The sequence below is a fragment of the Cricetulus griseus genome (assembly GCF_003668045.3).
Source record: "Cricetulus griseus strain 17A/GY chromosome 1 unlocalized genomic scaffold, alternate assembly CriGri-PICRH-1.0 chr1_1, whole genome shotgun sequence".
Taxonomy (NCBI): Eukaryota; Metazoa; Chordata; class Mammalia; order Rodentia; family Cricetidae; genus Cricetulus; species Cricetulus griseus.
In genome coordinates, this window is record NW_023276807.1 from 103,455,168 (window position 1) to 103,940,333 (window position 485,166).

Below are 485,166 nucleotides of genomic sequence, written 5' to 3' on the forward strand. Positions count from 1 at the left end.
CTTGGAATTGCTTTATAGACCAGACTGGCCTCAAACTCACAGCGATCCACTTGTGTTGGGATAAGACATGCACCACCACCACCACGAACTTTCTTTTCATTTCTAAATTTTACTAATTTGTGTCTTTTCTCAGGTTGGCCTAAGAGATTTGCCTGCCTCTGCCTTCCCTCCTGAGTGGTAGAATTAAAGGCATACATGACCATGTCAAGCTTGATTTTAATTTTTTATGTGTATGGATGCTTTGCATGCATACATACATACATACAATGTACCATGTGCATGCTTGGTACCTGTGGAGGCCAGAGGAATGTCAGGTTTCCCTGAAACTAGAATTCAGGATGGTAATGACCTGTTTGTGTGGGTGATCGGAATCAAACCTAGAATGGAAGAGCAGCCAAATGCTTCTAACCACTTAACTATATCCAGCCTTTGGGGTTCTTGTTTGTTGTGTTGGGGGGAGGGGGTTGTTTCTTTTCTTGTTTGTATGAGACTAGGTCTCATTATGTAGCTTTGGCTAACCTAGAGGTCTGCCTGCTTTGTGATACCCAGCACTAATTAAAGGTGTGCACCATGACACAAAGCCTCTCTTCCAAGTCTTCCACCTATAAGGTTTAGATATTCCACCTAATGCTAGGACAGAAGCCAGTGACTCTTACATTTCTTGAATGTTTTTAAGAAGTAATTATGATTTTTCTCCTCTGGCCTATTCATAATAGTGTTAGTGTTCTAGTTTCCTAACATTAAGCAAACCTTAAATTGTTGTAGTAATTACCACTTGCCTGTGATAATTATATTCTTTGGTTGAGATTCTATTTGTTGTTACTTTATTGTCTTGATATTCATGGGTCTGTTGCCATTTTTAATTACTTTTCTGTATTTGCACAGGGTAGGGTGAGAGTGTCAATCAGTATACTTTCTTCATAAAGGAAATAGCTTGCTGAGTTTTCTTATTTCAGTTCTAGAATACCTTCAGGCTGCCTTGGAACTGTTAAGGCTTTAGAAGTTTCACAACATTCTGTCTGTCCCCGTGGAAATCTTACATTTCTTCATGTGATGAGGTTAATTTTACAAAACTGCTTTTCTTTAGTAAATTTCCCTTTTCAGATAAAATTTAAAATTTTGTATACATTGTCTGCAAAGTATATTAACATTTGTTTACTTGCTCAGGACAGGTTCTTATGTGGCCCATACTGTTGTACAGCCAAGACTGAACTTGCAGTTCTGATCTGTGGCCAGAGCACTTACTATTTTCTCCTTGCCGTTTCTCACTTTGTGTTTTGATTTTGCTTATGTTAGTGATCTGTGCCTTTTAAGTTTTGTTGTTGCTTTAACTCAGTATTTCCCTTTTTTCTTCTATAGTTTGCTGCTTTTACCTTTATTTTTTTCCATGTGATTTTGTTTTGTTGTTCATTGTCTAACTTTTTAATTTGGAAATTTAGTTTGGGGCTGGGTATAGTATTGTTAATCCCAGCACTCTGAAGGAAAAAAAAAAGTCTATCTCTGTGAGTTCGAGAACAGCTAAGACTATGTAGAGGGAATGTCTAAAAAGAAAAGAAAGAAATTTCCATCTTTATTGATAAAAAAGTGGAGTTTTTTGCTGAGCATTACTTTAATTGTATCCTGAAAAATCTTTTTTTTTATACTTTTTTTTCCAACTTTTTTATTTGAATTAGAAACAGGATTGTTTTACATGACAATCCCATTTCCCTTCTCCCACCCGTCCTCCCCTACCCCCCCCCCAACTAAAACCTTATCTGTCACATATCTTTTCTGCTCCCCCTGGATGGTGAGGCCTTCCATAGGGTGTCATCAGAGTCTTTCATTTCCTTTGGGGTAGGGCCTAGGCCCACCCCACCCCTGTGTTCCTTGGCTCAGGGAGTATTCCTCTATATGGACTGGGCTCCCAAAGTCCACACCTATGCTAGGGATAAATACTGGGCTTCTACAAGGTCTTATGAAGGAGCTCAGGCTTGGTACACACTTGTTTGTATGTTGCCCAGCCAGTTTTATCTCTGCTGTCACCACCTCCTCCTGAGTGCTGGGATCACAGGCTAGTGTTACCACACTTGGCACTGTGGTCTTAAAGATACTTTTTCACTGGGTTGTTTAGAAATTCTATGGATGGGTGGGTGGGTGGGTGGGTGGGGTGGGTGGGTGGGTGGGGGTGGGTGGGTGGGTGGGGGGTGGGTGGGTGTGGGTGTGTGTTTCTCCTTTCACCTGGTAGCATATTGACAGCTTGAGTTTCTAGGTGGGAGGGTCTATTTATTGGTCATTTCTAGGTGTTCTTTTCCCCTACCCCATCATGGTTACAGTGTTTGCATGTTTCTCTTTCCTGAAATGTACAGATCACTCCATTTGCAACCTAATGTATAGCTTTCTATTATTAGAACAGAATACTTGAGATACTCAACTTCTTAAAAGGGAAGGCTTATTTTGCTCTCTAGTCAATTAGCCCCATTGCTTTGTGGCCTGTGGTGGGGCAGCACATGATGGCAGATAAAATCAGTTCAACTTAGAATGACTAGGAGGCAAAGACATGGGGGAAGAAGTAAAGAGCTGCTGTCCCCTTCAAAAATGTGTTCCCCCCAATGACCTAATTTCTTTCTTGTAGTCTCTAGCTCCATAGTTTCCATTACCTCCCAATATCTTCATGGCCTTTGTGGGACTCCTTCAGTCCTAACTAGGGCAGAGCTGGTATGTGTCAGCTGTTTTCAGTTCCCCATGTGAAATTGAGATACAGATGTATTTCTGCCTTATGGTGTTTGTGATACATACATTAGTTACTTATACTGGAAGCACTCTGCCACTAAGATGCATCTCCAGTTTTGAGGGGGCAGGATCTTGCTAAGTTGTTCAGATTAACATCAAATTTGAAAGTCCTGCCTTAACCCCCTGACTAACTGGAATTACAACGGCACACTACAGCACAACTCCCAAGGTTAGCCCAGGCTATATAATGGGACCCTGTCAGGGCTTGGGGTTGGGGAGAAAAGAATTTTCTTTGGTGAATTAGTTCCATTCACATTTGTTACACTAACTTTATAGTGCCTCAATCTTTCATATCCTACCTTGTTTCTATCTTGTTATTACTTTGAGTATCTTGTATGTACTGTTTTCTTCTCTATGATATTTTCCTCAACACTTATTTCTAAACATATTTGGCATTTAGGGAAAATTGAGGATTTGTATTCATGTTTACCTGAATCTTTTTTTCTGTTGCTATAACAAAACATCTGGGTCAGTCAGTATAAAAAGGATGTAGTTTCACTCAGTATGAGAGCCTGAGAAATGCAGATCCAGCAGCCATATGTATGACGGGCCTTGTGCTACTCCCAGGGAGAGCAGGAAAGTCCTAAGAAAAGGTAGGTTCTTGGGCAGATAGAGGGATGACCTGCTTTAGAACATACATGCTTTTTTTTTTTTTTCTTAATTTGGGGTGTGTCTATGTGTGTGTCTGTCGGTCGGTCGGTTGGTCGGTGTCACCAGTGGGGCAGAGGAGGGCTTTGAATCCTCTAAAGCTGGAGTTACAGACAGCTGTGAGCAGCCTGACATGGATACTGGGATTTGAACTGGCATCTCCTGGGAAAAAAACAAGAGCCATTTCTCCAGCCCCCAGAACATGTACTCTGGGTCCCTTAGGGAAAGAGCTGACTCCTATGAGAGTCATTTATGAGGCCTCCTAGCTCTTCTATACAAGGAGCAAAGCCTCAGTGTGGATTTGTGGAATCAAACGATATCCTAACTGTGGTAGACTCTTTGTATTTACTATTTCATGTCCCAGTGCCTAGTCCCCTTCATCCCCTTTCATATCCTACCTTGTTTTTCTTCAAGGCATTCACCACCTTCTCCTTCTTCTATAGCTATTGTAAGCCAGTTCCACTCTTTCTACTTTGGTGTTCCCATTCCTTCTCTTCATCTTGCTCATTTTCATTGCTTCTGCTTTGTCAGAATATAGCATCTTCAGGTAATTCTTGGGACAAACCTTCTTCCAAGTGCCCTGGTCCTCTGATAAGTGGAAGACAGCCTCAACATGTCCCCTCCCATCTGAATTTCTCCTCATTGACATTGAATGTAGGGATCCATTAGATTTAAAGTTCTTAAGTCACATCTGCATTTTTAATATGCTGTTCTCAGTATTAAGTACCGCTTCTTTTACTAAGGTTTTATAAGTACTCACTTATTTTATATTTTTGAGACAGGGTCTCATGTATTCTAAGCAGACCCTCCTTTCTATGTTTCTGACAATGACTTTGAATTTCTCATCCTCCTGCCTACACCTCCTGAGTCCTGGGATTTCAGGGATGTACCATGTCCAATTTATATGTAGTACTGGAGATTAAGCCCAGAGTTTCATGCACACTGTGCAAACACTCCTAAACCAAGCTACTTTTTCAGCCTGAGATTGCTAATTCTGCTTAGGAAAGCATATGCTAGACACACCAATGTACCTGTACTTGTGTGCTCAGTGTGTGATATGATTGCCCCTGTCCTGAGACTCAGAAAGGCTGCTGAGCTTCACTCCTCACACACCTGCAACATGTCTTCCCCAGATAGGGCCAGCATTCTGTTGACTCTTCATGGTTTGTGTGTGTATGGTTTGTCTTTGCTTTCGCGTCATTATTATTATTATTATTATTATTATTATTATTATTACATTTATTTACTTGTTTCAGGGGCACATTAACATGCTACAGTGCAAGGATGGAGGTCAGTAGGCACCTCACAGGAGTTGGTTCTCACCTACAGCATTTTGCAGGAATCCAGCTAAGGCAGTCGGAACTTTGTAATAAGTGCTTTTTCTCAATAAGTCATCTCATCCATTTTTTGTTTTTGTTTTTTGTTTTTGTTTTTGTTTTTCAAGACAGGGTTTCTCTGTGGCTTTGGAGGCTGTCCTGGATCTAGCTCTTGTAGACCAGGCTGGCCTCAAACTCACAGAGATCTGCCTGCCTCTGCCTCCGTAGTGCTGGGATTAAAGGCATGCGCCACCACCGCACGGCTCATTAGCCGTTTTTGCCTCTTTTTTCTTTTTCTTTTCTTAAGATAGGTTTTTATGTAGCCCATGCTATAATGACTTAGAAAAACAGGTCTTCACTTCCATGCCAACTTCTTTCTGTGCTTTTCATTCCTACTGCTTGAATCCTTAGGGTCTGGTCTGGAGTGCAGTCCTGTGCAGATGTTCACAACCTGGTGTGAATCCCTGGCTACCTTTCATTGTCTTTACCTTCCTTCTGAGTTTAGAGATACCCAGAGGCCCTCTTCCGGACCTTGTCACTTTTCATAATGGACACTCCTGTCCTCAGTACTCTAATTGTGTAAGTTGCCACAATGACAGCTGCTATTAGGCAAGTAAGATGTGCCTTAATTATAACACTGTGGAAATGTCCTGCGATGGAAGTAACTAGGGTAATGGTTTGTGGAGACTGAGGCTCACTTTTTGTTTTGTTTTGTTTTTGTTTGTGGGGTTTTTTTTGTGTTTTTTTTTTTCTTTTTCTTTTTCGAGACAGGGTTTCTCTCTGTAGCTTTGGAGCCTATCCTGGCACTCTCTCTGGAGCCCAGGCTGGCCTCGAACTCACAGAGATCCGCCTGCCTCTGCCTCCCGAGTGCTGGGATTAAAGGCATGCGCCACCAACGCCAGGCCTGAGGCTCACTTTTAACAAAGAAGCATGAACTGCCTCTACCTTTACATTTGCATTGATAACTGCATACTTGGAACTTTGAGCCAAAATTGGGGAAGGGACTCAATGTCCAGTCAGATCTAGGCTCAAGAGGGGAGAAAATCTGAAATTCTCTGACTTGGCCGAGATTATGATAAGTAGAATGTCCCTCAGCTAATGACTTGCAAAGTAAAGTAGAGCTAGACTTTTGATTTGGGAAGCCCTAAGTTGTGAATCTGGGTTCCCTCCAGTAGATCTTTTTGATGGGTCCTTGAAGCATTAATGACTTAGTTTGGCAGATGGAGTGGCTCTGGGGATTCACAAGAGCATTCTGCCCTCGTAGCCTTTAGGGCAGTCTTTCCATAAACTTTGTGGGATGTTTATTCTGGTGAGGTAACCACTCTGATAATATGATGTGTCTCCTTTCCTTCACTTTACAGATGATGTTTTCCTGCCTAAAGATATCGACCTGGACAGTGTGGATATGGATGAGACTGAGCGGGAGGTGGAGTATTTCAAAAGGTAACATGAAGCTTGCATGTCAGGACATTGTTGGGTTTCTGGTTTGCTGTGACGTTTCTGTCACCCTGGATGAATATCATGAGCAAGCCAAATAGCAGATAGCACCCACTCTATCCCTGACCCAATGTCACTCAGACATTCTCACTCACTCCTTTAATTTTCTCTATGTTGATAGTGGTGGTTCCTCTGATGGGCCTGAATCAGCAGACTCACTTAACCTAGCCCTTCCCAAGTCTACTGCTTCTGATTCTGCCACCTGTGTTCTTCGATGCTTCATAGATGACTCTCATGGACATGTGGCATTTGAGCATACTAACTTAGCCTTCTTCCCCCGCCCCTTTAATTTATTTACATTTTATGTGCATTGATATTTTGCCTGCATATATGTCTGTATGAGGATGCCAGATCCCCTGGAACTAGAGTTGCAGACAGTTATGAGCTGTCATGTGAGTGCTGGGATTGAACCTGGGTCCTCTGGAAGAGCAACCAGTGCTTTTAACTGCTAAGCCATCTCTCCAGCCCCCAAATACAGCTTTCTCAAGTAGAAGAGTAACATTGAAGATACTGTCAGCTTTTCTGGTGGCAAACCTGATTGGGATCATATTCAAAGATGCTTCATTTACTATATGAATGTGTCAAGAAAAGAAATTACTTTTTGCTGTTGTTTTTTGTTTGTTTGTTTGTTTTTGTTTTTTCTCAAGACAGGGTTTTTCTGTAATAGCTCTGGCTGTCCTGGAACTCACCCTGTAGACCAGGCTGGCCTTGAATTTACAGAGTTCCACCTGCCCCTGCCTCTCGAGTACTGGGATTAAAGGCATGTGACACCACTGCCTGGTGTTAAATATATTTATATAAAGTCCAAAAGCGCTTGTTAGTGAATTAGTTGAATTTTTTTTATTTTTTCTGTGTTTGTTTGTTTGTTTGTTTTTAAAGACAGGGTCTCCTGTAGTCCAGGCTAGCATCATCAAACTCACTGTGTAGCCTCCTGCTTCTACCTCCTTAGTGGTAGAATTATAGGTATACATCACTGTATCCCACTTGTCTGGGCAAGGTTGTTGGATACAAAATCAATACAGGGGATTGCACTTTGATGTCATGGAATGTAAGGAACTCCAGAGGGGGCCACATACCTGATCTGCATTCTGAAACTTTCAACTTTAGCACTCCTGCTCGATTTGATCCCTAGCATGGGGAAGGGCTGCTAACGTTAAAAATGTCTTGCTGTCCTGGCATCTGTTCACACGTATTTGTGGCTAGGAATGTAGGCTGATGTGAGACTGATTACCAAACAAATGCCCTGATGGTAAGCTGCTTCCTTAGCCCCACATTTGAGGCAGGGTCTTACTAAGTTTCTCAGGCAGGTCTTGAACTCGTGATCTTCCTGCCTCCTGCATGTCTTAGTGTATAGGTGCTCAGCTACCAGTCCCATAGCTGCCTGCATTCCTGGCTCCAAGTATCTGGGAACAGATGACAGGAGAGAAAGGAACTAAAGCCAAGGCTGAAGCTGAGCATTATGATGCAGTCCTGTAGTTCTAGCTACTTGGGAAGCTGAGATAAGGCAGTAACAGATTTGAGGCTAGCCTTGAATACACAATGAAAACCCTTTCTCCAAAAATAGAAGTAGGGGCTAGAGGGTCAGATGACTCATCAGTTAAGAGCTCATACTGCTCTAGTCCAAAGATCAAGTACAATTCTCAACATTCATGTCAGTAGCTCACAGCTGATCCAGGAGATCGAATGTCCTCTTCTCACCTCTTTGGGCATCTGTACTCATATGTATATACCCTGACACAGACACATAGACCTATATATAATTAAAAATAAGTAGGTCTTTAAAAAAATAGAAATAGGGCTGGAGAGATGGCTCAGCAGTCAAAAATACTTCCTCCTTAGAAAAGGACCAGAATTGCAATTCCCCACGTCCATAAGAGCAGCTCATATCTGTTAAGTATAGATCCAGATATGACGTCTGCCCTACACACAGCATGCACATACACAGACACACATGTGCATAAATAATAATTTTTTTGTAAAAAGTAGAAGATGGTAAACAAACATGTCAGTAACCATCAAATAAAAAGAAAATTTGTTCCAGGTGCAATATCTCATAGTTGTATTCCCAGCACTTAGGAGGCTGAGGTAGGATCATTCATTGTAAGTTCAAAACCAATCTAGGCTACATAGTGACTTGCAGGTCAGCGTAGGCTAGAGTGAAACTCTGCCTCAAAAAACAAAAATTAAATGAAAATAAGATGGAGCACCCGGGCATTGGTGGCGCACGCCTTTAATCCCAGCACTCGGGAGGCAGAGGCAGGCAGATCTCTGTGAGTTCGAGGACAGCCTGGTCTCCAGAGTGAGTGCCAGGATAGGCTCCAAAAGCTACACAGAGAAACCCTGTCTCGAAAAAACAAACAAAAAAAAAAAAAAAAAAAAAAAAAAAGAAGAAGAAGAAGAAGAAGAAGAAGAAGAAGAAGAAGAAGAAGAAGAAAAAGAAAAAGAAAAGAAGGTGGAACACATTATTTACATCAAAATAAAAATATCGGTTAGAGCAGTGGATCTCAACCTTCTTAATTCTACGACCCTTTAATAATAGTTCTTCATGTTGTGATGGCCCCAACCATAAAATTGTTTTATTACTACTTTATAACTGTAATTTTGCTACTGATATGCAGAATATTTGCTAAGCAACGACTGTGAAAGGGTTTAGAACCTCCCGCCTCAAGAGGTTGTGACCCACCATGGAATGAGAACCAGTGTATTAAACGTGACAATAAAAAGCTTGAATGCAGCCAAGTAGTGGTGGTGCCCTCCTTCACTCAGGAGGCAGAGGCAGGTGGATCTCAATGATTTTGAGCTAGGGCTGTTACACAGAAAAACCCTGTCTCACAAAACAAAACCAAAGCTTGAATGTACATTTATATACATACTACTTTTTAAAAAATTGTTGTGTGTGTTGGTGTTTTACCTGCACATATGTCTGTACAAGGGAATTGGATGCACTAAAACAAGAGTTACAGACAGCTGTGAGCTGCTGGTAATTGAACCTGGGTCCTCTGGAATGGCCACTAGTGCTCTTTAACTGCTGAGTGATCTCTCCAGCCCATGCATACTATTTATAAGGCCATACTTGAAACAGCCAGATATGTTGTTGCACATCTGGAAAATGAATTAAAGACCAGCCTGATCTACAAAGCGAAATTGTCTCAAATAAAAACTACAGAAGAAAAAGGGAAGAGACAGACAAGCAAAAGGACTACAGTATTGCTGGGCATTGTGGCACATACCATTTAATCCCATCATTCAGGAAGCAGAGGCAGGCAGATCTCAATGATTTAGAGACCAGCCAGTGCTATGTAGTTAGACACTTGTCTCAAAAACAAAACAAAAGAAAACCCAAATAGAACTGCAGTATTGAACATTGAATAAAGATCCAACTGGTAAAGTGATGTACTAGAAGAGTGTGCTGGCTATTGTTGGTTGTCAGCTTGACTACATCTGGAATTAACTAAAACCCAAGTATATGGGTACATCTGTGAGGGATCGTTTTCTTAATTGAATCATTTAAAGTGGGAGGACCCACTTCTAATCTGGATATTCTTCTTTTTTTTTTTTGGTTTTTTTTTTTTTTTTTTTTTTGTTTTTTTTTTTTTTTTTTGTTTTTTTTTTGGTTTTTCGAGACAGGGTTTCTCTGTGGCTTTGGAGGCTGTCCTGGAACTAGCTCTTGTAGACCAGGCTGGTCTCGAACTCACAGAGATCCACCTGCCTCTGCCTCCCAAGTGCTGGGATTAAAGGCATACACCACCATCGCCCGGCTTTTTGTGTTTTGTTGTTGTTGTTATTGTTGTTTGTTTTTTTTAAAGATTTATTTATTTTTATGTTCATTTGGGTTTTGGCCTGCATGTATGTCTGTGTGAGGATGCCAGATCCACTGGAACTGGAGTTACAGACAGTTGTGAACTACCATGTGGGTGCTGGGAATTGAACACAGGTCCTTTGGAAGAATAGCCAGGGCTCTTAACCACTGATCCATCACTCTAATCTGGATATTCTGAAGTGGCTAGATCCACCTTTAATCTGGGCCACACCTTCTGCTGCAGCCTATATAAGGACATGGAAGAAGGAAACTCTCTTTGCCTGTTTCCTCTCCCTCTCACTGGCAAATAGGTGCCTTCACTAGCATTAGAGTCTACTTCTTCAGGATTCTGGTGGATACTAAAGACCAGCTCAGACACCCAGCCTCATGGACTGAACTGGATTCTTGGACTTTCCATTGGTATACAGCCATTGTTGAACTAGCTGGACCCACAGCCTGTATATCACTCTGATAAGTAACAAACATAAATACACATATACAGACACGCATTCTATCAGTTCTGTTCCTCTAGAAAACCCTGACTAATACAAAGGAGAAAAACATTCTGTAGAAAACAGTTCCCTACTTGGGAAGAAAGAAGCATGTATAAAATAAAGTTACTGTGTTTTTCCACATTGTTCTCAGCCTTCAGTTGTGATTCCTAGGCAGTACAGAAAAAGAAACTGGAAGGTTAAACAATTTGAGGAAGTAAAACTATTTTATAGATTATCTTTTGACTACATAGTAAATGGGAAAGATCATATCACAAGGGCTAGCTATGTGGGTCATTATAGAAGTTAACTTTTTTTCTCTACACAATCAATAATTTGAAATTGTTTAAATAGATCTAGCATTTATGGGCTGGAGATTTATCTCATTGGTAGGGAACCTACTTAGCTGTGTGAGGTCCTAGATTCCCTCCAAAAGACAAAAACAGGACAGATGGGGACGGGTGATGTGGATAGCATTTAACATACTATCCAGATCACTCCAGTACCCATGGTTGTAGCTATTCGAGGCTATATAAGAAATATACATAGAAATTTAGGGGGCTTTTTAAAAAAATAGGACTATAAAGGGGGCCAGCTAGATGGCTAAACAGGTAAAGGCACCTGCTGCCAAGCCTGATAACCTAAATTCAATCCCTAGAACCTACATGGAAGAAATAGAAAACCATCTCCTGTAAGTCTTCCTCTATTCCACACTTGTACCTTGACACACATACATAGTAAGGAAGGAAAAAAAATGTCTAAAAAGGGAAACAAACAAAAACCTCACTGGAACTGGAGAGACTGCTCAGCCGTTAAAAGCATGAATACTCTTGGAGAGGACCTGAGTTCATTTCCCAGTCCTCGTTTGGTGGTTCACAACCATCTATATCTCCAGTTCCAGGGGATCCAGTACCTTCTTCTGGCCTACTTGGGCACTAGGCATGTATGTAGTGCACATTAAAAATATACAGGCAAAACATGCAAACACATAAAATTAAAAAAAAAAAAAACTGAACGCCTTACCCACAGATTCTGTTCAAAGACAGGAAGAGTTAACATCATAAAGCTATTGAATTTCCTAGATTTTGTCTGTAGAGTTAAACTTCAAGAATGGTCCTGTATTAAGGTTCTTTAGAGGAACAGAACTGATAGGATAAATATGGACATAAAGAGAGGATTTATAAGAGTGGCTTATAGACTGTGGTGCTGCTAGTCCAACAATGACTGTCTTCCAATAGAAAAGCTACAAAACTGGAGGTCTCAGCAGTCCCAATTTGGTACTGGCCTCTCAGAGGATTCCTAGAGAGCTGCTAGTCTTCAATCTATGTTGGAATCCTGAAGAATTGAGTTCTGTTACCAGAAAAGCAATGTTTCGGTAACAGGATAGATGGACTTGCCAGCTAGAGTGAGAGCAAGCAGGCACAAAAGCAGTTTTCTTCCTCTTATGTCCACTAAAAAGTGTAGCCCAGGCTTAACATCAATCTCCCTACCTCAAATGAGCCAATCAAGAAAATCTCTCTCAGGAGTGCCCAGCTGCTTGGGTTTTAGTTGATTATAGATATAGTCAACCAAAGCACTGCAGTCATGAAATTTGTATTCCTAAAGCATATTAGAGTAAGTTGTGATTGAGTCATGGAGAGGAGGCTGTTCGGTAGCACCAAGGAGCAGAATTCAGTCGCTCCTGGTAGAGACAGACACAGATGGATATATGTGAAATGCTATTTAAAGTTTAAGAGCAAGCAGAATGGGAGTGCTTAGTATAACATGCCCACCAGAAGCAGTATAACATGCTTCTGGGCAGCTGCCTGAGAAATGGTTGCCAGCCTGTGTGGCTTCATATACATGCCTTCCTATCTTGTTTGTAATCACCAGAAACTTTATGTCCCTCCAGTAGAATTCCATTCCACATTAAGAACAGCTGTCTTCTGTGCAGCACCAAGGAAGATTTTCCACAGCAGCTGATGGAGTGTGTGCCTGACTTTTCAGTTGTGAGGACAGCCGGGGGTTGCATTGGGGCTGTCCATAGGGCTTCTGCATCCTAGTTTCATTATGTGTTTTCAGTTGTTGGTGTATGCAACATTTTACAAAAGGGATAGTTATGGTTTGCTTATACTTTCCCAGAAGAATAAGAACAAGGGAGCCTACTTTCCCTATCAAATGTAAAGTTGTAGAAGCCATTCATTAAGACATTTGATGGCCACACAGAAGAAAAAGCCCAGAAACAGCTTCATTGAAAGCTCTGGCCTTGGTATGTGACAGAAGATGGATTGGAAGATTGCTTTAGAAATGAAGGTTTTCATAGATGGGGCTGTGAAGTTGTTCATCTAAAAGGAAAAACTGAAATTGGATACCCATTCCACACCATTCTGTTGTTGGGTCTTTTTTGAATGAGACAGAATTTCTCTGTGTATCCCTGGATGTCCTGGAACTAACTCTGTTGACCAGGCTGGCTTTGAATTCTCAGAGATCCTTTTGTTTCTGCCTCCTGAGTGCTGAGATTAAAAGCATGTGCTACCACCACCCTTCCACACCCATTTGTTGAAAGGGTTAATATATATAATTTATCTTATGTGCATTGGTATAAGGTGTCAGATCAATGGAACTGGAGTTACAGACAGTTGTGAGCTGCCATGTGGGTGCTGGGAATTGAACTTGTGTCCTCTGGAAGAGTAGCAAGTGCTCCTAGCCTAGGGGTGAAGATTTTAAATGTCAAAAGCAAACTTTTGGCTGGGTTATAGGTATAATGCAGAGAAAACAGGGTTTGTTTCTTAGCACTACCTCCCTGCAAAATAAAACCTTTTATCTGAAGGGGAAAAAAATGTTTCTGAAGTCAGAATAGGGAAACTTTTCCTATATTTGAGCCATAACCTGGGCGCAGAGGTACATACCTGCATTTTTTCTTCTACAAGTAGGCTAAAACAAGGGGCTCATTTGACTTAAGTCTGGGCAGCAAAGCTTGATCCCATCTCAAAATAAGATAAAATAAGAGCCTGGTAAATGATACTACTTCAGTAGCAAGGATTTGTCTTCAAGAAAGTGAGGGAAAATATTTTCCAGAACATTATACAGGACAGAGTCAGGAATGATGAAGAGGAATAAAACAATGTCATTTGGAGGAAGACAGACAAAACTAAGTATGAGCAAAGTGATTAATACAACTGGGAAGATTTCATACTAAAACCATTTGTATGCTGAATTAAAACAAATTTTAAAGGAAGATTATAGAATATTGGAAAACAAACCAATTAGAAGCCAGCACAATCCCGCAGTGTATGTGTGGGCAGTAAACACAAGGCAGGCTCTACATGAGGTTTGAGGGAGTGATGCAGGGCCAAGCAGCTCTTAACAGTTCCCAGGAGGAGTTTGACAGGGCCTAGTATGAGTAAAGTACCTTTCACATAGCACAGAAGGTAGCAAGAACTACTTCTATAGTACCATCTACCTATCCTCTATAAAACTTGGCAGTCAACTGAACAGACTTGCCTTGTGGAGGAAGTTCAGCTATAACATTGAATAGTAGAAACAATAAGGTTAACAACAAACAAACCAAAACATACTCAGTATAATTCAGTATGCAGATGCTCAGACAGTACAGCCAGTCCACTGCTGAGTATGCACACAGAAGTCCTAGAGCTGCCAAGTATGATGAGGCCTCACTCTCAAATACCAGGACAGCAAGGGCCTGATTGGGATGTTCACTGGGGCTTCTGCAACCTGGTATCCTGTATGTACATGAGTATGGTGCATGCAGGATGGGGTCCAGTAACAGCAAACCTGATTGATCTGGATCTTGGGTGTGGATGGCCTATTCACTTGCTGGGCCCGGGTTCTTTTGGGGAACAGCGTGTGTTGTATGCTCTTAAGCCTCTGATAACCTTTGCCTTGGAAAGGATTGAGCTTGTTCTCTGAATGGCTTTGGGCATCCTTTTTTTTTTAAGATTTATTTTTATTTTATGTGCATTGGTGCTTGCCTCCATGTGTCTGTGGAAAGGCATCAGATCACTTAAAACTGGAGTTACACGCAGCTGTGGATTGCCATGCAGGTGCTAGAAATTGAACCTGGGTCCTTTGGAAGGTCAGCCGGTGCTCTTAATCGCTGAGCCATCTCTCCAGCCCATTTAAGGAGTAAGATATTTCTTTTTCCCCCCTTTCTTTTTGTTTTTTGTTTTTTGTTTTTTTTTTTTTTTCTTTCAGACAGGGTTTCTTTGTGTAGCCTTGGTTGTCCTAGAACTAGCTCTGTAGACCAGGCTGGTCTCAAACTCACAGAGATCTGCCTGCCTCTGCCTCCCGAGTGCTGGGATTAAAGGCGTGTGCTGCCGTCACTTGTCTTTGGTTATTCTTACTGCTAAGTAAGGAAAGGGGCCTAGGACAGAGCCCATACATGTGGGAGACAATTGGAAAGGAGATAGTAGAGGTGTAGAAGGTTAGCTCCAGGGAAAAGGAGTTTGGATTCTGGAGCTGAGATAGCACAGCCCTTCCCTAGCAGAGACTTGTTCTTTCCCCATCTGAATATAGGCCACAAGATTTTTAGCTTGTAGCTGGGCAGCCACAGGTTGAATGATTGGACCACAGTTTAAACACAATTATTTAAAACACCTGAAAACCATCATTTTATGTTTCATTATAATTTCTGCTTCCTAAATCAGAGCTGGAATGGTGAAAATGAAAAATTATGCAAGTCTTCAAACCAAGAAAATACCCTTTCTGTCATTAATATACAAATTGGCTGTCATTGCCTGAAAAACAGGGAAAAGAGTAGTCCCGGGTTTTGTTTTGTTTTGTTTTGAGATTTATTTTAACGTTTTGGGTGTGTATGTGTACACATGTGGGAATGCTCTCAGAGGATAGAAGATCTATTAGATGCCCTGGAACTGGAGTTACAGGAAGTTGTGAACCACCCAAAATGGGTATTGGGAACCAAAAGTGGATACTCTGGAAGAACAGTTATGCATTTGTCACTGGGCTGTCCCCATCCCCAAAGGGTGATCTTTTTCAGAAACTATTTAACTTCCAGTGTTTATGGCTCAGAGCACAGAGCTTGCAGATGGTTCAAGCCTGAAGACCTTCACATACAGAGGACATGTCTTTTTGGATGAAGTGGAGGGCCAGAGTATTGTAATCTGTCCCATTGTAGTAAGTTCTTTTGTGAATAGGTTTAAGACAGGCCAAAATCTCAACTTTACACATGGGCTTAGCTGTTGCCTTTGATTCAATCCACTTGATGCAGGCTATGGGCCATACCCAGCCAGCCCTTGGTTCTGTGTGACTGCTGAGCTAAGAGAATGTGCACATTGAATCAGTTGGGGAACAAATATTTTTGGATGTACAAAAATTATACAGACTTTGGATTTCATTCTTTAGATGTTGTTTCACATGAACACCAGAGATACCAGCTGAGTCTGTGTGACCACGGCTCCCTGTGTGTCATTTAAGCTTGGTGCCAAATTGCCACAGACTATTATGTCTACGAAGCTTGTCACACTTTCTGGTCAGTTACAGAAGTTTTGGTTTGGCTCCTGGCAACGTTATCCTTAAACTTAGTAGCCTGCTCTTCTAGCGTCTCTTGTGGCACATCCTGGTCAAGTGGGCATCTGCCATTGACCCTAGTTGTGACTCTCCTGCCCAACCACAGTGACCACAAGTGCCTTCCTTTCTGAGACTCACAGCTGCTGTGGAGGCTGAGCTAGCTGGTAGCTTCTTACCCTGAACATATTTGTTGTTTTGAGTGAGTTCATGCTATTGAACAAGACTTTATCACAGGAAGACCTATTGTAGGGCTGCCCTGGAGTCCTACTTCTTGTGTAGTGACTTCTGGCCTGATGCTGCCCAGCAGTTCCAAACTCCTATGGGTCATCAGGGTATGACTTAGGTAGTAGCTTAGACAGAGTATCAGAATTTACATCAGTCCCTAGGAGCCTCTGAAATAGGGAAGTGGCAACCCCCTAGCCCCTTTTTTCTGGCAGAGTAACGACTGAATGTCAGCTGCTCTCAGATGGTCACATGAGAAGAGCTTTCCTTGAACCCTTCAGTGATGCTTGGTACATTTTGTCCTATACTAAGTGCTGGGGGGGGGGTTGTTTTTGTTTTTTTTTAATACTGTCTTGATCCTCCCCTAAACACAGTATCAAATGTCAGAAAGCACCAGAAGATGCACAAGCCACTTGGGCAGGGTGGTACCACTCCTCCAAGCATGGAGACTTTTGACCTTAAACCTCATTGAGTCTCTCCAGTGAATTGCTAGCAAGAATAAGAGGTTGGCATAATGGTTACCAGACTGGGTATAGTCTCTGTCCTGTGACAATTTGCCATTTTGTTTTGCCAGATTCTGCTTGGACTCTGCTAGACAGAACCGACAAAGACTGTCCATCAACTGGTCCAACTTTAGCTTGAAGAAAGCCACCTTTGCTGCCCACTGAATGAGGACTGCCTGAAGAGGGATATGTGGGAGGCAGCTGGGCTGCGCCACTCAAGAGCCAAGCCCTTCAGTGGCTCCACAGAGCTTCGGTACCCACCCAGGGTGTGTAGGGCGGGATGCCGTGGACTGATAACCCCCAGACCGAGAACTTGCTGCTCGACCTGCGTTGTTAGCTTGTGTGCGTGTAGTCTGTGAGTGAGACTTCTTTGATTGTAGCTCTGTGCTGTTGGAATGGAACAGTAGTTCCCGCCAATTCCTCCACTACCACGGCCTCAGAGGCCTGGGCCGTGGCCAGAGACGAGTTTGCATCATCCATGTGACTCTGTCGCCTCTGCATCTTGCCCTGTTCTGTCATCTGTCCCCGCCAGGGTGTCAGCCATCCCTCAGCTCCCATGTGCCCTGTGTCCCACCCAAGGCGGGCTGGGCGGGCAGGCCTCCTTTGTACTCTTTCACAATCTACTGTTTCCGAGTGTACACGTTGCGCTGTTTGTGTTTGACCCCCTGACTTGTAGCCAGCTTGTGTAAGACCCTTTGCAGAATGAGAATGTTAAAAACAAGAAACCCACCCAGTACTCACACCATCAAGTCTGTTCTAGAGCGTACAACCGTATTAACACGGAGGCCTGCCTGGCTACTTTTTTAACATATTGTTAAGTAATATTAAAATCATGTCTTTCTTTTTGAAAGATGGAATACATTAGTACAGCAGGAGACCCAGTCTGGTTGCTTTCTGCTGGGGATGATGGGTGTGGTGGGAGGTAACAATTGGGTGATATTTGTTCCCAGAGAGCCAAGGCCACCACCCCTAATGTCATTTTCTAATGTTCCTAGGTCTCAGGGTTCCTGGTACCCTCAGTTGTCTTTTGAACACAAAGTTGGCACAGGTACCAGAACAGAGCAGTCAGCAGGTCACAGTCAACCAAATGATTAGCCTTCACATGTTCATTCCATGAAGTACCAAGAAGGTCAAGATGGGGTGGTGGGTCATATCCTGGTCACTGGGACATGGAGTGGAGACAGCCTTTGTAGCATGGAACAAGGGGTTGCCTATGGCCTTGTATGCTGGTTCCTGTCCACATTTTGTGGAGGAAAGGCTTTGTGGTCTGTAGTAAAAATGATAAATTAGGGATGCTTAATTGGGTTTAAATTAGGAACAAAGTAAATGGTATTGAAAAGTGAAAAAGGACTCCTGGCTTGGTTAGTCCCATCTTTGTCCCTTCAGGCAGTTAACAGCTCACACTGTTGCCTCTGGGTTGTCATCTAGTTTACACTCACCTCAGCAAACTACATGGCTCATACTTTTCCAGCATTGAAACATCCAGTGCCCAGGAGAAGGATAGCTGAGACTTGAGGCGGGAAGATATCAGGCCTAGGATGACAGTGACAAGCCAGTGGAAGCCAGTTGTGGGAGGGAGGGGACAGTGAGTCCTAACCTTCTGGAGATTTGCACCAGAGAAAAGTAAGATAATCAGTACCCAGAGGAGGTGTGGAATAGGGTGCCTTCTTTTCTTTTGTTTTCCAGGTGAGAAAGCAGCACATCCCTGTGTTCCTGGGATAGTTCAACAAAGAAAAACAGGCAGGGCTGTGACCTTGCAATGAACAGTGTTCTTGAAAGGGCAAAGATTCTGGTTCTGTCCCCAGGGATACTGGAATTATCTCCTCGTTGAGGAAGTGGCTAGAGAGGCCTAGCATTGGGCTTGCCTCCCAGGGGAGACCCCAGACACTACCTCGCTGGCCCTCCACTTCTTCCATTGGAGCCAAGCCATCTACCAAAAGGAACCCAGGGTCTACAGCTATAGCATCAGCAGGAACTGTTAGCAGTATAATGGTGATGGGAAAACCTGGGTATCCCAACAGGAAGTACCATGTTGGGACACTCAGAACCCATCCTTCAGATCTTGAGCACTTATAGATCCACAGTGGTATGTTGTAGGCCAGTTCCTCACACTTCCTAGCCATATGCCATTTACCGCCAGGAATGAGCTTTCTGTTTCCCTGGAAACTCCAAGTTTCTTTAGCTCTGTCATCAAGGGTTCATAACTTGACAGTTTGAGGAACAAAAAGAAGAAGATAGAAGCCTGTGGGCCCAGTAGATGGAGAGGGGAGAATAGGTGGTGAGGAAATCCTGAGGACAACTCTTTCAGTGCTACAGAGGCTGCTAGGATGCCTGCAACTCAGGAGAGTGGTCATTCCACTTCTAGATGGGGAACCAAAGCTCAAAGTGTGCATTGGCCAAGGGAGGCTGAAGACTTCCTGCCAGAGCCTGTGGGCAAGCTCCAGGGGAGTTTTGTGTTTCACTATTTCCTTTACTCAATATAAATCTGAAATGAAATAAGTTAAAAGCTGGAAAAACATTAGCTGGAAATCTTTTCATTGAACTTTATATACTGTCTTACCTACTTTTCTACTGTTATGATATGACACCATGAACAAAGTAACTTACAGAGAAATATGTTTAATTTGGGGCTCACAGTTTCAGAAGGTTAGAGTCTATGAAATGGCAGGGAATGTGGTAGCAAGCAGATGGGGAATGGTGCTATACTTTTGAAGCCTCAAAGCCCTCTCCTGTGATACCTATCTAGCAAGGCCTTACCCCCTAATCCTCCTGGAAGAGTTCCACCAACTGGGAACCAAGTATTCAAACATGAACCAATTTGTGAACCATTCTCATTGAAACCACCATATATACCCATGCTACTAAAGAGAATCAAACACCAAAATATGAAGTGAAAAGGCATGAATCATTTCCTTTACCCATTAAGTCTATCTTGCTTTTGTATCTGTTGAGGAAATATGAATAAGGCTTGTATTTAGATGGCAAGTGTTAGTATCTGCACTTCATGGCTTGAGGGGGATACATTCTGAATGCATCTCTGAGTAACAGTGTTACTGCTAACTTGGCATCTTTTGGAATAAGTAGTTTTGGAAGATACCTGCTCTATAAGACAAGGATTCTCTATGGTGAGTATGTGACAAACCTCAAATCTAAGTAGCAACAAGCTCTTCAGTGGCCCCCTCATTCCACAAGACATGACAGCAAAGTTGTTTTCTAAAAGGACTTTTGTTTGTTTCAGAGAGAGAGAGAGAGAGAGAGAGAGAGAGAGAGAGAGCGAGCGCCCTGGGTGTCCTGGAACTCACTCTGTAGACCAGACTGGCCTCTAACTCACAGAGATTCTCCTGCCTCTGCCTCCCAAGGACAGCTCATTTTTTAAAACTTATTGAGGGGGGGCACATGACACACAATAAAATTAGCAGCAACATCTACCATGCTATTGCAGCCTACAAGGGTTTTTATTGTTCTTTGTCTAAGACTGGGCTGATCTGAATAGCTCCTGGGTTGGCACTATAACAGGTTTTGACAGCATGCCTGGCTGTATATCTGTGGCAGTGAGGAGGAGTAGTCATGTTTTCTGTCTGTGTTTTAAACACAAAGCCTTATAAGTTGTCCCAGATGTCAACTGAATATGCCTTGGTTCCATTGTAGTCCCATAATAGCATTGTTCTGGATCTACCTCATGGTGAATGTGGTATTAGTTCAGAGATGAATGAGAAATTTGGCTACTTGCTGTCTCTGTCACATGCTCATATATACACTGAACAGGGACCCTAGGAGGGACCAGCTTGCAGAGATTCCTCCTGCCATAGTGTTTTGATATGGGTAGCACATGACTGACAGGAGACAGGAAACCTGAAGAGCCCTTGGAGGGCATAGTTTCTGTCTGAAGGCAGTGTCCATATCTCAGCACCGAAGAAAAACCAACAAAGAGTCCATGAATGGATAGAGGAAGAGAGGCTGCTGTGGCTGAGGTTCTGGAGCTAAGACAAGCTAAAGAGCCACCAAGGCTTTCACCTGAATCATTCGCACAAGTTACAAGAATCCAGGCAGCAGGTCAACTGAAGATAGCAAGACTTTTTCATCATTTCTCTTAAATAGGAGGGGAAGACACTGTAATGTGAAGTCTCGTGCAAAATGGTATATGGAAGACTGGTGACAAACGGTAAAACATTTTTCAAAGGTATGTACAGACAAAAAGGGGAAAAAAATGTAAAGAGAAGTCCCTAGTCACACCACTGGGAGGAAGTAGATGTTCTATAAAGAGCTGCTGAGCAGGAAGTTTACTTGGTCTTACCTCACAGGCTGTTTGAATGGGGTACATATTTGGGTGCACAGGCAACCATCCCATAGTAAATACAACGAATTGTTTTCTAGGATTGGCCATTTGTTTGGTTTTGGTTTTTGGAGATAAGGTTTCTCTGTGTGGTCCTGGCTATTCTGGAACTCACTCCGTAGACCAGGCTAGCCTCGAACTTAGAAAACTGCTTACCTGTGCCTCCCAAATGCTGGGATTAAAGGCATTCACCACCACATCTAGCTTTTAGAGACTGGCTGGCCATTTGTGAAAGGCACCATGGTTCATTACAGATGAAAGCTCCAAATGAGGCCTGGTTGTTGAAGTGCAGGAATTTTGCTATTGTTTTTGCCTGGGTACCAGTATGTCCTCAGAAGGGCATCATCCAATAGAGGGATGACACTAGGAGAATAAATTCTGAAACAACAAAACACCTTAGGATCAAATTAGCCTTACTGCTTACCCCCAAACATTTTCCGTCTTAGTCAAGTAAAATTCAGTGTTGGCACCCAGTTGGATTTTCTCAGTCTATGCCAAAAGCAAAAAAGATGCAGACTTAGGAGAAATTCCTATTTGAAGAAACCCAAAAGGGATAGATGAGTTTACAGCCAGGAAGTTTAAGATGTCAATTATAAATTAGGCAGAGTGACTCACACCTTTCATCCAGCACTCAAAGGCAGAGGCAGGCAGATCGTGTTCGAGGCCAGCTTGGTCTACAGAGCAAGTTCCAGGACAGGCTCCAAAGCTACACAGAGAAACCTGTCTTGAAAAACAACAAATCATTGTGAAGGAAGAAAAAGATTAAAAATTAAACTTCTAAAAAAAAAAATACATGAAAAAATACCCTAGGTGGAGCTACCCACAGAAGAAATTGATGAATTTATGGCTTGTGTATAAACAGTTTAAAAGTGGATGGCTGAGAGGAAAACTGAAGTGTAAAAGAAGTGGCCTGCAGTCTACTGCACTAATTGTGGTACTAGAGTTCTGGAAAAGGTAGAGGATAAAAAGCACCTGAATTGGTAGTCAAAATGGTTCACGCATGCATACATACACACGTGCACTGGGAATGGAAGCCAAGATCTCATGAATGTAGACAAGAATGCAGTCAGAGTGGCATCACCAGTCCTGAAGATAATACAAATTTGTTGGAAGCTCTTCAGTTCCACAGGCCATTTGTTTCACTGAGTTTTTGTTTTTAATGCTTAGCGTTTTTTTTTTTTTTAAAAAAAAATCTTATTTAAAGTTTGTGGCTTTGTTTTTTAGTTCTGGCTCCCCTGGAACTTAATATGTAGACCAGGCTGGCCTTAGACTCAGACATCTGTCTCCTAAGGGCTGGGGTTAAAAGCAAGTTCTGGATTAAAAGCTTGTGCCACCAAACCCACCATGTTTAGCTTTTTTTAGTTCTTCATATATTCTACACACTAATCCTTTTCTGGATGTATAGCTGACAGCGATTTTTTTCCCATTCTGTAGGCCATCGAGTTACTTCAGTTTCTTTAGTTTTATGAGATTTCATTTGTTGGTTGTTGGTCTTATTTCCCATGAGATAGGAGTCTTATTGAGAAAGCCCATTCATGTTCACATAAATTGAAGCATGTACTCTATCTACTTTTCCCTCTAGCACTTTCAGACCATCAGGTCTTATGTTGAAGTTTTTGATCTGTTTGAGTTGAGTTTTGTGCATGGTGAAAGAGTAGGCTCTAGTTGGTATCTTTGTAAAAATTCGGGTCGACTGTACTTGCTTGGACTTATATCTGGGTCCTCAACTCTATTCCATTGATCTGTGTGTTCCATGGTGAGAGAGTAGGCTCTAGTTGGTATCTTTGTAAAAATTCGGGTCAACTGTACTTGCTTGGACTTATATCTGGGTCCTCAACTCTATTCCATTGATCTGTGTGTTCGTTTTTGTGCCAGTATCATGCTTTTTTTAATTAATATTCTCTAGTATAACTTGAAGTCAGGTGTGATACATTCTATACTGTTTTCATTCAGGATTGTTTTGGCTATCTTGGTTTGTGCTGCCATATAAATTTTTGGATCTTTAAGTGGGGTGGTCATTTTTCATAGTATTCTTCTGATCAATGAGTATAAGAGTATCTTTCTATCTTCTAATGTATTTCTTAATATTTCTTCGATGTCTTAAAACTTTCATTACAGAGGTCTTTAATTTCCTTAAATGTATTCCCAGGTTGTGTGTGTCACTTTGCTGAACATAATCAACTCAAGGAGGTTTTTTGGTGGATTCTTCAGGACCTCTTCTGTATAGAATCATATCATCTGCAAAAGGAGATACTTCTCCTTTTCCTATTAATATCCCTTCTCTTTATATATTATTCTGTCTTTAAGCACTGAATGAAATAGAAGTGAAAGGAATGGGAACTCTTGTTCCTGATGCTTTTTCTCTATTTAGTATGACGTTGCCTGTAAGTTTGGGATATATAGTCTTTATTATATTGAGGTATGTTCCCTCTATGTCTAGCCTTTGCATGACTCTGATCTTTAAAGGATGTTGGATATTGTCAAAGGCTTTTTTCTGTTTATCATGTGATTTCTGGTGGGTTTTTTTTTTTCCTTTTGGTCCATTTATGTTACAAATTACATTTATGTATGTTGAATCAACCCTACATGGTTGAAACAGTCAAAATGGTCATGATAAATGCTCTTCAATGTGATGGTAAATTCAGTTTGTATTTTATTGATGATTTTGTATTTATATTTGTTAGGGAGATCAGTCTAATTTTCCTATGGTAGTTACCTGATTTTAGTATCAAAATAATACTGGCTTCATAATTGGAAGGTACCAGGCATGTTGGCACAATCCCACTCAGAAAGCAGAGGCAGACAGATCTCTGTGAGTTTGAAGCTAGCCAGAACTACATAAAGAGATCCTATCTCAAAAAAAAAAAAAAAAGTATATGTTCTTAGGGTATGTTCCATGGTTTTGTGAATTTCATTGGTATTTGTTCTAATACCTTCCTTTCATTTTTATTAGTTTGGATCTTTTTAAAAGATCCAATTTAGGATTTGTCAATTCTGTTTATTTTCTCAAAGGATCCCCTCTTCATTTCATTGATTCTTTGTAGTTTTTTAAATTGTTTCTGCCTACTTTTGATTATTTCTCCCCCTCTATTCTTGTGGTTTGGTTTCTTCTTTTTTTCCTAAGGCTTTAAGGTGTATCAATTTACTTTAAGAGTTCTCAAAATATTTTGATAAAGACATTTACCATATAAGTCTCTCCCCTCCCCGTCTCCCTCTCCCTCTCTTCCCTCTTCTCTCTCCCCACCCTTTTCTTGGATTTTCAAGACAGGGTTTCTTTGTGTAGCCCTGGCTGTCTCTGAACTAGCTCTGTGGACCAGGCTGGCCTCAAACTCACAGAGATCTGCCTGTCTCTGCCTCCCAAGAACTGGAATTAAAGATGTACGACACCACCACCTGGCAGGACTCTTTTTATTTGTCCCATAGATTTTGGTTTTAATTTTCTGCTCAGGGAACTTCTTTTAAATTTCCTTCTTGATCAGTGACCCATCATCATTTAATAGTATATTATTTAATTTCCATGAGTTTGTGTGCTTTCTATTGCTGTTGATACCTAGCTTTATTCCATTTTGGTCAGATAAAATATAGGATGTTATTTCAATTTTCATGCACTTATTGAGACGTGCTTTGTGTCATAATAAGTGATCAGTTTTGGGGAATGTTCTATAAACATCTGTTATATCCACTATATTTATGATGGCACTTAACTTGTGTTTCTCTTTAGTTTTTGTCAAGATGACCTGTCTGCTGGTGAGAGTGATGTATTGAGGTCATCCACTATCACTGTATTAAGATTACTCTGTGGCTTTACATCTAGTTGTGTTTTATGAAAGTATGTTTGCAATATTTGCCGTATATATGTACATACATACACACACATATAGGCATACATACACGGGGAGGGGGCAGAATTATAATGTTCTCTCTTTTGTGACACAGGGCCTTTCTGTGTAGACCAGGGTAGCCTCCAACTCATACAGATCTGCTTGCCTCTGCCTCCTGAATGAGGATTAAAGGGATGTGCCACTATGCCCAGCTATAATGTCCTCTTGATAGACTGTACTATTGATCAGTATAAAGTGCCCTTCCAATCTCTTCTACTTTTGGTTTGAAGTCTGTTTTTGTCAGCTATTAGGATAGCTATGCCTACTTGTTTCTTAGTTCCATTTGCTTGGAATACCTTTTCCCACCCTTTACATTAAGGTGGTGTGTGTCTTATGTATTTGTTAGCAGCAGCATAAAGATGAATCCTGTCTTGTAATCAAGCCTTAATTCAATCTTTTTATTGAAAAATTAAGACTACTAGCATTCAATTATTATTGAAAGTGTATTGACTTGTCAGTCTGTTGATTTTGTGTTTTTACCTCTTGTGATTATATATTTTGTCCTATGACACCTTTCATTTTACACTTCTCGAGACCAAAATATTCCTTCCATTCTCTTCAACAGAACTGACTTTAGTGGTCATAAATTTCTTTAGATTGTTTGTAACATGGGAAGTTTTTAAAATCTCCTTCAGTTTTAATAGACAGTTTTGCTGGATATAATAATCCCGTTTTATAGTTGTGTTCTGTATTTCAGAATACATTTGTAGGTCCTTCTGTCTTTAAAATATCTGCAAAATAATTGTGTTATTCTGGTGGGCCTGCCTTATAGGTCATTTGACCCTCGTCTTTTGCATATGTTTTTGTGTTCTAACTAAAATATGCTGTCGGGAACTTATTTTCATTCCTACCTATTTGATTTTTGCTTTGTTTTCTCTTTAGCTTTGGAACCTGTCCTGTAACTCCATCTGTAGACAAGGTTGGTCTCGAACTCACAGAGATGCTCCTGTCTCTACTTCCCATGTGCTGGAATTAAAGGCATGTGCCACCAGTGCCCAGCTTGGTTTTTCATGTTGTTTTTGTTTCTATGCTGGGACTTGCCCATCTGGAATTAATATGTTGGTTCAATTTTTCTTTCTTTTGTATTTTTGTTGTTGTTTTTATATTCAAATCCCCTTTATTCTTAAGTGATGGATGACATTTACAATGCTCGGGAGAGAATTAAGTTATAGTAAAGTTGAGGTGACATTTCCCTTTGTGGGGTTGGTTTTGGCGCCAGAGGCTCTATCTCAAGTCTTTCTATTTGGTTCACGTATTGTCCTTTGTCAGCTGGTGCCTGCTGCATGGGTCTTCAGTTTTTCTGTGAGTTCTGGAACTCCCCAAGTGCCAGTGGGCCTTACTCCAGATCAGCACCCTACTCTGGGTCTGCATCTTTTACTGAAGCTGTTGTAAGATAAGGAACTTGTGGGCCCAGTCCCAACACTGTTACAAAGTCCAGGGTCTCTTCTGAGACTCGAGGTACTCTATGAACCCCTATAAATCAAGACAGATTATACACTTCCAATATATAATGACACAATGTAAACATTCCATAACAAGAAAATACCATTCCAAAGCAAAACCAATTCTATTACTATCTGGCATCTGGAAATCTAGGTGGCATCAACTGGGCACCTTGGGCATCCCTACCCCTCCAGCTCTGCTATGTTTAGCACATATAGACACAATCTTGGGCCAACTCTACTCCATGCCTGGTCTCTAATATGAGTCCTGCCATTTAATCCTGTGGTCTTGGTGGAGTGACTTAGCCCCTTGGTGCCTCATCTTCACCTGTGATGAGAATGATACTACCTTCTAAAACTGTTACAAGAATGGAATTAATACATGGCAAACTCTTAGTACATTACAATCTTCTTTTAGCAAAGAGCTCCCTCTTGTCCCGTCACTTGACATACCATAACACAATCACATGCTACCATGGCTTAGTATTTCTAAAACATTCTCAGTATGGCCTGCCTCCTACTTCATACCTGCCCCTTTCCTTTATTACCTAGCCAGGACTGAAGAGGCCCAATGCAAAGCACTAAAGTGGTTCATACAGTCACTATCCAATGGCCTCTTGCCTGAATACTGTGCACTCAAAAAAAAAAAAAAATGTGAGCATCAATAGATTTCCAAACTCAGCTTCTTGCTCCTGTCAAAGGATGATCTGTTCCTTGTTCCTCACTTCCATCAAACATCAGGTTTCCATCCACATACCTAAGAGTTTCTCTTAAGTAGTATGGAATATAGGTCAGGGATTACAGTATTTTTACCTAGCTCTCTGGAATTCCTCAGGTAAAAAGACTAAATTGGTAGACTTCATTCCTCAAATCTTAAGGCAGCCTCTGCCCATTCAGGCAGGGCTGTCCTTGAGACCTCTGAATTGGGGGAAGACAGCAGGCATGTTTCTCCTTACTAGTCTTTCCTAAGCAGCTAGAAAACACCAATCGTCCCTGTATACATCTCAGCCCAATTCTCAGAGCAACACAGTAGTCAGTCCATTTGTTTATTTTGTTTTTTTGAGACAAGGTTTCTCTGTGTAGCTTTGGAGCCTATCCTGGAACTCACTCTGTAGCCCAGGCTGACCTCTAACTTAGAGATCCACCTGCCTCTGCTTCCCAAGTGCTGGGATGTGTGCCACCACTGCCCAGCAACTAAGTCCATTTATTATAAAAATAAAGGATTAGGAAACAAAGGTGCTTCACTTCTGGAAATACAGGTGTTATTGCAAGGTGATGATAATGGGTGCATCTATGTGACTGTTCCGTCTAGGAAGGCCCTAGTATACTGGCAACAAGTGCAGCACAGACCAGTCTAGAGGTGAGACACCTCACAAGAGGACTGAGCTCCCACCTTGGGGAAGACACCTGCTCCCACAGCAGCTTCTCCTTCCAGCAAGCAACACAACTCTAGGTGCAAGCAGGCCTTTGGATACGCCCACACCAGATAGTTTGCAGCTTTGAATTGACAGCTGGGTTACAAACTCCACATGAGAGAAGACTGATACCCACATGATGCCTCTGATCCATGCATGGCCAAGCAAAACAAAAAATGACCTATCAGTGCCCCTGCCTATCTGTGTATCTTAGATCCCGTAGAATGCAACATACTGTGTTGAGAACTGAGTCTAAGGACACCAACCCAATCCCTTAGAGCAGCTATGCTGGTCAGGGGCCACAATGGGCTCTGACTCATTGGCAGCACTCGGACAGGTGCCTGAGGAATGCCTCGCCTTGTTCATCGCTGAAGCACCGCAGGCAGTGAGGGCACTGAAGATCACCCTGACCTCTGTGGGCAGTGTGAACATGCCCACCCTCTGCAGGAAGTTCCACCTGTTGGGACCCAAGAGCAGTCCTCCAGCTACCAGGTGCCACATGCTCCAGTGCATCCATCTCTAAGTACTTGGCAGTTTTTTTCGCCGAATGAATCCAACAGGGTCCTGGCTCCTGGAAGTCCTGCTGAGAAGTCAAAGGTCAGTTTACTATGGGCTATTCTAGAAGTCACCAAGCCTAGAGACACACTATATCTCAGAGTAGAACTTAAATCCCATCGCCTCGCTTCTGTACCTCCCTTCCATCAAACATCAGGTCTCAGTCCACATACTACAGGAATTTCTCCAAAAAGTGTGGAACAAAGGTCAAGCATCAAGGTATTAGCTGGGCAATGGTGGTGCACACCTTTAATCCCAGCACTCAAGAGGCAGAGGCAGAGAGGCAGCTGGCCAGCATGGTCTACAGAGCGAGTTCCAGGACAAGCAGGGCAACACACAGAATCCCTGTCTCAGGGAAAAAAATAATAAAAGAATAAGAGTATTTTACTTTATTCTCTGGAGTTTCTAAAAGCTTAAATTGGAAGACCTCATTCCTCAAATCCTACTGCTTCTTGCTGTCTAGACAAAGGTACTGAGTGAGTGACTGAAAAGATCCTACAGGTACTTGGTCATTTAATGAAAGAACAGGCTTGAGTGGAGTTATCTCCCCATCCATTAAGTGAAAGCCTGATTAGAGCTCTCAGCCTTCGGATATTCACTGAAGGAAGTGACACTGACGCCATGTCCCATTACCATCAGAGTGAGAAAAACAGCAGGCAAACTAAGTCCCACTGTACCTCAATGTAATTTGATGTACTAGACATTGAGACCTACAGTGGCAGCCGTGAGTGCACACTTTGCACAGCCTGGTCCATGTACTCTATAAACAAATGCCACAAAGCACTGGGCAGTAGTGCCCGTTGCTATGTGTATGGGAGCCTTACTCCAGCACCCAGTCTTGTTTTTACTTTTCATTTGAATTTGGATTTTTCTCAGAGGGACAGTGTCTTATCACTCATACTTAAGCTCCACTGTCATATGGTTGTCCCCCTTGGGTAAAGCAACAATGGGTGCTTGAGGGGCCACAACTAATGCAAAGGCCCTGGTCCCCACCAGAAATCTAGCCCTTGGGTCTGAACAGAAATCCCTCAGAGAACCTGGCTCGGCAGGCCTAGAACTGGTATGGTCACTCCCCTGGCACATCCCTGGAAGGCTGCCTGACAGGCCACCATGACTGCACCTTTAATGACCTTGCAATCTAAAACACAAAGGAGCCAGTAAACCTACAGTCATGTTAGAAAATATCCCATTCCTGCCATGGGACAGAGGATTCTGTCTTATCCCTACAGTCCTGGTGCTTTAGGAGAAAAGCCTCATATGGCCCTACCACCCTGAAAAAGCTGGATCTAGAACAGGGAATGGGGAAACACCCACATTCCATTATATGACATCAAAAGGACAGCAAAGGCTCTAGGAAGGGTCTTCTATGACTACTGAAGCCCACTGGCACCACCCTGTTGGCCTTGGACTTAGGGAAGGGCACACACAGGTTCCAAACAAAACCCCTGTATTCACCAGAAGTGGTGCTTGTATCCAGCCCCATGATGTGAATTTAGCTCAAGGGAACTGAAGAAAGGTATCTGCCAGGATCTTGTGCCCCTGGTGTAGAGGAAGGGAGGCAGAGGCTGATGAGGTCCAGCAGCTGCGGTCCAGCAGCTGCCCATAACAGAACAGTGTGGGCAGCCTTCAGAGTCCCAGTTCCTCTCACATCTTAAAACGAAGAAGTTTCAAAGTCAGTTCTGTCTTCTCAGCCTACTGATTTCCAGAGGTGTCTCTCTTATCCAAGCTATGGCAGGACAGGAAGTTCTCTGAGGGGAGCCAAGTGTTATTCCCAGAACAGATGTATGAACACTAAGGTAACAAACCTTCCCTGGGAATTTGCAGAGCATGAGTCTATCCAGGGAGAAGAGGTAAAAGGCACACATGTCTGCTTTCATGCCTGAGAGACTTCCACTGACAACACCAGCAATAAAAACAAAGGTGGCTACAAGTCCACTGGCTATCCTGGAAGACCTGCCTCATTTAGTGCTCGGGGCCTGTGTCACACCTCAGCAACACAGTAACTAGAGTTTCTACCTCACAAGAAGACCGACAAAGATCTGCCCATAAAGTATCTGGGGCCTGGGATATACTTAGGATGCATGGCAACAATAAGCAGGGAGACCGAAAGGCCCTGTATACAACTAGCCCTAGATAACACAGGCCACCATGGAAACCTCCACAGCTAAATATAAGTACCACAGAGAGGCTTTGTAAAATGTTTTCTATGGCCATACCCTATACCCAGGAGAGGTTACTCTACACAGAGTGCAGAAGGGCCTATCAGTATTGTTATATTGTTAGCCAGTACAGCTTTGCAGACAAAGTGATTCAAAATTCATAATAAAAGATACTAATTCTAAAAAAAAAAAATACTAATTATAATGAAAGAAAGTCTCTTGTGCTCTTACCTGTCTCTGGGATGCTTGGGACATCAAAGAAAAGACCTTTTCTTCCAGTTCTTGAATCCTACTATGAGCTCGTTCCCGATCTGCCCTTTCTGATTTGAAGTCATCCTTGTAAGCAAGAATCTGAGAAAAGACAGAATGCTCATTTCTATTCAAGGAAGGAGAAAATCCTTACCTTGATTCTCCCACTACTCCATGAGGTATCCCACCCAGGATTACCAAGCCTTTAGCCTAGGCTGTCCCAAGACTATGGCCATCTGTGTTGTAGGCAAACATCCCTTTCAGCCCTGCCCAGAGCCTGAGGACACCTGCTGCTCTAGCATCTGCACTCGCTCCAGCGCAGTGTCCCGGGCCATCTTCACAGTTGCCAGTTCCTGTTTTGCTTCGGCACAGTCATTTATTTTCTCCTCCAACTGTCTATTAAGCCTGGAAATCTCCTTCTTCATCAGCTCAGGCTCATGAGGGACCTGCCGCCTCTTTAGCTGTGCATGTAACCCCTTCACATATTCATCCCTACTGGCATCGTAACGCTGCCACTTAGCATTGAGGTCTTCTACCTGAAAAGACAGAACCAGGAGACACGCTTGCTCAAGCCAATATGGAACTGTGATTATCAGCAATAATTTACGAAACTGCCTCCCTTTCCCTTTCCTTTGTGTAAAGAGAGTTCTAAGCCTCCAAAACTACAGAGAAAAACCCTGTCTCAAAAAACGGGAGGGGGGGTGGAGGGGAGTATCAACTTGTAGCCTCCACATGCAAGTACAAACATATTCATACACAACACACACACTCAAAAATTACTACCTGATGGTAATTCTTGCACTTCCTTTATTGACTAGTTAATCTGGGAGGACAGAGAAAGTCAGGATCTATACATCCTCTGTTAAAACAGCCAGGGAGCAGATGCCACCTCTATGCACCAGCTAAAGGAAAATCTTTTGCCATTTGTCAGGGTTAATTTTCCTCCTCAATGGGATGTTAGATACTCACATGAGTCACCTTTTGTTTTAATAGTCGATTTTCTTCCTGTAACTTCTCAATAACACTCTTGCCAGAAGCATTCCTGCTTGTATGTCGTAGCTACATAAGAGACAAAGAGAAGCCTTGTTACTGTGTATCACACACAGAAAAGGAGAAGTTAGAGCCATAGGCTGAGGTCACAGACCGTCACTGCAGCTGCAGCGTAGGAGGTGGTGACTCTTCACTTGATGGAGAAGTAATACAGATACAAAAAAGGACTTTGCAAGTCCAGCTCCTCCTAGACCCACTGCTGACTGAGGGAGGCCAGGAGATGGCCTTGGCAGAGTCTCTAGATCTATCGCTCTTGATACTGCCCTTGTTCCTACCTACCAACATGAGCTATTTGTATTTTAAATATTCTGGACCTAAACATTCTGTTGTCATCAAGTCTAAAGGAATAGGTATACCAGCTGTAACAAAACCTTCACAGTGCCAGAGCTTATTTAACATCACAGGCAATAGAGTAGATGGGAACATAATTTTACTCTCTAACAGAGACATACCACACCCCAGCATCCAGGAGGCTTTCCAGGTCCCTAGGTTGGGTCTGGCCACAGATCAGTCTTACCTCCTTCAGAGTCATCAAAACAGAAATCCTGCCTGTAGATGAGCAAACCAGTCTAGATGAGGCAACCTAACTTGTGCTTCACACAGGGTTAGAATCAGGGCCATTCACTCACAGAAGCCACACCCCAAACCAACCCCTAATAGCAGCTGGCTGACCCAGCTGTAAAATCTCATAAAACTTTTCTGGGGCATACTCTATACCCCAGAAATTCCAGCTCTGAACAGTACAGAGGACTGTAAATCACTGACATTAGTTTTAAGAATTCCCCTTGAATGACAGGAAGTGCATGTCCTAACCCAGTCTACTGGGAAGCCCCAGATGACTCAGCCAAGTCCAGGGCTGAGAAGTGATACTGACTTAAGAGACATGAGGTGCCCATCTGCCATAATTCAGCACCCACCTCAGGCTGATCACAGTGTGAGGCTTCTTCAAGATCTTGAAAGAGAATGTTACAGTGATACAAACTTGGACAAGAGCACCCACCTCTTCCTATCCAGCAATGAATACAACTGTATTCCTTTTTGGGTGATCTTTTTGTGACATCCAACTGAGACATGATTCTTGACTAAGTTTTTCTATACATTAGAGAAGCTCCTGGTATCTGTATGTCCCCTTTCCTCGGAACACATACAGTCTCATGAATACTGCTGCAATCTCAGAGAATTTCCTAGAAAGGGAGTGAACTAGAGGCTCTGTGTGGCACAGTATACATGAGATGTAGACTCAGCCTGGTCCACTGTTATATTCTGAATCAGAAATGTTCTCCACAGGCTCATAATTTGAAAGCTTGATCCCCAGCTGATAGTGCCATTTGTAGAGGCTATAGAAGCTTAGTAAGTGTAGCCTAGCAGTCAGAAGAAGTCATTAGGACAAGCCTTTGAAGCTGATACCCTTCCCCTAGTTCCAGTGTCTCATTGTCTCTCTATCTCTGTCTCTTTGTCTCTCTCTCTGTGTGTCTGTCTCTGTCTCTCTGTGTGGCTCCTGGTCTGCTATGATGTGAGGATTCTCTGTCACAAGTCCCCATTAGCATGAATTTGGCCATGCCATCCCCACCATGTTATACTGAAACCCTCCCTGAAGTTATATCTGTTGATACTGTAGTCACAGTAACACAAAAATCACAAATACACCCACTGATAACTAAGGCAAGGTATGCCATATGTACCTGTTTCCCTGTCAGCTACATACAGATCAGTACCACCTGGAAGCAGGAAATAAAGTACCATGCCCAGTACCTGACCTACATTGAGTCTTGGTTCCATCTATTCCACCTGCTATTCCTGTCCAGAAGTCCTCTGGTTTTCAAGATGCATCTCTTCCCATGACCACCTTATGATGCCCAATGCCAAAACCTTGTGCTTCACACAAGGTCAGAATCAGGGCCATTCTCCACCAAACTATCCTGGCTTGGAGGCACAGAGGGTTCTTCTTGGGTCCCTATTGCAACCTGGCCCTTCTGGCGCCTCTGTCACCATCTGCTGTCCACCTCACATAGTGTCTACATGGGGCTCATACTTTTGAGGCATGAAGATGTTCTATGTCATGTGATAAGAAGTTGTAGCCCTGAGGGTGACAGGTTTCCTAGCATATGGCAGGCCATGTTTCTGGCAACAGAAGTTCTGGCTCTCCATGAGGCTTGTGGCTGGATCAACTCTTACCACTCAGTCTACATGGAGTCTACAAAAGGCTGGCGCTTATGGATCTTCAGCAGCTTTAGGCCTGGACTCTGCATATGTGGCATGTGGAGGCATTGCTCCTCCTCAGCAATATCACCTAGATCTGCCTCAGTTTCTTTGTTTGCTAAATATACATGTAACAACACTTCCTGTGGGCAGTCCCTCTGTCCCCAGCTCTTCCTTCCTATCCTCAGTGGCAGAAAAGACCAAAGTGTGATCCCCACATGCATGCAGGATCAGCTACAGACAATGCTGGGAGTTGGGGAGGCAAGCCACTCAACTTTCCTGTCATATTTAAGCAAGCTTATTCTCCTCACTGAGAACAGAATGGGTTCTGTGGCACCCCTAGACCTTAGTGAGCACAGGAGTCTTAGATCATGACAGGCAATGACTTAGCACACCAGAAGTCTTCACTTGACTTAGTTACACTGCCTACCTCATTGGGGCTTCCCTCCCCAACGTCTCCCTGTGCATGCTGTCGTTCATCCAGACATCTGGCCAGATGCTGGCACATGTGGGCAGTGGCAGCCAATGTTCTGCGCAGTTGGTGGGTCTCATCAGCCAAGGAGCGGCACAGAATGTCACTGGCAGCCCTGGCTTGTTCCTTCTCTGCCACACTTCTCCGAAGCAAGACAACTTCCTTCTCTCGCTCATGCTGAGGCTGGCTCATCAGCTGCTGCATCTCCCTCTCTTTTTCTTCTAGTCGCTCAGTAAGTCTCTCAACTTCCTAAACGGAAAATAATTTCAAAGCACGGTTTAGATTGGTGTGGTTACACATGCCTACAATTTCAGCAGTGGGGAGGCTGGGTCAGGAGGATCAAGAATTTGAGGCCAGCCAGAGAGACCCTATCTAAAAATGGTAAAGGAAGACAGGCAGGTTCAAAATAGTTGTAAAAATTAAAGCACAGCTTGATTAAATAAAAAAAATGCTAAAAAGCAAATGTTCAAAGCCAGACACGATAAGACACTTGTAATTCCAGTGCTTAGGAAGTACAGGTAGGAATAGAAGTTCAAGGCCATTCTCAACTATATAACAACTTTGAGGCTAGTCTGGGCTACATGAAGGGGGAGAGGATGTAAATGTGATAAAACAAATGAAAATCTGGCAGGGATAATGTATCACTAGATAACACCCTGAAGACAGGCTTTTGAGACAATATAGTTAACTGTTGTAGAATATTGCTTTAACTATGTAAAGACGGGTCATATTTATGTTGCATTTGTTTAATGATGTAAAGATGTGTTGCTTTGCCTGCCTAAGGCACCTGATTGGTCTAATAAAAAGGTGAATGGCCAGTAGTTAAGTAGTAGAGGATAGGCAGGGCTGGTGTTGAGAGAGAATTAGTAGGAGAAGGAATCTAGGCTCAATAGAGAAAAGAGAGAATGAGGGAGAAAGAAAGGGAGATGCCAGGGGCCAGCCAGCCAGGCTGCTGCCAGCCTACAAGACACAGAATAAGACATACACAGGGAAAGAAAGGTAAAAAGCCCTGAGGGGAAGCATAGATGGCGAGAAACAGGTTAATTTAAGTTATAAGACCTAGTGGTAACAAGCATTCATAACTAATAAATTCCTGTGTCATAATTTGGGAGCTGGTTGGTGGCCCAATAGAAAGCCTGCTACAGTTAACTTTGAAGTTTTTCATCTTAAAATATTTTCAAACTTCATTTAAAATTAGTCTCATCTAGGTGTGGCAGTACACACCTTTAATCCCAACACTTGAGAGGCAGGGTCAAGTACATCTCTGTGAGTCTGAGGCCAGTCTGGTCTACATAACAAGTTCCAGACCAACCAGGGCTACATAGTGAGATCATGTCTCAAAACAACAAAAAATTAACTAATACAAATAGAATATTTGTAGCCAGGCAGTGGTGGCACATGCTTTAATCCCAGCACTTAGAAGGCAGAGACAGGTGGATCTCTAAGAGTTCTACAGAGTGAATTCCAAGTCAACTAAGACTACACAGAGAAACACTATCTCAGAAAAAAACAAAACAAAAAGAAAAAGGAAGAGAGTATTGCAGATATCATTAGTTCAAGTGAGGTCATACTGAATTAGGATTATCCCTACTCTAACCACTGATACCCATCTAAGAAGGAATTTCAGACAAATGTACTTAGAAGGCAACATGAAGACAAAGACTGGAGTGTAGCACCTGTAAGCCACAGAACACCAAGGACTGGCAGCCATTACCAGAAACAGAAGAGATAAAGAAGGACCTTTTCCCAGAACCTTCAGAGAGCAGAGACCTTGATCTGGAGCTTCTAACTTCTAGGACTGTGAAAAAAATTACATTTCTGTTGTTTAAGTTCACCATTTATTGTGCTTTGTTTAGAAAACCAGTATGGCTTGAAATCCTAATTACTATTAAAAAAAAAAAAAGGAAAAACAGCTGGATGTGAATCCTAGCATTTGGAAAGCTGAGGCAGGAGGACTGTTTAAGCCAGCCTGTTCTACCTAATGAGTTCCAGGCCAGCCTAAAATAATCATACTTTTGTTTTTTGTTTTGTTTTTTTTTGACAATTAGATCTCTCTATATAGTTCAGGATAGCCTCAAACCCATGGCAATCCTACTGCCTTGGGCTTCCAATGTGCTGGGACTACAGATCCTTAAATAGCAATTTTGTTTTACTTTGTTTTGTGGTTAAGACTTTTTCTGGGGCTGGAGAGGCAGCTCAGTGGTTAAACGTATTGAATGATCTTCTAGAAGACCCTGGTTCAATTCCCAGCACCCATATTGCCCCTCACTATGGTCTGTAACTCCAGCTCAGACCTTTGTAGACACCAGACATGATATGATGTACAGACATCCATTCAGACAACCGTTTTTTGGTTTGGTTTGGTTTGGTTTTGGTTTTTTGAGACAGGGTTTCTCTGTGTAGCTTTGGAGCCTATCCTGGCACTCGCTCTGGAGACCAGGTTGGCCTCGAACTCACAGAGATCTGCCTGCCTCTGCCTCTGCCTCTGCCCCCCCCCCCCCCGAGTGCTGGGATGCACTTTAGGCATTCGCCACCAACACCCGGCAAGACAACCATTTTTAAATTTAGCCTAAGTTTTAACTGGCCTTAAATTTGTGCTTTCCCATTTTCTTTCTTTCTTTCTCTTTTTTTTTTTTTTTTTTTTTTTTTTTTTTTTTTTTTTTTTTTTTTTTTTGGTTTTTCGAGACAGGGTTTCTCTGGGGCTTTTGGAGGTTGTCCTGGTACTAGCTCTTGTAGACCAGGCTGGTCTTGAACTCACAGAGATCCGCCTGCCTCTGCCTCCGGAGTGCTGGGATTAAAGGCGTGCACCACCAACGCCTGGCGTGCTTTCCCATTTTCAAAGAATCCTCTAACAAACAGTACACGATGGAGGTGAAACAGTCTCAACCAGTCCACTCTACATATGAAGAAACAGATTCACAAAACCCAAGGATAAGCCTGAGCCATTTCCATCAGGAGGATGCAGTCTCTCTCTTGTATCCTAGGACCTTGTCAACATAATAAATGTGACACCAACCATGGTATAAAGACAAACTTCAGTTATTACTCTCTCTTTATAATTTTGTTATTATTCTGCATGTATGTGTATATAGTGTGTGAAGTATATACGTGCCATGGCACACACATAGAAATCAGAGGACAACTTTCAGGAGTTGTTTCTTTCCTGTCACCTTGGGTTCCAGGGGTCAAATAGGTTGTCAGGCTTGCACAGAAAGTTCTTTTGCCCACAGAGCTGTCTCACCAGCCCCTGGATTTTTTAAATCATAAAAACATGTACTGTTTGGTATTTTGTTGTTGCTGTTTGCTGATTATTTTGAGACAAAGTCTTGCACCCTATACCAATGGTTCTCAACATTCCTAATGCCAAGACCCTTTAATAAAGTTCCTCATGCTATGGTGACCCCAATCATAAAATTATTTTCATTGCTTCTTCAAAACTATAATTTTGCTACTGTTATGAGTCGTAATGTAAATATTTTTGGAAATAAAGGTTTGACAAAGGGGTTATGACCCGTGGGTTGAGAACTGCTGCTCTATACAGTAACAAAACAGGTAGAGGAAAATTGAAAGGAAAGAAAATCTGATGTGCCAGGATCAGGCAAGGCCTGTGAGGCCAGTCTCCAGGATAACAACACACAGTTATATTGTGACAGGCCACGTGGTAAATAGCACCATTAACCAGAAAATCTTATCTGAAAGAAGTGTGAAGTCATTCACCCAGGCCTCAAGTTGCAGATGGGGTAAAGTCCCAGGTCCCACTCCAGATATTGTGAGGACAAACTACAGCCTCATCCAGACACACTGGCTACTGTCAGTTCCTCCACACCCCCCAATCTTCGGTATTCTCTGTGGAAGCCCTCAGTGCCTTCTGGTCTAGCATCCCTGTTTCTAGAGATGGTTGATTTGGCCATAATGAAAGCAGTCTAACAGACTATTTGCTTTCTACTGTAGTTGTTTGTGTGTTTGTTTAGACAGGGTCTCACCATGTAGACCAGCCTGGCCTAGAACTCACAGAGATCCATCTGCCTCTGCCTTTCAGGGGATGGGGATAAAAGGTGTGCCCTTTAATGTCCAGCTGCTTCTGTGGTTTTAAACCTGCCTTGTTACTTCAATGAACAAAGGCCTCTGGGGGGTCTGGTGACAGAAGTAATACACCTCTCTGTTCTCCCACAATCTGTGACTGGAACACCCTTCCCTCACAAAACTGACTGATGGGGAAGCAAAAAACATTCACTTTCAAGAACTACTAAGTCATCAAAATGATCCTTAAACATTAAAAATTACAGGAGCTGGAGAAATGGCTCTGCAGTTAAAAGCACATACTGCTCTTACAGAAGATGAGTTCAGTTCCCACCATCCACATGATATAGCTCTCAACAACCTGTAACTCCAGCTCCATGCAATCTGAACGCTACTCTGAACTTCACCAGCACTGACACTCACATGACACACAGAACCAATAATAGTCTTAGATGTTACAGGACATTTGAAACAGCTTCATAGTTGCTTATGGTCTAATACTTCCCATTGGCACATTCCAGTCATTCAAGGTGCAGTTTTTACATATGGACTATGTACATTCTAGGACACATCTGGAATGTTTAAAAAAGTTTTCTGTCATATATAATAGAAAGGGGGACCAGGAAAGCCAACCTTTGGACTGAGTGAAGAAATCCCAGATATACAAGAAAAGAAATTCCTTTTTCATTGCATTTTAACTGCTAAAGGATGCAGCTAAACAACTGCATGGTTTTCTTTGATGTTAGCATTTTTAGGAAGAGAACTTTGTGCTAATTCCCTCTTGAAGAATTTATCATGGCTTTTTATCATTGGATTTTTTTCTTTTTTTAAGTTTGTATATATTTTAACTGTTTTAAAAATACAAAGTCTTGCTATGTAATCCAAGCTAACCTCAAAATTGTGATCCTCCTGCCTCAGCCTCCTGAGTGGCTGGGACTTTTAGCATACTGTATATTACCCTGCTTCTCCACTGGAATTTTTCTGGATCAAAACTCAAGGGAACTATTATAGAAGCTGTATGTTGTTTGATGTTGCTAATGCTGTACAGATTTGATTACCTGTGGTCTCTTGTCCCTTGCCATTTGCCTGGGAGATTTTTTTTTTTTTTTTTTTTTTGCCACTGTCTTTGCTTTCTAGGAAGAATAACGCATGCTCCCTTGGAAATCTAAATTCCTATACAATCTTGTTAAATCAGTTGCCTATAATCACAATATATTTTACTACACATGGATAAATAATTATGTTTACCATTTCTTTAGTGAAAGATACAAGTAACTAATCATTTGTTTCACGTTACTATTTCTTTTTTTTTCTTTAAGAATTGTGTTTATGCCTGGTGGTGGTGGTGGTGGTGGAGGAGGAGGAGGAGGAGCACTCCTTTAATCCCAGCACTCGAGAGGCAGAGGCAGGTGGATCTCTGTGGGTTCGAGGCCAGCCTGGTCTACAGAGCGAGTGCCAGGACAGCCAGGGCTACACAGAGAAAACCTGTCTCAAAAAAACAAAAAGTAAAAAATAAAAGAATTGTGTTTATTTGTTAATTTGTTTGTGTGTGTGTGTGTGTGTGTGTGTGTGTGTGTGTGTGTGAGAGAGAGAGAGAGAGAGAGAGAGAGAGAGAGAGAGAGTGCAGAAAAGCCTGAATGACTTAGCATGAATGTGGAGGTCAACTTGCAGGACTCTGTTCTCTCCTGCCACACAAGTTCTGGGATCAAGCTCAGGTCATCAGGCTTGGTGGTGATGGCAACTGCCTTTACCCATTGGGTCATCTTGTCAACCCTATTTCCTTCTTTTAGACTTTATTTATTCATTTATTTTGGCTTTTTTGGGGGGGTAATTTTTCAAGACTGAGGGTTTCACTGTGTAGCCCTGGCTGTTCTGGAACTCTACTTTGGCTTTTTGAGACAGTACCTCACTATGTAGCTCTAGCTAGAACTCACTATGTAGATCAGGCTTGCCTCAAACTCATAGAGATCCACCTGCCTCTGCTGTGGGGGTTCTAGATTAAAGACATACACCACCATGCCCAGCATTTTATATTTACTTATTTGTTTGTTTGTTTTTCAAGTAGACCTAGCCTCAAACTCAGAGAGATCCACTTGCCTCTCCCAAGTGCTGGGATCAAAGGTGTGTGCCACCATTGCCCAGAACAGCTTTTTATTTTAATTTATGTATCTGTATGTGAGTATGTATATGTGCATTCAAGTTACTATGGAGGCCAGAGAGGATGAAAAAAACAAAAACAAAACAAAACCTTGAAGCTTGAGTTACAGGCACTTGTGAGCCTCTTGATGCTGTGATCCAATCTTGGGTTCTCTACAAGAGCAGTATGTACTCTTAATTGCTGAGCTTCTTTCTAGACCCACATTATTAGATTTTAAAATTAAGGCCAGCTGCAGTTATTTTCCTTTGTTACAGATGAAGAACAAATGATTTAAAGCATAACCATGTTGCATTTACTAGTAGAATATAATGCCATTAAGAGGTAAGAAAAAGATGGTAAGAAATTTAAAAGTGCTACTGCATTTGCATTGATATGACAAGCACATAGTCTCTTTGACATTTGCCAAAACTGTGCTCACACATATTTGTCATCATAGAATGTATTACATTAGTTACTGTGGTTTGAATGAGAATGGCCCCCATAGGCTCAGATATTTGAATACTTGGTCCCTCGTTGGGTGAAATTGTTTTGGGAAGGAATGGGAGGCGTGGCCTTGTTGGAAAAGGTATGCCAGTCACTTGGGATGCGGGCCTTCACCAAGCCCAGTCTCTTCCTCTGTCACCTGCCTGTGGATCAGATGCAGGTCTCAGCTACTGCTCAGCACCATGCCTGCCTGCTGCCTCTCTTCCTATCTGATGGTTATGGATTCATCCTTGAAACTGTAAGCAAAACCCCAATTAAATTCTTTCTTTTACAAGTTGCCTTGGTCATGGTATCTCTTCACAGAAAAGTAACTAAGACAGTTACTAGTATATAGTCATAGAATGTATTCCATTAATAACTAATGTATTATATTAGTTACATTAGCCTTATCTTGTGCATACCTCTGCAAACCACATGACCAAAGAAGCTATATCATAGAAAAAAACAACTCTGAAATGAAAATGAACAGGATTGTTTTGTTTTGGTTGTTTTGTTGTTGTTTGTTATGTTTGTTTTTTGAGACAAGTTTCTCTGTGTGACTGTCCTGGAACTCACTTTGTAGACCATTCCAGCATCGAACTCACCTGCCTCTGCCTCCTGAGCACTGGGATTAAAGGTATGTGCCACCATTGCCCAGATTGTTCAGAGTTATTTTGACAGGGTAATTTTTGATACATATGTCTACTGCTAATACATTTAGTCAATTTGTTTTGGCAAACTAAGAAGCCATGCAATAGTTTTGTAACATTTAAAGTCACCACAATGTTAACAAAATTTCCTAAATAAAATTGCAAATAAGTCTTAAAATCCCTGAACAAAACCCATATGTCAGAGGACGAAGGACCAGTAGTACTGGAACCACAGACTGGTTCTGTCTGGGCCTCTAGAGAGCTTCCTGTGGATGCATCTGCACTGAACACCAATGGCTGCCAGGCTGCAAATTCAGTTCTGTTATGATTATGGGGAGCTCTTTTACCCCAACTGTTCCCACTGATATTCTGATAACACATTCTGGGGTGTCTTCAGAGCTCCACTCTGTACTCATCTGTGGCTTCTGATGTGCACAACACTAAGTTAGTGGCACAGACGAGGTAAACTCTACATTTCCCTTCTGCTCTATTTTACAACTCTCCTTCCAGAAAGAGGGAGAAGTGGAGTGGAAGACATCTGGATGCTCTTGGTGCTTTAAATAATACATATAGAAAACAATGACAATGTAATAGAAAGTAAATCTGTATAATAAGGGTCAACTCAACAATACCAAGAATATATGTCTTTGCAAAGGAAAAACAGGCAAGCCATGTGCAAAAAGCATGTGGGATTATTTTATTCTTGCCTTTATTTTTCAGATGTTCTGAATTTTACCATCAGAAAAAAAAATGCATTTTTTCCCTCTTAAATTTTGATGTGGCCAGAACTGGTGGCAAAGTCCTGTAATACCATCTACTTGGGAGACTAAGGCAGGAGGATCCAAAGTCAAGGCCTTCCTGGGATTCACAGTGAGTTTAAGGTCAGATTGTGTAACTTAGTGAGACCAGGTCTCAAACTAAAAAGTAAAAAGAGAACTGGAGATGCAGCTAAATGGTAGAGTACTTGCCTAGAATGTGTGAGGCTCTAAGTCAATCCCTAACACCAAAGGGAGTAGGAATAGGAGAAAGAAAGAAAAATCTAGCTGTGGTGGTGAAATCTTGGAAACAAACATTCTCCTTACAGGCAGGCTTACTTTCTTTGCTGGGAAAACCAGGATAGCTATGGACCAAATGCAGTAACATGCCAGTATGAATCCAAATGTGGGGGGAGGGTGTCTGATTTACAAATAACATTTATAAGAAAAACATTTCCCTTGGTTCAGTTTTGTATGCTTATGGTATCTCACAGAAGCCAAATAACACCAAATGACAAGGAGAACCAAAGAATTTACAAATTATCACATACTTGACAGGCTCTTCCTGTCACTTCTTGCAATATAATACTAAAAGCCACCAATCAAAGGCATGGGTCTTCTCTCTCAGAGCTCCATCCCTTGAACCCTTGCATCTCCCAGGTCCCTGGCGCCCCAAACAAGGTTCAGAAACCCACATTCTACAGAAGACCTCCCTAAGACAGAACACAATACACAAAACCTGCATTCCCACAACTCAACACACATACACACTGGAACCTACACACATTGTCAAAAAGCAATGCCTGTATGTCCTTGAGACGCTCTAGGCTCCATGCCTCAGAACCTATAGTGTCCCTTTAAACCCTGCACCCTCTGAACCCTGAACATTAGCCCTGCTCAGAACTCCATCTCCTTCAAACCAAGTGCCCTGATGTGTGAATAAGAACGGCCCCCATGGACTCATATATTTGAATGCTTAGTTGGGGGGATGGCACTATTTGAGAAGGATTAGGAGGTGTGGCTTTGTTGGAGGAACTGTGTCACTGGGGCTGGGCTTTCAGGTTTCAAAAGTCCACACCAAGCCCATTGTCTCTCTCTGCCTAGGGATCAGAATGTAGCTCTCAGCTACTACTCCAGCACCATGCCTGCTTTCGAGCAGCCATACTCCCCACCATGATAATAACCCCTCTAAATCTGTAATCAACCCCCTCCCATTGAAATGCTTTCTTTTATAAGAGTTGCTTTGGTCATGATATCTCTTGAAAGCAACAGAGCTGTGATGAAAACAGCTACACACCCCTTTGGGGTCTGGAGCACAGATTGGAGAAGCTAACTACCAACAGAACCATGTGTTCAAGACTACCTCAGTACCTCAAGCTCCACAGATCCCTGCATTCCAGGATAACCTCCTGCTCCTCAGATCTGCCACACAGAACTTCATGAGCAAGTTTACCTCAACAGTGCCCCTCAAAGTCGACAGACCCAGGGGGTCTCTCCCAAACTTACCTCCATTATATGTCCCTCGGAACTGTTCATAACCTGAGCCCCTGAGGACCGGGTACTTCTCAAATGTCCGCATCCCTAACACCCTGGTGCTCACCAGAAACCTGTGTCCCAGAGACACCTGCTCACCTCTGTGCGTTAAATGAATCTCCAACCGCTCAGGACCCTGGACTCCACATACTCTCGCCCTTCAGACCCCCCCTCAGGGTTCCCTGTGTCTCAGACCCCCGCGCCCTTCAGACCCTTTGAGTCTCAGGACCTCGTGCCCCCTCACAACCCTGCTCCCTTCAGACCCCCGCGTTCCCCCTAGACGCCCATGCCTCTGGACCTCACGCTCTTCAGACCCGCACCACACGCCTCATATCCTCGCACCCTCATATCATCAGCGCGACCATCAGGACCGGACTCGGGCTACACTCCAACAAGCTCCCGAGGCCTCCCGGGGCAGCAGCGCCCGCTCCGAACCTGGCGCAGCTGAGTCTCGGTGGCTCCTTCCTCCTGCCGCCGCAGCTGCTCACGGAAGCGCTCCACCTGATCCAGAAGCGCGTCCACGAGCGACGGCGCCGTGTCCCCTTCCAGAGCCTCTAGGCGGGTGCGGAGGCTCGCGATAAGGGCGTCGCGCGCGGCCAGCTGATCTTGCAGGCGCTGCAGCTGCTGGCCGGCCTCGTGGTACAGGCTACAGAGCGCGGCGGCCGCGCGCGGGGCACCGTCCTGTCTGCCAGTCCTTGCATCCCCAGACGACATGGCTGTGGACCTTCTCGGGGACCCCGGATCCTCGAACTTCTGCGCCTAGCGGGAGCAACAACCGACCTTCCCGGAACTTTTCCCGCCTCGCCCCGCCCACTCCCCCGGAGCCTAATCCGCCCCCACCCACAGTTGGCTCCGCCTCACTCACTGCCCGGAGTCTGACTCCGCCCCCTCCCACTCATCGGTCCTACCCTGTCTTGAGGCTTCCTTCTGGGGGCTATCCTAGGCCTACAGTCGCGGCGACCCTATTCCCTCCGTCTGTGAAATTTTCCCGGAGTCAGACCCAGTCTGCGACCAGGGTTTGGGGTTCGGTTTCCTCTGCCACAGCTGCTGAAGGAAAGCAAATAAATCAAATTACTTCAAACATTGGACGTGGGGTGTAGTTAAGGTTTCATTGGCTGGGCTCCTTCCTCTCCAGGGACTTGGCTTGCGTTTCGTCACGTAGGGACACTGAGCTCAGAGAGGACTTCCCATCCAGAATGCTTGCTGGGTCCCAGAGCCAGCCACCAGACCCCAGAGTACCCCTAAATTCGAGTTAGAACTGCCTTAGTGCTAGAAGCTGTTCTTAGAACAGAAGACAGGAGGGCACTATCGCTTTCCTTCCCACAGCTTCCATACAAACGCTGTCTTCCCTCTGGGAAGTGCTTCCTCCCCCAACCCCACCCCACCCCCACCCCCCCGCAGTGAGGATCTTCCAAAGGGCCTTGCTAAGGTCTCATGGGGGTCCCTTCATGTGAGGATGTGTTTCTCCTTCTTTGCTCAGTCTCCTGTGCTCAGCATCCTGTCTGTTCCCCTGGTGTGGTCCACAGACAAGGTCTGGCTGAGCCTGTAGAAACTCACCCACTTGCAGTATCAAACTATAAGCAAAGCTAGACCCTCCCTGCCAAGTATTTATGGGATGAACACTGGGAGTGGCACACCTGGCTTACCTATGGTCAGCTCCTTTTTAGTCCTCAGAGCCAAGACTCCTGTTCAGAAAAGATACTGTCTTCCCTACGTGGTAGGGGTGTTGTGGCACTAGAGAATGGGTGTGTCTGTTTCTTTTCTATTGCTGAGACAAAAATGCCACCACCAAGGCAGCTTAAAAGAGAAAGCATTTTAGCAGGGCAGTGGTAGCACATGCCTTTAATCTTAGCACTCAGGAGGCAGAGGCAGGTGGATCTATGTGAGAAACCCTGTCTCAAAAAAACAAAACAAATAAGCAAAACAACATTTAATTGGCCATGAAGAGTACATCTTGACTGACTGAGGCAGCAGCAGGATAAAGAGGAAGGGGCAGGGGAGGGCACCACACAAAAGAACCCTAGCCCAGAGCTGATTTGTGCTTTTAAGTCTTCACTGTTAGTGCCATATGTAGCCTGGGGTAAGTGCTTTTGATCCCAATTGTGAACTACAAAAATAAACACCAAACAACCCAGAAACTTCCAACACACTCTGGGTCATATGTGTTTGGAGTTCAAAAGCTTTGGTTTTAGGTAGGTACGTATGACTGAGGTAACCACCCTCTAAAATGGAGGTCTCTTCCCAGTATCCATGCATACAGCCCCCATACAAAAAGTAGTAGTACTTGATGTCTGTAACTGAGAGGCCGCTGGGGGAAATGGTGGTGGGAGACCGCTGTAGCAAAGCCATGAGACACATTTTGTCTATTGACTCAGCCAGTTTGTCCACTTCAGTGAAGGAACCAGTTTAGAACTAAATCATCTGGCCCCGGTGAGGTCTCTGAGAGATTGCAGGCCCAGCTCATATGTTGGCTTCCATCTCAGAGAAGTTCCTGTACCTTATTTCCCAGGTATACTGCTCCAAGGCGCCTAACAAACTGCAAAGTAACAAATGTAATGTTTCAAGCTGCTAGCATGGGGGGTGTCTTTTAAAAATGTGTGTAAGGGGGCTGGAGAGATGGCTCACAGGTTAAGAGCACTGACTGCTCTTCCAGAGGAACTGAGTTCAATTCCCAGCACCCACTTGCAGCTCACAACTGTCTGTAACTCCAGTTCAGGGGACCTGACACCCATAGTAAAACACTAATGCACATAAAATAAAAATAAGTGTGAATATGTGTGTGATATGTGTGTGTATATGTGAAGATGGAGATTAACATATCTTCTTGTGAATTATTTTAGCAACTATTAGCTATAGACAACTTACATTGTTACCGATTCTTATATGTTAAAACTTATGTAAAATTAACTTTGTATTCCTGTTTTGGATAATTGTATATTATATTTGTCATACTATGTAGACTTCTTCTTTCTGTTTATGATGTTTTGTGCACAAATATAAAACTTTCTTTACCATATTCTATGTATGTATGCTTCTACATATGCTTGAGATATTTTGTATATTGATATAATTTAGGATATTTTTATTATGTTGCACTATACAGTTCTACCTCTAGCCAAGACATTTCAGTTCTACCTCTATTTTAGAAATTTACATATATATGTTTAAATTTACAAATTTGAGGTCATTGTCCTAATGCTACACACATATATGTTTAAATTTACAAATTTGAGGTCATTGTCCTAATGCTACACACCAGTTTTAAGATTGTTTAAATTATTTTGGGAAGCTTCAGTCACTGAGCAATTATGTTTCTGAAAATTACAGATTATAGTTACCCATGCTTCTTATACCTAATGATGTTAGTGAGGTTCTATATGTGTTCAAAGATGTACCCAACATAGATATTTGATCTTCAGACACTTCAAAGACCTACAGAATATGGCATTTAAATGTTTTAATAATTTAAAACTCCGTTGACATGAGACATAATTGCTCCTGACAGCACCAACTTATTCCCGAGAGTATGATAGACACCAATGACACTCCATTTGGAGTTTGTTCTCTTCTTGGCTACTGGCCTCTTGGGCAAAGAACTGCCCCCACTGCAACAACTGACTTTGGACACGCTGTCCTAACTGGGCTAGCAGGAGATAAACTTAAACTGCTAAACCTTGCCAAGTCAGGGTAAGACAGTCTTTCAATTTCCCTCCTTCTGAGATGGTCTGTCTGATACTCTAGGCCTTAGCCAAAGTTGGTTGTCTGGACATTACTGTGAGACCTTGGGTGACTGTCCAGGTAGCCTGCTGTTTCTGTCTTCTCTTGCACCTTTAGGAAGTCACACACTTGCACTTCCTGCCTACCCTAGTAATGTTCTTGTCCTTCTCAGGTCTTTAATGAGGTTGAAGGCTAGACAGTCACAGATAATATCCTCTCTTATCTTAGATAGAAAATACTAGGTACAAGACTTAGACTTTCCAGATTAGGACAGCTATTAGAGTAATCTTTGTTATATGCCATTACCCTGAAACTGCACATGTAGAATGTGTCTATTGCTCAATATTGCTCTTGCTGGTTGTGGGTCTTAATTTGTGTATGTTTTTACCTTTCCTTCTCCTGGAATATACTTGACATTTGTTATCATTGTATATAGTTTTTGTATCAGGCTTAAACCTTCTTCTTTAGACAAAAAGGGGAATTATAGTGGCATCTTGCCAGTGAATGTGTAATAGTGGCCACACCATTTGGGCATGGTTTCAGGTGACCCCTTTAAGGTAGAGGAGCTGTGGGCACACACTCTCTTGGGTCTTGGAAATCATCGGAAGGGCAGAGACTGCATCTCCTGGAGCAGGAAGGCCACAGAGGTTATTACTCTTATCTGTGTAAGTTCTTCCCTAATAAAACACCTACTTATCATTTATCTTTTGTCTGGTGAACTCATTTCAACCCTGCCTTCACATATGTATACATAACGTGTGTGTGTGTGTGTGTGTGTGTGTGTGTGTGTGTGTGTGTGTGTGTTGGTGTTGAGTGTCTTAAATTCTGTTCACCCTATCAATCTTCTGAGACAAGGTGTATCAGTGTGTCACTGAACCTAAAATTCACAGATTGGCCAGCAAATTTCAGGGATCCACCTATCTCCAACCCTCAACCCCCATGCTAGAGTCATAGATGTGTGATCGTGCTTGGCTTTTACATTGGTGCTGTGAATCCAAAATCAGATTCTCAGGCTATCTGTTTCACTGGGCTCCCTTGAAGATCTTTCTGTTGTTTTGTTTTGTTTTCCTCTTTCCTCTTTTGGTTTTGAGACAGAGTCTCATATTGTAGCCCTTGCTGGCCTGGAATTCTATGTAGACCAGACTGGCCTGGAACTCATAGAGATCCACCTGCCTCTGTCTCCCTAGTGCTGGGATTAAAGGCACATGCCACCAGCACCCATAATTTTTTCTTGTCCTTTATTTTGACATAAGGTCCCACTCTGTATTCCAAACTGGAACTCACTTTATAAACCAGTCTAGCCTCAAACTCTTGGCAATCTTCCTGCCTTAGCTTCCTGAGTTTGGATTATACATAAAGCTACCGTCCCCATAGTAACAGAACATTAGCAATTGGCATACAATTTAGGACTCCTCTGGGGGCATCTTTCAGCCCACAGAACAAGTCAGTTTCTGAAAATACAAAGGGAATGGCCATTCAAGTTAAGTATGAGAATGTTCTTGTCAGCTTTATTACCAACTTTAAGGAAACACTTTGGGTTTCTGAGCTCTTGGGGACTGTAGAACTGTAGATGGAGTTTGCAGACTTCTAAGAACACTTACCTTCCATGGCATGGTTAAGAGTCTTCAAGTTAACACAGAAAGTTCCCGGCACACACACACATCTTTAACTGAAATTCAGCTACAGGACCTAGGCCCTAGAGATTTATATTTAGAGATTTGTTGTTGCTGTTGTTTGGTTTTTGTAATTGTTTTGTTTGGTTTTTTATTTGTTTGTTTGTTTGTTTGACAGGGATTCTCTATGTAATAGCCCTAGCTGTCCTGGAACTTGTACACCAGACTGGCCTCAAACTCACAGAGATCCAACTGCCTCTGCTCCCCAAGCCCCCATCAAATGCTGGGATTAAAGGCATTCTACACCACTACTGGGCATTATAGGTAAATGTTCTAATACTGCAGACAGAAGCCCAGTCCAAGAAGTAGGGGAAGTTTGTATACATATATTGGTTAATAATCACCACCAGATTAACTGGAACATACTTGGGAGCGTGGGAGGTTTCCAGGAAGGATTAATTGAGTAAAGAAGATCCCTTCTAAATGTAGGCAGAACCATCCCTTGCACCAGGATCTGGGCTGAATAAAAAGGAGAAAGTGAGCTGAGTACCATGTTTGTCTCCTTTGGCTTCCTGGGATGTGGCCTCATGCTCCAGCTGCCATACCTTCCCCTTATGATGGATTGTGTACCCTCAAACCAGGAGCCAAAGTAAGCCTTTTCTCCCTTAAGTTGCTTGTCATTGGGTATTTTGACTCAACAACAAGAAAAGTAACTAATGCAGTAAGGAAAAAAAGGGGGAAATATGTGGGGACCATGAGGGGGTGGGGAAACCCACCTTAAAGAGGGTGATTAGATGAGCCAGAGCACAGACCTAGGATCCCAGCATCCAAGAGGCTGAGGCAGGAGGATCATAAGTTTTAGACCAGCTTGGTTCCAAAGTGAGCATTTGTGTTGGGGAGGGGGTGACGATTAAAGAGGAGGTGGTATATCTATTTTAATGTGAAAGATGAAGAGAAGCCTGGCACTTGTGTTCCCAAGAAAGGGAAACAAGCAAAAGGGAGGGTTCTCAGGGTACCCAAGTGTAGGATAGGAGAAGACTGAAGCTCTCCAGGCCCTCAGAGAGACTGCATTTCATTCCAGGTCCTGATGGGCCATGGGTTTCAGGTGATCCCAGTGGAGCAGGTGGACAGGCCACTCAGCTAACTCTAGCTTAATTTGCTGATGGACTCACACACAGGTCCCTTTGGGATCTGCAAGGTTTCCTAATTCTCCCCTGCTTCATCTTAAAAGCTGGGAGTTCAGCCCTGTCCTTGTGCCCAGAAGGAGGCTGTGTAGGGAAAAAAGACCTCCCAGGACCAGGCTCATACGTGGGTTTGTGACCAGTAAGGTTGGTGACTGGCCTAACTGATGCCAACACACCTCAACACTCATGCACACACACTGCTCTAACGGAATGTTGTATGTGGGAATCACCAACATACACAGAAGTCAAGCCCCCAGACCTTAGCCTTCACAGGTGCAAGAGGCCGTCCATGTAAGTGTCCACAAGGGGGCAGTATGATCACAAAGGCTTGAGGACAAGAGCCTCAGACAACTCTAGGCCTGAGCAACAATTGATTGAGCCTAGATGGCTGGGGTGTCTCTTCCCTGAAACCTAGGTGCCTGAGTCCCTGGTCACTGAATGATAGATACCTGTGCATCCCGGTGCCTGGTTATTTCTGGGATAAGCTGTGGCTGCTGTTGTCCCAGAGGGCCTCATGTAATCACTCAACAATCTCCTCAGAGGTAGAGACCCAGGTTCTTCTCCCAAATGGGCTCCTAAGCATTAAGGGGAGGCTTATTTCAGTCTTGTGGGTGGGAAGTGTAGGATGTATAAGAACATTTTTCGTTTTACCTACAAGTGTACACATCGTGAACAGTTCAGCACATACGCACTGCTAACAGTTGCTTTGTTCTGAGTTAATCTTCAGTCTAGAGGTCATCCAAATGGGGGAAATGTGTAACTCAGTGGGGTTGATGTATATGAACCCTTCTTTTCTGCTGTGCAGGAAGACAGTTAACAAAGAAAACAGAGAGAAAAAGTCTCCCTGACCAGAGGAACAACACTGAACTCCAGATTGCCTTTGTTCTGGTTCCGAATAAAATATGCTAAGAAAAAGGGCTTGGAGACAACAGATCTATTCTCCTTTTCCCAGGTTGCATTGAATATGACATAGTCTAAAAATTCAATTCTGTGTTTGGGGGTGGTTTTTTTTCTTCTGTTGTGACTAGCAGCGTGGACTATTTTTCAGGTTCACCTCCCTACACGCAGCCTTGCTCCCCTACTCATACATGGAAACAGGACAGGTGCTGCTCCTGGGTCCCCAGCTGCAGCACCATCCTTGGTAGCTCTGCCCTCTACCTCCTCAGAGAGGAATACACACACACACACATTCACACACACACACATATACACACACACATCATACACACACACATACACACTCACAGACACATATACACACTCACTCATTCTAGCAGTAGAGGTGTGTACACCCAGAGGCTTGCCCAACTTCTAGACCACTCTTTAGAGGTGAGGTCTGCATCTGTATCCCACTGAGGGCAGGCAACAATGCCGTGTGTGCAGCCCTGCTGTGGAGCAGTAAGCTGGGGCAGATTCCTGTATTCAGGGCCTCAGGTTGGTAACAGAGACCAGAGCTGAGTTTCAGTCATGTTCTACTCGAGGCAAAGGGCTCAGGGGAGTTTAAGACTAAAAGAAGTCATGCGGGCCTTCCTGGGGCCACAAACGTCAAAACATCACATTTTGTTTGTATTTACCATGCAAACAGGGGCCCTGGCATATTCAGACACAATACTGTGTTATAATCGTCTTCTTTCAGAGGGACTGGAACGTGCTTGTCCAGGCAAAGCACAACTCTCACTTCAAAGGACAGAAGAGATAGTTCATTCTAGATCCAAGTATGAATAACAATGGCCCAGAAACATGAATTGCTCCAGAAAACACATTCCACCATGAAAGCAGCTACATGCTACATGGGATTTTGTTATAGAACAGAGGAAGTCATATGCCAAGATGCTTACCAAATACATTGGTGGAGATAGTGGGTAAGTGGGTTACAGTGAAGGTCCTTGAAGAACACCTCTTAAAAGTTGTGTCTGGGGTCAGTGAAACGGGTCTAAGCAATCCTTTCACCTCAGCCTCCTGATTAGCAGGATACAGGTGTGTGCTGCTACACCTGGCTTAGAAAATGTGATTAATAACTTCAAGAAGCAAAGAGAAAAATTTGAGCATACTCATGAAAAATAGAACTAGATGCTAGGAAGAAAGAATATTTGCAAAATATGAAGAGCTCTGGAAAATTTTAAATATGATCAGGGAGGTTTCAGATATAGCTCAGCTAGCAGAGTGGTTGCCTGGCATGCAAGAAGGCCTGGGTTCGATCCTTAATGCTACATAAACTGGTGTGGTGACATGTGACATGTGAGGGCAAGACAATCCGGAGTTCAAGATCATCCTTGGCTATACTGTGAGTTCCAGGTCAGCCTGGGATACGTGAGACCTACTCTCCCTCTGTCTCTGTCTCTGTCTCTGTCTCTGTCTCTCTAGATACTCTAGAGACTCTAGAGACTCTCTAGAGAGAGACAGAGACAGAGACAGATGGGGATACACACATGTGATCATAGAAGTTCAATCTTTTATGGGTGTGTGTGTATATATATATATATATGTATATATTTCTTGAAATCTACATATATGATCCTAGAAAATATATGTGTATATATGTACTTGAGCTTAGAAACTCAATAGAAGAGCCAGAAGATAAGATTAAGGCAATCTTTAATTAATTAATTATTGAGAGAGTTCGGGGAGGGGCATGCATGTGGAGCTCAGAGGACAACTGCAGGAATTGATTCGTCCTTCCTCCATATGGGTCCTGGGCCTGTCAGGTTTGACACAAAAACTTTTATCTCCCAATACCATCCCAGAATACAGGGACTCTTATAGTAAAGCTAAACACTGAAGAAAAAAATGGGTATGTGAGAGAAAAAGAAATGAGTCTATGAGTTCTAACATTAAATAAAAGGTCTAGAAAGAAAGGAGGGAAGAAAATCGAGTTTCCAGGTCATGCTAGTCTGCACTAGTTGGCTTGTTTTCTTTTGTTTAGTTTTGGTTAATTTGACACAACTTGGAGCTATCTGGGAAGAGAGAAGGAACCTCCATTGAGAAAATGTCTCCATCAATTAGCCTGGGGGACTTTCTTGATTGATGACTGATGTGGGAGCCAGTACACTGTGAGCAGGGCCACCCCTGAGCTGGTTCTGCGATATATATGAAAGCAGGCTGAGCAAGCATGGGAAACAGGGCAGTAAACAGAGTTTCCCCATTGCCTCTTCAGTTTTTGTCTCCAGGTTCCTGACTTGAGTTCCTGCTCTGGCTTCTTTTCATGATGGACTATAAACTGTAAGATGAAATAAACTATCTTCTCTCCAAGTCGCTTTTAGTTATGGTGTTTAATCACAGAAATAGAAGGCAAACTAAGATCCAGGTTAAAAGGATGGGATGAATGTTCAGATACAAGAAGAGAAATAGCTGGGCGTTGGTGGCGCACGACTTTAGTCCCAGCACTCGGGAGGCAGAGGCAGGCGGATCTCTGTGAGTTAGAGGCCAGCCTGGTCTCCAGAGTGAGTGCCAGGATAGGCTCCAAAGCTACACAGAGAAACCCTGTCTCAAAAAAAGAAGAGGAGGAGGAGGAAGAGGAGGAGGAGGAGGAGGAGGAGGAGGAGGAGGAGGAGAGATAGGTGTGTGCTTCAGGAATGTCTACAGGACTTTCAGCATCTTGAGTTGGAGATCTTGTAAGTGTAGAGAGAGAAGGGACCAGGATTAGAACTATGACAATAAGCAAAGCTCAGAGATCAGAGACACTTGACTGGACTCAGCCAAAGCACAAATCCTCGGTGACAGAATAAACCTTAGAAAATGTGCTCCTTCCTCAGGAGCCACATGAGGGTGTGCTTCTGGAAAAAGATGGGGGAAATCGAGAAAGACCAAGTGGGAACTCCACAGTAGGGGGATTCCACAGAAACAAAGATAGTGACAGGACACTGGTGAAGGGACATGAAGGCCATGCCAGACTTAGAAGAGTCCATTAGGGGCTAATGGAATGTCTAATAAATTGGAACACCTTTGGGGGAAATTTGGGCATTGGGAAGGATTTAAATTTCTTATTTCAAAAAGGCGAACAAAACTGATAACATTTGTTAGCTCCAGGAGAAGCAAGCTGAGGAGAGGAAACTGATTGCTTCGAGGCTTTGTGTGAAGGGTGGTCACTTAGCATCAACAGGCAAGTGCTGACAGTGATGTTGGGGATAGGAAGTAGCAACAAGAGTGTCCCTTAGGAATAGGGAAGTGAAACCAAAAAAAGGGGGGCAGAGTGGAACTGTGGTTTCTGGAGAAGGGGAAGGAGGGCAATTACTGCGTTTTGTGAGCCTTAACTATGGGGCTTCTCGAATCCTGGCTCAGACTGTTCCGGAACTCACTGTGTAGCCCAGGGTGGCCTCAAACTTGTGGCAATCCTCCTGCCTCAGCATCCTAGGCATTGTGATTACACCATCAGATTTAGCTGAAAGATGGAACTTGATATGAACCTTTGCCTCAGGCTCTATTCATTTTTGTGCATCTGCAGAGGGTGTCCCCAAAAATCACAGTGGCCACCTCTTAAGAGGGTAAAATAAGGAAAATAGATTTTAGTAGTTTAAGCCTATGTACACTGGAGGAGGAGCATCATGCGGCCTCCTTCTCTCTCACCTGGGAACTCATTGTCACAGGACAGGTTCAGCACCACCTTCAGTGAACCCCTTCTCACTCTTCTTTTGACCTCTCTCTCTCTCTCTCTCTCTCTCTCTCTCTTCTTCTCTCTCTCTCTCTCCCTCTCTCCCTCTCTCTTCCTCTCTCTGTCTCTCTCTCTCTTTCTGTCTCTCTCTCTCTCTCTTTCTCTCTCTCTCTCTCTCTCTCTCTCTCTCTCTCTCCCTCTCTCTGTGTGTGTGTATGTGTGTGAGCTTTCTTTTGAGATGGGAAAGCCCCCACAGCCTGGGGCAGGGGGTCCTTTTCAGGCAAATGTCAAGGCAGAGCCTTAATCTGGGGGCCCTTTTCAGGCTGACTCCAAGGCAGAGCCTGAGTCTGGCTACTTGCCACAGCTGCCACTTTTCCTTGAGTGGTGGACTGGAGACCGAGATCTAAGGATAAGAACAGAAGGTGAAACGGAATAGTCCTCCAGCAGCCCAGGCTGGGCAGGTGCTGAAAATTGGGCGGGACCCATCCAAAACCCTTGCCAGACTTGGAGGGGCAGGTGGTTCTGGGACTTTGTAGGAGAGCCCCATATTCATTTCTACTAGACAGCCCTACCTTGGCAGGGCCTGGGAGGCAGGTCTGGAGAGAGACAGAAGCCAGTCCTCAAGTCTCCTAGGCCAGTCTCATCTCTTTCCCCTTTCCTTCTACCTCCAGTCCTGGAGGACTTTATAGTCACATGTACCACTCATGTCTCAGTGCCCAGTGTTGCTGGAGAAGGCTGGCCTACCCCTCCTGATACAGCCTTAGGTGACTGGTGAGCCTTTCTGGGGATGATGGGGAACCACAGTGTTGAAAGCCACAACTTCCCTACCCAAGCCCATGCGTGGTCTTCCCCTTCCATACCCCTTCGCTTATTTTCCTGGAGGTCATGTGGATAAAAGAGGGCAGGGGGAGACTGGAGATGGGCAGCTGGGGAGCTGGGGAGGGCAGAGGGCAGGGGAAGACTGGAGATGAGGCAGCTGGGGAGGGCAGAGGGCAGAGCAGTATCTGTGTGTACAAACACCGCCTCCATCACACCACCAGGGCCGGAAGTGGAACCCAAAATAGAACAGGCTGCTTTCAAGTTCCAAATCGGGCTCTGGGGGCTGAGAGCATGTTTGGGTATAAAAATAGAAATATCAGTACGTATGAGGCCAGGGTCTGCCACCCACGGGTTTTGTGTTTTTAAATAGAATTTTCTACTAAGATTGGTTTGATGTGTTCTGGATCGAAATTGATCCAAATAAACTTTTCAGAGGACAAAGCCAGAGCCAAGCTGGGCTTGGTCACCCAAAGCAGGTCCATGGAAGGAAAGGAATCTCTGGGATGCTCACAGGCTCTTGGACCTGGCTGTGTTCTAGCCCCATCCTCCCTCTGTCCAACACTGCATCTTCACCAAGAAAGCCCTCCCAGGTCTGGTCCAGCTTGGTCCTGCTATCTTCAGGAAGCCTCTTTGAATGTCATCAGCCCACATCTGTTCTTTCTGGCTGACCAAGAATCCTGGCCTGACCTGCGTTGACACAAGAGGTAGCAGATGCTTGGCCAGACACTCACAGGCCGGAGCCAGGTGAGCAGGACCCTGTGCTGACTGGTAGAGCCCTAACCTGCAGGGTGTGGTGTACAGGGATACTTAGCTGGCTCTCCCAGGATGCCTGCAGGGCTGGCACAATAGAAGAAAGTAAGCCTATAAGAACCATAGGTTGGGGGCTGGAGAGATGTCTCAGTGGTTAAGAGCACTGATTGTTCTTCCAGTGGACCTGGGTTCAATTCCCAGCACCCACATGGTAGCTCATAGCTGTCTGTAACTCCAAGATCTGACACCCCCTCACAGACACACATACAGGAAAAATACCAAAGCAAATAAAATAAAAATAAATAAATTGCTAAAAAGAAAAAAGAAGAAGAAGAACCATAGCTTGGAATATGGCCCAGACCTGTATCAGGGCACTGAGTGTACCCCATCTATAGCTTGACATGTGCAAGTCCCTTCAGCCACTCTCCACTGTTACCTTCAGCCCCTACACCTGCCTTGATGCTTTCTCATGTCAGCAAAGGAGAAAGCATCCTGCCTCTCTTGAGCAAGATCAATGTGAGAGCCACAGGAACTGGCCTGGGATAAGGTGAAACCCAGAACCCAAGAAGGCAGCTTCTACCCTGCCTGCTTTCCTGCCAGGTGCACTGTTAGGCCAGACTCCCAGCAGAGGACCCAGCCTCAGCCTTGTCCTCACAACCTGCCAGATGTCTGCATGTCTGTTTGAGGTCAACTCTCCCTCCCATACACCTCTACCCATTTACATTCTAGCCCGAACTGAATCCTCCCCAAGGTTCCCAGGTCCTTAGAATACCTTCCCTGCCCATCCTCAATGCTTTGATCTATGGATTTCTCTGCCTTCTGATGTCCCTAAGATGAGTGGCCAGTAGACTTCAACTTTGGTCCTACCCAGAACCAGGCCTGCCAAGGGGAAACAGGCTTACTGTGAGGCACTTGTTAAAATCACAGTACCATTCCTGGGAATAAAAACAAGAGAGCAGGCCTAATGTTTCCTCAGACATGGGGACCTGATTGGTCAAGCAGGCCCTTTCCTTGAGAGCTCTCTCTGCTGGCTTTGTCTACTCATTCACCAGACATATTTTTTTTTTTTTAAGATTTATTTATTATGTATACAGTGTTCTGTCAGCATGTGTCCCTGCAGGCCAGAAGAGGGCACCAGATCTCATTACAGATGGTCATGAGGTTGCTGGGAATTGAACTCAGGTCCTCTGGAAGAGCAGCCAGTGCTCTTAACCTCTGAGCCATCTCTCCAGCCCTCACCAGACATTTCTTAAGCATCTACTTTGTCAGGAAGTGGATGAGCAGCAGTGGCCAAGGCACACAAGGTTTCGCTCTAGTAAAATGACATTCTAAAGGGAGTCTTGACCATATCAGATGTTGGGGTTCCAAGGACAAGGGAAGAGAAAGGGCTTGAGGAGGATGGACAAATTTTGGAAGAATCAAGGAGTGCTAGGGAGATGGCCCAGTCCATGAAGTGTTAGCCATACAAGCATGAGGACTTAAGTTCAAATCTTCAGCACCTGTGTGCTGTGTGCAGGGGGATATACCTATAACCCCAGCTTTGGGGAGCAGGCTGAATCAGGGGATCCCTGGAATTTGCTGGCTACCAGACTAACTGAATTGGTGAGCTATATATTTACTGAGAGACCTTGCCTCATTAAATATGGCAAACTTCTGAGGAAGGCACTTGACATTGACCTGTGACCTCTCTAAACATGCGTATGCCCGCATGCACTCGTACACACTCAAATACACACACAGAGGGAAGTAAGGGAAGAACTTTCTTTTTCAACCAAAAATTATTTATTATTACTCTGTGTATATGCACGATGGGGGAGCACACATGCTACAGTGTGCACGCAATATCCAAGGGTGACTTTGTGGAGTTGGTTCTCTCCTTCCACCTTCGAATGGGGTCTAGAGATCTAACTAAAGTTGCCAAGCTTGCATGGTAAATGTCTTTACTCACTGAGATGGCTCTCTAGGCCAGTGGTTCTCAACCTGTGTGTCTCAACCCCTTTTTGGTTTCCTAAGACCATTGGAAAACACACATTATGATCATAACAGTAGCAAAATTACAGTTATGAAGTAGCAACAAAAATGATTTTATGTCTGGGGGTCCCCACAACATGAGGAACTGTACTAAAGGGTTGCAGCATTAGGAAGGTTGAGAATCACTGGTTTGGCCCAAGGAAAGAACTTTCTTTTCTTTTTTTTTCTTTACTTTTCTTTCTTTTTTTTTTTTTCTGAGACAGTGTTTCTCTGTGTAGCTTTGGAACCTGTCCTGGAACTTGCTATGTAGACCAGGCTGGCCTTAAACTCACAGAGATCCACCTGCCTCTGCCTCCTGAGTGCTGGGATTGAAGGTGTGTGCCACCATCACTTGGCAAGAACGTTTTAACAAAGAAGCTGAGAACTGAGGGGAATGAGAGGTAAATCCATGCAAGAAGCAGGAAGAAAAGTAAGCTAGGAGGAAATAGCAGGGTCAAAGGCTCTGAGATGGGAGTATTCCTGGAATGTTGGAAGAACAGCAAGGGGACAGTGTGACCACTCAGAGTGGGGACAGTGAGCCAAGACTCCCAGGAGGGCCAGTGCGTCTGGGAAGCTTGCACTCACCTAAGGACAAGGTCTCTGCTCCAGTGGGATGACAGGCTATGGGAAATTCTGAGGAGAGATCATAGCAGTTTTCCTTAGGGAAGAGCAGGACAGAGGAGAGAGGAAGGTGTAAGCTAAGGGTTAGCCAGGGCCGTGTGCTGGACACAAGCCAGTAAGACCTCCAGATAGACAGAAATATAAACAGGATGTGGGGAGTGAGGCTGGGGAACAAAAGGGACCCTTGAGCTTTGTAAAGGGGGAAATGCCTGGCTGGGGAAAGAGGTTTGGGGATAAGGGGACACACAAAGAGCTGCTAAGATGGCCTCAGTTGGTCAGGAAGAGGATGGCCTGGCAACCTTGCTTTAGACCAGTGGTTCTCAACCTTCCTAACACTGCAACCCTTTAATACAGTTCCTTATGTTGTGGTGAATCCCAACCATAAAATTATTTCATTGCTACTTCATAACTGTAATTTTGCTACTGTTATGAATCATAATGTAAATATCTGATACGAGACCCCGAGCAGTTTTGACCATTATGCTGAGAACCACTGCTTTAGAGGAAAATATATGACCCCACCCTGATCTCCAGCCTGGTCTTGCTCCTTGCGTGATCCTGCACCTATGCCAGACTGCAGCAGCATGGTCCTCAGCAGGCAAGAGATCGGCATGAGGAGGACGGCTCACTACACTTGTCTGCAGAGGCCTGCTTCCCCATCTTCTGCACCCCTCTGCTCATCTGAAGTATGGGGTCTGTCCTGCACATCTTCCCATTTTTCAGCCCCAGTTGGGGGCTTCTTGGGCCTCACCTGAGCTACATTCTCTAGGTATCTGATCTATCTTCTCTGAACATGGTATCTGGAAGCCTGCCCTGCCTCTTCCTTCAGTCAGGTTCCTGCAGGTGGCACCAATGTCTGGCTTTGTTCTACTTCCTTACTGGTTCCTGTGCCTCCTTCAGCTTTGGGGACAAGAGCTGTTCTGTGACCCAATGACATTGATGCCCATTTTCTATTATCCATAAGGGTCAGGATTTGCTTTGAATCACTTCAGGGTCAATCAGGGCCCTTTCTGGATCCATGCATCTGATTAATTGAACTTGACACCAGGGATAGATGATTCTATTCCTGTCCAACCCTGAGCCAAGTCTCAGGAGTAAGGCAACTGTGTGAGATGGGGACAACAGTGGAGATGGGGCTGACAGTGCAGAATTCAGGGCCAAACAGTTTAGTGCTCAGCCTGTGGCCCTCTCCATGGAAGAAGGTGAAGCCCAGGACAGACAGAGGGTCACAGACAACTTCAGCTACACAGAGGTGATACCTGGGCCACCAGAGATGGCGACATGGTGGGTACCCCAGAGGCTGGGCATGTCAGCTGGTCGACACCAGTCTCCTTACCACTGGGATCTATGAGAGCTAAGTTGTGGGCAAGTGGTGTCAGCCCTAGAGCCAAAGACAGGAGTAATGAGTGTGTGTCGACTCTGAGGACCAAAGGGCTAGGATTCTGGGCACACTCTGTGATCTTCTCTCACTTACCATTTATTCGGCAGATGGGTCCCATCCCTTCACCAATGGAGAACTCCATGCCCTATTGGCTGAAGCTTCTCCCGTGTCCTTTACTGCCTCCATTCCCAAGCTCCAGGTTTTCTGGTATTTTCCTAGTGGACACCAGCCTCTCTATATTTGGTCTCAATGCTTGGCCATCTAATTTTCTGGCCTCTGCCACTCCCCCTACACTCAGTTAACCTCTCTCTCTGCCTGCAAGGAGAGATGCCTCACATCAAAGAGCTAAATGGAGGAGCTGAGCATGGTCCCTTTAGACCTGGGCAGCCCTGAACAGGTAGACAGAGATCCGACCCACACTTCTGCAGCTACAAACCGCCCCCCTCAGTCTGGCTGTTCCTGAGTCCCTCAGTCTGGCTGTTCCTGAGTCCCTCTAGTAGCTCAGCATGAATGACTCATACTCAGCCCCTCCAGCCACAGCCTGGTCTGGAGCTACCAGATGAGCCCTTGTTTTTGCAGTTTCTCAACCCCCACATTTCCCTTTGGCCCCCCAACCAGAGCCTGTCCTTCTCTGGTCCATAGCTTCCTGAATCTAGGACCTGGAGTCAGTCCCCATGGAGACTGAACCCCATGGAGAAAGCAGTGAGCCTTCTCTTTGGAAGGTCAAACTTTTCTAAAGTTCTGCTAGACTGGCTCCACTCCAGGCTCACATCCTTGCCTACATCCCTAGGCTTCCTCAGGAAGCCATCGCCTCCCAGGAAGTTATCTTTTATCCCTCTCCAGGCCCTTGCATCTTAAATGGGGTCTTCCAGGTCTACAGATGGGCTTAGTGGCTTAGCCTTTAGTGGCTGTGCACAGGGGATCTTGTGTCCTTGACTTCAGCACTGGAATCCAGCACTGGCCATGAGACTCCAGAGCTTGTCCTAGAGGCAATATTACCTTTGGACGTAGCTGAAAAGTCCCTAATAAGACTCCAGAGGTTCCCAGCAAACCCTCCTTGACTCTGAGGGGTTAGTGACCAGGTGACCGGGTGACCATCTGATGTCCTTACCTAGTTCCTATATTTGAGTCAGATCCACCCAGCAGGAGTGCAGCCAGTAAACAGATGCTGCTCTACGAGAAAGAAGCCAGACATTTCCTCCAAGGAGAGGGAGAGAGAGAGAGAGAGAGAGAGAGAGAGAGAGAGAGAGAGAGAGAGAGAGAGAGAGAGAGAGAGAGAGAGAGAGAGAGAAGTTCATCTGCCTAGATCTAGTGAGCACCTACCATTTTCTGGTTATAAACCCTGCATTTTAGTCCACCAACCAGTCTCCAACCAACGAGAATGGTTAGCCGTGCTGTGGCACATTGCCAGAACAGGGGAGGTAACAAGTGGAGAAGCGAATCCAGAGGTGGGGCGGACTGGAAGGGCGAGGGCGGGTCTTGAACCTGGGAGGCGGGATCAACATGGAGGCGGGGCTTGCCACGGAGCGCCTGGCTCCTGGCCCAGCCCGCCGCAAAGCTGGGCAGCAGAGCAGGGATCCGCCTCCCGGACGCAGGGTCTGTGGGCTGGGAACCGGCAGGTAAGGTACTGCATGAGTCTCGGGACGGGACGGGACGTGGACATGTGCGGCACAGTCGAGTCTCAGAGACCTGCCTGGGTCCTTTGAACCTGTGTCCCGCCGTGGGATGGGAGTGGGGTTCACAGGGCGGAGCGGCGACATCCTGGGCTGAGGTCTGGGCTGTCAGTTCAGAGGTGAAGTAGTATTTCGCGTGTGTCCTGTGTCCCTCTCGGCTGCTCTGGCACCCGCTACAGGGCCCATCTAGAGGAACTCCGAAGACTCAGAAGGTGAATTGTTTCCCATGCACTCCCAGTAATCCAAACTTTCCTTCCTTCAGAGGCTCCTCTGAGAGAAAAGCCACCTGTTAGAGCTGATTCACACTGACTGACGCATGAGTGATTGGGTGTGGGGAATTTTCAGATCTTGAGGAAGAGAGAGCCTCTGAGAGTTGTTGGTTAGCGGACATGTGGGTCTCCACCTCCACCCTGCAGCTCACCCTTTCTGCAGCTCTGGGCCTTGGCTGTTAATAGGTTGAGAGCCCTGTGGGAGCCAATTCCCTCTGCCCCCTCTCATGCCCCTGAGCACCGGCTGGCCCCTCTCTGCTCATCTGTTTGTTCATTCCATGACACTGGTGGTGAAGTGCCTCCTAGACAGATGACCCCAGTAAGCAGTCCTGAGATGCCACCCTGGCCCAGGCACTGTGTGGGTGAGACCATCTGAAGGGGCTCTGGAGATGTCACCTGATGGGTCAGTGGTGAAATGAACAGAATTGTTTCACAACAGAATGGGTCCAGGGGTTAGGTCCTGGGATGGGAGCAGGGACATGGGTACAGGTCAGGCCTGTGCCAACTCTGTGTGACCTAGGTGGGTGCCTGCCCTCACTTGCTTTGGTCCCTTTGGACCAGAGGAAGAGCTGGGCTGTGCTCTTTCCCTGGCAGGGAAGCCCAGTCCAGGGCCCCAGATCCAGCTCTCCTCTCCTGGGTCCCAAGAGTGGCTCCAAGAGGATGAGAGCCACAGGTCTGCCCACCTCCTCTCCCATACCCCCTGCTGGCTCTCTGGGACCTAGCTCTGGGTTCTGGGTGGAGACAGACCCTGGCAGAGGGGATAAACTGAAAGGATAGACAAGAACTGATGGGCAAAGACACCTGGCAGGAGGGGAGTACAAAGGGAGTCTTGCTTTTTCGGGGGGGTGTCCCCCTTCAGAGTTATATAGAAGCCAGCTCAGAAGGCTGGGGCCAAGAGGGACAGAGGGAAGGAAGGCAGACTCCAGAACTGCCTTGGCCCTTCCTTTCCACATGGATAGAGGAAGTGGGGTGCCCCTATAACGATGCATGTGCACATGTAGGCCCATGGATTGGAAGCCCAGGGGGTCCAGAGAGTCAAAATGACCTGCTCTAGTAATAGAGGGCCAGGAGGGAGAGTATAAATCCAGGCTGAGGCCCTGGGTTCAAATCCAGATGTATGATATTGGTCAGGCAGCTGAGCTTCCATTACATCTGTACCAGTATCAGGAACCACTTTCTACCCAAGGGTGGTTATGAGTGCCCACGGTCTGCTCGCGCTGTGTAGCTGATAGTCAGCTACTGGGACTGCTTCCTCTGTGTGTCCTGGTCACCTAGGGACAATGGTCCATTTCTGCTTGTGGTTGAGGTTGGGCTAGGCCATGCCTGGAGAGGCCTGGGGCAAAGGGTAGATTTCCAAGTTCCTGCCTGCATTGGTCTTGTGGGCAAACACCTGTGTCTACAAGGACTGACCAGTGTGGGTTCTGTCCTCAAAGCTCCATTATGAGGGGACCAAGGGTCAGAGATTCTGACAGGCCTTGCCCTCCTGCCATCATCTGGCTGGCTTATGTCCTTGGTATTTCCTGGGCACAGACATGTATGGTTCTTTTCTAACCCTGCTTGGCAGGGGAAGTGGGCAGCCTGGGCAGAAGAGATGGGGAACTTAAGGCCAGGAAAGCAAGGGACTCTCTGGGCTGAGATGTAAGTGTTAGGTAGGGACAGAGAGGCCAGGGAGGGTCATTGACCTAAGTGCCCTGTATATGCCAGGTGTGGTAAAAGCATGGAGGAGAACGAGGAAAAGCATTCTTCAAACCGAAAAGGCCTCCTCTGAGAGTAAAGGACTCCATTGGGCCTCTGCAGTCCTCCAGTGGCACTGTCTGGACATTCAAGGGTGATGGCCCCATATGTGGGGTGCCTGGGAGTTGTGGGAACCTTCCAGGCTCACCTTCCATCTCCCTCACTGCCCCTCAGCCTGTGCCTAGTGGGCAGTGGAGATGAAGCCCAGAGGAATGCTGCTGCCTCCCAGGAAAATTATACTTCTTTTTTTATTTAATGATTTATTTATTTTATGTATTTTGCCTGCATGTATGTCTGTGTGAGGGTATCAGATCCCTTGGAACTGGAGTTACAGACAGGTGTGAGCTGCCACGTGGGGGCTGGGAATTGAACCTGAGTCCTCTGGAAGAGCAGTCAGTCCTCTTAACTGCTGAGCCACCTCTCCAGCCCCAAATATACTTCTTGTCTTTCCCTTTTCTGTTCTGTAAAGCAGTGTACAGGTGCAGAGTCACATGGCTGAAGCTGGACCAGTGCCAGCCCCATCCCCACCCCCACCCCACTCATGAACTCCAGGGACAATAGGAATGAAACAGAAAGCTAGCTGGGCTTCAGGATGATGGATATCATGGTCACCCAGATGCCATCCCATCTACCTTTTTCTTCTTCCCCAACACTCTGACTTCTGAGGTTCCAGCACCAAATGTTTGGACTCCCTGTTGCTCCATGCTGTAACCACTGGTCCTAGAATCCAGAAACGACTCCTTAGTCCACATGAGCAGGCCATGGAGGGTTCCAGGCATACCTGAGCGACTTTTGCTAGCTGGCCTCCAGGAACAGTGTTGGCTTGATCACTTGGGGGCAGTCGCCTAGGAGGTCAGTAGGCCTTAAGGCTAACAGGCACCCTGTGCCATACACTCCCATGCCCTATGGCCAAACTCAGATTCCGAGAACTGCTGCCTGCTTCCCTATGACTCATGTTTACTGTACACCCACTGGGCATGGTAGAGTGGCCCACGACCAGACATGCCTGCTTTAGGTGGCTGAGTTGGGTGCAGGATGTCTGCCTGTTTGAGCCTGCAAAAGGGGGTGTGGTCCTAGACTTGGTATCTGCCAGGTTGGTGGTATTCATGCTATGACCAGAGTGGGCTCCCTCATGACCCAGGGCTGAGCCAGCTCAGGCTGCTTTCCTAGGGTTCTCAGAGCAGAAGCTGGGCACGACGGGCACAGAGCTTGTCACGAGAACCAAGACAGAGTCGTGTTTCTTCCAGGCCTTGTAAGCTTGTGTTTTTAGGCTTCAACACCTTCCCTGTGAAATGGGATCAGACTAGGATTAGTTCATGGATTCACTAGGACATGTAAGTGAGAACGCTCTCAAACTTTAGGTGCTACAGGCCTCTGAGATGCCCTTTCAAAACAATATCCTCAGGTCTGAGCTGGGGGTTCATGCTCTTGACCCTGAACAGACAACAGCCTGGCCCTCAGGGTGTTATAACCTGTTCTATGGTATGTTATAACCTGTCCCCATACCTTAGGCTTCCCCGATGGCCCTACCTACCATGCTGAGGCAGATAAGTAGATGGCCATGCCCTTACAGCTGCCTAGTCCTAGCCGGAATGGGAAGAGGCCAGGGCTGGACAGGGGGCCTAGAATGCTCTGGTGGGTTTTACATTTGCCTCAGCTTTGAAAGCCTAGAGTAGCACTTGCAGTTCATTTGGGACCTGGATGGAGAGCTGAGAATTGCCATCCACCTTGTTCCCAGACTCTGTGACATTGGCAGACTCCATTTCAGAAGTCTGCTTATCTGGACCAGTATCCCTCCCACACATGCCGTGTGCTCTGTGTACCAGGCCCAAAACAAAGCCTGGGCCATGGGAGTGGTCAGGCCCACAGGCGTGAGGACAAGGATTGCTGGTAGATGTAGTAATTCAGTGGCCCCACCACACTCTCTGAGAAGACAATTTTGTTAAAGACATAACTATCCGGATTAGTGATCAGAGAGCCCTCCTTGGCGGCCCTACTCCTGAGCTGTGTGCCTCCTCATAACTGTATACAGCAAGACCTGTCTGTCCACCCCCATCAGGAACTCATGCAACAAAGGGCTCTGATTGTTGGCCTCGAAGTGAGAGGTACAGCGAGGTTCCTGCAGGCTGAGTGGGATGGGCAGCTGTTGGCAGTGGTGGTGGAGTATTCTGCTAGGTTCTTTGAAGTTAATCTGCCACTCTCCTCACCCACATTTAACTCTCCATTGAACACCAGAGACAAACACATCCCTGCCCATCATCCTGGAAGCTGTGCTGCCTGGGCCGGCAGAGTTTCCACTCAGACAGTAGTGGGTTCTTGTGCTGGGGCCTCTCATGAAGTTCTCTAGGTTTCTGTCACAGTCCCTCCCATGGATACTATCTGCCACTCAGTATCAGGGACCCAGCCATTCACTCTGTAGACCAGGCTGCCCTTGAACTCACAGAGGTCCACCTGTCTCTGCCTCCAAGTGCTGGGATTAAAGGTGTGTGCCACCATTGACTGGCTTGACAGGGAATTCTTTTCTGGTAGGAAAAATAGTTGCCAAGCTCTGAGCAACCATGTGACCCTGCCCCAAACTGAAACAGTGCCTTTCTCTGTGACTGCTCCTGTCAAAAAGACACACATTGACATTACCTGGCAGGGGAGACACCATGGTCACAAAGGTGGTTTTCCCAGGGCAAGGTTTACCCATTGCACTTTGGATGTGCTGACCCCTGAGACTTCCTCAAATGCAGGGACTCCATAATTTGTGTTAGTGGGGACATGTTCATGCTCTCTTCTACCCTAAGCTGCCTGCAGGAGGCTTCTTAGGTGCTGACCCCAAGAGCTGGCACCTGTAAGAGGTCCCAGCAGAAGGCAAAATTCACAAGTGGGGGAGTTGGCATCTGGAAAAACTAGCCTGGAGCCCTGAGCTGCAGACGTGGGGAGCACAGCCCTAGGGAGCATAGTGCCAGGCACTGAGCAGGAGGAGGCACAGCAGAAACAGCACTTTGACCCTGTCTGCTTCTTCCCCTCCTGTTTGAATCCAGGAAGGGGGCCCTTTTCTGGAAGAGTTAAGTGGTTGACACTGACCCTTTTTTCACTCTGATGGCTAGGCAAACAGTGTTGGGGGCCTGGGCCTGGCAGGCAGGTGGTCCAAGGCCAACTGTGTGAGTCTGATCCTGGCAGAGCGAGGGATTAAGTTCCCTGTTGCAATTGCCTTCTGTTGTCAGAAATCTTTAGGAACACAGGTATGACCTCCTGGGGGCTGGGTTAGTTCAGATGGCTTCTATCAGACCATGCTGTGTGAGCTGGACGCCTTTCACCCTCTCTGAATAGCACAGACATAAAAGGTCTAGCCTCATAGGGTATGTGATAGGGCTGAGATACATAGTTGTGACCTGTGGCAACTAGATCTATGCAGGGCTTGAGGACCTCCACAGTTGGTGTCAGGCTGTCCAGAGTTCCCCACGAACCAGTGCTAACAGTGCTTGTGACCTGCACCTACTCTATCTCAGGACTTCATGTTGTACTTGTGGCTGGCCACCTTTCCCTGTGGATTCCTACCCAATCTTACTGCTTGCCTGTCCAATTCTACTAGTGGGGTGAGTGTGCAGCTCCAGGGACCCTCATTCCAGCTTTTGAGCCTAACACATGCCAGGGCTGGGACTTCTACAGACGGAGCTGCTCCAGGGTGAAACCCCAGGGCAGGAGCCATTGGTAATAACCTACCTTCCAGGCTTCTCTAGAACTATGTCCTTTCCCTCTCAGATCCAAGGCTATAGCTGCCCAAGGAAGTGGGGCCTGGTTCGCCTGCTGTGGAGTCTGCTGTTGGGTCCACTGGACAGCTTAGCCCAGAGTCCCCCAGCTCACTGCTCGGCTTCGGGAGAGTTCAGTCTCTGACACCAATCTTCCCATTTTCTCAAACATGTCACCAGGAGGGTGAATAGCTGTGGTTGGTGGTGGCTGTGCCCACTCCAGAGACAGGAAGTTGCCTGAGGAGGAAGAGGGTTGAGAAAGGACATCCCCTCCCCCCACCTCTGGGCCTTGCCTCAGACATCGCAGGGCAAGAAGGAAGCAGTCATTCTTGGGCTGGGGTCCAGAGAGACAGGAAGAGATCCACTCCAGGGCCAGGCCTCAGCCCACTCAAGACCCCCAAGAATGGTACACAAGGTACCCTGTGGAGGGGGAGCAGGAAAAGATTGCTGGTCAGAGGCAGGAGAATGGAATGGTACTGGCCAATATGGGTCCTGTGAGCATTAAGGTTGTTTTGTGATTTTTATATGTGTGTATTTTTGTGTGTATGTTTGCATGTGTCTTTGTTTTTGTAGGGGGAAATCATGTGTACATATGTGTACATGCCTGTGGAGGCCCAAGGTTGATGTTGGCTGTCTTCCTCTGTCATTTTCTACCTTAGTTTTTTTGAGACAAGAATCTCTCACTGAACCCAGGACTTGCTGATTTGGCTAAACTGGCTGGTTTACAGGCCCCTGCAATCCTCCTGTCTCTGTTCACCTCCCAGTACGGAATTACAGATGTTTTTTTATGTGGGTGATTGAGGATCTGAACTCATGCCTTCATGCTTGTGTGGAAAATGCTTTACTGACTGGGCCATCTCCTCAGTTCTTTGGTTTGTGTTTTTAATGGTCACTCTGAGCTAGGTAGGATGATACATACCTCTAGTTCCTGAACTTGGAAGGCAGAAGCAGGAGGATGGCTACAAACTTGAGAGCAGTCTGGCTTACATGGCAAGCTGTAGGTTAGCTGAGGCTAAACAGTGAGACCCTGTCTCAGAAGATTGAGGGGATAAAAGCTCACTTTAAGTTCTGGAGACCATCTCAATATCCCCACCGTACAGCAGTATCCCCTGAGAAAAAAATGGTGAGGAGTTTGACTGTTGGGTGAAAAAGCAGGTCTGCGGAGGACTATGGAGGCCTGTGGGAGCCTGTGGGGGCCTGTAGGGGCCTGTGGTGGTCTGTGGGTGCCTTTGGGGGGCCTGTGGGGGCCTGTGAAGGCATGTAGAGGCCCGTGGGGATATGTGGGGACCTTTGGGGACCTGTGGGAGCCCATAGGTGTCTGTGGGGGCCTGTGAAGGCCCATGGGGGGGTCTTTGGGGGCCTATGAAGGCTTGTGGAGCTGTGAGATATCAAGCAAATAGGGAGAGGTAAAGTTCCACAGAGGGACCCTTGGATAGGGAGCAAACCTGGTGAGAACTGGGTCTAGTGGTTCAGGCTCTGCCCAGCCCAGCCCTCTCCCCACACAGCCCAGGCTGGGGTTCTCTTTGCTGATGATAGCAGCTGTCTCTCTAGGGAGGAAGGAGCCAGACTTGACATCCTCAGGCTGTGTTTGCAGCACTGAGAGAGCTGTGCTACAGCCCCTACGGACAGTCTGTAGCCAGGAAGAGAGACTGACACACAGAAGCATAGAGCTGGGCTCTGCTGACCACCAGAAGCCACCTTATTTCTGGGAGCCGGGTGGGGGTGGTCAGGTAACATGGTCAGGCACCGCCACACTGGGGTGGAAACAGAGACTCTGTGTAGCTAGGAGAGCACAGGACTTGGGGTTAACACAGGTTGAGGCTATGGTGGTCAAGGACTTAGACTGGAGAAGTCTCCCTTCTGAAGGAGGGAATGATGGGGAATACCACTAGAGGCCCTCCATCTTCAGAAGCCTCCCCACCCCCTGCTGCCTGAGGACCTCGAGGGCACTGTCACCCAGCCTGAACATGGAGCCTCTGACTTGGGGTGGAAGGCCAGGTATAAGTGTGTGGGGAAGGATGGCACACGGAGGTCAAGGGACAGTGTAAGGGGGGCCAGGATCAGAGTACTGGATGAAGGCCTTGAACCCTGAGGCCAAGCCCAGTCACCTTTAACAGCTGCATTGTGCTTCTCAAGGCAGGAGAGGGTGGGGTGTAGGAGGCCTGGCCTTGTAAGGAGACAGGGTAGGGCCTTTGGGTGGGTAGAGAGAAGGAGATTCTCCCCTCCCTGTGACTGGCCTCTTCTGACTGTCAAAGACTAGACCAAACTGCTGAGAGAGGCCAGGTCTGGGTCCCTTTCCCGCCCACAAAGGCCAGACCCTTGTCCTCACTGGGCCTCCAAACAATGGGGTAGTGTGAGGGTGCCTGGGAATGTCTGGGTCAGCTGGGCCCATGCTGAAGGGTGAGGACAGGAGCCAGCGCTAGGCTGTGAATCATGGTGTCCACCAGGCCTTTGAGGCCCTGGGTTCCTAGCTGAGGAGAAACAAGCAGTTCTCAGTTCCACAAGCCAGGGTCTGGCTTGTGCCTCCTTCTTGCTTTTGGTCCCTTTCCGCAGCTATTCCTGTGTGTCCCCTAGGGCCTTCCCTCTGTCCTGTCCATGGCTCTCTCTGACTGCCCAACCTGAGACCTAGATCTGACTACTGCAGCTCCCCACAGCTTCTTGCCTGCTGGGACCCCAGCAGACAGCCTGAACCTTTGATGTGTGGCTGACCCCAAGAGGAACCCAATGAGAGGACATGGTGTTACTTTAAAAAGAGACCCAAAAATTCACTAAGAGTAGCCTGTGCAGAGGTACATACCTGTTGTCTCAACCACTAGGGAGGATGGAGTTCAGGGCCATCTGGGCACCATAGCAAGACCTTGTACCACGAAAAAGGGGTTTGGAGGTATAGCTGAGTGGTGGAACACTTGCCTAGTGTGTGTGTATGTGTGTGTGTGTGTGTGTGTGTGTGTGTGTGTGTGTGTGTGTGTAACTACACTATCATAGAGAACAAACAGCAAAACCTAAGAAATAAAAAGTGATAAAATCCAAGATACTAAGGAATAAAATAAACTCAGAGGATAAAATATTAAGCAACAGCATCAAACAATTTGGACTAGCTTAAAAATAATAATGTTTGGGGGCGGGGCAGGGGAGAGATGCAATGGATTAAGACAGACCCGAAGGCTACAAGTGGAGAGTGTGCAGAGGGAGGACTGGTCTGCCCACTAAGCCTGAATGGGCCCTCCCTGTGGCAGGGTGGACAGGGGCCAGAATAGCCACAGGAACCCACAGGGTATAGAGAAGCTAAGAGTGAGGGTCAGGCTTGGTGACCCTGGACCCTGGAACTCACTGGGGTAAAGTACTGGAAAGTGTCCAGGCTGAGCAGATCCAGAGAGCTTGTTGATTTTGAGTTGCCCAAGGAGGCCAACATGATGTGAAAAATACCCGAGTGTTGAGTAATAGATGACAGAGCAGGCCAAGGCCACTCACAACCACAGGGATCATGGCCGGTGCCTCTGGAGGCCTATCCTGGGAGACCCCAGCAGATAGCTACAGTGGGAGGTCTGGTACAGTGGCTCCAGACCAGGACACAGATGCTCACTCAGTGTGCCAAGGCTGACCCCTGACCTCTGCCCATGGCTCTGACACGAAGCGATGGGGGTGGATCCCTGATTGCCTTCCTCACTGCATCCCCCTCCCTGCAGGATGAACTTCATGGCCACACACAATATGCCCAGTGTGTTTCCTCATTGTCTCTGTGTCCTGGTGCTGAGAATTGGATCTCAGCAGGGTGCCCTCACCCCAAGGACTCTGGCACCAGTACTGTGCCAAGTGCCTGTGACAGTCTTTGTGAGCCATTTGGTTTGGTCCTCAGAGTACCATTCTCAACAAGCTGGCATCTCAGGAAAAGTGACTTGCATCAGCACAAAGGGACTAACATGTGACTGGAGCATAAGCCTGTTTGGTGCCTAGGTCCCAGTGCTTAGACCCTGTCTGCCTCAGCTGAGTATTGTGCCCAAGCATGGCACTTCTGTCTTGCATGTCTGAAGGTGTATGCACCTTCCCCTGTCCTGGCCCCAAGGCCTTTGCACAAGCTTTCCTCTGTCTGAGACACTGTCTGTGCAACCCTCTTGCTTGGCTAACTCACATGAAAAGTTTCTTCCTGAAGCTGGATGATGTGTCACTGTGTCTGGTGGGGTGGATGTCACAAGGATGTGAGTCAGAGGAGGCCACTTTCATGGATGATTAATAGGCACCCTTAGACAGAGGGTGATGCCAGCTTGGATCCTGGGGTTCAAGGTGTGGGGTTTGCCCATAGACAACGGTGCTCTGAATTCCTCCCTTTGTTCTTAGTACCTGGGAGCCCGAGTAACACTGAGTATGAGAGACGGGGACTTCATCGCTTCAAGATCACCCTTCTTTGCTTCACTGGGACTGTGGTGAAGCCTGCACCCTCTGTGCTTTGTCAGACAGCTCCTAGGACTTCTCAGTTCTTGAGGAGGAAACTGAGGCCTGGAATTCTGCTTCTTTGCCAGAGTCCTCTGGTGTGACCATCAGGCCCCTGACCTCCTACCCAGAGCCCTGACTTATCTACAGAGACTGGAACCCAGCACTGCTGTCCTTGTGGTGGGTGGACTTTCTGCCTAGGGGTGGGCCCTGGGGCTGCTCTAAACAAAGTTTAGCAGAAAATGCCTTCTAGGGCCCTTGGACTGTGAGGCTTTCAGGCTACCTCAGTGTCTCCATGAAGAGGACAGAATATTAACTGTGGCACAGGCAACTGTGAACTATCAAGTTAATAGCCTCCACACACAGAAAGATTCCTGGGTCTCCTTGGTCCAGCTGTATCAGAATCCTCTCTGCATTACTGATCCCATGCCTTGGCCTCATCTTGTGCTATGATGTAGGTGTCCCCAGGATGGGCTGGTGGGTGGGAGCTCTGACCTCTCAGCCACTGGGAGTTGGAGAGGTAGAGGAAGCTGGACCTGGGAAGGCCCTACCTTTGGTTGTATTCTTTGTCTTACTAGCGGTCAGCTTGACTCTGATCTCAGAAGAGATGGTGTTTCGCTCCAGACATGCTGACATGTTATTGTCAGATTTTGTCCCTAGCTCTATTTCTGTGGCTTTCAGAGGACCAGCAGAAAGCTCAGGAGCAAGGTATGAGTGTGTGCTGTCCCAGCAGGGTGCTTGTCCTTGCTTATCAGTACAGTCACTGTGAGGGAAAGCTACCCCGGGAAGAATTAGTGCCTACTCCATAATGCATAGCTTCAAGGACATCTTCATGTAAACAGAGTCCCCTTCCCCCTCCTAGAATGAAGAAGGTGGGCACATGGGTCTAGATCAGTGGTTCCCAACATTCCTAATGCTGCAACCCTTTAATAAAGTTCCTCATGTTATGGTGACCCCCAAACCATAAACATATTTTTGTTGCTACTTAATAACTGTAATTTTGCTACTGTTATGAGTTGCAAAGTAAATATCTGATATGCAATCCCTGTGAAAGGGTTATGTGACCCCCAAAAGGGGTCATAGCCCACAAGTTGAGAACAACTGTGGGTTTCATTTGGCAAGTGAGCACCATGAACTGAGTGTCATGGGGTATTGGGGCAGCAGCTACTGGGACACAGACAAGTCTTATGAGAAAAGTCTGATACCTACATCATACTGGATGTACATCCAACACTGATAACTACATCAGACACTGGACATGCAGGGGATGGACTTTGAGAGGTCCCTGGACCCAAGAGCTGATTCTGGAGGAGAATGTAGGTAACAACATTGAGGGGAGGAATATAAAGGAAGCCAGACTGTGTGAGGAACTGGACAATGCCTTTCAGAAGGGACAGTGATCTGGACATGGAGCCTTGGAAAGCTGGGAGGGTAGATTTCTGTGTGTGGAGACAGAAGGCAATCTGGTGTGTTTGATCAAATTCTGACCCTGCAGGGATGCAGTTCAGCCGAGAGCAGTGGGAATAATGGAGCATCTACCTGACCTAGGAGAATGTGATGGGAAAGTCTCGCCTGATGTTAAGCAAGGGCATTTCCAAAGCATTCCTCTGACACTTCTTGATAAAGATGTTACCAGTGGAAGCCTAGTATCCTGGAGTAAGTTGGTCCATTACCTCCCTACATGGCCCACACAGGAGCTGTGGAGGAACTGAGGCTCAGAGTGAGTTACAAGTCTAGGAGGAAGGGATGGAGCCAGAGCTGTCCACAGTGAATCTGCTGTCTAACCACTGACCCACTCTGTCACTTAGGTGGAGAGATGCTCCTAGTGGTGGGTGTACTCAGAACCAAGTGCCAGTCTCAGGCGGCAGCTCCCAGTGTTTACTACAAGGCCTGGGTCACTGGAGTGCCCAGGCTAGCTGCATTGGGTGTGGGACTAGCGAGTTCCCCTGAGCCAAGCTGGGTGGAACCATGAAAGATGCAGGCTGCAGCTGTGGGTGAGGTGCCAGGAACTCGGGGGTGGACCTGGCCTATACGTCAGCACTCTAGAAAGTTTCTTCTCAAGCAATTAAAAGGTGGAAACTTGTCAGTATTTGTGATGAACTGAAGTGTGAATCCTGAAACGCCTCTGCTGGCTTGCGGTTTGAGGCAGGAGAGCCGGCTCACATCAGGCATCACAACAGCCTGCATTTCCTGGAGACTTTGCCCATCTCTTTCTCCCCAGCCCCACCCACCCCTCACCATATTGGCCCTGGTTGTCCTCATTATGGAACTCTTCCCCAGGGCTCCTCCTTGACAGTTTGCTGACCCCTCCTGGCCAGAGCAAGCTCTGCACCAAGTTTGGGAGTCTCACTTATTAGGAACCATGATCTAGGGCCTGGGGAAGGATGTCTGGTCAGACATTCCAGGACATAGTGAGCTCCCTTTGGTGCTCTGATATGTGGTACCCTGGCCCAGTCTTGCAGCTGGTCTCACCCAGTCAAGGTCCAAGGCATCAGTGAGCCTTGGCTACAGCCAAAATAGACATCAATTCTGTGAAAGACTCTTGTGTCCATCAGTTTAGCTCTGAGTCACACATTCTGGGCTCAAGGATGTGCTAGTTTTAGCTGCACTAGAGATGCGGCCTTGTGTATGGCCTAAGCCCATTTTCTAGCTGTTCAGCATTCATCTCTTGGGCCCCTGGGGATTTAGTGGGACTCAGATCCATGAAGAAAGTTGGAGTCACATTTGTTGACACTGGTGGGTTGGGCTGAGTTACTGATGTGATTCCAGAGAAAAGGCAAGGTCCTAGGTAGTTCTAGCTTCAAAGGAAGTGGCTTTCATTTTCAAAATGTAGCTGTTGGGAATGGCCGGGCAGGAAATGGTGGTCTCACCACATCCCCTTGGCTTAGCCTTTGCTCTGTGGTTAAAACAGCTTGATTGAGCCAAAGAAGAGTCGGTCTGGGAGTGAGAGAAATACCAAGGTTTTTGGTGCATTTGGGCCAGGTATGGTGTTCCATTCACGAGAGATGTGAGAGGCTTCCAAAGGGATGTGGCATCCAGGGAAGCAAGCTTAGGGTCACCCTTTTGAGATATATGCAGCATTGTGAGCTAGCCTCTCCCCGACAGGGCCTATCAGGAAGTGGGTCAGACCAAAGGAGAAAGCATCTGGGCATCCCATGAAGAACCTGGGTGAGGCTCCATTTGGGCCCACTCCCTAGGGCAACACTAATGGAGTCCTATACCCTAGAGAGCTGAAAACAATAGGAGCTTACCCCCTCACAGTTCTGGCAATCACAGGTCCAAAGTCACGGTAGAAGCAGGGTTGCATTTCTTCACCAGGCCGGTAGAGGAAACCTTCCTTGTTGCTTGTTACTGGTGTTGGGAGGTCTCATTTCAGTCCCTTGTGTTTACATGGTCTCCTGTGCCATCCTTTTAAAGACAGGTCTCACTGTGTAACCCTGGCTGTATTCAAACTCTCTATGTATACTAGGCTGGCCTCAAACTCATAGAGACCCACCTGTCTCTGCTTCCCAAATTCTAGGATTAGAGGCACGAGCCATCACACCCAACTCCAGTGTCATCTTAAGGGAGGTTTGCCATTGGTTAATCCAGGATGGGAGCCTTAAACTACATGAAAAACCCTCTTCCAACCTAGGTTATGTTCAAAGGTTACAGGGTATGGCTGTATCCTTTGGGAGCTGCTATTTAGATTGTTGTACCACATGACCCAGCAGAGCGCCTTGTCCTCTAGGCCACCTACTCAACCACCCAGGACAGATTTCCAAGGAATTCTAGAAGCCCTTCCTCATTGTACAGTGGGCAGAACAGGGCTTGGAAACAGGAGAGAGCTCCAGTTCATGGAGGGTTGGGTGGGACTTCAGGGGAGTTGACCTAAGTCCTATAGGAGGGGCTGATATGGAATATCTTCTTTGAGAGGTTGAAGTTGCCCATTGGAGGTGCTCCCAGCCTTCCCTGGACTCAATGCCCATCCCAACCCTGGAAGATTCTCCTCTTTAATGCCTGAGCTGTGCAGACACGTGGTCAGCAGAAACCAGACTGGGTACAAGGTTCTGGGTGTGAGGAGTGGGTTCCAATCCAATACCACATATCCCTGGCTGTGGGCCAAGTTTGTGCCATCCTGTCTGAATCTCAGAAGAGTACCGATGTTGCAGGGTCAGCCTCCTATGAGTCTTGAGGTGCCAGGGCAGGGCCAGCACTTCTGTGCCCTATAGATCCTGTCACTGTGTGTCTTAGTTAAGGTTTTTTTATTGCTTTGAAAAGATACCATGGCAATGGCAACTCCTAAGGAAAACATTTCATTGGGGTGTCTTGCTTACAGTTGCAGAGGTTCAGTCCATTATCATCATGACAGGAAGTGTGACAGCATGCAGGCAGACATGGTACTGGAGAAGTAGAGTCCCAGATCTTGCAGGCAACAGGAAGTTGACTGAAAGTCACACTGAGGGAAGCTTGAGCAAAAGAGGCCTCAAAGCCCGCCCCCACAGTGACACACTTCCACCAACAAGGCCACACCTCCTAATAGAACCACTCCCTTTGGGGGCCATTTTCTTTTAAACCACCATACGCTGTGTTGGAGCTTGCCTCACTCTTGAGCTGGCCTAAATGTGTGTCTGTGTGAGGGTATCAGATCCCATGGAACTGGAGGTACAGATGATTGTAAGCTGCCATAAGGGTGCTGGGAATTGAACTCAGGTTCTCTGGAAGAATAGCCAGTGTGCTTAACTGCTGAGCCATCTGTCCAGCACCCCCCACCCTTCCACCACCACCTTTGCTGGCTAGCTCTTACCTTCTCTGGTAAGTGTCTTGAGTCTGGCTTTGGTGTGGTGGGGATCGCCAAGTTTGGAAACTTAAGGCACCAGTCCAGGGTAGGAGGATAGCGTAGGGTCAAGGCTGCCTGCCTAACCCTGGTAATGGCAGCCTCACCCCTGCCACATGCATCTTCCTGTTTGGGTTCTGGTGTGGAGTTACCTCCATGGTACAGCACAAGGTGAAGGTTATGGAGTGACCCTCATGGGGGGGGGTGTTCTTAAATGTCTTCTTTCTCCAGAACATGACTGGCAGTGTTGTTTACTATCTGGGGAGATGAGAAGGAAGGCACTTGGAGAAACTGACCTAGATCCAAGGGGCCTGCCGAGGTCACATAGCTCAGGACTCCTAGGAGATGGGATTAGGGGAGGGTCTAAAAGTGGCCTGCCTCTTCTGGAGACTCCTTGTTTGTGCTCAGACTCCCCGATAGACTTATGGGGCAGGGCTTTGGGTTGGAGACCTGGCTGGGGTCAGGGTGGGTATGGTTCATCACCCAATTCCACCTCCACTGTATTTAAGAATGTGGGGACAAGAATGGGAGGGGTGGGGGGGGTTATGGGCTTGCTCTATGCCTCCCTACCTTAGGTTATATCCATCCTCCCATTTATATGGTAAGGGGGAACATATCTTTAGAGAGCTGGCTGGCTCCTGCTTTGTCTCCTGTTGGGATTTAAGAATCTCTACCCTCCTCTCCCTGAGTCCCGGCTGCCTTGTTTTTTGTGAAGCTCACCCTGAGTCCTTCCTGCTGTGACTCCCTCAGCCTTTCTCTGTTCTAGCAAACTTCTTCCTCCATCAGACCTAGGGCTCTCCTTCTGGACACTTCCCTGGGCCTGGCATGTCCTCTGGAGCCCACAGCTCCTGGATACCTTCGTGCCCACTGGGAACTGGTGTGTGCTCATTGCTGTGTGTTCCTGGGGCTCCTCACCTGCTCCTTCAGCTCAACCTTGCTGGAAAGGGAAAGGGCATCAAAAAGAGGCTTGTATCCCTATTCACTCCCTGCCCCAGCTTTCTACAGAAGGCAGGGACTGCCTTTGAGCACCTTGGAGGGTAGAGCTTGGTTCAGGCTTGGAGAGGCTGGGGAGCTGTATCTACCCTGAGGAGGCCCAGACAGCCAAGCTGAAGCTTTCTGCTCTCCAGAAGACAGCAATGCTCTTCAGTCAACTGGCCCTGGGTGGCCTGAAGATCTTGGCAGCAGAGATTGGGCTTCAGACATGGGGAAGGCAGGAGCTGCTTCACCAGCAAGCTGCCCTTTTTGAGGGGTTGACACAAAGGTCTGTGCCTATGAATGGGTAGGTACTTGTATAACCAATCCTGGGGTTAGTGTTCAAGGTTATTAGAGTCAGAGCCACAGGCAGAGAGGTAAAAGCTGGGTAGGAGGATGCTCCCATGAAACCTCAAGGGCAAAGTAGAGACTCTACTACTCCTGAAAACCCTGTAGTATGTGGACTCAGTCCCACCATGAGGTTGCCCCCAAGTCCCCCTTTTTCATCCACCTCTTCCTATCCTGAGGTTGGGGCTCAGATGAGGAGAAACAGAGGTACTCAGTGGCTTGGGTTGAAATTCCTGGCAGGGGGTGGGGAGCTAGGGCAGGTCAAGAAGCTGGGTTTAAGCCTGGCAATGGTGGCGCATGCCTTTAATCCCAGCACTCGGGAGGCAGAGACAGGCGGATCTCTGTGAGTTCCAGGCCAGCCTGGTCTACAATCTACAAAACTACACAGAGAAACCCTGTCTCTAAATAAATAAATAAATAAATAAATAAATAAATAAATAAATAAGAAAAGAAGAAGCTGGGCTTGTGGGGCAGAGATGCCTGGGAGGGGCTTATTCTAAGTGGGACACTGGGCAGGAACCCTGGAACAGTAGAATGTGCTTGTCCGGTGAGGCTATTAAGGGCTTTCCAGAAGGCAGACGTTGTGGGGGCCAAAACCCAGCAGGCTGATGGGGTACTGCCCTGGGCCCCAGGTGGACTTTAGGACCTTGGTACGTGGAAGTCATGAAATGCCTTCTCCTTGGGACTGCCCAGTAACAGGAAGTCCCAGACAGGGAGGAAGCCCTTTTGGCCCCAGTTCCCCACCCCCATGCAGCAGACTGAGCTGCTCTGCAGCTGGGCAGTGCTGGGAGCTGCTGGGGGGCCTTGGGGCTCACAAGCTTGGAAGATGCAGGTTGTAGTCCCTCCCCACAGGCCCTGGGATGAATAGCCTTTCTGGACTCAAGGACTCCTGTACCCAGCAGGTCACAGGAAGGAGTAGTGCCATGTGTTGGGTCAGTGCCATGAGGTAAGTTGAACAGCTAGATTTGGGGTTCTGGAGGTGGCATTGCCCTAGCTACTATAAGACTTGGTTTGGGGGAAGGGAAGACCATAGTCTTTATCAGGGTTGAGGTAGGGACTAATGGGACTTGGTTCTGGGAGAAGCAATAATCTCTAAGGAGATAGACCTTTGTGAGCTTAGCCCTTAGATCTGAATGGTCTAAACGGGGGCCCAGAGAGGGAACTGGCCATTAGGACACTCTTAAGACTTTGTCATGTGTCAGCCAACAGCAGCTTTGGCGAGGTGGAAGCCAGCCTGCCAGAGTGGAAGTCCAGGCCTATGAGCCCTTCCCACTGTAAACCCCCTCTGATGTGGCCTTAGTGTTAGGTTCTGTGTCTACACATATTGCATGAATGTGTGTGTGTGTGTGTGTGTGTGTGTGTGTGTGTGTGTGTGTGTGTGTGTGCACTTGAGGGGACAGATGGAGCTGTGTGAGGTCCTGGATGCCTACATGTGAGTGCTGTGCTCAAGGACCTGACATAAAGTAGATAATCCCAAGGCCTCAGGAGACTGAGGAGAGGGAGCTGTTCTGTGACACTGACAGAGGTGCAGCCCCTGTGGCTGCCCCCTGAGTTATCTGGTACAGCTGGTCACTAGACCTTTTAGCATTTTGGTTTTGATTCTCTTACAGAGAAAGATTCTAGGAAGAGGAAGGAAGAAAGGGAAACTAAAAGGGGAGAACTTATGAGCCAGTGTGAGCAGGGGGAGCCACAGGGGTGAGTGTCAAGCTGTGGCAGTGGTCTGGGTGGGTGGGTGGGAGGAGTATAGTAAGAGCCTCTGACCTACCAGACAAACAGCACATGCAGCTTTGGAGGAGTTATTGGCTTTTTCAACCCTTGATATCTTCATTGGTGATATGGGGCAACACTGGTTGGAATACCAAGGTGTTGGGACGATGATGTGCGGTGGTCCCTGGAGAGCACAGAGTCTGGCCCATGGGGAGTGCCCAGTGCAAGTCCTGAGCCCTTCTGTGAAATATAAGTAAAGCACTGAGTTTATGTGTGCTAGGTGAAGGCTGACGAGCTGTCAGGTAGTGGACTGGGCCAGCCTCTAGGGAACACTCATGAAGGGCCTTAGACTGTGAATGTGTCTTTGGGTTTGTTGCTTGCATATATATGAGTGCGAATAAATGGGTGATTTGTATATGTCTATAGTACACATGTATCAGCATACACGTGTGAGCAAGCACATGTCTAAGTATGTGTGAGTGTCAACACATGAGTTTATGCTTTTAAAAAATGCCATTTTTAATTACGTGTACGTGTGTGTCTGTCTATGTGGTAATAAGTGCAAGTGAGTGAGGTTGCCCAAGAGTCTAGAAAAGGACATCAGAGGCCCTGAATCTTGAATTACAGGCAATTTTGTTTTGTTTTGAGACAGAGTTTCTCTGTAGCTTTGGAGTCTGTGCTGGAACTAGCTCTGTAGACCAGGCTGGCCTCGAACTCACAGAGATCCTCCTGCTTCCGTCTCTGGGGTGCTGGGACTAAAGGCGTGTGCCGCCGCCACCACCCTGCCAAGTTACAAGAAATTATGAACCATGTGATGTGGGTCCTGGGACCCAAACTCAGGTCCTCTGCAAGGACAGCGCTGACTCTTAATTTCTGAAGCATCTCTACAGCCTCTAGAGTATAATAAGCTTGAGCATATGAATAAGTGTGCACACATGTGGCTGCTGTGTCTGGATGTGTGGGTCAGCTCCTATGAGAACAAAAGTGTCTTAGTTATATTGAATTTCTGTGATAAAACAGTGTGATCAAGGCAGATTATGACAGAAAGCATTTAATTTGGGGCTCACAGTTCCAGAGGGTTAGATAGAATACAGGACCACCATGGCAGGGAGCGTGGAAGCAGGCAGGCAGGCAGGCAGGCATGGCATTGGAGCAGTAGCTGAGAGCTCAGAGCTGATCTACAAGCACAAGGCAGAGAGGGCTAACTGTGAATGGCATGGGGCTTTTGAAACCTCAAAGCCTACATCCAGTGACATACCTCCAACAAAGCCACACCTCTTAATCCTTCTCAAACAGTTTCACTGACTGGGGACCAAGTGTTCAAATACATGAACCTTGGAGGGCCATTCTCACTCAAACCACCACAATGACTATATGTGTGTGTGTATGTGTAATATGAGGGGTATTTATGAGGTCATGTGCACATGTATATACCTGAGTGAGAACACATGTGTGCACAAGTGCCCCAGTGGTACCTGGTCTCCTTCCCCTTGGGTTGGGAGCCTCCAGTCCTGCCTGGACCTGCAGCTTCACAAAAAGCAGTCGGGTTTGGTCCCAGTTGACAGTAAGTCCTTGATGTTGTGGTCACCAGAGGAATTGGTTCCTTCACACAGACATTTATTGGCAGGTGTCAAGGGCTGTCAGAGCCCACACCTTCACAGGCCACATCCTGAATTCATGTATAGGCTCATACATGCATGTATATAAACACATGTACCAATGTGCACACATATACGTTGTATGAGTACAAAGCCTGTGATGACAACCAGGAATGCAGTACAGGGCCACAGCTTATGTATGGACCCTTATAGGTAATGACCTCTCACCCCTGCAGGCTCACAGAACCCCAGGGCAGGTACAAGCCACAGAATTTACATGTAGTGGAACTTGTTCAGGCTACCTTTGTGGCACAGAGTGGTTTTTTGTTGTCGTTTTGATTTGTTTTGGTTTTTGGTTTTTTGAAACAGGGGGTTTCTCTATATAACAATTCTGGCTGTCCTGGAACTCACTTTGTAAACCAGGCAAGCCCCAGACTCACAGAGATCTGCCTGTCTCTGCTTCCCAAGTCCTGGGATTAAAAGCGTGCACCACAGCTGGGTGGTGGTGGCACACGCCTTTAATCCCGGCACTCGGGGAGGCAGAGGCAGGCGGATCTCTGTGAGTTTGAGGCCAGCCTGGTCTAAAGAGCCAGTGCCAGGATAGGCTCCAAAGCTACACAGGGAAACCCTGTCTCAGAGTGTGCACCACCACCGCCCAGCATGAGTGTTTTTTATTTGCTCGCTCTGTCCATATCCTCCAGCAGCCTCTGGCAGCAGGACCACCTGAATCAAGATCAACTATGAGAGAAGGTAAGAATATGTGTGCAGGAGCAGAGAGACTTGACCTGGAGAATGTGTGCCAGGTGTCCAGCCTTCTTGGTGTTCATACAAGCACATTTGCAGGCTCATATGCATGGCCACGTGTGTACATACAAATAATGATCACACACCTTCTCAGAGACTCTAGCCACAACCACTGACAGTGACCCACACATACCCAAAGCCCTGGTGCAGAGGGAGGCCTGCAGCTACAAGCTAAACTGCCCATGAAGCACAGTGAGTATGGCAAGTGAGTCCTGACCCTGACACCTCAGCTCCCACTTAGGGAGGGGATTTGTTGCTAGACTACCAGAGGACTCTGAGAAGTGGACTCTTCCATGGCTCCTCACCTATGGGGACTCAGCAGAAGATGAGGGCTGGGTGAGATTTGCACTTACATCTCCATTCTCTCTCACAAAGCTCCCATCCACAGTGGCTCAGCCTACTGAGCCTGTTGTTCCTACAGAGAAGGGACTGAGCTCTCCTGCCCCATGAACTGTTAGTTCCTCAGCATGAATGAATTGAATTTAGCTATCAGGTCCCTGGGGCCAGGGTGGTGCTGTAAGTACTGAGGTGGCTAGCCAGGAAGTCAGTCAGTGGTCAACTACGAGCCTTCATTGCATCCACAGGCAAGCCAGGAGCTTCTTGGTTTCCCTTTAGCTTTCCCAGGCACAAGTGGTGCTATAGTCTGCAAGCTGGGCTAAAATTCTCCAAGAACTCTATCACAGCATGATACTCGCCACTGGTACCACATACTCTTTCTGTTCACAGCCTGGTCTGGTGCTGGGCTGCTGAGCAGGTGTCACCCGGGCTTATCTACCCAGTATCAGGCAGGGCTTGTCCTCTGGAAAAGGGGTTGTGATGTCAGTTCTGTCTCTGAAGTGAGGACATACCTAGGAGAGGTAAGGGTGGAATATAACTTGGCATTCCCACAAAGTTAGTCAGTGGCCAACTACAAGCTTTCAACCTGCCCACAGTAGGGTGGTAGCCAGGCCTTCCCTGCTGGCCACTTAGATGAAACAAAATGGGGCTGAAACTGCCCTACTCCTGTACCTAGTCCCACCCAAGCATGGAGCCAGGAGGAGGTAGGTTCATCTTTCCTTGAAGCAGCTCTGGACAGATGAGAGTGGGGCTCTCTGTTCCAGCTTTCTTCAGCAATCCTCAGTCCAACTACCTGGCAGGAGTGGCAGTCTGTCTTAGCTGAGTAATCCTGGGTGCTTGCTCTGGACCTGAACGCTATGTATGGGGGTAATGATGACCTACTATGTCAGTGCCACATAGAGGGAAGGCTGTATCATGTGCCCCTGGCTAGGGACATGGGACCTTCTACTAGTCACGGGTAACTGGTTGGAAGAGGGAATACTGAAACTCTTGACTTGTTTGTTGCTAGTACATGTAACAAAATGCAGTGAAATTTTTATATATTCATCTCACATCCTTCCACCTTGCAAAACTCACTTACTAGTCCTGATAATTTCTCAGTTCCTTGGAATTTATGCTACATAAAGTCATCTAATCATTACTTTGTTTTTCTTCTTATCTAGACCATAGATCTATTTGTGTTTTATTTTGAGTGTGGGTGTTTTGCCTCCACGTGTGTGCAAGGCTTGTGGAGGCCAGAAGAGGGTATCAGATCTCCTGGAACTAGAGTTGTAGACAGATGTGAGCTTCCATGTGGGTCCTGGTAATTGAACCCAAGTACCCTGGAAAAGCAGCCAAGCTATTAATTGCTGAGCCCGACATCTAATTTCTTATTATATAGTTGCCTTGGCCACACTTTCAGTGTAATGTTGAAAAGCAATGGGATCAGATATCCTTTGCCTTGTTCCTGTTCTCAGAGGGAAAATATTCAGCCTTTCACTTCCAGTGATATTAACTGTAGGTTTTTCTTAGATGCCCTTTGTCAGGAATAGAAAATTCTCTTCTGGCATGACTTTAATCCCAGCACTCATGAGGCAGAGGCCGGTGGATCTCTGTGAGGCCAGCCTGGTTTACAGAGCAAGTTCCAGGACATCCAGGGCTACACAGAGAAACTCTGTCTCAAAAAAACCAAAACAAAACAAAAAAAAACAAAGAATAAACCAAACAAAAACAAAATCATCTTTGAGATGATCATGTGGTTTTGTTCTTTATCAATACGGTGTGTTATATTAATTGCCTTCAACTATTAAAGCAACCTTGAATTGCTGAGATAAATCCCTCTTGTTCATGTTATAGAATCTTTTTACATGGTGTTGGATTTGGTTTGCTAGCATCTTGTTGAGAATGTTTATGCCTAAACGTTCTGGGGGATTTAGGCTGGGGATCTAGCTCAGTGGGTAAACTACCTGCCAAGCATGATGAAGCCCTCGGTTCAGTCTCAACACTACACAAACCAGGTGTGGTAATCCTAGCCTGGGGTGGAGGCAGGGAGATCAGAAGTTCAAGGTCATCCTCAGCTACCCAGGTAGATCAAGGCTAGCCTGAGCTATATGAGATTCTGTCATAAAAGAGCAAACCAAACCAAACAAAACAAAACTCAGAGAATTATTGTTTTGTAGTTTTCATGTCTTGTGATATCTTTATCTGGCTTTGGTATTGGGGTGATACTGGCCTCATGGCTTTGCTCTTTGGTTTGATTTTCTGGATCAATTTGCATGTGGTTAGTGTTCTTGGAATATAATATTTAAAAGCTGAATTACTTTGGTTGTAACAACAGGTAGTGGGAACAGCTTGAACTAAGGTGAATTCTTATGAGCTTGGGTTACTGGAGTCTGTGCACAGAGACAGAAAAAGGAGGAGGAAGGCAGAGCGGAGCACACAAGAAAAGTTGAGGGCAGGGGTAGGACTGAATTAGGAAGGGCTTCAGTGTTGTCAGGTGTGATAGTGTACAGCAATAATTCCAGTACTTGGGAGACTGAGGCAGGAGGATCATAAGGTAGAAGACAGCCTGGGCTTCAGAGCAAGACCCTCTCTCAACCTCACAAAATGGCAGAATTTTGTCTATGATGTTTAGAATAAAGAAGTGATGGGAATAGTGTGTTGGCTGGGAGGTAATGAAGGGAAATTGGTGGAGGAGAAGAGAGGCTTGAGAAGAGGAAGGTGAGCCTGCTCAGAGGCAACTGGAGGGGGATCTGCAGGGTGGCTGGAAGAAGGAGGCAGCTTAGTGCTCTGGGTAAAATGGTGGGCACTCCTCTGGAAACCAATGCACTAGGCAGCCAGACCCTTTGAGTGAGAAAGGGACTTCAAGGCTGCATGCAGTGGGAAGTGGCCTGGAGAGCTGGAAACCAGGGGAAAGTGCCTAGTATGGGCAGCTGGGTAGGCATGGAGAAATATATCAGAGCCGCCACTGAAGAGAGTCTTCTGCCCTCTGTCACAGGTGGCCCATCCTGGGGACAGCCTGTATTATGGTGGCAGAGGAGGAGGAACGATGCCTAGGAGGTCAACAAGGACTTTACCAGCTTTGGGCAGCCAGGAAAACACTCTTCTGGGATTAGTACCCAGAGAGCTGCCAAGGGCTGGACCCCTGACTCCTTGGGGGAATTCTGTCCGGAGGGAGACCCATGGAGTGCTATTGGCAAGGTGACATGATGGGATGCTAGCAGAGGAAGTAGGGTACCACTTTACAGAAACTCATATCCAAGGGGTGAGGTGGATGGGGATCCACAGGCGGGAACTTCGGGATCCTCAGGTATTGGGGATGTGAGCGGGACTTCCTCATTGCATCGGTGGCTTCCTTGTTTGTCTCTAGACTCTCATTCTGGACTCTCATTCTCAGGACTCGTAGCCCACTACACTCAGTGCAGTGGGTGGAGAAACTGACGTGCGGAGGGGCGGGTCCGCTTCCTCACCTGGCCCCTAGCCCTTACCCCGCCGCCCACGAGGGGAGGAGCCAGCGGCCGCCCCAGCCTTGGGGCTCCGCTAGCATGGCGGGTCCAGGGTCGCGGCCTCGGAGCTGGGGCTGGAGGGAGACGGGCTCTGGGGACGAGGCTGCGGCCGGTAGGCCCGGCCCGGGACTATGTCGCTGCGCTCAGGGAAGGCGGGCTCTGGCCGCCCCCCGGAAGCCGGCTGTGCCCGCCGCGTGGACACCGTGAGTACTGATCCCGGAGCTCGGGATCTGTGACCCCAGCCCTGGGTGTGAACACCCGCACTCACCTCAGACCTCCAAGTCCATAGACCTGGGCCCCCAGCCTCTGCACCACGACCCGGGACCGCAAGTCCCTGGGGCCCCAGAAGCCACTCCAGCTTCCATCCAGAACAAAGGCAAGCGTGGGCCAGCCACAGTCGGCCGGTCGGGCACTACAAGCCTGACGCTGGGTCTGTCCATCTGCCAGGGAGTGAGTGAGAGAGAGAGAGTGTGAGTGTGTGTTTGTGTGTGTGTGTGTGTGTGTGTGTGTGTGTGTGTGTGTACGCGCGCGCGCGCGTGGGCACCCTCCTAGCACAGCACGGCTGGGCTGGCACCCGCGGTCCCCTCAAGGCTATGCCAGGGGGGTGTGGTCGCGCCATTGTTCCAAACCTCCGCCTCCGTTTCGGTACCATTGGCCCTGATCTTGCCCCTGCTCCTGCTGGCCTGGACCAGGGACCGATGCCGTTGGATGTTTATGGATCTGGGGGCTGGGACGAGGGTGGGTAGCCAACTGACTCTTTCAGAGCCAAGCTGAGGCAGCCTGTGAACTTAATTCCCTAACACACATTTGATGGAATGAGGCTGACAGTTGACAGAGGCTTCATTTCCATCCTTTCCGCTTTCATTTTCTAAAGCTCTGGATCTCCCTGACTCAGCCTTCCGAATGCTGAGCTTACAGGCTTGAGTCACCCTGGGCCTGGAGTGTTTTCTGTGTGTGTGTTTGGGGTTGGCACTGTAGTAGGAGTCCCAGCAGCCTGCCCTTTTGGATCTGTCCCCTAGCCACTCAACTTCTTCAGAACAGGCCACTGACTTTGTCCCCATTGCGGCTGACTCCTCAGGAGTCTCCAGATGGACCTGATGGGGTGAGTGGTGGCACTGACAAAACAATGCCAGTTTAGGGGGCAGGTGTGACTGGTACCTGGGGTTCCTCACAGAAAGGATGTCCTGGGCTGAAGAAGTGGATACTAGCAAACTGGCCAAATGGTCCTCATGGCACCGACAACAAGGGTGTGCTGAGTCCACTCTGTGCTCCCATTTTATAGCTCTAACAACTGAGACTGGAAAGTCAAACTAGGAACCTTAAGTAGCTATGGCCTAAAGCCCGATGTACCCAAGTTAGGATTTTGATAGTTCAGCCATTACTATGGGTCTTTATGGGGCCATGAGCTTGGTGAACTCATGATGCTAAAAGGACAATGCTCAGCATCCTGGAGTTAAGTATGTGGCCATGAGGATTGGGAACTGACTGTGTAGCGCTGTCACCCCCAGAATCTCACTCAGAAGCTTAAGACTTAAGAGTTTCTTCCTCTACTGACCTGACCCTCCACACTGCCTTCTAGATCTTCGAAATGTCCTCCCAAGAACCCCTACCAACCTGTTCCCTCTGTCTACCCCAGCTGAGTCCTGTCTCTTTTGCTTCAATTGCAGCTTCATGGCAGCTGAGGAAATGCATTGGCCTGCCCCCATGAAGGCCATTGGTGCCCAGAATCTGCTGACTATGCCTGGTGGTGTGGCCAAGGCTGGCTACCTGCACAAGAAGGGTGGCACCCAGCTGCAACTGCTCAAATGTGAGTCTCCAAATCATGGGAACCTCCAAGGGAGGACATAGCCCTGCTTCTCTACTGCTCTAATGGGCCTTCAGGGATTTCTTTTCCTTTTCTGGTAGCTGGCACACCTGGTGAACCTGATGTCAATTTCCTTAGCCTGCACCTTGTCACAAGATCCAGCCTAGTATAGCTAGGCAAAGAGATAGGATGAGCATTTGGTGTACAGTTCTGACCATGAGAGCTTCAGTCTGCAGCCAAGGCTGAGGGACCTCAGGGTGGCCTGAGAGATCTGGCCCCTCAACGCTGTTCTTGCCTTGTGTGTTAATTGTGGGTGAGTTGATTGGTCATGTGGCACAGAATGAACCCATGTGCCAGCTCAGGAGCCAGCTGAGTGAGTGTCAGCATGCTGAAGGCAAAAGAGCACTAGAGCCTTGCCCAACTCTCTGATCAGCATGGACACTCCATGCTTTTGCCCCTGCATTGCCCTGTGCCGCAGACTCCCTGCCCCTGTGTGGTCTAGCTGATGTGCTCTAGGCTGGACTGTTGGACTCTGTGCAGGTCAATTGTACTATGTACAGACAGCCTCCAAGGAAGAAACATAACTAACATTCCCTCAAATCTACGTGGGTGCTGTTCTGGGCAGGAACAGTAGAGCTAGAGCACAGCTTCATACCTGGCTCTCATTAGCCAGCTCTGGGTGCTTTAGCCCTGCTCTCCTTGCCTCATGCAGCAGCCCTATTGCTCTAAGCAAGGCTGCCATGGCCTTCTTAGGCCTCTGGTCCAGGCTCCACCCTTTCTTACTGTCTTTTGAAACCTCAATCTACTCCCTTTCTTTGTGTGGCTAGACTTTCCCTGGAGTGATGCCCCAAGACTGGTCAGTGTACCAGTGAACGTGTCTGTATTGACCCCACAGAAAACCCTAGGGAGGGCCATCACACCAGCCCCCGCTTCCTGTTCTACCCCCTGCAGTCTCAGAGGTCTGACCCCAAGTTGTACAGGGCCTCTGAGGAGGGCCCCAGAGTGGAGCTAACTGGTGGCTTTGTGGCTCACCCTGCTGCTGCATTGTCCCCAGGGCCCCTACGCTTTGTGATCATCCACAAGCGCTGCATCTACTACTTCAAGACCAGCACATCTGCCTCTCCGCAGGGTGCCTTCTCCCTGAGTGGCTACAACCGGTGAGTGTCCATCCTGTCTGCTGACCAACCCCATGCCAATTGCTTTTCCTCTCACCCTAGAACACACGGTCCATCCCTTGCTTTCCTGAGATGGTTTTAATCTGCTTGCTGGCTGTCCCCTCATATTCTGGCCTTTCCTAAGGGAAGGGGGTGGGATAATATGTGTGAGGTGAAGCCTTTATTAGGGCTTCTAGACTAATGGGCAGGTATAACCTGAGTTAATGCCTACATATTGGACTGTTGGTCATCCTGATTTTATCCTGTGGCCTTGGAGGCTGTAGGGGCCTAGGTTCTATGCCCTGTAGCATTAGTCTGAGCCTTTCACCACCCCATAAAGGACCCAGCCCTTCTACTTATTCTAAAGTTGCTCTGGGCCCCTGCTTCACCCTGACTATAGCCTTGATGAGACAGCCTTGCCAAAGTAGCCAGACCAGGTCCCTAGTCCAGTCCTAGGCACTAGCTAATCAAAACTCTCCCTAGTCACTTTTCCCAGACTGGTGTGCCAGCCAAGCCATGAACTTAGCCCACTGACAGATGTGACTGGGCCCTAAGGATTGTCCAACCCATTTGATGGACTAGGCCTGAGAGGCCCTGGCTAAGACCTGTGATAGGCCAGGCAGGTACCCTGTCCAAATGCCCAGCCAGCAGGACTCACCCAGGTAGACTGATGTCTGAGAAAGCGTTGTATCGGGAATCAGGCCACAGAGCAGAGAGGCAGTCCAGGAGCTGCATGGGACAGAGTGGGGGAGTAGTATCTCTATGAAATAACACTGAGGAGCAATGAGAGTAATGGGGCCATGTCTCTGAGTTCTGCACACTGCTCTCCTGGGAGGTCTGCACAGACCCTGCACTCATACTCTGCTGTTCCCCTGAAGCATCTAGATAATCTACTGAGAGCATGAGCAGGCAGAGACTGTCCAGATTTGTCGATATTCCCCAGGGCATGATGCTGAGTGCTGAAGTCAATTCATGGGTGGGGTTGATGATCCAATTTCTTGAGAGTGGACAAGCTGGTGACTTTTGGCACTGTGACTTCAGAGTTATGCGGGCAGCCGAGGAGACGACATCCAACAATGTCTTCCCATTCAAGATCATTCACATCAGCAAGAAGCACCGCACGTGGTTCTTCTCAGCCTCCTCTGAGGATGAACGCAAGGTGATCAGCAGGTAGCAGGGCCTCAGGAGCCTGGCAGAACCTGCCTGAAGGGGCGCATTGATCACCAGGATCTGGCCTCCCGTCGCCTCCAGGCTGGAGGCTAGGACCTGGAGGAGAAAGACCTGGTTGGTGTATGGGCATCTGGGTGGATTAGACCCACAGCCTGGTGCCTGTACACACCATGAGACTGTCCCAGCAGGGTATAGCCTGGAAAGGGCTGAGGGGCAGCTTGCAATCTGAGGGGGTGATTTCAACTCTGAGCCACACAGTCTAGGCTGGACCTAGCTAGGTTCCCCTCCCTGGACCTTGGTGGTTACTGCATAGCAGGGAGACCGTGGTCAGAGGAAGGTGAAGTGGGACCCTATTCTGGGCAGCATCATATTTACTATGGCTGTTCCTGAACCACAGAGCTGGATGGCCTTGCTACGCAAGGAAATTGGCCACTTCCATGAGAAGAAGGAGCTACCTCTAGACACCAGGTATGCCAAGGCATGTGATGGGTGAATGGTAGTCCCTAGGGCTTCTTGATTCCTAGGGCTCCCTTCCAGTCCCTGGAGGAGCTTGGCTATAATGACTTCCATAAAGGCTTTTGTGGAGGTACCAGGTAAACTTCATGTATGTGGAAGCATATACTGCTTACATGATCATGCATATGTGTGCTTGCAACATCTTTATTCTTGTCAGTCTTATAGCTCTGACTGTGTGTCATTCTGCTGTACTTATTTGTAACTCTTGTTTGGGGCTCATGTGCTTTTCCCCTCCCCTACTATGGAGGCCCAGCACTTACAGCTCAGGGCTTTCGATTCCCAACTCCCTGTGTCTACTTTGTCCCTTGGGAGCTCAGTCATTCCTGGTCTCTGCATTCTCACTTGTGAGATGATCCAGCAAACAGCAGGGGCACTTTCACTATCATAGTGAAACTGTGATCTAGAGAGGGCTGGGAACCCCCAAGGGTGCCCTGAGGCTCTGGACTGAATTGAGAGCACCTGGCTATTGGTCTAGCCTAGCATCTTGCAATATCTCAGTCCAGGGTTGACTGCGCCTCACTGGACAGGAGGCAGACATGTAGACCCAGCTCTGAGGCATCTAGCCAGTAAGGGCTACAAAAAAACACAGTCAGGCAGAGAGGTGGTACCCATAGATGGTCCCAAGCCTCCAGTCCCTATGTCTGTCCTTCCTTGAACCACGCATATGTCCAACTGTCTTTCTTTATGACATTTTTCTTCTTTTGTCTATATACATGTGTGAGGGGTTGTCCTTGTATCTGTATGTGTTCATATCTCTGTGTGCCCATGGGTCCCCAAGTGGATGTTGACATCTGTGGTGTGGGGAGTGTGTGTGCATGGGTCACTTCCTACATGCAAGGGCACCACTGGTCTAGTGCTCATTGCCTGTTCCCTGCTCTGGGTTTCAGTGACTCTAGCTCAGACACAGACAGCTTCTACGGTGCAGTTGAGCGACCTGTAGATATCAGCCTCTCTCCATACCCCACTGACAATGAAGGTAAGACCTTCTCTGCACCTGCCATATATCCACTTGACTGCTGACAGTGAACCCACTTGGGCTGCCTAGAAGGAGAGAAATGTATGTTTAGCTTTGCTTGTATGTCCTCTGACAGAGTGATGTGGCTTCTCTGCCTCTGACCTCCACCAGTGTGAGTTCAGGTTTCAAATCCTTCCTCCTCGTCTTCAACCCCGTCTCCCGAGTGCCCTGTTCCCAAAGCACAGTGGGTCATGCCATCCGTTTCTGCATGGAGCCGCCCTGGGCTATGTTGTGTCTCATCTTCCATTCATTACATGTAGACTATGAACATGAAGATGACGACGACTCATACTTGGAGCCTGATTCCCCGGGACCTATGAAGCTTGAGGGTAGGTAGGGTAGCTGGGTCTGGGAGTTTCTTGGTGGGTAGGGACTGGGGACTGGGACCAAGAACAGAGCTTCCTCTATGCTGGTGATTCTTTTTGTTTGTTTGGTTTTTGAGAAAGGGTCTCTCTGTAGCTATGGCTGTCCTGACTCTCTCCTGACCAGGCTGACTTCAAACTCAGAGAGCTGCCTGCCTTTGCCTCCTGAGAATGGAATTAAAAACATTTACCACCATGCCTATAAGGCTGTGGTCTTGCTCTGGGTGGTCTCAGTTTCCTTTCTGGGATTGGCTTTGCTTGTCTACTCCTGTCACCTCCCAGGTTAACTTTGTGTGAATGGAGCGTCAGGTGAAGCAAGCCATGGTGGTCCTAGAGGCTGAGGCTGAAAATAAAGGGACATTGAGAAGGGGGTTGGTCTGAGGCAGGTCCATTGCCCATGGCAACAAGTTCTCTGTGGACCATAGATGTAGGCCAGGTTGCCAACTGTGACCTCAGTGTCCACCGCACCACCTGAAGCACAGTCTCTGAGGCAGATGAGTATATGGACAGTCATATGTGTGAGCTACAGGGAAGGCCAGGGCTATGGACAGCCATATGTGTGAGCTACAGGGAAGGCCAGGGCTAGGTAGGAAGGCCAAGTCTCTGTCCTGCCCTCTGACCTTTACCTCTTTATACTTTGTACTTTCCCTGCTTCCTCCTCAGAACACTCCAGCTTTGTCTTGTCTATCATTAAGTCTTGGGAGTGATATTCTGTCTTCTGTTGCCCATCCTCCAGGGCCTTGACCTTTGCCTCCCCATGCCCTCCTTTCACCTTTCTTCCCACCAGTTGTAGGCACCGTGTCCTTACTCCTTTCCTTGGGGTCAGCTCTAGCAACACTCCTTTGGCTACCGGTCTGTGCCTTTTATTTCCTATTCTCACACCTTCTTGCCTCAGGCCTTGCCTTGACCACCCAGCTCCGAAGAGTGGGAAAGTAAAGACGCTCTGCCTTGAGCTGTAGGTAGACACATGGAGAGTGACTTCAGTCTCCACTGAACACTCTCTGCCACTATCCCTCTTCCTCTCTAGACCTCCCCTCCTCATCACTGGTCTCATGCCTCCACTTGCCTGGCACTCTGACCCTTCTTTCTCTTCAGTCTCCTGTGTTTACCTCTTGAGGGACATCCCCACCCCTCCCTGTGACTGAGTGGGCCTCACTCCTATCATTCTCATTGTTCCTGGGCCTGCTCTCCTGCTGGCCCATATGACATCTGGGCTAGGTGTCACTCAGTGCCTTTAGCTTGTTTCAACTCCATCCCACTGGTTCTGGCACTTCCTGCTCACCTCTTTCTTTCAGAATTCACCCTTCCCTTGCTCAGGTGAAGGCCTGGGAATCCTCACTCTGCTTACTTCTATCTGTGGGAGCCTTGATAGCTCTTCATGCGACATCTAGGCTGTAGGAACTTTGTCTGGATTGCCTTCAGGGGGATGAATGGGAAGGGCCAGGTATCACTGGTGGTCTGGGTCCAGGGAAAGCTGGGTGGTGGGCTAGGTATTAGCCATTAGGTAGGGCAAGGGTGAGACCATGAAGGATGCATACTGAATCAGCTGATGCTGGCTCGCTGAAGGGGGACATGAGGAGTACACACCTGGTTTGTTCCTTCTGCCTGTTGCTAGTAGAGGATTGTGGTGCTCCAGCCTCTAGGTGATGCCAACTTGCTTTTTTTGTTGTTGTTCTGCAGATGCCCTGACATATCCACCAGCCTACCCACCACCCCCTGTGCCTGTACCTCGGAAGCCAGCCTTCTCTGATTTGCCTCGTGCCCAATCCTTCACCTCCAAAAGCCCAAGCCCCTTACTTCCACCCCCACCCCCTAAGCGAGGCCTTCCAGATGCTGGTCCTGCTGGCCAGCTGGCCCCTGAGGATGCTAAAAAGGACCCATTGGGCCTGAGGCGAGTAGAGCCTGCCCCCAGGGTGCCTGTTACCCCTCGGAGAATGAGTGACCCTCCACTAGGCAATGTACCCACCATGCCCAGCCTCCGGAAACCTTGCTTCCGAGACAATGTGAACCCCAGCCCAGAGCCCTGGACCCCTAGCCATGGGACTAGCTGTGCCTCCAGCTCTGCCACCATGGCCATTGCCACCTCTAGGAACTGTGACAAACTCAAGTCCTTCCACCTGTCTTCCCGAGGGCCGCCCATATCTGAGCCCCCACCCGTGCCTGCTAATAAGCCCAAATTCCTGAAGATAACTGAAGAAGCCTCCCCAAGGGAGGCAGCCAAGCCTGGACTCTTTGTACCCCCTGTGGCTCCCAGGCCTCCTGTGCAGAAGTTACCTATTCCTGAGGCTACAGCTCGGCCTGCAGTGTTACCTAGACCAGAAAAGACTCCTCTTCCTCACCTCCAGTGAGTCTGGGTGGGGTAGTACCTCCGCCTGCCAGCCAGTAGGTTCTCTCAACCCAGTCTGTTGTCTACCCAGTTCCCTTCACATTGGAACCTTTCTCTAGATAAATCTACCCACCACCATTTTCCTACTAGATTTAAGGCAAGCATTGACTTGAAAAAAGAAAATTACCAATAGAACCATATTCATATCATTAGGAACAGAGTGGGAAAGGTTTCCTCACCACCCCAGCCTCCCCCATTCCTGGCTGATCCAGGGGTACAGGTGATATCCATCTTTGTCCATCTGATGTGGGTTTATATCTCAGGCCATGTGTGCTTCCTTTAATTCTCCCCAAAGGCCTGGAGATTAGGCTCAAGAGTACCACCTGCTGCCTATGCAGTGTGCTGGGCTCTTACCATGGGTGTTCCTTGGGGTCAGATTGCACTGTTCAGCCTCCTATCTGTCCACCCCCTCACAGCTTCAAGAGAACTGTGACTTTGCCAGAATCCCAAAGACAATCAATAGTAGATCTTGGGCCCTGGCAGTTCCTAATGCACTTGTCCACTAAATAACACCTCAGGTGCTCACTGTATTAATGGAAGTCCTGATTTCCTAGTTAGGCTTTCAGATCTATGATAACTCCTGCCTCCTTTGGGTAGTGAGCACGGGTCTCAGAGCTAAGCTGTCCTGAGCAGTTACAGCCACAGGGCCAGAGAAGGCTGGCACCAGGATTCTGATGCTAAGTTGGGTCATGTGTGGAGGGGAGGAAGGGTGACCTATCTGTGTCTGAGGGTGATAATATTCTTGTTTTCCTCCGTATTGCTCCAGGCGATCACCCCCCGATGGACAGAGTTTCAGGAGCTTCTCCTTTGAAAAGTCCCGACAGCCCTCACAGGCTGGCACTGGCGAGGAGGACTCAGATGAGGACTATGAGAAGGCAAGCTGGAGTGGAGGGCCCAGGCCCCACCCAATAGCAAGTGGACAGACATGGGAGAGCAGTAGGCTAGGGGCCTCCATTGGCTATCCTGAACTCCATAACTCTAGGCTTGAGGGAGATGACACCATGCACAGCCCTGGGGGAGCAGTGATATGTGGAGGGTGATGCTTTGACAGTGACCACTGTTGGCCTCTTTCAGGTGCCGCTGCCTAACTCAGTGTTTGTCAACACCACAGAATCCTGTGAGGTAGAAAGGTCAGTGCACAGTGTTTTTTGTCCTTGCTGTGACAGCGTGAGGTCCCTTGTCTCCCTTCCTCACTTTGGTGTTGGGCAAGCCCAGGCTCAAGCTTGTGGCCTGAGCGAGGAAATGCAATAGCAATGGGTCTAAATGGGGCTTTTGTTGTTGTTTTCTTAAGCCCCTCTGCTTTACATCCTCTATTACAACCTGAAACCAAGAGTGGACAGAAAGCCATGTGGTTAGTGGGCCTAGAAGGAACCTATGAAAGCTGTCTAGGGAGGTTCACCCACCAACATGGCTGTTTTATTTTAGGTTGTTCAAAGCTACAAATCCCCGTGGAGAGCCTCAGGATGGGCTGTATTGCATTCGGAACTCCTCCACCAAGTCAGGGAAGGTAGGCTGCTGTTGCAGGACAGCTGTGCCACCAGAGCCTTCTGTCCTCTGAGTTGGCACCTCAACTGAATTCTTTCTTTGGGTTCCATGCCCAGCAGCACCCTCTCTCTGTTCTTAAAACTAAATGATTTCTACAAATTGGAGGTGATTATGGCTACCTTCCACTGGAGCCACAGAGCTTGAATTAGGATGGGGTTTGTACAGGGGAATAGGGAGGCCGTGTGGAGCAGTGGAAAAATAGCAAGAGGTTGAGTGTACAGGTGTTATCACGTACACTCTCACTACCTCAGGCATGTGAGAGATGGTAGCTACTTACATCTCACTAGGGGCTCTGTAGGGGCAGTGGGACCCCCAGGGTGAGGGACTATCTCTGTACTGTAGCCCGTCTCTGACTCATATTAGCCCCCAAGGGCCACGGCAACTAGTCCTATAATTGCTGCTACTCTCTTAGGCTTTGGTGGCCAGTCCTGCAGCTGCCTCTAAGCCTTCTGCTACATATTTCTCTCCCTGTAGGTCTTGGTTGTATGGGATGAATCCTCTAACAAAGTGAGGAATTACCGCATCTTTGAGAAGGTGAGGGACTGGGCCCTGCTCTGAGGGTGGGGTGGGAGACACTGGCCTCCAGGCTTATCAAGAGCCAAGTGAGGCCCCCTTACAGGATGTGGCAGTGGGGAACTGGATTGGTACCTCAATAACATCAGCCCTGCCCCGTCCTTTGCCCTCCGTCTCTTCCCCATGGCCTCAGCCTCCCTCATTTCCTAACCTTGCTTTGTCCTTAGCTTACTCCAGAAGTGTTGGGTAGCTCTCCTCAGCCCTTGGTTTCATTCACAGACCTTTCCCTGAGAGCAGGTTTCACATTGGACCCTTGGGGCTAATGCAGGGGTACTGACAGGAGAGCTCTGGAATACAAGGCCTTTTGTGTGGGCAGACAGGGAGGGGACATGGACAAGCTGGGGGTAAGCCTGACGATCAGTGCCATTCCCTTCTGAGAAAATGGGGTAGGGGGTTGGGGAGGAGGATATAGCTTGAGACAATGGGCTAGTCAGGCCCTGCTGAGCCCTGATACCTTCTTCCCTGCAGGATTCTAAGTTCTACCTGGAAGGTGAGGTTCTATTTGCAAGTGTGGGCAGCATGGTGGAGCACTACCACACTCATGTGCTGCCCAGCCATCAAAGCCTGTTGCTGAGGCACCCGTATGGCTACACTGGACCCAGGTGACATCCATTCCACACAGCTGTTGGGTGGAAGCAGCGATGGGGCCACAGCCCTGCCACATAGATGGAGACTGGCTTGCATGGGAAGATGAGCAGGAGTGAGCTTGACACCAGACGTCATCAACAAGTATCCCAGACTCAGTGAACAGACTGGGTCCCAGGCTGGAGCAGGCCACAAATACGAGAGGACTGGCTGGCTGACTTGGCCCATCTAGCCCCTCCATGTGCCACCCCTCAAGAATCCAGGGCTGATGATGAAGTGCTTCTTGAGCATCGAGGACACAAAATCTGGTTCCCATAGCATACCCACCCTGTAGTGGGCTGGGACCAAGCAAGGCTGGGGCAGTTAGATGGGGTCTAAGACTAGTCCTAGGACCCATAGCAATGATAAGACACAGGCTCAAGGAGGGACCATCCTCTTAATAAATCAGAGATAACTTTTGTCTCAATGGCCAGGGTTTGATTGACACTGAGGGGACAACAGGCTCTACTGAGCATCACCAGTGTCCAGGTAGAGAGCTACTGACAGCAGCCCTACTGGGTGGTCTTTAGTCTTCTAGGGCCCAGGCTGCTAAGTGAACTGACTTGGGGACATAGCTAAATAATAGATCAGGATCCATCTGGATCAGTCAGTCTTGGCTGGAGCCCGAACTCCAAAGCCATAATTAGCAGTTTTGAGTTCCTACTGTGTGACTGGCGTGGTACTAGAGTTGGTTGTTGCCTGTGAGCAGCCTCTAGTCGGGTGTGGCTGAGCCTAGTCTAGAGCAGGTCAGTGAGTATGAGGTGCTGGTGCTGGTGCAGTGTTCTGGGAAGCTGTGCATGAAGGAGCTAGGAGGTTGGAATCCAGTGGGTGGGTCTAGGAATACATCACAGGAAGTGCAGACTAGAGTGAAGTGAGTAAGTGGGGCTTCGATAGGTCAAGGATGGGCGGGGATAATGGCATCCAGGTGTCCAAATAGTTTGGTGGTTTCAATTGGTCCCCTCAGTTTTTGCCATGAAATTCTTTCTGCCAGGTACACCCTTGGTACAGCCATCTAGACTGTAATTTTTTTTGTGACAATAAATGTGTCTGGAGGTCAGGATTGGCAGAGACCTTGGCATTATCTGGCCTTCACTGTACTTTATGTTGGAGAACAAAGTTTTTTTTCAATTTTTATTTCATTCTATGTGTATAAGTGTTTTGCCTGCATGTATGTGTGTATTGTGTGTATGCCCGGTGCCCCGGGGGCCAGAAGAGGGTGTCAGTTCTCCTGGGACTGGAGTTACAAAAATGGCTGTGAGCTGCCACATGGATACTGGGAATTGAAGCAGGGTCCTCTGGAAGAGCAGCCAGAGCTGTTTACTGTTGAGCCATCTCTCCAGCCCGACTGGAGAAGGTTTTTACATAAACCAGATCAAGGACTGTACTTGTGCCCAGTAGCCAGTGACTGCTGTGTAGTGAGAAGGGCTTTTGTTTGGAACCCCAAATTCCTGCTGTGTTTTGGAGGTGTGTAGTTGACTAGGTGAGTTAAATTCGTGGAAGTAGGAGGCTGTGGCCCCAGGGTATCATGGGGTGCAGTGAATGACGAATATTGGATTCCAATGGCCATCTGCTTCCAGGAATCAGAGTCTACCTCCTTCTTGGCAGATGTTTCCTTTCAGTCTGCTAGGTGAGAAGGACCAGGATGCCATGGTCAAGTTTAGGGTACATGGAACAATCCCTAGAGGACCACACATTTTCTCCTCCCTTTCTGTCCTAAACTCAATGAGGAACTGGGGCCATGCACACTATGACTACAGTGACCATTTCTGTAAAATAGAAAACAGGACTGGATGAGAATAGGTTTTGATCCTATGGCTGGGAGTCTGCTGAGTGTATCCTGTGGTGCAGTGCACCTGCTTTGGGGACCGCTTGGTGGCTAACATGCTTTTCAAGCCCTGAGCTAGAGGATCTGGGGGTTCTTTGGCCCAGAGCCAGGTGATAGGTCCTTTTTGGTTTTTTCAAGACAGGGTTTCTCTGTGTAACAGTTCTGGCTGTCCTGGAACTTGCCTTATAGACCAGGCTGGCCTCGAACTCATGGAGATCCTCCTGCTTCTGCTTCTCAAGTGCTGGGATTAAAGGTGTGTGTCACCACCACATGGCTCAGTGATGGATCCTTTAGGCTGACTAAACAGCCGGGGTCTGTGGACATCCAAGGCCCACCTAGGGGTTTTGTACAGCCTTGTCTTATCTCTTGGGACTTTGAACCAGATGGCACAGCTGACTACCTCTTTGAACTACCCCAAGTCCAGGGCTTCATTTGCAAGATTGTATGCAAGGGATGGTGAGAGAGTGAAAGATGAATTCAAAAGGTGGTAGTTACCATATTATTGAACACTTGCAGCATTTGTGGTGCTGAGCTGGAAAAGTAGATCCATTTTTAAGTGCGAGAACTGAGGCTCAGAGAAACCTGAGTTTAAGTCCCAGTTTTGCTACCCACTGTCACGTGAATTCATCACTGCTTTAGTGCTCTGAGTCAAAGCCATGACTCCTGCCTGGCTCCCTGATACTCTTCTTAGCCACCACTAATCATGGGAGTCTGGTCAGCTCTGTTTATCCCCCAACACCCCAGAGCTCTGAAGGTGCTCTCACCCTCCCCAGGAGCCATAGCTCTGGGGGAGCAAATTGCTTTGCCTTCTGGATCCCACTGTGTGAGGCAGGGTTTGGAGGTAAGCAATAGAGTCCTACCCTAGAGACAAATTTATACCTTTCCTTCCTTCCTTCCTTCCTTCCTTCCTTCCTTCCTTCCTTCCTTCCTTCCTTCCTTCCTTTCTGTTTGTTTGTTTGTTTGTTTTGTTTGTTTTTGGAGACAGGGTTTCTTTGTTAGCCTCCGTTGTCCTGAAACTCACTCTGTAGACCAGGCTGGCCTCAAACTCCCAGAGATCCACCTGCCTCTGCCTCCTGAGTGCGCTGGGATTAAAGGTGTGCGCCATAACTGCTAGGATTTACACCTTTCTACAGAGAGAGAAACTGAAGCCCAGAACTGGTTCCCTGTCTCTCCTACCATCAGGATGTGTTCATAGATGGCTTCTGTTTTGGGCTTGAGAAAAGGAGGCAGCATGGGAAGCAACATGAGTCAAGGCCTGGGGAGGAACACAGTTGTATGTTCCCTGTGTTTGATCTGGAAGTGTGGAGAGCCTTTCTGCCCTCTGGGTTTGTTATTTATTTTTATTAATAAAAGGGTTTTCATTTATTTATCATTTATACTGATGGAATCTAGGGTCTTGCTGATGTTAGGCAAGTGCCCTACCTCTGAGCTACATCCCCAGTCCAATAGCAGAGACTTACACAAATACCAGTTGCTCAGACTCTGGGTCATGTTCCTATGACTGTCCCCTGTTGATGAACACCAAGATGCGGCTTCATCCCCAATACAGATGGTCAGGCCAACCTAATAGGGAAGGGGCTTTTGAGAGTGATATAAGCCCTTAGGGGAATGATCTAGACAATGCCAGGGCCTACAGAGTAGATCTAGGACTTGAACCAAATCCATCACAGATCTGACTGGACCCCTTGCATACATCCTGCAAGCATCTTCTGCTCCCTCACCTGGATAAGACTGCCTGACTATAGAGTCCTTGAGAAACCTCCTTTACTTGGAGAAGGGACAGTGACCCCTGGAAGTGCTACAACACCCCACTATGAAAGCATATACAGGTGGTGGTTCCCCTCAAGGTACTTTCCTGTTTCTCCCTAGAGGAAGACTGGAGAGGTAGAGCAGACCTCTGACTCATCTATCCTACACATCCTTTGCGAGTGCCAAAGGAACCTTCACAGGCATTAACTTCCTGACAGCTGCCCCCGCACTGCCTGAGAGCTATATCCCTCACATGCCCTGAGCTGCTCTGAGCTGAGGCAACTCCCTTTTCTTCTTCACTTCCTGTGAAATAAAACACACAGAAATGTAACTATAAATGTGCAGTGTGGCAAATTGTGAAATGTTTCTGTATCCTCTCCAAGAAGCAGTATCTAAGACCCATGACCTTCCTTGTCACAGCCCCTCCCCTCCTTAGCCCTGACTTTGGTGACTATGGTGTTTTGTTTTTCTAAAGAATCTTCACCACCCAGTTCTTCACTCATCCCAGTATTTTCCTGTTTTTGTGTTTTGTAGCAACAGAATTACACAGATGCAATCTTTGGCATCCAGTTCCTTTGGCTCATCATCAGATTTATTCATGATGACACGCATAGCTAACTTTGTTCAAGTTCATTGTTGAAACAGTTCCATTGTATGACTGTATCACTGTTCACAGAGCCATTTCACTGGAGATGAAGCTGAGAGTTTCCAATTTGGGACAATTACAGATAGTGCTGCTAGCAGCCATGATACACACAAGCACAATTTCTCTATGCTTGAGGGTCTTTCACTGCTTCTCAAAAACGCTACTGAGAGAGTCCCTTGGCTCTGTACCCTTGCAGAGCTTTTGTTTCTGCCAGTCTGGGGGTATAAAACCATTTTATTTTGCATTTAGCAATTTAGTAATAAGGCTAACAACAAGTTCATATGCTTATTAGCCACGCTAATCTTTTTAAAAATTATTTTTGTTTTATGTGCTCTGGTGTTTTGCCTGCATGTATGTCTGTTGTGAGGATGTCAGATCCTCTGAAACTGGAGTTACGGACAATCTTGAGCTGCCATGTGGGTGCTGGGAATTGAAGCTGAGTCTTCTGGAAGAGCTCTCAACCACTGAGCCCATCCATGCTAATCTTGACTTCTGTGAAGTACCTACACAAATCTTGCCCTTTGTTTTAAAAAAAAAAAACAAACTTTTTGTTTGTTTTGTTTTTTGTTTTTCGAGACAAGATTTCTCTGTTTAATAGTCCTGGCTGTCCTGGAACTTGATTTGTAGACCAGGCTGGTCTCTAATTCACTGAGATCCGACTGCCTCTGCCTCTCCAAGTGCTAGGACTAAAGGCATGTGCCACCATTGTCCAGTGTGTTTAAGTGTTTTGTGTGAGTATATGTGCACCGTATGTGTGCCTGCAGAGGTCAGAAGAGGGCATTGGATCCCTTGGAACTGGAATTATGGATAGTTGTACGATGGGAACTGAGCCAGGTCCTCAGCAAGAGCAACTAACTATTGTACTTAACAACTGAACCATCTCTCCAACCCCTCGTCTCCCCTTTTTTTGAGACAAGATCTCGATTAATCAAGTCTTGGATTTACCCACTTCTTCCTCTCAAGTGCTAAGATTAAAGATAGGCACCACTACACCCCACTTGATATTAATAGCCTTGACATTATCTGTAACATGATATAAATATCTTCTCCAGCTCTGGCTTATCTAGACTAACTGTGGCATCTTCTGATACTCAGTTCTTTTTTTTTTTAAGATTTATTTATTCATTATGTATACAGTGTTCTGTCTGTCTGTAGGCCTGCAGGCCAGAAGAGAGCACCAGATTTCATTACAGATGTTTGTGAGCCACCATGTGGTTGCTGGGAATTGAACTCAGGACCTCTGGAAGAGCAGCTAGTGCTCTTATCCTCTGAGCTATCTCTCCAGCCCTCAGTTCTTATTTTTATTGTTTCATTTTTTTTAACTTTTGTTTTTCTTTCCTGAAGAAAAAAGCCTAGAGCTTTTTGAATGCCAGGCAAGCACTTTACCATTGGTTTGTAGTGATATTTTGTTTATTCTCTAACAAATACAGCATTTCTGAAGATTAGAGTGCAAAGCTAGCCATACTAGCTAGCCATAGAGGCCAGGCAGTGGTGATATACACCTTTAATCCCAGCACTTGGGAGATAGAGGCAAATGGATCTCTGTGAGTTCAAGGCCATCCTGGGATACATGAAATTGAATCTGTCTAAAAGAGAAACAGAGCCTCACACAAAGGTTTTCTTAACACTTGGAGTGACATGCCTTTAATCCCAGCACTAAGGAGTTGGAGACAGGAGTGATAGGACTGAGTGGAGAGAGGAATATAAGGCAGGAGGAGACAAGAGAGAGATACAGTCTGAGGACAGGATTGCCCCTTTGGTCAGAGCATGGGTAAGAACTTTAGTGGCTGGCCACTTTGCTTCTCTGATCCTTCAGCTTTACCCCCTGATAGCTTACTCTGAGTTTTTATTATTAAGACCTATTCGAATTTGTAAAACAACTGGTGCCCAACTTTTGGGGCACAAATTCATGAAAAAGGCATTTGCCTGTGGCTTTGCAGCCACAGGCACAGACCAGAGCTACAAGAGGTCAGAGTCACCACCCCACCAGCTAGGTTTTCCTTTCTTCTCTCCTGGTGGGCTTTCCCTGGACCCCCTTCTCAGGCTGCTACCAAGCTTTGAAGTTGAGTCAGCCTTTTACTGTTCTACACAGCAGCAATCAGCTTCTTATCTTCATCATCATCAGAGGTAGATTTGGTGAAACAATTGGGTATTCTTAAAGGGAGGGAATTAGTTAAAATCGAGTTTTTTTTCCCACATTACAAAAATGGGAAAAAGCTGATCAGTGTTGGTGCATACCTTTAATACCAGCACTTAGGAGGCAGAGGCAGGCAGATCTCTGTGAGTTCCAGGCCAGCCTGGTGTACAGAGCAAATTCTAGCACAGCTTTCAAAGCTACAGAGAAATCCTGTCTCAAAAACCTAAAAAAAAAAAAGTGTGCGTGTGTGTGTGTGTGTGGGGGGGGGGACTATTAAAATGGAGAGAGTTAGGTCTCTGTATGATTACACAATAGATGGTTTAAAATTGGAATAATTAAATGAAGGAATAATCAACTGGGATTGACATACTGTTAATTATCTTAATAATTCTTGTTGTCATTTCAATATTTCTTGATTTATCTCTTAAAAAGTTGTTTGATACAGATCCGGCAGTGGTGGCACACACCTTTAGTCCCAGCACTCGGGAGGCAGAGGCAGGTGGATCTGTGAGTTCAAGACCAGACTGGTCTATAAGAGCTATTTCCAGGACAACCTCCAAAGCCACAGAGAAACCCTGTCTCTGAAAACAAAATAAAAGAACCTCTGTCTTTTGAAAATGCAAAAGGATAATTAGGCCTTTAAAGCAAAGATCTGCCCCTTTGGAGGAATGGATCCCAGATACAATCAATGTTGAATCTCACGACCATGATGATGCATGGATACGAAAGGTCATTTCCAGAGATTTGAAGAAAAATCAAAATGTCAAGTGTTTTAATTGCGGCAAATCAGGTCACCTTAAAAGGGTTTGTAAACAGGGTGCTCCTAGAAACAGTGTTTCTTCTAAGCATAATTCAAACAGAACACCTCTCCCTTCTGGATTATGCAGAAGGTGAGGCAAAGGCAGGCATTGGACTAATGAATGTAGTTTAACAAGGGACATTCCAGGTAACCTTTATCATTGGGAAATTCCTTAAGGGGACTCTCGAAAGACCCTATGCCAAATTCAGTCAGTTGTTTCCTGTCATACTAGGGGAAACTCCTCCCCAGAGTAATCAAAACCTAATGCCTATTGTAAGAAACCATACTGCTATGGATGATAGAACAGCAATAGAAGAGAGAACAAAAAATTCAGGAAAAACCATAAAGTGAGTATTTTGGCAATCTTCTATAAATGAACAAAAACCAAAATTAAAAATACGAATAAATGAAATTGTCATTAAAGGTCTAGTAGACACAGGTGCAGGTTAGCAGTAATTTCACCAGAATCTTGGCATCCAAATTGGCTCTTCAGGAGGTAAATGTTCAACTTTTTTGGAATTGGAACTTTATCTCAGGTAAAACAGTGCAAGATGGGTCAAATGCATAGGGCCAGAAGGACAGAGAGAAAAATTAAAGTCATATGTGGCTAACATAGCAATGAATTTGTGGGGATGTGATTTGTTACAGCAATAAAATATTCATATTAACATTTCCCCAATATTAGAAACAAACCATTAATTAACGTATGTTTTGGGGAAAAGTATTACAAGGTATTTTAAAGAACAGTCATTGGCCATTCAGGTTGTACAAGGACAGGACACAACAGCAGCTGATCTTTCAGAGGCACCAAAGCCCTACCTTTAAAATAGTTGACAGACAAACCTATATGGGTTGTGCAATGGTCTTTAACAATAGAGAAACTGCTGGTCTTAGAACAGCTGGTACAGGAGCAGCTAAATGGTCATCATATTGAAGAGTAAACCAGTCCTTGGAATTCTCCTATATTTGTTATTAAAAAGAAATCTGGAAAATGGAGAATGGTAACAGTTCTAAGAGCTGTTAATAAGGTGATTCAGCCATGGGTTCTCTACATTCTGGAATTCCTTTACCTTCTCTATTGCCTAAAGGATGACCTCTTATAGTTATGAATTTAAAAGATTGTTTCCCCACTATATCTTTTTGTTTTTGTTTTTCAAGCCAGGGTTTCTATGTGTAGCTTTGGAGCCTATCTTAGTACTCACTCTGTAGATCAGACTGGCCTCGAACTCACAGAGATCCACCTGCCTCTGCTTCCCGAGTGCTGGGATTAAAGGCATGTGCCACCAACACCTGGCTTCCTGCTGTATCTTCACAAGAAAAAGACAGAGAAAAATTTGACCTCACAGTGTCTACTTACAAGAATTCTCAGCCTGCTAAGAGATATCAATGGAAGGTTCTCCCACAGGGAATGTTAAATAACCCCACCCTGTGTCAATATTTTGTATGGCAGCCACTGGAAATGATATGTAAGCCATTTCCTGAATCTATAGTTTACATTACATGGATGACATCTTATTAGCTGATTCAAATATAGAGACTTTAAAAAGAATGTTTGAAGAGATAAAGACAATTTTGCTTTGTTGGAGATTACAAATTGCTCCTGAAAAAATACAAAGAGTAGATATATTATTAATTATTTAGGTTCTAAGATAGGTTTACAAAAAATTAGACCCCAAAAGGTGCAAATTAAGAGAGATTGATTGCAGACTTTAAATGAAATTTAAAGATTTCTAGGAGACATTTTCTATCTATGTCCAACTATTGGATACACTGTGATGAACTGAGTAATTTGTTCAAAACTTTAGAGGTTGACAAGGACTTAAATAGTGCCAGGAAATTATCAGGTGACGCTGAAAGAGAATTGTTTTTGGTGAAAAAGAAATTACAGATTGCATATGTGGATTGTGTGGATCCAAAGCTTAACTGCATTCTGGTCATATTAACCTCTAAGCATTCCCCTACAGGAAATGTAATGCAGAGGGAAGGTATTACCTTAGAATGGGTCTTTTTAACCACATAAACTGAGTAAAAAGTTAAAAAACTTATGTGAAAAATGTTTCTGAGTTAATTCCAAAAGGAAAATTGAGACTTCATCAATTAGTAGGAATAGACCCAGCAGAAATTATAATATCTTTTAATAATGATAAGATTTGAAACTGCTGAATTTATACCAGATGATACAGAATTGACTTTAGTATTTATTCACTTACAAGAAATAATCAGGCGGTTGGGTGTTGGTGGTACACACCTTTAAACCCTGCACGAGGCAGAGGCAGGTGGATCTCTGTGAGTTCGAGGCCAGCCTGGTCTACAGAGTGAGTGCTGGAATAGGTTCCAAAACTACACAGAGAAACCCTGGTTTGAAAAACAAAAGCAACAACAACAAAACAAACAAACAAAAGAAATAATCAGGAATAGGAATCACCAATCTATATATAACACATCTGATCCCCTATGTATCTGCCAGGCCCACTAGCAGAAGGGAATGAAGAAACTGATCAACTACTGATTAGAAATGTGCTGGAGGTCTCAGAATTTCATTAAAAATGTCATGTCAATAGGAAAGGTTTAAAAAAAGGCTTTTCCATCAGTTAGAAACAAGTCAAGGAAATGCCTATTTGTTTTTTATACAACCAAACTCCACTACCTGCAGGAAGTAACCCAGAGGGTACTCAAAGAAATGAAATCTGGCAGATGGATGTGTTCCATTTTGGAGAATTTAGAAAATTAAAATAAGTACACCACACAATCGATACCTATTTAGGTTGTCAATGGGCAACTAATTTGCATTCAGAAAAGGCTGATTCAGTAACCACACATTTGCTAGAAGTTATGGTCATTGTGGGTATACCTGCATAAATAAAGGCAGACTATGCTCAATATATGTCTCTAAAAAATTAAACAGTTTTTTGCTTATTATAATATAAAGCCCATTATAACTATAGCACACAATCCTACAGGGCAGGCAGTCAGAAAGATCAGATCAAACTCCAAAGGATACACTAAATAAACAGAAAGGGGTAATAAAGACCCCAAGAAATAGATTGCATAATGCTTTATTAACTTTGAATTTTCTAAAATGCTAATGAGAAAGGAATGACAGCTGCAGAAAGACATTGGATAATAGAAAAAAACTACAGAATTAAATTAGTCTATATACTTTCAAAGATGTGTTGACCTCAGTGAAAGCCAGGACATGTATTACATTGGGGAAGGGGTTTTGATTTTGTTTCCACAGAAGAACAAAAGCTATGGATACCAACAAAACTGATAAAGATTCAATTGGAACAAGAGAGACCGCTTAATTAGAAGAGGTGATAGTTTACCAAGAAGCATGGCCATTTAATCTAAACTAACCTATACAACTAGAAAATGCTTTTCATTTGGTCAGATATAACTTGCCAAAAGGGAACCTCCCCAAAATTAGGGTTGAAGAAGTGTTTTAGTTTCTTTCTTTTCAGGAGACTAAATGTATCCAGCTAAGAATCCAAAGACCACTGGACAAATGAGACATCTGAAGAAAAATGACAAATGATCCAGAAAAAATGGTCCAAGAAAAAGAGTAAATTGGCCTATTAGTATATCATATTTTCAACAGGATAAAATTTCATTAATTTCCCCAAATGTTTGTTTCTGCTGTTCTCAACAAACATATAATGCAAATGGTCTTTTTGTAGTCCCAATCCAGTTAAAAATTAAAGCTGGCTTTGGAGTTGGAGTGTGACTCTCTCCTTCTCTAAACCCAAGCATGTTTGTTAAAGTAAAACCCAAAATCTCTGTCTCATGTCAGAAGAGCCAGCTGTTATTCGACAGAAGAAAAACCAAAATTATACGACTATTTTATTGCCACTAATCTTATAATACTCTGGTTTTATTTTGACTCTTTAATCTTAAAATTCATTATATATATATATATATATATATATATATATATATATATGTGCTTTTGTCATGATATTAATCGATATATAGAGTACTAACTAATTCTAGAGAAGGCTTCATCTAGCTTCCTGTACATGATTTGGGGTTTGAGTCTTTATGCAGTGAACCATGACCACACCTTTGAAGTCTCTGAAAGGAGGATGAGCCCCATAATGACAATTCCACCAGGACTATGATAACATCACTAAGCTGAAAAACACCACCTAAAGATCATCTTTGAACTACAAACTGCTCAGGACGCTGTCCTGGCACTTGCTCTGTAGATCAGGCTGACCTTGGAATCCACCTGCCTCTGCCTCCCGAATGCTGGGATTAAAGGCATATGCCACTGCCACCACCACCCATCTATAATTTTAAAAAGCAACTACTAGTTTTAAATATTTTACATTTGATTGGATTTTTATACAGTGAATGCAAATTTTGTATACTGATACAAATTTGAGATTAATTTTGTTAAACATACTGTACATATATTTCTAATCTTGTTCAAGGTATTGTACTTATACAGATCATATAACAATGTAACACAAATTTCTAGTCCTTGGAAATTATTATTACAAACTAGGATAATAAAGAAATGCAGGTTAGTAGTAGGTCAGCTATTACAATCAAACTTGTAGTCATATTAGGTATGTTTTCAAGGCCAAACAGATATATTTTAGATAGATAGATCATCTTCAAACATTTCAGAGAGCTATAAAATGTGATATTTAAGATGTTTTAATAACATAGGTTTTTTTTATGACAATGAGACATGTCTGTTCCTGGCAGCACCAATCTAGTTCAGAGAAAATAATGGGCATTGGAGAAACTCCACATGGAGTTTACTTTCTTTGTGGCAAAAGTAAGCCATTGGGAAAGAAAGCGCTCTTGCTTTGGCTGCTGACAGTATGCAGGACACAAAAGAAAGGACTGCCAAGCATTGTCAAGATGAGGTGGGACAGTCCTTCAAAAATCCTGCTTCACAGAAAAGTCTGTCAAATATTCTAGGACTGTAGGCTGAAGATGGATGCCCCAGCGTTGCAGAAGAACCTTGGGTGACTGACCAGGCAGCCAGCTGTTTCTGTCATTTCTCACATTTTTTGGAAGTCACCTGCTCACACTTCCTGCTTACTTAGTTAATATGAGTTCCTTCTCAGGTCTCTGAGGGAGTTGAAGACTAGATAGTTATAGTTACAGTTTTCCTTGTTTACCAGAAGCAGAAACGATTCTCACTAAAGAAGTGTAAGTGTATGAGGTTGAGAGATATCAAAAGACAGTTTTGGATTGGTAATGCAAATTAGGATAGAGAGTGAATTAGGTACAAGACTTTGGACTCACCAAGACAGGATACATAATTGAGTATTTTCTCTGAATTTGTCAAATGCAAATGGACTAGACTTTGTTGATGTTTTTATTGCCTGTATACATTATATATTGTTATTGTACTCATTGTATATAGTTTTTCTTATATTAGTTATAACCTTTTTATTTTAGACATAAAAGGGAAAATGTGGTGATATTTGGTTCATGATCTAAGAAATACAGCATTCCTGAAGATCAGAGTGCAAAGCTTGCCACACTAGTTAAACATAGAGGCCAGGCAGAGGTGATACATACCTTTAATCCTAGCACTTAGGAGACAGGCAGATGGATCTTTGTGAGTTCAAGGCCATCCTGGGACACATGAGATTGAATCTGTCTAAAAGAGAAACAGAGCTCACACAAAGGTGATCCCAGCACTTGGGATCACTTGCTTTTAATCCCAGCACTAGGGAATTGGAGTCAGGAGTGATATGGCTGAGTGGAGAGAGGAATATAAGGCAGGAGGAGACAAGAGAGAGATACAGTCTGGGGATTCATAGAGATGGAAGCAGTCTGAAGCAGGCAGTCTGAGGAGCAGTGCAGTCTGAGGAACAGTGCAGTCTGAGCAGTCTTAGGAGGTAGTCTGAGGACACGATGGCCCCTTTGGTCTGAGCATGGGTAGGTAAGAACTCTAGTGGCTGGCCACTTTGCCTCTCTGAGCCTTCAGCTTTTACCCCCTGCTAGCTGACTCCGAGTTTTTATTATTAAGACCTATTAGAATTCCTGCAACGCTGGGTTACGTTTCCAACCTAATCCTTAGCCTTAGCTACCTTCTCCCCCTCCCCAGTTCTGGTATTATAAGTGAATACCACCATGCCTGGTTTCTTGGGATTATATTGAGGTCCACATATATGTGTACAAATATTTTACCAATTAAGCTGTCTTTACAGCCCCCAGTTTTTATTTTTAAAACAGTTGAGGGCCAGTGAGATGACTCAGTGGAATGCTTTCCACCAAGTCTGAGGATCTCAGTTTATTCTCTCACCCTCCCCCAGCCACCATTAATTTTGCATACATCCTCAGAGAGGGAGAGCCTTGTGGGTCCCTCCCCTAAGATGAATTTATTTGTTAGTTAAATTATTTATGTATTTATTTTGAGATAGCCTCTGGAATTTGCTTCCAGGCTGGCATCAGACTCACAGAGGTCTGCCTGCCTCTGCTACCTTAGTGTTGGAATTAAATAAACATGCACCACCATGCCCAGTTTATTTTTTTAAAAATGTGTTTTGAATGATGAGGTCTTATATATGTTACCCAGTGTTAGTATTCAGGCATCTGTACTGGCCTGCCTTTGGGGTCCTGTAAGGATACATCCTCAGCCACTAAGAGCATCTCTTGTGCACGTTTGCTATTCTCTTATAAAAGGTGTGTCTTGCTCATCTCCCATCTCTCTCCCTCTCTTTCTCTGCACCTCCTCTCTCTCTCTCTCTCTCTCTCTCTCTCTCTCTCTCTCTCTCTCTCTGTCTCTGTCTCTCTCTCTCTTCTGATACTCTTGTCCCCAGGGACAGTCACTATCCACCCCTGCACCCCCTCCATGCCCCTTTCTCAGTCCCCTTTTCTGCCTTCTCTCTCCTCTCCCAATAAAACTCCTATGTGAGCCATGTTGTATTGCATGACTCCTTCCTGCCTTTTTTTAAAAAAAACAATAACCAGGCTGTTATCAAAATCATGGGCTTAAATGAGTCTCCTACCTTAGCTTTCTAAGTAACTGGGAATATAGATGTTTGTCACTGCACACACCTCTACATATCAATTTATTACCATACTTAGTATTTTTGACTATTTTGAGATAGAGTCTCCTATATCCTAGGCTGACCTTAAACTTGTGTGTCTAAGGATGACTTTGAACTCCCGATGCTGTTGCCACTCTTTACCTCTCAACTGCTGGGCTTACTGGTGTATGGCCCATGGCTAGCTTCCATATATAGTTTAAAACCAACTTATCAGTTCTAATAACAACTTTTTGTTACTTTGATTGGAATTCATTACAGCTATGAACTGGCTTGGGAAAATTGACCTAGTGTGAAAATTCCTAATATTTTGTCTCCTGATTCATAAAAATGATCCTACCTCTCTGTTCATTAGGGTCTTCTGCTAGATTTGGAAATGAGATGTAATTTTATCATTATGGTTTTACTTAGCATTTTTGTTAAGTTTGATCTGTTAGTACTTCTATTTCTTTTAGACTTTTGTAAAATGCTTTATTTTTATTAGTAAGTTATATCTTGTCTTTAAAAAATTACTTTTACGTCTGGGAGTATATTTATGCTTGTGCACCATGTGCATGCAATGCCTATGGAGAATACAAGAGGGGACAGATCCTCTGGAACTGGAGTTACAGATTGTGAGCTGCCTTGTGGGTACTGGCAACCCACCTCCTGTTCTCTGCAAGAACAACAACTCTCTTAAACCACACAGCCATCTCTCCAGCCCAACATATCATGTATTTTTAACTTCATCCATTTGCATTTGATCCCACAGTTCATTTTATTGTTGTTTTCTTTTTTGAGACAAGGTTTCTTTGTGTAGCTTTGGCTGTCTGGAACTCTGTAGACCAGGCTGGTCTCAACCCACAGAGATCTTCCTGGCCCTGCCTCCTGAGTGCTGGGATTAAAGGTGTGCATCACCACCACCCACCAGGCTCTATTTATTTTTGAACTTATTTTATCTTTAATGAAATTTTTTGTGGTTCTGAGACTTGAACCCAAGGCTTTGTCATTGCTAGTTAAACACCCTACCCCATTTCATATGTTTTTAACTGTTCTGTTTGTGGTTTTTCTATTTTTTTTTTCCTGAGTCAGGGTTTCTCTGTGTAGCCCTGGCTGTCCTGGAACTTGCTCTGTAGACCAGGCTGGCCTTGAACTAAGAGATGCCTGCCTTTGCCTCCTGAGTGCCAGGGTTACAGGAGTGCACCACCACAGCCCAGCTTGTGTTTTTCCTTTCTTACTCCTCTTTCCCCACAGGGTCTTCTTTCATGTTGTCCTAGCTCCTCTTGAACTATTGGGATCAAGAGATTCTCAGCTGGGCATGGTGGCACACGCCTTTTATCCCAGCACTTGAGAAGCAGAGGTTCTAGGATCTCTTGTGAGTTTGAGCCTGGTCTACAAAGCAAGTTCCAGGACAGCCAGGGCTGTTACACAAAGAAACCTTGTCACAAAACAAAACAACAAACAAAACAAAAAACAAATAAAAAAGAAATTCTCATATTTCCATCTGTAGCTGGGACTATGGACACCTACTAATGTGTATGGCTTCTTTCTTTCACTGGGTAGGAAGGACAATTCTTTAAAAAATATAGCTTAATTTATGTGTGCGGATGTTTTGCCTGCATGTATTATGTCTGTGTATCATGTGTATGCCTGGTGCTCACAGAGCCAGAAGAGGGCAGTGGATCTACTGGAACTGGATTTTAAATGGTTGTAAGTCACCATCTAGATTGTGAGAATCAAACCTAAGTCCTCAGGGTAGTCAGGCTCTTATTGCTGAGCCATCTAAACCCTATGTTTTTGGTTTTAGAGATAGTGTCTTGCTATATAACCTAAGCTGGCCTCTGACTTACTGTGCAGACAAAGCTGGCATTGAACTGGTTGGTCATCCTCCTTCCCATGCCTCACAAGTATTGGGATTATATGTGTGCACCACAACACCTGGCTGGTCGTTTCCTATTCTTCTAGACTGAGTAACTTAAAATAATCATTCTATTTCCCCCTTCTCCTAATTAGAAAGTCTCTTACCTAATTCTAGAGTTAATGTTCTTTTCTTCTTCCTAGAGGTTACAAAAGTAAATTAATAATCCCTGAGAACAGTAACCAAATTGGCTGGAATACTGACCCTCATAGTTGTTTTTTTAATGTACATTTAATTATTGTATATACATACACACTGGTAGTAGCCAATTTCAACTTTACTGGATCCCCTAGTAGACATGACATCTTTGGTGACCAGTACCTAAGGGAACTTAATGGAACAGAACTTCCTAAGTGGACCACTAGGAATTATGTTTACTGGGGAGAGAGCCTCATAAATTGTTTTTTGGTCCAGAGTGTACTAGTTCCTGGAGAAAAGTATGTTGTGTCTCCATGTCAATGCCTCATCTGAGTCTTGATACAGTTATTCTTTTTCTTCTTTTTGAGGGGTGGGGTGGTTTGAGACAGGGTTTCTCTGTGTAGCCCTTGCTGTTGTGGAACTCTGTAGTCCAGGCTGGTTTCAAACTCAGAAACCTGCTGCCTCTGCATCCCGAGTGCTGGGATTACAGGTGTCACCACCACTCCCTGGCTTGATGCAGCTATTCTATTTCATCAATAGAATGATTCTGGATGGTGCAGTTTGTGGCATGAACAAAGTGTGTCAATCTATTGCCACAACTCATTTGCATAAAATCTTTGATACTAGATAGGTATGTCCTGATTCCATTTCAGAAAATCAGACATTGTGTAAATTCTTTCAAAGATTTATTATGATTTTAAAGTTTTGTTTTGTTTTGACATGAGGTCTCGCTGTGTTGCTTTGGCTGGCCTGGAATTCACTATGTAGACCAGGCTGACCTTAAACTTAGAGAGATCTAGCCTGCCTCTGCTTCCTGAGTTCTGGGATTGAAGGCCTGTGCCACCACATCCAGTAGGAATTATTTTTAAAGTATGGGTATATAAATATGTCTGTCTTCATGTGAGTTTCTGCACATTCGAGTGCAGGTGCCATGGAGTCCAGAGGAGTGTGTGGGATCTCCTGCCGCTGGACTCACAGGCAGCTCTAAACTGTCTGACATGGGTGCTTGGACTCAAATTCTGGTCCTCTGCAAGAGCATTATGTTCTCCTAGCTGCCGAGGCATCTCTTTAGCCCCTATTTTATACGTTTTTTGAATCATAGTTCTTGCTTAATTACTGAAGGAAGAAAAGGATTACCACCAAATATGTGGTAATCCTTGTCAGCTCAGCGTTGCCTTCTAGGACAGAAGGACTCCAGTGTAATCATCTTGTCCCCAAGGGTTTGTTGGTTTGCCAAGGGGTTCAGATATACCTTTTGATGATTACCTGTTGGAAATCTGGCAGTATCAACAGCTGGGTCAGCCTCTGTTAAAAGGAGTGCCTAGGGCAATGGAGAGATGGCTCAGCAGTTAGGAGCTCTTTTTCCAGCACTCATGTTGGCTGGCTCATAACTGCCCCAACTCCAGCTCCATTCGATCTGACAGTTTCTTCTGTTGCTTCCACTGGCATCAGTACAGGTGTGGCACACAAATGGATACAAACACATACATATAAATGAAAATACTAAAAACGTAAATCTTGGGGATGGTGAGATGGCTCAGAGATTACAAGCACTTGTTGCACTTGCAGGGGACCCAGTCTGGTTCTCAAATCCACACGGTGGCTCACAACTACATGTAACTCCAGTTTCAGAGGATCTGATGCCTTTTGGTCTCTAAGGGCACTAGCCATATCCGTGGTGCACATATACACATGTAGAAAAAGCAATCTCATACAATAAATAATTTTTTCCCCCCGAGACACAGTTTCTCTGTGTAGCTTTGGAGCCTATCCTGGCACTTACTCTGTAGACCAGGCTGGCCTCAAACTCACAGAGATCCACCTGCCTCTGCCTCCCATGTGCTGGGATTAAAGGCGTGCGCCACCAATGCCCAGATAAACTGTTTTTTTTTTGTTGTTGTTGTTGTTTTTTTTAATGGAGCACCTAATGTTGGTTTGTGCCATCTTCACCCTGCTTCTATGGCTGCTTTTACTCCTGAGACCGTTGTGTGATTGCCACAGCTGTGAAGGGTTGTTGGAGGGTTGTTCATGCCTGTTGCTTGTTTAGAGCCTTGGTGTGGATGCTGTCTAGTCAATGTGTAATACACAGATCTTCACCCAGTTTGGTACTTGGAAGGCAAAGGCAGGTAGATTTCTGTGAGTTTGAGGCCAGCGTGTTCTATATAGTGAGTTCCCAAGGACAGCCAGGGCTATATAGTGAGACCCTGTCTCAAAACAAACAAAAATAAAAAAAAAACAAAAAAAATCTTCATTCTTTGTGACAGTTCCCATAAATCCATCCACAAGCCTCAGATCAATCCATCCTCTCTCTTCTAGATAACCACTTTCAGGCTCCTGACCAATTAGTTAAGCTATTTACTACTGTCCCTGCGTCCAAGCCACATTCTCTTCATACTGTGGCAATGGCCAAGTTTACTACCTGAAACTTGTTTACTGGGCTATCTCCTCATTGTTTTTCAGTGGAACTCCTGAATGGGGACATGGCGGTTCTAGACGCATTTCAGCTTACACCAACATGCCAAGACAAGCTCCTTTCCTTCCTCTGTCATTGTGACATGCAGAATCCTTACTAGTACACACTTATATGGAATAGGAGACATTGGAATATAGTAGTGAGTGACATGGTGTCTGGATCAGGTACCTCTGGATCTGGTTGAACCCACTTCAGGGCTCAGTAGCTTTTAGAAGCTATTTAGGCTTTTTCTTTTGTGTGTATGTGTGTATGATTGTGATATCTGTGTGTAGAATGTGTGTGTGTATGTGTGCAAGTGTGGAAAGGCCAGATATCAGGTGTTTCTCTGTCACTCTCTGCCTTTATTCCCTTGAGGTAGGGTCTCTCACTGAACCTAGAGCTGGTCTGGCAGCCAGCAAGCTCTAGAAATCACCCTGTCTCTGCTCTCAATACCGGGGTTACAAGGGTATATGGTCATGTCCTGCTTTTAACACGAGTGCTGGGGATTCAAACTCAGATCTCATGCTTGAGCAACAAGCACCCTTAGCTACTGAGCCATCTCCCTAGACTCCAACTTCAGCTCTTTGGATTTCTGAGTTTGAATCTTCAAGTATTTCTGCCCTTCCAGCCCTCACCTCCTTTTTTCAGGACTCCAGTGGCACATATACGAGACCTATGAAGTTGTCCTATAGCTCCCCAGTGCGCTCATTCTTTCCCAGTTTCTTCTCCGTGTTCATTTCCCCTAGTTTCCTCAAGTTCAGAAATAATTGACTCCTAACCCCATCCAACGTTTTGACATCTCAGACATTGTGCACTTTCACCTTTACATGTCTGACTTATGTTTTATTTTTATATCTACATGTATCAGCATATTTCAACCATCCACCCCTCTCTCTTTCAGGAAGTCTTAACTGACATCTCTTATGGGTCAGATTTGTTTCTGGGTGCTGAGGGAATTGAAGTGATGGAAGAGAAGTCATGTCAACATCTAGGGGCAATGTTCCTAGAACAGAGCCTACTGACTGGAATCACAATCTCCCGACCCTTCTGGCGTCAAAAGTCAGAGCTCCTGCTGTGAGGAGAGGCCTGGATACCACACTGTTCTACCACTTGCCAGGCTCCAGGCTTGAACCTTCAATGATATGAGGGCGACAAGAAGCTGTGCCCCTTTGTTTCCGTTGGATCTTTTAGAAATATTAGGAGGGACAGGGCTGGTCTGGTCCCTTAGAAAAGTTTCCAGGCCACTGCCAGGTGGACTAGTTCTGCCAAGGCCTCGCCTAGCCCCATTCCCTGATTCTGAAGAGGCCTGGGTGTTTGTTAGTCCACTCTCATCCGGCGGGCCCTTCCTGTCAGTGGAGCCTTATCAGAGCCCACAGACATCGCAGTCCTGACTCCACCCTGATTGACAGCACAGTTCCCAAACAGTCTAAGGACCCTCTCGCCTGCAGCGCACCCAGACCAGGTCCATTTGCTATGGGAGTGCACGAAGGCCCGGTGTGACAGTCTCAGTGGGAGAACCAACGGTTGCGGTGAGCAGGTGCAGCAGGCCGCCAGCCTGTTGCCTGAGGCGGCCCAGGCAGCCACTAACCCTACAGTGACGCGGCCTTCAACCTGAGGAGAGAGAGACCAACCCTCTCTCCACCTCCCAGGACCCGGCCCTTCCCCGGCCCAACCCCTTGCTCAAAATTGACCAATAACAGAGAGTAATGCTGGACGGCGGCGGGGCGTTCAGACCAATGGAGCTTTTCGTTGTTTGACTGCAGCGCCGCAGGCCGCACCCAGCTGGGCGGCGGGGGCGAGCTGAAGGCTGTGGGCTGAGGGCGGGAGAGGCCGAGGGCTGCGGCAGGCGGCGGGTGTGCGCGGCGGCCAGGGGGCGGAGCCCAGCGCGAGCCGCAGGCGAGGCGCGGGCCGCACTCGGACCCGGGAAGCTGCGCGCTGCCCCCGATTCTCCGCGGAGGTGAGGCCCGCGAGCGCGGCGAGGTCTCCGGGCCCGCAGCAGGCGTAGGGCCGGGGCGGCGGTGCTGGGCGGGCAGGGCATGGCAGGGCATGGCAGGGCCCGGGGCCTCCGGGGCGCCCTGCCTGTACTGAGGAGGGCGCGGCGAGGTCGCTGCGGCGCGGGCGCCCGGGGTCTCTGCGCTTGCCGCCGAGTGCGGGGGTGAGGACACTGCAGCGTCGCTTCCCGGGATAGCCCCCCGGCGGACGTGGGCTTGCTTCTGTGGAAGTGGCAGCTCGTCTCTGAGCTGACTGGTGGGCCTCAGGGGTCCTCCCGGGTCAGCATTGTGTTAGTGGTGGCCCCATGCGCTGGACACTGCAGAGATTGTGTTTAGGGGCTTCTGGGTCCCGTTTGTCGGCTCTTTTTAAAAATGACACCTTCTGTCCTAAGAGAAAAAGCCAGCACTGTCCAAGGATGGTAGTAATGAGTTGGTTATGGAACTTCCTGGAGATGGGGCTTGCTTTTCCTCCCTGTTGTTTCGTTTAGACCTCTCCCTAAAACACTTTCTTTTCTCTTTCTTTCTTTCTTTCTTTTTTTGTAATTCAGTTCCTGGTTCAAAGTATTTGGTAGGTGATTTGTGTTTGTTTTATGCACCCCCATCTTGAAATAAATATTTCGGCTCACCTGAAACTGCTGTTGGTTTGACCATATCATTTTCGGCCTAAAATTGTTAATCCCCAAAGACCAAGAACAGAGCTAATAGCTGTATGCATTACCGCTCAGTTGTAATAACTGAGATTTTGTGTTTGTCAAAAGTGGACTGAAATCTTAATCGAAATAGGAACTAGAATGCTGACAGATCGGCTGAGTCCAGCCGGGAGAGCCAGGAGATTCAACAGGCTCCAGAAAGGGAAGGAAATTTCAGATCGGGGGTGAATTTTATAAGGGTGGGATTCTAAAAATTGCAGTCTTTAATGTATAAACTGCAGTCAGTGATGTATAAATCACACTTTTATTCTATGATTAAAGGGCCTGGAACTGAAATTTTCCGCCTCTGCCCGCCTAGTTCAAGGATTAAGGTGAGGATTTACGCCACACCCTGCTAGAAAGTTGTTTTTTGAGGAAGTGAATGGTTTTGACATTCAAAACGGCTTTTCGGGGTTTAGATGTGGTTTACAGCGATGCAGGTGGTGTGATTTGTTAGTTTACTAATGTGGTGTGTAGGTTAGTGAGATTCAGTAAATGAAATGAGTCTAAATCCTAAACCAGCCTCCAAAGTCTTCCCTTCTAAAGTTTGTTTTATACAAACTATTTAGATTTTCACTTAACACTTGATATTATCTGGTACTGTTATTTAATTTTGTTGATTTGCCACAAAAAACCCTGTTCCTTTCATGTTATCACATTGAGTCGGGAAATTAAATATGGAAATGCTTCAGAAGATGCTGTGCTGGCTAGGTTTTGATGTCAACTTGACACAGGCTAGACTTATTTGAGAAGAAGGAACCTAAATTGAGAAAAAGTCCCCACTAGACTGGCTGGTGGGCAAGCCTATAGTGCATTTTCTTGATTGATGATTGATGTGGGAGCTCACTGTGTGGGCGCTGCCACCGCTGGGCAGGGGCCCTGGGTGCTGTAGGAAAGCAGGCTGAACAAGCCTTTGGAGCAGCCCAGTAATAAGCAGTACCCCTCCATAACCTCTGCAGCAATCAGCTCCTGTCTCCAGGTTCCTGCCTTGAGTTCCTGCCCTGACTTCCCTGGATAATGGACTACAAGCTGTAAGATGAAATAAACCCTTTCTTCCCCACGTTGATTTTGTGTTTTATTATAGCAATAGAAACCCTAACTAAGACAGGTCCCCAGGTGTTTTTACTATAGGAGGCTTAGTTTGTATTGATTGTCCTTTTTTTATTTCCTCTCTCCCACATTGAACTCTTACATATACACACATTCACATTTGAGAGAGTATCATTAAACAAGTCGTTATTTACTCACTCAGCTTCTCAACAGTTAATAGCTGAATATCTACAAAATGTGTTATTCTACTTTTAATATACATTGTGTACTTCTAAACATCTGGAAAGAAATTAACTGTCTTTTTTTTTTTTTTTTTTTTTTTTTTTGAGACCAGGGCTCTTTAACAGGGCCCGGAACTCACTGTGTAGACTAGGCTGGTCTTGAACTCACAGAGATCCTCCTGTCTCTGTCTCATGTGTTCTGTTTTGCTGCTGCTTTTTATTATTTTATTTTTTGGTGACAGTCTAATGTAGCCCTAAGTGCCCTTGAATTTTCGAGAAGAGAAGGCTAGGCTTAAACTTCTTTAAACATTTAATTTAAAATTTTTATTTTACAAGTGTTCTGTCTGCATGCATGCATGTCTGTGGACCACTTGCCTGCCTGGTGGGAGTGGAAGCCAGAAAGGGTGTCAGATCCCCTGAAACTAGAGTTACAAGATTGAGAGCAGCATGTGGGTATTGGGATTTGAACTCAGATTTTCTTTAAAAGTAGTATTTGTATTCAAACCACTGAGCCATATCCAACCCCAGGAAATCAAAGTACTTAAGAGTTCTCGTTAGAAATTAACAAATGCTCTTAATTGCTGATCTGTTTCTCTCCAGCCCCAAACTTTAATCGATGGTCCTGTTTCCTGCCTGTACCCCTGGAAGTGCTGGGATTACAGTAGGGTGTGTGGGTGGGGGTGGGGACAGAACCCAGGACATTGTGAATGTTAGGCAAGTACTCTATCAACTGAGTTCATCCCTGTCTTGAAATTGTTTTCTAATAGCATCTAATTTCAGTATTGGGGCTTTGAAGTGCTGTTTAATGAAAAATAGGAGTTGTGCATCCCTAATTAAAAATCTAAAATCCAAATTGCTCTAAAGTCCAAGACAACATGGACTTTGGAGTTTTTAGGCTTATTTGTTTTATGAACATGCATGTTTGGTTGCATGTATGTCTGTGTAGCACGTATATGCCTGGTGCTGGAACATATCAGATGGTGTCCGATCTCCTGAAACTGGAGTTATAGGTGGTTGTGGTCCAACATGTGGGTGCTAGGAACTGAACCTCAGTATTCTATAAAAGAAAGAGTTGTCTTAACCACTGAACCATTTCTATATCCCTGAATTTTTGGAGTTTTATTGTGACTTTGATGTGTTGGGTTGTCATAAATGCAGGCCTGAACACATAGTTTACTAATCATCCCCAAAGCAAAAAGACCCTCTCAGTCTGTGATACACAAACTTTGTTTCATGCACAAAATTATTTAAAATATTTTGTAGGGCTGGATGGTAAACTCACTATAAGAGTACTGATGTAGCACATATGAAATCCTGGGTTTGATTTCTAGCACTGAAATGAAAAAATGTACACTATTGCATACAGGCTATGTTTGTAAGGTGTATTGTTTAGATTATTGTCCTGTTTCTGACATATAACTCATGGCAAAATTCCAATCTGAAATCAATTTTTTTTTAATCCCATACATCTTAGAACACTTAAACTGTGTTTAGAAACTGCAATTTGAACATTTGGGTTGTTCCTTGCTGTACCAGTTTAATCATTGAACTAAAACTCACTAAGGCCAAAAAACAAGCCAACAGGGCTGGAATTGTACCTTAGCTGCTAGAATGCTTGCCTAGCATGCATAAAAACATTATAATTAAAAAAAGAAAAAGAAAAAAGGCCGGGTGTTGGTGTTGCATGCCTTTAATCCCAGCACTTGGGAGGCAGAGGCAGGCGGATCTCTGTGAGTTCAAAGCCAGCCTGGTCTCCAGAGCGAGTGCCAGGATAGGCTCCAAAGCTACAGAGAAACCCTGTCTCGAAAAACCAAAAAAAAAAAAAAAAAAAAAGAGAGACACAAATAGAATAAAAAACAAAAATGTAACAATAATAACTGAGTCTTATTTAACATACACGTAAATATTCCAATGCTTTTTTAGTTTGGTCAGAAACATGTTTTTTAAAATAGGAATTTAGCATGATTTAAACTGCAATAGAACTGTTTATATATTATGTGCACTTGTGTTTTGTCTGTATGTATGTCTGTGTGAGAGTGTCAGATCTTGGAGCTACAGACAGTTGTTAGCTGCCATACGGGTGCTGGGAATTGAATCCAGGTCCTCTGGAAGAGCAGTCAGTGTTCTTAACCACTGAGCCAATCTCTCCAGCTCTCCAGCACTGTTTTATAGTTAATGTTTGTTCTGACTTTTCACAGTTAGGAAATGTGGAAAGAGTAAAAGGAAACAGGTTTAGCTCGGTTTGCCTTTGATCTTTTTTTTTTTCAGAAATACAGTTTAAAACAGTTGGTATGAGTGACCTGGGATGTATTGATAACTTATTCCTCTCTGGTCTGAAGGAAAAAACAAAACAAAACACAACATCAACATTGTCACTGAACTTGTTCTTTAAAAGTGTTGGACATGTTCAGATCTAGCTTCATATGAATATGTGTTCCTTAGGGATCGGGAAATCTATATCTTGAACATAGGATTGGAGTCTGTAGGCCAGTCATTTTGTGTTTTTAAAAATGACGCTGGGGCTGGAGAGGTGTCTCAGTGGTTAAGAAAAGCACTTACTGGTCTTTTAGAGGACCTAGCATCATTCCCATCACCCATATGGTGGCTCAAAACCATCTAACTCCTGTTCCAGAGGATCCAGAGCCCTCTTTGAACACCCACAGGCACCAGGCATACATGTAACACACATACATACATCAAGCAAAACATTCACATAAATAAATCTAAAAAAAAAATAAAGTACTAAAAGGGGGTTCTAGGAGCTGGAGAGATGATGATTCAGCAGTGAAGAGCACGTGTTGCTTTTATAGAGGACCCAGGTTGGATTCCAAGCATCTGCATTGGGTGTCTGAATTTTTAATGCCATGGTAAAACACCATGACCATAAGCAACATGGAGAGGAAAGGGATGCTTACACCTCCACTTCACAGTCCATCAAAAGAAGTCAGGGCAGGAACTCAGAAGTAAGGACTGATGCAAAGTGATCCACATCAATCATATCCATCAAGAAAATGCATCTCGGGCTAGTCTGGTGGGAACATTTTCTCAATTGAGGTTCCTTCTTCCCAAATGACTCTATCCTCTGTCAAATTGGCATAAAACTAGCCATGACAATGAGTGAATCCTATTAAATCCAGTCCCAGAAGTTATAACACAGGTTTTGGTTTTGGTTTTGTCTCATTAGGCATTTGCACACATCACACACACACACACACACACACACACACACACACACACACATGAGTAATCTTAGGTCAGATCTGGTGGCACATGTATTTTAGCACTTAGGAGGCAGAGACAAACAGATCTCTCTCTCTCTCTCTCTCTCTCTCTCTCTCTCTCTCTCTCTCTCTGGGTCTTTCAAGACAGGGTTTCTCTGTGGCTTTTCCTGAGCGATGGGATTAAAGGCATGCGCCACCAACGCCCGTCAGTCATGGTGTTTTATCACAGCAATAGAAAAGTAACTAATATAAGCCCAGGTGTGGTAGTGTACTCCTTTAATCCCAGCACTTAGAGGCAGAGGCAGGTGGATTGCTGTGAGTTCGAGGCCAGCCTGGTCTACAGAGCAAGTTCCAGGACAGCCAGGGCTACACAGAGAAAGCCTGCCTCAAAAAACAAAACAACCACCCCCCCCCCAAAAAAAAAAAGAAAAGTAACGCTTAGGTAAACTGGGATCATAACACCGGTGGTCTGACTCCAGGGCCTAAACACTAGACATGAATCCAACACATTTTAAAATCAGTATTGGTATGGTAATAAAAATTTAAAAATTTTTAAATGACTTTTTAAAACAAATTTTTTCATACACTGTATTTTGATCATGTTCTTTCCCCTCCCCCAACAGAACGGAATTTTGACAGAATCCCAAGCCAGATTCTTTTCTGTACAATGACAAAAATCCAGCAATTTTGGAAACATAAACAAGCTAGGGTGCAGTAGAGTTCACTTAAATTTGTCCACTTACAGATGGGTGGCTTCTCTCTAGTTGCCTCACCCATTGTTGTTTTCAAAACCACACCCTTTGAATGCTGTTCATTTAGAGGTTGAGTTGAAGTGAGAATCTTATGAAATCTTGGTGCTACATGTGTTGATTCGAACAGAATACAGTAGTTTATTTACCATAAAATACAGAAAAGGAGAAATAGCATGAGTATACAATAGAAAGTTGTTTCTAAGGGCTGGGCATGTAGCTCAGCTTACCTAGTATGTAGAAAGCCTTGTGTTCAGTCCCCAGTACTGTCTCCCTACAAACAACAGCAGCAAAAACAACTTACAATATTTTGAAGAGAGTTTCATATAGCCTAGGCTGACCTCAGATTTTCAGTATAGCAATAGATGAACTTGAACTTTTCTGATCTTCCTGCCTTCACCTTCAGAGTGCTGGGATTACAGTTGTGTGCTACCGAAGCTGGTTTTAAGAATGGCTTTTGGTGATGAGAACTGAACCCTAACCCCTAAATGAAATATTTATCATGCTGCTTTTACATTATTATCAGTGCTAGAATAAAGAAAACATTTACCACTTACAGGTTATGCACTATATATACACCAGATACTGCTATTTTATACTTACTGTTTATTATTATTACTCTTCTTGTTATTACTTTTTCATTTTAAAGAAGAGATTTTGGCTAACAGTTCTGATTCAGGCTTGAGAAATCATACCTGGTGATGGTCTTTTTGCTGGCAAAGCCCCAAGACAGGGCAGAGCAGAGGCAATTTGAGGTGGGAGACACCCTAGAAATGTGTCTTGAGAGCAGTTGGTATCTGTGTTGGGTTTCTCAGCAGGAAGCCAGATATGCCTCCACAGCAGCTAACATACCAGGGAATAATCCATGGCTGCTAAAGAACAGGCCTGGGCTTTGTTTTTGACAAGTGCCCGGGAATGGTGTTGCTGTTGAAGGAGTGAAGAATGATTCAACAGTTCTGATCCAAGGTCAAGAGGCCACATCTGGTGGTGGGGTTCTTGTTGATACAGTCCCAAAACCGCCTGAGGAAAGAGAAGGAAGCCTCTGTGTGTGTCTGCCTACCTGCCTGTCTGTTTTTGAACATGATTTCAGTTTGTAGCTCAGGCTGTCCTTGAACTCCTAATCCTCTTGCTTACCTATGCTGGTATTGTGGGCATGAGCCACCATGTTCAGCTACAACTGCTATTTCTAAAATCCCCAATAATCCTGGAACACTGCCAAGTTTATTGCAAATTAAACTGGGCACAAAAGATGATAGACTTTCCAAGGTCTGACTGCTGAGGATGATGATTCAGTTAAGGGCACACTGCTGGTAGTACAAGGTCAAGATGTGCTTCATGCAGCCCTGCAGGGGAGAGAAGAAACTAATCACCTCTATAGGAAGGAGGGACCATTGGCATTTAACTGGTGTACACATTCATCAAAATAAATCTGTGGATTAAAGGAGAAGGTTTAAAATTAGAGACATTGGAGAAAAGGCTGATAAAATGTTTAATAATGTTTTAAACCTTTGACGGAGCCTATAAAGAAAAGGTAATCTTCTTTATTTCTTTGTTTTGATACCATGTTTCACTATGTAGTTCATATTGGCTTGAAACTCAGTAGGTTGCCCTGGCCAGCCTCAGTCTAACCATTCTTCTTTAGCTTCCTCAGTGATGGGATTACATGTGTGCAAAACCCTGCCTGGCAATTTCTTTCTTTTAAAAATATTTTTATTATTAATTATTTATGTGGGGGAGTGTATGCTTGTGGGGGGTCAGAGGACATTTTTGGGAGTTGGATATCTTCTGTTTTTATGTGGGCTCTGGGGGTCAAACTCAGGTCACCAGGCTTTCATGACAAGTGCTTTGCCTGTTGAACTATTTTGCTGGTCTAGTAACTTACTTTTTAAAAGATCATTATGGGAAAAACATACAAAAGTTGGGTCTGATGGTGTAGGCGTCATCTCAGCTAGTCTGGAAGCTGAGGCAGGAGAATCAAAAATTCAAAACCTGGCCGTGGGCAAGTTGGTGAGACCCTGTTTCAGAAAAAGTGCAAAAAGAATTGTAGATAATGATGAGTAAGGCCCCGGGTTTAATCTCCAGTCAAGGAAAAGAATAGTTTGCTGATGTGAATAAGTAAAATGTTAAACTATTTGCTTATTGAAAAAGTGAAATTATAGATGATATTCTGGGGTAGTGGCTGTATTTAGTGATCCTACCCCCACCCTACCCCAAGACAGGGTTTCTCTATGTAGCCTTAGCTGTCCTGGAACTTTCTCTGTATACCAGGCTGGCCTGGAACTCAGAGATGAACCTCCCTCCCAAGTGCTGGGATTAAAGGTGTGCACCTCCATACCCAGTCGTCATCCCCCCCACCCCCCCGCCAGGGTTTCTCTGTGTAGCTTTGGAGTCTGTCCTAGAACTTGCTTTGTAGACCAGGTTGGCCTCGAATTCACAGAGATCTGCCTGCCTCTGCCTCCTGAGCTCTGGGATTAAAGATGTGCGCCACCAACGCCCGGTTTAAAGACAGAACTTTGGCTAGCCTGGTACTTGCAGACTGGTCTAGAATTTACAGAGATCCACCTGGATTGGTTATAAATGTACACTGCTCCTGGCTTTTACCTGGGTGCTATGCACCCAGATTCAGGACCTCATGCTTGAATGACATGCAAGTTACTGACTAAACTGTCTCACCAGCCTTCTGGTATAGTTTTGTATATGCTATTTTAACAACACATTATTGGCTATTCCCTGTATAAGATCATTTATTTTATTTTTGAGGTAGAATCTTAGTCTGTAGCCTAAGCAAGCCTAGAACTATTTGAATTTCCCCTACTTAGACTCCCAAGAGCAACATCATCTGGGTTTAATGTCACTTTTATTGTTGGGGAAAGTGGTGCATGCCTTTAATCCCAGCACTCTGGAGGCAGAGGCAGGCAGATGTCTGAGTTTGAGGCTAACCTGGTCTACAGAGCTAGTTCCAGGACAGCTAGGGCTACACAAAGAAATCCTGTCTGGAAAACAAAAATCACTTTTATCTTTATTTATTTATTTACATTTATGTTTTTGTTTTCCAAGATAGGATTTCTCTGTATAGCCCCAGATGTCCTGAACTCACTCCATAGGCCAGGCTGACCTCAAACTCAGATCTGCCTGCCTTTGCCTTCCAAGTGCTGGGATTAAAGGCTTCCACCACCACCACTGACTACAAAAAGATCCCTTTTATTATGTAATGTTTTCAACTTGTTCTATAGTTATCAAATCATCCTGATATGCTCCTTCTATATAGAACCAAATATATTGATTATTAACTGCACACTTATATGTAATGGGAATGTGTAGGTATATCCTGTGTATATATTATTTGTGGTTCTGGGGACATGCTAGGCAAGTTACCACATTCATAGTCTTTTTATCCCCACCCCCCAAACATTCTCCCCTTAGGCTAGTTCTGTTGTCCCTCCTAATGTTTTTAATTGGATTGCAGAATGGTTCCTCTCATCAAATCTATTTAGACTTCTTTATGATAATGTGTGTGGTCAGCCCCTGCTTTCTGGATTAACTGGGTTTTCTGCAGTCTTTGTGGGTTTATTGTAGTGCCCTGCAAACTTAGTTGTGGTGCCTGTGAGGTCTAGAAATCTTTTTTTTTCTCTTCCTCTGGCCTCTGGGAGTTATACTTACTCTTGTCTCCAAATCTAGTCAGCTAGAAACAGATAAAGCTGCTTTTGTTGTACATATTGACTTTGAGAATTGACGTAACTCTTTGAAACAGAAAACCCAGTTACAGAGATATACAAACCCAGTTTTATACATAGACTGTCCACTTGCAGTCTGGAATTCCTTTGTGGATAGTAAACTGAAATTTGGAACCTGTTTGTTAGTGTATTATTGTATCTGTTCCCAGTGTCTTTGAGTTATATGTCAAGTTGTGGTTGAATGAATTGAAACAGTGACTCTTCTCACAGTCAGATGCCCTTGGAATCCAAACAGAATTTGAATGACATTGTCATCAAGAATGCTAGACAAGGAGGTGTACTTGTCCTTAATGTGTATTTATTAAGTAAGGCCTTGTTATTTTGAGAGTCCTATGAAGAAGGCGGGGATGAGGTGGGTGAGATGCACAAGTTTCTTGCCCTGTGGGGATTGCATTCTAGTGAGGGAGATAATGCATTTCTGATCTGTTACTAATAGTTACTCTCCCCCTCAGTACTACTACAGATTGAATTTAGGGTTTTGTTTTACCATTGAGCTTTTAACCCCACTCTCATATTTATTTATTTATTTATTTATTTATTTATTTATTTATTTTTGAGACAATGTCTTGTGATATTGCTGGAGCTGGTCTTAAAGTCTTCATCCTCCTGTGTCAGTCTTCCAAGTGATGGGGTTATAGACCTGAACTATTGCAACCCAGCCTAAAACAGCTATTTTAAAGATACTTAATGAGGAGATGGCCTCGTATCTAAAGATGCTTGCCTTATTAAGACAAATAAGTTCAGTGCTTGGAACCCATGGTGGAACTGACTCCTAAAAGTTGTTCCCTTCTCCACATTTGTGTTCACACATGAAGAAAGTCAAGAAAATAGGGCATGTATAGAACTGGGGAGATGGCTAATTGGTTAAGGGCATGGTTTGCTATTGGAGAGGATTCTAGTTTGAATCCCAGCGTCTGTGATATGAAGTTCACAACCATCTGTCACTCTAGCTCAGTGGTTCTCAACCTTCCTAATGCTTCAACCCTTTAATACAGTTCCTTATCTTGTGGTAACCCCTAATCATATAATTATTTTTGTTGCTACTTTATAAGTGTAATTTTGCTACTGTAGGAATTGTCATGTAAATATCTGTGTTTTCTGATGGTCTTAGGAGATCCCTGTGAAAGGGTCTTTGAACCCCAGAGGAATCAAGACCTAAGGTTGAGAATGACTGTGTCAAGCTCCAAGAGATCTGGTATCTTTAGGCAAGTGTACATATCCCTGCCCCTCATGGAATTTTTTGGGTTTTTTTATTTGTTTGTTTGTTTGTTTGTTGTTTTTTAGAGACAGAGTCTTACTATGTAGCTCTTGCTGTCCTGGAACTCACTCTGTAGACCAGGTCGGCCTTGAACTGTCTTTGCCTCCTAAGTGCGGGATCAAAGGTGTGCACCTCGACTGCCTGGCTGGGTCAGGTATAGTGACAAATCCATGTAATGCCAGTACTCAGTCTGAGACAGAGGGATCTGGAGTTTGATGCAAGCCTTGGCTGTTGAGTGAGACTGTCTATAAAACAATCATGACAGGGTAGAAAAGGAAGCAGACAGGACACAGCGGCACAAACCTGTTATCCTAGTACTAGAAAAGTTGAGGCAGGTTGTCAAAAGTTTGAAGCCAGGCTTGGCTACATAGAGCCTTATCTAAAAGTTGTAAAACACTTGGGCTTGGTGGTGAGGCTTAGGAGAGGTTTCTGTGAGTTACAGGCCATCCTGGTCTGGTCTGGTTTACATAGTGAGTTCAAACTAGGACTGTATAGTCACACCGTGCTTCAAATAAAATAAGATATTATACCATGTATTACTGTGTTACACCATAGAATAGGTATGATACAATAAAATAAAATGTGGGGAGACAAGATGGGGGGAAATGTAGAGTTCTGTTTTGAGTAAGTTAGGTGTGAGTAGACATCTAAGTACATTATTTTTATTATTATTATTATTACTACATACATGAATTAGATTGATGGTTAAAAGTTTAGTAGTCCATTGGTACACATAAATCAGTGATTTTTAAAATTTTTTTTTTTTTTTAAATTTTCGAAACACTTGAATGGCTTGCTAATACTTAACATGTTGATAATTGGGTCCTTCTCCCAGAGATTTGCATTCCTTGGATCTTGGCTAGTTTGTTTTTTTAGAGCTCTTTGGGGACCCCCTCCCCATTTTCAAGATTTAGCACTGGAGTGCTGGAGTGCATTGGAGAGAGAGAGAGTTTGTGAGTGTGTATGAGTGTGTAAGTTGTGTGTGTGAGAGTGTGTGTGTGTGTGTGTGTGTGTGAGAGAGAGAGAGAGAGAGAGAGAGAGAGAGAGAGAGAGAGAGAGAGAATCGGTATGCAGGCATATGGTGATGGAGCAATAACTGAGAGCTTACATCTCAATCCACAAGCAGGTGGGCAAAGAGAGAAAAAAAAGTTAACGGGGAATGCATGCCATGGGCTTTTGAAACCTCAAGGCTCACCACCCCCCACACACTCCAACCCTCAGAGCCATACTTCCTCCAACAAGGCCATGCCTCCTAATCTTTCCCAGGCAGTTCTACCAACTGGGGACCAAGTGTTCAAATATGAGCCTGTGGAGGCCATTTTCATTCAAACCACCAAAACCCAAATGGAGGTATACCCTGTGTGTGATTCTTACATGGAACAATCCTTATAGGCCGGAACTCCACTGCTTTTGCCAAGTGGGTCAAATATAGAGTCAGAAAATACTTAGTTTTAGGTCAGGTTTAGTGGCACACATCTTTAATCTCAACGCTTGGGTAGTGGATGCAGGGGATCTCTTGTGAGTTCAAGGCCAGCCTGTTGTACATAGCAAGATCCAGGACAGTCATGGCATACTGTGAGGCTGTCTCAAAACAAATACACTCCCCCCAAAGAAAAATACCAAACCAAACCAAAACATAGCCAAATACTCAGTTTTAATCAAGTAGTGTAGATTTAGAGAGAGAACTCATTAACTGTTGTTCAGATACAAATGGAGCCATTTTGAACAGAGACCAGAAAGGGCCATCTTTTGTTTGGTATATTCTCAATTTAATGGAAAATTTTGCCAGGTGGTGGTGGCACACAACTTTTTTTTTTTTTTTTTTTTTTTTTGAGACAGGGTTTCTCTGTATTGTTTTAGCACCTGTCCTGGAACTTGCTTGGTAGACCAGGCTGGCCTCGAACTCACAGAGATCCGCCTGCCACTGCCTCCCGAGTGCTGGGATTTAAGGTGTGCGCCACTAATGCTTGGCTTGGCCCATGGCTTTAATCCCAGCACCTGGAAGGCAGAGGCAGGCAGATCTGTAAATTCAAGGCCAGGTCTACAGAGTGAGTTCCAGGACAAATTCCAAAACTACAGAGAAACCCTGTCTCAAAACAAAACAAAATAAAATTTGGCTAATTTAGTATATTTACTTTAATATAAGACACAGTCTTTTGTTTTTTATTTTATTTTATTTTTTTGAGACCGGGTTTCTCTGTGTAGCCCTGGCTGTCCTGGTACTACATCTGTAGACCAGGCTGGCCTCAAACTTGGAGGTCCACTGTTTCTTGGCCTCCTGAGTACTAGAATTAAAGATATGCACCACCACTGCCCTGCTAAGACACAGTCTCTTACAAGCTACATTTTATTACCTGTGAGATTAGGTCAAGGCCACACTACTAAAAACCCTCAATCGCAGAATGTATTTTTAATGTCTGTATAGACTGTAAAACCTGAAACAAGTGGGGATGGCGAATGACTGTGCAGGAAAGTTGCTTGCAGTGTTCTCTGGGTAGCTCCGTCTGTCCTGGAACTGTTCAGGCTGTGTCTCACAAGTGCTGAGATTAACAGGTATGGGCCACCACTGCCTGGCTTATTTTAAAATTATTTTTATAAATTAACTTTAAAATATATGTATAGTATAGTCATTACTGCCCAATTCCTTACTCTTCTATTGCTCTTCCATTTTAAATTTCTTGTGTTTTAAATTTCTTTATGCACATATAATTGAGTTTTTACTCCCCCACATACATCATTTATGTACCATTTTATGTATTTTCCTTTTTTTACTTAACAGTATATCCTTATTTTGTGAAAATGCCTGTACACTTAAAATCACTTGATAGTATAAATACTTAAATCTCTAATAGCTAATGTGGTGACGTTTCAGAGAGCATACTTTTGGCAGAGTGTTACTTAAACTTGTGTTTGAGGCTCTGAATGCTTCCTGCCTCCATCAAGAGAGGAAACCTGGCTCTGTCTTCAGACGTTTCAGAGCCAACAAAGCAGCACATGTAGCCTTTGCGTGTACAGAATAGAGACTTAGTCACACACACTCAGCCTTGTGCTGTTCTCATCCTTCAAGTCCTAGCTATTTCTTCAGGGCTTTCTTTTGTTCTTTGTTCCTAGTATTCACAGAACCAATTACTTCACAAGTAGGAACATTCAGACCATTGATTCTGGGGGAAAATGCTTTTTTGTTGTGGCCAGTTTTTTACACTTATTTACCTGTAATCTTGCCAGACTTCTCCACTTAGCCCTCTCCTCAGAAAAATAACTAAAAAGGCAGACCAAATTATTACTTAGCAACTATCCCTCATGGAATGATTTTCAGAAAGAATTTGCGTCCAGGGAGTAGTCCAGTGGCAGAGTATTGGTTTAGTACCTCTGAAGACCTGTGTTTGATCCCCAGCACCAAAAAGGGAGGGGAAAAAAAACTTACAGAAGCAGATCTCTGTGAGTTTGAGGTCAAGCCTGATTTACACAGTGTGTTTCAGGCCAGATGGAGATAAATGGTGAAATCATTTCTTTTTTTACAAAAAACAAAAACAAAAACAAAAACAAAAACAAAAACAAAAACACCCAAGCAAACAAAACAAAACAGAAAAACCCAGTAGTTGAACAGTAATTTAGTAAAGAAGCAAAAATAGAGAAAGCAGTTGGCATTATTGACAGGTTTGAGTTGTGTTATTTTCTTTTTCCTCTAAGATTTAAAAAAGAAAGTGTGTGTGTCTGTGCCTGAGTGCTCCCATTTGCAAGGGTGGAAAAGGTATCTTTACCTTAGTATGCATGGGCTTTTAGCATCATCCTGACTCTGTGGACTGAGTGTCCTGTGTCAGCTACTAGAAGGCAAGATAGTAAGTAAGAGGCCCAAGAGTGCTGACTTCCATACCTGTTTTGAATGTCCAGTTCTCAGTTCTCATTTCTTTACTTAACTGCCTTTTCTTTCTCTCTTCCTTCCTGCCTTTTATTTCTTTCTCTCTCTTCTTTTCTTCCTCCCTTCCTTTTTTTTTTTTTTTTCTTCTCAAGACAGGATTTCTTTATGTGACGCTCCTGGCTGTCCTGAAACTCACAATATAGACCAGGTTGACCTTGAACTCAGAGATCCGCCTGCCTCTGTTTCCCTAGTCCTGGGATTAAAGGCATGCGCTATCACCGCCTCATTGGGAAAACAACTCTTTATGAAAGATTCTACTCGTGTTTTATAAGCAACTGATGGTAAGAGTCTCTACTGCACCACAAGTCTCTGTTTAGCTGCCTCTACTCACCCACAGGGGCACTGCATTTCTATGCAGCACTGCAGAATGGGTCTGTCTGTCTTAATGTCCTGTGGTTCCTTCCCCTGGAGGAGAAAGAAAAGGAGGAGGGCAGGGTGTTCTAATATAATGCCAATGAAGAACCTGAAAGCATCTACCAAGAGAATAAGAGATTCTTGTGTTTGGAAAAAGAGCCATGGAATATATATATATATATATATATATATATATATATATATTTTTCTTTTTTTAATTGAAAAAGAAAACTCCCATTAGAAACTATACAAAATCCACATTTCAACAGGACAGTCAAAAGAATGGCTGGAATTTAAAAAAATTCTATGTGTTTTTCACATCATGTATCTTTTGGGGGAGGGGGGCGGGTTTCGAGACAGGTTTCTCTGTGGCTTTGGAGGCTGTCCTGGAGCTAGCTCTTGTAGACCAGGCTGGTCTCGAACTCACAGAGATCTGCCTGCTTCTGCCTCCCTAGTGCTGGGATTAAATAAAGGCTTGCGCCACCACCACCCCCTATATCATGTATCTTGATTTCATTCATTCCCCATCCCTTTGCATCTGCCCTCTGCCCCTGCACCTCCCCCCATTCCAAATAAAACAAAATTCAGAAGAAAATAAAATGAGAAAAATAAAAAAAAGGGAAGGAATGAAAAATCTCATCATGGAAGCTACAGTGCAACCCAACAAGTCACGCCATACACTCCTTTGTCCATACATCTCCTTGCAAGTGTTCCTTGCAGACTCATTGGTCTGGTTTGAGGCTCCTGGTCTCCACTACTTGTTCAATGCTGGGCTCCCATTATTACTCTTCCTGGATATTCCGATGCCATCCTGTGTAATGGAGATCCTGCAGCTTTGGGTCTATGGGTCAGGTTCTTTTATGTGCTCCAGCAGATCATAGATGGGGTGGATGTTGGGGGAAGGCCAAGTCATAAACCTGGATCTGGGCCTGCGAAGCTGTAGGGTTCGAATGTTTTTGTTGCAGACATTTATTATTTGACTTTAAAGTTATACCTACTTTTGCCAGGTGGTGGTGGCCCACACCTTTAATCCCCAGCACTTGGGAGACAGAAGCAGGCGTATCTCTGAGTTTGAGGCCAGCTTGGTCCACAGAGTTAGTTCCAGTACAGTCAAAGCTATGCAGAGACACCCTATTTTGAAAACAAACAAAAAGCAATCAAAGGGCTAGGGAGGTGGCTTAGTTGGTTGAGTGTTTGCTCAGCATACATGAAGCCCTAGGTTCAAACCCCTTGCTCCTCTCACCTAAAGTGGGTCTGGTGGCACAGACCTGTAATCCATAGCACTTGGGAGGTAGTGGCAAGAGCATTAGTTGAAGGTTATCTTTCATACATGCATTTGAGGTTAGTAGCCGGGACTATATAGACCCTGTCTGATAAACAACAACAGGTTTAGGAGAGGTGGCTGAATGCTTAACAACACTTGTGGTCTTAAAGAGAACCTGCCTGCGTCTAGTTCTCAGTTCCCATTTCCTGGCTCACAACCATCTGTAAACAAATTTCAGTGGTTTTGACTTCCTTTTCTGACCTCTGGTCAGAAAGGCATGCACATGGTATGCATACATACATGTAGGCATCACAATCATACATATAAAATAAATCTGAAACAGAACAACAACCAAAGCAAGCTACTGGGTATGATCCTGACACCTGTAATCTCAGCACCTCAGAGGCAGAGGCAGCAGGATTGCTTCAAATTTTTGGTTACACTGAATTATAGAGTGGGACCTGGTCTTTAAAAACGAAAAGATGGGGTCCAAAAATGGCTTAGCAGGTAAAGGTGACTGCCATGAAATATGGAGGATCTGAAATATTGGTGATCTGGAACCTTTGATAGAAAGAGAAAAATGACTTCTAAAAGTTGTCCTCTTCCATATGTGCTCCATTTGTGACTATGTACAAGCACACTCACTCACCTAGTATCAATAATAAAGGCCAGTACCAGATCATAGCAAGTTCAAGGCCAGTCTTTTCATCTGTGCCCTTCCCATCTCTCTCAAAATTTATTTAAGTGTGAGGATGAGTGTGAATGTGTTTGGATGCTGAGGAGATCAGAAGAAGGTGTTGGATCACTTGGCACGGGAGTAACAGTGGTTTTTGGCTGCACAGTGTGAGAGCTGGGAGCAAATCTTGGGCACTCTGGAAGAACCACACAAGTTCCCTTAACTCAGAGCTGTTTCTCTAGCCTCACCCTCCTGTTTCTTTAAGGGCATTGCTACCTGTGTTTCATGGGTTTTGCCACTGCTGTACTTGGCATCTTTATCATCTATAGTATAGATCAGAGAGTTTAAGAACAACAGCCCTGAGATGAATCAAATTCCTTACATGTTGTTTGTTTGTTTGCTTTGAGACAGGGTCTCATGTAGTCTAGACTGGCCTGGAACTCACTAGATAGCCAATGATGACCTTGACTTCCTGATTTCTCCTGGATGATGACCTTGATTTCCTGATCCTCCTGTTTGAACATCTCAAATTCTAGAATTAGCCAGGCCATGGTGGCACCTTTAATTTCAGCACTTGGGAAACAGAAGCAGGTGGATTTCTGTGAATTCCAGGCCAGCCTGGTCTACAGAGCAAGTTCCAGGACAGCTATGGTTACAAAGAAAAACCCTGTCTTCAAAAACAAAAACAATCATACAAACAAAAGGTGCTGGGACCATAGGTATGAGCTAACATAGCCAGCTGGCTTTTTTTGTTTGTTTGCTTGCTTTTATTTTATCTTTAAAATGAAGTGTGGGGCTGAAGGGCTGGCTCAGTGATTAAGAACACTGGCTGCTCTTCTAGAGGTCCAGAGTTCAATTCCCAGCACCCACATGGCAGCTCACAACCATCCCGTGAGATCTGATGCCTTCTGGTGTACAAATGTACAGACAAAATACCCATATACATAAATACATAAGTAAATAAATCTTAAGAAAAAGTGAGGAGGTGTGCTGGTGTGGGTGTGGTGACACACAGTTTGAGCTTTGATCCCAGCACTCGGAAGGCAGAGGCAGATGGATCTCTGAGTTTGAAGCCAACCTGGTCTACAGAGTGAGTTCCACGACATCAGAGCTGTGTAGAAAGACCCTATCTAAAAAAAAAAAAAAAAAAAAAAAAAAAAAAAAAAAAAAAAAAAAACACTAAAAATCAGTTAAAAAAAAAAGTTTGGCTTAACACTTCCAAAAAACCTGCCTGTCAGTATGATAGATCTAAGTGTTAGTTATGGTCAAGTTCAAATTTCTAATCCCTTTTGGATTTGTCAGAGGGCATAATTGCTTTGTTAGGTTGTTTTCCTATGCTCTAATAAACAGTGGCCAGAACAAAACACAGCATTGATTAGTGGAGGGAGGGGAATGGTTGAGCAGTCATGTGCTTCTGAACTATAAAGGAGCCAGCATACCCCCACATAGAAGAATGTGTTTCTGAGGTTGATGTACTCATCATGAAATCTTAATGAGCATTGATTTGAACACAAAAATGTCTTTTATTTTCATTCTGTAGGTCCCTAGAAAAATTGTGCAATGAATGGTGATACCCGGGCTGCAGTGGTGACCTCACCACCCCCAACCACAGCCCCTCACAAGGAGAGGTACTTTGACAGAGTTGATGAGAACAATCCAGAATATTTGCGGGAGAGGAACATGGCACCAGACCTTCGTCAGGACTTCAATATGATGGAGCAGAAGAAGAGAGTGTCCATGATTCTACAAAGTCCTGTAAGAACAAAGTTTGCTCAAAACAACTTTGGCCAGCTCCTTCTGATTCCTGTGCTCTTAGGCCTGTTGTGCTAATGGCATAGTCAGTCCTTCATCACACAACACATTGATGCTTCATGCTTATAGATCCTTGTTGTAAGAATTCTGTTTGGTTCATGCTGTCAGACATAATGAAAGGACTTTAGAATGGTAAAAGATAGATGTTTATTTCTACTTTGAACTGTCTTTACTGTCTGTCCAAAGGGTTTTTATCAACAAAGGACAATGTGTAACCTACTGTTTTCTAGAAAATACACATCAAGCATCCCTCTTCCAAAAATTCAAGACAAATATTTTAAGCTTACCATATTGGTTAAAACATTTGGATTTGGGAGCATTTCAGTTGTTTGAATTAGGCATGATCAACTGATAAAACCTGTGCAAATATTCTAAAATCTAAGTACTTTGAAGAAGTCTGCTCAGTGCGGCCTTTACCTGATTTGTTAATGTCAGCATTGTGAGCCACAGTCATACCTACCTGAGTGTCTGCTGGACATTATGTAATTAAAGCAGCCCTGTTTTCATGTGATGCTGCTATCCTTATCTGTGCTGCACATTCTTCTCCCCCTTTCTTCCTTCTAGTCTGGTTTTGCTCTGTCCCTTTAATATTTTTGGGAGGTGTCTTTGGCCTTTTAAAAATGTTATTGTCTCATATGCTGTGAGGACATATAGTTTTGAACTGGAGACGTAGCAATAAGCAGACTTGTGGGGCCTTTAGTAGATTGAGTTTGATTGTATTGTTATTATCAAGGTATAATGAGGAGTACTCAGATCTGTGCAGAACTTGATGAATTTTGACATATGCAGTCACCTAGGTCAGGGTACAGATGACATTCCAGTTGATGGTGATAAAGAATAAAAACAGTCAAGTGCTATGCTGAAAGCAGTGGTGTTCTGAAAGTGAGTGTGACAGGTCAGAAGAGGCCTCTCTGAGGAGGGTTGGTTAACAGAGTCTGTAGCATGGAGGAGCTGGTTGTGTAGGTATCAAGATGAGAAGCATTCCAGCTTGAGAGATGGGTTCAGGTGAATTCTTGGAGTAGGGATGTGTGTGAGGGGACTTGAAGAGACAAAAGTTAGTGTATTCGGTGCTTCCAAGGTGGATTCTAGAGTTAGAGAGATTCTGGAAGGCTGTGTAGGTTGAGATAGGAACTTGAATTGTGTTCTAAGCGTTGTGAAGGTACTCGAGGGTTGGTGACAGGGACAGATAGAATTCAGGTTTAAGAAAGTCATTCTGGCTTTAGTAGACAGTTGCCATCTTCCAAAAGAAAACCAGTGAGAGCTGTAATTAGGTCCAGGGTGGAAAGGCACAGGCTTGTTTGAGACTCACTTAGAAATTAGAATGCAGAGAATTTGCCAATGAGGAGTAGAGGAAGTGAGAAGGGGAAGAAGCCAGAACACCTCCACTCTTGGCTCCAGTAATCCCTAATAAAAGCAATAAGAAAGTAAGTGAACATGACTAGAGGTCGAGTGAGAAATTTGAATTCAGCACAACTAGTACGCACCAGGACTGTGCCAGGCTCCGAGGGTGTAAGGGGCAGGGAGTGAGGTCCTGTCTCACAAGATGTTTAGTCTGTAGAGAGCATTGGAGCATCGCTAGTCTCAGAGCAAGGAGGAGAACCTGGCTCCATTAAGGGTGGGTGCACCTTGTTGGTTCCTTCATTTTGACAGCTGTGCTCTGATGGTGTGATTTGAGTGAGAATGTTCCCCACAGCTCCAGGGTTCAAACACTTGCTCTGTAGTTAGTGGCTCTGTTTGGGGAGGTTGTAGAACCTCGCTTGGGGTGGAGTGGGGTGGAGTAGCCTTCCTGGAGGCGGGCTGTGTGTGTTTTATAGTCTTGTACCACTTCCAGGTTGTTCTCTCTGCTTGATGCTTGTGGTTGAAGATGTGAGATTTCAGCTTCTTGCTCCTGCTACCAGGCCTTCCTGCCATGATGGACCTCTGGAGCCATAGGCCAAAATAATAATAATAAAAAACCCCAAAACCCAAAAAAATTCTCTTCTATAAGTCCCTTTTGGTCATGGTGTTTTATCACAGCAATAGAAGAGTAACTAATGTAGTAACTAATAATAACGGATGTTAACAGTGAGGGAAACAGGGTTCTCGGTAATGTCTTTTTAACTTTTTTGTACATCTGGAACTATCCAGTCTCTAAATGTTGTTTGTTTGTTTGTTTGTTTGTTTTAAAACATAGGCTTGGGATGTGAGGGGAGTATGTACTGACATGATTTAGGTGTGTTCTTTGAAGTGTTGGTGGCCAGAGTAGTCCCATAGCTGTGGCATAGAGCAAGGTCTGCTAGGGAACTAGATTGGTAATAGGAATGTTACTGTATTATGTTTCTTGTTGCTGTGACTAAGTACCTGGAAAATAAAAATTCACAGAAGAAAGGGGATTTATTTCAACTCTTCATTTCAGTCCTGCTTTACTTGGCTCTGTCCTTAGAACATTGTGGTGGCAAGAATGTGATAAAGGCAGGTCTTAACTTTTTAATGAATAGAAAACTTAGAGAAAGTGGGGAAGAAGGGGAGGAGAAGAGAGGAAAAGAGGGATAGGAGAGAAGAGAGACTGCCCCACCCCTTAGCATGGCATCTAATGCCTTTAATCCTAGCATTCAGAGGCAGAGTCAGGAAGATCTCTGTGAGTTCAGGCCAGCCAGGGATACACAGTGAAATCTATCTCAGAGAAAGCCAAGAGAGATTACTGCTGGAGAAGGAACGGCAGGAGTTCTTCCAGCTGTTTGACTGAATAGGTCTACAGCCAATGTGGGGATGTGATGAGGGTCCCTGGTCCAGAATCCTACTAATGCTGAGGTACTCAAGGTCCTGGGGAGCCCCATAGTGATGAACGGATGTGGAAGTGCTGGGCTTTGAGCATGTCCTAACCATGCTGCAGACTGTGGCCAAGAGCAAGGACCAGGGGCCTATGAGGGTGACATTGAAGGCCTTTGGTGTTTGGCAAGGAAAGGAATGGTACTGTCAGGGTTGTGGAAATGTTATTGATATACTGAATGAGAAGATGACAGAGGAAGAAGTGGAGACGTGGTGGCAGGGCATGAGGACAGCAGTGTTTGTATCAAGTATAAAGAGCCTGTCTGGAATATGTTGAATGGCTGAGGATGTTTCCATATACTGAGCCTGTGCCTTGCACTGTGTGAGTTTTGTATGTGACACAAGAAGCTTCCTAGTGTTATGGTGTTTGTGACCCCCAGGAAAAGACCATAGACTCAATCCAATTATAATTAAAGGATTTATTGGTTAGCTGCTAGCAGGATGAACAGTCTCTGAGGCAAATTTAAAGTTGCCATGTAGGAGGGGTATTGGGAAGGACTTTGAAAGGGGAAAACTACATGAAGGCCTTCAATAGCTATTTAACCAAATAAAAACTGTTCTGCCAAGTTAAGTGGTTAAGGCAACTCAAAACAATCTTTTGGGTATCTGTGTAAGCAAAAAAAAGCAGTCATATCATAACAAGAAGATAGTCATTTTTGAGTGGGGGTCACTGAGTTAGGGTTATTGGGAACTCCAAGGACTGGAGTCTGAGACAAATGCCTGGTGGGTACAAAGATGGATACCTAGCATAAGATGGAGCTTCTTTAGCCATAACACTAGGCAGCAGCTGCTGCTTCTTCCTTCTTCCTCCTCCCCGCCCCCCCCCTTTTTTTTGAGACAATGTTTCTCTGTATAGACTTGACTGTCCTGGAACTTGCTTTGTAGACCAGGCTGGCTTCTAACTCAGAGATCCTCTAACCTCTGCCTCCTGAGTGCTGGGATAAATGGCGTGTGCCACTGGCACCAGGCGCTAGACTTCTTATTATAACACCTTGCCTGTCTGGTCTCTTTGGGTGGTGTTTGCTATTAACCTTCACCAAATAAAAAAGAATAAGTTAATCAGGTTAATCTGAGAGGGAACTTGAGGTCAGAGGTCATGAATTTGTAGTGAGACAGGGTAGGATGTTGATGTGGGCTGGTCTTCATTTCTCCTTTTACTTTTGTAAAACACTATCAGAAGAGAAGAAAAGTAGTTTTTAAGTTCTCTAGAGTTTTGCCACATGAAATAATAGCAAGTTGGAGAAATGATTCCTGTGGGTCTAATCTGGGTGAAAGACAAGGATCTAGAGAATGTGAGGAGTGTTAGAATCACAATGGGGTAGAAGAATGGGTGGTTTGGTACTTGAAAGGGCCAGTTGGAGAGTCCATTTGTGGCTCTGAGATGAAAGAGGAATGAGCAGGTCTAGAGTGTGAATGCAGAAGTGAGAGAGGTGAATTGGAGAGTAGAGTCATCACAGGAGAACAGTCTAGCTGGGAGAGTGTAGATGTGGAACCATAAGGATTTGTTACTACTGTAGCGCATAAGATCCTTGGGTAGAGACGGCAGGCTAGAGGCAAATCCAGGTAACCATGTTGCCTCTCCAGGCCCTCCCTCATCACTAAAGCCAAGTCTGTGCCAACCATTCATATTGCATATAAATGTCACCTGAAATGCTGATAATGTAGAAGACCCTCTTAACCTGCTTTTTCCTTCCTTAAGGCATTGAGTTCCTTGATGGTGTGCATTGTCTTACATATCTTAGCGTCTTTGAGTTGGATTTCCCATAGATGTCTATGTAGGTTTGGAAAGCATTGAAATGGATTGTTTTAGTTTTTAGACCTAAGGTTCATGAGGACAGGAGCCCTTTCAATTGAGATATAAGCATATCACCAGGCTCAGTTTTTTTTCCCCCCTTTTTTCTTTTTTTTTAAAAAGTAGTTCCAGGCTGGGTTGGAGCTTGCAACCCCTGGTGACCAGTAGCCTGTGATGCTCAGTGAAGGACAACTTACTTAGTCTTTGTGCATGTGTATTTATGTGTATTCCCATTCAGTATGCATTGATAACAAAGACAGATCAGTAGCTTTGTTTTTGTTTACTTATTTTACTGCTTAAATTTTTGTTTTCCTTCCATTGTTGACCAATATAAGTTGTGAGCACTGACTTTATCATGAGATGGTCCATCTTGTCCGACACTTCTTGATACCAGGCAACTAGCAGTCATACATGTGCTTGTTGTGCACTTCCCCTGAGTGATAGATGTACTAGATTGCCCTTTGTATTCTTTCAATACATTTTCATATTAAACAATGAAAAACTACAAATAAATGTAATTTGGAATCACTGAGTACTTACAGCTACATGGATCATCCAGTAAATTTGTGTTTTCATCTGAGATATCATTTATAATTATTGGAAAAATGTTTATTTCTTGTGATAAGTTATAACAGTCTGAGGGAAGTTAGAGATACCTGAGCTAGGTATGCTAGCATACACATATCATCTCAGTAGTCAGAAAACCAAGGCAGGATGATCACTAAGTTCAAGGCCTGGCCTACATAGAGAGTTTTAGGCCAGTTATGGCCAAGTACCTGCTAGACACTGTTCCAACAAAACAAAACCACAGCAACATAGACAGACCTGTCTTATTACAATAACAACTTCATGTAAACATCATTACCAATCTATTGCATCTTTTTGCCTAATTTAGGATTATTTAATAAAAAATATAAATATTTGGTTTCTATTGGTGCTTTAGTTGACAGAGTCTCACTATGTAGCTCAAGAAGGCCTTGAACTTGCAGTCTTCCTGCTTCAGCCTCCCAGATGCTGAGATTACAGGTGTGATACCATGCCCCTTCTACTTAAAGAAAATTGTTTTGAGATAGGGTCTTATGTGTCTGAGGCTGTTTTTGAACTTGTTATGTAGTGCAGGATGACCTTGAGCTGATCTCCTGCTTCCACCTCTCTGAGGATAACAGGCATGCACTACCATGCCAGTTCTTTTTCCACTTTAACAAAACTGTTTGCTACTTTGAAGAAAATACTAGAAAGTACAAAGTGGAATATAAAAATTATCAATAATCCTGTTACTGAGAATTATAATTATTGTTTGATATATTTTAATCTTTTTCTACTATAGATTCCCATTTTATTTTATAAAATGGATTGTAATTCCTTTTTACTCAAAAATATATAAAGAGCAATTTCAAAAAAATATTTATTTATTTATTTGTTTATTTTATGTCTATGAGTATTCTATCTGCATGTGAAACTTTATGCCAGAATGAGAGGGCACCAGATCCTATTACAGATGGTTATGGTCCTCTGGAAGAGCAAGCAGCACTCTTAACCTCTGAGCCATCTCTCCAGCCCCTATCAAGAGCAATTTTATGTCATTTAATTTTTAAGATTTTCCTGTTGAGTGCATCTGTAAAATTCCCAGTGTGTCGAGTCAGTTTTTTTAATTTCTGAAATGCTACCTACTTTTTAAAATCTGTCATGCTGAGATTAAATACATTCTGATTATTTCCTTAAAGTAGATTTCCATGAATTGAATCCTGTTCTAACTTTTAAGCTTCTATTTTGTTAAATGACTTAACCCAAAAGACTATACCAGGTCATAGTCTCAGAAGTGAAACTTGAGTCCCTCTATGTGCTGTTCTAGCACTAAATGAAGACAAGCATTTATATGATAGTTATGCATGTGCCCTGACTTTTTAATATGCATTGTAGGCCTTCTGTGAAGAACTGGAATCTATGATACAAGAACAGTTTAAGAAGGGGAAGAATCCCACAGGCCTGTTGGCATTACAGCAGATTGCAGACTTTATGACAGCGAATGTACCAAATGTCTACCCAGCAGCTCCACAAGGAGGAATGGCTGCCTTGAACATGAGTGAGTAGTTCTTGGCTTTGTATGTGATCTGTAACTTTCCAGATAAAATCCCAAAGCTTTCTTGTGTGAGCCACATGAGTATATAACTGTCAATATACAGTATTGAGGTTTTGCTTGTTTGTTTTTGTGGGAGTGCTGGGATTAAAGGTATATACCATTATCACCTGACTATATTGAGTATTTGAAAATCCATATGTTAATCATAGTAAAAGACAGGTTGTAAACTTGAAGGGTCTTGAGTGTAGAGGACTCATTTCCTGTAAGCCAGTTAGATTGTGTTATTACTCTTCCATTTACTTTATTTTCAGTTAAAACTAAATTCTTTCTGCATCATTACCATTTTTAACTAACATGGCTGATAATAAGGCATTTCTTTGATTAGTTAATTTTTGTTTTATGTGCATTGGTGTTTTGCCATGGTTGTCTGGTTCCCTGAACTGGAGTTACATACAGTTGCCAGCTGCCATGTAGGTGTTGGGAATTGAACTTAGGTCCTCTGGAAGAGCAGCCACTACTCTTAATCGCTGAGCTATCTCTCCAGCCCCTAAATTCTGTTATTCCAAATGACTTAAACATTCTATAATTATGTTTATGTGTATCAGTGTTTTGCTTGCATGCATGACTGTGTACCTCTAGGGCAACATCCTTCCCTCCCTTCTTCCCTTCCTCTCTCCAGAGATGGTGGTAGTGCAAGCCTTTAATCCAAGTCCTTGGAGGTGAAGGTAGGCGGATCTCAGTGAGTTTGAGGCCAGCCTGGTTTGTTTTGCATAGTGAGTTTGAGGACAGCCAGGGCTACATAGAGATAAACTGTTCTTGAAAAATAAAATAAAAACAAACAAAAAAGACTATTTTGGGGGCCTGAAGTGATGGCTTAGTGGCTAAGAGTGGCAGCTCTTCCAGAGGCCCTGGGTTCAATTCCCACAACCACATGACAGCTCACAGCTGTCTGTAACTCCTGTTCTAGTGGATCTGACACCCTTACACAGATATACCTGCAGGTAAAACACCAGTGCACATAAAACAAAAATAAATAAATTATATATATATAAAAATGTTCTCATTAGAGTTGTTCATTCTGTTTTATGTGTGTGCATATACCTCAGAGGCCAAAAGAGGCCATTGGACTTCCCGAAACTGGAGTTGTAGAAGGATATGGGTGTGGAAATTGAACCCCAGTCCTCAGCCAGAGCAACAAGCACTCTTAACTGCTAAGCTAGTCCTAGGGCAGCATTTCTTTTCTTTTTTTTCTTTTTTGGTTTTTCGAGACAGGGTTTCTCTGTGTAGCTTTGGAGCCTATCCTGGCACTCGCTCTGGAGACCAGGCTGGCTGGCTTCAAACTCATAGAGATCTGCCTGCCTCTGCCTCCCGAGTGCTGGGATTAAAGGTGTACGCCACCAACGCCCGGCCTAGGGCAGCATTTCTTGTCTATCATTTTTACCTTCATTGTCAGTGCTGCTTAGAAAAACTGAGAAACCAGAGCCGTTTGCAAACATGGGTGAATGTCAGCAAACTTCAGTGTGTCTTGCTCAGGTGGAACATCACCTTAGCTATTGACTTTGTAAACATAACCTTACAAGGTAGATCCTAGGGCCACTGCTATTACCAGCTGATCTGATCTATAGCACAAGGGTGTCCTGGGTGGTCTCTGATGAGTCTGGTTGAATGATCAGATCTGATTGAGAATACAAGGTACTGGTTTCCATAGGCCCCCTGACATTTGCTACTTACTTGTCTGTTTATTGTGTTCTTAGAACTTGACTGACACCAGATGGTGATTGATTGTTAACGAGTACAGAGTATGAAGAATCATTTAACTTACTAGCATGAAATCTAGTGGCCACTAGCAATGCATTTATGTTTCCCATGGACTTCTGATGGATTAGATGACACTGGTATGAGTTAGATGATAGAAGAATACATTTCACCCACACATTGTCTCCTCATCATAAATACATAAAAACATTTAGTAATAACTCACTGAACAACAAATAAGAAGGAAAAGTTGAAGGAAAGACTTGTCTCCTTCCAATATTCTTCTTTTCTCCCTTTCCCCTTCCTTTCATTGGTTAGAGCATTTAGAAATAGTACAGAAATGTATATCCTTAATTGTTTTCAATCCTAAGAAGAATATGTTCAGTCTCATCATCATATTTGATAATAGTGGTAGTTTTTATAGATACCCTTTTAATGAGAGTGTTCCTTCTGTTTCTAATTTGCTTAGAGCATTTATCCTGAAGGATGTTGAGTTTCATAAAATGCTTCTCTATTGAAACACTCACATCAGTTTTCTTTATTTTGATATTGCATACTTGACTTTTATTTGTTTGTTTTGTTTTGTTTTTCAAGACAGAGTTTTCCTATGCAGTCCTGGCTGTCCTGGAACTCACTCTGTAGACCAGGCTGGCCTCGAACTCACAGAGATCCACTTGCCTCTGCCTCCTGAGTGCTGGGATTAAAGGCGTGCACCATTACAGCCTGGCCTGATTTTGTTTTTCTTATGCTGAGAATTTAACTTAGCGTTTTGTAGTTGGTAGACTAGTATTCTCCCACTGACCTACACCTCTAGGTTGTTAGGCCCTTTTAAAAAAATTAACTAAAATTTTTATCTATTTATTTTGTGTGTATGTGTGAGCAAATGTCTGTCAGGGTACCTGTGTGGATATCAGAGGACAGCCTGGGAGAGTTGTTTCTCCACTTTTATCATGTCGTTGTAGGAATGGAACTGAGGTTTCAGTCCTAATGGCTTGAATGATGCACCAGTTCTACTCTACTTCACATTACTGGTTGTGATTTTGATTTTTTTTTTTTTTTGAGACAGGGTTTTTCTTTGGATCCCTGGTTGTCCTGGAACTCACTCTGTAGACCAGGCTGACCTTCAACTCAGAAATCTTCCTGCCTCTGCCTCCCAAGTGCTGGGATGAAAGGTGTGTACCACCACCACCTGGCTTTAATTTTGTAATTTAAAGAGCCAACTTTTGCTGAAATCAGGATTTATTTTTTTCTCCATAAATTTCCTTTTTTAAAAAATAAAATTTTTGTTTTGTGTTTTTTGAGACAGGCTTGTACTGTGTAGTCCTAGAACTCCCTCTGTTAAGACTGGCCTTGAACTCACAGAGATCCTCCTGCCTCTGCCTCCTGAGTTATGGGAATAAGGGTGTACACCCCCCATCCTCCCCACCCCAAATTATATAAAAATTTTAACCTTTAGCTTTAAACTATAGATTTTGCATGGAAAGGAGACTGTACCAAACAATGATTAAAGAAGAATTGTCCCTTCTATGCCTTTCCTTTTATCTGGCCACTCAGAAAAGCTATGTTTGTTGTTGCTTGCTGCCTCATATTATTTTTAGCCATGCATTCACCATAATCCGCTTCCCTTCCACAAATATTTGAGTCCCTTTTCACATACTGATACACCACATTTCTGATGCCTGATCTAAACAGTGATATTCTGTGCCATGTTGTCTTTTGACAAATGTCACCCATTTGGTCTACTTCACCATATCTCATTTGTTGCTAGATTAAATATCATTACTGGGTTTTTTTTTCTTTCTGCCTATTTCATGACTTGATCCTGACCTACTCAATGAAGTAACTAAACATGGTTCAGAGATCTTTCAAGAACCAAACTGCTGGCTCTTTTGGACTCACATCTTACAAACTGATAAATTACCTTTAAGACAGTCTTTGAAATATTGCTTTGCTTTTTCTTACAGTCTAGTCTTTAGGCTTTTCCTGACGTGAGCCCCCAGCAGGCACCCCCACACACACATAAGCCATAAATTTTGTTTTAATCTATTTTTTGTTGCATCTCACAAATTTGGCTACATTTTTGTTATATATTTCTCAATTATATATTAATGCCAGAGAGAACATTGTCATTTTGTCATTGAAGTTTTTGAAATTTTATGGTCTAATATGGACAATAAATAGGACTGTGGTAATTGATTTCCACTTGACAAATGCAGAAAATAAAATACCAATAAAAAAGTTTTACTTTTGTTTTTCTTTATCTTAGGTCTTGGTATGGTTACTCCTGTGAATGACCTTAGAGGATCTGATTCTATTGCGTATGACAAAGGGGAGAAGTTATTGCGATGTAAACTGGCAGCATTTTACAGACTAGCAGATCTCTTTGGGTGGTCTCAGCTTATCTACAATCACATCACAGTGAGTACTCCAGACTTATAACTGAGTGATCTCACAGAAGCCACTTGGTGATGTAGCATGTAGCTCATTAACTGTCTAGCACCATCTTTTCTGACAGCTTTAGTAACGCTTAGAACAGAGTCCTTACTACAGAACACAAGAATTGGCAAGTGTAGATTAAAAGTTAAGAGAGTAGTTTTGTTTGTTTTGTTTTGTTTTGTTTGTTGAGACAGGGTTTCTCTGTAGCTTTGGAGCCTGTCCTGGAACTCGCTCTGTAGACCAGGCTAGACTCACAAAGATCCTAGACTCAGAAAGATCCGCCTACCTCTGCCTCCAGAGGGCTGGAACTAAAGGTGTGTGCCACCATCGCCTGGTGAGAGTAGTTCTTAAAAACATCTTTCTTGCATGCTAACCTAATAAATGAATGTTTAACAAATTATAAGTGGTTCCTAAAATTCATCTATGACTTACAAATCTAACAATGGTGTATTTTCTTCATGACTCTGGCCAAAGCTTCTCTGTATTATACTTTTTTTTTTTTTTTTTTATCTACTCTTGTTTTATGCCATTTACCAGCATTATCAGGGTCTGTCTGTTCCTCAGTTTAGTTTTGTAACAAATGTTACTAGCTGTCTGCTCTCTCTGTACTAACCATTGTTCCAACTCAGATTGTATCAGGGAGCCGCCCTTGTGCACGGTTCCTTCTATTTTCTAACCAATCAGCCCATCCTTCACTCTGTTTTTTGTTCAGCTTGTTTTCATGGCCCATCATTTCAGTAATGCTCTATGCTGGTTTTATTCTGCTGGAATTCAGTCCCTGGGACCCACATGGAAGGAAGGGAGGGAGGACAAACTCCTTCAAGTTGATTTCTAGCCTTCACACAGGAGCTGTGGCACATGCCCACCACCCCCCATAAATAAATAAATAAATAAATAAATAAATAAATAAATAAATAAATGTAAAAAAATGAAATTCAAGATTGTGTTTGTGTTTCAAGGCTAGTTTGAGCTGCATGTGACCCTGTCTCAGTAACCAAATACATCAATCCAGAGAAACCACCTGCTGCCCTTCTTTGGGTGACTGCCTTGATTATGTCATAGAAAATAAGGGAACTCTTACTGTCTCTGTCCACACTTCCTCCTACTTATGATTCCCATTGCCTCCTTCCTTCTAGACTCCTGAGGGACCTCAGCCTGCTTTCTCTTTCCTCATTCTTTTATAATTTTTCCAGCTTGTTTCAATTTCTTGTTTTTTTTTTCATTTAGTTTCTTTCACTGGATATTAAAAACTTTACCTTTTTGTTTTATTTTTTTCTTTTTTAAAAAAGATATACTTATGCCAGGCATTGGTGGCGCATGCCTTTAATTCCAGCACTCAGGAGGCAGAGGCAGGCAGATCTCTGTGAGTTCGAGGCCAGCCTGGTCTCCAGAGTGAGTGCCAGGATAGGCTCCAAAGCTACACAGAGAAACCCTGTCTCAATAAACAAAAAACCAAAAAAGATATATTTATTTATTATGTAGACAGTATTCTGCCTGTGTGTATGCCTGCAGGAGAAATAGGGCACCAGATCTCATTATGGACAGTTGTAAGCCACCATGAGGGTGCTGGGAATTGAAATCAAGACCATAGGATAGCCAGTGTTCTTACATCTCTTTAGCCATTGTTTTGTTTTTCTAGATAGGATTTATCTGTGTAGTCTGGCTGTCCTAGAACTCACTATGTAGACCAGACTGGCCTTGAGCTCACAGAGATCCACCTACTTCTGCCTCTGGAGTGCTGGGATTAAAAGCGAGTGTTACCACTGCCTGACTAAAATTTTACTATTTTTAAAAGTTTATTTTAATGTGTGTGTGCACGTGCTTGTGTGCATATGCACATGCGTGCCTGCCTATCAACCTACCTAGGTACATGTCTGTTTGATGCCAGAGGGATGTGTATGATCCGTTGAAACTAGAGTTGCAGGTGGTTGTGAGCTACCAGGTGTGGGTGCTCAGTGCTCATATTAAACTTGGGTCCTTTGGAAGAGCAGAAAGCACTCTTAATCACTGAGTGATCTCTCTAGTACCCACATTTACTTTTTTTTTTTTTTTTGAGTCTGGCCTTAACTCAGTTTGTGACCCAGACAGACCCCCAACTTGCAATATTGAGTTTTAAAAATTATTATTATAATGCTTGCTTATTATAACAATTATATAATATAATAATATATAAATATATAATATATTATGTAATATATAAATATTTATATAATATATAAAAATATAATAATTATATAGGTGTTGGAGATGTCTAAATAAAAACTCATAATCCTGCCAAATTCTATTTGCTTGAGGTAGCCAGTACTAGCAGCTATTTAGATTGTTTGAGCTTTTTCTCCATATACATCTGTGGAGGTTTTCCACGAGTGAACTCATATCTGGAGCTTAGTTTAGTTCCCTTTTGGACTCAGAGGAATGTTAAACCTCCTGAAGTTGAGGCCTGGTGCCTTCCTTGTTAGTAGTGTGCTGTGCTAGTGTCTCTTAGCATTAATCTGTGCTGCAGATGCTGAGTTGCCTCCCTTTATCTGCTTGATATATTGCTGTTAAAATGAACTTTTTTCAAAATGCAAGCCGTGTGCTTGTTACTGTGTGCTGCGCTCTTGTGTGGTGTAGAGTGTTATCCTTGTCTATTCTTGTGTAGCAGTGTCTGTGCCCATTCTTTTTATTTTTTATGTTTTTTTGTTTTTCTAGATAGGGTCTCTCTTCTGGCTGTCCTGGAACTTGCTCTGTAGACCAGGCTGGCCTTGAACTCATGAAGATCCACCTACCTCAGCCTCCCAAGTGCATTTGTGCACGTTCTTATGGCCTAGTTGTCCACAGGAGTATCAGCTCTCTAAGCAGAGCTGCTGTTGTGCTTCCTGTTGTAGGTCTGGCACAGTTTAGGTGTGCCCTAAAACATTGAATGGTGACCAGCCTTGGCCAAAATAAAACTTCTTTAGCAAAAACTGTGAAAAAGAATTCACTAGGAACTTTTGATAGCTGGACAGTAGTCCAGTTAGCTTAATTCATATGCCATTGCACATCCTGGCATGCTGGAAAGTTGCTGGTCTTTCCGCTAATTATACTGGATAGAAAGCTCAGATGGAGATTTAATGCTGATTGCTTCCATGCAGATGTTACAGCTGTAACAGGAATAGGAAATGTGGTCCCTGGTTTTAACACTAGCTTCATTATTTGCATGTGTTTAAAATGCTGTGTATAACTCACCCTGTTATACATGCTATTTTAGTGCCTTTGACTCAGATTGTAGGCTTTTCCCCTCTCCCTTGTAATTGTTTGGCATTGACAGAATTAAAATGCCAGTTAAATGTTTACTGTTCTGTCTTAAGTGATCTGCTTGGTTATTAATGCATAGTTAAAAAAATCCAAGTTACCAAAAAGATTTTCTATATTGCATGAACTAGAACCAGAGTCTTTGAAGAAGAAAGCACCCCATCAACACCTCCGGCTTGGCTTTTTAAATTTTAGAGTGTTTTGTTGTTGAAATTTATGGCATTCATTTGTTTTGCCACTAGACACCCATCTTACCATCTAGATATTATTATGTAGATACTTAACAGGAAAGAGATATTAACAGTATCAGTGCAAAAGTAAGTGCTAAGAGGTCACTCTGTCCCTTCTCTAAAAGAGGGTCAGGGATTTTCTGCTAAGGGGATTTTAAAGTGCTGACAGGTGTTGGAGGCTTGGAGAGGATCATCTGACTTAGATCTTTAACATTGTGTCAGATTTAGAGAAGCCTTGGAGATGGGGAAGGACAAGCCTGGGTGGCCCATCTGGGATTCTGGCCTGAGGGCCTTTCTTGGAGACCCTCGGCTGGTGTGCCCTCTTCCTGTCCTGTGTTAAGTTTTGGCACTTGTAGAAGCTCATAGATAATTGGTTCAGCTCTAGTCTGAAGTTCATCTTTGGGCCAGTGCACTGGGTGTGGGGAATATAGTATTGATCTCTGCAGCAATACAGCCCACCTCTTCCTGAGTGCTGGGTGTGCTTGGATTTTAGGGATGGCTAAGGGGCTGAGGCTGTCCATCTCATTTACAGAGGAGTGCTGGTAGACAAGGGCACAGGCTCAGAGAGACCACTGTTGAAGAAATCTACCCTGAAATGCTTTACTTTCATTTGATGTGTAAATTTTGTGTGTAATCCCTTTTGCTTTAGACTAAGAATTTCATATTTTGAGTGTTTTCTATTAAAACATGTAAATTTGTTAAGCTTACAATTGGAATTGTGTCTTTTGAGCAAGGGTCTCACTGTATAGCTCTGGCTGACTTGGAACTTGCTGTATAGACCATGCTAGCCTCAGGGGGAAAAAAAAAAGAAAGGAGAAATCAGAATAAAATGAACAAAATACAAGAAAATAACTTTATAGAAAAAAGTAAAATATTTTATCATATGAAAAATTCTCCAATTCATTAATAACTAGGAAATTAATTCTTCTTCCCTCCTCTCCCTCTATAAATACTGTACCTAAGAGTAGCTAGTATTGCAGAGTTTGTTAACCAGTAGTAGTTGTGTACATGCTTCTGTTTAGTCTTTAAGAACTTTTTTTTTTTTTTGAGATTAAAGTCTTACCTAGAAGCTCTTGAGAACTCAGGATCATTATAATTTAGCTTCCTTCCCAAGTGCTAGAATCACAGGGATGCTTCACCATGCCTGCCTTGTAGAGAAGCACTTAAGTCTATCCAAAAATCATTGCTTATGAAATGAGATTTCTTTTACTGTGGGAAGAGCTCTTCTTTTTCATTGCTATATTCTGATTGTCTGGTATATGCTGGATATATAGTGCCCTTTTGTGCTGAATGAATTGTTGTAGAGAGAGACATACATTGTGGAAGATGCAGAAAAACCAGAGGGTGATACTGTTTTGGTATAGAGATTTTCAAAACTGCATCAAACATTGAGAAAAATGTGTTCATTTGTGCTCACCTTTCCATCATCCTACAGGTTTATGTGTTATCAAAATCTAGCTTGGAACTTTTAGTTATTAGGTATTTTATGTGTGCCTGCTTTTCTGTATGGAAACCGCATGTGTGCAGGTATCTGTAGCAGGCTTTTTCTTTTGGGTCACCAACTAGCTCCCAATGCATGATGCAGAAACTTCTTATTACTTATGAATGCTCGACCTTATCTTATGCTTGTCCCACTAGCTCGTATAACTTAACCTGTTTTTCTTCATCTATGTTTTGCCTTGGGATTTTTTAACCTTTCTTTCCATATATATCTCACTTTCCTGCTTCTCATATCTGGCTGGCTGGCCGCTGCCTGGCTTCTGGCCTTGGGCATGTCCTTCTTTCTTCCTCATTCTCTTCTCTCCAGAGCCTACTTATTCTCTCTGGCCATGAGCCCTGCCAATCCCTCTCCTGCCTAGCTACTGGCTATTTTGCATTTTATTAGACAAATCAGATTCCTTAGGCAGACAATGTGAAACACACACAACAGGTCTTTAGTAATTAAACAAATGCAGCATAACCAAATGTAACACATCCTCACATTGTTAAACAAATACAGCATGAACAAATGCAACACATCATTACTCAGTTAAACAAATATGCCACAACAGGTATTCACAGAGTCCAGAAATAGGGTTGGATCCCCTGGAACTGGACTTATAGGCTGTTGTGAACTGCCTGATATGCATTATGAGAACCACACCTGGGTCCTCTGCAAGAGCAGCAAGTGTTCTTAATTGTTGAGCCATGTTTCTAGCCCCTTGAAAAACTTTAAATAGGGTTTTGTTTTTCATTATTCTACTTCTGAGGATTGGCACCATTTTTCCATGAGACTGATGGCCACAGAATAAGTTTACAATGACTACTTTACATATCAGAGGGTGAGTGTTGAACTGGGTTGTTTGGCTTGTTCCCTGTAAAGTCAGTTTTTATTGGCATGACCAGTACGTATTTGATAAGTTAAATTGCTGTACAGTACAGTAAGTGTTCAGTACATCTTAGCTTTGTGATAGACTGTATGCTTTAGTTCCTCCATAATTTATTCACCTGTGAGTTTGTATCCTGTAAGTGACACAGTTAATTTTAGTTGAACTTCTGTGCTAACTCAGGCATCTTCCCACAGACCAGAGTGAACTCTGAGCAGGAACACTTCCTCATTGTACCTTTTGGACTTCTCTACAGTGAAGTGACTGCATCTAGCTTGGTGAGAATGCCCTTCTCTTTGCCATCATGGTTATAAAGATTATATTAGACCTTGTAAGTGCTCTTATGTCTAGTTGCAGAGCCTAATTGAATATATAAAACTGTGGTTTGTTCAGAGAGGAACCTTTGAAAGAAGCCATGGACACTTTGAATTTGACTTTCAGAGTTTACTAATAAGGGTACCTTGAAGTCATCTTGAAATTTAAAGGTTTGCCTCTTTGTTTGCAGGTTAAGGTCAATCTACAAGGAGACATAGTGGATCGTGGAAGTACTAACCTAGGAGTAAATCAGGCTGGCTTCACATTGCATTCTGCAATTTATGCTGCTCGACCAGATGCTAAATGTATTGTGCACATTCACACACCAGCAGGGGCTGCGGTGAGTATGCCACAGTGGGAGCTTCATATGTTTTATTTATTTGTTTGTTTGTTTTTCAAAACAGGGTCTCTCTATGTATCTCTGGATGTCCTGGAACTCATTGTGTAGACCAGGCTGGCTTCAAATTCACAGAGATCTGCTTGCCTCTGCCTCCCAAATGTTGGGGCTGCAAGCATGCACCACTATGCCCAGCTTTCTTTGTAGATTTTAAAGCTCTGACTTGCTTTTACTTGTTGTAGGAAGTAAATGATTCTAAATTGTTACATATTTTATGCACACATACATACATAATGCTTGGAGCTGGGGAGAGGGTCAGCAAGTAAGAATGTTTACTTCTTGAACAAAGGACCTCAGTTCAAGTACCTAGGATCCACATAAAAAACTGTGTGTGGTTGCATGAATACATGTAAATTCATCACTGTGAGGGGGCAGAGAAAGGAAGATTACTGGGTCTTGATGGCTACCAGCCCAGCTCTAGGTTTAGAGAGAGGCACTCTCTCAAAGGTAATAAGGTGGACGGCAATGGAGCAGAATAATTGCTGTCTTTCTCTGGTGTATATGCTTGTACAGGTATTTACCCACATCTACACTTTTCCTGTATATCTCAGTCACACACAGGAATAAAAACTTTCCAATGGTTTGATTTTTCCTTTTAAAAATCTCTCTTTCTGTGTGTATATGTTGCTGGGGATAAAACTAAGCCTACATATAACATTGAGCTATACCTTCAGCCTCTAGTTTGACTTCCTTCCCTCCCTCCCTCCCTCCTCTCTTCCTTTCCTCCCTTCTTCCCTTTCTTCTTAAAAGATAGACTCTTGCTATGTAGCCCTGGTGACCTGGAACTGTATAGCTACTTGTAGCAATTCTTTTGCCCCAGGCTACTGAGATGGGGTCTCCTTATGTAGTCTAAGTTGGCCTTGAACATATGATTCTCCTGCCTTAGCCTCTCAGTCTGAGGACTATAGCTCTTTACCATTGCAGCTGAACATATGTTTTCTTTATTTCTATTTTTTTCTTCTGTTTTTTGAGATAGGGTCTCTCTGTGTAGCTCTGGCTATCTTGGAACTTTCTCTATAGACCAGGATGGTCTTGAACTCACAGATTTACCTGCCTCTGCCTCCAGAGTGTTAGGATTAAAGGCTTATACCACCAGGCTTATACCACCATGACCAGCTTAAATAAATGTTAAAAACTAGCATATTTTTGGACACATTTGGGGGAATTTTAGGAAGCATAAAGGCTGTGTAAATTTTTGTTTGTTTGTTTATAGTACTGAGGATTGAAGCAAAGGCCTTATGAATACTAGGGCATGTGCTCTACACTGAGATATTCCTTAATTTTCTTTTTACTTATTATTTTGAGTCAAAGTTTTATCCTGTAGCCCAGGCTGCTTTTGAAATTAAGATCATTCTGCCCCAGTCTGTGAGTAGCTGGACTGACAGACCCCGCCATGCCTGGCTGCTTATTTTTTATTTGTGACTCTACTTTAAAAGTGTCTGTGATTTCTAGGCCACCTGGTCTATAGAGCTAGTTGCAGGGCTGCCAAAACTAGCAGCCCTTGGAAACAAACAAATAAACAAAAAATAAAAACAAACAAAAAACCCTTTACTATATTGCCGGGTGTAGTGGTACATGCCAATGGTATAGGCAGATCTCTGTGAGTTTGAGGCCAGCTTGGTCTACATAGTGAGCTCCAAAGCTGCATATTAAGACCCAGTTTTGGGCTGGAGAGATGGCTCAGAGGTTCTGAGTTCAAGTCTCAGCAGCCACATGGTGGCTCACAACCATCTACAATGAGACCTGCTGCCCTCTTCTGGTGTGCAATCATACATGCAGATGCAGACAGAAAACTGTATAAGTAATAAATAAAATAAAATAAAATAAAAGATCCTATGTCCTTAAAAAAAAAAAGACCCAGTTTCAAAAAAATAAACCCAAAACCAAAAAACTCACTTTACTATATTATTTAGATACCTATAAGAGGAATTATCGTTATGTAATTGTCTGTTTGGTATAATTTTTATCTAATTTTCAGATTTTTTTCTCTTATCTACAGCCTAAATTAAAATGTGAACAAAACCTTGAAGCACTTGGAAGTTTTCCCTTTGAGACACAACTCCTCATAGGGCCTATTGTGTGCTCCTTTCATGAAGACTCACTGTGTTAATAAGAACTGACTGGCATAGTATTTGTAATCACTGGGAAATTCCAGGCATGGGTTTTCTCCCAAGTTCTCCCAGATAATGTCAGGGGCCCTACAAGTAAAGTTTATATTGAAGTTTATGGGTTCATTTATTTCCAACAAGAGAATGAAATTAAATATATGTAACTGTCATTTTATTTCTATGAGGAAAGCATTTGTGTGTCATGAATTCTGTTTAACTGTGACTTTTCTTTGTCATGGTGGCCACTTGGTGTGTAGGTCTCTGCAATGAAATGTGGGCTCTTGCCTATCTCCCCGGAGGCACTTTCCCTTGGAGATGTTGCTTATCATGACTATCATGGCATTTTGGTTGATGAAGAGGAAAAAATTTTGATTCAGAAAAATCTTGGTCCTAAAAGCAAGGTCAGTAACATCTCATGGTATTTCAGCTGTAGAGTCCAGAATGGTCAGTCTTGATGCCTTGTTCTACAGGTCTCCCTGACTTTCTCTTAGGTTCTCATTCTCCGGAATCATGGGCTTGTGTCAGTTGGAGAGAGTGTGGAGGAAGCCTTTTATTACATCCATAACCTTGTGGTTGCATGTGAGATCCAGGTAGGCCATTGTATTTAGCTTATAGTTTATTTGGATGTTTCTGGGGTTCATGTGGATTTGCTGGTACTTGACTTGCAAGAATGAACGTTTGATCAATTGATCAATCCCTTAGCCATGATGAACTCATGATTTGGAACTTACAAAAGATTGCTGGGATTTTTATTTCTAGTTTTTTATACATATACATGCATGCATCACTTTTGGAGTACACACACACACACACACACACACACACACACACACACACACACACAAATATGCTATGCCCTGCCTCCACCTCCTGCTGTCCCTACTACTCATTATGACATCTTCCAGGTAATGAGGAATAATTTCCATTTTCCTATGAATGTCCATATTTTGTCACTGTAAAGAAAAATCCCCGAAAATGGCCTTATAATCAGCTGTCCCACATGTTTTTTATAAAGATTTATTTATTATGTATATAACATTCTGCCTGCATGTATGCTTGCATACTAGAAGAGGCACCAGATCTCATTAGAGATGGCTGTGAGCCACCATGTGATTGCTGGGAATTGAACTCAGGACCTCTGAAAGAACAGCCAGTGCTCTTAATCTCTGAGCCATCTCTCCAGCCCTGTCCCATATGTTTTATTGCTTTCATTGGAGAGCTGTGTGTGTTACAGTATCTCTTTGTGGGTCATCTGGTTCTCTTGATCTCCATTTGGAACCAAGTCATAATGTTTACTTGTTTTTGAAAAGGTTCGAACTCTGGCCAGTGCTGGAGGACCAGACAACTTAGTCCTACTGGATCCTGGGAAGTACAAAGCCAAGTCCCGTTCTCCAGGGACTCCAGCAGAGGAGAGCACTGGATCACCTCCCACATGGCAGATTGGGGAGCAGGAATTTGAAGCTCTTATGCGGATGCTCGATAATCTGGTGAGAATGGTGCTTCCATTTGACAACAACCTCATTGTTCTAAAGCTCAAATTTTATTTGTGTAGCAGTTGAAATGGCTGTCTCCATGTGTATTTGAATGTTGTCACACTGCCATCTTGAGGAATTATCAGCTGATTCTTCAAACCCAGTTGATTAAACATCCATAGTCAATGTAGTACTTGTGTCTTGTTAATCACAGATGGGTCTTCAGCCCCAGCTAACCAGCAATTATAGGTTCTTAATTCAAATATATCTTCTCTGAAGCCTCACAAGCCAGGCCTGCATTTTTCTCAACATTGTTTCAAGCAGCCATAGAACAATCCACTTCAAAAAACTTCACAGTCCTCCCCAAAAAGACATGGTAAAGGTACATTACAACCTACTATTCTGGTACCAATTACTATCTTGGTTTGCTTTGTATTTTTATGATAAAACACTAACCAAAGGCAACTAGGGAAGGAAAGATTTTATTTCATCCTGCACAATTTATTATTGTTGAATGTCAGGACATGACAGCAACTCAAGGCAACAACTAAAGCAAAATTCAAAATTCATGAAGGAATTCTGCTTACTGGCTTTCTCCGTCTGTCTTGCTCAGCTACTTTTCTTATACAATGTAAGGCCCGGCTACTTAGAAATGGCACCTCCCACAATGGGCTGGGCCTTCCTACATCAATTAATAATTATTAAATAACTCAGACGTGGCCATGGGTCAGTCTGATTGAAGGTATTCTTCAGATGAGGTTCTATTATCCAAGCTGACTTTAGGTTTTTGCCAAGTTGACAGATGAAGCTGTAACACGATAAATAAATGAACCCAGAGACTGATATTGGGGTTCAATATCAGGGAAGCCAAGTAGATGAGCTAGTAGAGAGCTCTTACCTCTAAAAGGACTGGGGTGCTCCTTTTCTCAAGGTGGTTGGAGAGTGAATGGTTGCTCCTATCCTCAATGTGACTGGAGAGTGAATGCTCCTATCCTCAGTGTGGCTGGAGAATGAATGCTCCTATCTTCAGAGTGGCTGGAGAGTGAATGCTCCTATCCTCAGTGTGACTGGAGAGTGAATGCTCCTATCTTCAGAGTGGCTGGAGAGTGAATGCTCCTATCCCCAGAGTGGCTGGAGAGTGAATGCTCCTATCCCCAGAGTGGCTGGAGAGTGAATGCCTGATACTGAGACCTTGTTCCTGTCTTATATACCTCTAATGAGTTCTGGGATTAAAGGTGTGAGCTATAATTCTCTTTTAGCCTGATTAACTCTTGGGTAGATCTGAGTGGCCTTGATCTTACAGAGATCTGTCTACCTCTTAATCCTGAGTCCTAGGATTAAAGGGGTGTACCACCATCTCTAGCTTCTGACTGTTGGGATTAAAGGTGTGTATATGGCTTTTATGGCTTATGGCTGACTTTGCTTTCTGAATCTTCAGGCAAGCTTTAATAAATCATAAGTGATATATCACCATATGAAGCCAATGACACCACCTTCCAAAGTAGCCTCCTATTATGCTGCCTATGGGGATAGTTCTAAAGTACTCCTGTCACAGGTGTAGCCTCTTGAATGTGTGGATGTGGCCTCCATAGTCTCATGTGTCTTGCATTATGAACTTCAGTGAGGGACTCATTTTGAGTTTGAACCCATTAAATAATTTAGTAAACATTTGTCTGACACATAGTGTTACCTCTCTGTTTCCTAAGATAACTTTTTTTGTGTTTGTGTGTGGAGTACATGCAGTGGTACACATGTGGAAGTCAAAGGACAGTTTGCAAGAGTCAGTTTTCCCTTTCTAACATATGGGTTCCAGGACTGAAATCAGATTGTCAAGTTCATTAGCAAAGCACCCTTCATCTGCCGAGTCATCTTGGTGACCCTTTCTCTATGTTATATAGCAAAAATAGTTTCAGCTTAGTGATTTGAGACAGCATATCATTAGTATTTCACCACTTCCTGGGTCAGCAATCCAGGCACCAATGAACTCTGAAGGCTTGAGGGACGATTCACTTCCAGAGAATATTTCTGTTTCTTTGTGGCTGCAGTATCCATGGTAGCTTTTTTTTTTTTTTTTTTTTTTTTTTTTCCCAGAGCTAGCAATGTGGAGGGAGACCCATAAAACAGGCACTGTTGTTCTGTGTAATCCATGTCTGTTATCTCCAGTGATTGTCAAGGCATAGAAGCAGATTTGGAAGTTCCACCTAGGCCCAGAGGGGAGGGAGTGACAGAGACCTGGGGTCTCCTGTGCAATTTGTTTGTCTCAACTATTGGGTGCTAAATATTGGATATTTGAGATGAGGAAGTCTCCAGCTATTTGTGAGGAAGTTAGCAAACAAGTTGACCCAATAGAAGTGTGGATTAGGTGGGGTGCATCCTTCAAAGCCTCACAGATAATCATAAACTCAAGCTAAGACTGAACTCAAACGTTGTGCTCAAACATCTGAGCACCAGTTCTTGAGATTCTTTGGGATATGTGTGCATGTGCTATGCAAGCCAAAGGATACTTTTGGCTCTCTCTCTCTCTCTCTCCCCCTCCCTCCCTCTCTTCCTCCCTCCTCCCTTCCTTCTTACTTTCTTATTTTTTTTTTTTGAGGCGCTTTCTCATAAGATATCTAAAGTAAAACCTTGTTTTGAGATTTGGAGTGTTTCTCTCTGCTTGGATTCTAGGGCTACAGAACTGGCTACCCTTATCGATACCCTGCTCTGAGGGAGAGGTCTAAAAAGTACAGTGATGTGGAAGTCCCTGCCAGTGTCACAGGCCACTCCTTTGCTAGTGACGGCGATTCGGGCACTTGTTCGCCTCTCAGACACAGTTTTCAGAAGCAGCAGCGAGAGAAGACAAGATGGCTGAACTCTGGCCGGGGTGATGAAGCTTCTGAGGAGGGGCAGAATGGAAGCAGTCCCAAGTCGAAGACTAAGGTGTGGACGAACATTACACACGATCACGTGAAACCCTTGCTGCAGTCTCTCTCGTCCGGTGTCTGCGTGCCAAGCTGTATTACCAACTGCTTGGTCTGTGCCTACCTTACTGTTCATAGTTAGATGATGTAGAGCAAGTTGGGCAGCTGGGGCTTCGGAGGCTTTGGGAACTTCCCTTTCTGACCTCACTAGTGAGCACTGCCTATGTGACTTGCTTCCTTCTGAGCTAAAATCTACTTTATGTCTTAGCTAAAATCCCAGTTAATACTATCTTCTTGAAACTGCTTAAGATACAGTGTGCCTCTTCAGTAATTCTGGCTAACCCAACCTCACACATAGCAAAAGTACTAAAGAACTTACGTGAGTTAATCGAAAAGCAGGAGCTCTCCTTTAACTCAGTGTGTGTCTGAGGCACCTTACAACTTCATTTATAAAAAGGTACTTATGGCATAAACCTTACTCTTCAGTTCGTCATGTTATCAAAACCTCTTTGCCTCTGGTGTCTTCTTAAGCAGTTTTTTTCTTGTGGCCAGTTCTTTACTGACCCTTGTCCTCTTTCAGCATTGTTGCCTCCCTTTATCCCACAGCCTCCGAATGCTCACACCCGCTGCCCTCTGCATGGACTGTTGCATGTGAGTAGACAGCCATGGTGGTGAGTCTTTTGACTCCTGCTGGGTGTGGCATGACCCAAGTGCAGCGCAGGCCATCTACAGGCACCAGCAACAGGACACGGCCAGGGGTACTGGTTTAAGTATGATTGCTGCTCAGGGTTCTCATTTGCCTTGAGAGTTGCTTGGTGCCCCACTGCCGAAATATCCCTCCAAGGATGAGTCATAATTTTGTATAGGCTAGCTTGGACAATCTGCCCAGATACTAAGCTGATATGTAGCAAAAGCCCATAGCCACAGTCCCTCGTGCAGGGATGCTGTCCATGCATGACAAGCTCAGCTAGCCCAGCTTGTCCTGAGGCAGGGACAAGCAGACAGGAAAGTATTCTCCATTTAAACATGCTTTTACTTTAAACACTTAAAAGAAAAAGAAGGTTTTCTCTTCTCTAGGTGGCTCTGGTGTGGTGAGGAGCCTCCAGGCTCCTGAGCAGCTGTGTCATGTGGGCAGGAACCCTGCTTGACTGCAGCTGGCCTCAGGGCTTGAATGTGTGGCTCTCCTCTTCCTTCCCCCTGCCCTTGTTTTCTTCATTTGATTTACTTGTAAAAAGAAATGTACCTTACAAACAAACCCCTGTCTGCTGATGCTGTGAGCGCTCTGCATTGCTGGAGGCTTTGCAGAGCACATCTGCAGCAGAAGCTTCAAGCACTGGAACTTAGCTTGAAAAGTCAAGTTATTTGAGGCATTTAGTCGATGTGTGCTTCAAAGGGCCTGGTCAGCATATCTGTGTTTATTACTGTTCTGGAGTAACACAAGTTCAGTGCAGTGTGCCCAGGTTGGTATATTTTAATTTATAATAATTGCTATTTTCAAATGTGTTCAAGCTTCTGAGTGGCTGTTTTAATGTTTTTACTGAAATTATTTTTAATAAAAAGCTGGAGTTATTTTTGTCTCAGAAGATAAGCATCAGTGAGTACCCATGGCTCCATGCCCATTCCACACTCCTTCACAGTGGCTAAGCATTTGATGGTTTTGTTGCTTCCTTTAAAGTCCTTTATGGTTTATGGCTCTTTTATTGCCTCTCAAAAATATTCTGAAAGGCATAACTCTCGCAAGATGGCTTGTTTTACTGTTCAGTGCCCACTCGTACTTAAGTATTAGAATTTGGCTAAAAATCTCTTGTTTTATTGGAGAGCCAAAAAAATGAGAAATAATTAATAAAAAGTGCAGCTTGTGAACAATGTGCACTGATACCTAAAACAGCCTTCGAGGACTCATGAAGCGCTTTAAGTTTGTTTGGGATATTTTTGTAACACTTAAAAGTATTAAGTTATATAAAATATTTGACATCACCAAAATCTTCTACTAGGTAGCTACTGTATTGGTGCTAATACAGTACTTTTCTTGGGTTGAATAGTGTATAATTGGTACATTCTGATGTTTTCATTTATTTTAATGCAAAACTTTGGTGATGCCCACTCTCGCCTCACGTGCAGTCTCTGCCTACCCCTGGGGTAGGAGCATCACATTGCTTCTCATGACTGTCATCCCACGCTTCCAGTTGGCTTTGGTGTTGGGTGACTCTCAGGGCGGTGAACCAATGGTCTCTGGGGGTCCTCCTCTGGCAGGTCCACGGGTTATGATGCTCAGCTGTGTAGTTGCCTTTGCGTGCCAGATTTTGAGCTTTGTTCATGCCCCTTTTTCTATCAGTTAGGACTTTGAGTCCCATCACTTGCTAGTTTTTTTTTTTTTTTTTTTTTTTTTGTGGCCACATCCCACTCCTATAGTGACTCTACTGGGTGACCCAGGAAATGTGGTCATTGGTTCCGTCCTGTGATGTTCAGTGCATGATCAGACGTGATATTATTTGGACAAATTGGATGCTATGGTGTCATTTACTGTTGTCATAATTCTGACTTTTCACCTATTCTTGATATTACAGTGGACTAAAGAGGATGGACATAGAACTTCCACCTCTGCTGTCCCTAACCTGTTTGTTCCATTGAACACTAACCCAAAAGAGGTCCAGGAGATGAGGAACAAGGTGTGTATTACTGTCTACATTTGGTGGGAGTGTGAGTGTAGAGTTGGGAGGGGTGCCATATGCTATGGGGTAAAGAGTGTGCGTTTTCTCGCAGAGTTATCTTTCTGCAGTGTTGCTTCTGCTCATAGGTTGGGGTTCCACTGTTTTTTAAACTGATGCTTGCTCAATAGTAGTTCTGAAGTGGAAACTGCAGAGCCTGATCCTAATAGGAACACACAGTTGCCCCCGTCTTTTAGGATTCATTCAGAGAGCCGTGAATAGTGTTTGGTGTGTTAGACCATGAGAGCCATCAGCATTTGCAGTGTTACTAAAAGACGGATGCATAGCAAGAATTTCCCACTGACTTACTAAGTACCTTGGAAGGTACTTAGTGGAAGATCTGTATCTTGCCAGAGCCACGTGGAGGGTGTGAACAGACAAGAGTAGCCCAGCCCTTCATGCCTGTAGTTCATCACTCCTGTGTGCAGTTCGGCCAGTACCCAAAATTAGGTGTGTCCTAGCCATCCTGCCATCATGGGGCCTAGCTTGCACATGGCCAGGGTCTAAGTGTATAAACAACAGGATTGAAAGTTAAAGCTTGCCTTCTCTGTACTGCTCATGTGCCTCTTTTCTTCCTATCCTCAGATTCGAGAGCAGAACTTACAGGACATTAAGACAGCAGGACCTCAGTCCCAGGTTTTGTGTGGTGTAGTGATGGACAGAAGCCTCGTTCAGGTAAGAAAACACAGTGTGTCTGACATTAGTGGGTGGTGACTAAGACCATCTACTCCAAAGTTATTCATGTCTTGGGAGAGAATGATGTTATAAGGTGAGTATTCTAGGACAGTGTTAAAAATATTCAGCTAATCCAGATACTTTACTTGAGTTCTAGACCAAGTATAAGCATGCTGAGGGTGTATCCACCCTTCTAGCCCTGCTCCTTATAGTGCATGCATACTCAAGGGGTTTATCTGCCACTGCTTTGAAACTGGGTTTCCTGGTAACCTCCGGGTGCTGTGTAAATGCTAGGAGAGGGGTGGGCTATGGACCTTTGTTTTGGTATATACTCATGTCTGCGACACAGTGCTGCTTGGGATGCGGAGTGGGTGGGTGCTTGTAAATGTGCTCCAACCACATTTACATGCATTTCTGTAAAATGACTCACATGGAGTGGCCCATTGACACTAATAGTGTAAGTAGTTATCTTTGAAAATCAAGATGCCATATGATGCTTTCAGTCTGACTGCAGGAGTCGATGATTGTTGTTGCATTTTTTAAATCTGGCCAGCTGTGGTCCTGGTTTCATGTCCAATGTCTGCACGTACCACTGTCATCACCAACCCATGCCGTTTATAAAGCCCCTGCTGCATGCTCTTAGCTGGCTTCATCCCGTGGTCTTGGTTGATATTTTTAAGGTTGGGCCTGGTGTGCTCTGATGACTCAGTTTACTGTTGCAGGACGCACCCCTCTCTGACTGTACGGAAACTATCGAAGGGCTCGAGCTTACAGAGCAGACCTTTAGTCCCGCTAAATCTGTCTCTTTTAGAAAGGTACTCACTGCCTTGTCCTAACCTACCTACTGGTCCGCGGTGCTCTTTTCCCTTCCCTCCCCAAACCAGCTCCCCTCTTTAGGCTTTGTCTTCGTTAATGAAGCAGCTTGACAAGGACCTTTAAGTCCTCTGTGAGATTGTATAGAAGGTGTGCTCTTTTTTAAAAAAATAATTTTCAGCATTTTACGTTTTTACCTGAAATGGTCCACTGGAGCCACATGGTGCATTTCTGAAGTTTTGAATGTGACCTTGGCTAGTGCTTGCCTTTGGGTTTCAGAGTTTTCCTTTTACAGGGTACATTTGCAAATGGGCTTGTCTGGGCCCTGTTGGCAGTGACAGCTTTTGCTGTGACCTTCCCTCACTTGTTCAGCTTTGATTGTAATAACTGGAAGCCTATTAAAGATGTCCCTTCAGATGGATAAGAAATAAAACATGACAGTCTTTGTCAACCCTTGTAAATAAAATGCATTTATTTTTAACTTTAAATAAAATCTGATCTAACATTTGGGGGGAGGGCTGAGGTATGAAGATTCAAGGTATCATGTTTCAAGGCCTGCCTGGAACATACAGGGAGAGTTGTCTCAACAAACAAAGGAATAAAGCATAGTGGCACAGCCAGTAATTGAGGGCTCAGGTAAGAAGGTTCAAGGTCTGCCTGGGCATCATAGAGAGGCTCTTTCCCCCCAAAAGGTAATTAATTAATTAAAAATAAGATAAAATAAGTAAAAAAAAAATAAAAAAGAGATAACTCAAAACAAAAAGTGGCTAATGCATGGCTCAGAGCTTGAAGTTGGGTATTTCCAGGCTGTCTTTTCTCTACATACTTGATATGAAATTCAAGTACTGTTTAAAAGGTGTTCTGATTGCCAGATAGAATTAGATAAATACTGGGCTCCTTAATTCCTGCCTGGAATCTCTCACAATAGCAGTATTTTTGCATATTTTCATATTTATATATCAACCTAGTGAGTCTTGTTTCCCCACTTTTATGTTTATTTCTACATACCTCTAGAAGGAATTTGCCAGAGATCAGGGGAGGGGATACTCTACCCTCCAGCTTGCCTTTCCTATTGGTACGTTGAACCTTAAGTCATGTGAGCCTATCAGTTAATAATAGTCTTTACCTGCTGTTTGTAAAGTTGTGTGTGTGTGTGTGTGATCTGTCCTAGGTGCAGTCTATAGGCTGATCCTCCAGCTTTGTGGGCTACAGCATAGTTACAGTCACAATTGCTGTTCTGTCTTTTGGACCTGGTACATTTCATAGGTTTTTGACTGTTGGAGCTATTTGGAAAGCTTCAGGGTAGCCAACTCTGTTAGAGGATGCATTTTGGACTGGTTCTTCATCTGGTGACAGCTTTATTTGCTGTTCTTAGCCGTATTCAGATGTGGGCAGGTCATGTGGGTGCTTCAAGGTCATGTTCTTACCATCTGAACAGGTTCACAGGAGAGCACAGTGCAGGCCAACCCCAGCTCACTTACGTTGGGTTGGGGAGCATGTTGACCTGTGGATGGAACACAGGACCTTGTATGACAGGCAGGTACACTTCCATGAAGCTGCTCACCTAGTTTGTAAACTTCTTACAAATTAAGTTCCCTACCTTAGTTACTTTTCTTGTTGCTTAAGAAAGGAAGGGTTTGTTTGGTGCAGAGCTCAGAAACACCTGTGTCCTAAGTATGCCCTCCCAGAGAGGCAGGCACAGAGAGACTTATGTCTCTTTTGAGTACCTGAGAAACAGGGTTTTGGGACTTGGGAACTTGTGGCTTTTTTGGAAGGAATTGCTTAGTTTTGGACTTTTCCTCATTGCTGATGGCTGTTCGTCCAGTGCTGGGATTGCCTTCCCCAGGCTAAGGAGATAGCAGAGCCTTTTCTACTTGAGTTTCACACAGCCCAATGTGGAACCTATAAAAATCTGGGTTACCTTCTGAATTTTATTGCAAGTGCATTAAGTGGTAGAGATAAGGGTATAAAGAGCTATCTTGCCATCTCTCTGCTCATGGCAGGGAAGGACTCTGCAGTTAGTCTATGTATTGTGAGTTTTCCTGTGCCAACAGGCACTTCACTAGGGCCTTACCCTTCATGCTGTGTGGCAGAAATAAATGCCAAGGGGAGTAAGACTATTTTTTGGACTCTTTGACCCTGTGATATCTGCCTAGCATGTTCATGGCCCAGTACTGTGAAAGTCAGATCTGAGTGTCTCTCTCTCTCTCTCATTCACTTTATATCATGGGCAGTTTTTTTTTTTTAAGAGTTTAAAAGAAAAACAATATAGGGTCAGGCGTTGGTGGCGCATGCCTTTAATCCCAGCACTTGGGAGGCAGAGGCAGGTGGATCTCTGTGATTCAAGGCCAGCCTGGTCTACAGATCGAGTTTCAGGACAGACTCCAAAACAATACAGAGAAACCCTGTCTCAAAAAAGAAAAGCAATACAGGTTAGGTGAAAATCTTGATAGCTGCAGGAGGAGAGAGGCAGAAAGTCACGGTTTATTTATTTATTTTGGTTTTTTGAGACAGGGTTTCTCTGTGTAGCTTAGGAGCCTATCCTGGCACTCGCTCTGGAGACCAGGCTGGCCTCGAACTCACAGAGATCTGCCTGCCTCTGCCTCTCAAGTGCTGCGATTAAAGGTGTGTGCCACCAACACCTGGTTTGGAAGTCATGGTTTTTAAGTTAAGATGGAACAGAAATAGCTCCTAAGGAAAAGAGAGATTACTTCTGGGAGTGGAAAAGCATGAGTGAGCTGAAGAGCCTAGACTCAAGTCGGTCTGGAGAGATGAAAACCTGCTGTTCTGCTCACTAACTCAGACCTTGGAGTCTTTGTTTCAGTCATAGTCCAGGAGTGAGAAAATATTAAGCTTTCGTGATCCTGCCTTCTTGAAGGAAAGGCTCAATCAGAGGTGGCCTGACATTTTTTTACAGTTGATCTTATCAGCACCTTGGCTGGTGGAGGGGCTGCTGTGTGCTTCTTGAGGGCCAGCTGATCCAACAGGGGAGTCTTGCTTATCCTCTAGGACATCAGGACTTGGTGCAGAAGCCTTGCTGTCTCAGTGATGTGGATAACTGCGTCATTTGATTACATGAACTTGGACATGGTGACTCTTAGGTGCTGCCAGCATACTGCTGTGTTTACAGAATGTTGTTGCTTGGAGAGTCTTGCTGATAGGGTACTTTTGTGAATACTAAAGTAGAGTAAGGCCGTTGGACAGGAAAGGGCTTGTTTCAGCCATCATTAGCAAGTGACAGAATTCAAATTCCTTTCTGTCTTGCAGTGGATGGGCTACTCATAAATGAAAAGTCAGTCATCCTTAGGCGAGACCTAAGGAAGGGTTCCTTCACCATGGGTCTTTAGGCTCTTCAACAAAGCTGCCTGTCTATTCAGTATGTTTGCCTTTTTCTCCTGCGGGCATCTGTGCCACCACTTACACATGGAATACTCTAAATACTTTGTCCCCTATTCAACCAGACACACCAGCTTCTCCAGTCAGTGCCTGAAGACTAGTTGCTGGTGTGGGTTGACTGTCTCTAGGAACTAGTACTGTCAAGACACTGACTCCCTCTGGTGTTCACCACTTGCCAATGTGTGATCTGAGGCTCCAGGCCTACCATCTGAATGGTTTGGGATACCATGGTTTCATAGCTGTCATTTAGTCATGTGCATGTTTGTATCTTCTGGGCCATGTCGTTGAACCCTTGAGGGCCACTTTCCTCCTGGCAGTGGGGTGGGCAGGCTGCCCTCTCGCTCCCACTGTGGGTAGGTCTTTACAGTCTTTCATCTTTTCTATGGTAGTAGTCAAGAGCTGCCTTAGTGCTTTGCTTGCTTTTTTGTGTTACACTCTCAGTTTCCAGATTCATCAGGTAGGCAAGTCTGCTGTTTTGGGATTTTCTGTTACCTGTGAGTGTTGTGGGAAAAGTTCAGGAACTGTTTGTAAACCAGTGTAATAAACCTATCAGAAGGGCAGAAAATTTGTTAAACTTTAAGTTCCTAAGCAAATCTCAGGTCAGGTGGTGGTAGTGTACACTTTTAATACCAGTACTTAGGAGGCAGAGGCAAGTGAATCTCTGAGTTCGAGGCCAGCCTGATCTACATAGTAAACTCCAGGACAGCCAGAGCCACATGGTGAGACCCTGTCTCCAAAAACAAAACACAACAAAGAGCGTAAGCAAATCTCCACATACTTTGACCTGATTGTTGTAGGGTGAACATTTTCTGAGGTCATGTGGGAATGGATTGCTTGGTAAGCAGTACCCAGGGTTAGTCCTCTGCCATTTTGTGTTTGCAGGGGCAGAGGAGGCTGTTCATCATGGGTGTCTGTGCCTGTGCTCTGTACCTTGGTGTCTTTGCTTTTCAAGTCTGCCTTGGCCATGGGTCCTGGTAGTGTGGTCCTAGAATTATTGTGTGCTCCTGGAAAAGACCTCCACCCCTCTGCTGTTGTTTGCTTGGGAGGAGGGGGGTCCCATAGGGCCAAGTGGTATAGTCTTATAAGCCCCCACCTCCCCCTGCCTGCTGTTTTCCTGGGAGGAGGGTGGTCCCACCAGGTCAGGCTCCTGCATATCAATCTCTTTGGTCCACAGGGGGAGCTGGTGACTGCCTCCAAAGCCATCATTGAGAAAGAATACCAGCCCCATGTAATTGTGAGCACCACAGGCCCCAACCCCTTCAACACGCTCACAGACCGTGAACTAGAGGAATACCGTCGAGAGGTGGAACGGAAACAGAAGGGCTCTGAAGGTGAGTGCTCCTGAGATCTCTAGAAAGCAAGAGGAGTGTCTACAAACTTCTCTGTGTGAGAAAAGACTTGTACATGAAACACAAATCTTGTTTAAGACCTGAGCAGTATGTTCTCATGGTCCTACTCCAGTCATTTGAGCTGGAAAGAAAGAATTACAAGGTTAAACACGCTGGTAACGGTGCTTGTCAATATGGGCCTGTATAAGGGACACTCTGCAGTGATGTGTCCCAGACACATGTGTTCCATCATAACATAGTGTATGTAGAGGGGCTTCTGCCCAGACCAGGTTAAAACTAGAGCTGCAGCTCTGCTCTTCCAGAAGCTGTAGTGGTGAGAGGGTTAGAGGACACAGCACTCAGGTTGTTCCTCCATCTGGGGTTTATGTAGAGCTGGTCATTTAGGATTTCTGTCCATTTGCCATCACATATTAATTTTAGGATTAGTTATTGGGGAAGACAGCTTAAATATTATGTTTAAGAGATACTTTTTATTCATGCAGTATTTCTGCCAAAAGTTTCCCTGAGAAGAGGCCTCCTGATTAATTAATTTTCATTGGTCATAACTAATAAGTTCAGGGGCAGGCACCATCCCAGATACTATGCATGCAGACATCTGAGCTCATCCTTAAAGTCCCTTGGAGTTGGCTGGTTTCCAGTGGCCAGAGCAGGGAGTCTGCAGTTGGGGGCAATAGCTCTATGGGAACAGGGTGTGTTCATGGTGAAATCTGGGATTGGGCCAGGGTCTGTGATTTTCAGGGTTTTTTTTTTTTTGTTGTTGTTGTTGTTTTTTTTTGTTGTTGTTGTTTATTTGTTTCCAGACAGGGTTTCTCTGTGTAGCCCTGGCTGTCCTGGAACTCCTTCTATAGACTAGACTGGCATGGAACTCAGATTCTCTACTTCTGCCTTCCAAGTGCTGGGATTAAAAGTGTGTACCACCATTTCCCGGCATGATCTTCAGTTCTGAGCATTTGAGGCTCTTGGTTGCAATTTTATGTGTGTCCTTATTACAGTGGTTGTCATAGGTTGGAACTTGAAGCATGGTACTTTTCTCCATACCCTGTCTCCTGTGATTATGGGCTGTGAATTATAATGTTGGGAATGTCCCTGTGCAGGGGTGGTCATAGGGTGTGAGTTAGTATGGGGATTGCTCTGGCATGTTCCCAGACCATGTCAAGAGTAGCACTGCATGTTGCCATGGTCTCTTTTTCTCTTGGTCACCTTTTGACTACATTGGTCATGATTTTGTCAAAAGTTTTAGGAAAGTTTTACAACAAATGGAAACAGAGCTTAATGTCAGAATTTGACAAAACAAGTACCTCCAAACTCCAGGTTTTGAAAATCAGATCCTAACATTTGAGAACTGACAGAAGCAGGCCTATAGACTGTGGGACAACATTTGTGGGGCCATATTAGCCTCTCCCTGAGCTCCCTGCTTACCATACATTAGGAACCATTGACTGGTACTAGGAGGACCCTGGGTCAGAGAGATGTCATACCCATGAACATTGATACCAATGTTCTCAGAGCCATGAGATGAGCTACAGCCCAGTCCTTTGTTCTGAATCCCAAGTGTGCTCCTTAGCTGACCCCACCACAAACACGGCCTTGCAGACAGTTGTTAGTGTGAAGGGTAGACCACCCTCCTGGACCATAGTGCTCCTAAAATGACAGTCTCATCTGACTCAACTTTACTTTATTTGGTCTTGCTTTAGACTAAGTATTGCACTGTATAGCTGCTGAAGAAATATGAGTTTTGTAAAAAGTAGTCACTTAGTTACTCTGTGTATGCAACACACAGCCATTCAGGTCCTCATGATGAGGGGTTGCCTGTAGTGATCCTGCTCCTGTGGTTGGGTCATGTACATGTTTGCCCTCTGATGCCTCTAGTCTTGTTATTGTTTTTTCTTTTTCTCCTTTTCTTTTGAGTCAAACATTGCATAGGAGTTTCCCCTACATTGAGGCCCCCTTGGCAGTGATTGAACATAAACAATAGAGTGGCACTTACTTTGCCTGCGCCCTGTGACCAAAGCTGGCAGCAATGGGAGTGCCATAGGGGCACTGCCTGGAAACCTTGCTTCCTATTGGTGCAGCTCTTGGCAGATGGGTGGAGCCTGCCAAAAACTTGGGCTGTGGTGAGGCACTATTCCCACTGTTTTCTCAAAGGGGATAGGAAGCTTTTGTCCTTAGGCTACTTATAGGAGATTTTTAGATGAAAGGTGAAGATTTTTAAAATTATAACAATTGATACATATTTTCCTTAAATGAGAAGTAAATGGGGTTTTCTGGATCCAGGACCCCAGTTTCCTGTACTTTTTCCATTGGTCCTCATCAGTCTAGTTTATTTTAGAAAATTAAAACAAAAACAACACTGGAGTTAACAAGTTTAAATTCTGGCAGGGGTCTGGAGAAACATCTCATGGGCCAGCACTTGCTGCACAAACCCGAATCCAAATGTATCTGTCATCCCATAGAGACAAGAGAATTTCAGGAACTTCATGGGCTGGCTAGCTTGTAGTGTGCAGCTGCACACAACAAAGATGTGACCCTTTCTGACACCTGGGCACACATATAGATTACTGTGGGAAACATTTTGTGTAGGAAATTAAAACCTGGTTGGGCATTGGTGGCGTACGCCTTTAATCCCAGCACTCAGGAGGCAGAGTTTGAGGCCAGTCTGGTCTCCAGAGAGAGTTCCAGGACAGCCAGGGATACTAAAACCCTAAATAATGCTAGTGTGACTTCCTGGTTGACTGTGAGTAGGTGTTATTTTGTAGCCATAGGGGCTTCTCACTAACAGAGGACATGCCTAGCAGTCAGTCACAGGCAGCATTGGAAGATTCTCTTTTAGTAAGTCAAGTTATTTTGTGTGTATGTATGTGAGTGTAGGCATACACATGCCAAGGTGGGGCCTGAAGGTCAGGGGACAGGCAGCCTGTGGAGTTCTTGCTTTCCATTATGGGTTCCTAGGATTGAATTCAGCTGGTTAGGCTCTGTGGCAGTTTTACCTTCTAAGCCATCTTTTTGCCCTGAAAACTGTCTTTGTAATAAGGGTAGAAATTAACCAAGTGTGGTAGCTCATGCCTGTAGTTCTGGCACCTGAGAGGCTGAGGCAGGGTAGTTGCTAGTTGGAGGCCACAACTAGTTAAGTTTTTGAAATTCAGTCAGTATCTCAGTTGCATAGAAAAGAGCAGAGCCTGGTGGTGGTGGTGGTGCACACCTTTAATCCCAGCACTCGGGAGGCAGAGGCAGAGGCAAGCGGATGTCTGTGAGTTCAAGGCCAGCCTGGTCTACAAAGCTACACAGAGAAACCCTGTCTCGAAAAACCGAGAGAGAGAGAGAGAGAGAGAGAGAGAGAGAGAGAGAGAGAGAGAGAAGGGAGGAAGAAGAAGAGAAGAGAGGAGGAGGAGGAGGAGGAGGAGGAGGAGGAGGAGGTGGAGGAGGAGGAGGAGGAGAGCAGATTCCAGGCTGGGGACCTAGCTGACTCGTGAGGTGCAGCCTGAAGGGGTGGGTTGGCTGGCTGCTGTGCTACTGAGGAAGGGGATAGATCCTGAATTGCATCACTGTGCCCTGTGCTCACTGTTTCCATCTGTAGATAATCTGGACGAGACAAGGGAGCAGAAAGAAAAGTGTCCCCCAGGCCAGTCAGCTGTCCCCAGCACTCCTCCCAGCACTCCTGTCAAGCTGGAAGAAGGTGAGTCCTGTTGGGAGGCCTGGCATCAGCCCTGCTGTGAAAGGGGGCATGGCCTGTGTGCACTGGTAATGGAATGTGGCAGTCATTCCATTTCCTGGGAAACCTGAGTCAAGTTTTTGAGCTGTTGTGAGTGGGGGAGGGCCAACTTCAGGGAGTGTCCCTACCATCTTGTCATGTCAGTTTTGCCCTTGCCTGCACATTTCCCAGCAATGACAGGAGTCTGGTGACCCCTTGGTGCCTTCAATTGTGTGGAGACTGCAGGACTCTAGACCTGCTGCATTAATGAGTTCCCTGGGAGTGCTGTATGTGCCCTCTCTGCCTCTCAGACTCTGAGAGTCTGCCTCTCAACGCATGTATGTGTTGTGTGGTTTGACACGTGACACGTGTGTCCCTTAGTCTCCCGTGTATGTCTGTGTCTCCTGGCTCCCCTCATCCCAGTGTCTGTGGTCTATAAGAGTGGCTTGGCCTTTCTTCTTATGTAACCCAATGGCTGTGACTGAATGCATAGATTCTCTACTTGTGCTTTCTTTCTTGTGGCCGCCTTACAGCAGGAGACGGATGTGCTAAAGAGTACCTGTTACCCTAGTAAGTACCTGCGCCTGCCTCTGCTTTAACCAGGTGCTTGCGCTGTGCCTTGCTTTCCTGCTTCTCTGTTGCTTATGTTTTCTGTATACCCAAAATAAAAACAGAGGACCTTATTAATATGCTCAGTTTCTCAGTGGCCTCCTTGGTCACTAGACTGCTGAAAAGTGGCATCAGCTTCCCAGGATGCTCCTGGCCCCTATCACAGTGCTGCCCAGAATACCCTGGGCTACAGAAAGTTCTTAGCTTTCTTTTTCTTAACCTTTAAGAATATTTCTTGATTGCTTGGCCGGGGAGCTTTTGCCATAAGGGTTCAGTAGTAAATGTGAATTGGGTTCTGACAGGGTGGATTCTGCCACTCTGTTTTTGGAGGCTTTTTTGGACCTGTGCTTAAGTTGGGACTGGCAGCATAGTGGGCTGGAGTGATAGTTGTTCTGTGGTGATCTTGGTGGAGAGAGTCCCAGTGCTGGGTTGTGTGGAGCCTATGGGCCTGCAGCCCATTCTTTGCCAATTATTCTGGGTCAGGGGCTAGCCATCAGGGTACTCTCTGGGGGCATCTGTCTCCAGTCTCCCAAGCTTAAGCACTCATGTTTGAGGCCTGGAGCCTTTGGTGGCCAGGCTTCTCCTAACCCATGCTTAGCTCGGCTGCTCTTGGCCCTGATCTTTGGCTTGATTTTTAAGTACTAAATTGTTTGGTGTTACCTAACATGCCAATTGCTTATCATTTTACAGACTAAATGTCTACACTACTGGTGTCCCCTGGTCAGTGTAGAAAGGTGTTGTGCCCTAGATGGAAACTTGCCCTCTGCTACATTTTACTCCTTATGTTTAGCTGTTCAGGTTGTGAAGGCAGCTTGCCTTACAGTTATTTTGTAGCTAACTATAGTTTTATTTTATTGCATATGGGATCTGATAGTTGATTCCTGGTTTTCTACTGGCTGCCTTGGGGGAGACTGAATGTTGTAGAACAAAATTTAGACTTAGGTCCTGGACACAGGACCAAGAGTGATATGTCCTGATGGGGTCTGTGTGCAGAAATGACAGCCCATAGCTCTGGCCCTGTCAGTCTGGTTTTGACAGTAAGTTCTTCATGAAAAGGTACTAGAACCCTTCTGAGATTGGGAGGTTTTATAACATGTGCTATATCCAGCTATACAGTAGAGTACACCATGTGTCAAGTTTCTGGTCTAGGGAATATGTAGAAACTGCCACAAGTTGGCAGCTCTGGCCAGTGCTATTATTTCCAGCTGCTCTGTCCAGATTTTAACCCATCTCTCTCACCATCACCATCAGACCCTCCCCAGGAACCGACATCTGGGGATGACAGTGATGCCACCACCTTCAAGCCAACTCTCCCTGACCTCTCCCCTGATGAGCCTTCAGAAGCACTTGGCTTCCCAGCAGTGGAGGAGGAAGCCCATGGTTCCCCAGAGCCCACTCAGCCCCTTGCTGAGGCTGACCCTGAGCCAGCCTCAGCTTCAGCTCCAGGGGCTGAAGAGGTAGCCTCCCCTGCCACTGAGGAGGGGTCTCCTATGGATGCTGGCAGCGATGGGTCTCCAGGCAAGTCCCCATCCAAAAAGAAGAAGAAGTTCCGCACCCCTTCCTTCCTGAAGAAGAGCAAGAAGAAGAGTGACTCCTGAAGACCCACCCTGCACACTGTCATGTCTAATGACCTGGCTCTGCCAGGATTCCCTTTCTCATCATATATTCTGTCCTCTTGTGTAATGGAATGCAAAAAGCCAAGACCTCCATGTAACTTGAGCCTCCTCCCATGTGTGGTCATCCCCTTCACCAGTGATGAGTGTGTGCTCAACCCCCCTACCCTGGGCCTTGGGTTCTGTGGGGAAATGGGCTTAGCCTGCACCTCTGAGTTGTGCCCCCCCTGCAGGAGGGGGACACTGAATCCTGGTCCTGGCTGGAAGGCATCAGAGGCTTCTGCCAGCTCTGGTTACAGCGTCACCCTCCTGAGCCTTGCCGCTCTCTCTCCTTCTGTTGTGAATATTGAATTGTCTGCTTGGTTTCCCTCCACCCTGTGGAGTCTCAGGTGGCTGATTTGGCTTCTGCTGGCATCCTCTGCTCGGTGATGTCAGTTATCCCCATACACAGGGAATCCAGCATGGTCTGAGAAAACACTCTCATGCCCATCAGCAGCCCAGGGCACTGTGGCTGCCTTAAAGTAGTGGGTTGAGCCTGCTGCTCTAGCAGTGAGCGACCCTGTGTACACCCAGCACAATGCTATGCATGGTCTAACTGGTGACCCCACGACCAAAACCAGATTCAGGCGTTCATAGTTTATCTTACTGGAGTCTTGGATTCCCATCATAGGGAACAGATACCAGGAGGGGGAAGAGTCCTTTCTAGAACTTTCTTTCAGTGGGTTTGCAATTTAGCCTATATTTTGACTGTGAATTTGAACAGGCCACTTTTTGCTTTAGTTTTTGTTGTAGAGCCTGTGACAGACTGCAGAACACTTGACTTGTGTGGGAAGGTTTTGTAATGAAACAGGGATCTTAACTCAGTCTGAGAGATGCCCTGACTTTGATAAAAGGTCACTCATGGTAGAAGCCTGCCTTGGAGGTGCCAACTTATTAACGTTTTGCATCATTCATGGAGCCCATGACTTTCTTGATCCATCCTATTGTGAATTTTTACTTTCATCCCTGGAAAAGGGCTTGAAACTGCTTAGTGGGAAATGCAGAGTGGTCAGGTAGAATCCTTAAGGGGGAGGAGCCCTTTTCAGGGAGCTGCCACTGCCAGCCTGATTAGGAGTGAGGAAGCCTGCTAGAGCCCTAGACACCCCTGGTGGGGTTGGGCCTCTGTAGAGCAGGTGCTAGGGTATGGACTGAGCCATGTGATCCTCCCGACTAGGCACCAAGCAGGACCCCACACCTGCTGCAATGCTTGTCTCACTGTCACCAAGGTGGTATGATGTTCTCACCCTAGTCCTGATTTCACTCATCCTCCCTCCTGCTCCTTCTTTTATCCCACATATGCAATGACTTCCCACTTTTCTAGTCTAATTCTTTGTATTACACATGGAATACCATTGCATATATGGATAGACTTGGAGGACGGGTCCTGTGTGTCCTTTCCTCATTGTAACAGGTTTTACTCACAAATAAAAGTCTTTAAGCAGTTTCCTTGTCTAAGGTTGGGAGGCAGTTTTATACCTTGATGTCTTTGTTCCCGTACTTTATTTAGCTGTATGTATCTATGTGTGTGTGTCTAGGCATGTGTGTTCTATGTTGTGTGCATGGAGGTCAGAGGAAAACCTGAGCACGTGTGTTGTCTACCATGTGGGTTCTGGGGATCAACCTTAGGTCATTAGGCTTGGTGACAGATGCCCTCCTTATCCACTTGCTCTAAAATAGGCTTTCTAAGAGTTTGTCTTGTGTTAAGAACTGAGAAACTTTATTTTTCTTTATTTTTTAAAAGATTTATTTTTATGTGCATTGGTGTTTTTCCTGCATTGTCTGTGTGAGGGTGTCAGAACCCCTGGAACTTGAGTTACAGACAGTTGTGAGCTGCCATGTGGATGCTGGGAATTGAACCTGGGACCTCTGGAAGTGCAGTGCTCTTAATCACTGAGCCATTTTTCTAGCCCAAGTCTTTATTTCTTAATCAGATGTCACCAATAGATATGAACTGCTGGAGTCCTTTTTACCTTGGACTTACAACTGCTTTTTTCTGGTGCAGAAGGGCATGTAATAAAATTTGAGTCTGGTGACATTCCATTTACTGATGGGGAAGGATCTTGGTAGGCCTCACCCTCCCCTAAAGATGAGCCACTGGAAGTTAAGGTTGCTGGAGGGAGAAGTCATTTTCTTCTGTAATGTGGCCCATGTTCTAGTATGTAACACCACACCATACCCACAGTAATTAAATTCCAGTGAGGCCACCAAAGTGAAAAGGGGGTGTTGTTGGAAAGAGGTTCATCAAGAGTCCAATGGGGTATATATAGTATCAGATAACATTTAGTACGAAACTGTCAAAGAATAGTAAGACGGAAAGAAAGGTACTTGGTACAAAATAGCTGCTTTATTGGTGATTCAGAAGGATGACAGATAAAAACAATCAGAAGCCTAAAAGGCTTTGGAGTAAGAAAAAAGGGTATAGCTGCCCAGGCTTCCTGCTGGGATGCCATACAGGGGAGTGTGGGGGTATGGCAAGCCTTCCTGGACCTGGAGGAAGGAGTGGGCTAGGAGTGAAGAATGGTTCTGGCCCAGGTTTCCACTTGGCATCCAGAGTGTGGTAGCTCAGCTACTCCTCCTTGAAAGTCTGTGCTGGATGCCTCAGGTTCCGCAGGAGAAAGAAGGGGAGTAAAAAGAGTCCAGCGCACACAGTGAAGCAGACCCGGGCTCCAGCCAGCCAGAACACTGTGGAGAGATAAGTGCTCACCCAGGCTTTTCATAGCCCTGTCCCTGCCCCTGTTCCCCTCAGCTGCCAGGATTGAGCAGTGAAGGCAGCTGGGAGTGGTTGCAAGAGGGACACAGCAAGCCTGGGGTGCTATCCTGCAGTACTTACCTGAGGCAGCCACCATGGGTCCCAATGCCCTACCTAGGGCACCGAGGCTCCGCAGTATGCCCATGATTGTGCCTTTTTGACCTGGAGAACCTGAGGGGAGAAGACTGTCAGATGCCAACTGGCCCTCTCCTACCCTGAGTAGCCTTTGGGGGAGGACTCTCACCATAGCTGGAGACCAAAGTGGACAGACCGGGCACCACAACAGCAGCGGCTGGCGGAAGAATATTAAGAGGCACCTGTCAGCCCAGGAGAGGCATGGGGATGTCCACACCAGCCCTGGCAGGTCCCACTCACCGAAGGAATAGAGCAGCAGCCCCAAGCCCAACATGGGCAGTGAGTGTCCCCAACCAATGAAGAGAAAGGCTGGCACTAGGAGCAACATTGCCTGGGGAAAACAGAAACCTCAAGACCAGTTCCACAGCCTACCAGAGTCAAGAGCACCACCTGTCCTAAACTTTGGAGGAAGTTAAGTCCCTTACCTGCTTCACAGCTGCAACTTCCTTGCCAGGGCTGATCCGTCGGGCGTAGGTGCCCTGTATGGTGGCCATGGTGAGGCCGATGAAGAAAAACATCTTGCCCTGCTGCAGGCTAGGAGGTGGAGGGTGAGCACCCAGCCCCCTAGGCCACCAACTGCCTGGGGGATGGGCAAGGCCAGGATGCTAGTGCCTGTGCTACAAAGGCTTCCTAGATCTGGGGTCTGACAGCCTTAAAGCAGAACCTAACATGGGCACCTACCTGCTGAACTGGAAGCGCTGGTGTACAAGGAAGCTGAGTGTGTATTCTAGGCCTGAGAACAGGAAGAGGTAGAGGAAATAGACAAGACCCAATCGACGTAGGCTTCTGAGTCCTGAAAATCAACACAGACCACAGGTTGATCTTTGTTCATGCTGTGTAGTTGAAACACTAAGCTCAATAAGGGGTAGCCTCCTTACTGTCCTCAGCAGGCGGATCCTGATGGTGGGTGACAGCTGCAAAACGAAGCAGGGCCAGGGGGCTGAGCAGGTTGGCAGCAGCATGGAAGCCCAGGGTGACAGAGGGAGCCTGTGGGAGAAAGTGAAGGTTGGCCAGGGAGCACATGACCTAGCAGCCTAAGGGCTAGGATGATCACCTCACACTGCAGGAAGGCAAACCTTTGAGACCTAGGTTTGCCTAGGGACAAAGATCCAGGGAACCTACAGGTGCTGCAATGCTAGCAGCTTGAGGCCAGGCCAATTTCCTTGGCATTGGCACAAATAAAAGAAATCCCTTCATACATACAGAGGGAGCCCTCAACCCTGGAACCGGACCTACACGTTTCTCCTGGGGCAGTGTCTCTGGCAAGAAGCAGAAGATGAACAGCATGTCAGAGACCGCAAAGAGTAAGCTGATCCAGGGTACCATTTCTACAGACAAGAATGCTCCGAGCATGGGGCCCACAGTAAAGGCCAGGGAGAAGGCTACTCCGATGACTGCCTAGGGAAAAGATGACTTGAGATGAGCACAGAGACCCAAGCCCAGACATCATCATTGTTCCCTTGGTCTGTCTGTTCACTCACCATGCCTTGGCTGCGGGTTGGAGGTGAGCCCAGGTCAGCGACGATGGCTGTGGAGAGGCTAACATTCCCCTTGCTGATGCCTCCTATCACCCGGGAGGCCAAGAAGGCTTTAAAGCTCCGAGAGGCAGCCCATACTGCATAGGAAATGGCCATACCTGTCTGCCAATGGGTGGAGGCCAAGTGGCAGGAATGGTCACTTAGGCCAGGAAAGGCCCACAGTAAAGCAGATAAACACATATAACATCCTCAGACCCGGGCCACTTGTATCCCTTGCCTTCCTTAGGTATATTTAGCTTGGTATATAACACCAAATCAGAGGTCTCTCTAGAAGGGTTCAGAGCCTACTGCTGGCAGAGGAGCCCACAGCTGGTTCTCTTCTCTCTGTGGGCACCTGGATCCAGGGACTTACCAGGCACAGCAACATTACTGGGCGCCTCCCCAGGCAATCAGAGGCAGCTCCGGTGAGTGGTGCAGAGAAGAACTGAAGGAGGGAGAAGGCTGAGCCAATGAGACCTGAGAGACAGAGGTCATCTTCACTGATGGCTTTAGCTATGTGGATCGATATCCTAGAGTGTAGACCACAACGAGTCTTACACTCACAGGCCATGAACTGAAGCTCAGGTGGCCTCAATGAAAACAACAACAACAACAACAAAACAAAACAAAAAAAACAGACCTGCTAGTCAAAGGAGGCTCTGCAGGAAAGAACCAGACTGGCAAGAACCCAGGGTGGAGGGGAGGATTGACCAACAGCTCAGAAGGAACTAGCTCTCCGAGAAAGGGTTGTGGGCCCCAGTCTGGCACGCAGGGACATACCTCCAAACAGGACACTGTTGTACCTTTTCTCGGCTGGCATCCCGATGACTGTGGCAAACCAGTCTACCCCGCGCTGCCAGGAGCCATAGAGGGGGTCCTGGATAAGGAAAACAACTCCAGCTGGGTGAGTCTGGCACGCTGAGCAGGGGAAGTGCTCCCGCCTTGGGGGAGGGGCTCACTTGTTCGCGCCCATGGTTCTCCAGGAGTCCTGGCAGCAGAGGTAGCAACAGCGTGAAGGCCAGGAGGTCGAGTAGCAGGCCGAGGAAGATCACGGTGACCACGCGGCGCTCGGACACAGGCCGAGGTCGTATAGGCGGACGCGGTGTGCAGCCTGTATCCCCTGCCCATCCCATGGTGGAAGCTCCGACCCTGTTGGGGTAGGGAGGGTGTGGTGAAGATGCCGCTGGATTGAAAGCCCCCGTTTACCTTCCACTTGAAAAACTCAAATTTCCAGGTTCTTGCCAGACAATACGGAAGTGCTTCCAAAGGGGTCCTGGCGCACCCTGCAAGGCTCCACTCCCTTACTAACCCAGGGTCAGAGCGGTAGCTATCAGGTTCCTCTATTGCAAGGTGAGTAGCAGGAAGATGGGGGAAACCCTGGTGGGGGTTGTGGACGCCAGAGCACCTGTTCCGGGCACCACTTTGGTTTCTCCATGTGACATCCAAACCCTTCCTTCTTGCCCACCCACCTGGGACCTGAGCACACCTGCCGCAGCTCCCGACCGAGACCGACAAGTAGATGGACAGGGACGTTCCCTGGATAGCGGCCACGCCCCGGAGGCTTTGGAGCAGGCCCCTCCTCTTCCGGGAGGCCAGGCGGCGGGAACTAGCTTGGATCCTCCCAGCAGACAAGTGTAGGCGGCTCCTTGGGCCTTCAGAGGTATTAGAAAGCCTACGGCGAAGTTCTGGAGAGTTAATGTATCTAAGAGATGACTTGTCTGCCCGGTTCTGTCTCCTTGGCACTTCTGTATCTCTCTTTTGAGTCAGGGTCTATGTGGCCATGGCTGACTGAATTCCTGTTCTTGCTTACTCTAAACCATGCTGGAGCTGGGCATGGTGGAGACAGAAAGACCAGGATTCAAAGTCACCCTCAACCAACTACAAAATTTGAGAACAGCCAGAGCGGTGCATGTTGAGACCCTGTTTCCAAACTCCCAAATAAAAAACTAAACTTTCAGATAGAGAAAACATTAAAGTCGTGCCCCCCCAATGCTATTATCCTCTTGCAGCCCACGTTGGCAGAGGACACACTAGAATGCACTTGAGTAACAGCCTCTTCTAACTGTATTAGGTTCCCCTTCTGATGACACAGGACAAAGGCTGGGCCTCTGAGCTTTTTGTTGGCATGTCCCACCATCATAAGTTTAATACCAAGTCCTCTGCTACTCAGTACCAGATTTGGCCCTGCTGCTTCTTGATGCAGTTGGGTATGTAGATGGCAGGACTCTGTGGCTAATTTAAAATAGAGGGTCCCCTGAGACTGGATGATAGCTGCAGCAAGGTGCCTAGCTAGTGGCTGTCAGGCCCCAGGCCATTCTAGATTCATAGCCATGCAGCCTTGGGCTCTGGAGAATCCTTAGGGAAGTGATAAGGTGAGTACATTTGGTATGATGTATCCTCTGCAAGCCAAGGTTGTTCTTGACCAGCTCATCTGAGCTCCAGGGCACCCACAGTTGTCCATGCAGTGCTCTAATGGTGGATCCAAGTCAAAATTCCTAACCAGCAGCACCAACTGTTATATCATGTACTATCATGTGTGATGAGATGGTCTCAGAAGTGTGCAGGGAGGAGACTTGGTTATAAAAATATTATATGGTATACTTACCCAAACTATCATAGCTTGTCATAGTTTTATAGGATTGCAAAAAAAAAAAAAAAAAAAAAAATCATTCCACAGTGTGGCTATCATCTAACAGTGAAGAACTCTCAACAGTACTTCTACTTCTGAGCTCACTCTGTCATTGGAGGCCTTTTTTGTTTGTTTTAATTGACAAGGTTTCTCTTTGTAACATCTCTAGCTGTCCTGGAACAAAGAGGCTTTGTAGACCCGCCTGCCTCTGCCTCCTGAGCGCTGAGTGCTGGAATTAGGCACGTGCCACCATCACCTGACAATGGAGGCTGTCATAACAAGCACTGAGGCATGGCAGGGGAGACAGGATCAGACACTCCAGTTTCCCTCCAGAACCCATCATTACAACACACAATGCACCCTTGCTACATTTACAAAACCATTTATTTTTTGAATTTTTTCCTCTTCAGAGCCTTCCATTCACCTTCTTGTGTGGCCAAGCTGTTAAAAAGCTGCTTTACTTTGCGCTTTCTTTCCGCATCCCTAAAGAAAAAAAAAGCAAATGTCATTTTTGCATCAGTTTTCACGGTATCTTGGTGCTGTTCTGTTTGAACACTAACAGTTCAGAACCATAACACTCAGCTCAACCCTCAGCCTTGCCAAGGCTGCCAGATACCAGTGCTTAGAAAAAACAGTTGCCTAAGTGTAGTGTCACCCATACACACAGTCCTTCCTCACCGTTCCATGATTTCTGAGAGCTGCATCCTGGCCAGGAACTGATTGTCCTTTCGGATCTCCCGGACAGCACCTTTAAATTCCCGCTTGTGTTTGTGGATTAGTCTTTTCCTTTCCTGCTCTTCCTTAGTGCTGCCTTGTTTCCGTCCAAACTCAAGCCTACAGTTAGAGAGTCAACAAGGCTATGGAGTTGAGAGCCCAGCCTGCCCAAGTGAAGCAGAAGCACTGCTCACCTCCAGCCCACACACAGTCCAGGCTTCCTCAGGGCAACCAACACTTACACTTTGACTAGCTGGGGGGTGAACAGCTTTAGCGGGACTGGCTTGCTCTTCTCACATATCAGTGGCTGGCAGTGCTGTTTTTGGCTTTCCATTTCTGACAGTATGCTTCGAGACAGCTCCTGAAGAACATGGTAATAGCAGGTGCTGTGACAGACATTGACAGCATGCCTTCAGAGGTCCTCATAGAGGCCCCACTTGCCACTGCTTGGTGCAGCTTGGCTGAGCCACCACACAGGGAACCACATGGGATAATGATTCCTTACAAACACAGTTGGGCCAGGGGTGGTGGTGCACACCTTTAATCCCAGCAATTGGGAGACAGAGAGACAGGTGGATTTCTGAGTTCAAGGCCAGCTTGGTCTATAGAGTAAGTTCCAGGAAAGCCAGGGCTATACAGAGAAACCTTGTCTTGACCAGCCCTTCCTCCCCCCACCAAACAAAACTGAGGTGGGCTAGTGAAATGGTTCAGCAGATAAGGCCTCCTGCCACCAAGCTGGAGTTCATTTCCTAGAAACTAAATTTTAAAGGCATTGCCCTCTGACCTCTATACATGTGCCAATGCAGGAACACTTCTACCCCCAGTGAGAAAGTTATAAATGTAAGGGTTTGTATCTAGAGAGTAGCAGATGGCCTTTCTACCAGGAAGACAGTGGCAAAACACCATCAGCCCAATTCTGATTAAACCACACAAAACTACCTTCCCTACCTAGGTGATCTGCAGTGTGTGGAGAACATGAGTGTCAGTATAATCAAGGGATGGCTTGCTCTAGTCTCTAGAACTTTAGTAATTAGGAAAGCCAGGCCTTCAAGTGGCACATCAATGGCAAGAGATGAGGGTATACTGTGCACAGGAATGATCAGCACAATGGACAAACAGCACACAAAACTCTGGGCAGTGGCCAGGGAAGGCTTGGTATGGAGTGGTGGAGAGTCACACAGCTGAGAATTCCAGGCAGAAAAAGAGCAAATGTGGACATCACCAAAATGGAGAAAATGCCTGTGAGAAGCCCAGAGTACAGGTGGTAGAGAGCACAGGGGAAAGTTACCCTGGCGTGTATTGTAGCCTGAGCTTCTGTCTTTTATTGTGAATGCAGATGCCACTGGGTGTTGGGTATGGAGGTGATTCTATGCCTTCTGCTCTGAGGAACCTGGGCTGGCATGTGGATGACTGATGATTTAGAGGAGGAGGATGGGGGCAGGAAGAACCAAGGGGCACAAAATAGTGAGGGAGAAGAGTGGGGGACACAAAGATGGGGGAGGGAGATGTATGTGGAAGAGCCTGAGCAATGAATGGAAGAGTTGCTAGATATGCTATGGCATCAAAAGCCTTGTTTAGATACATGGAGTTCTAATGGCCAAGTAAGGATGCCTCTCAGAGCTTATCATGCTACAGGATGAAGGAGCCACCCTCAGACACTGTGGGATAAGGTGCTTTGGATGGCCTGAAACCAGAGTGGGGCTAGGAAGCCTCTTTTTTCTCAAGACAAGGTTTCTTTGTGTAACAGCCCTGACTGTCCTGGAACTTGCTATGTAGACAAGACTGGCCTCTAACTCACAGAGATCTGCCTGTCTCTGCCTCCCAAGTGCTGGGATTAAAGGAGTGCGCCACCACTGCCTGGCTTCCTTCTCTTCCTTCTTTCCTTCCTTCCTTCCTTCGCTATAGACTCTTAATGTAATTTTATTTTTCATTTGCATTTATGATGTTTTTAAAAAGATTTATTTATTTATTATGTATACAGTATTCTGTCTATATGCATGAATGCCAGAAGAGGGCACTAGATCTCATTACAGATGGTTGTGGGGCCACCATGTGGTTGCTGGGAATTGAACTCAGGACCTCTGGAAGACCCTGAGCCATCTCTCCAGCCCACATTTATGATTTTGAAGCTTAAAAGTGATGACTTTTAAGCTGCAACTTCAATGACAAAAAAGACCCCTGTTTGGGGGCCAGCTCCCAAACAGTCGGAGACCAGAAAAAGGTGCCTAGTTGCCAGTAAGGCTCACCTGAAGGTCTTGAGGGAGGCTACAGTTCACAAGATGCTCTGTCAGGAGGGCTTGGTGGGGTTTGATGATGGCATGGAAGGAGGGCAATACACTGTACATGAGCACACAGTGCTTCAGCAGGGTCAGACATGAGGCCAGGCAGGATAGTCTGCAAGGGCAAAGGACAATGAAAGGGATCAAGCTCATCACTGATAAGGTCAACAATGCTGGCAAAGTAAAAATTCTCATCTACAGTGTAGGAAACCTAAGTGGAATCTCGTCAGCAGAAAGGCTAATGGCTCACCATGGTAGTCAAGACAATACTGTTTGCTGGAGAGGAAGGAGGCACAGGAAATGCAACAATATCTTTAAAAGTGGACTCAGTTTCAGTTCCAACCAAGTTAGAATACCTTCCAATATGTCCCTGGAGTATCCACACATACCTGGTATGATTGGCTTCAGTTGCTGTCACAGTGCTCAGTCTACTTGCCCAGTGCAAGGAGAGGCTTCCCTTCTGCCACGTGGCCATATCTGCTTTATCAGAGACCACAAGCAATTCCGAATTCTTCCCAAGTGCTCTAAAAGGGTGCACCAGAGCGGAACCTGAATCCCAAGCATGACAGGTCAGAAAGGACCCAGATATTACTGGCTTAGAGGGCCTACTCTGTAGTAGCTCAGCCTTTAAAAGTTGTCTCACCAAGCTGCCAGATCTTGCTAGATACCAGTGAAGCCTGGGCAAATAAGCATTGAAAGAGTACCTCTTGTGGAAGCTCCAGAGGGAATGGGTGAGGCAACACACCTAACTGTGGAAGCTCCAGAGGGGATGGGTGAGGCAACACATCTAACTCAACCTGGAAGCCCACTAGCAACAGACTTCCTATGGCCTTCTTCAGGTTACATATAGTTTAGTTTAGCCCTTAGACCACAGAGAAGTTAGGCATAAACAGCACCCTTACAGATAAATGAACTAGAGAGGGAGAAAGCAAAAACAGATGCCAAAACCAAAATAGAATAAGGAGTAGCAGTAATGCTGGAGAGTGGGCAGGTGGGGAGAGTTCACCAGAGGTCAGAGCAGGCTGAGAGGATGGACAAGATGGGACCTGAAAATGTACAGCAGTTAATGACAAAGGCCGAGGAACATGGTGGGAGACAGTTCAGGCATGGTTAAATGGAAGAAGCTGGGACATGAGGGGCAATTGGATGGCCACCTTGTTCCAACCCCAACCAGGACAAGGGACCACCTCCTAAATCCACTGTAGTACCTGCACTTTCTACTGCAGCATTCTTTACAGGAACTACAACATCTGTGACACGTCATGCTGGATGGTTTGTTCTTAACCCAAGCCTGATACCCAGAAGCAGGAAGTGTTTGGAGAGCAATGCCATAAGGGAGCTTTGTGTAGGAACATCATGTGACAGGAGATCCAAAAAATGGTGGCAACTGGAAGGCTGAACTGAATAACTCACTGGCCATGGCTTCAGACCAAGGCCCCTGCCCGCTGGAACACTTAATAACACTACAGCACCTTATCTCAAGCTGTGCCTTGTTTCAGCCTGAAGGATGGACACAGGCCAGTGAGCATGCCAGGGGGATCTGGAGGAATGCACTTGGCACCATGGAAGTTTCATGAAGAGAGGGAGAGCAGGGACAAGAGAAAGAAATCAGTTAAGATTATCCAGTACTCTGGCTCCCCCTAGCTCTCCTTCCTAGAGTCTCAGTTTAAAGAAAATACACTCAACAGTGCTGGCCAGTAAAAAGAAAGCTGGGTGTGGTAGTGTAAGCTACCTGGGGGGCTGAGGCAGGAATCATTTGAGCCTAGGGATTTGAGACCAACCAGGGAAATAGAGACTGTTTTTTTTTTTTTTTTCAAATAAAAGGCAGGTTTCTTTGGGTAGCTCTGCCTGTCCTAGAACTTAGTCTAGAATTGGCTGGCCTTAAACTCAGAGATCTGCCTGCCTCTACCTCCTGAGACTAAAGGCATACGCCCCAACACCTGGCTGAGACTGTATCTTAAAAATCAGATGGGGGGAAGGGGCTCAAGCCCTATTACCCCTTCTCCCTAAAAAAATGAAAAGAGAAAGGTAAGATTAATTTTCAAGATGTATTTAGTCCCAAATATTTAAAGCTCCAACTCTTAAAATTTGCTGAAATACTTATATGGCTTTGGCATCAGCCCTGGAGAGGTGAACACTCAAGTGTGAAGCTTTTATTTAATGTGTGGGCTGTGCACATCCAGATAGAGAAAGACAGTTGGTGCCAGGATTAAAGGACTTCAGAGTGTTTTTGCAATGTTCTCTCAACTTTCCAGAATGGGTATGTAAATGCTTAAAAACAAAACACTGATGCATATTTAAAAGTCTCCATAAATCAACTCACCTTGGCTCTTAGTGTTTGGAGTTGCTATGTAAAGAATCCCAAGAAGAAAATTTAAAAGCTCAGGGATGAACCTCCGAGACAGGGCCACATAGTCCAGGAATAAGCAGCACACAAACAGGCCTTTTATCACATCTTGTAGGGACAGGACGGGACACTAGGAAGGAACCCACAGGGACAGTTACTACTCTGGACCATGTTCTGGAATAACACACTTGGCAGACAATACCACCTCACTGAGTATCACAGGAAGCCCTGCACCCTGATAGAGAGGCTGATTATGAAGGCAGGCTACCTGAACATGCAGCATGGTAAGCAATGTGCCAATACAGGAAGGAACAGTCTAAATACAAATCCAAATGGGAGATGGACATAGCCCCCATCAAACTGTCCTACTATTAGGAAGCTTGTTTTGGAGTCACACAGCCCAGATAATCTCGTACTGCTGATTCAACCTTCTGCCCCAACTCTCTCTACCCCACCCCATCTGGAATAGTTCATGCAGGAAGCTCTGGGAGTGGGTTTACGTTGCTGTCTGACCTTGCAACTCCTGATCCCCTTGGGTTCTCATAGGCCCTTTAAAATGAGCAATTTTATGCCAAATCTTAATGGTCTATAGCTATAGTCTTATTTTGTTGTTGTTGTTATTTTGAGGCAGGCTCTTAATACTGTTCAAGCTAGTCTTGAACTACTGGATTCCTGTCACTTGTAATTGTGACCACAAGCTGTATCACTGTGGATGTGGAAGTACACTCTTGTTTAATATAGTCCTGAGATGTGGGGCTGACCCCACTAACCTTTGGAAGATGGGACTCACCTTAGTAAGCATCTGGCTCATGCACATCAGGGCAGGGGTCACAACTGGATGCCAGAAATCAGAAGTTGGAAATAACAGCCCGGTGATTTTCAAATAAATGAGCTGGAAAAAAAGTGTTCCAGTACAGATTAAAGGTAAAGTGATTTTAAAAAAGGACCCATAGCAAAACTGATCCTAAAAGTCCTAGTGAGATACAACAGGCATTGACAAGCCACCACACCTCACTCTACGGCAGGGCCTCCCTCACTACCTCCCAGGACACACTAGCATCCCCGTGCTTTCCACCATAGAGCTGGGTTCATTTGGAGTGTGCAGGAGGATGGGGCTGGTCTGTGACCTTGACAGGGTCCTCAACCCTCACCTCTAGATTGCAGAACTGAGGCTTCAGGGTACCAAAGCTTGGGACAGTGCTTGCCTGCTAGATATCAAGTGATGCCCTGCAACTGCTTGGAAGGAGACAGCCACATCTCAGTATACAATACCTGGCCTGTAATTCTACTCCAAGCACATGTGAAAGCAGGAACAGCAAAAGGCACCAAAAATCCTCTAATGCACAGAGATTTGTCAACTGATCCAAGCAAACTTAGAAACCAGCAGGCACACACTAGTAGAACTCACTTCCTTCTGGTCAGGCAGGGATTCTCATTACTGAAGAATGACTAGAATCCCACCCCAACTTGGGAGTTGGGTTAGGAAAGCCTCACTGTCTCCATGGCCTGGCAAGCTTCCTTAACGTAGCAGCAAGAGAACCACAGTATGAGCTATACAGCTACTACTATGCTGGCAGCTGTGTCCTGGGCACCTTCAGGGTCATGTAAAGTTTAGTGTATCACAAACGTTCATATTAGCTTATCTGAGCAGCTATAATTAATACCTCCCCAAACAAAAAAGATGCTGAGAGGATGAAGAACCCACACATGACCATGCAGTTTGAAAGAACTTGGGACTTAATCCCAAGCACCACTCTGATGTCCAAAATTGCAGGACTTCTCATGGCACTCATCAGCAGGAAATGAGCTCACAAGGAGGCAGAGACTGGGTCTTTTGGCCATGGCTCTAATCTTAGTGTCTACAATAGAACTCAATAGTCTTGACTTAAACAGGTGAGTATGTAAGAAGTGTGCTGGGGAGGGTCAAGAAGACACACCTAACTAGTCAGCTAACTCAGACCAGGTATCTTTCAGCGTATAAAAACCATTAGCAAAAACTTAAAAATCTGTGAATTGCTGCCAATCCATTTCAACACAAACATCAGAAAATGAAGTAGCTAGCACTTCTGAGTATTTCTTCAAAGGTACTAATTCAGATAAAAATGAAGCACAAGACTATGACAAAACTTAAAATCTCAGAGACTTAAATATTTCTCAAATTTTAAAGAACAGAATGCAGGCTGGGGTCACTCTGTAAAAAGTGGTTTTGTTCGCCTTAAACTCCATCTTTGCCATTATGATTCAACATAGCCCCAGTCACAGACTCAAGTCAGAATTTTTCTATACATTTATCTTTAAGAATGAACTTTCCTCTCATATCATTCTGGAAGGTCTATTAGGGGTGTCCAAGCTTTCACATTTCAACATGACACTGTGATGCACAAATGTGTTGAGCCACACTCATGCGTAATCTGGGATGTACAGGCCCACAGGTTGGACACCTGACTAAGGGACAGCCAATACTAGCCACTCTGTGTGATGATAAAATAAACTTGATTTCCAGTGGCTGAGAAGAAATGATCTGATGCACCCTGTCCCTGCTTACCACATCCAACCCTGGAAATAATGCCCGGCCTTTGGTCTCAATCATTTCTTCCATCTCATGCATGGCATCACGGAGAACAAATTTGATGGAGTCACTTGCAGATTCAGGAAACTTTTGGCAAAGATTATATAACTGCCTGTTAAACAAAAACATAATAGAGATGACTTTAGAGAACAAAGGCAAAAAAAACCAAACAACAAATCTAATAAACTTTCCTTCTACAGTCGCTTGCTAACTCAGCAAGGAAGAATGGGAAGCCTATAGATGAATACACAATTCTGTTTTGTGGTTGCTGGGTAATGAACCCCATTTCATGCATGGCAGGCAGTACTCTACGGATGACCTATGAACCCAGCCTGATGAATCCACTTTTCTTACTACCAATGGCTGACATTTCTTGTGGTCTAGGCAATATTTCAAGTGGCATTTTATGACAAAAGATACTATTTTTGCCATTTCCTAAAAACCCGGTCACAGTCTTTAAGTAGTGGTGGTAGGAGTATGTGAGGTGCCATGGCTGTTTATACTATCAATACTGTTAGGAGCATATTCTAAGGGTGGGCCACAACACTTCATGCATGAACTTATCTTCTCACAAACACTGTGTAAGAGCATCTTTCTGCACATGCAGCTAACACACAGGCTCATTATGCAGTACAGGTGGAAGTGGCTTGAGAGTGCCTCCTCCAGGTGCAGATTTTCACTGATTCCAAATCCAGTACACAGCTCCTGACAGAAATCTCTGTTCCTTCTGTTCTTCCAGTCATTGCATAGGGAGCAGGAAACTACCACAGGCGTGTTACAGGTTGTGGTAAAGGCCAGAACCTTCTATAGGACAAGTGGACATGCTTCCCTAGCAGGCACCCTCGACTCAAGCAAAGCACCTCCTGTGTGATTCCAGTGAGGCAAGGACTGGTGGGTGGCAAAGCATCCTTCTAGCATGTTCCCAAATAACTCTCAACCCACCCGGAGCTTGAGGCCCAGTGGGAAATGAAACAACACACAGATGAGTACCAATGCTCTAACTGAAGGGCTCACTAATTTACGATTATCTCATCCCTGCAGTGTTGTGTGTCAGAGGGAAAGCTGTGGGCAAGTCATGGCAGGGGGTATGTGCTGTGGGGCCTATGTATAGCTCTAGGGACAGTCACCTGCCTGCTAAGGTCACACTAACACTTGACTGCCACAAAGATGCCAAAATATGTATTATAACATTAGGAGAAGAACTGTTTAATTTAGCTACATATTCCTAATATAAACATTTTTACTTACACAATCAACTTATCGATGGTCTCAAGGTCTGGTGTACTGTCTGTAGCCAAATCTCCTACGTATTGCAAAAGGAAGCCAAACAGTTTCTGCAGGGACATGGATTGGGAGATCACTCAGTACCAAATACCAAATGCTAAACCATAGCCTACAATTCCCAGAACACCTGCATGCTGGCTGGAGCCCACTGGGACAAAGGACTTCTTCAGGAGAATAAACAAAATGCCAGCAAAAACATGGCTAGAAATTGCTGGACATAGATGAGGAAAGAAAAGAAAGCTAAGGATCAGGCACATTCTTTATAGAATGGCAGACCATGCATATTTTATTAAAACCATAACGAGGAGCTAGGCATGGTATCACATGCCTATTATCTCAGCACTCAGAAGCTAAGGCAGAAGAAGTTAAAAGCCATCCTGGGTCACAAAGTACCAGACTCTGTCTCAAAAGACAAAACAAAGCTGGGTGTGGTGGCAAGTGCTTATAATCCCAGCACTTTGGAGGCAGAGGCAGGCAAATCTGAGGCCAGTTTGATCTACATAATGAGTTCTGGAGATCCAGAGATATACAGTGAGATCCTGTATATGGAAGAAGTGACAACAAAACAAATGAGGAAAGCTGCAACCTTGCACTGTCTAGATTAAGGACGTGATAATCACCCTGAGGAACAGAGCCAGTAATAGCAACTCACTTTTTCAGTCTCTGCCACTTGATGGCTGTGAGTCTAAGTTTCCTGACATGTGAAATGAGGGTAGCAGGGCTGATGTGAGGTGCTTGATGCCATGGGTAGCTTTCTCCACCTCATTAAGTGCTTCCCAGTGTCACCACAGTATTATCAAATGGGAGGCAGGCCCTGAGCAGACACTCTGTCCTGTGTACAGCAGACACCAAGACAGTCTGTACTATGTACCTCCAAGTAAGTTTAATACCCACAGAAACAAAATCACGCTAATGCTCCAATGCCCACAAATTTATCCCAGCGTACTTCTAATTTTGCTTTGTTTCCGACTGCAAGACTTGGATGGTTGCATTTCTGAATTCTCTCCACCACCAAAAGCTGCTCTTCCATTGATCTTCCTGATAATAAAGACCTTAGCTCCTCATAGGATTCAGGAGCTATCAAACAAAAACAAAACAAAAAACACATTTCATAGTTAACCTTCAACAGAACCACAACCCACATGTCTACTTAACACAGTGCAGGCATACTTACTTACACTTTACAAAAACATTATTTAACCTAAGTTAATAACAATAAAGCATTTGTTTAACCTCATACATATCTACTCTTCTCCAAGGAGTCTGACATTACTTAAATGGCCTATATTTGACTATCATGTACCCAAGGACAGCCACAAAGAGAAGATGACCCTGGCTTTCATCAAGCAGGAACCTGAAGATCCACAAACCATGAGGCATCTCTGTGGCAGTGCTGGTTTCAGTATAGATACATCAGACAGGCTTGGAGCACAGTAGTGAAGCAAATCTATTTCCAGAGACTGACACATTAAGTCTGGTCCATGGAAGCCAGTTCTAGTCATCAGTTATCTTTTCTGGAAATAACCTTCAGCCACACAAGTCAGGGTTGCTTGTTATAACCGGAGAGTTTTTCTCTATGAACCAGATCAAACACCCTATATTTGATAGAAGATATTTGTTGTGGTCAAATAGATCGTGCAGGTGTAACACCTTTGTACAAAAGGGATCACATCCTGCTGCAGAAAGGTACCTCTTCATCTGTGTGCAATCATAGAACTCTGGGTGGCTATAGAACCAATGTGAAATTGATGCTATTATGGGGACCCACAGATACCAAGAAGAATGACAACTTGTGCACACAGCAAAGATGTTACAAATGGAAATGTGACCATGCACTCACAATTGCATCCCCGGAAGGGAGACTAACAAGTACATACTTTCAGGCTGGAGAGATGGCTCAGAGGTTAAGAGCACCGACTACTCTTCCAGAGGTCCTGAGTTCAATTCCCAGCAACCACATGGTGGCTCACAACCATCTGTAATGAGATCTGGTGCCCTCTTCTGATGTGCAGATATACATGGAAGCAGAATGTTGTATACATAATAAATAAAATCTTAAAAAAAACAAAACAAAAAAACAAGTACATACTTTCTTGGAAACAAGAAAACCCAACAAGGCTGGTGATTGAACGGCAGCCCTGAAAACAGAACAGAGAAAACAACAGTGTGTCTACCTGCAAAGACATAGGGCAGCTCAGCTCCAGCAGCCTTTTGAACCTTCTGATCATCACTTGGCAATTTCCCCCAAGGAGTCTGATGTTGCTCTTTCTTTGGCTTCTCATTTTCCTCCTCACTCTCTGTATTAGACTCCAGGTCCGAGTGGCTGTCTGAGCCATCGCTTTCTTCTGTGTCCTCCCTACTCTCATCTTCACCCTCTTCCTCATCACTCTCATCTTCATCCTCTTTCTGGTCACTCTCTTGGCCACCTGCTTCCTTGCTCTGCTCCTCCTGGACATTTTCAATGTTCATCTTCCCATCCTAGGAAAAGATCATGGTAACCAGTCAGAACATTTTGCTGCTACACCAAAATACTACACCTATGTGTAGTACTTTCTTATCTGCTTGGGCTCTCTTGCCCCCTTCTTTGAAGTATCCTAAGCCACAGGCTTTGAGGCTCTTCTTTAGTGCCGCAATGTGGTGCTGTGAGAAAGGAGAGGACTATTGAGAGATGGGGCCTGGAGGGAGGTTTTTAAATCAGATGGACTTAGCATAGTTTTTACTCCCAGTTCTTGGGAGTTGTTAAGAAACATGCCTGGGCCTTCTCTTTCTCTTGGACTTCCTGCATGGCCACATGGTCGCTTTCTCATGTATTCCCATCACTAAGGCCTTTGCTTTGCCAGGGCTGGGCAAAAGGTGCCATCAAACCCTTAAACTTCTTTACCCTGCAGCTGGGACACTGGGAAAAGTTTAGGATTTGCCAGAGCTTGTGGAACTGAAATGTTGACAGTATCCAGTGGTTGTGAGGGTTTACAGTGTCCTCCTACCAGGGGTTGGGGGGGCTGGAGAATAGAGAAGACAACAGTGGCTTTGGGGCAGGACCTGCTCTGTAAGTGGGCTTTTTTTAGTGTGCTTTTTGATACACCCAGTTTTCCATATTAGGCCCTTCTCAAAACAGTAGGCCCACGTATTTTCCTGTCCTAACCTTTGGCTAATACACAGTAAAAACACTTGTACCAGTACCAAGGATACTGGTATATACCTAACATAGACAAGGCCCTGATTCAGCCTCCAGCAACACACAAATAAATGGTACCTAGAAGCTAATGAATAACTCAGAAATATTCATGGTGGCATATCCCTCTAGTCCCAGCACTTGAAAGGCAGAATTATGTGTTCCAGCCTAGCTTGGGCTATATACACCAAGAGCCTATCTAAAAAACAAACAAACAAATCAAATCAAAACTCAGTAACAATAGTAATTCTTAAGCAGAGCTCTAACCATGGGTTAGCTCTGTCAGTGGTATACTGAATTTAAAAAGATCACCAATTTAAATACATTAAAAATGCTAGATGTCAGCAACTGAGAAATAGCAAAAGCCTAACCTGTGTAGCTCTGTCCCAACTTCTTCTCTGGACATAAGGACAACACCATTGTTACCATCTTCTCTACAAAGTCTGACACCTGCCATGGCATAAATATACCATGAAAACGTGACAGAAATTGTTTTAAAAAGTTTCAATTTTCCAGCTATAATATATCCTGAATAGACAATGTGGCTTTTAAATTAAAGGTGTGTGTGTGTGTGTGTGGGGGTGACAACTTACTTTGTAAGAAAGCAAACGCCTATCATCTTTATCTAGTATAAATCCATCATTTAAGTCATCTGCTGACATATGTTTTGGTTTCCTTTTATTTTCATCTTCATCTTTTCCAAGCATTCTTCGAAGTCTCTCAGCCTAAGAGGGTAAGAAAAGAGAAGCCACACTCTCAAATCAAATCTAACTAGAAACATCCAGGGTATAGAAGAGGTCTGTGACACAGCATGTTAAAAATAGCCAGCTGTAGAGTATTTTTCTATTTTATTTGGTTAAACACAATAAAACTAAAACCTGAATGTATAGGTAACAGTTTAGAAAGAAATGTATTCACTATAGTGCCAGCAGTTGTTTGTGAGAGAGAAGTTAAAAAGACCTTAAACACTGTATTTTATTTCATATTGTCACTTTTATAAATGAAAAAGACATTTGTGTCTATCAATATGAAGTTAAACACAGCACACTTCAGCCCATTTTCAAGATAAAGCAGAAAAACTTGTAAAGGAAGAGTCAGCACTTAGGCCTTACAGGAGGGAGCTGAGCCTCTTGGGTGTCCAGCTGGGCTGTCCACTCAGTTACAAATCACCCATACCTCCAATTTCTTGAGCCGCTCTTGCTCCTCTTTTGCCAATTCCTCTTCTGTTTTCATCCTGTTAGAGGGCTGAGCCTTCATTTCAAAGCCAAGCTCACGAACCATTATGTCATATGCATCTGGCTAAGGTAAAAATAAGATGTTTTTCAAGATTTTTTTTTTTTTTTTTTACAAAGAGTAAAGAATAATTTCATTAATGACTAGACACCATTATATAAGGAAGGGGACAAACCATGCCTAAGTCTTTTTTCCTACACAGAAAACTGTTCTGGGGGCTGGACAGATTTGCTCAGTAACTAAAAATACTTTCTGCAAGCCGGGCATGGTGGTGCACACCTTCAATTCCAGCACTCGGGAGGCTGAGGCTGGTGAGCTTGAACACTTTCTGCTCTTCTAGGCGACCAGAGTTAGTTTTCTGGCACCTATGGTCCACAGTTTCAGCTCCAGAAGATGCCACCCACTGCTGGCCTCCACAAGCATGTGCACATTAGCCCCTATTCCAATAAAAAACAAATAAACAAACAAAAAACTAATTGGCCCTAAAAACTGAGAAACAGGTAGACACGTGGGTTACATGGACATTTTTGCTCATAAAAAGGTATTCTTTTTTTGTTTGTTTTTTTGTTGACAATTTTCTGTGTAGCCCTAGCAGTCCCGGAACTCACCCTGTAGACCAGGCTGGCCTCAAAGAGTGGTGGTATATATCTGTAATCCCCGCACTCAGGAGAAAAAAATTATTCTTAAAGCATATTAGCTGCTGAGCATACTTGGGAGGTAGTGGCAGATGAATCAGGAGGTCAAAGTCACTCTTGGTTTGTTCTACATGAAAACCTACCTCAACCCCCCCCCAAAAAACAAAAACATAACCCAAAAACTAAACCCCAAACAAACCCACTCTACCCAAACTAGCAATATGTGCTTTAACAAAAATAATAAACACTCAACTGAGTATTAAGTCCAAAACATGAGAAATTATGTCAGTAACAGCAACTATATGGCTGACTAAGAAAGATACATACATGCCACGCTGCAATATAATCTGGTGAGATTCTATTTCTTTGGTAGAATCTTACTACTAAACAATTATACCATTTTTCAAAAGTTTAGGGGGAATGTAAAAAGCAACATTGTCAAGAGGAAAAGCAATTAAGCAAATGCATATTAAACATATGAATATAAGTATGTGCAACAGAAGTACAACTTTCCCATGTTTCTATCCTAAAATACTTCTCACCTGACAAATATTGTAATTCACTTAAAGTAGAGAAAGAGGTAACTTTGGGTCACTTCCATCCTATTTAACAAACATGAGATAAATTAAGTCAAAGCTGGGCACAATGGTACATGCCATTATTCCCACCCAGTAGGAGGCAGAGACAGGTACATCTCTGTGAAACTGAGGCAAGCTTGTCTACACAGAGAAATCTAGGCCATTCAAGGCTACATGGACAGACTCTGTCTCAAAAACACAAAACAAAACAAAAAAGAACTTTTTACTAAAAATAAGGCCAGCAAAATGGCTTAGTGGACCAAGTTTGCACACATACTAAAACCTGCCCTAACAGGAAAGAGCAAGCAATGCTGAAATGTCAAGTCAACAGACATTAAGTTCAGTGTTGCTTCTTGTGAAGGGTGCTGCCCACCTGGGGTTTTTCCTTTTTCTCTTTGTTTTCTGATTTCTGAGATTTACGTGACAGAAGAGTCTGGATTTCTTTCCAGTCTTGGTCTAGCTTCTCTGTGAGCTCAAGGTTATCTTCTCGTTGAGCCTGTCTCTCCCTCTGGGGAAAAGAAACCAGTAAATACATACCATACACCATTATTATTAGACTTCCATAAGTAGCCTGGAGTCATGGCTAAGAACACACAATGACCCACTTTATACCAAACATGAAATAAGGGACTAGAAGTGTCTTAAATGTAAATCTCTAAGATTGAATAGAAGTAACTTCCTACTAGTATGTATCCAGATGCTCTGAGCACTTTACTGCAAGTTTAATAATCAGTACTGTTTTGCAAATACTAAAGCCAACAAAACCCATCAGAAGTATATCCTCAATGAAATCTAGAATATTCCTTTTCAAAATGAGTGGTCCTATATTAGATTCAGATAAAATTAAATATAGCTGATAAATAAATGTACACATATTTTGGTGTTGTCTACATCAACCAGCCCACCTTCTCTTGCTTTGACTTTGCAATGAGCTCTTCAATCAGTTCTTTCCGTGACTTTGGAGTATCCCCCTCCTCACCTTCCTTCTGAGAGGTATTCTTGTGAACCCCACCACCAAAGTGGGAAGCAGTCAGCTCAGCTGGAAACAAATAGCAGAACATATTATGTAGCCCAGGCTCTAACTTTGTAACCATTTTGGGGTTGAATGTCAACATTTCTCCAAGGGAACTTTAAAATTTTTTTTATTTTTGTTTGTGATATGTGTGGGCATTGAGTGCAATGGTAGATTTCAGAGGACAACTCTGCAGTGCCAGCTCTCTCATTCTACCTTTATGTGGGTTTGGGGGATTAAACTCAGGTTCTCCAGCTTGTACTGTTTGGATGGAAGTGCCTTTATACAAGAGCCACCCTGCTGGTCCTCGCTAAGAATACTCTGGAGAATCCCACATCCAAGAAAAAATTCTCACAACTGGCATGAGGCCACAGGCACAATGATACTCAAGGAAATGCAAGATTAGCTGCTTCAAAAGACACTCAGACTCATTAAATCACCTACTAGCCATAATCCAAGGAAACAATATGCAGCTTTTATTGTTCATGTGTTCTCATATAACACCATCATATCCAGGTAAACAGGCTGGAACCAGAGTCCTAGAGGGAGAAGAGTCCACGAGCAACACGTAGAAGGCATCCCTGCCTCGTCCTACACAGACAAAGGCCCTGAGCCAATGGTGAGAGCAAGAATCATAAGAGCCCCTAATCCCCGAGAGCTTATCTTTTTTTTTTTTTTTTTTTTTTGGTTTTTCGAGACAGGGTTTCTCTGTGGCTTTGGAGGCTGTCCTGGAACTAGCTCTTGTAGACCAGGCTGGTCTCGAACTCACAGAGATCCACCTGCCTCTGCCTCACGAGTGCTGGGATTAATGCGCCACCACCGCCCAGCTTATATTTTCTCCCTCCCCCCAGCTTATCTTATCTGCCACAACAGAAGATAAACACTGCAGGAACCATCAAATATGGACTAGAAAGAATTTAAAAAAACAAAACAAAACTAGTTTCTCAGATGAGAAACCAGGGCTCAGATGTAAACCAATTCACTTAGAACAGAAAAAAAAGAGTGTTTAGAATCTTTTTCCAGGCTGGGCGGTGCACGCCTTTAATCCCAGCATTCGGGAGGCAGAGACAGGCAGATCTCTGTGAGTTTGAGACCAGCCTGGTCTACAGGAACTAGTTCCAGGACAGGCTCCAAAGCCACAGAGAAACCCTGCCTCGAAAAAACAAAAAAACAAGCAAGCAAACAAACAGAAAAAGAATCCTTTTCCAGCTCAGGTCTTATCCAAGAGCCCCCTAGAAAGCTTAGCCCTTATCCACACCTGCAGGCTTTAATCCCATATTCCCATCATACCCTTGGCCTTCTGAGCCAATCACACTTCCTGTGTGAGCTGCCACTTGGCTAAACTAAATTCTCCATTTGCTCCCTGCTGACATGGTTACAGATGATAGTGCAGTGGTGAAAAAAAAACATTATTTCCGAAAACAAAATTTCAAACTATGGTCAAGCATCTCTGGGTACTGAGAAGGAATGTTCCCTACTTAGAACTGTTCAGGAGCAATCCCCATCCCATCCCTTTATCACTCCATCCTATATTCTCTTAGCTACTCAATTGATGGCGTAAGTGAATCTATCCACAGTGTTACTTCCCCATCAATTTTTCTTACTTTATTAGATCACCCCTTTATTGCTTCCATGTTAAAACAAAACTCAACATTTCACCCTTTCTACTTTTTGGTTTTACAGTAAAGCCTCCAGAGTTGTCTGTTTCATCTTCAGTCTCCCTGTCTTCGGGCATTGCCCTGGCTTTCCTGTGGAGTCTTACTGACTTACAGGTTAGCTCTTAATATTGCTTGTATCAACAATGCTTGATACACACCACTCTCTCCAGAAAGTACTCTACTTGGCTTCCAGTCAACACGCCCAGGGCATCTGACTTTGCCCCTTCTCCAACTTTTCATGTTTCATCTCTATTTGTTTCGTGTGTGTGTGTGTGTGTGTGTGTGTGTGTGTGTGTGTGTGTGTGTGTGTGTCTGTGTGTGTGTGCGCACGCGTGTGCGTGTGTGTAGACCAGTAGACACTGGGTTTCCTCCTATTCCCTTAGGACAGGCTCTCTCACTGAACCTAGAGTCAAAGCCAACCTCCTACCAGCCTCAAGGGTCCTCCTTTCTTTGTATCCACAGTGCTATGCTCAGATTTTTTTTTAAGTTTTTAAAAAATTTTATTATTGAGCCAGGTGGTGGTAGCGCATGCCTTTAATCCCAGCATTTGAAAGGCAGATGCAGGTGAATCTCTTGAGTTTGAGGGCAGGCTGGTCTATACAGAGTGAGTTCCAGGAGAGCTAAGGCTGCACAGAGAAACCCTGTCTCAAAATAATTATTAGACTGCTTAAGTCACAGCACACAAGTGGTGGTCAGAGGAGTTAGTTCTTTCTTTTCAACTTTTACTTGGGTCTTAAACTCAGATTAACAGGCTTGAGGGACAATCACATTTTACTCACTGAGCCATCCTGCTGGCCCTACACCTGGCATTTCTATATATGGGTGCTAGGGATCCTTGTGCTTGCACTGTCACTGCGAGCCATCTGCCCAATTCATGACGCCTCTTTTCTATGTTCTTACTCCTTTGGTGGCCTTGTTCAGTCTCCATGTTGGCCTCTGGTTCTGATCTCTCTAGCTGCTAATGGGTGTTTAACTGTAAAGTTTTCCATAAGTATCTCACAGTCCTCCCCATTTCAGTCTTCTCAATGGATTAGGCCAACACCTTTACAGTCATCTCCAACTTGCCTTTCTCCCTTATTCATATCCAAATTACTAGTAAATCCTCTCAGGGTGTCCTATCCTATCGGATAATGGAATGCTGTGACATAAATGTTTCAGTGGTTACCCTTGTGAAAACCAAACTCTTTCCTAGAGCCCTTAAAGGCATCAATCACACACCATTGGAAATTTCTGAAACAAACAAAAGAACAAAAGCAAAAACCCTGTGGAGGTTATCAAGAGGCTAAAATATCCTTTTCTGGAGAAAGTCCAATAATGAACACACCGTTCCTTGCTCTAAGCTACCAGGTTTCTGTGGTGGCATCTCCCACTTACCAGACAATGTTCCTCGTTCTTCAGTATCATTGTCACTATCCACGATGTCATTATGCTTTTCGATGTCAGCCAAAGACTGGCCATAATGAGTCAATTCTTCATCTTCATTTAGGTTATAGATATTTTTTTTCTCATGATGTCGCTTGACAAAAACGGGTTAAAATCAGTTACCTAAAATTATTACATTTCTTTCCTAGAAAGTTAGTTATTTTCCTCTTTATGTGAAATATGACAGTACAAATCAGTCTAAAGACTATTCTGGATCATCTGAAAGATGACTGAAATATACACAGAACTAGTAGAGAAAAATTCTTAAATAAGTCACTGAACTAGGCTAAGCTACTGCTAAATTATTCCCATGGGCAATAGTCCTCCACTCACCTGTTCTCCATTCAACAAAGCTGAAGACAGGGCTTTAGCTAACAATTCCAGTAACTGTCACTACTCAACTGTTTGCTCTGGTTAATGTATTTATCTACTCATTAACTAGTATCTCTCGACAAGCCTAAGCTAAGGTCGAGCTTTTAACTAGTAAGAAACCTCCACGTGGTGGCTGACAACAATGCTTGTTACAGAGAAACACCCCTTTCCATGGATTGCCTTATGTAAAATTTATAGCAAAGTCCCCTCCCCCCATTTTTCCCATACCTGTTGCTCCAGAGCAAACCTCTTCATCATCTTTTCTTCTGGACTTATGTTGCTATTATACTCCCCAAAGCGTTTATCTGTAAATACATTGGACTTGTTCCTTTCTTTGTACTCCTTTAGTAAAGTCTGAGTTCGCTGAAAAACAGGTCACACATAAACAATTATTACACAAAGCTGTGATAATATTAACAGAAGAGGCCACCTGAAGGGGCTATGAAGTTGAGAACTGTACAGTATTATATTGAAGTTCTTAACGTGTTTTCATCAATGACAGGCTTTCCCTTGTAGTGAAAGAATTTTAAGAAGAGAAAAATCAACTGACAAGCAAACCAATCTCCTTTTTGCCATCTACTTGTCCATGCTGTAAGTTGTAGATGCTGTGTTACATTTTGGGAATGTTTATTATGGGCACAATTTACTTGGAAACATGTTTAGATCTCTTCCACAGGGAGGAGGAAGTTTACTTCTCATCGAACATATCACAGAGAATGTATGGTTGTGCTTTCATGTCTGAAACTGTATCACAAGTGAGTTTATCAAGTCAGAGCACAGACCACTCTTTACACCTTAAAAATACCATTTTTCTTGATATTCTAAGCACAGAACATAGCAAGTGCCTGTAAATTGGGTATCCTTCTTTTGTGGGTGGGGGTATCCTTCTAATAGCAGCAATAAACACATTCAGTATTATTCAGCTCTAAGGTTGAATACCCTAAGGCAAGGCAAGGCTTAAGGAGCAAGGGATGGCATGGCGTCAAGAGACCTGAGCTGCTATAATATCAACTTTCATTCTTTGCAGAGATTTCTTAAAAATAAATAAATAAAATAAAATAAAATAAAACAGCCTCATAGCCCACGCTGGCCTGTGATTTTCTCTGTGGCCAAGGATGGCCTGAAACTTCTGATTCTCCTGTTCCTTCTCTAGAGTGCTAGGATTTCAGGCATTTGCCACCATGCCAAGTTTTTTGTAAGAATTTTTACATTTTCCAATAGATGTCATTTGAGAGCATTTATATATCAACCAATGACAAAAGTATTAGTGTAGAATCATCAAATAACAACAGGCCATTGTAATGACCCAATTCAGTGGCTTCATACATCCACAACTAATAAGATATCTTGTAGCCATCTGAAACCCATAATCTGACTCTAGATTTGAGTGTCGCTGCATTGTTTTCAGGATTATCTATGTATACTGACCGTGTCACACCAAGACCAGAGGGGCATGGAGAAATTAGGAAGGATAGGGGAGTTGTGTCTCTCATCCAGACACAGTCACTAACTATAGGGGCTGAGTTCCGGTAGGTAAGAGATCCTGGACCTCTGTCGTCTCACAAAGGCCGGGTAGGTTCAAAGTGTGATCACAAAATGCCACCAACTTTGATACTTCCTAGCTAGAACTTGGCAAAGTTCTTAATCTCTCCATCCCCTGTGGCTATATTAGTAAGAGGAAGTAGTCACTTTCTTCATGCAATCTCTAAAAGCGCTTTGAAGTAGCACTTCACTGTAGTACAAGGAGAGTCCCAACACCATCGCTTTCTAGTTGTGGCTCAGTTTCCAAACATAATTAGAAAGTCAAAGCTATGAAGTGTTCCATTATAGCAATAGTTATTAAGGCAGTCTCCAAGAAATTCGCAACTAGCCATTGGGGAAGCCAGATCCTGGCTTACCCTTACCTTTCGGATGGCTCGGGCGCGGGACACACCGGGCAGCCCCACATCGTGGCGCGTCTTCCTGCCGAGGATATGGAACTTCTGCCTGTTGACTTTCACTTCAAACGGGTTTGGGTTAGCCTTTGCCAGGCCTCCGAACGCCCCTGCGGGCGCTTTGTGAACCTGCCTCCGCGCCCCAGCCCGCTTCGCCTTCCCCATGGCATTCACTCTACCACACTTGGTAAGACAGTGTCTACAGACCCTCCAAACAGCCGCCGGTCGCCTCGAGAAACGTGTGCTGAAGCTGAAGAACCACGCCCAGCCTCGTCTCACGATAAATACGTCACGCCCGTACCTCGCGAGAAGTGCTCCAGTCCTGGTAGACACGGAACAGGCTTTTGTTGGGAATAAGACTACAACTCCCAGGAGGCAACACTTCTAGACTTCCTGGCGCTGGGCTTTATGGGATTTGTAGTGTCTCGTGAGCTGCCGCAGTCTCCTCAGGCGCCGCCCCGAGGGGAGCTCTCGGGCTCCCTCTGGAGGAAAGCCGTTAGCCGTGGCCGGGCTGCCGTGCGTGTTATCTGGCAGCCGCGGCGGCGGCGGCTGCTGGAGCCGTCGCCGCCAGAGACGGCTCTCCGGTAAGTGAACTTCTCCGTCGGGTGGGGCGCGGCGGAGGCTCAGTGCCGCCCCAAGACCCGGCGCTGAGGGGAGAGTTACGCGCCCTGGGCTCGGGCGACGATGCTAGGAGGAGTTGGAGCGTCAGCGCGCAGGCGTCCTTAGCGGAGACCCATCCCCGGAACCGCAACATAGCTGGAGCCCGTGGCGAGCCTTCCCCGGGCCGGCCTTCGCACGGACGGCGACGGCGACGGCAGCGGCGCCGGCGGCGCCGGCGGAGACGGCGCTACTGGTGGCAGTGGTGGCGACGCCAGAAGAAGCGGAAGAAGAAGCGGCGGAAGCACCCGCGATCGCCGCCGGCCAGCTTCCAGAAACCCTGTCTCCCGTCGGACAAGGTATGCGCGGACCTTGCGGGTGCGGCTGCGGCTGTGGCTTTCGGGTCTTCTTCCCGTCAGTCTTCCCCGCCTCCGTTGCCCGCATCCCGAAAAGTTCGACTCCCTCCGTCACCGCTGCCATTACCGCTGCCACCGCCGCCACCACAGCCGCCACCACAGCCACCACCACAGCCGCCACCAACATCACCACCACGGCGTCGGCGGCGCAGACCCCGGACCATGGAACTCGAGAACCTAGTAGCCAACACTCTCCTGCTGAAGGCTCGTCAAGGTAGGTGCACCCCAGGCACCCGCATTGTCCTCTAAGGGAGCTTTGATCCCACGGAACCAGTCCTGGGTTCGTGCTGCTGCTTTGCAGGTGTCAGTAAATGGTCAATCTGGGCTAACCTTTGTTGTGTTTTGAAACTGTAGCTCTGGCCTAACATGCACTAAGGGCTGAGAACCATCCCATCCTCAGCATTGCTAATTTGCAAGAGTATGGAAAGGTATGGAATGTATACTAATTTCTTAGGGTTTCTGGATTACCCAGGCAAAGGTGCCTGGGAAGTAGCCATATATTTTGAGTAGTACTGAGCATGAATGGGAAGAGAACCAGGTTTTGGTTTTCTTTTAAGGCCGTTAAAACACTCAGAAGCATGCACTCTTCCCCCCACCCCCAGTAGAACATTTGCCTGTTCTTCTCCAGCACCGTGTCTGTCTGTATGCTACCATGTCTCACTATGATGATAATGACTAAACCTTTGAAACTGTAAGCCAGCCCCAATTTAATTTCTTTTTTCTTTTAAATAGGAATTGTCTTGGTGTCTCTTCACACCAGTAAAGCCCTAACTAAGACAATGACCAAAGCAAGGTGGGGAGGAAAGTTTATTTCAGCTTATACTTCCAAGTAACAATCCATTGCTGAGGGAAGTCAGAACCTGGAGGCAGGTGTTGATGCAGAGGCCATGGAGGGATGCTGCTTACTGGCTTGCTCCTCTGGCATGCTCAGCCTGCCTTTTTATAGAACCTAGGATCATTAGGTCAGGAGTGGCCCTACCCATAATGATCTGGGCTCTCTCCCATCAATTACTGTTAGACCCCCGGAAAACTCAGGTATCCCGGGCCCCAGGCCACGACTACGGTCACCCCATTCACCAGGCGGATTCGAGAGCTTGCTGCAAACTGCATGAGGCTTTATTGTAATTTAACGAGCTAATATATATTAGCTTGGGTCTTTCACCCACCAGCCATGGTGGATGGCTGGCAAAAGACAGCTCCTAGGGCCTCCGGAGATCTTATAGGGCAGCATAAGGGGAGTGTCTAGGGGTACGCACAGGCTCATGATTGGTGTGCCTCCATACTTGGAGGGCTTGTCCTGTGTTGATTGGCCAACATAACTGGTTGTTATGGCCCATAGGCCCTCCCAGGGTGGTTGCTATGCTTTGTGCGTCATTGCTGTGCACTTGTCTGTAAAGCACATCCAGGGTCGTAAAGCATAGTGCCACCAGCTAACTTCTGATTGGTTCCTTGTCACGAGGCAGGCATTTGACTTTCTAGTGTCTAGGACAAGGTCATAGAAGCACGTGTTCGGCTGCTATGACTGCCGAAAGGGGAGCTGGTCCCTTCATTACTAATTAACAACACCCTACAAGCTTGCCTACAGTTTGATCTTATGGAGGCATTTTCTTAAAGAGAAGTTCCCTCCTCATATGACTATAATCTGTGTCAAGTTGACATAAAACTAGCCAGCAGAGCCCTCTTCCCCAGTCTTCTAGAGGCTGTTGCCCCATGTTCTTTAAGTGTGTCTGCATGTGATCCTTGTAGGGAGGTCTCCTTCAATGCTACCTAGTCACAACAGCACCTTCCACCCTTTCCCTTCGATTTTATTTCATACCGTTGAATGAAATTTTTTTTCTTTTTTTGGTTTTTTGAGACAGGGTTCCTCTGTGTAAGCTTTGGAGCCTATCCTGGCACTCGATCCGCAGATCAGGCTGGCCTCGAACTCACAAAGATCCGCCTGCCTGTTGATTGAAATTTTATTGACTAATTATGACTAATTATTTCTAATCACTTATTATTGTATAGTTTATTACTCTTCTTTCCCTTATTTACGATATAGAGGAGAGGGCTAGAAGGATTGGCTCTGTGGTTAAGAGTATTTGTTTCTTTTGCAGAGAACCTAGATTTGGTTCCTAGCACCCACATGATGGCTCATAAGCTTCCATAATTCCAGTTCCAGAGGATCTGACATCCTCTTCTGACCTCCATGGATGCCAGGCATGCACCTGGCACACATATATAAATTTGGGCAAGACACTGACACATATAAAATAAAATGAATCCAAAATTTAAAAAAAAAGAACATAGAGGAGGGACTTTTTTTGTTGGTGGAGATGGAACACTGTTATTCTTTTACACTGCAGCTGCTGGTGTAAAGAAAGGAAGAGGGGGGAGGATGGGATTGGATTGTCAGCCAACCCAAGAGGAGGGGGGGTTCGGAGAGGCTGGACCTTTTAAAGGGAAGGCTGAGGTTTCACACATGCAGAGTCCTCAGGCAGGCCTTAAAGTGTGTTGGGTGATGTGGTGATGATGTAGCAGTTTTCCTGTGCGTGCCCCTCCTGTTGTTAGGGGGCAGGGTCACCCAGGTGTATGTTTTTACAATCCTGGCTGTTGTTTATTATAAAAGGTGGGGAATTGGGCGTGGCAGGTTAGGGAAGTAGGGACTAAGAAATCTCAAGGCTGCTTCCTGCTGACCTGGGGGCGTTGACCATCTATGGGGGGACCTGAGAAGGTTGGGGTGCTACCATGTCCTGGGATAGATGGTTGTTTCATTGCAGTTCGGGCTGTATGTAACTCCCTGGCGCCTCTTAGACCTGGCAAGATGTTGGCAGAGCAGAGGACAAGGTTGAGTTTAGAAAAAAAAATTTTTCTTAGGTCCTGGTATTTGAGGGAAGATTGTAAGATTCGGGAGGGGTTCCCGAGGTGTCCCAAGATGAGGGAAGGGAATTTGGGACCGGGGAAAGGTTGAATATTACCTGGAGTGAATCTGACCTGTTTGGATCTGATTCGGCTCCCTGGAACTTACAAGAATCCTTAAAGTTTGTGAAAACATAAAGATTAGACACATTAGATCATATCTAGGTGGTATGGAATCTTTCTAATTACCTTTACCCAGAAGGCACAAATATTTGGTGGTCCTTGCATCTTTAGATCCATGGCTTTTAGGCTGGCATTCCTGTAACAACAGCTAACCAGTTGGATTAAGAGTTTTTAGTGAGTTATTGTGGGATACTTAGGAAATTGATGAGCAGGGTGTAATTAGAAGCAGGAGAGTTTAAATCAGTCTTGTAGAAGTGGAGCCTTATTCTTCTGAAATGGGAGGCAAAGTAGATGATTTTGGTATCCTCTGAAGCATAAGGGAACAGGGTCTTGTTGCAGAAACTGTGTATGAAGGGTGAGTCTAAGGTGGAGAAGTAAAGGGCTTGAGGTGGATAAGTGAATCCAGTGAGGAAGGTCCTCAAGTTTAGCTACTGTTGGCGTGACAAGAATTACTTTGAAGGGGCCCTTCCATTTAGGAGAAGAGGGATGGGGGGGGGGTCTGGTCTGGAGGAGAAAGAAGTACTTGATCCCTGATATTAATTGGGGAGGTACAGAGGGTAGCACATGGTCAAGGTAGAGAGTGGTCAGCAAATTCCCATAGGAGGGAACGGAGGTGATGAAGTAAAGGTGTAAGCAGGTGGTCAGGGAGAGTAAGAGTTTAGGTGAGAGGCCAAGTTGTTGTGACTGGGCATGTCTCAGCTCCAAGACATGACAGCCATGAGGTTCTGCCTGAGTGGGGGAGCCTGGGCTTGGAACCTCCTAGCAACCCAGTGGCGATAAAGACCAAACACACGCATCTTGTCATCTTTAGAGAGCTGTAAAACTAGAGTCTCTTCTTTATTTACTTTTCGGCTGTTTCTTAACCATGCTTCTATTGCTACAAGGAGACCATTTCTGTCCTTCTGTTCTCTCTGCTCGATGGCCCCTAACCCTCTGTCCTCATGTTACCTATACTCCTTGCCCCTCTGCCCAGGTGCTTAGGCCCATAGAGATGCAAACTAGGAGGCATTGTACCTTGAGGTCATGGTAAACCATAGTAGACCTGCTGGCATTAGCAATACAATAGTGGGCCAGAGCTTTCGGGTGCTCCTGTTTACTGAATCCAGAGATTGGACCTCAAAACATTCCATAACGGAACTATTTTTGTCCCCCATACCAGGTGTTAGAGCCTGCCACCCATACATGAGTTCAAAGAGTGAAATGAAAAGCAGTTGTTTAGGGAGAGCCCTAAGCCTGAAAAGGGCCAGAGGCAGAAGCTTTACCCAGTCAAGGTGAAGTTCTTGTTACATTTTAACAAGAACAGTCTTTAAAGAATGGTTAGTTCACTCTACCTTCTCTGAGGACTGGGAGTGATATGGAATATGAATATGCCAAGGAATATTGAGAGCTTTAGACAGGTTTGAGAGATCTGAGAGTTAAACTCTCATGTTTGACTGAAGAGAGGCTGGAATCCCAAACTGGGGAATAATTTCCCTGAAAAGGATGTCAGAGGCTGTCTGAACTTTCTTGTTAGTAGTAGGAAACACCTCTACCCACACTGAGAAAGTATCTACTAGTACTATGATGTATTTAACTCGCCTGACTGTGGGGATGTGGATAAAGTCAAGTTGCCAGTCAGTCCCTGGGAGAGAGCCCCTAGCCTGGTGGGTGGGGAAAGGGGAGCTACCATACCTGGAGTTAGGGTCTGACATCTGACAGGTTTTACAAGAGGCAGTGATAGTTTTCAAGAAATTTAAGTTCTCAGAAGTAGGTTGGAGGTGAGCCTTGACAAACATAGAAAGAGACTTACTGTTAGGGTGGAAGAGCTGGTGTAAGTAGGACAGAATTTGTCAAATGTCAGGAGGTGGTTGTGAGGATGTGGGTTGTAATGTATGAACTCCCTGTGGTGGGTGAGGTAGATCTGGGCCTTGGAGGGCTGCAGTCCTAGCTGCTTCATCAGCCCAGTTGTTGCCCCTACAGATAACGGAGCTGTCAGTCTGATGTGACTGGCAGTGAATAATTCCTATAGCTTTGGGGAGGTGAGAGGCCTTTAGCGTGGCCATAATATAACCTGAGTTAGCTATGGATCGTCCTCTTGTAGTAAGTAGCCCAAATAGCGGCATGGGACAGGAGGATGTGAAAAGCATATTTAGAGTTTGTGTAAACATTTAGAGAATATCCCTGTACCAATTGGAAGGCACGGGTAAGGACTATTAATTCAGCCTGTTGGTTAGTAGTGTGGGCAGGAAGTGCCCGTGCTTCCACCACCCTGGTATCTAACACTATGCCATAGCCCACTTTACAGGTCCCCTCATATAAAAAGGAGCTGCCATATGTGTACCAGGTATAGGTGGTCTGAGGTAGTGTGCATTTCTATATGTGTGAAGGATGGGGCAATAGTTCCTCCAAGGTTTCAATGCAGGAATGAGCTGGAGAGCAGTTAGCATTAGGTTGAGGTAGAAGATTTGAGATATTAAGTGGTGGGCAAGATTGGAGAGTAAGTGTGGCATCTTCTACTAATGCCACCTGGAGGGAAAGCACTCGGAAGGAGGTAGAGTATGTAAGCCTCTGTAGGTTAGGAGATGAGACAGGTTGTGGTGGGAGAAGACAGTGATGGGTGACCCAAAGGTTAATTTCTTTGAATCACGGGTAAGGAGCTCAGCAGCTGCTAAAGCATGTATGCAGGATGCCCATCCTTGAGTAGTCAGGTCTAGCTTCTTCAAAAGATATGCTACAGGTGCAAAGGAAGGTCCTAGCTGGTGACCTAAACTCCAAGGGCAAATCCTTTTTCTGTTACATAGAGGGAGAAAGAATGAGTTAAGTCTGGTAGATGAAAGGCTGGGGCCTCCAGAAGGGCCTGTTAAAGTCTCTGAAAGGGCTTAGTAACAGGGTTAAGGAGAGGTTCATGTGGAGATCTGAGAGCTGCCTCATACAGGGGGCGGGCAAGGAGAGAGTAAGAGGGGATCCAGGAGCGTAAGAAGCCAGCTATTCCTAGAAATGACAAAATCTCTTTAGTAGAAGGAACTGCAAGAGACTGATTAGGTTCTTTCTGTCTAAGGTAATAGCTTTGTGGGTTGGGGTAATGGTTAGTCCCAAGTAGGTGACCTGAGGAGTAGACAATTGAACCTTAGAAGGTGAGACTCTGTAACCCCTGCTAGACAGGAAATTTAGGAGAGTAGAGGTGTCAGTCCAGCTAACTTCCAAGGAGGGGCTACAAAGTAAAATATCATCTACATACTGTATGAACTTAGATTTAGGGAAAGACAGAACAGGTCAAAAGCCAGGGCCTGACCAAAAAGGTGTGGACTGTCCAGGAAGCCCTGAGGTAGACAGTCCAGGTGAGCTGAGTGGAGGCATGAGTATCAGGGTCAGTCCAGGTGAAACCAAAGATGTTTTGAGATTGGGTGTGGAGGGGTATAGAGAAAAAGGCGTCTTTAAGATCTAAAACTGAGAAGTGAGATGTCCCTGGGGGAATAGTAGAGAGGAGTGTGTAAGGGTTAGGAACCACAGGATGGAGGGGCACCACCGCAGAGTTAATGAGCTGGAGGTCCTGAACCAGACGATAAGTCCCATTAGGTTTTTTAACTGCCAGTATAGGGGTATTAAAGGGGAAGGGGGTAGGACAAAGCAACATTTTCCTTAGGAGGTCAGAGATAATAGGTTTAAGTCCCTTAAGGCTCTGGAGTGGGAGTGGGTACTGAACTTGAGCAACGTACCTCGAGGGGTCCTGTAACTGAATGACAATGGGGGGGGATGGTGTCTAGCCACAGAAGGGTTCTGGGTGTCCCAGACCTTGGGGTCTACCTGAGAGGCTGGTAAAAGAAATGACATATTGGAACCTGCAGGGTGAGTAGCTAGGAGGAGGAAGGGAGCCACTGGCAAGTCTGGAGTCAGGCAAATGTGGGGAGCAAAAGAAATAGAAGCTCCTACCTTAGCTAAAAGATCCCTCCCTAGTGAAGGCACCAGACAAGTTGGTATAACCAAAAATGAATGAGTAAGGGGAATTCCCCTAAAAATACAGCTAAGTGTTGGAGTCTGCTGAGGTAAGTAAGGCTGTCCCCCTACCCCGACAATAGGAAGACGAGGAGAGGTGGGTCCCCAAAACTCCTTTAGGACTGAATATGTGGCACCAGTGTCCAAAAGGAAAGAGATGGACCGCCATGATACTTTAATGTCCACCCGGAGCTCCCTTTCAGAGATAACGGTAGTTGGGTTAAGAGAGCCTGGGCCCTGTCATTCATCGTCCTCATCTATAGCCAGGGCTAAGAAGTCAGCTGGAGGGCAGTCTGTGTTTGATGTCCTCTTGTCACGTGGGACATGGGGACAGTCCACTGACCAATGGCACTCTTCCCAGCATCTTGGACACGGATGCGTGGCACGTGGGGATTCGGACAACCCCGGGCCCAGTGCCCTTCCTGACCACACTTGAAGCATGGACACTGCGGTCCTCGAGCCCCAAGGGGCAAGGGACCACGGGCAGACGCCCAGAGGCTGATCAGACAGCTTCAGCTAGCATCTGGTATTTGTGCTTAAGGACCTTGTTATCTCTCCCATGGTACACCTTAAACACCACTCTTAGGGCCTCATCCTGTGGAGTTAGGGGTCCTCTCTCTAAATTTTTAAGTTTAGCTCTAATGTCAGGGCAGCTCTGAGAAAAAAGTATGTCATAAGAAGTTGTCTTCCCTCTGGTGCCTCAGGGTCTAAGTTAGTGTACTGCAAAAAGGCCTGTTTTAGGCACTGTAGGAACTGAGAGGGATTTTCTGATTTGTCCTGAAATATATCTAAAAGCTTATAATTTATGGGCTTTAGGGCAGCCTTACGTAGACCAGTCATGAGGAAAATGATCCCTAGCCAAAAATCCCACCCAGGGTGTTGTAATCCCAGTGTGGTTCCTGGAACAGCGACATTCCCGGTAGGGTGAGCTGGGTGAGTTTGATGTATCTCATCTGCATATGCCTTCGCGTGATCCCAAACTCACTTTCGCTCCTCATGTAGTAGGTGTTACTTAAAATCATGGAAAGTAAGACTATAAGACTGAGCAGTATATTGAAATTACTTTATAAAGGCAGCGGGGTATAGGATCCTAATCTGTGCTGAATCTGAGAGAGTTCTGACAGTGGGAAGGGAATGTGGACTCTAACTACCCCATCCACTCCGGCTACCTCCTGCAAGGGGAGGACTGTGGCCGGATTGGCTTTGGCAGGTAGGGATCCTATTGGAGAGCGAGTAGTAGGGGGAGTAAAGGTGGGAGCCAGGGGTGGGCGTTTGGAAGAGGCTGAGTTAGAGGAAGCTGGAGCCGGAGCTGTTAAAGCAGAAGAGATAGAAGGGTCGGGGGCTATTAGCAGAGGATTCAGAGGGCTTGGCTAGAGGTTGGAGATGAACTGGTGGAGGTTCGTTGGCTGGATCTAAGTCGATAAGGTTTACTTGGGCTTAGATTCCATAGCCAGGAGAATTGGGGATGAGGAGGGAGAGGGAGAGTGTCTAGCAGATAGATAGAAAAAGGCCAGTACATAGAGTAACTCCTTCCATCTTCCGGTTTGCTGACAGAAGTTAGATAAATCCTGAAAAACTTCGGGGTCTAGCATTTCCAGTGCTTTTAAGGTGTTTGACACATGGTAGGTGTTTAATAAATATTTGTTTAAAAATACATATAAATATCTGCTGAACCAGTGTTTATAAGTACCACTGTACAGTGTCATGTTGGATCTAGTTTACAAATTTTGGAAATGGAAACTGAGAAAATTTATACTTAGTTAAATTGATACCTAGTTGAGAGAAATTATTATAAACTTGATTTTAATCTACTCAAATAGTATGATATATTAAAGATAGTAATATTTACAATGGAATATTTTTGACCATGAAAAAAATCTTGTCTATTATGAATACCATATTGATAATAATATTTTAATAAAGAAACTAACAAAAAAGAGTTTTGGGGAGGGGCTAGGTGTGATAATATAGCATGTAACCTCAGCATGAAGGAAGTTAATGCAGAAGGATCCAGAACTCAAGGCCTATCTAGAGTACTTAGTGAGTCCCTGTCTCAAAAACAAAAACAAAACCCAATTTTAAACCTAAATCCTTATCTTTTTAAATTTAGCAGGACAGAGCAAAAAGAGTGGTCGTAGTAGAAAGTGGAAAGAGATTCTGAAGTTGCCCCCAGTCAGCCTGTGCTCTGAGCTAAGAAACTCCATCGGTGAGTAAGTAGTGCCTTATGTCTGGAGGGTGTCTGACATTACATCGTTACTTAGATGTTATTGGTTCTTCAGTTCTTTATTTGCTTTAAAACAATTTCTGATAAGTTTTCCATATAACTTCATTAGTTTTTTTGTGTGTAGGAGAGACTTCGGTTTTCTAGAGTGCAGCTATGAAAAATTATTGCTGACTTTTTTATTAATAAAAACTAGTATATATGGAGGCTACAGAGTTGGCTTGGTGGTTAAGAGCACTTATTGCTCATGTTGGTTCCCAACATCCACATGGCTGCTTACACTTGTCTGCAGCTCCAGATCTTCTGGCTTCCTCCAAGCCCTGTGTACATGTCTGCAGACATATATGTAGGCAAAGCACCCATACACATAAAGTTTAAAAAAATAATTTAATTTGTTTTTAATTTGTCTGTGTATGGCTTTGTACATGTGAGTGTAGTGCCTGTAGTAGCCAAAAGAAGGTGTTAGATCTCCTGGATCTGAAGTTCCAGACTATTGTGAACCACAGTGTAAGTGCTAGTAATTGGATCCAGGTTCATGCTGATACAAGTAGCTATCATGTCCACAGCCAAGTCCCATTTCTGTGCTTGCTTCTTTTGTTTGTTTGTTTGTTTATTTGTTTCATGGAAGGTGGAGGCTAGAGATCCAAGGCTGTCATTTTCAAAGCATTACTGGCTTCTGATACTGCTGTCCAAATAACTTGGGAGGAAAAGGTGACGATTTCTGATTCTTACTATCCTGGATAGGGCGCAGCATGTTAGGTTACTAAGAGAAAACCTGTTAAAGAAAGCATGTGTTAAAGTATTAGGGGAACACATGGTGTCCTTTTAGGGGAAATGAAAAATGTAAAATGGTGAAAGTGCTCTGATCTCAGAATACAATCTGCATGAGGTAGAGACAGTGCCCTCCAAATACTTCAAGAGCATTTAGATGAGGAGGGAACCTGAAGAGTGAGATCTGTTTTCTGCACAGCAGAGGAACTCTGACCTTGAAGTGTTGTGGCTGAGAAAACAACCACAACAGGAACAGACTCAGAACTCAGGCTGAACTACAGTTGTCAGAGGAGTGGTTCTAAAGATGATTATGTCCTCTTGTTAATACCAGCTGCAGACAGTATCAGGAGAATAAGGATAGCAGTAGCCTGCATCTCAGCAGTGAACTTCTTGTTTAGGGACTACCTACCAGTTCCTCTGAGTTTGGACATTCCAGGGTATATTTGAGTTCTTCTATAGGTAGGGACAGAGTCCCTCTTTGAACCAACCTTCTAATCTTGGAGATGACTTATAAAAATAAATAAATGTACACAATTCAATTATTTATTTATTTAGATTTTTTTGATATATTTATGTAAGCTAGGCTGGGAATTGAATTTGCTACATAGTCAAGGATCACCTTGATCTTCTGATCTTGCTTTTGCTTCCTTAGTGCTAAGATTAATGGCATGTCCTGCCTGCCATTCATGGTATATATCATGGTATATATGAAGCCAATGATGGAACCCAAGGTCATTATGTATGCTATATAAGCACTCTGCCTACTGAACTCAATCTCTAGCTCCCTTGCCTAGACATTTCCATATTTAAACCCAATGATCTAAAAGGAATGGCTTAGACTCCCAGAATTGCTTGATACTAATAAACTCTTTAATGGAAGGATTTGTTATGGGTTGCTCACTTACTGTAATTCTTCAGCTTTAGAGTTACTTTTGGAAACCAGCTATGTGTGTCCATTCAAGTTGTCAGCCACTGTCTTAGTTCACGGTTGTGAAAATGCCATGACCAAAAGCAACTTGGGTAGGAAAGGATTTATTTAAATTTACAACTCTTAGGTCACACTTCATCACCAAGAGAAGTCAAAGCAGGACATTAGGGTAGGAACCTGGAGGTAAAAACTGAAGCAAAGGCCATGGAGGAAAGCTGCTTACTGGCTTGCTTCTTTGACTTGCTCAGTTTGCTTTCATATATTCCCTAGGACTACCTGCCCAGGTGTGGAACCACCCACAATGAGCTGGGCCTACCCATGTCAATCATCAGTCAGGACTTACCTACAGGTCAATTTTATGAAGACATTTTTCTATTAAGATTCTCACTTCCTGGTACTGGAGAGATAGCTCAGTAATAATGAGTGCAGGTTGTTCTTACAGAGGACCTGGGTTCAATTCCCAGCAACCACACTGTGATGTACAAACTTCCTAAAGTCCAATTTCAGGGCATTCAGTGCCTTCTTCTGACTTTCAAATATTCATACACATAAAATAAATCTAAAGAAAAAAATTTCCTCTTCCTAGATATGTCTAGGAAGATTTCTATTGACAAAAACCAACAAGTGTAGCCACTGCTAGGAGAGAAACTGGCCTCCTTCCCTCCTGTCTCCCTCCTATCTCCCCCCGGCCCCCGCCCCCGCCCCCTTCCCTTCCCTTCTCTCCATTCCACTCGCTTCCTTTCCCTTGCCTCCCTTCTCTCCCCTCCCAAAGTAATGGGCCAGTGCAGTAGTACTCATGTTTAATCCCAGCATTCTGGACGCAGAGGCAGAAGCAGGTGGATCTCTGTGTGTTCTAAGACAGCCTGGTTTACATAGGAAGTTGTAGGCCAGCCAGGACTACATAATGATGCCCTGTCTCATAACAAAACAAACAAACAAAAACAAAACAAAGTAATGGGTTTCACTGTTGCATTTTAATCCGCATATATCATTAGACTTTGTTCTTATTTGACTTTCCCTGCTGCTAAACATGGCTTTTCTTGCTGAAGGTTGACTTGTTATAAACATAGCTTTTGTTTTAGAATTTTTTTGGGGGGAATGGGGTTTGAGATATGGTTTCTTTGGGTAGCCCTGGCTGTTCTGGAACTCACTCTGTAGACCAAGTTGACCCCAGACTCACAGAGATTGCCTACCTCTGCTTCCTGAGTGCTGGGATTAAAGGCATTCGCCACCACCACTTGGCCAAGCTACTTTGAACTTTAGAACCTTATTCTCACAACAATATCACTAAGGTAAGAAGAGGCAAGGGATACAATATTTTCTATATGGAAAAGAAAAAATAAGCAAATAATTATACAAGGAGAAGTTAAAAATCATTAAGCCCAAAAAATCAAATAAATCAATAAGCATAAATAATTTAAATGTTGTTTGCAAGTATAAAAAGTATCAAGACAGAGAGATTTTTAAAATCTGATTTAGTACATTGTTGCATATTCAGTTTATTCTAGATAGCTAGGGTGGGTGAAGCAGTAAAAAGTTCCCTTTATGCTCCTGTCTTAGTCTATTTCAAGTTATACTTTGTGAATTCTTGATAATTCTAGTTGTTTTGGGGTCTACTTTAGTGTTGGTTGGTGGTTGGTTTTGTTTTATGAGATAGGATCTTACCATGTAACCCAGGTTGGCCTTGAATGTACAGTCCTATCTCAGCCTCCAGAATGCAGTGATTATAAGCATATGCCACCACAATCAGTTCACTTATTTTGCTTTTATTTATTTGTATTTATTCATTATTTATATTTGTGTATGTGTATAGGCTAGACAACATTAGGTATCTTCCTTGACCATTCTCCATCCTTATTTTTTGAGATAGTCTCTCTCAAACCTGGAGCTTGGCAGTTCAGATAGACTGTTTGGCCAGTGAGTCCCTGAACTCTACCTGTCTTCACTTCTTCAGCCCTGGGATTAGAGAAACACCCTACCATGCTTTTTATGTGGGTGCTTCATATGTGAACTCAGGTCCTCATGCTTCTGTAGGGAGCACTTTACCAACTCAGACATCTCCCAGCACCTGTTTGAGTCTTTTAAATGTATGATAACTCAATTTCAATTCGTAAATAGAACAGTAGTTTAGAAATAACAATAGAAATACTATTTTTGATTTTAATTATATTAAATGAAAACTGAAAGTAGATTAAGAATAGAACTTAGTATGTAGTAACTACTATGCTTTGTTCTCCCTTTTACCCAGAAAAGGATTTTAGCAGCCTTTGTGACAAGCAGCCAATAGGAAGAAATCTTTTCAGACAATTCTGTGATACAAAACCATGTCTAAAGAGATGCATTGATTTCTTGGATGCAGTGGTGAGTGATTCATCTCAGGGTTGCACTGTCTGATTTTGTGCTTTTGAATACTAAAAACTAGACTTGGCAAAGTTGGTAGTTGTCTTGATTTCATATTTCCCTCCTTTTCTCCTTCCCTCTCTTTTTGAGATAGGGTCTCATTTTGTAACCAAGCTGGTCTGTACCTCATTTTGTAGGTCTGGGTTCTCACAATGATCTTGGCCTGGCCTTGAACTTGTAGCAATCCTGCCTCCAACTCCTGATTGCTGAGGTTATAGGCATTTACAACTTCCTGGTTCCTGACGAATGTGAAAAGCAGTAAGAGATGAATGCTGCTCTTCATCTTTAAAAAATACTTTCTTTTATGTATGAGAACCTGCATGTTTGTGTGGATGTGTACCATATGTATGTCTGGTGCCTCTGGTGCCAGAAGATGATGTTGAATCCTTTGGAACTGGAGTTACAGGTTATTGTGAGCCACCCACCATGCAGGTTCTGAGAACTGAACCTGACTCCTCAGCAAGAGCAGTAAGTATACTTAACTGCTAACCATCTTGTTAGCCCTGTTTTCTCCATTTTTTATAAGCTTATGGGCCTCATTATAAGCTTTAGGGTTGATCTTTCCTACCCAGTTGATCCTTTCTAGAAATACCTTCATGGAAATATCTAGGGCTATGTTTCCATGGTGGGTCTGAATCCATTGTAATTGACAATGAAGATTAACCCACTGCACATCCACCCTCACTGATTTTTGTTTTGTTTTGTCTTTTTGTCTTTTTTTTTTTTTTTTTTTTTTTTTTTGAGACAGGGTTTCTCTGTGTAGCAGCCCTGGCTGTCCTGGAATCACTCTGTAGACCAGGCGGCCTTGAACTCACAGAGATCAGTGTTATTGTTTTGTTTAAAAAGAAGAAAAGAGAAATATTGAGACAGACATATTGACTATAAGTTTATTATAAGGGCCGGTAGAATGGGTAGACTAAGAAGAGGAACAGGGTAATGGCTGACCGCCATGGCCGGTCGCCATAGAGAGAGAGAGCGGGAAACAGAGAAACAGGGGGAGAGAGAGAGAGACAGACAGAGAGGAGAGAGAGAGAGAGAGAGAGAGAGAGAGAGAAAGAGGAGTAAAGGGGCAGGAGCCTATCTTTTAAAGGGGTCCTCTGCACCTGCGTGCAGACTTCTTTCCCATGGAACCTTGGGCTGACCAGGGTATTGCCTGAGTGGATTCCACCAGGTAACAGGGGCAGGCCAGCATAATGCCTGAACCTTTCAATCAGCCTGCCTCTGCCTCTCAAATGCTGGTATTAAAGGCATGTGCCATCATGCCTACTCTCCCTGACATTTTTACCCCAACATTGTCCTTACATTCTTGGAGAACTATTTAAATTTAATCCATAGAATGGTTCTGAGGGTGCCATGTCAGGTCATAAGTCAGATAATTTAAAGCATTATGAAACACTGTTGGTGAGTAATATCACTAACCTTTCTCTTTTTCCTAATCTCCAATCAGGCAGAGTATGAAGTTACCGTTGAAGAGGAGCAAAGAGAATTTGGGCTATCCATCTTACATAGATTCTTCAAAGAGGTATGATTTCTTCTTTCTAATAAAGATTTTTGTAAGTAACATGAAGTATATAGCTCTTTTTAAAACTATGCCTGGCCAAATCCCTTCTATTTTAATGTGTACCTCAGGAACTCTTATACATTTCTCCTTAGTTTGTGTGGTTTTTGTTTGTTTGTTTGTTTGTTTTTTATCACATCACAATAATTCTCTAGTCTTCTGGGGTTTTGTTTTTGCTTTTTAAAAAATGTTAATGGGTATTTTGCTTAATTGTTTGTCTATCCACCACATGTACATAGAAGAGGGCACCAGGTCCCCTGATACTGAAATTATAGACAGTTCTGGGTTGCTGTGTGGGTGCTGGAAATTGAACATGGGTTCTCTGTAAGAGCAGCCAGTGAGTGCTATTAACTGCTGAGCCATCTCTCCAGTCCCAGTTTTTATTTCTCTTGACTTAGTAAGTTCTTGAAGTTCAGTGTATTGCCATATTAATACAAGTAGAGTCCCATGCCAAAGGCCTGACATGGGTAGAAGATATATCCCAACATGTTAGATCTAACCACTTTTCACCAAAGAAAGCATTTTTGTTGTTGTTATTTTTTGTTTGGGGGACAGCGTTTCTCTGTATAACTTTGAATGTCTTGGAGCTTGCTCTGTATATCAGGCTAGCTTCAAACTTACAGAGATCAGCCTGTCTATGTTTCTGCCTCTGGAGTGCTGGGATTAAAGGTGTGCCCCACCACCGCCCAGCCTCAAAATAGAAATTTGAGGAATATGTGAAGTAAGCATTTTAGGCCATCTGTGTAATGACATGAGCTTTAGGTTTAAACAGAGGAAGAACTGAGGCAGGAGGAATGTATAATGGAGTCAAGCTGTGGTCTGGCTGGTTGATCATTGTCTCAGTTTGGGTATTGCAAGATAGCCTCAGAAAAATTCTTTCTTTTTACCCCCTTCCCTGCCCCCGACAGGGTTTCCCTGTGTAACAGCCTGTAGCTGTCCTAGAACTAGTCCTGTGGACCAGGCTATCTCAGACTCACAGAAATCCATTTACCTGCCTCTGCATCCCTGCCTCTGTTGGTATTAAAGGTGTGCACCATTGTGGCCTGGCCTAGTCTCAGAAAACTTCTTACCACTTAAGGGCACAATCTATCTCCAGTGATGACTACTCTATTTAGATGTGGGGTATGATTTTATCATAGGGTAATATGTCAGAGAGGCTTTGCCATTCCTGCAATCCAGGTGACTGTAGGTTTAGGGTGACATTTGGGTCTTTCAGGATCCTTTTCTGGGAACTAGACATTGGAAAAGTTGTTGGTAGAATACTCTTCCTGCTTTTAGTCTTAGACAGGGATGAGGCATGCTGGGTATCAATGATTAACATGCCTACGTGTAGAGTTAAAACAGAATCTGGCCCAAAATAAAAGAGAGATGCAAAATGAAGACAAAGATGCCAGGCTTTTATCCTGCTGTTAGCTACCTTTTGTTTTTAGAGGGTTTAAAAAATTTTTTTAAGGGATTTTATTATATATACTCATGTATGTATGTATGTTTTGCTTGCATGTATGCCTGCATGTATGCAGGCCAGAAGAGGGCACCAGATCTCATTACAGATGGTTGTGAGCCACCATGTGGTTGCTGGGAATTGAACTCAGGACCTCTGGAAGAGCAGCCAGTGCTCTTAACCTCTGAACCATCTCTCCAGCCTTTTTTTTTTTTTTTTAATGGTTTTTCAAGACAAGGTTTCTCTGTGTAACAGTCCTGGCTGTCCTGGAATTCACTATGTAGACTAGGCTGGCCTCAAACTCATTGAGTTCTACCTGCCTCTGCCTCCCAAGTGCTGGGATTGAAGGCATGCGCCACCACCACCCGAATATAATTGAATAAAATTACATTACTTTTCCCTCTCCCTTTCCTCCCTCTAGCCTCTTCCTTGAACTCCCTCATCCCCCATGTCTCAAGTTGAGATACATGTATGTATTTGTGTGTATGTATACACACACATTCAGCCAAGTTTATTTTTGTTGTTTGTATGTGTCTGGTTTCAGGGCTGACCAGTCTGTTTTTGACAGTCAATAAGGGGCTCAGCCTTGAGAGTGGCTAATTCTCCTTCTCTCAGCAGTCATTAGTTGCCTGTAGTTCTTTGTCTAGGCTTGGGACCCTGAAAAATTTTGCCCCTTTCAGTTTACATGTCTATAATTTTTAACATGACCATTTTTCTGGTCTTATTTATGCAGCCATTTCTAGGAGAGACTGTTTCATAGCAGACTTCTGGTATTCTCATTCTTATAGTCTTTCTGCCCTCTCTTCTCTGAGCTGCAAAATAGATATATCTTTTGAGACTGGGCTCCCAATGATCTATTGGTCTCAGCATCATGTCTAATTGAGGTTTTCTGTGATGATCTCTGTTTGCTTTATAGAGAGAGAGGCTTCTTGGATGAGGGGCGGTAACTACACTTACCTGTGGGTATAAGGATAAGATTTATAATATAGTAAGGGATTATGCTTGTCTTAGTCACTGTTATGTTGTTGTGAAGTGAGCCTTAAGTCCTTTGTTAGTCCAGATCCAGATGAGGAGCCAATGTTTTTCAGCAAAAATAGGAAGATACTCAATGTTGATCTCTGACCTCCACATGTACATGAATAGATGCTTATATCTACACACACACACATAACACACACATACACACACACACACACACACACACACACACACACACACACACACTCACGTGCTTGCACAATAAGCTCTTACCAATAAAATTCTTTTCTTCTTTTCCTGTCTATCCAGCCGTCCATTCATGGACATGGGCTGTTTTTCATGCTAGGCTTGTGCAGTACTGGGGACAGGTCATCCCCAGCCTTGCTGTTCTTATTTTTGGTTAACAAGAGTGATATGGCAGTAGACGTGGGTGTGTAACTTCTTTGAGATCCTGTTTTCTGTTCTATACAGTTGAGTTTATAAGAACAGATCTAGAAAGCAGAAAGCAGGCTGAATGCTGGAGAGTGAGTGGTACTGGGGTGGTACTTTGACTTATTTCATATATTTAAAAAATTTTAGTAGGCACTGGATTCTTTGTATGATAGGTAAACTATGAAAAAACTAATTGTTATATATTTGGTTTGTACAATATTTAGAAGTCAGAAGTCCCCTTACCAGAGATACCTATAGCTGTTGTGAAAGAATGTAAATGGAATCTGAAGGAGAATTCCTCCTCTAAAAATGTTTTCGAGGAATGTGCTAGGTAAGTGTTCTATGCATATATTATGGGTGTTTGGGTTTGTTGAGACAGGTTCTTATATATCCTAGGTGGGCCTCAAACTCACTTTGTAAGCTAAAGTTAACCTTGAATTTCTGATCATTTTGCCCCTACTTCTGAAATTCTGGGATGGTAAGCATGTGTCATGTGCTTTACCTATTATCTATTGGTAACCCCAAGACAGAAGATGACAGGAAGTTTGTTTGTTTTATTATTTCATACGAGTTGAGGTTTTTTTTCCTTTGTTTTGTTTTTTCTTGAGACAGTTTCTCTGTAATAGTTCTGGCTGTTCCAGAACTCACTTTGTAGACCAGGCTGGCCTTAAACTCAGAGATCTGCCAAAAGGCTTGTGAACTCTATTTTTGTTTGTTTGTTTGTTTGTTTAACAAGTTGAGTTCTTATCTGGATAGTTTTGTAATTAGAATGGTCCCTTTCAGTAATTTTGTGTAGAAACAATTAAGTGAAGAGTAATGATCACATGTACATGAATATTATACTGAAGAGAGTCCTGGTATCAAGCTCCAATATCACAGCATTTTTATGATAACTGTGGGCCATCTTTCCTCTGCTTTTTAAAGTGCCTGCGTATAGCTTGAAAAGAGTATAAATATATTTTTCTAGACTTGCTGAAAGTAATTTTTCTCTATTTTTGCAGTATGGACAGGGAAGTTGTTAAGTATGACTTTTTTTAAACTGAATTCAACTTCCTTATGAACACGGAAAGTAAGTCGTTTCTGGAGTAATCTGGTAATAAGGAGGTGTTTTGTGTAGCTGTGTAGATAGAAACTATGGCCTGGACGAATGTGGAAAAGCTTATCCTGAGCTCTGAGAATATGTATGTGACATTTTCATTGTGGTTTGAAGGTCCTCTGGTCAGATGTAGTTTATCATTGTACCTTCTGTATGAAGTGGGCAGTGACAGAAGGATCATGGTCTAAGGCAGACTTGGACTACATATTAAGACCCTGTCTCTAGGGGCTGGAGAGACAGCTCATTAGTTATGAGGACTGGTTGCTCTTGCAGAGGACCTGTGTTCAATCCCAGTATCCACATGGCAGCTCACCCCTCTGTAACTTCAGTTCCGGCAACCTAGCACTCTCACACAGACATAAATACAAGCAAAATACCAATGCACATTTAAAAAAATAAATCTTTTAAAAATGGCCTTGTCTCCCAAAGAACAAACAATAACAAAACCTAATAATGAAGAACAAAAAAAATAGAAAACATAAAAAAAAAAAACTTGCTTCCACTACTATTTAGAGGTAGCTTGGAGGGAGGGAAAAGTATGTGCAAGAGCTGCCCTACATGAGTTGGCTGTTATCTGTCCCACTAATATGTAATTAGGATATACACAACAGCAATCAATTATAAGACAGGGTTTTTCTTTGTAGCCCTGCCTGACTTGAAACTAGCTCTTTAGACCAGGCTGGCCTGGAACTCAGAGCTTCTCCTGCCTCTGCCTCCCGAGTGTCCATCACCCCCGCCCATTTGCAATCCGTTATCAAATGAACGTAGTATATATGTGTTGGATCCAGGCAGGTCATGAAGGCACAAGCATGTTGCATGAAGAAGTTGTCCAAACACCTATTGTTTCTATTCCCATCACAATGCCATTTGCTCCCAAAAATGCACCTTTAGCCTCATGTGCTCTATGGTCAGTTGACAGAGAAAGAGAAGACTAAGGGCTGGTTTACTGGTGGCTCTGTATGTTATGCAGGCACTACCCAGAAGCTGTTTTGGGACATCTCTGAAAAATATTGACAAAGGGCAATCTTCCCAGTGGGCAGAACTTTGGGCAGTATCTATTTTGTTTGCAAGGAGATATGGCCATATGTTCGATTGTTCACTAATTCATGGGCTGTAGCCAGTGGATTGACTGGATGGTCTGGAACTTGTAAATTTTTGATCTTGATCAGAAAATTCGTGAGAGAGACATTTGGGACAAAGTATGTGAATCTCTACAGATGAGTGAAGGATATGAAGATACTGTCCCATGTAAATGCTCATTCAAAGATGACTTAAGCAGAGAAAGGGTTCAGTAATCAAGTAGATAGGATGGCTTATTGTGTGGACAGCCATCCTCTTTCCCCAGCCATCCTACCATTTTCCAAGAACAAAATAGCCATAGTGACAGAGATGGAGGTTATGCATGGGCTTGACAACATGAACTTCCATTCACCAAATCTGATCTAGCTACAGCTTCTGCTCAGTGCCAGATCTGCCCAAGATATGACACCATTCCCCAGGGTGACCAGCCAGTGACCTGGTGGCAGGTTGACTATATTGGACTCTTTCTCTGTGTAAAGGATAATTTATCCTTACTGGGGTAAACAATCTGGTTGTAGATTTGCCTTTCCTGCACATATTGTTTCTGCTAAAACTACCATTAATGGATTTATAGAATAGCTTATCACCATCATGGTATTCCATACAGTATTGTTTCTGACCAAGGAATTCACTTCCAGAGAAGTGAGACAGTGGACCCACTGTCTTACCATGTTCCCTACCATCCTGAAGCAACTGGCCTGATAGAAGGATGGAATAGCTTTTTGAAGACACAGTTACAGAGGCAATTAGGAGACAGTAGACTAGAGGACTAGGGCAGAGTTCTCAAAAAGGTGCTTTAAATCATCCAATATATGATAAGTTTCTCCCATAGCCAGGATTCATGGATCCAGGAATTAAGATTTAGTAAAGGGAATAGTTCTGCTTACTATCACCCCTGGTGACTCACTAGGAAAAAATTTGCTTCATATTCCTGTGACCTTAAGTTCTACTAGCTTAGAAGTTTTGGTTCCAGAGAGGGAAGAGCATCTGCCAGGAGATAATACAAATACTCCATTGAACTGGAAGCTCAGACTTCCCCCTGGTCTTTGTTCTTCTAATGTCCTTAAACCAACAGACTAAGAAAGGATTAGCTGTGTTAGGAGGGGTGATTGATCAAGATTATCATAAGGAATCTGGATTACTTACCATTGGATTGCTTCTCCATACATAATTGTCAAGGGCCATGAGATATACAGCAGTATAACTAATATTCAAGGGGCCAACCTACCACATGAGTGATAGGGAGCTCCACCTGTCAAAGCTGTGGAGTCATTGGCTGTGGAAATCAGATGCTCCTGTCTGTAATTTCTTTCATGAGTCACTTCATCTCTTCCCTAAGAATATGTTTGGGTGTTTCCTACTGCTGTGTTTGTCTCATGAAAATATTCCATCTACTGGGTACATATATCTGTGGAAAGTAAGGAGGATGACTCCATTTGGCTGTGTAATCTTGATATATAGAATATATATGGGGTGCCTTGAATTCTCAAAGAATTTCCTGGAGAAAGGAAATTCCCTCTCACCTGGGTGTCAGCAATAAGAGCACCCAACTGCTTACCCTGAGGCTGGAAGCAGCAGCCTCTGGATCTTACACTACACAGCTTTAGCTTTTCCCTTTGATGCAGCACTGAGAAGTCCCTTTTAATCAGTTAACATTTGGGAAAAATGCTAACATGAACCAATGTCACTTATTTTCCTTCCGAAGCTTATGCAGGTTGCCATGGTTACTACAACAGTGTGTTCCCAGCTGCTGTGAAAGCAAAAGCCAGTGCATAGAAAGCACAGAACTACAGCATCTCTCCATTTGTTACATTTATCAATTGCAAACTTCTAGCTTAACTAGCCACACAAATGTAATTTTATGTACTAACACCCCTTCTCCCTTCTTAGAAATCATAGTCCCTTACTCTTCCCCACCTCTAAAGTTTTGCCTGGACATTTTACAAGTCACACCTCCTCTGAGACATGAGGCACCCGGGTGCTTTTGTCAGATCTTATCTGCTTTCCTGGCCTTGAGATATGCATGCCTAGTATCCTTTCTATTGCTAGAGAATTGCTAATTGTGTCTTTGTGGGTATATAAACTGGAAATCTTGTGGGATCTGGGAGAACTTTTGAAGAGAACAACTTTTTTTTGAAGAATAAAGAGACATGGGAATGATAGGTGTATGAGCTGATTCATTTCCTTCACCCTCAGATTCTTTTAGTCAGCCCTACCCGCTTGCTGTAAGCATCCTGCCTGGACCCTGAGAGGACACCGAGGCTGGAACTCGGAGGTCCTTCTTACATAATGGAGATAAGAAAGGTTATGTCTGGAATGAAGGAGATTCTTTAGGGAATTTCTTGGTGCTACTATGTCCTGTGACTAAATTCAGTGAGGGACCACAACAACCCAATCCAGGCAGGATGACAAAGGGCACAAACCCTTTAGTAATGGAGGTATGAGTCACTCCAGCAGGAAAAGAGCCAAAACCAGCTGGGGTGCTTTCTGAGGTTGAAGGAAATACAGAATCAGTTTTAAAACAATGATTATAATTGACATAAATGTTTCTGTTATGTTGTGTTAAGAATGTGTTTGTGTAACTATTTATGTGAAAATGGAGCCTAAAAATGAGGTGGACTAATGTCTCATGCAATAACCAACTTTATTCAGAATATCAGGCAATTTACACTCTAAGAGTTAAGAAGAATCACACTAGTAAGGTGTTCAGTCACAAGGAACAACATGCTTTTCCATAGAGACATATTAACAAATAACAATAGTCAGTTGTAATGAATAATCTAAAGTAAACTCACTCCTATCAGCTATACCTGGGAGGGGCATGAAAGCATATTCCAAAAACATATGTGTTTTTAAAGAAACAGGTTTTAAGGCTTGTTTTCTTGGAGTTTTCTCATAAGCACTCAGAATTTCCTTTACACTACTCCATTCTTAGACTGTGTTCCAACAGTTAATCTTATTTAAGTTTTGAGATACTAAAAGAATTTCCCTCAAAGTGACTTTGCCACCTATACTAAAATGTATAATGTGTTTGCAATTGTACATGGTATAGTTAAATCATGTTAAGCATAATCATGACCTAGTTATTGTTTCCATTTGGAAATTGTGACATAAGGAGATATGATTGTGTGTCAAGTTGGCAGGGGTGGGCTTGTGATGGCTATTCTTGGTTGTCAACTTTTCTTTTCTTTTCTCTTTTTTTTTTTGTTTTTTTGAGACAGGGTTTCTCTGTGGCTTTGGAGCCTATCCTGGAAGTAGCTCTTGTAGACCAGGCTGGTCTCGAACTCACAGAGATCCGCCTGCCTCTGCCTCCCGAGTGCTGGGATTAAAGGCGTGCGCCACCACCACCCTGCTGGTTGTCAACTTTTCTACATCTGTAATTAACTAACATCCAAGTGGTTAGGTAAGGGATTTTTCTTAGTTAAATCATTTGAAATGGGAAGATCCACACTAAATCCAGATTTTATGAGGTGGTAAGATCCACCTTAAATGTGGACCACACTTGCTAGTGATAACCTATATAAAGGACATGGAAGGAGGAAGCTCTTGCTCTTTGCCTGCTTGCCTTCACTCCCTGGCAAATTTATTTCTTCACATTAGAGCCTATTTCTTTGGCATTCCAGTGTATGCGAAGACCACATGAAACATTCAGTCTTGCGGACTAAACAAACTACTGTTTTCCTGATTTTCCATTGGCAGGCAGCTATTGATGAACTAGCTAGACCACAAACCTATTTGCTACTCTAATACATCCCATATATTCATTCTATCAGTTCTGTTCCTCTAGAGAGCCCTGACTACACAGGAGGACAATAATGAAGACAAATGAGTAAGATTGAAAGATGCTTAGGAGGCTGGGGGCAATGGTAGAATCCACAGATTTTGGTGGGTTTGAAATGTGTTTGAATAATCACACCTCAAAGTTGAGAAATATATAGTTGAATCACCAGTGTCACCTGAAAGGTAGAGTGACTGGATTTGAGGCTTAGGAGTGACTGATGTTGTAGTTCCTTTGGCAGAGAAGAATGTATTAAATGAAGAGAGACTGTGTACATCTCTATGTCTTCATCCCTGACAATCTTCAACTCAACATGATAGTTCTCTCTCTCCCTCTGCCATTGGAGGACCTTTGTCACCTTGATTAGATCTGTGTTGGTAGATGGGAAGATTCAGACACCAAACTGCATGCATTGAAGAGTGCTGTATGATAAAGAAGCTATACCCTAGTGAAGGTGGGGTTAAAATGAGTCCGCAAAACCCAAGATAAATGATAAATAGGTGTTTATTAGGGAAGCACATATACAGTTAATAGTAAATAACTGCTGCAGTCTTCCTGCTCCTGATGATGCAGTCTCTGCCCTTCCGGAGTTCCAACTACCTCCCAAGAGAGCGGAGCCAACCCCTTCTCTTCCTTGTAAGGGGTCACGTCTGCATACCTGAAGCCATGCCCTTAGGATGCAGCCACCACTGCAAGTCTACTGAGGAAACAAGATGCTACTACACCCTAGTTCCAGAGACATGCTGCAAGTTACGGGTGGAAATGAGAAAAGGGTGGTCATTTCAGAAGGATGGATTATTTTCAGTAGCTTGTGCGAACAAGGGTGAGAACTTCATTTTTGACTCATGCTGGCATAGTCATGTATTGTGTAAGGGTTTTCAGTTACTTACAGAATACACACATGATAGTGAGCTCATAAGATTGTATTAGCTAGTGATGTGGTAAGTATCTGTTTATGTAAGCACTATGTGAGGTTCAGATAGCAAAATCTCTCCTATCTATCAGCATGTAGCCCTAATCCATTTATCATCATCATCATCATCATCATTATTGGTTTTTCAAGACAGGGTTTTTCTGGGTAGCCCTGGCCGTCCTGGAATTCACTCTAGACCAGGCTGTCCTTTAACTCACAGAGATCTGACTGCCTTGCCTCTGCCTCCCGAGTGCTGGGATCAAACGTGTGTGCCACCACCACCTGGCTCCTAATTCATTTATTAAATGACTGGCAATTACTTAAAAATTTTAAAAATTTAATTATTATTGGTGTGTGTGTGCGTGTGTGTGTGTGTGTGTGTGTGTGTGTGTGTAGTATGTACATACCATGACACACATGTAGAGATGAGAACTTACAGGAGTCAGCTCTCTCCTTATATTATAGGATCTGTGAATCAAACTCAGGTCATCAGGTTTGGTAACAAGCACCTTCACCCACAGAGCCTTTTAAAGACCTTTCTTGTACATTTTTTTAAAGCCCAAACAAGTTTTCAAATCTCTTTATCTTATTTTGGCATATCTTGATATTTTAAGTGGGATACCAGACCTTTAAAGAGAGCTAATTTCATTTGTTTATTAAAGATAAAAGTTATGATTTCTCTGCATCACATGCTTAGGATGTATCAAAAACACAGCAGACAGTCTTGCACAGTTTTCAAGAGAGAGATTGACTTCCTGGGTATGTATAACTGTACTATAGTGGGGCCTTATCTGGAACCTGTAACTTAATAATGTTGCTGACATTTACAGCAAAAGGTCAAGGTTCCCCATCTTCTCTGGATGCCTCTTGAGGTATAGGCATGCTGCATTCTAAGGAGATAAATGGTTTAGATATTAATTCCCTTCATTGAGAAATTGAATTAGCAGTCCTATGTTCACAGATGGATGAATGGTTTCTGCCTCTTCTTTTCTAGCCAGGCATGATATTAGAGTAGATATTCTTCTGAAAAAAAAAAAACAACTTTTTTTGAGACGGGGCTTCAATGTGTAGCCCGGGCTGGCATGAAACTCACTATATAGACCAAGCTGGCCTTGAACTCATAGAGATCTGTGGTGATATTTTATGATCTAACAAAGCTTGCCTGAAGATCAGAGTGCAAAGCTAGCTACACTAGTTAGCTATAGAGGCCAGACAGTGGTGACACACACTTAATTCCAGCAGTCATAGAGGCCAGGCATTGGTGGCACACACCTTTAATCCGAGCACTTGGGAGACAGAGGCAGATGGATCTCTGTTAGTTCAAGGCCACCCTGGGCTACATGAAATTGGTCCGGTCTAAAAGAGAAACAGAGCTCACACAAAGGTGATCCTAGCACTTGGAGTCACATGTCTTTTATTCCAGCACTAAGGAGGTGAGGACAGGAAGGGATATGGGTGGGTGGAGAGAGGAGTATAAGGTGGGAGAAGACAGGAGCTCATTGCAGTCTAGGCAGGCAGTCTGAGCAGTCTGTCTGAGGATTCATAGGGACAGAATCACCCCTTTGATCTGAGCATTGGTAGAGGTAAGAACTCTAGTGGCTGGCCATTCTGCTTCTATAATTCTTCAGCTTTCACCCCCTGATAGCAGACTCCAAGTTTTTATTATTAAGACCAATTAGAATTCATGCTACAGAGATCCATCTGCTTTTGTCTCCTGAGTGCTGGTATTAAAGGTGTGCACCACCATTCCAGGCAAAACTTTTAAGTTTGTCATCATTTGCTTCTTGCTGAATATTCATATTCCTGGTGTTCTAGTGAATTGAACTTCTTTTTAAAAGAGCAAGAACAATAATAGACATGCTAATGTGAATGGAGGAAAGCCACAGGCTTCAACGCTACACCAAGAACTATAGACAATTAAGGAATGCTAAGAGTGGGAGAAATAGTTTTCTCCATTGAAGAACACACCAATTGGTTATCCAATACCAAGTGGTCAGCCTTAAAAATGTATTTTTTTGTTTTTGTTTTTGTTTTTCGAGACAGGGTTTCCCTGTGGCTTTGGATGCTGTCCTGGAATTAGCTCTTGTAGACCAGGCTGGTCTCGAACTCACAGAGATCCGCCTGCCTCTGCCTCCCGAGTGCTGGGATTAAAGGCGTGCACCACCAACGCCCGGTCCAGCCTTAAAAATGTTTATACAAGTGACAGTACAAAGACTGAGCAGATGTACTTATGTATTTAGAAGTACATATATTCCTAAATATATATATATTATATATATATATATATATATATATATCAAGGAGGGCCTTATGGGAAGGTTTGTTTGGTGGCTGGTGGGGGGGAGTGGGGAGAAATAATGTTATTATAGTCTCAAAAAGTAAAATAAGAAGAATGGATAAGGAAAATGTGGTATATTAACACAATGGAGTACTACTCAATGCTAAGAAACAATGATATACCCTCCCACCCATACGGAATGGGCGACCGTATGTGCTGCTTGCAGCTGCCCAGTAGATGGAGAGCTAATGCCAGGGGCCCGTCGGAGCAGCCGGAGATGGGAGAACAGCCCATCTTCACCACCCAAGCGCACGTCTTCCAGATTGACCCCAGCACCGAGAACTGGGTGCTTGCGAGCAAGCAGGCCGTCACTGTTTCCTACTTCTACAATGTCACCAGGAGCAGCTATGGAATCATCAACGTTGATGGGGCCAAGGTGATTATAAACAGTACCATCACTCCGAACATGACTTTCACCAAAACCTCACAGAAGTTCGGCCAGTGGGCTGACAGCAGAGCCAACACAGTGTTCGGCTTGGGGTTCTCTTCAAAGCAGCAGCTCACGAAGTTTGCAGAGAAATTCCAGGAAGTAAAAGAAGCTGCTAGGCTAGCCAGAGACAAGTCCCAGGAGAAAATTGAGACCTCATGTAATCATTCCCAAGCATCCAGCGTCAATGGGACAGATGATGAGAAGGCCTCACATGGGAGTCCAGCCGACACATACCTCAAGTCTGAGAATGACAAACTGAAGATCGCTTTGACACAGAGTGCTGCCAATGTGACGAAGTGGGAGAGTGAACTGCAGACCCGGCTGACCACAGCCCTGCAGGAGTCGGTGGCCAGTGTAGAGCAGTGGAAGAAGCAGTTCTCCATCTGCCGAGATGAGAATGACCGGCTCTGCAGCAAGATTGAGCAGCTGGAAGAGCAATGCAGTGAGATAAACAGGGAGAAGGAGAACACCCAGCTGAAGAGCAGATTGAGGAGCTGGAGTCAGAGCTCCGAGAAAAGGAGATGGAGTTGAAAGATCTCTGAAAACAAAGTGAAATCATACCTCAGCTCATGTCTGAGTGTGCATATGTCTCTGAGAAATTAGAGGCAGCAGAAAGAGACAATCAAAAATTGGAGGACAAAGTGCAGTCTCTAAAGACAGACATCGAGGAGAGTAAATCCCGACAGCGCCACCTGAAGGGGGAGTTGAAGAGCTTCCTTGAGGTGCTGGATGGAAAGATTGATGACCTCTATGACTTCCACTGAGGACTCTCCAAGTTAGGCACAGATAACTAGGCCAGGTGGAGGGAGCCTAGGTCATGAGTCGCAAGTGTGTGTGTGAGATGAAGTAGGCATAGGACATTCTCCATTTGTGTTGCTTCTGTAAATGCAGGTGCATTTCTGTCTGTCTCCAGACCAGTTGCGCCGTCCATTCACTCCTCCAGAATAGAAAATCTCTCGCTTCTCTGGTCTTGTGAGGTTGTGGACTACTGGGAGCTTCTGACTCAGGAATCCAGAACTTTGGTTTACCTTAGCTGTTTACGAAGTCAGAGCAGGGATATTTATATCTTTTTTAAGGGTTGTTGCAACTCTGTGAACTGGGGTGGGGGAAGTATTTTCTAATCCAAGTATCAATATCCTTTACAACAGGCCACTGGGCATTTCTATTGAGTAGCATTCAGGGTGTGTGACTCTACAACAGATTCTAGGCCATGGGCACATGGGGGGATCATCTTTTCCCAGTATGCATTGTGATGCTTGAGCAGATGTATCTGTCCGTTTGATATTGTGACACAGCACCATCATCCATAAAGTTCACACTCAAGGATGACATAATTAACTTACCCCAAAAGAAATAATTGTCAAAAAAGACTTAGAGTGTTCTAAGTAAGTTTACTATTTTATGTTGGAGCACATTCATAGCTATCCTTGGCTGCATGTGGCCCTCAGGCTGTAAGTCAAACATACCTACTTGAAAAGAACCATGTAGTGGAGACATATCCAGAGGGAAGAAAACCCAGATGTTTTGGGGTGTGCCTACAAACAGGAAATCACTTGTCCCCACTGTGCCCCGTCCTCCCCTGATTTGTGTGGTTGCGACAGTGTTCCTTTTCTTTCTTTTTTCTTTTCTTCTTCTTTGTCGTTGTTGGTTGATTGGTTGGTTTGGTTTTGTTTTTATTTCAGAACATATGCTTACGCTGTGGGAACAGATGCAGGAGGGTGCCTAGCACAGTGCTGGGTATACAATAGGTGCTTAATAAACATTTGTTCAATAAAAAAAAGAAACAATGATATCTCAGGCAAATGAACAGAACTAGGAAAAAAACATCCTAAGGGAGGTAACTCAAATCCAGAAAGACAAATATAGTATATATTCACTCATAAGTGGATACCAGACATAAAGCAAAAGATATCCAGCTTACAGTCGCTAACCCCAGAGAAGCTTGAGCCCTCTTCCAGAAAGATGGAAGCAGATGCAGAAATCCACAACTTTTAGAGTACAATTGAAGTGAGGGAGGGACAATAATATGAATAAAGAAGTCAAGACCATGATGGGGAAACCCACAGAATCAGCTGACCTGAGCTAGTGAGAGATCACTGACTCAGGTCTGACAAATGGGGAACCTGCATAAGACTGAACTAGACTCCCTTAATATAGGTGACAATGGTGCGGCTAGGGCAATATATGAGGCCACTGGCAAGGCAATGGGTCCAAGATCTAACACTAATGCACAAATTGACTTAGTGGAGCCCATTCTATATGGAGAAATACCTTGCCCAGCCTAGACACAGGGGTGGAGAGGTGCCTTGGTCCTGCCTCAATGAGATGATAGGACAGTCTTAGTAGACTTCCTAGGGAAGGCCTTACACTCTCTGTGGGGCAGATGGGAAAAAGAGGGGAGTGGGAGGAGAGGAGGGAGGGGGAACTGGGACTGGAATGTAAAAAATAATAAAAAAAGACCAAAAATAAAATAAAAGGATCAAGCCAGTAAGCAGCATTCCTCCATGGCCTCTGTACCAGCTTGTCTCCAGGTTCCTGCCCTGTTTGAGTTCCTACCCTGACTGCCTTTGGTGTTGACCAGAGATGTGGAAGACTGCTTCCAGTTGTTCACTGCAACTAATCAAAGTTCAAGATCCCCAGCTTCCACTCCAACATCAACACTGGACCCTCACTGAGACTACTTTCTGCTGTCCTGCTGTTGCCTGGAGTCATTGAGATCCTGCAGTTATGGTTCTGCTAGCTCTCCCACACTATGGCTGGTGTAAAGTAAGGTAGAATATCATGATGCTGGCTGTAGGAGGATGAGAAGGCTGCTTACCATGCAATGAACAGGAAGTAGGAAAGGACTCAGGACCAGTTATAACTGTAGAGGCATACCCTTAAGGACCTCCTTCCTCAAGCCCTGTCTTGGAAATAGCATTATTTGCTAGAGAGCAAGTATTCAGCATTTGAGCCTGTGGGTAACATGACCTGTTCAGACTGTAAAAACAGGCAAAAATTGTAACAATCAATTGTTATAATTGTACAAAAATTATTGTAACAATCAATTGTACAGTTTTCAGATTTACTATAATGAAATACAAGGTCCTCGTCATATAAGATTTTGGTGGTAATTACAACTGAGTATTGAATGATTAAAAAGTATTGTTAATTCTCAAAAAAAGAAATACTAAAACATAAAAACATTTGTATTTGGCTGGGCGTTGGTGGCGCATGCCTTTAATCACAGCACTCGAGAGGCAGAGGCAGGTGGATCTCTGAGTTTGAGACCAGCCTGGTCTACAAGAGTGAGTCCCAGGACAGCCTTCAAAGCCACAGAGAAACCCATTTCGAACCCCCCCAAATAAAATATTTGTATTTATTTGTGTGTGTGGATATGTGCACATGCCTGCAGTGGTCTGCAGATGTCTTTTTTTTTTCTTCCTTCTTTCAGTTTGTCTCCTCTCCACTTCTTATAGCTGAGGACCAAACTCAGGGCCTTTCTTGATAGGCAAGCACTCTACCACTGAATAAATCCCTAACCCCCACTTAAATTTCTTTTGCAAAAAGATGTTAGTTCTGTTTTATTTTCTGGTATGGCAGACAGACAAAGCATACTCTGTATCTTTGTTCACTACAGGCCTAGGACATTGTGGTTAAACGTAAAACTTTTCCTTTTTCTTGATTTCAGACACACCAGGAAGGGCCTGTACTTTATACTTTATTGGCTTTTAAATTTCTCTACTGGGGGAGAATCATGAACTCGTCTTATCATATATACACTCAGAGGTATGCAGTAGTAAGGACAACTGCAAGTTAGTTACTTTGCAGATAATATCCCATTTATCCCTCATGGGCATGGTTTACCACACGGGAAACTGAGGCCATATAAATTGGATAATTTTCCCCCGGCCTCCCTGCTTGTGAATGGCTAGGGCAGGACTTGCCTAAGTAGGTGTTCTGGCAATCTTGACTTCTGTACTGTACTCCAGGTGACTCTTTCTGCTGCATCTTACATATGGGAGTCATATTACTTGAGGACTGATCAGCAGACACCTTCAGTTGGACACATTCCCCACAGACACAGTCAGCTTGGTTTGTACAGTTTTTGCAAAGATTTCAATCATGAGAGAGGGTAACATCTGAGGGATGTTTCCTAGAGATAGGGGATAGGAGGGGGGCAGCCCTCCCTGACTCATGGAAAACAAGGGCTGATCTAAAGAGCTTCCTGAGGAGTATTCAGAATGAAACTATGAGGACACTGTTAATGTCTCTTCTTCATTCTGAAAATGCCTGAGGCTGAAAAACTTTTGTTTTGGTCTCAGTGCTAGATACAGATTCGCCAGTGCACACTCCTGTGAAGGCTACAGTTCTCAGAGGAATCTTCATTATCAAAAACATGAATTACCTCTTTAAGAATAAAGTAAAACAGAAATCATGTGACTGGCTCAGATTCTAACTCTAACCCTGAATCTTGAGAGAATTTATAAAGCCTCTTCAGTTCCTACTACCAATTCCACAAACAAACCACAGTATTTTTCCATTTGGACTTTGCCTGTGCTTGAACACTTCCCCTTTTACAATATCTGGCTAACTTCTGTAATGCTTCAATCCATACCCCACCTTCTTCAGAAGGCTCCAGATCATTTCCTATCCCCAAAAGAAGTGATCTTTGTAGATTGTGCCTCATCCCAATACCTCTGTTGGCCTGGTTTTCTTATAAGTAGTGTACCTGCCCTTGTTTGGTTTTTGTGGTATTAGGGATTGAACTCGGAATGCCACACTCATTATGTAAGCACCCTACAAATGAACCATATCCCAAGTCCCCTCAGTCAGAATTTTATTACTCCTATAATAGAATTATAAATAAAATCCAAGAGATGGCTAATTTCATACAATTTCTCAAATATGTAGTGTAGGAAGATGGTTCAGTAAGAAGAACATTTGCTGTTAAAGCAAGAGGACTTTTATACTCACATAAAAGCCCAATATGACTTCTTGCCTATAACCCCAGCATCAGGATATGGAGACAAAGAGTTTGGTGGCCAGTCAATGTACTACATACACACATGCACACACATACACAATACATATATAATGCACACAAATGTGTAGCATAAAATAATTAGGTAATTTACATTTCAAAAAGATGGTGTAATATACATTATTTCCTACCATAGGAAAATTATTGTACATTTACAGACTTTTGTTTTATTGGGAAAAGGTTGACTTTCTCTTGAAATACACACTCACACTCACTACTTGAATGCATTTTAAATTATTATCTTCTTAATCCAATATTCTTGTGTGTATGTTTTTGTGTGTGTTTGTGTGTAGTAGATGTAGGTGTTTGTGTGTGAGTGTGCATGTGAGTGCCAGAGGTTGATATCGAGTGTGTCTTCAGTGTGTTCCATCTTATTGTTTGAGACAGGGTCTCTCCCTGAATATGGACATGGCTGTTTTGGCTAGAGTAGCTGTCTGGCAAACCCCTCAGGATCTTTTGGTCTTTACTCCTCTACATATACACCTAAGCATTGAGGCTGCAAAATCTAGCTTTTAAGAGAGGTTCCCAGGTATCCTGGGTTAACCTTGATTTTATTATGTAGTGAAATCCACGAATTCCTGATCCTCTTGTCTCTAACTTCCAAGTGCTGGGAATTTCAGATATACACAATCAATCCTGGCTTTTAATGTGGTTTCTAGGGATCCAAACGTAGGTCCTCATGGCTACACAGCATTTGATGACTGTACCATTTTCCTAGCCCCATTACTGATGTACTCTCTTTCTTGAATTACTATTTATTTTGTCCATGCACATAAAAAAGAACTTCTGACTTCCAGAGAGTAAAGGGATTCCATTTCTTTTATATATTTTATGTTCACTGATCCCAGTATCTATGGGCTTCTATAACGCAGAGTCTGTATACTGAATTGTGTATTAAAACACCTTTCTAAATGAATGTCTAACTATGACACATATCATATTCTTACATGATTAATGTATATAATTGTCTTAATTTTTTCCCTAGATTTGTCTATACCTATTTGAGTGAAAAACCATTTGAAGAATACCAAGACAGTAAATACTTCCGTCGATTTTTACAATGGAAATGGCTAGAAAGGTAGGTTTTAATTTAATACTAAATAAAAGTAACTTTTCACAATTCATACTATTTGATGTTCAGTTCAGTTTTCTACCTGTCACAATGCTACTGGAAATCTTGGGTTGTATGTACTTATTTTACATGGAAATCTTTAGAATGTTATATAAGTTCTGATTCAGTGGACCCTGTTCTCTTTCTTTAAAATGACAGTTAACTCTCATGGTACATTTAGAAAATAAAACATACAGTAATGCAATGCAGTTGTTGAAACTTTGCATTCTAAGCCTCTGTTCGAATTCTTGCTAGCTGTGAAGCATTAGGCAAGTAACTTAACCACTATGAGCTATAGATCCTTTTTCTATATAGAGAAACTTAGAAACCAAGACTATGTCAGCTCTTATAAAGGAAAACATTTAATTGGGGCTGGCTTACAGTTCAGAGGTTTAGTCCATTATAGTAATGGTGGGAAGCATGGCAGCATGCAGGCAGACATGGTGCTGGAGAGGTAGCTGAGAGTGCTATATCTGGATCATCAGGCAGCAGGGACAGAGTGTGACACTGGGCCTGAAATTCCAAAACCTACTCCGAGTAACATACTTTCTTTACAAGGCCACACCTATTCCAACAAGGCCATACCTTCCAATAGTACCACTCCCTATGAACCTGTGTGTGATGATATATTATTTATGATTTATTAAAGCTTGCCTGAGGGTACAGAAAGCTAAGCTAGTCACAAGCCATAGAGCCAGGCAACGGTAATACATGCCTTTAATCCCAGCAGCCATACCAGCTAGCCATAGAGCCAGGCAGTGGTGGGTATACACCTTTAATCTCAGGACTCAAGACACAAGCAGATGGATCTCTGTTAGTTCAAGGTCACAGTGAGCTACATGAAATTGATCCAGTTTAAAAGAGAAAACAGCTCACGAAAATGTGATCTCAGCACTTGGGAACACATGCCTTTAATCCCAGCATTTGTATATAAGATAGGAGCAGATATTCAGTCTGGGGCATTTTGGTTTCCAGTCACATTGAGGCATTTTGGTCTCCCGCCACATTTAGAGAATTAGTTTCCAGCCACTTTGAGGAGAGCATAGCAGTCTGCATTGCAATCTGAAGCTTGGTGGAGACAGGATTGTAGTCTGAGGTTTGGTGGAGAGATTTATTCTCCAGCCCTGTTTAGGAGAGGACATCCCTGTCATCCTGAGGTAGAGGTAAGAAGCTAGTGGCCAGCTACTTTGCTTTTCTGATCTTCAGCTTGAAGCTTGAACCCCAATACCAGTCTCTGGGTCTTTTATTATTTGTGCTCTACCTGTTGGGGCCATTTAATTCAAACCACTACAATACTCTATGCTACTTCACTCTTGCTGGGAGATGCATGTAAAATGCGTAGCTCAGTGTTTGGTGAACAAAAAAACTGCCACAAAAGTATCAGCTGCTATTAGTACTATTGTGATTATTATTTCTAAAACAACTATTTCTAAAACTAATAGTTGATATGCACCCTCCCCTTTTGAGATCAAGTTTCATTATGTTGTCTTGTTGGCTTCGAACTTGCTATGTTGACCAGGCTGGCCTTAAACAGAGATCTGCTTGCCTCTGTCTCCTGAGTACTGGGATTAAAGGTATGTGCCAACATACCTAGCGTGCGTGCATATATATATTAAGAATACCAAGAATGTGAAGAATACCAAATATATATGCATGCATGCTGAATGTGGTGGCAATAAAGGTTATATTTGAGGTACTTTACTTAAAGGAAAGTGTTCTATGTTTATGTAGTTTTCCTCAGCAGCCTTTTGACAAGTTGTAAAGTATGCCAAAGATTGATCTATAGGCTGTAAATGCACATTTTTCCTAGAATGGGCTGCTTGTATACTCATGTTAAATTAGAGAGGCTAATTGAGATGTTCTATATTTTGTGTCAGTGACTTTAATAACTTTTAAGTGTGCTTGTTTCTCTGAGTAAAAAGTTGAGAGCTGTGAGTCCTGATTATAGACACCTTTGTCTCTGACACTGTTTTAGGTGACATGGGCCAACAGATAAGACTTACACCCACTCTAGGTAGGCTTTTCTATTTTAAAGTAACAGTGCAATGTCAGATCTGATTTTTTTTTTTTTTTTCAATTGGTTAGGCGGCCAGTAACAAAGAACACATTCAGACATTACAGAGTTCTAGGAAAAGGCGGATTTGGAGAGGTGAGTAACCTGTGCAAGTTATGGCAGTACTTCTGTTAGAAAGGTAGCCAGTCATCAGCACACATGAGCTCAGTAATGTATCAATTTTGCCAATACACTTATCTCCTTATTGTGCATTTTGAGAATACTTTCAGGCAACTTGAAATGAAGGTGGATCTTTGAGCAAAAGTTACTTCTGCTTTAAGCTTTAAAACAATAACAACTACGAATACCTCTTATCTTTGTGACCTTACCTTCCGTTTTCCATTCTGACAGAGCTATTTTTTCATGCTTGATGTTTAAGTTAAGCGGTGTGTCCAGACTGAAAAACTTGTTAAATTTCTGTTATTCAGTACGAGCTCTAAAATTTATGTTTCATAGAATACTATTTATTTATTGTACTATTTATTTTTGAAGAGATGAAGTTTCACTAACTTACGCAAGATGGCTTTAAACTCCTGGGCTCAAGAGCTCATGTTGCCTCAGCAAGCTGGGACCACAATTACAAGCCATTGTAGCTAACCAGGGAACATTGTCAAATATGCTTATTTAACTAATTTGTGTTTAGACATTGTCCTAGTTTGCTTTCTGCTGCCTTGATAAAACACTCTGACAAAAAAGACTTTAGGGAGGAAAGGGTTTGTTTGTCTTAAACTTTTAAGTCTCAGACTACTATCAGGGAATGCCACAGCATGAATTCAAGGCAGAAATATGAAGCAGCACCATGGATGAATGCAGTTACTAGCTTCCTTCATCTGATCCATGCTCAGCCAGCTTTCTTACACAGCCCAGGCCCATCTGCCCAGGGGTGGGACTGCCTATAGTGGCTGCACCCTCTTCTGTCAACTAACAATCAAGAAGATAACCCACAGACATGCCCCAGGGCAATCTGAAAGGGATATTCCTCAATTGAAATTCCCTATTCCAAGTTCTAGGTTGTGTCAAGTTGATGATAAAAACTAACCAGTATTGGTAAATTTATCTTATACCTGCATTAAAAGGTATCCAGGGCCTCTTGTGATGTTGTGTACCTCTAATTGGGAGTTAGGAAGACAGTAAGTTTTAGACTAGCTTGGATTATGTGTGAGACCCTGAGAAAAAAAGTGTTTAGATATAGGGACATAGAACACAGTACAGTACTAGCCTTCCATGTATAGAGCCTTGAGTATGATACCCAACACCTTAAAAAAAGTATTTTAAAATGTGTAAATTCAGAAGATCCTAGGGAAACTTCACACAGATTCTTGAGGGATAGGTTTTAAATATGATGACTGTTCTGGATAGAGATCACTTGTAGCAGGTAGATAGGGAATAGTGATGTGATAATTCAAAGAGATATTAATTACCCTATTAATTATCTGGAGTGATCATATTCAGCCTATGAATTTCCAAGTCCCCATGAGACAGGCAAGCCATTGGGAACTAACACTTTTTAAAATCAGAAGCAGGTTATATTGCTCAGATGTGATTTAAATCATACATGCACTCAAATTCTACTTTAAAACAAAAGCAGAATCCACCAGCATTGCTCAAAATTAATTTAATTCAGAGTTACTGTGCTCAAGTGAACTCTGTCAGCCATTTGCATGTTGAGGTGAAGGAAGTGGGCCAGAACTGCTATCACTTTGTATAGGAAATGTACCCTGACACAGCTGAAGACTTTCACAACTTAGCGCTTTGCATGTGGCCAATTCACCCAACACTGTTGTATGCCCTTCATGGGGATGGTCTGTAAGGAGCCATTCCTCTGTGGAACGTGTCCTAGTCCAGAGACTCTTCTCTCTTCAGCTCATGCTGTTCTTGATCTCCAGGCACAAAGCTTTAGATTTTGGCAAGGAGCAGAGGAAAAGACTTTTTAGGTTGCTGGGTCTCATGTTTATAAGAAATGAAATTCAGCCAGGTGTTGGTGGCACACGCCTTTAATCCCAGCACTTGGGAGGCAGAGGCAGGCAGATCTCTGTGAGTTCGAGGCCAGCCTGGTCTCCAGAGCGAGTGCCAGGATAGGCTCCAAAGCTACACAGAGAAACTCTGTCTTGAAAAACCAAAAAAAAAAAAAAAAGAAAAAAGAAAGAAATTCTGCTTCTAATTAAATATATGATGAATGAGCAAATTTTAGTCATTGTGAAAAACATGTAAATTATATTTGAATACATTTACTGGAGTTTTCAAACAAATGATTAGATGGATGAATTAACTGTGGTAGCTCTTTGCAGACTTTTGTGGGTCTGTTAGGCTCTCAGTTAAGGCCCAGAAGACAATGAACAGTCTGTTTCTACTCTGCATGTCTGTCAGATGGAGCCTTACTAAGTCATTACAGGGACAGTTACATTTTCCCTTATGTTGCCAATAGTAATTCTCTTGCTTATGCTTTAAGTGCTGTAAGTCAATCTCCAGCTTTCTGAGGCAAGCACAGTGGGAAACCATCTGGATTCATGACTGGTTCCAAAAGTAGCACAGTGTGGTGAGAAGAACATGTACTTCACAGCTGTGCAAACCCAAGGTCAAGACCTGCTAGCCATTTCTAGTTGTGTGATCTTGGGTCAGCATCTTGACTTCATCTTTGGCAGTAGAGTGATGGTCCTGCTTTAGCTTCCTGAGGCTTATTGGCCAAAGTGCCTAGCCTTGAACTTTTTGATTAAAAAAAAATCTGGATTATTCAATTTTATATTCTAAAATTTTTGCTTTCATAAGAATCTAAAGCCCTATCAGGACATACTTAAATAGACTCAGCTTGATCACATAATCACAAAAACCCAGTTCCATTTGCATCTTGATAAAGCACACTGTTTCATTCCCTTTACTCCAAGCAGCTACTATTGACAAGAAACTGGGAATCAGAGGAAGATGCAGCTGAAAACTTCCAGTTATCATTACCCAAATGGCCTTGGCTTATCACATGCTGAGTTCAGCCTTTACCAGGGAAGATTATCATAGAGAAAAGAGTTTACTTCATATACCCTAAAAATTATATATATATATATATATATATTATATATATATATATATATTCATTTCTCTTTTCCCCCCCAACTAGGTTTGTGCCTGTCAAGTACGAGCTACAGGAAAAATGTATGCCTGCAAAAAACTAGAAAAAAAAAGAATAAAGAGGAGGAAAAGTGAAGGAATGGCTCTGAATGAAAAAAGAATCTTAGAAAAATTGCATAGTAGATTTGTAGTAAGTATCTTATTTTTGTCATGGTATCATTACTTTTCTTGTTGCTGTGATAAAATACTTGTCCAAGGCCAGGTGGTGATGATGGTGCATGCCTTTGATCCCAGCGCTTGGGAGGCAGAGACAGGTGGATCTCTGTGAGTTCAAGGACGGCCTGGTCTACAGAGTGAATTCCCAACAGCCAGGGCTACACAGAGAAGCCCTGTCTTGAGAAACAAACAAAAAAAATTGTGTCTAAAGAGTTTATTTTGGCTCACAGTTTGAGAAGGGATACAGTCTATCACATCAGACAAGGCATGGCATACAGAGTATACAGTGGCTGGCCACATTGCGTCTGTATCAGCAAACAGAGATATGAATGCTGGTGTCAGTATGGGACTCCAGGCCCTGGGATGGTACCCCCAATGTTCATAGTAGGTCTTCCCTCAGTTAAACCTTTCTGGAAACACACTCCCAGATGTAGGGGAAGCTGTAGCCACGCCTTCTTAGGGGCTGGCTACAAGAGTACCTGAGGGCTTGTGAGGGCGTGGTCAGAGTGAGTAGGGGGACTGCGTTTTCGGTTTCGGTTTCTCTTTGCTTCTTGCTGTACAGACTACCACCGGCTGGCTGGTTCGCTCTGTAAGTAAGGCTTTTCCCTATTAAATACCCTTATATTTCTACCTGACTCCGTATTGGTAATTTCTTACTATACCCAGACAGAGAGGTTTGTTCCTAGGTGATTCTAAATCCTGTCAAGGTGATAAAACTTAACCATCACAATCTTGTACATTGTTTGACTCAGCATTTTGGTCAGCAGTCCTGATGTAAACTCTCATTCAAGTCATGGACTCAGGTGCTGTGTTTCTTCACTGAGTTTTGTGGAGTTTTGCTATCCACTATTGGAAATAATTTTATTTTGCAATGATGTCCCTCTTACTCTATCGTGACAAGCATAAGGCAATGCTGATCCTGCTGTTGATTTGTGACTTGTTACCAGTTTTATGCTGTCCACCATCCCATGCTGTCAGGTTTTCCTCACATCTTTTATATTCATGATGAGTGCTTTTTCTTTCATGTGTTAGTTGCCTCCCGTTGTTCAGCTCTGTCCTATCAGCATGGTGACTTTGAGGTACTTGAGGTTTCATTTTCTAGTCCTTCTAAAGTGAGCTTCCTCTTCTCTCTGATCTCTGTCTCTTTTCCATCCTTGGGTTTTTCTTTCTTCTTTTATTTTTATTTGTATTTTCTGCACCTGAAGTGTTTGCCACTGGAACTTCAACTACCATACTCCAATTGTAGGATCTTTCAAATTTTACCCTCACCATTGCAGATAAGACCTGAAGATGGAGTGGATTGATGTGAAACAAAGTAGTGTTCTCAGGCTGTAGGCTATGTGTTGTCTAGTGTGGTTTTCCTACTCCTATTTAGATATTCCTTGAAGCATCTTTTGAAGTATAAAAACTGGTTAAGACAGAAGATGATTGGGCAGTGGTGATGCACGCCTTTAATCCCAGCACTCAGGAGACAGAGGCAGGCGATAACTGTGAGTTCAAGGCCCGCCTGGTCTACAGAGCAAGTTCCAGGACAGCTAGGGCTGTTACACAGAGAAACCCTGTCTCAAAACTCACCCCCCACAAAATGACAGAAGATGAACAATGGTTATAAGATTATTCTTTGTTAAAAATTTATTTCCTTGAAGTCATTTACTTCTGGGTATCAAGGTTATCTGCTTTGTAGAGACAGATGTTCCAAACAAGCACCTCTTCATAGCCAGCATCTGTATGTAGTAGCATGAGCTATGTGTCTATTATGACAGTTTCACATGGAGTAAAGTGATACTTTTTAATAAAATATACTCATCTTAGAGCTATTTAAACAGTTGTACTACCTTGAAGCATAGAAACCTCAAATTTAGCTTTATGAGAGGTCCTGAGTTCAATTCCTGGCAACCACATGGTGGCTCACAACCACCTTGAATGAGATCTGGTGCTCTCTGCTGGCGTGCAGGCAAAAGACTATACATAATAAATAAGTAAAATCTTAAAAAAAAAAAATCCAGGTCCCATTTATGATTAGGAGATCTAAGCAAGTCTGGAAAGATGGCTCTGCCATTAAAGGCTAAGCCTAGTCAACAGCTCTCAGCAAACTAGCTTTACTGTCTAGCCCACATCATCTATTGTGTGGTGCTATTGGAATGCCCGTCCCCATGGCTAGGACACTCACTCTCCCTATTTCTACCTAACAGTATATTGGAAATTCTAGCCAGTGTAAAATAGGATTAGAATTAGAGATAGAGAAAGAAGCAAAGGAGTAAAAAATTGTATTTTTGAATGACATAACTGTATGTGGAGACAATCTTAGACTTTCTAGATAATCAACCTAGGATTTAACTACATGACCACAGCAGTTAGGTGTGCATATGTGCATGTGTACATGTGTCTGTATGCCTGTATTTTTATCTGTACATGTGAGTATATACCAAATACACACCTATGTACATTCTTTTTGTTGTTGTTGTTTGTTTGTTTGTTTTGAGACAGGGTTTCTCTGTGTAGCTTTGGAGCCTGTCCTGGAACTCACTCTGTAGACCAGGCTGGCCTCCAACTCACAGAGATCCAACTACCTCTACTTCCCAAGGGCTGGGATTAAAGATAGCCAACTCTTATTTACATTCTTAGAGTCCAGAGTAGGATGTTTAACTTATTTTCTTGAGATAGAGTCTCTGAGCCTGGAATTTGCTGATTTGTTTATTATTTGTTGTTTTCCAGCTAGGCTAGCAGGTCAGCAAGCCTTATCAATCCTTCTTTCTCCCTTCCACCCCAGGACTGGGGTCGCAGGTATTCATGACTATGCCTCCCTCTGCCTCAAAAGTTCTGGCCTTAAAGTCGTGTGCCACCACCTCCAGGCATTAATAACATTTATAACAGCACCAAGAGCCATTACAGTCTAGGCAAAGGTCCTACAATACAAAAATATGCAGAATTTCTACATTTATTACTATAAGATGCTATTATAAGAAATTAAAGAGTGCCTTAACACAGAGGAACATGTTCTCAGACTAGGCGATTCAGTGTTGTGAAGATATTGGCTCTTCTCAGCTGTTGTAGAGATTAAATGAGTTAAGTATAATCACAACCCAAATCCCAGCAAGGTGAGTTCATGTGCCCATGTGTACATTTGTGTTTGAACTGTCATTCAAGACAATAGAAAGGTAAGGAAAAACTTACCAGGGTCTGGGAATGTAGCTATGTGGGAGAGTACTTGCCTGACAGATAAGAAGCACCAAGTCCAACTAACAGGAAGAGGAGGAAGAGGAGAAGTAATACTATTTTTGACCAGGTGCATCTGTAATCTCAACTACTCAGAAAACTGAGGCAAGAGGATCACTGATCCCAGAAGCTCAGGGCCAGTCTGGGCAAATCTCATTTCTTCAAAAAGCAAAGCAAAAAGCATAAAGGCATTTCACAAAAAGGCTGCAACTGACTAATAAATTTATGAAAAACAATTAAAACCAGAATTAAAGTTCAAGACTAATTTCATCTATATAATGAGTTAGAGACCAACCTAGGCTATATAGTGAAACCAGTCTTCCAAAACTAAGGATTTAGGATATGGCTCAGCATCTCAAAACAACAACAAATGACTCAATCATTTGTTGAAGCCATTATACCCTGACCATCCTGGCTCAAACCAAAAAGATCAACATCACTAAATGTTGGAGGAACGTGGAGCAACAAGATCTTGCCAGAATTTTACTGGAGGCAAGTGCTCCAGAAGTTCTTAGTGTCACACAGTCAGACCATAGTGTGGAGAAATCAGTATCCAACTACTCACTTTCCATACAGAGCTGTAGTGAGCTCTTTGCTAAGTAAAGGTCCAGAGTGTAGTGTGTAGTGTGTACTTCTCTGAAGCACATAGTGTTTTGGTATTCCAATTATAAACCTAACAATTAAGATTATTGTTAGCAAATAGAGTAAGTCAAGAGTGAACAAGCAGATTTTTTTTTGTGTGTGTGTATCACTTTTTTTATGATGCTGTTGTCTTTAGGTTAGTTTAGCCTACACTTATGAAACCAAGGATACCTTGTGTTTGGTGCTAACCATTATGAATGGAGGGGATTTGAAGTACCACATTTACAATCTGGGCAATCCTGGCTTTGAGGAGCCGAGAGCTGTGTTCTATGCTGCAGAGCTGTGTTGTGGCTTGGAAGATTTACAGAAGGAAAGAATTGTATACAGGTAAGAATGTGCGACCTGACAGAGCCTCTGAGTATTGAAGCCACTTCACCTGACTTCCATTGGGAGCTTCCTCTGGCTTGTGCTGTCATGGGTTGGGAAAGGGACAAGAGGGAGGCCTTGGGTGGCATTTGGAGGGGTGGGGGTTGTCCCTTAAACTGTAGGACACAGCCAGTCAATGTGTCTTGGTTTCTTCTTAGTTTATCTTACTTTTCTAAGAAATTATCCTTTTGAAGCAGAACCTTTTCCCTTAAGCTGATCAGATAAACAGTGCTATTTGTGTAAACATGAAAAAGCCTGTTTCCAGAATTCTGAGATGTTTGACAGCTCTGATAAAGACATTTGCAATATTCAAAAAAAAAAAAAAAGCCCAACAGTGTACTAAAAAATGTTTTCTTGCCAGGTGATGGTGGCACATGCCTTTAATCCCAACACTTGGGAGACAGAGGCAGGTGGATCTCTGTTAGTTCAAGGCCAACCTGGCCTACAGAGCAAGTTCCAAGACAGCCAAATCTACACAGAAAAGCCCTGTCTTGAAACAAAAAAGTTTTCTTTTCATCTTAGAATTCATTAAGAAAATCATATTAAGCTTTGTAGTTAGAATTATCTTAGTACAATCAGTATATTTAAATTTTGAAAACAGTTTCTCTCTCTTAGATATTGGAGCTGAATCTCATATTGATCACTCTCCCTGGGGACTTTTGTTTTCTCTTCCAGAGATTTACTTGCCAATCAATCCCTAGTGAAAATTTCTTTCCATTAAAAATATTTTTGCGCATGTGTGCATGTTTGCAGAAGCACATGCATGGAGGTTTGTGTGTCAGTTCTCACCTTTCAGCTTGTTTGAGACAAGGTCTTGCTATGATAGCTGGCCTGTGAGATTCTGGGGATTCTCTTGTCTGCTTCTCATCTCACCATAGGAACACTGGAATTATAAATGCTGCATCCCCTGGCTTTACATGGGTTTTGGGTACTTAAACCCAAGTCCTCATGCACAGCAAGTGTGTTTACCACTGATCCATCTCTCTAGCCTTCTAATGAGAATTCCTAACCTTGTGCCTTTTAAACAATTTAGAAATTACAGAGTGATCTGTGTATCTCTTGCTCTCATCTTGTCCACTCAGTCATCACTTTGCTCTGTAATATCTCCATCAGTCTCTATTTTCGATGGTGAGCAGTTTAGTCCATGTCTTTCTCTTGTCAGTCAACAGACAGAGACTTGAATTGGTGTCTATACTGCCTGTGTTGCCCAGTGGTTTTTCCAGAAAATCCTGATAAGTCATGTTTGAATATAGCTTTGATCTTATTTCATCTTCCTCTGGTATGGGACCCTTGTTCACCAGGTGTTCAGACCCTTAAGTAGTTAGCTTCTTACTAACTTCTCCAGTCTTGTTTCCTGATGATCCACATTAATCTTCTCACTCCTTGTTATACAACCTTTGTGGCTTCCAGAACATCTAAGAAGTCTTAAAACTCCTGTCTTGGCAGTGCGCCCCTCTGTAGATGGCTTCTTCACTGCAACCCCTCTTCCCTCTGCTTATCTTTCCTGAGTTATTCCAGTAATATCTCTGTCTTAGTCACTGTTCTATTGCTGTTAAGGGACATAATGATCAAGGCAACTCATAAAAGAAAGCACCTAATTGGGGGCTTGCTTACAGTTTCAGAGGTTTAGTCCATTATCATTGTGGGGAACATGGCCCTTTGTAGGCTAGTGCTAGAACAGTAGCTGAGAGCTAGATCCCGATCTGGAGGCAGAGAGACTAGGCCTAGCATGGGTTTTGAGACCAGTGAATGACACTTCCTCCAACAAGGCCATGCCTCCTAATCCTTCTGTCAAAGAATTCTACTTCCTGGTGATTAAGCACTCAAGTATGTGAGTCTGTGGGGGTCATTTTTGTTCACACCACCACATCCTCTCCCTAGCAGCATGAGTGCTGTCCCTCCAGCGTTCTTGTAGTGCTATGGAGTGTAACTCTGTCTAGAGTTGGTTACATCAGACTGTGAGTTTCTCAAGAGTCCCTGATCTTGTTCATGCTACAATGATTGACCTTCAGTTTTTCCCTATTGTTTCACACAGACAAGACAGCCCAGGACAGTGGTTACCCCAATCACCAGGCGGATTCGAAAGCTTGCTGCAAACTGCATGAGGCTTTATTGTTGTTTAACGAGCTAACCCCATGTTAGCACGGGTCTTTCACTCACCCGCCATGGCTAGCAAAGACAGCTTGAACTGGCTGCTGGAACAGATCTTGTAGGGCAGCGTAAGGGGAGTGTCTAGAGGTACGCACAGGCTCAGGATTGGTGTGCCTCCAGGCTTGGAGGGCTTGCCCTGTGTTGATTGGCTAACTGGTTGTTATGGCCCATAGGCCCTCCCAGGGTGGTTGCTATGCTCTTCGAGTCATTGCTGTGCGCTTGTCTGTAAAGCACACGCAGAGGCCTAAAGCATACCACCACCAGCTAACTTCTGATTGGTTCCTTGCCATGAGGCAGGCACCTAACCTCTAGTGACCAAGGCAAGGTCAGAAAAGCACGTGTTACTGTCATGGCTGCTGAAAGGGGCAGGCATCTGACCTTAGTGACTAAGACAAGGTCAGACAAATACGTGTTCAGCTATTACGGTTGCCAAAATGGGAAGCTGGTCCCTTCATGAGCAATGGGGAGGTTATTACTCTGACCATGATTCTTTAAGAGACAAAGGTGCCACATCTGAATTGAGTATACCTTGTTTGCTGTTATTTATAGGTAGAGTCAGGTCACACTGATTTAGGGATCAAATCTGGAGGGCATTATAGAGTCTAGGTTACTCCGGAGTAAATCAGGTTTACAGGGGACTTCAGCTGAGACCCACCTGTTTGCCTTCAACCTCAAGGTGAATTCCTGTGTTGTCTGGAGGAGACTCATTTTCTTAATCTAGTGGTTACTTGGCCTTCAGGTATCACCACAGAGAATGTTTGATTGGGGCATTCCATGGGAGCTGGTCTGTGTCTCCCTTCCTCTATATCCACAGTGCTTACCTTCAATGGTGCCTTGAATGTTTTGTGAATGAATAACTTTGAGCTTCTAAAAGTGGCCCTCTCTTCTGTCTAAACACTGGTATGCCTCAAGGAAACAGTGTTTTGTTTATTTTTAATGTCTTCCTGTCCTGTTTCCAGAGGTTGCCACCTAGCAATTTTTATTAAACCATGTGTTGGAGAGTTGAGGTTTTGTTTTGTTTTGTTTTGAGATAGGATCTCATTAGATAGTCTTGGTTGCCCTGGAACTTGCTATATAGACCAGACTGGCCTCAGAGTTGGAGATCTTCCTGCATCCACCTCTGCTAGGATTAAAGGTGTGCAGCACCACTAGAGATGAACTTCCATTAAAACCATAAGGTTTAAAAAGTTTGAATTTTCAGCATTCTGAAAATCAGCAAAAAGGAAGAACTTCTGTGTAAGGAACATGGCAGGGCTTCAATTAATTCTTTTCAGTCAAAACTGAGTGCCTAAGGGAGGTGGCACAATGCCAGGGTGTTTTGCTTCAAGCAGGTACTGTGGCATAGTTGAGTCTGGCCAAGGTGAGCCTTGTACTTTCCATACATTTGCATGGGGTCAACTCCTGAGAATATTTCTAAGAGTTCTGCTTTTAATGATGCTGGAAAATGGGTAGAAAAGGGTAGCCTCATCAGGATGGAAAGGCTTCTGTGAGCATTCTACTGAAAGCCAACATAACAGTCCCCTGGAACCCACATGTTTGGAAGAAGACAGACAGAAGTAATTTAGGGCCTTGTAGCTCCTATGCTAGGTCTGTTGATTTTTATCTTATTTATGTGATGAAACCTGAGGACATTGGGAGAAGCCATAGTGTCATAGGGCCTTTTATCTCACGTTTTAAATGAGTACTCCATCTTTTTCTTTTTCCTCTCTCCAGAGCCCTCTGTGTTTATTCAGATAGAATTTCTGAAACAAGAAGTCACCAAGGGTACCTGGCTCAGGATGGTTCAGAAGTGGTGTCAGGCAGTGAGGCTGTTGTAAATCTCCAAAGGCACAAGCAATGAGCTTCCCAGGCCCACAAGTGCAAAACAGGATCCTGGCAACAAAGCCTTGCTTGTGTGAATCTTGAGCTGTCATGGTTGGTTTAATACCTCAGATACCTCTGCTTTATACTGTTTAAAATATTTGACAGAAAACAAAAATCAAGTGAATGAAATCAAGTGTATGTGCTGGGCGAGTCTTGAAAGAAGATAAGTGTACTCTGTATGTCCTTCTTTTCTTTCTTTTTTGTTTGTTTGTTTGAGGCAGGATTTCTCTGTGCAGCCCTCCCTGGCTGTTCTGGAACTTGCTGTGTAGACAAGGCTGGCCTCGAACTCACAGAGACAAGATCCACCTTCCTCTGCCTCCCATGTGCTGGGATTAAAGGCATGTGCCACCACCACCCAGCTGCAAAAACATTTCTTGATTTAAGAAGTCAATGTTCACTTAAAAATGAAACAAAAAATTACAAAGCAAATAGGTATGTTTGTCTAGTTCAGTTCTTCACTCTCATACCAGACAGTCCAGCTGCCCACTGTTATGCAGTGTGTCACTACAGGTATGCTTTTGAAGATTGAAGGATATATCTTGTCCCTGGACTCTTCCTATTCATCTCTCTGATTTCTGCCTACCATGAGGTGAGCAGGCTCCTCTGTCATCTACTCCACGCACCATGATGTTCTTTCTCATCAAAGTCCTAAAAGCAATTAAGGCACCCTATGAACCAAAAGAAATCTTTCCTCTTTTAAACTGTTATCTGTCACAGTGACAAAAAGTCTAGTATTAGCCATTCCTTTTTTTTTTGGAGGTGGTGGTACTGGGATTCATACTTAAGGATATGTGCATGCTGTACATGCCATAACCTCAAACTTTTACTGGCCATTCTTAAATATTCTTTGGTAAAATTCTATTCAGATAGTTGGCACATTTTAAAATTGGGCTTTATGTTGTCTTATTAATGAGTTGAATATTTCTTTAAATATTTTGTAATCAAGTTCTTTACCCTATATAATTAACAAATTTCTTCTATTATGGTTCACCTTTCCCCCCCCCCCTTTTCCTTTCTTCCTCCCTTATCTCTATCCCGTATGTGCACACATGCATGCTTGCCCTTATGTAGGTGTGTGGGGATGTATGGGGAAGTCAGAGTATAATCTCAGGTTTTGTTTCTCAGCTGCCTACTCCTTCTGTTTGAGACAGGGTTTTTAACTGGCCTGAAATTTCACCAAGTAGACTAGGCTGACTCGCCAGCAAACGTTAGGGATCTATCTCCCATCTTGACATTTCTGAGATTACAAGCATACACTTTCTGCTTTCTTTCTTCCTTCCTTCTTCCCTCCCTCCTTCACTTCCTTCTTAAGATTTATTTATTTGTTTTATGTGCATTGGTGTTTTGACTGCATGTATGTCTGTGTGAAGGGGGTCAGATCCCTTGGAACTGGAGTTACAGACAGTTGTGAGCTGTCATATGGGTGCTGGGAATTGAACCTAGGTCCTCTGGAAAAGCAGCTGAGCCATCTCTCCACCCCCACATCCTGCTTTCTACTTGGGTTTTGGTGATCAAATTCAGGTTCTCATGATTGCAAGAGAAGCATTTTACTAATTTAGTCATTTCCCAATTCCCTCTGGTTTGGCTTTTCATTTCCTTAATGGTGTCTTTTGAAGTGCAAAAAATTATGAACAAGTTGAGTTTGCAAATTTTTTTATTGCTCATATTTGGTACCATAGCCTCCTCCATTTTATTGTGAGAGCTTGAAATTTTTAATTCTTGCTAATTTTTTAGCTTAGTGTGCAGTGCAGTAAGGAATTGTAAGTATATAGCCCAGCACCATGTTTTGAAAGCACTCTCATTTCTATTGAATGGCCATGGCATGTTTATCTAGAACCAATAGATTAACAGAGGGTTTATTTCTCAAATTTCAAGTTTCTTCATTCCATTGGGCTGTTTGTCTGACTTGACGCAAAATTCACATTGAATTAATTATATTGCTTTTAAAAAACCAGAAATTTTATGTAATGTGTGGCTATTGTAAAGGGTGATGTTTCTCTGATTTCTTTCTCAGTCCATTTATTGGAGGTTTACTGATTTTTTTTTTTAGTTAATCTTGTATCCTACCACATTGCTGAAGGTGTTTATCAGCTGTAGGAGTTCTCTGGTAGAATTTTTGGGGTCACTTATGTATACTATTATATTATCTGCAGATAGTGAATGTTTGACTTCTTCTCTTCCAATTTGTATCCCCTTTGTCTCCTTTTGTTGTCTTATTGCTCTAGCTAGAACTTTGAATACCATATTGAATAGATACGGAGAATTGGACAACCTTGTCTTGTTTCTTATTTTAGTGGGATTGTTTTGAGTTTCTCATTCAGTTTGATGTTGGCTATTGGCATGCTGTATATTGCCTTTATTATGTTTAGGTATGTTCTTTGTATCTCTGTTCCCTCCAAGACCTTTATCATGAAGGGGTGTTGGAATTTGTCTAAGACTTTTTCAGCATCCAATGAGATGATCATGTGGTGTTTTTCTTTTAGTTTGTTTATATGGTGAATTACATTGATATATTTTCATATGTTGAACCATCCCTGCGTCTCTGGGATGAAGCCAACTTGATCATGATGGATGATTTTTTTTTTTTTTATGTGTTTTGGATTTTGTTTGCCAGTATTTTAGTGTCAATGTTCATGAGGGAAATTGATCTTTAATTCTCTTTCTTAGTTGTGTCTTTGTGTGGTTTAGGTCTCAGGTAACTGTAGTCTCGTAAAAAGAGTTTGGCAATGTTCATTTCTGTTCCTATTGTATGGAACAACTTGAGAAGTATTTGTATTAGCTCTTCTTTGACATTCTAGTAGAATTCTGCACTGAAACTGTCTGACCCTGGGTCTTTTTTGGTTGGGAGACTTTTGATGACAGCTTCTATTTCCTTGGGGGTTATAGGTCTATTTAAATTGTTTATTTGGCCTTGATTTAATTTTGGTATGTGGTACCTATCCAGAAAACTGTCCATTTCCTTTAAATTTTCTCAGAGTCTGTGCTACTGATGATGTATTTAGGAAAGAATTTGGCTTACACTTCTAAGTCACAGTCCATAACTGACAGAAGTCAGGGCAGGAACTGATGCAGGAATTTGGAAGCAGGAACTGAAGTAGAGATTATAGAGAAATGTTTTGTAGTAGTACTTTCTCATCAGGACCGCCAGCCTGCAAATAACAACATGGCAACTTCTTATTAATTCTGAAAGCTTGGCTTTTAGCTTAGGATTATAACTTAAAGAAAACAAAAAAACCAATCTTATTTGGGCTGGAGAGATGGCTCAGAGGTTAAGAGCACTGACTGCTCTTCCAGAGGTCCTGAGTTCAATTCCCAGCAACCACATGGTGTCTCACAACATCTACAATTCAATCTGGTGCCCTCTTCTGGCATGTAGGCAGAACAATGTATATGTAATAAATAAATCTTTTTAAAAAACCCTCCAAAAAATCTTATTTTACATACCAATCCCAGTTGCCTCTCCCTCCTGTCCTTCCACTCCTCCCCATCTCCCTACCCTCCATCCACTCCTCAGAGAGGGTGTGGCCTCCCTTGGGGAGACATCAAAGTCTGTCACATCATTTGGAGCAGGACTAAGACCCTCCCTCCTGTATCCAAGTGGAGCAAGGTATCCCTCCTAAGGGAATAGGTTCCAAAAGGCCTGTTCATGGACTAGGAATAATTACTGGTTCTACTGCCAGTGGCCCCATGAACTGCTCAAGTCCCCCAAAGGTCACCCACATTCAGGGGGCCTAGTTCTGTCTTATGCTGGTTCCCCAGCTGTCAGTCTGGAGTCAATGAGTTCCCCACTTGCTTAGCTCAACTGTTTCTGTGGATTTACTGACATGGTCTTAACACCTTTGTTCATATTATCACTCCTCCCTTTCTACAACTGGACTCCGGGAGTTTGACCCTGCTTAGCTGTGGATCTCTGCATATTCTTCTATCAGTTACTAGATGAAGGCTCTATGGTGGGAATTAAGGTAGTTCTCAATCTGATTATAGGGGAAGGGCAGTTAAGGGACCCTTTCCATTATTGCTTAGATTCTTTTTTGGATTTTTAGTGATGTTTAATAGGTTTTTGAATTACCAGATGAATAGAAGGGAAAACCAAAAATGCTCACTTTTCTTGTGCCTAAGAATGAATGCATATGTGCCCACTGGAAGAACAGCCCCTGCCAGGAGTCCCTGCCAAGCGTATGGTTTCCCTCCCTGCTGTCTACTCTGGCCCTTCTGACTTGACAACAGTGACATCCACCCTGAGCCTCTTGAACATATGGCAGGGACCAGCTGCCTGCTGCTTGCAGGTGCTCACTTTGGATCTCTGGGATTTTCTTGTGTTGGTCCTCTGTCTCATCTTGCTGCTATGGCATTAGTTCTAAGATATTGTCTTACACTGCTGGCTTCAGATTGTCCTCTTCCTGTGCTCCAGTGATGTGTCCACAGATTGACAGAGCTATTTAGGGAAGCTGAACTGTCCTCAAATTTGGAGTCATAATTAAATATAAAGCCATTGAAAGTATTTTTCATGAAATGTGATGCATTTTAAAATATATTAACAAGACAGAATGAGTGATGTTCATTAAGGATTAGTTGCTTTCCTTACTCCCGGCCTGCATACAGAATCGCATGATGCTTGCTGAGATGAATTCTTTTCAGTTTTTATAGGCATGCATCACTATGCCTATCAAATTTTGTAGAATTCTTTTGTAATTATGTCTGAAGCCTGCAACAGCTTGGATTGCTCACAGAGGGTGGTTTTACTTTCTGCCCTTCTAGCTACTGCTTTTTGCCATCAAAATAATCTGTGGCTGTTTCTTCTTAGTGCTCAGGAACTATAGCACTGACTTCTGAATAACAGTTTTTTGTTGTTTCTTTCCTTGTAGAGACCTAAAGCCAGAGAATATCCTCTTAGATGATCATGGTAAGTAAAAAAAGGCTTTCACATTTAAATGTAGAGGTGTCAGAGGGACACCTACTTGAGAGCTAATGTAGGCATAGCATGTTAGTGCAGACTACAGACAGTAACTAAAAGAAACTCTTTGGGATGTGTTCTTTAAACAAACAAAAGCCCAAACAGATGCATTGTCATCACCTGTACTTAGGTAAAATCAGAGATACCAGATGTTATGATGTATATTTTGAAGTAGGTGAAAATAAACCCCAAATGAGTATTTGCCCTCCTGTTTTTTTTTTTGTTGTTTGTTTGTTTTTTGCTATTTATTTTTCTTTATTTTTCTTTCTTTTTTCTTTTCTTTTTTTTTTCTTTGTTTTTTTTTGGTGTTTTTGAGACAGGGTTTCTCTGTGGCTTTGGAGGCTTTCCTGGAACTAGCTCTTCCCCCATTTATTTTTCTTATTCCTCAGCTTTCTAAACTTGGCATGCAGCTCTCAGTGCTGTCCCCTTGTCATCATATATCATGTGTCACAGATCTGTGGTGTGGATTGCTGTTATGGGGACCCTGTGGTGGTAGATGGGGACTGGTCCTTGTAGTCAGCTTCTTGTCAGCATCCTGGGTGCTTCTGGTCTTGGCATCTCTAGATCTGAGAATGAGCCCTATTACGAGGATGCTGTTTGTGTTTACACTAACTCGGTTAGCAATATTGAGAAGGAGCTTCTGTCTAGTGATTCTTAGTGGCTAAAAGGATCTTCTTATATAGAGCATGAGCCAAAGCCAGAGCCAGAGTGATTGCTACAGAGAATAGGTCAATGCGGCTGAGTCCTGAAGGCAAATATGGGGCATGATCAGTACATAGTTTTATGTCTACTTCTGCCACTGCTTTCTGCTTGTTACCTAACTTATGTACTGACTCCCTGAAAAGGAAAGGTGCTGGAAAAAATAACTTTTCCAGGTTGTGGCTGCAGCATCCAACTCTAAGCTTGTGATTTGTGCTAGTATGTGTTGTACTGTGATCTAGAGTTGGGATTGAAGCTACTTTAAAAGAGGCAGAGGGAGAAGACATGTTATATTGTTGGACATGGAGTAGTTTACTAAGTGTGTTAATAGAGTGAGTCTAAATCCAATGGCAGGTTTCCTTTGAAGAACATTTTCTTTGGTAATTTGTTACTTTCATAGGAATTGAACAAACATTTATGCCCTCCTATACATAAAACATTTGCATAGTTGAGGTCTCTAAGTAAAGGGTCTTAATTTCATCATTTCTACTGGTAGTTATAAGTAAATAATATGGTACCTCTGTTTTTATCTTGAGGCTACCTACTGTTAAAGGGCTTCTTCAAATATAAATCTAATTTCTTGTTATTAGTGAACCTCAATGTGCTATACAAAATTTCACTACACAGGTAAAGGTTAAATGTAACTTTTAGATATTCCTATTTTTTATACATATTTGTTGTATGTGTTTTGTAGCACTGGGAATGGAATCTAGAGCCTCGAATAGTCTAGGCAAGTGTTCTACTACTGAGCTATATACTCAGCCATCATCATTGCATTTTAGATGGGCTTTGCCTCCCACTTATAATTGTTACTAAAATGCTGTTACTTCATCCCATGATCTGTACATTGTGTTTGAACACACACAGGACACATCCGAATTTCAGATCTTGGTCTAGCTCTGGAAGTCCCAGAAGGGGAGATGGTTCGAGGAAGAGTTGGTACTGTTGGCTACATGTGTAAGTGAAAGATGACTTTGGTGGACCTTATCCTTTCTTGCCAAGAGGCCCAGTGCTCCAGAACCTAGAGAAAAAAAAAAAGCTTTTCATTTACTTTAGTAGTATAAACCTCATTAAACTATAAAAACAATGCCACATTGAAACACACTAACTTTTAAAAAATATTAGTATTACATTTATTTACTATTGTGTATATGTACATATGAGGATGCCAGAGAGCACATGAGGACAGCTCAAGTGAGTCAGTTCTCCTTTCACAAAACTCAGGTAAGTCAGGTTTTAAAGCATGCATTTTTAGTCATTGAGCCATCTTGCCAGCCCCTGAAATAGCGTTTAATAAAAGATAATTATCACTGTGATACTTTATGTGCAAACACAACAGTTTGTATCCTTCAGGACCGAAAACAATGATTAGGTGTAAATTCAATTTTAAAAGAACAAGACTGTTTTTGAGGGGCAGACATGGTAATATATGGGATTAAAGGTGTGCACTACTATGCTCAGCTCGCCCCCACTCTTTTTTTTTACGCTAAACAGGGTTTTTGTTTAGCCTTGGCTGTCCTGGAACTTACTTTGTAGACTAGGCTGGCCTTGAACTGGGAGATGCACTTGCCTCTGCCTCCTGAAGGCATATGCCAGCACCTTCTGACATCTCCCCCCCTTTTATTAAACATAAATTCTTTTCTCATACAATATAATCTGAATACAGTTTCCCTTCCCTCTGCTTCTCCTGGTTCCTCCCCACTTTCTCTCCTATCCTGATCCACTGCTTTTCTGTTTCTCATTAGAAAAGAACAGGCTTTTAAGATAAAATATAATAAGAAAAAACAAAAGAGCCCCAAGTGAGTCCCATAAAATTACTAAACTAGCCGGGCGTTGGTAGCGCACGCCTTTAGTCCCAGCACTCAGGGGGCAGAGGCAGTCAGATCTCTGTGAGTTCGAGACCAGTCTGGTCTACAAGAGCTAGTTCCAGGACAGGCTCCAAAGCTACAGGGAAACCCTATCTTGAAACACCCCCCCCCAAAAAAAAAATTTACTAAACTGAAAACTAAAATAAATATGCAGAAGGCCAGGCGGTGGTGGTACATGCCTTTAATCCTAGCACTTGGGAGGCAGAGGCAGGTGGATCTCTGAGTTCAAGGCCAGCCTGGTCTACAGAGTGAGTTCCAGGACAGCCAGAGCTATGCAGATAAACCCTGTCTTGAGAGAGAGGAGAGAGGGGGGGGAGGGAAGGAGGGAGGGGGAGAGAGAGAGAGAGAGAGAGAGAGAGAGAGAGAGAGAGAGAGAGAGAGAGAGAGAGAGAGAGAGAGAAAGAGAGAGAGAAGAAGAAGAAAAGTATATATGCATGCAGAGGACCTGGTGCAGACCCAAGTACCTGTGATTACTGCTTTAATCTCTGTGAGTTTGTATTAGATTTGCTCAGTTGTTTTAGAGGTCCTTGTCCTCCTGGTGTCCTCCATCTCTTCAGTCTCTGCAATTCCTTCTGCCTCCTCTTCCAAGTGGTTTCCTGAGCTCTGAGGGGAGAGATTTGATGGGAACATCTCATTTAGAGCTTTGTGCTTCAAGGTCTCTTTCTCTGTGTGTGCAATATCTGGCTGTGGGTTTCTGTATTTGTTCACATTTGCTGCAGGAGGAAGCCTCTTTGATGATAGTTGAAAAGGCACAGAACTATGAGTATAGCAGAATATCTTTAGGAGTTGTTTTGTTGTTACTGTTTTTTTTTTTTTGACCAGTCATATTTGGTTTTATCCTATGTCTTTGGGCTATCTAGACTCTGGTTCTTGGTCACATAAGCAGTGTCAGGTATGAGTTCCACTTCATAGAGTGGGCCTTAAGTCAAATCAGACATTGGTTGGTTACTCCCACTAGGTTTTTGCCGCTATTGCCCTAGCATATTTTACAGACAGGACAGATTGTAGATCAAAGTTTTTGTGGTTGGGTCACTGTTTGCTTTTCTCTTTTGGCAGCCTGCAGAGTACCATTCCATGTCATAGACACTAGAACATGGGGGTGAAGGTTCTATGTAGGCACCAGCTTGACCTTTCTATTTTCAGTGAGTTGTGTGGGTATTGTCTTCAGCAATGGGGCTTTGCTGTCAGTTTGTGGATTGCAACTTCTTGTCTTGGCAACAGCCTGGGTTGTTTGGGGATTTCCATGGGACCCTTTCAGCCAACAACTCAATTGGATGAAAGCTTTGTTTTATGACAAGAGATATGGCCATTAGAGGTTCCTACTCCCTCATTTATTTGGAAACTTAAGATTGCTTTCATATATTATAGAAAGTTTCCACTGCACTAGGTTTCCATACCTCCCTCAGATGCTCTTCAATTCTAGCTGTCTCTCCTCTCATTCCCTCCTTCAGTTCCATCTCCCCTTCCCCTTTCTACCTGATCCTCCCATTCTCTCCAAAACCTCAACTCCAGTCTCCCCATAAAATCTATTCTATTTCTCCCTCCCAGGGAGATTTGTATGTCTCTCTAGTCCCTTTATCCATGCTTAACCTCTCTGGGTCTATGGATTATAGCTTGGTTATCATTTATTTAATTTAATGTCCAGATATAAGTGAACACATACCGTATTTTTGGTTCTTGGTTACCTTATGCAGGATTTTTTTGTTTTGTTTTGAGACAGAGTTTCTCTGTGTGACAATTCTGGCTGTCCTGGAACTAGCTTTGTAGACTAGGCTGGCCTTGAACTCACAGATATCTGCCTGCCTCTGCCTCCTGAGTGCTGGAATTAAAGGCATGCGCCACCACCACCTGGCTCCGAAGGATGATTTTTTTCTAGTTCCATCCACTTGCCTGCAAATTTCCTGATGTCTTTTTTTTTTTTTTAAAGCTGAGTAGTACTCTATTGTGTAAGTGTACCATATTTTCTTCATCTATTCTTCTTTTGAGGCACATCTAGGTTGTTTCCGACTTCTGGCTATTATTAATAGAGCATCAGTGAACATGACTGAGCAAGTGTCCTTGTGGTAAGATGAAACATCCTTTGGGTATAAGCCCAAGAATGGTATAGCTGGATCTTAAAGTAGGTCATTCCCATCTGTAGGCTGCCACTTTGTCCAATTGTCGGTGTCCTTTACTGTGGAGAAACTTTCAGTTTCACGAGGTCTGTTTATTAATTGTTGATCTTAGTGCCTGCACTATCGACGTTCAGAAAGTCATCTACTGTGCCAATGTGTTCAAGGGTATGCCCCCACTCTCTCAGAATCTATCAGGTCCAGTGTACCTTGTTTTATGTTGAGGTCTTTGATCCATTTGGAGTTGAGTTTGTGAAGGGTGCTAGGTGTGGAATCTATTTGCATTCTTTTACATGCAGCCACCCAGTTTGAATAGCACCATTTGTTGAAGATGCTGTCTTTTTTTCAGTGTGTATTTCTGGCTTCTTTATCAAAAATCAGGTATCCATGGGTGTTTGGGTGTATGTCTTCCATTCAATTCCATTGATCAATGTGTATGTTTTTGTGCCAGCACCAAGAAGTTTTTATAACTATAGCCTTTTAAGTTTTAAGATCAGGAATGGTCAGACCTCCTGCAGTTCTTTCATTGTTCAGATTTTTGTGTTTCCATATGAAATTGAGACTTGTGCTTTCAAGGTCTGTGAAGAATTGTGTTGAATTTTGATGGGGATTGAGCTGAATCTGTAGATTACCTTTGATAGGATGCCATTTTTACTATGTTAACCCTGCTGATCTATGAGCATGGAAGATCTTTCCATCTTCTGATGTCTTTTTCAATTTTTTCTTCAAAGACTTGAAGTTTTTATATAATAAGTCTTTCATTTGCTTGGTTAGCATTACCTCAAGAAGCTATTGTGAAAGATATTGTTTCCATGGTTTCTTTCTCAGTCTGTCATTTATATATAGGAGGGCTACTGACTTTTTTGAGTTAATTGTCTATCCAGCTACTTGGCTGAAAGTGTTTATCAGCCATAGGAGTTCCCTGGTGGAATTTTTTGGGTCACTATGTGTACTAGCATATCATCTGCAATCAAAAATACCTTGACTTCTTCCTTTCCAATTTGTATCTCTTTAATCTCCTTCAGTTGTCTTATTGCTCTAGCTAAGACTTCAGGTATGATAGGTATGGAGAGAGTGGACAACCTTGTTTTGTTCCTGATTTTAGTGAAGTTGCTTCAAGTTTCTCTCCATTTAAGTTGACATTGGCTATAGGCTTGCTGTAAGCTTTCTTTATTATGTTTAATATGTCCCTTGTCTTCCTAATCTCTCCAGGATTTTTATCATGAAAGAGTGTCAGATTTTTGTCAAAGGCCTTCTTTTCTGCATCTAATGAGATGATCATGTGGCTTTTTTCTTTCAGTTTGTTTACATAGTGGATTGCATTTATTGATTTTCACATATTGAACCATTCTTGGGTCTTTGGGATGGAGCCTACTTGATCCTTGTGGTGGTTTGCATAGTTATGGCCCCCATAGACTCATGTGTTTGAATGCTTGGCCCATAGGAAGCGACACTGTTAGGAGGTGGAGCCTTGTTGGAGGAAGTGTGTCACTATGAGGGTGGGCTCTGAAGCCATATATGCTCAAGCTATGCCCAACATGACACACGGGCCTCCTTTTACTGTCAGTGGATCGAGATGTAGAACTGTCAGCTTCTTCTCTATCACCTTGTCTGCCTTCATGCCAGCAGGTCCCATCATTGATGATAATGGACTGAACCTCTGAAACTGTAAGCCAGTCCTGAGTTGCTGTGGTCATGGTGTCTCTTCATAGCAGTAGAAATCATTACTAAGACAATCATGGTGAATGATCTTTTTGAAGTGTTCTTGGACTTGGTTTGCAAATATTTTGATTATTTGTGCATCAATGTTTATAAGAGAAATTGGTCTGTAATTTTCTTTCTTTGTTGGATCTTTTGTGGTTTGGGTATCAGCATAACTGTGGTCTCACAGAATGAATTGGGCAATGTTCCTTCTATTTCTGTTTTGTGGAATAATTTGAGGAGTATTGATGTTAACTCTTTTTTTTTTTTTTTGAAAGACTGTTAGAATTCTGAATTAAAACCATATGGTCCTGGACTTTGTTTTTTTTTGCGGGGGAGGGGCTTTTTTAATGTGCATTGGTGTTATTGCCTGCATGTATGTCTGTGTGAGGGTGTTGTATTCCCTGAAACTGGAGTTACAGACAGTTGTGAGCTGCCATATGGATGCTGAGAATTGAACCCAGGTCCTCTGGAAGAACAGTTATTACTCATAACCATCAAGACACCTCTTTAGTCCCTGGTTGAGAAACTTTAATGACTGCTTTTATTTCACTATGGGGTTATAGGTGTGTTTAAATGGCTTATCTGATGTTGATATAACTTTGGCAGAAAATTATCTTTTGGAAGAAAATTATCCTTTTTTGAAAGATTTTCTGATTTTGTGGAGGACAGGTTTCTAAAGTATGGTCTTATGATTGTTTGAATTTCCTCAGTGACTGTTGTTATCTCCCCTTTTCCTTTCTGATTTTGTAATTTGGATATTCTCTCATGCCTTTTAGTTAATTTGCATAAGGGTTTGTCAGTCTTACTGACAAAGTTTTTTCCAAGAACCAAGTCTTTGATTGATTTTTTTTATTGTTCTCCTTGTTTGATTGATTTTTTTTATTGTTCTCCTTGTATCTAATTTATTGATTTCGGTCCTTAGTTATTATTTCTTATCATCTACTCCTTTTGGATGTGATTTCTTCTTTTTGTTCTAGAGCAGTGGTTCTCAACTTTCCTAGTGTTGTGACTAGTTTCTCATGTTGTAGTAACCCCTAACCATAAGATTATTCTGTTGCTACTTCTGCTGTTATGAATCATAATGTAAGACCCAGAGGTTGAGAACCACTGTTCTAGAGCTTTCAAGCATGCTATTAAGTTGCTAGTATGAGATCTCTCCAGGTTCTTTTTTTTTAACTTAGTGCTATGAGCTTTTCTCTTAGAACTACTATTATTGTGTCCCATAAATTTGTGTATGGTGTGTATTCATTTTCATTCAATTCTAGAAAGTCTTGCGTTGACCCATTTTTCATTCAGTAGAGTTGTTCAGTTTCATGAATTTGTAAGATTTCTGTTGTTTCTGTTGTTGTTGATATCCAGATTTAATTTGTGATGGTCTGATAGGATGCAGGGAATTATTTCAGTTTTCTTGTGTCTGTTGAGACTTACTTTGTGTCCAAGTATGTGGCCAATTTTGGAGTAAGTTCCATGGGGTGAACAGAAGAAGGTATATACTTTTGTGTTTGGGCAAAGTGTTCTGTATGTTTAGTGTCTAGATTATTATATGGCCAGCAGAATTTCTTTTCAGGTTCAATCTATTTGGTGTTCTATGTGCTTCTTTTACCTTTATAGGCATCTCTTTCTTTAGGTTAGAAATTTTTTCTATGATTTTGTTGAAAATATTTTCTGCGCCTTTGATCTGGATTTTTTCTTCCTCTATTTCTATTATTCTTAGATTTGGTCTTTTCATAGCATCCCAGAGTTCCTGGATGTTTTATGTCAGTACATTTTAGATTTAACATTTTCTTTGACTGATTTATATTTCTTCTATTGTATCTTCAATGCCTGAGATTCTCTCTTCCATCTCTTGTATTCTGTCAGTGAAGCTTGCTCCTATAGTTCTGCTTTGAATTCCTAAATTTTTAATATCTAGAATTCCCTCAGTTTTTGTTTTCTTTGTTGCTTTTATTTTGTGTCTTGAACAGTATTATTTGTTTACATCAACTGTTAGGTTTACCATGATTTTCTTTAAGGGATTTATTCATTTCCTCTTTAAGGACCTCTGTCATCTTCATGTAGTTGATATTAAGGTCCTTTTCTTGGTTTTCAGCTATGTTGGAATATCCAGTGCCTGCTGTGGTAGGGTTGCTGGGCTTCAGTGGAGACATATTGTCCTGGATGTAATTGTGTTTTTATACTGAAGTCTAGGCACCCGGGATTGAGATGATTATAGGTCTGGGAGATTATATTTAGTTTTGTCTCAGTTGGGTGGGTGCTTTTTCCCTTGGTTTCTACTTTCTCCCTGGATTTTAGGAGAGTTTTGTGACTGTAGAGAATTTTCTCTGGACCTGTTTCTGTGGCCTGCTCAGCTAGTGTATTCCCAGGGTTATGCCTGCTAGTGTTGGAGGTTAGGATAATGGAATGAGTTCAGGGAAGGAAGGCTGTAGGAGATCTTTATGATCTGTTTGGTGTAGGGTCAGAGAAGAAAGGGAGACCACAGCAGGTTAGACCTATAGAGCTGGGGATGAGACTGTGTGTGGGGGGATTAGATCTGGAGGAGCAGAAGGAAAGGTGTGGATCTACTATCAGCCTACTTGTTTCCTTGGCAGGAGTGGCTCTTGGGATAGTAAGGGGTGGCTGCTGAGGTTGGGCACTGGGACAAAGCAATGAGGGGGTCAGTTAGAAGGGGAGGATCTATGGGATCCACAGGAGAAGTGAATAGGGCTGGGAAGGCTTGCCCAGATGTTCTGCTGCAGATCTGGGGATAAGACTAGGAGACTGGGGAGCAGAGAGCTAAGAGACATGTTTTTTAAGCAGCTGATAATATAGCTACATTTTAATAGAGAAATCTGAACTGTACGTAAAAACTAGTTGGTATTATGAAAAATATGCATTTAGTTATAAAAATTAAGGAACTCACCGGGTGGTGGTGGTGCACACCTTTAGTCCCAGCACTTGGAGGCAGAGACAGGCAGATCTCTGTGAGTTCGAGACCAGTCTGGTCTACAAGAGCTAGTTCGAGGACAGCCTCCAAAACCACAGAGAAACCCTGTCTCGGAAAAAAAAAAAAATTAAGGAACTCAGCTGGGCGGTGGTGGCACACACCTTTAATCCCAGCACTCCTCGAGGCAGAGACAGGCGAATCTCTGAGTTTGAGGCCACCCTGGTCTACAGAGTGAGTTCCAGGACAGGCAGGGCTAATACACAGAGAAACTGTCTTGGCAAAAGAAGAAAACAAAAACAAAAAAATTAAGGAGCTCTGATTTACAAAATAATTGGGGAAACAGAGGCTAGAAAAATATCCCAATCTGAGTTGCCTGTGCAGTAGCATTTGAGCCCCTGAGTGCTCAGATTATTAGAAAGGCAACTGATGCTACTTCCCTAAAGAATGACTGTTTTCCAGAATAAACGCCATTACTTTCAAATGTTATCTAAATGTTAAAGTTTAACCCAGCATCTTTGTAAATGTTTTGCAGATCTAGAGCAGTGGTTCCCAACCTTCCTAATGCTGTTCCTTAATACAGTTCCTCAGGTTGTGGTGACCCAAACCATAACATTATTTTTTGTTTGTTTGTTTTTTGAGACAGGGTTTCTCTGTGTAGCTTTGGAGCCTGTCCTGGAACTTGTTCTGTAGACTAGGCTGGCCTTGAACTGACAGAGATCTCTGCCTCCCGGAGTTCTGGGATTAAAGGCATGAGCCACCAACGCCGGCTAACGTTATTTTTGTGGCTACTTCATAAGTGTAATTTTGCTACTTTAATGAATTGCAATGTAAATATCTGTGTTTTCCAATGGTCTTAGGTGGCCCCTGTGAAAGGGTCGGTGAGCCTCCAAAGGGATTGTGACCCACAGGTTATGAACCACTGATGTAGACTGTCTGAGGATTTTTTCTAGTCTGCAGCCTTTTTATAAATGAGTGGTGCCAATAGACTCCTGAGTTTATGTAGTTACGTGAGGGCAGAGTCAGGTAAGGCTACAGGTCTCCTCGTGAAGCTGGCATCCCATGCATGTGGGCACACAAATCCTACCCACCTGATCCCTGGGAAGCTAATCATGTTCAGATTATTCCAAAGATGGAATAATGGGCAATGCCAGCCTACCCTTGGTAGCTTCTAAGGACATGGTGGGTCTCTCAGAGCCTGATATTCCTCCCCTTGCAGGTTTCTGGGGTTTCTTCTGACTTGGGAACAGATGACACTGCACTTGAGGCACCCATGGGAACATTCGAGTGGAGGGAGCACCCCCAGGAGGCAAGCTTTCTTTCCAGTACCATTTTTACCATATTACCCACCCTGCATCAGTCATGGTTATCCAGTATAGATACATAGATACAGATTCAATTATTCTTTACACATCAAAGAATCCAACTATTTGAAGTATATAATTCAGTGGATATTAGTCCACTTACAGAGTTGTGCATCCATCATTGCCATTACTTTATCTAATTTCAGAACATTTTTTAATCACTTCAGATTTTAATGACCTGTTAGCAACTACCCTCTACTCATCACTTTCTACTCCAGTCCTTTCAACCATGACCTTATGTTCAGTCTCTCTAGATTTGCATATACTGTATATTTCATATAAATATAACCATATGATCTTTGGCCCTTTGTGTTTTTTTTAACTAGCATATTTTTATGGTTCCTAGATCATGTTGTAACAAACATTAAATTAATAATGTATTATTTGGAGTTAATAATAAGAATATTTAAAACTAAAATTTAATTAAAATTTTCCATATTTGTTATATAGCTCCAGAAATTATCAACAATGAAAGGTACGCATTTAGTCCTGATTGGTGGGGACTTGGCTGTCTGATATATGAAATGATTGCGGGACACACTCCATTCAAAAAATATAAAGAGAAGGTCACCCGGGAGGAACTGGAAAGAAGAGTGAAGAATGACACTGAGGAGTATTCTGAGAAGTTTTCAGAGGATGCCAAGTCCATCTGCAGCATGGTGGGTCAGGTTCCACAGAGACAGGGAAATGATTAACTCCCTTCATCTAACTCTTTTGATGGTTCAGAAGTAGGTAGGCAGTCTTCGAAGCAGGACAGCCCCCCATTCCCAGCTTACAAGCCCTGGTCCAACAGCAAGACCTAGGTGCAGGTGAGCTCAGCCAAGCTGCTCAGTAACCAACCTCTTTCCTGGCACTCTTGCCTGGAATTTCATGCAGACCATACGAGCACAGATCAAGTTCCCAGTCCAGGCAGAGGAAAATTCATGACTACCCTTCTATATTGATGTTATTGAAAGGAAGAATGGTGCCAAGTTACTCAGTTTTCAGAAACAGCTGCTGAGTCTTGTTCATTGACTCATTTTATGTAAAATTCAATATAAAACTAGTTTCTAATGTATTTTGAAATGGGAAGATTATCTCTGCCAATTTAATTTTCTTTAAATCATCACAGACACTCTGACTTGAAGGTCTGCATGGGCCATGAGCCCAGAGACAGCAGAGAGCTATCTTTGTCCAGCTCTACAGTTTGGCTGGGCAAGTATGATAAAGCAGGCATGGAGACATGTAGGGAAGCTGGCTGTGTGCAAAAGAGGACTGAGTCCTGGATCATACAATCTCCATACAACCTGCCCTCAAGGAGCTCAGAGTTTAATCTTAGGCCTACATCCATGAGAATGACTAACAGTCAGGATTTGGGTATTATAAACTTAAGTTTTAAAGAAGGGCTCAAGGGTTTCAATGATAAAGTAACAGGAAAAGGCAAAGAAAAAACAATAGGTGATTATGGCCAAGTGTGAGCTGTGGGTTGTTGGAACTGAGACATCCCATACCAGGATTAGAACAATTGGAGGGATACACAGACAAGAAACTTTTTGAGGAACCTAACTTGTGACTCTGGGAGAGAGTGACTTGGCAGGGTAGGAGATAAAGGGGTGGGCCTCTGTGGGTGTGAGAATGGCAACAATTGTGCCTATTACTGAACTGTACTGGTAACTTACATCAGTTGACATTATCTGGAGAATAATTATTTGGGGCTCCTTCATTTTGTTACCATATACAAAATGATGGGCATTACAGATTTGTCACTGAGCTGTGGGATGCTAAACCCAGCCTACTCAGCTTGTAGCTGACAGCATTCCACAGTGGTTTGATCAAGCTACTTTTGCATTTGGCTTTGTAAATATTGACTGAGTGATTGCTGTACATAGGACACTGACAGTACTGTAATGTGAAAGCAGAGATGGAACCTGCCCTCAAGGAGCTCAGAGTTTAATCTTAGGCCTACATCCATGAGAATGACTAACAGTCAGGATTTGGGTATTATAAACTTAAGTTTTAAAGAAGGAAGGGCTCAAGGGTTTCAATGATAAAATTCTTGTTATGCTAGAGGCACTGGGAAAGAATGTAGAGTCTGAGCAAAGGACAGATTTTTGATTTTTTTTTTTTTTTTTAAACTGAGTCAGGGTTTTTCTGTGTCATCTTGGCCATCCTGGAATTTGCTTTGTAGACCAGGCTGGCCTCGAAATCAGAGATTCACCTGCCCCTGCCTCCCAAGTGCTAGAATTAAAGGCGTGCGCCACTACCACCTGGCTAAAGAACAGCTTTTGTAAGTAGCCTAGCTTTGAAGTTGGCCTAGTCTTAGCATCCACTCTTACATCTCTGAGCCCCAGTCTGTTGTCTATAAGATGCAAGCAAGACAAGATTCTTCGAGGATAAAATCAAGTAATGAGAGTAAGTTGTTGAGGTACATGTTTCTTGCTGTGATAAAACACCCTGATTTAAAAAAAAAAAAAGAAAAGAAAAGAAAAGAAAAAAACAACTTAAGGGAGAAAGGGCTTATTTGGCTTTTAATTGCAGGTTGTATTCCATCACTGCAGGGAAGTCAAGGCAGCTGGAACTTGAAGTATCTAGTCACATCACTTCTACCTTCAGCAGCAAAGATCAATGAATTAGTACAAATATACCAGTTCTCATCTGCCTATCTCCATTTAATCTAGTACCCAGACTATGAAATGGTGTGACCCACATTAAGAGTGGGTGTTTCTACCAATTCAGTTAAGAAAATCCCTCACAAGAATGCCCACATGTCCTACATTTGAGACCCTTTTCCTCTTCCTGGGTTGCCTCATCCAGCCTTGATATGAGGGTTTGTGCCTAGTCTTATTGTAATTTGTTATGCTGTGTTCACTTGATCCCTGAGAGGCTGTTTTTGGTTATTTGGGGGGGCCGGAAATTGAGGAAGAGGACTGGATCTGGGGGAAAGGGAACGTGGGAGGGAGCCTGGGAAGAGTGGAGGGAGGGGAAACTCTGGTCAGAATGTGATGTAATGGAGAGCTAAAAAAATATAAATAAATAAATAAATAAATAAATAAATAAATAAATAAATAAATAAGAATGTGCACGAGTAAACCTAATCTGGACAGTTCTCTTTTTAAGACTCCCTTTCCAGGTGATTCTAGATTGTGTCCATTTAATAGCTAAAATCAACCATTATGCTCAGTAACTACTGTGAAGAGAAACAACTGGCTCTTAAACAATGGGTTAAATTTCCCACAGATGGAAATGGGTAACTTGCACAATAGCAGAGAGGAAGGTGTGCAGAGGGACAAGAATGTGGGCCAATCTTTTTTGATTGATAGTAATTATGGAGGAAGGCTTATTTGAATTTGTGAGTTATAAGCATAAGCATGTAAAGAATACTTTTGAAAGAGACTGTTGGGTGTGCAGTTGGCACATGGCTATAACCCCAGTACTCTAGAGGTACAGATATGCATATGAGGACTTCAAAATTAACCTAGGCTACAAGATCCTGTCTTGAAAAAACCACGTGGTCCAGGAGATTGTTCAGTGGGCTAAAATATTTTGTCACATAAGCCTGATGACCTGAGTTTTATCTCCAGAATCTATGCCAAAAGGCAGATATGGTGGCACACATCTTTAATCCCTGTACTCCTGGGGTTGGAATAGGATCTGGAAGTTTGTGGGGGCAGCTAATCTGGAATAGAGCAACAGAAACAAAGAGGCACCCTGCCTCGACAAGGTGGAGGGCAAGAATAGATTCCTTATCTGGAAAACTGTCCCTTGACCTCCACACATGCACTATGGTATGTACTCACACAAATACATAAATAAAACCAAAAAGGGGAGAAAGCAGAGATGATGTTAGAAACGGGAGAGAGACAAAGTCAGAGAGTTAAGTATATACAGTTTCTAAAATGAGGTTTACTAAATTTTTTTACTTACTTGAGGTCTTAGTATTCTAATGAATAAAGGTTTCTTTTTTATAAATTCAACAGCATTAAAATAGTGTTTCTAAATTCATAACTCCATTTCCTTAATTATTCCTTAGTTTTTACAAGATTTTTACTTGAGGATTAGTTTATTCAAATTGCTGGGATTTTTTGGGTTTTTGTTTGTTTGTTTGTTTTTGTCTTTTTTGAGACAGAGTCTATATAGCACTAGCTGTCCTAGAATTCATTATGTAGACCAGGCTGGCCTCAAACTCACAGAGATCTGCCTGTCTCTGCCCAAGTGCTGAGATTAAAGGGGTACACAATGAGGCACAGAACTTCAAGCTTGCAAGTCTTGGCAAGACTTGAGTTTTACCCTTTGTGAAACCATAACCTACTTAGTTAAGTCTGAAATTGTACAGGGTGATTGATACTTGGGAACTGTAGTGGTTCTTTATTTGGATAAATGCCCTCTCTGTTACCCTGACTTCTTTGGTTGTTAAAGAGGATAGTTTTGAGTTTATTATTTCTATCCTAATAGCTTCACTTGATTGTTTCTCTTTTGTGTAGTTACTCATCAAGGATCCAAGTTATCGGCTAGGCTGTCAGAGTAATGGAGCTGCTGCTGTAAAGCAGCACCCAGTGTTCAAGGACATTAACTTCAGCAGGCTGGAAGCAAATATGTTAGATCCCCCTTTCTGTCCTGATGTAAGTATGCTGCCTAGAGTAGCTAGGTCTCTAAGAACACTGATTCCCATACCAGTCTTTTTGTTAAAGCACACTTAATACAGCCAGCCTGTTGGTTCTGCTACATAGTCTGTTATTTCTGCTACTTCTGCCTATATCCCACCACCCCCACAGCCTCACATAGACCTTAGTGGCTCCCTGGCTCCAAGGCCTGGGGTATGCCGTCCATCACTTCTGGGATGGCCAAACTCCTGTCCTCCCAATTCTCAGGGCCATTTCAGACCCCTTTGGCATACTCTTCAAGGCTCTCTGTATGCCAGTGTCAGATCTCAGTGCTGGGTTTACCTCCATCACTGTGCTCACTCATTACACTGAGTACACACAGCTGCTTAGTCTGGAATGTGCATCCTTCTGGAGCTGTCATGTGTGCTTCTTCCTGAGTATGTGATTGAGATAAAAAAAAGGTCATGCCTCCAAAAGCACAGGGCCTGGTACTTGTCAGTGCTGTGTATATAACATAATACATACTAAGTGAATATGGTAAATATAGTGCACAATAAGTGAACTACTGATGAAAGGATAGCTTGGACTCCTACCCTTAGCAGTACAAAAATGGAAAGATAGTTAAATTTTCATTGTTGGATAGAATTAAGATAAACCTACAATTGAGATATTTTTTATTTGTAAGATTTCTTCAGAACTTGCTTAATATCCATAGTATTTGTTATAGTGGTAACTGTTTCCTTGGAACTATTCCTACTTGAGATATTCAGGGCATGTCCACTATCTCCAGAACAGCTCTAGGTGTGAAAACAAAGGGAGAGAGAGGTAGGCAAAGGAGTGTTTCTGCTTGGAGAGACAGGTAGGAAGACAAATGACTAGCATGCTGGGAAAGTGTTGCCTGACAGTGCAGCATGCATGACCTGGACTTCATATAGCTGTCCGGTCTGGAGATGGGGCAGCTTGGGTCAAAAGCAGCAAAGACAGGCCAATGTGGTTTCTCAGGAAGAAGGGGAAAAACCCTGACAGGAGCCATCTTAGAACTGTTGGTATTCTTGGTTTAAACAAATTGCACTATTTGAAGGCAATTCAGAAAACTCTGGACATTTTGCCTTCAGAATTAAGATTCTTAGTTTGTGGGGCTGTATGTGTCTTGGCTTTTGGCCTAGACTGTCCCAGGAGAGGACTTGCCAGTCCTTCTATCCTTCACTTTGTGGGATAGATGAGAATAGGAACAGTGCTGACCAGTGACCTGCAGACTACCACTGTAATGACACTCATCATTTGCTCAACCCAACAAACAGTGCAGTGATTCCTCAGGACTGTTAATGTATTTTGCAGTAGTAGACAAAGACTCCTTAGTTGCAGAGTTCTGTTATTTGTGTTCTCCTTAGTCCCAGAAGGGCAAGCAAAGCTCTGAAGGAATGGAGGCCTGGGTCTTGACAGCCCTATATGCTTACCTGATCACTTGCTCCTGAGGACAGCAGTGCCAAGGTAGAGGCTGTAGGCCTAGGCCCTAGTTACAGAGGAGAAATTGCTACGTTTCACCCAAATGCTAAGTAGGTGCTTTGCAGGTAGGATGCTCAGGGTCAGACACAAGATAAAAATTGTCACTAGTGGATCCTAGAGCCAGTGGTCTCCATGCCTGTTTATATCCCTCTCTGTGTCCCAACAGAAGAAACCCATCCCATTCTTATATAGTTTTAGCCTTTGCAATCTATTTTCTGCTACAGAGACGAAAAAGGGTCCTCAAAAGGGGCATATGAACATCTGTGGTGGTGGTAGGGGTGTGTGTGGGGGGACAACAACTGGAACTGACACTACAGGATCTGTGACACTGAAAGCTCCCTGAGAAAAGTGACACAGGAACTGCTGTGTAACAGAATATACATGATATAAATTAGAAAATTAGTTTGAAAAGGCCTTGGCAATGAACATGGTGGGGAGGAATATGTGTAGAGTTGCTTTAGAACTGGGAATGTAGTTAAGTGGTAGAGTGCTTGCCCAACAAGTGCAGACCCTATGTTCAATTCCTAGCAGCTGAAAATTAAAAACAAAATGTCCTTTATAAGCTACATATAGCACCTGGGGGTGGTCAAGGCAGCCAGAATGTGAGTTTAGGGACAGCCTAGGCTACCCATTTCTGTCTCAAAAATCCAGAAGAAAACAAAATCAAACAAGAAAAGAGTTATTATAGTTGTCTTATAGGTTGATGCCTCTTTTTGTTCTTGGTGCCCAGCCTCAGGCCATTTATTGTAAGGATATCTTGGATATTGGGCGGTTCTCTGTGGTGAAAGGAGTCAACCTGGACAGCAGTGATGAAACCTTCTATGCCCAATTTGCTACAGGGTGTGTCAGCATCCCCTGGCAGAATGAGGTACTACTCTTTCTAGCAGAGTAGGTTTATGCTAGTTTCAACAATGACTTGTGTGTGTGTGTGTGTGTGTGTGTGGGTGTGTGTGTGTGTACAAAGTAAATTTATGCAAAAGACTTGACTATGAGGACTAGATCAGATCATGGGTAAGCCAAGACAGTATCAGCAGTTGCCAGAAAGCATGACAGCTACTCTGGACCCTGTTACAGGAGATGGGCAAAAGGTGATCTTGAGATTTGCCTGCCACCCTGGAGTCCTGCTTCCTAAGCAGGGCTAGCTGGTAGCTTGGCTTCAATGGAATTAGCTTTGGGGGGATACACTTGGAGAAAGGAGGGCCACTTTACTTATTTCATGAGGAGGTCAGAAACCAGGAGTCTAGGAACATGGAGCCAGGGAAGCTCTGAAAACTCTGATGTGCCACACATTGAGGTCAGGTGCTAGGTGGGAACTGATAATGCTAGGAAATCACTCACCTCATGGTGTTTCTAAAGCTGCTCTATGCTGTCTTTTTGTGCACACAGATGATTGAATCTGGATGTTTCCATGACCTCAATGAAGCTGCAGATGAGGGAGATGCGACATCACATAAAAAAGAGAAGATGTGTCCCTCCATTCTCAGACCAAAGAGAAATTTCTTACGTAGAATCTTCAGAAGAGGGGTAAAAAAATCTTTTGTAATAAAAGTCAACTGTTGTGGCTGGGGTTATTGCTTAGGGTAGAACATTTGCATAGTATGAGCAGGGGCTTTGTTTCTGAGAAATGGGTGTGGACATGTATATTTACGCTCCCCTGTATACTTTGTATGTATATGTATCAAAAGGAAAATAATTCTAAGGAAAACAACACTTTCCTTTTTGTTTGTTTGTTTGTTTGTTTGTTTTTTGATACAAGGTTTCTCTGTGCAGCCCTGGCTATCCTGTAGACCGGGCTGGTCTCTAACTCAAACATCTGCCTGCCTCTGCCTCCTGAATCCTGGGATTACTAATGGTGTGTATAGCCACCATCCACCAGTTACTTTTTTCCTTTCTGTAATGCCTCATATAAGAAATTTCAACCTGGGTGTAGCTCACACATAGGAGACTGAGGTACAAGAATCACTGTGAGTTTGAGGCCAGCTTACTACATAGTAAGTTATTGTCAGAAAGAAAGAAGAAAGAGGAGGCGGCGGAGACAGGTAGACAGACAGATACACACACACACACAGAGAGAGAGAGAGAGAGAGAGAGAGAGAGAGAGAGAGAGAGAGAGAGAGAGAGAGAGAACGAGAGAGAACAAGAGAGAGAGAGAGAGAGAGAGAGAGAGTGAGAGAGAGAGAGAGAGATTTCATATAGTTTAAGGGCCATATGGTTCTATTAAAACTTACCCAGAAGAATTTTCACAATGCTGCTTGCTGTTAGTGGAAAGACTTTTCTGATCCACATGACAATGACTTGTTAGCACTGAAGTTGCTTCCTGTTTTGGTGACAAAGCATTTTGACCAAGCTTGGCGTCTGATGGAATTCCCACAAACAGTGCATGTGTGAAGTCCTCCATGTCCTGATTCCAACTACTGCTCTCCCAAGTCCACTTAGTTTCCCTTCTAAAATTGGAAATCCTTTGGAGAGACTTTCTGTAGTAGCATTACTTTTGTTTGTTTTTTTCTCATGTATCCCAGGCTGGTCTTAGCCCCTGAACTCCTGGTCCTCCTGCCTCAGCCTCTTGTGTTCTGGGACTAAAAGTGTGTGCCAACACAACTGACAAGGTTAGAAAATAATTTCGCTAAGTAATACATCTTATGAGTGGATTGTTTTGCTTTGTTCCTATCAAGTTTTTTGGGGGGACGTCTTGTAACTATCATATCTTGAGGAATTTACTAAAAGATTGTTTGCTAGCATTCTAATTTGTATTTTTTTCAATATAGAAAAACAAGACTAATAGTAAAAGTCCCCCAAAGTGGTGGTTGTTATGATCACATTTTCTTTCACAACTAGGGATAGCTATATGAACTGAACAAATCAGTCTACTGCATACAGTTAAATCTTACTGGGCACCCTCCTTACTCAGAGCCTATGTGACATCCACTAGAGAGTGTCCTACAGATAGAATAGAGTTACACTGTTTGGAGCACTTTCTTGTTGATGAAACAGCCAGTGACCCTCATTTGTCTTCTGTACTCATCCAACTATTGAATTTGACTTAGCATGCAACAGTAACAAAGCAGCAAAACTCATCTTGAGGCAGAATCTCAGTAAATAAATTAAGCATATACCCTTAAAATTATTTTTAGCAGTATAGGGATGGAAGTTAGGACCTTGTGGATACCTGGTAAGTACTCTAGCACTAAGCTACATCCCCATACCCTCCACCTTTTATTTTTTAAAACATGTTTGAAACAGGGTCCCACTCACTAAGTTTCCTGGACTAGTCTTGAATTTGAGGTCCTCTTGGTTCAGCTTCCTGAGTAGCTGGCAATATATTTAAAAATTCCATTTCTTTGAAGTAAATAAGAAAAATGTATTTAAACATTTTGCTTACCTTGAAATTAGTATCCTTCCAGTTTCTATAACATTATTAGGTATCTTTGGAGATTGGTTCCAAGACGCCAAAGTCTAAAAGTGCTCAGGTCTCTTTTATAAATGGACAGTGTTTATATAAATCACCTCTAGATTGCTTACAATACAGAATACAATATATGAACAGTTGTCATACTATGTTTTTTAACTTATATGGCATTGTCATATGACTTACAATTTTTTCTAAATATTTTTGATTTGGGGTTGGTTGAGTCCATGCTTATGGACCTCATGGCTACTCAAGCAAAGCAAAGCCATCTTGGCATTAGAGATATGGCTGAGGCTGGCCATTGTGCTGTGTGTTGCAGGGCTGCCTGACCACTGGCCACAGTGAGGAGAGGGAGCCAACACAATGATGACCGTTCACTGTGCAGACCACAGAGCAAGACCCTGATGTAAGAAGGAACCTGTCACATACTCAGTGTCTTGTCCTTTCCATGAATTGTAATAAACAGTCTATGACACTGTTTATAATGTGCTTTCATATATTTTTACATTAATATCTGCATTGTCTTTTACTGAAGCTGTATTAAAGAAGCCGCCTGAGAACATCACTGTGTGCCGAGAAGCTCCCAAGTGTGGATGTCTTGTGCATTTGAGTAGTAGTAGTCCTGTCCCTGTATATCTACCCTATACTGTCCAGTTTTCCCTGAACTTTGCTGAGGTTCTTACTGAAATGTGGTGCTGCTTTTTAAATTGTTAATTCAAAACTCTTTCCCAGAATCATAGGTCCTTCCTTTGTTTTAAATCTCCTCTGTCTGCTTTGGTACTCACTCATCTGGGGTAGATTGAAGCCACACATCGTCTTCCTGGGGCTGTGCTACATCATATACAAAGTAAAAAGGTTTTCCCTATGATTCATTGAGGTCTCTTATGCTCTGACTCAAATCCTGTTCTAGCCAGTTCCCTGCTTCCTCATCCTCTTGGACTGTTCCTTACTGAGCTGAATAAGGTTCTTTAGCCTCTACTATTTTCAAATGGATCACATTTTTGTTTCACCCCTGCCACTTGTATTATGATGAGTGCTGTGGAAATCCTGCATCTTGCTTCTTGACATACATCTTGAAGGTCAAATGGAGTTGTAAGTCATGCTGTGAAACATGAAAGAACACTCTGATCTTGATCTTCTAATATGGAAATAACTGGGCTTAAGAAAGAATATAGCTTACCTCCTGGAAGGAATCTTATACTTGATGTAGATCTTATTGGTGAGTATGGCCACCAGTGTTGGCCATGGGGAAGGACCACTCCCTGGGACTGTTACAGATTTTGTGACACTCATGGTCCAAGTAAGTCAGTATGAGGTGTGGTGATGCTTCACTGAGGAGTGTTTTACTTCTATATTATTACTTTTAGTGGGATGCAGAATAGGGGATTTTAATCAGGGTTCTCTAGAAAAACACAACTGATAGAATAACTATACATTATAAAGGCGATAGATCAGATTGCATCACAGTATAGGCTGAAACCTGACAGCTACTTAGTCCTTGAGTCTAGAAGCCTTAATCTCGGTTTGGCACTGAAGGCTTGGAGGACTCCTGGAGAGTTGCTGATCTTCAGTCTGTTAGAAGGCTGAAGAAGCTGGATTCTGATGTCAATGAAGAATGACAGCAATAAGGCAAATTCAGTATTTGAAAAGCAGCCCCACTTTTCCTTCAGATCCCTTTGTATCTATGCTGCCTCTAGAAGGTGCTGCCTATTCTAGGGGAGGGCCTTCCATCCTCAGTTAATCCTTCCAGGAAATACCCTTACAGACCCACCCAAAGATGGGTTTTTTAGTTGATACCAGACCCAATCAAGTTGGCAACAAATATTAATTATTATAAGTTCATCTCTTGTCAACTCAACACCCAATTACACCTTTTTATGTCATGCTTAATTTCCAAGTGAAGATAATAACAAGGTTATAATTCCACTTAACATGATAAAACTGTTGCATGTACAACTGCAAATGCATTATCCTTCCTCCAGAATAGATGGCAAAGTTCCTTGAGGAATGTTTAGTCTTTTAGTATCCCATAACTTAAATATGATAATACAGATTCACAACACAACTACTGATGTTATCTCAACTGATATTACATTGTAAAAAAATAGAAAATACAAATATCTGCTTAATATGTATATTAATATATGTATAGACATTCTTAATAAAATACAGAAACACTCATTGTAATTGCAATCCTTATCTCTTTAAGTGATCATGTAGCCTTAGATGATATTAGCTATCTTCTAGTTACTTGTCTTTTTATTGTGACAAAATATTTGACAGAGGCCAGACAGTGATGGCGGATGCCTTTAAATCCCAGCATTCAGGAGGCAGAGACAGGTGGATCTCTATGAGTTCGAAGCTAGCCTGGTATACCAAGAGAGTTCCAGGACAGCTTCCAATGCTACAGAGAAACCCTGTCTTGAAAAACAAACAAAAAACTTGACAGACATAAGGAAGGAAAGGGTTTATTTCGATTTATAGTTCCAGGAGGAAACAGTCTGTCTTGGTGGGAAGTCATGGCAGCAGCAGTAGCAGGAAGCTGACATTGCATCCATAGTTAGGAAGCAGAGTGTAAACAAAATGTGTGACTAGGCAGTAAAAGCTCAAGACCCCCAGGCAATGACCTCCCTCCCACAAGACTCTGCTTCCTAATGTTTCAACAATATTGTCAGACACAGGGACCAAGTGCTCAAACCTAAGCCTGTTAAGAACGTTTCATAGTCAAACCACAACATTGGGTTAACAGAAGTGTCTTTTGCCTAGGGGAAACAAGCCAACATAGCCTAGGAATTGGAAACAACAGAGCACTGATCAGGATTGTTAGCCTCAGATAAGCAGAGTACACCTCACATGCAAAAAACCTTGCCTGAGGGTGCTTGGTTCTAGAGTAATAGAATGACAGTGACTGCTTGAGTCTGGATCTCTGTACTGCCATCAAAGGCCATATTGGTAACCAAGGGAACAAGTAAAATAACCTCAAATCTTACTCGTAGCGCACCCAGAGGTGTTGGGAACAATGCCTGTATTCTAGGATCATGGTGATGAAAATACACAAGGTGGAGATGAAGGCCTTATTGCTTAAAAGTGTCCTGGGGTACTGGCCCTTCTGGGACACACACACACACACACACACACACACACACACACACACACACACACACACTTGCACGCGTACACGCAAGGAAGTTGAAGAGAAATCCAGGGAACTATAGACCAAGGTCTTCCTTGAACCTGGAGTATTATCTAAATAGGTTTCTCATATATATATATATATATCAATCACATCATTTGGGGCAGGACCTAGGCCCTCCCCCGTGTATCTAGGCTGAGAGAGTATCCCTCCATAGGGAATGGGCTCCCAAAGCCCATTTGTGTGCTAGGGATAAATACTGGCTCCACCTCCAGAAGCCCCATAGATTTCCCAGACCCTGCAACTGACACCCACTTTCAGGGGGCCTGGTTCAGTCCTATGCTGGTTCTCCAGCTGTCAGACTGGAGTCAGTGAGCTCCCACTTGTTCAGGTAAGCTGTTTCTATGGGTTTCCCCAGCATGGTCTTGACCCCTTTGCTCATCACTCCTCCCTCTCTACAACTAGATTCCAGGAGATCGGCTAAGTGCTTAGCTGTGAATCTCTGTTTCTGCTTCCATCAGCTACTGGGTGAAGGCTCTAGGGTGGCATTTAAGGCAGTCATCAATCTCATAGGGGAAGGGCATTTAAGGTAGCCTCTCCACTATTGTTTAGATTCTTAGTTGGGGTCATCCTTGTGGATCCCTGGAGATTTCCCTAGTGCCAAATTTCTTGTTAAGCCAATAACAGCTCCCTCTATTAAGGTATATCTTTCCTTGCTCTCCTCTGTTCTTCCCCCAACTCAACCTTACTGATCTCTCATGTTTTCCTCCCTACTTTCCTTCTCCCCTCCTTTTTCTCCTCCCTCCCTGCCCTCCCCTGTGCTCCCAATTTGCTCAGGAGATCTTGTCCCTTTCCCCTTCTCCAGGGGGTCCATGTATGTCTCTCTTAGGGTTCTCCTTACTTCCTAGCTTCTCTGGGGTTGTGGATTATAGTCTGGTTATCCTTTGCTCTATGTCTAATATCCACTTATGAGTGAGTACATATCATGTTTTTCTTTTTGTGTCTGGGTTACCTCACTAAGGATGGTTTCTTCTAGTTCCATCCATTTGCCTGCAAATTTCAAGATTTCATTGTTTTTTTTCCCCAAATTTTCTCTAAATAGATTTTCTATGGGGAACTTCAGTTGGTCGGTCTAAAACAAGCAGGAGGCTACCCTGTAACAGAGAAGTGGTTACTGTGGCACAGCTGTGATGTCCCTGTGAGGCATGGGGTTTACAGGGCCAGTAAGGCAGATTGTATGTAGCTGTCCCAGAGGCATCTGATCACATTGTATCAGCAACTAAGAAGCATAGAATGTACAGGGAATGGGCTTAGCTATAAAACCTCAAGGCCTACCTTCCCCCACTGACTCACTTCCTCCAGCAAGTCTCCACTTCCAAAGGGCTTCACAACCTTCCCAAACAGCACTACCAGCTGGGAAACAGTGGAGATATACACACAACATATACATACATACACACATACATACATACACACACACACACACACACACACACACACACACACACACACACACAGACACACACACAGAATTTATTAGAATGTCTTACAGTCTATGATCCAGCTAGTCAACAATGGCTTTCTACCAACTGAAGGTTCAAGAATCCAGTAGTTGCTCAGTCCCCCAGTCTGGATGTCTCAGCTGTTCTTCATTTTATTCTGGATTACTGTAGAGGTGGCCTCTAATGCCATTGAAGGAATGGACTTGCCAGTAAGGACAAGCATGCAGAGAGAACAAGCTTCCTTCTTCCATGTCCTTTATATAGGCTGTGAGCAGGGGGGGGGGGGCAGATTAAATTGGATCTTCCCACCTCAAAAGATCTGGATTAAAAGTGGATCATCTTGCTGGGCAGTGGTCACACTCACCTTTAATCCTAGCACTCATGAGGCAGAGGCAGGTGGATCTCTGTGAGTTCAAGGTCAGCCTGGTCTACAGAGTGAGTTCCAGGACAGTCAGGACTGTTACATAGAGAAACCCTGTCTGGGGGAGGTGGGGAAGTGGGGAGGTGGCTCTTCTCTGTCAAAAAAAAATCCAGATTAAAAGTGGGACTTCCAGCCAGGCGATGGTGGTGCCTTTAATCCCAGCACTCGGGAGGCAGAGGCAGAGGCAGAGGCAGAGGCAGAGGCAGAGGCAGAGGCAGAGGCAGGCCAGCCTCTCTCCAGAGCGAGTGCCAGGATAGGCTCCAAAGCTACACAGAGAAACCCTGTCTTGGAAAAAAAGAAAAAAATAGTGGGACTTACTCTATGGGGCCCCAGTAGTGGATAAGTACCCGGGTGTAAGAAGGGACTTTGAGAGCCCATCCCACATGAAGGGATGCTCTCTCAGCCTGGACACATGGGGGAGGGCCTAGGCCCAGCCCAGGATGATGTTGTGGAATTTGGGGAGCCCCTGTGGAGGGCCCTACCCTCCCTGGGGAGCTGAGGGGGAAGGAGTGGGAGCTAGGGGGAGGGGAGGGAGAGAGAGAAGGGATTGACATGTGAAGCAAGCTTGTTCCTAATTTGAACTAATAAAAATTAAAAAAAAAAAAAGTGGGACTTCATGCTCAGTGTTTAAGAGCACTTGCTGCCTTTACAGAGGACCCAGGTTCAATTCCCAGTACCCACACTGGCTCACAATTGTCTAATTCTAGTTCTAGGCACACATACAGTACAAATACATAAATGTAGGAAAACACTTATACACATAAGATAAAAAAATTAAGTATGACTTCTCACTTTGAATAATTGAATTAAGAAAAAAACCCCTTACAGGTATATCCAGCCTCTTGGATTTTAGTTCCAGCAGTCAAGTCAACAACCAAAAATCACACTAGTGAATAGTTGTAACACTAGGCTGGGTGACAGTGGCACACATCTTTAGTTTCAGCACTTGGGAGGCAGAGGCCCTGAGTTTGAGGCCAGCTGTTCTACAGATTAAGTTCCAGGACAGTCAAGACAGAGAAACCCTGTCTGGAAAAAAAGTAACACTGTTCAAAAGTTTCAAGTCAAGTCTCTTCTGATACTCAAGTGAATCACTTAACCATGAGCCAGGGTATTATTTTAAAAAGCACACACACATGCACACAATAAAAACATGTTTTAAAAGGTAGGGCACTAGAGAGATGACTCAGTGATTAAGAACATGTGCTGCTCTTGCAGAGGGTATGAACTCAGTTGCAACATAAACTTTGAGTGGCCCACAATTGGTTTTAATTGCAGTTCCAGGGAATATTATACCTTCTTCTGGACCCTCTGGACTTTGCAAACATTTGCACTAAAGTACATATACCTCCACATATACAGACACCTCCATTTCTACCACCACACTTTTAAAACTAATAAAAGTAAATATTCAAACACACACACAAACACTAGAGCACACACAAAGGCAGGCAAGATAAACAGTAAGGTACTTACTGCAAAGACGATGACATGAATTTGATCCTGGTAGAAGGAAAGAACTGACTCCCCAAAGTTGTCTTCACTATGGCATGTGCCCCCCCCCCAACACACACACCAAATGTGAGAACTTCATTATTCTAAACTGCAATAGCACAGAGTAAACATTGCTATTCCAAAAGGGAGGAATGAGGGCGTAGCAAGGAAGGGGTGGACTAAAGTAAGGCCAAACCCAATATGACAGTACCAAATTCTACATCTCTATTTCTAGCATCTATGACTTGTGATGAGATTGTCTGGGCTTCTGGCCCTCCTGCTGTGCTGCACACATAATCTCCCTTTTGATCTGGTTCCACTCTATGCTGAAGTTTTCCTCAGCTTACATCTCCAACATAGTGGTTGTGTTTTCAGCCTGACAGAATCTAGAATTACCCTGAGGAATGGCATTCTGGACATCCCTATGGGGGATTGTCTTGATTGTATTAAATCAGTAGGAAAACCCACCCATTGTGGGTGGCACCATTCCCCTGCTAGATCTTGGACTAGATTAGTGGAAAAAGGAGCTGGGCAGCAACATTCATTCATGTGCTCTGCTTCCTGATTGTAGAGCTATGTGATCAGTTGCTTCATGCTCCTGTCACCTAAACTTCCCTGCCATAATAGGAATATACCCTTAAACTGTGAGCCAGAATAAACTTTTTGTCCCCTGAGAACCAATTCTTTGTCCTGTTACTGTAAGTCTTTACTCCAAGCCACCCAAGCCCTGCCGCCACATTAAGGTCCCAAGTACCACACAGAGACTTATATTAGGTACAAAGCTGCTTGGCCAAATAACTAGGATTTCTTATATGCTATCTCAGTCTTAATTATCAACCATAAAGACTTATCTTATTGGACGCCGGCTGCTGGCGTCTTCTCTTGCCAGGATCACATGGCAACTCCAGAGCAGAGAGTAGGAGGAAGAGAAAAGGGGGAAGACTTCCTTCTTGTCCTTGCTTATATATGAGTCTGCGTTATTTATTTTGTTTGTATGTGGGCATGTATGTAACACAGCATGCTTGTAGAGGTCAGAAGACAACTTATAATAGTTGCTTCTTTCCTCCTTGAAGACTCCCCTTTTCCATGGAAATAAACAATCTCCTCTGTTGAGGTCAGACTCTCGTCTCATCTCTTTGTGCCTTCTGTCTCTTTACTCTGCCCTCTGACATCTAATACGTGGTGCCCTGTGTGCACAGTCCTATCAGAAGTCAGAAGATGTTGAAACTGGATGATTGTGAGCCAACATGGGGGTGCTGTGAGTCAAACCAGGTCCTCTGCAAAACAATACGTACTCATAACTATTCACACATCTCTCCAGCATTCAGCACTTAGCTTTTTGAAGTAAGTTCTGGGAATCTGGACTGAGATTCTTAAGCTCCTTATGATATTTTCCCCTCATCCTTCTCATCATTTTTGTTTTCCGTCAGAAATGCCCATTAACCTCTGCTTATAGTGTTCAATTTTATTTCTCTCTCCAATGTTCTGAACTCTTCCATATTCCTCCAGAAATCCAAGCATGTGGTCATCTTTATCACTTCCACAAACCCACTCTTAATACCAATGTTCTCTAGTATACTAATATCCTTGCTATGTCAAAATAGTTGACAAATTTAAGGTTGTCCAACCTTACCTTCCTCTTGAACTAGGTCAGAAGGTCCACAACAGCATGTGTGGAGCTCATGAGTAGCCCCTTGGTCTTAAGGGTGCCTAGTGTATTTAGTGGTCATCACAACTGCAGTATTGCCTTAGTGTTCTTTAGTACCTTAAGCTAACTCTGTGTCATATCAGAAAAGAAGGGTTTATTCTGACTTACAGTTTCACAGCATAAAGTCCACCATGGCAGGGAAGGAATCAGCTGCATCCACTGTCACAAAGGAGAAAGTGATGAAATTATGGTGCTAGCTTGCTTCCTGCTTATTAGTCTGGGGCCACACCCAGCCAATGAGTGTTCCTGCGCATATTTAGAGTGGGTCTTTGCTCCCCAAGTTAATCTAACTTAGAAAGTCCTTCACAGACATGTCCAGAGGTTGGTTTCCCTGGTGATTCTAAATGCCGTCCAGTCAACAATGGTGATTAACTGTCATAGCAACTGAGCACTGTTTCTGGTGTAACATACTTATAATGGACACTGAAGCAATATAAAATTAGAATTTATGGCACTCCTGCACTGGCTGGACATGTAGAATATTTCATTGTCACCACAGGATGGAAGGCACAGCCAAGGCAGGGTACATTTGTAAGGACTAAGGACTTCCAGGAATTGAAATGGCATGGCAGCTTTTTTTTTTTTTTTTGAGTGTTTCTCAAAAAAAAAAAAAAAAAAAAAAAAAAAAAGCACCAGTTGGAGGACAAAGAGGCAGCACAAAGATGAGGTAGCCTCTGACTTAGAGGTGAAGTGAAGTGTTTTTCAGAAACTATCAGATATAACCCTTTGCTAGGGACCAGTTACTTCAGAATTAGGCTTTTTTCTAATGCTTTTCTTTTTTTTAAAGATGTATTTATTTATTTATTTATTTATCATGTATACAGTGCATGCCAGAAGAGGGCACCAGATCACATTACAGATGGTTGTGAGCCACCATGTGGTTGCTGGGAATTGAACTTAGAACCTCTGGAAGAATAGTCAGTGCTCTTAACCCCTGAGCCATCTCTCCAGTCCAGAATTATGCTTGTTTATATGTATGGAAGTGAGTGATCTTGAACAAAGAAAACAAAAAGCCGCCCAAATACACTGGGAAAGGAAACTGCTTTCCTTCTGTGCCCATGCCACTCTCAGTGCTTCACTTCTGATACTAGATGGCTTCTCTCATGTCAGCCAATTCTCTAACACCACCTTGGTGTTCTATACTTCTGTTCAATCCTGACGTGACTCAGTGTTAGCTTAAGGTACTCAATAAAGAACACTGAGGTGATACTCCAGTTGGAGTGAACACGAGACACTCTAGTCCTCCTTTATTCCAAGGGGCCACTCTTTGAACTCTACCCAGGCCTTTATAGATCTCTCTCAGTGTAAGGAGAAGGTGAGGCTGGACAGAAACAACATCTAGAGATGTTCTTCCAAGAATCTCCCGTGAAGCCATCTCTGAGCTGCTTCCAGGGCTTCTCATCCACATCTGTGTATCCAGCTACATCCAGAGGCTATTTAGCACACAGGTGTCTGCAAGGAGGATTTTAAGAAATTTGGTAGGTAGGTTGGGGCATCAATTTGTGGATATTTGGAGTCCCTTGTAGTGCTGGATACAAAGAGAGGATTGTATGGTAAATGGGTCATAAATTCTTTCCCTGCCACCAAATGTGGTATTGATCTCTTAAACGGCTAAAGAATTCCTAGTTCCACCTTGTCCTTCTGATCATTATGAAAATGTAAGTTGGAGCAAAGGACATATGACTTCCAGATGTTTATATAGTAAACGGCACTACATATTATATGGCAAATTGCAATATGTTTGGCACATCCATGTGTATATGTTCTTAAAATATTTGCACAAGGACCTTTATTTCCCCTCTTGTGCTAAACCCAAAGAGTATAGGCTCTTTGGAATTTACTTCACACCAGCATATGCCCCATATTCTAGACCAAGGAACAACCAGTGTGTTTCTTGTCAATTTTGCATTCTTTTTCTCCTTGACATTTTCCTATTCTTCCCTTTTGGAGTAACAATATGTCCTGGCTGGTTAATCTTGGTTGTCAACTTCACTGAATCTGAAATCACCTAAGAGGCATCTATGGGTGAATCTGTGAGGATACATCCTGGATTCACTGAGAGGGAAGATACCAAAGTAGACATCACTTCCTGATTGCAGCCCATATTTAAGAAGGTTTGAGGAAAAAATTGTTTGTTTGCCTGCCTTTGCTTCTTAGCCAACGACTGCATCTACTCTGTTGGTGCCATTACTGCCATCCTTCACTGACATCAGCACTCAGTTTTTCTTTTCTTTCCAACATGAACTGAAGGTTGGCAGCTCTCTAGGAATCAGCTCCAGATTGATACTGCTGAGGGATCTAAGTTAGTAGACTGAAAAGCTTCTAGGTTCTTAGCCTCTTCATCACGCAGAAGGGTGTTATTGGACTTTCAGACTGTCTTGGGTAAGCCAACTTAATAAACCCCTGCATAATATATGTTTATTATATCAGTTGTTCTTCTAGAACCCTAATACATTAACCCTGGCCTACCACTGCATATTGGAAGTATGTAACTTTCTTTTTGGTTTACAGTGGCTCACAGCTAAGAATTTGCCTTGAATCTCAGAAGATACTTTAACCTTGGACTTTTGAGCAGTGTCCAAACTGTTAAGACTTTAGGGACTCCTAGAGATGAACTAAATCTATTTTCTATTATGAGATGGACATAAGACTTTGGGGCCCAGAGGCAGAATGTTGTTATTTAGATATTCCTTCTAAAGGCTCATTTGATGAAGCTGTGCTCCCAGATGGTGGTGTAACTGAAGGTTATTTGGATCATAAGGGTACTACCTTAATTAATAGATTAATCCATTGATGTGTTCATAGCTGAATGAGCTAGGAGAACATTGTTGTAGTTGGAGAAAAAAGGTCACTGAGGGTACATCTTTGGAGGACATACCTTATCTCAGGTCCCTCTTTCCACCAGGAGGTAAGTCCACCTGTCCTGTCACATTCATGAATGTATTTTCTGTGTTACATGCACAGGCTCAGAAGCAGTGGAGCCAAGTGGCCATGTACTGAAAGTACTGAAACTCTGAGGATTCTTTCTCTCTGAAGGTGTTTTCTCAGATAGTTCATCACAGCAATAAAGAGTAAATTTTCCTTACATATTATTAGAGCTCTTACACTGGCAAACAATGTTAAAATTTAAGGTGAAAACTCATCAGAGAGCCAAAGGAAGAGATCTGATAAAATTTTCATTGCAACAATGGAGACTACCTTACCAGGTGCCCAAAGAATAAAGGAGTGAGCTAACAACACACAACAGGACAGAAAGAGGCTCTAGTCACATCTGGCTCTTTACTTGGTGTCTGTATCATGATTTATTTATGTGATGTTTGCTCTTGATACTTTTCTTAATGTTGCTGTAGTAAATGATCATTTGTCACACAGGAGAGCAACCCTTCCTAGGTTGCTGTCCTAGGATCAATTACTGGATCTGTTTCTGTTGTTTGGACACTGTACCCATTTTTAAGGCTTTGGAGATACTGGGCCAGTTTCTCCACTGTGTTAAATTTTGAATTAATATGTTTTGAAGTATGCCAAACTTTTCTGTGAACGTAAAAAAAAAAAAAAAAAAAACTGTCTTTTTGAAAAGGAATGATAATTGTTTGAAGAGGTGGGTCTATTTTTCAGTGTGTAATTATGGAAACATGCTACTCTTGTCTTGTTTTTTCGAGCAGGGTTTCTCTGTGTAGCTTTGGAGTCTATCCTGGCACTTCATCTGGAGACCAGGCTGGCTTCAAACTCACAGAGATCCGCCTGCCTCTGCCTCCCGAGTGTTGGGATTAATGGCGTGGGCCACCAACACTCGGCTGGAAACATGCAACTCTTAAAATATGTTTTTTATGTAACATTTAATTTTTTTGAGACAGGGTTACTTTATGCAGTCCAGGATGTCCTAAACCTCACTTTGTAGACCAGCCTGACCTCAAACTCACAGAGATCTGCCTGCTTCAACCTCCCAACGGCTGGTATTAAAGGCATGCACCATCAGTACCTGGCCTCGATAACCCTTTTTACAAGGCTTTCTCATCAGATATCCTGTGGGGCTTAAGGGAAAGTCTAGGCATAAGACTTTCTTCCAGGGATGGCTAGACCTGTATTGCCATATGGGGTCTCAGTGACACACAAATTCCTCAGAATTGGTCAAAATTTAGTGTAGATGCATCTAATAGTGTACTCACAGTAATTGTGGCTTAGACAAAATGGAAATTATTGCTCTGACACAGTAAAATAAATCCAGAAATGGGCAGGCAGCTAGCATGACAGCACCCATCATCAACCCAACTCCTTCCAGCTCCCTTATCTCAGAATGTGAGTTTCACACTGACCCAAAATAACTGCTCTATTGCTAAATAAGCATCTGGACGAAGGTGGATGTACCCTTTCCTTTGTAGAAGACTTCCAGAAGTAACACTATTTCTGCTTGTATCTCACTGACCAGGACTTATTTAGTCACATGGTTCTAGTTAGCTATGGAGAGACAGGAACTATAGTACCTTAACTAAATGGCAATTTGCCCATATTAAAAAAAAGGTCATATTTCTGAATAAGGTCAGATTAATTGTTAGAATGCAACTGTATTACTTATTTTTATGGATGGAATTGTATCACCTCATAATTTATATACTGAAACACTAACTTCTCAGAATATCAGAATGGGTCTGTTTGGAGAACAGATGGTGGCCTCTCCCCTCTCCTGATGGGTCTTGATATGCAGCCAATCTGTTTTGGAACTCACTTTGTAACCAAGGCTGTCCTTGAACTTGAAATACTCCAGCTTCAACCTGTCTATTGCTGGGATTACAGGCATGCACCACTAAGTCCTGGAGAGAGTCTTTAAAGAGGTATTGAGATAAACCGAGGCTATTAGATCTTAATCCAGTTACATTTTTATAAAAAAATTAGGGGACAGACACAGAGCAAGGATGGTGTAAAGCCTCAAGTGGAAGCTGCTCTGCCAACACCTGGATTTTTAATTTTTAGTTTGTGGAACTATGAGAATATAAATATCTAATGATGACTCCCAGTTTCTGTGGGTCTATGGGCCCAGCTTATGTAAGTCCTCTGCTGCCTGCTTCTCACAGTGGGCAGTCTGGTACCACTTCCCTCTTATCTGAAAGAATGGCTTCAAAAGAATCATCTTAGAGCTTTAGTGATGTTGGCAGAGTCCACTTCTTTGTGGGCTGATAGACCACCAATATCAGGCCTGAATGTTGACCATGGGCAGTTCTTTGTCAGTCTTGCCAATTGCTCTTTCTCAATGTGTGTAATCGGGGCTGGAGAGATGCTTCAACAGTTAAGAGCACTTGTTGCTCTTGCAGAGGACCCAGGTTTGATTCCCAGCACCCACATGGTGGCTCACAACCACCTATAACTCCAGTTCCAGGGGATCTGATGTACTTTCTGACCTCAGGCATCAAACATGTGGTATAACAGATACAGACAGGTAAAACATGCACACATAAAAAGAATAAATCTAATTTTAAAATCAATGCAAGTTGAGAAGATGGTAGTGAGCAGGACTAAAATTACATTTGTAACCTAACAACAGTGTGACATCCCATTAACTTCGCCTTGTATTGGTTAGAAGTCAGAAGTCAGCTGCCCATACTTAGACAGTGCTAAGAGGCAGGGCTCATTGGGCCTTCCATGTCTGCCTACTAGCAACTACCAGCTGTTAGAACTTGCCTCATGTGGGAGCTGGCACTGGCTTTATGCAGCGGACAGTGGCATTAGTAACTGGAGGGACATGGAATTCTAAAGACTTTCTCTGCTGTCCTCAGTTTAACAGGGGTTGGCTGCTTATACCTCCCATGGGTAGTGTTGGCTCCTGTGTACTTGGCCATTTTGAGAAGATGGAGGAGTTTCTCATGGCCATGGAATAGGGCTCTTGAGTCTTAGGGGTAGCCTGAAGAGCTTAAATGGGTTCCTAACTAAATGCATCACCTCCAGTCAGATCTCTCTGAAGCCAACACCTTTTGCTGGACAGGCTGAAGGAGCTGGGTGTATCCATACTATTCTAAGCTTCCTGTTTAATTGCTCACCAGTGGGAGATGGAGATTCTGGAGACAAGGACCTCAGCTCTGGTGGCGATGAGGCCCCTTGTAGGTTCTGGCTGATGACCAGAGCAGTGCCATGGTCCAGCACTGTGAAGTTGAAGTGTCCGATCAGAGTTGCACTAACCCCAGCCTCTCTTTGGGCTGCAGGCACTGCTACTTGTTTGGAACCCTTTATCAGCTTCCTCCACAGCACATCGTCTGGTGCCGCCTTTTTTTTTTTTTTTTTTTTTTTTTTTTTTTTTATAGGCTTTCATGTCTGAGCTAACCAGTGCTTCAGGGGTCCACGGATCACAAGGGTTCTTTGGTCCTGCATAAAGGTCACTCTGGTTCCCTTCTCATTTCAGGGAGCCCTTAGCATACTGCATTCGGGACTGTATAGCAGGCCATCTGTCAGCTTGCGGACAATGAGTGCCTCTCTGGGTTTCGGGTTCTGAGCACCACCACCGCCATGGGTGGCTTTCTGCAGGGAAATTTCTTTGCTGCCCTTCCCCTTTCCAACCTCTTAGTCTTCCATGTCTCCCCAAACCCTACTGAGTTGCCAACTCCTCCGCCCGCCTCTTTTTTCTGTCCTGTAACTCCTAATCTAGTGCTCGGCCACTCCCCTCAAACCCACTCTTGGTTCAGCTCCGCCCCTCATCTAGCAACCCGCCCCGCCTACCTCATCACGCTCTCTCCCCGCTCCCTCCAATCAGAGGCTTGGTTTGCCGGAGAGGGGCGGGGTCATATCGTAGGGGCGGAGATTCTTAGCAAGTTGGCAGAGGCCCGGCATGCTTACAACCAGGCATTGGGAAAAATGACGCTTCGGCCTGTCAAATCTGCGGATCCGGCGTGGCCTCTCTTCCGTCGGCATGACGTCACAGGACGCAGGCGCCGCGGGGGTTGCCGGGACGGGCCCAAGATGGCTGGGCGCTTTGGTTCCGCTTCTGCCCGCCGCGCAGATCCCCATTCATTTCCCCGCTGCTAAGTGGCGCCGCTGAGGGCGACTAGGCTCCAAGCCTTCGGGGTCTGTCCCGCCGGGCAGGAGGCCGTCATGGCAACCCTGGAAAAGCTGATGAAGGCTTTCGAGTCGCTCAAGTCGTTTCAGCAGCAGCAGCAGCAACAGCAGCAGCAGCAGCAGCAGCAGCAACAGCAACAGCAGCAGCAGCAGCAGCCGCCACCACCACCACCGCCGCCGCCTCAGCCCCCTCAGCCGCCGCCTCAGGGTCAGGCGCCACCGCTTGCACCGCCCCCACCGCCGCTGCCCGGTCCGGCCGAGGAGCCGCTGCACCGACCGTGAGTCCGGGCGCCGCAGCTCCTGCCCTGGGCCGCTCCCCTGGCCTGCGTGCTGGAGACAGCCAGCGCGATTCCCTGCCCAGAGAGAGGGTCGCCAGTCCTCTTCCTGGCCCGGGTCCTCGCCTTGTGGGGGTCTTTAGCTTTCCTCACTGGAGGCAGAGCCTGGTCAGGCCTGCGGCGGACTCGCCGAGGGGCGTCTCGCCCCCAGTGCTTTCGCCCTTCTTAGCTTGTGAAGTTAGGGAGCGAACTTGTTTCTGTCTTCGGGAGAAACTGGGGCTGTGGCTCACATGACTCCAAGAGAACTTGGAGAGGGCGAGACCTGTCTCCCGGGTCGCCTCCTTAGGTAGGCCTAGATGCTGGGAGCGCAGGACAGCGCGAGTGATGTGCGGATAGTGGATGACATAATGCTTTTAGGAGGCCTCAGCGGGAGTGCTGAGGGTGGGGGAATGTGAACCATCCAAATTGGATATTCTTTTTCCAAGTGACACTTGAAGCAGCCTGTGACTTCAGGCGCTTTATATTCTCCTGGTGTTTCGTTTAGTTCATGTTACAGTGTAGTAACAAGGTTTTAAGCATCACTGGAGAGGTATGTTTCTGTATGCTCCTATTGGCCTGCAGGTAATTGGATGAACTGTGGTTGTCAAGTACATGATGAGTTACTTAGGTGTGATTATTAATAAAAATTATATGTCTCTGTGTCATATATATATATATGTGTGTGTGTGTGTGTGTGTGTGTGTGTGTGTGTGTATGTATGTATGTCGATTGATATTTATTGCCTATATTTTCTGCTGGAAATAAAATGGACATGTTGGTGATGCGCAGTTTACATCAGGGAATGATTTTTATCAGTGTTACAGTCAGACTTGTTTTTAGAACATGGGCCACTCTGTGTGCCAGTGAAAAAAATTCCTATTTAATTCTTTGCTGACATCTTGTCATCCTTCAGAAGCTTGCTGCATGTGACTGGTGAGAATATTTGAAACAGAAGAGAGACCATGAATAACAATAGTCTTAAAAAAGAAAATGATGATCAAGACATTTCCTGGAAGTCCACGATGAGTGTTCAGCCCTGTACTTTCTTGCAGTTCAGGCCTTTCAACTGGACATTTTATTTCTAATGTGGATTTCTATAATTAATAAGGAGAACTTTCAGGAAACAACCTACTGAAGAATCCCATTATTAATCCTCATTTAGGAAAAAAATTGTTTTGTTGCTGGGAATTTAGCTTAAGGCCTCACACATGCTGGGCAAGTGCTTTACCACTGAGCTATATTCCCAGCCTATTTTTAGTAATTTTTCTTGTTCTTGTGCTTCTGATAGGATCCTTTTTGCTGCCCTGGGAATCTAGTTTTTTGTTGTTGTTTTTTTTTAAATGAAGATTTGGGGAAAAATGTTGGCTTATTTGATAGAATAAAATATAGGAATAAATTTTTCTTCTATAAGGTCAAAGAGGGTTTGAGTAGAAAAATCTTTCCCTTTAGATAAGTAATATATTTTGAGACAGTCTCACTGTGTAACTCTGGCTGACCTGGAACTCACAGATATCTATCCTCCTGCCCCTGTCTCTTCAGTGCTGGGATTAAAGGCATGTGCCACCATGCCTGGCTGTATAAGTATTTTCTAATTATTAGATTCTTAACACGACTCTGTCTCTCTGGGTGTTAGGAATTGTGCAAGTTCACATATTCCTCATATCTTCTGTAAGGGAGGGTTGGGGCGGGGTGGGGTAGGGTGATTTCTCTCCAGCTGCTTCAAGCACAAATTCAATCTGTTTTTGCATAAGTAATTCATTAACATGGTCCAGTTCCAAAGTTAGGAAAGGTTAAATAGTAAAACATCTCCCTCCCCATTCTCCTGAGTGCCTAACTCTGTCCGCAGTAGCAAGCACTGTTACTCATTATGTGTCCTTTCAGATAAAATCTGGGCATATGTTAGGACAGATTTTTAAATTATTTATAGACAAAAGTAGTTTGGAACGAAAGCTTTTAAAAGTTTTAAAACCTTGTTAGTTCACTGTATAGCAAGAACTAACTGGAATATTTCCCATAATCAGCTGCATTAGGCTTGTATTTATTTTAACTAAAAGCATATATCTCCTGTTTCTGTATACTTTGCTGTTGGAAAAACAGGTGTTCATTAATGATAAGTAACAAACATACTGATTGGAAGCTTCAATTTTGGCATTTTTGTCCACTTGCTTCAGTTAAAAGCCCCCCCCTTCTTTTCCTCCAAATTGAGACCAGCCAAAACAATTTTAGAATAAATCTGTTCTATTTTTATGGCTCTCATTGTGTTACAGAGAACTAGTGTCACAGCCGTGCGTGGGCTTCTGTTGAAATAGCTGAGAGCTCCTTTCTCTGATCAGTGTATAGGATGCAGGAGCTCTTTGGGACTGGCTGTGGGGGGTCTGATGGGCCTTAAGCAGTTGACATTCACTTTTAACCTTTTTCACTCTTCAGATTCCTACCTCATTTTTCCTGATTGTAGTCATTCATTTACCAATATTTGCTGATCATCTCCTGTTTGCCTAGCATTATTCTAGCTGCGGATTTTAGCAGGTAACAGTTATGTTCTCATGAAGCTAAAATTCTAGGGAGGGATATAGTAAGATAGTATCTTAATAAGTGATGAGGTACAGTAAAGTAGGGAAGGGAATTAGGAAATGCCAGGGCTTAAAGTGTTGTTTTAGACAGGATGTTTAGGTAATATCTAGTTGAAGACTTTTTGGAATAAACATTTTTAAAGAGTCAAGAATCTACTAGGAGGGTGTATGGAAGAGTAGTGTTCCTGCAGGGAGAAGTTGTCAAAAGCTTTCTTGAGTGGGGATTAGTGATGACATTTTTTTTCTGGGTGGAATAAGTGAGGGTAAGTGTTGTTGGGGAGGGACAAAGGGTAGAGGAAAGCCACATTGGTGTTATCAGTTATTGCATTTGGCTCCAAATAGAAAACCTGGCTACAGAAGCTTCAACAGGCAAAGGCAAGAGTTTATTATAAGATAAACTAAGTCTAGGAAGTTCAATAATAAGATCAGGAACCCGTTCTCCAAGTCCCAGTCTTCATTCTTGCACTTTTTTTTTTTTTTGTTACATGTCTTGTTGATTTATAGCAATTTCTCATGTTCTGGGTATTATTCCCTTATCAGATATAATTTGTCTTTTCATTTTGTTTATTTTTGAGACAGGAGTTTGCTATGTACCTCTGCCTGATCTAGTATACTATATAGCACAAGTTGTCCTCAAAACTTGCTGTGGTCCTCTTGACAGATACTGGCATACTATAGATATGCCCCTGTAGTGTATGACATGTGTGTAGTCTGTGTTGAGTGGTGTATAGTGTATATAATGTGTGTGGGGTATGCAAAGGCCAAAAGAGGATGTTGAGTGTCTTCCTCTATTGTTCTCCATGTCTTTGATTGAACCTAAAGCTGTTGATTTCTTTGAAGCTGGCTGGCCAAAACACTGGGGATCTGCTTGTCCCTACCCACCACAGTGAGATTTACAGGCATGCCTATAGCCACACCCAGTTTTTGCATGAATGCTGAAGAGTTAAACTCAGGATTTAGGCTTGTAAAGCCAGTACTTTTACCCAGCTCAGTTCCTTGACTCACTTCCTTTTCTCTCTCCTCCCTCCCTCCCTCCCTCCCTCCCTCCCTCCCTCCCCTCCCTCCCTCTCTCTTTCTTTCTTTCTTTTTCTTTCTTGTCTCTGTCAGTCCCTCCCTTCCTCTCCCCTTTTCCCCTCCTTCCTCCCTTTCCTTTCTCTCTCTCTCTGTCTCTTTTGGTTTTTTGAGACAGGTTTTCTTTGTGTAGTCCTGGATGTCCTGAAATTCATTTTGTAGACCATGCTGTCCTGGAACTCACAGAGATCCTCCTGCCTCTGCCTCCCAGGTGCTGGAATTCTAGGCATGTGCCACCACTGCCTGGCTGACTCACTTTCTTGATAGTATTCTTCAGAGCACAAAAGCTTTACATTTTGATAAAGTCTAATTTGTCTGTTTTGTCTTTGCAGTATGTTACATATTTAAGAAACCACTGCATTATCTGAAATCATAAATACTGCTCCTTTCTTCTAAGAATTGTAGAGTTGTAGCACTCACATTCAAGTTTGATCCATTTTGAGTTTGTGGTTAAGGTAGTGTCCTGACTCTCTTGCATATGGAATCCAGCACTTCAGTTAAAGAGAATGAATGTTCTTTTCTCATTGAATCATATTGACATCTTTGTTGAAAATTAACTACCTTTCTACATGTAGATTTCTCTACTTCCTTTTCTGTCATTGATCTGTGTATCTGTTCTTTGCCAGTACTGTATACTCTTGATTACTGGTTTGTATTGTGATCTCAAATTATGAAGTATGTCCCCCAACCTTTTCAGCATTGCTTTAGTTATTCTGAGTCCCTTGCATTTCTATATGAATTGTAGGATCATTCTGTCAGTTTCAGTAGCTGGAAGTTTCTCTGCCACCTGCCAGTTCCCAATAACCACTCTGAGGCTTAATATTAATTAGGATTGTTTGACCAATGGCTCAGGCGTATTACTAATTAGCTTTCACAATTAAATTAACTCATTTCTACTAATCTGTAATGCTCTGGCATGTTAACTCCTCTGGAGGCTACATGGCATCTCTCTGACTCCGCCTTCTTTCTCTCTGTATCTTTGTTTGGATTTCCCACCTAGTTATATTCTGCCTGGCTATTGGCCAAATCAGCTTCTTTATTAACCAATGGTAATAAAACATATTCACAGCATATAGAGGGCCATCCCACATCAAGTTTCTACAAAGAAGCCATTTGAGATTGACTCTATGTATCAATCTTATTTAGTTCATCAATATTGGCAAGCTTTCATAGCCAGATAGTCGATATTTCAAGCTCTGTAGACATAATGTTTTCATCACAGCTAGTCAGCTCTGCCATTGTAGCATGAAAGCACCCATAGACAATATATAAGAGAACGAGTGCTAAAATTAATATCATTTTTCAAGTCAAGTTATGAAACATATGTTTTATTCTCTTTTTATTATTGGTATTTTGAGACAGGCTTTCTTTCTCTTTATAGCCTGGGTTTCCTGGAATTAGTTCTGTAGACCAGGCTAGCCTCAGAGAGAGTCACTTGTTTCTGGCTCCCAGTGCTGGAATTAAAGGTGTGCTCTCTTATGTATGTCTTGTATAGGTAACCATAACTGCAGTAAATTCTTTATGGCAACAGCCATGTCATGTCTGGAAGACAGCATTTCATAGAACTCCCTAAAACCTGGCTCCAAAATTATCTCTGCCCCTTCTTCCCTGAACCTTGGGAGTGGGGGTTGATTTAGATGTCACATTTAGGCTGACTATTTAGCAATCACTTCTCAGTATACTATGAGTCTCTGAATTGCTGCCCACTGAAAATAGAAGCTTCTTTTTTTTTTTTTAATTAGAAAGAAGATTATTTTACACGTTAATCCCAGGTCCCTCTCCCTCCCCTCCTCTCCTGCCCCCCCCAACTAATACCCTACCTATCCCATACCCTTTCTGCTCCCCAGGGAGGGTGAGGCCTTCTGTAGGGGGGTCTTCAAAGTCTGTCATATCCTTTGGGATAGGGCCTAGGCCAACCCCCTTGTGTCTAGGCTCAGGGAGTATCCCTCCATGTGGAATGGGCTCCCAGAGACCATCCTATGCTAGGGAAAAGTACTGATCTATAAAGGGACCCAAAAAGAAGCTTATTTGATCAATGTAGACTGTACTACTAATCTATGGATATAAACATAAGTATTTAGAAGGCAGTCTAACAATATGTCTGTTATGAGAAACAATAGTAAGGTTCCCTTTTAGGGCCTGTAACCTCCTTCCTCTGAGACATGGGCTTTGGACTAGGTTTATACCTTTTATGGAGCAGGCTTTAAATCTAGTCAGGAAGTAGTTGATTATCCTTGTATCCTTTATACGACTATTGCACCAGTAGTCACATTTTGCCTCCATTGCCAATATTGTAGCATTCAGGGTCCAGTGCTTAATAAGGCCATTGATGTCAATTCTTTCCCAGTGGCCTGTATAACACCTTCTGGGATTATGAAAACTAGCCAGCCAAGAGGAAGTTTTCCAGTCAGTTCTATCTTTAGTTATCTGGTGTCCTTTATGCAACCAAAGTGTGTTATATATTCAGCAATTAGGTCTTACCATCTAGTTACATTGGACAAACAAGAGCAATGGAAATAGCCTGTGTTGTTTTGGGGTGGTGGTGGTTGGGGCTGTGCTTCTGGTGTCTCCCTGACCAATAACTTGTAAGAAGGTATCCATGCTTAGCATTGAGAATTTTCATTTAATAATCCATGTTTTCTGGGGGACATATTGCCCACTCATGCGTGTACCTGTGTTGAAACTCCTTTAAAAAGATACAAACATATTTATAAATTAGCTTTCAAAGTAGTGAGTTCCGTAAGTTTTTTTTCCCCACACATCCTTTACATTTTGTAGACCAACACATAATTATTACATAGCCTAACAATTGCACTCCCAGGCATTAATCTTGGAGGAATTAAAATTTAGAGTTACATAAACATCTATATGCAAATGATCAGTAGCTCTAGGGGTAATGGCCCAAATTGGAATCAATTTAGAAGTTAAGTTAAGCTACTTAGCAACAAAAAGGTGTATAGCTGCTGATACCTGCAACAGTTCAGATGAATAGCAGGGATTATAGGACATTGAGCAAGCTAGTTCCTAATGCCTACATAATGTATGATTCTACTTATGTAACATTTTCTGTAATGTCAGATCTTTGGTGATTTAGTAGTTTTTTTTTTCTTCTTCTTTTTTTTTTTTCTATTTTTCCCCTGTGGTAAAATAACATGTTATAAAAATATAACCATTTGAAGTATACAAGCTATGATGGTAAAAACAGTGTTCTGTTATCACCACCAGCCACCCCTGTAACTCTTCTTTTTAAGATTGCTTTTTAAAGTACATTACAAATTTTCACCTGACATATTGTAATTGTGATTTTTTATGATGAACAGGTGATTTTTGAATTACACATGCTAGTACCTTCTGTTGCTATTAACTCATTAGCAGGAAAAGCTCTGGTAGTCATTTTCAATGATACAGACTATGGGGTGGGCAAGTCCTAGGCCTTGACTCCCTAGTCAAACGGCATTTGTATGCTGACATAAAGCTTTGGTTTGTGTATTTGTACTCTAGCTATCACCTTTCCTTTGTTAGCCTTGGGTTTGATTTTCGGCTCTGCTGACAGATCTTTCTCTCTAAGCTGATCTTTTCATACTTAAAGTGAGGATAGTTGTGAGAACTGAGGAGGTGATGTGCAGCTCTTTGTTCCTTCCTCATTTTTGCTAGAATGACATGTGTTGGTTCTAGAGGGAGCTGGATGAGAACTTTTGTTTTCAGTTAATTTCTTTATTGATTCTTTGGGAATTTCACATCATGCACCCTAATTCTGCTTACCTCCCAGTCCCCCCCATGTCCTCCCTTCACTGCTGCAACTCTCCAAAAGAAAACTAAAACAAAGCAAAGCAAGCAGACAAACAAGAAAACAAAACCAAAAATCCTCTTTGCCTCTCCATCTTTCCTACCTATCCATCACCTCTTCAGTTGCCCTGGTGGCATTGGGAGTGATGTGTCACACACCATACCCTTTTGTCCAGTCAGCTTTACTAGCAAATGTTCATTGCAATGAGTCATTGGTCTGGTTCAAGGCCTCTGGTTTCTGGTACACCGTCATCACTGGATCCTCACTGAAATGCCTCGGGGTTATCATGTAGCTGCCCTGAGTCATGGAGATTCTGTAGGATTCCACAGGACCAGTCCCTTCACAAGCTCCAGCAGGTCCTAGATAGGGTAGATGTTAGGGTGGGCCAACCCAAGGCCCAGCTGTGGGCCTGGGTGGTAGCTGAGCTGGTCGGTCTGGGCCACTGGGTCCACCCACCCCAGATAAGAGGGCGGATCCAGCTTCCCTATGCCTGTGCCACCAGGTCATTGAGAACTGTTTGTATTTTAATCACTAAATCCAGAGTTCTAGGCTCATGACAAATTCTCAGGAAGTACTTATGCATTGAGTTATGGTCTGTGTTTTGTTGAACATCATTTTTCATATTTTCTACTTTTGTCTTTCAAGTATTTTTTTTTCTATTTACCAGTTTCATGCTTTAGAGCCTTTGTCTCTTTTTTATTAAAAAAATGTGGGCAGGCCAGGCTTGGTTGCCCATACATTTAATCCTAGCAATGGGGAGGCAGAAGCAGGAGGATCTCTGTGAGCTTGAGGCCAGCCTGGTCTACAGAGTGAGTTCCAGGACAACCAGAGCTACATAGTGAGACCCTGTCTCAAAACACCCAAAGCAAAATTGTGGGCTAGTGAGATGGTGAGAGGAGGTGCTTGCTGCCAAGTCTGACAACACTCTGAATTGGATCTCTGGGACCTGTGTGGTAGAAGGAGAGGACTGGCTTCCACAAGTTGTTTCTGATGCCCACATGAGTGCCATGGCATACACACAAAAATGTACTAAAATGTGCATGTAAAACAGTGTATAAAACTTGGCCACCATTGTTAGTCAGAAATTAGCATTGGTGGCATTTCCTTCAGCTGAATCCTCTTCATTAGTCTTTCTTTCTTTCTTTCTTTCTTTCTTTCTTTCTTTCTTTCTTTCTTTTTTTCTCTTCTACTTCCTCCTCCTCCTCCTCCTTCCTTCTTCTTCCTTCTTCCTCCTTCTTCCTCCTTCCTTCTCCTCCTCCTTCTTCCTCATCTTCCTCCTCCTCCTCCTCCTCCTCCTCCTCCTCCTCCTCCTCCTCCCTGTCAAGTTTATACAGTCTGAAAGGAGAAAAGAGTATCAATTGTCATTCACAGTTCTCAGGGAATTCCACTTTTATTTGCATTTAAAGTCCCTCTTCTTGTGTTCCAGTCTGTGAATGGCTTATGCTTGAACTTCATGTTAAGTTCCCAGTGGCAGAAGAGCGGGGAAAGCCTCAATATATATATATATATTCCCCGATCTCTCCACGTCAGATGATGTCATCCTCTTTCTTGGGGTGTTACATGTTTTATAGATCCCGATGTTCCCCACTTGCTATTTGTTGTGAGGAGAGAAATGCAGCATATAGCACTACAGAGGACAGAGGATGGTGGCAGAAGGCAGCAGAAGCACTTTCGCGTGATGCTGTCCCAATTCCAGGAGCCTCCAGGATACACTTGGACTCCTGAGGACATGGGTCTGTGGCAGACAAGAGTATGGAGAAAGCCCACTCTGCCCTGGGCCCTCTGGATAGCACTGTGTTCTAAAGGCAAAGGGCATGTGGTTAGGGAGCAGACTGGGCCCCTGTATAGTGCCATGGTGACTAGTGGCACCATTTGAGGACAAGTAGGGGAGGCATGCATGGTGGCTTGCTTCCCCAGAGACAAGCAGACAAGCTGGGCATAGACCAATTCTAGTAACCAGGAAGACTGCAGATCATAACGATGGTTGCTGATTTGGCATCAAAGGTGTGATACTGTCAAGGCCACAATGGCTGAAAGTGGCACCAACATGCTGCAGCCAGAGAAAGTGAGTGGTCAACACGTGTGTGAACGTAGGATGTTCTGTGAGTGCCAATAGTTCAGGACTGCCATTCTGCCTTTTCTCTTAGACAGTGTCTCCCATGGAGTCTTCGAGGCACTTACAGAGCATATTTCTGTGTCCACTCTCTTGCTAGTCTGTTGTATTTCTCTCTGTCGGCCTTGTAGGTGTGGGCTATTTCTGGTACCAGTGGGTGGTCAGGGTTGGGGTTGCAGAGCAGTGAGCAGATAGATAAGAGAACTTTGGACATGGTCAATGCTGGGGACCACTGGGACCTCAGGATGTCCAGGCAGATGCTGCCATTGCTGTTGATATTAGGGTGATAGATTTTGGTAGTAAAAGCAACCTTTGGGGGCTTGAAAGGATAATCTGTGGGGAAGTGGATGGTCAGGATGAAAACACCTCCTTGGTAAGGACTGTCATTTGGGCCCATGATGGTGGCCTGCCAGTGGAACAAGTCATCACCTATAGGCCCTGCAGAACACTAAGCAGGAGGATCCCTCTGTAAGTCAGTCAGTTCCTCCTGGATCCCTTTCAGCACCGTGCTCCAGCTGCTCACCCCCACCCCCAGGCCCCTCGGGGGCTGCCTGAGGTGGTGTCTGGGCCTCAGCGCTGCACACCGGGCTCTTTAGTGTTTCTTCCTTACCTTTGGCACCTTTCTGCACTGATGTATAGTTTCACCACAGAATTACATACTTTTAACAATCTTGTTGGGCTTTTCTTACTTTTTGGGGACAGTAGTTGTGACAGGGATTTGAAGTGTGATCCAAATTGGTCTTGTCAATAAGAACCTGGAGTCACATATTGGAGTAAAAGCTGAAAGATCAGAGAAGCGAAGGAGCAGCCACAGCCACTTCTTTCCTCTGACTCCTCAGACTGAATGGGGCAGAGATTCTGTCTACACCCTGCCTTATCACTTCCTGTCTCTACCCCATGTTGTTACTTCCTGTCTCCTCTCTACAGATCTCCAGATCTCTATGGTTAACTAGTGGCTAGCTCTGCCCTCTGATCTCCAGGCAAGCTTTATTTGTCAGAACACAAAAGATCACAATGGGGATTAAACTTGGCCTTGAGAAAATATAGCCTACATTTTTTTTAAAGATTTTATTTATTTATTATGTATACAACATTCTGCTTCCATGTATATCTGCACACCAGAAGAGGGCACCAGATCTCATAATGGATGGTTGTGAGCCACCATGTAGTTGCTGGCAATTGAACTCAGGACCTCTGGAAGAGCAGTCGGCACTCTTAACCTCTGAGCCATCTCTCCAGACCCTGTAGCCTACATTTTACCCACTGAATTTTACTACAGTGTTACTCAGTTTTGAGTATCATGTGAATAGAATCATACAGCACCACCTGTTGACACTCACATGTGTGTCACAGTCTTTTTGTGTTTAGTGTTGTTGGTTTAATATTTACCCATTTAGTCTGTCTGCTTTGTATGAATATGCTACGTTTTTCTCATCTTAGTTATATGTTTGGGTTATTAAGTAATACAATTAAGTGCTGCTGTGAGCATACCTCCTGCCATCGTGGCCTGTCTTTTCCCTTACAAAATGGTGTTTTTTAACCCTTATTTTGAGCAATCCCTTATTTTGATGAAGTTCAGTTTGCCATACTTTTCCATTATGGTGCTTTTATTTCTTTTTTTTTTTGATGAATTTTTAATCAACCTGAGGTCATGAAACATTTTCTGATTCTGTTGCATAAATGACTGACATTGATTTGCTTCCCCATTGAAGTTGGCTGTGTATCAGGAGTTAGTTTTTGTGTGTGGTGTGAAATAGACTTTTTGTTTGTCCTTCCACTGTGGACACTCTTTTTTAAAGTTTCCTTGATGCTCTGTGTGTATCTCCTCCCTTTGCATTATTATTAATGTTATTATTTTGGCTTTATTTTGAGAGAGTTTCTCTGTGTAGCTGTTCTGACTTTTCTGGAACTCACCCTGTAGACTAGGCTGACCTTGAACTCACAGAGATTTTCTTGTCTGCCCTGAGTGCTGGGATTAAACGTGTGCATCACCATCACTTGGTTGTCTTTTTTCTTTCTTTCTTTCTTTCTTTCTTTCTTTCTTTCTTTCTTTCTTTCTTTCTTTCTTTCTGGATTTGTTTGCTTTGTAGCATATGCTGGCCTTGAACATGTTGTGATCCTCCTGCCTCTACTACCTCCTGCATTCTAGGATTGAAGATGTATATCATGCCTGGCTCTAGCTATCTTAAAATAAGGAGGGTCTCTTGATAATAGAACTCTTCATTGTACAGTACGTTATGCCTCAGTCTGTCTTTGTATTTGAAGAACCTTTGTACACCATACTGATTCTTGTATCTTTCTTAGATGGCTTCTTCTGTGTCCCACAGAAGACTGTTAGAAGATTGTAGGGTTTTGCTGCTTAAAGACCTTCCTGCATGATTTCGCACGCTCTCGCGCGTGTGCGTGTGTAAATCCTGGTGAATAGGAATGTTTTCAAATTCCTTGAGTTGTCCAGTTTACCCTCTTAGTATGAAATCACATTTAAAAAATATTTTTATTTTTAATTTGGTGTATATATATAATCTGTGGGGGGGCTATGCACATGAGGGGTATTGGGTTCCCTGTATCTAGAGTTACAGGTAGTTGTGAAGCTATCTGATACAGGTCCTGGGAACTGAACTTTTGGTCCTCTGGAAGGACCCAAGCCCTCCTAACGACTGAGCCATCTCTCCAGCCCCTGGAATTACATCTTAAAAAGCACAATCAGTGTAATTTTAAAGTTAAGAATTCATATGAGAGGGCCTGGATTCGTATTTTCAGAGATAGTTTTTAGATAATTTAAAAATGCATTACATACCTCTGTAATTGTGAGCCTCTGTAGATTGCTTCATTGCACATTTAGAAGAAAATGGTTGAAGCTTGTTTTCGTTTTTTAAGATGTAGTTCCAAGTGGTTGGAGAGCCAGGATTGTTTTTACCTTGTTGATACAGTTCCTGCTCAGAGCTATGCAGTTTCTTTTATTCATCTTACTTTTCATGAAAAACAAATAAGTTTGACTTGTCTCTAAAAATCCATCCAATTCCATAAGGAATGAAATAGCTACAGGTTGTTTATTGTTTTTTTTAGATATCGGGTTTTCTTATTGGACAGAATGAGATAAAAAAAGAGGTTTTTTTCAAATTGGGACCTAGGCTGGGTATTGGGAGCTGGAGGTTAGGCATGAGGACCTTGACTTCTCATCTAGAGGGGGATACAGTGTGAGGTTCAGGCCAGCCTGGGAGAGAGAGAAGAAGAAAGAGGGATGGGGCCATCTACAGGACTTCAGCTGGAAGATGTATGCCCTAAACAACTGCAAGGTTTACTGTTTCTATTTCCCTTCTGTTTTAAACTGAAGGTTAAAGGGCCAGAGTTCCCTACAGGTTGGAGAATATTGGTGAGGAATGAGGTTGAAAGGTAGCCTGAGGTCAAATTGATTTGTTGTTTTGAGACGAGATTTTGCTATGTATATCCCTGACTTCTCAAATCCCTGATTCTCCTTCTTCAGTCTTGAATGCTGCCAAGTTATAATGTTGGGATCTTGTCCAAATTGACTTGAGAAGTCTATACTCCTCTCTGTTCTGAGGGTGCCATCCAATCCTCATACTTTAAATAAGAGCATTCAGTGTGCTAGAGGAGGTACTTTTCATAAGGCCTTGGATGTTCTGGCCTGCACTTTAAAAACTGGCATCCTGAGAGGTTGACTTTAGTAGAAGAGCTGTGCTGCTCTTAGAATGTACAGTATGTCAGAGTTCACATGCACAGTAGATATAAGAGATCGGAACAGTATCACTATGTGATTGCAAGCAGATGGTTTGCTTTTCACACAAAGCGGGTACTTAATAACTGTTGCTTGAATTTTTAAGTCAGACTAGCAACTATTGAGAACTTTATATGGTAGCAACATTTTATGTTTATGTAACTATCAGATGTAACAAAAGTAAGTTTTTCCTGAAATGGGTTTAGTTTGCTGAAAAATAGTTCAGGATAAGGTAAAAAGAGAAAAACTTAAGATTTATATTTTCTTTGTTTGACTGTGATAGTCTACTCTGTTTTTGACAGTAATATCTTGGTAACGAGAATCTGTGAACAAGTGATCATTGTGTGTGGGAAGTTAAAGGACAACTTTGGAGAGTTGCTTTGGTTGTATTAGTCAAGATTCTGTAAGGGAACAAGACTGAAACGATGTATATGTGTGTATATATATGTTTTAGTTATTGTTCTATTGCTGTGATGAAACACCGTGACCAAGACAACTTACAAAATGAAGCATTTAATTGGATGGAGGCTTGCTTACAGTTTCAAAGGGTTAGTCTGTTATCATCATGTCAATATTGTGGAGTCAGCCAGGCAGGCATGGTACTGAGAAGTAGCTGAGAACTCACATCTGATCAGCAGCTTGTGAGCAGAGAGACACTAAGCCTGGTGTGGGCTTTTCAAACCTCAAGCCCACCCCCAGTGACAAACTTTCCCCTACAAGGCCACACTTCCTAATCCTTTCCAAACAGGACTACTAACTGTGACCAAAAATTCAAACATATGAGTCTATGGGGGCTGTTCTCATTCTAACTACTAATATATGTATATAAATATATATATATATATATATTTACATACATATACACACACATATACACATGTGTGTTCGTATATAATGTATGTACAATGTGGTATATAAAACGTGCATATATATACACATACATACACACATTTTTAAAAGGAGATTTATTACATCGGTTTACTAGCTGTAGTCTGGGTAGTCCAGCAATGACTTATCTCCTGATAAAAAGGCCAGTAATACAGTAGTTGTTCCGACTGGCTGTCTCATCAGTCCCAATCTGGTGCTGGAGTCCTGGAAAACTCCTAGAGAGCTGTGGGTCTTCAGTCAGTGTGGGCGTCTTGAAGGAATAAGTTCTAACACCAGTGAAGGAGTGCCTCAGCAACAGGATACATGAACTTGCTGGGGAGATTGAGGACAAGCATGCAAAAACAAAGCTTCCTTCTTCCATGTCCTTTTATGTGGGCTGCCACTAGAAGCTGTGGCCTAGATTTAAAGGTGGGTCTTCCCACTTTCAATGATCCAGTCAAGGAAGTCCCTCACAGATGTGCCCAGCTGCTTGGGTTTTAGCTGATTCCAGAAGTAGTCAGCAAATATTAGCCATCTCATTGGTCATTTCCTTTCTGCTTTGTGTCCTATCCCTCTTCCTTCTCTTGTTCCTCTTCACACACACTCCCTCCTCCCCCCACAAATCTATCAGGCTAACTGGCTTGTGACCTTCCAGGTAATTCCCCATTTGTGTCTCCTATCTCTGCTTAGGAGTGCTAGGATTACAGATGTGTACTACTGCATTTAACTTTTAATAAGGGTTTTGGGATCAAACTCAGGTCATTGGGCTTGCAAGGCAGATACTTTTATTCACTGAGCCATCTTCCTGTCTCTTTAAGCAATTTTCTTACCAGACCAAAGAATTTTGCGCTGAGGATGCTTGGGATAAAGCTTTATAATTTCTACCTTTCTTTGATCTCTTGGTTTTGGAAACTTGTGTAGAGTTAGGATCATTGTTGTTTCAAGACTCACTCAAGAAACTAGTGCTAATAATTTATTTGAGTCTCCCACATCTAGATTTACTTCTTTATTTGATAAGCTCTTTTAGAATGCTGTACAGTGTGAGTGCTGAGTGCTAGTAATGCAGATATGATGTGGTCCCTCCACCCCCAATTCTGGAGATATAATCTAAGGAGCACTGCCTGAGGAAGTACCAGCAGGACCTGAAGAAAGGCCACTGGTAAATAAGAAGGCTTCCTTCAAGACTCTCTGTGCCTCAAACTGGACAAAACAGCAGAGTCATGAATTTTCATTTCATTGTTAAGATTGGTATCCTCCTTAACTCATAGTTTGAGCTTGGCTGAGTAGGTCTAAGGTGGCAGGCTGCGAGAGGTGGATCATATTGTTTGTTGCTAACTTTGTCATGTGGGTTTATCTCATGAAGGAAGGGGAGGGAGAATGAACACAGAAAACTTTTCCAAAGAAGTAAAATAAATGTTCTATAGGCCTAGCTAAGTCATCAAACATGTAATTGGTGTGAAGCTTTCTTTTTTTTTTTTTTTTAATCTTTTTGTTTTGTTTTGTTTTTTGAGACAGGGTTTCTCTGTGTGGCTTTGGAGGCTATCCTGGCACTCACTCTGTAAACCAGGCTGGCCTCGAACTCACATAGATCCGCCTACCTCTGCCTCCTGAGTGCTGGGATTAAAGGTATGCCATCAACACCAGGCTTAATCTTTTTTTAATATGTGTCTGTTTGTGGTATTTGTGTAGGGGTATACATGTGTAGACAGATGTGTTCTAGATTGTGAAGGCCTGAGATTGATGTTGGAATCTTCCTTGATCATTTTTCTACTTTGTTCTTTGAGGCAAGGTCTCTCAGTCAAACTCAGACTTGTGTTGATAGCCAGCTAGCTCTGGGAATCCCATCTCCATTTTCCAAGGCTGGAATCACAGGTGAATGCCACTGTCACCTTGCAGGTTGGGGACCTTTGCTTGCATAACAAGTGTTTTAAACACTGACTCATCTTTTCAGGACTGATCCCCCGCCCCAAGGCTTTTTTTGGTAACTACTCCCTCCATGATTCTACTAAGTTATAAACATGTTGGAGCCCCACACAGTAATTCTTAATTGCAGAAAAGTTGGCATTTTGATGTGTTGCTTCTGTCAATACATGCCTCATAAACTTGTGACAGCTTGACAGGACCTTGAGAATCACCTAGTTTAGGAGCTCACCCCCACCCCCTATGTCATGGCAGTCTTTCAGTGCAGCTTGCTGTGTTGTGCAGCCATATACCACCAAAAGTACTTGTTTACCATGCTGTCTGAATTAGCTAAGTCCCATTAATTGTAATTGGGAAAGTTGTTCCAGAGCAAAGGGACTTGGTCAGTTCCACCTTTTGGCTCACTTCTTTTTAACTGTGGAGGTTCTACTTAATCTGAAGTCACTTAAAATCTCAGACCATTGATGTTTTGAAGCATGTCTGAGTTCAGTTTATTTAAAGGCTGGAACAAAATTTCCCTGTGCAAATCAAAGGATAGTTTGTTCCCTAAACTTCTTAAGGTGATTGATGTTCTCTAAGGATCCTGATGGCTATCTTAAAGGAGGCAAAATCTAAGCTGCTGCAGCAGAGGCTCTATCTAGTACAAGTGGCTTAGAGATCCACCTGCCTCTGCCTCTTGAGTGCTGGGATTAAAGGCGTGTGCCACCACCCACCACCTGGCTTTTTTTTTTTTTTTAAGAAGGCATTATATCTAGTTGTTTGTGGATGTAGACTAGTTAGCTGCTGAAGTCTGTATAGTATACTGACAATATTCAGCTAACTAGGCCAGTTTTGAGAACAGCAGCAACTTGGTACATGTTTTCAGTGTACAGTTCTGTGAAATTTGACTAACCCATAAATCCCTGTGGTCACCATGATCAGGATTTATAGATTTTACTCTATTATATTATTGATATAGAATAGGATCATATTTTGTGTTCCACTGAGTATCTCACTCATTGTAATCCATGTCTCCATAATCTTATTACTGAGAAAGAAAAGAGGTTACTAATTAACCTGTAATACGCCACTGGCTGTAATATGCATTCTTGTTTCAGTGACATTAAATGGGGAAAAATGTGAATTGAATGTGGATTGGTGAGATTATATTTAAAGTTAGATAACCAGTCCTGGCTCTTACTTCCTACCTGTGTGATCTTTGGCAAGTCAAGTAAAAGATCAACCTATGCAAATTTTGGTGGGTGATCAGCATTCTGCAGCATAACTTGTCAGGAAAAGTCCCTTTTAGGAAAGACATGAAAGAGACACACTCACTGGCCCCAGTACTGACAGATCTTTATTGGCATAGCATTCAGGCTCTGGATCTTTCTGTGCTGGTAACCCCTGTACAATCTTTATCTTTGACTTTACCTTTCATGGGGTCTATCCTACCTCTTTTCCTCCCTGCCTGACTGTTGGTACTTCATTTTTTCCTTCTCTATATAATGGGGAAAAATAATGCCTTTCTGATGCCACTGATTTTTTTTTTCTTTTTTTGTGCATGTAAGTGATGCATTGGGAAGCCCTTGGTAAAACTCAATCTGTTACCATCCCTCCCCATCCTCATTTTCCCAGCATGGGGTTAATGATTCACTAGTAGTAGCCAAGAAGTACTTAGGAATGAATGAAATATATAACACATGCTCATTTCTTTTCCTTTTGATTTTTAGAAAGAAGGAACTCTCAGCCACCAAGAAGGACCGTGTGAGTCATTGTCTAACAATATGTGAAAACATCGTGGCACAGTCTCTCAGGTAACTTTTTTAAAAAGATTTATTTATTTATGAGTGCTCTATTTGTATGCCTGCATGACAGAAGAGGGCAGCGGATCCCATTATAGATGGTTATGAGCTACCATGTGACTGCTGAGAATTGAACTCAGGACTTCTGGGAGAGCAGTCAGTGCTCTCTAGCCTCTTTCCTTCTCTCTCCCTCTCTTTCTCCCCCTCTTCCTTTCTCTCTGTCTCTGTCTCCGTCTCTCTCTTAAATGTCTCTCAGGTAGTTGTATTTGGAACTAACCAGGACACCTAGCTTTAGAATATAGCTTAAATATCAAAACCTACCTTAAATGAACTAGAAAGTAAATTCAATTTCAGGAAGGTATTGACAATGTATAAATGAAAGGCTTAATAATCTGTGAATCATTAAAGAAAAGACTATTATCTTAATAAGAAAATAGATAAAGATAAAGAAAACAAGTATTTCAAGAAAGAAATTTGACTGGGCTACTACTTGGACAAGAGGCAAAGGAAGTTCATGAGTTAGTGGCTAGCATGGGTATAACACATCGTAAAAGACCCTGAGACTGATATTGAGGTTCAAGCTTCAAGCTGAAGATCGGAAAAACAAAGCAGTCAGTCACTAGCTCTTACCTCTCAGACTGAAAGGGTTGATCCTGTCTCCAAGATCTTTCCTCCAAGCCTCAGACTGTTGCCTGTCTTCAAGGTGGCTGGAGACTAAATCTCAGAAGGCAGCCTAAGACACTGGGCTCTGTCTTTTATATACTTCTCTAGAGCTGGTATTAAAGGTGTGAGCTCTGAATCTTTTACCTGATTCACTCTCGTGTGCCCTGGGTGGCCTTGAACTCAACAGAGATCCATCCTGAGTCTTGAGATTAAACCAATGTGGCTGGCTTTGCATTGTGATACATTAGGCAATCTTTTTTTAAATCATAAATAATATGTTAGCACACCTGGGCTTTATAAAAGCATGACTTCTTCTCAAAATAAATAAATAAAATAAGAAAAATAAGAAAAAGAAAGGAAGGAAGGAATCTGGTTGGGTTTAGTATTTACTTTGTGTTTCCTATGTTAAAAGTTCATCTTCATTAGTTGTGGACTGAATGTTTTATCTTCCATCCCAGTCCATGTGTTGAAGACTTAATCCCCCACTCTATCGCTGAGACCAACTATGCATTTTAATAGGTGAATTTAGTGTTTACTGTGTCTTCTTGAGGTTAATGCCACATCACACAAATTTATTCCACTTTGTCTCATAAACTGCTCTTCAAGTACCAGTCACAGGCCTGTGGGAGGCCATTGAGTGACTAATATGAGATTTGTGTTACCCTCCTCTTTAGGTTCAGGAGTTTTTAGTTTGCTAGGGTGGCTTGCAGAACTCAAGAAAATACATATATTAGCCAAGTGGTGGTGGCGTACGCCTTTAATCTTAGCAATGGGGAAGCAGAGGCAGGCGGATCTCTGTGAATTCGAGGACAGCCTGGTCTACAGAGTGGGTGACAGTGTAGGCTCAAAAGCTACACAGAGAAACTCTTGTCTCAAAAAACCAAAAGTAAATAAATAAACAAATTAAATTTCTGGTTTTCTACAAGGAAGCCAGATTGTAGATATTTAGAGGGAAAGAAAGCATGACACCTCTCTGCTCTCCTCTCCCTGTCCTCCGCTTGGTGCCAGCATTGACTCCAATTGCTAGAATTGTGAGACATGTGTTGTGCTTTCAGCCATCTAGTCTCTGGGATTTTCCTATAGCAGCTGGAGCAGTGATGAAAACAAAATAGTACATTGTCACCTTACAAGTTGGCAAACAAAATCATTAGAATTTTTGTCAGAGGTCAGACACATGGGTCCATGATAGACACAGATAGAGATGCTGGCTTCAAACCAAAATCTGAGGGCAACAAAAATCAACCAGAAATGCAAAGTGTATGAAGTTACAATTTGTAACAAGAATAATTTGTCAACATTGGCCCAGAAATTAAACTAGGTTAGCACACAGAAACACTGAAACAGACTATTTTGTGCATTCAAGAAGCAACAGGTTGGGGGTATGGGAAGTAGAAATAAGACAGGAGAAAGACTGAGCTTGAACTAAAATAAGGCCACAGCCAACTTCTCATAGGAAATGCCTGCCAGAGTCCAGGGAAGTGCCATCTGTAAGGCATGCTCTCCCCAGTAAAAATCCCTGTCAAATGAAAAGGTAAAATAGATTTTCAGACATACTACAGGAATGTCTTCTGTCTAAAAAGCAATGAGTTTAAGACATTTTAAAGAAAGTGTTTCCGGCAGATAGGAAAATGATACAAGATAGAATTTGGGTTTACACAAAGGATTGAAGAGCAGTGGAAATAGCATCTATGCTGGCAAATGTGGTAACCATAAGAGACCTCCTTTTTCTTCTTTCTCTCTCTGAGACAAAACCTCACTAAATACTGATCTGGGACTAGTGGTGATCTTATCTCTGCCTCTTGAGTGCTGGGATTGCAGATGTAATCATGCATGTAGCAACCTATTCTGTGAAACTGTTCTTGGGGAGATGTGAATAAATGTTTACTTAACCCATAGGGAAGCATTAACAGATCAAAGTACTGATACCACTAAAATCCAACTTGGTGAATCAGTGAGTGTACAAGGGTTACAGTAAATTTTAGAGCATGGATGATTCAAAAACCCACCCTGTGCATGGGTGATAGCTCACTAAAGCTGGAACCCTGAAACTCTCTGTACAACATAGACTTCAACATCTCAGGAGTTTCCCTCCCCTCAGCAGTCCTTACTGCTTTATTTTTCAGGGTTTCTATTGCTATGATAATACACCGTGACCAAAAGCAGTTTGGGGAGGGAAAGATTTATTTCAGCGTATACTTCCAGATCATAGTCCATCACTGATGGAAGTCAGGGCAAGAACTGTTACAGAAGCCATGGAGGAGTGCTGCTTACAGACTTCCTTTCATGATTTGCTCTGCTTGCTTTCTTATAGTACCCAGGATCACCAGCCCAGGGGTGGCACCACCCACAACAAAATAGGTGCTTCAACATCAATCATGTGGGGGCCAAACTGGTGGAGGCATTTTCTCAATTGAAGTTCCCTCTTCCCAAATGATCCTAGCTGTGTCAAGCTGACATAAAACTAGACAGCACATTTAGGGACAGAGTAATTATGAATCTGATAAGTTTCAGGGACTTCCTGAGATGTGTGAGTTGCTTGCTTCCTGAGTCTTCTTTTTGTTGTTTGTTTGTTTGTTTGTTTGTTTCTGAGGCAGGATCTCTTTATGTAGTCCTGGTAGTTCTTCAATTTACTGTAGACCAGACTGGTCTTGAACTCACAGAGAGACCTCCTATTTCTGTCTCCTGAGTGCTGTGATTAAAGGCGCCACCATACCCAGCCACTTCCTGAGTCTTAATACGCCTTACTTCAGAGTTTCCTGATTCTTAAAGAGTTTGCTATACAACACAGTCCTTAATTTCTTAATTTTTTTTATTACATTGATTGATTTTGTGTGTGTTATGTGTGTGATTGTGCATGTGACACAGCATTTATGTGGAGGTCAGAGGGCAACTTTCAGGAGTTGGTTCTTTTCATGATATAAGTTATGAATATTGAAGTCAGGTCATTAGGTCTGCTGTCAAGTTACCTCCTGACTACATGCTGGTATTTTGGGTAGGTTTGTTAAATAATTAACCTTATCTGTTTCTTTTTACTTTGATGCTTCTAGAAGAAAACCTGAGTTCACTCTTGTAGCTGTCATTAGCCTTCTGTTTGAGCAATGCTAAGGCAGATGTCTGAGGGAAAGTTTCTAGCATCAGACTTCCCCTCCTTAGCTCCTAGTTTATGACTGTATTTCTTACCAATAAGGTCTACAGTATTGCTGAGTGCCATGTCTTATTTCTTGCTCTGTATGTGTTTAGCATTACTGATAACTTTTTCTTTCTCTTAGGTTTATGGAAGTCTTTCCACACCTTTTGAGACAGTCTCATTGTGTAGCTCTAACTGACTTAGAACTCACAGAGATTCCATTGCCTCTGCCTCCCTGGTGCCAGGATTAAAGGCCTGTGCTAGGATTTTCTGCTTAGTGGTGAAAAAGAATGAGACTATAGATCAGGGTTCTTTAGATTAAGATCCTGAGACAACAGTCTGCTTTTGATGTTTTAGTAATAGCCCACCCTGTTCCTTTGTCACTAGGATCACTTCCAGAATATGCCTTATGTTACAGGTTTGAGTTCCACTCACATGGTCCACCAGCCTCTCCTTCTGGCTGGGCTTAGTTTGTTGGCTCATTACATATCAAACAAGTACTCTCAATTAAACTTACAAAAATAGTTCACAAATAGTACCTAGATTCCAGTTTTTGTGATACTAGTATTCTGTTTCTTGCAATAGAAAAGTCTTGTGAGCCTGTGGAGTCTAGTGAAATGTGGTTGTACCTCGAAGCACATTGAAAGTGAGATTAAAAGGAAATAAAGGAGATAGATGTATTAGCTTACTGGTTTCAAGGCTTCAAGGATACTATCTAACAGTAAAAGCAACTACAAAGCATATGACTTCCTGGGATTTGAGTATACTAGATAATATCTTTTAAAGGTGTTTAAATGAAATCTTTTTTTTTTTTTATGAAATCTTAAAAGGAAAAGGGAATTAGTACCAATATGCTGCTCATTGCAGTCCACTTTCTGCAGATATCCTTAATTTTTATGTGATGTTCTTTCTTGCTCCAAAATTCCATTTAGATCCCTCATTGCACTTTGCCATCAGGTCTCCTAGCCCCCTCATACCTGTAACAATCTCTCTTTCTCTCTCCTTTTTACTTAGAAATTCTCCAGAATTTCAGAAACTCTTGGGCATTGCTATGGAGCTGTTTCTGCTGTGCAGTGATGATGCAGAATCAGATGTCAGGATGGTAGCTGATGAGTGCCTCAACAAAGTCATCAAAGTAAGAGCCCTGTGGATGTGTGTGCCTGTAATTGTTTTGGGTTAAGAGAACAAATTTTCAATGAGCCTTCTCCTGTTTTGAGTGAAGCATCTTCAGAATATCTACATATATCTTCCATTTTGGGCATGTGGCTTGGAGGGCCTAGGGTATTTGCCCATGAGCAGCTAAATGTGTTCTATCAGCAGGAACTATTTCTTTTGCAGCTTATAGTGCATAGATCAATTCTAAAGGGCAGCTGTGTAGCCATTGGTTGCCTATTTCTTCTTCTTCTTCTTCTTCTTCTTCTTCTTCTTCTTCTTCTTCTTCTTCTTCTTCTTCTTCTTCTTCTTCTTCTTCCTTTATGTTGGTTGCCTATTTCTTAAGAGGAAAGTCTCTGTGGATTCCCACTTTTTTTTGGGCATTGCTTGGAGAACCCCAAAGCACTGGGAAAGCAAAGGTAGGCAAGTGAAGCCTTTCTTCTCTATTCTCTGACCTTCCTAACAGAAGTAAGACAATACTACTTGTTGGTAAAGATGTAGCTTCTCAAGTTAGGTTACTTGGAAATAGCAGGACTTGAATGGGGAGAAAGGAGAAGAACCCAGGCATGATAGTGAAGCCAGGAAGTTCTAGCTACTCAATGGCAGTACCAGAAGAGGTGAGGAGAGGCTAGGTACCTATCTCACTATGCCATTGCTTCTTACTACTTAGTGCAGATCACTGCAGTCTGTTTCTTTGTTCTGTTTTCCACTGTGATGCAAGATGAAAATCTTCCTTCCCTGCCCTCATTATTTTTTATTTTTCCTTTCTTTTTTTTTTTTTTTTTTTTTTTGAGATGTGGTCTCACTAGGTAGCCTGGGCTAGCCAGGAACTCATGTAAATCATGTTGGCCTTGAGTTCCTACAGATCTACCAGCTTCTTCACTCTGAATACTTGTATTAAATGTTTACACCACCATGCCTGGTTTCTGTTCCCGTTCTTAACGTTTTACAAAATCAGTTTGGTTTTTATCATTCTCACGTATTCCTCTTAGGAGTCTAATGCCTGTTCTTATTGCCTCTTTCCACATTGCCCTTGAGTTTATGAATGGGGCTTTTGAACTAGTATATCACTAGTTCAAAGTATCACTTGTATCTCAAGTTGACTACCATGAAGGTAGGCTCTATGACATAGTTCTCAACACTGCTTCGTAAACTGTTTCTAAAAGATGGCTAAGGAGAATGTGTATCTCATTGTCCTGTGCAAGGATCTTTTCTTTAGGCTTTCACACACCCACTCCCTTTCCCCTCCTGGCTGAGTCTCAGTCCTGAAATTTATAGACATCATCTCTTCCCTCTCCTTGAAGGCTGTTTTCCTCATAATCCTAGTTTGGGTGAACTAGAAACTCACCTAACAATGGTTATTTTCCTCCCTGTTAGTGTGTTAAAGCAGAACAGTCCTTTCAGTTTCTTCCCTATGTCTTTCTTTTTAAAGCACCATATTTTATACTGGCCATGCAGTTACCCTCCTTTCTTTGATGAGTTTAGCCTTCCTCAGGGATGACTTGTCTGCTGTGGTTTCAGATGGCCTGCTGCAGTCCTTTTCTCTATTCCTCAGGCCCAAGCAGGGTGATTCCTGCCAGCCTGTAACTAAACAAATGAACAACTTGGTGGGAGTGTACTTTATTTCTGTGAACCTAAGTGTTTGTCTTTATGGAATTTGTATTTATGGTTTATATGTGAGCATGTTGATGTGTTTGTATGGTGAGACACATTCCTGTTAGTAATGGAATTCTCACTTTTGCCCAATGGCAAGGCAAAAGCATGACATGTCAGTTCGTTGTTGCTTTCCGCTTTCTGTTAATGAATCTGTGGATCCCCTTTCCTAAGGAATTCTTTCCATATGACCAGGCCATAGTCTCTTAGTTAGCCTACTCTGTGGTCAAAGCTGACTTCTCTGGTGCTCAGGTTTCTAGCTATCTCTGTTGAGGTTGAAGAATGGTTGGGGTGGGGCAGCCTTTGGGAGATTGCTATTCACTTCCCAGCATCTGCACATAGTGCCCACCTTAGTTTGCTTGCTTTGTTTCTCTGTTTGCCCCTCCTTTCCCTTCCCTCTCTCCCTTCTCCTCCATCCCTCCCCTTCTTCTCCCTCCCTCCCTCCCTCCCTTCCCTTCCCTTCCCTTCCCTTCCCTTCCCTTCCCTTCTCCTCCCTCCTCCTCCCTCCCTCCCTCCCTCCCTCCCTTACCTTCCCCTCCCTCCCTTCCCTCCCTTTCTTTCCTTCCTTCCCTTCCTCCCTCCCTTCCTTGGGTTTCTCTGTGTAGCCTTGGCTGTCCTGGAACCCACTCTGTAGACCAGGCTGGCCTCAAACTTAGAGATCCATTTGCCTCTGTCTATCCAGTGCTGGAATTAAAGGTGTGCACCACCACCACCTAGCCTTAGTTTGCTTTCTATTGGTGTGATAAAACACCATGACTAAAAGCAGCTTGGAGATGAAAGGGTTTCTTTTATTTTATAGCTCATAGTACAGTATGAAGGAAAGCTATCACAGGAACTGAAGCAGGGGCCATGGAGGAATGGTGCTTACTGGGTTCCTCCTCATACAAATCAGCATCACCTGCCCAGAAGTAGCTTTGCCTGCTATGGGTAGGGCCAATTCCACATTGATTATTAATCAAGAAAATGCCCTTCAGATTTGCCTCCAGGCAACCTGATGGAGGCATTTTTCTCAGTTTTTCCTACTGGAGCATTCTTGCTTGTGTCAAATTCATAAAATCTCAGCCAGTGTGTGTCTCATCTCCCATGTTGGCCTAATGGCTGGATTGGTTTCAAATATTTTACACACTTGGTACATTGGTGACCCTCACATTGGTCCCATGTGTCCTATTTCAGTTCTTTCTTCTCCAATCCTAGACACCCTTGTTTTCATTAATCAGGATCAGGTTGGACTTTCTTTGATATTTCTTGATCTTTTGTCTTCAGAGGCAAAAAGCTTGAGAGAGATAATACAGTTGCCTTGATTGACAAGTAGGCATTAAGAAGGGCAAAGAGAACGAGGTGACTCTAAATTGCCCAGATCCTAGTTATTTCAGCTGTAGGCAGCATTCCCTTTCAAACCTGTTGTCATCATCCATCTTCTTCCTTCTTCATCCCTCCTTCCTCTTTCTTCATCCTTCCTCCTTCTCCTTCTGGTCATCCTGGAATGCATTCTCTATACCAGGTTGGTCTTAGACTCAGAGATCCACCTGCCTCTGCCTCCTGAGCACTGGGATTAAAGGCGTCTACCACCACTGCCTGGCTCAAACCTGTCTTCTGCGGTGGCTTTTTACGGAAGTTGCTGCTGGTCATGATGGCTTGGTGAATGCTTTAGGTCAGAGACCACTGCTCTAGGTTGTAGCTTCATGTTCTAGTTCTTTAGCTGCCTATCTCTACTTCCTTTGTTTCTTTGTGGTTTCTAGTCTCAGATGGTGCAGGTTCCAGCTTTTCACAGCATAGCCTTGAGCATAAGTCAGGACAGTCTCTCATGCTTTCCTTTCTGCTTACTGCTGCTTTCGTGTTTCTGCCTCTTCAACTGCTACAGTCTGCAGGGTAAGTCAGTAGGGTGGACCAGGATCCTGTTAGGTATGTTCACTGTGGCAGGGGAAAGGCAGGGTGAAGTGGGAGAATAGGATGGCTTCAGGCCAGGGGCAAGGAATGGGTAGGAATGCAGAAATGGTCACCTGGTAGTCAGTCCCGGACTTTTGTCTTCATGTAAGAATTGCTAGTGTGTTTTATAAAGTCCAGTCTCTAGCCCAGAAAATGCTCAGGTATTACTTTTCTTTTGTGTTGAAAATACGTTCAAGTCTGACATCCAGGTAGTGTGTTCCTGCCCTCAAGTGATTTATAGTCTTGGCTGGTAAAGTGAATATAACCCTTGGTATAAAGTGCATGTCAGCAAGGAGGAGGTAATTTTTACCCAGGGAGGTAGAGGTGGTGTCCTGAAGCAGGAAAGAACTTCCCACTGTACTCCTGCCCAGAGGTTTGGCCTGGAGGGCAGGGTAGAGGTCCTTATACTGTGGAGAATGGGGTGCCTTGAGGGTCAGTTCAAGACACATCTTGGTAGAAAATGAAGGCTCCTTGCAGACCAGTGGCTTTGTGTGGAAGCCAGTCTTGATAGGAAGTGCAAAGAGGGACCCCAGCTGAGGGGAGGGCATGAGCTAGGATGTTGCCAAGCTGTGAGGTATGTGGTTGAGCTGTGGGGTTGAGCTGGGAGCTGACTCCCAGCCATGTGTGGAGTCAGGCTGGGGATTGTGGGAGAGGAAGCTATGGCGAGCTGTATTATCACACCATAAGGGCCCCAGGGAAGAGCCGTGTTTTGTGCTTAGGAGATTTGAGCTTTGGTTTTCTCTACCACAGAATGAGGTAGGTTTTGGTTCACAAAACATTTATGTAGCTAAAACAGGCTTTGATGTATTTTTTAATTTTATTTGAAAAGTTGTCTTCTAATGTGTTTGTCAGCTTGATTTGCATCTTTTGTTCAAACTTGGTCTGCAAGCAGCAGAATCAGGATTTAAAATTTGCTGGTGGGGCCAGGAAAATGCTTTATTTCTTGAGAGAGATTACTGTTTTTGCAGAAGGTCTGATTCAGTTCCCAGCATCCATGAGGTGGCTCACAACCACTTGTAACCCAAGTTTCAGGGTATTCTGTGCCGCCTTCTGATCTCTGCATGCTACTGTACACATACATACACTCAGGCACACATAAAATGAATTTTTAAAAAAGTTGGTGGAATGTTACACTCCTGAATCAGTTTTCCAGAGTGTGCCTCTGCTCTAACTTTCAAGCTCATGAGCCCAGTGGATGATCCCTGTGTCCTAGTTTCATTTCTACTGCTGTGATAAAATATCCTGACCAAAACAAACAAGCAAACAAAAACAAAAAACTGAAGGGAGGAAGGATATGACTTAGAACTTCACAGTCCATCATTACAGTGAACTCAAAGCAGTTGGTCAGAGCCACAGTCAAGGTGGAGAGACAATAAATGTATGTGTGCCTAATACTCAGCTAACTTTCTCTACTTTCAATCAGTTCACAGTCCAAACTCAGGGTCCAAATGGTGCTACTCATTTTCAGCCTGGACCATCCCAGATCAGTTAGGGCAATCAAGACAGTCCCTCACAAATATGCCCATAGGACAACCTGCTCTAGAAAGATCTATTGAGACTGTTTCCAGGTAATTCTAGGTTGTCAATTCTATGATTGACAGTTAGAGCTAACCCTCTCTTCTTGGTCTCTAGATATCAGGTGCTGCATGTGACTGAAAAGAAGAGCTGGGTCACTTTCTCTGTACCATTTTAGTATGCCATTTTAGAAGAAAAAGTTCTAGGGACAAGAGTAGGGGGCCCTTCTTTAATGTGGACTTTGTGCCATTAGCCTTGATTGTGGCTTGAAGTTGGAGACCTAGATCTTATTTCTGATTTAGTTTAGAAGTGAGCAGGGAAGGTCAAGAAATGAGCTGGGAGGACTTTTAGACTTCCTAGCTGACACTGACACCCAGGGTGGGTCAAAGAGTGGGGCCTGTGAGTATCCTTACCATTTTGGAGGTTCAGAACTTCAAAAAAGATGATTCTGTGTCATGTTCCCTGCTAGACAAAGGGGCTCAAGATTCTAGGAGTACAGCCCCCATACCCTTCTTTCTTAGAGGTCACCTGAGTTGTCCAAGTGAACTAGTGAAGACTGAATGTTTACTATGAGAGTTTAGGGTTAATCTTAATTTGATGTTACATATTATTTGATTATTATAAATGTTAAATTATTTTCCCTTTTGTTTTTATCCTAGTAAAGACCTGAATTTAGAATGTTCTATAATTTCTATATACATTTTCTTTTTTCTTAACAAATAGCTTTGTTATTTAGTTGCTGTTATGTTACTTTCCTTAAAAATTGAAATTTTGGTTGCTATTTAGCTTTATTTAGAACTGTGGATAGAATGTATCTTCTATAACAAATTTCTTTTTATCTATTTATAGGCTTTGATGGATTCTAATCTTCCAAGGCTACAGCTAGAACTCTATAAGGAGATTAAAAAGGTGGGCCTTTGCTCTGTATTATTGGAAAGATCATACTGTTTTCACTGTTAAGTACAGTATGAGATTTTTATCTTGCAAGTTATTAAGTAAAACTGTTAGAAGGAAATGCCATTTGGTAAAGTGGACTTCAGTTTTCTTTAAAAATGTATTCGTTTTTATTAGATGAAATGGAAATTTAAAGCATCAGCTCAATTTTTTGTAAAGATTTGTTATTTTATTTTTTGAGTATACCTTTGCACCATGTATGTGCAGTGTCCATTGAGGTCCTCTGTAGGAATGGTATGTGCTCTTAACCCCTGAGCTATTCTTCAGCCCCTAGCAACTTTCTATTTTAAATAAACTATGTTTTTCTAAATAAAGCCTGCTGAACCTCAAAAATCTTTGAAGTAGTTACCAGCTATTTTACACAATTAGTTGGACCTTTCTCTGAAAATTAACAGTGAAAAAAATATGTTTAATAACTCACCAAAAGAGGATGTAAGCAGCTCCAATACAATAAACCTATCTTAGAAAGTGCTTGTGACTTTTAGATGTAACACATCACTTGTAAACCCCACCCAGAATGGTGCTCCTCGAAGTTTGCGTGCAGCCCTGTGGAGGTTTGCTGAGCTGGCTCACCTGGTTCGACCTCAAAAATGCAGGTATGTTGTATCCCTATATTATTTTTAAGATTTGTTTGGTAGATGGCTAGTCCTGCTGGTCTTTTAAGCCCCAGTGCAGTTGTTTACTCTTGAGAGATCATTCTTGTCCTCTAAGTTGTCTATTTACTGTTCCTTTCTTATATTTCTTTCCTAACACCCATCTCTAGCAGAAATATTTGCATATACTCCATTAATGTGCTTCTTTCTTGGCCCAACATTCCCCAAGAGACTTTTGGGATGTTCCCCTCAGAATAACATGATCTCATCATCCTAGTCTATGTTGGATTCTCAACCTGAATATGGTGTACACACAATGTTTTGGTTAAAGATACTTGCCAAATGATTGAAAATTGAATCTGATCTCAGCAGCAGCAAGTATAGCAATTATTGAAAAATAAGCATTTGTGTATGTCTTAGGTTTCTATTGCTGTGACGAGACACCATGATGGCAGCAAATCTTATAAAGGAAAACACTTAATTGGTGTGGTTTATAGTTCAGAGATTCAGTCCACTTACATCATGGTGGGACATGGTGCTGGAGAAGGAGCTGAGAATTATACATATTGATTGGAAGTCAACAGGAAGTGAACTGAGACACTGGGCATGGCTTGAACATATGTGAGACCTCTAAGCCCACCCCCACAGTGAAACACTTCCTCTAACAAGGCCACATCTACTTCAATAATAGTGCCATTCTCTGTGAGCTTATGGGGGCCAATTACATTCAAACTACCAGAGTGTAGCACATGGTTGGAGAAACGAATGTTGAACAACGCATAAAATTTTAACTTGTTGATACCCCTTAACCCCCATGGTGCTAGGTATTGAATCCAGGACCTCAAGCATGCTAGGCAATTGTTCTACCACCCAGTCTCTTATTCAGCCCACCCATTTGGCTTATTGGCTTGAGTAACAAAACAGGACTTCCTTTTCTCCTCACCTGGAAAAATGTACTGCCCATGTCCCAAAGTCCCTAGGCTCTATCCACGAGAAACTGGTAGAGTGTTCTAAATCTTCATATTTATAAGGAACAATGATGGGTTCATTTGAGGTTTAGTTTCAGTAAGAATTTTACTGGCCACATATAGATTTCTTTTTATAGAACCTTTCTTTTTACTGTGCTTACGTATGTATTTTTGTGTTGGCTTTGGTGCTGAGAATAGGTCTCAGACATACTTAAGTATGCACTTTACCACCAAGCCTCATTTCCAGCTCAAGTGGTCTTACTTTGAAAATTGTAATATTTTTGAGCAATACATCCCAGATTTACAACATAGCAAAGGGCTGTTCAAAAGTGTGACTGTCCTGTCATTCTCTTCCTTAAACCCTCTTAATTATTCCCTAGTGCTGTCAGATAGTCTAGATGTCTCGCTCAAGGCAAGGGACAATCTAGCCTCTGCTAACCCTCTGCTAGCTCATTACCTCAGACATATTATATTGACTCATGGTCTGATTTTAGCTCTCCAAACAAATCTGTTTTCTTTTCCTCATAATGGCTTCACATCTCAGAAAAATTGTCCCCTCCTTAATTCACGCTTTCTAGGCTTTTTTTGTCCAGTATATTTCAAGATGTCACAGATGACTGCCTCATAAAGATGGCTGTACTATCTGTAAGCCTGCCTGCTACATAAGACAGCCTTATAGCAGGCACCCCAATGTCAGCCATGTCTCTTTTCTCAGTCCTCCTACTATATACATCATTTTCTCTCTAAGACTGGGTTGTTGTTTGAAGGCCTCATTTAATTTGAACACCCTCCCCCCCCAGAGATTGAGCAGCTTTCCTGGGGAGCATAAAAGAAACTTGTATTGATTTCTAATCAAAAGGAGCTGGCTTATCAAAGAAAAGTCCCATCAAGTCCAGCTTGACAAATTGATGGGTTTATTTGGTTGTGTGCAAGAGCATAGACAACTCATAGGCAGCTATACCATTGATGTCTCACCTCCAGTTTGCCCTTTCCATACCTTAGTACCTGTAAGGTTATGTATATGTGTGTCACAAAGGTAATTAGAATCTTGAGGGTCTTATGACCTTTTTTCTCTTCTCTAAAAGGGAATGGTAACAGCTCCAAAGACCTAGGTAACTACTCTATAGTTCTCTTTATTTTACTGTCATGCCTGTTGCTCCAAGTTCTCCCTGTAAGTCACCACAGCTGTTTTGCTTCATAATGATGGTCATATTAAGTGTGGAGGAAACAGCTATCCCACAGTAGGGTTTTTGTTTTTTTCTTTTTGTTTTGTTTTGTTTTCGTTTTTTGAGACAGGGTTTCACTGTGCACAGCTCTGGCTGTCCTGGAACTTGCTCTGTAGACCAGGCTGGCCTCAAACTCCTGCCTCCTGAGTGCTGGAATTAAAGGTGTGTGCCACCACCACTCAGCCCATAGTAGTTTTTAAACACTACTTTTTCAGTAAAATGATGTCCATATTTTGTTTTTAAAATGTTATTGTTTAAGGGTGTGTGCCACTTCCTGTAATGTAGAGAGGTCAGAGGTGTCATTCCTGGTTGTTGATCCTCAGGAGCTGTCCAGCTTGTTTTTTGAGATTGTCTTTGACTGTTCTGGGATCTGCTAATGAGGCTAAGCTGGCCAACAATTAACCTCAGGGATTTACTTGTTTCTGCCTCCCAAGTGCAGGGAGCTCACTATGTCTGGCTTTTTTATGGATGCTGGGGATCAAATTCATCTCCTGTGCTTGCTGCATAAGCTCTCTCCTTGGTTCCCTCCAGTTTCTGTTTTTAAAGTAGTATTTTCTTTAATCTGTTGTTTTCTACTTAAAATATATTTTAACAATTATAATTTGCTGCAAATAATATTTAAACCCAACCTTTTAAATTACATTCTATTTGTGTGTCTCTGTATGTGTTCCATCCCATATGGATGAGGTTAGTGGACAACCTACAGGAGTCGATTCTCTTCTTTTTCTGTGTGGATCCCAGGGATCAAACTTGGGTCTTTAGACTTGTCGGCAGGTGCCTTTACCCACTAAGCCATCTTGCTTGCCCCTAAACCTAACTTCTTAATGTCCTTCCTAACTTATAGGAGAGATGAAGGACAGTTGAACTTTATCAGCATTTATGCCTCCCGTGCTTGTAGTTGAGCATTGTAGTCTCTATTGAGGGCCAGTCTACCTATAAAACTGGATTTTCCATTACAGGGAACCATGAGCATATGTTTTTTAAGAATGATGAATATTCGTCTTGCACATTCAGGCCTTACCTGGTGAACCTACTTCCATGCCTGACCCGAACAAGCAAGAGACCTGAAGAATCAGTTCAGGAGACCTTGGCTGCAGCTGTTCCCAAAATTATGGCTTCTTTTGGAAATTTTGCCAATGACAATGAAATTAAGGTATGGTTGCTGCCTCTAGGAATGAGTCTTGAGGGGCTGAGGGTCTCTGGTGGGACAGTCATTGGGGTTGCTTCTGGTGTCATGTTGGCTTCATTTAGAGGCATCTCAAGAGTTTCCTTTTACTTCTCCTTTCCTGTCAAGGAGTAGAGTCAAGGGAGATAGTTGATAGATGCAAATTCAAAGGCATTTTCCCAGAGTGAATGGGTTTTGGTGCACTGGATTGACCACTTAGGCTAGCTGAAGAAAGGACTACATAGGAATGAGTGAAGAAGAGCTGGTCAGCCTTGTGGGAATGGATGATGTAAAGCCACCAGGACTTTTCTTTTGCTTCTAGTGCCCAGAAAGCAAGATTTTGTTGCACAGAAGGGTTAGAGCCAAGTTCATCTCTTCTGTAGTTGAAAAATAAATGTAAAACTTAAAAATCCAAATCCAGCAAAATAAGGATTATTGAGCTTACCTCTGACACAGGACCAGGACAAGTAGGAAAGGATGGTACTCTGTTTCTAGGTCCCAGCAATGACCAGAGATCTCTTACATGTCAAAGGTTCATGAAGGAGATAGTAACTACTCCATTAAAAAAGAAAGGGAATTGTCACCTTACTCAGATAGCATCTATATCATAGGAAGATCCAGAACTAGCCACTATGTGTATCTGTCCCTGGACTCTGACAGCAATTATCAGAGAAGACTCCTGAGAGTATTCCACAGTGCTCATTCCTGCAACCTTTCAGGAGCTTTGACCACTCAAGGAGGGAAGAATGACCGTGACAGCAGTAGTATGCCAAACTGATAAGACACATCATCTCCCTTCCTCATTCCAAACTCCATGAAATCATCTTTTTAAACATCACATGGGCATTAACAGGAAATCACAGTAGCTCAGAGAAAAAAACATGTGTGGTTAAATAACAGCTCTGAAGGGGACAAATGCAGGAGAGTCACTTTTAGCTTACTAGCATCTAGCCTAGCCAAGAAAGAGCAAGCCCCAGATTCAGGAAGAGACTCAGCCTCAAAAAGAATAGGCAGAGAGTGATAGAGAGGGACACCTAGGACCTTCTCCTGGTCTCCATGGGCACACATAGGCTCATGCAACCACATACACATGCACATACACTTACACACAAATAACTAATCTTACCTTTAAAAAATTTTAAAAGATAGAAGCTGGAGAGGTGGCTCAGGGGTTAAGAACACTGGCTGTTCTTTGAAAGGACCCAGGTTCTGTTTGCAGCACCCAGATGGTGGCTCACAATTATCTATAACTTTAGTTCTAGGGTATCCAACACCTTTTCTAGCTTCTGAGAACACTAAGTACAGAGACAAAACACACATACACATAAAATAAATAATTTTAAAATAAACCATTTTCCAAAGAGATAAAAACGATGCCAAGAATCTTACAACTCATGGAGTTTGGCTATTTCTGTCCTCTCAAACATGAGTGCTATTTCTCTTACCCATTAGATAGTTTTTTGGTTCTATTTTCTCTGACAGTTACCACCCTGAAGTTCTCCATCCCTGCTCAATGTGGCCAGTGATTCCTGGGTTTGTCAGTTCTGTCATCCTGGAGACTCCTTTGCTGCTCTCCTCTTCCTGGCTTCTGTCTTTCTGTCTAGGTTTGCTCCCATTGTGGTGGAACCTGTACACTAGTGTTGTCCTCCAAAGGGTGAGCAGGAAGCAGTTGGGATTTGGTATTCCTAAAAATGCCTTTGGTATGCAGACCCCTTTTTCCTCAGGAGAATGAAATCCTTGTTTTGTCACACAGAACTGGAGGATCCTGTTCACACCAAGAAGCAGGATCCTGGGGAACTGGATGCGTGGTGGGAGGAGGGACTCCTTCAAGTAGGCAGTAGTAGCACAAACAATGTGTCTGGAGAGTTGGGGATGAAAGGGCTGGGGTGGGGTGGGTGGGTGGGGGACCTTGGGTCTGTACCAAAAGGTGGAGTCCCCATAGATTGGAGTTGGAGTAGGCAGGGTGCCACAGGGTTGGGGTTAAGCCAGAAGAGATGGTAATAGAAGACAGGAAGGAGAGAGAAAGTTTCCTATTTGAGTCTCAGCTCTCCCTGTATGGCCACTGGGTGTCTCAGGTAGAAAGTGTTTCTGTGTATAGAGGCTGACACAAAGGAATGGGGATGGGCTAGAAGCGAGGGCTAAGAAAGTCCATAGGAAAAGGAGTAAATCTGTGTTCCCCCTTTCATAATTCCTATGTGTGTTTTTGTTACTATTAGCACATCCATTGGTTTGGATATTGCTTCTGTTTCTTGTGTGCTATATTGGCAGCATCAAACCATACAAGGTATAGAGGCAATTGCAACCACTAATATATCACTAGTGGCCATGAAACTGAAAATGGCAGGGCTATTATGGAATGTGCTTTGAAGTTAACAGTTATTTAGGCTAAGTGTGGAAGTAGTAAGTGAATAAGATAAGGGAGGGAATGAAAAACAATGAAAACAAATGAAAAACAAACAAGAGAAACAGAGTTAAATAAATGAAGGAAGAAAGAGGAAGAACCAAGAAAAATGGTATGGACTTATTTTGGAGGTTACCAAGAACATCTTATCTCTGATTTCTTAGAAGGTTGTGCATGGTACACTGTCTTGTCTATGAGTTACAGCCTTCCATTCACAGAGGTGCCAGTCTTGGGTGGACACTTTAGTATAGCAGTTGCAGGTGATTCTTAGGGCAGACTTTTACTGTAGTGTCTAATGCTTTTTCCTTATTATTCCCAAGGGTTTTTGTTTGTTTGTTTTGTTTTCTTTTTAACTTTATTTTATGTAGTATTATTACACCTTTGTCCTTGAATACTGTGAGTAAACCTATAAATACTGAAACTGCCACTCACAATTAGCAATTTCCTGATGCAGATTTTTAAACGTTGGTTGATCTGTGTGTGTGCGTGTGCTTTTGAGTGTACACTTATTCCTGTGGATGCATGCAATTTGGTTCTCTCCTACCATGTGGGTTCTGGGGATTGAGCTTAGGCCACAACCTTGGCTACAAGTGCTTTTACCATTTGAGCATCTCACAGCATTCCCAGTGCAATTTATAAGGAAGTAAATAGATTGTATTGATAAACACTGACTACCTCAAATTTGGGATATTTCCTTTCATCTATGAAAAATGTGCCAATTTGTCACAGTTTGTCCTACAAGATTTGGAGTTCTGTGAAATGTGTCATAAGCTCTACAGGAGCTTTGGCTTTCATCTTGGGTTTTGCCTTTACAGGTTCTGTTGAAAGCTTTCATAGCAAATCTGAAGTCAAGTTCTCCCACTGTCCGACGGACAGCAGCTGGCTCAGCAGTGAGCATCTGCCAGCATTCCCGGAGGACACAATACTTCTACAATTGGCTCCTAAATGTGCTCCTAGGTAAGAGAGAGAGGATCAAGTGACCTAGTCTCAGCATGTGCTCAATCTTTTAAAGTAAACTAACCCTTGGCATCTTAACTAGGCCATTCATAGCTGCTGACTGCTAAATGTGAATTTTGTAGGGGATGCTGCAAGCCCATACATGGTCTTGGTGTCTTTTCAGCTATAGCTGTGCCCTAGGACATCACCTTGCTGGCCTGGCCTTCTGTTTAAGAGGCCTGAGGCTATGTTTTAGCCCTCTGTGGGTACTCTAGGGAAACCAACATTTTCCCTTTCATTTTTGGCTGCTGTCAAAATAAAAGTCTATGCTAGCAAATCCTGCTGGAGTGACCATGTGACATTTGATACAACCATTTGACTCTGAAATACGGTTCTATTTTCTGTGAGGGTCTTGTCAAGCAAAGAGCATGTTTTATGCTGCCAAGCTGTTCCTTGATCTGGGTATACACATAGCCTGTGTTTCATAGTCTTGCTTATGCCACCTTTCCCTTTAACTGCCAGACTTACAATAGGGTACTCTTGTAGGTCTCCCTTTTTACTAGTGGGAACTGTGGTTCTTTGAACAGTGGATTGTATCAGGCTTTTTCCTTGGGCCACCAACCAGTTTCCAAAATCATGATGTGGAGACTTATTATTTTGAATGCTCAACCTTAGCTTAGCTCTTTTCTGGCTAGCTCTTTATTTGTTTATTTTTATTTATTTTTATGTGCATTGGTTTTTCTCCCATGAGTGTCAGGTCCCTTGGAACTGGAGTTACAGACAGTTGTGAGCTGCCATGTGGGTACTGGGAATTGAACTGGGTCCTCTGGAAGAACACTTGGTGCTCTTAACCACTGAGCCATCTCTCCAGCCCCTGGCTAGCTCTTTAAATTTTAACCTGTTTATTTATCTACCTTTTGCCTTGGGGCTTATTACCTTTCTTATGTATATCTTACTTTCACTGCTTCTCAAATCTGCTGGCTAGTGTCTGCCTGGCTTCTTGCTCTGGCATGTCCCTCATTCTCTCCTTCTCTCTCATTCTTCCTGATCTTGAGCCTAGATTTCTCCTGCTATTTATTCTATCTGCCCAGCAACCCCTCCTATCCCTTCTCTGCCTAGTTATTGGCTGTTCAGCTCTGTAATAGGCCAATCAGGTGCCTTAGGCAGGAAGGTGAAAACATGTAACACATTTTACATAATTAAATGCACATCCTTACATCATTAAACAAATGCAGCATAAACAAAAGTAACACAGTTTTACACAGTTAAAGTAATATTCTGCAGCATAAACAAATGTAAAACATCTTTGCCTAGTTAAAATAATATTCTCCAACAGTGGGCTGGCTGTTAAGCTCCTTTGGCTGCCTTTGCAGGTCTGCTGGTTCCTGTAGAGGAAGAACATTCCACTCTCCTGATCCTTGGTGTGCTACTCACATTGAGGTGTCTAGTGCCCTTGCTCCAGCAGCAGGTCAAGGACACAAGTCTAAAAGGCAGCTTTGGGGTGACACGGAAAGAAATGGAAGTCTCTCCTTCTACAGAGCAGCTTGTCCAGGTAAGAGTGACCTAACCTTGCACTTACATGAGGGCCACCCACAAGTCAAATAATGTGTACATGCTGCAGACTACAAGATTGACCTGTAGTCTGTGGCCTCTGTTTGTCAGCCTGGTCCTGGGTAAAATGGAAGTACTATGTCACTGTTGCCTTGTCTCAAAAAGTAGTAGAGTGGGGCCAGACAAGTACAAGTTCACTGCATGCCTGGCCTTAGAGGAAATCCAAGATATTCATAGCTACACGATGAGACCAGGTCTCAAAAAAACCAAAATGGGGAGTGAAGAGCAAGAATAACGCTAGATGTGACTGTGGCTCACAGTTTGCCAGTCAGGATTTGGGTGTGCAGGTTGCATCTGAAGAGCTAAAGTCAAAGTTTAAAGGCAACTTCCTCGGAAGCTTTGCTCTTTGGTTTTTCTTCTTCTACACTGACTTTCAAAAAACGAAATGTATGGGTGTTTTTTTGGTTTGTTTGTGTTTATATCAACTAATGATAGGGTTGGCAAACTTTGATTTAAATAGTGATTTTGTAAGTATGATTGAAATTGCTCAGGATATATTTATACTGTTAACTTATGTGTTATTTGAAATTACAATTTAGACCTGTGGGCTCTTTTCCCCTCGTTACTTTAAAGAGAAAACTGACAAACTCACTTCTGTAGTGTGGTGTTACTGAAACACCAAGAAAATCTGACTGACATCCTTAAAATTTCTGGCTATTTTCTCCCTGGCATTCAGAACCATGTTTTTGATGGTTGGATGTCCCCACATGCTTCCTCAGCAGTGTTTATTGGTTTTATTCTCTTTCCTACTCATCAGTTTTGGAAAATGGAGATCCTGAGTTAGCATACTGCTGTGCTAGAGGAAGTGCTCTATGTATTTCCAAGGAGTTAATAGAAATGATAAATCATGGGAATTCAGAAAATATAGTGGACAATAACAACCCTATATGTGATAAAGAGGTCTTTGGAGGGAAAAATTAAGGCATAGCTTTGCCAACAAAAGCCAATGAAAACAAAGTGAAATCTGGAGTGCATTTGAAACATGAATGAAGACCTATATTTCTACTCGTAGGTTTATGAACTGACTTTGCATCACACGCAGCACCAAGACCACAATGTGGTGACAGGGGCACTGGAGCTCTTGCAGCAGCTCTTCCGTACTCCTCCCCCTGAACTGCTACAAGCACTGACCACACCAGGTGGTCTTGGGCAGCTCACTGTGGTTCAAGAGGAGGCCAGGGGCCGAGGCCGCAGCGGGAGCATTGTGGAACTTTTAGGTGCGTTCTCAGTAAGGTCTTCTAACCACCGGTGCAGTAATGCTTTTTTCCTTCTTTTGCTTTATGCTTTAGCCATCCTGCCCCAAACTTACAATGTAGGCATCTTCTTCTGCACATAAATCTACGGTTTAGAAAGCTAGATGAGAGAATTAAAGCCTAGTCTCCTGACTCCCTGGCTTGTCACCTGAATTTTAGGTACAGTGATGTAGAAATATTAGGCAGAGTATTTCCAGGACTCTCATGTTTGATTGTCAGAGATGAATCTTTAGGTATAGATTTGTATGTCTTTTGGAGGGGGGAGGGATTTAGCATTGTTTTTCTCCTTGGGTCCTGCCCCTTCCATTCCCAGTCCTTGCAGACACCTCCCTAGCTTGCTCTCTGTTCTTGATGTTCAAAGAGTTTGGGCTCTAGAGTAGGAAGTAGCAGCCTGTCTGACATGAACTATCCTTGGATGGTGGGACAGACAGGTATCTGTGTGTGCCGGCCTCCAGAAGTGACTTGGCATTTAGCAGGCTTTGATAAATTCTGCTGACCCTGGCTTGCCATGTCCTCCACAGTATGCACATTGAGGAGCCAGGCTTAACTGTAGCTACAAACCAGAGACCTTCTGCATGGGAAATCTGATTGGCCTTGTGAGTTTAAATGTTTGCCTGGACTATGAGCAGAAAATATTTTTTTCTGTTGTTCTTGGCACTGAAGAATTATTTTTGTGGAAAGCATGTTGTATGTATGACCAGTGAACAGAAATACACATCTCTAGTAACTGTCTCCAATGAAAGCTTATATCTGACTGCTGATTGACCAAATAATGTAAGAACTTAGAGTTTTAAATTGTTTAAAATGCAATTTACACGAGCTCTTTTGACATTTTAGTGGTATCTTTGAAATCTGTATTTATACTTGAGTGTAATTTCACATTTAAAGTGTGACCTATGGTGTTTAAGCATGTCTTAGGTAAATGTCAATATACCCACTGTTTTAGGATTTGAGTCAAGCTTTTTGAAGACTTTTAAAAAATTTCTTACAGATTTTAGCAGCTTGTTATCTCACTTTCTTTTTATCTCTTTCTGTGATTTACAGCTGGAGGGGGTTCCTCATGCAGCCCTGTTCTCTCAAGAAAGCAAAAAGGTGATTATTTCTGACTCTTGCTTTTTTGTTGTTGTTGTTTTTGTTTTTCGAGACAGGGTTTCTCTGTGTATTTTTGGAGCCTATCCTGGCACTTGCTCTGGAGACCAGGCTGGCCTCGAACTCACAGAGGTCCTGCTGGGATTAAAGGCGTGCGCCACCAATGCCCGACTTTGCGTCTTGTTTTGAATCTAACTACAGTTCCTATGTTTGCATAACACATTAGACTCTGCTAATATTTCCTCCCAGGAGAGAGAGAGAGAGAGAGTGTGTGTGTGTGTGTGTGAGAGAGAGAGAGAGAGAGAGAGAGAGAGAGAGAGAGAGAGAGAGAGAGAGAGAGAGAAAGAGAGAGAGAGTGTTGTGTGTGTGTGTGTGTGTGTGTGTGTGTGTGTGTGTGAATACTGCTGGAATCTGAAGCGTTCTGTAATTTAAAAATTGTTTATATCAGACTTGTTTATCATAATTTCTAATGTTTGAGGTCAAAGGTCAGCAAACTTTCTGCAATGAACCAGAGAGTAAATATTTTAACTTTGTGAGCCTTAGGATTTTGCGGTTATTTCCCTGCCTTGTGGCCCTCACAGAACAATGATATAATGAGTGAGCTGCTGGGTCAGGGTGTTTTCCTTTGAAATCTTAAAGACGCAGGTAGGCTCAGTGCTACTTTAGAGAATGTAAATACCACTGTATTTATAAAGGTAATTTCTCCTTGTAATGAACCTTATTATTAGGTACATTAAATAGTTTGTTTGGTTCATCATTTTATTCATGCTTGTTTATCAATTTTCAGCCATATTTAACTTTTTGCATATACATATACACACACACACACACACACACACACACACACACACACACAAGGTTTCTCTGTGTAACAGCCCTAGCTGTCTCTAGTGTGATTATTCTCCTGTTTCTTCATGTGGGCATTTAGTGCTATGAACTTTCCTCTTAGCACTGCTTTCAGAGTATCCCATAGGTTTGGATATGTTGTGTTCGCATTCTCATTGAATTTTAGGAAATCTTTAATTTCTTTTTTTATTTCTTCCTGGACCCATGAATTGTGCAATTGGGTGTTATTTAATTTCCATGAGTTTGTAGGTTTTCTGTAGTTCTTGTTGTTGTTGAATTCTAATTTTAAAGCATGGTGATCTGATAAGACACAGAGGGTTATTTCAATTTTTTTGTACTTGTTGAGGTTTGCTATGTTGCCAAGTATGTGGTCGATTTTAGAGAAGGTTCCATGTGGCGCTGAGAAGAAGGTAAATTGTTTTGTATTTGGGTGGAATGTTCTATAGATATCTGTTAAGTCCAATTGTGCCATAACTTCTATTAGTTCTTTTGTTTCTTTGTTAAGTTTCTGTCTGATGTTCCTGTCCAGTGGTGAGAGTGGGGTGTTGAAATCTCCCACTATAAGTGTGTGCAGTTTTATGTGTGATTTGAGTTTTAGTAAAGTTTCTTTTACAAACGTGGATGCCTTTGTATTTGGGGCATAAATGTTCAGAATTGAGACTTCATCCTGATGGTTTTCTCCTGTGATGAGGAGGAAATGACCGTCTTCATCTCTTTTGACTGATTTTAGTTTAAAGTCCAATTTGTTGGATATTAGGATTGCTACCCCTGCTTGTTTCTTGGGTCCATTTGATTGGAAGATCTTTTCCCCAACCGTTAATTCTTAGGTACTGTCTGTCTTTGAGGTTGAAGTGAGTTTCTTGTATGCAGCAGAAGGAAGGATTCTGTCTTCTTATCCATTCTGCTAATCTGTGTCTTTTTATAGGGGAGTTAAGACCATTAATGTTGATAGATATTAATGACCATTGATTATTGTTCATTCTTGTTTGTTTTTGATTTGGTGATGGTGGCAAGATTATGTGTGGGATTCTATCCCTTTTTTCTTTTGACTGTTGGTAAATTGGGATTATCTATTGCCTATGTTTTTCTGGTTGTAGTTAACTTCCCTGGGTTGCAGTTTACCTTCCAGTACTTTCTGTAGGGCTGGATTGGTGGATATGTATTGTTTGAATCTGGTTTTATCATGGAATCTCTTGTTTTCTTCATCTACAATGATTGAAAGCTTTGCTGGGTATAGTAGTCTGGGCTGGCATCCATGGTCTCTTAGTGTAGGTAGAATATCGATCCAGGACCTTCTGGCTTTCAGAGTTTCCAAGGAAAAGTCAGGTGTGATTCTGATAGGTTTACCTTTATAGGTTACTTGACCTTTTTCCTTTGCTGCTCTTAATATTTTCTCTTTGTTGTGTGTGGTTGGTGTTTTGATTATTATGTGGTGAGGTGACCTTTTTTTTTGGTCCAGTCTATTTGTTGTTCTGTAGGCTTCTTGTATTTTCATTGGCATGTCTTTCTTTAGCTTGGGAAAATTTTCTTCTATGATTTTGTTGAATGTGTTTTCTGCGCCTTTGAATTGGATTTCTTCACCTTCTTCTATACCTATTATTCTTAGGTTTGGTCTTTTCACGGTATCCCATATTTCCTGGATATTTTGTGTTAGGGATTTGTTGGACTTAAGATTTTCTTTGGTTGATGAATCTATTTCCGATAGTGTGTCTTCAACTTCTGAGATTCTCTCTTCCATCTCTTGTATACTTTTGGTTATGCTTACATCTGTAGTTCCTGATCGTTTACCCAGCTTTTCTATTTCCAGCATTGCCTCAGATTGTGCTTTCTTTATTGTCTCTATTTCAGTTTTTAGGTCTTGAACTGTTTCTTGTATTTTTTGGTTTGTTTTGCCTTTAATTTCTTTAAGGGATTTTCTCAGTCCTCTTTGAGGTCCTCTATCATTTTCCTGAAGTTGTTTTTAAGGTCATTCTCTTCTGGTTCATCTGCATCGTGATGTTCAGGTCTTACTGGTGTATGGTTCCTAGTCTCCAGTGGTGTCATATTGGGTTTTCTGTTGTAGGATGTGCTTTTACCTTGTCCTCTTCTCATCCTTTCTTCTTGTGGGTGTAGCAAGTGTTTCTTGTTCTCCTGGTGGGTGTGGGACCATGGTTCCCTTCTGGTAGATGCAAACAGATCCAATACTCTGATGTCGGTCCTCTTCTCATGGATGGAGTTGTCACTGTTACTTGGGTGTCAGCAATGTCCGGGAGTGCCTGGTCCCACTGGGCGGGCAGTTGGAAGCAGAGCTGTCACCTGGCCTCGGGGTGTCGGATCCTGCTGCCGAACTCCGTATGGTCACTTGTGTCAGATGACTCTGAGCAGCGACGACAGGAGCCGGAAACATTCCCTGGCCTACCTGGGCTGGTGGATTGAGGCCGGGCTGCCTCTGGGTGTGTGGTGTTCGGAACCCACCGCCACCGAACTGGGTCCAGCACGCAGGTCGCTTGAGTCAGATGACTTTGAGCAGCAATGAGGAACCGGAACCGGAAACAGTTCCTGGCTTACCTGGGCCTGAGGATGGAAGCCAGGCTGCTTCTGGGTGTTCGGTGTTGGTAACCCGTCACCGCCGAACTGGGTCTGGCACGTTGGTCCCTTGCTTCAGATGCCTAATAAGATTTTAAATATAAACTATAAAATACAGTTTTGAAACTTTGCAGGAAAATATTTGTCCTCCCAGATTCTTAGCTATAGTCTAGAATATAAAAAGATAAGATGAAAGTGACTTATTTATATGTAAGAGTTTGATATGCATGTTTGTATTTGCCATTGCAGATAGAACATTGATATTCCAAGGGCTGATTAATAGAATTGCACCTTTTCAGCTATAAGCTACTTATTTATTTAATAATAAATTATTTAACTGTAGCAGTAATCAAAATCAATAAAAATTACTTTGTGGTATAGTTCTACTTCTTTTTCTCTATAGATTTATTGGTTTTATAGTGTTCTAAATGTTATTCTCTTTTCATTCTTTAATGTTGTGGTAATATAAAACACAAATGGATAAATTATGTGAGGGTAAATTAAATATGCCCGTCATTGAATGTATGTTTATTTTTTGAGACACAGTCTCATTGTATAGCCTTGTTTAGCCTAAAACTCACTGTGTAGACCAGGTTGTCCTCAAATTCATAGTTTTCTGCTTCCTGAGTGCTGGGACTAAAAGTATGTTACACTATGCATGACTGCTTATTTGATTAAAACCCTCTCTTTTTTTTAAAAGCAAAATTAAAAAGTAATATTGTATTATTTCTAGGCAAAGTGCTCTTAGGAGAAGAAGAAGCCTTGGAAGATGACTCAGAGTCCAGGTCAGATGTCAGCAGCTCCGCCTTTGCAGGTAGTTGTCATCATTTGTGAGCAGCCAGTGTCAGCCTTCACTTACTACCCACTATCTCATGCCCCTTCATCACCTCAGCCTGCAGATGGCATTGCAGGGCAGGGGTGGCCTGATCAGAAAGTGGCTTTTATAATTCAGATGCTTTTATAATGTTCAGTCTGTGTGGCTGTGAGCTTTTCTTGTTTTAGGCTATTCAAAAGTTGATTAATATCCTTGAGCATATATTGTGGTAGGGGATGATAGGTAAAGTTGTCTCATAAGTCAGATGGGCTATGATTAGGACAGTGGGTTGAAGAACTGTCTGTGGGTAAATTTAACTTGAAAGAGGGTGTTTTTATTTGCAAGTAGTTATGTAAGATTATTTGTGTTCTCTATAAAACACAGTTATTATTTTAAGACACTAATAGCTATATAAAATGCCATCAGCTTTGGTTATGTTTACTTTTAGGTAAATAAAAACAAGACTGAGATACTTGGGAAGGAAAACTTGAGTAATGTCAATTGGACACCCCCACCCCCACCCCAAGCTTATAAGATAAAAACGTCAGTAGAACAAGAATTTTGGCCTGCCTAAACTAGTATAAAACTCAATTGCCTGTGACCCTGTTGCCTTCACTGGGCCACTGCTTATACCTTGTTGATGTTTTTTGAAGTGATGTTGTTTTTGTAATGTTTTATTTCATAAAACAAGCCATGCTGTCAGCTTTCTAAAAGCATGCACTTTTATTGTTACAATCTGCTGTTCCCAACTATCAGCACTTTCCATTTCCTGCAATACAAATCAACCACTTTCTTTTTGTAAGTCTGTAAAACAGTTAAGGATGAATAAATGTTAAGTATTGGATTTTAGAATGGGCACTGAAGTGGTTTTGATCTCACATAGTGTTTGTCTGTAAGTAGGAATTTTAAAATTAAACTAGGAAAATATGGAGTGTGTTTATCCTGTAGGAGGCTAGGACTGGAGTGGAGATGAACAGGATGTGGAAAAAAGCAAGACTACCCTAAAGGGCTGATGCATTCACTGTTGTTCTGTTGTTAACTTGTTTAGAGTTACTGGGAGTCTCCTTGTGTCCCTGACCCAGCTGCCTCTGTGTTACACATATCCTGTTTGTGGCTTTAGAGTTGCTAAAGAACCCGAATTTGGGTTTTGTGATAAATGGAACACATTTGAGAATACTTGCAGCCACAAAGAATCTGCTTGTTTTGAGACCCACAGCTAAGCACTGAGCCGAATTCCTGGAATCCAGTTGTAGAGAGTAGGAGTGATGAGTAAAGGGGTCAAGACCAGGCTGGGGAAACCCACAGAAACAGCTGACCTGAACAAGAGGGAGCTCAGGGACCCCAGACTGATAGCTGGGAAACAAGCATAGGACTGATCCAGACCCCCTGAACGTAAGTGTCAGTGAGGAGGCCTCGGCAATCTATGGGGCCTCTGGTAGTATCAGTATTTATCTCTAGCATATGAATGGACTTTGGGAGCCCATTCCACATAGAGGGATACTCTCTCGGCTTCAACACATAGGGGAGGGCCTAGGCCCTGCTCCAAAGGATAAGAAGACTCTGAAGGATACCCTATGGAAGGCCTCACCCTCTCTATGGAGCAGAAGAGGGATGGGATGGGGGTCAGTGCGGGTCATGGGAGAATGGAAGGGAGAGGGAACTGGGATTGATATATAAAATAAGATTGTTTCTAATTTAAATAAAAAAAACAAAAAAATTATTTCCAAAATGGCAACCCTAAATAAACCTTATCTTAAAAAAAAAAAAAAAAGAATCTGCTTGTTTCAACCAGTTCTGCTGTGCTGCTGAGTCTTTTCTTCACTGTGCTCCAGGCTGTTTCATAGCTAGAACATTCAATACAGTGAACTTTTTTATCATTTTGCATACCTTTGATTTTTAGCTACTGTTTCCTCTAGCCACTTGACAAATAAGTTTCTCTGTGTCTTTAGCCTCTGTGAAGAGTGAAATTGGTGGAGAGCTCGCTGCTTCTTCGGGTGTCTCCACTCCTGGTTCTGTAGGTCATGACATCATCACTGAACAGCCTCGGTCCCAGCACACACTTCAAGCAGACTCTGTGGATTTGTCAGGCTGTGACTTGACCAGTGCTGCTACTGATGGGGATGAGGAGGACATCTTGAGCCACAGCTCCAGCCAGTTCAGTGCCGTTCCATCTGACCCTGCCATGGACCTGAATGATGGGACCCAGGCCTCCTCACCCATCAGTGACAGCTCTCAGACTACCACTGAAGGGCCTGATTCAGCTGTGACTCCTTCTGACAGCTCCGAAATTGTGAGTGGGTAGAGGGTGCCCTGGTTCTTTTGCACTGGGCCCTTTTGTCTTCCAGAGCTCATTCCTAGATGCCCACACTTGGACCCTCTTGCTCATTTTTCTTTATTGCTCCACATAATAGTGCAGAGTCCCCCAACTCATATGGTTAACAAAGAACTTGGCCTTGTTTGATCCCTCCACTGAAGAAATCACCTAGTATCTTCTGTATTGATCCATGGAGGTCAAAGTCAAGTTAATTATGTGCATCTTGTACACTTGACATATCTTTAATACTTGGTTGGACCTGGTTGAATACATACTTTAAATTTTTCAAGGAGCTTGTTATTATAAACGTCTTAATGAAATGTGGTTGTTAATATTAATACTGTTTATTATGGGGTTTTATTTTTAGCACCTTTTGACCTTTCAACATGCTTGCACCACATTCCATTTTATAGTAGCACATATTTCTGTCCCTGTGACATCTGAGTTTGTGGACAGGAATTACCTCAAAGATTGTATAATCAAAAAGTTTGGTACAAGTGTGTGCTGAGGTGTAGGTTTCTTTTGTTTTATGCTTGCTTGTCAGTTTGTTTTTGTTTTGTATTTCTGAAACAGGGTCCTAGTCTAGGCTGGCCTTAAATTTGAGCCTTCTTTAGCTTTGGACTGTTGGGAATGTGGGCATTAATCACACCTGGTCTACATTCTGCATTGCTATTTCTACTTTTCCTTACTCCTCCTCTTAGTGTAGAAAAGTAACATAACAAAATCACCTTGTCCATTTTTCAGCATACAGTTCAGTGATGTTAAACGTATTTAGACAGTGTGGTGGAATCACCACCATACCTCTCCATTAAGTCTTCATCTTCTGAAACCTTTTCCTCTGTAGAGACTTGTGCACTCCTCTTGAAACCATTGTTCTATTTTTGGCAATACAAGCTTGATGACTGGTTTCTCATGCAATATGTTTGTCATGTAGTATTTATGCTTATACAACTGGCTCCATGTAGTATGTGTGAGAATTTCCCCATTTTTAGGGCTGAATAACATTCTGTTGTATGGATAGATCACATTTTGCTTATCCTTCCATCTATCAGTGAGCATTTACCTTTACATTTTAACAATTAGGAATAATGGCATAATGAACATGGATTTACAAAATATCTCTAACACCCTGCTTTCAGTTCTTTTGTCTATACAGCTAGAAGTAGGATAATATTTATATTCAATTTTAAGTGTATATAATTAAGTGTAGAATATATTTTATTAAGAATATGACAGAAGTGCAGCCGAAATAGCTCAGTTGGGAGAGCGTTAGATTGAAGAATATGACAGAATATTGTGGCTTGCCTCTAAATTTTATATTGTACCCATCATTTCTGAAATATAAATGAGATACTGGACTGGATATAAAACACTGAATTCAAGTCAGAAATGGGTATGTGTCGTGACCACAGGAGCTGAGGAGATGGCTTTAGTAAGTTGCTTCCACACAACTTCTGGAGACTGAGGCTTGCTCGCTAACCAGAGTGTCCCAAATGGGTGAACTCCAGGTTCATTGAGAGACCTTGTCTCAGAAATAGAGAGCAACTCAAGAAGACGCCTGACATTGACCTCTGGCCTCTACATGCATGCTCATAAATATGCATGCATCCACTTTTCACACATGCCTGCACACTTGTGGGTACACGTGCGTGCACCGTGTGGCTGCAAATATCTGACCTGGTTCTGCCTCTCCAGGTGGTCAATGGATGTCCTTATGTTGACAGTGAAAAATCAAAATTCCTCACTTCACCTGCTGAGCAGTAGATCTGTTTTTAGAGAGGCTAGGTAAACCCACTCAATGGAAGACAGTGCAGGAAATTTATTTTTGGTTGTCCCTGATTATATAGACTGAGTATTTGTCTTTTATTGAAAAATTTGGAATTTGTTTTATGATACAGAAAAATTATTTATGCATATATGGTGTATGCTGTATGTGTGTGGTGCATGCATGTGCGTGCAGGTATGCATCCCTTTGTTTGCTCATGTAGAGGCAGAGATGCATGTCAGGTATCATCTTCTATCACTATTTGCCTCATTGCCTTGAGGTAGGCGGTCTCTCAGTGAACTAGAAGCTCACAGTATTGACGTTTACAAAGGGGAGTTAGAAATAGGTTGATAAACAATAGTTTATTGGGAGAAAGTACTCATGTTAGGGAGTCAGTGACCAGGTTTGCACTGGAGCAGGACAGACCCTGAAATGCCTCCTAGTCAGCTTAACCAGGTGAGAGAGAGCTGCGTCAGGGCCTCCCTCCTTCTTAAACCCTTGTTACGTAACTGACCAGGCGTGGTCAGCAGCACCTTTAATCAGGGTTTCTCTCTACACTCTCAGTTTTGCTTTGGCTGGCTAGACAATGAGATTACAGGACTACCCATCCCTGACCCTAGTGCTGGGGTTTTATAGGCCTGTGCAACCATGCCTGGATTTTTACATGTGTTCTGGGGTTTTGAATTCAGGGCCTCATGCTTGCAGACCAAGCACTCTTATCCACTGAGCTATCTCCTCAGCCCCAGTATACCTTACTTTTTGAGACAGGATCTCATACTGAACCTGGAGATTAGCTGCTTGGTCAACAAACTTCTCGTACCCACTTCATCCCAACCCCCAGAACTAGAGTGACAGATGCACACTGTTACATCTGGTTTTACTTAGGTGCTAGGGACCTGAACTCAGGTTCTCATGGAGGCTTGCACAGTGAGCACTTTACCCACTGAGCCACTTCCCTAGCCACTATTGTTCAGTCTTTCAGGTAAATTACACAAGAAGTATCAAATTGGTATGAAATATTTTGCAGTGTGGAATTATTGATACAGAAATACAGCTCTCACCTCAAAGGGAATGAGACTAAGTTTATTCTGAAGCCAAATATTAGTGACTGTGGTCCAAGAACACAGATTCAGGTTACTCTAATTTCTGTGTTCCAGTGTGGTGACTGATTGGTAACATCTTTATAATAACAGAAAAAAGAAATTCAAGTCAAGACACTTTTCAAATACACTTGTAGTTATCTCAGATAGGCAGGTTAGAATAAAGTGGGGAAAACAAAACTAGTGGAAACTAGGGTCCTGTTTGCATATCCTAAAGAATTTCTTAAGGCTTAAAAGATGTTAGGCTAATCAGCAGTGGTGGCATACACCTTTAATCTCAGTACTTGGAAAGCAGAGGCAGTTTGAGGCTACCCTGGCCTACAGAGCAAGTTCTAGGGCAGGCAGGGTTTTACAGAAAAACTCTTTCTCTAGAAACAAAACAAAGAAAAGATGTTAGGCCACAAATAGAAGAGGGTAATTAATGGCCATCAAAGGGCTAAAGATGCCCTTAGATATTTTGTGGCTATAGTGTACTCTTTTCTCCAGATCCTTGACTTCTCATTGGTTCCACCTTATTGTTCTTTCTACCTGTGGCAGGTGGGAGAGCTGGCCCTCCCTGAGGTCATGAGAGCTATTCCTGCCCCTCACCAGCTGTAGTACTCAGAGAGTTGGTCCTTGCATCTCACCTGGGCAACACAGTGGAGCTGGCCTTGGTGGTATAGGTGGGCAAACCAGCCCTGCCCCTTGCTCCTTGCTGTTTAGGGTGAAATAGCCAGGGCAATATTGAAGCACTCACCCTGGTGGTGAGGATGGGGGAGAATTGGCAAGCTGACTAACCCTGAAACCCCCAGGCCCAGAACCAGGGCTGTGAGTTGGCCCACCCCATCTGTGATCTGCTGGAGCACATGAAGGGGCTGGTCCTGCAAATCCAAAGCCGTAGGATCTCCACAACACAGAGCAACAACAGGATATCCAAGAGGAGTCCCAATGCGGGCCCAGTATCAATAATGTAGCAGAAATCAGAGGCCTTAAACCATATCAATGATTCTTTGCAATTTACACTTGCAAATACACACACACACACACACACACACACACACACACACACACACACACACACACACACACACACACACGGTAAACTGTGACTGTGTCAAACTACAGCTTCCACCAGTTCTTTCTTTCTTTTTCTTTTCTCTTAAATTTTATTTTTTAGGGCAGGGAAGGTTGCAAGAGTGGAGGGTGGATACAAAGGGATGGGGGAGGGGTGAATGGGATCATGATGCATGATGTGAAAGCCACAAAGAATAAATAAAAAGTTACAAACAAGTGCTCAGCTATGTTGGTACTTTTCCTTCATGTTGGAGGGCTTGCACCTTACAGTCCCCCTTCATTTGTGCAGGTGTTAGATGGTGCTGACAGCCAGTATTTAGGCATGCAAATAGGACAGCCACAGGAGGAGGAAGAGGAGGAGGCTGCGGGTGTGCTTTCCAGTGAAGTCTCAGATGTTTTCAGAAATTCTTCTCTGGGTAAGTTTACTTTATATGATGAAAATGTTTACAGCTGTGGATATCTTTATCTTTCCTTCCAAGAAGAAACCTTTGGTTGGCTTGCTCCCTCTCTCCCTCCCTCCCTCCCCCCCCCTCCCGAGTTGTATAAACAGCAGCTAAAAATGGCAATTTAGGCATAATCAGACTTAGATTTAAATCCTTTACCTTAATGTTATTTTTGTGTAAACATATGCATATTTTGATTAGAAACTTGTCACTTAATCATGATTCCTATTTTTAAAGCCCTTCAACAGGCACACTTATTGGAGAGAATGGGCCATAGTAGGCAACCTTCTGACAGCAGTATAGATAAGCTTGTATCAAGAGATGAAGTTGCTGAAGCAAGTGACCCAGAAAGCAAGGTGAGCTTCATAGACAAGAGCTTGCTTTTGTGTGAGGAGTTGGAATTTCCTTGGTTTCTGCTGTTCTCATTTGTTCCTATCTCATCTCTGGGCTTATTTCTTTCCCCTAGAAACATTGGACACTCTCAGACCTCTGTCTTTTTTTGCCTCTCAAGGGTTACCCATATTCTTAACAGCTGTCTCCTGAGAGTATCTGCACAGTGGTACCCTGTGCTGACGTTTGCCTTGCCTGATAATTCTGTATCATTCCTTCGAGGCTTCTGCAAAGTTTTGTAGCAGTTCTTGTTTTTGTTTACTCAATTGTTTAAAACATCTCTCTGTGTTATTCACTTTACATGCACATTACTCTATTTACAGTAAACTTTAAAAATTCCTTGAAGTCAGGAATGCATTTTGTCATTTAATCCTATCAGTCAAAATGGCATCTTTTGAGAGTGCCCTCCAATTTTCTGTTATATCCTTCTAACCTTCTCTGACCTTGTCTGGTATCTTTTTGTTTGTGTGTTTGTTTTTTTTTTTTTTTTTTTTTTTTGAGACAGGTTCTCACTATATAGCCTTGGCTAGCCTGGAACTCATAGTATCTTCTACATTTCCAGTAAACACTTGCCAATGTGAACAGTGTTTCCTCAGTGCTGTGTTTTAACACCTTCTTGCCCAGTGTACCTTCTCCATACTAAGCTTGTCTCTTGCCACAGCCCTGTGGCCCTGTGTTTTAGGGTTCCAACTGTGTTCATTTTGAGACCAGGCATGGAGGTGGCCAAGTATAGACATCTCTGTCCCTAGCACCCTGGGGTAGTTCATTTTGTTGATTGAACTAGTTTACTTCTCTGTTCTAGCCTTGCCGAATCAAAGGTGACATAGGACAGCCTAATGATGATGATTCTGCTCCTCTGGTCCATTGTGTCCGCCTTTTATCTGCTTCCTTTTTGTTAACTGGGGAAAAAAAAGGTAAGCACAGCAGAGTGGCTGCAGCGTTGAGGGGGTATATACCAGTTTAGAAGTCAGTTTGTTGGTCTGTTGGTACGTTGTTATTGGAGTGAGCTTTATTTTTTTTAGTTGGTGAGTGAGGGAGGAAATGAGAGGGGTGGATTTTGTTTCTTGGAGAAGACTAAAGGGGTCTGGGTGGTTACTTTGCAGCACTGGTTCCAGACAGAGATGTGAGGGTCAGTGTGAAGGCCCTGGCCCTCAGCTGTATTGGTGCAGCCGTGGCCCTTCATCCTGAATCTTTCTTCAGCAAACTATATAAAGTACCTCTTGACACCATGGAAGGTGCTGGTATGTTGAAAGTTTACTTCTTTCCCTTGGTTAATCAGTACTTAAGCTGTCTCATAGTCTTGCATTCTTTTGTCTTAGGGCAGTGTGTGTTTCCAGTTAGCTTGTGTGTTTCATCTGTGTTGGCATTCTCCAGATGTGCACATGGTCATGTTCTTAGTCTCGTGACTCCCTTAGGTGCCACATGTGTGGTGGAAACACCCAAGTCATAAAATAGAAATCTAAGAATGTAAGAGCCATTTATATACATACTGGATTTCTTCTTAAATCACAAGCTGCATTGTCAAATTGTTCTGTGTCACATTCATCTGGGTCAGAAATGCACATTCAGACTCAGACTGATCAAGACAGTGCCACATCCTGTCTCCCATTGGACACAGTTGTCTTTCTTTCTTTGAGTGACAGGGCAAACCTATGTTATTTTGTTTAGAGTTAACAAATGTATACTAGATTAACAAATGTATACTAGATTATTTTATTCTAATCTTTATTTTCAAATGAAACCTTAGAAGTTTAATTTTATCTGCCAGCCTGGAATCACAGTCTTGAAATTGTGATGTATTGAGATAAATGTCATGTGATGAATCTCAAACCTTTAAACTACAAATATCTTTTATGACTTGAGACATTATAGTCAAGTGCTTTGCAGATGTAAAATGCTCCCTTTTCTTCCTTTTCTGAGAATGAAGCTTTATTTGTAGTATGATTTTGTTGGTGGAGAAGGTACAGGCTGGGTCATTTGTGTCCACAGAGGAACAGTATGTCTCTGACATCTTGAACTACATCGATCATGGAGACCCACAGGTCCGAGGAGCTACTGCCATTCTCTGTGGGACCCTCGTCTACTCCATCCTCAGCAGGTCCCGGCTCCGTGTTGGCGACTGGCTGGGCACCATTAGAACCCTGACAGGTAACAGACAGTTTGTCCTGGTATCTTTTCTGGATATTGTTCCCAGGTGCATGTTTCTGCAGAGACATTTCTTGTTCATTCTTCCGGATAGGAAATGCATTTTCTCTGGTGGACTGCATTCCTTTGCTACAGAAAACTTTGAAGGATGAATCTTCTGTCACTTGCAAGCTGGCCTGTACAGCTGTGAGGGTAAGTATAATGTTTTACATAAAGTGTTCCATTGATACAGTTAAATTTGGAGCTAATAGATCACATTTCCATAACCTGCACACAATTTTTAGGGATCTACCATTCAGCTTTTGAAAAACATTGCCATAATATTAAAATATAATAAACTTTTAGTTTTAATTCTTGGCATCTTTATTTGAAACATCCTTTCTCCTAAAGGGGATGTTTAGAAATGTACCTTGTTATTATCAAATATAAAATTTGTTGAATTTTTAAAAATACTGTTTTAAGATTGTAGACTGTTGAGCTGCAGTGGAATTATGGGTATTACTTAACTGGCCTTGTGTTCATGTCTTTTGTTAAAAGAGCCTTGGCTCCTCAAGTGAGAGTAAGGTGGAACATTTCTTGTCAGCTGGCTTCTAAGTCACAATTGGCTATAGTAGAAAATTTAACCAGAGAAAATCAAAACAAAACACAGTGGCTAAACCTAGGGAGGGAAATATCTTCCCTTTCTAAAATTTAATAACCTCAAAATAATGTTTTTCTTGTTCCAATTTTTAAAAGATTTTATTTTTTAACGTGTTTGTGTGTGAGAGAGAGGGGGAGGGAGGGAGGGAGGGAGGAGAGAGAGAGAGAGAGAGAGAGAGAGAGAGAGAGAGAGAGGGGAAAATGTGTGTGTGTGTAAGTGCAGTGGTCAGAAGAGGACACTGGATCCTGCAGTTGGAATTTTGGGTGTTTGTGAGCCACCTGATGTTGATGCTGGGAACCAAACTCAGGTCCTCCAAAAGAGCAGTAAACACTTTTAACCAGTGAGCAATCTTTCCAGCCCCCAGTTCCTGTTTTTAAAAGTTACATTTCAGTCAGTTGTATCTTTTGAGCAAAAGTGGTGTGCCCATAGCACAGGTGCTATGCTGGTAGATAGACTGTGTGTGTGAGCCTTGTATAGCATAATTACAGGATAATGCACCTAGGCTCTGAGGCCGAAGGGGAAGTAGCAGTGCCAGAATCACTTTGTCATCGTCGTCGTTGTCTTCTACTACTACTACTACTACTTCTTCTTCTTCTTCTTCTTCTTCTTCTTCTTCTTCTTCTTCTTCTTCTTCTTCTTCTTCTTCTTTCTTCTTCTTCCTTCTCCTTCTTCTCCTCCTCCTCCTCCTCCTCCTCCTTCTTCTTCTGTTTTTCGAGACAGGGTTTCTCTGTATTATTTTAGAGCCTGTCCTGGAACTCACTCTGGAGACCAGGCTGGCCTCAAACTCACAGAGATTCACCTGCCTCTGTCCCCCGAGTGCTGGGATTAAAGGCGTGAGCCACCAACACCCGGCTCACTTTGTTTTCATGTACATCAGAAGAACCCAGTTAACATCCAAGATACTCCTTGATAAAGGTTTCTTGTCCTAATTCTGGGCCTAAGACTTACTTTCATATGGTGCTAGGACTGTGTTGCATTTTTTTTTTTTCCTGGTAAACTGATGATTAGTGTTTCTGAGAATGTGGCTTAGTAGTCATGTAATGGGAGGCAGAGAAACAAAATTATGTGTAATGGGCACATTGACTTTTAAACTCAAACATAGTAAGACAAACATGTATCTTCAGTACTTTTGAGAACCAATAGTATTGATGTTGTTGCTGCTTAAAAATAGAACAGGAGAAAACAGGTGCATGTGAAAACGGGGGTTTCTGTCCCTCCTATTCCCACAACCGATTTGCCCCAAATAAACACACAGAGACTTTTATTAATTGTAAACTATTTGGCTGATGGCTTAGGCTTCTTACTGGCTAGCTTTCTCTTACTTATTAACCCATTTCTATTAAACCATGTATTGCCACGAGGCTGTGGCTTATCCATAATTCTGCATGTTACTCCTTCGGCTGCATGGTCTCTCTCTCTCTCTCTCTCTCTCTCTCTCTCTCTCTCTCTCTCTGCTTCTCTCTGCCTCCTCTCCCCAGAATTCTCATCCATACTTCCCGCTTATACTTCTGACTCACTACTGGCCAATCAGTGTTTTATTTGTCAACCAATAAGAGAAACATATATACAGAAGAACAACCCCCATCATGCATGTATAAGAGGTGCTGACTTAAGATGAGGTGTCTGATCCTGATGCCTTCTGCCTTGGGCTGGATTTTTCAGCACTGCGTCCAGAGTCTTTGCAGCAGCAGCTACAGTGACTTGGGATTACAACTGCTCATTGATATGTTGCCTCTCAAGAACAGCTCCTACTGGTTGGTAAGGACTGAGCTGCTGGAAACCCTTGCAGAGATTGACTTCAGGTAAGGGAACTGAGTTCAGATTCACAAGTTCAAATTAAGAACTGAAAGTCTTGAAGTATCTGCAGTTGGCATGCCCGATACGATCATCTGCAGTTTAGCTAGAGAACATTTGATAGTTCACAGTACTTTTTGTTGAACTTTGAACCTGGAGATTTTGATACTAGAAGTATATTTTTTTGCTTGTCTTAGTTTTCTAGATGATGGGAATTTTAAAAATAGAAGTTATTTTTATTATTTTTAATTGTGTGTAAACATGTAGTCTGTATTTGGGCGTGTGGGTATGTTCACATGAGTGCAAGTGCCTGAGAGAAGGCCAGACAGGTATGACATCTGGAGCAGGGTTAGATTGTCCCAAGCCTCCTGACATGGTTGCTAAGGACTGAACTCCAGAAAGTATTCTTAACTGCTGAGCCATCTTTCTAGCCCCTTTAATATATTTTTTGAAACATTTTTCAAACTTTCAAAAAAGCTATTAAGTGTGCTTTTTAAAAATCTACTTACCTTTATTCTGATTTAAGGGAGATAGATGATTAGTACTTTGTTACAATTAAAAAAAAAACAAAAACCAACAACTTGAGAGCTTGGGGAGATGGTATGTTTGCTGCAAAGCAGGACTTGAGTTTGATACCAGCACCCAGGTGAAAGCAGATACCGTAATCCTAGCAGTGGAGAAGTGGAGATAGGTTGGGTCCCTGGGCCTTCCTGGTCAGCCCCCTTGCCTAGTTTAGTAGGAAGCTCTAGGTTTAGGGAGAGACCCTGTCTCAAAAAACAAGGTGGCTTTTCGCCAAGAAGACACTGAAATTGAAGACAAGCTCCTGCCCTTGCTCCCCAAAAGCTGATGCCAAAGTGAAGATAGTGAAAGTCCAGAAGGCAGTGTAGAAGGTATCTATTTATACATCACCCACCTTTCCCTTGGGCAGCTGAAATACCTTCACAAGAACATTCCTGGGTGAAACAAAGTTGAGTGTTCCACCATAATCTAGTACCTCCCGATCACTGAGTCAGCCATGAAGAAGCTAGAAGGCAGCTGTGTTCATTGTGGTTGTCAAAGCCAACAAGCACCAGATCAAACCGGCTGTAACAAACTATGACATCAATGTGGCCATAGTCAATACCCTTATCAGGCCTGATGGAAAGAAGGCTTATGTTCGACTGCTTCCTGATTATGATGCTTTGGATGCTCCCAATAAAATTGAGATTATTTAAATTGAGTCCAACTGGCTAATCTTAAATTTTTACAAAACCATTAATATCTCCCCCCAAAAAACCTGAATCATAAAACCCAACAAGGTAGATGGCTCCTAAGAAACATCTGAGTGATCTCTGCACACCTCGAACGCAAACACACACACACACACACACACACACACACACCACCTACCTCCAAACAAAAATCCCCCTAAGTGTAGCATGTTGTAATTTTCATTTCCTTAGAGTAAGTTTTGGTTAGAGATGTTTTCTTTTAACAGTTTTCTTAGAAGGGAATTGTACCTTCATTATTCAGATTTTTATGTGTGTTGTTACTGTTCTTTGCTTGCTTTTTGATTTTTGTTTGTTTTTTGCCTGCATGTGTGTGTGTGTGTACCATGGGCACCACATACATGCAGTATCCATGGTGTTCAGAAAAGGGAATTGGAACCCTTGGAACTGGTGTCACAAACAGTTGTGAGCTGTCTGTGTCTTCTGGGAGTCTGGGAACCCTGGTCCTCTGGAAGAGCAGCCAATGCCCTTAACCATGGAAGCATCTCTCCAGCTTGTTTGATTGGTTTTTAAAGCCACTGTAGACCCTGTAGGTTATTGTATCCCTTCCTTAGAATATCTCTGAAGTATTACTCTGTCCCTGCGATTAGGACTGTGGAATGGTACACTCAGCTAGTCACTTGAGTGGGAGTTGCAGTGTGTTGCCCTCTCTGTGTTTGAGCTCATTCCTGGAACATTTTTGAAGTAGTAGATGTGTATTTTGATGTAAGGCTGCTTATCCAGTGCTAACTTACTTAGTCAGGAATTTATAGAAGATTGTGAATCAATTTAAGTACATTTGAGCTGCCATTGAGAGACTTCCAGGGCACTGTGGTGAGCTCCTTTCATGTTTAGCAGCCTGAAGGCTAAAGGCCAGCACTATGTTTGCTAAATGAATGACATTACTGTTGAATATGCTCTTTTGTTAGGCTGGTGAGTTTTTTGGAGGCAAAAGCAGAAAGTTTACATCGAGGGGCTCATCATTATACAGGGGTAAGAAGTTCATTTTGTGATACTATGGTTCCGATCTTCTAGAAATGGTTTTAGCAGGGTCTCCCTAGTGGTGTGAAGTTTTGCTGAATGCCTGTGTTGTTATGTATTTAACTCATTATGTCATGAGAGTTGTCAGTATATGACATGAATTTAAGTCATTCTGAGTTCTTTCTAACTAGCTTTCAAGAATGCCTTCCTTATCTAGCTGGATTTGATGGCCTGTGTTTCCAGTACCAGCACTTGGGAGACAGTGGCAGGCAAGATCTGTGAATTCAATGCCAACTTGATCTAAATAGTTGGGTTTCATACTAGCCAAAGCCACATAGTGAGACTGTACCTCAAAAAAATATTCAAAACCCTCCTACCGAAACAACAAGAAAACAACAACAACAAACTCAAAAAATATCTTACATCAATTGAGTATAGAAATTAAACTTATTTTTGTTTTCTGTCTCTCTAAAGTTTTTAAAACTGCAAGAACGAGTGCTTAATAATGTGGTCATTTATTTGCTTGGAGATGAAGACCCCAGGGTTCGACATGTTGCTGCAGCATCGCTAACAAGGTGTTTACTAGTATTCATCCCTTTGCTGTTTTGGTTGAAATAGAGTATGAGAGTGGGAAAGGTAGATGGAATCAAAAGGCTCTCAAGAAATATGCTTTGATTTTCTAAAACTAATTTAATCCCTTTTAATTATCTAAAAATACTTACTAAAGTGATGATTTAAAAAAAAAAAAAAACACTAGCCTTCTATTGCTTTCATTGTCAAAATTTGGAGTTTAGAGAGCAGCACTAAGAAGGAAAGAGTCCTTATTTCTGCCTCTTGGATGTGATTGATGTCCACAGCCCTGAATGCTGTGGTGGGCATAGGTTTGGGTTAGCCATCTGGGGAAAGGTGTGGTGATGGGTGAATTTCATGCACTTTCTGTATAGATCAGCTTTCCTTTCATGGCAGGCTTGTCCCAAAGCTGTTCTATAAATGTGACCAAGGACAGGCTGATCCAGTAGTGGCTGTAGCAAGAGATCAAAGCAGTGTTTACCTGAAACTCCTCATGCATGAGACGCAGCCGCCATCGCACTTCTCTGTCAGCACCATAACCAGGTACATTGCCCACAGCACCATGACTTGTCAGCAAAGTGTGCCTCCCATGGTGCCTGCTTTCCTGTTCTCTTTTCTTAAAACCACACACAGCCTTTAGAGGAGGAGGCCATCATTCATTAACAGGATATTTATTTGACATCATGATTTGCCACGGCCCCCTGTTGTGTGTCCCACTTCAGACTCACACAGCCATGTCCTCAGTCTTGCAGTGAGTTCTTTAAGTTCTTCATACTGAGAATTGTGTTTTTGTTTGTGACTGTCACATGCCATCTGAAAACTTGTACATGGAAAATTTTTACTTTTTTTAGTGTTCCTGCTAACGAATGGGTGGGCTAATACCAAGGGTCAGACTGCTAGATGCAGTGGTGATTCTCAGGCTTATGTTGCTAGATCATGGCCACAATACCTGTTCTATCTGGCTGGTAGGCTGGTGGAGCAGAAAGACTCCAGTGAATGTATATGTTTCATCCGGAAACTAGTCTGCAAAGATTGCAGTAACAGTAGTAAGATGTGCTTGGAACTCTTTTGTATTTTAAATTCTTTTTAAGTCTGGATTCACAGGGTATCTTTCTTTTTACTGATTTGAAACAACAAACAAAAAACAAAAAACTTGACCAATGACTTCTAAGCTCACATGGTAACTTGATCATTTCTTTTTTTCTGACTTTGGAACTCAGCTAATCAAATTTTCAAGTTATTACTTCTAAATGACTGTCATCTTTTCTCATGGAAACACCAACTTGAGAATAAAAAAATAAACCAACTAAGCAAACAAACAAAACAAAACAAAACAAACAAACAAAAAAAACTAGCAGCACACTATAAAGTAAGTGTGGGGCACCTGGTGAGGAAGAAGTCAGGCTTTTTTTTTTCTTAATTGATGAGCAAACTTATTCCAGTTTTAATGGGAGGACCTTTTGCATATTAAGCAAGTACTCTACTTCTGAGCCATACACCAGCCTCATTTTCAGTCTCTATTTTACTTTTAAGTCAATGATGCTTTAATTTCTTCTGGACTTGAACAATAAACTTTTAAATGCCATTTGATGTGAAAAAAATATGCTTTAAGAATCTCTGTATTTTTCTTACTAGAATCTATAGAGGTTATAGTTTACTGCCAAGTATTACAGATATCACCATGGAAAACAACCTCTCAAGAGTTGTTGCTGCAGTTTCTCATGAACTCATTACATCAACTACCCGGGCACTCACAGTAAGTCTTCTGCCTGGGCCTTGTATGTCTTTATGGCCACAGTGGTTTGGTTCTGTGTAGAAATCCTTTTCTTGAGGTGCTTGATAAGGAAATGCACTTCTTTCAACAGACTCCAAAGTAATGCATACTCACTGTAACCTAATGCATCCTACCTAGAGAAGTCATCAAATACAAACTCTAAAATGGTCATGTGGGTGGTTCTGATCCTGATGACCTGAATTTGGTCTCTACGACCCACACAGTGAAGGGAGAGAATGGATGCCCACAAGTCCTCTGACATCTATATGTGCATATGACATATGTGTTTGTTGTACCCCCAAATATAAATTTAAAAACACTATAATGTGAACTAGTATGTACCTGAAGTTTAGAATGCCTGTAGTATAATGCCTGTAGTATAATTAATTGATTACGACTTGGTAATTTATACTAAGGGAATAGATCAGAAATGCCAACTAAGTTTTTGTTTTGTCTTAAATTACGATGAAATTGGAAAAGAACTAATATCTAAGAATTATTATATGCCATTTACAATAAATGCTAACATAGAGTAATATGTTAGACACATGTTGATATGCTGCTTTGGAGAATTTACTATGGAGAGATATAAAAACTCTTGGCAATGTAGTTTGATACCAGGTTAGAAAAGTAATATTCATGTATATACAGTCTTTACAAACTCAGAAAAGGGACAAGCGGAGAAGTGGTAGGATGATTTTTAGGATTGTAGTTAACTTTCATTTTTTTATTTGTATTTTTTAAGTATTGCTAAATTTTCTAAAATAATCAAATGTGACTTTTATAATCAGGAAGAGCAATATTATTCGGCAGTAATCATTCCTAGAAAGACCTTTTTGTTTATGTGATGGAAAAAAATACTTGGACATTATAGAAACTCAACTGTCTTGCTAACTAAATGCCTTTCAAATTTAAATTTGTTTAAGATTTTAATTGTGATTTACACCATATCAAGCACCTCTCTGATCTGGAGATTTATGTTAGTCAGCTTGAGCTGAAGTCTAAAGGGAGAAAGGGAGAAACTTCCAAGGAGACTTTGAATGCAGGATAATTAGAGTTCCTGGAAGGAGCTGCTGGCTGCCTTGCCTTGGACTATAACAATGGTTTTACTAATTGGTGTGTCTAGCTTTGTTGTTGAAAGCATGTATGTGTTTGATGGTGGGATAGCTACCCTGTAGTCATTTACAGATCTCAGTTTTCATTTCATTTTGTTTGTGTATAGGTCTAAGAGGTTTAATTCAGTATGCCTGTGGTGGTGTTTGGGTGTGATTTTTTTCCTTTCCTTTCTCCTGCAGTTTGGATGTTGTGAAGCCTTGTGTCTGCTTTCAGCAGCCTTTCCAGTTTGCACTTGGAGTTTAGGTTGGCATTGTGGGTATGTATATTCCTCAAGTCAACCATCCACATAGCCACAAGCACAGCTGCTGGGACCCCCCCCCCCTTTTTTTTTCTACTCTGATCCCCTCCCCTCTCCTCCCTTCTCTTCCCTCTCCCTCCTCTCTCCTCCTGTCCCCTCCTTTCCCCTCTTCTCTCCTCCCCTCCCTCTCCTCTTCTCCTTTCCCATTCTTTTCCTTTTATGTTGGATCTGTTTGGCTTTTTTGAAAGATATATGATGGAATACTTGTTTCTGCTATTGAGGTATGTGAAATGAGTGAAGGAACTATTGGAGACACTTAAGCGGTTGTGACTCTAATGAATATCAGGTGCTCATGAGCATCTTTGGGGGTCTGAGGGTATGATCTGTGGATTCAAGGTATTTTCATATGCAGATAAAAACTTTCTAATTAGTTTGATTCTTTCTAAAATTACTAGGTAACAAAAGTCAGTTATGACTTAGCATCTAGAATTGTGATGAGCTACAAGGGTGTGCATTAGGAAGTAGTATACTTCTGTTTCCCTACAAAAGAATTTTCCTAATTAGAAGACCTACTGCCAGCTAGGGATTATTTAGAATTTTCTCAGCACTAATGAATAAGCCTTCATTTGTGTGCTGAGAAACATTTGTATGCTGAGAAACTTTGGAGCTTCCCATCAAAACTGGAAGGAAGTATGCAGATTTCTTCTGAGGATCAGTATGTAGTAAACTAACAGTCCTTTGAAGTGATTGCTTTATGACCTAGAGTGATTGCTTCTGTTCTTTCCATGAATCCTGAATGAACAATTACAGGTTCTAGCCATAGGGCCTATAGTAGACTTGACTTTTGAGCAACTTTGACATTGGAGTACAGTCTGCTAAATCAAAAAGGGAAGAAAAAACCTTGTCAGAATAAGCATTCTAGTTCACTCAGTGAAGTCTACTGCATGATTTCATTTCTCAAATGATTTTTATGGAGTCATGATTTACAGGAAAGGTGTTAGTTGGTTAGCAGTTTTGAAATGATAGTGGCTCACACCTCTAATCTCAGCACTTGTTAAGCAGAGGCAGGATGATTGACACAGTTTGCAGACCAGTGTAGCTACATAGTGTGTTCCAGGCCACAGGAATAAGTGAGAGTGAGACCCTGTCTTTTTTTTTTTTTTTTTTTTTTTTTTTTTTGGAATTGGTGGCGCACGCCTTTAATCCCAGCACTCTGGAGGCAGGCAGGCGGATCTCTGTGAGTTCGAGGCCAACCTGGTCTCCAGATTGAGTGCCAGGATAGGCTCCAAAGCTACACAGAGAAACCCTGTCTCGAAAAACCAAAAAAAAAAAAAAAAAAAAAAAAAAAAGGTAAAATGGATGTCTCATGGGGACATTAGCGAGCAAGACTGTATGCTTGAACTTTGTGTTTGACTTTGGAAATGTCTTCTTCCAGAGTGCCCCCGCTGAGTGCCTCTGATGAGTCCAGGAAGAGCTGTACTGTTGGGATGGCCTCCATGATTCTCACCTTGCTTTCATCAGCTTGGTTCCCATTGGATCTCTCAGCCCATCAGGATGCCTTAATTTTAGCTGGAAACTTGCTTGCGGGTACTGGTAACAAGTGGAGATGGGCTCTGATTTGCTTGTGAGGGGTACACAGGTTACAGGAACATGAGTTATTTTGGGGGGGCGGTTCAATCCAAATTTTAGATGTTGTCTGTTTATGTGAATGTGTATAAGGGGAGTTGTTAAGTGCTGAGTATTTTTACAGCAGACTAGCACTTCAATTTTACTGTGGATAAACTCATTTGAGTTTTGTTTTCTTAGTACCTTATGGCTTGGTTTAGAGACTATAACAGAATTGCTGTGTTCTCCAGGTAGTTATAGATTGGCAGGGGATACATGCAGACAAGCATAGAAGCAGCAGAGCAGCTGGATACATTCTTCTTTGGTCAGATTTATAGGTTGATAGAAAAATATCAGGTTTAGTATTGCATATGTAAAGATTTGGAGAACTGACAAATTATATAATACTGAAGGTATCTGGATAAGAGTAGAGAATGTGACCAGCCAGGTCAGAAACCACTGAATCTACTTGGGGGTAAAATACCAGTTCCCACTGACAGATATTGACTTGTTCTGTTTGTCATTGGTATGTTTTATAGAAGGGACTAGGTGGATTTGTGTTCTAGAAAGATCTCTCAGCTGACTTGAGTTTGGGTTGGAATTGGTAGGGAGGTCCAGGATGTTATGTTGAAGTTCTGGCAAAAGACTGAACCATGAGTTCAGTTTTGGGAGTAGAGCAAAGGTGATGAAGAGAGCATAATAGAGGCAGCATCTTCAGACCTGAGCTCCATCTGTATCTCAGTTGTGAGGATCAAACCCCATAGCTGGAGGACAGTGGTGACTTTTTTGGAAAATTGGAGTTTGGGGGGCAAGTAGCACTTTTATTTATGTGAGCTTGAGATATCTGTTTAGATACAGATGTCCAGCAGTATGTTAGCACAGATCAGTGTGAGAAACTTAGGCCACAACTGCTTCCCATCCCACACATTGGAAGTGGAGTAATGTGTGTTCCTGTGTCACAGCCAGTGCCCCCAAGTCTCTGAGAAGTTCTTGGACCGCTGAAGAAGAAGCCAATTCAGCAGCCACCAGACAGGAGGAAGTTTGGCCTGCCCTGGGGGATCGGACACTGGTGCCCATGGTGGAACAGCTTTTCTCTCACCTGCTGAAGGTGATCAACATCTGTGCTCATGTCTTGGATGATGTGACTCCTGGACCAGCAATCAAGGTAACTTCTTCCTAGGGACAACTATTATCATCGGTCTAGTGACTGGGCTTCCTGAACATCCATGTTAGTAGTCTGTTCCTTTATTTCTTGCTATAAGTAAAGAAAATAGCTTATTCAGATAGTGAATGTAACATAAAAATGCTGTTATTTTGTACTCTTTTTTTTTTTTTTTTTTTTTTTTTTGGTTTCAGCCATAAAACTCAGAAGTGATGATACTCTCCCTTAATCTCCCAGTTTCCTTCACTTGCTTTCTCTTCCTCACCTCTATATAAAGCCTATGAAGAATCAGCCTACAGCCCAGTCCTCCCTTTTGCTCAGGCACTGACTTTCAGCAGTACTGTGTTCCCCCACTTGAGCCACCCATTCTTTTTTGTTGTTGTTTTTTTGAGACAGGGTTTCTTTACTCTGTCTGGTTTCTGATATCACCTTTCAGAGCACTTCCTGCCATGACCATTCATTTCAGTTTTACAGGCACTTTGACAGCCTTCTCTGGGCTACTTTATACCACAAGTGATAGGGCTTCTTGTGTTTCTGCCAACATTCCGCACTGTCTGGTTTTCTGTCTACTGTTAAAGGTGCCGTCCTGTGGATCATTCACTTCCTTTCTACTTTATGGGACTCCCTGCCATAGAGGGAATTTTTCGTGTCCATACCAGCCAGGACATCAGTCATTGACCACATATAGCACTTGTATTCTTTAAATGTGACTTGTGTGACTTGAGAAATGAACTGACTAAATAGCCACTTACTGAACAGGCAGCTGGGAAATCAGGCTGCTGATGTACCTGGTGTCTGTCAGTGGTTTCAGCTGTGCTGAGCTGCATTTCAGTGTGCCTGCTCTCCTGGTGATGCTTCTGTGAGGCTGACTCCATGTGTCAGATGCCTAGGCCAGGCCTGGCTTCTTATCTTCTTCCCTCTTTTGTACCTGCTTCTATCCCCTCACTTTGTACTTTGTCATGATAGAAACAGAAGCCACCACAGCTTTATTTTAGGTCACTATTCTTTGTTTTCTTATTAAAAATCTACATAGTCCAGATGGTAGTGATACATGTCTTTAATTCCAATACTTGGGAGAGGCAGTTGGATCTCTGAGTTTTGAGGCCAGGCTGATCTACAGATTGAGTTCCAGAACAGCCAGGGCTACACAGAGAAAAACCCTGTCTTGGAAAAAACAAAACAAAACAAAAAATCAACATGTGTGCAGATGCACAAATATCCCTTTCACGCTAGGTACAAGTTCATTAATACATACCTTCTCTTTTTTGGATTCTGGAATAAACAAATATATCTCATTTAATTACTGCCCTGGCCTGTTTTTGGAAATTATATTATTGAGATAGATCACATTCCATAAAATTCAGCTGTATAATTCAGTTTTGTTTTTTAAGCCTAGGTCTTAATCTGTAGGTCAGCTGGCCTCTGACTGACTCATGGTGATTCTCTCAACTGAGCCTCCCAAGTGCTAGGATTACATGAGTCACCACCTGGAAATTTTTTTTTTTAAACATGCCACAGAGTTGTGTGGCCATCACTATAGTCAACTCTATAGCTGTGACTCCAAAGTCCTGCCATGCCCCTGCCTCTGGTCAGCCATTACTCTGCTTGTGCATCTCCTGGACAGTCCTCCACTTGGTGGCTTTGTAATAGATTCTTTCCACCAAAAGCTTCTTGAGTGTGGTAGTCTCTTGCCTTCCTGCCTCCTCCCATGCACTGTTTGACTGCAGCCATTTGTCCTGATATGCTGCTGTCTTTATAGATAAGGATCAGAGGTATGTAGTGCCTCACCTAGATTGGATCACCATCATAACAGAACTTTGGTGGCTATTTATTTCTCACAGTTCTAAAAGCTGAGAATTCTAAGATCAAGGCACTGACAGATTTGGTCCTTGGTAAAGACTGGCCTCATGGTAGATGGAGTAAGGGAACTCCTGGGATCTCTTTTCATAGGAGCACTGATCCTATTTATGAGGACCCTGCCACCATGACCTCATCACTCGGAAGCCCTTTCCTCTTTGCATCTCTGTTATTTCAACAGAAGGATAGGGCAGGGGTGCAGACAGTGAGCAGGCCCTTTGCTGAGGCCAGGAAGGGAGTGAAGAGCATAGCAAAGACCTGATTGTGCCTGCATCTACATGTTGTCTCTACTCTCCTGAGCTTACTTCCCTACTTTGTAGGGGCCTGATTGTCCCATATAACCTTGGAGTTGAATATTGGAGAGCATGGGCCACATCTGGGCTGTTGTTGACTTGCAGCTTTTCTGAGTTTCAGCTGTGACATTGGGCAGAAACCTGTTTCCTCACTTGTGCTTGCTCATGTGATGGTTCACATAAAATGTCCTGATTGCCTGCTATTTGAGGGGACAGGGTTGGGGGTACCATTGACCTCAAGTTCTTTTAACTCTCTGGTGGTCCTCCTCCAACCCATTTTCAGTGCTGATGTGAGGAAGTTCAAAGCCATACTGCTATGTACAGTTGTGTGGGTGAGAGTAGAGTTATTTCTTTAGTATCCAAGCTCTGTAATAAAAGCTCAAAGGCCATGAAGTTGCCTGGGCTAGCGGTTTCCAGTACTTAGTGGAACTGTGTGTATTAACAGTTTTAGTTTCTGGTTCCTGTATTTGCTTTATCCCATTACATTTTTGTTTTCTATTTTAGGCAGCTTTGCCTTCTCTAACAAACCCCCCTTCTCTAAGTCCTATTCGACGGAAAGGGAAGGAGAAAGAACCAGGAGAACAAGCTTCTGCTCCAATGAGTCCCAAGAAAGGTGGTGAGACCAGTGCAGGTAGGAAGCAGTTTCTGGGGCCAGGCTGCTGCCTGTGGTGCAGAAGTGTATGTTCCTTATAAACAGCTGGTTCATAGCAGTACAGTTAGGGAAGGGTTCTCTGGGTGCTCATTAGTGTCTGCATGATAAGCTGTCACTTTACTTTGGAGGCAGCTTGCTATATAGCAAGGAATCCAAATTTTGGGGAGGACTCAATTTTCAGTAATGGAAAGAACAAAGATGACTAGGAGTAGGTGAGGGTGGTGTTAGTAAAGAAAACAGAATTGGGATATGAGAAGAATTATGATAAGAGAAATGGAGGATTTGTGTTTGGGAGAGGTAACGAGACAGTGGGAGCAAAATATGATATATTTTTAATCCAACCAGTCCAGAGGCTGAGATTCTGGAGGATTGAGAGTTTGAGGCCAGTTTGGCTTTTGAAGTGAGTCCTATCTAAAACAGAGAAGAGGGGCATCGACAGAAAGACACCGTAGCAATAAAGTCATTTGATTTGGGGGAGTCTAGAAAACACACAGAAGTTTGGAGGTGCTTCTGTACTGGGGGAGATGACAGGGCAAAAGGGCCAGAAGTTTGGCATAGTCAAAATAACAGAGTCCCTCTCTGTGCCATTGTTGGAATGGAAGCAGGGGGTGACCACTGTGTCCTGTGGGCTACCTGCTGTGCACACCCTCTCACAGCAGTCTTGGTATACACATGCTGAGAAACCAGTGTATGTAAGCCTCATATATGCCTTAGCTCAGTAGTTGTGATTTTTTTCTGATGAGAAAGCTTTAAATCTTCCTTCCCTCATGATTTTCATGTATTTGATAAATTGTTAACTTTGTAGCAGGGCTGTATAATAGGCCTTTTGAAGGTATTAGGTAAATGTTTTGTATCCTTTGACTAACTATGAAATCTTAAGAGATGCTCATTCTAAGGATTGGCTATCATAATGCAGGAGGATTTACCTGCTTAAAAGCTGCAGGCTTGAAAATGTGACTGATGTTCCCTGTTCCCTCAAACCATTGAGAAGTCCTTAAAGCTGGAGGAAACTGTTCTGCTTGGCACTTTAGTGATGTATATGCCCTTTACAGAACATGTCCATATTGCTTAATTACCTTTTTTTTTTTTTTTTTTTTTTTTTTTTTTGGTTCTGTGGCTTTGGAGGCTGTCCTGGAACTAGCTCTTGTAGACTAGACTGGTCTCGAACTCACAGAGATCCTCCTACTTCTGCCTCCTGAGTGCTGGCACTTAATTGCTTAATGGGCCCATAGATACTGAGGTTGGCTTCAGCCATTCAGTCAGCAGAAAAGACTGGCTGAAACCACAGACAACTATGTCAGCCTTATGTTCATCGTTTCTTTCAATTCTTTTACTCTCAGGCTCTTAGTATTTTAGCCAATTCTTCATTACCTCCCAGCACACATTACTTCAAAAGTCAGGAGGTAAAAAGAGTTGAATGTTTCTGCTAGACCATTTTGAAAAGCCATCATTGTAGTAATTGCTGTTAAACTTGAAGTTTTTAACTTGTATCTAAAAAGCTTAAATTTTGGTTTTTGTTGTTGTTGTTTGTTTTGTTTTCTTTTTCTAAGCCTCTCGACAATCAGACACCTCAGGACCTGTCACAGCAAGTAAATCTTCTTCATTGGGGAGTTTCTACCATCTCCCTTCCTACCTCAAACTGCATGATGTCCTGAAAGCCACTCATGCCAACTATAAGGTACTACCCCCTGCTTATTTCTGAACATGTATTTCCATTGGGATGCATGTCCATGAACCCATGTGCATATTTACATAGAAAGAAGCCCTGTGAATAGGACTTAAATTTTTCCTTCCAAGTTTGTCTTCTAGCTTGGTTTATAGTACCTTAACAAATATTAGGAATTTTGTAATAGAGAAATGATTTCCTGTGGCCTCTGGGTGTTGTTTGTTTATTGACTTCCCAAGAATAACTTGGGTTCAGAGACAGTTCTCAAGGACTCCTGGGGCTCAGCACATAATCTTGTTTATAGGTAAGATTCGTCACTGCAATGTCCTGAAGACAGCCAAGCCAAGCAGGTTTCATGTACCCATCCCTCTGTGAGTCCCATAATATAGTGCAACTGCCCAATACAAACCATGATTATAATCTCAGGGGAGAAAAGCAGGTGGTCACTACAGACCTTAACCTGGGTGTCTGCACACTAGTACCATTGTCAGTTGGGTGTTTTCTATCAATGTGGAGCCTCCTTTGCCAGATGGCCTTCAATTCAGCTTTGCAGTGGCTTCTGGATGATGGGTCTGAGTTTTACATTCTCCACCCCCCCCCCAATTATTCTAACGTGAATGAATAATTTGTAGGCCTGCCCTTATTGATTTGAAATCCTGTCTTTATCAAATGCTAAAATGTTGGATTGTATGGTTTCATTTATGTTTTTGTTACACCAGATGGTCACTCATTTATTAGCACATATTTCTATTTTTTAATTCAATTAATTAATTTTGAGACTGGGGTCTTATCTGTCTAACTTTGGCTTGACCAGAATTGACCTCAAATCTCAGAGCCTCAAACTCACAGAGATCTACTGGCCTCTGCCTCCTAAGTGCTGGGACTAAAGGCATGTGCCACCAATGCCCTGCTATAGAAGTACATTTTAAAATTACTGCAGTTTTCTGATGTAACTCCCATTTTTCTTTATGATTTTATGGATACTGTCTGTTTTACCTATTTGTTAAAACTTCTTTTCTCACTTCAGAAATTTATGAAAGTTAAAAAGAAGTTTTTAAAGAACTGGTATTAGTAATTGTCTACCGGGTTTATAGATTCTTCTTTTGAATGCTAGTGATAATGCTTAAAGCTCTGTTAATGTACTCTTCTGTCGGCCCATAGTAGAGTAGTCACATGTAAAGTGTTCTGCTCATTTCTGCTCACATCATCTGTCACATGGGAACCTTTTGCCATGCTCCCAGTGTGTGCTCATGTTGGCCCTCTTTGTTCCTGAAACAAAATGTTCCTAAAATGGGTATTTAGTTTTAACCTTGGCTTCCCCAATACCTCAGACTTCTGCTTTGCTCTCTGGTCCCACTTCTTTAACTCTTGAGTTTGTGTGTTTTGAGTAGCTGTTCTACCCTGCTGTGTATCTTCTCACCTTGTCTTTCCTTCATTCTTAACTGAGTCTCCTGTTCTCTACCCACTCCTTGCCTGCTTCCTCTGCTTCCATTCTCCTCCCCTCCCATTACCTCTCTCCCTGGGTAAAGAAGGATCTTCTTGCCTATTGGAGTAGAGCTCATTCTTCATTAGGCCTTTAATCCTACATGACATCATTGCTTTGTTCTGAGCCTTGGGATCTCAGGTCTCACTGCTGGGTGACTCTTCTGTTCTTGGCACACTGAGATTGATCCCAATCACCCCAGAGTCAGACCTACTAGATTATATAACAGCATCTGTAGAGAGACAGAAGATCTGTCTGACCATAGGCAGGACCATGTTTATTCATGGCTGTTGTTCTTTTGCTTAAGTTTCTGGGCGCATGATGGAACCTGAACCAAGAGATACATTATCCATGGAGTTTATTAAGGAGGGAGGAGAGCAAGAGGGGAGAAGAGACAGAGAGAGAAAGGGGCAAAGGGCAAGAGAGCAAGAGAAGAGAAAGGCAAAAGCAGAAAGAGAGTGTAAGTGGGCGGGGGCCTGTCTTTTAAAGGGGTCCTTTGCATCTGCTTGCAGACTAGTTAGTACTCATGAAACCCTGGGCTGACCAGAGTACTGTCTGAGTGTATCCTGCCAGGTAACAGGGGCAGGCCAGCATAATGCCTGAATCCTTACAATGGCAAGGGAATATTTTGTCACCTATATGTAGATGGCTAAAGTGCCTAACAGAAGAAGATGGGATGCTGCCCTGTATGGGGCAGAAATGACTTTCACAGTCATAAGGAAAGCTGGAAAGTATAGTCTTCAAGCAGGAAACCATCAATCCTAACTCTTGGGAGGATATAAAACATGTAGGGCAGGGGAGTGAGATGTTTTCTGCTGAGGAGGGTCTTTGATGGAGGTGGTAGGTCTGGGTTCATTGAAGAGGGTGTCCTTTGGTCATATAGCAGGGAGGCAGTTTTATTTTGGTTGGCTGAGGTGGATCAGGCAATTGAGACACCTGAAAAATAATTCTCAGAGGGCAGATGATGTGGTTATAGAGTAGAACTGAAAGATTTTCTCCAGGAAGGTTGAGGGATAGGGAGGAGCAGAGGCAGGAGAGACAGTAGATTGGTGAGAGACAGTGGGTATAGAGTTGATTCAGGGTGACAGCCACTGGTTCCATTAGCAGAATAGCAGGGAGCTACAGAAGGAAATAGAAGAAAATAATAGAAGGAAATAGAAGAAAATATAAGACTCTAATGTAAAGAATGGTACCTGGCCTGGGGTGAAAGGGATGAAGGTACCTTTTAGTTTATCCAGTATCTAAAAGATCTGTTTGTAGTATATGAGGAGCAAATGTAGCTGATGTAGGGTGGGAAAGCTTATGTGGAACATTTTGCATGGGTATAAGGTGGGGTTCAGTAAGTAACGCATTTAAAAGGTAAAAACATAAGTGTGAGGAGTGTAAGGAGGAGGAAAGGAGTGACCTAAGGCAGGAGCCAGGGTGGGAGGGAACCAGAGCTCATAAGCAGGAGGAGGCTTGTAGGTTTTTTTGTTTTGTTTTGTTTTGTTTTTTTCAAATAGGATTTGTTGGCCTGGAAGCTGCATGTTCACAGAAGAGAACACAAATCCCAGAGCAGAAGTTAGATCTAATAGCCCTTTTTAACTCTGGAGTACTGCAGCATTTCAGGAGTCAAGCTGGTCCGTAAGGATGTTTAAGCTGATCTGAACTGATGAGACAGAGAGATTAATTGATCCAAAGAAGATTTTAGTGTAGCTGTTTTAGGTGTTAGGTCATACCTGCCACCTCCAAATGTCCAGAAGATGAGTTGGATGGCCCAAGGCCCATTAGTTCCCTTTCAGAGGTCACCCATACTGCTTTTAGGGATTTGGGGGTGTTGGTCTCATGGCAACTGCTTCAAGGCTGACACATGGTTGATGAGGGGAGCAGCAGTTAGAGAGCCTCCGAAGAGGGTCCATCCAAGGGGCCACAATAAAACAACAGTTGGTAAAGATCCATTGTAACGTTAAGTCAGGAGGTAATGACTGTAAAACTTTGTGGGGATATTCAGAGACAGAGTTCCATGAGGAAAACTTTTACAACAAGATTAACATGAATCAATGTAAGGTTAAAGTATAAAGTTAACATAAGGTTAAATGCAATTGTACAACTGGCTGAACCATGTACCAGAGTTATGTAGAAGGAAAAGGTAACTAACTGTAGTTAGCTGTTTGCTTACATCATACTCCTCATAAGGAGTGAGCTTCTGGAAACTTTGAAAGAGAAATCGGTTAAAGTCAGCATTCAAGTAATGAATCTGAACAGAAAGTGTCTAAGTGATATTTGTTGCTTCCAAGTATGGTGAATTTTGTATATTTGTTTCAAATATTAACAATGCCAGCTATTATTTAGCTCTCAAAAACAGTACCTTTTTGTTGTTGTTTTTTCCTGGCAGGGTTCTTTGTGTAGCCCTGGCTGTCTTGGAATTTGGCTCTCTGAGTTCAAGGCCAGCCTATTCTACAAACTGAGATACAGTACAGCCAAGACTATTAAACAGAGAAACCCTGTCTCAAAGAAAAGAAAGAAAATAGATTCTTCTCTCATACAATACATCCCAACCACAGTTTGCCTTCCCTCCACTTCTCCCAGCTTCTTCACTTCTCCCCTCTCTAGCTTCACTTCCACTCTGTCTCCCTTCAGAAAAGAGCAGCCCTTCGAAACAACAACCAAACACAAAAAAGCAAAATACAATATGGCAAGGCAAAAGCCCTCACACTGAGGCTGGACAATAGTTCCAAGAGCAGGCAAAAGAGTCAAAGGCACATTGGCCCCCACAGTTAGAAGTCCCACAAAAACACCAAGCTAACAGCCATAAAATATACACAGAGGACCTAGTGCAGACCCCTGCAGGGCCCGTGCTTGCTACTTCAGTCTGTGTGACCCATATGCACCATACTTAATTGATTCAGTAGGCTGTGTTCTCCTGGTGTCCTCTATCCCTCTTACAGTCTTCCCGTCACCTCTTCCACATGATTCCTCTAACCACAAGGGGAGGGACCCAGTGGAGACCTCCAATTTAGACTATGTTACTGCATAATATTTGGCTATGGGTCTCTCTCTCCACTCCCATCTGTTGCCGGGGTAAGCCTCTCTGACGACAACTGGGTAAGGCACCAGTCTGAGTAAAGTATAGCAGAATATCATTAGGAATCATTTCATGATTATTTATTTATTTATTTATTTATTTATTTATTTATAGAGGCATGGTCTGTGGAATCCACAAGAGATGTGGGCTGGGTTAAAGGAGGCTGCAGCTGGTTATGTGTTACATTGTTAGGGAGGAGATTGGGGGATTGGCTCTAAGGGAGTAGAGAGAGTAGAGAAGGTCAAGAATTAGAACTTTTTAAGGTTCATACTTGTCGACAATAAAATTATAAAATCCTATAAAAAGAATTACGGCCAGGTGGTGATGGTGCACGCCTTTAATCCCAGCACTTGAGAGGTAAAGGCAGGTGAATCTCTGTGAGTTTGAGGTCAACCTGGTCTACAGAGTGAGTTCCAGGACAGCCAGAGTTCCACACAGAGAAACCCTTTCTCCAAAAAAAAAAAAAAGAAAGAAAGAAAGAAAAAGAAAGAAGGAAAGAAAGAAAGAAAAGAAAAAGAATTACTACTTATTTATTGTGAATTGTTAAAGATATATGTTAATGGTTAATCATCATATAATGATCAAATTATTTAATGTGCTCAGAACTATATTTGTAGTCATGCTGAGTAAAAATGTAATTAATTCACTTACAGGGACAAACTTGGAGGGAGAAACCAGTATTAGGTCTCCCAAATGGAGCTTTTTAGGTTAGCCCATATCCAGGCTGAGGGTGTATACTTTGAAATGGAGAATTTGGAACCCATGGTGGGACCCAAGATTAAGGTAAAAACAAGGGTTAGTATTCAGCCTCTTAGAGTGTCTGCAAAGCTTCAAATTGACCAACTGCTCCAAATGAGCCTCCAAAGTAAGGGGGTGTCCTTACACTCTATAATCCCAAGGTTAAGAAACTACAGGGCCAGGCCCACCAATGGTGGTACACGCCTTTAATCTCAGCACTGTGAGTTCAAGGCCAGCCTGGTCTACAGAATGAGTTTCAGGACAGTCAGGATTGTTACACAAAGAAACCATGTCTAGGAAGAAGAAGAAGAAAAGAATGAATGAATGAAAGAAAGGAAAAAGAAAAGAAGAAAGAAAGAAAGAAAAGAAAGAAAGAAAGAAAGAAAGAAAGAAAGAAAGAAAGAAAGAAACCATAGGGTTAGTAGAAGGTTCTCAGGGCTTTTGACTGAATAAGGGGTAAGGCAGTAGAGAGTTCCCAGAATAAGAATTCTCAGCCAAAGTTTCTAAAGCCAGTGGAATGTCTCCAGTGCCTTTGAGGGAGAGAGACAAAAGAGAGCTACAGTGAACTCCCAGACCTAACTATGGTGCCCCTGAGTTAAGTCCCACTATTTACCTTGTCCTGGTGTATGGTATGTTGCATGTGTGTTCTAGTTGATTGCAGGGTGGCCTCCTACCTGGAAAGTCAGACTGTGTTAAGGTGAGAAAGAAAGGGTGGAGACAGTAAAAAGAAAAGGTTGCTCGAGAGAAACAGCTGGCCCTGCCAGGAAGAGTATGAAAGCCAGGGAAGTTTTCTGTAGGTGGCTTGAGTGGGTGGTGAGCTCAGATTTCCCATTACAGGTTTAAATTATTAAAGGCAGCTGTAGAGAGACAGAGGTGAAAAAAAGAGGCTTGGTTTGACCTTAGGCAGAACATGATGAGGAGGGCACTTTTGTTACCCATCTGTATGGATGGCCAAAATGCCAACAGAAGAAGATGGGATGCAGCCTCTTATTAAGGCAGAGGTGACCTACACAGTTCTCATGGAAAGCTAGAAAGTGTAGTGTTTCGTCAAGAAACTGTCAAGGCCCACTCTCATTTCCTGTTCCATGTCTTCTGCCTTTGACCCTTTCATCATGGGTGGTTAGGTTCAAGTTCAGTGGGCAGGTTTTTTTCTGTTGTGATATTTTGCTACTGGCTCTTTGCAGAAGCAGTCCCCCGCATCTGAGTCTATAGAAATAGGGGAATTGGTATATACTTCGGTTAAGCAGAAGTGTTTAGAATCATCACCCTCCAACTGATTTGACTACATCTGAAATTGACAGTGACCATTCACCCCTGAGATGGTGAGAATCTAGGTCAGCACTGCAGAAGCATCTCCCGCAGCAGATGACATTTGTGTCTTTATTGTAGATAAACAGACTTCGGTGGTGCCAGTAACCGTGTGCTCTCTCCTTCCACCTTGCCAAGGTCACCTTAGATCTTCAGAACAGCACTGAAAAGTTTGGGGGGTTCCTGCGCTCTGCCTTGGACGTCCTCTCTCAGATTCTAGAACTGGCAACACTGCAGGATATTGGAAAGGTTCGTGTCTGATCTGTTTTCCTTGAACCTGGGTCGGAGTACTTCACATGACACCTAGTCATGTGCTGCAGGCACATCTACAGCTACAGCAGCTGGGGAGACTGCATCCCATTTGTGTCCAGAACTGCAGTGTATGTACCCAGGCAGTCTATTAGGTCTGTTATCACATTTTTTTCATTTAAGGGTTTTTCTTAAACCTCATTTAGTATAGAAAATGTTGAAAATGTGCTCACAGGATCCTTTTTTTCTCCTTTGACCTTTTTTAATGGAAAGGAATGAAGTCAGATTAGCAAGAGTGCTGACTGACTCCATCCATAGCTCAAAAAAGTAGCAGCAGATCTGGGCTCATGTTCTGTAGTTTTGAGTATAGTGATCTTTTTTTCCCCAGCCCATATGCTCACACCTATGTCCTGTCATTGCTAAAATTTTTGCTTTAATCTCTAACAGCATATCTTATTTCTACTATACTCCCACGGTAAGTCAAATAGCCATTTTCAACTTGTATCTTCAAGTGAAATACAATATTGTTGTCCCAGGCCCTGCCAGCCAGATGTCAAAACCTATTCATGCTAATATTCCTTGTATGAAAGCCTACCCACATCTGCATATAAGACTAAATTATCTTGAAATGACTTATAACACCATGTATATAGTTGTTACACTGTATTGTTTAGGGAATGGTGATAAGGAAAGTAGCCTACAGAAGTTCAGTATGGACACTGAACTTTTCTCCCACACTTATTCTTGTCTTTGTCCCATTCTATTAGGCAACACTATTTTACAAATTTGTCTCTTCATTGCCTTCAGCAGTGCCTGAATACAGTAACATTCAGTGGACATTTGTTTAATGAACAGATGTTCTCAAGAATCAGTTTGAAAGCTGGTTATGTTGTTTATACCTGCTAAGTTAGATATAACGGTACATACCTATAATCCCACCAGAGGCTGCGACTTGGGAAGCTGTGGCAGGAGCTCAAAGACCACCTATATCAAAAAGAAATGAATAAGGAGAATTGATTTGAGTATCTCATATACCTTATAGCTTTGCTCCTAGTATGAGTAGCCCCTGTCATAATTCCATAATATTAACAAATAGCCTTCATTTTCCCACTGTCAAGTAGATCTTGTTATTTCACACCAATTTTTATACATAGCTGAAATGTATTATGTGTGAGTTTTGCTTGCATTGTATATAATACACTTTTCCCCATATAACTTACTAATCTGTGTTGTGTTTCCTCTGACTTCTCTTTAGAGTTCATGCTGGTTTTGAGTGATTTTATTACCATGTGTCTTGATATGGTTTTCCTTTCATCTCTGTTTCTTGTACTTTGGATTTGTTGAATTACTTGGATCTTGGGCTTTGTAGTTTTCCACAGTTGAGAAAAGTTGGAGCTATTTACTTAAATATTTTGGTACCCTTTCCCTCATCCTGTCTCTTAAAGGTCTTTTGATTATCTTCTAAAAAACCCATATTTAGTTGCTTGAAATTGCCCTTAGCTTACCATTACTCTTTTCAGGATTTGGGTTTTATTTTTCTAGATTCATATTTAATTATTTGTATATGTTTGTGTCTGTGTGTGGTACGTACATGTGAGCACAGGTGCTGGCAGAATTCAGAAAAGGGCACCAGAGCCCCTAAAGCTGGAGTTGTGGGTGGTTGTGAGCCACCTAATGTGGGTTCTGGGAGCCCAACTCAGGTCCTCTGCAAGACAGCATCTGCTCTTAACTGTCTTTCTGGCTCCTCTTTTTAGTTTTTTTTTTTTTTTAATTACTTTATCTCCTTTTCCTTTCATCGTTACTGTTACAGTCTTCAGGTTCTCTAAGCTTCCCCCCCCCCAATCTGCTTTACTATAAAATCCCATCAATTGTATCTTTCATCATTAACATTATAGTCTTTATCATTAGCAGTTTGATTTATATCTCTTTAAATTCCCTGTCTTTATCTAACCTAAAAGTTTATTTATTCATGTGTGTGTGTGCACGTGGTACCTGCCACATGGATGGCAGAAGAGTATTATCTCCACCTATTTCTTTCCCTAAATTGGGCACTCCATTTTTTTCTGCTGTGCTAGAAGCCAGCAATCTTATCTCTTTTCTCCTTGGAGTTAGGGTTATAGGTGTGCACAGGTTACCCAGCTTGTTCCATGGATGCTGGGATCAGAATTCTGGCCCTAATGATTATGCAACAAGTGTTTTTAACCATTGAGCTACTTAACTGTTTTAAATAAATATTTTTGTTAATTCTTTAAAATTTTTATGTAACATATTCTGATCATCTTTATTCTCAACTGTCCCATGGTCCTTGCTCCTTGTGCCCCCCCCCCCCAATTTAAGAATCCATCAACTCCACTTTTTGTTGTTTATACTTCTCAGTGTGAGGCCATCCACTGGGATGTGGCAGATCAAGTAGGCTCTGTGCTCTTAAAGAAAACTGACTCTCCTTCCTTCTGAAGCCATCAACTGTCCATAGCTCCTCAGTTAGGGGTGGGGGCTTATGAACCCATCTCACTTCCTACTAGGATGTTAACTGGCTTGATCTTGTACAGACACTCACAGATGCTGTGAGTTCATGATCGTAGCAGTTCATGTCAAGAAGTCACTCTCTGACTCCTGGTTCTTACAGTATTTCTGTCCCTTGTTTTGAGGTGGTCCCTGAGCCTTGTGAAGGGTGTGTAATGTAGATGTTCCATTTGTGCCTGAATTTAATTTTTTTAAATACAGTTGTAATTAATAACTGATTTGATATACTTTGCTAACTAAAATTTTCTCAATTCTAGGTTTTTGGCTAAATGATTATGTTTATTTTTATTATTGATTGGGTTTCCTTGCTTGCCTGGTAATCTTTGACTGGATGCCTGGCATTGCAAACTTTTCTGTTGAGTGCCAGGTATTTTGTATTCTGTTGTCATCAGCTATCTTATGGAATCTAGTACTGTTACATGAAACCAGCTGCTCTTCCCTTGCTTTTACAGTTTGTCAGATGGGTTGCTGTGGTACCTGAGCTGGTTTCATTATTCTCCTCTCCTAGAGAAGTCACATCTAACTGAACATTCTACCCTTTGCCTGTCTGCTGGTAGAGCAGGGCCTGTTCCCAGCCTGTGTGAGTGCCCAGTACTACTCCTTCAGTTCTTCTCATGACTGTGTCTTAGGCCTTGCCTTTGGCAGCTTCCTTAATTGTCTTTGGAGTATTCCTTCCCAAGATCTCCAGGAATCTCTGGATGACTTGTCTTCTTGGTACCATACCCTGGGAGCTGCAGTGTTCTTGGGGTTTTTGTTTCCCTCCAGCCTGGCTTCTGTCCCCTTGATGTGTCACAGCCTGGGAACGTTCTTACCATCCTTATCTAGGAACATCCTAGGGCCTTGCTTTGTCTCACCTTTCAGGGTCACTGGTCTTTATGGCCTAATGTCCAGTGTCTGAGAACTGTGGTGTCAAAGCTGGAGTCTTTTTAAAATATGTTTTCATCATTTCAGAAAGAGGAGAGAAACCTCTCAATATTACATTGTGGCATCTGTGGTAGTGACCTGATTCCTTACAATTCTGGAACTCCTAGAGGGCCAACAATTGCGTCCTTTCTCTATATTTGTAGCACCTGGTATCATTTCACTGGTGCACTGAGTGTTCTGTGCAGGCTGCAGTGAGGGTTATTGGCAGTGGCTCTCACAGTGCCTTAAACATTACATTCAGGGTCCACAAGCTTTTGACCCCTTTGTACATTTCTCAGTGCCTGCCCTGAAAACAGGATGAATGTAGATACTTGATTAGTTACTGAATGATTGAATGACAGACTCAGTACATAAATGTACATGAAAGCAGTTTTCATATAATTGTAGATACAGGAGTTCTTGTGACTCTGTTGAGATGATTGATTGAAAATATTAATCTGATTTTCTCTGACATTTATACAGTTTATATGGAGATTGTCTTATTCCCAATTGGCAACAATAATGGTCACCAGTGAGTAATGTAATATCATCCTCTTCCTTTCAGTGTGTTGAAGAGGTCCTTGGTTATCTGAAATCCTGCTTTAGTCGAGAACCAATGATGGCAACTGTCTGTGTTCAGCAGGTGAGTGTCATTTCCTGTCCATTGGGATTCGGGCTAACTCCTCAGGCCAAAGCAACAAAATTTAGTTCCCTTTTTAGAAGCTGGTGCTCATGGTGTGGTATCAGGAAGGGCTGAGTGTCTCTCACTGCCACTCTTGCTTGCTCTATGATTGGGACTGTGAGGGGGCAGAAGGCATCAAAAGCAGCACTGGTCCTCATTGCTTTGCCTTTGTTTGTCACCCTATCCTGGTGGGAAAAAGGCTCTTTTCACTTAGAACTACAGAGAATCCCAGGCACAGTGGCACCACATGGTGGGAATCTTCTGAGGTACTGACTCACAGGGATTCACAACAAAACTTTCCATCATATATTCCTGCTGGATTTGCTACTGGGAAAGGAGAGTCTTAAAGGGTGTTTACTTTTGGTTTGGTTTTGTTTTCCCTTCTTCATTTTAGTAGTGGTACTGAGGGTTGAACCTGGCTTTGTGTATTCTAGGAAAGACAGACGTTTTAAATTTTGAAACATGATCTCACTAAGTTGCCCCCAGGCTCACCTGGAACTTGCAACTTGCCTATTTCAGTCATGTCCATCCTAACCCCTGTCCACCAGATGGGATAACAGACGGGCCTGTGCTGCTCATCTACATTAAATCTATATTAAGTGATATATATTGATGTTTCAATTCTTTCATTCTAGCTATTGAAGACTCTCTTTGGGACAAACTTGGCCTCACAGTTTGATGGCTTATCTTCGAACCCCAGCAAGTCTCAATGCCGAGCACAGCGCCTTGGCTCTTCCAGTGTGAGGCCAGGCTTATATCACTACTGCTTCATGGCACCGTACACACACTTCACGCAGGCCTTGGCTGATGCCAGTCTGAGGAACATGGTGCAGGCGGAGCAGGAGCATGATGCCTCAGGGTAATAGTTATTGATACGAAGATGAGTAATGTGTAGCCCTGCCCTGAAGGCTACACTACTGGCTGAGTTATGCTGCAGTCTGCCATCCAGAGGTGGCAGTCTGGAGAGGAAGAACCCAAACTGGCTGCCTGTGAAGCATAATTTCTAACTTTCAAATCCTGCCCCAGACTAGAAGTGGTATATGCGTGACCTCACCTATTGAAAGCATTTGGTGCTTGCCAGGGCTCATGAATGGCATTCCTTATAGTAAGATGGCATGTGTCATGGTGCCTCTTTGTTCTATGATGCAAAAGACCAACTTCAAATTGGCATGGTGGTGCTAGTTTTTAGAGCTATTAAAGGGCACACAAAATCTGGGGTGTGTTATTTTGGATTTCTACATGAATTCACGTTAATCTTTTTAATGCCAGCAATGTGGAAGTCTCTCCCTCTATTTCTCCTTTCTTTCAGGACCTCATTTGCTAGGCATGTTTGTACTTTACCATTGAGCTCTATTGTAGCCCTATTTTGAAATGCTACTCTGTGTAGGAGTGGTAATAAAATCCTTTCCTTTTTATGATGATCAGACATTATTGGAATCAGGGAAAATACTCCTATTCTGGGCTTTATCTTGATGTTCATGTATGTGCCCATATCTCTTGTTTTGCTGTATTTTCAAACATTTTATGAGATGGGTCTCTCTCTCTATGCTGCTTTTTAGGCTGATGTTGAACTTACGGAATTCATCAGTCTTACCCTAAGAAAACCAAGTGATATATGTAAATTACCTATCTTCCAGACAATTCTCACTTCTCAAGCCCTCTTAGAGAGTGGACTGAGGAGTGGGTTTCCTGTAGCAACAAACATGGGCTTGCATAACTTCTGCAGGCACAGCACAGGTACTGTGTATCTGCACACTCAGATGAGTCCTGCTATCTCCAGCACATGTTGCTCTTGTATCCAGTGGCCTTTCTAAGTCTCATTTTGATATGGTCTGATTTTTTGAACATGAAGTTGAACTGATGATGTATGGCTGAGTACAGAGGAGATTATTAAAAGGTATTTGTTGTTTCTGCTTTTGGCCATTTGTCAGGTGGTTTGATGTACTCCAGAAAGTGTCTGCCCAATTGAAGACGAACCTCACAAGCGTCACAAAGAACCGTGCGGATAAGGTGAATGGTGCTGCAGCTAGAGATGGCATGTGGGCCATGCCACAGGGACGCAAATGGAGCTCAGCACTTTCTAGATTGGTTGCTAGAAGCTTCTAATTGTAACCGTGGTTTCTTTCATTTTTTTCCCCCTATAGAATGCTATTCACAATCACATTAGATTATTTGAGCCTCTTGTTATAAAAGCATTGAAGCAGTACACCACAACGACATCTGTACAGTTGCAGAAGCAGGTTTTGGATTTGCTGGCACAGCTGGTTCAGCTACGGGTCAATTATTGTCTGCTGGATTCGGATCAGGTTTGTCTCTGCTTGGTATTCACCATACCTATTTCTAACTGAATACAAATTGAAACTGAAAAGATACTGTCCCAAATCTGTACCATGTTCCAGTGGAGTTTGTTAGGCTTTAGAAATTTCAGTGGGTTTTCCACATCTGTATACCTAATTGCAACTCCAAAATAAGTTTTTTTAATTGTAAGATATAATTTAAAATTTATTGTGATGGGAAGGGGCATTTATGCAAAATTCAGACTTCTTAAAAACTGGTGATCTTCAGCCATTGGTGATGGTGTACACCTTTAATCCCAGCACTTTGGAGTCAGAGGCAGGAGGATCTTTGAGTTCAAGGACACCCTGGGATACACAGAGAAACCCTGTCTCAAAAAAAAAAAAAAAAAAAAAAAAGTAAAGAAACAAGCAGATAGATAAGTAAATAAATAGAAATAAAAACAGGTGATCATTTGATCAGAGAAGCTTCTTCTTTTCAGTGGGCAGTGGTCAAGTAAGTGGTTGTTGAGTGCTCAGCCCTCAATGGGACATCTATATCAAGCCCCCTCTTTCCTCTAAGGCTCAGGGAACACTGCAGAATTGGGGTCGAGGTATGGAAAAAAATGTTAGGGGTGGAGGATATGGAGGAGTGCTGTGAAATGCTGTTTTCTGGACATGACAGAGCTCTTGCAATTACAGGATCAAACCAGTCAACATCCCAGCATGGTTGGGGTTGGGGCTCAGGAGACCCACCGGAGGGGTTGTCATTTTTTCTTTGTGGTAGGGTAGCACTAGTTGGACTCAATGGGTTATAAAAAATAACAGTAAAACATCAAGATATCATTTATGGCCATTATATAATTTCAACCACTGATATAATCATCAGGCCCATAGCTGAGCACCTCATTCCTACATCATATAGGGCTGTGAAACTCGGATCTGAACTCCTCTCTTCAAACTCACTTTGCCTTTCTCATGCAATTCCTGTCATTATAACATTTCACTAGTCATATCCATGCCCCCGCCCCTCCCATATACACACAGGATTTCTCTGTGTAGCAGCCCTGGCTGTCCTGGAACTCACACTTTTTACATCTGGCTGGCCTTGAACTTACTAAGTTCCATCTGCCTCTGCTTCCTAAGTTCTGAGATTAAAAGCATGTACCACCATGCCTTGCCCACTAATCATATTTATAATATGTTTATAAATACAAATTCTCTTCAGGGACACCTTAGGTCCATGGCTTTCCATTGTTAAAAATTGGTCATCACTTTTGTGCTATGATCTTGGGCTACTCTTTCTGTGTGAATTACAAGGATGTGCCATTTGGGGAGACTCCTTGACCCTCATAAGCTCATGGTCATATCATAATGCAAAATGCACTTAGTTCAACTTCAAAAGCTCCCATAATCTTACAGTCTCAACATTGTTTAAAAATTCAAAGTCCTGTTTGAGACTGAAGGCAATTTCTTAATTGTACCACCCTTTGATTTGTAAAATCTAAAGCAAATTACATACTTCTAATCTACAATGCCATAGAATATACATTCTCATTCCAAAATGTAGGAATGGGGACACAGTGAAGAAATGCTGGACCCAAAGTAAGGCTGAAACCCAGCAGGGCAAACATCAAACCTATAGCTCCTTGTCCTCTGTTTGTCCTTTAGTTTTTAAGGGCTTAGATGGCCCAACACCTTAAGCTTTGCTGCTACTGCATACATCCCTTCCTTCCTCCCCTCTATCCCCCTTTCTTAGGTTACTTTCATTCCCTATATGTAGCTCTTTGAAGATAGCTCAGGCTCTAACATCTGCAACTTCTTGGTATCTCAATCATTATCCAGGCTTTAACTTTCACAGCTTCATGCAGTGGGCTCTTGGGGCCTTCTTGCAAAGACTCCTCTGCCTCATATTGCCTGGCCTTGGCAGCTCTCTGAAACCACAGAATAATCTATGATCCTCTCACTATTGCATTTTCCATGCTTCCAAAGCCAGTTCCACATGGAAAACTCTGCCAGGTTTGGCCAACAGTTTGGTATGGACTTCCTCCCCTTTGACCACACTAGCAACAGCTTTCTTGTTTGAAGCAGTTACTTTTTAGGAGCAAGCAGCCCCTTAGGCATCCTTCTTTCACTAGAAACTTAGCTGGATGAGGTGTTGCCCTTGTTACAATGCAGATTAGGAAGCCTCTCCTTAATGGCGCTAATCTTAATATCAATTACAGCTTCACTTTCAGCACACATCTGGGGTGGGGAGCCATGTTAACCTTGCTAGTGCTTTTTCTCTCTAAACAGAACATTTTTTTATTTCTTTCTGCCCCAGTTGTTCCTTTTCAGAGTAGACCTGCATTAGAGTTATCAGTAATAACCAGTCCATAGATTCCGTGTTATGCTGTCTTTAAAATTTCCTGCATCAAAGAAGTTAGTCCATTATTTTTTAATTTAGCCTCAAGCAACTTCTTAGGACATGAGCAAAAAGCAACCAGATTCTTTACTAAAATATTACATGAATGGCCTCTTAACCATTTGGTAATAGAGATCTTGTTTCTTTCTAAAACCTCAAGAGCAAGGCATTATTCTGGCACTGTCTCTTAGGCTTCTACAACTGCCTGAAAGACCCCTGGAGGCTCAGGCCCCCAGGATCTCAATCCAGGACCAATTTGTTTACCGAGCTAACCTCATGTTAGCGTGGGCCTTTCATCTATCCACCATGGCGGATGGCTAGGATGGCTAGGAATGAAGCGGTGAAGCCATGGCATAGAGATCTTATAGAGCAGCGTAAGGGGAGTGTCTAGGGGTACGCACAGGCTCAGGATTGGTGTGCCTCCAGGCTTGGAGGGTTTGCCCTGTGTTGATTGGTCATCCGGTTGTTATGGCCGATAGGCCCTCCCAGGGCGGTTGCTATGCTTTGCACATCATTGCTGTGCACTTGTCCGTAAAGCACACCCAGAGCCGTAAAGCATAGCACCACCAGCTAACTTCTGATTGGTTCCTTGCCATGAGGCAGGCATTTGACCACCTAGTGACCAAGGCAAGGTCAGGCAAGCACCTGTTAGCCTGTTATGGCTGCCGAAATGGGGAGCTGGTCCCTTCACTGCCCAGTAAGCTCTGCTTATACTGTACCACTGTAACCACTATCCTATTCCAAAGTTCCAAAGTCTTTTCACAGTGAGGTTCTTTACAATATCTCACTCTCATAGGAAGTTCTGAATTAGTTACTTTCTGCTGCTTTAATATAAAATAGAAGACCAAAAGAAACATAGAAGAAAACTTATTTTGCCTTGTGGTTCCAGAGGGATTGGAATCAGTCCATCATGGGGACTGGAAAGATGGCTCAGCAGTTAAGGACACTTGCTGCTCTCCCAGAAGTCCCAGATTTGATTCTCCAGCACCCCCACGGCACCCCCTTTGTGACTCCAGTTCCGAGGAGTCTGACACCTTCTTCTGTAGGCAAGACATTAACACATAAAATCCAAAATAAAAAAGGACATCATGCAGGGAGGCATGGCCACAGATATCTGCAGTAGGAAGTTGAAAGCTCATATCTCCATCCACATTCAATAAGCAAAGAGAATAAAAGTAGGGTGAAGTGATAAACTTTTAAAGCCTGAACTCAGTGACATACTTTCTTCAGCAAGGTGTTATCTCCCAAACACTATCAGCAGGAGATCATTTAAACCTGAGTCTATGAAGAAAATTTCTTATTCAAACCACCCTAGTGTGCTACTTCATTTCCATACCCCAACAACCTGGTCTACAGTTGTGGGCCATGGACTGTAGAGGAAACAGGCTTGGGCTGGACCTGGAGGATAGGATTGCAGCCTCTAGAACACTGATGGATGCATCTTAGAACACCTATAAGGCTACAGTCTTCTCTTCTCACTTTCCTATACAGCAGAGGTAAAAATTGTGTTCTCTATTTGTGCCATCCATCATAGACAGAAAATTAATTTATCAGTAGATATGTTAGGTAGACTTGGATGTCTTACCAGATAGTTTCTATAGTTACTCTGTTCTATCCAGAGTGTTTCCTCTAAAACAGAAAGGTAATTTTTTTCTTCCTAAAATTTACTGCCTGTTACTTAACATTGAAAAATGCCCAGGACTTCCACGTTTTTTATGTGCTGTGCCCCTGTCTGCATATATGTCTTTCACTCTGGGCCCCTGAGCCTCATACCAGCAAAGCTTTCCTACTCATCCTCCGGGTAGTCTGTTTTTCTTACCATGAGCACTCTGGCCTCCTGTTTGCTTCATCGACTTTCATCATCGGATCCTGTAGAGGGATAAATGCCCAAAACTGAAGCACAAACTCAGTTCAGATACTGATTTACCAAGCATCTGCTGAATGTCTGTGCATGCCCCAAATTTGCACAACAATATGTATAAGTTCTGAAGTTCATCTGTGGGAGCTTCTGCCAGGGTGATGAAATCTCACAGAAAGTGAGAGTGAAGTAGATGGGCTCTTCAGCCCAGGAACTGTCTCTGTTCCTAAGGTTGGCCTTTCCTACTGGCTTCTCTAGTGTAGGTTACAGACAGTATCTAGGCATTGTGTGCTGCAGGAATTGTGCTCTTGGTTGCCCACTCTTTGGACACAGTCTTCCAGATGTGATTATGAGTAATAACTGGAATTTATTACTTATTTTCTCAGTGAGGATTCATCTCTGTATTTAGTCACTTTGTTTTGTGAGACAAAGACCTACCATGTAGCCCAGGCTGACCTCAAACTTCCATCCGCTGGCCCTGATTCCCCTCTTGTGCTGGGATTATAGGCCCATTCCAAGCTGTCTGCCTTGACCAGTTCCTAAAGGCATGTCTGAAGGTACTCTGCAGTTACCTGACTTCAGAGTAGCTTTGGAGAACATGACTATAAACAAGCTAATCTGCTGTGTGTGTGCTTGTGAATAGTTCACAGATCAGTAGAAGTATGTGGTAAGCCTGTGACTGATGGCAGCTTTTCTTTCCCTGATGTAGGTGTTCATCGGTTTTGTGCTGAAGCAGTTTGAGTACATTGAAGTGGGCCAGTTCAGGTACTTCAGTTATCATCCTTGCCATGGAACACATGTAATCCTAGGTCCTTAGAGTGACAGGTGCTTCAAGTGCTGCTAGTATCCAATGGAAGTCTGATTTACATGCTTTCCACTTTGATTCCTCTGAACACTTGCTGAAAACCTTTCTCAAGACTTGCGTAGAAACATTTGTGCATCTATACAAATTTGTGCATACATACAAAAATTTGTAATTTTTGAAAATTTCTGTTCTTAATAAGTAGTTTGTAAAGCATAGCACTGGAGAGTGTTATGAGAGTCCCTGGGATATAGAGAACCAGGTCTTGTTCTGATTATGACACCTTGACTCCATAGTTTTGACAAGGGAACATTTTCTCCTTGATGTCTGAATTTCTTTAAGAGAAGAAAGGAAAATGAAGCATCAGAATCATCTTACCTGCTGGCATCCAGTGCTTAAGTTGTCCCCCCCTCCTGCTGCAGCTTCACTGTCCTAATTGTCAGACTGTCCCTGTGGGCAGAGGCAGGCAGCCCGCTGGTGCAGGTGGGGTTAATGAGGCTGCAGAGTCTGCTCTACTTTAGTACTTTCTCCTGAGGTTGAGTCTTGATTTATGTTATGCTGTGTATGCATATCACTTATTGTAGTTTTTATAAAGAAATGTCTAAATGGGTGTTTTTGTTTCTAGGGAATCAGAGGCAATTATTCCAAATATATTTTTCTTCCTGGTATTACTGTCTTATGAACGCTACCATTCAAAACAAATCATTGGAATTCCTAAAATCATCCAGCTGTGTGATGGCATCATGGCCAGTGGAAGGAAGGCTGTTACACATGGTAACGGGATACATACATGCTTGCTTGTGGTCCTCGGTCTCACCTCCACCCACCTTTAACTGCATGACAGCCCTGCACTGCATGTGCTGTATGTGTACATGTATGGGGGCTCATGCATGCATGCATGTGCTTAGGTTAGAGGTATTTGAGATTGAAAAAAAAGCACACTGCTTACTCACAGAAATTTGCAAACTACTTGTGGGAGATTAAAAAATAGTGAGGTATATAAAAGTAGTGACATGATTAAGATACAGATAGATTCCAATAAATGTCTTTGTTTAGGAGCAAAATTTTAATTTTGTCATTTGTGTTTGCTTTGTTCTTTTTCAGAGAGAGGACATAGGCTCAAATCTGGGGATTCACATTTGCAAAGCACTTTAACTCTGATCACACCCCTAAACTTAAAAAAATTTAAATCTAGCTTGTCATAAATCAAATTTTGACTTTTTTTTTTTATACAAATTCTCACATATCCCATGCTGACTTGAACTCACTCTGAACCAAGAATGACCTAGAACTCCTGATCCTCTTCCTACCTAAGTGCTAGGATTACAGACATTATTACCATTCCTGGTTTATAAGGTGTGGGGATTGAACCCAGGGCTTCATGGCATGCTACTCAAAGCATTCTACAGCTGACCTGTATTCCCAACTCAAATTCTCATTCCCTCCCTCCCTCTTTCTTTTTCTTTCTTTCTTTCTTTCTTTTCCCCACTTTTGGTTTTTTTGAGACATGGTTTCTCTATGTAACAGCCCTAGCTATTCTGGAACTCACTCTGTAGACCAAGCTGGCCTTGAACTGGAAGAGATCTACCTGCCTCTGCCACCTAAGTGCTGGGATTAAAGGTATATGCCACCAAACCCAGCTATAAATTCTGATTTCTTTCTCAATGGTTTTTGCAGTGTAGTTGGACATTTCCTTGGGGATTTTTGTTTTGCCACATTGTATTTTAGAAGAGAAGCTATTCAATGTTTAATAAACCACACTTTGAATTCTGTATCTATATTTTGTAAGCATGCTACATATAAGTAAAGGGCTAATGAATTAGAACTATGAGGAAACTAAAGTTCTCATTGCACATTGGTTCTTAACCCCTGTACTTCTTAAGGTTGATGCCATGGCTGCCTGATTATTTTGCTGAAGCTTAAATAAGAACCATAGTTAATGGTTAGCCACTCAGCTTTGACCCTTTAGCTGTAAAAGGAGGTGTGGTATGTATTTTAAGAATGTTCTGTAACTGTACTTGACAGTGTATACCTCTGTTAATGGCTTTCATGTGTTAGAGGCAGGAGGACCATGAGTTGCAGCCAGCTTTGGCTGTTCAGACAGGCCCTGGCTTGTTCAGCAGCAGCAGTGACCAAAAAGAATGTGTCATGATTCTTTCTTTGAATTTTTAACCCCAGTCTTCCAGCCTTTCTTAGTTGGATTCTCCATACTCCTTTGCCAAGAGTTTAGAGCAGTGGTTCTCAACCTTCCTAATGCTGTGACCCTTTTATACTGTTCCTCATGTGTGGTGACCCCCCCCCAACCACAAAAATCATTTTAGTTACTACTTTACAACTGTAATTTTGCTACTGTTATGAATCATATTGTAAATATCTGCTTGTAGGATATTTGGTAGGCAACCCCTATGAAAGAAAGGGTTATTCAGCATGCGCTCCCCCCCCCCCAAGGGATTGAGACCCACAGGTTGAGAACTGTTGGTCTAGAAGCTTTTGGTCTTTGGTATGGATGTGTCCTTAGAGCTTTGCAAATCCCACAAGTGAGAATGGCACTGCCATAGAGAAGCTCCATCTACTACCTCTACAGGGGACCATAGACTGAGCAGAGGCATTGATAGGAACTCTCAGTCTTTGTGAGCTGTCAGCTTTGCCTCTGTTCATGCTCCATCAGAGCACAGATTGTGAAATGTTTAGCAATTGGTGCATGATTTAGTTGAAATGCAAATGTCAAATATACAGACCTGAATGAAGCAGGAGAGATGGCTCAGTGGTTAAGAGCACTGGCTGCTCTTCCAAAAGACTTGAGTTCAATTCTAAGCATCCACATGGCGACTTACAATGTCCTGTTCCAAGGGGTCAGACACTGTATATATGTGGTGAACAGACATACATGTAACCATACACAAAAAAATAATAATAAGGTAAAAATTAGGGGCTGGAGAGATGGCTTAGCAGTTAAGAGCACTGGCTGCTCATAGGATTAGTTCTAAGGACCCACATAGTGGTTCACAGCCATCTGAATCTCCAGTTCCACATGTATGTGCCCTTATTTGCTCACCCTTTTGTGCCCACAGCCATACCTGCTCTGCAGCCCATTGTACATGACCTGTTTGTGTTAAGAGGAACAAATAAAGCTGATGCTGGAAAAGAGCTTGAAACCCAGAAGGAGGTGGTTGTGTCGATGCTGTTAAGACTCATCCAATACCATCAGGTAAGAGGACGGTATAGTGGATGATAGTTACATCATCAACATGGATAGACATGCCGTAGCCGTGAAGTCCTGTGTGTGTTGAACAGTCTCAGGAACATTAGTTCTCTGGGACCTAAAGAAATGGCAGTGAAAGGAGAAAATGCACGAGGTTTAGAGCTGGCACAGCCCCAGAAGGCCACCAGACATGTGACTGACTGTTGTAATGTGAATCAAGATACTAAATGTGACAGCAGCTATTTATTCTCAAATATGGTTCAAGCATCAATTGACAATGTTGATCTACACCATTGACCTTTTAAAGACTAGAAATTTCAAATCTGAAATAAAGTAAATAGGTAATTACTTTCATTTTGACTTAGTCACATTCTTTTCTTCTTCTTCTTCTTCTTCTTCTTCTTCTTCTTCTTCTTCTTCTTCTTCTTCTTCTTCTTCTTCTTCTTCTTCTTCTTCTTTGTGTGTGTGTGTGTGTGTGTGTGTGTGTGTGTGTGTGTGTGTGCGCGCATGCTCTTTTCTAGTTTTGTTTTCCTTAAGCTGGAACATGGATTTTAAATGCTTTGAGTCAGCCCATGTGTGGAAATTCAGTTTTCTTAATTTTTGTCCCTTTTAAACTTGTGCTTTTGCCTGTCCCTCCCTTATTTTTTAGTTCCTTTCAGCTGTCTCTGGATCTTCATAAAACCACAAGCCTTTCTCAAAGAAAGAGAGCTTTTTTTGTTACATTTATGTTTTGATCAATCTTTGTAATATTTAATTAAATACTTAATACTTAGTTAAATCACATGACTACAATAAAAATACAAGAGGCATAAAGTAGTTTGAGAGTAAGCAGATGACCCTGGCAAGCATGGCAGGGCTGGTAGTGCCTTGGGGAAGAGTATACCACTTGTGGATGTTCAGCAGTCTCATCATGGGGCCCCATGGAGACCCTTGAATGCCCATGAACTAAAGCGAGGTGAGGTTCTTGTGTAGCATAAGCACTGCGCTTGCACCTTGAAGAAAGGCCGCTTTGAGGATGTCCCTGAGGTGATATTCTTCTTTTATAGCAGTCACATTTTATAATTCAGGGGTTAGCAGACTCTTTACTATAAATCACAAACTAATCAGCATTGCAGACTTTGTGGGCTTCCTGGTCTATTGTACCATGAAGGTAGATACAGGCAATGTGTATACAGATGGCATGGGTATGTTCCAATAAGACTTTATCTACAAGATGGGCAGTGGGTCAGGTGTGTTTTATAAACCTCTTCTAGATCACAAATACATCTGTTTAGAATGACCAAAATGACTACCAATAAACTTTCACTCAGTTTTAATGATTGTTGTGAGGGCCAGTCGAAAATAGATTGCCTTTGCAAAGAACACTGAGGTGAATTTAATGTATATAGAAGGGCTGGAGAGATGGCTCAGTGGTTAAGAGGATTGGCTGCTCTTTCAGAGGATCTGGGTTCAATTCCCAGCACCCACATGACAGCTCACAACCACCTGTGATTCCAGTTTTGAAGAATCCTAACCCTCACACAGACAGACATACATGTAGGCAAAACACTGATGCACATTTTAAAAAATCATTAAAGTTAATAGGAACATTAAGGTGTCCACAGAGTGTTTAGTCAAGGCTGTCTTTGAGTTCTCCTACAGATTAATGTAAGTTTGATCTTCACTTGATTCTTCTTTGTTCTTGAAATATTATAATCCATAGAAATAATACTGATCACGAGTCTTCCTGAGCCCAGCATGGCTCACCCATGCCCTTGGAGCTTCCTGCATCTCTTGTGTTTTTTTGTCTGCTTCACATTCACATATCACAGAGTGAAGATTGTGTGACTTCCTCAGTCTTCACTGGGGATTATATTTCTTTGAACCCTAGATCTGCCTAGCTGAGCTGGGACCAGTGTGGGACATGGGAAGGTAGAGGGCCCTGGGCCAGAAAGTACTCTGATCCTACATTCTTGCAGGTGCTGGAGATGTTCATCCTTGTCCTGCAGCAGTGCCACAAGGAGAATGAGGACAAGTGGAAACGGCTGTCTCGGCAGGTTGCGGACATCATCCTGCCTATGTTAGCCAAGCAGCAGGTTTGTCACCATGGCCCTGGTTTGCCACCATGTAGTGTGATTTGTTTTAGAGTAGGCGGAGATGCTTATAAAGGTTGGTTGTGCTTATAAAGGTTGGTTCTTGCTTTGAAAACTGCTCATATTGCTGCTCGTGGGGCAAGTGGCTTCTTTTATTCCCATTACCCTTTAAGGTTGAAATTACCTTCTCATTTTACAAGTGGGGGAACTAAGGGTCAGAGAGGTTATTAAGGTTTTCATCTTCGCAGCTCTTGAGGGTGCAGGGTCTGTAGTTGGTTGGCCCAGTTCTGACTTAAAAACTGAGTACTTACTTATTATTCTGACTCCTTTATTCTAGTCAGTCAGATATTTTATTTGATCTTTAGCTTTCTTTGTGATTTTTCACTTTTCTTATCACTTAAAAAAGTAACCTAGCAGTTATTCATCACTTGCTCAGAATTTCTGTAATCATTACTAGTTAATTCAGAAACTGCAATGGTCTGGCTGTTCTACATTTTGTGGAAACACGCAGCCCTGACTCCTGGATCATGTGGGCCTCAAGAAGTCTATGTGGCTTTCACCATAGCCCCATCACAATAGAAGATAGAGAACAGACAGAGCCCGTCTATAGACAGCCCTACCAGAAAGCCTGTGCAGCTGCCAGATGAAGCTCTGTCCATGCTTTGAGTGAAACCCCCTGTGGATGAAGTTCTCCTCATTTCATATACACTTGTAGGCATACCATATCAATAATTATGTCATCATATGTAGGCAGTATGGCAGGGACTGATAGAAAATACTTGACTGAACAAAATGTATTGAAAAGCAGTGGTCTCCCACCTTAGAGTGACGCTTTCATTGAGACAGACAATAAAAGAATACATTATTGAAGCATATAAAGTATCAGAGGGTAGTAGTTATCTGTGGCAAGGAGGGTGGGTAGTGTCATGGTAGGAGAATGCATTCATTGTTCAATCCATGACCAAAATGGAAAGCCTCGCATAGGGGGTGACATTGAGTAAGCAGGAAGGAAGGAACAGGGCAATTCTATCAGATACCTTCAAGAGAGTGCTTCAGGTAGAGCAGAGAACAATGTAAAGTCCCAGAGATTGTAACACTCCAATTGGATACAAGAAGCTAGTCATAGGAAAAGGAAAGATGGGAGGGCTGTAATGGAGACGGTGTCTTGAAGCTTTATTGAGGTTACTGCTGAAAGTAAATGCTTTTAAGTGAGAGGACAAAATAGGAATGGTGGTGATTGTGTGCTCTCGACGTGCAAGAATGATGTGTGTGGAGTTGGCATTCCCATCAGGTTGCGCAGATAATGTCTGTGGTGCTTAATTCCTTAGATGCACATTGATTCTCATGAAGCCCTGGGAGTGTTAAATACCTTGTTTGAGATTTTGGCTCCTTCCTCCCTACGTCCTGTGGACATGCTTTTGCGGAGTATGTTCATCACTCCAAGCACAATGGTGAGTCTCACCAGACACTACTGGTGTAATGGAGGGCAGCTTCCAGACCAGAGTTGCCACAGCTGGTGAGTGGAACTTTTTTCCAATTTTCCAACTGAGCCTGATCCTGCTGCTGTAGGACCACACCTGGAACCAGTACTGTAGGGACTTTCTGGTCAAGTAGTAAATTGGGGTAATTTTTTATCCTTGGAATTGGCAACAAAGGGAAATTTAATCATCTTTCCTTAGCTTTAACATATATATTATCTCTCTTTTTTTAGGCATCTGTAAGCACTGTGCAGCTGTGGATATCTGGAATCCTAGCCATTCTGAGGGTTCTCATTTCCCAATCAACAGAAGATATCGTTCTTTCTCGTATTCAGGAACTCTCCTTCTCGCCATATTTAATCTCTTGTCCAGTAATTAGCAGGTTAAGGGAAGGAGACAGTAATTCAACACTAGGAGAACGCAGTGAAGGGAAACAAACAAAGAATTTGCCAGAAGAAACATTCTCAAGGTATGCTTTCTTTCTGAACCTGTAAACTGACCTGAGTCTTTTGATTGGTCCCATGGTGTCTGAGCAGCAGCAGCAGCTAACAGTATTTTCTGGTCTGGCTTCAGGTCTTTTTTTTTTTTTTTTTTTAGGTTTATTTCTTTTTGTTAAATGTTTATGAGTGTTTTGCTTATGTGTAAGTAAGTATACTGAGTGCACATGGAGACCAGAAGAGGGCATTAAATCCCTTGAAACTGGGGTTTCAGGCAATTGGAAGCTGCTACGTAGGTTCTAGGAACCAAACCTGGGTCCTCTGCCAGAGTAGCAAGTTCTCATGAACCCCAATCCATCTCTTCTACCCCCTTACCCAATTTTTATTCTCTACTACCTCACCAATGGCCTTGCGTCACACCTTTTTAAAGGTTCTGTCTCATTCTAGCTCTGTCCTTGTGACAGACTTGATAAGAGTGGCTCACCATGATTAAGCAGGGGTGGCCTTCCCTGAATATAGCATGTTAAGGGGTGAATTGCCTGTAGAGTAATTAAAAACCTAGGGTAAGCCACTGAAAAATCAGGCCTGGATTTGTTTTAACCATGTGCTGCTTTAAGAACCACATTGCCAAGGTGAATAGCATCTATAAGATACCTGCAGGATCAGCTCATGTGTTCCCTCCCACATAGTGTGGGAGCTCCTCAAGGGCAATCGTAGTGGTTACTTTTCAGGCACTTGCCAACACTTTACATGAAGTACCTGCCCACTTCTGGAGCATTTACTCTGTTAGAGTAGTGCTACAAACATACTCCTTAAAGCCTCCCATATTTTCAGGGAGAGATACCCATGGTTCCTTGTAAACCCACACACTGCCTTTTTGTTTGCAGGTTCAACTGGCAGCCCATTACCCTCCCTCTGTTAAGTTGAAGGAGTTGATAAAATTGATGTTAAGCTAAAATCCTGTGGTGAATTACCAGCTCGTATTTATGTAACACTTTTTTATCTAACATTCTTGCAGCTGATAAAGCTTTAAAAAAAAATTAACCTCTTGTCATTTTGTTTTGATGGGCTTTTGAAGGTGGTATAATTACCATTACATATTTGAGGAAGGTTATATAGAGGGATACAAAAACTTAGTCCACAGTAATGGTCTGAAACATTTTTTTTTTTCTTTTGGTTTTTCGAGACAGGGTTTCTCTGTGTAGCTTTGGAGCCTATCCTGGCACTCGCTCTGAAGACCAGGCTGACCTCGAACTCACAGAGATATGCTTGCCTCTGCCTCCTGAGTGCTGGGATTAAAGGCGTGCGCCACCAACGTCCGGCGGTCTGAAACATTTCATTTTCACTTTGTTCAGTGGACCACCCTAGTGGTTTTTTACTTTGCAAAAACTGATGGTCTTTATTACATACTGGTGCTTGGCATAAGCTCACTGATAGTGACCTAATATGCTGTTATTTGCTCCCTTTCTTGGAAGGTTTCTTTTACAGCTGGTTGGTATTCTTTTAGAAGACATTGTTACAAAACAGCTCAAAGTGGAAATGAGTGAACAGCAGCATACATTCTACTGCCAAGAGCTGGGCACACTGCTCATGTGTCTGATCCACATCTTCAAATCTGGTAGGTGGATCTGATTAGACTTCATAGTGTTTCATGTTCCCTGTCTCCAGCAGTGCCCTCTTCCCATGATAACTGTTCTCTAAACTCCTTGTGCCATGTGAGTACATGATGATAGGAGTGAACCTGATACATATGGTCCAGCAATTACATTGGTAGGCAGATATCTGAAAGAATAGGGAACAGAGTGCTTGGAAGATAGCTGTATACTGGTTTTCATAACAGCATTCATTATATAGCTAAGATGTTAGAAGCAACTCTGGCATCTATTAGTGGGCTGGTTGATAAGCCAAATATGGCATATACATAGGTTATAGAGTGAAATGTGTTTTTGCATGGAATATTTTTCAGCCTGAAAAAGTGAAATAATTCTGACATAAGAAACAACATGGGATAATTGAGATAGCTTAGCTGTTAAAAGTGTTTTCTGTTCTTGCACGAGACCCACCTTTGCTTCCCAGTATTTTGTAGAGGTTTACAATCAACTGTAACTCCAGTTCCAGTAATGCCCTCTTCTAAACTCCACCAGCACCCGGCATGCACAAAGTGCACATACATACATGCAGGCAAAACACCCATATACATAAAGTAAAATTAAAAAGCCAACATAGGTGACCCTTGAAGACACTGGGTCAAACAAAATAATAGAGACACAAAAAGACAAACATTGTGTTTCATTTATATGAGATTCTCAGAAACCAGGATGGTAGTTGCCAAGGACTTCAGGAGAGGAATTTAATGACTTTAGGGTTTCAGTTTTACAAGATGAAAAGAATTATAAATAGATGGTGGTAATGTTGTATAACATAAATGCATTTAATACCAAAGCTTTATATTTAAAAATTATCAAGGTGATAAAATTTTATATGTATTTTACCACAATAAAAATAATTGGTGGCCAGTAAGATGGCTTAATAAATACCAATACTAACAACTTGAGTGTAATCTCAAAGACCCACATGTTAGAATGAGAGAATTAACTATTTCAGGTTATTCTCTGACCTCCACGTACATTCTGTAGCACATGTGCACCCCTTCACCGATAACAAATTAAAAATGAGACAAAACCTAAAGATTCATTTCTGGGAATGTAGGTCCATTGGAGCTACATACAAAAACCAAGCACGTACAGAATCCTGGTTTTGATTCCTACCTAACCTAAGCATGATGGCACACACCTGCAATCTCACTACTTGCTTGTAATCCCAACATTCAGGAGGTGGAGACAGAATTAGAAGTTTAAGGTCATCCTCAGATACATGGGTTTGAGGCAGGCCTGACCTATATGAAGACCTGTCTTTAAAAAAAAAAAATAATAATAACACTTGTTTAATTGGGGGCAGTGTGTGATATGGTGTTTTCATCCTATAGTCCCGTGGTGTATTTCCATGTCCCAGCTTTATTTTCTATCTTGGCCTTGCTCTCTAGTGGACTCATTTCATGTGGCAGAAGGTTGGCCTCTGGACATAGTGGTCTGAGCCTCTGAAGTACACTAATTGACCTTGTTTAACCCCCTCCCCCCCATACACACACACGTAGGCAGTTGTGAGCTCCTGGCTGCTTTGACCCAGCTTAAGTAACCTTCACTTGAGGGTATGGGTTTCTTTGTGAAAGGAAGAGGAACAGGTGAGGAACTAATAGTTTGCTGCCAATGAAAACAGCCTATCATTTGGAACTCTGGAGACAATTTCTAGAGCCCAAGCCAGAAGTAACAGGAAGTGGAAGCAGGGTTTATCTCCAGTTAGGATGTATTCTCTATATTTGGATTTATATGTGCAGTTTTTAAAAGATTTGTTTTATGTGTATGAGTGTTCTATCTGCATATATACCTTTATGCCAGATCCCACTATTGATGGTTGTAAGCCACCATGTGGTTGGTGGGAACTGAACTCAGGACCTCTGGAAGAGCAGCCAGTGCTCTTAACCGCTGAGCCATCTCTCTAGCCCCTTCTATATGCATTTTAAGTATGTGCATTTATGTACGTATCTTAGAGTAAAAAGTAGTTACTGTCTTTAGCCTTCATCCAACAGGACTTATATTCTGACCTGTCTGTCCTGGGCAATGGTGTCCTGGGGTCAGACAAGCAGATGTACTTCGTGTCGTTGTGGAGCTTCACAGCCTGTGGGGAGGGTGGTACATAACCACTGACCTAGGAAGATCTGAACAGTTTATCGATAAACAGTTTCTGAGGGTGCCTGGTAAGATAACTTGAAGTGTGCAGCAGAATCAGCCTTTGGAGAGCAGACAGGAGAAATGGAGTTGGAAACAGGGTAGGGAGGAAAGCAGGCTGCTCAGGTGAGCCATGGAGAAAGAGGAATTAAATGGACTGCCTCCCTTATTTGTTGGCACAGTGATGTGCCAGAATTTAATTTTGATAATGGATGCTAGTTTCAAACTATCTTAATTCCTAATGCTGATTTTTTTCTTCTTAAAGGTGTTGTTTGTTATTTAAAAATTTATTTACTTATTTGTTTTGTGTGTATGAGGGGGGGTCATTGCCAGGGTGTGCATATGGAGGTTAGAGGGCAACTTCTCATGAGTCTGTTCTCTCTTTCCACCTTGTTTTGAGGCAGACTCTTGTTTCTGCTATTCCACTGCCAACAAGAGCTTTTCCCCAATCCTCCAGTCTCTGTGTGCCCTCTTGCTGTGGGAATTAGATGCACATCACCATCTCTGATATTTTACATGGGTCCTGGGAATGGAAATCAGTCATCAATCTTGGGTGGCAAGGGTTTTTACCCACTGAGCCACTGCCCTGGCCTTTAGAGATCTTTTGATTTATGCTTCATTGACTACTGCAGCAAACTGAAAGTCAAGAAAGTATAACTATTTATGAATAGTGGGTTGTTTTTAGTATGTTGGTCACTTAGTATTTTCTACTGATTGGTTTCTGATACCTGAAGAGCTTTCTCTAACCTTCCTTGGATCTCTGCTGTGTCCTGCTCACCTAGCGGACTGCCATGTAGTTTGGGTACTTAACCTCCAGTTGCTGTACTCTTCCCCTTCTTTCTTCAAAAACCTCAAGATAGTAAAAACACTCAGGGGAGTATTTTTACTATGTGTTGTGTTTCAGTGTTGTCTAGCAAAACTTGCCGTGAAATTGGTATGTATCATGTCATGTATCATCCACAGATACAGTGGACTTTAGCTACTTCTGTGACTGCGTAACTAAAATGCAGTTTATCTGAGGTACTTTGTGTGATTTTTTTTTTTTTACTTTAATTAACTTACATGGTATCATTCAGTCAGTGGCTTCCCTTATGATACAGCATGTGTACACCCTTCTGGCAGTACCTGTCATGCTTTTGCCCTAGTGCTGTTAAGTTGTATATAAATGTTTATATCTCTTGTTTATGTGGCACTAGGTGACAGAACTAATGTGTTTAGGTATTTGGTTGGTCTCAAGATAGGGTTTAATAAATCAGCTATACTTTATTATAAAGATATATTTAGTTCTCTTGACAATTATCCTATATGCTCTTGGAGCTCCTTGTGATTTTGACAATTCTCTTGACAATTGTCCTATGTGCTCTTGAGCCCTTGTGTTTTTGTCCCTTGATTCTCAGCTAGCCAAAGAGTTGTAGGATGCCATTCTGTCTGCTGGCTGTGGCTCAGTTCTGTGTTCTCCCAACTGTGGCCTGAATCCTTTGTCCCTATGTTGGCTGGTTCTTTCTGGCCACCCATGTTTAGGCTTCCCCAGTGGCTGTTTTGGAGCTCCTAGAGAATGAGGCAATGCCAATCAGCAGAGGGGCAAAAGTGATCTGACTTATTAAGTAAGTTTAGTGTCTGGTTAGAAAAATTAGAGTTTGGATCTGGGGGAAAGGCTTATCAGTGAGGTGCTTGCCATGCAAAGTATGAGCACCTGAGTGGATTCTCAGCACCTGTGTAAAAAGCCAGGCACAGCTTCTGTAATCCCTGCAGACAGCTGGAGAGATCAAGATCTGTAGGGCTCACTCGGAAGTCAGTCTATCTAATCAGTGAGCTCAGGTTCAGTGAGAGACCTTGTCTCAAAATATGAGGTGGAGAAGCAATATCAATCCTACATCAACCTCTGACTTCAACACACACACAAGCACCCACACATATCCATGAGCACATGCACACACACTAACGTCACAATTCTCTAAGTGCCAAGTGCTGTAAACATATAAGTGTGGGAAAGTACTATGCCTAGCTACCTAGTACTGGGTAATGATGAACAGTAGAGACATTCCCCATAATCAGTTTTACTTATTTTTGTTTGGTTCTAGGAATGTTCCGGAGAATCACAGCAGCTGCCACTAGACTCTTCACCAGTGATGGTTGTGAAGGCAGCTTCTATACTCTAGAGAGCCTGAATGCACGGGTGCGATCCATGGTGCCCACACACCCAGCTCTGGTACTGCTCTGGTGTCAGATCCTACTGCTCATCAACCACACTGACCACCGATGGTGGGCAGAGGTGCAGCAGACACCCAAGTAGGTGCACAGCTTTCCAGGCCTAGGCACCAACCCAGTGTTTGGCCTGAGGCTTAGCTGCTATGAGGGCATTTTTATTTTCCATTCTTCATGAGGCTTTGTAAAATTTTGGCTTCATATTAATCTTTTTTTTCTTGGGTACTGTTTTGTAGGGAAATGTGGTCTGGCTACAGGCATTCAAACTAAACAGCTGCTTTTTCACTGTGATTTTTCACTGTGACAAACTCTTTGACACTGTTCCATCATGTGGCTATGTTTGTGAGGCTCTATCCCTCCTGCTATGTCCTATGGCTTTCATTGGTTCCACAGCCAGACATGTTGCAATGTCTTAACTTTGTTATGATTAAATGTGTTCTGTGTATTCTTAGATAATGAAGTAATTATTTAGCAAATTTCAAAACTGATTGGAAGTATTTTATTAATTTATTTTTATTATCCAGATAGACTGTTTCTGGTTATGGGTGGCCCTCTTTTTTGCAAGGAGTTTTTAGGTTTAAATCTTAGTGTCCAGAAACTCACTCAATCAAATATCTGAACATGTTCAGAGGTAAAAAGCTGTGAGCCCCGATGAGCCAGTCTTTGGTGTAGTTTCTGGACAACTTTTGAGCCTTTGTCGGGAAAAATTCCTTAAGGAAGAGTATAAGTGAGGTTAACTCCTCAGCCTGGTGAAGGGAGACCAGGTGCTCCCATCCAGACCCAACTTTTACATTCTGTTAAGAACATTATTGCCTATCTGCTATGTGCTCCTTAAATGGTGTCTGCAAAAGAAATAGAAATGCTACTTTCTGTCTGTATGTGGGATTACTTGGGGAGGCACCCACAGCATCATTTGAAATGGTTAGAGGTTCTCTTAGGCCTGACACAATCACTGAGCATTGTAAGGCCTAGTGGACAGGAAGCCTAGCTCTCTGATTCTTATATGTACATGTAAATCAGCCTTGAAGCTGTGTAAAACATTTCAGTGCAGGAAGCTTGCTGGGGGCTAGGAATTTGCATATATCCCAAGCCCCTGCTGCTACCAGTGCTGCTGCTCCACAGACTGCTCTGAGCACAGGTGCTCTCAGCACCACTAGTGTTCATTCCTTTCTTTTTCATTTTTCCTGTTTATTTATTTTATTTAAAAAATGTTTTCAAATTGAATCACATCACTTCCCTGCTTCTAAGTGTCCTCCCTCAAGTCCCTCTATATACCCCCATTCTTACATTCTTTTTCTTTGATTATATTTGTTACATAAATACATGTATTATGTATGTATATAAGTGTATGCACAAGTATATATAAATGCAACCTGTGGTGTCTGATTTTGTTATTTGTGTATATATGGATTCAAGGTTGACTCTGCATTGGACAACCAATAAGGCTCATCCGTGGGAGAGACTAATTCTCTTCCAGCGGTCATTAGCTACCTACAGTTCTTTGTCTAGGGATAAGATCCTAGGAAATTTTTCCCATCCACATTAATGTATCCATGGATATTGCCTTTGTTATTGTCTTGTCTGTGCATCCATTTCCCTCATAGACTGCTTCACATCAGACTTTCTGCTATTCTGACTCTTAACAATCTTTCTACCTCCTCTTCCACAATGTTCCCTGAGCCACGGACGCAGGAACTGTAATGCAGATGTATCCACTGGGGCTGGGCTCCCTAGCAGTCCATCCATCTCTCTCTGCATTGTGTCCGGTTGTGGTTTTCTATGATTGTCTCCATTTACTATAAAGAGAAGCTTCTTTGATAGGGGTAGTAGCTATAAATTAAAGCTCAGAGCTGGGTATGGTGGAGTATGTCTTTAATCTCAAGCCTCAAGAGGCAGAGTCGGGTAAACCTCTGAATTCAAGGCCAATCTGGTCTACACAGCAAGCTCCAGACCTGTCAGGGCTACACAGTAAAAACTTGTATTTCAAAACAAAACAAAACAACAACAACAACAAAAGAAAAACAAGCACCAGGTTTCTCTCTAATCCATAATGGCTCCATCAGGATAATCTCTTTCATCGCCCTCCCACTCCATCCCTCTCCCAACTTGACAATCCTGGGAGTTGAAGGGGGAGGGTGCGGCACAGAGACAACTGTGGTTGGTATATAAAATGAATGAAAAAGAAAAAAGAAAGAAAGAAAAAACCAGCCACCCCCAAAAAACTGGCAGCTTTAACCAAAGGTACTTGCTGCTAAGCCTGATGACTTAAGTTCAATCCCTGAGACCCACATGCTAGAAAGAGAATTGATTTTTGAACATGTTATCCTCTGACATTTATAGGCACACTGTGATACACAAGCACACAAATAATTTTTTATGTGTTTAAAGACGTAAAAAACAAAAAGAATTGGGCTCTGGGAACTTGTGTGTAATAAGTTCTCAGGAGAGTCTAATGGACTCCCAAGACTGAGTTGTGCTGGGTAAGATACAGGGTGTGAAGCCTAAGTTAACTATGGACGAGCCAAGAAAGTAGGAGGAAGGTAAGAATGACTCCAGCCTGCTCTAAACAATAGTTCTCAGCAACATCTGCCCACCCTATTGGTGTACAATACTGTTAAGGATTAAAAGTCATACTATTGTTTGTACAATAGGAGATCAACCTTAGTTGATGCTAGAGGCCATCCTCTACTAAGATGCTCATGGATACACTGAAATGTCTGTCTTAAAAGACAAAAATGTTATGTTAATTGAAGAAAACAAATAGGACAGGTGAATTTACTTTAGAATCCTTGATTGTGTTCTGGATCTGCTAGAATAATTATTATTGGGTAGTTGGAAATGTAAGGATAAGCTTAGTGTGAGTGGTGGCTTTGTAGCTCTAAGCATGTTCAGGAGACAACTGCTGCAGTATTTGTAATGAAATGTACTCTACAATAACTCTTCCATGGTGCAGCAGAAGAAGCGTGCGTGTGCAAGTATTCAGACTGTGTGTAATAAAGTTTCATGTGAGTGTGTAGTATGTGTTTATGCAGAGTATGTACCATGTAATGAGTTGTACAAATATTAATAGTTGAATGTAGGCAAAAAGCATGGGGCTGTTCATTAAATTGTTCTTTCAGCTTTTCTGTTGGTTTGACATTTTCAGTAAAAAATAAGAGGAAAAGATGATGGAAGAGACGCCAGTTCTTAGGAGGAGGCTTGCTATAGAGGGACTTAGAGCTATAAGAAATGGGGTCATGGACATTTTCTTTTCATTTTTATTCATGGTGTGTGTGTACATGCGCACCTGCCTTAGCCCACATTTGGAGGTCAGAGGACAACTTTGAGGAGTCAGTACTCTCTTTCCATTGTGGAATCCAAGGATCAAACTCAGGTTGTAAGGCTTGTGCAACAAGTGCTTTTACTTGCTGAGCCGTCTTGCCAGCTCAAGAGGGGTTTTAATGACAGAAATAATGGTTCCAGTTATCCAAAAGGGCTATATAGATTTGAGTGTACAGAAAGGCTTTCTTGAGTTGGTGAATCTGGGATTTGGCCACAAAAATTGGTTTTATTGTAATGCAGTTATTGGTAGTCTTTCAAAGTTGAAATTATAGTTTCTTTTTTTAAAATGTATTTTGTGTGCATTGGTGTTTTTCCTGCATGTATGTCTTTGTGAGGTGCCAAACCCCTGGGAACTGGAATTACAGACAATTGTGGACTACCATTGTGGATGCTGGGAATTGAACCCAGGTCTTCTGGAAGAACAACCAGTGCTCTTACCCACTAAGCCATCTCTCCAGCTCTGAAATTACAGTTTATTTCCACCCCCATGTATTAAAATTAGAAGACCATCACTTCTGGGTTTAGAGCAGTGTTCTTCAGAGGAGCCTTCCATGACTTTTCTTCATTTGGTTAGGTCTCAAGATCTGCTCCTAGATAGTTTCTATTCCTCAGTGGCAAGTGGCAAGACCATAATTGAGCATTATTTGTATGATGATTTGATTGATGTTTGTCTTTTTATGTTAGCTGTTATATTCCAGTAGGGACCATTTCATATTCATACCATATGTCTCCTGCTAATTTCTTAATTGCGAATTCCACCTATTCTTCAAAAGTTCTTTGATCTACTTGTAGCTGTGAGTGAGAGCTCCAACTGAGAAAGGGCATGTGTTCTGTGTAGCAGTTTCTTAATTGACATAGGATATCTGGTAAAATGCCTTTTGTGTATCTATAGTCAGATACACACTGTACCAACATTCCAGGCAGTTCCCTCTTGACCCTTTAGTCATCCCTTCCCCCATCCATGGTAAGTACCAATCCATGCATACTCTGTGCCCAGAGCAGAATTCCATATAAATTGATCCTTGCATCTGGTTATTCATTAGCACCATGTGTTTAAAGTTTATTCCTGTGGTAGTAATGATCTGTGATCTATTCCTTGCATTTGGTGAGAGGATCCCATTGTAGATGGTCACTAGAATGTCTGCAGCTTTAACAAAACTTTATCCTGTAGAATATGTTATCAGTTGTCTTTTAGTACTGAGGAGTACCAGGATTGGTCAACATATTTCAAAGGTACTTGCCCTCCTGTGACCTCTATCCCTACAGAGATTGAGCAAAAGCCAGAAGGGTGTGGTGGGAGTGTGTCAGACATTGTGCTTTAAATATTTGGCTATAATCAAGAGTCTCCAGGGCTGTATTTAGAAAGAAGAAAAAAATGCAGTGAGAAAGGAGTACCAAGTGAATAACTGCTTTAGTGGGGAAACACTTAGAACAATAATTCCACAACAGGGACCTGCTCAGGAATATGAAGTGGGGCTTCCCTCTGGCACCTTGACAGTAGAACATGTGGAATTTAAAAAACAACTTCTCCATTATCAAACATGGCCAGTATGAGTTCTGGAATGGACATGTTAGTTGGAATTGCAGCTTTATTATAGATTTTGCTCTTCAGTCAAGCACTGTAATCATCTGCCTGCTAAGCCTTCTTGTGTCCTTTAATGTTTTCTAGAAACAGAAGTCTGAGGTGCTTAAACACACAACACTGGTCTGATGTAGAAATGTTTGGAATAACTTGTGGGTTTGAGAAGGAAAGTCAAACATAGCCATGTTCAGTATTGTGTATGTAAGCTTACTGCTATCCCAGACACCTTCTCATTGCATCTTTCACTTTTTGTAGAAGGCACAGTCTGTCCTGCACGAAGTCACTTAGTCCCCAGATGTTTGGTGAAGAAGAGGAGGATTCTGGTTCAGCAGCTCAACTTGGAATGTGCAATAGAGAAATAGTGCGAAGAGGGGCCCTTATTCTCTTCTGTGATTATGTTGTAAGTGTGATAAATGTCCATGAGGGTTGTTAAAGGAGGAGATGACCACATAGAAGCTGCTTGTATGCACTTGCTGGGCAACCAGACTGTTCACTGTCCCACAGATACATCAAACTGAGGAGAGGTAGCAATGTTTGATTTATTCTGGGTTTAATTGGAACAGCCTGGGCTTTTTAATCCTCTCTTAAGTTTCTAAGTTGATCTTCAAAGGCTTTCATTCAGATATAACTATTTATCACCTTCCCAGGAACTTAGTGCCTGGCATATAGCTGAGCAGTTTTTGTCTTAAGGTGTAGGCCAGGCTAGCTTGAAACTCCTAGTGGAGACCTGACTGGTCTCAAACTCAGAGATACCCCTCCTTCTGCCTGATGACTGCTGGGATTAAAGATGTGTACCACCAAGCTCGGCAAACACTACATGATTTTAACAAAGCTAAGTGCACTGACTGTTGTGGGGTTTTGGCTAATTTTTTCCAGTTATTTTGCAGGAAAGGTGTTAATAAATATCGTTGGAATTCAGAATAGATTTTCTTTTGACTACCACTTTTTAAAAACAATCACTTTTGTGGAATTTTTAACTAAAAAATTAGCATCACATGTTTGATTTATGAAAGCAAGCCTTCTATAATCATATTGGTCTAAAATAAGTTACAATTACTTTTTTTTTTTTTTTTTTTTTGGTTTTTTGAGACAGGGTTTCTCTGTGTAGCTTTGGAGCCTGTCCTGGCACTCACTCTGGAGACCAGGCTGGCCTCGAACTCACAGAGATCTGCCTGCCTCTACCTCCCGAGTGCTGGGATTAAAGGCGTGTGCCACCACCGCCAGGCTATGATTACATTTTAATTTGGATTTAATGCTTTTTTTTTTAAATAAACTTGGTATCACATGTACATTGTTATCATAGAGCAGAATGATTTTTAAAAGTCTGAACCAGACAGGCGGTAGTGGCACATTCCTTTAATCCCAGCACTCAGGAGGCAGAGGCAGGTGGATCTCTGTTTGAGTTGAAGACCAGCCTGGCCTACAAAGTGAGTTCCAGGACAGCCAGAGCTGTTACACAGAGAAACCCTGTCTTGAAAAAAACAAACAAAAAATCTGAACCAAATTTAAAAATAAAAAAATATGGAGCCAGCTGTGAGCAGAGGCAGTCCTATGGTATTGACCTTTACTAATATTCACTGTTAGTTTTTGAGCCAGGGTGCATTGTACAGAATAGGCTATATGTTCATAATCCTCCTACCTCAGCCTTCTGAGTGTTGCAGTTATAGGTATGTTTAATATTTACTTTTTACTTGACATCAATATTGAAATAGTTTTTATATTTTGTTCTACTTTTGAGAGATAATATGATATAATGGTGTTTTTCACAAAAGTAAGGAAAATTAAGGATAATTTTGTATGTTAGTACTATCAAATGGTTCCAAATTGAAAATATTACCATTAACTAGATGTCAGTTGATCAGGTTTTGGCTTTTATCTAGGATTATGAATTAAGGTGGAAAGGCTACGTGTGTTTTTAATGGATTTAAAAATATTTCAAGTGAAATTTCTCCCATGTCCTGGGGAGATCTATTTTTTGATTGAGGAAGTCTGTCAGCTCCATGGCAGTTAGTGACTGTTTTCTCCACTAACCATTGGAGACAGAGTAGGTGTGGAAGAGCCCGTGCTAGGCTGGCCTGCAGTACGATGGCAAGTTCAATTACTGTAACATGGGGCTTCCTTCGTTCCTGTGCATGCAAGCTCCCAGCCAGTCACTAGGGAGAGGCTGCATCAGACTGCTCACCAAGCTACCCCTTGACTTGTCCAAGGAGTCAGTGCTTCTTTTATTCATTATAATGTTGAGCTATTTGCTAGTGTCCCTGGGAGCTGGACATTGCCATTGGGGCTTGGCTTTTACCACATGACATCAGAGGTACAAGGCTCTGTAACTAAGTTTCCTTCCTTCCTTTCTCTCATTTACTTGTGCTTAGACACTACCTTCACTGAGGCAAAGTTTGTTTATGGAATTTGTCTTTTCTTACTCTTTCTAGCCTCCTTGTCTCCTTGAAATATATCTTTTATTATATCTTTTCTAGTGTCAGAATCTTCATGACTCAGAACACTTAACATGGCTCATTGTGAATCACATTCAAGATCTGATCAGCCTGTCTCATGAGCCTCCAGTACAAGACTTTATTAGTGCCATTCATCGTAATTCTGCAGCTAGTGGCCTTTTCATCCAGGCAATCCAGTCTCGTTGTGAAAATCTTTCAGCTGTAAGTCTTTAGCCTGCTAGTTTGCTTTCTCTGCCTTAAAAATGAATACTGGAATTTTGTCAGTACCATTACCATTCTGAGAAAAAAATTCTTGTTCCTTTCAACATTAGCCAACCACTCTGAAGAAAACACTTCAGTGCTTAGAAGGCATCCATCTCAGCCAGTCTGGTGCTGTGCTTACACTATATGTGGACAGGCTCCTGGGAACTCCCTTCCGTGCGTTGGCTCGCATGGTCGACACTCTGGCCTGTCGCCGGGTAGAAATGCTTTTGGCTGCAAATTTACAGGTACTGAAAGATGGTGATTTATATAAAAACTTAGCAAGTCAATCAAAACATTTAGTCTATCACCTGCAATTGATTGGCTACTGATAGTAGCATGTATGCCATGTTTGTTGTTCATATGTCTGACCAACTGCTTCTAGTCTGCTCTTAATAGATGTACTGTGCATAGCAGTTTATCTTTTTAAAATGGATGTGAGGTTATATGTCATGAAATCCCTAATGTGTTCTTGTCTGTGTAGAGTAGCATGGCCCAGTTGCCAGTGGAGGAACTGAACAGAATCCAGGAGCACCTCCAGAATAGTGGGCTTGCCCAAAGGTAAGGCTGCAGCATGGGATACTGGCTTTTTAAATTAAAAACAATTGTATTTTATATACCAATCCCAGTTCCTTCTCCCTCCTGTTCTCTGATGCCCCCCCACCAAGCCCTCATCCCACCCCCCCCATCCATTCCCCAGGGAGGGTGAAGCCTCCCATAAGGGTTCATCAAAGTCTGTCACATCATTTGGGGCAGGGCCTAGGTCCTCCCCCATGTATCTAGGCTGAGATAGAATTCCTCCATAGGGAATGGGCTCCCAATAGGGATAAATACTGGTTCTACTGCCAGAGGCCCCATAGACTGCCAGGCCTCCCACACTACCTGACTCCTAGCATGTGCACATCATATTTATGTCTTGTTAAGTGCCATCTCTTCATAGCTATTTGTTTGCATAACTGTTTGAAAATCTTTTAGAAGCCTTTATTAGAAACATTTCCATCTGTAATATGAGCATAGTTCCTTGTCTACAAGGTAAATTAAGAAAACCCTTCATCTCATCTCTTCCACTGCAAATGGGAGTGGGGACCACACATATGTACATCGGAGAGGACGATTCTGTCATGATTTTAGTCTTCAGAGGGTTTTTATGGTGGTGTTTCTTAATGAGATAGAGGATAGCCTGGATGGTTTTTCAGTCTTCGGAGCCACATGATGTTGTCATTTGACATATGAAGTATCATGTTGGCTTCAGATGGCAAGAGAGCAAATTATCATTGTTTGATTATAGATGTAGTCATAGACCAAGATGAGGAAGATTATAACAATAATACTTTAGACCAAATGAAATGATTCTTTGGTGGAATGTCATTATGGGGAATTAATAGAGTTTGTACACTTGGATCTTAGAAGAATTTTTCTATTTTGCATATATTACATTGGCTAAGGATGTGTAGCTCAGTAGTAGAGCACTAGTCTAGCATGCACAAGTCCCTGGGCTCAATCCCCAGTACCTTCAAGAAAAAAATAGAATAGTTTTTTTAGCTGTTATGTAGTGCATTGCCTAATGGAATGTTGAGCATAAATGAAGTTTCTGGAAAATATCAACCAGGTATCAATTGTGGTAATTTAAAGTAACTGGGGCCTAAATATGCATCATTACTATAGAATGTTGAAGGGAAAGTTCAAAACATGTTGCATCTGGTTTTAAGAAGCTACTTTCGTTCATTGATGTTACATGTTTCTAGGATCCATCTTTACAAAACTGAGATTTCAAACTAAAGGACAAACTGATCTGTGGTTTCATTTGTATTTCAGACACCAAAGGCTCTATTCCCTGCTGGACAGGTTCCGACTCTCTACTGTGCAGGACTCACTTAGCCCTTTGCCCCCAGTCACTTCCCACCCACTGGATGGGGATGGGCACACATCTCTGGAAACAGTGAGTCCAGACAAAGTAAGTATCCTGTATAGCTAAGTGTGATTACCAGGGACCACGTGGAGACAATGACAGCCTCTGTCTAGAATGAGGGTAAGGGTAGGTGTGAGTACACACAAGGCCCCTGACACTCAGCTCAGGTTATTAGCAACTCGGCTTGGGGATTAGAGTGTAATATGGAGTCCCTGAGGTCCTAATGAGAAAAGGAGTGATGATGGGTAACTCTTGTGGAGGAGTGTGGAGTCAGGGTCAGGTGGCTAGTGGTTAAGTCAAAAGAATTTGGTTCTGGGCCAGGGGCTATGACTGCAAACATTGTTCTAGCACATGCTGACAAGCCAGCCTGCCTCCCTCTCCCTGAACCTTGTACTTCCTATGAAGTGTTGCACCTACTGCCACCCAGTATAATGTATTGTCCCCTTCACCATTCATACGTGAGAGTTGGAGGCTGTTAGGGCTTTGGGGGAGAGGAGATGTGATTTTAGAAACCTACAGCTCATGGAAGAAAGCATACATTTGCCCCAGGCTTGCTCTGACTGCTGAGGAAGATGAGGGAGACACACATTCCAGTAGAGTGAACATGAAGCATTATCTAAGTAGCAGGTAGAGGAAAGGTTGCTAACCCTCAGAACTTTGCTGAGTTTGCAAGGACTGCTAGATGTTCCACAGGTGGAAAAGAAGAGGACATTCAGGCACAGGACAGCAGAGAGAAGACTTGTGAGTTGTATGCCCAGGGTGTGTCTGATGTCTGTACAGCCAGCCAGAGTCACAGTGCTATATCACAGCCCAGAGGAGCAGCCAAAGTGCCTATTCAGTCACATTGACCTTTTCTTTTTCTTCTTCCCAGGACTGGTACCTCCAGCTTGTAAGATCCCAGTGTTGGACCAAATCAGATTCTGCACTGCTGGAAGGTGCAGAGTTGGTGAATCGCATCCCTGCTGAAGACATGAATGACTTCATGATGAGCACGGTAGAGCAGCAATCGGGGGGGGGGGGGGGGCAGGGAATCCCCAGCTCTGCTTGTCTTTCTGAGTTATACTTGTGCCTTAGTTAGAGTTTCTGTTGCTATGGTGAAAAACCATGACCAAAAAGCAAGTTGGGGAAGAAAGGGCTTGGCTTCTTACTTCTACATCATAGTCCATCACTGAAGGAAGTCAGGACAGGAACTCAAACAGGACAGAGGCATGAGCTGATGCAGAGGCCATGGAGGTACTGCTTACTGTCTTGTTCCAAATGGCTTGCTCAGCCTGCTTTCTTATAGAACCCAAGACTACCAACCCAGGGATGGCACCACCCACAATGGATTAGGCCCTCCCCTATCAATTACTAATTAAGAAAATGCCCTATAGTCCCGCCTACAACTCAGGCTTATGAAGGCCATTTTCTTAATTGAGGTTCCTTCCTCTCAGATGACTTTAGCTTGTGTCAAATTGATATAAACTACCCAGCACAATTTGTCTCATCTTTGTGTGATTAATGTGTAGCAGCATATGGGAGACTTGAGTCTAGCAAGGACAGCATTAAAAATGGCATGTGAAAGCTATAATCCAGAATAGCCAGCACATGGGATGTGAATAGGCTGCTTTTTCAACCAAATTGGAATTCTAAAAGAGGAAAGTTGTTTTAACTCCATCTTTCATATGTATAAAGAAAATAGGTGGTCATAAGCTATAGTCAGTTCATCATCATTTATTTCATGACTGCAAGAAAGTGTATCATGTGTTCATTGTATTCTGGAAATTGATCTTTACTAGCCCCCTTGTCTCAGTTAGGGTTTCTATTGCTGTGGAGAGACACCATTACCACAGCAGCTCTTATAAAAGAAATATTTAGTTGGTGCTTGCTTACAATTTCAGAGTTTTAGTCATTATCATCATGGTGAGAAGCCTGGCAGCATCTAGACAGACATAGTGCTGGAGAAAGAGCTGAGAGTTCTACACTTTATCCACAGGCAGCAGAAGATTGTGTTCAACACTGGGAGTAGCTTGAGCATATAAGACCTCAAAACACACTTCCTTCAACAAGGCCACTCTTCCTAATAGTGCCATTCCCTATGGGCCAGTCTTTCAAACACATGAATCTATGGGTGCTATTCCTATTCAAACCACCACACCCCTGTATTCATTACTTTTCTCATTGTTGTCATAAAACACTCTGACAAAAAGCAGTTTAAAGGAGGAAGGGTTTATTTTGGCTCACAATTCAAGGGTATAGTCCCCATGGCAGGGAAAGCATGGCAGCAGGAGCTTGAGGTGTCTGGTCACATGGCATCCATAATCAGAGAGCAGAGAGAGGAATGCTGGTGCTCAGCTTGCTTTTTTCTTTTGATTCAGTACAGTATCCCTGCCCACAATTAAAATGGGTCTTCCTACCTCAGTTGACCTAATCAAGAAAATCCCTGATAGGCACACCCAGAGGTTTATCTCCTAAGAAATTCTAGATCTTGCTAAGTTGACATCAGTATTAACCATCATGACCACCATGTAGTGAGGTGACCTGTCTGCTCTAGATAAAGAGACATTCTCCCATGGGGTGAGGTGCCCTGTCTCTTCTAGATATAGAGTAATTCTCCACTTACCCCTCAAATATCAGAAGGGGTACTACAGAGCTGGTCCAGGTCTTGAAAGCATTAGTTCCTCGCCCTTGGCTTCTTTGCCAAGCATCCTTATGCCACTACCTTAGTGGGCTGCTTTGTTGCCCCATTGAAGACAAGGATCCACTGCCCCTTGACATATGGTAAATGGGAAGAGAGAAGGAGGCACCTAGCAGGTTAGAGGTAGGCACATAGGAAGAGATCCAAAATACAGGACCAGTTGGTTAGATTTTCCAAGTTGCTAAGTTGGCTATTTACAACTATGAAAGTTCTAGCTGTGACCATAGGAATGTTTGATTTAGGGGAACTAATGATGAAATATAGTTTTTAATATTAAAGCTTGAAGTTCTACTTGAAAAATTGTTGTCCTCCCCATAACTCCTTAAATGGCTAAAAAAAATTGACAAAGCATAATAAAACTACCATATGAGGCCAGGCATGGTGTCACATGCCCTTAATTCCCACACTTGGGAGGCAGCGACAGGAGGATCTCTGTTTGTGGCCTGTTGGTCTACATCCAGGCCAGCCAGGGCTATACAGTGAGACTCAATCTCCAAATAAATAAATGAATAAGTAAGATTTTAAATTTTTGTCATGTGAAATGTTGATTTTCCAAGCATATTTTTGTCACATATAAGACCACCTTCCAGATGTTTGTTCTCAGGCTGCAGCAATGCTTGGAACATTAGCCTGGGTGCACTGTTTATAGCAATTAAAATTTGTCATCCTATAATTGTTTCAGAGAAATATAAGGTCATAAAACTAAACATACTACTTTAAAATTCAAGCCTGACAAAGAGACCAGAAGTATTTACTAAACATATGTTAAATGGAATTATTAAAATATTTATTTTTAATGTATGTAATATAGGATATACTTTTTAAAACAGAGAATTCAACTTAGAGTCATATTTTTCTTTTATCTATTTACATTCTAACTGAAAGCTTTTCTAGAGTGTATTTTCTTACTATAACAAATAACTTGAGGCAAGCTGCTTCATAAGGAAAAGAAGATTATTTTAACTGATAGTTCTATAGATACAAGGTCCAGATGCTCATCTAGTGATGTCCTTCTTGTTGTCAGAGTCCCAGTGTGGTGCAGAGAATCACCATAGTAAAAAGGACACATGAATGTCCATGTCTCTAGAATAGTCTCACAAGCATTCCTTACAGTACTCTAGTCTCGATTATCTTAGAAACAAATGCTTGTTGGATTAGCTATGTGTTTCCAGCCTGAAGAAAAGTTTACCATCTTTGCTGTTGTTTGTCTGGCCTGTAATGTTCTGACCCAGGAGTTCAACCTAAGCCTTTTGGCTCCCTGCTTAAGCCTTGGCATGAGTGAGATTGCTTCTGGCCAGAAGAGTCCTCTTTTTGAAGCAGCCCGTGCAGTGACTCTGGACCGGGTGACCAGTGTTGTTCAGCAGCTTCCTGCTGTCCATCAAGTCTTCCAGCCTTTCCTGCCTACAGAGCCAACAGCCTACTGGAGCAAGTTGAATGATCTGCTTGGTAATTTAAATATGGTTCCCAAGCCTCTGGGATCCTCCTATTATCTCAGCTGAGGTTACAGGTGCACACCCTGCAACTCAAATCCTCATGCTTTGCAGCACTTTATCCACTGAATTATCTTCTCAGCCCAAGTTATCTTAGTTTTTAAATTATTTTATTTTATGTGTATAGGTGTTTTTTACCTGCATATATGTCTGTACTGCATGCATGCAGTGCCCATGGAGCCAGAAGTTGGCATCAGATCTCATGGGACTGGAGTTACAGATGGTTGTGAGCCACTATATGGCAGCTGGGGATTGAATGTAGTTCCTCTGGAAGAGCAGCCCATGCTCTCAACTGCTGAGCTATGGCTCTAATCCCAATTTGTCATAGTTTTAAAAGTATTACAGATCCAGCAGTGCTTTGCCCCAAGTACATACGTAGTCAGGACTGTTGAGCTGCAACACTGAAAGGCTGACAAAAGTAACTGAAAAACTGCACCAAATTCTTATCTGTGAACGTATTTCGTTGTTGTTTGGCTACTCTTGGACATAGATAGTCAGGTTCTAAGCCCTTCAGGAACACTGGCTTAGACTCAGGGCAAACCAGGCTCACACTGTATGTAGCACATGTGGGTAGGCATGTACAGATGGGCTTTCTTAGTCTTGGCATCCTCAAATCTGCATAGCCATGTGAAGGCTTCTGAAGGGGAAGGGCCTGTGCTCACAGTCAGAGTCACTCATGCCAGTCTCATGTTTCAGGTGATGCTACATCATACCAGTCTCTGACCACACTTGCTCGTGCCCTAGCACAATACCTGGTGGTGGTCTCCAAAGTGCCTGCTCATTTGCACCTTCCCCCTGAGAAGGAGGGGGACACAGTGAAGTTTGTGGTAATGACACTTGAGGTAAGAGCAGCTCTGAAATGCTGTTTCTCTGTGAGGATAGGATATGTGAGTAGCACTAAGATGAAAGCCCTTGAAAGCCAACAGCTAACTGAGTATGTTATGCACATCTGTTAGCCTAGCTACTACTTCAAGGCAGAGGCAGGAGAATTGTGGGTTCCCAGCTTATAAGGCTGTGCCTGGATATATAGCTAGGCCCTGTTTCAATAAACCTCAGGCAGGAAGAGAATGCTCATTATTCAAGTCTGATTCACCTGACCGTATTGAGTCTTTTACCCTCACCACACCACCCACAGGGAACAGGGAAGTCTATAGACATCTTCTTGTCCCAACACTACAGTCCTAATTAAAATCTAGACAAGTGTTATGTTTTAAGTTGGGCAGTAACTTGGGCATTTCACCCAAGGGAAACTGAACAATTGGCCCCTCAAAGTATGTATATACACACATGTACTGTAGTTTTGTTACCTTGCTATATGACTGCTGGGAAAGAGCCTCACCTGTGTCAGAGCTGTGCTGCCCATCCTGAGCAAGGGTTGACACTTTACACTAAGAAAAGAAAATCTCCTGGGCATGTATGATACACAGGCAACAGCTGAACCAGGCTAAGTTAGGTAGTCTTTAGCTTGTCTTAGCCCAGTGGAAAAGACTGGAAAGCAAATGTATGTGTAAAGTACCAGGTGGCAGCTCCTAGTCATACCTTGAGCTACATAGGCAGTGTCATGGTACTTGGTTCCCACAACAACTCTATAGGGTGATCTCTCTGTTCTCATTTCACACATAGGGGAAGCAGCTCAGAGAAGTTCAGAGACTTGCTGAGCTCAGAGACTCATAAATAATACTCCCAAACTCAGCTGTGTGGCTGAGATTAAAAAAAAAAAAATTCTGTGTTACAGGAGCCCTTGAGTAAAGCCTCTGACTGGAGGCTCTGTGGCTCAGGACAAGTTTCTCTAGGCACCCATGGTTCTAAAGGTAGAAGATATCTGGGGTGGTTGTGTATTCTGACAGAGCAAAGGCAGGAACTTTAGAGCATAGGTGGATCAGGACTGAATATTAAGAAAGCTAGGAATGACAACCTAGAAACCTGGGTTAGAGCCATCCTTCTGGAAGGAAGTTGGCACATCTCTTGGCCTCTCCATCTTTCCATTGTCTTCCCATAGCTTTTAATGGCACTGCTTCCCTAGAGGTCCTTGAACATAGAGTACTCGGTGAGCATTCTAACACAGTGCTTCTCTTTAGGCCTTGTCATGGCATTTGATCCATGAGCAGATCCCACTGAGTCTGGACCTCCAAGCCGGGCTAGACTGCTGCTGCCTGGCACTACAGGTGCCTGGCCTCTGGGGGGTGCTGTCCTCCCCAGAGTATGTGACCCATGTCTGCTCCCTCATCCATTGTGTGCGATTCATCCTGGAAGCCAGTAAGTCCTTATCTATGAGTAAGTTTCTTGTCTTCAAGAATCTAAACTGGTCATCAGCAATACATGTCAGTCATGAATATTTTTTCTTCTTGTTTTCTATTTCCCCAGAACCAGTTAGGGGTTGGGGTGGAATGGATGGATTATTGGTGCTGCCTTCAGAAGGCCCCATCTGTCCACCCCCAGACCTTGACATTATACTAGAACTTAACTTGAATTTACTTTTCTAGTTATTTTGTTTAGAGTTTGGAGTTCCAGCTTTTAAAAAATACTTTTTAAGTTTTATCCCTTTGATCTTTAGTCTTAGTTGACTATTTGATGTTCTTAGTCCTGGATGATTATAAGATTAAAAAGATTACATTCAATAGATGACTTCTGTTAGAGTCGAAGTGTGTGCTTGCATACTGCATTGTAATGCTAATATGTTGTAAAATAAAAGGGACTCTTTCTTTTCAAGGAATAGTGTCCTCAACAAGGGTCATTAGCTAAAAATTTTTAAAAATTGGACATTATAGTTTACATGTTAGAGAATGTTTTGAAGTTTTATGTTTTTAAATTAAACATTATAGAGTGGTGTTTTGATCTTTCATTGTTTAAATTGTTTTCATCTGTGCATTTGTAGTCAACTTGGAAACAGAGATCCAGGGAGTAATTTTAAAAAGCTAAGCTTCTTAGTCATAGTGATGCTTTTAGCAGTATTGAGTTGTGAATAGTCTGATAAAAACTCTCAGGGTGGAGATGGCAAACAGTGCACTTAGAAGCCTGAATGTTGGAAGCACAAGTCGTTTTGTGTAGTCAGAGCACTGGTGCCTGCATTTAGTGTTATCCAGTGCTTTTCAGTTTTACTAAATTGGCTTTAGAAATCTAGCCCTCAGTGCCATAAGTTTGTAAGTTTTATGAGCGGCACAGGTGTGAAATGAAGATTTGAGTAGAAAGGACGGTGAACGTGTATGTTCTGCTGTGATTTCAGTTGCAGTGCAGCCTGGGGACCAGCTTCTCGGTCCAGAAAGCAGGTCAAATACTCCAAGGGCTGTCAGAAAGGAAGAAGTAGACTCAAACATACAAAGTAAGTCTTAGGACCCATTTTTTTTTCCCCTTATTCTCTCTCTTGCTGTCCTCTAGTGCTCATCCAAAAGTTGAGGGTTTTCTGACCATGGATATAAACACATTTCTGTCTTTATGTGCCCTGTTTTTCTGGTGAAGACCCCCTCTCCCTAACCGGTTGGTCTGGTTCATCCTGCATAATTCCCCACAACCTGAATTGCACCTCTTCTCTGGGGAGCCCACCATCTTACTCCTTAGCACTTAGCACATGGCTCCTACATTAGGGTGAAGAATATGTTTTCCTTGTCTGTGCTCCCAAAATTATTGCTTGGCCCATTGTAAGAGACTGGCAAATGTATATTAAATTTTGAATAAATAATTTCAAAACTCCAAGGAATTTGAAGTTAGTGTGGGTACACATGCTATACTGTAACCTTAATGACTGTTTCAGACATCTCTTTTGGTGGCATTTGGTGACTTGTTTGTTTTGTGACAGGATGTCCCTCTGTAGCCCAGGTTGGCAGTGAATTCATGACCCTCCTGCTTCAACCTCCTAAGTGGTAGATGCTGCCATTAATTTGAAAAAAAAATACTGAAATCACCATCATTTAAAACTATTCTAGACTTAGGCACATACATTGTCTTTTTCTGATCTTCCTAATTGATTCTAGGGTAGCTGTCTTACTGTGACAGTTGTGGCAGGGCAAAGCACATTTTAGCCAACTGAATCCTTGCCTCCTAACCTCCAGGCTTCTAGAACCTTTTTAGTTCCTTGACCTCAGAGGCTCAAATAGTAGGAATGCCACCTATATCTGCAGCCCCTCTCCCACAGGTGGGAAGGCAGGTGTCATTGAATGTTTATTTTTCCTTGGGTCACCAGGAGCCTTAGACCTGCTCTATGGTTCCAGAAATATGCCTTTGAAATCATGGGTATAGAGAAATGCCTAGTCACAGCTTGGCATCTTGACATGAGCCTGTAATTGCAGCACTAAGGAGGCCAAAGTAGAAGGATCATGAGTTTGAGTCCAGCCTGAGATAGATAGATAGATAGATAGATAGATAGATAGATAGATAGATAGATAGATAGAAAGAGAGAAAGCATTTTTAAAAGATGGGCTACTTATAGAAAGAGCTTCCTTGTCTGTAGTCTTCCAGCTCCTGTTCTAAAATTTTTAGGGTTGCATAGTAGTCCATAAGCAATGCCATTTTAGTATATACTGGGTTCTCACTTTGTTTCTGTCTTGAGCCCCTACAGTTCCTGCAGTTGAGTTACAATTTCATAATTTCTTGTTGATACCAGCAAAGTGAGGAAACCACCTCACAGCTTGTTTTTTTTGTTTGTTTGTTTTTTGTTTTTTGTTTTTTGTTTTTTTTTTCCTAGCTGAGCAGTGGCTCAGGTTATTCTGTGCTTCTGTTGTGAGGATAAGATGCAGCTAAGAAAATCAGACCATGTGAAGCACTGGGGCAAATGCCCACCGTCATCAGAGTGGGCAGGCTGGCCCAGTGGCAGGAGGTGATTTAATTCAGCCTGATGTAATCTTGCTCATCCTCTGTGACTCTCTTAGGGTCAGTTAATGAAATTCTGGTCAGAAAAAGCAACTCAGGTTCTATTAAGTTTTGTTTTGTTTTGTTTTGTTTTTGAGACAGGTTTTCTCTGTATTGCTTTGGAGGTTGTCCTGGAACTCGCTCTGTAGACCAGGCTGGCCTCAAACTCAACAGAGTTCCTCCTGCCTCTGCCTCCCGAGTGCTGGGATTAAAGGCATGTGCCACCAACGCCCGGCTTCTATTATGCTTTTAACGTCACCTCCTGTTAGAACTTTTTTGTTTGTTTGTTTGATTTTATGTATGAGGGTGTTTTCTGCACTACATGCATGCATTGCCCAAGCAGACCAAAAGAAAGTGCCAGATCCCATGCGAGTGGAATATCAGATAGTTAGGAGCTACTGTGTGGGTACTGGGAATTGAACCCAGGTCCTCTGAAAGAGCAGCCAGTGCTCTTAACTGCTCAGCCATCTCTCCCATCCTCCTTAGTACTATTTAAAGTTAGACTGATATGCAGCATTTCTTTTAGCTTGGTGCTTAGTTCCTTAAGCTCAATAAGGATCCTTTTTTTATACTAGGAAGTTGTCTATAAATTGTTGATTCTCATAGACAAGGGTAACTATCTGTCCATTTTACCAACTAAACAAGCAGTTTTTTAAAATTCCATGTTGTATTAAGACTTAGGGAATATGAACAGCCCCTGGCCTCAAGACCCTGACAGGACAGATTGGTGACTCTGGAATTTTTATCATTACTCTGCCTTTAAAATTTCCATCCAAGGCTGAAACTCAGGTTCAAGACTATTACTGTATTCCCCACAGAAATAGAAAAAAATTGCAGGGTTTGGATACATGCTCAGGAGGTCTTCAGTGAGCAGCCCAAAGTCTTGGTAGACTAGACAGGGGTTGATAGGCTTGGTACTCTCTTCTCCATGGGCTTACAGAAGGATGTCAGGGTTGCAGTGTGTTTTGACAGAAACTGCCCTCTTGATCACCATTGCCTGTATAGATCCTGGTTTCATCACTTCAGCCTGCGAGATGGTAGCAGAGATGGTGGAATCCCTACAGTCAGTGCTAGCCTTGGGCCACAAGAGGAACAGCAACTTGCCTTCATTTCTCACGGCAGTGCTAAAGAATATTGTCATCAGTCTGGCGCGTCTTCCCCTAGTCAACAGCTATACGCGTGTGCCCCCTCTGGTAAGTTAGGTCACTCCTTTGCTGAAATGGGGTGGGGTGACCCTAAGACTGAAGTAGAATCTTTTGGGGAGGATTCAGGAGTAGGGGGACAGAGTATTCGAACCTTGTGCATGCAAGGCAAATGCCCTACCACTTAGCTACATTTCCAACCCTTGGTTTTTGTTTTTGAGATTATAATTTAATTATAATATTTCTCCCTTCCCTTTCCTTCCTTTTAACTTTCCTATATGCCCCTCCTGATCTTCAAATTCATGGCCTTTTTAGTCACTAGTTGTTATTGTGTGTGTGTGTATTCTTAAATATAACCTGCTCAGTCTGTATAATCCTACCTGTATGTATGTTTTCAGGGCTGAACAACCAGTTGGTATGTTCTTTCCTGGGTAAGGCCACCTCTCCTGTTTCCAGCTATCCTCAGTTGCCTATAGTTCTTTGTGTAGAGTGAGGACTCAAGCAGAACTTGGTTTTTTGAGAGAATATTGCTCAATTTGATATGTAACCAAGGCTGGCCTTATACATGGGATCCTCCTCTCTACCTTCCTAATGCTAGAATTAGTTATAGGCATACATGCCCATTTATCACACAGTCTTTATTGCTATAACACTCTCTGTGGTGGTTCCAGCATTTTGCATGTGGGTAGTTGTGACACCTGTGTTGTCTCCCAGGCATTCTGTGTAGTGGTTATGAGCTAAAGTACTAAACTTCATCTCCACTGATGTATTCATGTTGGATGTGATTCTGAAGTGATTAGACTAATTAATGGTAAGCCAGAAATTTCACTCTTCAATTATTCTCTTTCAGAAATGCCTCCTTTGAAGAGATTCATACAAAGCTGGGCATAGTAGTATGTACAGAGACAAGCAGATCTCTGTGTTCTAGGCCAGCCTGGTCTATCTAGTTCCAGTATAGCCAGAGCTACATAGTGAGAGACTGTCTCAAAGAGAGAGAAAGATTGATTCATACACTCAGGGATAACCACTATTCTAGGTTTTCTCTTGAAATTTTCGTCACATATCAGCTTAAAATAGGCAGGTTTTTGGTTCAGCAAGAGCTTAGTAATGGAAAAGGGTTAACAGCAGCTCGGCCAACCTAAGTCTGCTGAAATAGCCCACTAGACATATCCTTCCTACAAAAATCCTCAGCAAGAAAGCAAAGCTGGCCCACAGCAGACTTGAACTGTAACACAGAGCCAGGCCCAAGGGGAGAGTACTTTTTTCTGCATAGAATAGGGCATGTGCCTACTGCTGGGCCACAACCTCCACATGTGTGTGTTTGCATGTAAGATCTTGGAGAAGTTCACATTTAGAAAGTGCCATTCATTGAACCTTAGAATTGCAGGGCCTAGCTGTGCTAGAAGTGCTTATAGAACAAAGAGCTGTGGACGTTGGGAAGAGCCCAATAGAAATACAGGAGGTCATCCAACATTGCTGCATGGGGTTCAACCCTGGGTAGAAACACTCCTTATGGAGACTGTGCAAGAAGGTAGTCTAGAGGTCATGGAAGGCTGTAGGGGATCTGCCTACATAGGCCATGTGCTGTAGATAAAACTCCATCAAGTGCTTTTAATCCACTCCCTTGAATGCCCTGGGTAGGAGAGCAGTTATAGCAAGCACTGCAGAACCTCCCCTAGGCATGCTCCAGAGACTTTCATGGGTGATATAAGAGATTTATAGAAGGCTTTCCCATGATAAAGAGAGGTTGGTTGTAGTAATCTGGGGAGACTCCTTTAGGTCCTCATGGCTCACCGAGGCACATAGCTGAGCTGGCAAGATGGTCCTGCTACTAGAACAGTATAGGATGTGCCTCAGGGTTCCCTTTTATGCATGGTGCTTGTCTAGATATCTCACTTGATAGAAATGCACAATGGGGTTGGCCTTGCACCTGTTTGCCAATGCATGTTTATATGAGACTGAACTTCATTAGTGTCTGCCTTTTTTGTAACACACATTTGATGTTTGTGGGCCACCAGCATTTCCCACAAGGAACCCAGCTTGTGTACAGCCAGTCTGAGTGTAACAAGAAGGGAAGGCAGAGCAGAGTGGTGGGAGTCAAGCGTGGCCTTGAAGGTTCTAAGGAAAGGGGTAGGAGCCTCTTGTGGGAAGGCACTGGCTATGTGAGTAGTGAGGCAAGAGCAGCTGGCTCAGCAGGGAGACTAGCTGAGAGAAAAGAGGGGAGGGATCTCTTGTTGTCCTTGTGGCATCTCCATCCAGGTGTTACTCTCTTTTCATCTTCTCAGGTATGGAAACTTGGGTGGTCGCCCAAGCCTGGAGGGGACTTTGGCACAGTGTTCCCTGAGATCCCTGTAGAATTCCTCCAGGAGAAGGAGATCCTCACGGAGTTCATCTATCGTATCAACACCCTAGGTACCCCACAGTCCTCCTCAGTCCCCATACACCACATATATGCCTGAAGCTCCAGGGTAGGACCTTCTCACTTGGCAACTGGAAAGGTTCTGGGGTTATGATGGAACAAACCTTCTTCACACATTTCACAGTACATATGGAATTATGGTGAGAAAATAGATCTAGGTATGCAAAGATGAGTGTGTGGGTTATATACCAGACTTCTTTGAACAAAGGGAAATGCACATGAAACTATCATAGGAAGTCAGATCCTGTCTTCATATTATGCATTCAGACTAAACCATACAAGTGGGCTCGGAATATTGGCTTACTGTAGTGCTTGCCTAACACCAATGAAGCCCAGGGTTCAGTCTCCATGGCTGCAACAGCAACAAACTGTAAGTAGTGAGGGTGATTTCCTCTGTTTGCTACTTTGACATAATGTTCTCACTTACATCGTTTTTCTCGTGTGTAGAATAAGCAGCCTGGGGAACATGGCAGGCTAAGTGTCACAGGAGCCAGTGTGGCAGAATGAGGGAAGGTAGATCAGCCAGACAGCCCTGCTCATTCCTTGTGGGGCTGTCAGTGCAATGGCCCGTAAAGTGGGGATTGTGTCCATTTCATGTGTTTGCTACAGATGTGAACATGAAGAATATACTTAGTGTCTTAGCAGTAGCATGCTTGAGTAGTTCTTCTGTTGGGACTGTTCTCTGCTCTGAAGCACAATCTAAATTCCCACCCCACACCCCACACCCTCCCCATTTTCTGGATGAGGGAGTGTCTTAGTCACTGTTCTGTGCCATGACCGAAGCAACTCTTGTGAAACAAAGCTTTTAGTTGGAGGCTTGCTTACAGTTTCAAAAGGTTAGTCTGTTATCATCATGGTGGAAAGTCAACAGGTATGTTGCTAGAGCAGTAGCTGAGAGCTTTACATCTTGATCCACAAGTAGCAGGCAGAGAGAGAAAGGAGGAGGCAGAGAGGGGGAGAGAAAGAGAGAGGGAGAAAGGGAGGGAGGGAAGGAGGGAGGGAGGGAGTGAGTGCCCACTCACAGTGACATACCTCCTAATCCTCAGTTTATCAGCAGGGCACTAAGTATGCAAATATGGGTGCCAATCTCATTCAGACCACCACAGGGTGTGATCAGGTAGTTAGATTATAATCCTCATATAGCTTTCACCTGTAACAATAACTCTTTCCGCCAGCCTCCTGAGTTCTGCCGCCATGTTAGGGCCCCCAAATAATACATAGAGATTAATATTTGTTACAATGATGCTGGCCAATGACTAGGATTTCTTATTTGCTAGCTCTGTCTTAAGTATCAACCATAACCATTAATCTATATATTTCATAAAGACTTATCGAGGACACCAGTGGCATGTGTTCTCTCTTTCCCAGATCACATGGTGACTCTCCTCTTTTACTACATTTCCCAGAATCTTCCTTCTCTCCTAGTCCCGCCTATCTTGCTTCCCTATTGGCCAACAGTGTTTTATTCATTAACCAATAAGAGAGACATATACACAGAAGGACTTGCCCCATCATTCACCTGCTGGGGTATTTACTAGAAGAGCCTGGGTACCTGATCCACTGCCTGATCTGTGTTAGTCCCTTTGGCTTCTTCAAGTTTTCTTATTAGGTCTCAGCAACCTACCTTAACTTCCTATGGCCATAAATTGAACAATTCACCACTGTGCCCAGTAACTTCTGAGCAGGAATCAGACAGCTTTTTTCCTTCCTGTCTTAGTTACTTTTCTGTGGCTGTGATGAACACCATGATCAAAAGCAACATGGGGAAGAAAGGGTTTATTTCTCCTTATAGCTTGTAAGTCTATCACTAAAGGAAGCTGGAGCAGGAACCTAGAGGTAGTAACAGGCATAGAGGCCATGAAAGAATGTTGCTTACCAGTTTGCTCACCAAGACTTACTCAGCCTGCATGAAGGACCACCACCCCAGAGGTGGACCACCTATATGGGCTAGGCCCTACCACACCAATCACTAATTAAGAAAACTCCCGTCAAACTTGCCTACAGGCCAATGGAGGCATTTCATAGCTTACAGTCCCCCTTCGTAAATGAATCTAGTTTGTGTCAGAGTGACGTAAACTAGCCAGCACGTTACCTTTGCTTTGGCTCACTTAGACCTCCCTTGGACAATTATCACTTGGGTCTGTCTCCTGGTGTTGGTATTCACTTGAGTCTGAATTATACTCCATGTTCCAGGAGGTCCTAGCATTTGGTGCTCTACTTTTCTAGTCCTCTTCGCTCTATCCTTGCCTTACAAGGAGTACTGTAGATCTTCTTGGGTCATGGTGGAAACACCAAGTACAGCCATTTGTTGAAATTTACTCTGATGTAGCTTTGTAGTGAACCTGAAGAATGGCCTCCTAGATTGCCTTTGCTGCTTGCTGAAGTGTTCCCCGCCCAGTGCCGTGCTTTTCTGATCTGTCTTCTGGGTGGTTTTCACTATTTACGTTTATTTACTTTGTGGAGGCCGGACTCTAATGAACATGCCCATAGTATGCATGCACATGGAGGTCAGAAGATAGTTGGCAGGGATTGGTTTCTCCTTCTTCCATGGGGTTCTTGCTGACACTGTTTAATCTCACCAGCTTTATAGAGACAGAATTATTGTGTATGTGGTTCTGTGATCTGGTCTGAAGTCTCATGGTCAGACTTAAAGTGAGACTTCTAAAATGCTTAGTGGGTGGGAATAGCCTTGACCTGCTTGAGTGACACCTATGTGGACATCCTTGTCACTATACCACATAATGGGGGATTGAAGGGCAATGTGGGCTGCTGAACTTGACCTGTGCCTCTTGGCCTTGGAAGCATAACCGACTTCCATGTGCTCCAGTGTCCTTCATGGTAAATGGAGAGAATGACATTCCTTATGCTGTAGGATTGCCCTGAAGGTGGTGCTCTAGGAACAGTACTGATGGAGTTATATTGTCAGTAACCTTTCATGGGTTGGGGGAATTAGGAAACTATCTAATGTAATGATTGATTGCCAGGGTGGACCAGTCGTACCCAGTTTGAAGAAACTTGGGCTACCCTCCTTGGTGTCCTGGTGACTCAGCCCCTGGTGATGGAACAGGAGGAGAGCCCACCAGAGGTGAGAATTCCATAACTAAGGGGTAGCTAACTGGGAACCTGTAGTTGTGGCAGCTGGTGACTCTGTTTCAGAACAGGAAAGCAGGCTGATCATATCTCAACTGAAGCTTCTAGTAGCTAGTATATGTCTTTTACTATTTTACATTCCACATCAATGATCATTAAGATTGTTCTCTTTTGCATTCTGTTGTTCATTTATCACTATTTGAAGGAATGTCATTGAACCACAACAAAAAAGGCCATGAATCCAGGCCATGTACATGTTTCTTGTTTGCTTTGTTTTTAATTATCTTAGAGGTTTTGTTTGCTTAGTATTAATGTAGACCATGCTAATAAGATATAAATAACCACCATATTCTTGAGTGTTAAAAGAACTGGAATGAGCCCTTGATTATAAGAGATGGGGAATGAACTTTTGGAAATGACAGATAAGAGGGTGAATCTATCTAGGTCATAAGTCATCAAGATTATCTTCAAACTCTTCTGTAACTGCCAGATTGCCATAGGCAGTGTTCTAAAATGATGATGAAATTTAAGAGCAATTTCTTTCAAGGTAAATTCCTATTTGGAGTTCTGTTTGGGTACTTCAGGTTTACTCCAAGGTCCAGGTATATAGATGTGCAGCCAGTGCCAAGCAAACTTGGACTAAAGATCCTGGCTATGGGAAGCCACAGGACTCAAGGGATCTGATTCTCCTGTCTGAAGCCATATGGTCTATGGGCACTGTGTGAAGTAGAGGCAGAATGAGTGGTTGGTATCTTGTTGTCATGTTGTCAATGTGTGGACTATTCCTCTAGGAAGACACAGAAAGGACCCAGATCCATGTCCTGGCTGTGCAGGCCATCACCTCTTTAGTGCTCAGTGCAATGACTGTGCCTGTGGCTGGCAATCCAGCTGTAAGCTGCTTGGAACAACAGCCCCGGAACAAGCCCCTGAAGGCTCTCGATACAAGGTTTGCTTGAGTTCTTATGTGGGCCACATTCTATTGCAGAGGATGGTGAGGTAGTCCACTCCACTCTTAGTTTTCTATAGCCCTTTCCTTTGTTATAAGAATTGATATAGCCGGGCAGTGGTGGTGCATGCCTTTAATCCCAGCACTCAGGAGACAGAGGCAGTGGGATCTCTGTAAGTTCCAGGCCAGCTTGGTCTACAAGAGCTAGTTCCAGGACAGGCTCCAAAGCTACACAGAGAAACCCTGCCTTGATAAAACAAAAACAAACAAACAAACAAACAAAAGAATTGATGTAACATTGTATCTGTGGCCCTGCCCGAGGATATAAATCCAAAAGTGACTTTTGTCATCAGTGACAAGCTGAAAATTTAGTGTGAAATGTTATGGGCTTCACTGGATGTTCAGGCTCAGACTTGTGGGTCAGGAATGAGCACCTGCTGTAGGGTTTGTTTGTTGTTACACCAGCTGCTTCAGGCAAGTGAAAGAGAAGTCCTGGTGGTTTTCACTCCTGTGACATTTGAAAGAAGCAAACATGTTTTTTCCCTTGGTTTTTAATTTTAGATTTGGAAGGAAGTTGAGTGTGATCAGAGGGATTGTAGAACAAGAGATCCAAGAAATGGTTTCCCAGAGAGAGAATACTGCCACTCACCATTCTCACCAGGCATGGGATCCTGTCCCTTCTCTGTTGCCAGCTACTACAGGTACTGGAAGAAGCTAGAACAAGAATGTGGCTATCATTCTTGCTGTGGCTTAACCAGAAGGCTGCATGCTGAGTGTATTGCCTCCATTCACAAGTCTCATGCTTTGCCTAGACTTGTACCACCATGAGCATCAGGGTGTATCATCTCTCTTAAATGAAGAGGATTTTGTAGGCTGTTTTTCTTTCCATTGTGTGTATTAACTGTACAAGTTACTATGTTATAGAAGGACATTTTCATACAGGTACATAATGTATATTGAACAAACCCCCTCCAAAACCTCTTTACTCTTCCTTTTGCCCACCACCCCTTTCCTTTACCATCCCCCCCCTTTGTTATTGTTGAACAAACCGCTACAGTCTTATAATTACCTCATTCTTTTAGGAATTATTTGTTGCTATAAATCTAAGTACCTTGAAGGCTTTATTTGGGGAAGTTTCTGTTTAGAAATGCAGTGTGTCAATTATCCCAAAATGGTTTGGGGGACATTGAATTAAACAGAGCACTGTGCCTTTAAATGGCCATGGGCTTGGACCTTGAGGAGCCTCTGTCTGGGCCAGTAGGATGGGTGAGAAATGACATACTTGCTTTGTAGAGTCTTGAGAGAGATGTTGGATAGATGGCTATAGAAATACAGAGTACAGCTCTAGGGAGGGCATCGGAGTGCCTTGGGAGAGAATGGGTGGTATGTGATCTAATGCAGTTAGCTTGAGGCAGCCATAGAAAAAGGATAGTCTAGTTTGCCCACCAGGCTTGCTGGCTCAACAGGTTGCCAAGTGACAGTACTCCAAGACCTACTGGGCCTCTGCATATATGGGCCATCCTGCCAATGGAGAGGATACCCAGACTGGGCAAACATCTATCCAGCCAGGATCAGGGTCTCATGCAGTGCTATGCTGATGTTTTACAGGTGCCCTCATCAGCCATGACAAGCTACTACTGCAGATCAACTCAGAGCGGGAGCTAGGCAACATGAGCTACAAGCTGGGCCAGGTCAGTTGCACCATTCCAATCCCTCCTTATAACCAGCCTTGTTTGTCCTCGAGCTTGAGCCACATACCACATTCAGAGAAGGTTTTTTTTTACATACTTTATTCTAGATTTTAATATATGTTGCACATAAGTGTGCACATGTGTATAAAACATAGTGGAATGATATGAGACAGGAGGGAGCCAGAATGGAGTCAGAATGATATGAGACAGGAGGGAAGACAGAATGGAGTCATCTGAGAGCTGCTCAGGCAGATGCAGCACTGAAAGCTTCCTGGCTGCTAATTCAGAGGGCAGTTGAGTGTACAGTTTAGCAGGCAGCAGGCAGCTGAACATTACACTTTAGTAAGAACAATGAGGATAGTTGACAGCTGCTGTCAGGGAGCTTTGGTACCTGCTGCTTTACTAGACTCCTCTTTTTCTTCCTACCTTTGCAGAGACAATTCTACCCTGAGATAAGTCACAGTGACAGTTAAAATGTGATGTGCTTTTCATGGAGTGTTTCTAAAGATGGGATGATGAACAAGATGCCTGGGGCCCCTGGGTACATGACCGTGTTCTAGGGTCCATGTCCCTGGCTCTGTGGTCACACCATCCCTTCTGACTCTGTTGCACTCATCTAATTCTGTTTCCTTCAGTACTTGAGTCCAGCTCCAATATCTGCAAGCTGAATATAGTAGGACTATGTAGGGCCAAAGTAAAGTTCCAGCCCTGCCTTGCCTGGTATACCTATCAGCTATCAAAAAAAAAAAAGTTACTGGGCTGAACTGCCACTTTGCATTTTGGGGAAAGAGATGGTAGAAGGGGCTAAGTGTGGAGAACAATGGCACCTGGAATCCACTTACAACTCTCAGCTTGCCCTCACTGAAGGCATCTGAGGTCATAAGGGAAAATGCAAGAGGGTTTGTAGAGGAGCAATCAGAAGGTAGGTCACCGTTCATAGTGAAGAGTGCAAAAGTCACTTCATCGGGGGCTGCATTTGGGGTCTTGAGGCTCTTGGCTGTCCCTTATACCTTTCTAAAACAAACACACCTCCTCTATCCTTGGAGAAATTTCTCTAAGCAAGCAGCCCAGAAAAGCAGGGTCTACCACCAGAAAACCCAAATGAATGGGGACCAGGTTTGTAAAATCCATGTATGGTTCCCTTTCTCCAGGGACTGTAGTGTTACTCTTTGGAGCCTCTTTTACTTCATGCCCTTTCCAGACAGTCATTCAGGCCTTGAACCTAAGATCAAAGTTTTTCTGCCAACAGTTTAGCCCTTATCTTACCTTCCCAGGGGCTCCTCTGACAGTAACATATGGGTCTGAATAGGATAGATCATTACATTGGTCTTATGTGCTCAGACTAGGGGGACTGATGAGCTTGTACCTACCCAACAAGAACTGGAGGTGTTCACCCATGTCCTTAACTCTGGTGCCTGCTTCTGTGGCAGGTATCCATACACTCTGTGTGGCTGGGGAACAACATCACACCTCTGAGAGAAGAGGAATGGGATGAAGAGGAGGAAGAAGAGGCTGATGTCCCTGCACCAACGTCACCACCTTTGTCTCCAGTCAATTCCAGGTTTATACTGGCTTTTTTTTTTTTAATAAGCAATTTGAAATTTCTTCCCAGTCATTTGATATGTTTGGGGTCCTTCTTGAGGTGAACCTCTCATCTGTGTATGGGGAAAATATCCATGTTTCACACTCTGCAGAAAACACCGTGCTGGGGTTGATATTCACTCCTGTTCGCAGTTTCTGCTTGAATTGTACAGCCGCTGGATCCTGCCATCCAGTGCAGCCAGAAAGACCCCTGTCATCCTGATCAGTGAAGTGGTTCGATCTGTAAGTTTGCCTTCTTCCCTTCCCTCTCACCCAGAGGCACATGCATGCCATGCACACACATGCATGTACATACACGTACACACATGTATTAAATACACTCCACAGACACATCACACAAACACTATAGCACATATATGCACTAGATAGATACCATATATATAAATGCATACATACCACAGTTGTGTGTCACATACATTCTCCAGAGACACATACACATACAAACATACATGCATTTGTACACATGCATGCACACACTACCTGTAATGTCTCATAATCTGTAAAGAAACTCCTGCAACCTCCCAGATGTAGAGGAAAAGAGTGTTTGAAGTTGATGACAGGACAGATTTTCCTTTTCAGATCTAAAGTAGGTAAATGCTCTTACATGTAGCACCAGTGTGTAGTATGCCAGTTGCTGTCACAGGCCCACTTTGTCTGTCATTATCTTTTGGGGTGGTGACAAACAGCTGTGGACCCCTGGACATTGCTCTTCTTAGATAAGTAGATAGTCTCATGGTACTTCAGTGCTCTTCATCTACAGCCCCAAACATAGGATATTTACTTTATGAATGCCATCTATCACTATTGACAGGGCTAGAGATAAAAGCTCAAAGGCTTGGTCTTTTTAAAAGTGATATTGGGAGCTGGAGAGAGCAGTAGTTAAGAACACTGAATGCTTTTCTGCAGGACTCAGGTTCCATTCCCAGAACCCACATGGGGGCTCACAACTACCTGTAACTCAAGTTCCAGGGGATATGAGTCCCTCTGTGGGCACAGCACACACATGGTGTACAGTATATGTGTAAGCAAAACACCTGCACACACACAAAAAAATAAAAAACAAATACATATAGAATAGATAAGTGATAGTGGGGCCAGCAAAATGTCTCAGTAGGTAAAAGTGCGTGCTGTGCAGATGTGACAGCCTGAGTTTGAACCTCAACTCCCACAGTAAAAGGAGAACTGACTCACCGGGCGTTGGTGGCGCACGCTTTTAATCCCAGCACTCGGGAGGCAGAGGCAGGTGGATCTCTGTGAGTTTGAGGCCAGCATGGTCTCCAGAGCGAGTGCCAGGATAGGCTCCGAAACCCTGTCTCGAAAAACCAAGAAAAAAAACAAAGGAGAACTGACTCCCAAGAGTTGTTTCCTGGCTTCTGCACACATGCTGTAGTTTGCACACACCTGCATTTATACACATACATTATACACAGACTGAATAATAATAAATAAAAGTAATAGTGATAACAGACTCCTAGGAGTTTTGAGTGCCTGACCCTGTATTGATGGACATTGCCTGAAAATGATCACCACTATATATGTAGCAACTGAGATCCAAGCTCTTCCTCTATCCGTAGTGTGCATACAAAGGCATTTTTAATTTGATATTCTGCAATTACTTTTACACTGTATTTTAAGCCTCTCTAATCAGGACTGAGGATTCCCCTGTTATTTTCCCATGCACTAGCCTTGCCTCCCACTGCATTTTAGGCTACATTTTTTACATTCCTTCAGGTATAATGTTCTCCTTTTGTTCTGATTTTCCATGTCTCCAGCTTCTCGTGGTGTCAGACTTATTCACTGAACGCACCCAGTTTGAAATGATGTATCTAACGCTGACAGAACTACGGAGAGTGCACCCTTCAGAAGATGAAATCCTCATTCAGTACCTAGTGCCTGCCACTTGTAAGGCAGCTGCTGTCCTTGGTATGGTGAGTGAGAGGCTGCCCCCATTGAAGCCACTTGGGACTTCTCTGCTTTGGGACCTAGTGTTGGTCAAATGTGTTGCATGCATCTGCATACTTCAAGGACCTCTCCCAGGCCAAGCTCCTTGGCACATGTGAACCACAACTCAGGTCAGCTAAAAGAACTCAGTGCCTGTTGGTACTCCGACAGGGGACTGAGATATTTTATGTTGAACATGGTTGGAGCACCTGTGCCCCTTGGCCTTTATGCCATTATAGTAGGGTACCTCTACAGGGCAAACGGTGTGAAGGCACTGGGACAGCACAAATATCGGAACTGTGCCTTGCTTCTTCTGCCAGTCTGTCACTTGGCAGTTCTACTCCATATCTCTGATAAGGTCTGGATCCCACTATATTCCTTGGCCTACAGTCTTCCCTGGTGACTTTGTCATAGAAACCTTGCACTTCCACTTTGGGAAGTGTAGATATCTATCCTTAGCCTCATGATTGTCTTGGTCCAGTTGTACTGCTGTCACAAAACACCTTAGACAGGGTGATTTATAAACAACAGATATGTACTGGGAAATCCCAAATCAAGGTGCTCTGGGGGTGCCTGATGAGTACTTCATACCTAGATTCTCCCACTCATCAGCATTCCTCATTATTCTACTGCTGGTTTATCAGAATTTGGCTAGTACTACTTGGTTTTGTCTTCCCTATATATGTATTAGGAGGTTCTCGTAGAAAATACATCAGATACACACATGAAAATAATTACCTGTGGGTTCTGCCTCTTGTTGGTGCATATTAGAGGGCATCAGCATGGCCTGCAAAGGAAAGTAACTCTAGACTGTTGGCACAGGCACTTTTGCTCTGTCACCTAATGTTAAATTATTATCTGTTTTTAAATTATGTTAAAATGTTATTATTAAATGTTAAAAATTATTCCCGAGCAGTGGTGGTGCACACTTTTAATCCCAGCACTGGGAAGGCAGAGGCAGGTGCATCTCTGTGAGTTCAAGGACAGCCTGGTCTACAGAGTGAGTTCCAGGACAGCCAGGGCTACACAGAGAAACCCTTTCTCAAAAAACAAACAAAATTAAAAGTTATCATCATGTTCTTAATATATGTTTCCTGGAATCCATTTTTGTGATAACAATAGAAACTTGCTTGTTCAGGGACTAGAGAGATGGCTCAGTGGTTAAGAACACTTGGTGCTCTTGCAGAATACCTGAGTTCATTCTTAGCACCTACATTGCCGGCTTACAACCAATACCCTCTTCTGGCTTCTACAGGTTCCCATAATGCACATGTGTATTTAACATGTGAACACATGCACATGTACCACTTACAAAAATGAAAGTAATTTAAAAAAAAAAAAAGAAAGAAACTTGTTCAGTAGACACATAAGTGACTGCTGTGTGTGAAGTAATTGGGCCTACTGGCAGGAGTGGTGCAGATGAGCCTGCTGGGGCCTATTCTCCATGTGCCTGCCATATGTGTCATGTCTTCCCTTGTTAGTAAGAGCCTTGCTGTTAATACTGCAGCCACAAGTACCTGATGATCTCTCTTACCTACCGGTCTAACCCTGTGCAGCCTGACAAAGCAGCAACACACATCTCCCACTTCTCCTTACTGTTCTGCTATAGATTCTGTTGTCACTGAACATAGAGTCTAGAACAGGTATACAGTATGGGTGGCCATAGCCTGGGCCATGCTGATGACTTAGCTCCATTCGGAGAGTAGGAACAATGAGCACTTAGTCCCCCCACTCTTCAAAGCAGGCATCTTCTGGGTGCTGTCAGGACTGTGTCCTTGTGGGAGGTCCATTTTCCTTCATGGGGGGGCTTCAGTGGCTTGACTTTCCTTGTAACTGTGGTTTTGTGCTCAGGCCCAGGTTCCTCGGGCAAAATGTAAATCAAATGCATCAGGCAAATAATGGTGATTTTTTAAAGAACAACCCCAAGGCAGAATGGCAAATGGCTCCAGTTCCCAGCTCTGTGTACACAGGCGGCTGTTCTTGGAGGCAATTGTCTTCTGAGAGGTTTTCAGCCTGTCCCATGTTGCTACAGATGTTGTTGCACTGCTGCATTGATTTTGCTGGGGAGACCTGAACAAAGGTCTGTTCACCTCAGATAGGGCACTGGTAATCTAAGTCCAGCTTGTAAACCTCATAGGAGCATGGGTGAGGACTTACTTTGTGGTGCTGATTGACTTCAAAACAGCTGCACACTAAAAAGTCCTACCATGGCATGGGTAATGACACCCCAAAAGCTGCATAAATGGAGACATGGCACCCTTCTTCCTCTTCAGTTAACCTTCTTCACAAGACCAAGTGCAGCTGGGGCAGAGTTATGTGCAGTATGCTGAGGTTTGGTCCTTAGCTACCCCTGCTAAGAGGGAACATTATAGTTTTGTACTTGTGAGAGCCTTGTGTGAATTCAGGTAATCCAGCTCTTTTGACTTCAAGATGGCATGATTGTGTCATTTCCAGAGAACAGTGTTCCACAATGTGCATCCAACTGTCATTTTTCTTTGCTCACTGTTAGATCTGCAGCCTTCAACAACATATCCTGGTGTTATACTTGCAAAAGTGTGGTAAGAAGTCTAGGTTTTACTATCCCTAGGAAGGACACATGGCTTCATGGGGATACCCTGGAAAGGGGAATGAGAAGGAAGTAGCTGTCAAAGATGCTAACCTTCTTTAGCTCAAGACCATTAGATAAAGACTCCCTGGAGAGGGTTGGATGGCCTCTTCTTGTTTGGCTGGGTTTTGTTTTTTTGGTTTTTGTTGTTTTTTTTGGGGGGGGTTGTTTGGTTTTGTTTGCTTGCTTGCTTGCTTGTTTTTAATATTTATTTATTTATTTGTTTGTTTGTTTATTTATTCTTGAGACAGAGTTTCTCTGTGATAGCTCTGGCTGTCCTGAAACTCACTCTATAGACGAGACTAGCCTCAAACTCTGCCTGCATCTGCCTCCCAAGTGCTGGGATTAAAGGTGTGCACCACTACCACCTGGCCACCAGATGGTCTCTTCTGTCATTAAGACCAAATGAGTCTTCAGCCAGGCTTTCCTAGTAGGGTGTCTGGTAGGGCACAGTCAGATACTGAAGTACTGCCACTGGATTGCATCACAAAACAGCAGTCTTCACTGCTGAAGAAGTCCTGTGTCAAGGTGTGTGCTGGGTGTCTAGGCCTAAGTTCAACTGCCACATTTAGAATACTCAGAGAAAGTGATACCATGTCAGTCCAGGTTAGCACAAATTAATGTCAGAAGCCCCACAGCCATCAAGCTTTTGCTAGGTGGTGCCAGACCAAGGTTCATTATAGTGAAGAGACACAAGGCAAAATCAGCTGAGGGTTCAGGTTCCTAGGTAAAGACTAGAAAACCAGGTGTGAATACTGTTCCTGAATAGTCATACAGAATACAACTCATCCATCCAGTAGGTAGACAAGGAGTAGACAACACATGAGATGTTCGTACAGGGGGCAGCAGAACTCAGAATCCAGGGTTGTCAGTGGAAGCAGGTTACAGGAGCATCCTCTGCCCAGTGACTACAACTCCAAAAGGAAAAGCAAGTGTGAGCACAAATCACATTTTCTACATAGGTAAATCTTCTCTCAAATTCAGGCTTTTAGATAGGGTCAGCACTGTACACCAACCTCTCCTGTGTGGACTCCACTGTATGCTGGACAATAGTCAGGCTCTTTCAGCTTCAGGGAATCGGGGCATTGGCAGTCAGCCATAAATCTGTCTACAGCAACTTGTGTCTGTGCTTGTATCTAGGACAAAACTGTAGCAGAGCCAGTCAGCCGCCTACTGGAGAGCACACTCAGGAGCAGCCACCTCCCCAGCCAGATCGGAGCCCTGCATGGCATCCTCTACGTGTTGGAGTGTGACCTCTTGGATGACACTGCAAAGCAGCTCATTCCAGTTGTTAGTGACTATCTGCTGTCCAACCTCAAAGGAATAGCCCAGTGAGTGGGGCTGGCTGGGTGGGCTACAGCCTTTGGTGTAGTCTTAACAACAACAACAAAACTAAAAAAATAAAACAAAAGGGCCCTATTTGACTTTCCAAGTATATGCTAGAACTACCATGGTAGGACATGCTTATAATCCCAGCATTTGAGAGGCTGAGGCAGGAAAATTGACATAAGCTTGAAAACAACCAGGGCTACAGATGAAATCCTGTTTCAAAAGCAGTAACAAAGTATATGCCAGGTCCTGGTAGGTCACAGGCAGGGAACCCAAGAGGGTACCTTTTTTAGGAAATAGTAGCCATGAAACACAAGGATACAAGTGTATGTCCAAAGCTTTCTTGGTTATCTCTAGCAAGATGAAAAGTCCTGCCACTGCATCACTCTACAGTGGCACTGAGTACTCTGAAGTGGACAGCAACCTTATCTTCTGCTACCAGAGTTAGCCTCTTTTTTAGCTTCTGAGCAGCCCCATGTTTCCTGTGAGGCCCTTTTATTCCTGCTCTGATCTCTGTCTCCCCATAAAGATGCATTACATGTAACTGCACATGGATGTATTGCTGGTCCTTTTGAAAACAAGTTGAGCCCATCACAGCTCTGTTTTAGAAGGGGGGGGGGGTGTGCTGTGACCTAAGGAGGGACACACAGCTGGACACTGAGAAGTTTGGGGCATGTGTTAGGGATGAGAAGGGACTTGCAGGAAAATCCAGCTGTTCTTGACAGAAATGGAGAGTAAAGTTAAATGAAAGGTTTGGAAATGGTGAGGTCTTAGGCTGACAGACATAGCTGCTATGAAGAGGTAGCATTCTGACAGGTGAGCAGAAGTGCATTTCAGGGGCCCAACAGGCAGTGGCAAATTGAGCTGAACAGATACAGTGGCTTGTAGGAAGGCACTTTCTTCCCTGTAGTCCTTACTGAATAGTAGCTTACATGTATATGCAAGGTAAGCAGACAACCACCCACTATCCCTGTGATTCTAGATCCTGACCTGGAGCAGATTTGAGCATGTTATGGGCAAGCACAATCTGCTGAGAAATGAAGAGGGCATAGAGGACTGGGGTGGCTGTGAGGAGCTTGCAGTGCCCAGTCAGATAATAAGTATATCTTGCTTAGTGCTTTGAGCAGAGGGTTCCATGTCACATACAAAACAGTGGCCAATTCCTAGGAGTGACGGTGTCATTTGAACACATTTGAAAGGATAAAAGAAATGGTGTGTGGCTCCTTTGTTTATGGTGGCATTGGTTTAACTCATATGCTAGCCAGGTCCCTACTGTTGCTGTTGGCAACAGATACCAACTGGAGATCCCATAAATTAGAGTGTTACAAGTTGGCACATACCACACATGGAGCAAACTGACACTCTAAGGATGCATCTTGAGCATGAAGATCTGTAGGGACAGTGAAGTGGCCTAGAGAGGTACAGTATTGGGGTAGTGTATCAAGTTGAGGCCATGCAGCTCTGGAAACAGTGTAGTCACCAGGCAAGCCAGGAGAAAAGTCCTGGAGAAGCTGGCATGGCCCAAGGCTCTGTACTTAATAAACACGATGGATATGCTTTAAAACTGTCCCCACTGCAGACAGCCAGGAGCTGCTGTATGTGACTGGATATGATTACTGTCTCCCATTCTCAGCTGCGTGAACATTCATAGCCAGCAGCACGTGCTGGTGATGTGTGCCACTGCATTCTATCTGATGGAAAACTACCCTCTGGATGTGGGGCCAGAATTTTCAGCATCTGTGATACAGGTGAGAGGGCTTTGGATGGGCTCTGTTGGACATGGGCAGGTTTCCTTGTGTACTGAACCAGTGGGTCATTGTGCTTTTGAGAGGGTAAGAACAAACAAGCCTTTCTTCTTGTCTAGATGTGTGGAGTGATGCTGTCTGGAAGTGAGGAATCCACCCCCTCCATCATTTACCACTGTGCCCTCCGGGGTCTGGAGCGTCTCCTGTTATCTGAGCAGCTCTCTCGGTTAGATACAGAGTCTTTGGTCAAGCTAAGTGTGGACAGAGTGAATGTACAAAGCCCACACCGAGCCATGGCAGCCCTAGGCCTGATGCTCACCTGCATGTACACAGGTGAGCAAGTTGTAAGGGTTGTAGACTCACCAAAGGACACTGTGCCTGGCCTAGCTTCTAAGAAGTAAAGCAGGAACATATTCAGGAACACAAGCCAGACCTCATGGTGTGGCAGCCTTAGTGTGGCCCTAAACCAGCCCTGTCACATTTCCAGAAATTCTAGGGCCCAAGGAAAGAGAGCAGCTCACATGACACCACCATGTATAGGTATCAGAGCTGCCTCTGGCCACTGCATCCCTGAGAATTGTAAGAAAGTTGAGCTGCACCCTACCTTGCTAGAGACTAATCACCTGTTTTTGAAGGATCTCTTTCTATCTGGCCAAGTCCTATATGAGTCACTGAGTGCTGATTTCAAGCCTCTTGGGTTTCAATCCTATAGCTTCCTGGGTATTTCTGTTTCAGGAAAAGAAAAAGCCAGTCCAGGCAGAACCTCTGACCCTAGCCCTGCTACACCTGACAGTGAGTCTGTGATCGTTGCTATGGAGCGGGTATCTGTTCTCTTTGATAGGTAAGAAATGCAACACAGCCCCACCTCTAACCTCAATAATCATTGACTATCCTAGAGCCAAAGCCAGAGCAGTTGCATCTGTGTGTATATGTTCATCCTCTTAAACTTTAAAATGCAGCTTGTGGCCATTTTTCCAATGTGTATAATGTATATTCACAGAGCACCACTTGTAGCCAAACTCAGGGATAACTGGGCCCATGCATGTGTACAGCCATGCCACTGTCCTCATGGATCCCACTGCTGAGGAAATAAACACTCCTGCGAGTGTGCCCAAGTGATGTGGTGGGGCTCAGGTCATATTCACAGGAATGCACCCTTGGTTGGGCAGAGACACAGCTAAGTGTCTGAGTTACTTTTGCACTTTTCAGCTGTACACCACAGTTGTGCGTGCATTAGTGGGATAGTTCTAGGTCAGCTGTCTTTCAGGATGTAGGTAAGGGGCAAGTGTTGAATGTTGAGAGAAGAATCAATAGGACATAATGGGTCCTTATCTGATAGAAAGAAGAACTCCTGGTTGACAGTAGTGCTCTGATATTAGGACATGTAACAGTGAAAAGTTCTTGGAGCATTTTGATGTGGAAAGACTCTCCTATAGTGTCACCACCCTACCCTCTTCCTGCTATTCCTTTACAGGGATTTCCCACAACTCTGCATTATTCTCCTCATAGTGGCAAAGATTACCCTGTGCCTGGATCAATCGGGGCAGCAAAAGAAAAGTCTAGGTGTCACCTTTGGCTTTTAAAGTTCATACCCTAATTGTGGTCTGAGCCATACTTGGAGCATCTCTGTGGGTCAAGGGCCTCTGAACTTCAGTCCATGTTGGCTCTGTGGGCAGGACTGAGAGGCTAGGAGCCAGGGTGAAGCTCAGATCAGCTCCCCTCCTTACAGGATCCGCAAGGGGTTTCCCTGTGAAGCCAGAGTTGTGGCAAGGATCCTGCCTCAGTTCCTAGATGATTTCTTCCCACCTCAAGATGTCATGAACAAAGTCATTGGAGAGTTTCTGTCCAACCAGCAACCATACCCACAGTTCATGGCCACTGTAGTATACAAGGTAAGGGTGTCCATGTTTGGGGCAAGGACAGAGCAGGGGGATGAAGATGAAGTCAATTCCAGTAGGCCTGTCATCAGGGTTAGATTCATCCTGCAAGATGGGTGGCAACTGTGGCCCCACTACCCCTACCCTCACCCCACAGCCTGACCCTGTGCTTAGGACTCTCTCTTCCCCAGGTTTTTCAGACTCTGCACAGTGCTGGGCAGTCATCCATGGTCAGGGACTGGGTCATGCTGTCCCTGTCCAACTTCACACAAAGAACTCCAGTTGCCATGGCCATGTGGAGCCTCTCCTGCTTCCTTGTCAGTGCATCTACCAGCCCATGGGTTTCAGCGATGTATCCTTCCATGAGTCTTTGGCCATATTTCAGTCTCTACTGGCCCTTCCTTATTCTCTTAGCATCAGGTTCAGGTTTCATTGAATGTTTTGAAACTGAACTCTACAGAATTCCACAAATAGCAAGATGATGCTTAGCTTTCCCCAAATATTGCTGCAGTGAGGACCAGCCTCCAGGAGCTTAGGGTTTGAGGGGGAGCCTACAAAGTCAGTAGGCTATCAATCAACTTGACTTCTATCAAAAGGAATAGAACTTAATTCTCTGGGACCAGCAAGGAGGTGCTAAACTTAACTCTCTGAGGCCAACAAAAAGGAATAAACACACTCTTAGGTTCTTTCTCTGTTCACTCTCTTATCTTGTCTTTATTTTTCCTTTATAGCTTATATAGTTCAACAAAATGTTTCGGGCAATATAAAAATTACAATGTTGTTACATTCTATTTTTCAAGTGAATAATTATAATGAATACGGGTAAAAAAAAAAAAGTGTTTCCCATTTCCCTTACATGATTAAACATCCTACGTATTCTAGATGAAAAACATATTGTCCCAAGAATCCACATATATTCATGTCCAAGTGACTTGTTATAGATTAACAGAACATAAGCAACCAAGGTATTTTTCTCAGCCAGTTCTTTCATTGGCAGACTGAATTTTGTGGTTTCAAAGAAAGGATCAATCACTTTATTGCTTATCTCAAAAAGTAATCTTATAAGGAATCTTAGAAGAACCGAAAACCTAAACTTGTATATATGAAAAACAGTGAGCTCTAAATACTCAGGGTGCATACCTACTCATCAACAGGTTTTTTTTTTAGATATCCAGAAGCTGAGGGCAGAAATGGGTACAAGGAATTAATCATATTTGATCATCAACCAATCCTAGCAGGAAAGGCACATCAGCTGATAATAATTGGGCTGCTTTGTTCTTGTTCCTTGACCTTAACAAGTCCCTCCCTCAACTATGTGCCTTTCTAAAACTTTAGATTGCTTCCTTCAAAGCTAGTCAAAAAAACATCTTAACCTAACCTTAAGTCATTTTCAAAGCCTTGTTTCAGCTATAATGCACTCTGAAACCTGTGAACATATCTCCCAACATTAAGATTAAAAAGGATTTGAGCTAGCTGGACATCTGGAACTCAGTTGTTTTTCTTAATCATTAACTTAAGCAACTGTCTATTTGGCTTTTCAATAGAAGCTCATTTTTTCTAGCTGTGTGACACTTCCTTGTTTTACTTTTTATCCTCTACAGAGGATATTTCTCAGAGGCCGGGGCAGCATTTTATCCTGCCTTTGCCTATGTTAATTTTTCCACTAAACTAACCTCTATCATAATCCCTTACTATGTTTATTAAAAACCCTCAACCATCAAAATTCTATTTAAACTGATGCTAATATTGTATAAAGTCATTGCTTTAGTTAAACAGTACAACTTAGGAGGAAATCACCTTCTTAATAATCCACAGGTAAAAATGCCCAGTAGGGTGGGATATTTCCAAGACTACATTAAGGGCAGTGAGGATCTCCCCACACCCATTCACACCATGCCAGATACCAGAGAAAAATGGCAGTAGCAAACATGTAAAGACACAGCAATAGCAAGGGACATTCCGGGGCTGAGGCTTTTGGGGCTTTGCCTATCTGAGATTCACCCATTGGGGCTGGATGGTGGTGGTGCATGTCTTTAATCCCAGCACTCGGGAGGCAAGAGGCAGGCAGATTCCTGAGTTCGAGACCAGCCTGGTCTACAAATTGAGTTCCAGGACAGGCTCCAAAGCTACACAGAGAACCCTGTCTCAACAACAACAACAACAAAATTTCACCCGTCGGAGCTTTGCCTCCTGGTGGGCCAGCTTCCCGAACCTTAACAGCCACCTGCTGCTCCTCTGACACAGCCACTAAACGTATAAAACTTTAAAGGGACACAAAACAGAAGGTCTAGCCATTTGTCAGCCAGGGCTCCCCAGTGTGTGGGTTTGTGACAGGAGTGCTACTGCTGAAGGATAGGAGGGGAGCACAGGGGGAGGCAGGGCAGCTCAGGCCAGCCGCTGGCCCTGCGGCTACCTTATCCTCTGGCATGCTCTGTCCCTCTGAGGTTTCCTCAATGCTGCTTCTCATTAGTTCTCATCTTTATACCATGGTCACCCTCATGGGGAAAGTCATAAATAAAGCTGCAGTTCCCGCCCCTACAGTACTGCCAGGAGTTCCTCTTTTGGCAACCTCCCCCACAGTAGACCACGAGAGCTACTGAGCAGCAAAGTTGTCTTGGTGGTAACAGCACAGCCTCACCCCAAGTGCTGGGAAAACCTTACAGGCAGGGTGCTATCTTTACCCTCCCTACACTGGAGCAGTGTGAGCAGGAACACCAGCCACTACCACAGCCCAGGTAAGTGCTGCTGAACAGAGCACTAGGAACCAGCATCCTGTCTACACTGCAGGACTCCCACTTTCTGGGCCTCTCTGCCTTCCCACTTTCCTGGGCAGACAGCTAACTGCAGCTGGGAGAGGGTTGCAAGCAACAGCAGCTGCTGATGTGCCTAGGATGCCCTCTGTTTTTGTTGCCCTCAATCCCTGGGCCTGTTGGACTTAGGAAGGGAACCTCTTGGGGAGGCTGTCTTCATACCCTTGATATTGGTGCCCCTTAACTCTTCTACCAGCCTTCCACATGTCATCAGCAGGATGGGCAAACTGGAGCAAGTAGATGTGAACCTTTTCTGCCTGGTTGCCACAGACTTCTACAGACACCAGATAGAGGAGGAATTCGACCGCAGGGCTTTCCAGTCTGTATTTGAGGTGGTGGCAGCACCAGGAAGTCCTTACCACCAGCTGCTTACTTGTTTGCGAAATGTCCACAAGGTCACCACCTGCTGAGTAGTACCTGTGGCACAAGAGGCTGAGAGGAGGCAACTGCTGGAGCCAGAGCCTCTAGGAGCCTGTGCCAAGCTTCTGCTGGGGCTGCCTTGGTCATGCAGGCTTCCACTTGTGTCAGGTGGACAGCCAGGCAATGGCAGGAGTGCTTTGCACTGTGGGCTGTGCAGGAATATGCACTATGTTGGGGTTGAGCCTGAGTCCTGGGTCAACCTGGCCTCGCTGCATCTGGTGGCAGTGCTAGGTTGACCAGGTGTTTATCTTTTTCCTAGTGTTCCCCTGGCCAAGGTTGCCAGGTGGCAGCTGCCCTGGTATGTGGAGCAGAAGTCCTAGCTCTTGCCAGATGGTTCTGAGCCCTCTTGTCCCACTGGGCTGGAGAGCTCTCACCCACATTTCCCCAGGAGGGTTTACCTGCCACACCAGTGTCTGGACATAAAATGAGTGGTATGTGGGGGCTTGGAACTGGGGTGCCAGGTGTCCAGCATCATTTTCCCTTTCTCTGTTTTCTTCTCAGGAGTTAAAATTTAATTATATCAGTAAAGAGATTAATTTTAATGTAACTTTCTATGCCCGTGTAAAGTGTGTGACTTGCAAGGCCTGTGCTGCATGTGATAAAGTTTGTAGAAGTGGATGGGCCTTCTGGCCACCACTCCCTCTCCTATAGCTACTCAATCTAGTCAGACACGTCCCTCGTGTAGCTCTCCCAACACCTGATGGCACTTGTACCTCACACATCTCCCTTTTTTTTTTTTTTTTTTTTTTTTATGCATCACATTTAACCAGCACAGAGAGAGGTGTTCATGTCAACTGCCCTAACTGAGAATCCTGCCTGTGGCCTAACTGAGGGGTTAAGGAGAGCTGCTTTCCACTGTTATGGTTGTATGAGACTTGCCTTGCTACAGCACCCCCTCCTCAGGCATGACTGTTGAACTGTCTACTCAACAGTAACAGTGCAGTCTCCTGGTCCCTCAGCCTAGCCAGAAACAGCCTCTTTTGCACCCAAAGAGGCTACCCCAATAACCTCATCCTGGTCCTGGCTGACCTGGGCTGTACCCTGCCTAGGAACCATCAAGCCATTGTGGATGTTGTCCCTTTGTATCTTCTGCATGGCGAGGACCTAGGAGTGCTGCTCTGTCCTAGCAACTGTTAAGAATGGGCCCAGCCCCTTTTTTTTTTTTAATCTCTTCCCATCTTGCCTTCTGTCAGCCCAGCAGAGTTTAGACCTATGCATATCAGAGCACAGGGAGGGTTCATCCCTACAAGATGAGGCACCGGAAGGAAGGCTCAGTATCAGGTCAGCCTATGGCCTGGGGGCAGCTTCCCATGCTTGTCAGAGCCATCACTTCTTCCCAAGGCCCAGGCCCAGAGTAGCCAGGTCATGTTAATGAAAATGAGCCTTGGGCATGGGCTGCCCTGATTTCCTGGCTTGGTTCAGGGGCTCTACTTGGCTATATGACAAGGTAGGTTCTCTACTGCTCGTCTACGTCATGTCCATGTAGAGTAGGGGAAAAGGGTCATTGGAGCAGTTTCTAGGCTACACAGGAAGAAAGAGCTTGTAGCCTATGAAAGTAATTAACTGCTTCAGTCCATGGAGTGCTGCCTTGAAATCCTTGAATTCTCTTTCTGTCTTCCCATCATGACACTTGAAAGGCAGCTGGGGTGCAAGGTTCCTACCACCCACAGGTCATGGGGAGCCTCACATCTGGCCTGATTCTTTTTCTATCTGCCCTGGCAGAGGCCACCCCAAGCCAACCCAGGCTATCCTGGTGTCATGAATGTGGATCTGGTCTTTCAAGAAAACCTTAAGGGAAGCTACTGAATTTTAATGAAAGAAAGTCACCAGTGTCCCTTTGCTGATTTAGGGCTCCCACTTCTTAACCTAGATTTCCCTGCCAGAAGTGCTTGGGGGCCACAGGGAAATTCTTGGATTGTTGCTGCCACACCCCCAGGTTGGCCCAACAGCTCTGAGATGGGCATGTTGCAGGCCTGATTACTGCTTGTAGTAGATGTTTATAAGAAAACTGTAAAATCTGGAGCTATTCCTCTGGGAATTCATATCCGAGAGTTCAACCTGGAGTTCAGTTGGCCCCTTGTTTATAGCGTGATCAGAGACAGTTCTTAATATGGGACTAGAACAGCCTCTGCAACAAAGCTGTTCTCTTCTGATGGGTGCCACCGCCTAGTGATGCACCCAGGCGCCGGCAAGTGTATACACATTTGTGTGTATACATACCCAGAGTTGTATTTGTGTACACACATGTACATGTACACACTCCTCAAGACTTGTGTAAGATGCCTGACCATTCTTTCTAGCATCTGAGAAGGGGACTCAATTTAAAATTAAAAAAAAAAAAAAAAAGTCCACAGCTCATAAAAGTCCCACTGGAGATACTGCCCCACCTGACTGACTGCAGGAGGGACCAAGACTTTTTATCAAATTCCTCAAAATCTATGGATTTCCAAACTTTATTTTAAAATGTTATTTTGATTATGGGGTTTTGGGGGCAAGAGGTGGGATGTTGTTTTCCTGCTGGTACTGTCAGGAAATGAAACCAGGGTAGAACTATTTGGCAATGCACTTCAGCATGTTTCTTCTCCAAAATGTGCCTCTCTCCCACTGCTGGCCCCCTTGACATGTAGGTGACTTTGCAACTGCCAAGTGCCCTTTATTATTCTCTCATATTTGTCTGCACACATGTACCCTTCAAGAGGGAAGAGTTCGAGTGGAACCACCTCTAGCCCTATAGAATGTGGTGCCAGAGAAGGCACTAACCCTAGCAGGCCCCTTCCCTGGCAGAAAGCACCTTCCTGTAAGTGAAGCTGCTCTGCTTTCAGCCCCTGAGACGGGTCTTGCACAGCAATAGCTTGGCTCACAGCTACCTGGCAAGGAGCACTGCCTCCCTTTGTGGGGCTGCAGAATTGGTCTCTAATTGCCACCTATGAGCATCCTTCCCCATGCAGCCTCACTTGGGTTCAAACCTTACCTCCATCAACACTGAGCACTAAGATCATAGCTGCAGCCAGGACAGGCATGAAGCTATCTTCTTGGGGTTGGTGTGTGGGAATAGAAGACACTGAGAGTTGCTGAGGCTGGGTGGAGCTTGGGATTGTCACAGGTTGGAAGAGAACTGTTCCTCGATGGGTCTGGAGCTTCCAGGAAAGAACCCACACTGAGCAGTGTGACAACTAAAGATAATCTGAAGATTCAGGGCCACCCTCTATGTGTGTTGTCACACTTTAGTGCCATCAAAGGAATTGCTCCCCTCAGTGTCTCTGGAAACACTCTCTGCCACAAATTGAGTCTAAGGTGATGGTGGCAGAGACCTATCTGCAGAGGTTTGGCTGCATTCTAGGGGTTCCTTTCTAGGCCTTGCTGCTGTGTGCCACGGGCTCCACTGGGAACCAGGGGGGCTATGATGGGTGTACCCCGGAGCCCAGCCCACACCTGGTTGTCTACTTCCAAGAGGAAGGATTGACATGAAATGTATATTTAAAAATTTTAAATTGCAGATATTGTACATTTGAATTAAAGAAGCAAATAAACTGTTATTGTCTGAGGCTTGCTTTACTTATGAGAACCTCCTTTCTAGCATTTGAGGAGAGCAGGATGCTCATCTCCAGTGGGCAAATATACCACCCAGCAAGCTGTCTTGACACTGTAAAGGTCAGGCAACACTAGGTATGGAATGAGCCTAGATGTCTGGAGTTAGGTCCTTGCCTAGGGGTATTCACAAAACCTATTGAAATGGTCTCCCTGTCTGGGAGACATGATGCGCTGAGTTCTGATAGTTATTGGCACTTTAAGCCATCCTGCAAGGTTCTAGATATTGTTTTAGCTTCCATATGTTGCTTCAGGGTACTAGAGGGGTGGTGAGGCTCAGTCATCACATAGGACACACAGTTTGGCTTTGGAGTCTTTGCATGGTCTCTGACTCTTCCTTTCTGGTCAAGCTCCTGGTCCAGATGGAACTCCTCTGCCCCCCCCACACACACACACAACTGGTCTTCCCACCTTTGTCCTAGGCTGACTGCTGTGTCTATAATGCCTGTCCTAACATTTGTAGCTTTCAAATCCTTTTTACCTTGTCTAAAACATTGTCCATCTTACCAGATCCCTTCCTCTGTATCTGGGTTGAACCTGAAGTGCAGGCATTTTATTAACCAACCTGCAGAAAAGGGGCTGTTTGGTAAACAGTTTCTCAAAACCCCATCAGAGTTCCAGTTGAGAGGCAGGAGATATCTACCTGGTCCCTCAGCCCACAAGACACTGATGAAGTCAGTGCGAGGATCACTCCAGTGCATGCCGCTGGCCCTTCTAGGGCACAGGGTCCGTTTTCTGTACCAGGTGATGAACCCTTGGTAGGAAGAGCCTGATAGATGCCCCACCAGGTTTAGATCTCTGCTCAGTAACTCAAGCATTTGATGGTGTAGGTGTTACTTCAACTCCTTAAATCTGTCTCAGTAGCCTTCTGTTGGACTACAACAATCTTGCCCTTAAGGTCTTTAGCACCACTTGAGTTTTGGTCACCTGAGGGAAATGAAGCACTCCTTCCCTCCCAGTGGCTAGCCAGGTGTTTGACACAACATGCGTGGGTGGTATTTTCAGAAAGGATGGAGTAAGTCTCCCTGGGATGTTTGCAGCATGTTATTTCTTCTGGCCACCACAGCAGAGCACCCCTCCTCAGCAGAGCAAGTCTTGCCCTCCCCCCCCCCTTGCCTGGGGAATGTAGGAGCACCAGACTTGAGGTCCCCCCTCTGCCTTTCATTGTGGTTGGTGTTTGTTTCCAACTTTTCCAAAAAGCATTCTGAAGGAGTTTCTTGAAGAAGGAGCCTAATATAGTGTTGGATGAGGGAAGCCAGGGTGAGTATGTGTGCCATGGACTGGACAGGTTCCAGGTTTTCTGGAGCTACATCTGGGCTTCCTAAGGTATGGGTCTTTCCTCAATGTGAGGTGAATGGCTTGGCCAAATCTGGAAGACCCACTTGGGCAGCCCAGGTAAGGCTCATGGGCAGAGGTGGGCCCAACATCAGAGAATCACAGACCTTCCTGGAATCCTTCCACACATCCTTGGCTCTGAAGCCTTGAGTCTCCTCTCCCTAAGTGTCTCCTTCCACGTTGTGGTCCTGGTGGGAATTCCTGCTTCACTTCAAGCTGGGGCTGGGCATTTGGGGCTTGGTTGGAGAGGAGAGAGCTGCCCACAACGGTAGTGAGTCAAAGGGTAAGAGTCTGGTGTCTCAGTGATATGTGATAGCAATATCCAGCATTGCAACCTAGGTACCTAGCTAGGCTTCTATCCTAGAAATTGCTGGGACAGGCCATTTCTAAGGTAGGTCATAACACCTCTCACTACCCACCACTGAGATAGGCTACCTTATGTACCTCCCAGAGCAATCCAAGCTCCTTAGTGCCCCTGTGTCCCTAGACTAGGCTCTATCTACTACCTCTTAGTCAAGGCTGTGCTGCCACATACATGTGCACACATTTCATATGCTTCCAGGCCTTTGTTAAGTCTTCAACCCTACATTCTTAACCACCAGTACAAGCTCAGTTTACAGCCCCTTGATTTGAAAAGTCTTCTGGCATCCCACCATAGCTGCCCACTTTCTGCTCTGGCCTTTTCGTACAGGCTGAGCTTGGCAACCATTACCTTAATTGAGCCTGGTTTTCTACAGCCTGAACAGTTTCTACAAATACAAGTTTCAGGTTAGCCCCAGACTTGTTATTTAGGGAGGAAATAGACCCAGAGAGCATAAGTAGGTCTCACCAGCTCACAGCGGACCTGTCTTGACCCCATTTCTTGTGCCTGGCCTCTAAAGCTGACCTGCCCACTTTCCCTTCAGGTGCTACTGAGGTCTAGTCCTCAGCCTTCTGCCTTCTCATCCTGTGACAACTGAGGGTCCTAGCAGGCCATGCAGCTATGCCAAGGTATGGAACTGCCCTCAAGGGAGAAGCTGGGGTGTGGACAAACTGGTTTGTTCATCCCAGTTTATTCTTGTCCTTGGAAGCCAGGCAAGGACTCTGCTCTAGGAGGTTTCCCCAGAGGCCACTTTGTTCTGAGGCTTCTAGTGCCCTCATGCCTGAGAAAAGGAGGTGGGAACCCATCTTCCCCTGTGAAGGTTCCACTCAAAGTGTTGTGTGGCTATGGAGTAGCTCCTAACACGCTGGTTCTGCTGTCTTCTACATCCTGGAACTTGGGCAAGCAGCTGGTGTAGGTGTTTCCTCTGTAGCCATAAGAGTGTAGGACCCTGAGTAATGGCAGTAAAATCCATTAGCCAACAGCTAGCCCCTGGACAGGCTTCGAACTCTCCAGAGGCTCTAAGGAGATTTGTGGGAGGAGCTAGGAGATAGAAAATGGGAACCCTATGACCTCCCTATATCCCTAAAGAGGTTAAGGCTCTTTGGCCAGTATTTTGCTGGCTCCTTTTATTCTAGTACAGATATGAAGAAAATGAGTCTGGGGTCCATTGTTAAGGTCACACAGAGTCAGAGATAGATTCAAAATCCAGCAGCTTGAAGCATGCACTTTTAGTCCCAGTACTCAGGAGGCAGAGATTGATGGATCTCTGTAAACTCAGGGCCAGCTTGGTATACAGAGTTCTTGAACCCCAGGTCATGCTTGCCTGTCTTTTCCTGTCTGCTGAAAGTGCTGTCTGTGAAGTGCTTTCCAGGAAAAGCAATAGGGCAGGTACATAGTTGTCCCACCCGACAAGAATCAATGTTTTGAGCCTAAAGAAAAGGAGGCTTCCTGGAGGAGGCACTTTCTAGGCACTCTACACTGCTGGGAGCTCTGAGAACCAGACCTAGTTCCTACACTCAGCACTAGGGGGCAGCAGCGAACCAACTGGCCAGTAGTGTGTGACATGACTAATATCTGACTGGCAATGAGAGTACAATGAGTGCAGACCTTCTGAGTACTGCTTTAGGAGAAATGGAACAGTCATGGGTATCTGCAAACAAACCCAGGGTATCTGTAAAGCTCTACAATAGGAAGGATGCCTCTGGGTTCCTAGGTGACTCCCAGGGTCCAGAGGTGGAGTTCAGCTAGTACCCAATAGCAAGTATAGGCATTGACCTGGACCTGTGAAGTGACACAGCAAGACTTTCAGGGGCTGCTTCTCTTCTACTTTTAATGTTGGACTGGAGCTCAGGGTACTCCCCCACCACCCAACAAGGTCTAACTGTGCTCCTTACCACAGACAAAGGAAACCCAGAGACACTGTTTTCTCTGAGCTGAGCCCTTCCTGTCTTTAGTATGTCAGGGGGCAGGCTGATAGACACTGTTCCTCTGCTGACCAGAGGGTTTAGCCAAGTTGCTTGGGGACCAGGCTAGACCCTGTGTCCATCACAGCCTGTGCAGCTGGAGTCCCACGGAGTTGCATTTGGTTCTCACCTCCCAGATGTTAGATGTTGATACCGTGTGATGGCCTTTTCCTCTGCAGATTCCACATTTCCCACTCCTGCTCTCCTGCTGGCTCCTCAGATGAGGTCCCTGCCTATCCCTGTGAACATATTAATCCCACATGGTTTTTAACCTGTCCCTTCCCCAGGATTGCTATATTTCTTGAGGAATAGCCCCAAGCTGTGCCCTGCCTCAGGCCATTGAAGTTCCCCTCTGGCCTCTGCCAATTTTCCCTGGTGGACTGTCTCAGCTCAGTTCAGTTTGCTTCTTCCATCAGTGCTATGCTCCTGCTTCCACCCATGATGAAGGTCAGTGTCCGTGTCCTTCTGACCTGCATGACTGGGCAAGTCCTAGTTCTGATTAGCCTGGCTTCCCAATATTCACACAACCTGGGTGTTTGGTGAGTGAAACAAGAGAAGCAAAGAGTCAATGATGCTGAGGCAGGGCCTCATGAGGACCAATCTCAGTAAAGCTTGACAGGTCTCAGAGAGAGAGTGACCTCTCAGCAAGGACCCCACCACACCAACAGTCATTAAGGCAGCATTAGGGCCTCCATTCCTTGTGACCTTGCACCTTGGATCTCCTTGGACTCGAGCCTATATGAACCAGGTGGAACTGAGGTGGAGACTGCCTACGTTCCCCATGCAGAAGCCATTCAGGTACAGCTGAAGCAAGTCTCTTCTGAGGCCTACAGGGCCAGCAGGGTGGGAGGAGGGCTAGGAGCCACAGTGGGTTTGGGCACAGCCTCTCACTGCAATATTGATGGCCCGTCAGTGCAGCCCTGATTCCTGTGCTTTCAGTTAAAAGGTTTCTGTTGTTGTAGCTTATGCAGTTGCTCTGTTGCTATGGAAACATGACATCAAAATGACGTTTCCCGTTTAAAAGCTTTTAACTAAATTCCTGCCTGTCAGATGTAGGCCCCATTTTGAGCGTGGAGCTGCCTCGAGCGAGCGAGTGAACGAGTGCACTGCCTCTCGCCCATGGTGCGCTGGCCAGGCCTGAGGCCCTGCCTGAGTGCCATCCTTAACCCTGCAGGTGCCTCCAGCATGGCAGCAGCCGAAGTGCCCGGCTACCTTGTGTCTCCTCAGACGGAGAAGCACCGGCGGGCCCGCAACTGGACAGATGCGGAGATGCGTGGCCTCATGCTGGTCTGGGAGGAGTTCTTCGATGAGCTCAAGCAGACCAAGCGCAATGCCAAGGTGTATGAGAAGATGGCCAGCAAGCTCTTTGAGATGACTGGGGAGCGACGACTAGGCGAGGAGATCAAGATCAAAATCACCAACATGACCTTCCAGTACAGGTGGGCATGCAGGATGGTTATGGGAGGGTCCAGGCAGGTTGCTCTACTCTTGGCCACTTCATGATCTGAGGCAGGGAGGGTATGTGTGGCTTGGGATGGATGGTCCACCTGTAGGTTAGAGCCCCACTGGACAAGATGGCCTTCTAAAACCATTTATGCAGCCTCCCATTGGGAAGATAGGGAAACTGAGGCCCATAAGCAGAAAACTGGTCCTGAACTCTCAAGTGGCAAGGCTGGGAATGTACTCAACTCAACTTCCTGGGTCTAGGACTAGAGCCATGCCATTATGAGGAGGGTTCTAAGATTGGCATTAGACCTGCCTTCTGCCTGCTATGATGCCTCAGAGGTGGTTGTCACATAAGCAGCACCAGGCTTGAAGCCCTTGCTTCCTGAACTAGGACTTCAGAGCTCCAGTTGGTCTTGGTACCCAAGTCGGGTAGGGTATGGGGGTTCCTTGTCTCATGAAAGGAAACTGAAGGTATAGTGAAAAGGAGGCTTGACTCCCAAGACTGGCTGGTCTTGATGCCCTGAGACTTTGAGTACTATGTGAGCCCCTGCCCTGTCCCTAGGGCCACCCTTAGGGTTTGTGAGAGGGGTATTTTTAGGGGCTGCCCAGACACCACAAAACTCTGTCCTGGGGACTCCCCATATGGATCTCTGACTTTGCTGCATCTCAGTTTGACTGTCCTAGCATGCAGCTGAAGGAGAGCCAAGAGGGAACTCGTACTAAGGCCTGGATCATGGGGTATCCAAGAGGGAACAGCTGGTGGGCCTGACCTCTCTGGAAAGTGTAATGCAGGGCAGGCATCATAGATGGGATGGAGATTGTAGAGGCATTGAGAAAGTAGTGGGTGGATGAAGGTCGTGGTATAAAGTGAAGATGGTGTGCACGAGGCTCTTAGGAGGGGAAGCGTCACGGGAGGAGTTGGAGACAGTCGAGGGAAGACGGTTGTTAAGAGAACCTCCCCAAATGGCAGACTAGACAGGCCGGGCCTGGGGCTGCCTGAGAGCCTGTTGAGATGGGAGGTGCTATTCAGAGGGGCTCACAAACACTAGTAGTTGATCTGCTGAATTGGGCAGATGGAGAGGCTGGTGGAGGCCATGCAGGCCTATCTGCAAGGCACTCAGCCAGACTCCATGGAAAAGAGGTACCCTCATGGGTGAAGAGATGCCCCAAGAAAGAGAAGGGAACCCTGCCTGGCCCATGGATCCTGTGCCCCTGGGAGACATGGAGGCCCAACAAGACCTTGGAGAGACCATGAAGTCCTGAAGCTCCATTTCTAACTGCTGATTTGACGTCTAAGGGCCTTGGAAGTAGTAAAAGGGTCTCAAGCCTGGCCTGTCTATGGCCTATTACTGACCCCCAGTGCTGACCCCAGAAGAGCCTGTGAGCCAAAACCTGCAGCTGAAGCAGCTGCTTAGGCCTGCTGGCATCAGAGTCACTTAGTGTAACTGATGTTAAATTTAAGCCTGTCTTATGAAGAGAGAGCTGAGAGGCAAGTCTAGTGCAGCAGGAGCAGGCATGGACATATGAAGATAGCAGCCATGACCTAGCTCCCCATACCTATTCCAGTGCTGGGTAAGGAAGGAATTTCTGGGGGGAGGAGGGCGCTACTGGCTGTTTTCCTTAACCTCTCTTTGAGTTGGTGGCTCATAGTGTCTAACTGTGTTATTCATTATTTATCATGAAAGCCTCCCCTAGAGTCCTAGGGGACGGGTTCTGTCTCCATTCCTAGAGATGGTTGTGAGCCAAGGAGGCACAGGAGATGAGGATGCACGTAAGGGACAGCCACTGCAGTCTGGGAGTAGGAGGCATAGCACTTTAGTCTATAAAGCCCATGCAGACCATGGCTCCTCATGGCCGACCAGTTCTTTATCCATCTATTCCTAGCCCCTTCACAGCATTGTCTTTCCTTATTTTTTTCTACAGGAGCTGTTTATATATTAAGGTTTTAGCTTAAAAGAAATCTGAACAGGTAGCTAGGTTTCATGGAGTGTGATTTGTTGGAATACCACATGAAGCACGCCCCCTCCCCTGTCTGGAGACAGGCTTTCCCCATTTCTCCAATGAGTAGGCTGGCTTAAGTGGAGCAGGGAAAACTAGGGAGGGGGTTCTCTGCAAAGGAGGAGGTTGGGTAGAAGACAGACATGGCACCAGTGGTAATAGTAATAAACTTCACTTCCCCTATGTGCCCCTCCCCAGTGGCTTGATGGTTCCCCTGCGATTCATCCAGAGCAGTTTGTGCCCTGTCCTGTGTGACCTGTATCTGCTTTCTAATGCTGTTACTCCATGTGGTGGAGCCCCCAGGCCCTTGATGCTATCCCCCAAGACCAGCCTCTGCTGTGGCTGACCACAGCCTGTCCTGAGAAGCAGCCCCTTGTCATTGGCCATGCCTGTGTTGAGGGCTCATTTAGCCACCTGTCTATCTTCAGGGACCAGTGGGACTAGGGTCAGCCCTAGCAGAGAATCCCATATGAGCCCAAGGTAGCCCTGAGGGCTGAAATACTCCTGACCACTGTGCCTGTGGTCTCTTTCTATGCAGACCAGAACTATCCAGCCAGTCTGTGTCCTTGTCTCCCAAGCCCTCCCTTCCCAGGGAGTGGTTGAGGACAGAGATGTGACAGTCCTCTCAGTGAGACAGGACCCATCCATGGGAGAAGATAGGTCTTGAGGACACTGGCCACACTGATCAGAACTTGGGTTTTGACACTAGTAGAGAGGGGGTGTCAAGAGACGGCACCGGTCACCCAGCCCCACAGTCTCTGGGCAGGCTGTAGATTTGAGAGCTAGGTCAGGCTTAGCTCCAGGGTGGAATGGCAGCAGCATTACAGTGATGTGGCCTAACATACCTTCCTGGTAAATTAGGCTGAGGATGATGTTGGAGCCTGGCCTCTTACCAGGCTTTATTTTATAAAGCTTTCTCTTTAGCCTTGTGCAGGGTTTACTTTTTCATCCCCATTTTACTAACGTAAAACATGAAGGCTCAGAGAGGTTAACGAGCCTGTCCAAGATCACACTGTGTGTTTAAGATACTGGCTCAGAGCTGTGAGTATTGTTTTCCTATGGTTTACTGTTACCTCTTCTGGTAGCATCTTTGTAGAATACAACTGCAGCATGGCAATTTCTTCTAAGTCGGTATCTCATACACAGTCATATCGACGCAGGTTAACTTATATAAAAAGCTCTCAGTTCATGGAAGTGAGTGTAGAACTCATAGAGGGAGCAGAGGCCACAGTAACCATCCCCAAGCTCCCAACACCTGTGCATGCCCTTACTCATGCTTGGGTTTCTTTTCTGACACCCAAAGGCTATGCAGATCCCAGTGCCTGTCTACCTTCTGTCCAGTGTCACGGGGGGCCCTAGAACCTGGCTGATTTTGCCAAGGAAGCCGGTGCTGACTGAGAGTGGCTCTTGCCTGTGTCAGCATGACTCCCTCTAGGGACCTAGACCCCTTGCATGCCACCCTGCCCAGGGGCCAGGCAGGACAGGCTGCACCTGCTGTTTCTCACCTTGGCTCTTGTGTCTCTCGTTTCAGGAAATTAAAATGCATGACAGATAGCGAGTCCGTCCCACCGGACTGGCCCTATTACCTAGCCATTGATAGGATTCTGGCCAAGGTCCCTGAGTCCTGTGAGGGCAAACTGCCGGATGGCCAGCAGCCGGGGCCCTCCACATCCCAGACCGAGGCATCCCTGTCGCCGTCTGCTAAGTCCACCCCTCTGTACTTACCGTATACCCAGTGCTCCTATGAAGGCCGCTTCGAGGACGATCGCTCCGACAGCTCCTCCAGCTTACTGTCCCTTAAGTTCAGGTAGTGTGCATTCACTCTTCCTCTCCTGACCCAGCGCTGCCTTGGCACCTCCATCCCCTGCCCCATCCGTGAATGGGGCCAAGGCTCCAGTGCTCAGAGCTAGGGGCTAGCAGTGACACAGTGGCATGCTGTGGTGTCCTCTACACTGACTGGTCATAGCTACATGCCTTGTCCAGGGCCAGGTCAGCCTCAGGGCAGCAAGAGCTCTAGTGCCAGTGGATAGGTGGGGCCTGTCCAAGGCTCCATCGGCCTCTTACCTGCATGGAAAGTTCTTTGACCTCTCTGACCTCTGTCTCCTACCATAAAATGGGGATAAATAAATACTCCTTAAGGAGAGAAGACACAGGGCCAGGCACCAAGCATGCCCTCCCTGCCTGCCAAGCCCCAACATGGGCCTCACCTCAGTAACAGGTCTTCTCAACATGGAGATGTAAGTCTGCGTCTCCTGAGCAGTGAGTGGGCCAGAGTTATCTGTCTTCTCTGTCATCACACTGGAGGCCTGTATTGGCCACAAGCCTGTGCCTGCAAGATACTCATAGCGCCTCTGAGAGTTGGGGGACAAGTAGGAGATACCCCATGGCTTTGGACCATAGAGTCCAGAGCAGAAACTTCTGAGGAGGGGATATTTAAGATGGGTTTCCAAGGTAAAAGAGTCAGGCAGTTGAAAAAACTAGAAAATGTAGCTTTGAGTTATGGGCCTTCAAGCCTGTCTCACAGCAGGTAGTGTAGGAAAGGTGTCTCCATGGTGGTCTCTGAACCTATTGTCCCTAGGATGAGGACCATCTGCTTAATTCACCCAGAAAGCCCTTCCCCAGAGGGAATTTCTCACTGAAGGGCCCAGACAAAATGTCTTTACTAGAGCCAGACCAAGCTAGCAGAAAAGCATGAGATTTATGGCCAATTGTTCCCATGGCCTACCAAGCCCTGTTTCCAGACACAGCTGCCTGGAGCTCTGTCCCCAAGACTGGCTGATCACACACTCTGCTCAGAACATAGAGCACAGGCCAGGCACTGGCAGCTACCAGAATAGGCCTGGGGGGTCTGATAGGCTTGGACAGTTCCCTGCTATCCAGCAAAGGCTTTTAAACTAACAGAGAGCACCCATGGGGCATCTCCTGGGGAGGAACCCAGATGACCTCTCTTTCTGTCTCTCTCTGTTTCTATCTATGACACACACACACACACACACACACACACACACACACACACACACACACACACACCCTGCCCCACCAAAGGCTCAGGGTAGGCCTTCATTCTGAACACATTTTTTCCGTCTGTCACAGGCCAGTGGGGGCTATAGACTTCACTTCTCTCAAGAGTACCAAATGCCACACACTGCCCAGCTCCTTCCTTCCCAGCCTTGCTGCTCCCTGGAGTGGGCTCTTCACCCTTGAGCACCCTCCTCCAGCCCAGTGGGTTTGGGGTGTTGTCAGGATTGTGTGCCCACACAGTCCATACTCTGGGATGTAGATGGTCTTGGGCTGCCTACCTGCTACTCCCACAAGCTAGCATTGGCTGGCACCTTCTGTTCTGTCTGTCTCTCTCTCCTCTCTCTCTATCTGTCTCTCCTCTCTGTCTCTGTCTCTGTCTCTGTCTGTCTCTGTCTCTGTCTCTCTCTCCTCTCTATCTGTCTCTCCTGTCTCTGTCTCTCCATTTCTCTCTCTCCATTTCTCTCTCTCCATTCTCTCTCTCTCTCTCTCTCTCTCTCTCTCTCTCTCTCTCTCTCTCTCTCTCTCTCTGCTGTGTGAGCTCCGAGCCCTCCTCACCTCTGTGAGCTGAGAGCTGGTTCATAGATGGGCCTCAGTGACCTGGTTTGTCCAGTGGGGTGTTTGGGAAGGTCTGATGGCCCCCATGTCCCAGGCCCTGTGACCAGCTCATCTCTCTCCCACAGGTCAGAGGAACGTCCTGTGAAGAAACGCAAGGTACGGAGCTGTCACCTCCAGAAAAAGAAGCTGCGGCTGCTGGAAGCCATGCTGGAGGAACAGCGCCGGCTGAGCCGTGCCATGGAGGAGACATGCCGAGAGGTGCGCCGTGTGCTAGACCAGCAGAACATCTTGCAGGTTCAGAGCCTACAGCTTCAGGAGCGAATGATGAGCTTGCTGGAGAAGATCATCGCCAAGTCCAATGTCTAGGCCATGGAGAGGATGCCAGGTGCTGCATAGTCTGTCTGGGGGCCCACCCAGGCTCAGGGCCACGCCTACCCAGGCAGAGTTCCAGAAAGGGGACAGGCTTCAATCTGGCCTCTGAGCTTCTCTGAAGGGCTTTCCAGGACCCCAGTGGCCCTGGGAGACCTTAGGACCCCCATCTCTAGCATTAATGCCAGGGACTCCAGGGCAACTCCTAGTGAGAAGATTCCAGAATCCACTCTCCAGAATAGTTACTTCCATGATACTTGAAACGGCTTTTGATATTAAATGTTCTTTCCATTATTGCCTGGAAGCCAACTTTGCTCTCTCTGGTGTGAATGGGAGAGAGACAGTTCTCCTTTGCAGATGAAAACAAATGCCATAAGCCAGAGGCAGGTTGTGGGGGTCTTTGTTCCCCAGGGTCTGTAGCAAGTGCCGTAACTACCCAGTTATCACAGTACTAACCCAACCCAGTTACCCATTGGTCATCTGTTTGGAGCTCCATGCTAGCACAGGATCCATGCTGACTCGACCTGCTCATGCTCTTCAAAGGCCTGGTACGGGTCCTGGTAGTGGTGGCATACTAAATGAGGCACAGGTTCTGCCTTTATGTAGCTTTAGTTCAGGCAGCAGAGAAATAGTAGCTAATGATGGTCAGTGCTGAAGGGAAAGGTTGGGCCTATGACAGAAGGAACCAGATTTAGGTAGAGCTAGGAAGAGTAACCCCACACAGGGAACAGCCCTTGCAAACACCCAGGGGCACCTGTTGCCAGCAGCCAGGTCACCCAGAGCAGTGCAATTCTGGAAGAAGTTGGTGTTTTCTCTAAGCTTGTTGGGAGTGTTTTGGCCTGGCATCTGAGAAGGCATAAATGGCCATCATGCCACTGCTGTTTTACCATACGAAAGACTTCCCAGAACCCCTCAGCTGAATATCCTTAGTATCTTGGCCAGGCCTGGGCTTTTTCATGAAGGCCACTTCATGGGAGACTGGAAGCAAGCCTGTCTGATTCAACCTTTGGAACCAGGACAATTGCAGCCCCAGAGGACCAGATTCAGTGGAGATGGGTCAGGTGCTTATGTGTTTCAGTTTGCCCTGAGATTTAGAGTGTACCTCTGAGGTGGGGGGGAGTGGGGCGGCGTGGCAAGGCTTCACCAGGCCGTGCCAATCATCCTGATGGGAGAGTGTCAGCTCTTCTGACTCTTCAATAATAGTCAGCCAGGCATGAGAGAGAGAGAGGCTGTGTGTCTGTGTCACCAGATGGTATGGTGACCTATCCCAGGCTGCCTATGGGAGGCAGCATGAAGCAGAATAGTAGGCACCGTCTACCTCGATCTGAGCTCTAAGTCCCTCTGCCCCACATAGGACTCCTGAGTCCATGTCCTATGGACTCTGCATTTTGCTGGCAACCACAGGCAGTGGGAAACAGTAACATAGTGGTACAGATGGATCATTTGTCCACACCTGTGGTGTAAATTAAGCAAAGTGCCAGCTGTCTATGCAATGTCCCTGTATCCCTAACATGGAAGAGATCAAATAGTTGGTTCGTGGGCACCAGTGCAACTAACTAGAGTGCTCTCCTGGAAAACAGCTGGATGGCTCCAGGAAGATAGAGAACTCAGGGGCATGTGGTACTTGAGAGCCAAGTCAAGGAGCCTGGCCTCCTCCTGCCTCCCAGAATTCATCTGCAGCCTTAGGTGCTGGGATGCCCACCATGGACACTCAGTGATCTGCTGACATGCACCACCTGTCCTTGTTTGTGGGTCATTGAGGCTGGACTGCCATGAAACTCCTGAGACTCAAAAAAGAGTTTTCCAGCCTGAGAGGCTACTGGAGGGGAGCACTGGCCACCTGTGTCTCGGAGCTCCACAGGAGGAGTTAGAATGGGGGTCAAGAGGCAGCCAGTGTCTTCATGTTTAGACCCCTCTGTGTTCCAGAATCGAGGCACTGGTACACTGCCATTTCAGAGCTTGTGTCAGTTTGCATCTTTGCACTCTGCGTTTGGAAGCAGCCACTGTCTCAGCAGTCTGGGGCTTGTTCATTTGCCCCCCTCAGGGCTGGATGGGACTCATCTGTTGAACGTCTGATCAAACCTTCCACAGTGTGTCCATGAGGACTTTATGGTTTCTTCTTTAGCTATTGGGTCATTTTAGAGTAAAATAACTCTATTAGTAAATGCTAAAATATCTGATCTGATTCAGCAAAACATGAACACAGGAGCCAGGAGGTGCTTTCACCATCACTACCTAATTCTCTGCCATCTAGAACAAGAAAGACACTGGTCAGCAAACAGAGAAAGCTAAGGGACAGGATGAAGATGTGACAGTTACCATTATCTCCAGATAGTACTTTTGATGATCCAGAAAACCAAGTACACAAAAAACTCAAGAGTTGCAACCTAAAAGTATTAAAATTGACGAGAAATGAGTCCACTCTATTGAAACCAGAGTAGTAGACTGCCCAGGAGTGGATTTAACCAGAAAGACCAAGACCCTTGTGAAGATACACAGTGTCATTGTAAGATGCAAAACAGTACCCAAGTACTGAATGCAGTTGAATGCACCAGAGAAGCCCCAGCCTTGTCGTTGTGTTCATGTGATCCCACTATGCTTCTAGCAGAGCTGCCAACTTGGTTATGAAATGAAAAAATTATGTTTAAACTCATGTGAAACAGAGGATGGGGCCAAAGGTGGGAAGACATGCTCCATGGCCTGCAGAGTTGGGATGTGCACACTGGGAGCCTTCAGGTTACCTTGTGTGGCGATGCTAATGAGAAATGTCACCTGTAGTCTCAGACATTTGAATATTCAGTATCCAGGTGGTGGCGCTGTTTGGGGTGGCTTCAGCATATGACCTTGCTGGAGGAGGAATTGCCACTGAATGTGGGCTTTCAGAATTTAAAGACTTGTGTGATTCCTAATGAGCTCTCTCTGCTTCCTGCTTGTGGTTCAAGGTAGGAGTGCTCAGCTGACCCTGCCACCATGCCTGGCCCCTGCCCTTCTTCCCTGCTGTGGTGGTGATGGACTGTTAGCCTTTTGGAACCATAAGCCCAAATAAACTCTTCCTTCCATAGGTTGCTCTGGTCATTGTGCTTTATAACAGCAACAGGGAAGTAACTGGTGTACCTCATCACATGTGGGCCTGGCCCGGAATCTGATGGAATCAGAGACTAAGAGCCTCAAGGACAGAACTCACACACTGGGTAAGGCCTCTTCAAGGATCCATCTGAAGAGATGTTCCTTTCCATGCAGCAGCTCCACAGCTCACACAGTGCCTCAGCAGGGCAGCTTAGCATGCCACTGGAGCATGATAGAGCTCAGGCCATCATCTCAGGGACCCCAAAAGTGACCAACGATGGATACCAGAGAGCTTTAAAGAGTTCCAACCAGCAGCACCAGTACATATAGAAAACCTTATTAAAAATTAAACTTTAGACTTATGAAAATGTTACTTATTTCAGAACAGTAAGCCCATTACATATTACTATCAGGACCAATTGTATGAAAATGTATTTTCCAAAACAAGGTTTCAGCAAAAAAAAGTGGCATTGTATTATAGTTGTATAATCTCCGGCTTACAGGAACCAGTGAGGGTTCCTTGGGCGCCTGGGTACTCTGCTGCTGGCAGAGTTTTTGGTTGTTAAATGCAGGATTCTATCTGAAAACTCCAACCTCACAGGAAATTACCTGGAGAGAAGACACATTTAATAAAGAACAAATCAATGTGACTGTTCTAACTCTGTCCTACCTCAAACTTGAGGATCAGAGAAATGGGGGTTTTGTTTCTTCTGGGCCTGGGGATTGAACCCAGGGTCTCCTGCATGCTGGGCAAATGTTCCTCCATTAAGCCACCTCCTCCAAAGCCTCAACCTGTCCTTGTGTCTTATCTTTTGCCTCAGTGGCTCTTTATCCTTCTGTGCTTATGTCCCTGGTAGGCATTTGGAAACATTTTTGGGAAATATTGTGCCTAGAGTGATACAAGTGTCTCTAGTGTTCCATCACATCATTGAGCAGATGCCAGATAGTCCCTTTTGCCCAGTCACTGACAATTTCAGCAGCAGTCCTCATGTGGGAAGTTCCCAAGCTCATGGTGGTGGAAGCAAGTATTTCCAAAGTCTGACTCTTACAGGAAGGTGTGAATTTTACCATTGGTAACAAATGCTACAGCTGTTTCTCTTGAGGAACTACTTCTTTCTCAGGAATATACCTTCCAGGTGCCCTGGTCTGCCAGTATTCTTTCAAGAAAACTTTATAAGCTGTATTTTATTATAGCACACACAATTGCACACATGCCTCCCCTCAGTCAGGCATACAAAAGCACTTTCCATTCCATCACAAGGAACTTGAGGGAGAAGTGGTCTCAAGGTTAGGACTTAAGATAGTCAGTGCCTCATCAGGAACATTCATGAGCAGAGCTGGTGGCTCATGCCTGGAATCCCGGTGCTCAGGAGGCTTAGACAGAAAGTTTTCTGTGAGTTTAAGGCCGGGCAGGCTGCAGAGCAAGACCTTGTTTTAAAAAAAGGAAGGAAAGAATGAAAAAAGAAAAAGAAAAATGAGCATATATAAAACACATGAAAGGAAGAAGAAAAATAATGCTAAATAGAATATTAACAGACGGCACGCACCATATCCAAGTAGGTTTCTTTAAGAAGGCCCACTATTGGTGACTGGTGCAACTTTGCTTCGAGATACTGGAAAATGAGATGTGACGATTATCTCGTCTCTTGTGATTGTGAGACAGAAAACCTGAAAGAGAAGGGTTTTTTTTTTTTAAGTGCTTAGAATTAATAAGGGAGGAATATATAAAATTCCCTTTTTTGTATTAGTAATAAATAACCAGAGCAGTAGGGGGTAAGTAAATCCCACTTATAATAGCATCAAAAAGCTACCTCTAATCCTAACACTCAGAGGGCAGAGACAGGTGGATCTCTGTGAGTTCAAGGTCAGCCTGGTCTACAGAGCAAGTTCCAGGACAGCCTCCAAGCTACATAGAGAAACCCTGTCTTAGAAAACAAAACAAGCAAGCCAACAAAAGCTACAAATTATGCTGCTCATTGTGGCACAGGCCTTTAATTCCTACGCTATGGAGGCAAAAGCAGATGGGTCTCTGAATTTGAGCCTAGCCTGGTCTACATTGTAAGTTCCAGGATAGCCAGGGCTACATAATGAGATCCTGCCTAAAAGAAAAGAAGAGGACGACTTCAAAGCCCCCATGGTCAAGGAAGGACCACTGTGGAAGGCAGGAAAGCAGCCCAGCACTGGACACAGGCCATGCTTCTGGGAGGATGAGATGGGAATCCAGATGTAATTCCAATAGAGCCCAGCTTTAGGAGGAGGTGGAATCAAGACCAAAGGTAGGGGAAGAGGAGAACCAGCTACAACTCTCTCACCAAGAGGGAAGCTTTGGTAGTGCCACTAGAAGGAGGAGGCCCAGCTTTCAGTCCTGTTGACATTCCACAGGTTTGACAGGGGTGACCCTGATGGTGATGAGCAATGGCTCAGGTCTAAGTGGCAAGAATCAGGCTGAGCTGCCTGTGACTAACACAGTTTCAGATGAGCACAAGACTTAAAGATTAGGAAGAGGGGCATTCTAGAAGGTGTTTTGGAAAGAGGTGTAACCCCAGGGTCTAAAAGATTTCTGAGCAGGGTGACTTGGAAAATAATTTATTATTCTTTAAAAAGAATCAATTACAACAAAAGAGCTTTAAGCATCCAGGCAACATGAGCTGGACAAAGGGTTCTGTGTAAGATAGACTTTGGGATAAGGCAAGAACTGAGACTTCTGGGAACTTCCTGGAAGGAGAGCTGGATAGCCCAGCTCTAGTGATACCCTTCCTTGCTAAGCAGACACTGTCCCTGAGTATTCCTAGTAGATTTTTTACCTGGTCTTTGGTAGCTGAGGAATGGTCCATATGTTGGAAACCACATTTCCCACAATCCCACTGCAGGGTCAGAGGTAAGGTTATGAGGCACATGGAGACAGGAGGTTATAGAGTTGTTGGTCAGGGGCAGTGGGAGACATACAGAGGCTCAGGAGCTTTCCATGTGCCTGGTGGTCCCCACTGCCCCCACTGGCACCCATCCCTGGTACCATACTGTGAATTCATGGATACAGCAGAAGCCCTACACAGTAGAATATGTCTGGTGTCCAGTTCTCCCTGAAGATCACCACCCAGAGCTGCTCCAATCCTGCCATGGCTTGACCCTCCTTGAGCTTTACCTCCCAATCTTGTCCCACAGAGGATCGAAGTCCCATTCCTGTAATGGCAATCGCTGCGCACAGTCTCCCCGTGGGCTGCTTTCCCTTGACCCTGCAGTGGATTCACATCCCCTGGAGTAACTGGAACGCAGGCTGGAACTTACCCAGTGGGCCCTTCCTGAAGCATTTAGGATGGGTTAGGACCTTGCTGGGACCAGGCTCCAGTGGGGGCTATACCCTGTATTCATGGAGGCAAGAATGGTCTGTGATTTTGTTTTTTTTTTTTTCCCCAATTCCACACAGTTTATGTCTAGGTCTGCCCAGGTTCTCCCTGTCATTGGGAGACCCTGCCCACAGCACCTTGTGACATCATCAGTATCCATTATTACTTTATTTTGGGCAACAATGTTCCCAGCTAAATCCAGCCACATGTTCCTCAAAATTAATGGTGAGAAGCAAGATATCTAAGGAAGTTGCTACAAAGTTTATGAAACAGCATTTTTTAAAAAAAATTTCTTTTCATTTTACATACCAACCCCAGTTTCCCTCCCTCCCCTTCTCCTGCCCTCCCCATCTCACTCTACCCATTCACTCCTCAGAGGGGGTAAGGCCTCCCTTGGGGAATCAACACAGTCTGACATACCAGGTTGAAGCAGGACCAAATCCCACCCCCCTGAATCAGGCTGAGCAAGGTATCCCACCATAGGAAATGGGTTCCAAAAAATCAGTTCATGTACCTGGGATAAGTTCTAGTCCCACTGCCAGGCACCCCCCAAAAAAAAAAACAGATCAAGCAACATAATTGTTACTCACATTCAGAGGGCCTAGTCTGGTCCCATGCAGGATACCCAGCTGTTTGTCCAGAGTCTGTGAGCTCCCACTAGCTCGGGTCAGCTGTCTCTTTCCCCATCATTTTCTTTATCCTCCTTGTTCATATGAACCCTCCTCCCTCTCTTCAACTGAACTCCAGGAGCTCAGCCCAGTGTTTGGCTGTGAGTCACTGCATCTGCTTCCATCAGTTGCTGGATGTAGGTTCTTTGATGACAATTAGGGCAGTCACTAATCTGATTATAGGGGAAGGCCAGTTCAGGCACCCTCTTCACTATTGCTAGGAGTCTTGATGGGTTCCTTGGAATTTACCTACCACCAGGTTTCTCTCTAACCCCATAATGACTCCCTCTATCAAGATATCTCTTTTATTACTCTCCCTCTCTGTCTCTCCCCCGACTCAGTCATCTCAATCCCCCATTCCCACCCTTCTACTCCTCTCCCAGTTTACCCAGAGATCTTATTTTCCGTTCCTGGGGCCCTCCATGCATGTTCCTCTTAGAGTCCTTTTAACCTAGCTTCTCTGGGGTTGTGGATTGTAGTAGCCTGGTTGTCCTTTGCTTTGCATCTAATATCCACTTATGAGTGAGTACATACCATGTTTGTCTTTCTAGGTCTGGGGTACCTCACTCAGGATGATTTTAGGAAACAATCCTTTCTAAAGGGTCAGACAGGTAGATGTTTTTTTTTTCTGTCATTTTTCATACTTAAAAAAAAAAAAACCTATGGTGTGTGTGTTGGTGGCTTGGGCATGCACATGCCACAGTACATGTTGGAGGTCAGAGGACAACTTGCAAGAATCAATTCTCTCACTTTGCCTTGTGGGCTTTGGGAATTGAACTCAGGTTAACCTGTCAGGTTTGGTGGCAAGCACCTTTAATCTGCTGAGCTATCTTGCCGGACACCATTTCTCCATGTTCTTTAAAAAAAAAAAAAAAAAAAAAAAAACTTTATTTAATGTACGTTGGTGTAAGGATGCCAGGTCCGCTGGAACTGGAGTTTCAGACAGGTGTGAGCTGCCATGTGGGTGCTGGGAATAGAACCTGGGTCCTCTGGAAGAGCAGCCACTGCTCTTAACCACTGAGCCATCTCTCCAACTCTCCATGTTCTTTCTTCACCAGAAAGAATGAGGTGAAGTTATCTGGCTCCTAGCAACCTTCATAGCCCTCTGAGGCAACTTTAAGGACAAAAGCCTTATGGCACCATGGTACTGGTCCAAGGCCTTAGCTTCTTTTATATGAATGAGAAATGTACTGTTCTCATATCTGCAACCAAACACAGTTTTAACAGGAAATTTACTGCCAGAAAGGAAAGAGAAGTTGAAAAAATAGCAGTTTTCAACTGAACTAAAGCACAGAGTTGGTTCAAAGGGCAAGGGGAGTTGGATGGGGAGTGGTGAGGCTCTACCCACTGCTGAGCTGTCTTGGGAGAAGTGTGGTGAATAACCACCAGTGCCTGAGCAGGTATCCACACATGGAAGAAGGGAAAAGGGAAATGGCAGGGGCTACATGTGGCTCCTTCTTGCCACTTTCAGCAAAGTTCACTGTGGCTTTGTGCAGAATGGTCATTCTGCAAGAGAGATCAATGGGTAAGGCTTCTCCACAGGACAGATGTGCTCTGCCTCTGCCTGTGAGTGAATGCATAGAACCTGGAGCTTGTCTGCCTCAAGGGACAGCTAATGAAGAGCATCACTGGCCATGTAGTATCTAGGGTATGGGAATCTATAGAACATCGCTTGTTGAGGGAATTTTGATCGAATTGTGACGCTCCAAGACTGTTAAATAAAGTGTACCTAGAATTGGGGCAGAACTGGCGACTGGCTGACCAGAATTAGCCAGAGAAGCCAGCAATTTGCATAGAGAAGATGCATAGGACGCAAAGGGAGTGGACTAGAGTTTGGTGCTTCCTTTTGGCTCTGGGACAAGTGAAGAAACACTCTTTTGCTAGGTCTCTGGCCAAAAGCAAGGTCAGCTGGTTGTTTCTCAGCTTCTCTGATCTAGCAGATTTTCATCCCCACATCTGACTTCTGAATCTTTGTTGGTAAATAAAACGATAGAGATTTGGTTTAAACCCAAAACCTGAGTGGCCTGTGGGGCGTTGACAGCAGGGACATGAGGCCACAGACGATAATTAAAATATCAGTAAATTCATGTGCAGATGCTAATCTGACAGAAAAAAAAAATCAAACCTCTGACATAAGAGCTGGGTGCATGGCAGGACAGCATCATGGCCCCTATGAGGACAGCAGAAAGGAGCCATGGCCTGGCATCAAAGGGAGGGAGGGCATGAGGAGCCTCTTAAAAAAGTCAGGACTCGGATACCCAGACCCAACACTACAGAGCAGGAGTGAAGTCAGTGCCAACCAGGGTGGATATGCAGGGTCTCCAGCAGAGACCCCATGTGTATCCACACATTGCAAGCCTTCAAAGAGCTCCAAGTTGGGGTAAGGGAGTCCAGGATGAAGGGAGACCCCAGGAAGCACCAGGACTAGCCACTGTTCCTTTAGCCCAATCCTCCTGTGAATTCTCCAGGTGTGGGCTGGGAGACCAGTAAATCAAACAGAGCTGGCTACAGGATTCATTCTGTGGAGACCCACTACATAAAAGAACAAAAACCAACCAACTAACCAAAAACCTCTGTTAAAAACAAGGCCTGTCCCAGAAAGGCTTCTGTGAGCTTCTAGAACTTTCCCCATAATGCCACACCTGTATGTGTTTCTTCATTCCTGTAGGTTTAGATTGTAATATATCAACCATAGGGTCCTCCCCCTTTTATTCAACCCTATATTCAGTGCTGGTGCCAACCTGTCACTACAGCCTACCTACCCTGGGAGCCAAGCTGCCTCCTCAGAGGCCTGCCCTCACCATAGCCTATTGATGCTGGAAATTTAGATTCCAACTGTGTGCAGCCCCCTCCTCCCCTTCCTGCTTTCTTATTCAAAGAACTTTCGAGAGACTTTCCAAGTTCTGCTTAGAACAGGGCAGCTTCCTGGGGCACCAGCTGGCATCTCCTGCAATTATCATTAAATTACAGAGACAATTTTAATTTCACAATAATTAGAAATATCAACTGCAGCCCTAGCCTTCGAAACTAATGGAATTTTAATGGGCAGCTGCTTAGGTTACAGCCAAAAATAGCAACGCTCAGCCGGGCAGAGCAGCTGGAACCAGGGCCTAGGACAGGAGACCTATGCATCTCCTGGTGGTAAGCAAGGAGGAACTGAGTACCTGGGAAGAAGCGAGGGGTCGCCATTGTGGGCAGCCCTGTTAAACACTCTACAGCCACCCTACAGGGCAGGAAAGGAGCCCCCAATAATGGACTGGTTTATCAGGTGAAAGAGACCTGCCTTTGGGACTTTAAAACCACATGCATGATCACCCCAAAGATGCAGCCTGGAGCCAGGCCCATTTTGTCCTACAACCTCAATGTTTGAATCAAAGTCCCTGACCTCAGATGGTGCCCTCTAGGCAGCCCACTCCACAGGCATGTCTTAGAGCCTGGACTATCTGTGGCAGGACTGGGCCCCAGGAATCAGTGCAGTGGATAGGATACGTGAGCCTCGGTCCTATGACTCCATCCTGACGGCAAGTGGGAGTAAACAGTCTCTTGTTGGACAGAAGAGTTTACATTTGATAAAATCAGAATTGCCTCATTTGTTTTTCTTTCATGGAGAAAGCTTCCTGTGTTCTTCAAAATCTTCACTGAGGTCACGGAGCTATTTTCCCATATCCAGTTCCAGAAGCTGCACGGTGTCTAGGTCTCATTGCCATGTGCATGATGAACTGGACATTAACAATTATTTTTCTGTAGGACTATCCTGTTGTTCTAGAACTATTTGTTTAAGAGTGTTTCCTTTTTCTATTGGCTTTGTTAAGAATCTGTTTTGGGAGCAAATGTATGTGTGTGTGTGTGTCTAGGCTGCATACGCCCTGGATCTTGTTAGTGAAGCTTCAAGGAGAGACTTGAGGTCCTACAGCAAAAACATTTGACCTTTCTTTTCCAGAAATTGGTGCTGGCTAGTCCATGTCTTTTGCATCTCTATATAGCTTCTAAATCAGCTTGTTGGTTTCTGCCCTCAGAAAATCTACTGAAAGTTGTATTGAAATGTCTTTAAATCCACAAAGACATTTGGTGAGAACTGACATGTTGAAAAGCATGTTGAATCTCATGAGTCATGAATGAACACAGTGCACCTCCCCGCTAAGAACCAGGGCAGTCCAAGATTGAGACCCCTTGTTATGTTAATTTTCCAATTCTTTGCCATGAATATTTAGGAATACACCTGTTTTTGTAATTATAACCCACAACTCTGCAAGCATCACTTACTAGTCCTCCTATATTGCTGTGACTGTGCTTTGGTTATACCTTGGGATTTTCTGGTTGTAGTTGCATCTTCGGCATGGTGTGGTGGTGCATACCTGTTATCCCAGCACTTGAGATGTGTAGGCAGAAGAATCATCACAAATTTGAGGCCAGTCTGGTTTACAAAATGAGTTCTAGGCTAGTGAGGCTATGTAGAGAGATCATGCCTGAAAACAAAACAAAACAATAACAACAAAAACAAATGCAACCAATCAAACAAAACCGCCAACATAGTCACATATCTGTGAATAAAGTCAGTTTGTTCCATTCTTTCAAATCTTTCTTTTTTCTTGACTTACTCTTTTGGTTGGGTCCTCCAGCTCAGGGCTGAAAATAGAGAGAGAGAGAGCAGAGCCATTACCTTGTTCTTGATCTTACAGGGAATACACTGCCTTACTGAATGATATTAGACATAGGTTTTTTATAGACACTCTTCACCAAGTCAGGAACTTCCCTTTCAGCTCTTGGTTTACTCTAAATCCTTATAGATGGGTGTTGAAGTTTTACAAGTGCTTCTACTGCATTTAAGGCAATCATAGGGTATTTTTCCTCTATCTTGTTAACATGATGAGTTATAATTGAGTTACAGTGGTTGAACTAACCTTGTATTCCTAGGTTAAGCTGTACTTTTCTACAGCGTGTCAATTACCATTATTATGCTCAGAATTTCTGTGTCCACACTCATGGAAGACATAGATCTATAACATTGTATTAGTTAGGGTTACTATTGCTGTGATGAAACACCATGACTAAAAGTAACTTGGGGAAGAAAGGGTTTATACCACTCACAGTTCCATATAACACTTCTTCAGCAAAAAGCAGTGAGGGCAGGAACTCACTCAGGGCAGGAACCCAGAGGCAGGAGCTGATGCAGAGGCCATGGAGGGGTGCTGCTTATTGGCTTGCCAGCCTACTTTCTTATAGAACCCAGGACCACCAGCCCAGAAATGGTACCACCCGCAATGATCGGACCTTCCTCCATCAAACACTAATTAAGAAAATGTCCTATAGGCTTGCCTACAGCCCAATCTTTTTTAATTTAATTTAGAAATGATCTTATTTTACATGCCAATCCAAGTTCCCTCTCCTTCCTATCATCCCATATCCCCCACCAACCCTCCCCTCCCATCCCCCATCCATTCCCCAGGGAGGGTGAGGCCTTCCATGGGGGATCATCAAAGTCTGTCACATCATTTGGGCAGGGCCTAGGCCCTCCCCTGTGTATCTGGGCTGAGAGAGTATCCTTCCATAGGGAATGGGCTCCCAAAGCTTATTAGTGCACTAGGGATAAATACTGGTTCCACTATCAGAGGATCCATAGACTGCCCAGGCCTCCTAACTGACATCCACATTCAGGGGGCATGCTGGTTCCCCAGCTGTCAGACTGGGGTCCATGAGCTCCCACTTGCTCAGGTCAGCTGTTTCTGTGTGTTCCCCCAGCATGGTCCTTACCCCTTTGCTCATCACTCTCCCTCTCTACAACTGGATTCCAGGAGTTTGGCTCAGTGTTTAGCTGTGGGTGTCTGCTTCTGCTTCCATCAGCTACTGGATGAAGGCTCTAGGATGCGTCCAGCCCAATCTTATGGAGGCATTTTCTCAATTGAGGCTCCTTCCTCTCTGATGACACTACTTTGTGTCAAGTTAATATAAAACTAGCCAGTACAACTGACCCCTGGTCAACCTGACCTACAAACACATCACGTTTCAATTAGAACATTTCCTTTCTCATTTACCCCAAGATGGCACATTACTATTAATGTTATGATATAAAAATAAATAAGTTTAAAAGTCCCAGTCCTTACGAATTCAAACACATTAAAAATTCAGCCTCTTTAAAATATCCAATCTCTATAAAAACCTACAATTCCTTTAAAAATTCAAAGTCTTTCAGTGTGGGCTTCTGTAAAAATCAAAATTAAATTAAATACTTTTTCAATAGGGAAGAACCAGGGCACAGTCACAATCTGAACCAAGCAAAACCAAACTCCAACAGTGTAAATAACTCAATGTCCAATTATCTGGGATTCACTCACAATCTTCTAGGCTCCCCCAAGGGGCTTGGGTTCACTTCTGCAGTTCTGCCCTCCGCAGCACATATGGCTCGTCATCCAGGCTATAGCTGGCTCCACTCCACTGCTTCTGGTGTTCTTGGTGGTCTTCCCATAGTACTGGAATCTCCAAGAATGTGGACCCTAGCTGCAGCTGGGTTTCACTCTCACCAGTAGCCTCTCCTGAACTCTCTTCAGGGACCCCAGCCCAGGCACACAGTGCTTAGCCTCAGCTGCTCTCCATAACCCCTTCATGCCTTCAAAACCAGTACCACCTAGATGACTCTTACACTACCAAGTTCAGATGCAGCACGAGGCAGGTACAACCTAGGCTGCTTCTGGAACACAGCTTTTGTGTGCTGACCCTGAGGAAACACTTCCCAGAAGACTTCACCTCAGTGATTCTGGTCTCTTCTTCTTTTTCTTCTTTTTGGGAGGGGTTTGGATTTTTGAGACAGGATTTCTGTGTAATTCTGGCTGGAATTTGCTCTGTAGCCTAGGCTGGCCTCGAACTCATAGAGATCAACCTGCCTCTGCTTCCCAAGTACTGGGATTAAAGGTGTGCACCACCATACTCAGCTGGTTTCTTCTTAATCAAGGCTAATTGTCAGCCCCACCTGATCAGCACTCATTGTCCCAGGAAAAAAAGGGTTTTGCTTTAGAGTTTCTGGTCTCTTGTTAATCACAGCCAGTTCTTCAGCTCCAGCTGACCAGACACCACAGATGCTTCACACAAAAGGCCAGATAGAGTCTTTGTTTTCCTCTGAAACTTCACAGGCCAAGCCTCCATCGTCTGCATTGCTCTTGACATTCTTATCTTCCAGGCTCCTACAGAACAGTTCACTGAGCTCTCAACATTCAATGGCTTTTCCAGCCCAGTGTTCCAATCCTCCCCCAGACAACATGGTCAGATCTGTCACAGCAACACTCCACTGTCCTGGTACCCATTTCTATCTTGGTTAGGGTTTCTATTGCTGTGATGAAACACCATGGCCAAAAGTAAGTTGGGGAGGAAAGGGTTTATTTTACTCACAGTTCCTTATAACAGTTCATTATCAAAAGCAGTAAGGACAGGAACTCACATGGGGCAGGAGCTGAGGCAGAGACTATGAAAGGATGCTGCTTCCTGGCTTGCTCTTCATGGCTTGCTCTGCCTGCCTTTTTATAGAGAGCAGGACCACCAGCCCAGGGGTGGCCCCACCCACAAAGGGATGAGCTCTCCACCCATCAACATCATTCACTAATTAAGAAACTGTTCTATGGGCTTGCGTACAGTCCAGTCTTATGGAGGCATTTTCTTAATTGAAGCTCCTAGCTTGTGTCAAGTTGATGTAGAACTAGTTAGTATAAACACCCTTTCTCATAATATTTTTGACAGGTTTTAGTTTCAGAGTTGTGAAGGCCTCAGAAAACTGACTCAAGAATATTCCATCTCTTTTTTCTAAAGAAAGTGTGTATGAGTGGGGAATTATTTCTTTCTTAAATGTTGGATTCACACCAATGTCTGGACTTTATTTAGGGGCAAGCTCCTTTGTGTAAAGTCCCGACTTTCCCAACATTTCACTCTGAAGAGTTTCTACCACTCAGAGGAGATAATAGAATTGTATAACAAAGTAGAAGGGGAGTGGGGTAAATGGGAAGCAGGGTGGGGACACTGAGAGGAGAGGAGGGAGAGAAACTGTGGTCAGTATGTAAAATAAGTGAAAAAATGTTATTGGAATAAAATAAGTAAAATACAAAGAAAGACTTGTGTAACAAATGGCCAGTCACTCCCTAGATTAACATTTCACACGTTCCCTACCATATATCCACCGTTACTCCATCTTAGTCTCTGATGCTCAGTAAGTCACAGACTCTAGCACAGGTCTCCTTTGGTCCTCAGTAATGAACTCAGTTCCTCTGACCAAGAGAGGTTCTCAGACTTTTTCCCTCCTTTCTCCCTCCCTCCTTTCCTGTTTCCCAGTCCCTCTCTCTCCCCACCCCCATCCTTTAACAGTCTTGCTATGTATGTAGCCTAGGCTAAGCTCAAACTTGAGAGCCTTCTGCCTCTGCCTCCTGAGTGTTGTGTTTTCAAAGCTCACCATAAACTTGTTTGTACTTGTCTCTTTTCCTTCCTCTATCACCCTTACTATGTGGTGGTCTTTGTGTGCGTCAGTTGTCTGTGGTCTTCCCTTGTCCCCCTCCCTCTCTTCTTCGCATTGGTCCACATTGGTCATCTGTGTTCTTCCCTCATCCCCCTTGTTGTAATTTAAAAAGCAGAGAGAGAGAGAGAGAGAGAGAGAGAGAGAGAGAGAGAGAGAGAGAGAGACCATGTGACAGTTCACATGGAGGGGTTTTTCATTAAGGGAGGGGGAAGGGGCGGGGAGGGGGAGACAGGCCTCTGGGGACAGAAGCAGCAGAAGAGAAAAGAGAGGTGTGGGGGGGCAGAGAGACAGGCAAAGAAGGAGAGAGAGGGGAACAGAGAAAGAAAGATGGGAGGTGGACAGGACTCTTTAAAAAGGGAACATAGTGAATGTGCATAGGTGGTGCTCTTAGGGGCTGCAGCTGAGGGCGTATCCTATCAGAATCTCAAGGGAAGGCCAGTGCAGATGCCTGAATACTAACAGCTCTCCCTCTTCTTTCTCTTCTCATCCTTTTCTCTCCTTTGTCCTCCTCCCCCCTTCCTTCTTCAGTTTTTTTTTTTTTTTTTTTTTTTGAAACGGCCTCACTCTGTAGCCTGGACTGCCTTAGAGCTTTCAGTGCCCCTCCTGCCTCAGTGTCTGATTACTGGAATTATAGGTATCAACCACCAAACTGATTTTCTAAAGGAGGAAATCCCCTTCTTAATAATCCGCAGGTAAAAATGCCCAGTAGGGTAATGTAGTCCAAAACTACATTAAGGGCTGTGGGATCTCCCCACACCCATCCCCACCATGTCAGATAACAGAAAAATGGCAGCTGCAGGCATTCAAAGACACAGCAGTAGCAAGGGATATTCTGGGGCCAAAGCTCTCAGAGCCATGCCTATCCAAGATACACGCATCAGAGCTTTGCTTACTGGTGGGCCAGCTTCACGAACCCCAACTGCCACCTGCTGCTCCTCTGACATAGCCACCAGCAAATTCCCCTGGGACTGGAATTAGGGGCAGTTGTGAGCCACCATAATGTTATGGAGACCAAGCCCAGGTCCTCTGCAAGTGCTCTTAACCACTGAGCCATCTCTTCAGGCCATATAAACAAATTTTAAATTATATAATTACTGTATAAGGACTTTAGTTGCATACAGTGAACTTTAGTATATTGTGTCTTTTACTTAAGATACATTTTTAATTTCTCTGTTTTTTTCTTTGTTCTATGGATTAGTTATATGTTTGTGACTTTTCCTCTTTATGCTTTTTGGATATGATTATTGATTTCTAATGTAAAAAACAAACCAACATATGCTGCACGACTCCTGTCCTTTTACAGTGAATATAACTAATGTTATGATCTGGCATTTGCTCTCCTTGGAAAATGTTTTGTGTGCACTTGAAAGTCACACACATTCTAGTCATGTGTGGTGATGCACACCTTAACCCAAACACTTGGGAAGCTCAGGCAAGAGGGTTACCATGAGTTTGAGGCCAATTTGTGCTGAATAGTGGGTTCCAGGCCAACCTGAGCTACAAAGTCAGATGCTGTTTCTTTAAAAAAAAAAAAAAAGGCATTCTTAAGTTAGTGGGTGCAGTTTTCTATACTTGTTAGTTGATGGGGGTTGTCCAAATATTTTATACCCTTACTGATTATTTTGTCTGGCTTTTCCAACCATTTATGATAATGTGATGCCAACTTACTCAACTGTAAGTTTGGTTTAGTCTTTTCCTCTTTTCTACTCACATTGCTGTGCAGGTTGCAGATGTGTGGCCACTCCACATTTCCATAGCATTTTGATGGTGTTCCTTGTTTTGTCCTTTACCTGTCATCTAAGTCTGTGAAGTATGTGTCTGTTAAACTGTTAACCAGGCATAGGAATCTTTGGTTGTTTTTTTTTTTATCAGGACTGAATAGCTCAATTGTTTCTACTTGTCTGGTTGGTATTTGACAGTTTGTTACTTGTTCCTTCATCATTTTGGAGTAACTGACTTAAATTATTTTTACATTTATATTCTTCACTTTTTTAAAGCTATGATATTGTTTTTTCAGAGATTGTTCTTTGAAGTTACACTATTTGGTATTTAAGATAAAGACTTTTCAACATTTACTCCTGTTCCTTCTCCATCCTTTGTCCTATTGTTGCATATAATTTACATGTATTTGTTTTATGAAGCTTATAATGCACTATTATTTTGATTTGAAATGTTCTTTGAGAAGATCAAGGAGAGGAAGAGCAGACTTTTATACATGCGCATACTTCTATTCCATTGTGCCCCTGTTTCTCTGGTGTTATATGGCTTCCCATTTGGCCCAAAGCATTTCTGTCTACAGATGCACACCAGAAATTGGCTCACTAAGCTTCTGTGTGTCTGAAAATGTCTTCTCTCTGTACTAGAATAAAGCTCATTGGGAGAGCACTTCCCTGGCATGTATGAAGCTCTGGGTTCAAGATCTAGTACTGCAGAAAAAGAAAAAGAAAATGTCTGTCCTCTACCTTCCTGTTTCTGGGGTGTTTTCACTAGGTCAAGAGCCATATCTTCTGTCTCCTCTGCTTCCTTTTCCTAGTGTGTATATAATATGTTTTTCTTTTCTTTTCCCCTGCCTACATATGAGAGTTATTTTTTGTTTCTAATGATTTCTGCCTTAATGCGTTTTCTTTGCATTTATCCTGCTGCTAGGGTTTATTAAGCTTTGAAATCTGTGGATTTTCTTTGGTCAAATTTGAGAAAATATTGAGCATAAGTCCTACTATGTCACCTTTACTTTCTTTATTTCCTGGTGGGATTCTGATTACACATATGTTACCACTTGGTCCTGTCATTCAGGTCCCAGGTTCCCTTTGCATATTATTCCTTGCTTTTTTTGTTTTGTTTTGTTTTTCGAGACAGGGTTTCTCTGTGTAGCTTTGGAGGCTGTCCTGGCACTCGCTCTGGAGACCAGCTGGCCTCGAAATCCACCTGCCTCTGATCCTGAGTGCTGGGATTAAATGCGTGCGCCACCAACGCCCGGCTATTCCTTGCTTTTAAAACATTTCTTTTGTAACTTAGTTTGGAATACTTCGAGTCACTTGACTTCACATTCATTGAAATTTCCTTTTGCAATGCTCAGAAGCTTTGCCAATACATTTTAAACTTTTAAAAAGATTTTTTAAAATTTATTTATTATGTATACAACATTCTGCTTCCATGTATATCTGCACACCAGAAGAGGGTACCAGATCTCATAACGGATGGTTGTGAACCACTGTGTGGTTGCTGAGAATTGAACTCAGGACCTCTGGAAGAGCAGTCGGTGCTCTTAACCGCTGAGCCATCTCTAGCCCACATTTTAAACTTTTAATTGGGTTAAAACAAAACAGGATGTCAGTTTATATTCCAGGCTGGTCTTGAACTTGAGACCTACCTGTCTCAGCTTCCTGAGTGCACATCACACCCAGCCACATGCACACTTCTACATTTCAGACATTGTGGTAGAGTCCTTGGGTTCTTGTTGATAGTGAGTTTCTCTTTTCATGGGTTCTATCCATCTTTATCTGGAAATCCTTTTGTATATTGCATGCCCCCTGACTGCAATATACACGGCTGGATCCTGTGGACATTACACTCTGGTGCATTCCACAATCACAGTTGATAGGATTTGTGTCTGCACATTAAGCATCTTGATTCAATGCGTGTTACATTTGACTCTCTAATCATCCTCAGAAACACGAGAAGAATATCCACTGAGTGATGCTAAAGCAATTAGATCTAATTTAGGTGATATTCAAGATGCCTCAGAAGAGAGAAGCAAGGCAATAGAATGTTCTGAGTGAAGACTGTTGATTGCAGAGCAGGGCAGGTCTTTGCATACTTTCTGACTTTTTATTCCATGTCAGACGCTGGGTGTGAGTAAACAGTAGGCCTGAGTGGCCCTGTTGTTGGTTTTGCCTTGTGTTCCATAGGAGCAACCCTTTTCCTAGGGACTCCCTGTGGATGTCATCAGTGTTTAGTATGCTGCTGTTTTCGGTAGGTGTGCTTCACCTTAGACTTGATTTGCATTTCCCTGTGACCCCAGCCTGGTGAGTGTTACGATAAATCTTTCTGCCAAATGCTGCCTGAGCCCCACAGCCACGTGTGAGCTTTACGTCAGCCGACTGCCCGAGTTAGGCCCAAATGAATACATAGAAACTTGTATTAGGTTCAAAGCTGCTTGGCCAATGACTAGGATTCTCATCTGCTAGCTCAGTCTCAATTATCATACATCTATATATTTTATAAGATTTATCTTATCGGACGCCTTATTGGCATCCCTCCTTGCCAGTGGCTCACATCTTGCCACTGGAGAAGGTGAACGGGGAAAAAGGGGGCCCTTCCTGTTTCTCCTTTGCTTAAATATGAGTCTCCTTGCTATGTCACTTACTGCCTAGATCAGCACTTCTCTACTATATTTCCCAGAATCCTCTTTGACTCCTAGTCCCATCTACTTGCTGTCTCATTGGCCAAACAGTATTTTATTTAACAATCAATAAGATAAACATACACAGTACATTCCCCATCAGGTAAGGAAATAGAAATTTGTGATTCCTATATGCCCTCTGCTATCACCAGTTTGCCACTTCTTGACAGGACATGAGGCTGGCCAGGTAGCTGAAGAGATTGGCTTGTTCTTCAGCCACTTGGCATGGTGTCTGTCCCTTGTTGTGCTGCTTTGCTTTGCTCCTTCACTCTGACTTGGAGTGACAGCCTGGGCTCCTGGAGGAGGCATACGAGTGCCTGGCCCTGCTCTTCAGAAAGAGCACCTGTGTATCTGCTCTTTAGGCCCCAGGGAACAAAGAAATCCCCTTTCTCTTCTCTGTTCTGCTCCACACAGTGCGTTGGAAATTGAAAGTTCCTGTCATTTTCCTACCTGTGATAGTCTCTGAGGTGCAGCCTTGGACTGACTAAGCATCTCCCTGCTGTGACTGATGACGGGGAATCAGAAGGATTCAATTACTCTTAAAGAGGACCCTGATCCTGTTCCCAGTACTTAGAAGGCTGCTTACAACTGCCTGTAATTCCAGTTCCACCAGGTCCAACAGCACTGGCTTTCTCAGGCACCTGTACTCATGTTGTGTGCATAAATTCACACACACACACACACACACACACACACACACACACACACACACACACACACACACACACACACACACACACATTCACAATACTGATAAGTAAATATTTTTTAAAAATAACAATGAAAAGATTGCCAAGGGCGGCTGTGATCCTGACTCCATTGGCTCAGGTCAAGGAAAAGATACACAGGCCAAACTAGGCAGGTACCTCCAAGCCTTTTTATGCCAAGTCCTCTGCAGAGTTTGACTTTGTATGTGGAGACGTGGCTTTGAGGATTGGAGTAATTCAGGAATGGTAGATGACAGGTTCTGTATGTGCCCCAAAGGTGGACCATCTCTATTCAACCGGTGTGCTCTGCCTTTCTCATCACTCCCAGATCCACAGGAGGAACATTGAGTGGGTTCTGTAAAAGCCATTAGACCTGATTTATACAGTGTTCAAGATGCACTGGAACAGGGAGGAGATTCAGCAAGCAGCAAAACCTCCCAAGCAGAGATAACTCTTGGCTTCCAAAGAACACAAAATCCTGTTTCCATGCTCTCTGTTTCTGTCACTTGATATGCTGATTGTTGTTAATAGTGCTAAAAGAAAGAAGAAAGAAAGAAAAAAGAACAAGGCTGACTGTTTTATCTTTGACAAATTTAGAATATCTTTTTAATTGGGGAGAGAATAGCTTCTCTCCACTAGAAAAACTGTCATATGACATAGGTAGCAAAGATAGCATCCTGGTCAAATCTAAGGAAGTGGAAATATTTGCATTCTTGTAAGGGAAGTAATTCATATAGCAATGATCTCCAGGGCTTATATACAGACCACTTCCTGCTGGAGAGAGACTTGAGTAAAGTAATATTCTACTTTCTTAAAGGGACTGGAAGGATGACTTTTGCAGAGGACCCCAGTTCAGTTCCCAGCAAATACATGGTGACTCACTAGCATCTGTAACTCCATTTCCAGGATATCTGATGCCCTCTTCTTGCCTTTCTTGGTACTGCATATACATGGTACACAGACATACATGCAGGGAAAATACCCATACACATAAAAACAAATAAATCTTTAAAGATAATAATTCAGTGGTTAGGCAGGGTGGTATATACCTTCATCCCCTCATCAGGAAGTTGGGGTAAGAGGGCATTAGTTCAAGGCCACTCTCAGCTACAGAGTTCCAGCATTGACACATTTGAAAGGATGACCTTAGGCACATTGGTGGACCTTTTACACTGTAGTAGACTATTGCACTATGTGTTATAGTGGTTTCTATGAGAGCATTTTTAGGCAGTAATATTTCCTGTAATAACAATGTCATTGGCAACCTCATGATGGGGTCTGACTGTGATATACAAGATGAGTGTCTCTTTCCCAGCTATAAACATTTGCTTGAACAATTTAATTGATGGTGTCGTTGCATCTGCCTCAACTGAGAAAAGCTTCTCAAAATGGAAAAGGGAGCACAAATTATGAGGGAAATGTGGGACTCTAACAGCATAATTACTGGGTTTGCTGAAATGAATTCAGAAAAAGTTACTTGGGGAAGAAAGGTCCAATGGCTGCTGAATGTGGTGGGTCCCGCTGCCACTCAGCCAGCCAACTGACCCCACAGTAAGACATTAGTTCTGAGTTCTGGTATTTTGCCACTGATCATTAGATGAATATAGATAGATTTAAGCTTGTTTTTCAGCTTGGTCATTTTAAAGGAATGGTTATGCAGGTGGGAAGATGAAAAGTATTTTATCAGGGTGTTAATAAGTTTCCTGTCTCTGTGGTAAAACACATGTGAGCAATAGCTTACAGGGGAAAGACTTATTTGGGCTTGTGGATTCAGAGGTGTCCGTTTGGGACTGACTGGCCTCATCGCTTTTGGGCTGGTAATGAGGTGGAGCAGCGTAATGAAAGGACCTGATAGAGGAGGCTTCTCAGCTTATCTCATGGCAACCAGGGAACAAAGAGAGGAGAGGGGGCAGGAGGCATGTCCTTCGAGGCATGACACCAGGAATGCACTTCCTTCACCCAGGCCCCTACCTCCTATCACCAGTCAGCTATCACCACATTGGTGGAGCAACCAGTAGCCATCATGGGGCCACCATAGAGCATCCCTGGGGTGGAGACAAGCTGGGGGACTGATGGGCCCATCATGACAATGGAGTAAACTGGCTAAATGACTTTATCTGCAGGTCAGTGTGAGGGTTTGCAGTGCAGCAGACTCGAGGCTTCTCTTCATACTAAATCAACTTGGTGTGTTGCTTGTCCTCATCGAAAACACAGATCAAGGTAAGAATAGGGGGTCCTTCGGCAGAAAGAGATGAAATTAAAGTTTGAAGCCCCAAACCCCCTTGGAAGAGGCAGCTCTCCTTTACATTTTTCAGTCATCTTGTTGGGCTGTTTTGTTGCCCCCTTCACTCCTGGAAGGCCCTAGGGTCCAAGGACACATGCATTTATTGGTTCTCAAGTACCTATAAGAGTTTCTATGGAAGCATGCTTTGCCATATGATGGCCCACAGGTGAGGATGACACTTCCTGGGACCCCCAGCCATGATTCCCACAGACTGCATGTCCCACAAGGTAGGCCCCCCCACCTGACTGAAGGTACTTATCTCTCTCTTACCCCAAATCTCCTGTACACAGACAGTCTTTTCCAAGTGGCCAGCCTGACCAGGACTGTGACCCTGTTCAGTGACCATTGTTTTTGTTGTTGTTGTTGTTTTTGTTGTTGTTGTTGTTGTTTTGTTTTGTTTTTGGTTGTTTGGGTTTTTTTGTTAGTTTGTTTGGGTTTTTTTTTTTTTTTTTTTTTTTTTTTGGAAGGCTTTGGGCCGAGTCCTGGGATGTGGGAGGGGATAGGCCTCTGGGTTTTCTTGCCCCTGGGGAGTACATAGGGCATGGCTTTGTCTATCTTTCATTACCCCCTTGGCATCACTGTAAGGAGGTCCTGAAAACACAGGGGGGCCCAACATGGTTGGGCTCTGATTGTCACAATCAAAGCTGCCTCAGCATCACTTCAGAGACTAACAAGGTCTGCTGTCAAGGGAGACACCTGTGAATATGGAGAGCTCAGGTGCAAAAGATGCTGTCCCTGTCCAGCCTGGAGTTCTGGTTACTCCTGAGGTCCATAGACTGGAGAGAGGCCAATTATCTAGTTAGTCAGACTGAGGGGGTCTCAGGAATGCTGCCAGGACTAGGCCAGGCCTGGGAAAGCTGGATACTTAGACCTTCTGAATAGCATGGACTCAAATTCTGCTCCTGTTTGCTTCCTAGACTTAAATCCACCACGGACTGCTCTCCAAATTCCAGTGAAATCTATGTATGTGCATATCAAGGGGCCCCACTGCAGTCAAGAGCCCTAGCTTGATGAGATGATTGAGGTCGGCTCTGGCATGTGGGGAACCACACTAGTGAAGGGGAGAGCTATCTGGTCCCACTGCAGTTAGCTGGTAAAGTCTCAAGTGACTGTCAGCATGGTACCAGCAGGTGTCTGCCCTGCCCATGCTCAGGTAAGAGCCATGTTGCATGTATTTATCCTCCCCAGAAAGTCATTTCTGTTATTCTGAGTTTTCACGGGGCAAGGGCAGACACACATGCAACTGAACAATTAATGTAGATGCCCTGCTGGTTACACTAATCACCAGCTTCCCCATTTTCTTTCTCTATAAGGAACAGGCTAAAAAACAGGCTTTCTTATCTCAATTTTAAAAGGTCTTTTCAAGGTAAAGTTACCCATTCTGCTTGGGCACTGTTCTTGGCAGCTTTCTTTATTTAGGGATAATGTGTCCAGCCTCTTTTGCCTGTCTGAACCAGGTTTCGGTAGTTAATATCAGAAAGGGAACCTTCCCAATTCTTTTCTTTCCAGACTTAAAAATATAAAATAAAAAGATGTGTTTATTTTTCTTAATTATTTACATGTGTGATATTTATGTGCAGCCCATGTGTGTGGAGCCTGTGGAGCCCAGAAGAGAGCATCAGATGCTTTGGAACTGAATTTACAGGCATTTGTAATATACCTGATATGGATGCTGGGAACCAATCCTGGCCCTCTTCAAGAAAAATAAGCACTCTGAACTGTTGAGCCATCATTCCAGCCTTTCTTTTCTTTCTAGCTCTTCTTATCAGTATTCAGTCCCCATGTTGGAAGGGATGAACTGGAAATTCTAGCGGAGGGGTCTAGGCAGGGAGGCCTTGGAACCTAAGAGAAAACCAAGAGGTGGAGAGACCCAGCTCATAGTTTTTGACAAAGTGATCTTTAGTATCTATGGTGGGAAAATCACTGGCCCTCCCACGGTATGGTAACTCATAGCATTTCATGAGGGGCTGTGTGAATTCTTAGCAAGCATTTGGTCTAAGACAGTTTAGTCTCTAGGATTAGCCTAGTACTTTGTCGTTTAAAGTTCTTAGTCTTTTTTTTCAATTTTACCTGAGGAGAGGGAGTACCAAGGTATATGGCAGTCCCAGCTAGTATCTGTGATAGCTAGTCTTATGTCAGCTTGACACAAACTAGAGTTATCTGAAAGGAGGGCACCTCAACTGAGAAAATGCCTCCATAAGATCAGGCTATGGGTCAACCTATAGAGCATTTTTTCAACTAGTGACTGATGGAGAGGGTCCAGTCCATCATGAGTGATGCTATCCCTGGGCTGGTGATCTTGGGTTCTATAAGAAAGCAGGTTGAGCAAGTCATGGAGAGCAAGTCAGTAAACAGCATCCTTCCATGATCTCTGCATCAGCTCCTGTCTCCAGGTTCCGGCCCTCTTTGAGTTGCTATTCTGATTTCCTTTGATGATGAACAGCAATATGGAAATATAAGCTAAATAAACCCTTTCCTCTCCAAGTTTCTTTTGTCATGGTGGTTTCATCACAGTGTTAGAAACCCCAACTACTACAGTATCTAAGATCCCCATATCCAAGTTTATATTTTGTGTTAACTCAAATCTCAGGACCAAATGCTAAGAATGTTATTGTTCCATAGTTGACTGTAGCAACTATGGATTGGCTAATTGATTGACAATTGATGTGTCTATCTATTGGTGAGGTGGCACACAGTAACCATTAACTATCTCAGTAGAGTGTGCCTAGATACCTTCGAATGGCCTGAGCCTAGAATTTCTTTCCCCTAAGCTGTTTGTGAAGGTTCTGATTATGACCTATGCAATGGACCACACAACTAACAATGACTACTTCACTATAGTTTAGATCCCTATATATAGTAAGTCCTTAGAATAGCTACCCGCATTGTCTGGGGACCCAGTGACCTTTTTCGTGTGATTGAGACTAGTACCCTTATTATTGATGTGGCTAGCATTTCCCTCCCACCAGGTAGGATCTATTCCCCTTCTACTGTTTTGGTAACCTCTATGACAGTTACCTGTTTTTCTTCCACTCCTGAAAAATGTTTTAAAAATGATTTTATTTTTATTTTATGTGTATTGGTATTTTGCCTGGAGATATATATATATATATATATATATATATATATATATATATATATATATTCTGGGTGAGGGTGTCAGGTTCCCTGGAACTGAAGTTACAGACAATTGTGAGCTGCTGGGAATTGAACCTGGTGGACTAGTAGCCAGTGCTCTTAACCACTGAGCCATCTCCCTAGCCCCAATCCCTTGAAAATTTTGAAGTGGTTATGGTTTGGGGAAGGTGAGGGTGAGAGGGCATGTAAAAACCCCAGACTTTATTGCAGCTTCTCTTGCTATTTTATCAGCCAATCTGTTTCCCTGGGTCTCCAACGTGTGTCTCCTTTGATGCCTGGGGATTTGTACAATGGCAAATTTCCTCAGATAGTTGTGAGTTTTCCAATACCTGAGTAATTAGCTCCTTATGTATCAGATTCTTCCCTTTTCTGTTAATTAGCTTTCTTTCTCTCCAGATTTTCCCCCAAATATAAACTACTACAAAGGCATATATGGGGACTGGAACAATGGCTCAGCAGTTAAGAACACTGGCTACTCCCACAGAAGATCCAGATTTGGTTCCCAGTACTGGCATGGTAGTTCAACCACCTGTAACTCCGGTTTCAGGGGATCCACTGTCCTCATCTGACCTCCTCCAGTACCAGGCATATACTTTATGTTCATGCATACACACAGGGAAAATACCTAAATGCATAGCTGAAGTCAGTATTATATTCCTCCCCCCCAATATCTTTAAGATATTAATGGCCTGCTTTAAGGTATATAACTCAAATGTCTGGGCAGACCAGTTCTTTATCATTCATCCACATTAAGTAATTTTTTTATTTAACTCTATCAATCTCAGAGCATTATGGTAGAATATTATCTTAAGTTTTGTGACTTTTGTTTGTGCTACATTTGTTTAACTCTGTGAAGCTATGACTCTTTGCCTGTCTAAAACCCCTGATGCTCTAATAAAGAGCTGAACGGCCAGTAGCAGGGCAGGAGCAAGGATAGGTAGGCCTGGCAGTCAGAGAGTATAAATAGGAGGAGAAACAAGGAAGAGGAGCAAAGAGAGAACAAAGGGAAGAGGACATCAGGGGCCGGCCATCAGCCACCCAGACAGCCACAGAGTAAAAAGGAAAGTAAGATATACAGGAGTAAGAAAGATAAAAGCCCAGAGGGAAAAGGTAGATGAATTAATTTAAGATAAGAAAAGCTAGCTAGAAACAAGCCAAGCTAAGGCTGGGTACTCATAACTAAAAATAAGCCTTTGTGTGTGATTTACTTGGGAGCTGGGTGGTGGGCCCCTCAAAAGAGCCAAAAGAATAAGAGCAAAAACATCACACCACAATCTATTGATGTCTTTTCTGTTGAGTTACTCAGAAGGACCCACCTATACACAGTTTGGCTCCCTGAAAAAAGGGGTTTTGCTCATTTCAGGACAGACAGACCAATCAAATGTAAACAATAGTGTTCTGTGGGCACAGAAGGATCCCCACACTCAGGAATTCTGCAGGGTTAAAACAGTTGTTAGTGGCTAGGATGGAATCATCTTTCTCTGGGGGAATAGCCTTCCACTTCAGCATTCCAGAGTCTGCTAGCCATATCCCAGACTTCTTACTTGGAGAGCAGTGCTCACAAATAAAAAGCTGCAAAAGTTCCTTCTCAGCTCTCCTCTTTGGGGGCTGGGGAGCTACTGACTGAATGCATTCCAGCCATCCCTGTTATGCTGGGTCTAACAACTTTGACAAGCATCTATGGTTGCCTTTCCCATGACCCTGAGTGGGTGCTCCAAGGGCAGTAGCTTTGTCCTCACTTACAAAAAGACAGAGAAGTCTTTTCCAGAGAGGGCAAGGCTAGTGCTGGGGCAGGCATTAATCCCTGCTTAATTCTCTGGCCTTAATTTCCTCTAGCTCCTCCAGGAGTCTAGGATTTGTGTGTGTGTGTGACTTTGGGTTGATAGTCTAAGTGTCCATCCAGAGTGGCAACACCTACTGGGCTCAAGTGTTGTCTTAAGTCCTTTCTTCCCATTTAAAGGCAAATGAATCCCTACTTTTCTCTGCCAAATACAAGCCCAGAGAGCATCTTTAAGGTTAACTACATGAGCCATTTGTGAGCATCAGGAATCTCTGGTAAGTGGGAAGGGTTCTGGGCCTTCTGGTTTATAGCCTTCAAGTCTTGGACCAGTGGGTTCAGCTCCATCTGCTCCCCTCACAGAGACTATTGGGATATTGTCTTAGGGTTTGAGGACCCCACCCCCAAGAAGACTGTTGCTAATTGGCTAATTGGAGTCAATCTTTTCATCCCTTCCTGAGGAACTGTCTCACCCAGTGCTGGAAGGCTGATCTAAATAGGGACAGCCTGCAGCCATGCCTGTTTCCCTGTTTAACCTCAGGGTTCATTATCTTCTGCCTTAGCAGCTTGGAGCCACAAAGAGACACAAAAGTTCAGCTCTGTCTGTATGGAGTCCTTATCCTCTTCTGAGTCATTAGTCACTTCCCAAGATGGTTATCCCTGCCTGACTGGAGACGGATAGATACAGCTTGTCTAGGAAGAGAGAGAGGAGGACAGGCAGAGAGAAAAGAAAGATACCCAGAATCTATGAAAAAGAAAATTTTTAAATTAAAACCCCACTTCTCCTTCCAATTTTCCCCATTTCCCCCACTCACTTTTAAATTCATGACCTCTTATTAATTACACACACACACACACACACACACACACACACACACACACACACACACACACACACACACGTGTGCTGAATCCATTTGGTGTTGCTTATGAATGAATGTGTTTAGGGATGACCACTTAGGACTGGATAACCCAACAGGGAATTCATCTCTGGGGAAGACTGATTTTCCCTTCCAGTAGTCCTTAATTGCCTGTAGCTCCTTATCTTGAGAGAGGACCTTATGAGACTTCATGCATTCATATTGGCATATCAACTAGTGTTGCCATTGTGCATGTCTAGGTGACCATGTTGTTGAGATTTTATAGGTGCAGCTTCTCTTTTGTATAAAAAAGACACTATTTCACAGAAGATTTCCTGGTCCTCTGGTTGTTACAATTTTTCTGCCCGATTCTTCTGTGATGTTGCTTGAGCCTTAGGTGTAGGGGTTGTGCTATGCATCTATCAGCTGGGGCTAGACACCCAGTGACCAGTCGTTCTCAGCATTTTGACCAGTTGTGGATTTCTGTAATGATCTTGATCTGCTGTAAAAAGAAGCTTCATTGATGAGGAGTGAGAGCTATAGTTACCTGTGGATATAAGAATAGTTATTAGACTATAGTTAGAAAGTATACTAGCGTAGGAAAGTGGCAATAGTAGGTTCTCTTATAGGGTTCTTGGCCTTGCCAGCCATAGGTAGTTGGCTAGACTTACTTCTATTGACTGGGCCTTAAATCCAATTAGACAACTGCTGGCTACCTCCAAGATATAAGTGCCACCACTGCATCCTGGGGTATATATGTGTTGCTCTGCTGGTCATTACTGTGGTTCATAGATATTACAGCTGCATTCTCCCGTAGCAGCATGCATAACACCTTTTAGTACTATGAGAGCTAGTCCTCAGGGAGGAGGCTTGATGCCTACATAGTACTCTCCCTACTCTTTCTTTCTTTTTAATTTCATGTGTATGCATGTTTTGCCTGCCTGCATGTCTGTCTGTGTACCATCTGTATGCAGTGCATGCAGAGGCCAGAAAAGAGCATCGAATCCCTTGGAAATGGAGTTATAGCTGGTTGTGAGCTACCATGTGGATGCTAGGGATCAAACGCAGGTCTCCTGCAACAGCAGTGGTGCTCTGCAACAGCAGTGGTGCTGAGTCATCTCTCCAGCCCCAGCTCTCAGATCTTTTACTCCGACCCCTACTCCATGCAGAAGCCTGATTTATCTTACCTGTCTTGTGTCTGTGAGGCTCTGATTAAAGGCTCACCCTGCATTTCCTTCTGTGGAAACCTCAGAAAGTGTCACAGAGGCTCTTCTTGGCCACTGTTGGTCAGTATAAAACCCCTATTGGGTTGATCCCAGACAGTGTCCATGCAGACTCACATGCTATGTGAGGGTACCTTCCAGATGAGCTCCCTAGGTATCACATAGAAGTTTCTCACACTCTACCTGACTAGGTCTCTCACAAGGTCCCTCATGGGAGAATGGAACCATGTTGGGGTCTGCACCTGCTTTGCATTTGAGCTTGTCTTCTTGACATTCACACAACCTTTGGCTTGTCCTGACTACCAAGGGCAGTACTAGAACTTCAATTTTATTGCTACCTTGGTTTGTGCATGAAATTACCTGGTCACCACGGTGTCTGCTTGGAGCCCTTATCCCAGTGTCGCCAATTTACTTTCCACTTTGCGTTTCCACTAGTTCTGAGCAACAACACAGCTAGGAACATCTTCCAGTCTCTGACACACACTCCCATCCCACTCCATCCCACCAATGAGGCCATGGAGAAATTCCAGATGAGTTCCTACACTGTGAGAAATGGGTCTGAGCCTAATAAAATCAGCATATTATCCTAAATATTTCAGCAAAGTAAACAAGCACACCTAGGGGCACTGTGCCTTACTCTAATTGGCCAGAGCTTAGCCTCACATTCTTACATGATTGGCTAAAACAGAGCAAGTGGCACAGCTTCTGGATTGAAATGAAGCCCAAGCATATATTTTGATTCCAGGAATTGCTTAAGTGGGATTTTCACCAAATGAATCCTTTTCTAAAATGGAGTTTCCTTTGCCTCATTTACACCGTGTCCTAGTTTGCTTCCTGTTGGTGTGATGACCAGGGCCCAAAGCAACTGGAGAGAAAAGGGTTTATTTGGCTCACACTTCTCCATTACAGTCCATTATCTAGGGAAGCCAGGGTAGGAACTCAAGGCCGGAACTGAAGCAGAGGAGGAATGCTGCTTACTGGTTTGTTCCCTCTCGCCATGACTTGCTTGGCCTGATATATATATATATATATATATATTATATATATATATATATATATATATATAATCCAGGATCACCTGGCCATGAGTGGCATATGCCCAAGATTGGGCCTTCTGGATCAATCATTAATCAAGAAAACATCCCAAAGGCTTGCCTGCAGGCCAGTGTGATAGAGGCATTTTCTTTAGGTTCCCTCTTTCCAGATGACTCCAGGTTATGTCATGTTATCAAAAAGCACAGCTTTTGATAGAAAAGACAGTGCATCATGTTTACATTTTTCACACTTTCTTCAATGGGCTTGGCGTGAGGTCCCACCTGTGCAGTCCTTCATCAGTTCCCCCTCTGCAGTGAGTTCATGTGGAGGCTTTGGGGACCCATAGCAGGATGCCCCAAAGAACCTCCTGCAAGCTTCCCCCCTCTCTCTCCCCCAGCCTGTTGAGGGTCTCAGTACCTCACTCTGTAGAAGGTAAAACCTTGCTGTCACATGGTAGCCAAGCATGGAAATGAACCAACACTGGGGGTCACACAGGGCTGGAACCTGGTTGTGCTGCTGCTATGGCCTATGTTTTTACCTCCTGAGCTATTGTATCATCTACACAGGATGATGCTAACAGTCCCCTGTATAAGGGATTCTAAAAGCCCCAAAGCCTGAATTTAGTCTTGCACCAGCATGGAGGTTCCACTGAGCAGGGCATAGGTGGGGCTCAAGGAGTGGTTCAGCCCAAGGCAGATTCTCTGAGCTTCTCAATCCTAGGGCACCTGAGGAGCCAGGGACAGTTGATGGCTTCCAGAGGAGGGCAAGTCAGTCTTCTTTAATGAGGGGGCCTCTGGTAGGTCAACTTTGCTCCAGTGGATGGACCCACACCTCTGAGTATATGGGCAACATGAATTGGACTTGGTGGGTCATTAAAAAAATGAAAAGAGTACACAAAGTTAGGAGGGGTTTGGAGTGGATCTAGGAGAGGACTGAAGGCTGAATATGATCAAAATACTCTGTTTATTCAAACTTTCAAAAAGTAATAAAAATATTACATTAAAAACAAAATCCTGGCTGGGCTTGCTGGTGCACGCCTTTAATCCCAGCACTTGGGAGGTAGATGCACGTGGATCTCTGTGAGTTTGAGGCCAGCCTGGTCTACACATTCTGATTCCTAAAGGACGTGAGTGCAAAAGCAGGGTGACTGGTCAGTCCTCTTTCAGGAGGAATAAAAATTGTCCCCTGAAAGGCTTGGTCACCAGTTGGTGGATCCAGCCATTGAGATGAACCATGATGTCATCAGCATGACAGGAACATGCTGGCTCTGACCTACCAGTGGCTGATTCACCAAAGGCTTCATGGTTTCATGGCGCTATTAGGAGGTGAGGGAGACTTTTGGAAGTATGGCCTGTTTGGAGGAAGTAGATGGGAAATGTTTGGGTGCTCTGTCTGGTCTCAGTCACCTGTAACAATAACTCTTTCCGCCAGCCGCCCGAGCCCCACTGCCTCAGGGGTGCCCAAAATAATATACAGAGATTAATATTAGGTACAATGCTGCTGGCCAATGACTAGAATTTTTTCTTTCTTTTTTTTTAAAGATTTATTTGTGTATAGTGTTCTGTGTGCACATATGCCTGCAGGCCAGAAGAGGGCATCAGATCCTATTAGGGATGGTTGTGAGCCACCATGTGGTTGCTGGGAATTGAACTCAGGACGTCTGGAAGAGCAGTCAGTGCTCTTAACCCCTGAGCCATCTCTTCAGCCCTAGAATTTCTTATTTGCTAGCTCAGTCTTAAGTATCAACTACTAATCTGTATATTTTATAAAGACTTATCGAGGATGCCGGCCTTAGCATCCTGTCTTCCCAGGGATCACATGGCCACTGTGTCTCTACTACTTTTCCCAGAATCCTTGACTTCTAGCCCCACCTATCTTGTGTTCCTATTGGCCAACAGTGCTTTATTTATCAACCAGTAAGACAAACATATACACAGAAGGACTTCCACCATCAGTCACCTCTGTCATGAGGTGGCCAGCTCTGTTGTATCGTACCCTTTTATCAGCATACACAGTCTTACTATAGGCCCCAAACAATAGAGCCAGTCCATTATGGCATGAAACCACTGAAATGTGAGCCAAAATATAACCTTATAATGGCTGATCTTGGCTGTCAAACTGATTACCCAAGCAGCTGGGCACATCTGTGAGGGACTTTCTTGATTGGATCATTGGAAATGGGAAGACCCACCCTTAAATCTGGGTCAGAGCTTCCAGTGGCAGGCCACAAAAAAGGAAGCTTTGTTTTTGCATTTTTGACCTCTCTCTCCCCAGCAAGTTCATGTATCTTGTTGCTGAGACTGAAGACCCTCAGCTCTCTAGTTTTCCAGGACTCCAGCACCAGACTAGTACTGCTGAGACAGCCAGTCAGTACAACTACTGTATTACTGGCCTTTTTTTTTTTTAAATCAGGAAATAAGTCATTGCTGGACTACCCAGACCACAGCTAGTAAACCACTCTAATAAATCTTTTAATCTATTTAGACTCATTCTATCAGTTCTAGTCCTTTAGAGTCCCCTAACTACTGCATTTCTTTGTTTATTGGTTCATCACATTCATCACAGCAAAGTTCACTTAGGTTCCAAGCAAGTCCAAAGAGAACAGGGGGATGATCATCTTGAGGCTGGAGAATCATCCCCAAATCCTGAGTCCTCAGCACCCAGGATGGGTGTGAATCTGGGCAGCCTCACCCCATGGCTTTGCTGCCCTGCCCCTGGTGGCTTTGCAGTTCTAAACCCCTGCCATACCCAACCATTCTGAAAAGAAACTTTTTGCTTTTTGTCTCTTCCAGACCTGTTCCTCTGTATACCAACCCTGGCTTGGAACTCTCAGTGTAGACCAGGCTGGCCTTGAACTCAGAGATCTGCCTGCCTCTGCCTCCTGAGTGCTGGGATTAAATGTGTGCACCACAACTGCCTTGCTTCATTCTGGCAACACTCTGGTGTGACTGTGATAGCATGAATGGGTCCTTTAAGAAGAGTATTTCAAAGTAGTATCTACTCAAGATGCTGATGTTCTCATACATGTGAACATCCAGCTGTGCAGCCAAGTCCTTTTTGGCCTTGTACCTGCAGGAGCCCCCTGTCCCCAACTCCTCAGCCCTGCTGAGAGCTAAGAGAAATAAAAATAAAAAGCTCCACACAAGAGCAGTCTGGTGAAGCTATGATTCTATGTTCTGCTCAGCAACAATATGGTCTATTAATTGATGCATCTTCTATTTGGTAACAGACTTTCTAATTAACACAGGCTCTATTTAGTAACAGTATGTCCTATTTAATTTCTTTCATGTGTTCTGGTGAAAAAACATTACGCTTCATTTAATATATTTCATCTGTTTATTCCTCGTGCATTCTGTAACACAGGGTGCAGCTGGTGGTGCCTACTGACTGTGGAGGAGGGGTGCTTCCCATGGAGGGCTTTCCAGAGGGAGGGATCTGAGCATTTAGAGCCAGCATTTCAGGAGAGGACAGGGTAGGAAAGAGCAAGAGGGTTCAATCAACTATATGGTTGAAGGGGATCTGCCAGGGGGTGCACCTCA

The 485,166-nt window shown here is 43.6% G+C and overlaps 9 protein-coding genes, 1 long non-coding RNA gene and 4 pseudogenes across 50 annotated transcripts in view; 9 read left to right on the top strand and 5 right to left on the bottom strand.

The window, feature by feature from the left end:
- Window positions 1-17,640, top strand: part of Fam193a (family with sequence similarity 193 member A) — a 116,276-nt gene extending 98,636 nt beyond the window's left edge. For all 3 annotated transcript variants that reach the window (XM_027387174.2, XM_027387176.2, XM_027387175.2), the window contains exons 20-21: window positions 6,095-6,176; window positions 16,843-17,640. In XM_027387174.2, the coding sequence (XP_027242975.1) occupies window positions 6,095-6,176; window positions 16,843-16,936 (176 nt within the window). In that variant the 3' untranslated portion in view covers window positions 16,937-17,640. The remainder of the gene's footprint in view (window positions 1-6,094; window positions 6,177-16,842) is intronic.
- Window positions 15,287-22,281, bottom strand: LOC118239719. Its single transcript, XR_004772555.1, has 2 exons — window positions 18,211-22,281; window positions 15,287-18,038 (listed from the first exon to the last, which is right to left on the bottom strand). It is a non-coding gene; the product is annotated as an uncharacterized LOC118239719 (long non-coding RNA).
- Window positions 22,282-26,343: 4,062 nt separating this feature from the next.
- Window positions 26,344-45,156, bottom strand: Tnip2 (TNFAIP3 interacting protein 2). Of its 4 annotated transcripts, XM_035453276.1 has the most exons (7): window positions 45,013-45,156; window positions 44,540-44,863; window positions 34,485-34,775; window positions 31,775-31,864; window positions 31,093-31,341; window positions 30,788-30,907; window positions 26,344-28,425 (listed from the first exon to the last, which is right to left on the bottom strand). In XM_035453276.1, the coding sequence occupies exons 2-7, from the start codon at window positions 44,816-44,818 to the stop codon at window positions 28,159-28,161; spliced, it is 1,296 nt and encodes a 431-aa protein (XP_035309167.1). In that variant the 5' UTR covers window positions 44,819-44,863; window positions 45,013-45,156; the 3' UTR covers window positions 26,344-28,158. The 4 variants fall into 4 exon arrangements, with proteins under 4 accessions (XP_035309167.1, XP_027242973.1, XP_027242972.1 ...); XM_027387172.2 differs by lacking the exon at window positions 45,013-45,156 and having other exon boundaries at window positions 26,344-28,422; window positions 44,540-44,907; XM_027387171.2 differs by lacking the exon at window positions 45,013-45,156 and having other exon boundaries at window positions 44,540-44,907.
- Window positions 45,157-62,313: 17,157 nt separating this feature from the next.
- Window positions 62,314-98,945, top strand: Sh3bp2 (SH3 domain binding protein 2). 6 transcript variants are annotated; one of them, XM_035452620.1, is made up of 13 exons: window positions 62,314-62,406; window positions 88,362-88,501; window positions 89,553-89,655; window positions 90,694-90,811; window positions 91,220-91,290; window positions 92,226-92,314; window positions 92,614-92,682; window positions 94,396-95,059; window positions 95,868-95,976; window positions 96,176-96,231; window positions 96,527-96,608; window positions 97,121-97,180; window positions 97,688-97,825. In XM_035452620.1, exons 2-13 carry the CDS (start codon window positions 88,366-88,368, stop codon window positions 97,823-97,825), a joined length of 1,695 nt encoding a protein of 564 aa, XP_035308511.1. In that variant the 5' UTR covers window positions 62,314-62,406; window positions 88,362-88,365. The 6 variants fall into 6 exon arrangements, with proteins under 6 accessions (XP_035308511.1, XP_035308513.1, XP_035308512.1 ...); XM_035452622.1 differs by lacking the exon at window positions 97,688-97,825 and adding an exon at window positions 97,457-97,582; XM_035452621.1 differs by lacking the exon at window positions 62,314-62,406 and adding an exon at window positions 62,474-62,672.
- Window positions 67,091-67,242, top strand: LOC113832291 (annotated as a pseudogene).
- Window positions 98,946-118,306: 19,361 nt separating the features above from the next.
- Window positions 118,307-177,714, top strand: Add1 (adducin 1). Of its 10 annotated transcripts, none has more exons than XM_035452317.1 (17): window positions 118,307-118,459; window positions 137,169-137,383; window positions 143,961-144,123; window positions 148,142-148,293; window positions 154,378-154,458; window positions 154,686-154,835; window positions 157,258-157,401; window positions 157,492-157,590; window positions 158,311-158,487; window positions 161,140-161,484; window positions 163,940-164,041; window positions 164,666-164,755; window positions 165,478-165,570; window positions 170,139-170,295; window positions 173,888-173,986; window positions 175,862-176,005; window positions 176,040-176,220. In XM_035452317.1, the coding sequence occupies exons 2-17, from the start codon at window positions 137,189-137,191 to the stop codon at window positions 176,069-176,071; spliced, it is 2,223 nt and encodes a 740-aa protein (XP_035308208.1). In that variant the 5' UTR covers window positions 118,307-118,459; window positions 137,169-137,188; the 3' UTR covers window positions 176,072-176,220. The 10 variants fall into 10 exon arrangements, with proteins under 10 accessions (XP_035308208.1, XP_027242962.1, XP_027242957.1 ...); XM_027387161.2 differs by lacking the exon at window positions 176,040-176,220 and adding an exon at window positions 174,535-174,571 and having other exon boundaries at window positions 175,862-176,000; XM_027387157.2 differs by adding an exon at window positions 129,269-129,362 and having other exon boundaries at window positions 118,331-118,459; window positions 175,862-177,714.
- Window positions 138,875-143,934, top strand: LOC113832233 (annotated as a pseudogene).
- Window positions 177,715-178,584: 870 nt separating the features above from the next.
- Window positions 178,585-182,294, bottom strand: Mfsd10 (major facilitator superfamily domain containing 10). Of its 9 annotated transcripts, none has more exons than XM_027387153.1 (13): window positions 182,150-182,294; window positions 181,623-181,812; window positions 181,444-181,540; window positions 181,037-181,140; window positions 180,628-180,786; window positions 180,383-180,544; window positions 180,025-180,133; window positions 179,828-179,939; window positions 179,572-179,680; window positions 179,387-179,477; window positions 179,256-179,303; window positions 179,093-179,182; window positions 178,585-178,944 (listed from the first exon to the last, which is right to left on the bottom strand). In XM_027387153.1, exons 2-13 carry the CDS (start codon window positions 181,794-181,796, stop codon window positions 178,829-178,831), a joined length of 1,371 nt encoding a protein of 456 aa, XP_027242954.1. In that variant the 5' UTR covers window positions 181,797-181,812; window positions 182,150-182,294; the 3' UTR covers window positions 178,585-178,828. The 9 variants fall into 9 exon arrangements, with proteins under 9 accessions (XP_027242954.1, XP_035308219.1, XP_035308216.1 ...); XM_035452328.1 differs by having other exon boundaries at window positions 179,572-179,722; XM_035452325.1 differs by having other exon boundaries at window positions 179,572-179,722; window positions 180,628-180,804.
- Window positions 182,295-183,658: 1,364 nt separating this feature from the next.
- Nop14 (NOP14 nucleolar protein) lies at window positions 183,659-204,769 on the bottom strand. The gene is made up of 18 exons (XM_027387139.1): window positions 204,472-204,769; window positions 202,796-202,930; window positions 202,148-202,289; window positions 199,009-199,142; window positions 198,477-198,611; window positions 196,834-196,956; window positions 196,251-196,382; window positions 194,660-194,963; window positions 193,432-193,562; window positions 192,450-192,535; window positions 191,178-191,313; window positions 189,423-189,524; window positions 188,609-188,762; window positions 186,675-186,834; window positions 186,253-186,400; window positions 184,249-184,367; window positions 183,971-184,126; window positions 183,659-183,775 (listed from the first exon to the last, which is right to left on the bottom strand). The coding sequence occupies exons 1-18, from the start codon at window positions 204,664-204,666 to the stop codon at window positions 183,676-183,678; spliced, it is 2,592 nt and encodes an 863-aa protein (XP_027242940.1). The 5' UTR covers window positions 204,667-204,769; the 3' UTR covers window positions 183,659-183,675.
- A 242-nt stretch (window positions 204,770-205,011) lies between these two features.
- Window positions 205,012-278,249, top strand: Grk4 (G protein-coupled receptor kinase 4). Of its 13 annotated transcripts, none has more exons than XM_027387142.2 (16): window positions 205,012-205,728; window positions 214,618-214,713; window positions 218,676-218,788; window positions 220,275-220,349; window positions 223,461-223,567; window positions 238,880-238,972; window positions 241,091-241,154; window positions 244,168-244,308; window positions 248,329-248,519; window positions 257,438-257,475; window positions 259,093-259,182; window positions 268,643-268,851; window positions 272,653-272,790; window positions 275,009-275,146; window positions 275,665-275,802; window positions 278,004-278,249. In XM_027387142.2, the coding sequence occupies exons 1-16, from the start codon at window positions 205,677-205,679 to the stop codon at window positions 278,049-278,051; spliced, it is 1,731 nt and encodes a 576-aa protein (XP_027242943.1). In that variant the 5' UTR covers window positions 205,012-205,676; the 3' UTR covers window positions 278,052-278,249. The 13 variants fall into 13 exon arrangements, with proteins under 13 accessions (XP_027242943.1, XP_027242944.1, XP_027242941.1 ...); XM_027387143.2 differs by having other exon boundaries at window positions 214,621-214,713; XM_027387140.2 differs by lacking the exon at window positions 278,004-278,249 and having other exon boundaries at window positions 275,665-275,993.
- Window positions 232,179-234,759, top strand: LOC100767304 (annotated as a pseudogene).
- A 14,764-nt stretch (window positions 278,250-293,013) lies between the features above and the next one.
- Window positions 293,014-436,547, top strand: Htt (huntingtin). Of its 2 annotated transcripts, XM_027387134.2 has the most exons (67): window positions 293,014-293,255; window positions 311,065-311,148; window positions 315,941-316,061; window positions 322,022-322,081; window positions 322,643-322,722; window positions 325,928-326,066; window positions 329,295-329,436; window positions 330,789-330,967; window positions 332,039-332,243; window positions 333,324-333,371; window positions 337,513-337,593; window positions 339,543-339,883; window positions 344,115-344,241; window positions 344,506-344,624; window positions 345,461-345,572; window positions 345,762-345,899; window positions 346,648-346,806; window positions 346,898-346,995; window positions 349,106-349,245; window positions 351,414-351,477; window positions 351,940-352,040; window positions 352,432-352,578; window positions 353,671-353,791; window positions 355,105-355,181; window positions 356,599-356,750; window positions 357,731-357,933; window positions 360,585-360,711; window positions 362,283-362,410; window positions 369,130-369,240; window positions 373,232-373,309; window positions 373,984-374,207; window positions 375,280-375,358; window positions 375,493-375,654; window positions 380,593-380,648; window positions 381,311-381,459; window positions 383,757-383,893; window positions 385,846-385,962; window positions 387,288-387,410; window positions 387,671-387,906; window positions 389,350-389,492; window positions 393,741-393,948; window positions 399,023-399,167; window positions 401,242-401,421; window positions 401,532-401,708; window positions 401,945-402,021; window positions 403,276-403,414; window positions 404,241-404,363; window positions 407,279-407,492; window positions 408,233-408,378; window positions 409,615-409,792; window positions 410,760-410,855; window positions 413,384-413,571; window positions 415,806-415,932; window positions 418,924-419,024; window positions 419,821-419,975; window positions 420,537-420,676; window positions 421,584-421,666; window positions 423,097-423,227; window positions 423,361-423,490; window positions 425,041-425,196; window positions 428,955-429,145; window positions 430,777-430,891; window positions 431,008-431,221; window positions 431,624-431,729; window positions 432,618-432,780; window positions 432,957-433,117; window positions 435,772-436,547. In XM_027387134.2, the coding sequence occupies exons 1-67, from the start codon at window positions 293,014-293,016 to the stop codon at window positions 435,983-435,985; spliced, it is 9,408 nt and encodes a 3,135-aa protein (XP_027242935.1). In that variant the 3' UTR covers window positions 435,986-436,547. The 2 variants fall into 2 exon arrangements, with proteins under 2 accessions (XP_027242935.1, XP_027242936.1); XM_027387135.2 differs by lacking the exons at window positions 293,014-293,255; window positions 315,941-316,061 and having other exon boundaries at window positions 311,091-311,148; window positions 435,772-435,985.
- On the bottom strand, window positions 302,861-304,333 carry LOC103159624 (annotated as a pseudogene).
- Window positions 436,548-439,678: 3,131 nt separating the features above from the next.
- Window positions 439,679-454,312, top strand: Msantd1 (Myb/SANT DNA binding domain containing 1). Its single transcript, XM_027387136.2, has 3 exons — window positions 439,679-444,682; window positions 448,219-448,494; window positions 450,389-454,312. The coding sequence occupies exons 1-3, from the start codon at window positions 444,363-444,365 to the stop codon at window positions 450,627-450,629; spliced, it is 837 nt and encodes a 278-aa protein (XP_027242937.1). The 5' UTR covers window positions 439,679-444,362; the 3' UTR covers window positions 450,630-454,312.
- The last annotated feature ends 30,854 nt before the right edge of the window (window positions 454,313-485,166 follow it).

Bases quoted from the DNA above. Each gene is read 5' to 3' on its own strand.
- Msantd1 (XM_027387136.2), top strand. From the start codon at position 444,363: ATGGTGCGCTGGCCAGGCCTGAGGCCCTGCCTGAGTGCCATCCTTAAC. The intron at 444,683-448,218 runs GTGGGCATGCAG...CTCTCGTTTCAG, and splicing joins AACATGACCTTCCAGTACAG to GAAATTAAAATGCATGACAG. The intron at 448,495-450,388 runs GTAGTGTGCATT...TCTCTCCCACAG, and splicing joins TTACTGTCCCTTAAGTTCAG to GTCAGAGGAACGTCCTGTGA.
- Mfsd10 (XM_035452321.1), bottom strand. From the start codon at position 181,791: ATGGGCAGGGGATACAGGCTGCACACCGCGTCCGCCTATACGACCTCG. The intron at 179,478-179,571 runs GTAAGGGACTTA...TGTTTTCCCCAG, and splicing joins AAGTTGCAGCTGTGAAGCAG to GCAATGTTGCTCCTAGTGCC. The intron at 179,183-179,255 runs GTGAGAGTCCTC...TTCTCCCCTCAG, and splicing joins CACTTTGGTCTCCAGCTATG to GTTCTCCAGGTCAAAAAGGC.
- Tnip2 (XM_035453276.1), bottom strand. From the start codon at position 44,818: ATGTCGTCTGGGGATGCAAGGACTGGCAGACAGGACGGTGCCCCGCGC. The intron at 34,776-44,539 runs GTTCGGAGCGGG...TTTTCCGTTTAG, and splicing joins CCGAGACTCAGCTGCGCCAG to GAAGTTGAGAGACTTACTGA. The intron at 31,342-31,774 runs GTGAGTATCTAA...CTGTCTTTTCAG, and splicing joins TAAAACAAAAGGTGACTCAT to GTAGAAGACCTCAATGCTAA.
- Grk4 (XM_027387140.2), top strand. From the start codon at position 205,677: ATGGAACTCGAGAACCTAGTAGCCAACACTCTCCTGCTGAAGGCTCGT. The intron at 223,568-238,879 runs GTAAGTGTTCTA...TTTTTTCCCTAG, and splicing joins GTTTTCGAGGAATGTGCTAG to ATTTGTCTATACCTATTTGA. The intron at 272,791-275,008 runs GTAAGTATGCTG...CTTGGTGCCCAG, and splicing joins ATCCCCCTTTCTGTCCTGAT to CCTCAGGCCATTTATTGTAA.
- Htt (XM_027387134.2), top strand. From the start codon at position 293,014: ATGGCAACCCTGGAAAAGCTGATGAAGGCTTTCGAGTCGCTCAAGTCG. The intron at 322,723-325,927 runs GTATGTTGTATC...TTGCACATTCAG, and splicing joins GTTCGACCTCAAAAATGCAG to GCCTTACCTGGTGAACCTAC. The intron at 387,411-387,670 runs GTGAGTCTCACC...CTCTTTTTTTAG, and splicing joins TCATCACTCCAAGCACAATG to GCATCTGTAAGCACTGTGCA.
- Nop14 (XM_027387139.1), bottom strand. From the start codon at position 204,666: ATGGGGAAGGCGAAGCGGGCTGGGGCGCGGAGGCAGGTTCACAAAGCG. The intron at 202,931-204,471 runs GTAAGGGTAAGC...CCTGTTTTTCAG, and splicing joins GCGCCCGAGCCATCCGAAAG to CGAACTCAGACTTTACTAAA. The intron at 194,964-196,250 runs GTAAGTTGTCAC...ATCTTTTCCTAG, and splicing joins GGCGTTTGCTTTCTTACAAA to GATGGGAAGATGAACATTGA.
- Add1 (XM_027387156.2), top strand. From the start codon at position 137,189: ATGAATGGTGATACCCGGGCTGCAGTGGTGACCTCACCACCCCCAACC. The intron at 157,402-157,491 runs GTCAGTAACATC...ACTTTCTCTTAG, and splicing joins ATCTTGGTCCTAAAAGCAAG to GTTCTCATTCTCCGGAATCA. The intron at 173,987-175,861 runs GTGAGTCCTGTT...CATCACCATCAG, and splicing joins TCCTGTCAAGCTGGAAGAAG to ACCCTCCCCAGGAACCGACA.
- Sh3bp2 (XM_027387167.2), top strand. From the start codon at position 86,734: ATGGCGGGTCCAGGGTCGCGGCCTCGGAGCTGGGGCTGGAGGGAGACG. The intron at 89,656-90,693 runs GTGAGTGTCCAT...CTGTGACTTCAG, and splicing joins TCCCTGAGTGGCTACAACCG to AGTTATGCGGGCAGCCGAGG. The intron at 95,060-95,867 runs GTGAGTCTGGGT...GTATTGCTCCAG, and splicing joins ACTCCTCTTCCTCACCTCCA to GCGATCACCCCCCGATGGAC.